At 36.0% G+C, this 495,378-nt stretch overlaps 1 protein-coding gene across 2 annotated transcripts; it reads left to right on the top strand.

Moving 5' to 3' along the window:
• Positions 1-27,540: 27,540 nt before the first annotated feature.
• ssp3 (SCAPER domain-containing protein short spindle 3) lies at positions 27,541-487,677 on the top strand. 2 transcript variants are annotated; one of them, XM_090403385.1, is made up of 29 exons: positions 27,541-27,668; positions 56,998-57,077; positions 85,670-85,766; positions 104,020-104,321; positions 117,693-117,793; positions 140,261-140,392; positions 153,490-154,898; positions 164,169-165,301; positions 173,979-174,048; positions 190,879-191,008; positions 208,450-208,561; positions 233,513-233,653; positions 248,366-248,467; positions 264,821-264,874; positions 277,580-277,722; positions 287,846-287,927; positions 297,582-297,737; positions 308,691-308,792; positions 325,404-325,534; positions 330,884-330,949; positions 348,024-348,263; positions 377,922-378,045; positions 406,586-406,818; positions 431,235-431,381; positions 435,290-435,527; positions 455,514-455,663; positions 480,506-480,697; positions 483,687-483,738; positions 487,394-487,677. In XM_090403385.1, the coding sequence occupies exons 2-29, from the start codon at positions 57,057-57,059 to the stop codon at positions 487,489-487,491; spliced, it is 5,958 nt and encodes a 1,985-aa protein (XP_090259511.1). In that variant the 5' UTR covers positions 27,541-27,668; positions 56,998-57,056; the 3' UTR covers positions 487,492-487,677. The 2 variants fall into 2 exon arrangements, with proteins under 2 accessions (XP_090259511.1, XP_090259512.1); XM_090403386.1 differs by lacking the exon at positions 56,998-57,077 and having other exon boundaries at positions 27,555-27,668.
• The last annotated feature ends 7,701 nt before the right edge of the window (positions 487,678-495,378 follow it).

Here is a 495,378-nt window from a genome sequence, read left to right as displayed (position 1 = left end):
ACGCTTGGACTCGCCGAACTTTATATAGTTTCTATATTCGGCATGAAACTCTTAGATTAGATTTCTATCTTTGAGTTTCTTATTCGGCTTTGAAATAATGTGGGATTTAATATCCCATTAATTTAAATAATTTTTATGTCACCGAATTGAAGCCTCTTGGCTCTTTATTTTGAATAATATAAAAATGAAGTTTAACCAGCTTTTGAACATCATGATTTTCCAGCCATAAAATCAGTGATATTTAATTATAAGTACATTTCAGCATTATTTTGCAAGGATATTGTCATTGAATTAAATATCTTCTGGAATTGGATGTAAGGTGTTCATGAAGCTCCAAGCTTTTTCTCATTTAAATTGAGTAGAAAGTTAAAATCTGAAAATATTTCACATCCCATTGTCAGGTAATATATTTTAGCAAGGTTTATAATCAAGAATGAACGCAGTCTTAACAGGAACTGTCCTTCCAAAATATAAATTTAGTAACCACGTAACTGTTCCTGATTACATGGTTTATATCAGTGATGACAATTGTTCTCTATCTAGCATATCAAAATTACTAGAATTTTTTTTTTTTTTTTTTTTTAATGTTGGGCCCATATATGAGAGGTTGGCTGGTCAACCTATAGTGTGCTAGACCGTATATGGGTAGTGGGTTGGGATAAGGAAAAACTTGTTTACATTTGATTTAAAAGCCTGTATGTTGTATTCCTTGGGAAATATGTCAGGGGGGAGACTGTTCCACAGTACAACAGTTGCAGGGATGGAGGAGGAGGAAAAGAAACTTGTTCTGTGGGTTTCAAGGCAAACTGTGAAAGGATGTTGGGCAGCAGCTGTTATGTATTCCAATGGGCTTAGTACAGAGTGGGGAAATTATTGGTGCTGTTTCTGTTATTGATTGCTGTGGAAATATTTATAGAATATACAGATTGCAGAGACCAAATGTCTATGTGAGAGTGAGGGGGAGCGAGTTGGTAAGAGATGGGTTATTTATCAGTCTAATTGCTCTCCTCTGTATTGAGTCAAGACATTTTGAGGGAGCTTTTAGGAGTGCCACTCCATATGTGAGAGCAGTATTCGATAGCTGGGCGGATTTGCAATTTGTATGAGGCTAACAGTTGTTTAGAGGTGAAGTAACGTCTTGAGCAAAAGAGAAATCCTACTTTTTTGGAAGCTGAGGATGCTCTTAGATCTTGAATGATGGTTCTATCAAGAATAGAACTGCACCATTCAAGATTTAACAAGAACAACAATATCAAGCAAAAAGCACACTTGTACTCTTGGCAAAACAGACATAATATGTGAAAATGCAGATGTTAACTTTGCTTAAGAAGGGAATAAAAATATAAAGGAAGAAATTGAATCCTAAATTAAAATGAAATCAAAGAATTAAATAAGTATTAGATTGTACTATGTTTAAAGTATTGTCTAAAATAGATGGAAATCTTAAACTTTCAAAAACATCAATATTAAACTATGCCATGTATAAAATCGCATATTGTCATGCGAACAAAAGTTTAGAGGTTGCAGTTTGACCACCAAAGATGACATAACGAAAAATGAGTAGGCATTTGTGGAAGACGTTCGAAATTTGCATTCCCCTGAAGAGAGCGATAATCATTCAGCGAGGAGGTGAAGGCAAATAGGAAAGCATCATAGACAAGCTTGGAGTATGGAAGAGGGTGCTATAGAAGAGTTAAAAAACGAACTCGCATGGCTCGAGACTCTCTTTTGGCTCCTTTAACGTTTCTGGTTTTGGTTCCTGTGGTGTCCCCCGGTCACGTGTGCCCTCCACGTGGGTTTCAGGCTTGTAGTTCTGAAGCGGGTCAGCATGGCTGATATCCGATAAGACGGCATAGCGGCAACATGTTTCCAGTTGCTGAGTGGCACGAATCGAAGAAGTTTAGCACAAGATGGCAGCAGTGTTTCGAGTTTTGGACATCGGTCTGGTTCTAACCGATGAGAAAGCAGCAAAGGATTCCCTTTGAAGGTAAATTGTGTTAAAAGCAGTGGCGCAAAAAAAGTTCGTAAGCCCAGAAGAAACAAGGGGTAATTCAGGATGAGCATGTGACTCAATGTGGCAGCAGATCACTGTATAGAGGGACAATCCATAACAAAGAACAGACAGAAGGATCGAGAAATCATCTAACAAGGTGGTAACGTACAAATCTTCATTTTATGTATTATCTATTAGTGATGAATGTGTAAAATGGACAGATTAGAAAAGAAGATAGTAAGATTTTAGAGACAGTTTCCTGTGTTATGTTGATTGAATTGGACTGGTAGTCTACATTCATAAATTGTCTAAACCCAGCTTAATGTGTATGGGCCGTTAGTAGCAGTAATCTAGTTTGATATCGAAAACCATGTTTGTGATTTAGATGAATCATGAGTGTGTGTATAAATATCTTGCCTGTTTGATTACCGTTGCCTTGCTTTGCTTGTAATTTAGTATTGATCTTTATTAGCTTGGAATACATGTGTTGTTCAAATTGTAAAGTTCTTAGATAATTATTATTATTATTATTATTGTTCCGGGCAACTCCAAGGAGTCGAGAGACTCGTTGAGGGAGGCCCTAACGTCATGTCAAGAACAACTATTCGACATTCACACAGTATCTATCATACCTTGCCTTGAACTCATTCACGGTTGTAGCACCCACAACAGACTCTGGAAGCTTATTCCACTCATTCACTACTCTCCAAGTCAAAAACTTAGCTCTAACACCCTTGTCAACCACGCTCTTGCCCAGCTTCCATTCATGGCCCCTAGTCCTCCCACCACCAGTCATATTTTCAAAAATATCTTCTGGATTAATCTTATAGAAACCCTTCAGTAATTTCAATGTCTCAATCATATCACCCCTCCTTTGCCTATCGACCAATTTCTGCAACCCACAAATCTTCAACCTATTCTCATAAGGTTCATTCCACAGACCTGCTATCATCTTGGTCACTCGTCTCTGGATCCTCTCCACTTCCTCCCCATCACGAAGAAACCCTGGTGCCCATAACTGGGCACAGTAGTCCAGAAGGGGTCTCATTAAGGCTCGATACAGAGGAACAACAACTTGTTTGTCTCTGCATGTTAAAGTATTTTTCAGAAGCCAAGTGATTTGGTGAGCTGTTTTAGTTACTTTTGCAATGTGCCCCCTAAACTTCAATTCCCTATCCACTAACACTCCCAAATCCCTGGCCTCATCAATCTCCTGGAGTACGGTTCCACCAATGCGATATACTGCTGCTATTCTTTTCACCCCAAAGTGCATAACCTTACACTTTGCCACATTAAATTGACGTCCATTTTTCCTAGCCCAGTCCTCCAAACTATCCAAATCATCCTGTAAAATTTTGACATCCTGTGCACTCATAATTGCTCTACCCAACTTTGCATCATCAGCAAACAAGTGAACACTTCGTCTCAAATTCTTTCCTATATCATTGATGAACAAATTGAAAAGCAGTGGTCCAAGAACAGAGCCCTGTGGCACTCCACTCCTGAATACAACACTCTCTGGTATCTCTCCTTCACCTTCCTATCCATCTCACCAACCCTATATCTATACCCATCTGCTCCAGTTTACTGATTAGGGTTCAATGTGGTTTCCTATCAAAAGCCTTGGCAAGGTCCAGTAGTATTACTGTAAACCCATTATCCCTATCCAGTTCAGCCGTCACTGTGTTATAAAACGTGAGCAAGTTACTGAGGCATGATCTACCCTTCACAAAGCCATGTTATCCCCATACAATATCCCATTTTCATCTATCCATTCCTGTATTCTTTTCTTGACTAATTTCTCTAAGACCTTGACAATGATTCCTGATATGCTAATCGGTCGGTAATTTACAACAGCAGTCTTGGAACCACCTTTATGCAGTGGAACTATTTTCCCCTCTTTCCACCCCCTCGGGACTAACCCAGACCCGAGACTCAAATTAAACAAAATGGTCAAGGGTACTGACAATTCTTTAGCTGCTGCTTGTACAACATGAGCTGGTAATCCAATCCAACAGATGTATTGACATTGAGGTTATGCAATAGACTACTCACCTCCACTTCATTCACCACAATTCCCGTATAATCTACTGGTACATTCGTTTCTGCAATGTCACCACCTGGATGATGTATTCTTGCAAAGTGCTCACTCAGTAACTCAACTATATCAACTGATTCAGTTACCTCCCTACCATCAGCATTCTTTAAAATCATTCTGCCATGTACATTTTTCCTTTTACTTGCTACATATCTAAAAAACTGTTTAGGATTCTCTTTAGCCTGCATGGCCAATGTTCTTTCGTAATCCTTTTTTGCTTTTCTTACCACACTCGTTACTCCTTCTGGCCTGCGCTTTATACCGTTTGTGTGCCTGCCAATCACCTTTCTCCTTAAATTCCCTCCATAGTTGTTTCTTTTTTTGCAGCTCAAGCTTAATGGTGTTATTCATCGATTTAACCCCTAGTTGATTTATTATTCGGTCTCTAGGTATACAGTCAGCCATTGCTTCATGCAAACACTTCTTAACCACCTCCCATGCACTAACTATTTCTAGCCCTTGCAGTTGTACATGCCATGGCACTGAACCAATCAAACTCCTAAGCTTGTCATACTTACCAGCCCGATAATTCCACATACAACCTGTCTTAATTGTAAATTCCACACCTTTAGCCACCTCCAAGTCAAGACCCTATGATCACTCTCACCCATTGGTGGTAACGTGGTCATATTCATTACAGTCAAATTCTCAGATGCAATTACCAGGTCACGCACTCTCTGACCCCTAGTATTTTCCATTACATGCTGTCGCAGATAGTTATCCCTTAATAACCGCATAAAATCCAATTCCTTCCTCCCGTGTGGCCTCTCCTCACTCCAATCAATGCGACCATAGTTGAAATCTCCCATAATAATCACCCTCCTTCCACTCATTTCTTCTATTTGCTTGTGCATACTGTCACCACCATCTTTTCCATCACCTGGTCTATAGCAGCACCCAATTGTATATTTTGTTCTGCTAGCTACAATCTCACACCTAATGGCCTCAAATGTGCTCTTTTCTCTATCCTGCAATTCAACTTCTATTCTCCTTGGCTGCAGCTCATCAGCTATCATCAACAATACTCCTCCCTCCATTTTATTCTCCCTGTCATTCCTGAACACACTATACCCATCACATTCAATCACACTAGCTATATCATCTACAGTCAGCCATGTTTCACTAATACCAATAACCTGTGCTCTGGAAGTGCCAACCATGGCCAAAAACACTTCTTTCTTGTTCCTAATACTCCTAGCATTAGTGTACATGAATTTAAGACCCCTATTAGCCCCAACCCTACCTTGATTAACTTGTATTAACTATCCCACTCTGATTTGTTGTCCTTATTTGCTCGGGCATATTATATTCATTCTTACATTCAACTGCCTCCCTAAGGACTGTATATCTACTCCTCCCCCTTAATAAATCTAGTTTCCCTGAATTTGCACATCCACTACATTCAGCAACACTTTCTCAAGTCTTCTTACACCGTAACCATTCAAATGCAAGCCATCCATCTTATATAGATCCTTTCGCTCATCGAACTCACTCCACACGTCCACAAATTCTACACCATTCGTCATACATAACCCACGCATAAAGTCATTCACAATTATGGCCCTCCTTTTAAACATTTCACTGTCATACTGTGGCAAATGACTAATCATTCTAACTCTCTCACTCTTTTCTTTTGCTACCTCAAACAATTCATTTAGGTCTTCTATCATTTCCATTTTGTCTCCTTTCAAATCATTCGTACCTGTCACAACAATCATTTCTTTCACCCTTTCCTTTTGCTCTCTAATAGACTCAGTTACATCCTTTATGGTCGCACCAGGTTGGTAGGATTTTGTCAAATCCTCTACTATCACACCTCGTACTAACGAGTCTCCATACAGCACTCTATCCTTCATTTGGTTCATGTTCACACTCATATGTCTATTTTTCCTGTCATACTTTTTATTATTGGCTGGTTCATTCAGTCGACTTTTGCTCATACGCTCTAGCTGCTGTTTTGCCCTTTGTATCGCTCCATTTAACAACGCGATCTCACTCATTGCGTCTATCTCATCTTTTTTATTCTCAGTAAAACCATTAATACTATTATTCAAACTCTCACAATTCTCTGGTACAACCTCGCCGTTTCTTGTCATATCCCTATTTTCTTCATTCTGAAGTTTGACAAAAATATCACACTCACGATCCGAAATACTCTTCAATTTCTCATTCTCCCTACATTTTCTACACACGTTCACTCCTTTATTATCATCTAACCACACTCCAACCGCACTCCGCAATGCGTTCATTTCGCAGCTAGTACGCTGAATCCTCTTTTATACTACCGTTCTTTGATAAAGATGGCGAGCCATCATTACTGGCAGCCATTTTCCTTCGGACTGGAGCCATACTTACTTGCAACTTATTTTATCAAATTATAAATTATAACACCAAAAGATGCACTAAGATGCAAGGCAAACAAAACTACGCAATATTAAATAAATTTATCAACGATAACTGAAAATAATACTTATCTTATCCAGAGTTTTCACGAACACTACGAATCCCTCTAGCGGCGACAGCCCCAATAAAATACGTTATAAAGACACAAAATACTCTAATATACTATGAAACCAATTTTCTAAGGAAAAACACACACAAAAAAAACACCAAAAATTACCAATTTTACACAAGCGCTAAATTACACCCCACTCACCATATAACCTCGAACCCAATTCCTAATTAATAAACATGCTTTCCAATGTATACCTGAGTTTGTCTGAGTAAGAGATTGAATTTTACCACTCACGAAAATATCGAACCTATACTTAGAGGGAAAAGGGGAAATTTAAGATCGTCAAGGCCATGACTGCATACTGAGAACTCTGAAATTTACTTACCTACTTAAACTAGATAAAGTATTACATGATTTCCCAGAAGGTTTCTCTGGATAAGAATTTCTATCCTAGAGCTCTGACTGGCACAGCATAAAGAAATAAATTTTGTCAGAGCTCAAAATGGGAAACGGCCCCAGAAGGTCAGTTTAGAAGTTATATCTCAGTAGGCTTGAAGGAGAACAATAGAGATGAATTATAGGCGAAAATGACAACATAACAATGCAATAGTTGTGATGTGTTTATGCCGGGAGACACTTGATGTCAGGGTAATTCTGAGAAGAGAAATCTCATCTTGTCTCAGAATTTGTGTGTTATCAAAAATAATTCTGGGAAAAAATGGTTCTTTTTTGTGAGAAATGAGACAGAACTGGGTTTTGCTAGCGTAGAAGTTGACGAAGTTATCTGAGCCTCATTGGAGGATGGCTTGGAGGTCAGAATTAATGGCAGTGGTGGTTGATGCTCTGTGAGTTGTGTAGAGTAGGATTTGTCAAATGAAAGGAAGGAGTGCAATGTGCTGTCATCTGCAAAACTGTGTATTGGGTTGGAGGTTAACTGAAGTAGGTCATTGATATACAGAAGAAAGAGGATCGGTGAGAGAACTGAACCTTGTGGGACCCCAGCATTATTATTATTATTATTATTATTCCTGATACCTCCAAGGAGTCCGAAGACTCATCGCGGGAGGACATCTTCAACTGTCTCTACACCTTACCTCTACTACGAATCAACGCCATCTATCGCCCACCTCCAACACCACCACAACTAGTAATTTTTGTCTGTAAATTGCGTGTGTTCTGAAGGGCCGATTTGTATGTATGCGGGATGAAAAACCCGAGTTTCCGGGAGAAAAAACCCTGCTACCTCCGTATGAGATCGGCTAACTCACCATCGATTGAAATCGACCAGATAAAGATTCCTCCCGTCGCGACGAGAATCGAACTTAGTTGGATGATTGAGAGGATATGAAGCCATCTACCATGACGCATAGTATGTGTCCAGACAGGAAGCTGGCAATCCATTTACAGAAGTCCTGAGACAGTAAATAATGGTAATTTGCTTAGTAAACCTTTGTGCCAGACCTGGTCAAAGGCTTTAGAGATATCAAGTGCATCAACTTGAGATTCACCAAATTTCTCATTGGCATTTGTCCAGCAATGGGTGATGTATGATGCCAGATCTTCTGTTGATCAGCATCGATGAAATCCGGACTGATGGTCGCTTAATAATAGCTGGATACCTTCAAGGTAGAATAGGAGCTGAGAGTTGATGGTTTTTCTCCATCACTTTAGATAGTACTGAAGTGAGTGAGATAGGGCAGTAGTTAGATGACAGTGATTTGTCATCCTTTTTAGGAATGGGTTGAATATGGCCAGTTTCTAGGCTTTGGGATATATACCAGTGGAGTAAGAGTATGTACAGGTGGCATAGAATAGGAGTCGGTTCTGATGCACAGACCTTCAGGACAATTGGAGGAATACCATCAGGGCCAGGCGACTTTTTTGTGTCTTATTTAGACAACAGGCTTATGATCTCTTTTTGGCAAAAAGGATACAGGGATCATTGTATGTTGGGCAGTTGGAATGACTGGAGAGCATTTGCCATTGTCAGTTATGTGCATTAGAGGCAAAGAGTGAAGCCAGGAGGTTAGCTTTTTTTGTGGGTGATGTTGCAATTGAGCCATCTGGGTATGATAGGGGTGGGAATAGTGTAGGGCAAAAGTTACGACCAATTGCTTTGGAAAGAGACCCAAAGGCATGACTGCCATTTGGACAGACTGCAAGCTTCCTGCTTTTTGCCAGTTCAAATTGTTTTAGAAGCATTGATAATTTTCTTGCATCTGTTTCGGGCTTCAGTATAGCCATTGAAGGAGAATGGGGGTTCTTGATTTGAGCCAGTTGTGGTATGCCTGATTTTTCATTTGTACAGCCTTGGCAAATCTTTTGGAGAACCAGGGTTTGGATTGGGGACGGTAGTTCAGAGTAGTGTGAGGAATGTATGTGTTTTGTGCTAGAGAATGTGCAAAATACTAGAATATTTTTTTTATCTCGCATACTATTTATTGTACTTAATGTTTTATATGGCACTTAAAATTTATCAAAATTGAATGACTGAATTGAAATAAAATGTGAAGATTTTTGCCTCCTTAAATTTCTGCCTTGTCTCTGATTATAACCAACGCAATGAAATAGCTGTCAGGCCAGTGAAACATTTTACCAAAAAGGTAAAAATTGGAGGCAACTCTTCAAAGCATGGAATTATTGTAATGTTCTTTAGTTCATCAATGGCGTGAGGATTATTTTTAAGCACCTTATCTTTCAAGTCACCCCATAAGAAATCTGGTGACCTTGGGGAAAAAAGTCCAGAAATCAGTGTCACCAAAAATCTCTTCCAAAAATTTCATTGTTTCATTTGATGTATGGCAAGTGGCACCATCCTGGTGAAAACAGCAATCTTGTCCTTCAGTCTCAAGAAGAGCCACAAACTAGGTGACAAAGTCTTGGTATAGTGCACTGTTTAATTCCATCTCAAATAAAATGGATCTGACCAAGCAACTGCATGATACTGTAGACCACAGTCCGATTTACAGAGACTGAAAGGACATTTCCTTGAAAACATGAGGATTTTCCGATGATCTAATTCTGTTATTTTGGCTATTGACATATCCACTTAGGTGGAACCATGCTTCATCACTGAAAAAAAACATTGTTCTACATGTGAATTCCATTTTCTTCAACCAAAGATCAAAACCACCTATAGTACACAACACGTTTTTCTTATCTAGTGGCTTCAGTTTTTCAACTGAATGAATACAGTATGGACGAAGCTTTAATTGTTTGCTGTCTACCCATGCACTGCCATATGACATACTGTTTGTGAAGAGAGTTTTCTAAGACTCTTTGAAGGGAAGATGTTGCAACACGTATGATGCTCTATCCTCAGTTAAAATGTGATGTCTTTCATGCTGCTGTTTGTCTGCAACTGATCTACTCTCCTGAAAACATTTAATTAATCTTGTAATTGCTGAATTTTGAGGAAAAACAGATTATTATTATTATTATTATTGATATTGATATAGACCCCCACCATGTCATGGACTCATTAAGGGAGGCCTCATACTACTCTTGGCCTTTCCCCATCCTCCATCAAATGAAAAATTCCCTGAAATGAAATCCTGAATGACCCTTTCAGAAGTTTGTATGGCTCAATCACATCATCCCTCTTTCTCCTGTTTGCTAGTGTCTGAAGTCTACAAATTCTCAGTCTGTCTTCATAATCAGTATTCCACAATCCCGATATCATTTTAACATTCTTTTGCACTCTCTCCAGTGTATCAGAATCACAGAGGAGACCAGACCTATGCATAATGGTCCAAGTGATTCGGGATACTTCTGACAAAACTCCAAATATTTGCATAAGAACGACAGGGAAAAGAATTTAAAATATCAACTCATTGCTCCTTGGAAAGTACCATTTCACTTTCTTCCTAAACAATACACACCAATACCTGACATTTGGTGGATAAATTACATGATAGCGGTCAGTAGTCCTAGTGTGCCATCTAAAATAATTATGATTGAAAAACTTTGATGCCACTCAGCTTCAACTTTCGTGTGCACGACTTTTGGATCACCCTGTATTTCTGAATGCATTAATATTTTGCAGGACCAAAACTTTCTAAAGAATTGAAAGTTCAAGCTGGAACCATAATTGCTTAAGCTATGCAGATAATTATCATATAAAATCAGCTAATGTTTATGATAAATGCATGATTTTCCTGCAGAGTTATCAACCTTTGTGGTTCCAAATTTACACCCCTATACCTTTAATCATTATGATTATTCTACTTGAGAAAGGTATAATTTAGAAATGAAAATTGTGTTTTGCGACATGTAAACCACTGACTTAGTCCTTCCCCAATGAGTAATGCTTATTCTGAATTTCTTCCATCCTGTGATAATTAATAGTATTCGTTATTGCTATGAGGTCAGTGAAATATTTTCATATTACATAATCGAGGGTCAACTTTCAGGCATGGTGTGATTCTGTGACAACACTGCGTAAAGGTTAAGTTTTTATGGATGTAGCTTTCAGAGACTGAGTTGGCAGCTCAATCTCCACCAGTAACTGATTAGAGATAGCTGGGCATGTCTATCACTAATTATACGTGGCACCGATGAAGAGACAGGCAAACAAGCGCTGCCATCTCTTGGTACCTAATCATAACAGGATGTTACTATTTATGGTTTATTTTTTTGACGATAAACCCCGAGTTTCCGGATGAAAAAACTCGTTTACCTGTGCCAGAGATCGACTTACCTGGGAACCAGTCAAAGATAGGATTAGAGAAAGTTCCTATAGTTGGTCACTAGCCTTGAACTTAAGTCTATCTTTGGGCAGCCTAGCACAGAGGATGCAAGCACCATTTCCACTAAGTTACACAGGCTCATGAGTTAAGTTTTTATCAGTATTGTAATTAATATTTTTGCTTACTTTACAATATCTTTTTTTTTTTAAGCTTCCATGACAACTTTCACTGAGTGTCTTTGTTCACGAGTTATCAGACTACATCAGCGAGAGGTTTTGCTGTAAAAGTTGATTGCATCACCTAAATACAGATTACGTTTTTGCTGTTATAACCAAAAATCTGTTTTCATAGGTGGTATGAAGAGGGCAATCTCTTAGCCATGTCTGGAACATATTCCATTGGTTTGAAATGCAGCCCAGAGCCTGGATATGACACTGTGAAATTTCAAACTCTAGTATTATCAGCAAGTATTATTTGGCAGTTTTCAAGCTTTCCAATACTTCCCTACATGAAGTCATCTAAAAGCACACCAGGGGGAGGGCCTCATCCCAAAAAGAAAAGGAAAAAAAAACTAGAAACTTTTTCCGAAAATCTTTTCCTAATTAAAATTAATTTTTTATTTATGTTGTGTCGTGTCTTCTATGTCTATTCTACTTATGAAATAGTGGTCACATAAGGTAGAAATATCTTATACCTCTGGAACCACAGCTGCTGTGAACATGAGGCGAGCGAGGTAGTGCTCAGGCAGACCGAGCGCTACTTCATTTGCCCGAGGAGATCACGGGGTTTTGTGTACTGGCGATCACTGCAGATGCTGTCATAGGTTGTATGCAATGTGTAGTGTCTATTCTCAAATCGTCTGCTCAACTCTCTCCCTACCCCCAAGATTAAATCCTGAGTGCACCACTGCTTTGAGAGAATTACAAGACATTGAAGTTTGCAACTTTCTTTTTTTATGTGTGGACGTTTTTGTACTTGAAATCGTCAATTATACAAATTGCCGCAAGCTGATTCATAAGAATTTGTGGTAATAATTCTTAGAAATAGTGCTCGGCCTTTGATTTTGTATGCGAGTGTATCTTATCTCTTCATGCATGATGAAATTATTTTTCAGTGAAAACCTGCTCTTTCAGCCTGATTACTAACGCGATCTGAAGCTTGCTTAGAAAATATTCTACCATTTGAACAACAACCCCAGCAACATCATTGTTTAGACATTTCACTATTTAAAAAAACACGAGTATTACCTAGGGATCATATCTGCCTTATATACCCTGATGTCCAAAACCAAAGTAAGAACACTATTTCTGAAGATCACAAGTGCAAGTTCTGACAAATCAGCTTATGGCAATTTGTATAACTGACGATTTCGAGAAGCAAGCAAGTACATATTCAAATTTTCGAATCATCCACAAAAGGATCTCAACCGGATAAAAGGCCAAACACTGCATTAAGCGATATTTGTTAGAACGAAGCTCTCTTCGTGAAGGCATAAGATTACAAACTTGAATGTCTTGTCTCAAAGACATCATCTAGATTATGGGTTCTCAAAGTGGTGTACGCATACCCCTTGGAGCTAGGTGGTAAACTTTTGGAGTATGCCGTGAGAGCTCAAAAGTCGCTAGATCTAGTAACGAAGTATCTAAGTTGGCAACACTGATACTGATTAATTTCTGGGAACTGACTAACAAACCGCGGTGCTACAGTTCAATCCTCCCTCCCTTCCATACCAGAGAGACAAACAGCTGATCGCCCAGTCAGAACATCCATTCTAAGTGAGAATGTTCCTTCTTACTGCTCTGTGCATTTGTTGTGATTTATTTCACTTACTGTGCTTGAAATTATTTTAAGTCTTCAGTTTGCTGTGAATTTAAATAAACGTGTTTCTAAAGTGCCTTGAAAAATGAATAATTAAGAAGAAAACTAACGTGGTGCCGGAGCCGATTGCTTCTGCATTACGATTGCGTGTGAGTAAAGAGGTGGATTCAGCAGTAACTAAAGGAACGTTAAAAGTTAAACAGTCAAGTGATAAAAAATTAAAACACGTAAATATTGAATCATTTACAATTTTACTTTGACAGGAAATTTCGTACAACCAAATCCACGGTGCGTTGTTTGCTCCTAATTCCTGTCATAAAATTCTATGAAACGGTCTCTTTTATGGTGACACTTTGAAACAAAACATGAACATTTAAAAAAAAAAAGTCCTTAAGCTATTTTGAACATCTTTTGGAAGACGAGCAATGGTTAGAAAAATCGTAATTAAGCTTTATTCTGGTGTAGAAGAAAATGAAAGTACACTTAGACCGTCTTACAAAGTAACCCTTCAAATTGGCAAAGTCGGAAAGGCTCACACAATAAGCGAGTCATTCTTCCAACAGCAGCAGAAATAGCTTCTTGTATGTTTGGTCAAAAAGAAGCAAACGCTGTCAGAACCATTCCTTAGTCAAACGACACAGTTTCCTTGAGAATTAAAATTATGTCCAACTAAATAAATATATTAAGGACCAACTCATTCAAACCATACAAGTGGATGAGTCAACAGACGTAGCTGGGCTAGCTCAATTACTTGTTTTTGTGCTTGGAAAATTCCAGTATACAATATACAAATTTGAAGATATTTTATTTTGTGAGCATCTCAAAACTTACTACAGGTGAGGATATTTTTAATATGATTGATTCATATTTTGCTGAAAACAGCATTGAATGAAAAAATTGTATTTCTGTATGTACTGATGGAGCAAAAGCAATAAGTGGCTATATCACAGGACTAGCAGGTGGTGTAAAACAAAATTGCACCATCATAGTCTTCACTGAGAAGCACCGATAACTAAATTTCTCCCTGATGATTTTAAAAGAGTTCTGGAGGAAAGTGTCCAAATGGTTAATTTTATCAAAGCCGACCATTGAAGTTACGACTTTTTTCAATTATCTGTAAAGAAATGGGTAGCTGCATAAGAGATTGCTGCTTCACACAGAAGTACGTTGGTTGTCACGAGGAAATATTCTTTGCCGTTCATATTTGAAATCCACAATGAAGTATGTCTTTTTTTCATGGAGCACCAGTTTCGACTTTCTTTGAGACTACAAGACTTAGAATGGCTTCTATGGTTAGCATATTTAACTGCTATTTTTTTTAAAAAAAAGAATATTTGCAAGGAGATAACGTTGATGTCTTCTATATTGAGACGAAAACAGAGGTGGTAAAAAACAATTATCTCTGGGAAAATGGAATTAAAAAGAACAGCTGTGACCAATTTCAGCAACTAGATTCGTTTCTTAAAAGAATGAGCAAATAATTGCAAACTTTGAAGACATCATACAACAAATAATCGTTCACTTAAGCACCCTTAAAATTAAAAAAAAAAAAATCAGCTAACGCATTTTATTCCCGTATAGGGTGTATGCAAGGCTGTTTTAGCCCTATCTAACTTCTTGGAGACTGAGTGGAGAAAAAGTTCCTCCAGTCGGCGACTAGATTTGCACTTAAGTATAAGTTCGAGCGACCAAGGGAGGACGCAAGCGCCATTTCCGCTGAGCTACACAGGCTTGCTGGGCTAAGACTATCACTAATTAATCGGTAAGCAGTTAAAAAGGCGGCTAGCATGGGCCGCCATCTCGTGCTTCCTAACGCAATATATTTTAATGTTCGAAAATAGTGTGGGTTCGACGACAAATTTTGTTAAGTTTACGGGACAAAAAAATCCGAGTTTCTAGGAGAAAACACCCACTTACCCATAACAGAGATCGATCAACTCGGGAAACGGTCGAAGAAAGCTTAGAAAAATTTCTTTTAGTCGCTGACTATATTTGATACAAAGTCTTCCTTTGTGCAGTCAAGCGCCGTGGTCTACAAACGCCACATCCACTGAGCTACTAAGGCAGTATTTTCCAACCCCTGATGAAACGCAAGAATGGATTTGAGATCCCCTTCACAATTGATTTGGAAAAATGTAAGTTTCCATTGCCCAATACAGAAGAGTTGATTGAGATATCTTCTGACAATAGTTTAAAATGCATTCATTCCAAAAAGCCATTGATTAGCTTTTAGAATGGAATGGAGAAGGAATATTCGACTTTGTGAAAAATTACAGTCAAATATTTGTTACCTTTCACAATAACTTATTCATGTGAAACTGATTTGTTAAATTGTTTATGTCACTCTTTGTATTTATGAATGCAAAATTTAATGTGTGTGTGTGTGTGTGTGTGTGTGTACACACACACACACACACATACACACATTTTTTCAGGAAATAATTTTTTTCCCATGGCCTCTGTTTTCGTCTCAATACCTGGAACATCTCAATAGTCGACATCCAAGTATAAACTTCACAGCTGCGCTTGAAATTTATGGTTCCCTGCCTTTCCTGGATGTGAAACTGACCCAGTCTTCTGGTAAACTTAAAATTTTGATGTATAGAAAGCCTACATATACCAACAGATATTTTTATTGCCAGTCCCATCACTTCCCCGCCCCAAAAACTTGGAATAATTTCTACCTTGGAACATAGAGCTCACTCTCTTCTTGATGAGCCAAATGAACTTCAAAAAGAAATCAACTATCTCAAAACTACTTTCGTACTTAATGGATATTCTAAAAGAATTATTGAAAAATTCCTTCTTAATCCTCCTAGTCATCACACAGAAGAAATAAATACATTTAAAGGCAATATATATCTATTCTTTACATAATTTCAGTTTCATAAAAATTAGCCAAGATTCTAAAAATATACAATATCAGAACTTTGTTCACTCTACTTCCAAAAAATCCGCTCCTTAATAAGCCACCCAAAACCATGTCATCATTATCTTAAATTTCCTGGTGTGTACAAAATTGGTGTGAATATGATATTCCTTATTTTGGCCAGACAGACAAATCTATTGAATTACGCATGGAGGAACACATGAGGGACATTGCTTACAGGAGACAGCGAGCCAGTGCCTTATCAAGCCATATCCTTTTCTCGGCTAATCCTAATGACGAAACCCCAAGTCAAACAGTCCGCTGTGACAGATCTACTAACATCTTTCATTGCCGTAGAATCTAGGGAAATCATCCTCGACCCTGAACATCTAAATAATAACTTGAGCTACAACCTCCCAGATAGTCATTCAGCTGTAATCATGTATTGGCGTTAACGTGATGCTGCAAACACGCACTCTCCTAACAATGCAACAAACGAAAGAACAGCTTTAAATACAACTACAAAGTTTTCATACTAATTATGTATAGAGACTCTATGTTGTTCATAGCTTTTTTAGCCTTCAGTGTTTAGTGTTTTTTCTTTTATAATATCACCTGATGAAGACTGTTATAAGCCGAAACTAGTTGTGTTTTATTTTACTATTATTCTCCCTTTTATCTAACTCTCGGTTTAAGTCATTCAACTCTTTTCACAATATGTATTTCAACCGAGTCAATAATTTATCATATATATATATATATGATATAGAGTATATATATATGATATATATATGATATACACGAGCCGCCACTGGCGGCTCGTGGCTTGAAATTGTGGGGGTGCTGCAACTTTCGAAATATACATACACACTGTCAGTACAGTGTATACATGTTTGAATAAAATATCAAAATTGTGGTAAAAATTTATAAAAAATTAAACATGTAAAAAATTTTTGTTTACCCCAGATAAAATTATATACAGTGATTCGAAACCAAGAGGTCTTCCTTCGTGCGGTCAAGCACAGTGGTGTGCAAACGCCCCATCCACTGAGCTGCACAGGCTTGCTGAGTTTAGTGTAATTCAAAATTACTTAAAAATAAAATCCATTATTATAACCCCAATAATGTTCTAAAATCAAAATTATAACAAATGTTATATCTTTAATTATAATGTCCAAATATTTAAAGAGACGGAGTAAACACGATAAACACTACAAACACTCTACTATTGGCGAAATCTGCATATAAAGAACAGTGGAACAACGTGACGGACAGTGCCGCATTACGCTAATAGTTCGCTTCTCACTATGACGTGCATATGCTTGAGCGCGTAGCAATATGACACTGTGGTAAACACAGTGCTGCTAGCGTCCTTCGCCCTCCTAAGTGCTACAAGATGGATTTTTATTTTTTTTTATACAGAATAATAGAATTGTATAGGATTGTTGATGATAAAATTAAATATTACAAGCAAATATAAATAAATGTGCCTATACACGAGCCTCATCTGATTGTTATACTACAATTATAGGTCTATCTATCTATACAAGGGATACGCCTGTTATTACATACACATTTTCAGGAGGTACGTGAAGCATGAAAGGTTGGGAACCACTGATCTAGATGATTTCACGCGGTGAAGAATTGTTGGAAAGCTTGAAGGAGGTCGCAGAATTACTATTCCCAAATTATGTAATCTCATATTGCGTGGTATCCAGGATCTGGGCATCGTTTCAAACCAATTAAATATGTTCCGGATGTTTGATAAGAGGTCGCCGTCACGCTACTCTGGAACATGAAAAGAGATGCTTGGTTATAACCAGGGGCGGCTCGTGCATAGGCACTACGGAACTGCAGCATCCCCAATTTTTCTAGATATATAAATATATTTATTAATTTATTTATATTTGCTTGTAATATTTAATTTTATCACCAACAATCCTGTAAAATTCATCTTGTAGCCCTTAGGAGGAGAAGGACGCTAGCAGCCCTTTGTTTACCACAGTGCCATATTGCTACGCGCGCAAGCATATGCACGTCATAGTGTGTAGCGAGCTATTAGCGTAATGCGGCATTGTCCGTTGCGCAGTTCCACTTTATCGTGTTTACTCTGTCTCTTTTAATATTTGGACATTACAATTCAAGACATAACATTTGTTATAGTTTTTATTTTAGAACAGTATTGGAGTTATGATAATGGATTTTATTTTTAAGTAATTTTAAATTATACTATACTATATAATTTTTTCGGTAATAATAAACAATATTTTTTTCATGAAACAAAACAAGAAGAATATATTTTATTTTTAAGTAATTTTGAATTATACCAAACTGTATAATTTTATCGATTCTTCTTTCACTACGCGTTATTCCAGCTTCCTATGCCGGGTCCGCGTGTTACTTAGATGCGACTTCTTGTTAGTACTACTGCTAACCGGCTTGTCGCCTAGCCTGCCGCTGGGTGGATATATTTTTGACTGTAGAAGCGTATGTTCAGGGGGCCGGTTTGACTGCTTTGCGGGATGAAAAACGCCAGATAAACTGACGGAAAAAACACTACTACCCGCGCCCAAAACCGGCTAACTTGGCTATGGCTGAGGAAGATCCTTAAGTTCCTCACGTCTTCGACGGGAATCGAACCTGGGACACTCCTTCTCCCGGCATATGGTTGCGAAACGCAAAGCCACTAGAATAACCGCGCGGACTCTATAATTTTATCGATAATAAACAATATTTTTTCATACTTAATTTTTTTTAATTTTTATCATAATTTTGATATTTTATCCAAACACGTATACACTGTACTTACAGTGTGTATGTATATTTCGAAAGTTGCAGCATCCCCACGATTTCAAGTCACAAGTCGCCACTGGTTATAACAACAAAACCTAATCGACGCACCACGGCAGGTTAGCTTACAAGTCGGCTCCGTTCAAACAAAGGTATAGTTCGCCCACCATTTCTAGATCCCTTGTTGGATTTGTGCCAAGAACAGTCGATTCATGCTGAAGGGGAGAAAGAAATGAAGGATGTACGAATTGGTCGCCAACATGCGAAATCACGTGCTTTCTTGTCTGTCGCTGTACTAGCTTGATTTTAGTTGTTCTCTTTTTGCATTATTTTTTTATTATTAATTTGTATGATGGATCCAGTACAGTCAACAAGTTCTATTGTTACACGTTTCAGTAGCTCTTGCAAAAGAATATTGAATAATGTGCTGACATTCTGCGAAAAAGAATCGTCAGAGGGCCGTCTTCTTGTTCCCCTTTCTCAAGTCATAAAACGTGCAAGTGCAATTGCTGCCGTATCGGGGTCGACTGTTAAAAGAATTCGTAGGGAATCAAAAGGTGAAGGTAAGCCAAAATTTAAATCTCCTAAAAAAAAAAAAAAAAGCCCCAGAGTAAAACCATCGAAACCGTAGCTTTGAATGATTTTGATGTAGACGTTATAAGAAGAGCTATTCACGAATTTTACGTATTCGAGAAAAGAGTGCCAACTGTTCCGAAATTGATTCCTGTGCTTAAAGAAAAAATTAATTTTCCTTGGAAAAGAGAAACTTTAAGGAAAATACTTCATGAAATCGGATTTTGTTTTAAAAAGTCCTAGAATAAAAGGAAACTTATCATGGAGCGAAGTGACATTGTTTTATGTAGAACGTAGTATTTGCACGTATTAACACTCTACGTACATTTTTCCAACTGTTATACAAGCAAAATAGTTACAATTTAAAAACAACAATGTTCGTAAAAGAAAAGCTAAATTTTCCGACCTGTAATAATAAACAAACTCAGTTTGTTTATTATTACCTCCCAGAAGACAGACTGATTACCCTATTATCGGAATGGATTCTCCTTTTTCTGACATGCGCAGTAGTTTCGAGGGACCTCAAATCGGTGGGCGAACTATACATACACGAATATCTTGATAAACTCTGGCAAATCACCTGTGACAAGTTGACGTGAAGGCCTGTAGTCTGCGTCCCTTTATCCATATTTCGTTTTCAGTGCTGTTGTATCTATAAAAAATGGACTAGAGATTAATGGGCTAATTGTATTCTTTACACATTGGAGACATTTTAGCCTTTTCTCTAATTCTAGTCGACACTTCATCTGGCGCAAAAGTTATACTGCTTACGATGGTAATGCTGGGTCATGGTGTGGGGAGGCATTATGCTTAATGGACTGACCGAGCTGTAAGTGCTGGAAAAAGGGACTATGAATGGTGAACGATATTGCAACGAAATTCTTCAACGTCATATTCGATTGTTCCGTGGTACTGTAGGAGAATTCATTTTTATGGATGACAATGCCATACCATGTCATACACGAGCAGTGGAGATACTTCTGGAGACCGAGGTTATTAATCGAATCGAGTGGCCAGCACACTCCTCAGATCTCAACTCCATAGAACTCGTTTCAGGCGCATTACTGATCGAAATTCCTCTCCAGAAAACAAACAAGGCCTTATCCTTGCTCTGAAAGAGGAGTGGGCCAGTTTGCCTCAAGAACGCCTGTTAAGGAGTTCTTGAGGCAAACATGTTAAGCATGGTACAACGTTATGGGAGTAGAATCCCATTTCGAGGTGTACATAATCTATACTGAAATCTCTTCGCATATTTTGTATAAGCACTGTACGTTTATTCCTTAGGAAATTTGTAATATTTGGATAAAATGTATTACAATTTAATTTGTACGAAATTTATAACGCATATTTTTGGGAAAAAATCGGCTCAAGCCTTTTATTCCCTTATAATATATAGGCGAGACCTTTAAACCATATCTTTTGGAGACTGAGTGGACAGTTCAATCTCCACAGGTAGCCCATCACGGATAGCTGACCCATGACTATCATTAATTACCCGCCGCCAGCGATGAATAGACGGGCAAACAACTGTCGCCCGGGTTGGGCGACTTAGGGTTGGGTACCATATCTTGGTACCCAAGCCTAAAAGAATGTGTTACTGTCTTTTACACAGGCTAGCCGGTGCCAGAGATAGACTAAATGTGGAATCGGTCGAAAATAAGCTTAGAAGATGTTCCTCCAGTTAGCGACTAGACTTGAACTTAAGTCTACCTTCCGGCGGTCTAGCGCAAGGAATCTAAGCGTCACTTCCACTGAGCTACACAGACCATAACACATATTTTGTGTAATATAATCTATTAGTATGCTACCAAGAAATTTGTTGACATTTGGCTGTAGTCATGAAAATTCTTTCATATTCAGCTAAAAATGTATTGTATCCTTAGTTTCTAGACACCAGTGTATTAGTGATTTGGATTACGGCATTGCTGGTCACAGAGCTGTTGGTTCTTTTCAGAGACCAGATAGAACCTTTAATAGTTGAGTTTAATTGTTAAGCTTAAAAGTTAATAGTTTAATAGTTAAGATTTTGCTTTAATTTTTGTAACGGCGGTAGATAGATGGTTGGAGTCTAACTAGCCACTCTCCAACCCAAAGGCGGGTTTGAATCTTACCGTGGGCATGTGGATGTTTGTGATTATCTGTGAAAATACTAGTGGTGGTGGTGGTGGGCAATAGTGCACTCAGGATTTAATCTTGGGGGGACCGAGTTCAGTAGACGATTTGAGAATACACACTACGCGTCGCATACGACCTATGACTATGATCGCTAATTCATAAGTACAGAAATATAGAAGGCACGACACAACTTAAATAAAAAATGAATTTTAATTAGGAAAAGACTTTTGGAAAATTTTCTAGTGTTTTTTCCTTTTTATTTGGGGTATCAGGCCCCTTCCCTCCTCTATGGGTGCATCACTGGTGGTGGCGGTAGGTGGTAGATTGTGTTAGAGTAGATGATGGTTGTAGTTGCTATAGTTCGTTGTAGTTGGTGACTTGAGTGGTGGAGACAGTTGTAGAGTAGGGACTCTCTCTCGATGAGTGTTTGGACTCCCTGGAGGTGTCATGTAATAATAATAATAAGAATAAGAATAATATATTACTTAAGTAACTAAGGTGTCTACCCGGATTATCGTTATTGAAGAATGCTAGTAAGCAAAGATTAAAAGTTATCGTTCCTCTAAAGAGGAAATTTATGCGTCCACACTTGGACCACTTTGCTCAGGTCTGGTCACTTGGAGTATTTACGATCAAGGAAGTGCCGGAGAGGATCCAAAGTCGAGTGACTAAGGTTGTGAGTGGTGGATTTTTGGAATGCTGCCCGAAATTACAGATTGAGGGTTTTTTGGTTGCAAAATTTGATTGACAGGCTGAAACGAGGAAATATGATAATAGCACTTAGTTTACTAACAGGTTCTTATAAGTGATGGAGATGAAATATTTCATCACTTGGCAGAGGAAGGAAAGAAAAGAGGTAATCCCTGAAAATTGAATAAGACTGTGATCAGCAAGTGTGTAGGGACTAGATTTTTTTAGAGTGTCGAAGGAGTTTCAAGCATCAGTTGCGACTGCTTTGTCGATGTGTTCAAGTAGAGGTATGATAGATATTGTGTAGATAGTTTGGGTCTCCTGCGATGAGACTTCAGACTCCTTGTATGTACTTGTATGAAGCAAGATGCTTTTCATATTCCCCGCTATCTGTTGTGGTTACAGTGAGGGTAAAATTTATGAGCAGATTGGTTTGCCCTGAATGGGCAAGGAGATTATGCATCGGTAAAGGAGGCTAATATAGCTTTTGGTCTTCTATATTTGAGTATGTCCGTTGCCTCGTATGCTGTAGCTTGCTGAATCAAATCGTTGGGGGGGGGTGTGGACGTCTTTAGGAAAAACTTGGATGCTAAGGATTGTAGAAAAGAGAAAATATAAGGAATATTTGTATCTCTATGAAGCTGATTGTTTCTAACATACCACGGGGCGTTCAGAATCATTCTCAAGCACTTGTTCTGCACTCGTTGTATCTTGATAACGTTAGTATTAGAGGTGGCTCCAGGCTGCAGAGGCATATGATTATAGGACGAATCGTCATCTTGTATAGCTGCAATTTGATTCCGTTACTGAGTTTGCTATTTCTGTTAATTAGCGGGTAGATCTGAGTTATGACTTTAGATGCCTTTGCGCACGTAGACTTGATGTGTTGGTTGAAAGATAGCTTTTTGTCGAGAATTACACCCAGGTAATTTGTTTCTGTCTGCCAGGGAATTTTAGTATTGAATAGTAACACATCTCCTGCAGGAAACATTGGCCTTTTTGAGAAAAGAACGGCTGAGCTTTTGTGGGCTTAACTTCCACTCTCCATTTGGAGAACCAACCATCCTTGTAAAGTTGGAGGGTTGGTTTTCCTGAAGAACTTTACAACAAGTTCTTCAAGGTTTTCTTGAAGCTTTCTGGTAAAGAAATGGGGTCGGAGAGATCTGGTTAGTATTGCTGTATCATCCGCATACAAGGCCAAAATGGAAGACATCGGATTGTGCAGGATGTCCGCCATGTATACAGAAAACAGCAATGGAGCCAGTAGGGATCCCTGCGGCACTCCAGCAAAGATATGGCGCAGGGACAAAGTAGAACCGTTGATTTTTACTTGCATTCATCTATTCTTAAGATATGAATGGATTAGATGAACCATTTGTAGTGAGGTACCGGCTGAGATAAGTTTGTGTAGGAGTCCAAAATGCCAGATTTTGTCAAACACTTTGGAGAGGTCTAGGAAAGCAGCTCCTGTGTACTGGCGCCAGTTATAGCTGGTGTGATGTATTCGACAATTCTGTGGATTTGCTGGGTAGTACTATGGTGTTACCGAAAACCAAACTGTTCTTTAGGGAGGATGTTGAGGTCATTTACTGAGGTTTGGAGTCGTGAGAGAATGACCTTCTCCGCAACCTTACCCAGATTAGAGATAAGTTGGACGATAATTTTGCGGTAGGTGTGGGTCTTTGCCTAGTTTATGTATAGGAATTACATCAGCCAGTTTCCAGGTAGAAGGAAAATAGTGAAACCTTAAGATTGCATTTATTATACTGGTGCACTACAGCTTTCCGAGGTAGCAGCTTGATCACTGTGTTTGAGATGCCATCTTATCCAGGAGCTTTATTGTTCTTAAGTTTTTTAATAATATCATATAATTCAACAGGTGATGTGGGTGCAATATGGTCATCACTGGTATCTGAGAGATTTAAAGCGTGTGTGACCTGTCTGTGGATTTTGTACAAGTGATTGAAATCTAAGTTGTTATAAGAGGTTTGCACTGCTCCCCTAGATTCTTCACTATGGCCTCTGCCTTATCTACATCTGTGTGAACTAAGCCCTGGTTTGAGATTATGGGGGAGGGAACTGTTTTTATTTCTGATGTTTCTCAGTAACCCTCAGATAGAGTGATCAATAGGTGAGATAGAGAACAACTTTTTATACGAAATTTGGTTTCTATGAGGTCTTAAGTGCATCTCTTACTGCCCCATTTATCCTGTTCTGAGCTGTTTTTTTATCTTGTGGTGCACGCATGTTACAGAATCTTTTCCTAGCTCTGTTTTTGTCTCTGATCAAGTTAATGATGTCTTCAGGCAAACGATCTGGGTTGAGGGCAGATTTGTAGGAGGTCGCTACCTTTATAGCAGAACTAATTTGTTGTGTGAGATTTGTAACTGCAGTCTCTACTTCTTCTTTTGGGCTTATGTGAGGAACAGGTCCAATATAATCTTTGAGTGCTGTTGACAGTCTTTTCCATGCAACGTGGGAGTGAGAAGGAGGACACAGGTATTCTTGATTTCCCAGATATAGTAGAATTGGATTGTGATCGGATGATAGTTCATCCATAGATATGATTCTGTATTGAAGTTTGATATCCTGCAGGATAGCTATAACCAGGATGTCAGCAGTGCCAAACATACTGAGATGAGTTGGTTCGGTGGGGCATGCTACAACAGTGTTTCTTGATCCTAAGTAATTAGAAAGGATACAATCATTCTTGCTGGTGGTTGTGCAATTCCATGCAGGGTGCTTGGAATTCAGATCCCCGGCTATAATGGTAGGCTCTCTGACGTATAAGATGGCATTTAGGTCAGAGTGAAGCAGAGATTTTTGGGGAGGGTTGTAAGCTGAGTAGATTTGCAGTTTGCCAGTGGAGCTGGTGACAACTTCCACACCTGTGATCTCAAGGTTAGTGGTTGAAGGATTGCTCACAGAGTGGTGCTTAATGTAGTTTTTAATGAAGATGACAGTGCCGCTGCCTCTGTAGAGTAGTCTGTCATTTCTGTATAGGTGATAACCCCTTATTGTAGGATTGTCTGATGGTCTTAAATGAGTTTCACTGATTAATATAACATCTGGTTGATATCTATATGTGAAATTTTGGAGTTCCAGAATTTTGTTTTTGAGGCCATTTGCATTCCAAGCAACTATCTGAAGTGATGCTGGATTGAGTTTGTTACTGTTCATTTATGAGAGCTGTGTGGATGACATGAGTTTCACGAAGAAATCTTTTAGTGGAGGTTTCAGTAGGGTTTGATAGGCTGAAATTTTGTAACATGTTTGTTAGTGAGGCCATAATAACAGCTGTTAGATTTTTAGGTGCTGTTGGTTGATTTTGTTCTGGTATTGGTCTATTTGTGCGGATCACATCGGCATAACTTCTTGTTTGCTCTTGGGTGTCTCTATTTTTGGAGGTCTCCAATTTTGCCCGCTGAGTCTCCGGTTTTGATGCCTGGGCCTCTCGTGTAGGAGGAAGGCTGATTGACTGCCTCCATCCGTCTGTTCTTTGGGTGCTGAGTACATCCTTTGTAGTTCGCAGGATGAGGGGCACTGCAGTTTGCACATTTGGCGGAGGTGGTCCTCGGCTTTTTGCAGATATTGGTTGGGTGGCTGTCCCCACATTTTAAACATCTATATTCTGCTCTACGTAGATTCTGGGCATGGCTAAACTTCTGGCACCTGTGGCACTGCCCAGAAGATGATCTTTTCCGGAGTAGTTCTGGTGTGACGATGAGACTACAGACTGTTTTTAAGTTGTAGATATTCTTGTATATATTATGAATCTCAACTAGAGACTAATGGCATGGGAGTCTTGTCTGCTTTGTACATTCTGCTGACCTTGACTGGAGGCAGATCTTGAGAATTCAGGTCAGCAGCTATTTCTGCTGTGTCGATGTCTTCACAGACACTACGAAGGACCACTTTTAAATTTTTTTCGGAGCTGAGCGCAGAGGTATGATACTGGATGCCTCTGTCGTCCAGTTCTTTAGACAACCTTCTATAGTCTGTCACTGTTGCTGGCTGGATCTTTATGCCTTCATCCATGTTTTTTGCCTTAATGAAGCCAATGTGCAGATTGGACATTGTGGATCTTAAAGCTGCCCACTTATGCTTTTCTCTAAGGATGATCGGAGGCACCTTTTCTTTGGGAGAAATAGCGGCGTCCGAACCCTGAGAATCCTGTTCCATTTTATTATTGTCATTGTGCGGTTCTTCTGTTGCCCTTCGCTTTTTGAGTGCGCGGACTTCTACAAAGTCTGAAGGAGTAGAAGGCACCGATTCTAATCGATCTTCTAGGACAACGTCTGTGACACTTTCCAGGGGAAACGTGTCGTACAATTTCACTTTTCCCTGCCAATTGTTGTTAAGTAGTTCACCTAGTCTTATAAATTCTTTATATACCTCTTCGAATATTGTCTCATTTAGCTGCTTTTCCATGATTGTCAATGTGAAGTAAAAAAAAACCGCTTAGCGTGCAGTTGTAGTCTTACCGGCACTGCTACAAGACTTTGCACTGTTTTGGCAAGAGCACTGAATCAAAAATTGCATGATCTACAAGACATATAATGTACTAAAACGCACCACAATTCCAAAACTGACCAAGGACGCGCCAAACAAAAACTAATCTCCCCAATAAGTATTAATAATAAGCTAACGACTTTTTATTCCCTTATAGGGAATTTGCGAGGCCTTTGAACCCTATCTGGAGACTGAGTGGACAGTTCATTCTCCACTGGTAGCCAATAGATAGCTGGCCCATAACTATCACTAATTATAAGCAGCCACCGATGAAGAGACTGGCAAGTAAGTGCTGCCATCTCTTGGTACTTAACCTTAACAGGATATGTTACTGTCTGAATTAATGTGAGTTCTGCGGTTGATTTTCTTGAGTTTCTAGGAGAAAAAACCCGCTTGAGATTGACTAACTCGGGGAAAGGTCGAAGATAGGCTTAGAAAAAGTTCCTCTAGTCGGTGACTAGACTTGAACTGAATCGATTTTGTGCGGCCTAGCGCGGAAGATGCAAGCGTCACTTTTACTGAGCTACATATGCCTTATGATTGCATCGCTATTGAAAAAGTTTTCTTGCCTTCGTAAGGCTGCTGCAAATTTCTGATGAAAACCAATTGTCAGAAATAGTTGACAATCCAGTGAAAAGTTGAACAGCAAAAGGCCAACACGCCAGGTTCTCAATGACAGAGTTCTTGTTGTTTAAGTAAATGCAATACAAGTTGACTTTGATGCCTAAGGGTGTATTGTCCTAAGTTCTCTGGACAGTTTCGAAACTTATTTTAAGTTTCAAATATTTTGTTTGATAGAATGATTTTTAATATTCTGTCATTTACTAAAATAGGTATGACATCATTCTAATAATTAAAATTTTTTTGTAGCTCTTAGAGGGCGTAGTAGTGTTCATTCACCTTGGGCTGCTGGCTTCGTAACTAAGTATCCGAGCCCATGTGTGTGTGGGTTTGTGAATGTTTGCTAACATTGTAATGGATTGTGGGAATATATATATACAATCAAAATGAGTTTGTTTTTGAATGAGAAAAGTAATGAAATTATTTGTATATCATACTGATGGTTGGTAAGTATAATATGGCAATGAAATCACGCGAATTCTGAACTGCTTGATATGCGTAAAAATGATTTATTTTTAAAAATTTCTTCAAAAGTTATGAGAAGTAATGGAAAACTGCTTTGTAAATACTGTTTGATTTGAAACTTTTTTTTTTGAAATAAAATGTTGTTACTGAGAATATTTAATTAACGGCATACATTAACGGTCCTTGCACCGCAAAAATTAAGAGAAGAAAAGGCACGAATTTCTTGCTGTTAATGAAATATATTGGAGCTGTTTGTGCTTCTGTGATTTTCCACACCCTTTATTTCTACGTCCTTATCCTTATAAGGACTGGCTTAAAGGGGCGAAGCAAGAATGCTTTTCATCTTCCCCGTTATCTGTAGAGGACAGTGTAGGGATCAGGTGTTATTGAGCTATTAAAGCTCTGATCATGGCAAGAGGGAAAAGCAATAGCCGAGCCTCAGTTAGAACTTCATTGGCTACAGCATTGCCATCCATTACCCTCCAAGGGTATTAATCACCGCATCTGACGGTCGATTCTTCGAGTCTATTTCTGCGTCGTGTGTGAACTGTGCATTTTATAGTGTGCTCGTATGTTTTTCGGTTATTTTTGCCACCGATCAAGGAATCCTCCTGAGTTATGTGATTATACACCTTGAGCATGTGCCCTGTTAACAACGTGATGTGATTATACACACACGCACGCATATGTCACTTGTTGGAACTTTACACTTACAGCCTGAACGAAACAGCTTATGAGTCGAAATTTCCTGGTGATTGAAACACTTCATATTATTAGTAACATGATTTTCGTATATCATATGAGTGTAAATGCATTTTCGGGGAATGTTTGCAGAGAAAGTATTTAGGCATTGTGACCTCAAAAAAAAAAAAAAAAGCCCTCCCACGATGAGCTTTTCCGGAGAAGTCAGAATAATAATAATTATTCATCATCATCATCAAAACACTAAATACGGGTATACACCATATTGGTCTGTACCGGTCTCATTATCCATCTAATATCCTTTTTTGAGGCTGCCTTCTCTTTCCAATTGGCATATATTTTGTTTTTGTATTTGTTTTTGTGTTTGTTTAAATAGTATTTGTTTAAATGGCATAATTATTATGTCATTTAATCCTTTGTGGCAACACCAGTAAGTATTTATTAATTGCATTCTCCCACAACATTAAGGAATACCTCAAAATTATTTTTGGATGTAGTAATATTTCTCTTTCAGTGATACTTCTTAATAATGCAAGTGAAATAAATGAATTACAATCAGGGAATGAGACCACTTTGTTTAGGATAGTTTTATATTTTTATCTTCATAAGTAGATATAGTTAGGAAAATTTTTTGAAAAATTAAATTTAGGTCTCTGGTCATTGATGGAGATAGTTATGAACGTATTAAATATTGTTCATGTTCTGCTGATGATATAGTTTAGAGCTTTTTTTTAAAAGCTTTATTTAAAAAGCAGGCAAAATAGCCATAAAAATAATAAAAGAGCTTTTTTTTTGTCACAGTAGATGTGCAGTTGATCAGAAATCCTGGATCATTTATAGTTTTTCATGCCTACTGTATCATCTTCATATCCTGAAGCCACTAGTGAGATTTAAATCTATTAAGAAATGTGTGACCCCCCCCTGCCCCCAAAATCTGCCTGAAGTTATTATCAACTCCTTGACCAGAGTAATGGCCTTATTATTATTATTATTATTATTATTATTATTATTATTATAATTTTATATTTGTTTGTTTGTACTGTAAGCTTAAATGTTTTATGTGAAGATATTATTTACTGGGGCAATAGCAGTTCCTGTAATAATCTAACATCTTTCCTGGCCATCCATCATGTAAAATATGTATGTCATTTCAATAAAAGAAAAAAAAAAGAAAAAAAAATGGTGCTTTTGAAATCAACAGTGAAGAAATGATGATCAAATTAAGAAATAGGGAAGGAAGTATAAGAGCTAACAGGTTTGCTTGCTTTGAAAGAAACATTAATGCAGTTTTGATTATCAAAGTATGTGTTGGACTGAAATATGAGAGAGAGGATGCTTTTTCTTTATATTCCTTATTTGATACCAGAAGTTAAATAAGCATTTTGCTATATCATATGATTGTAAAAATGAGTTACCTACTTTCCTTTTACTTTCTCTGCCAAAAATATTTTGAAACCTATATTTTGTTATCACTCATGGGGCATTCATCATATCCAGCTACTTTGGCATGTTTTGTTGGTAGCTAAGGTGATACTTTATTTTTAGGAAGAAGTGTGAGTTGCAAAGAGTTGATGAATACAGAAAGTATTGCCATATATTTCTGCAGTAAATTTCCATTCTGTTTCTTGCTCTCTTGTTAAGATTTTTGTTATAATATAGTATTTTCCATATAAAACATTGAATAGTGATTAAATTCCTAGATGCTGTTCATGAGCATGCAATGATTTCCCAAGCTCTTTTATATGTACTTTATTTTGGAATATAGAAGGCTCTTTGATCACGGTAACATTGTCACAACTTTATGGTCTTATTTAAAGTGCTTAAGTGACTTGAGATTTAAAAGTCACTTAAGTATTTTAAATAAGACCATAAAGTTATATCTCAGTTGGAGTGTCATCTTTTTCATAACTTTGTAATATTCCAGTGATTTCTCAAGTTTTATATTTTCATGCAGGGCGGCATTGTTTTTATTATAATAATAGAAGATATTGCACATTGAAAGATTCTGATCGAAGGCTTATTAGGCATCTTCACCATTCCATAATCAGTTGTAGGCTTATTAAACACACAATAGCTTAAATTATAAATACTCTAATAATCTTTCTTAGTCTGTTGTGAGCTTTAGTAGATTTTTCACTCAAACATTCATGATTTCAAACAAGTTGATAAATGATGCTCCATGATATCTGTTGCTTGAAGCTTTAATGTATCTTCCACTTGGATATACTTATTAAAATTATTATCATTGGAAGCTTTCAGTGAGTTGAGAATTCATCAACGGAGACTACACATCATCCACTACAGCTGTCATAGCTGCTCTTAAACTTATTTACATTAGATGTACTTACTATTTTAGTAGTAGGCAAGCTGTTCCACTTACTGTTCTGCAAGAGAACAGTAAGTGGAACAGCTTGCAAAGTGTCTGCAGTCCACATACTTTCAGTCTGGCCTCATCATCTACATTCCATAATCCTGATGTCATCTTTGTAACTCTTCTTTGCACACTTTTCATAGCTTTATCTCCTCAGAACCTAGGAGACTAAATCTGTGCATAGTAGTCTGGGTGCAGTCATATCAGGCCTTGTATAGAGACCAAATAATCTATTTATCTGTATATGTCAATGCTTGCTTCAACATTGCAGTTATCTTGTGAGTTGTATTTTCAGTCTTTGCTATGTAACCGTTGAACTTGATCTTCTTATCTTCCATAACTTCAAGATTTTTAGTCTCCTTGGTTTCTCCAAGTATGATCCCACCATTATAGTATGCTATTGGAAATCTCATTACATGAAAGTGTATAACTTTCCACTTACTTACCATTATCGTTTGCTTTTATTATGAAGCTGTTTAAGCCATTCTGTAATTGTATATTTTTATCCTATCAGGGAACACTGAACATCTCCAGTCAGGTTCTTCCCAATATCATTAATGTATAGATTGAACAACTATGGTCCAAGGACTGATTCCTGAGGAACACCACTGCTCACCCCCCCCCCTCCATATATCACTTTCTGATATAGACAAGCTATTCCACCAACCACTCTTTTATCTAAGTCAATATTTCAATATTTGTTTATATTTCAATCATATGTCTTCTAATTTATGAACAGCCTTTCTTGTTGTATCCTGTCAAATGCCATAATAAAAACATATGTGGCATATGTTGTACTGTTGATGTATTTTTTTACAGCTTGTATTTTGAAGGTTATTTTTAAATACTTTGTAGTTTTGTATTATGAATGTATTCATTGGTAACTGATTAAAAGTGTACAAGATTGCTGGTGAGTAATTTCAATTATTTGCAGGAAATTTTCCATGAATTTTTAGGGGTTTCAAACTTTTTCCATTTTGCTAATCTTAATTAAAGGCTGTCATACAGTCTGGGCTGTTTATGCCAGGAATGATTATCTTTCAGTGAGTATGTGAAGGTTTGACAGAATTAAATTACACAAAGATGCCTGAAGAGTCTTCTTCTTCTTCCTAACATGGAATATAGGCCATGTGGCCTGTTCCGGTCTCATGCCATCTCTTTCTTGGTCTTCCGATTCTTCTTTTTCCACTTATTTTGTATCTGTATAATATTTTTGGTAGTCTGCTGTTGTCCATTCGATTTAAATGTTCTAGCCATTTTTGTTTATACTGTCTTATGTAGTAATTAATTGGTTTTATTTTTAGGGATTGTAAGATTTCTTCATTTGTTTTGTGGTCCCACTTGGTATATCCAGCTGTTTTTCTGAGGAACTTCATTTCTGCTGTTTGAATTCATTTTTCATCTTTCCTTTTCATGGTCCATGTTTCGCTTCTGTATAGTAGAGTTGGCTTTGACAAGACATTATATAGTCTGATTCTAGTGTGTTTTTGTACCCAGGATGGCTTAAATATATTATTTATTATGCCATTTACTTTGACAAAGTTTGATATTTTAGTGCCTATGTCTTTTTCTTCTTCGTGTGATAGATCACATCCCAAGTATCTGAAAGTGTTTACTTGTTCTAGTATTTTATTATCTATCACTATTTTACTTCTTATTGGGTTTTCTCCTTTGAATGCCATTATTTTTGTTTTTTCTTTGGATATTGTCATATTATATTGCTTAGATATCATTTAATGATTTTAATGATCTTTGTAAGTCATCTTCTGATGTAGCTAATACTATTTGATCATCTGCAAATAGTAGTGTATCTATCTTCATTTGCGGGGTCATTTGTATACCAAACGGGTTATGCCTGAAGAGTAAATCAAAATGGAAATGATTTCTATAAGTGATGCAAAAATTGCTGACAATCTGAATCTTAGCAGGTTTAGTGTGAGGAAGAAGACCACAGGATATTATTAAAGATTAAAGCTATAAAAGAAGAAAGTCAGGAAATGAACTGTAAAAAATGAAACACTTAGACATCATTGACACCAAAATCATGCCTACCAACCTAAAAAACACAATATAAGGCCAGTAATATTGAAATTCTAGGCATTCTGAAAGAGCCAGTAAAGCATATTCAAGTATATATAGGTATTATTTCTAGAAAAACATGTTACTCCTCTTAAAAACTATTATTTTTATGGCTATTTTGCATGCTTTCGTTTCACCACCAATGTCCACCGACCCTACATAATCTCAGAGTGTTGGGAGCTCCATAACATAAAAATGAGGTCACAACTCCTACCAATAGGCGATAACACATGCACTTCAAAGGCAGAAACACCAAGCCGACATGACATAGCATCCACCTCCTCCATGAGTTCAGACTACAACACACACTGTCGAAATGACTCACACCCGGTAACCCTCTCCCTGGTCCCTTTTTCCCATAAACCCTTCCCCTTCCTCAAAAAAACATTTTCCATTTTCAGCCCCTCTTTCATCTCTTTCCCACCCTACAAAAAAGTGCTCTGCCCACCCTTAAAAATAATATATGTATATATTATATAAAAAAACCTGTTTTTTTTCATATAATATATGTATATATTATATAAAAAAAACTGGGTTTTTTCAAATTAATTCTCCCACATTGCCTACCTTCCACTTCCCTTTTAACATCATAACAGCAGAAGTATGCACATTGCAGAAAGAAGACAGGCAGTAACATCCAAGAAAAGGTATGTGCGAATTTTCTTCTATTATGCACATATATTTGTCTCTAAAATATATCTGCAATGCCCTAAGAATTCTTGAGTAAAAAATCCAGTGACATTAAAAAAGGGGCACTCCTAAATGAAAGCAGGCAAAATAGCTGTAAAAATAATATTCAAGTATCCTCAATAAAATCTCTGTGTTTCAAATTGAAGATAAGGACAAGATTTTGGCAGGTCATGGAGTTCCTGTGATAAATAAAAACAAACAAGCTGATTATTGTTAAGTTCTGTGACAGCAAGATAATGATAAAATGATGGCTAAGGAATATCAAAAACCCAGAATTTCAGATATTAATAGAAAATTAACCTTACCTATCCTCTTTGCTCCCTGTGGAGCATAGGGTCTCAACCATTGACTTCCATCTGACTCTATTCTATTCAGTGTTTCTTTTTTGATCTCTTTCCAGGAACGTCCAAGCCATTTTGCCCCTGCCTCTATTTCTCTTCTCCATGTTATCCTGGGTCTACTTCTTTTCCTCTTGCCTTGGGAATTCCATTCTAGTGCAATTTTTGCTGTTTCTTTATCTGGGGTTCCTGATTGCGTGACCTATCCAATTCCATTTTCTTTTAGTGATTTCATTTCTGATGCTGGCTTGATCTGCTCTTAACCAAAGTTCTGTTTGCTATTTTATTTGGCCAGTATATTCCTAGTATCTTCCCCAAGCATTTGTTTATGTAGATCTGTATTTTATTTATGCTTTCTTTTGTTATTGATGCCCATGTCTCTGCTCTGTGTAGTAAAACTGGTTTAACGTTAGTGTTGAAGAGCCTAATTTTGGTTTTTAATTTTATATCTTCATCATCATCAAATTCCTGCCATGTACCCTCAAGAGGTGTACAGGATATGATACTACTACATGAAAAATTTACATCATTATTAACTTCCTATCTACAATTTTTCTCCAAATCAGTCTGTTACCTGTCAAGACTCCAACATTATCAGATCTTATATTTCTATCGTCTAAGGCACTTTGTACAATATCTTGGTCTTCCTCTGGGTCATTTTCCTGCCAACTTGGCAGAGAACACTTGTTTTGCTAATCTTTCCTTGCCCATTCTGTTTAAGTGAACATACCACCTCTGCTAACGCATTCCTGGATGCTGATGGTGGCAAGTTCTTTCCTAATATCCTCATTTTTAATATGATATTGCCATTGATGCCATCTATTTATGCCTCTAATCATTCTCAGGACTTTCATATCTGCAGTCTCTAGTCTTTGGTCAAGTGTTTTACTTCTGATCCAGCTCTCAGATCTAAGTTAAAACTGGTTTGAACACTTTCTTGTATACAGCTAATTTAGTGTTCTGACTAATTTGTCTCTTATTCCATATGAATTTATTCAGTTGACTTCCTACCATACCAGCTTTGTTGATTCTCTTGTCTATTTTCATATTTAATTTACCATCTTCACTAAAAATCGTGCCTAAGTAGGTGAAATGTTTTACTTGTTCCATAGGTTCTCCGTTCACAATGCAGTTGATATTTTCAATGTTTCTGCCTATTTTCATTGTCTTTGTCTTTTTAATGCTGACCTTTATACCATATCTGTTACAACAGTTATTCAATTTAGTTAGGGAATCTTGCAGACTTGTACCGGATTTATTTAGAAGTATAACATCGTCCGCATTAACATCTCCAATTTTGATATCATTAATTATATTTAATTCTTTGGGTCTCGCCTTTAGATATTTTTCTTAGTTTCATTTTTATTTTTGCAATCAATAATAAGTGGTCTGCACCTCTCCAAACTCTTACATCCATCAAAGAGGTTCTCCAAGATCTGTTTATTAAAATATGGCGTATTTGTTTTTGGATTTCTTGTCAGGTGATATCCAAGTTTGTTTATGGATGTCTTTATGTTTAAATAAGGTTCCTCCTATGATCATATTATTGAAAGTGCATTACAATTGGGATGAAGGAGTGTAACAGAGATTCATTTGGTTTTGTATCATGCATGATTCATTGATTTAAGAGACAGGCAGTTTGACAGTTCAACCAGGAAGAGAGTGTAAATGTGAAACTCCATAAATGACTGAAGATGTTGCAACTGCAGTTGTTAAGCATTCAAATGAGAATGCTGTAAATTCTTGCATTACATATGATATAGCAAGACAATTAGATTTGCAGTTAAATAACATTGGTATGGAAAACTTTGCATCAAGCATTGCTGTGCCTCATATAAACTTAGCTACAGCCAAAAGTTGTTATTATTATTCTTCATGACACCTCCAAGGAGTCCGAAGACTCACTGCAGGAGGACACCTATTGTACAACTCTCCATCTCCACCACTACACCAATCCTCTACTACCAATCATCAACATCAGCGTCATCTACTGCCCACCACCACAGCTAGTAATTTTTTGTCTGTAAATTGTGAGTGTTCTGAACGGCCGATTTGTCTGCATGCGGGATGAAAAACCGAGTTTCCGGGAGAAAAAACCCTGCTACTTCCGTATGAGATCGGCTAACTCACCATCAATTGATAAAGTCCATATAATATTCCTCCTGTCATGAGGAGAATTGAACTTAGGCCTTTTTCAATCAAATTGTGCAACATACCGTGGTTCTTTCAATTGCGCTATGGAACCTCCAACACAAGTTGCAACAGAAGATGCCAGCATCTGAGAAACATTGACATTGATATTTCTGGCATGCATGGAAATGGACAAGGATTGGCCTTGGAACCCTATGGAATGATTAAACACATTTTAATGTTTGTGGAACAGTAGACACTCATAACTGCTCCATCTGGACTACAGAGAAACCCCATGCATTTCAACAAGTTCTCTTACTTTTGATAAAGCTCTTAATATGGATAGGATTTATAGCCAAGTTTGTTATCAAGACTGCTTTTCTTCAAAGAAATCCATCAAACTGGACCTGCACAGTTATGGCTGTGCGTTATTGGGACATGTTTGGCAGTTTTATCATCCTGCAACTACAGCAAAGAGAGTGCCTGAACACGACTGTGTTAATGCAAGATGGAGCACCTCTCCACATTAGATGTGAAGTTCCACAACTGCATCAACATTTCACAGAGAATAGAGTAATCCGTTTGCTCTTTTTCTATGAAATGGCCACCACGTTTGCCGACCTTACCCTCTCTGAGTTTTGGCTTTGGGCTTACCTAAAAAGTATGGGGCATATCAGGGCAAAGTTCTTCAGCTGGCAGATTTGAAAGACAGAATTGTCCATCATGTTTAAAAACCTTTCAGCAGATCAGTTGCATTCCACTGCAGACATTGCTATATGGCAGTATCAGCTATTAGTGCTGCACAAAAGTCAGCACATTGACCGTCACCTCCACTGATCATGCAGATCTTTTTGACATCTTGTAGCATGTCAGTTGTGTGCGATTTTTGTGTCACATTATCTTATGAAATGAGCAAAATAAACATCATCAAATAACTCCATTTGTCATTGGCTCTGAATCATTTCATAATCACATACCATCCATCTGGTTCACTTTAATGTAATTTTTTCACAGTGCTATATTTCCCTTGTTGGTAATTTTTAACTTTTTTTTATTTTTTTTATTTTCCAAATCTCTTCTCATGATCTGGTTAAGGTACCCACGAGTTTGATGGTATTTTATTCTACTGGTTCTTTCTCTACAGATTGCTCTGAATAGGGGTACTTTAATTTGAAACACCCTGTACTTCAATGTTTATATATAGAGATTTCACAAAATTTCTCATCAAACCCAGTTTAATGTCGACTACTAGCAAGAAAACTTTTTTTCAAATCTACTACTATGACTCAATTAAACATTTTATATTTCCTTTATATTATGGAATATAAAATTATTCCTAGCAGGGCATTCTTTATTAACATTAATATAGTTTTCTGGTGAACGACAGATAAAAAATTTTTTAATGTGAATTCCCTCTATGAAATGTAAATATACCTTATTATAGTAGAGCGGGTGGAATAATAGTTTTTGGTAACTCATCTTTAGACACGAAACATGAATTCATGGTAGACATCTCCTAATGGAACCTTTCACAGCATTTATCTTTGGATGTATGTGCAGGTATAAAAGGATAAAGGAAATTGGATAAAGGGAATGGCTATACAATGATACTATTGGATTTTGCAAAGGCATTTGACATGATACCACATGGAACTCTGTTATTCATACTACAAAATGGGGATGGATATGAAACTGGTGATATGGATAAATGGGTGCTCAATGATAGATACTAAAAAGTGGTATATGGAGGAGCAGAATCCAGGAGAAGGCAGGTGACTAGTAGTATTCTGGCAGGACTCTCTGCTTGAACCACTGCTGTTATTTGTACATAAATGATATATAAAATAATTTGACGGGAGATATTCGCTTGTTTACTGATGATGCAAAGTTGTAGGGTAATAGCTAATCAGGGTGATGATTAAAAAAGCTTGCAGGATGATTAAAATAGCCTGGCAGTATGGGCAAAACAGTGAGTCAGTTTATTTAGAGAAGTGTAAAGTTATGCATTTTGGGATACAAAGATTACAAGCTGTGAGAACTGTACTCCAGGAAATTGAAGCCATGGATTTGGGGATAGTGGTAGATAGAGAACTGAAGTTTAGAGAGCATATTGCTAAAGTAGCCAGAGTAGCTCACAGGATTACTTGGTTATTGAAGAATACTAACAAGCAGAGATAAGAGCGTTATTATTCTTCTTTATTCATACATATTTATGAATTTAGGGACACAAAACACACGTGTTAAAATTATTATTTTACTTATTAATGAGGTTGGGTGTAGTGGTAGAGACAGAGAGTTGTACAATAGGTGTCCTCCCGCGATGAGTCTTCAGACTCCTTGGAGGTGTCACGAATAATAATAATAATAAAATAACAATTGACGTTTCGACCCCTGTATTGAGGTTACATGCGTATATGAAAACAAGCTACACGCTCAACAAAGGTAAATTGAATCTATGCTGTTAATTGATCTTTTATTTAGTCTGACCTCTAGTGGTAAAAAAAACAACAACAATAAACCCTGCTAAAGTCCTCTCTTACTAAGATTTTCTTCTGGACTGAGTGGTAATTCGGGCTGTCGATTTCTTCAACAATTGGACGTAGTGGTGGTGTGTTTGTTTTGTGTATTTTTGGCAAGCCGTAAATTCTGGGCGTGCGGGCATAATGAGATATTAGTTTTTTGGTGGTTTCTTCTGGCCATGTGTTAATGGATTTAATTAATTCAGTTGTTTTCTTTTTGATGCATTTCATGGGGTTGTAGTTTACCATTTGGTAGGTGTTGTGATCTGATACCAAATGGCTCATTTTTTCTATGTAGGTTGTCCGATCTAAAACAACAGTATCTTTCTCTTTATATGCTTTTGTGATTATAATGTCCTTGTTATTTTTTAGGGATTTGATGGCCAGTTTTTCCGTTTTGTTTAGGTCGCTGCTTAGTTTTTTATTTGAGTTTAGTATGCAAGATGTTTCCATACATATTTTATCAGCTAGATTGGCGGGGAGGGATCTTAGACCTAAAAGATCTTAGTCCGATCTAAAACAACAGTATCTTTCTCTTTATATGCTTTTGTGATTATAATGTCCTTGTTATTTTTTAGGGATTTGATGGCCAGTTTTTCCGTTTTGTTTAGGTCGCTGCTTAGTTTTTTATTTGAGTTTAGTATGCAAGATGTTTCCATACATATTTTATCAGCTAGATTGGCGGGGAGGGATCTTAGACCTCTATCGATATGATAAATGATATCCAATTTGTTTACTGACCTCGGCACAATGGCATAGTTTAGGCCTTTTTCCAGCAGCAAGAGCATGTAGCTTGTTTTCATATACACATGTATTTTTCTGATGATGACCTCAATACAGTCGATTGTTATTTTATTAATAATAAGTAAAATAATCATTTCAACATGTGTGTTTTGTGTCCCTAAATTCGTAAATATGAATGCTGATCACCGTGTATCCTTAAAAGAAAGATTCCTTTTTATAAATCCTTGATACAATCACATCTGGATTACTGTGCTCAGATCTAGTCACCTGAGTTTCTTGAGGATGATGAATTGGTGGAGAGGATCCAGAGACTAGTGACCTGGATGATGAAGTCTGTGGAATGCTCCCTATGATGTTAGATTGAGGGTTTGTGGATTGCAAAAGTTGGTTGATTGGCAAAAAAAGAAAGGTGGGAGGGGGTATGATAGAGACATTTAAGTTTCTTAACAGCTTTTATGTATTTGATGTATGGAAAATGTTTCAGCACTTGTCATCCCTGGAATTTGGGTAAGAGTGCGTTAGCAAGAGTGTGAGGACTAGATTTTTTGCTTGGAGAGTGGTGAATGAATGGAATGGGTTCCTGAGCCAGTTGTGAGTGCTTTTTGTGTGTTAGTGGTTTCAAGGAGAGGTAATAATAATAATATAGTTAATTTGCTACTACCGTATTTGATGAGTTCAGCTATTATTCTGTCACTACCTGGTGCTTTGTTGTCTTTGAGTTGCCTATACTGCTTCTATTTTGATGTGAAGGTTTAAATATTTCTGAGACAAGTATGGTGAGTTTTCTGTTCAAGTCTCAGCAGGTTCATCACAGTTTAGGAGTCTATTAATAGTACTATCTTCACTTGTTTGATATTTCATCTCTAGTAGCTAGCATTTGTCCATTACTATTGTTGATTATTGTTGTTTGCATGTGTAGACCTTTTTTTTTTTGGTTTCTAATTTCATAGAAACACTTTCTTTTCTGTTGTCTCATTATTTATTATTATTTTCCTGGCCTCCATTAAGTCATAAGACTGATGTTGGAAGGTTGGCACCAAGCCTATCACTTCTGAAACTCATCCATTGTGTGTACTTTTATTACCCTTTCATGCAATTCATTCCATTCTCCTCCACTTTCCATGCAAAAACATTACTTACTGTCTTACTCACTACATCCTTTTTGCAACTTCCAGGGATGGTCCCTTGTCTTTGTTCCTTCCCTCATTCTACCATATGAAAAATCTCCCCAGGATTTAATCAATGATCTTTAAACAGATTAAATGTCTCAATCATATACCCTGTTCATCGTCTATCCACCAGGCTCTGAAGTTTACATGCCTTTAGTCTGCCATCATAACTAACATTATAACTCTTATCTATTTCTACAACATCTCCAAGGTTACTTAATCCCATTCAAATCCTAGTGACCAAATCTGAGCACAAAGATCCAGGTGTGGTCTTATCAAAGCTTTATACACTGATGGCTTTATGCCATCCTTTTATCATTTATGATAAATGTCTTCAATATCAGCAATTCTCTGAGTTGTTTTCACAACTCACAATTTCAGGGGATGACCTCTTGTTTTGATATACTACCACGTATGTCTTCTAAACTTTAAACATCTTATCTACAATCACCCCAAGGCTCCTTGCTTCCTGTACTTCTTCTAGTATAATAACTCCACCAAGTGAGTAGGTGAGTAGAAAGCATTCCATCTGTGGATCCCAAATTTTAAAACCTTGCATTCAGTTGCATTAAACTGATATCTCCATTCATTTGCCCACCTTTCTATCTTGTTCAAATTATTTTGAACAAGATAGAAAGGATGTAGTAAAAGGCAACTGCATTACTAAAACGAGAGCACCTCCTTCACCAATCCATGCTTGCCTGCATAAATAACATTGTCCTCATTTGCCCAATTCTCTATATGACTTAATACCAATTTCTCCAAAATGCTAACAACCACAGACGGTCATCCCTAGGAATTTTGTCGTCCTTTCCCCCTAAAAAAAAAAAAAACTCTTTAATGATGTCTTAAAAGCCATGATGTTAAGCTAAGCTTCAACATGTCTGATCATAAATTCTAAATAGTAGCATTAGCTAATGAAAATTCATAAGGCAATGAAAAATGATCATAGACTATATTTTTTCAGAAAGAGAGATACAATTAACCCTTTATTGGTGGAATTTTTTTCTGAAAATGTGTATCTGCATGGGTAATTAAAATCAAGCAAAGACTAGTATACTCATCAAATGCAGAGTAAATGCACCTGCTGTAAATTTTAATTAAATTATAACAAAGTGGAATTTAAAGTTAGTAATTTGAAAAATCAATAATTTTATTTCTCCAAAATTCATTAATATCACAAATATTATCAACACAACCTAAAAAATATTGTTTTTCAAAACCATGAAAAATCTACAAACATAGAAAAAAAGCATAGCAATTTGCAGCATGATTATAGTTTATAAAAAATTGGATTCGACTTGCTAAAAAACACTACAAATTAGGAATGCGTTGTGTGATCTATTTTAAAAGTTTTTCGTAGAGTTTTCATTCTTTTCTGAGGAAAATTAGGCACTATTTGCACAGTTTTCACAAGAAATTATTGAATTATGTGCAATGGTATTTTATTTGCTTCGCATACAACATTATTTTCAGAAAAAATGCGAAAAATCATTGATTATTAGATTCTTTTATGATAATAATAAGAGAAATATATTGTTTTGATTTTTGTCACAAAGGGTAATTTATTTTTTCATATGACGAGTATGCTTGTCGAACAGCATTCAAAGGTTGAAAGAAAGAAAGAAAGAAAGAAAGAAAGAAAATAATCTATTACTGTTTATCTATAATCTATTTAGCTTACATGTAAGTAATGCTCATAACGCCATGTAGAATGATGAACTGCTAAATCACAAACACGTAACTATGGTGAATATAATTTTTATATTTAGAACACGTGTCATGTCTTAACATAAGTTAATTTATATTTTCACTGTTAAAATGTAAACCTGCTATTTAAAACGAAACTTTTCTTGATTTCATATTCTCAAAATCACAAATAAGGCCAGTGTAGTCTAATTTCTGACCAATTTCATGTTCGATTGAAATTATGGCAAGACTTTGCAATCAAGTTTTGGCCATTGTAGAACGTAAATAAGTTTTAATAAGCTTTAGTTTTGAAAGACTATGCTTGCCTCTTGGGAAAAGACAGCGTCTGCATTTAAAGTACCATTGAAGATTACTTCAGGACCGGCTACATTCCCTGCGCTCACTCCAATGTAAAATGCAAAAAGACACAGTCATCACATCAATATTAACACTGCACTGCATACTGGTTGGATTCTTGCTTACAAATTAGAAACAACAAAAATCGCATATGGAAGACAGAATAACAACACCATTGTCACATTAAACAAAATTTCAAATTAATTCAATCATTCTTAAATATATAATCTAATCTTGTAATTCTATATTCAACAAGAATATGTTACTGTACTTTCATTAAGCAATTTTGACAAATATGCATGTATTTTAACCTCAGGTCAAGGTCAACTCACAGCCAACAATGGAATCAGAAATAAATGCAAGATAGAAAGTGTTCTGCTATTGTCACATTGTCTGATATTAACACTGAGAATGCAATATTAAACGCAACATAATACATTATTTTAAATGATGATGATTTTTAAAAAAATATACAGTACAATGAAGTTTTATTATGTAAAAATTTAACTAATGCCATCCTGAAGTCTGGTTTCAACAGAGAAGGAGTAAATCACTTTTTCATGGTTTATTTTTTATATAGTTTAGGCCAATTTTGCTGCCCCCAAAAACTTGCTGCCCCATGCAAATGTATGTGTTGCACCATTAGTAGAGCCGACCCTGACCACAGAAGAAATAAAAACTGCTTACAGTTCAATACGTATTCTGTCACCACCCCTATGCAATGGCACTATCTTATCCTCCTTCCACTCTCCAGGTACTTGCCTTGTAAGACCATGTAAATGGCAAGGTTAGTTTCATAGCATGTTCCTTTAAAGCATGTGGCAAAATTCCATCTAGTCCCCAGCTTTACTGGCGTCTAGGATACTTAGTATTTGGAATACATCCTCTTCATTCACTGCTAATATTTCACCCCTCCTTATCCCTCTAGTAATAAAACTTGTTTTACAAGGATTGATCCCTCTAAAAAAGTTATCATTAAATATCTCAACTGTTACCCAAGTTCTGCCTCCATCCAGTAGGGGTAATCTGTCCACAATCATTTTTCCTTCTACTGGCTACCGAGAAAATTCTGTAGAATTTTTCCTTGGTTTGCATCACTAGTCTTCTCTCATATTCTAATTTTTTGCTCCTTACAATGCTACTCATCTTCCTAGCCAGAGCCTTATATTCCTCATGCAACTGTTCACCTTTCTCTTCATATACTGTCCATAATTTCTTTTTCATATGTCATTCCTGTTTATTTTTTCTTGTCATCCATATGACTCCAGATCACTTTATCTTCTTTAGTAGAGGTGTATATATACAATCTGCCATTTTTTCTCCCATCAAATTCTTTCACCTTTTGTACTGCTTCAAGCTGATTTCTAAGTCTATGATATTTGCTTATAATTCCACCTAAATTTCTTCTGCCCTGATATGTCTGCATGCCTATTAAACCTCCAAGTCAAGATTACATGGTGACTCACTGACTGGGGACAGTTATGACATCTGTATCAGAGCTGATGCTATGACCAAATCCAAAATCTTGATCCTTGTGCTCCTTCCCCTATATGTTGTCTAAGACATTTGTCACTCAAGAAGTTCCAGGAATTCAGTTCCCTTAGCTATATGCTGCTTCCTCTGCCTAGTTTATCTTGCTATTGTTGAAGTCTTCCCATAATCATTATGCAGGGACTTCATCGTTGCTTTTCACATGCTAAACTAATTTGCCTGTATATTTCCTACTCATACTAATTTTTTGGTCTATAGCAACATTTCCACTAATTGTTTTATCCTATAAGCTTCTATTCAAAGCCAGTAATTTCTGCTCAGATTCTCAGTGCTGACACACAATTCATCTCCTATCATGAGTATCACTTCACCACTTTACCTTCCCTATCCTGCCAAAATATGCTATATCTTTTGATTTCTATCCCTGTCAGAACATTCTCCTTAGTTAAGCAAGTGTATGACACAACAATCTTAGGAGAGGCTGAGTCAGTCAATTCATCTGATCTCTGCCCACTTTGACCTGTTTGGCTTGGGAGGCTCAGCTGGTATCAATGCTGCTACTGGTATGGCACAAGTCCTTCCCCATTCCCTCTCCCATGCACAACAAGATAGAAACATCATTTGGGATGGTGGAAGAGATTAATAAATTAAATTTAAAAAATTAAGAGACAAACTTTTAACATTTCAATAAGAGACATTCTGTGTATCTTTCAATTTATACTCAGGCTCATTATTCAATCTAAAACTTGACAAGTCTGAATTCAAATATTTTATATGTTAATAATCACACACAAAAAAAAATTGAATTTCTTTGATTTTTCTACTTGTAAAAAATTCTTGTTTACCTTAACTGGCATGGTTGGCCAAGTGGTTAGTGTATCCGCTCTCCAGCCAAAAGGCTGTGGGTTCGTATCCCACCGTGGGCATGGATGTTTGTGAAAATACTAGTGGTGTGTGTACGTGTGTAGAGGCTTAAGTGCTGTGAGGACATCATGTTGGAGGCTTAATGGATTTTTTTACAACACTCAAAAAGAATTAAAATAGAATTTAATACTTCCTATATTTCGTCCTAGTCACTAGGACATCTACCGGGATTACAAAAACAATTAATGTAACATATGCACAAATAACAAACAATACTAAGCCCAACCACGTGGGTGACACTAAAGTCCTATCTAGGTAGAGCGCCCTCTAAGGGCAGTAGTAGGTGGCCTGGAATGTAAGGTGGGAACTCTGGTGATGAGTGTTTCCCAAATCTTAGGAAGCTTAATGCAACCATATTTATTGAGATTTGGTTGGTTTTTGAGAGCTGCTACTGCTTCTAAGAAAAGTCTCTCTTTCTTGAATTTGCTGTGGTGGAGCATGGTGGTTTTCTTCCATGATACTCTATGGGTGGTGTCCAAAACATGGTCAGCCAAGCCTGAATGGCCATAGTTGTGTTTGAAGATGTTAAGACTTGTGTTCCTCTAGACGGATGGATGCTGATCTGCTTGTCTGTCCAAAGTACGCCAGCTTACAGGAACAGGGTACTTTGTAAACTCCAGGAAGAGGGAGAGGATCTTTCGTAGAACGGATAAGGGTAGCCAGTTTGCGGTGGGGCTTATATGCTGTGTGTAGATTGTACTGTTTTAGTATCTTGGCTATTTTTTCAGATGTGCCACGGATGTAGGGTATGGTGATGGCATTTTTAAAATCTTGTTGATGAGAAGGAAGGGGAATGGGGGAGGAGTTGATTATTTTTTTGATACTGTGATCGCTGTAGCCATTGGAGAGGAAAGTGCTGTGTATGTGGTTAAGCTCATTAGTGAGGGCGGTTCCACTGGAACAAAGATTGTGGGCGCTCTTGGTAAGAGTTTTAATAATGCCATATTGTTGAGAGGGGTGGTGGTGGGAGAGTTTGTGAATGTATCTGCCTGTGTGTGTGGGTTTTCTGTATAAGGTGAAGGTAAGTGTATCGTTAGGCAGGCGTGTGACTAAGGTGTCTAGGAAGGGTAAACAATTGTTCTTTTCCTTTTCCATAGTGAACTGGATTCTTGGATGTAGACTATTGAGATGACTAAGGAAGGAGTCTAAAGTGTCTGGGCCATGAGGCCAAATAGAGAACACATCATCTACATATCTTAGCCAGATAGAAGGTTTGAGTGGGGCTGAGTCTATGGCTCGTTTTTCGAAATCTTCCATATAGAAATTGGCAAGGGGGGGGGGTGAGAGGGGGGGAACCCATGGCAGTTCCCTCTATCTTCTTGTAGATTTTGTTGTTCCAAGAGAAATACCCAGAGTTAATGGCAAAGGAAAAGAGATCTAAGATGTCAGAGGGAAAAACGTTTTCTAAGAGAGATAAGGTGTCAATTAAGGGAATATTGGTAAACAAAAAGGAGATATCAAAGCTTACCAATATGTCTGTCTTCTTCAAGGTTAAATTTTCTGTGAGGGCTTTAAAGTGGGTCGAGTTTTTTATGTAGGAAGGGGACCTTCCGGTGAGGGGGATCAGAGAGTTGGCCAGCTGTTTAGCCAGTCTGTAACAAGGTGCATTGGTAGCATCTACTATAGGCCTGAGTGGGGAATTGGGTTTGTGGATTTTTGGTAAACCGTATATTCGGGGGGAGACGGGAGCGGAAAGGTTTAAGTTTTTTCGTGACATCAGGGGGCTAGGAAGATACTTTTTTGAGTAAAATTTTAAGTTTCTTAACTTGTGTTTTTGTGGGATCGTGTTCTAGCGGGATGTAGGTAGCTAGACTTTAGTGTCACCCACGTGGTTGGGCTTAGTATTGTTTGTTATTTGTGCATATGTTATATTAATTGTTTTTGTAATCCCCGTAGATGTCCTAGTGACTAGGACGAAATATAGGAAGTATTAAATTCTATTTTAATTCTTTTTGAGTGTTGTAAAAAAATCCATTAAGTCTCCAACATGATGAACTAGTGGTGTGGTCAGTGGTAGATGGCGTTAGCGTAAATTATGAAGGTAGTTGTGGCTGGTGGAGTGGTGGAGACGGAGAGTTGTAGAGCAGGCACCCTTCCTCGATGAGTCTTTGGACTCCCTGGAGGTGTTATGTAATAAATAAATAAATAATAAATTAACTAATGATGCTTTATTTATTGTCCTATCTTCTCTAGCATTGTACATAATATGAATTTGGATTTAGAAAATATCTAACCTTATTTTTCTTTTTTTATATTTGATTCACTATGCATGATTTAAAAAAAAATTCATTGCCTAGGACTAACACTCATTTAATAAGAATTATTTATTTTCTTGATATTCATTCATCATAATCCTTATCAAATTCCTGATGTGTACAGGATATTATGGTAGTGCTACATAAAAAAGTTACATCATTACCAACTTCCTATCAACAATTTTCCTCCAAATTAATCTGTTATCAGGTACTCAAATATTATTATTACAAGAGACCTCTAACTAGTCAGGGACTCATTGAGGGAGGCCACATATGCTTGACTTACACCACCTATCATATCTTCTCTTGAATTCACTCACCCTATTTGCACTCACCACCTCCGAAAGCAAACCCAATCATGCACTGCTCTATGAGAGAAAAATCTAGCTGCCACTCCTTCCTTCCTTCCTTCCTTCTTATTATTAGACACCTCCAGGGAGTCCAAAGACTCATCGAAGGAGAGTGTGCCAACAGCATTGAACGATTGGACCCTTCCAACTACCAACTGCGCTCAAACTTACTTAACCGAGCCATTAGTAGCAGAGGTTCTTGACTGCATTCATTCTCAACTTCTATGAATGCTTTCTCATTCTCTTCCCAATTTCAATACAATGAAAATTTTCATCTACTAGTATTCTGTATGATCCTTTCAGAAGTTTTACAGTTAAATACTCTAGCTGTGCCTTTCTTACTTATTTATCCTCTTCATGCCTCATGACATAAGGTCGAGATCTCTTTCTTCCAGATACCTCTGTCCTGAGCCACCAGTTCAACTTCTCTCCAGCTTTCCTTTTTCTTTTTTTTTCTTCTTTCCTTTTTTTTTTTTTTCCTGCCAAGTTAACTTAAGCTTTTCCATTTTCCTTCTGGGATCCATGTGAAAGCAACTTTAGGAATATCTCTACTGTCCATTCTCAATATCTGTCTGATCCATTTCCATCTCCATTTTTTTATTTCATCTGTTCCATACTTTGTTATTATTATTATTATGGATGTCTCCATGGAGTGGGAAAACTTATTGCAAGAGGCCCACACCAAACATTATTCGCACAATACCTATCATCATGCCTCTACTTTAACTCATTCACTGTAAGAGCACTCACTTCTGGCAACCTGTTCTGGTCATTTGCCGCTCTCTTCAGGTAAAAAAATCTATTTTTTGCAGTGACCAATCGACCAATCTTGCCAGCAAAGATTGGTCGATTGGTAGAGCCTCTGCTATTAATGGCTCATGCAAAAAGTTTTCTCTTTTCCTCCTTTTGTCTAAACTATGTACAGCCCACATACTTTCAATATGTTCTCATAGGGTATTCCACCAACCTATCACCATCTTGGCCACTTGTATAGGTATCTTCTCCACCACCACCTCACACAAGAAACCAAGATGTTGAGATCTCTGCACAAATGTCAAGAATACAGCCATATCATAGCATTATAAAGTGGGGGGTAGTAATTTCCCTATCTCTACTTGTCAGTGTGTTTTTCAACATCCAAGTAATCCTTTGAATTATTTTGCCATCTCTTCCAATATGCCCTCTGAATTTCAATTCTCCATCCACCATACTCCCAGATCCCTAGTCTCACCAATTTCTAGCAGTCCTATACCATCAATGTAATACACAATATGCAGTCTTTTTATCTCAAAGTGCAAAACCTTACACCTTACTTTTAGGTGAGAGATGCATGTCATTCATGTGGTGTGTTGTGAGACCACTTCCCTGCTTATTGAAGGCCTGAAGTGGCATGAAAAAGTTCCATGTTTGGTCTCTAGATCAGGGTTTCCAGTCTATGTAAAAATTTTAAAAAAATTGCAAAAAATATATAAAATTTATTAAAAAAAAGAAAAAAAAACCCTAGCTTGTCCACCTTACAAAAAATGTATTATAGGTTTTCAGATAACCTTTTATGGGTGGGAGCAACATAAAAAAAAAAACTTAGCTGCATTAAACTCATAACCGTTATTCTTTGCCCACACTGCCAGTTTATTTGAATCATCTTGCAAGATTTTTACATCACCTTTGTTAACTATTATCTTCCACAGTTTTGCATTATCAGCAAACAACTGAATACCCCCTCCCCTCAAATCATTCCCTGTATTATTAATATACAGTTTGTACATTAAGGTTTAATTTGGTTGGAGGAAGTGCCAACCAGACCTCTAGGCAGCAGATGTCTTTCATTGCCTGGTGAAGTGCCCTGCTTATTGGAGGTATAAAGTTGCTACTGCTTTGTTTTATGTCCAGAGTAGATCTGTGGTTTTTGATCTCCCTTCTGCTGCGACTTTTCTTATAATATTTATCTCTCTACTTATTTGTTATAATACGTTTGTACTCTAATCGTTTAGATTAACTTCTATTGTTTTATATCTTTCCTTTATCCTACCAACTACACCATTTATGTTGAGACCTTTTCTTATCTTGTGTGCCTTTTCTTTACTTAATTAGTTATTTACCCTTTCTTAACTAATCCAACATCCTATCTTTCTTAAATTTAAAACTCGTCTAACACTGTACCTTACTTATACACATCTATCCCTTATAATTTAAACTCTACAATCAAATATTTTCTTCTTCAGTGCTTTGCAGTCCTATTGGTCTCTCTATGTCCTAAACAAACAATCTGAAGAAGTTCACCCTATAAGTATTAACATATTTATATTTATGCTGCACCAGCTAATACATAGGTAGAAAGGATTCTTGTTCAGGGTGACTCCTTTAGAGAGTTAATGATTATTTGATCAAGCATAAATTTATCTCCCCGTTGCTTGTCCTTTTCTTTCTTACAGTCGCGGCTTACTTATTGCATTAGTATTCATGGGTTTATCCTGCTTGGTTCGTTGTTATTTTTATGAGCAGTAGTTTTGAATTCATATAATATAGGCAGATCAGGCAAGTACATAAATGAAACAATTTAATTAGCTTTAAGGTGATACGCTATAATACATATCAAAACAGGATAATATGGTTGCACTCAACTGAGATCAAAAGCGCTCACACATACTAAATCTTAATAACCTTAAATACAATCATAAAATACAATTCATAGATTATCATTAAGCCATTCGGATACACGTGGCCATCAGTGAACACATCAGCACAATTACACTTTTAGTTTAACATGATCTTGTATCTATTCGGCCTCTTGGGAAAACAATTCTTAACACTGTCTCAGACACGTAGTTGTAGGCTACTCTTACAGTTCTTTAAGTTCAGTCCAATTTAAACGTTCACACAGGAAATTCACTCTCTTCTTACAACTGGAATTAGTATTTCCAAAATCTACATTACCATTTCTGTCCTTGAATTCTTAAAACTTGTTGCTGCCTTGTCTAATCATCAAGGCCTTCAAATGTAATCACTTTGGAGGATATCTTCCGTAGATCTGTGCGAGTAGAATCTCTGAGGAAAACATGGGACGTGGCACGGTAACGTCGCCTTGAATGGACGGCTCAATTTAGTCCCTTCGTCGTATGACAACATCACAGCTATCCTAGAACATGGACATAGCTTGGCCCAATATGAACGGTATGACAGACGAACTAAGTGCCTTCCGTGACTGGCCAGGGACTTCCCTCCTACAACGAGCAGGACCACTCCGAGAGATCAGGAATCCAGGAAAAAAATTATCCCGAATCTTCATGCAAGGCCTTTTTGTTTCATTTTTCACTCTCGTTAAATCTCGATATTTGCGACACGCGCCAACTCGGTCACGTGTGTCCACGTCAATCTCATTAGCTCCCTCTATTAATTTTTCGCACGTGTGTCTGCCTCCTATTCCTGGAAGATGCTTAGGTTTCCCTTTCTAATACTTTCATAATGCAGGATGGTAAAAGTGACCTTTGAACCCTGGCTCACAGGCTTTACTATTTCAGTGCAAGAGGCTGGTTTTCCAAACGGATTTTGCCAGCTTACATGGATTTCTATTATCAGGCCCACACTTAATACAGATTATATTTAACACTTTATACAATTCCTTAAACTTTATCTTAATCTGTGTTCACAAACAATTTATTTTTTCTATTGCCAACATTCCATGTTCTCTGCCTGAGCAGAATTAATGTTGTGACCTGAATATTTTAATATAAACCTTTTTAATGCTTATTCAGGACACAACACTTCCCCTTTTCCTGTCTCCTGCAGTTCAGGTGGTAGCCTAATTGGGTATGCTCAACACACTGTTATTACAGAACTGCAGAGCCAGTATCACTTCCTTTTGAGTGTACAGCAGTAAAGCAGTTTTCTGCAGGCTGGCAGCCAGTTAATAAATGGGACCGAATCCTATGGTAATGTATCTGTTGGAGGCTTCTAAATCTGCTGGCAAATAATCCTGCTGCTTACTCTGCCAGGTCATAGCAGGAAGGAGTCCGAGTATAGCAGTTTGCAAGGACACTTTCTGAGGCGACACTTGGACTGAAGTCTGGGCTCTCCCTGTGTGAGCTGCATGCCTGCTCTTTAAGTTTCCTCCATCAACTTTTCCATGAAAGTTAGTCATACAAATCTTAGTATCAGTTAAGGGGATGCCAAGAAATTATATTATTGGTTAATCCTTTATCCAAGTGTAAGCAAATGAAGTTTACACATGAAGTATCTTTATGACTGACTGGGCTACTTGTATATAGATCCTAATGATTTCAAATCAATTACCTTAGTATCACATAATGTAAAGCACACCTCCTTTCAGATGTGTATAATGCAGTGCATTATGAGGAGGACCATTACCCGGACTATTTTCAACCTTTATTGAGTCCCATCAGTAGAAGCCAGATCGAAGAGATACCTGGGTTGAAATAATGCAGAAGTCATATCACCTTTTCACTACTTGTATGTGGGAAACATATGACTCTGCATTATTTCAACCTTGGTATCTCTTCAGGGTCTGGCTCCCACTGATGAGAACTCAATAAAGGTTGAAAATAGTGTAAGTAGTGTCCCTTCTCATAATACATTGCATTAAACACATCTGAAAGGAGGTGTGCTTTCCATTATGGGATACTAAGGCAATTAATGTGATGTCATTAGCATCTATATACAAGTCGCCCAGTCATGAAGATACTCCACATACAAACTTTGTTTGCTTACACTTGGATAAAGGATTAAACCAATGATATAATTTCTTGGCATCTTTAATTTATGGTATGACCAAGTCAAAAAATTTTCAACTTCAAAATCTTTGTATCACTGGGGATATAAAAAAATCTCCCATAAAAAATAACAATCTTTTAAATATGAAAAATATAACAAAAATTAGAGAAAGTAATAAAATCATACCAGAAAATCCCCAAAATAGCACCAAATCTTTTTCAGTAAAAACACTTCCACATGAATTTCACCATCATCCAAAGCATCAGTACAAATACCAGTGATATACATCACCACTTAGAGAAGTAAAAACCTGATCTGCTGTTCCTGTGACAACTCTAATTGGTATCCTCCCTGACTACAGCCCATTTCAACTTTTCCAACTACATTTTGCACGGTGCATTCTGCAAAAAAAAAAAAAGGGGGGGGGAAGGAATGTTTTATCAAATCAGATATCCTTTTCTAAAGGCTATTCAAGCTGGAATCCCCCTTTTTTTTTATCTGCTCTGGCACAAAATTTTCTTATCTCACTTTATAACTTTCATTCACTGACTTTACCATTCTCCTAAGTTTGACAGCCATGCTGCCCTTTTTGGCTACTAATTGCTAAAAGTTTATTTCATATAATCTAATTGTCCAAATTGTGAAATTGTCTTCCTTGGAGGCTTTAACATCCATAACACAAATTATCTCCCCTTCTCTAATTTCATAGATCAAGTTGGAAGGGAAGCCAAATCATTTGCCATCAGTCATGATCTGTGACAAATAGTTAATCTACTAACAAGAATATAAGACAATCCTCATCATTCTTCCACCACTCTGGACCTTTTCTTAACCAGCTCTCCTTTCCAATACAACTCTGACTATAATCTTATCCAAGTCTCCTTTTTCACAGAATATTCTCCTCTAAGTCCGTCTCAGCCTTGTACCGTGTGGTAGTTTATTGGTGTCATCTGGGATGGCTTCCAAAATTTCTATGCCTCTTCTCATGGTAAGTCTACTGTTTTTTCTCCCCTGTTCCAAACATCTTCACTGAAGTAATAACCAATGTATTTGTCACTGGAATGAGAGCCTTCATTCACCACTCTACCTGCAAACCCCCCAACTCTTATTGAAGCTCTGTCTCTCTAAAAATGCAGCATATGTTTAGCAGCTTAAACTAAAAATCCAGCTTCTCATTCAGCTTATACTGCAGCCTAAAACAGGTGTAAAAAAATTAAAAAGTAGACGTCATAATAATAAAATGCAATAAGCTTGCATTGTGCTCAATTGGCAATTGAGCCGTCTCACCCAAGGATAATTCAGACCTGTTGCCATCGGTCTCTCCTCCATCTCTTGCTTAGACAACCAAGACATATCTCTTGCACTACCATGAGATTGAAGCTTCATCTGATCTTTTGCCAGAAGAACTTCAGAAAAATCCTGATTAATCTTGATACTAACAAGTCTCCTGGTCCAGATGGTATTCCTCCAGTTGTGCTCACAGCTTGTGCTCCAGAATTAACACCCCTCCTGTTTCCAATTATATGTACTGTCATATTCATCTGGCATCTGCCTAACAGCACGGAAGCAAGCCTTTATCCAGCCAACATAAAAAAAAAAGGAGATAAAAACTTTTTGCCCTCATCAATACTTCCTGAAAGTAATGGAGTCTTCAACACCCAGATATTTCGCTACCTGGATACCCATCAATTCATTAGCAACTGCCAATGAGAATGGATTCCTCCATTCTTGTTTTACAGCAGACCTTTTTACTAATGTTACCCACCTTTGGACACAGGCCATGGAAACATTTGGAGAAACTCATGTGGTTTGCTCTTGATATTTCTTGATTGTTATCATTAGGGCCTTTTGAACAAGTTGCCAGCTTTCTGTCTGGTTGTTTGTTTCTGTCAAGATAGATGGTTTTCTCTCATCAGATTTCTTTATCATTACCTGAGTACCTCAGGGTTACATCAATGACTTTTTTTTCTCTTTCTGATTTCAAATTCTATTTTTAGTTATGTTATTCTGATGACAGTACTCTCTGCTCCTCTTCATTGCTGAAACCCTGTAGTAATATGCAAATAATTTAAACCTCAAGATCTTCCATAACCAATGACTTAAATACTAATTCTCCATTCTCAAGTGATGCAAAGACAACTTGGTGTGTATTTTTCAAACTGTTTGGACTGTGACCCATTACACACACATACTAAACTGAAACAAAACTTTCACTGAACTTTTCATTATGCTTTTTCTAATCAAACTTCTAATAATAAAATTATCTATTTTGATACCAGTTTCACAACCAACGTTCATGTTATAGCTAAATGGAACCCCCCCCCCCCCAAACTTATGAAGTTTGATGCCATGAGAAGTCTCTTGTGAAGGCAAATATCCCCCCCCCCCAACACGCCCACCTATTTTGGCACCTTGGCAACATTTAATGCATAAACAACATCTGTATTAACATTTATATCAGTTATTTATTTGAACTATTACATATATCAAGACATTCACAGTATGACTGCTGTAAATAAGGCAAGCATTGCCATCAAAGCACTTTGACTAGTCAGATATGAATTAAGATTAGTGTGATGATGGATCCTGCAACGAAGCATCTGTATACATTTTTAATGACTGAAGGTGAGCAGCAACTAAGAGGCACACTTGCTGGCACCTTCCGAATGGCTGAAATCTGTGCAGGAATTAAGGGTGTGTCTCAGGTAGCTTAGTTCTATTCATTAGATTATCTGTAGCTGAGAAGGGAAGTTCTCTTATTTCTTGTGGTTTCCTGTTAGATAACTGTGTATTTTTTTTAAAACTGACATTTATTTGTTATCCTTCTCAACAACTTAAAACAGTGTTGAAGATATTTTGTGTATATCTTTTTTAAATGAGAATACAAGGTCAAGTTAAAAATTATTCAAGACAGTGAAAAAAGCATTTGCCTCTTCCAAATTTACATAAGATTTAAATCGTCTAGGAAATTCAACATAGCCTTAGAAAAAGTAATTTGTGACACGAAAAGTACTGTGTCACACTCTGCATCATTCCTGGGGGTATGCAGACGATATTGATATTATAGCAGAAAGTGCAGATGATATAACTGAAACTTTTATAAACCTTAAAACCTCTTCCGAAAAAATAGGTCTTAATATTAACCAAAATAAAACAGAATATTTAAAAGTATCTAGACATAATGATCTCAATAAGCCATCAACTATTCAATTTGCTGACATGATGTTAAAAAACTTGATACAATTTCAATATCTAGGCTCTATAATAACTAAAGATAATAAGATCCAAACAGAAATAAAGATGAAAATCCAAGCAGGTAATAAATCATATTTCTCACTTCAGCACCTCCTCTCATCTAAAAATCTGTCATATGAATCTAAAATAAATACCTACAGAATGCTAATTAGACCAGTTGTATTATATGGTGCAGGTGAAAGATCCTGTGACAGATGAATGGAGAAGGCGAACAAATAAAGAACTCTATGAACTTTATAAGAAGCCACTAATAATAAATGAAATCAGAGCTAGTCGCATGAGATGGTTAGGTCACCTGAACAGAATGGAGGATAACTGGCTAGTGAGGAGAACCTTTCTACATCACCTAAATGGAAGACCCCGCAGAAGATGGATGGATAACATTAAAATGGACATGAAAGAGCTGAAGCTGCAAAACTGGAAGGAGATGGCTAAAGATAGGAAAAATTGAGAAATGCGGTGCGTGCAGCTAAGAACCTTAAGGGGTTTGTGAAGCTCAAGAAGGAAATAAAGGATTAAAGTGATGTATAAATAGAACAGCTTCAATCTTTTTTTTTAATCATATGTATGCACATTTCAATTGATCCTAATAGCAATGGTTTTTTACCTGGCTGTCTCACGACTGCATTTAAGAAGAAATTCCATTCTCCATATACCTTCATTATTGTTTTATTTTTTTGATTTTCAACTGTTTCACACCGATAATGATCCACAATATGTGAATTGAAATATCTGTAATTAATCTATCTTAATTAAATATTTTTCAATTGTGTTTACGTATACAGAATGAATAACATGCAGTTATCTTTCAGTAAATGTATTTCTCAATATCAATGTTCATTATTGGTAGCATTTTCCATGTCTTGTGACTGAATATTTGTTTTGCAAGTTTTGTTATGCATATCTTATATATATATATAACAGTGTTTTATGTCACTGGTGTGAATAAGAACAATTATGGCCATGGAATTCTTATTGAAAGAATTTAACAGGAGGAATTTCATGTGATGTAGCATGTACTCATTACCAAGAGTAAATGGCTCATCTTCACTATGAAAGTAAGAGGAGGAGGGTGATGAGGAAATATTTCATGTGTGAGAGATTGGCCAAGTGGATAGCTTACCAATGTATAACTCGTGAATTCAAATCCCATCTTGGGCATGGTGTTTGCAAAGGTCTGCTCTTGACAAGCTTGTATAGCTCCTTGAGTTTGTAAGGCTTAACTTTATAGTAATAATAATAAAGCCTGCTCAAAAATTATTTTTTCATGAATTTTTCAAGTGTGCTGTTCACACCTGAAATATACGCCCTTGTGTATGTTGTAAGATCAACATGTCACGAAAGTGTTATTCTCGGTGTACTTCTATACCTTCTTAAGGATATGTTATCTTTTCTTTTTTTTTAATCTTTGACAATAATTGGATAAAAGAAAACTAATTGAATTATGAATGCAAATAATAAACCAATTTGTAATTTTTAAGGGTATTAATTACTAAATAACCTTTGTTTCCCTTTCCAGGAATGTTTTCTTCAGATTTTTATTTAAGAAAAATTTAATTGGAAGAAACTGGTAAAGAAATGTCATCTGACTTACTAGTAGTAAGTTTTTGTGATTTTTCACTTAATCATTTTTTATCAGAAAATATGTTCTTCACAAAATGCTTAAGAGAATTTTCAGAAAATTCTTTGAAAGACTTCTCAAGTTAGACTTCAGTATTTAAATTAGACTTTTTAAAATGTGTAATTATCTATTACACATTACTACATGTGCCTTTGTAATGCTGTTAATGGCAAATAGTATTACTATACTATTTAGCATTAATATTACTTCCAAGCATCCATGGAGTCCAAAAACTCATTGCAGGAGGTTGAACACTCACAGACCACAATACTATCATGCCTTACCTTGAATAGGAATATATGCACCTGAAGAAGGAAAAAAATCTGAAACAGAAGAATTCTATAAAAACTCCAAAACGTAATTCAGAACACAAATAAATAAGATTACTTAATCATTGTGGGTGATTTCAGCGCTAGAATTGGATCAAAATACATTTAAAGATTTAATAGGCAAGGAGAAAATGCCATAAATAACAATGGAAGAGAACTCAGGGAATTTGTGGCCTGTCAACAGCTTTTTTAAACATAAACATATACATAAATATACATGGGAAGCCAGAGGATATAAAAGTATCATTGACTATATATATATAATGGGTGAAAAACTAAAGAAGTTGGTAAGAAATTACAGAGTATGCAATATTGACTCAAACCATTATTTATTAATCAGTACTATTAAGATCCCAAACCAGAGAAACAGAAACAATACAACAAGAATACAACACAAAATAGGAGCAGTTTGAGATAGAACTGTTACAGCAAGATAATATCAGAGAACTATATCAAAGAAGACTTACAAATCATACAAAGAAAATCAATGAAGATACAGATATAGAAAATGAATGCCAAAACATTAAACATATTATAAAACAAGCAGCATATGAAGCCGTAGGAACAAAACTGTGAAGAAAAAGGAAAGGACTCAGAATCTGGAACCCAGAAATAGAATCTTTAATAAGAAAGAAAAAAGAATTGTACCTTAAATGGTTAAACAACAGAACCATAGGAAATGAAATTGAATATAAAAGAATCAGAGCAATAACAAGAAGAGAAACCTGGAAAATCAGAAGACAAGACGGAAAAATTTGTATCAAGATTAGAGAATGACATAAATGGGCCTCAGTTAAAGAGCTATAAAATCATTAAAAAAATGACTCAAGAAACAAAGGATAATCTACAATTAGAAGGCCCCTCCACAAAAGAATGAATCAATCACTACACCTGGCTTCTAAACAAAATATTGGAAAAACTAAAAAACTAGAAAAACTACAGGAGAAGATGGAATAAATTCAGACCTATACAAATACATCTCTAAACCATTTCAATTATGATTAATTAAATTCCTAAATAGAATATGAGAAGAAGGAAACAGCCCACAAGAATGGAAGACAGCAATAGTCATAAACATATTCAAAAAAGGAAACAGAAAGGATTGCGGAAACTACAGAGGAATAACCTTATTAAATACATGCTATAAAACATACCTAGATATAATTAAAAGTAAATTAACACCATGGGTTGAGGAAATTATTGGAGAAGAACAATGTGGCTTTAGGAAAGAAGATCCTGCACAGATCCCACATTTACACTCAAATAAATTATAGAAAAAAGAATAGAATTTAACCCTGCCAACATGTATGGCCTTCATGGATTATGAGAAAGCATATGATCAAATCAACAGAACAAAATTAATCAATATACTGTATGAATTGAAAGCTCCACCTCAAACCAAAAAAGCAGTAGCAAATGTAATGGAAGAAAGCTGTATTAAAATTAATAATGAAACTGAAAAAATTAAAACCAAAGAGCTCTCATTCAAGGAAGTGGATTATCACCAATACTCTTCAATATATATTGGAAAAATATTTCAAGAGCGTGGAGGAAAAACAAAATCATAGGATTAAAATAGGAAATAAAGAATTAACCAGCCTTTTGTATGCTGATGATCAAGTTATTTTTGCTGAAAATGAAGACCAATTACAGAAAAATCTACACATATTGAACAAAGCAATAGAACAGTATGACATGAAAATCTCAATAAATAAAATGAAATCAATAGCATTTCAAGGAAAAGAAATTAAAAGATGCACACTAGTCATCCACAACAAAGTAATAGAACAAGTGAACAAATTTAAATATCTAGGAAATTACATAAGCCCCAATGGAGAAATTAACATTGCATATAAAAAGCAAAAATTCCTAGCAGTCATTGGAACTTTGAACAGACACTTCAATAAACAGATGTCTAGAACAACCCAAATAAAACTATATAAAATAATATGCAAACCAATTCTTAAATATGGCAGTGAAACATGGACTTAGGGAGAACAAGATAAAAGACAAGTGGAAGCTGCAGAAATGAAGTTCCATCCCCTCCTATTTGCCAAAATCTGAAGACTGCATTCCCTCAGTCTGCCCTCTTACTCAAAATTCCAGATTCCTGAGACAGTCTTAGTTTCTTAGACAGCCTCTGCACTTTCTCCAGTGTTTCTTTATCACCAGTATAGGCAGGTGTCCAGCTCTGTGCACAGAAATCCAAATGAGGACTAATTAGTGCCTTATACAGTGGAACTATCACCTCCTTATCTATACATGTCAGCATTCTTTGTATTATAGTAGTAGCACTTTTCTGGGTAAGCCTTACAACTTTTGCAATGTGTTTTCTGAACTTCAGTACCCTACCCACCACGATACCCAGATCCCTTGCTTTCTCCACCTCCTGAAGAAAAGTTCCTCCAATATTGGTAAACTTCATTCCGTCTTCTCTGGCCAAACTGCTGCACAACTTTCCACTTAGAAACTTTAAAATGACATCCCCCATCCCCATCTTCCTAATTTAGCATCATCAGCAAATTACTGAATATTATTATTATTATTATTATTATTATTACGGGCAACTCCAGGGAGTCATTAGACTCATCGAGGGAGGCCCCAAATCATTTTCATCACAACTATTCGACATTCATACAGTATCTATCATACCTCGCCTTAAACTCATTCACTGTCACAGCATCCACCACAGACTCAGGGAGCGCATTCCACTCATTCACTACTCTAAAAGTAAAGAACCCAGCTCTAACACCTTTACTAACCACACTTTTGCCCAGTTTCCATGGATGTCCCCTAGTCCTCCCACAACCAGCCCTGTTCTCAAAAATATCTTCTGAATTAATTTTATAGAAACCCTTCAGTAATTTGAATGTCTCAATCATATCTCCCCTCCTCCGCCTATCAACCAATTTTTGCAACCCACAAATCCTCAACCTGTTCTCATACGGTTCATTCCACAGACCTGCTATCATCTTGGTCACTCGCCTCTGGATCCTCTCCACCTCCTCCCCATCAAGAAGAAACCTAGGTGACCAAATCTGAGCACAGTAGTCGAGATGAGGTCTTATCAAGGCTCGATACAGAGGAACAATAACCTGCTTGTCTCTGCTTGTCAACGTATTCTTCAGCAACCAAGTGATTTGATGAGCTGATTTGGCCACTTTTGCAATGTGTCCCCTAAATTTCAATTCCTTATCCACCAACACTCCTAAATCTCGTGCCTCATCAATTTCCTGGAGCACGGTTCCACCAATGCAGTAAACTGCCTCCCATCTTTTCACCCCAAAATGCATAACCTTACATTTTGCCACATTAAATTGACATCCATTCTCCCTAGCCCAGACCTCCAATCTATCCAAATCATCCTGCAAAATTTTGACGTCATCTGCATTCACTATTGCCCTACCCAACTTCGCATCATCCGCAAACAAATGAACTGTTCCTCTCAGATCCTTTCCTATATCATTTATGAACAAATTAAACAGCAGTGGTCCAAGAACAGATCCTTGTGGTACACCACTAGTCACAGGCCGTCTAGTGGACTCTACTCCTGAGTAAACCACTCTCTGATATCTCTCCGTCAACCACCCTCCTATCCATCTCACCAACCCTATGTCCATTCCCATATGCTGCAATTTACTGATTAGAATTCCATGTGGTATCCTGTCAAAGGCCTTAGCAAGGTCCAGCAGAATCACTGTAAACCCATTACCCTTATCCAGTTCAGCCGTCACTGTGTTATAATACGTGAGCAAGTTACTGAGGCATGACCTACCCTTCACAAAACCATGCTGTCCCCGATACAGTATCCCATTTTCTTCTATCCAATCTTGTATATATATATATATATATATATATATATATATATCTCCTATATATATATATATATATATATATAAATATATATATATATAAATATAAAAATAAACAACAGCAGTCCCAAAACAGAACCCTGCAGTACCTCACTCGTCACCTTCCTTTTTTGTGACAATGCATTTCCATACACAACTCACTGGCTCCTATTAGTCAACCATCCCTGTAACTAAACTACCAAATGACTATCCATCACCATCTTGCTCAGTTTCAGCAGTTGTTTATCTTGTGGTACTCAGTCAAATGCCTTAGCAAAATCCAGATAAATCACAGTATAAGCATCTTCTCTGTCCGGTACACACAGAGCTCAATAAATTATGCAAAACCTTACTCACCACACAAAAAATTTATTTGCACATGACCAATTCCCTATTGCTTATGCATCATGTTTCCATGAAGATACCACTTATCAGTTGCATGTTATGGTTCAAACAATCACTTGTTGGTCAATTGCAGGATATTGTTATAAGATTTTCTAAGCTGGAACTTAGAAATGCTTGCATCATGCCTTAACCTTGTACCATTCATATATAATGGCTTCTGTAACATGTGGAAGTGAATCTTCAGGAGATAGTGCAGGCAGAGGCCTCACTGTTATGTTTGTACAAGAATCTGTTATTTAATGTTTTTAATTTGCTTTAATCAACTTAATTGATATTCCAATTTTACCTGTGAGATTCTAGATAAATGAAATTTTTGAAAATTTCCAGACATTGTCATATTATCAAGAAATGATTTCTCTACCTTTTTCTAAAGAATATAATTCACCTTCTGCATATAGTTTGACATGGAAATATATAAGATTTTTTCTCTGTAAAATGCAAACTGTCTTGTTGAAAACTGGAAGGAAATCCCGTAAGAAATGTACTGTTAATAAGAACCTGAAATTTTGAAGCATTTTTAGAGATATCCTCTGCTGATTAGATTCACCTGTTTTTTTTTTTTTTTTTTTCTGATTGTTTTTCCTGACAGATTCTATATGGATGACCCATCACTTCCAGTCAATAACTCTTGATTTAAGAGCACAAATTTTACTGGCAACACATCAAATTTGACGAATAAATAGGATTTTTCAAAGTTTTTGTGGATAAAGATTATGGATCTTGTTGACTTTTTTTTTTTTTTTTTTTTTTTGGAGGACTATAAAATTTAAAAAGACCAATAAGAATATCATCTACTTTTGACATGTAAGGAACATTTTTCATAGATTTCAGTGCACATAGTGGTAATTTAACGAGCTATACAATGTACATTAACGAAATTCTTCACCTGATTTTTCATTTTTGCTGCAAGCCCTACCACTAACACTACCTCTCCCATGTTTGCAACTCCATCTGCTCAGTGTCACTCCAGTAGAGTTCAGATTTAATTAGCTCTTCTTGAACTTCATCAAAATATCCTTGCCTGGTAACATTATTAAATTTAACTATGCTAACAAACAATTCCTTTACATTGCCTCTCTTACAATATTTCACACATAATATCAATTGCTTGGTTGTATATTTCTCAGTAGAGTCATCAATCAATATACTGAAGGTATACTCCATATTTTACTTAAATGATATCCTTAGATTCATCAAGGGAGGCCCTAAACATCATTCCAAGAACTATCCAACATTTGTGCAGTGTCTGTCATACTTTTGCTTTGAACTCATTCACACTCATGGCACCCATAACAGATCCTGGCAGCCTATTCCACTCATTCACCACTCTCAAAGCAAAAAAAAAAGCTAGTTCTAACACCCTTGCTAAATACACTCTTGTTCAGTTCTCAGTTTCCAAGGATCCACCACAAGACCTGTTTGGAAGGATCTTGTAAAAATCCTTCAGTAATTTGTATGTCCCTTTTCCACCTGTCAAAACCACAGATCTTCACCTTGTTCTCATAAGGTTCATTCCACAGAGACCTTCTACTATCTTGGTCACTAATTTCTGGATCCTCTCCACCTTTTCCTCATCGCCAAGAAACCCAGGTGACCAGATCTGTGCCCAGTAGTCAAGATGGGATCTTATCAAGGCTCGATAAAGAGGAATAATAATCTGCTTGTCTCTGTTCATCAAGGTTTCTTCAGTAGCCAAGTAACCTGATGAGCTGCTTTAGCCACCACTTTTGCTATGTGCCCACTAAACTTTAACTCCTTATACACTAACATTTCCAAATCTCTGGATTCGTCAGTTTCTGGAGTATAGTTCCATCAATGTGGTATACTTTGCCACATTAAACTGGCATTCATTCTCCTTTTCCCAGACTGCCAATCTATCCAAATCATCCTGCAAAATTTTAACATAATCTGTATTAACTCTTGCTGTATCCAATTTTACATCATCAGCAAATAACTGAACAGTTCCTCTCAGATTCTTTCCTATATCATTAATTTACAAACTGAATAGTGGTGGCCCAAGAACAGAGCCCTGTGGCATGGCACTAGTCACAGGCCTTCTTCTGGACTGTACTCCTGAATAAACTATTTTGTAATCTCTCCATCAACCACCCTCTTATCCACTTCACCAACTTTATATCCATCTTCATGTGCTGCAGTTTATTGATTAGAATTCCATGCGGTATCCTGTCAAAGGCTTTTGCAAAATCCATCAGTGTCACTGTATTATAAAATGTGAGCAAGTTACTGAGGCATGACCTGCCCTTCTTATTTTTATTTTTTTTATCAACATATTATCATGTGACACCTCCAGGGAGTCTAAGGTCTGATCATGGGAAGGCACTATTCTGCTTTGCTAAAGACATCTCACCCTCTCCACTGCTACCATCAATGTCATCCACCACCCATCATCAGCAACAACAGCATTTTTTGTCTTTAAATTATGTGTGTTCTGAAGGCTGATTTGTCTGTATGCATGGGATGAAAAACTCGAGTTTCTAGGAGAAAAAACCCTGCTATCTCCATATGAGATTGGCTAACCCACCTTCAATTGAAAAAGCCCATATAAGGATTCCCTTAGTTACAATGAGAATTGAACCCAGATCATTTCCAATTGAAGGGTATAATATTCCACTGTTCTTTCATTTGCACTATGGAGGCACCGTATATGCTGTATTAAAAACAATAGTAATTTGCTGAAATGTTTTGCTTTATATTTTTTTAAAAATTTGCTCCAGCAGACTTTTTTCTGGATTCAACTGACCACTTAAGTTTTCAACACTTGATGTGTTGAGCAGACTTTGCGTGAAATTGAAAATTAAACATTTTCCTTATAAATGGTGTAATAAAACTTTGTCATATTTCTGTCATATTTTAACTTTGTAAATTCTTTGATCCAGTAGGCTTGGAAATTTCTTCTTTTATGAATTAAATTCATTTCTGTTTTGACTTCCATTGGATAAGAGTCATCAAGAAGATTATTTAAATTCTCTTGTGCTGAACATTGTCTTTTTTTTTTTTTATTCTCCAAAAAACATAAACTGAGGCTTGTTTAACCTCTTTCTTGTTACTCATCTTTAACAGTTAAAATACAAAATATAAAATTTTCTGTGCAGTCAATGCAGACTGAAGTATTCGAGGAAAAAATATCAGTCAAATACGAAATGCACACAATCAACTATTAGATGAAAATAAATAAATATAGCACATAACACTTTTGAATGTGTGACTAATAACTGATGATGATATACTACAGACTAATGTCTTGGCAATCATTGATCACATGGTCCTGTTCATGCATGTGTGCATGCTACAATGCCTATCACCCAACAGCAGGACAGCGTACTATCTTTAAACTTCTTACCGGCCAAAGTGGATCAAATACGTGAACCACCTTATGAATTTCCAAGGATGAAAACATGAAGGGGATTTTCTTCTGTCTTTCATCTTGTAATTACTCTACCTCTGTCATTAATTGCTTAACGTCAGAGCTATTAATGGATTAACAGGAACAAAGTTTTGACTCTTGAGACCACTTGACTTAGGGCAGGACCAGATTTTAAGTTGTTGTGGCCCTAAGCTATGACTTAAAATACCCTCCTCTGCTGAGCAAATTTTAACTGAGTAAAGTTATCTATACTGAGGTGGAGGCCTCCTTGTAACGTGAGCCTCCAAGAGCTATAACTGCTCTAGCTTATGCATAAATCTAGCTCTGACTTAGGTGAACTGTTCTACTTGGAATTTCCTATTTAAATTATCTCTCAATATTTTGACCTTTTGCTTTACATTTGAAAATGATTTACATGGCCATCAAAACATTGCTTATAAGCTAATGAAACATTTGAATAAATCAAAAAGAGATCTAGCAGAAATTTTGGGAATCTCAAAGGAAGAATACGAGGGTGGGTCTGAAAAGTTCTTGGCCTAACAATGAAAAAATGAATTTATAATTTCAAAATTATTTTTATTTTTTCAACATAATCTCCCTTAAGACTAATACATTTATTCCAGCGATGTTCCAGCTGTATTATCCTGTCCCTGTAGTGGTTCGCTGTAAGATCTGCAAAATATCCCTCCACAGCTGCAGTAACCGCTTGATTCAAAGAAAAACGCTGACTAGCAAGGAAGAGTTTTAGTTTTGGAAAGAGATAGAAGTCAGAGGGAGCCAAATCTGGGGAATATGGTGGATGTTCCAACAATTCATAGTGCAGATCCCTTATTTTTCCCATTGCCAAAACATTTTTGTGGACAGGTGCATTGTCCTGATGAAAGATGATTTTTTTCTTCTGCAAACCGGGTCTTTTCTCACGACTTTTTTCATGTAGTCTGGTTAAAAGATCAGAATAATATTCCCCGGTTATTGTTTTACCCTTTTCAAGATAATTAATAAACAAAATGCCTTCAGCATCTCAAAACACCGATGCCATGACCTTTCCTGCTGATGGAATCGACTTTATCTTTTTTGGCACTGAAAAACCAGCTTCTGTCCACTGTTTGGATTCTGTGTGTTATGGTGAATCTCCAAGTCTCATCCATAGTAATAAATCGACGCGCAAAATAAGTTTTATTCTTGTTAAAACGCTCCAAGCACTGTTCAGAGATTTTTGTGTGAGTGCGTTTTTGATCTACTGTGAGCCAGCGTGGCACCAATCTTGCATAAAACTTTTTCATATGCAATTCTTCATGCAAAATATATCCTACATGTTCTTTTGAAATGCCTATAGTCTCAGCAATTTCACGCACTTTGACTTGCTAGTCATCCAATACCATATTGTGTATGTGATGATTTTCTGGTGTTGTTTACACTTTTTGGACGTCCTTCACGTGGATCATCTTCGAGGCTGGTATGGCCACGTTTAAACTCGGTAGCCCATTTCTTAATTGTCTAAAACGAAGGAGAAGAGTGCCCATAAACTTTTATGAACTTCGAATGAATTTCTTTTGACTTTAAACCTTCTTTTACAAAGAATTTTATAACCGTATGATACTAAATTTTATCCATTTCAAGGGATACAGACAACACTTTTGCTTCAGACAGCCGTATAAAACAAACTATTTGTTAGAATGACGCAATTTCACATGGATGCTTATAACAGATGTGCCAACTTAGAAAAAAAATCTTGCCGATTGTGTTGTCATCTATGATCGAGGCCAAGAACTTTTCAGACCACCCTCGTAGATACAACATTACAAACAACTATGGTACAATTAGTCCCTTAGTAAAGTTGAAGTAGAAAAAAAAAATGTAAATAATACAGGAATGGATTTATTGGAGATGGCAGAATTGGAAGAAGCTTTATCAGCAACAAAAAATAGAAAAGTAGCATGAAAAGATGGAATTGCCCCAGTGTTAATTAAATGCATTGACACTCCTTTTAAAGTAAGATTACTGAATTTATTAAATAGTTGTTGGTTTAGCTGCAATACACCCCAAGAAAAGAAAATGGCTACAATAATATAATTTTTTAAGAAGATAGATAGAAGTTTCTGTGAAAATAACAGAGGTATTAACTTATTAAATATAGTATATAATTATATAGTCTTTGGATGGTGGTGTCACATAATAATAATAAATAAATGACTTGCCAGTATTGTGATAGTTTGTTATTAGAGAAACAGGCTGGATTCAGTAAGGGTTGAAGTTGCATTGATGATGTATTCACACTAAAACTAATCACAGAAAAAATATGAGAATTTAATTTAGAGAGACTCAGTTGGCATTTATAGATTGTGAAAAAGTCTCTGACTGAGTTAATAGAAAAAATATTATAGAATATAATAGAAGTTCAAAGCTGTCCAACACAGTTATTAATTACAGTTAAGATCCTATGTAACAATACAGCTGCAGCTATAAATATTAATGAATACATAGCAGAAGAATTGGAGATTGATAGGAGAGTCTGAAAGGGATCTAGCCTTTTTCTTATCTTATTTAATATATACAAAGATGACTTAATTAGAAAGTGGAAATCAGTAGTAAATCCAGGAATAAACATCAACCAATATACATATAGTAAACAATGCTTTTTTGCACATGATCAAGTAATCATATCAAAATCAGAAGAGTACCTTCAGAGATCTGTTCACTATTTACAGCAACCAATTAATGAATACAATTTACAAAACTCATTAAAGAAAACTATGGCATTCCATATAAATTAAAACAGTAATTGAAAACCACATTCTATAACAAGTAACACATTTTCAGTATTTAGGATGTGACATAACATTTGATATAGATAGTGATGTACATAATAAATTGCATCACTTTCAAGCAATCTCTCATAATACAAGATGAACAACAAAAGGCAAAAACAAGGAAGGAAGGAAGGAAATACAATTAAAATTTTAGAAAGGCATTGCAATACCAACAATATTATATGGTTCAGAAAGTTTGATTGAGATAAAAAAAAAAAAAAGACGAAAATAGAATACAAGCAGCTGAAATGAATCCTTTCTTTTAGTGTTGCACGGTGATTAGCATTCATTTTAGAAATCATGTTATAAATAACTTTTAATTTCCCGACGTTTCGACCTTCATATTAAGGTCATCTTCTGGAGTATATACAAGGACAAGCTGAATTACATTTCACACAGTAAGCTAAAGAAACAATGATTTGATCACCGGTTATTCTACTGGCATGACCTCTAGTGAAAAAAAAAAGGAAAAAACATACTGATAAAATTACAAATTAGTTATTTAGAAACTACATCAAAGCTAAATTCTATTTAAGATAACATGAGAGAAACATTCTTTCTTATAGATAGTTTTCTTACAGTAACAATGATGTCCTATTTTTAACATTACAATTGTTATATTAGATTTAGGATTCTGGGTTATCTACAGTCCTGTTTATAGTTAACTCTTTGGGAGAAAGGTTCCGTGGGTAGAATATGTGCCATCCATATGCTTGGGATTTTTAGACCATCATTATTGTTCAGATTGGAAGAATCTCACAGGCTTCCTTAAATTTGCTTTCACACCGTGTTTTGGTGTGAGGTAAACAACTAGTGCTTTTCCAGTAATTTCTATGTAAAGTGTTGGGCATAATCAGAAAGGCCAGCTTCACCATAGTTATTATATTTAATGTGTCATTTATGTTCCTTTTGTCTGATAGGAATTGTGCATCCTGTAATCTACCCCTATATGTGGTAGATTACAGGTGCAGTAAATATGGTATACTCCAGGGTGGGCCAGCAGAGGGAGTAGGTCTTTGGATGAGTTGAGTAAGCTTTTTAATTTTGCAGGAGGTTTGAACAAGCACTGAAAGACAAATTTTAAGTTATCAGCAATACTTTTCTAAAAAATGGTTACATCCAAAACACTATTAACAAAATTCTCTACAAGACCTCAATAAAAAAACAAAGATAAACCAGACTACAATAAAACTATAACCATTCCTTACATTAAAGGGACATCAGATAAACAGAATACTACAGAAATATAACCTCAAAGTCACCTTTAAACCTCCTGCAAAATTAAAAAAAGGGAAAAAACCAGTTGTTTACATCACACCAAAACATGGTATGAACACAAATTTAAGGAAGAATGTGAGATTCTTATCAACCACCCCAATCTGAACAATAATGATGGTCTAAAAATCCCAAGCATATGGAAGACACATATTCTACCCACGGAACCTTTCTCCCTAAGAGTTAACTATAAACAGACTGTAGATAATCCAGAATCCTAAATCTAATACAGGTATCCCTTGATTAATGCGATTAATTAATCCCTTGATGTCACTGCGTATATCAAAATCAAGTTAATCAAATATAATAATCAATGGTAAAAATTACAATTCATCCAGGATCGATTACTGTATTAATAATTCATTTCATATGGTACCCTTTTAGGAAAGGTAAAAAAATGAATGCAAAGTAAATGTTTAATAAATGCCTTGTACTATATTAGTTACTGCAATTTTTTATAAAAAAAAGTTATCAATAGTTTGAACAGTTTTAGTTTTTTCTTATCAGCATTAATTCTACGATGACAAGCAAAATGACTCTCTAGACCTTGGCAAACAAGCATTCTTCGATTAACATCTGGATCCATATCTATTACTTTCTGCTTAAACGATTCTAAACTGCAAAATATTCCGTCCAGTTCATTGATTGTTATCTCCTTTGGAACTTCATTTTCGCATTCCATTTGTTTGTTGTCTTCATATGCGCATTGTTGTTCAATTTTAAGAAGATCGCTCTCACTGAAATCTTTTGAATTTGAATCCAATAATTCTTTAACATCTTCTGCATCAACACCATCAAAATCAAGGTCTTCACAATTGCAACAATTTCTTCCACAACATTGTTCACAGGATTTTGAAAACCACATACGTCATCAGTGCATTCTGGCAAAAGGTTTTTACAAACAGCTTTCATGCAGCTAGAAGACACTTGTCTTCTAGCTCCCACGAGTCATGAATGTTTTCAATTGCGTGTTTAATGTTAAAATTTTTCCAAAATTCTTGGAGTGTAATCGCATTTTCTCCCATTGTTGTTTCTACTGACTGAGAGAATATCTTTTTAAGAAAATAGGCTTTGAAAGTTGCAATGACACCAATGTCCATGGGTTTTAGCAATGATGTCATATTTGGTAGAAAAAATAAAACTTTCACGTTCTCACACAGATCATTAAGAGAATTTGGATGACTAGGTGCGTTAGCTAAAAGCAAAAGAGCTTTGAAAGCTAAGTAACTGGCTGGCTCTGGGAGCTTGGCTGTGTGGGAGGAATGACATCATCATGTTCATGACTTTCTTTCATGACTTTCTTTCATGACTTTCTGCCAGTCTAAAAGCTCAGCCAGGAAACACTCCTCGAGGCTTGCATGTATTTGCTTGGTAAATTTAATGGCGCGTTAATTAAAACTCTTGCCACATATATGAAGAGATTGTCGCAAATTGATTAACCGTGTTAATCAACTCCCGCGTTAAGCAAGGGATACCTGTATAACAATTGTAATGTTAAAAATAGGACATCATTGTTACTATAAGAAAGCTATCTATAAGAAAGAATGTTTATCTGTTATCTTAAATAGAATTTAGCTTTGATGTAGTTTCTAAATAATTAATTAATTTGTAATTTTTATCTGTATTTTCTTCATTTTTTTTTTTCACTAGAGGTCATGCCAGTAGAATAACCAGTGATCAAATCATTGTTTCTTTAGCTTACTGTGTGAAATGTAATTCAACTTGTCCTTGTATATTTGTATATACTCCAGAATATGACCTTAATATGATTAATTTCCTGAAGATTGAAACATTGGGAAATTAAAATAGTTATTTATAACACGGTTGTAAAGTCTATAATTTCTAAAATGCAGCTGAAATGAAATTTCTTATAGCAATTAAAGAATGTACAAGAATGGATAAAATAGAAAATCATGAAATAAGGAAGGCATTACAAATACAGGTAATAAATGATAAAATTACACCATAAGAATTGGAGAGAATATGGACAGCTTATGGAAGAAGGAAGGCTACCAAAGGAAGCCTTTGGTAGCCTTCAAAATATAAACCCAAAGGGAAAAGAGATATAAGAAGAGAATAAAAGTGTAATCTGTTAGATGCTGAAATAGATTTTTAGTCTATATCTTGAAAGAAGAAGCTTTGCATTGTTATTTTGTCTGTTTGCAACAGGTATAAGCATGGATTTTACATATGCAAAAACAAAATTAAATAAATAAATTACACCTATTTTGAAATTTGAATAATTACTGGAAATATTTGCAATAATTTATTCTTCATATCAGTGCAATGGAATGTTATTTATTTTATTCAGGTTTCTTCATTTCAATGAAAATATTGCAGAAGTTTTTTTCAGTCTGTTTTCTTCATATTTTTTTTACAATAATTAGCAAAACAATTTTGTTAAATATTGTAAGAAAACTGTTTTTAAATAAGAATTATTGAAATAAATGTGATTTCAGCAATTTTTTTTCTTTCCAGTATTCTAATTATGATACCATTGTTATTATATTTACAGCTTTACATTGTTACACTTTTATGAACATTAAATTATGTTAAGTGGTATTATTTGCTTTCTTAAAAATGCAAGAGATGCATTTTTTTTTCTTTTGTTAGAATATCTCTTTCAATGATAGTAGCTGCTTCAGATTAATTCAAAATTTGTTTATTTTGAGATATTCCACTCAAATTTCTGCCCCTCCCTTGCTACATAACTACATTTTAACTAATTTCCTACTTATTTGACAATTTTTTCAGATAGAGTACCATATTTTTCGATAGATAATGTGTGCGTTATCTATACAAAAAAGTCTGAATTCGTTAAAAAATGAACATGCACGGTATACATTCGAAAGTTATGAGAGGTAAATCAGATGTAATAACAAAACTAAGGTAGAAGTATTACTTAATATTTATTGAACATTACTATTCAAATCCAAAAAATTCTTCATCAGACTCAATATTGAAAGAATCAATTGCATTAAAAATTTCATTTGGTATTTCTTCAGCTTCCATTTCGGAAGATACATCGTCATGTGCATAATCATTGTCACTGGACACCACTGCATTCCCTTGTGCTTTAATGAAACCATTTCTTAAATTGTTAAAAGACTTAAATTGTTTCTCTTCATAAATCCAAAAACCCAAGATGGGTAGGCCTTGAAATCCTTTATATTATCGTTTTGTGCGATTCTTTTCGATTCCTGCAATGCACGGACAGTAGATATTCTGACACCTTTAGCTCTTTCACTCACAACCCAATCAAACAGTTTTTTCCTATGGTTTGCCACAAGCACCTTCTAAACCTCATAGCACGTTTCCTTGACTGTTTCAGTCTTTCACCATTCATGAACACTACTTTCTCCAACACTCAACAATCTACCAGCTTCACAGTTCCCTTTTTCCTTTGTTACTTTTACCACTTCAATCTTGAACTGCACTGTGTAGGATTTTTTGGTGCATGCGCGTTATCTATACATCAAAAGGTGCGATGAAAATGTTGGGGGTGCATGTTATACATTAGGTGTGCGTTATCTATCGAAAAATATGGTATTTCGCATTTCAGCACCTGAAATCTGTTACTTCATTTCACTCTTTTGAGAAAAGAAATGGAATAAAAATACTGTCATGTCTGCTGAAGCAGGTGCTTATTTCTTTGCAATTTGATTATTCCAGTCATTTCCTTCTTCAGCATAGCAAAGTTGGTTTAAGATATAACAGTTTAAAGTATTCTGATTTTTGCAGATATTTCTCTGTATTAAAAAAATCATTCCATAAAATGGTATTTTTTTAAGCTTAGTTTTTTTTCCTTAAAAAAAAATCCTGAATGTTACTGAAACTGCTAATGGTTGCTGTTCCTAAAGTCAGCTATATTTGAAATTAATACTAGCTAATAAACCTTGCTGCCTTAGCAACTGCCAGTCTAAAAGCTGAGATTACTCACCACTATTGAGAAAAAAAAGAAGACTACCCTGGAAAGGACTAATGGGGGGAAACAATATTTTTGTATACATCAAAAGGTTCTTGTTTCATTTTCATCTTTTTGATTGATTATAAAACAAAAATGCTATTTTTTTTTTTTTTTCTTCTGTTTGCTGATATAGTATTTTTGTCTGGCTTAATTCCTGTTTGATGACATAAATGCTGCATAATTTCAAGATTAGAGATAAGTTGATAGAAGTTTTTTTTTCACTTGGCTATGCTACTGATTATATATTTGGTTTAATTCTTTATCCAAGCATAAGCAAACAAAGTTTATGCCTGAAGTATTTTCAGGACTGGGGCAACTCGTGGCAAGGGTGGTATAACTTCTCATCACTTGCCTTAGCATCCCATAATGCAAAGCACATCTCCTTGTGGACATGTATAATCTTATGCATTAAGGAAAGGGTCACTATCCAGACCAGTTTCGACCTTTATTGAGGTCTCATCAGTGGGAGCCAGACCAGAGATGGTGATAGTAAGTTGGAAATAACGGAGAAGTCATATTTCCATATACCAGTTGCCAGAAAGTGTCATGCCTTATTATTAAAATTCTCTGAATTAGAGATAAGTTGATGGAAGTTTTTTTCACTTGACTATGCTACCAATTATAAATTTGGTTTAATCCTTTATCCAAGTGTAAGCAAACAAAGTTTGCACCCAGTCCATTGAAAATACTTCAGGTACAAACTTTGTTTGCTTACACTTGGATAAAGGATTAAACCAAATATATAATTTGTGCATAATTTCAAATGTATAATAATCATAGCTACCATTGTATCTTTTGATCTGATACGACCACATCTTTGAGACAAAAATAAGGAATGATTTAAAAGGAAATACTTTTTTTTTTAATATTAGTTTGTAGTTTGAATAGTTGGCTATTTAGCTGATTATGCAAACTACAGATATTTCAGATTAATTTGCAAAATGTTCACAAGAAAATTAAAAATGTTCTTCACTTTGGGAGCATGTACCTATTCATTCCTTTTCCATGTAAAACAATAACAAAAGAAAATTTACTTAAAAAATGCTACTTATATAAGAACGAACAGAAAATGTATTTCTTTTTCATGTTCCTATTTCCATAGGAATAAAGTGCAGAAGGTTTTTTTTTATTTTTCATTTATTGTATGTATTTATTTCATCATCATCAAATTCCTGCCACATACCCTAAAGAGGTGTACAGGATATGATAGTACTACATGAACAATTTACATCATTACTAACTTCCTATCTACAATTTTCTTCCAAATCAGTCTGTTACTTGTCAATATCATTTTTAATACCACTTTCCTTCATAATGTGATCCATATAGATAATGAATAACAGAGGGGATAATGTACATCCTTGTCTCACACCAGATTTAACATTAAACCATCTTCCTCTACTTCAATTCTAACTGCTGACTTACAACTCAAATAAAGACTAAGTATTGCTTGATATAATGCCCCATTGACACCATGTAACTGTAGCATACTGAATAGCTTCTCACTTGGCACCTTGTCATATGCCTTTTCCAAATCGACAAAACTTAAATACAGATCTTTATTATATTCCCATGATTTCTCCACTATTTGTCGTAAAGTGAAGATCTGATCCTGACAGCCTCTATTTGACCTGAATCCAGCTTGTTCTTCACCAAGCTTTTCTTCCACAATTTTTCTCAACCGTTTCTCAAGTATATTTGCATATATCTTACCAGGAACACTCAGTAGGGATATACCTCTGTAATTCTCACATTCAGTTTTATTTCCCTTTTTATATATGGGTACTATGAGAGCTCTACTCCAATCATCTGGAATTCGTCCCTCTGTCCAGGCATTCTGAACTATGCAGTGCAGCCACTGTAAGACTTTTATACCACCATACTTTAGCATTTCTGGTTGAATATCATCTACTCCTGCTGCCTTTCCACATTTCAAGCTTTTGATGGCTTTTTCTACTTCAAGTAGGGATATGTATTCCTGACTGCATGCCTGGTCAGTGTTTTTTAACTGTCCTATCATCACTGCTTGTTTCATTTAGCAAATTTTCAAAGTAATTACTCCATACTTCAAGGATATCTTTTTCTCCCGTTTTCATGTCACCTTTATCATATCTAACTCCTTTTACAGCACCCTTTCCTCCATTCTTAAGCTTCTTCAGCAACCTCAAGAATATTTTGCCACCTTCTTGATATTTATTTTCCATGTTATTGCCAAAGTCCTTCCATGACTTGTTTGGCTAGTTTTACACACTGTTTAGCTTTCTTACATTTGTCTCTGTGTTCTCTAAGAACACAAGCTGACTTATTTGCCAGGAACTTTTGATATGCTTTCTTCTTTTCCTTCACTGCCTCTTTAACTTTCTGTGTCCACCATGGAGTTCTGATTTTTCTATCTTTGCAGACAACCTCACCACATGCCTCTCTGGCTGAATCAATTAGTGTTTTCTTCAAGGCTTGCCACTGAATCTCCATGGTTTGGTTGCTGTTCTCAAACTCTTTCATGTTTTCTTCAATAATCTTTGTGTATTTTAGTCTACAGCTCACATCTGAGAGCTGCTCGACTTTTATTCGCTTTAAACTTTCTTACATGTCATTCTTTTCAATATGAAATTCAACTTTATCCTGCTCAAGACTAAATAGTGATCACTTCCAATTTCAAATCCTCTGTACACTCTGGTGTCCTGCGCCCGCGAGAAAACATCACTATCAACAATAACATAGTCAATGAGACTTTTCTTATTCCTTGCCTCTTCTCTCCATGTGAATTTGTGCACAATTTTATGTTGGAACATGGTGTTAGTAATAACCTTTCCATGTCCTGAGCAGAAATCCAACAGGTATTTGCCATTATTATTAGCTTTGCTCTTTTCTCCAAATTTTCCCAAAACATTTTTTTATGTCTGACAATCATATCCTACTCTGCTATTTAGATCCCCAACAAGGACCAACTTTTCCTTTTTCATTGTGTCAGTAGTTTTCTCTAGAGCCTCAAAAAATTCTTCCACTTCTACCTTACTAGAACCTTCTGTGGGACCATAGGCACAAATAAGTCTCATTGTCCAGTTCCCCATTCTGACAGTTGCCCAAATCACTCTACTTGACACTGCCTGCCATTCAAGAAGATGAGCCTTGTATTTTGTGTTGATTACTATGGCTACTCCTTCTTTTCCTTGATTGTCATTGCCTGAATATAACATTTTGTATTTATTGCTCAGAAAGATCTCACCAGTTTTTGTCTTTTTTGTTTCAGTCACCCCTATTATGTTGATCTGGTACTTATCTAATTCCTCCGCTAGCTCCATTTCTTTGCAATTCAGGCTTCTTATGTTGATAGTACCAATCTTTAACTCTGGCGATGTTGAGTTGCGGTGTGCTTTCAGATTTGTTCCAGTAGCTGACTTTTCGCTGTTCGCCCTGGTTCCCTGGCAAAAACAATGGGTTGGCCTTGTTTAACCGGGTGACGCCCAAGCGGGCATGAAATTTTCTCATGTGGTACCATCATTTTGTATTTTGGTTTAACCAATAGGAATACAATTTGGTCAGCTAAATCCCAAATTGCCAGCCCATCCTCGTTCATTCAGTATCCAGGTAGATACCCAACAGGGTGCACCATGAGAAGGTGAGGATTGGACATTAGGTCAGAAGCCCTGGTCGGTTCTCTGCATTCCTTTAAAGGCTATGTGGAGGTCTCCTCTCAGTTTTACAGCTTTGACCCTTAAGCACCCCATGTATTTATTTTATTTATTTTATTTTTTTTTTTTGTTCCACTGTACATTGAAAATAATTACTAATACTGGCTTTATTGCATGTTATGCAAAGGGTTTATAAGATACATAACAATTTATTTCATAACTGTTATTTATATTTGTAATGAGAGATTCTGGGAGGAGGCACTGCAGCTTACGAGTGCTGCAAATAATATAAATTCTTTTAAATGTTGTGAAAGATTTTGAAATGAGCATTCATTCTGTGAGGTAATTTTTATTTCTAACTAAGGTTATGAATAAACAATAAAGAAAAGTTAGAACCAACAGGAAATTTTGTAAAACTGAAACATATGCAATTCTTCGAAAATGAAAAAAAAATGCACTATCAGCTAATCTTGAAATAATTAGATCCAGTTAACAAAAAGAAATTGATTCTGTGATTGCTTTTTCCAACAGATTATTTATTTATTTGCAGTGAGTGTTTACAGAGATATCCCATACCCATCAAATGACCATTTGTTTCCAGATTATAAAAAAAAAGCATGTATTATAGTATGGAAGTTTATCTTAATTTTTCATGCCTTTAACATCAGACCATATTTATATCATAAAAGACTACAAATATAAAAATATATTGTGCACTTTAGATTATCTAACATCTCTTCTTAAAATTAAAACTACAATACTAGGTGCTTTCAGAAGTACTGCTCTGAGACACTGCTATGAGTGTTAACTGGTTAAGTGTTTTCTTGAGTGTGAAGGATTATGAAACCTAACAATGGAAACAGTTAATGGCTATCACTTCTTATTCATGTTTTTCCAACTTTATTATATACTTCACACTCAACTTTTGGTGGATATGAAAGCACATTGTGGCAGGTAGGGAGGTTAATCATTGTGAAAAAGAATACTGTGCACTGGTAATAATGGTGATACGCTATATACATCAAAGAAGTTATCATGGAGGCACTATTTGTCATATTTTCCAAAGTAAAAAAAAAAAATCTGTTTTCTTAAAAAGGTTTTTGTTTAGAAAAGTTTTTTTATTAAATAAAAAAGATTCCATTTTGTCAAGTCTACAGCTGCTCACCAGCTAGCCGAATCCACTTGCCATTGGTGAGTGCATTTGTTGAGCTATGAATACACTAGTTAACCTATTATAAAACGTCACCACATTACTAAAGCATGATCTCCCCTTAACATACCCATGTTGTTTTCTTGATTTCAATTCTCATCAATCCAGGGTTGTATTCTGTCTCTAATCAGCCTACCTAATACTTCCACTACTCTTGATATACACACTAGCCTGTCAAACTAGCTAATCAAACTACTGACTTGGATTCTCCCTTCCTTATGCAATGGCATTATTTTTTCCTCTTTTCACCTGTCTGGGACTGCTCTAGTTGCCAGACTTCTATTGAACCACCAAGCCAAGGGCACTGCCAAATTTTTTTGTACATTCCCTTAATATATGTGGGATATCCTATCCATTCCCACAGCCATATTAATATCAGGGTTACTTAATATTCTAAATTCAGTCTTCATATTCAACTGTTTTTTTACTAGCAACATTATTTTAGAATTCTCTATCTACTGCTTTAGCCAATATCTTTTCATATGTCACTTTCTCTTTCCTTACTATACTCGTCACTTTCCTAGCCCGTACCTTATACTCTTCCATGCTGGTGGTGGTTACTGTGTTTTTGATATCTTTTTTATATATCCTCCATAATGTCTTTTCTCATTCTCGATACCTCTTGTCAAACAGGCAGAATGTCAAAGCTATAGACCTATCGTATTAACTAGCATAATCTGTAAAATTACTGAAAGAATCATACACTCTAGGCTCATGCACTGGCTGACAAAAAAAAAGAAAATTAACTACTACCAAACTGCCTATAGAGCCCATCATTCGACAACAGATATCAATTATTCCATTTCTATCAAACAATAATAGACTCATTTCAGGAAAAAACAACAAAAAAGACAACTGCCATATTCCTTGATATGACTACTGCTTTCGATCATGTTTGGATCAAAAAATTAATGCAAACAGTACATGATATTGGAATTAGAGAAAACGCTTTAATCTGGATTTCTGATTTCATTAGAGGAAGAAAGATCAAGGTTAGAATCAATGCAGCAATATCAAGAGAGCAGAGACCCTGGGCTGGTGTGCCCCAGGGCTCAGTACTCAATCCCTTACTATTCCTTTTATATGTCAATGACATTTATCCATACCTTACAGAAGACACAAAAGTAGCTTGCTATGCAGATGATATAGACATCCGGCACACTAGTGCTAAAATCAAAGAATCAGAGGAGATTCTAAACAAATCCATGAGAGGATTAGAAAAATGGTCAGATGAACTTAAACTCAAAATCAACCCAGACAAAACAAAACTAAACGCCTTTAGCATAGACAGGAAAAATAGATATTCCTACAATCCCAAAGTCATGATCAACCACAAGCTAATTGAAAAAAAAAAAGTCACACATCCAAAATACCTTGGTATTATTCTTGATCAGAATTGCGTTTTGCACAACACATCTCTAACACTTCCAACAGAGCTCTAAAAAAGTTAAATATACTGAAAAGGCTTTGTGGAACAAATTGGGGCGCAAAGCCAAAAATCCTCAAAACTACTTACACTACACTAATAAGGCCAATGGAACATGCAGCACCTATCTGGTCACCTTCAACCTCATCAGTAAAGGAAAAATTAGACAAAATACAAGCAAAAGCATCCAAGATTATTATTGGTGCAGTCTCATCTACTAACAACATCAGAGCCCAACAGGAATGTGGGCTCGACCTGCTGGAGGACAGACGAAAATCTGCCACCATAAAATTCATAATTAATATCAGAAGCTACCAAAGCAATCATATCTCCCTAAAAACTTATGAATATTGGAATCAAAAAGCAGACTTCACAGATCGTCAACTTTACAATATAATGACACTATTAGGAAGGAAATAGGTCTTGATCAGCTAAATACCTACATAAACAAAGAACCTCTATTTTCCAGTCCTTTACCTCCAAATACCGCCATAAATCTAAACCTTACCAAACTCTGTATAAAAAAAAAATCAAAAGAAATGCTCAAAGAAAAAGGCCTAAATACTATCAACCTCCTTTCATCCTCGAAACAGGTTATTTGTTATACCAATGGATCGCCAGACATCAATATGATTAATGGAGGTGCTGGTGTTCTCCTTCTACTCCTGAAAGGTGAAAAACTTTCAATAAAAGTTGGATCTGGGAGAATTGCTTCCAATTTTACCAGTGAACTTTATGCAATAAATAAAGCACTCGAAGCCTACTTAAAATTATCATCATCACAACAATCTGAGGGAATTATAATTTATAGTGACTCAAGATCAGCTATGGAGGCAATCAAAAATGGCAATACCAAGCTCACACAAGACACCTATAAACTCTTAAATCAACTAAAGTGTTTAGGAAAAAGTTGCATTTTACAATGGATTCCTGCTCATGTAGGCATTGATTACAATGAAGTAGCTGATAAATTAGCAAAAGAGGCCAGAGAACTCAACCAAAAAACTCACATGATAACTCTTGCTGATGCTAATGCACTAGCAAAAGCTAAACTGATTCTTCTGAAATCAGTGATACAACATCAAATTCCCGAAATCAATGCTGACAGGAAAACCTCCACCATGATAGCAAGACTACGAATAGGACATTATAGAGGAATGAAGATCAATACAGATGATATGAGAACATACAGCAACTGCAACAACTGCACCAATACTGAACTGACACCCACTCATATCTTTACCTGTCCAACAATTACAGCAGCCTTGCAAGATATAGATCCTATCCTGAACAACAGCTCTATACAAACAAAATCATCGACATAGCCAAAGCAATTCATGGAGCACATGAAAACAACATCTAAGACTCTTCAAAGGACAACAACAACAATAATGTCTTCTTTCTCAGAAGATTCTGCATAATTTCATGATTCATTCATTTTACCTCTACTTTATTTATCATATGAACCTTAGAAATACAGTCTGACATAAGTAACCGATTCCAGACCAAGTCCCAGACACTGCTGATTTCTCTCCTCTTCAACTGATTAAGTGACTATATGGCACTAATCTATTTCCTTAATTTATCATAGTCTCCCGCTCTGTAATTTCACACCTCTCTTGCTTTGTGAAGTTTGTACCTTCCTAGCCACTTCCCATGTCAAAACCACGTGATTACTCTCTCCATTTGGCAGCATCATAGTGACTTCCTCTGTTATCACTGTATGAGACAATATTATTGACTCTAACCTCTTCACGTGTGTTGCTTCAACTACGTCTTATATAAGATAGTTGTCCCTAAGTAGCACGAGGAATTTGATCTCCTTACTTACACAAGATATTTCATGCTTTGTTAATGCTGCCATTAACAAATAGTTAAAGTCACCCATTATTATTTCCCCTCGTGCGGCTCGCCAGTCTCATGTGTGCTGAACATTTCTGAATCATCTCTCTGGTCTGTAGCAACATCCCACTAAATATCTAAAATTTATGCTTACCTCAACCTCACACCAAATGGCCTCAAAGCCATTATCATTACTGCCTTCTTCAAGTCATCAATCATATCCCACTTCCTCTTTTATCTCTTCTGTCTTTTTGAAATATGCTATAATCATCGCATTCTATTCAGTGAGTACGTCATCCTCCATTAACTACATCTCGCTAACCGATAATTTGTGGCCTGACTAACTGTATCAAGGCAATAAGCTCTGCACCCTTATTCCTAATAAGAGTGCAGAGTTTATACTACTTGCATTGGTAGTATAAGCACAGAAATTTTCTCCGTACCATTTCTTTCACACAACTCCTTAACCCATGATTCAAGTAATTTGATTCTGTTGGTCCCATTGAGGCTTCTCTTTATCCCTATCTTGTCTTCCTTTTTCCCTTATCTCACACCAATTCTGGTTTTTACACTCAGTCCCACCATCTAGTTTTTGTTTCCTTGACTTACTGGTGGGACTGTGGATATCTTACACTCATGGTCCCACTGTGTACTTCAGGATTTCCCAAATTGTGTTCCGTGATGTCAGTGACCGAGCCATGTATTTTTAAACATGGAAGTAATTCGGAAAAGGGAATACCACTGTTTATGACCTGTCATAAAAATTGCCTGCAAGCCCATTACAACAATGGGCAGCATATCCTCTGTTCTCAAAACTGACCAAAATAACATCTGTGTTGCAAATGTTAGTGACCAATCAGCAAGGAAGTATAAAGAAAATTTTTCCACTAAAATTGAAGATCAAGGTAGTCTGTATCAGGTTCTTAAATCTAGTAACTGAATACTTTCTTTGGAAGTTCGTATTGTAGGGTGAAAGTGCTTGTTTTGAAACCATAGTTCCGTGATTTTTTTAAAGTAATAGGCTTACAGATTTAAATTTTAATATGAATAAGAGACAAGGGACTTTGTTTAATTTTGGTGTTAAGAAATCTCTTATTGAAGGTGTTTGTGACGCAACAGATAGTGATTCATTCACCTCCAGCCTACAAAGCGATCTCCAGGATGTACAAAAGGAGGGGAAAACTACCAGCACACAGGAGAAAAAGTCTGCATTCACTCTTAAGTATGGTCCGACCACATAAGCGAGTGCTGTCGTTGACAGACTGCTAAGAAGAGTCAATTTATGTTGAAGGGGAGAAAGAAATAAGGAGATGTACGAATTGGTCACCAACACACGAATTCTCATGCTTTATACGTAAAATTTTCCAACTGTTATACAAGCAAAATAGTTACCACTTTAAAAATTACAATCATAAAATTGAAGTTAATTTTCTGACATATAATAATAAACACTCATCCCGCGAAATGCATTGATTACCCTATTATCGGAATGGATTTTTGACATGCACAGAAGTGTCAAAGGGTCTCGTATCTGTGGGCGTACTATACTTATAATATTATAAATTTTTGGTGATTAGAATGGGATGTGTCAGTGAAAATCAGCACAAATTAATTTAATGATGTTGGCCTGAGGAAACTACAATATGCTACAAAATTTCATTATGACAAGTCCAGTGATTGATACCTGATTTAAATGTAATTTTATATTTGTCAACATGTCATACCATATACATAAGTGTACTAATACTTTTTTATGATTATGCCATAATTAATTATTAATATTATAATGTATTAATTAATTATTAATACATTACAAAATAACCAAGGTGTTCCGTCATAGGAAAAATCTGGGAAATGCTGGTGTAGTTTTTGTTTCCCTGGCTGGTTATACACTATGCTCCTGTCATTAACAATCTTCCTACCTTCACACTACCATTCTCACTCACATTCAGATCATCTGCAGCAAACAGCTCTCCTACCTTTAACTCTATCCCATACATCCACATACTCAAGTTCTCTCTTCCTGCACATTCTATCATGCCATTCTTGATCATTCCTCTTCTCCTCAGCTCTCTACTATCACACCTTGGCGTTACACTCACAGTTCTCTTTCTCACACCCTTCTGCTTCAGTGTCACAAGCAATACTTGCAAATCCCATGCTGTCTCATTCACCCTTCCTCGCAAATCATTTGTTCCAACCAGCACAGTGACTCCTCTACATTTCTTCTTCTCTCCACAACCGCAGTCTTCTTGTCATTGCTCCTCTCAGACATACTTTTCACACATTTTCACTTCTTTCACCTTAAAGTCCCCATACAGCACTACACTATGTTCCACCATTCCACTGCAATCCATCTTTGATGCATCTTCCATCAGCACTTTCCTTCTTGCATCTCCAACTACCAGTTCCCTCTCTAAATATCCTATTTCACTCTGCACACACTTCATTTCAATACTTCATTTTATTCTTCAAGCTTATTGATTCTTTTCTAATATCCTCACTTGTATTCATATCTTTCACAGTAGCTTCCTTACTTCATTTATTCTTCTTTTCCACTGTCTTTTGCATCTTCATCTGTCTTACTACACTCTGCCATGCCATATTTTCTAGTACATTCTCTATTCTTTTATAAGGCCTTGATCAGGCCTCATGTGGATTATTATGCACAGATTTGGTCTCCTGGTTTTCATTGTGTTGAGGATATATTGGGAAAGGTCCAGAGAAAACTATGGTGGTAACTGGTCTTTGGGATGTGGGATATAAGGACAGATTGAGAGAATGCAGTCTGCAAAGCTTTATCCCTGGAATCTGTATAAGGAGGGTATAAACAGGAGCATAATGAGCAGGTTCTTTGCATGGAGAGTAGTTGGTGAGTGGAATGCATTGCCTGACATTGTAGTGAATGCAGATCCATTGAATGTGTGTAAAGTATGGCTTTGATGGGCTTTGTGTGTAACAGTGTGTACTTCCTATGAGTTTTTGACTACATGGAGGTCTGGTGTTAATAATAATGATAAAAAGTAGTTCTGTGTGATTCTGCAATAGGGAAATTGATAGCAATATATGTCTTTTATAAAAGTTTAATCTTTTCTCTGCTTTTTTAATCAGTGCGCTTTTTTTTTATGCTAGTTCACTATTCTAATTAATGATTAGGCTATATTACAATCTTCTTGTTCTTCTGCTTTTCTAGTCTTTTAGGGTCCATAACTATCACCTATCACGTATCTTTGGCTTCTGAAACCTTAATATACTCATATAAGCTCATTCATCTCCCATTAGAATATCTTCTGTGCATAAATTGTTCACTGAAGATATTCTATGCTGTTTGCTTATTTCTGAGATGAAAAATTTGAGTTTCCAGAAGGAAAAAGGAAAAATCCTGCCGCATCAACTCTGTATGAGATGGGATTCTAACCAAGATCTTTTCAATCAAATGGCATTGTTATTACTGATCGAACTACAGATGCTCTGCTACAAGGTATAGATGTTTTCAATTAGCAGCCAGTTTAGTTTAAGCAGATATAAGCCATGATCTGTAAAAACTCTTTCGGTGGTCTGGATACAGATCGTAATATGCCATTTGAAAACTCCTGGTCATGACTTTGCTCTATGAGACTCACATACTTTGAACTACTTAAAAAAGTATATTAAATAAAATATTGTAAAATTATTTGAGTGGAACTCCTGGAAATAGATTGGTTCCTAATTAAAAATAGCAATGACCTTGTATTACTTTCTTTCATTTCGTTAATTAGTTTACCAAAATACAATAAAAACCCATACACACATCATATTAAACAAAAGAAGCAAAAAAAATGAGTAAGAGCTGAAAAGCCAGTGAAATTTGGATAACAGCCTTGTCTGTGAATTGTCATGAGCATATTACTTGACCTGGTGTATTCAAAATTAGGAAGGGACTCTGCTGAGAAATTATACATTCAAGACTAGTATCATACATGGCAATCCATGTACAATACTAATCTGAATAAACACATTTTACATACTTTTTTTTTTTACTTTTCCTTCTTAAATCATGAGAAGGGAAAAGCAAATCATGAATTGTTTGATTTAAGAAAATTTATAACTTCAGATGCCTTTATTTTTGATTAAATCTCATCCAACTTGCTGAGTCATTTGACATGGGAAGTGTCCGTAGCATTACTGCTATACCACATACACAGGTTTGACAAAAAAAGTCATTACATTCTTCATATTGAAAGATTCTGAGTTCAGATCCTCTCAGTGATTAGAGCAACTTTCTAGGTAGCTATAAATTATAAATAAAGCTCTAAATTATCTGCATTACTGAATTATTTCTGTTATTTCTAAAATGATGTATGGTTTTGTTAATAACCAGATTTAAAGTAAGCATAAATATTAAAAACAACTAATTCACATAGTTTTCAACTATTTTCCTTGTTGTTTTTGTTAATAGGTTATAACATCAGATATGCCACAGCAAGTTAAGGAGGAAAAAGATAGTTGTAGCCTCACATGGAATTTATCTCTAGATGATAAAAATGTTTCTGATGGTAACAACTTATAAATTTTTCTGGATTTTTTTTTTTTTAATATCAGTAATGTATATTGTGAGTAATTATTGGAATTAGTGTCATCATTGTTCTGTACCACTTAAAGCTACAGCAGTCAGGTAAAGAAAGTGTAGTAAATGTTTGGGTGTATTTAGCTAAATGAGACATTAGCTGTCTTAATTGGTTTTTAAAACAGTTGTATTTGCACATATTACTTTTATGTATGCCATGTTATGTCAACTTGAGAATATTAATGTATCACATGGTACACTTTTGTGTACTACACCCTTCGACCTTCTGCAGTAAAAATAAAAACAGGTGTTTGACAAGGTTGTATCCTTTCACCAAATTTATTTAATATCTATAGTGAGACAGTGATGAAAAAGATTGAAAAACAAAAAATAGGAATTAGTATCAATTATTTAAAATACAATAATCTTAGATATACTGATGACACCATTCTAATAGCAGAAAACAAAAACAAATCAAACAAATTACAGCAGCTACTAATTGAAGAAGATAAAGAGTTTGGATTAGATATAAATGCAAAAAAGACAAAATTTATGAAAATCTCAAAAGAAAATCAATCTGAGCAGAAATATTCATAAACAATATTAAAATTGAACATACAACAGAATACAAATATTTAGGCACCTACTTTACTGCAGATGGAAAGCAAGATAAAGAAATAAAAATAAGAACAGTGATAGCTAAAGATGCCTTCTGGAAAAATAAAGATCTGCTCAGAAGTTCTGTGAGTATCAAGACAAAGAAAAGAATGACAAGAAGATTAGTGTGGCCAGTTTTCACGTATGGAAGTGAGATCTCTGCATTCAAGAAGAGAGTAAGACAACAGATAATGCTATAGGAGAGCTCTGAAAATCTCATGGACAGAACACATGACAAATACAGATGTCCTACAGAGAATGAGAACACAAAAATCTTTATTACAGAAAATGATCCAGAGAAAGATGAGATTGGCAAGACATGTACTGAGAGGTTCAGCAGGACAGAGGATACTAACGGTTTTAGAAGGAAAAATTATGGGAAAAGGATCAAGAGGTAAAACACAAAGGACATAGTTTGAAGATGATAAGATCATGAACAGGGGTAAAACATAAAGGACATGGTTTAAAGATGATAAGATCATGAACAGGATCACATAACTATGCAGAAACAAAAAGGAAAGCCACCAACAGAGAGAACTGGAACAACATGGTGCTGCACCCTCTCGCTGAGGAAGCTACATGAAGAGAGAGGGAGAATGAAAATATTTAATTTTTATGTAAATTTTAAGGCACAGATTATGGATTTGCAACCTGTTGTCCTTTATTAGTTTAGATCACTTCTAGAACAATGAGTATTTGTCTTCACAGATCCCATGTGCCATTGTAGGATTAAAAGCCAAATGCATTTTTTTAAAATTCATCCCAGAAATACACTTCATCTGCTGTTGGAGAGGGGGGAAGGTGGGGGGGAGAAATTATGACAATTGTTGTAGCAAAGAAAATTACCTAATATTACTGAGATGAACTTGTACCTTTGAAGCATGAGGTAAACCTATTGTGTTTTTTCAGTATATTATGTTTACTGGATATGATATTTTTATGTCATCCTCATCAACAAAAGGTTGTGAAATAGTATTTTTTTTTTTTTTTTTAGAACTCTTAACTATTCAGAGTTATTACAAAATTCACAAACTCTACAGACCAAATGTGGTGGAATGCATTCAAGCCCTCAAGAACCATAAACAGGAATGGTAATTTCATACCAGGTGATGAAAATCATCTACCACCTAAAGACATTCACAAAAATCCTTGCCACAATAGGATTTGAACCCAGAGTTGCTATGTTGGAGAGCAAGGAAATTGCGATCTGCTTGTCCAATCAATGGCATTTTCATTATATATTGCATTTAATAGATAATAATGTAGACATTCTCTGTACATGTCAGTAAAGTATAATAAATCAAAGATAATAATGAATTACTCTTTAACTAGAGAAGAATTTTATGATTTGCTTATTTTTCATAGTTCTCATCTTCCTTTTCATGCTAGGTTCAGTGGCCTGTCATGGTTGAATAATTAGTTTCTAATAAACATGATTACTGCTTATGATAGGGCAGTTCATCATATTTGCTATATCTGAAATATGTGTATTCTTCTGTCCAGTTTGCTTGTTTTGCCAGATGAAAAATGAAAAAAGTTTGAGTTTATGGGAGGAAAAAAATTTGTCACCTCAATCCATATGACACATGCTAACTCACCTTCAGTTGAAAAGCTCTGATAAAGATTCTTAACATCCTGGACTGGATTCAGATGTCAGTCTTTTAAGATTAATGGCATTATCAACACCGACTTAGCTATGATGGCTCATTTATCAAATTTAAGTTATTAAATGAAGTAAATTTTTGATCTTACTAGTACATGTTATATTATGAGTATGATTCTTATTATTTAATACTGGTATTATAATAATGAATTTATTATTAAATAAAGATTATGCCTACTTTCCTAAGCTTGTGCTTTAGAGAAAGGAGTTGCATTGACTTTTTTTTTCACGCCACTCCAGAAAAACAGGAGAAAACTCATTGCTATCTGTATGGCAACTCATTGCTATTCAAATACCTAGCAAACTTGCTAAACTCTTGCATCAGCAAAACAACCTCTTATCTAAAGAACATGGTACATTTCATAGAATGCACCCAAAGACATGAAAATAGAAACTGCTGATCCATTTGCAAGCCTTGATATTGTTAATCTGTCCACCAACATACCAAGAACAACTACAAGACCTATTTCCACTGGATATACAGTGGATCTCTTTAAGCATTGCATTAATAGCACTGTCTTCAAATTTCAAAAAGAATATTTTGAACAGAAGGGAGGATTAGCAATATGCCCTTCCCTTTCTCCCTTGTTAGCAAATTTGTTCATGGAGTGCCAGTACCAGGAAACACAACCTAACGTTTGGCTCAGATATGTCAACGACATATTCATTGTTTGACCTGACTATCATTCAATTAGAAGAATTTCTATCATGCTTGAATAACATTCAGTCTCCTGTTAAATTCAGATAAATTCAGTGGCAGATAAAATACCCTTGCTATTTTATCTGCCACTGCTGAAACCTGCAAAATCTCTCCATCCACTTCCCTAAAAACCTGGTGTCTACAAGATCACCAGTCTGAACATTAAGGATGTAGAGAATGAAAGAAAAGACTGAAAACACTGACAGCATATACATCTGAAACAAAACATCAAGTATTATGGCAACAAGCCAAAATGCACCACATAGATTACGGATTTTTCTCAAGAGTGTTCAAAGAATCGGCTGAAATGATCAAACATCCTTAGCAGTGCAGCATAAAACCAGAGATAATTTTACATCAAGACACACTGGGCTTCTCTAATTAATCATGACATTCACATGGTTACCAGTAGTCAGCAAGAGATCACAAAGTGGCAAACAATGTTATAGTAAATGTGCTTTCTATTGTTTATTTGTGTATTCAGATATTTCACTATGTACCTGTTCTAATCTGTTTTTTTAGTTTATTCACTTATTTCTCTTGATGATGTGAAACATGATAATTTTCACAAAACTAGTTGAGTAGTCAGTAAATTATTTTATATGGCAATTCTATATATGTAGCAAAATACTGGCAAAACATTTCTAATATGTTCTCTCTCCATAAAAACCTATGCAATGATGTCTGATCTCACAGTGAGTCTTTGCTCTCATAAATTTGAAAAATTAAAGAGTTTTACCTTAATTTTTCAAATAAAGAATTTTTTTATAGCACATTAACATTTCTTTTAAGATGCAGAGATGATGACGTTATTTCTCAGTTTTTAAGGTTACACCAAAAATTGACCACTATGCTTTAAGAATTTTCTATGAGATGGAAGTTGCCTTACTAAAAGAATACATAAATCACATAAGGTTGTAACATTCTAAAATTGCTAGCCAGTTCTTATACTCTTCACTCAAAATTATCTTCCTCCATTCCTATGAATATTTGGAACAGTTCAGATAGACTTATCTATGAAAAATCGGAGTACATATCCACAGTCAGCAAAAAAAACTATGAAACCTGATCATTAAAAAAAAAAAAAAACCCTCAAAAGACCAGTAATGAAATAGTCATTAACAATTCTTCATGTACATTATCTGATTCCTGCAATATACACTTTAACACACATGCAGATAGCATTAACCACCCTCTTGTGGCAGCATTGAGTTTTATGGGAGGCCAGGTTTCTTAGTTGTGACAAGCTATTGAGATTACACTTTAAGATGATGGTTTAGAATATATAAGAGGAGAGTAAGAAGGGATGACAATCTAAAATCTATATTATTAAATAATTTATATATGAACCCTTAAAAGTCATACATATTTTGCTAAAATTAACCACAGGACATGAACTAATTCATCATCATTATCACAAACCAAAAGTGCACTGCCTGTTGGTGTCTGATGCCTCCTTCACTATTTTCTTCCACCTTTCCTTGTACAGTGCACATTGTCGCAGTTTCTGTAACCCCATTCTACACCAGTCCTTCATGTCATCTATCCAAACTTGTTATGGTCTACCTTTTCTGTTTACACCATCCATAATACCAAACATGAATGTCTTTATCTTCCAATCCTCGCTTATTCTGCAGATGTGCCTAAGTAATTGCAGCTTCTGTTGTATAATCTTCTGCATTAAATTCTCCTTTGGTTGTAGCTTCTGATAGAGCTCTTCATTTGCGATTTTCTTTACCCATCCTATTCTTAGAATCTTCCTGTAACAAGTTCTTTCAAATGCCAAAATTCTTTTTCTTGATTCCTTATTTATTACCCATGTTCCAGATCCATACAGCGCACTGCTAAAGATGCATATTTCTAATACTCTTAATTTTGTTTGCAGGCTGATCACTTTACTTTTCCAGATGTTATCCATAGCTTTTAGATTTGTTCTTCCCTTTACAATCCTGATCTTTATTTCTTTTTTTACAGTCCAAGTCATATGTCATTTTACTTTCTAAATATGTGAATTGCTCTACATTTTCTATATCAGTTCCATCCACTTGTATCTTTGGGTTTATGTTCTTCTCACCAAATACCATTGCCTTTGTTTTTTTGAAGTTCACAAAAGTCCAAATCTCTTCCCCTCCTCATTTAACTTCAATCATTTTTGTAGTTCTCTTTCGTTTTCTTTAATAATAATAACGTCATCTGTGAATCTCAGATTGTTAATTCTCATCCCATGTACTGATATTCCTTTTGCATCCTCCTTCATTTTATCCATTGGTCTTTTTAAATGTGCAATGAAAATGCTTGGTACTACATGTGGTTCTCCCCATGTAGTACCTCTGCTTGTTCTAAACCATTTTCCCAAATCCTCACCTAACTTCTGTAGCTGCTGCCATTGCATTCTTATAAATATCTTTTAATATGGCTATTAGTTTTCTGTCAATTCCATATGAATCTAGCACTGCTAATGTCATTTTCTGGGTGATGCAGTCAAATGCCTTCTGAAAATCAACAAAGCAGGTATATATGTTTTTGTTTTTTCTCCTTGCTTTCTCTACTATTAACTACATTGTCAAAATCTGTTGAATTGTACTTCTATCTTTCCTAAATCTGCTTGCCCGTCTGCAAGATGTATGCTTCCAATTGTGTTCTCAATCTTTCTGTCAATATCACCATCATCACTTTACCAAGGTGACTTGTCAAAGCAATCATTCTATAATTTTTACATTCTAGCTTATTTCCTTTCTTGTATAATATCACTAATATCGATTTCACCCACTCCTCTGGTATTTTTCCTTCCTTCCATACAATATCGCATAGTTGGCGCATTTCTGTAAACATAGTTTTGCCACCATATTTAATAATTTCTCCAGTGATGTTATTATTACCTGGACTCTTGTGTTTTAGCTGCTTTTTCTACTTCTCCTCTTAAAATGTCCATGTCATACTCATTTTCTTCTTCTCCTCTTAAAATGTCCGTGTCATATACATGGTGATATCTGCTTCAATTTTTCAATCAGTTTCCCAACTCCATCTAAATCTAGTTTTTCTTCAAATAGCTCACTACAGTATCTTGTTTACTGCTATACAATATTATCTTTATTCATCAGTACTTTGCCTTTTTCATCTTTAATTGTGATCTCATTATGATATTTCATTGTGATCTGTTTTGGTTGCCACCTTCTATTAATGGTGCTAATCATTTTGTGCACCTCCCTAGTTTTGTGTTCTCCATTATACAAAAGAATGTGCAGGTAGATTATTATGTTTGTACCCAAATGCTAGGAGTATCAGAAACAAAGTGGTAGAGTTTTGTTACCTTAGTCAATATGTTGAGACCTCAGATTGTAGGCATTAGTAAGACCTGACTATCTGAATCAGACATACTAACTAGTATTGAGTGTAAAGGATACACTATTTTTAGGAAGGATAGAGAGGATAGGAGAGGTGGGGTGGATGATATCGGATGACTTGAATCCAGTTAGAGTTGAGACCTACGATTGTAGTACTACTACTACTACTAATGGTATTTCATGCGCAGTGAGCTTGAAGCCATCTGGTGTGAGGGAATCTAACAAGATGAATTACATATTGGGGGGTTGTTACAGACCTGGTGGATCTGTTGCTAGTGAAGAAGAAATGTATCAGCAAATAGACAAGATGAGCACAAAAAGAGTAAACCTAATGGGAGACTTTAATTATCCAAATATTGATTGTGTAGCAGTAGAATCTCATGAGAAGAATGAAAATGCATTTATTGAGTTGTTGTGGAACAACTTCCTCAAGCAGCATATGACAGAAGGAACTTGAGGTCAAAGATAGTTAGATTTGATTATACTGTCAGAGAGTGTTTCAGTTAATATGTAACTATTCTGACTCTGGTTGGTGACAAGTGATCATGCGGTACTCACTTGGGAAGTGACTAAGTTTATGAATGTTCCATTCAGAAAAGGTTACATGTTGAACTACAAAGCAGGAAATTACGACCAACTGAGGTCATAATTTCCTGATTTTTCTGGATTGGAAGAATATCGACAGTGCATGGGAAGCATTTATTATTATTACCCAAAACCCCATGGAGTCAAAGACTCATCAAGGAGGTCCTTTTATCATACACACAGCTCATCATACCGTGCTTTAAACACACTTAAATTCTCTGCAGACACCACACTCTCAGGCAAGGCATTCCAATCGTTCACAACTCTGCATGAAAAAAAACCTGCTTCTCACTCCACTACTCACACCCTCTTTATACAGTTTCCAGGGATGACCTCTGGTTCTCCCCTGATCTCCCACTATTTTCTGTAGAACCTCTCCAGCATTGATCCTATAACAACCCCTTAATAACTTGTAGGTCTGCTCTATCATATCTCCCCTCTTCCTCCTGTCCACCAGACTCTGCAAGTTGCATCTTCTCAATCTTTCCTCATACTTGACATTCCAGAGGTTAGAAACTACCTTACTCAGTTGCCTCTGGACCCTTTCCAACATCTCTTCTCCTTCTGAAAACTAGGTGACCAAATCTGGGCAAAATAGTCCATGTGTGGCCTAATCAAAGCCTTATACAATGGAACAAGAATCTCCCTACTTCAATGTCCTCTGCATCATTCCCAGAAGCCTTTGTGTTGTCTTCACAATTTTGGCTATGTGTCCCCTAAATTTCATATCCTTATCCACTATCACTCCCAGATCTCTTATTTCCTCCACCTCTGACAATATAGCCTCACCAAGCATAAATTGTGTATCCCATTTTTGTTTTCCAAATTTTGAAACCTTACATTTTGCAACATTCAACTCACATCCCCATTCCTGTGCCCAATCACTCAATTTATTCAAGTCTTCTTGTAAAGCCACAACATCTTCTCTACTCTTCGTGGTTCATCTCAACTTTGCATCATCTGCAAACAACTGAATATCTCCATCCAAATCTTCACCAATATCATTAATATACAAGTTAAACAGCAATGGCCCTAAAACAGACCGCTGAGGCAGACCACTAGTAACTTTCCTTTTCCTGGATATCGCTCCCCCATACACAACTTGTTGATACCTATGAGATAGCCAGTCTCCAATCCAATGTAATCTAATATCCAATTCCATCCACTCTAGCTTGACTATCAACTTATCATGCCAGTAATCTATCAAAAGCCTTTGCAAAATCTAAGTATCCTTCTCCTCTGTCCTTGGAAGCAGTCACTTTATTGTAATAAATAAGTAGGTTACTAAAACATGACCTCCCTTTAATAAATCCATGCTGTCCATGAAAGATAATACCATTGTTGTCAACCCAATTCTGGATCCTAGTTCTCACAAGCTTCTCCAACAACTTAACTACAACACCTGACACACAGATAGGCCTATAGTTTGATGCTTGAGTTTGATCACCTCCTTTATGAAGTGGCACAATCTTGTCCTCCTTCCACTCTTTAGGAACTTGACCCGGTGCAAGACTTATATTTAAAAAATATGTCAAGGCCAGCATCAACTCCTTCAGAATACATGGTGATATATTATCAGGTCCCACAGCCTTATTTACATCTGGTTTGCTCAACTCCCCATACACCTCTTGCTCACTTACAGTCAGTCTCTTCCCCATCATCAACTGCTCTCAATCTCTCCATGAAGTCACATTCACAAGATTGAAAGACCTTTATGAACTGCTCTTTAAGTATCTCCACCACACTTTCTGCAACAGCTGTCTTTATACTATTTTCTCCAATCAGTGTCATCCTTCCATAATCATTCTTTCTTTTGCTGGCTACATATCGAAAGAACTTCTTAGGATTCTTTTTGGCTTCATTAGCTAACTGCTGTTCATACCTCTCTTCAGCTACCCTCACCAACCAAGTCACCTGTCTTGCCTGGTCTTTGTAGTCCTCATGGAATTGGTTATTTCCACTTCTCTTATGCTGCCTCCATAATGCCCTTTTTCTCTGTATGGCATGCTTAATCTCTTTATTCATCCATTTCACACCTACCTTATTTAACCTCACCTTTGGAATACATTTTGACATTGCATCTACTAGATAGTTTTTGAAAATCCCCCAAGCTGCATTGCATTGATCTCTTTTCCAGCTAACTCCTTATTCCATGCTACACCTGCAAGCTGTCTCCTGAGCTCTTCATAATCACCCCTCCCCCATTATAGTTCCACATATACCCTTTTCTTACAGAAGTCCTCACACTGCTGGCAACCACATGGTCACTCTCACCAATTGGTGGGTGATTTGACACTTCATTTATAATTACATCCTCTGATGGGATGAAAAAATCCAAGACCCTCAATCCTTGTGTGCCCTCTGTTACATACTGTCTGAGGTAGTTATTATTATTATTTGTTACCTCCAGGGAGTCCAAAGACTCATCGAGGGAGGGCATCTACTCTACAACTCTGCTTCCACCACTCACAATCCACCAACTGACCGCAACTACACCAACGCCATTTACCTCCGACCGTCACTAGTATTTCCACAGACAATCACAAATATCCATGCCCACGGCAGGATTCCGAACCCCACAGCCTCTTGACTTAGAGCGGACACGCTAACCACTTCGGGCCAGCCAGGCTGGCTCCTGGCTCGCTCCCTTATATCTAGTGCCTCAATCACTCTGCTCATTACTGCCTGGAAAACATACCTTGTGCATCCTCTCATCCAGCACATCTTTAATAATGGAGTCGCCATACAATGCCCTTCACTTATCTTTCATTAACTCTTTCATACCTACTAAACAATACTTAAATGATGCGATATCAGAGTGTGTCCATCCCAAGAGTTTAAAGAATAAATATGGTAGGAGTCAAATGGATGTGTAATCTTATTAAGCAAGAGATTCATAAGAAAAGAATGATGTGGAAGGAATACCATGTGCATAAAGATGATGTGCATTATGAAAATTATAAGCAGCAGGCTAGAATAGTCGCAACTGTTGTATCGAAAGCAAAGTCTGAGTATGAAAAGAAACTGGTGTTGCATGCTAAAACAACCCACAAGAATTCTATTAATATGCTGCAAGTAAAAGAAAGAATGAATATGAAAGGATAACTCTTCTAAATGCAGATGGTGTGAGGGTTAAAGATGCAGAAGAGATTGTTCACTTAACAAATGCCCATTTTGTTTAAAGCTTTCAACCTGGTTTACGTGACATTGAGCTCACTGCTACTTCTTCACTGGATGAAGAAACTTGGGTGTATGAGGATGAGGTTACAGCTGTTGCACAAACTGAATAAGAATTTAGCAATAGGGACTGATGGAATATCAGCATGTGTGTGCTAAAAGTGTTCAGCTGACTGGCTATTCCTTTGACCTGGCTGTATACATCAGTCTTTGTACCATCCACAAGGATGGTACAAAGACTGATGTATCCAACTATCAACCAATTAGTATCTCGGGAGTGGTGGTGGTGGTGAAGATTTTGGAAAAATTGGTTAGGGCTTGCATTCAGAAATGGGTTGACAGTGAATTTCTACTTTGCAATGAGCAACACGGGAACACTAAGGGAAGGTCATGTTTTAGCAACTTGCTCACATTCTATAACAATGTTACCATTGAACTAGACAAGAGGAATGGATACATCATGATGGTTTTGGATTTTGCTAAAGCTTTTGACAGAATACAGCATAGTAGACTGGTGCATAAATTGAAGAATATGGGTTTGGATTATGGAATAGTAATGTGGATAAGAGAATCTCTTACTGACAGATATCAAAAAGTGGTATATGGGGGGGGATGTGATTCTGCAAGATTTATGGTAACCAGTGGTGTACCACAAGAATCAGTGCTTGGTCCACTGTTATTCAATCTATGCATAAATGATATTGTGAAGGATTTGATAAGTGACATACAGCTATTTGCTGATGTTGCAAAGATAGGTAGGGTAATCAGGAATGTTGCAGAATGGTTTGAATAGGCCAAAATTGTGGGCATGGGAAAATGAATGTCAGTTCAATGTCGGTAAATGTGAAGTAATGCACTTTGGTGTGATTAGATATCCAATGTCATATTATATATGTGAGATTATGCTAGAAGAAACTGATGAGACTAGGGATCTTTGAGTGTTAGTAGATAGGAAGTTGAAGTTTAGGAGCCATGTAGCAAAGATTGCAAATACAACTCAAAAGATAATTGCAATGCTGAAACGAATGTTCACATGTAAAGATAAGGATGTCATTTTGCCACTTTACAAGGCCTTTATAAGACTTCACTTGGACTATTGTGTGCAGGTCTGGTCTCCTAGTTTCTGTTGTGATTCTGTCATATTGGAGAGAGTGGAAAGGAAAGTGTTAAAAATGATATCAGGATTATGGGATATTGATTATGAAGACAGATTGAGAATTTGTAGACTGCTGACACTAGCAAACAGGAGAAAGAGGGATGATATGATATGATTGAGACTTATAAACTTCTGAAAGGGTTAAACAATTTCAATTAATGAAAATTTTCAATTTACGGAGAGTGGGGAAAGGACAAGAGGGCATCCTTGGAAACTGAGAATGAATGCTGCGAAGAAGGGGAGTTCCTGACTCCCTGAAGGTATCTCTTAATAATAATAATAATAATAATAATAGTCCTGTTCTATATTATTGCATTGAACTTCTAACCATTTCATCTTATCTATTCTGACTGCTTTTTTTCACCTCATTCCACTTTCTTCTATATTGCTCCTCTGTTTGTTTTGATGTATCTTTTCTTCTCCTCAACATTCTCTTCTCCTTTATTAACGTCAGTGTTTCCTGTCTAATCCACTTCTTCTTGATCTTCTCTTCTTCTGGTACTGTTTCTTCAACTGCGTCTTCTATTGCCTTCATTACGCCTTTCACTTAGATTAGAATTTTTTTCTTTTTCCACACTTTTTAGTTTCTCCTTTAACATTGATCTGTACCTTCTTCCTATTTCAGCTTCACTTATTCTTATCTCTTCGTTTCTGATGATGGGATTTATATTTTCTTTTTAATTTCAACTTGATGTTTGTAGTCACTAAGCTATGATCATAATCTATATCTACTCCTTGAAAAGTTTGACACTGCTGTACTGATGTTATCCATCTTCTTTTAATCATAATCATATCGACCATGTTCTTGGTTCTCCCATCATTTGATTTCCACGTCCATTTTCTACACTCCTTTTGCTGGAATTTTGTGTTACAGGTCATCATCTCGTGGTCCATAGCAAATTAACATTTTTTCACCTCGTTTGTTTCTTTCTCCAGAACTATATTTTCCCATGACACTTTCCCAACCATCATTTTCTATTCCAACTTTGGCATTCCACTCTCCTTCAATAATTAGTATATCTTTTTTTGGTATTGTTTCTGTTGTCTCTGTCAGATCTTTTTAAAATAAATCAATATCCTCATCTGTACTGTCAGATGTGGGTGCACATATCTGGACTATTAATATGTTTAAATGGTTTTGCTTGAAATCTTGCTACCATGATTCGTTCATTGACTGGTTTGTAGCCTAACGGTGCCTCTCTAGCTTTTTTGTTAAGAAGGAAGGCGACTCCTGCTTCGTGCTTGGTTTCATGTCCTGACCATTATCTCATCGGATACTTCGCATCCATTATCTCTCCTAATGATGTCCATCACATCTCTGCTACTCCTAGACTATCCCATCGATATCTCTTCATTTCCTCTTGAAATAATTCTAGTTTTCCTGACATCTAAAGTGTCTGTACATTCCATTTCCCTACTGATAATAGTTCTATTAGTTTCAGTTTCTGTTTCCTTTCGGTATCCTACTTTTTGATCCAATCCCGATTGCTCGTTTGGTATCACAGACCTTGTTCATCTGGGCGAAGTCCGAGCTGGCATGTTTTAACTGTTGATCATATAGGCATAAGCATCAGATAACAATTGTGTTTTCTCTTTATGGTCAGAGCATCAGTACTCATCTGACTGACCCTTTTCCTTTATCGGCTTGGGACTTGCATGAGAGCTTTAAGGATCTCATTGCAGAGTTACTTAAACTAATTACATATTACTAAAGAAGGAGTAAAGTAATGATATTGTTATTTGTGAGTAATGGGAAAAACAAAGAACTTGATGAATTTCTAGTATATTGTATTCTCTGGATTATTTTAAACATTCTTTGTAGTTCATGAGGTGTGATAAATTAAATACTCGTATATTAAAATAAAGAAATTTTATACTATTTTTCCATATTTTAACAGCTCATTCTGTATTTTATCGTTTCTGACTATTTTTCTGTTTCTGATTTTTCTTAAAATGTTTTCTGTTGTGACATTATTTCTAAATATTTATTATATTTTAGATTTTCAGACAGTTATTTTTTCTTTGTCCTCATAGAAATTAGTAAAATATTCTCAGCAGTTTTGTCAGTTAAGAGTATGTTTATATATCACATTATTCGGCTCTTTAGTTTCCAATCATTAATCTCCAGATTTCCTTCTTGTATCCATAAAAGTTGTGTTCAAGCTGTTTGAAATTCTTGTTTTATTTCATCGATTTTATTGCTAGTTTCAGAATTTTATGTTATACTTTTCTTTATTAGATTTATCTTGCAGATCTGCTAAAAAGTGTTTTTGCACTTCTTTATAATTCATTTCCAAAAAGTACAAAAATGTCCACTCTTCCATTTATTTCAGACTGTTCTGACCTGCCGCTTCTCTCCACATGGGACACCTATTTTTGATGGAGGGGATCCCTCAGTACACTGGCCTTTTATTTTTATTCTTCATCCTTTTCTATACTTTTTTATTCTTTGCCTACATTTCCTAAATCTTTTTTACTCTCCTATCTTTCAGACCACCCCCACCACCTGCTGTCATGTTTACCATGCATCATAATCCATGAACATCCAGAAAGAGGACTCTCTTAATAGTCTTGTGCTACTATTGGCCTCTGCTTTGGAAAGTTGGGTGGGCTTGAATGGCTGTTGGACTTGTTTGTAAGGATCAGTGTCACTGTAATAAGTCTCCTTCCCCAATTAGTTTTGGGGAGAGTGGCTTGCTACGGTGCTTGTATTGCATCCCAGGTAATCATGGCCTGCCACTTCCAAGCATGTTTATCACTTTGCCACATGTTAGGTGTTCACACATAGCTTTGTGGCAGGGATCTGTGGTGCCAATCAAATCCTTTTATGCGTGAATCCTGCATCCTCTAATTTTTCAGAGGCTCTCATAAGGCTTGACTAAGTACCGATATTGTAGCTACATCGTGTGATAAGAGAAATAATACATCCAACACACACACACATATATACTAAAATATAAGCCAATTAGAAAGAGATGGCAGGGTAGACCTCAAAAAAGGATATTGGATGGATAATGAGACCAAAACAGACCAATATGGTCTATACCCATAATTAGTGTTATGATGATGATGATATATATTCTTGTTGGAATGTTATGTCAATGACACTCAAGAAAGCTATTGCAAGCAGCATCATTGGGGGAATGCCATTACAGTAACATCTCATGAAACACTCAACTGGTCTAGAGTTGTATTATAAGAACAAGATCTCCTTGATTTTCCAGTTTAGATGATATGTTTATAGCTCAAAGGTCAAGGAGTGAAAGACATGATGTTTATCCTGATACTTAGGGATGATATTCTCAGTATCATCTTTGAATGTCTTGACACACCTTGTTTCCAACATTTGTAAAATCAGAATACCTCTGCTATCTTGTTAGGTGTTCAACATCCCTAATCCACTAAGATGCTTTAAACAGCAGAAAAATGGGAATGCCAACTGGCAGTCATGGCTCTACCATCTGTGCCAGATGTGGTAGTAAAGGGATGATAATAAACCTTGCTTTGAAAAAGACTTAAATGCATCATCTGTAAGGGAGACATTCCAACCTATGCCCCAGCATACCAAAGGTGAAAGGATGAAAAAGAGATACAAAAGAACAGAATGGAACAAAAGATCTCATATCAGAATGCAGATGCAAAGAAGAAGCTAGCCACCATAAAAACTGCCCTGAAATTCTCTTATGCCGAGATGGTGGCAGTTAAGAAAATATATAAAGCAACACTAACTTGTATGTCTGTCCCACCATCATATAACAGCACACCTCTGAACTTGATGATTGTGAGTGCTTTTCTTTGAGTACATTAATTGTCTGAATTGAGAAACCTAAATGAGAATCCCTTGTCAAAAAATCATAGTAAGAGCAACACACAAAGAAAAACATCTAGACATTTCTGCAAGAAAAAAATGCTACTTTAATTGCTGAATCTCAAGTTAACCTCATAACTGAACCTGACATATCAGATGATATATTAAACACTTTTCCAGGGGAAGAGATGAACACTAGTCATATTTCCTAAAATCAATTCACAAACACAATCCAATCCAGACACAGGTAAACTATTGACCTCTTGGAAATTGTATGTCTTCAAAACCTAGAGAATAAGGAAATTGTTGCATCACAACTATTATTGATTTTTCCACTAAAATATCAGTGATAATCATAGTTCAGTAGAAATATGAATTTGCATGTTTCTGTTTGCAGGAGACATATTTAAAACTCATTGAGAACCCCACCTTAAGGTGCCATTTCACTGTTTTTTTCGGAGGACAGAACTGGAGATGGACATTTTCAATGAGGAAGTACTATCCTTATGGGCGACGATACCCCATTTCAGTACATCCAGCTTAACACTGTTTTTGAAGCAGTAGATATCCACCTCTCAGTGAAATTTCTTAATATGTTCCATTTATTTATTACTCAGATTTATTTATCTGAGTTCTGAATTAATTCAGATTGGTCTTGATAATCTCATATTATCCTGAGGCTATACTTGCAATTATTATTACAGTAACCTCAATGGATTCAGCAGACTGATTGTGTGAGGCTTACTCAACCAACGACATTTCAATCATATTGAATCTTGAAATTATTTAGACTTCGTGCATCATAATGTACTCTAGCAATGCATTCCACTCTGTAAAAAATCTATTCTTCACATCCTCTTTCACCACATCTTTATACAACTTCCAGGAATGGTCTCTCATTTATCCCATCTTACTGTCCCCTCTTTTTATAATCCCTTCTGTATTAACCAGGTGATTAATCTATATTAATCAACTTGAAGGTCTCTATCATTCCTCTTTTTAGGGTCTTGATATGGCCACTTATGGATTACTGTGTTCAAGTCACTTGAGTTTCTTGGAGATGAGGAAGTGGTGGAAAAGATCCAGAGGCAAGCAGTTAAGCTATGCAATGCAGATAAGTTTTAGTAAAACCAAAACAATGGCAATTGATAGAAATGGAGTAGAACTTAACTTATAAGTGGGAGAACTAGAACAAGTTAAAAAATTCAGTTACTTAGACATATTGATCACAGACAGGTTTAATTATGAAGAACTATCGAACACAGAATAAATCTAGGATGATCTACTATGACCAAACTTACTAGTATATGTAAAAATAAACATCTCTAAAGAACTTAATCAAAGTACATAGCTCAGTGTTTCCACAATTCTTTTCCCCAGTGCAAAGACTTAGGTTATTGATAGACTTTGAAAACAATAAAGTGTTTGAGGAAAATAAATAAAACAACATAGTGTGTGTGTGGGGGGGGGATATATATATAATATATCAGGAGATCAGATAAGAATTACACTGCCTTATTTCACTAATAACAAGAAACAAAGAAAAACAGTTACATTGGTATAGAACACGTGTACATAATACCTGCTAAAAGATTCTCTCAGATTTGATTCCCCAGAATGGAAGAGTAGAAGGAAAGATGCTGCCAGAAAGACTTAGTAGGAAACATACAGAAAACATCAAGTATAAGTGATCTGAACTCTTACAGAAATTTAAATAACTCGACTGCAGACAAATTAGACCGGAAATATATCATTCGTGGTTGTCTCAACCTGTCTTAGGCAGATGGTGAGGATGACGATAATAGAGAGAGATTATTTAGTAATAGTTTTTGTGGGTGTTTCCCAAGTTTTCAGCAGAAAAAAGTGTATACATACACCTGTTGAAAACACTCTTTTCATCCAGATCCTGAGTTAAAAGAATTGGATAAAGTATTATTCCAGTAGCAACAGAAGCCAAGTTCCTAGGACTCATCTTTGATAGAAGGCTTACATTGCTTGCATACATTTGCCAACTGAGGAAAAAGTGCAAGAGAGCATCGAATCTCTTTTGTACTCTGTTCTTGAATGGGGTCTTGATTGATCTTCATTGATTCATCTTTATCATGCACTTATCCATTCAAAGTTGGATTATGGGTCCCATGTCAATGGATCTGCATAGCAGAGTGGACTATGATGGTTGGATCCTACCCATCATCAGGGTAGCTGCTGGTACTTTTCACACATATCCCATTCAGAGTCATTATGTTGAAGCAGATGAACTGGTTTATCACTTAAAATAAAGTCTCTTCAAGAGCATTCTACAGGGGCTAAGCTCAATACCACTCATGTCAGACTGTTATACATCCCTTTGGTATGCAAGAGATTATGCAAGCTATTAGCATGAATATTGACAACATTATCTGCACTAAACATAATAACAGCATTCCTCCATGTCAGGTTTATATTCCATCCTGAAACCTATCACTGTGTCAACTAAGGAAGTCTCACACATAATCATCTAACTACATGCAGTTATTTAATGAATACAGATTGCAGAAATAAAAGAAAAATGCTGCCAAAAGTGTATAATTTATACAGATTCTTTGCGTTCTTTATAAGCCACTCTTCTCCAGTGTATAATATGCATCCATTGCTTTGTGAGGTTCAGAACTGTTGTTTAAAATGAAAACCCTTAATTTAGATCTTCAGCTGTGCTGTGGATACCCAGCTATAGTGGAATTAGAGAAAATGAAACTTCAGCTACTAGATCAGCATACGGTTTGTCAATCCTATATACAAACTACAGACAGTTTATAAGATCAGTACTAATTATTCAATTGCAGTCATCATGATAGGAAGCACTGACAAATAAAGTTGCATAAGATTAAGCCTGAAATTAAATTCTTGCTAGGCTCTGCATAGGTCACTGTGATCTTATGCATTCTTACATACTGCAGGCTGATTTACCTTTTATTAATGTTTATTATTACCTTGAGTACTGCTATAATCTTTGATTTTGCACAGTATGACCTATACGGTCCTTGCACCAGTATACCTTTAATCAACTAACCAATCTAGTAGTAGTTTTCCATTAATGTGCTATATGTATATGTTTACAGTCAAGAGTGTGAAATATAAAATATATATATATATATATTTTTTTTTTTTTTTAGCTAAAATTGCCAAAAAACCTCCAGCTTCTCCTCGCCCAAAATCTGCTTCTCCAAGGCCACTTCCTCAGTCTGTATCTACTGATAAAACTGATGAAGAAAGTGGAAGCCACTCTCATGCTAGTAAACGGTGTTCTCCTACATTTTATCATTCACCAAATAGAGTTAGATCAGCATCAGCTGGTAGAAATCCCCAGAAAGATTTGAGAGCAAGGTACTGGGCATTTCTGTTTGAGAACTTGCATCGGGCAGTTGATGAAATTTACCAAACTTGTGAAACAGATGAAAGCATAGTTGAGTGTAAGGTAGGAAAAGATTTAATGGTATGTCATGAAGCTACTTTTGGATATTTCAGTTACTAAACAGGTTCTAGTTTAACCTTTTTTTATCCCCCTTTAGTTCTTAATTTTAAAGTGTGTATATATATATATATATGTATGTATACATACATATACTTTGTTATACTTTAAAATTTAATAATATATAAAATTTTAAAGTACATAATCCCTTACTCTCATATGCTCACTTCTCTCTCTCTCTCTCTCACACACACACACACACAATGGCATAAACCACAACCCCCCCTCCTCCCCCCTCCACAAAAAAGATTACTCTAAATCCATCACCATCCCCTACATCCGAGGCACCTCAGAAAAAATTACCAAAATTCTAAAAAAACATGACCTCACCTCCTGTTACAGGCCTTACAAAAAATTGGCATCCCTTATCTGCTCTACCAAAGACCAACCACTTCCCCTAGACCTACCTTGTGTATACCAGGTCCCTTGCAGTTGTAAACTGTCGTACTTTGACCAAACAGGCAGGACAGCAAATATCAGAATTTCTGAACACAAGGACTACATCCGGTTTTACAAGTATAGCCATTCTGGTCTTGCAGACCATGCTCTGGATACTCGCCACAGAATACGGTGGAAGGAAGCAACAATAATACACCGGAGCAAATATAAATTCGAAAGATTATTTATGGAATCAGCCTCTGCCCTAAGAAACTCTCCAAACCTCAACAAATTTGGTTGTATGCGACTGCCCCAAATTTGGGAGGCATACATCAGCAGACCTTCAGCCCAACGGCCAAGAACGCCTACTTAGCCCTCCAGAGGGCACCATCAGGACTTCTAGGAGAACGATAGCTTCAAATCTTCATTCTCAGTTACTGTATTGTTATTGCCTTGTGTGCACCTGCCTTTTCGTAAGTTCCTTTAGAAAATGGCAATGTGACATTGCCGAAATATCGGAAATATCTATTAAAATATAATTCAATTTATATTCGTATCTACGTTGTTTCAATTCCCTAAGTTATTTAGAAATTATTAGAAACAGTATCACATTATAAAATTATAAAGCTGCCAGATATTGAGGGATTGTGTGCATATGTGTGTTCACACACGCATGTGATTTAGTGTGATAGGGCAGCACAATCAAGTGACCTTGGATGTGGCAATAGTCCGTGATAAGCATGCCTGAGCAGGTATAGACTGTCATTCTGATGGAGTGCATAATGACTGAAGAGTACCAAGAATGTTTGAACAGCTAGAAAACATCCATCCATCCAATGGCAGTCCTGTGAATGGAGATATCTTGTTACTGTGTGAGATGGACACTGAGTTGCAGCAAATTGGTTAAATGGCAGTGCAATACAAATCCAGTTTTCTGAGTCACACAGGAACATGCATTGAGTTGCACTGTATCGCAGATGGGTTGGAACAGCAGTCAAGCAACTGTTGGGGTACAGTGGTCGTTAAGAACACAGATACTCAAAGAGAGGAAAATATTTTTTTGAGCTGAAAAATCTCAATTCCAGTTCCATGCAGATGGTGTGGATAAGATATGACAGTAGTTGTCACCTTACGCTGTTGGTCACTCTGAATGTTGTAGTTTACTTGAATGTTGTTAATGACCAGATGAATATCAGTCCAGCCATTCATTTCTGCAGAATTTTATCCATCTGAGGATGGTTACTTCCCCACACGATAATGTGCCATGTCACAAGACACACTATTCGGGTGACTTGGCCATTCTTCATTGTCTCTACCCCACATAGTCATTACATCTCATTCAATTTGAATTCGTGGAATGAAGTAGAACAAGCTGCTGCAATAGCAACTTGTTATACTTCATTTCTGCAACGATACAATCTGAGAGAAGTGAAAGATGCAAATGAATCTAGATTAGCCGCTTCATTTATTGAGGACATTGAATCCTTGCTCTCATATTGAGGCTGCTTTGAGGACTGTTCTAATAAACTGACAGTTTAGTTTATCATCATCATCAGCATTGAATCGTTTAAGAGGACGTCCTGGTTTTCTTTTTCCTAATGGCTTGTACTTTAAGGCTTGTTTTGGTAATCTTTCTGTTTTCATTCTTTGAATGTGTTCCATCCATTTATGTTTATATTTTTTAATTTTTTCTATTGCTGGTTCTTGGTTTAATTCTTTCATAATATCTTTGTTTCTTTTGTGATCAAATAGGGTATACTTTGCAGTTTTTCTCATAAACTTCATTTCTGCTGTTGTTAATCTTTGTTTGTCTTTTTGTTTTATTGTCCAGATTTCGCTTCCATACATATATAGAGTTAATTATCGTAGACAGGCTTATACGTTGGTTATGCATTATTAAAACACTTAAGGAATAGAACAATATCGGAAAATATTTATTAAAGTTTAATTTAATTTATATCCTTAACTACGTTGTTCTATTCCTTAAGTGTTTTAATAATAGAGTTAATTACACCTGTTATTTTTAAATATTTTGCCAGTTTTACTTTTATATCTTTTTCATTTTCATATGTGATCATACATCCTAGGTAGTTAAATAAATTCATCTGTTCTAAGATCTTGTTATCTATTACTATTTTAGTTCTTGCTGGATCTTGTCCTTTAAAGGCCATAGTTTTTGATTTTTCTGTTGATATCATCATACCATAATCTTTGGATATTTCATTTAGATCTAAAATAGCTTTCTGTAGTTTATCTTCAGAATTTGTAATTATTATTTGGTTGTCGGCAAAGAGGAGAGTGTTTAAGTTAGCTGTAGGAGAAAGTTTAATTCCTTGATGTAAATTTTTACTCCATTTTATTATTATTTCATTTAAGTAGATATTAAAAAGAGTTGCTGAGAGGGGACATCCCTGTCGGACCCCTTGGTTTATCTCTTTTGTATATAATAGCTCATGATTTAATCTTATTTGTATTTGATTATTTTCATATATACAGTTATGCACATGTATATAGTTTATACATGTGCATAATAGGGATCCTAGCAAGAACATCACATTGCTGGGAATTACTTTTTTTTTTTTTTTGACTTTCTTTGATCTTTCGAAACACCATCTGGTGCAGAGTAATATGCTTATGCTTTTCAGGATCAACAATGAACATTGCATGCATATGAAATGAACAACACTATTGTATTCTTTGCCTACAGGATATCCATTATAGCATTAGTGCAAGGCAACCTCATATTCCAGGAATCAGACTTATAAAATAATGACAACAAAAAATATGGAATCTATATTAAAATTCAGATATCCCACAAATAAAAATTTTGAAAAAAATGAATTTCAAGTTAAGTTTATTATAAAATGCTTATAAATTAAAGATACCAAGAAATTATATACTTGGTTTAATCCTTTATCCAAGTGTAAGCAAACAAGTTTGAGCCTGTAGTATTTTCAGGACTGGGGCAACTCATATAAAGAAGCTAAGACTTCATCACTCACCATAGTATTCCATAATGCAAAGCACATCTCCTTGTGGACATGCATGTATAATGCTATGCATTATGGGAAGGGTCACTACCCAGACCAGTTTTGACCTTTATTGAGGTCTCTTCAGTGGGAGCCAGGCCCAAGTGGAGATACCAGGCAGAAGCATTAGCAAGGTCATCTCTACCTATAGGAGTTGCCAAACGGTGTGCCTCCTTTTTATTAAATTACTCTGGATTTAGAGAAAGATGTTGAAAGTTTATTTTTCACTGGTTAGACTATAATAAATTTAGTTTAATTTTTTTATCAAAGTGTGAGCAAACAAAGTTTTGCGCCTGAAAGTATCTTCAGGACTGCGGTAAGGTAGTACAACACCAGGCAACTCATTGCAAAGGTGGAGCAATCTAACAAAGCTTGTTGAAGTAAAGTTCTTATAGTTCATAAGTTAAGGTTGAAGTAATGCAAAAGTCATATTTTCATATACGAGTAGCCAAAAGGTGTCACACCTTATTATTAAAATACTCGGGATTAGAGAAAGTTGTTGGAATTTTTTCCACTTGGTTATATTATAAATTGGAGATGCCAAGAAATTATATACTTAGTTTAATCCTTTATCCAAGCATAAGCAAAAATGTTTGCACCTGAACTATTTTCAGGACTGGCTGATGGCTGATTTCAGGATGATGTGAAGTCTTAGCTTCTTTATACAAGTTTCCCCAATCCTGAAAATAGTTCAGCTGTAAACTTGTTTGCTTACACATGGATAAAAGATTAAACCAAGTATATAATTTCTTGGTATATTTAATTTATAATGTAACCAAGTGGAAAAACTTCCAACAACTTTCTATAAAATGCTTAATTATTCCCTTCCCTTAGTTATTATCTCTTACATTGCACTGTTTTGAAAAATAAAAGATGGAAAATTTACCAATGCTTAAGGTTAATTTCTGTTCACATTTCAGAATAGATTATTTATTTTATTTTTAAACATGAATTTGTTTTTATTTTTTGGGAACAGACACAATAAATAAATTGTACAGAAATAGAAATATAGAAAAATATTGAAGAACAATGAAGGAAATTCCAATTAACACGTTCGCTGCCAACTATGAGTATACTCGTAGTTGGTATATCAGCACCACAAGCCAGCTACGAGTATACTTGTATGACGCTTACCGCCAGCAACGAGATTACCCGTACTGACCTTGAAGAAGTGAAAATGCTTGGCCTGTGGAGCTAGCAGCAAAACTGTATATATACTCGTAGATGGTATATGCTCCACACAAGCATATACCATCTACGAGCATACTCGTATGTCGATTACTGCTGGCAACGAGATTACCTGTACTGACCTTGAAGAAGTGAAATTGCTTGCGTACGGGAACAAACTATGCTGAAGTAGTGTGGCAGCGAACATGTTAAAACAGCATACTTTCAGTCAAGTGAACTTAAGGTTGCTCCATTAATAATTACAATCACCATTAAAGGAATTAAATAGCATAGGAGAGTAATTACGTGATAAAAGGCAGAAAGTTGCTCAGCTTTTGATCCTTGAAAAATGCTAAGGTGGTTTGTTTATTTCTTCTACTTTGGCTGGATGGGAGGTTAAATGGCAGGATCTGGTCAAGAGTAACACCCAGCTAAGCCTAATTTCACTTCAACAATCATGAAGCTGACAGAGAACTAAACGTTACATGGAAGACTACAGTCCTAGCACTAAAAGTAACCATTATATATTTGGATGTCACTCTTGACCATACTTTGACTGTTAATTACGTATAGAGAGCAAAATTCTATAAAGAAGTATAAGTTTGTATAGGGAACATCATGCTACAAAAACTAAAAACTTATAAAAAATCATAAAAGGGCACATATGTTACTTTCAGAAATGCAGCTCTTTCCTTATGTTTTGCACCCACAGAATGTGCATGCCCAATATGGATAAATTCATGTCACACCTCAAAACTTGATGCAGTGTTAAACGAGGGTTGTAGACAAATCACAGGCTTCTTAAAACCTACAAAAGTGATTGATCTCGACCAGCTTTCTGGTATAGCTTCCACCAGTTATTAGAAGAACTGGTCTTACAACAAAAGAGTGTGCTCGCAACAGCTGAATGATTACAGACATCCAATATTTGTGCAAAGTCAGCCAGAGTTATCTCATCTCACACCATAGTTTCTGTCTTCTGCAGAATCTGTGGTGTAAAGTAGGAGCAACCATCAAGAATTCTGGCAAAAATCTCTTGATGATGCTAACACCCTGAATGAGCTACCACTTACAGCTGCCTACATACACTTTTCTGCAGAAACAAGGGATCTTGTATTCAAGATTTTCTGTAAAATGGAATGTCATTTTTAGGGGAATGTAGAAAGCTTTGTAAAGTATTAATTGCACTGAAGGCTGTTTTGATGGTGATCAGTTTTAACAATCAGTCTAGAGTAGGGTGGGATAAGGTACTTGAACAAGATGGTTTTTCAGAATATAATACAGTAGAACTCAGTTATAACGATCACGGTTACAGCGAATTCACATTTATAACGAATAATTTTTAAGGTATATTTGAATTACATTTGATTTAATGCATGTATTTCATGTTTATTACGAATTCGTTTCACGGGAATAATGAACGAATAATACATGTTAGTCGTTCCTTTACTGACATTTCGTATATACGCATTTTCTGGTTCTGGAAAAATGTCGGGAGTCAAACGGAAAATTTTATCGGTTTCCGAAAAAGTAGAAATTATACAGGAGAGTGGAAAGTGGCCAATCAAATCTGACAGTAGCAAAGAAGTATGGTTTGTCCCCATCTACAATATAAACAATTTGGAAGAATCGTGAGTTGACTCTGAAAGCTTTTGAAAAAAATTTATCGAAGTAAAAAACTTAAAAAGTGTAATAAAAGTGACGTTGACTAGGCACTTCTTTCGTGGTTTAAAGTGCAAAGAACTGCTGGCTTACCTATTAGCAGACCAATTTTGAAAGTTCAAACTGAAAAATTTGCTGTTCAACTTGGTTATAGCGATTTTAAATGCAACAATGGGTGGATTGATCGCTTTAAGAACAGAAACGATATTGTCTATGCAAAAGTAAGTGGCGAGGCATTGTCCGTTCACAAAAACTTTGTTTCTGACTGGATCAAAATGTATGGCCAGACATCAAATGAAGGTATGGATACAACAACATTTATAATGCAGATGAAGCAGGGTTTTTTATAATTTAGTGCCAATAAAACTTTTCAATTTAAAAATGAAAAGTGCATTGGTGGAAAACTTATCAAAAATAGACTCACAGTTTTAGTTTGTGCGAACATGACCAGTAGCGATAAAAGAAAGCTTCTTGTAATTGGAAAATCGCCAACGCCTAGATGCTTTAAAAACATAAAGAAACTTCCCGTTGATTATACAGCGAATAAGAAGGCCTGGATGACATCTTCAATTTTCGAAAATGAAATTCGCAAGTGGGATAAAAATCTTCGCAGTGAAAACCGGAAAATTTTGTTATTGATTGATAACTTTCCTGCCCATCCTGTAGTGGCTAATTTAACAAACATAAAACTTGTTTTTTTGCCACCGAATGTGACATTTGTCTTGTAATCACTTGCTCAAGGCGTAATTAGAAGTTTTAAATCCCATTTTCGTCGTCTGATAGTCTTGGAACAGATAGAATGCAGAGAAAAATCCGTGGAAAATGCTTATGCTTACGACTCGAAGATCAGTGTACTTCACGCAATACGTTTAATAAGTGATGTTTGGAATTTGGTGTCATCGTCTACGATACAAAACTGTTTTAAGAAAGCCAGTCTTGCGGAATACGAGTGCGAAACTGAAGGAGATGAAGAGGATAACTTACTGTTATCAGCATGGTTAAAAGTGTGAAACTTGAACAATTTTGAAATGTGCGCAGACATTGATAATGGCATCACAACTTTGGGTATACTGACAGATGCTGACATCTTAAAATAAATCTCTCATACACCAGAAGAAGATAATAGTAGTAGTGACTCCGAGGTAGAAAATAACAATGATGAGAAAATCGTTGCCTGAAGCAGAAAGTGCTTTACATATTTTAACAAGATTTATGGAATCGTGATCTGTAAGTTCAGACGATACATTCAAGCATCTTAGTGGTATAAGGAACAATTTCAAATGTATGAAATATGCGTCTTGTGCAAAGCCACTTGATGATTTTTTATGTAAAAATGTGAAGTTTTAAAAATAAATTTTTGTTCTCTATATGTATGTATACAGATATGTATTTATGTTACCCAACATACCTATGCTGAGAAAAATCTGAAAATATTTTTAATTCGCTCAAATTATGACCTTCTTGGATATAACGAATAGTGGTTATTACGAACAAATATTTGCGGTCCAGTGGAATTCGTTATAATAGAGTTCTACTGTAATTTTTTTATTAACTTCCTTGAGTAGTCATTTTGGAAATAGAAAAAGATGGTAAATTATCATTCCTTTTGTGTCCGTGCGGTTAGCCTAGTGGCTATGTGCTTTGCAACCATATCCCTGTGGAAGGAGTGCCCTGGGTTTGATTCCCATCATTGATGTGAGGAGCTTAAGGATCTTCCTCAGCCACTGCCAAGTTAGCCGGTCTTGTGCGTGGACATCAGGGTTTTTCCTCCCAGTTTATCTGGGATTTTTCATTCTGCAAGCAGGGAAACTGGTCCTGTGAACACACGGATTTACAGCCATAAATACTTAACCCCCCCCCCCCCATGAGGGGCTCAACTTGCCCCAATAAGGACGGGGGAGAAAAGGGAGGAAACTCCATATGAATAAATAAATAAATAAATAAATAAATAAATTCCTTGTGCCAGTCAAAATAAATCACACAGGAGGATTAAAGAATAATATTCATACAAAACAGTAGTTAACTCTGGAACACAAACCTTTAGAATATTTGGAGAAATCCTGCTTTGGAGACTTTTTTTTTTTTTTTTTTTATGAGGTACATATTGAAAGTTTGTCTGCCACATGGAGACGGTTTGTTGAATAGTTTAAGTTTTAATCTTTACTAGTTTCTAGTTTTGTATACCTTATAGCACACTTCTTCAGGAGAATGAAATAAAAACTAAACTGATCTTGAAACAAGTTAGCTGATGGTATCAGTAATACAAAACATTTGAAATTGATTTAAAATGTTGTGTACATGCAGTTTTTATTGTATTATGATGGCTAGTGATGTGATGTGTTGGATGTTCAAGATTAGCATGGTCTAGGTTTTTAACGAAAGATTGCCAAAGCTGATGTAAGATCATACCTTGTTCCTTGTTGCATTGATTAGTGTGTTTTATCATTTCTGATAAGTCTGTGAATGCTCTGATGAAGAAATTGTAATCGATATAGATCATTTCTGTATGCTGCTCAAGTGCTTGATAATTTGTCTCTGTTGCATGTGTTACTAGATGATGCTCCCCCCCCCCCCCCACAACATCCTTTATTTGTTCTAATGTGTATCTATCCCAAAAGGTACTCAATGCAGAGGAAGACCCTTAAAAAGATGGAATTGAGTCCGGAACAGGCTACTTGGCCTATAAGCCTGGAAAGGAAGAAGAAGATGTGTGTATCTCTCTTGATCAGCCTATTTCTCTCACATAGCAAATTTCACCAGTTAATCTTGTATACTCTTGGTGTTTTGAGTGTTAATTGAGGGAGGATAAAGAAAACTTGGGATCTTATTTACCAGGGAGAAAGACACTTTGTATTGCTTGCTGACACAATATCTCTGAGATCTTATCCATGACAGACAATATGTAAGAAAGCAACACACTCTGTATTCTTGTTTTTTCTGTCCATTTTTTTGATTTAGGGGACTCTTTATGGATATTCTCCACGATTTTTTTTATTATAACCATTTTTCGGAAGGATAAACCCGAGGTGCTTTGAGTTCTTAGCATCTTTTCTTTGTATTGCTTGACATTTTTTGTTATATTCTCTATCTTGTTGGGGTTTTATAATATTAATTATTTGTGATGGATGGTGGAACTATACATGGGGGGGGGGGGGGGTATTTTCCTGTTGTGTTGGTTTCTATAGACTAAATTACAAAGTTTATTCTGCTATTTTAAGGAAACTTGTGAATAATATTTGCATGCATTTTTTTTTTTAAACTGTTCTTGTAATACCACTGAGGATGGTCTGCTATTTCCAGACTGAAATATTTGGTTAATTAAATATCTTTCTTGTGTTTACGTGCATATATCATTCAAAGTTTATTCTGTTCAGAGACCTCCAAGAATGCATCAGAAAAAAAAAGGCAGAGATCTCTTGTTTTCTAATTCAACAGTGAACTTGTAATTGTTTTGCCTAGCCAGGCCATATGATGAATACTCATCCACAGCATAACCACGTTTAGATCATAATTTTGGGAAGAAATATATCAGGACAATGGGAATTTTTTGGTATTCAGCTCGAAGTTTCTCCTAGTCTCTTTTTTTGCAAAAAATCAAACAATGTATTAAATGTTTTGAATTTGGAATGGTAGGATGATATTTACTGAATGGAGTACAAGAACTGAAGAAAATTAAGAAGCCAGATGATTGTGATTTTCTGTGAGTAATCATGAGATATAATCAAGTGCAGATGAGGTGGACACAAGATTAGGCAAAAGTTTCAACTAGTTAGGATGACTGCCGTTTGGAAATATGGAACTTTCCTGCATTTACACTTTCAAAGTGAGTTTTGAATGTCTTGATAATTTTCTTTAAACTATTTTTGAGGTTTATTATAGGCAGAAAAGGAAGATAGAAAATTTCTGTGAAAGCCAGTTGTTATTTTCTTGATTGATATCTTGAATAGCCTTGGCACATTTCTTGGTACACAAGGCATATATGAGGAATTAGAAATTAAAGTCTGAACATGGAATGAATGTTTCTGCATATGAATTGCTTTAGCAATGCATTCAAATGACCAGCTGTAATAATCCATTTAAGGAATGGATTATTATTGTCTATATTATTATTGATTATATTGTCTATAGCTTCATTTAATGAAGCTATAGACAATATGTGGATGAATGTGTCTGTGCGAATGTTTCTCCATAAGCAACTTTTAGGTTGTAATTTGAATTACCAAGAGAACAAACAGCATCCACAATGTACTTAGAAGGTTCATTTGTGATGAAAATGCCAGACTCACTCAAACCTTGGAAATATCAATAACGTGCACGAGTCTCTTTGATCCTTTTTTTTTTTTTTTTTTTTTTTTTTTTTTTTTTTTTTTTTTTTTGCCTGTTTTCAACGGTAGATGATAATTAGGAGATCAGTGAATTAAGAGTGGTAGACATTGCTGGTCACTAATTATTTGCTGTGCCTTCTGGTGATGAAAATTTGGCTGAAAACGACATTCCATTATTCTTCAAAAAACAGAACTGAGGACAATGGGATAATAGTTTCATGATTGACTTTTGTTTCCCTTTTTTTTTTTTTTTTGGAAACATGAGTATAACAGAAAAAAAAGCCAACCGTTGTAAATCTAATATAGGAAGAGTGTTAGTATAGTTACCATTTGGGAGGGAGGAATAGTATCAGGACCATGAGACTTCTTGATATCCAAGTTATTTAAGATTCTACTGATTTCTTTCTGGTGAAAGATCAGGAAAGGCATATAATAAGATGTTTTCAGTTCAATGAGAGGTAATCTTTCATAATCATCTGTTCAGGAGCTGGAGGGAACGAATAATATTAGATCAGCCTAATGGATGCTGTTATTACTTAAAATGAGGCTGGTACCATCTGTGAGCGAGAGAAAGAGAGAAAAGAAGATGGCCAGAAGTATTGAACATTAGACGTTGACCCAAAGGACTGTGCTCAAATACAAGGAATCGATGCATCATACACAGAAACTGTAGCAAGGGGGAGAGTTTGATTTAGTTGAGATTATGGCTAAAGCAACTGAGTCTAGGCCAGTATTGTGTATTATTTGTGTGAATTCTCCACTTAGTTCACTTGTTTTGGTGGATGAAAAACTGGAATTTCCTGGATAATCCTGTTACCTCTATTTTCAGATCAGCTAACTCACCCTCAGTTAAAGGTCCTTTGCATCCTTAATGAGATTCAAATCCAGGTCTTTTCACAAGAGAGATCATTGTTGATACTATCTGAGCTATTGTTTCTGGTTTCATCAGAGACAAATGACTAAGGTAGTATTGGGACTCAGTGGGAAACATTAGTTATGGAGAATGAGTTGAGGAAATGTAAATTGCAGAGTATATCTAAAAAGAGATGATATGATAAATATGATTTTTAAGTAGCTGAAGGAATGCTGCATGGAATGGATGTATGGTGATGAAGGGAGTAAGGAGTTGTATTTTTTACGTGGAGAGTGGTGGGTGAATGAATGTGCAGTTTCTTATTATTGTTGCAGTCCTTTCAATTTCACCACTATAAATTTTTGGTTCATTCTTAATGGACTTTGCCAATTATAGATTTTTTAGTTCTATTTGTATTTGCACCAATAACACATTTTCTTCTGTCATTATTTCTCTGTAATCTTCATCACCAGTGTAACAATATAAACATTGTTGACATAAACATTCAGATAGCATAGGAAGATGAATTTTTACTCTTTCTGAATAAAGAAAACTATAATTGTATATTTACAATGTAAATAAACATTTATAGTTAATGAAATTATTATATGTACAGCCTTTCTGATGATCCCGGCATAAGTTGAAAAGGTCGTAAATCCAGAATCACTATATGAACCATAAGGATATGTTAACAGTTTTTCTTCTTCTTCCTCTTTATAGCGCTTTTATCCCACTTGATGCAGGGTCCGCTATGATTATGCAATTATGAGAACAACTGGCTTGTCACAGAGCCTTTTTTAAATGGCTGTAGATGTGTTGTGTTCATGGGGCTGGTTCTGGGGGGACTAAAAACCCAAGTTTCTAGGTGAAGAAACCCCCTACCTCTGTATGAGACCAGCTAACTCACCTTTAGTCGGAGACCAGATAAAGTTTCTTCACATCTTGGACAAGAATTGAACCCAGGTCTTTCCCTAACCAGAGGACTTCATCTATACTGACTGAGCTATGGAGGCTCTTGCTTAACAGTTAATATGCCTAGGTTCTAAAATGTGTTGGTCTACTTTTGCCTGATTTTACTCTTTATTTATAGTGAAATAATACAATTTTATATTACTGTGTACAGTACTGTAATAAAATACCATATGTGATAAAATAATGTACTGTAGTAAAATAATCAGGTGGAAACACACAGAGCAAGGGTAATTCTTCAAAACTGCTGCTTTTTTTTTAATTAGAAGATTCATCACAAAATGCAGGTAAGGCTAGGTCATCAACAACAACAACTTCAAATTCAGAAATTGCAACGAAGCATTGTTATGATGGTTTGCTACATGCACTTTTGTGGAAGGTTTAGGCTTCAACTTCAAAGTATGATGTGACGTTAGGATTGAACCACTTCAAAAATATGCACATGCTGTCCAACTTAGTCTGCACAGTTTTTTTGCATTTTCTTTTCTGCATAAATTTCTCTCTAGGAAGCAATTATAGCTTGCATCATTGACTATTTTGGTAAAGCTCTGTGTTGAGTTTTAAGTGGAGTTTTTTTTAATTTTTTTTTTTCACTGATAAAAACATTGTATATTGCTATACAGTTAATATACTTCTTGGGTGAGTACTTTCCTATTTATAATATAATCATAAGAAAAAGTTGTTCGATTGATTATATTTCATTAATAATAATGTTATTAAAGAATTTATAACATTTATTAATTATTGTGCATTTGTTGTCCCATTAAAATGGGCTATTCTATCTTTGCTCTTGACTAGCTTTAGTTTTTCCTCTCATACCATTTGATTATTCTATTCTTGTGACCAATCCCCAATTTCTCAAGTGTTGGAAGTCATGTAACTCCTTATATTATATGCAAGTCTGGTTTATTTAATTTTGTTGCTCTTATTTTAGGAGGCAATTATGATGCTAGAGAACTACACAAAGGAATTTCAATCTCTTATTGAGTGGTTGAATATTAGTAAAACATTTGAAAAGACACCACCACCTAACAGGTATTGTTATTTATATAATAATAATAAGGTTATTTAGAAGTTCATTGTGTATATATCTTCTGCATTTCCAGTTTGTAACTTTTAATATCTCAGTATTTTCTTTTAAAGATGTTTTCCTCAAAACTCATTTAGATAATCAACCAAGTGGAATTTCAGAATTTAACACAAGAATATTATTGAGAGTATTCCCAGTAACATTCTCATTAAGGAGAAGGAAAAATTTTATTATTATTACACTATATTTCAAGGTTGTTAGATATATCAGAAATAGTATTCATAAATTAAACTCTGTTATGAGCCTGAATTTACCAGTCAAAATAATGAATGAATACCTGAATGGATTTAGAGAAACAATCGCTCACTACAGCTTTCCATAGTTCAATACATTTTCTTGTAGAGCATTTCAAAGCCAGCACAAATGGTTTTTTCCATTTTTTTTTCTTCAAAATTTTTTTTCTTTTTTTTTTTTCTATAACAGTGAATGGATACCTATCAGTACCAAACATAAACAGATAGAAATTTATTCTTCTAAAACAAAAGTGTCAGGTTTTCGATTTTCATATTATTTAAACTTTTCATCATGAGTTAATATTGTACTGTTGTATGGATAGCATCTCTTTCCTGAGTAAGGTATATTTACTTTTATTATGCCAGTACTATATTTTAAAGATATATGTTATCATAACATTATTTTAATTATGTAAAATGGATAAAAAATACAGTTCACTAAATAATTCAAAGTTTGTTAAAATTTTACAGATCAGATTTCTGAATGAACACAAAGCAAGAAAATAAACAGTTAACAGACATTAAAATCTAATCATGTAGATAATTAAGTGACCTTGCAAAGTAACCCTCCCCCTCTCTCTCTCCCTTTTAATGTGTTTTCCCATCATATAAAACATGATAGAATACACAATTTAAAAATTTAGATATTTAGTTGTTGGAATATATTCTTTTTATATTATCGCTGATGATACAGCCACATCTAATGACCATGGTATTAGATAGAAGGAAGGGGCATTTCTTCATCACAGTTCCTAAATTTTCAACATTATTCAAGGATTGTGAAAGCAGCAACCAAATTTGAACAAAGCTTATTCTACCAATTTTTTGCTTTGAGATAGTTATTCATATAATGGCATGCAAAAAAATTATTTTTAAAATCATCGTCATCAAATTCCTGACATGTATCCTCAAGGGGTGTACAGGATATGATAGTACTACATGAAAAACTTATATCATCACTAACTTCCTATCTACAATTTTTCTCCAAATCAATCTGTTACCTGTCAAGACTCCAACATTATCAGATCTTATATTTCTGTCTTCTAAGGCACTTTTTACTGTATCAATCCACCTATATCTTGGTTTTCCTCTGGGTCACTTTCCTGCCAAAATGGCAGAGAACACTTGTTTTGCTTACCTTCCCTCTCCCATTCTGTTTAAGTGACCATGCCACCTGAGATTAGCTCTGCTTACACATTCCTGGGATTCTAACAATGTCAAGTTCTTTTTTAATATCCTCGTTTTTAATATGATATTGCCATTGATGCCCCTAATCTTTCTCAGGACTCTCATATATGCGGTCTTTGGTCAATTGTTGTACGAGGGTGGTCTGAAAAGTTCTTGGCTTCGACTATAGATAACACTATTGGTAAGATTTTTTTTTTCTAAGATAGTACATCTATCATAAGCATCCATGTGAAATTGTAAGTCATTCTATCCAGTAGTTTGTTTTATATAGCTGTCTGAAGCAAAAGTATTGTCCATATCCCCTGAAATGGATAAAATTGAGTATCGTGTGGTTATAAAATTCTTTCTACAAGAAGGTTTAATGCCAAAAGAAATTCATTCAAAGTTCATAAAGGTTCATGGGCACTCTTCTCCTTCATTTTCGACAATTAAGAAATGGGCTGCCGAGTTTACACGTGGCTATACCAGCCTTGAAGATGATCCACATGAAGAACGTCCAAAGAGTGTAACAATACCAGAAATCATTGATCGAGTGCACGATATGGTATTAGATGATTGGTGAGTCAAAGTGCGTGACTATAGGCATTTCAAAAGAATGTGTAGGATATATTTTGCATGAAGAACTGCATATGAAAAAGCTTTGTGCAAGATGAGTACTGTGCTTGCTCACAGCAGATCAAAAACGCACTCGCACGAAAATTTCTGAACAGTGCTTGGAGCATTTTAACAAGAATAAAACTGATTTTGTGCATCAATTTATTACTATGAATGAGACTTGGATTCACCAGTGTTATCCAAACAGTAGTCAAAAGAGTGGACAGAAGCCAGTTGTGGGCAGAAGACAAAGTCGGTTCCATCAGCAGGAAAGGTCGTGACATCAGTGTTTTGGGATGCTAAAGTCATTTTGTTAATTTTATTAATTATCTTGAAAAGGGTAAAACAGAAACCAGGGAATATTATTCTGATCCTTTAACCAGACTAGACAAAAAAATTCGTGAGAAAAGACCCAGTTTGCAGGGGGATAAAAAATTCATCAGGACAATGCACAAAAGTATTTTGGCAATGCGGAAATTAAGGGATCTGCACTATGCATTGTTGGAATACCCACCCTATTCCCCAGATTTGACTCCCTCTGACTTCTATTTCTTCCCAAAACGAAAACTCATCCTCGCTGATCAGCGTTTTTCTTCGAATCAAGAGGCGATTGCAGCCGAGAACCACTACAGGGATAGGATAACGGCTGGAGCATCGCTGGAATAAATGTATTAGTCTTGAGGGAGGTTATGTTGAAAAATAAAAATAATTTTGAAATTATAAATTTGTTTTTCCATTGTTAGGCTGAGAACTTTTCAGACCACCCTTGTATTTCTAACCCTGCTCTCAGATCCATAAGTAAAAATCGGTTTGAACACTCTCTTGTATACAGCTAATGTAGCGTTTTGACTAATTTCTCTCTTATTCCAAAATTTATTCTGTTGACTTCCTATCATACTGGCTTTATTGATTCTGCTGTCCGTTTCCATATTTAATTTACGATCTTCACTAAAAATTGTGCCTAAGTACCTGAAATGTTTTACTTGTTCTATAAGTTCTCCATTCACAGTGCAGTTGATATTTTCAATGCTTCTGCCTATTTTCTTTGTCTTTGTTTTGTTATTGCTGATTTTCATACCAAACTTATTACAACAGTTATTCAATTTAGTCTAGGAATCTTGCAGACTTGTATATGATTTATTTAAAAGTATAACATCATTTGCATGAAGCAAAGAGCTGAGATTAACATCTCCAATTTTGATATCAGGCTTAATACCACTTTTCTTCGTAATGTGATCCATATAGATAATGAATAACAGAGGGGATAATGTACATCCTTGTCTGACACCAGATTTAACATCAAATCATCTTCCTGTGCTTTCTTCTATTCTTACTGCTGACTTACAACTCAAATAAAGACTAAGTATTGCTTGATGTTTTTTTTTTTATGTCGAGCCCATAAACAAGAGGTTGGTAGATCAACTTATAGTATATTAGTACTATGTATGGGTTGGGAAAGAAGGTACTTGTTCACATTGGATTTGAATGATTGTATATTGTATTCCTTAGTGAACACGTCAAGGGGATGACTGATCTTCTCCTCCATCCCAATTGCAGTGATGAAGGAGGAGAAGAAACTTGTTCTGTGGCTTTCAAGGTGCAGTGTGTAGGGATGCTGAGCAGCAGCTGCACATGTTCCAATGAGCTTAGAACTAAGTGGGGGAATTATTATTGCTATTTTGGATGAACATTTTCCATGGAAATATTTGTAGAAAACACATAGTGCAGAGACTGATCATTTGTGCGAAAGTGAGGGGGAGTGAGTTGGCAAGAGATGGGTCATTAATAAGTCTGATTGCTCTCCTCGGTATTGAGTCAAGCATTTTGAGGGACCCCATCAGTGGGAGCAGTATTCAATGGTTGGGCAGATTTGGGATTTGTATAAGGGTAACAGCTATTTAGAGGTGAAGTAACATATTGAGCAAAAGAGAAATCCTAGTTTTTTTAGAAGCTGAGGATTCAGTCGTTATTATGTGTTTATGCCTAAGATTTAATGGATTTTTTACAACACTCAAAAAGAATTAAAATAGAATTTAATACTTCCTATATTTCGTCCTAGTCACTAGGACATCTACAGGGATTACAAAACAATTAATGTAACATGCACACAAAAACTTACAATACTAAGCCCAACCACGTGGGTGACACTAAAGTCCTATCTAGGTGGAACGCCCTCTAAGGGCGGTAGTAGGTGGCCTGGAATGTAAGGTGGGACGACCTCTGGTGATGAGTGTTTCCCAAATCTTCGGAAGCTTAATGCAACCTTATTTATTAAGATTTGGTTGGTTTCTGAGAGCTGCTGCTGCTTCTAAGAAAAGTCTCTCTTTCTCGAATTTGCTGTGATGGAGCATGGTGGTTTTCTTCCATGATACTCTGTGGGTGGTGTCCAAAACATGGTCAGCCAAGCCTGAATGGCCATAGTTGTGTTTAACGATGCACGACTTGTGTTCCTCCAGGCAGATGGATGCCGATCTGCCTGTCTGTCCAAAGTATGCCAGCTTACAGGAACAGGGTACTTTGTAAACTCCAGGCAGAGAGAGAGGAGGGAGCTGATCTTTTGTAGAATGGATATGGGTAGCAAGTTTGTGGTAGGGCTTATATGCTGTGTGTAGGTTATACGTTTTTAGTATCTTGGCTATTTTTTCCGAAGTGCCACGGATGTAGGGTATGGTGATGGCATTTTTAAAATCTTGTTGACGAGAGGGACGGGGAATGGGGGAGGAATTGATTATTTTTTTGATACTGTGTTCGCTGTAACCGTTGGAGAGGAAAGGTCTGTGTATGTGGTTAAGCTCAGTAGGGCAGTTCCAGAGGGCGGTTCCACTGGAACAAAGATTGTGGACTCTCTTGGTAAGAGTTTTAATGATGCCATATTGTTGCGAGGGGTGGTGGTGGGAGAGTTTGTGAATGTATCTGCCTGTGTGTGTGTGGGTTTTCTGTATACAGTGAAGGCAAGTGTATCATTAGGCAGCAGTGTGACTAAGGTGTCTAGGAAGGGTAAACAATTGTTCTTTTCCTTTTCCATAGTAAACTGGATTCTTGGATGTAGGCTATTGAGATGACTGAGGAAGGAGTCTAACGTGTCTGGCCATGAGGCTAAATAGAGAACACGTCATCTACATATCTTAGCCAGATAGAAGGTTTGAGTGGGGCTGAGTCTATGGCTCGTTTTTCGAAATCTTCCATATAGAAATTGGCAAGGGGGTAAGAGGGGGGGGAACCCATGGTGGTTCCCTCTATCTGCTTGTAGATTTTTTTCTTCCAAGAGAAATACCCAGAGTTGATGGCAAAGGAAAAGAGATCTAAGATGTCAGAGGGAAAAACGTTTTCTAAGAGAGATAAAGTGTCAATTAAGGGAATATTTCTAAACAAAGAGGTGATATGAAAGCTTACTAATATGTCTGTATTATTCAAGGTTAAATTTTCTGTGAGGACTTTAAAGTGGGTCGAGTTTTTTATATAGGAAGCGGAATTTCCGGTGAGAGGGGACAGAGAGTTGGCCAGCTGTTTAGACAGTCTGTAACAATGTGCATTGGTGGCCCACTCAGGGCTATAGTAGATGCCACCATTGCACATTGTTATTTTTGTGTACATGTTACATTAATTGTTTTGTAATCCCTGTAGATGTCCTAGTGACTAGGACGAAATATAGGAAGTATTAAATTCTATTTTAATTCTTTTTGAGTGTTGTAAAAAATCCATTAAACCTCCAACATAATGTCCTCACAGCACTTAAGCCTCTACTCAAGTGTGTATGCCTAGAGATGATGGCTTGATGTCGGTAATTCCAAGAAGAGAAATCTCAGATTGTCTGGAAATTTGAGTATCAAAAATAATACTGGGAGAAAATGGTTCTTTTTTATGAGAAATGAGACATTACTGGATTTTATTTGCATATAATTATATAATGACCCATTCAAAACTATAGTGTTTTGAATAGCTTTTCTCTTGGCACCTTGTTATATGACTTTTCCAGATCTACAAAACTTAAATACACATCTTTGTTATATTCCCATGATTTCTCAACTATTTGTCGTAAAGTGAAAATCCTGACAGCCTCTGTTTGGCCTGAATCCAGCTTGTTCTTCACCAACCTTCCTTTCCACAATCCTTCTCAACCTTTTCTCAAGTATGAATAAATCTTACCAGGAACACTCAGTAGAGAAATACCTCTGTAATTCTCACACTTAGTTTTATTTCCCTTTTTATGTATGGGTACTATGAGAGCTCTACTCCAATCATCGGGAATTCGTCCCTCTGTTCAGGCTTTCTGAACTATGCAGTGCAGCCACCGTAAAACTTTTATACCTCTATACTTGAGCATTTTTGGATGAATATCATCTACCCCTGCTGCTTTTTCACATTTCAGGCTTTTGATGGCTTTTTCCACTTCAAGTATGGATATCTATTCCTGATTACATGTCTGTGAATGTTTTTTACCATTGTGCTGTCATCACTGCTTGTTTCATTTAGGAATTTTTCAAAGTAATTACTCTATACATCAAGAATATCTTTTTTCTCCTGTTTTCATGTCACCTTTATCATCTCTAACTCCTTTTACAGCACTCTAACTCCATTTCTGAGCTTTTTCAACAACCTCCAAAATATTTTGTCACCTTCTTGATATTTATTTTCTATGTTCTAACTAATGTCTTACCATGACCTTTGTTTAGTTTTACACCGTGTTTAGCTTTCTTACGTTTGTCTCTGTGTTCTCAATGAGCACAAGCTGACTTATTTGCCAGGAACTTTCAATATACTTTCTTATTTTCCTTTACTGCCTCTTTAACTTCCAGTTCCAGTGTCCCCTATGGAGTTCTGACTTTTCTATCTTTGCAGACAACCTCACCTCATGCCTCTCTGGCTGAATCAATCCATGTTTTCTTTGGGATTTGGCACTGAATCTCCAAGGTTTGGTTTCTGTTCTCAAACTCGTTGGATGTTTTTCCTCTTGGTTATACTATAATATAAAGAAACCAAGTATAAATGATATACTTGGTTTAATCCTTTATCCAATTGTAAGCAAACAAGTTTGCACCTGAACTATTTTCAGGGCTGGGACAACTCGTATATAGAAGCTTGTGACCTCACATCACTTGCTAAGGCAAGTGATGTGAGGTCACAAGTATCCTATAATGCAAAGCTCATATCCTTATGAGCTTTGCAATATGTAAATAATGTAAATAGCATTATGTAAACTTTGCATTATGTAAATAGCATAATACATACTCATATCCTTATGAGTATGTATAATGTAAGTAAGGCATATATGAAAATAAGTCATATTTTCATATATGAGTTGCCAAAAGGTGTCACCCCTTATTATTAAATTACTCTGGATAGATTAGTTGTTAGAAATTTGGAAGATTTTCCACTTGGTTATACTATAAATTAAAGATACCAAGAAATTATATACGTGTGTTTAATCCTTTATCCAAGTGTATGTAAACTATTTTCAGGACTGGGGCAACTTGTATATAGAAGGTTGTGACTTCACATCACTTAGGTTAGTATTCCATAAAATCCTGAAAATAGTTTAGGTGCAAACTTGTTTGCTTACTCTTCGATAAAGGATTAAACCAAGCATATTATTTCTTGGTATCTTTAATTTATAGTATAACTAAGTGGAAAAACTTCCAACAACTATCTCTAATCCAGAGTAATTTAATAATATTGTGTAACACCTTTTGGGAACTTGTATATGAAAATATGATTCTGCCTTACTTCAACCTTCATATCACCTCTGGGTCTGGATCCCACTGATGAGACCTCAATAAAGGTCAAAACCGGTGAAACCCTTCCCACAATGCATAGCATTATACATGTCTGCAAGGAGGTGGGCTTTGCATTATGGGATACTAAGGCAAATGATGTGAAGTCACCAGAGTTGCTCCAGTCCTGAAAATAGTTCAGGTCTGCATCTGAACTAATATGCAGTGCAAACATTTGCTTACACTTGGATAAAGGATTCAACCAAGTATATAATTTCTTGGTATCTTTAATTTATTTTATGTTCTCAAACTGTTTCATTTTTTTCTTGAATAATATATGTATATTTTAGTCTACAGTTCACATGAGATGAGAAGACTAAATGGTGATCACTTCCAATTTCAAATGCTCTGTACACTCTGGTGTCCTGCACCAGTGAAAAGCATCACTATCAACAATAAAATGGTCAGTGACACTTTTCTTTGCCTCTTCTCTCCATGTGACTAGGTGCACATTTTTATGTTGGGACATTATGTTAGTAATAACCAGTCCACGTCTTTCCTCTTCCAGTTGCACAGATTCTGCAGGCAGAGATGCTGAAACATTTGCTGTCACTAATGACCTTGCACAAATTGTTCACAAGCCGACCAGAATACCAGATAACCCGAATCACTCCCCAAATACCTAGATCTCTTCCTTACCAATGATCCTTCCAAATATATAGTGAGCCTCCTGGGTAATTCTGACCACAACCTAGTGCTCATCTCCTCCCCCATGCAACAACGCTTACACAGTCACACCCACACACACAAGGAATTTAGCATTATAACAGTGCCAAATGGGACAGCCTCCAAGACTACTATGCTTCATCCCATGGTTGGACTATTGTTTCTGGTCTTCCAATCCAAACATATACACCAAAGTAATCCTCACTGGCATGAAAACATGCATTCCCCTCACTTCTCTGAACTGCCACCCCTATCTAAACCCTGGTTCTTTAAAAGATGTGCTTAGGCTGTACAGTTGAAAAATCAGGCATACCACAACTGGATCAAATCAAGAACTACATTCTCCTTCAGTGCCTATACTGAAGCTCAAAACAGATACAAGAAAATTATTAATGCTTCCAAAACAGAATTTGAATGGGCAAAAAGCAGGAAGCTTGCAACCTGTCCAAATGGCAGCCATGCTTTTTGGTCTCTTGCCAAAGCAATGTCATAACTTCTGTCCTACACCATTCCCACCCCTATCATACCCAGATGGCTCAATTGCAACATCACCCACAGAAAAAGCTAATCTCCTGGCTTTACACTTTGCTTCCAATGCGTGCATAACTGACAGTGGCAAATGCTCCCAGTCATTCCAACTGCTCAATATACAATTCCCCATGTATAGTTTTGCCAGAAAGAGATCCTAAACCTTTGTCTAAATTAGACACAAAAAAAAACCCTCCTGGCCCTGATGGCAGAACTGACTCCTATTATATGCTGTCTGTGCATACTCTCTTACTCCACTGCTATATATATCCCAAAGCCTGGAAAGTGGCCTATATTCAACCTATTCCTCAAAAGGGTGACAAATCGCTGCCATCTAACTACTGCCCTATCTCACTCACCTCAATCCTATCTAAAGTGATGGAGAAAACCATCAATTCTTAACTCCCACTCTACTTTGAAGGTATCCAGCTATTAAGCGACCACTAGTATGGATTCTGTCAATGCTGATCAACAGATGATCTGCTCTCATATCACCCATCTCCGGACAAATGGAGAAATTTGGCGAATCCCAAGTAGTTTCACCTAATATCTCTAAAGCCTTTGACTGGGTCTGGCACAAAGGCTTACTAAGCAAAACTCCCATCATTTGGACTGTCTCAGGACTTGCAGATGGATTGCCAGCTTTCTATCTGGACTCACATTATGTTTGATGGTAGATGGCTCCCTATTCTCTTATCATCCAACTAATGCTGGGGGGTCCCACAAGGTTCAGTTCTCTCACTGACCCTCTTCCTTCTGTATATCAATGACCTACTTCAGTTGACCTCCAACCCATTACACTCCTCCCTTTCATTTGATAAATCTTACCCTACACAACTCACATCGACCCACAGAACATCTACCTCAACCTTCCTTAATTCTGACCTCCAAGCCATCCTCCAATGGGGCTCAGATAACTTCATCATCAACTTCGATGCTAGTAAAACCCAGTTCTGTCTTATTTCCCACAAAAAAGAACCATTTTCCCCTGGTATTGTTTTTGATAACACTCAAATTCCCAGACAAGATGAGACTTTTCTTCTTGAAATTACCTCAGGACATGATGCCTCTCCTGTCATAAACACATCACATCACATCACAACATTGCATCCTCAGCTTCCATAAAACTAGGTTTTCTCTTTCGCTCAAGACGTTACTTCACCTATAAACAGCTGTTAACCTTATACAGATCACAAATCTGCCCAGCTATTGAATACTGCTCTCACATATGGAGTGGGGCTCCTAAAAGCTCCATGAAAATGCCTTGACTGAATACAGAGGAGAGCAATTAGACTGATAAATAACTCATCTCTTATCAACTCATTCCCCCCTCACTGGTGCACCCTGTTAGATAACTAACAGGGCGCACCACGAGAAGGTGAGGAAATAACATTAGGGAACCTCAGGTCAGTTCTCTGCTTTCCTTTTAAATGCTATGTGGAGGTCTCATCTCAGTTGTACAGCTTTGACCCTTAAGCATCCCTGTTTTTAAATTATTTTAATATAGTTTATTAATTAGAACAATTCATTTATTATCTATTAAGGCAGAGAGAGGGATTGCTTTGCAATTTCATTTGATTATCTAAATGACTTGATTTAAAATTCATTAACTGTTCGTTTTGTCATGCTCTGATGATGCTATTGTTACATTAGAGAAATATTAACTGTAAAGTTTTAATAAACCATGCTTTTTATGTTTTACATCATCGAAGTAATATTTTATTAGTAAGGGTCATTATTTAACTTCTTCCTAGAATATATTGTAGTAACACACTTAGAGAACTGTGATATTGGAGTGATAGTTTATTCTTCTTCCTAGAAGGAAGAAGAATAAACCTCTTAAGTTTGATGATGATGTTGATCTCCTAGCAGAAAACAAATTAGATTTTTAGGAAATCACCACAAAATTTGCTTGTACTCTTAAAAAACATGGCTTAACCATAAATGCCCCAAAATCAAAAACAGTGACAAATATCTAGATTCTAATTTAATCTGATAGAACAAAAATTGCAAAAGCAACAACAGCACTCCAAAAACTAAATCTACTATTTACAGATAATCTTACAATTACGAACTGATTATGTCTTATTAACATACTAATTAATTCAGTACTTCTATACGGAAGTAAAACTTGGATCCTGCTAAAAGAAGATGAAATGAGGTGTTACAGATGATACCTAAATATACCATACACTGATCACATCATGCATTTTGAAGTAAGAAAAAGAATTAGTTCTTTTGCCAGTTCCAGAGATAACTAAGATTTCAAGGAAACAACTTATGTACTTTGTTCATATCAGCAGATCCAATGGTCTACCAGTGCAAATTCTTGATGGACTTATTCCAGGAATTCAAAAAAAAGTAGCACATCTAGAATAAACCAGACACATAAAAAATGGTATTGGTGCTTTACTAACAGAGCTGTGTGCCAAGCATCAATCAAAGATTGAATGGAAGATTTCTGTGAAGAATATTTCCTAATATGTACTTTCCTTTGTGGATTGTACAACATGAGAAATATTCTGTCAAGAAGGGGTATATATGTGGAACTACAAAACAGATGATTATTATAAGCTTAGGAATAAGCTTATAATAATCAACAATAGGATGTTAGTAAGGATGTTAGTAGTGTACGGGAAATAGTTAAGGGTCATTGAGAGGAAGCTATATTAAATTGAAGCTATATATAAATTGTAGGAGTTAGATGGATGAGTAATATCATTAAGCATGAGCTGCAGGAGAAGAAAATTCTGTGGAGGTATATAAAAGAGAAAGGGACCAGCAAACCCATGAACAGTACAAGGCTCAAGCAAGAGAGGTGACCAGCATGGCAAGGAAGGCAAAATCAAATTATGAGAAGAATCTAGCTGAGCAGGCCAAAGGAAATCTCAAAGAGTTCTTTCATTATATGGCAAGTAGGAGAAAGAATGACTATGGAAGATTAACCTTAATGAGTGATAACAGTCACAAGGTGACAGAAGCAGTGGTGAGCTATAAGGGCTCACGCGAGCCCTTTGTTAAATTTGTCTCAAATTTGCGAGCCCCTTGTTCTTCTTGTTTAATAATCTTGTAGAACTAGAAAATACCAGTGGAATGTACATGCTACTATAATTGCTACTTGAAATTCATATGGATTTTCTGATAACTATATAAAAAATCATTTCATTGCATTTTGTTCTGATGGAGCTGGTGTAATGTTAAGAAACAAATCAGGTGTTGCAATCAGACTTCTACAAAAATTTCCTAACGTTGTGATTTGGCACTGCGCTCATCGTTTACACTTAGCATTAGAAGATTCGATAAAAAACATTAAAGAAATAAATCATTTTGAAATATTTATGGATAAATTATATGCTTTTTATCATCAATCACCAAAAAATCAACGAGAATTAAATACGATTGCAAAAGACCTTGGTATCGAAATTTTAAAGATCAGCCATGTGTTTGGACCACAATGGGCAGCTTGCAGTTTACGAACTGTCTTGCTTTATGGAGAAATTACCCAGCTTTATGCAAGCATTTTGAATCGAATGATAAATATGAGGGCTTTTTAAACCGACTTCTCAATTTGGAATTTTTAAAAGATCTAGCATTAATGATTGATTGGCTAAGTTAGGGTCCTTTTTTTTTTTTTTTCTCGACAATGCGAGCCTTTTGTTAAAATTTCCATAGCTCACCACTGGACAGAAGCAGATAAAATAGTTGAGTTACTGATACACTAATGGGAACAGAGGTGGATAAATTCGAGGTTCTTAGGATATTGCAGAATCTCAATCTAAATACAGCTGTGGGATTAGATGGAATATCAGCTCGGGCTTTGTGAGAATGTGCAAGGGAACTGGCAATGCCTCTCACTAGGCTCTTTAATTTAAGTCTCAGCTCTGGTAGAGTTCCAAGGGAGTGGAAAGAGGGCCAAATAATTCAATTCCCTTGCATAAGAGAGGTTCTAAAACTCCAGTAGTAAATTATAAACCAATCAGTATCTTAGGGCATGGTGATAAAAATTAGTCAAGAAGAGAATTCAAGAATGGGTGGATAAGAATATGATACTGTATGAGGAGCAACGTGGCTTTGTGAAGGGTGGTCATGCCTTGTCAATTTACTAATCTTTTATAATAGAGTAACAGCAGAGTGGATAAAGGAAATGGCTATACGATGATTCTCAATGGATTTGGCAAAGGCATTTGATAGAATACCGTGGAACCTGTTATGCAAATTAAGTAGAAAAGAGTGTGGCTGCTAGATGGGTATCAAAAAGTGGTTTATGGAGGAACAGAACCGAGGTGAAAACAGGTGACTAGTGGTATGCCACAGGGTTCAGTGCCGGGACCATTGCTGTTTAATTTGTACATAAATGATATAGGAAATAACCCAAAAGGAAATATTCAGTTGTTTGCTGATGATGTGAAATTAGTTAGAGTAATAGTTAATCAAGTTGATGTGGAAAACTTACAGGATGATTTAAATAGGCTGGGCAAAAGATAATGAGTATCAGTTTAATGTGGAAAAATGTAAAGTTATACATTTTGGGATAAACAGATTACAAGTTGTGTATCACATTGACGACACTGTATTCCAGGAAATAGATGAAGTCAGAGATTTAGAGGTGGTGGTAGAATGTTAAAGTTTAGAGGTCATATTGCTAGGTAGCCAATAAGATTACTTGGCTATTGTAGAACACATTAACAAGTAGAAATAAAGCAATTATTATTCTTTATAAGCCCTGGATACATCCACATCTGGATTACTGTGCACAAGTCTGGTCTCCTGGGTTTCTTGGGATGAGAAAGTGGTGGAGAGATTTAGATGCAAGTGACCAAGATGGTGAGTGGTCTGTGGAATGTTTCCTGTGACGATGTGTGGAGTGCAGAAGTTGGTTGATAGGAGAAAAACAGTGGGTATGATAGAAACATTTAAGTTGCTTAAAGTGTTTTTATAGGATTGGTGCATGGGAAATGTTTCTGCACTTGGTAGAAGGAGTCATTTCTGGAAGTTGAATAAAGGTGTGGTTAACAGGGGTGTAAAGACTAGATTATTTGCTTGGAGAGTTGTGAAAGAGTGGAAAGGGTTGCCAGAGTCAATTGTAAGTGCTTTGTCTGTTAATGGGTTCAGAGGTATAATAGATTGTGTGGATAGTTTGGGTCTTCCGAGATGCATCTTGGACTCCATAGAGGTGCCCATACAGTAATAATAAATGAATGAATAAAAAAATAAAAAAAATCAGCTAACGCCTTTTTTGTTCCTGTACAGGAAGTAGGTGAGGCCGTTTTAGCCCTATCTAACTTTTGGAGACTGAGTGGGCAGTTCAATCTCCTCTGGTAGCCAATCAAAGATAGCTGGTTCAAGGCTATCACTAATTAAGCAGCATGCAGTGAAGAGGCAGCTCCACAAGTGCCACCATCTCATGGTCCCTAATCCTAACACAATATTTTCAATGTCTGAAATAGTGTGGGTTCTACAGTTGATTTTCTTGACTTTATGGGGTGCAAAACCTGAGTTTCCAGGAAAAAAAAACCCGCTTGCCCATGCCAGAGATCGACTAACAACCAGTCTAAAAAGGCTTAGAAATATTTCCTCTAGTCACCGACTAGATTCGAAAGCGAGTTTTCCTTCATGCAGTCAAGCGCTGTGGTGTGCAAACATGACATCCACTGAGCTACATAGGCTTCTTAATAAATAAATAAATAAGAGTGTCAAAAATGATATCAGGGTTATGGATTACAGATTATGAAGACAGATTGAGAATTTGTAGGCTGCGGACACTAGCAAATAGGAGGAGGGGGGGGGAAGGGTGATATGATTGAGACTTACAAATTTCTGAAAGGATTATACAGAATTTCAGTATATGGAATTTTTCATTTTATGGAGGGTGGTGGAAAGGATGTGAGGGCATCCATGCAAGTTTCAAAGGAATGCCATCATGAAGGGAGATAAGGACTAGTATAGAGTAGTGTGTGATTGGAATGGTTTGCCATCAAGTAGCCTGAATGAATATAAGAACAGGTATGACAGCTGGTGAGAACAGTATGGTGAGTTCCTGACTCCCTGGAGGTCCTTCTTAATAATAATAACAATAAATGAAATTAATAATGAAACAATAGATTATCAGAAGAGGTGTGAGACAAGGGTGTATTATATTCCCTATACTTTTCAATATATATAATGAAATAATATGAAGAAATGGTAATAAAAATAAATGGCCATAGAATTATCTATAGTTTATTACTCTGTTTTTTTTTTTAATTTCACTATGAACACCAAAGCATCAGTAAATCTAATATTCTTAATTTTGTTGCCATTTATTTTTATTGCTATTTCAATTTCTTCATATCCTTTCATTATCATTTCACTGTATATTATTATTATTATTATTATTATTATTATTATTTGACACCTCCAGGGAGTCCAAAGACTCATCGAGGGAGAGTGTGCCAACAGCATCGAACGATTGGTCCCCTTCCAACTACTAACCGCGCTCAAACTTACTTAACTGAGCCATTAGTAGCAGAGGCTCTACCAATCGACCAACCTTTGCTATTGAAAAGTGTGGGAGATATTATACACCCTTGTCTCACTCCTCCATTTTGATTAGTATTTCATAAAGAGTCAGAATTATGGCTTAATATTAAATACAGCTAAAATCAAGTATACTGTAATAAAAAAAAAAACAGCAGCAAAACACAAATTTAAACACAACAATAAGATTAATTCAAAATAAAGCTTATAATTAGCATGAGTAATGATTACAGAAGACGGAACAACAGTTATGGAATCAAGAATAGCTAAGGCAAAAGAAGCATTTTGGAATGATAAATTAGTAATGCCCTCTGGAATGAAACACATTGAATTATGGATGTGAGATGTGGATATATAAACATACAAAATCTATAATCAGGAAATCACATTCCTTTGAGATGTGGTGCTATTGGTGCTAATAATTCTTGGAGGGAGGAAAAAAAAAAAAAAACTAATGAAGAGATATTGAAGTTAATTGGAACCAAAAGAACACTCATAGAAGACCTTATAAAGAGAAAGTGCAACAACCAAGAACTTCTTGGATAAAGAAATGGATAAAAGAGCTATTAAAAGATCAAAAGGATGGCAGAGGAACAGACATTGTGGTGTACCATGATTGCTAACTTCCAAATTGAAGAAGATTTAAGAAGAAGAAATATGGATATGAGCTGTTGTAGAGAATCTTGGTTTTGAAGCCTGCTTGTTTGTATGGCTGGACATCTAGAAATCTTGTGATTCTATTTAATATAATAGATATAAAAATTTTCTGCAATTGCTATAACAAACTGCCTGGTATTTGGTTATTGATATCATCTATGCTGCCATTTTTATGTAATAAGAGAATCATTAATTTATGTAATTCCAGTGGAATTTTTTCTTTGTTTCAATAAATTATGTAATTGAATCCATTGATTTTATGTGTTCTGCTAATATCATCTTCTCCTTGACTTTTTTGTAGATTTCAGGACTTTCCATAATTCTGTTATTACAAGTGGTGGTTTTGTATCTCATTTAGCTGAGATTGATACAGAACCTCAGAATACATAAGCGTACAGATCTGTTTCAAGTGACCATTCAGTTAAAGCAGTTGTTTCTTAGATTTGAAAAATATAAAATAAATACATTTTTTATCTAAAAGAATTATCAGCTTCATTTCAGTTGTTTTTCAACACTAGTCTTCTGGTATCTGGTTATTTCTTAAATTTACATAGGGGAGGAAAAAATCCAAAGAAATGAAGCATTTTTTCCCTTGCTTTTCAAAATTTTGTTTTCATTTTCTTAAACTGAAGAAAACAGTAAACTTGTCCTACCTCAGCAGATGTTATTGTGAAAGTCTTAAGCAAAGAGTTCTATGACAAGTTTTTTCTCTTTTAGAACAAACTAGGCATAGTACACTTTGTCGATTGGATAGTTTTGTCTGGACATTCCTTCCAGTTGATGAACCATTGCTATTTTGTCCCAAAATACTCTTCCTTTTCTTGTCTCCAGGATTATTTCGTAGTAGATATAATGCACTTTCATCTTAAAATTGTGAACAATAAATTGAGAAATACTGTTAAAAGTAAATTAAATTTTTTTTTCTGAACAACTATAGAGCAAAACTCTGTCTCCACTACTAAATGAATTACTTTCACCACAGTTTTTGCACTTGTAAATAATCAGAGACCTTTTTAGATTTTTATCTTCTACTGATTGTTACCATTAAAAGAAACTTTAAAGATGACTCTGTTGCTCTCTGTTTTCTCATTTCTTAACTTTCTTCTCTCTCCTCTAAAAACAATATTCCATTTGAATCTGAACATTCTTCTTGATATTTTCATGGTTGTTGATAATGAGTTACTGATTTCTGAAAGCATGCACACACTGAATACAAACTGCCAGGCAAATTTAATGGACTCCTCCTTCTACAGATTGGACACACAATGCATAAAATAATCTTTTACGGTAAGAAAAACAGTTTTCAATTTATTATACAGTTTTGCCTTTCTTAAAGCAGAAAGAGATGACATGTTCTTGATACCTCTGAATTTAATAGGTATAGTTCTTTGATCTTGAAAACTGTTAACTTTCTGTGTTAGAGCTCCATTGCTAATACGAAAACCTGATGATTTTAAGTCATACTTTGTAACCAAAACTTAAGTAACAAAGATTGTGTAAACAACAATAAAAAATTTGCACTAAATAATTCGTATATATGTGTGTGTGTCTTATTTTTTATAAATAAAAAAGAGGAGTAAATTCATTCTGACTCCATATAAATTTAGTTAGTTGATTTTCTATCATACTATAATATTTCTTGGTGGCGGCTCTTTCTTTTGAATGTAATATTTGTAATAATTTGTAAATCTATTATCACTATGCTTATATCAATCTCTAATTCTATCTTTGTTCTACTTTAAGTATTCTTCCCCATGTCTGGGATCTCTAGATATTTATTTGAATTATTTTGACTGCACCTCAGAAGTTCCCCTTATGACACAAGAAATCATTAATACCCTCGCTGAACAAAGAATTTACTCATATCATAACTTAGCCACAGTTTGCAATCATGACCAAAAATTTTATATTTTTAGCCTCTTAAATCATTAATAACCTCTGGGTTCCCACCTTACAGGTCCGATTTTATTTAGGATCAGTGCATTGCAAAAGATTAAACTGAGCCAGAAACATTGTATATTAAAAAACAATCAACATTTAATAACAGGTCAAAGAATTATATACAGTGCTAGTAATTAAAGCTTCATTCACAAAAGAAATCCTTATTCTTCAACAAGTATTCAAGCATGATATTCAAGGGACTTTCATATATATATTCTCAGTTAAACTCAATTTAGTACATTCCATTTCACAATTACTAAAAATTCTTCACACATAACAAAGAATTATTTAGGTGCACATAGCAACTGTAATTAATCTTCTAGCATGCACCACACACACATCATATAACTCCTAAGCTCTCACTCTTAGCTTTAAAAACTTAGTTATATGATTGGCAATTATACTGACATACTTTCATCCCTTCTAAGTTAAACATTTCAACAAGAAATTAATTCAGCACATACAAAGATTAAAAGAATTTCAAATTAACCCAATTTCATCTTAAGGGAATTTACTACGCTCACGTTTGGCTTGTTTACGGTTTAGCAGAGATCTATGGATGACTCATGCACATAAGAAAAATTGCTACTTTTTTTTATACTAATCAGTTCAGCAGTTCTTTAGAGGAATTATCTAAAATCACATGCATAAAGAAAATGAACATTACAGACTCACGTGGGTCTCTGACTCTCTTGCATATGGCTTCCCTCCTTGTTTGTTATTTTCTTCTGGTGCTTCAGGGGTCTGTTCTCTGTTCCGGGTTTTTACTTCTTTCACTTCCTTTACAAGAGTCTCAGGGCACCGATGAGGAGTCGCTTCTGCTAGCAAGATACTGATAGGTTCTTCTGGCGTCTGGAGTTTGACTGGCGAGGAAACTGCGTATGATGGTGGGCATGCATGTACTCGAATGGAGTGGCAAGGCTTGGATTCACACGGCAAGATTTCTCCTTACATTGACCTCCAGATTATCCTTGGTTTCGCACTGGAAAACTGCCTCAGGTGGACGGACTCCGTCTTTTCCCCTCCGGACTTACCGCACCTCGACTTCTCGTGGGTAGATCAGGCAAGATGAAAATAGAAAGCCCTTCTTAACAAAACTCCAAGCCTTATATCTCTCATTGCCCCTGCACTTTTTTTCAAGGTTATTGGATCCCAAACGTCCCCATACGTGTCTTGCGCGTAGTTACGAGAGCCCCGGACAACATCACGAGATTGGCAGTTCTCGAACATTCACCAACAAATCTATTCTTCTCCTTAGACGTCCTTAATCTGGCTTTGGCCTACGGGACTTTCCGATTGATGCACGCCGCACCCTTTCAATACTGACCTTGAAGGTCACCTGCTACAGGAATAGTAAATACTTTTCAAAAGTGCCAACTCGTGGATATTACTTTTGGTTTCATCATCGTATTTTTGCCTTTAAACAATGAGCGAGTCAATTCCCTTTGGGCTTATTTTGGTGTTTATACAAAATTTGAACATAAGAAACATAGATACACTTTATACAAGGTTTTTAAGGTGTGTTCCTACTGTAAAAATCGATGCAGTAGAGTTTTTATTATTTTTCGTGACATTGAGTTTTTACAATACCAACTTTACTAATTCTGCTATTTCTGTATTCAATTTGCATTCTTCATTAAAAATTGTGCTTAAATAGCTGAAACGTTTTACTTGTTCTGTAGGTTCTCCATTCAGAATGCAGTTGATGTTTTCAGTGTTTCTATCTGTTTTCATTGTCTTTATTTTTTATTGCTGAGTTTCATTCCAAATTTATCACAGCAGTTATTCAGTTTAGTCAGCGAATCCTGCAGATTGTACTGGATTTATTTAAAAGTATAACAGTATCTGTATAAAGTAGAGTTGAGATTAACATTTCCAATTTTGATAGACAGAAACACTGAAAACATCAACTGCATTCTGAATGGAGAACCTACAGAACAAGTAAAACATTAAAGTAATTAATTTTTCGAGTTCGATTTTACAGAGGTTTCCAAACGTGTATAAAATATACGTTTGGAAATAGAAAAGAGGGGATTAATCCAGATTAGAGCGATGACTAAGCAAAAATGAAAGTTCACAACATCTTGTGAACATAAAAATATGTGCCCACTAATGGAGGTAGCCGATGTAACATCATCATGGTGGCGGGCAATCCTGGAAACTACATCGTAGTAACAAAGGATTACAGACGATATAAAAGGGACTGAGACAAACCAGCAAGCGTTCTTGATTTTTAGATTCCAAGTTTTGCCCTTTCCCAGAAAACAGAGTGTGGAGGCGAGGCTGTTGTTTGATGGAACTCCTGCTAGGATGCATGGAAGGTTAGGAGAATGTGACTACCTGTGGACACAACGGAAATTTCGGCAGTTGCTTTCCAGTTATCAATGGAAGAATCACAGCGACCTTGTCCGGCAATTCCCAGAGCGAGAACCGATGCATTGTCTAAACAATGATCATAATCTATGGTGAAAACGGACTGAGGTATTGTGCAATTGACCAAAATATGTATATAAAGGGCTATTGCAAGTAGGCATAAATTTTCTTAATGCTTTGTAAAGGTGAAATTGGAATTATTGTATGTAATGAGAGTGCTTACAGGAAATTGTTAGAAAAATGTTAAATAATGAGTCATGGTTACAAAAGGGTAGATTGATTGTAAATTCGTACTTATAATGGAAGAAAATAAGCTAATGTGTTTAATTTAGATTAGTTAACATTGTGATGGGTTAAGTAAGTTGCATTTAATACAGTAAGTTGTATGTTACCCTTATTGTATTTAGATAGGCTGAGAGAGAGAGAGAGATATCATTTCCTCTTTGATGTGTATATATACATTATTTTTAGGTTTAAATAAAATGTTTTGTTTAACTACCTTGCCTGATCAATTGCCAATGCACTATCTCTAAAAAACTAGTGAACCTGCTATAGAAAAATATGTGTATTAACTAAGATCTTGCCTGTATTCCTTACCTTAATTCTGAAACTACATTAGTTCAATTAGAATGGCACAGTTGTTAAAAAAATAACTTTTTTTTTGATTGATTAGTGTGAGAATTGGTAACCTGCAAATTGTAGATAGGCTGATAACTTAAAAGTCTGCTTGCTAGCAGTGGGAACAGGAAATAAGATTAAGTAGGATTAACAGTAAAATATATGTTAAGCAGATTAAGGTAAAGCTAAGAGTAAAGTAGTGTAGAGATAACTAAGACATAAGGTGCTGGGAGCATAGTGTGTATAAAACAATGGCGCAGTTGATATTAAGACAATAAGAATAAGGAAGTAGAATTTAACAATGGTGCAAAAGATGATGACCACCATAAAATATAACAGTGTGATTCATATAGATGATGAATAACAGTGAAGATAATTTACATCCTTGTCTCATAACTGATTTAACATCAAGCTATTTTCCTGCAACTGTCAATTCAAACTGTTGATTTGCAACTCAAATATAGACTAAGTATTACTTGATATAATGTCCCATTTACTCCATCCAGCTGTAGCATTTTGAACAACTTTTCTCTTGGCACCTTATCACATGCCTTTTTTCGATCTGCACAACTTATGAGTAAATGCATAGCTTTGTTACGTTCCCATGATTTCTCCAATATTTGTTGTAAAGTAAAAGTCACATCCTGACAACCTCTATTTGTCCTGAATCCAGCATATTCTTCTCCAACCCTCCCATCCACAATTTTTCTAACTTTCTCAAGTGTACTTACATAAATCTTACCAAGTATACTCAACAGGGAGATTCTTCTACAAATCTCACATGCAGGTTTATTTCCCTTTTTACTGACAGGTGCTATGAAAGCTCTACTCTAATCATCCTTAATTCGACCCTCTAACCAGGCCTTCTGAATTATGCATGCCAATGTAAAATTTTTATACTTTTATACATAGTTAGGTTTTTAGTTATAAATAGTTATTTTATCCACAGTTTGCTCAACAATAATGCAAGTACCTAGCATTTACAGAAGAATTTCTTTAGTTAAACCCTTATATGATGTTTAAAATACCAAGTGTTTTTGACTATCTTTATTATGGGAAGTATTTCAAAGGGGAAAGTGACTTTTTTCTCTCCTTCCAAATTCTGTAGCTGTAGAAGGTAGAAGTTATCTGCTAATGATAAAGGTGATGGGTGACATTTTCTTAATGTATATAGATATATATAGAAGTAAATAAAAAAATATTTGGCATTTTTTCACATTTAACAATATTAGAGTATACTGTTATATCTGGGTTATCAAAAATACTGAAAAGCAGTTTCATCTCATGGGTATAAATTGCTCATCCATTTTAATTTCTGAATTTATAGGCCAGCATCACTTGCATGGGAAGTACGCAAGTCTTCACCGGGTAAGAATGTTTTAAAAAATGTGTTTTTGGATAGGCTTCTATCAAAAAACAGCTCAGCAAAAAGAGTTCTTGATTTTAGAGACGTCTCAAGGTAAGACCACCAAATTGTCTTATAATTCTATGAATAAGGTTCATAATATTGTATCAACATTAGGTTAGGAGATATTTATAGAATTAATATTACTGTTTAACACTGAATCATTTAACACTGACACTCAGTCTCCAAAAGTTAGATAGGGCTAAAATGGCCTCGCCTACTCTCTATATGGGAACATAAAGGCATTAGCCGATTTTTTTATATTATTTTATTTAATACTGAATTATTATGAGACCACACGGAATACATCTCTTATAATAATCTTCTCCACTAACACACACCATTTAAACATGGTGTGTTAGTGGTATGGTGTTAAAATTAATTATTAGATGATTTTTGTATACCTACATGCTAGTGGAATTGAAGCAGATTAAGTCACTAACATAATAATTTAAAAGAATTAGGATTCATAGTAATAAAGTGATTTACTTGCTACTATCAAGTTGCACCTTTCAGTGAGACAGTTTATTAATAACTTTTGCAAATTTGCATTCTTATTGATGGTCATGTTACTTCTTTAGTAAAGTGGTATTGAACTGAAATACGGGATGAAATAATAATGTTGAAAAAACGATGGAAAAAGTGTGTAGAGGATTTGCACAAGAAAAATATTAATATTCGAGGAGAATTTGAAAGGTGAGAATTTGTTAAGGAGCTTGCGATAATGAAAAGTGAAATAATATGGGCAATGGAACAGCTGCCAAAAGAAAAAGCTCTTGGAGCTGATGGAGCATCAGTGGAATTATTGAGATGAGGATGATGTGATGATTGAGATGAGCATCTGTAGAATTATTGAGTGAGGATGATGTAATGAATATATTAATTGAAATTTGTCAGTAGATTTGTAAGGAAATATACTGGCGTAGAGGTTGGAAAACATTGCTTTTCATCCTAATTAAAAAAAATAATTAAATCTGAAAGGCTGTGAGAATTACAGAATCATCGCTTTAATTTCACATGCAAGTAAAGTTATGCTGAAAGTGATCCAAAAAAGACGGGAATCAAATGTGAATAGATAAATGCCAGAACAGCAGGATTTAGAAGCAGTCAGGGAACTAGAGACCAGATAATGAACGTGAGGTGGATTATGGAAAGAAAAGAGAATTTCAGAAGGAAGTATTCATCTGTTTTATTGATTATAAGAAAACTTTTGAATGTGTGAATCACAACAGTATTGTGGAATATGATGAGAGCAATAAGAAAGCTTTTGGTTGTGTGAATTACAGACTGTGGAATATGATGAGATGGAATATCTGAGCATCTAATTCTGTTGATTAGAGAGCTGTATATGACAACCAGGAAGATTCAGTAAAAACAATCTTCAAAGAAACAGGTGGTGTTTGAATGGGAAAAAAATGGGTGCCTCAGGGTTGTATGCTGTTGTCCTATCTTTTAGTATTTGTAGTGAATATATTATGAGAATGACTGACTTAGATGAAGACCCAGCAGGAATTAACCAATGTTAATTCTTGCTGGGAAGATAAATGATACAACCCTTATAGCAAAAACTAAGGAAGATCTGGAGCAGTTCATTCTGTTGGTTAAGAGGGAAAGCAAAAAAAAAAAAAAAAAAAAGCCAGGCTTAACTTAGACATCAGCAAAATAAAAGTCAGGGCTTTTGGCAGTTTAGATGAATTTGAAAGTCATGATTTACTGGGGTCCAGAATAAGAAATGATGGAAATGTTGAAAAGAAATTCCAACCTCTACGCCAGTATATTTCCTTACAAATATACTGATAAATTTCAATTAATATATTCATTACATCATCCTCACTCAATAATTCCACAGATGCTCATCTCAATCATCACATCATCCTCATCTCAATAATTCCACTGATGCTCCATCAGTGGAATTAAAAGGAGATAGCCATGGAAAAAAAAAGCTATGTTAAACCTGACAAAAATTATGAAATATAAAGATGTTAGTAAGACCTTGAAAGTTAGAATTGTAAAAGCAATAGTATTTCCAGTAGTGATCTAAAAGCTGGATCATTAAAGACAGAAAGCGAATTGATTTATTTCAATTATCGATGTGGAGGAGACTGTTAAGAATCCCATGGACTGTAAGAATGAATGATAAGAAAGTTTTAGGGAATATCAAGACAAGCTGCTCCTTGAAGGCAGCTATGTGTGTGTGTGGGGGGGGGGGGGGGGGGGGGGCTTACAACTGCTGAAAGAAAAGACGAGACTCAGTGAGGTGGAGAGTGCTTATTCACAAGATCACCAAGAGCTAGAAATGACTGATGGCACATAACAACACAAGTTATTTTTCATTGTAATAGTTATTAATATGATTAGTAGCAGAATTTACCTAGTCTGGCATTAAATACTGTTACAACTTGAACAGTACATAAACTTTTCATTTATCAGTAAATCATTTATAGCTTTCAGCACATAAAAAAAAAAAAAACCACATGCATGTAGCAGCACTCAGTGTTCAAAATGTCCTCCTTTTGCCTTCATGCATACCTGAAGTTTTTGAGGCTAGATGTCGATAGCAGCATGCAAAACATTCAACGCAAATTCTGCTGCTGCTCACTCCAAATCAACCTTCAGGCTGGCAATGCTGAGGTGTTGTTTCTTGCAGGCCACTCTCTCAAGTTCCAACCACACATTTGCCTCCAACCACGGTCATATGGTCTTCACCTTGTGTGCAAGGGATGAGTCCTTTTGGAAGGTCCACTGCCCTACCTTAAAATAAGATATTGTTCAGGGGCTGTACCACAGGTTCCAGCACTGTGTGTTGATACACTTTGGCAGTGGTTTTGACCCATATCTCGCATAATTGCAACTTGGATACCCCCCCCCCCCCCCAAAAAAAAAATACCTCATCCCCCACCAAACACCGATGTGGGATGATGACCTCTCTTAATCCTGGGTGCTATGGTATGTGCTGTGTGATCATCTGGGACATATACCTGATTGTTTTGTGATTAAACAACTCTTCAGCGATGAAAATCTTCTCACCTGTGAAGAGGATATCTCTGTTCTCTGTGTCTGTTGTTTGCATGCTGCCAGAGAAGTGCCTTTGATTTTTATATCTCTGCCACATAAGTTGTGGTGTTAGGAAATGTTCAGTTCAACGGCGATAGGTTCTCACCCCCAGAAATGTTCATTACGAAATGTTCAGTTCAATGGCGATAGGTTCTCACCCCCAGATCATCAGTTAGTACGTGTCATGTTATTCTCTGCGAAACATTCATCTCTTGTAACATCATTTTCTATGTTCTCACATTATTACGGCAGAGGCATGCCTTCGCAGCCATCACATGCTGCTGCATCCTAACAGCATGGTTGACCTATTCTTTGGCAGTCAGATACATACATACATCTTCGGTATCATTATAACAGTTAATAGTCTGATACACAAACATCCTACTGATCTTGAGTGTTTTTTGCATGTTGAAAATAACAGATGGCTGTATTCCACTCTTGTGAAGTGCTATTACAGCTACATGTTTCTCATAATCTCCCCACTGCATGTTAAACACAGCTAGACATCTCTCTCTCTCTGCTGATAAACACTTGAATATTGGCTGTGTACAACACAACTAACGGAATCGGGCTCTCTGGGATGTGTGGAAGTTGTAACAGTATTTATGACAAGATTATCTAATAAATAAATAAAATATAAGTGGCTTTGTGTGTGTGTATTTTCCCTTCAGCCTTATGGTTAGTGGGGGTAGCAATATGCTACTATACTAGGGAGATGATTATGAAGCAAGATGGGTTCCTGTAGTCTTCCTTGCCGTACTGTAAGTATTTATGACTGTAGCTGTGTGTGTGTTCATGGGATCCATTTGCCTGTTTTGAAGGATGAAAAACTCTCCATTTCCTTATGAGACTGGTAACTCACCTTTAGTCAAAAATACTTGATAAAGGTTCCTCACATCATAGATGGGAACTGAAACCATGCCTTTCTGACCAAAGGGCTTCATCTATACCAACTGACCTATACAGAGGCTCCAATTGGCTTTGTAGCTTTTAAAATAATAAATAAATAAATAATAAAATTAAATGAAAAACTTCAAAATAACTTATATGTTGATAAAATGATGCTGCATTAGAGGTTTTTTGTTGTTTCCCTTCCATAGCGATTGATTTCAAACATGATAAGTTTGTTATATAGCACATTAGTACTGTGGATGGGCAGAACATTGTGGGGAGAGAGAGAAAGAAGGAGCATGTTAGTTAACATTGGATTTGAAGATCTGCAGATAATCATTAGGAAACATAAAAAAAAAAAGGTTTTTGCAAATGACAACAACAGTAGAGGAATAAACAAAAGGAAGAAAAATTGTTCTGTGAAGAGGCAATGACTCGTTTCTGTACATGTTTAATGGTTTAGAGATGAGTGGGGGAATTGCTCATGCCAATTCTGATGAATGCTGACCATGCAGATATCCATAGATCCATCTTGAATTTCTTACAGTTTCTCTTTTGCACAACATTTGAATATCCATGTGAAAGAGATTGGAGTGAATCAGTGAGAGATGGGTTATTGGCCTTATCACATATTTTTTGTTATGATTAGTATTATTATTATTTTGTTTATGTCAAGCGTAGCCACAAAAAGTTGGAAACTATACTACATCTTAGTATCATAGATTATGCTAGCCATCCTTGGAATTGTTCTCTCCTCTACTCAGTCAAGAATTTTTTCCAACCTCTTAAGGACACTATTCCAAATATGAAAATAGTATTTATTGGTTAGATAGATGTGTTGAAAAGGTAAAGAAATGCCAGTTGCTTTACTTCCTATATGTAAATGATGATTGGCAGTTTGAGTTATCCTGAGTGGATAAATCTTTTCTGTCTTCATAGAGTAAGTTTTGTTAGCATTCAAGTTAACAAGATATACTGTATATCTTGTATATATACTGTATATAGTATATACTGTATATCAATATTTAAAGTTGCAGAAGTAAATATTATTGAAGTTTTGTTCATCTTATCTTAATGTACTGTTATCGCCAAGCATTTCAACTAGATAAGATAAGATGTCTAGAAAGAAAGTATTATTTAAAAGATTGGAGTTTAATGGTGTCTGGCATGGTTACATAGTCTGAGGATAAAGATATTCCACCATAAGTAATGTCCAGTCAAAGAGAAAGAAGTTGACAGCCCAGTTCGAAATGACAGAAGCCAAAACTTAAACTGGGAGCTTCCTTTCGTTTAGTGTTACACGGTGATTAGCATTCATTTCGGACAAATTATTGAAACTACAACCTTATTAGAAATAATTACTTTAATTTTCCGATGTTTTGACCTTCATATGAAGGTCATCATCTGGAGTACACACACATATATATACAAGGATTGTTTGAAATGTTTGGTAAATTTCCAATAGAGGCCGACACAATTCGTTCATTCATACCAGTGTTGGCTTGTGTCATCTTTTTCATGACCTCTGGCAAAGTTTTAGCCACGTGCGATGTGTAGTTCTCTTTTGGCAAACATTTAAAATTACTGTGTTCACATTTTTCATAAAAATGGAGAAAAACAAGTTTTATGCAGTGATACAACACTTTTATTTGAAGAAGTGGATGGCCGAACAGATCAAAGCTGAGTTAGATGTAATTCATGTGGACTCTGCACCAGCATTAAAGACTATTTTGGATAAATGAGTTTAAACATGGTCGTAAGTCTGTTGAATATGAAGTGTGCTCTGGACGCCTGACTGAGGTCACTACGAAGGAAATGATTGACAAAATCCATGGCATCATTATGGAAGACTGCTGAGTGAAAATGCATGAGACTGCTGAGATTGTAAGCACTCAACTGAACGGGGGTGTATAATATCCTGCATGAAAAATTGCACATGAAAAACCGTTTGCGTGATGGGTGCCGATGGTTGACTGTCGATCAAAAATGCATGCGAAAAGACATTTTGACACAGTGTTTGGTGATGTTTAATTGCAATTTGCAGGAGTTTTTGCATTGATTCGGGACTGTAGACGAAACTTGGATACACTACTACACACCTGAGTCCAAGCAGCAGTCAAAACTGGACAATGCCCGATAAAAGAGCACCAAAAAAAGTGAAGACTGTTTTGCCAGCTGGGAAGGTGATGACCACTGTTTTTTGGGATTCCAGGAATTATCGTGATAGACTATTTGGAAAAGGGTAAGACAAGAGTCTATTATGCGTCATTGTTGGACCATTTAAAAGAAGAACTAAAGAAAAAACAGAGGCATTGTCTTGATGAAAGTGCTCTTTCATCAAGACAATGCACCATCCCACACATCGGCCATCACAATGGCAAAATTGCACGAATTGAGGTTTGAATCGGTTCCTCATCCACCGTATTCTCCGGACTTGGCTCCATGTGACTTCTTGTTCCCAAACTTAAAAATTTGGCTCGGTGGGAAAAAATTTCTTCGAATGAGGATGTCATCAAGTCTGTCAATGACTATTTTGCACAATTAGACCAATCCTACTTTTTAGATGGGATGGGAAAAATTGGAAACTCACTGGACCAAATGTGTAGACCTGGATGGAGACCCTGTTGAGAAATAAAGGTGGTTGTTTCCAAAAAAAAATGTGTTTAACTTATTTTTTTTACCAAATTATCCAAACAACCCTAGTGTGTATATATATATATAGAGAGAGAGAGAGAGAGAGAAAGTCAAGCTATATTACATTTCGAACAGCATGCCAAAGAGACAATGATTTGATCAACCATTATTCTACTGGCCCCTGACCTCTAGTGGTGGGGAAAAAACACACCAAAGCTGTATTCTATTTATAATATCATCAAAGAACAAATTCGTATAGATAGTTTTATTACAGCAAAAGTAGTGTCCTAATTTAACATGAGAGTTGTTATACTAGAGTTAAGATCCTGGATTACAGTCCTATTTATAATTAGCTCTTAGACTAAAAGGTTACGTGGGTAAAATTTGTACCATTCATATTCTTGTGATTTTTAGACCATCATTATTGTTAAGATTAGGGTGGTTGATAAGAATTTCATAGGCCTCCTTAAATTTACGTTCGTACCAATTTTGCTAACAAAATTGGTATGAACAATCTACACAAAATTCACCTTATGTAAACAACAGGTGAATTTTGTGTAGATTGTTCAGGACATGATCAGAAAGACCAGATTTATCATTGTTATTAAATTTAATGTGGCGTTTATGTTCCTTTTTTTTTGGATAGGAATTGTGCATCCTGTTTCACCTATATAGGGCAAATTACAGGTGTACTGAATACGGTATAGTCCAGGGTGGGTCAATGGAGGAAGTGGATCCTTGGATGAGTTAAATAAGTTCTTTAATTTTTGTAGGTTTAAAGATGGCAGGTATCCCTTTAATATATGGAATGTTATTGTAATTAGTTTATTTTTGTTTTTAAGTGGGGTCTTGTGAATTTATTTATTCTTATGGCAAAAGCAGCTACAGGTCAATGTCCAGAGCAGAAAGCCAATCCAGGGCCTCATCTGTCACCGCATTGATGTCCTGGAGTCCACCACCATGAAATTGGTGCCTTGGGCAGTCATTTACATTATCAGTGATTGTCTGGCCACAGGGGAACAGTCACAAATAAGGGTGGTCTGATGGTCTATTTATGCAGTAGGTAGCCACATCTGTCCTGCTTCCAAATCTTCCTAGGAAGGGCAAAAGTAGATTGCAGAGCACAGAGATCTTCAACCAGGAAACCATTTGTTTCCTGATTGTTGGAAGATTGTTGGACCATTGTTCTCTTCACATGTCAGGTGTTAATGGTAAGGCAGCTGAAAAGAGTTTGTCCATGGACCAGAAAGGGTTTTGTGATTTTAGGCGAATACTAGGTAGATTTATGAGAGTCTGCTGCAGGGGAAGGAGTGGGCTGCTCATTACTTTATTAAATATTTTGAGCCTTGTCTTCTCCATATATTTGATGGAGCAATGTTAGATAGGACAGGTGGCCAGGGGAGAGGGGTGCTTCTCAGTGTCCCACTAATTGTGCACATGGTAGAGTTTAGCTGGGTGTCTATAATGTTAGTGTGCACACTTCTTTCCTAGGCAGGGGCACAGTATTCTTCTGCAGAGAATGCAAGGGCTAGTGCAGACAACCTTAAGACATCAGCACCACCCCAGGTTGTTCCAGGCTTGCTGGAACAACCTGGGGTTGTGGTAATAGATGATATTATTTCTTGTTTTAACTTAGTTGGACAGATTGGTGGTGTGCCTTTTATAGGTTAGGTTTCTGTCCAGGTTTACTCCAAGGTATTTTAGGTGAGGCTCATGTTCTACCATTTTGTCAAAGAAAGAGAGGTGGAAGTGTCAATTCGGCTCTGCATTGTTCAGGTGGAATGCTGTGAACACAGTTTTTGTTGGGTTGGGCTTCAGGTACCACTGCTTGAAGTACACCTCCAGGATGTTCAGGTCTGTGTTCAAGGTTGTTTCCAGGTTGGCAAAGGGATAGACTGGTGTATATATATTTGCTTGAGCTTGTATGTGGTAAGTCAGACATGTAGATGTTCACTAGTAAAAGGGATAACACAGAGCCCTGTGGAAGACTATTGTGGAGGAATCTGGGCCTGCTCTTTTTTCCACCAATATGGACCTGGATGGATTGAAAAAGTTGAATAGTTATTTTGCACCTTATGATATTGCTTAGCTTTAGGAGGAGGCCCCTGATTTAGACTGTGTCATAAGCTGATGTTAGGCTGATGAAAGTGACTCCTGATTTAAGTTTCTTCTGGAAGCCTGCTTCAGTCTGTGTTACCAGGACCTGGTCACAGCAACTTTTTCCCGACCTGAAGCCAGCTTGTTCAATCAGGAGTGCTCTTTTGATGAGTGGTGAGATTCTTTTAAGGAGAATTTATTCAAAGAGCTTAAAGGTGGAGCAAAGCAAGGAGATAGGTCATAGATTTTTGACATTATTTGGATCTTTCCATGGTTTGGGCACAGCAATTATTTTGGCTTCCTGTTACAGTTTTTGTAATTTTTCAGTTGTTATAATATTTGAGAAAAGGGCGGTCAACCATGTTTGACCTCGTTGGCCAGGATGTTTTAGAAACTTGGGGAGGATACATCCAGTCCTGTAGACTTGCCATTCTTGGTGAATTTTAAGACTTCCTGCACCTCTGACAAGAGAAACTGGCTGTACAAGTTCAGGAAGCTCAGAGGCCATCTTCAAATTTTTGAACAATTTGAAGGGTCTTGGGAAGAATTTTGTTGATAGTATTTTGGCTGTAGCCATTTTTCAGGAAGGTATTGCTGATAACTTTTAATTCATCTTTAAGGTATTCTTTCTCTAAGCTAAGCTTGTTCACTGGAGCAAATCTTCAAAGCCTTGTTTTTAGTGTATTAACGACACCTAGTTTTTGTTTTGGGTGGTGGGAAGAGTTTATGTATGTATATATTAATGGCCATAGGACCAGATAGCGAAAACATCATCAGCATATCTAAGCCAGACTTTGGGTTTTAAAGTAAAGGAATCTAGAGTATGTTGCTCACAAGCTTCCATATAAATGTTAGCAATTGTTGAGTGGGGGGGGGGGATAATGGTGAGCCTATGGCTGTGCCTTCTTTTTGTAGGTAGAAAGTGTTTTGCACACAAACTAGCCAGAACATAGTACATGTGCAAAGAGTGCTGTGATATTGGGCAGAATTTTCCTGTAAAAGAATTGTGTCATCAATTTGGACATGTGTGAAAAGTGCAGAGGCATTAAAACTGACTAATAAATCACTTTTTTCTAGTGTAATGTCTTTAATTTTGTTTACAAAGTTTTGTGTGTTTTTAGCATAGGAGGAGGAATGACCTACGAACTCCTTGAGTGTTGACTGTAGTTTCTTGGCTAGATGATAACTGAGGCTGTCGATACCTTCAACTATCGACTGGATTGGTATATTCTGCTTGTGAATCTTGGGTAAACCATAAATTCTTGGGAAATGAGTGTAGTGCCGAAGTAGTTTTTTAAGTGTATCCTTGGGCCAAGATGTGACTGATTTAATTAATTTTTCTGTTTTCTTTTTTATCCGATTAGTTGGGTTATAGTTAACAAGTTGATAGGTGCTGTTCTCTAAGACTAATTGATTCATTTTTTCCAAATAAGTGATTCGGTTTAATATATCAGTGGCACTGCCATTGATATATTAAATGTTGTTACATTTAATATATCAATTTAACTTATTGTTAAATTGAGCAATTAAATATTATTGTACTTGCTCTCTTTTATTTTTGTATATTATTATTTGTTCTTTTGTTATCTGGATTTCTTCAACATTTGTCATTAATTTTGGGTTTTCCATTAATATATGATCTTGTGTTATTTGATACTTTATGCAGTTCATCATTTCTTCTAGCTCTATTTTCTTGTTTATTACCACAATGCCATAAACATGTTATTGAATGATTAAATTTTTTACCGTTGATATTAATTCCTTTATCACTCCATTCTAGTTCACTTAGGGCATATTAAAATTTTTTTCTTTTACATTTATCCTGCACATGAGAGGTACAGGAACCTATAGCACATCAATGTGTGAGCTGCAGATAAGGCTTGAGAAAGAAGAAATCTTTTGACATTTTTTTTAAAGAGCTGGAGGTTGGAGTTCTTGGGAAACACATTTTGAGGTAGGCAGTTCCAGAGGATAGGGATAAATGAAGAAGAGGAGAAGCAAGTTAAATGTGTTTGCAGTTGTACTGAAAATGGATGTAGGGCAGCTGCTGCTCTTGTTTAACAGGCCCAACAGTAAGTGGAGGAATGATGTTTGCCAATTTACTGGAACAGTGACCATGGAAGTACCTGTAGAAGAGATACAAAACTGAAACATTGCATCTATGAGATAGAGGTCAAAGTGAGCATGTGATGGAATGGTCATCTATGAGCCAAATTACTTTCATCTGCACCCAGCATAAAAATTTTTTAGGGAGGTTTTAGGTGCACTATCCCAAATGTGTGAACAGTATTTTAAGGATGAGCAGATTTGGGATTTATATAGGGTCAGTAGCTGGGTGGGTGTCAAATAGTTTCTTGAGCAGAAAAGAACCTATGATTTGCTACCTGTCAGCTGTGGTGACAGGTAGCAAATTACAGACCAGGTAATATCTCAGGAGTTAAGATATTGAAAAAGTTGATTAAAGGTAAAATCCAGCAATAGGTGGATAGGAAAATAATGCTCTATTGTGGGCATAGCTGAACTTGGCAAAGGCATATGACAGAATACTTCATGAAAAACTGTTACTAAGTTGGAGCAAATTAGAAAAGATATGAAACTTGTGGCATCAATAGGGGATGCCTGACAGACAGACACACACCAGAGAGTAGTATATGCTGGAGTGGAATCTCGGAGAGTGACCAATGGAGTGCCACTGGTCACTCTCATTAAAAGCTCTGCACTATGACCACTACGCTTTAATTTGTATATTAATGGTATAGGGAATGATTTGAAGGGGATGGCTTGGCAGTAGTTCATAAAGATGATTTAAATATCCTGCAAGATGATTTAAATCAATTAGCATTGTAAGCAAATGATAATTGTCAGTTTAATGTTGAAAAATGTAAAGTTAAATGATGGATGCCCTTCAGATTGAAAAGATCTGATAAATCGTGTATCAGATTAATGGTACTCAACTGCAGAAAGAAAATTGATGAGGCTAAGGATTAGGGGGGTAATTGTGGACAGAGAGTTGAAGTTCAAAGAATATATTGGTCAAGTCAGTAAAATAGCTCAGAGAATTACTTAGATGTGGAAAAACATACAAGTAAAGATGCATGCAGAGGTTATTATCCCTCTCTATAAGGCTATGATTTGGAACCATTTTGACTACTTGCATAGATTTGGTCACCTGGGTTTGGTCACCTTGGGGATCAGAAGGTGGTAGAGAGGATCCAGAGATGAGTGACTGAGCTGGTGACAGATTTGCAGGATGCTCCCTGTGAGGTTAGGTTGAATGGCTGTGGATTCCATAGTTTAGTTGATAGACTGACAAGAAGATGGCATGATAGGAACTTATAAGTTACTATAGAGGTTCTATAAGATTGACATACAAGAAATTTTTCAATATATGACAAATACAAAGAGAACTGGGGGTCATCCCTGGAAATTGTGTAAGAATGTGTTTTGTAAGGGTGGACTAGAGTTTTTTTCTCAGAGAGTGGTGAACGAGTAGCATGGATGTGAATGAAAGTGGTGACACTTCGCACAAGGGAACCCTTAGAAGTGGTGTCCTTGCGCTATGTACAACATGAACACTACTTGGTGTCTCTGGTAATGGTGGCTAACTTCAAATAGGATTTGTGAGCAAGACAGAGATTATATTTCTTTAAAATTGTAGCTCTTTTTTTCTTAGGCACCCAAGACATAAAAAACAGTAACAGCATTACTGTAATTTGTATGTTGAAAGGAATTTAAGATGCAGGAAGTGTGTGTATTGCTGTTTTCATTCCCTTAACAAGTCTTAATACACCATATGTAATTTTATATTAATAATCAAGATATAGACATAGCATAGTTCTTTAATTAACTGGTTACTTAATTAAAGTAACCAGTAACTTCTGCCAAAGGCCATCATCAATTTCATTGGCATCCTGGGAGGGGAGTACTGCAAACAGCTGCTTCTATCTCTTATTTTCTATATAATTGTGTGAAATAATTTGAGTTCTGCAATCAATTTTAAATTTCCGGTTAAAAATTCTATTTTATGAGGGAACCTAATTTGGATGAAAAAAAAGTTCATAGAGTTGGGCAACTTGATCAGTCCTTATAATAGTCTTTCTTCTTACAATCTAGCATCATGGAAGTGAATATAATTCCACAGGGCTATATAGGCACCCAATTAAGAAAATTTTGTTATTCTGAATAGCCATAATCTTAATTTTTTTTAGTCTGTCATTGGAAGAATGCTGTCTCTCTTTAAAGAATATCTTTCTTATTCCTACCTTTCTCTATCCCTTGCTGCCACTCAGTGATACTCAAATTATTTCAGTTTGTGGAAGCAAAATAGGATGTATTCTGCTTCATTCCATCTTGCTTCAAGAAGTATTTATAAATATTACATTTATTTTCATATTAAATTTTTGTTAATTGATTACCAAATGAAAAATTTTTATGGTTACATCGTAAACTTATCATAATATGCTATCATATTTCAGTGGTCCTGGAGTTACAGCATCTGTGCAAACAGAAGAGCTGAATTTGGTTTCTGAAAGCACATCTGCAATAAAGAGTAAAAATATGGAAAACCTTCCTGACACATCTAATCACTCAAATTTTGCAAATATCCCAGATATAACTTTGTCTCAAAATTTATCCAGGTGTAATGGTGAACTTTCTTCAAATGTAATTACAGATTTGAAAGTAGACCAAAATGTCTGTTCCTCTTCACTTGTTTTGTGTGAAAGTGGCCCATCCCTAGGAGATGTAATAGATGATCATGTTGCACCTTCAAATCATCTGTCTGTTCCAAATACTAGTGACTTAACACCTATAATAAATACTGGAAGCAACTCCTGTGAGTCTCAGACAGGCAATTTACCATTAACAAATTTACTAACTTCATTTACTCCTGTTGAATGCAGTATATCAGATGCTTCTGTAAAGATAACTGCTGAAGATGTTCCTGCACCTTCAAATGATCCTGTTCAGATGAGAGCATCTGAAAATACAATAAGTACTGGTAATGATATCCTGCATATAAATGCAAATGTAACAGTTGCTGGAACATTACAAGTAAATGGTTCTTCTGTTTGCCCAATATCTTCAGATGAAAATTTTGCATCATTGCATAGTTCTGATTTGGTTAATCTGACACCTGATTCCTCCCTATTAAGCACTGAAGCAGCACCAGGAAATAGTTCAGATTCCAGTAATTCCTTTGGTTCATCACCATTGCCATTTAATAATATTTTGCCAGCATCAAACAATACTAGTGTTAGTGATCCCTCATCAAGTTTAGCAACTTCATTTAACCAGATGTCATTAGATGCATCTGCAAATGATAATAATTCATCTGCCCACTTGATCAACAAAAATGATGACCCATCTGTTACTGTTATAAAGAGTTCTTCTCCATCAGTTGATTATTCTGTAGTTGCTATAAATAATTCTTCTGAAAAGCAAACTCCATCAGCTTCTTTGGCTTCCATAATGCAGAAAGAAAAAAATACTGGACATTCAGTAATTACACGTAGTTCCTCTGTTTCTGAGTTCAAAAAGCCAAATTATTTATCAAGTACTGTGGCATCAAGAAAATCTATAAAATCTGTACCTCAGGATTCACAGATAAGACGAGCAAATTTACCAGGGACGAATTCATGTCCTTCTGCTGGTGCTAGAACAACTACAACTAAGCTTTCACCTTCGGTTATAAAACACAACATATCTGCATGCCATCCTTCTGTATCAGCAAGTAATCATGCTAAGGATCAACTAAAAAACAGTTCAACCACATCCTTGAATAGTATGTCAGGTGGAAAAAGTTGGGCTGATAAAGTAAAAGGATCATCTGTTCCGAATTTAAATTTGGTTCTGAGTAATGAAGAAAAATCGGCAAAAGATGATGGTTAGTACCATTATTTATTTTATTAAACAGTAAAAGTAAATTCATTAGTAATTTCATTTAAATTTTGTTTTAATGTGTCTTAAATATGTTTCTGTGTATAGCTTCTGTATTTTTGAATGGTTTATAGTTTTGTAAGTGTTACAAATTGATAGGTGGATATAATGTTAGTTTATAAATTCTTAAATCATCATCATCAATTTCCTGTTATGTACCTTCAAGGGGTGTTCAGTAAACTTAATCATGTAGTGCTGATATGTAGCAAAACATGATTAAATTTATATTATAATTAATCTCCTATCCACAATTTTCTTCCAAATTAGTCTGTTACATGTCAGCACTTCTACATTGTCATAATTAACATACCATGCTTCTAAGGCAATTCTGACTGAATCAATTCACCTAGACCTTGGTCTTCCTCTGGGTTTTTTTCCTTCCATCTTGGCATCAACACCTGTTTTGCTAACCTTTCTTCACCCATTCTATTCAAGTGGCGATACCACCTTAGATTAGCTCTACTGATACATTCTTGAATGCTAATAATGTCAAGTTCCTCACTAATATCTTCATTTTTAATATGATTTCTTCCATTGGTTCACTCCCCTAATTTTTCTCAGAACCCTCATATCTGTGGTCTCTAGTTGGATGAAGTGCTTTATTTCTAACCCAACTTTCATATCCATAACTTAAAACTGATTTAAACATTGTTATGTATACTGCTTGTTTGGTGTTTTGGCTAATTTCTCTGTTATTCAATATAAATTTATTCAGCTGGCCACCCACCATACTAGTTTTGCTTATTCTGTTGTCTATTTCCAAATTTAACCTGGCATCTTCACTAAAAACTATGCCTAAATAGTTGAAATATTTTCCTTGTTCTATAGGCTCTTCAGAATGCAGGTGATGTGTTCAATGTTTCTGCCTATTTTCTTAATTTTGGTCTTTTTATTGTCGATTTTCATGCTAAATTTGTTGCATCTGTTATTCAGTTTAGTTACAGAATCCTGAAGGCTTGCACCAGATGTGTTTAGTAGTACAACATCATCTGCATAAAGCTGAGTGACATTTCTAATTCTAACATCAGGCCTAATGCCACTTTCTTTCATAATGTGATCCATAAAGATCACTGCTACCCAAACTATGGGCCACAGCCCCCTTGGGGGCCGTAGGTTTTGTTGAGAGGGGCCGTGAAATAATGAAAACAAATTTACAATGTTTTAAAAATAAGTAGATATTTTTTTATCTTAAAAAAAAAATGTATTTAATTTTTATTATTTATTATTTCTTTTTTGTTATTTTTATATGCAGTAGAACTCGGTTATAACGATCACGGTTACAGCGAATTCACATTTATAACAAATAATTTTGAAGGTATATTTGAATTACATTTGATTTAATGCATGTATTTCATGTTTATTACGAATTCGTTTCACGGGAATAACGAACGAATAATACACGTTAGTCGTTCCTTTACTGACATTTCGTACGTACGCATTTTCTGGTTGTGGAAAAATGTCGGGAGTCAAACAGAAAATTTTATCGGTTTCCGAAAAAGTAGAAATTATACGGGAGGTGGAAAGTGGCCAATCAAATCTGACAGTAACAAAGAAGTATGGTTTGTCCCCATCTACAATATCAACAATTTGGAACAATCGCAAGTTGATTCTGAAAGCTTTTGAAAACAATTTATCGAAGTGTAAAAAACTTAAAAAGTGTAATAAAAGTTACAAGGCACTTCTTTCGTGGTTTAAAGTGCAAAGAACCGCTGGCTTACCTATTAGCGGACCAATTTTGAAAGTTCAAGCCGAAAAATTTGCTGTTCAACTTGGTTATAGCGATTTTAAATGCAACAATGGGTGGATTGATCATTTTAAGAACAGAAACAATATTGTCTATGTTCAAAAGTAAGTGGCGAGGCATTGTCCATTGACAAAAATGTTGTTTCTGACTGGATCAAGATTGTATGGCCAGACATCAAATGAAGGTATGGATACAACAACATTTATAATGCAGATGAAGCAGGAGTTTTTTATAATTTAGCACCCGATAAAACTTTTCAATTTAAAAACAAAAAGTGCATTGACGGAAAACTTATCAAAAATAGACTCACAGTTTTAGTTGATGTGAACATGACCGGTAACGATAAAAGAAAGCTTCTTGTAATTGGAAAATCTGCAAAGCCTAGATGCTTTAAAAACATAAAGAAACTTCCCTTTGATTATACAGCGTAAGAAGGCCTGGATGGCATCTTCAATTTTCAAAAATGAAATTCGCAAGTGGGATAAAAATCTTCACAGTGAAAACTGGAAAATTTTGTTATTGATAGACAACTGTCCTGCCCGTCCTGTAGTGGCTAATTTAACAAACATAAAACTTGTTTTTTTGCCACCGAATGTGACATCTGTCTTGCAACCACTTGATCAAGGCATAATTAGATGTTTTAAATCCCATTTTCGTCGTCTGTTAGTCTTGGAACAGATAGAACGCAGAGAAAAATCCGCAGAAAATGCTTATGCTTACGACTCGAAGATCAGTGTACTTCACGCGATATGTTTAATGAGTGATGCTTGGAATTTGGTGTCATCGTCTACGATACAAAACTGTTTTAAGAAAGTCCAATCTTGTGGAATACAAGAGCAAATCTGAAGAAGATGAAGAGGATAACTTACCGTTATAAGCATGGTTAAAAGTGCGAAACTTGAACAATTTTGAAATGTGCACAGAGATTGATAATTTTATAGACATTGATAATGGCGTCGCAACTTCGGGTATACCGACAGACGCTAACATCTTAAAACAAATCTCTCATACACCAGAAGAGGATAATATTAGTAATTAATAGTGACTCCGAGGAAGAAAATAGCAATGATGAGAAAATCATTACCTGGCGTGAAGCAGAAAGTGCTTTATATATTTTAACAAGATTTATGGAATCGTGATCTGTAAGTTCAGACGACACATTCAATCATCTTAGTGGTATAAGGAACACTTTCAAACGTATGAAATATATGTCTTGTGCAAAGCAAAGCATGCTTGATGATTTTTTATGTAAAAATGTGAAGTTTTAAAAATAAATTTTTGTTCTTTATATGTATGTATGCGGATATGTATTTATGTTACCCAATATACCTATGCTGAGAAAAATCGGAAAACATTTTTAATTCACTCAAATTATGACCTTCTTGGATATAATGAATAACGGTTATTACGAACAAATATATGCGGTCCTGTGGAATTCGTTATAACCGAATTCTACTGTATTAATGGAAAAAAAATCACACGTTGGTTCGGGTTCACAAATTTTGCTTCCTGCGTATTTCAGTGTTTAATGAATATTACTAAATATATGTTTATTCATTACTTAAATTAAGGGGATATTAAATCCCGCATAGTTTTAAAACCGAATAAGAAACTCAAAGATCGGAATCAGAGAGTTTCTTGCCGAATATAGTAAACTATAAAGTATCGGCGACACTAGTGTTAGCAAATGCAAGTGATCCTAGTACGTAGTACAATACCGGGCAACTCGTTGCAAAGGTGGAGGAAGTTCAGATCGCTATTCTTAGGTATTTTCCATAATGTAAAAACACATTTCCTAGGAAATGTATGCTGTTATTACATTATGGAGGGAGGTCACTACCCAGACCGGTTTCAGCCTTTTTTGAGGCTTCATCAGTGAGTAGCTAGACCTAATACCAAAGTGTATAGCAAAAAGAACTTATGTACTCTGCGAACGAGTTTTCCAAACAGGTGCAACCATTAAGTTACTTAAGTATAAAGAGCTAATAAGCTTCATTTCGGCAATGAAAACATTACTTAAATTAAGGGGATATTAAATCCCGCATAGTTTTAAAACCGAATAAGAAACTCAAAGATCGGAATCAGAGAGTTTCTTGCCGAATATAGTAAACTATAAAGTATCGGCGACACTAGCGTTAGCAAATGCAAGTGATCCTAGTACGTAGTAAGTTCTTTTCGCTATACACTTTGGTATTATATCTAGCTACTCGCTGATGAAGCCTCAAAAAAGGCTGAAACCGGTCTGGGTAGTGACCTCCCTCCATAATGTAATAACAGCATACATTTCCTAGGAAATGTGTTTTTACAATATGGAAAATACCTAAGAATAGCGATCTGAACTTCCTCCACCTTTGCAACAAGTTGCCCGGTATTGTACTACGTACTAGGATCAGTTGCATTTGCTAACGCTAGTGTCGCCGATACTTTATAGTTTACTATATTCGGCAAGAAACTCTCTGATTCCGATCTTTGAGTTTCTTATTCGGTTTTAAAACTATGCGGGATTTAATATCCCCTTAATTTAAGTAATGTTTTCATTGCCGAAATGAAGCTTATTAGCTCTTTATACTTAATGTTTATTCATATAAGTTTCATTTCAAAGCAGAAATCTAAGAAATTGCAGTTTCAAATATTTCACCTGATATTGACTTTTTGTGTAGCAGTATTGAAACACATCCATCACATTAAATTGTTATTAAACTTCTTTTATGTTTTTAATTATTTCTTTATTACTATTCGTTTTACGTTTCATGTGCTTGTACTGCAAATGTACAATAACAATATATCTATCTATATAAAAATATGAGATAATGTGTCATGTCAAATGTGTATGTAAAATGTAAAAATATAATATTTGCATTTGATTTTTGCAATTTGTATTGAATATAAATACAATAAATATTATAATAATATATGTCTACATTACGATTTTTTTTCGAGGGGGGACCTTGAAATATTTTAATTTTTCCAAAGGGGGCCCTGAAATCCTGAAGTTTGGGAAGCACTGATATAGATGATGAATAAAAGTGGAGATAATGTATATCTTTGTCTTACCCCTGATTTTACATCAAACCATTTTTCTGTTTTTCTTTCAATTGTAACTGCTGACTTACAACTTAATCTATATAATGTTCCATTTACCCAATATAATTGTAGCTTCTTAAAAAGCTTTTCTCTAGGCACCTTGTCATGTGCCTTTTTTCAGATTTTCTTCTTCTTTCTCAGCCTTGGTCAGTCTATTGCTAGACAAAGGCTTCCCTGTTTTGACCACTTCTTTCTATCTTTGGCAGTCTTTTTCCACTTGTCAAAGTGTCTAAGGTCATCATCCCATCTAGTCCTTGGCTTTCCCCCGTTTCTTCTTCTGATTGGTATCCAGTTTGTAAGCTCCTTGGTCCAGCGTCCATCCTCTCTTCTCATTACATGACCTACTCAGTACCATTTTCAGATCTACAAAACTTAATTACAAATCCTTGTCATATATGGGAATATGACAAGGATTTCTCATCTATTTGTTGTAAAGTGAAAATCTGATCTTGACAACCTCTATTTGGGCCTGAATCCAGCTTGTTCTTATCTAAGTTCTTTTCAAGTATGATTGCATGAATCTTACCTGGAACATTTAGTATAGAAATTTCTCTGTAATTCTCATTTTCAGCTTTATTCCTTTTTTTTTTACAGATAGGAACTATTAAGAGTTCTACTCCAATCATCTGGAATTTGACCTTCTACCCTATACAGTGTATCCACAATGCATAATTCAGAGGACCTATACTACATAACTCCATACTTAAGCATTTCTGATTAAATCTACTAAGCTGCATTTCAAGTTTTTGATGGCTTTTTCTACCTCAAGTATTGATATGTACTCTTTTTTTTTTGCATTCCTCTTGAAAATGTGTTCTAGTATGGTTCTATCACTGCTTGTTTCGATTAACAGTCTTTAAGTCATTACTCCAAACATATAGGATATCCTTATCTCAGTTTTCATGTTGCCTTTATCATCTTTGATTGTTTTTACATACTCTTTCTTCCATTTCTAAGTTTTTTCAATAGCTTCCAGATCATTTTGTCACATTCCTGATATTTATTTTCTATATTCTTACAAGAGGCTTCCTATGACTTTTATTTAGCTACTTTCACACATAACTTAGCTCTCTTATATTTTTTCCTATATTATTTTAGGACATCTGCCAACTTATTTGCTAGGAACTTTTGGTATGCTTTCTTCTTCTTTTCCAGGACTGCTTCTTTAACTTCTTGTATCCATCATGGGGGGGGGGGGGGGGGGTCTTTTAATTTCTAATCTTACAGACAACTTTGCCACATACCTTCCTAGCTGAATCAATCAATGTCTTCTTCAGAGTTTGCACTGTTACTCCAAGGTTTGGTGCTTGTGTTCAAACATGTTGTTTATTATTTTAACGGGATAATAGAACACAGAAACTAAGTAAATAATTAATTTATTAACTTGATGCTGATATTTCGCTGGTGTTATAACCAGCATCTTCAGAGCACAAAAACACTGTTTGTCACAATACGTGAGACTAAAACAACATGGTGTACTTCAACAGAATTGTAGCAGCTATCATATATTACTAGAGTCCTAGAAAAGAGCTAGTTTTTTCTTAATATGACTGTCTCCCAGATCTTCGGCAAGTTGATACAGCCATATTTGTTGAGATTTGGAGTGTGTTTTAGGGCTTCTGTCGCCTCTAAGAACAATCTCTCTGATTTATATGGGTTTCTGTGTAGTACTTTTGTGTTTTTCCAGTTGATCCTGTGTGCAGGGGTATCCAGAGCATGGTCTGCCAGGCCCGACTTCCCATAATGATAATTTCGGACTTATCTTTTATGTTCGCTGATGCGTATGTTCACAGTTCTTCCTGTTTGACCGTAGTAGGCTTGATTGCATGAGCAGGGTACTTGGTAGACTCCTGGATGTGATAAAGGAGGAATGTTGTCCTTGGGTGAGCAGATGAGGGTGGCTAATTTGCTACATGGTCTGAATGTAGTGCGTAGTTTATGTTTATTGAGAATTCTTGAGATCTTTTCGGATGTGCCTTTAATGTAAGGGATGGTGACTGTTTTGTTGTAGTTCTCTGTGGTGGATGGTGGGAGGGATTTCTTAGGAGTGTTTAGTGTTTTGTTTATTTTATGTGGATTGTAGCCGTTGGCCAAGAAGGTGTGGTGTAAGTGAGTCAGTTCAGCAGTAAGAGCCTTGTCATTGGAACAGATTGCTCTCGCTCTATGGGTTAGCGTTTTTAATATGCCATATTGTTGAGAAGGATGATGGTGTGATTGTTTGTTTAAGTATCTGCCTGTATGTGTGGGTTTTCTAAAAACTGAAAATGATAAGGAACCATCTGGGAGACGTGTGATGAGTGTATCCAGGAAGGGCAGACAGTTGTTGGTTTCCAGTTCCATAGTAAAGTGGATTTTTGGATGTTGGCTATTTAAATGTGCTAAGAATGTTTTCAATGTCTCAGGGCCATGGGGCCAAATAGCAAGCACATCATCAACATAGCCAAAGTGTTGGTTTGAGAGTGGCTGTATTGATTGCTTGTTTTTCCAGGTGTTCTATGTAAAAGTTGGCTGGGAGAGCCCATGGCTGTCCCATCAATTTGTTTGTGTATTTTCCCTTTCCATGTGAAATATCCTGCATGTATTGTGAATTTGAATAGTTCAAATATATCAGGGGGGAAGTGTGACTTCAGTAGATTGAGGGTTTCTATTAGTGGTACATTTGTGAATAGTGAAGTGATGTAGTGATGTCAAAGCTTACTATTAAGTCTGTGCTTTTTAGGGTAAGGTGTTGTAAGATGCTTTTTAGGTGTGCTGAATTTTTGACGAAGGAGGGAGAATTGTTTGTGAGAGTGGCTAGTAGCTTAGCTAAAGGTCTAGCCAGTTTGTATGTGGGACTATTTATACTGTCCACAAAAAAAAATTGTGTTCAAACAGTTTAAAGTTTCTTCAATAATGTTTGTATAGTTGAGTCTACAGTTTACCTGTAAAAGCTGCTCAACTTTAATTCTTTTTAAAACTTTTCTTCATACTGTTCTTTTTAATGTAATATTGATTTTTATCCTTCTTAGCACTAAGTAATTGTCACTTCCAATTTCAGATTCTCTGTACACTCTTGTATCTTGAACCAGCATGATGATATCACTAACAACAATGACAGAGTCGGCGAGACTTTCCTTATTTCTTGTATCTTCTTTCCATGTGAACTTGTGCACATCTTTATGCAAGCCTGGTTGGCCAAGCGGTTAGTGTATCCACTCTCCAGCCAAAAGGCTGTAAGTTCGAATCCCGCCATTGGCATGGATGTTTGTGATTGTCTGTGAAAACACTAGTGGTGATGGGCAGTAGATGGCATTAGTGTAGATGATGATAGTTGTAGTTTGCTGTAGTTGGTGGCTGGAGATGGAGAGTTGTAGAGTGGGTGCTCTCCCTCGATGAGTCTTTGGACTCCTTGGAGGTGTCATGTAATAATAATAATTTATGTTGGAACGTGGTGTTAGTAATGACGAGTCCATCTCCTGAGCAGAAATCTAGCAAATATCTATCATTATTATTAGGTTTGCCTTTTTGTCCAAATTTTCCCTGCATATTCCCATTCTTAGTGGGATTCATTTCCTACTCTGCTGTTTAGATCTCCAACAAGGACCACTTTTTCCATTTTCTTTATGTCAGCTGTCTGTTCTAATCAAAAAATTCTTCCACTTCTTTGTTAGAAGAATCTTTTGTGGGACCATAGGCACAAATAAGTTTCTTTGTCCACTTCCCCATTTTGAAGTGTGCCCACATTACTTGTACTTGAAACTGCCTTCCAATCAAGAAGTTTATCTTCATGTTTAGTGTTGAATACTATTGCTACCCCTTGCTTTCATTGCTCATTATTACCTGAATATAACATCTTATTATTATTGAGTATGATCTCACCTGTTTGTCCATGTGGTAATTTTCTGATTCTTTTGCAGAAATTGGAAATTCGATTTCCTTTCATTTGATATTCCTTATATTATCATATTTCTATCATTAGTGTTGAATGCTATTGCTACCCCTTCCTTTCATTGATCATTATTGCCTGAATATAACATCCTATTATTATTGAGTAAGATCTCACCTGTTTTTGTCTTCTTTGTCTCAGTGATGCCAATTATGTCCATGTGGTAATTTTCTGATTCTTGCAGAAATTGGAATGATTTCCTTTCATTTGATATTCCTTATATTGATAGTTTCTGTCTTCTGATGTTGGGAATAAACCCAACATCAGTTCTTCTGATGTTGGGTTTATTCTTCTTCTAGATGTTTAGTTGGATGTTCCAGTAGCTAACTTTTCACTGTTTGCCCTGATTTCCCGACAAAATTTTACTTCTTCCCTCATTTATCTTTTTTATATATTTAGTGCTTAAAGCAGTAAATTGATTACTAAAATTTTATTTAGTAATTGTATAATTTAAACATTTATAGATGATTCTGATGGTTGGGAAACTGTTCGAGGCAGAACAAGGTCAAGAAATTCACCAGCAAAGAAGTTTCCTTTAGGAGGAATTTCGTCTACCTGCTCGTTGCCACTTAAATTAAATAGGTTGGGTAGTTTTACCTATTCTCATACATCAGCTTACTCAGCTACAAAAGGTGGAATCAATTCAAATTCAACTTCAGCTACTCCAAAAAAAATTGAACAGAATGTGATCTCTCCCAAAACTCAAGCAAAAATTAAAGAATCTGTCACTTCACAGAAAAATAAAAAAGATGCAGTCCTAATTAATAAAGCAACTGTGATAAAACCATCATTTCAATCAAAAGGCAGCAATGATAAGAATAATTCATCCAAGCAGTCTAATAAAGAAAATAAAGAAAATAGAAAATCTTATGGATCACAGTATTGCAAAAAAAATAAAGACTGTTCAGCCTCTGCAAGAGGATTGTTACATGGTGCTAAAGAGAATGGAACAAATAACAAAACAAAAACAAGAAAGGAAAGTAAAAACTATAGCCATGATAAAAATAATTCTCTATCAATTGGTAAAATAGAAATGTCTCCTCGTGACTCAAAAATATCATCAGAAGAACAATATGAAGAGGACAATCATAATTTAAATGATAAAATAAACAAAACGAATAGTCAGACTACATCAAATGAAAATGTAAATAATTATATGAATGATGTTGAAGTAAACCATATAATTTGTGAATCTTCTATATTAAAAGATAATGTTTCTAAATATACCTCTAATAAAGTTATCAAATCCCAAGAAAATGTTAATTCAAATACTGGCAAAAGTAAAAGTTTACCATCACAAGATGATAAAGAAATTTTATTGGATTCAAATAAGGAAATACAGAACAAAACATCCCAAGAGAAAAAGGAGAAACTTGCAGAACATACTAAAAATGTGACAGACAGTAACAACCTAACAAGTACTCCTTCTGTATTAGAATCAAAAGTAATTATAGAGAAAGATACAGGAGAAGAAATTACAGAGAAACATGAATCAGGAGAAGAAATTACAGAGAAGCATGAATCAGAAATGACAATTGAAAGTTTTTTATACCAAGATGAAAGTGATGAAACACTTACTGATGATCAAGAAACTATGGTAAGTTTTACTTTGTATTTCTAGTATTTCATTAATGTGCTTTCCTTTAAACAGATTATTAACAATCTAAGGTAACTCAGTATTAACTTAATAGTCAGTATCGTGTTAACCACACATGACACTGATGTGCTATAGGTCATGCAACTTCTTGTCTATCTGTGTGTGTGAATTTTTATTAATATTGCTCTTAGTGAACACATGAATGCTATGTAATAGCATTAAAGTGTTCACTTAGCTATACCTGTTAAGGTTAGGAGAATGCTTCATAGCTATTGCTGACTCCAAAAATAGTCTCTCTCTGACCTGTAAAAGCTTCTATGTGGCATATTGGTTTTCCTCCATGTAATTCAGTGTGAAGGGATGTCCAAAGCATGGTTTTCCAGTCTTGACTTGTCATAATGAATGTAGTGAATGTATTTCACATGTTCTCTGAGGCAAATGTTAACACAGTTTCCTGTCTGGCCATAGTAGTTACAATCACAGGACACTCCAGGATGCACTATAGGATGAAGTTTGTTTTTAAGAGAGCAGATCAGAGTTTTTGATTTGATTTGACATTTGATGCATTTTGTGCGAATCTTACATTTCATTTACTTTGGCTGTCTTTCTTTTCAGATGTATCCCTGATATATGGAATAGTGGTGCTTATTTATTTGGGGGGGGGGGGCAGTAATATTTTTCTGTTTTCTAGATGTATCTATTGCCAAAAAAAAGTATGGTGAAGTTAAGTTCTATGTTGAGGACTGCCTCACTAGAAAAAATAGCCCTGGCCCTGTTAGTATTTTGAGGATTCCATACTGTTGTGCTGGATGATGATGTGATTGTTTATGCAGATACCTTTCAACATGTGTTGGCTTTCTATAAATAGAAAAATATAGTGAACCATCTGAAAGGCTAGTGACTAATATGCCAAGAAAAGGCAGAAGTTATTTGATTCTTTTTTCTAACATGAAGTGAATTTTATGGTATCAGTTGTTAAAGTGGGTTATGAAGGAATCCAAAGTGACTTGCCCATTGGTCCAAATAACAAAAATGTCATCTACATAGTAGTCATACTAGAGATCTGAAAGTAGTAGTGCTAAGTGCTTTGGTCTCAAACTTCTCTGTAAAGATTGGCCATGAGGGGTTGCTAAGAATCTGTTATTTCACCATTAATTTGTTTGTAGATTTTTTCTGCCAAGTAACGTAACCCACATACATAACAAAGTTGAATAATTCGAAAATAGTGGGGTAGGGTGGTCAGAAGTGTCTGTTAGTCATACATTAGTAAATAAGAAGGTGACACCAGAACTAACCATTATATCTAAATTTTTAAGGATGCGATTTTTTTTAGCGATTTAGAATGAACATAAATTTTTCTAAAAGCAGAGGAATTATAAAAGGAACAACTGACTTAGCTAACTGTTGAACAAGTTTATAAGTGGGACTGTCATACTCTCAACTATATAGGGCAAAGAGTATTGGATTTATGGATTATGGATTTTAGATGTCCCATAAATGTGGAGCAGTTGAACATGAACAGATTGTTTGTGGTTTTATTGGGCCAAGAAGTAACTTTTTTCAATAATTTATGAACTTTTTTCTTTTGAGACAGAGTGGGATCTTTAATTGTGATTTGATAAGCAGAATTGTCATCTTATACACTTTGCATTCTTTTGTTGTATTCCTCTTGATTCATAATAACAGTTCTTATCAACCTTTCAACCTGTATTATCACATTTTTATTCTTGATAACTAAGTTTTAAAAGAGGTAAACCGTGAGTAGACATAACTATACATAATAAATAACGGAAAAACTCACGTAGAAATATTATTTAATAGTATAATTTTCGCCTGTGTGTCACAGGCATCTTCAGTACAATTGAGCACAAAATTAAACACTAACTGACAATTCCAAAAAGCGCCACCTGAGTAGCTGGTGTAAGATAACTAAAAAGGTCAATAACTTTCCTAAAAAAAAAAAAAAAAAAAAAAAAAAAATTAATACAATAAAAAGTTAGGAAAGATTAGCTGATTTGTAAAGTACTATCTCCCATAAAGGGGATAGACGTAAGCCGTCGGATCTGTTTAAGTTAGGAGAATGAAGTAGAGTTTCACATGCTTCTTTATAAAGGCGTTCCATGAGAAACTGACTTTTGTGAAGAACTCTTGTCTTTCTCCAATGAACTCTGTGTCTAGTGAAGATGGCATGTTCTGCAAGTCCAGACTTTTCAGGTTTAAAGTATTCAATATAAGATTGGTGTTCTTCTAGCCGAATGGAGGCAGATCTTCCCGTTTGTCCGAAATAACATAATCCACAAGAGCATGGAATCTGGTAGACACCTGGATGATTAAGATGTGGAAGCTTGTCCTTTGGAGAAGCGAGAAAGGTGGAGATTTTTCTAAACAGTCGAAAGGCAACAAAAATATTCAGTGGTTTTAAAATTTTTGACCTTTCGACCAAACATCCTTCTGATTATTCCGTTAATTGATAAAACTTTTCTAAGCTAATATCTCACATGTCAAATCCTCTGGTATCACAACAATAACAAGATATTAATAGCAAATACCCTGATTCATTAAAATACATGTCAATCCTTTCCAGTCACTCAATTATCTTATGTTACTTAATTTATTACATGAATTTTAGTACCTTAGTTTAAACTGCATCTATATTATCAGAACTTATACATTAATTTATCAATTATATCAAAACACGGACTTAACTATTTACAAGTTACAGATCACTCTTAAAACCCATGTAACTCTTCAGGAATTAGCTATACTCTGCTCTACACATAACTATTAATTTCTATGACAACGAACACATTAATTATTCTCTGGCTATCCTATCCTATAAATCTCAACATTCAGTTATTATATCTTTCTTACAGCACACGTAACTTATAACGAATGATATCACACTCACATGAAATGTTCTTCTATTGATGCATTGGCTATTTCTATCAGTCACGGCATCTTATGTTTCTATATTTTCGCTCCGGGCTTTAGGATCCTTAACCTCGAAGTTCACAGAGTACCAGCGACTTTGTCGGGTCAGCAAGCGGGGTGCGAGGGACAACTTTCCGGTGTGGAAACTCGGGCGAGATTACAATCATCGGCTTTTCACAGACTCTGTAGGAGCAGAATAGCATCTGGACATTTCATTCTCCCTCCTTGTTTGTCTCAGGACATTTGTGCTTTTAGACTTGAACGGCTTGATGGCAGATTGACCTCTGGATTCCTTCCATCAGATTCTCTCCGCATCTGGGTAGCAACTCCTCCTGGTTCACTTACTAGGTGACTATCTCTCTGGGTGTCATGTCCTATCACTCCCCAATTCCTCATTTATATCTCCCTCATATTTCATGCCTTGGGTTCAGTTTTGGATCCCCCTCACAATATCACGTGATATCTGGTTTCTCGAACTTTCGCCGCTATCTCCTTTCATGTTACTAATCCGATAGTGGATTCTGGAACTTTCGCCGCTATCCTCTCTTATGTTCTTAATCCCATTCTGTCGGCCTGCGGAACTCTTATTTGATTTCACTTGTTCCTTTCTGCTCTGACCTTGAAGGCTACCTGCGACTGACTATGCAGACAGGAATCAAACGGCTTCCCGACTGCTCGTATTGCCGTTGGCATTTTCAATTTTACATGCTTTGTTTTTGAAAGGAGTAAACTAATTCTTGTTGGGTTGTACATATTCTATAAACAACATTTTAGAGATAATACAATAAGCATATTTACACATTCTCTAGGTTTGACCTTCAGTAAAAGGTCGATGTGCTAGCCGGACGAAAATTTCTTCTGCATCGAACTTTTACACCACCTCCACTGATTCTTTCCTTATCTTGGCTTCTATAATATAGTATGTCTCCATTTTTTAATTGAAGAATTTCTTCACCATTACATCTAACTTCATACAGTCTGAGAATGTCCCATTTTAGTTGCTTTAGCTCTTCAGTTAGCCATTCTTCACTACTCAGAGTCCTACAGTTTAAAAGTTCCAAGGTCTAGTTTCCGATGGAAGCATGATCTGGATACCTGGGGAGTCTTAGCACCCTCTGGGAAATGAGGGCCATTTTATTTCTGTTTGATTCATCTTGGAAGGTTAGACCATAAATTCACCACGCTGGCCGAGCGTGGGTTGGTGAATGGCAATATTTTCACATGGGATTGCCAGTCCCAAAACCACTGTTCTACTGCTCTTTATTCAATATATTCGGAGCTGCCCTGATAACCAACAGATGGTAGTCAGGGTCCCCCATCTGCCACCTAGAGGACACGCTTCGTAGCCCGTGGGAGCCCTGAGACTACATAATTAAGTTTACATTATTATTAAACTCCTGTCAGCAAGTTTCCTCCAAATTAGTCTATTACTTATGAGAACGCCAATATTGTCATAGCTAACATTTCGGTCCGCGCGGTTAGCCTAGTGGCTATGCGCTTCGCAACCATATGCCTGGGGAAGGAGTGTCCTAGGTTCGATTCCCGTCGGTGACGTGAGGAGCTGAAGGATCTTCCTCAGCCATAGCCAAGTTAGCCAGTCTTGGGCATGGACAGCAGGGTTTTTTCCCCAGTTTATTTTGGGGTTTTTCATCCCGCAAAGCAGGCAAACTGGCCTTGAGAACTCAACACTACAGGCCGTAGGATACACCGGGGCATAAGGCTGACCACCTTATCCTGTAAACGGAGTGAGGTCCGATGATCAATGGACCCTCGACACCACAAGGTAAAAGAGGGTATAAGGAAGATGATGATGATGAACATTTCGTGCTTCTGTGGCACTTCTGACTAAATCAATCCTCCTTCCCTTGTGTCTGTTTCCTTCCATCTTGGCATCGAACATCTATTTTGCAAACCTTTCCTCACCCATTCTGTTTTAGTGGCCATACTATCTTAGATTAGCTCTGCTGACACATTCTTGAATGCTAACGATGTCAGTTCCTTTCTAATATCTTCATTTTTAATATGATTCTGCATTTCATGCCATGTGTTCACGCCCCTAATTTTTCTCAGAACCCCTATATTTGTGGTCTCTGACCTTTGAGTCTTTGATTTCTAACCCAACTCTCAGATCAATAACTTAAAACTTGTTTGAACACGCTCTTGTATATTGCTAGTTTGGTGTTTTGGCTGCCCACCATACCAGCTTTGCTTATTCTGTTGTCTATTTCAGATTTAACCTGCCATCTTCACTAAAAACTATGCCTAAATAGCTGAAATATTTTACTTGTTCTATAGGCTGTCCATTCAGAATGCAGTTGATGTGTTCAACGTTTCTGTCTATTTTCTTAGTTTTTGTCTTTTTATGGCTGATTTTCATGCCAAATTTATTAAGCTGTTATTCAATTTGGTTAGAGAATCTTGGAGACTTTCACTAGATGTGTTTATTAGTACAACATTATTTGCATAAAGCTAAGAGTGACTTTTCCAATTCCAATATCAGGCCTAATGCCACTTTCTTTCATAATGTGCATCCTTGTCTTGTTCCTTATTTTATATTAAGCTATCCTCCTGTATTTACTTAAATTCTAACTGCTGATTTACACTTTAAATATAGACTCTGTATAATGTTCCATTTATCTCATAAAATTGTAGTGTTTTGAAAAGCTTTTCTCTAGGCACCTTGTCATATGCCTTTTCCAGATCTACAGAACTTAAATACAGATCTTTGTGATATTCCTCTGATTTCTCAACTATTTGTCGTAAAGTGAAAATCTGATTTAGCCATCCTCTATGTCAGCGCTTCCCAAACTGTGGGCTGTGGCCCCTTGGGGGTATAAGTTTTGTCGAGGGGGACCATGAAATAATGAAAACAAATTTAAAATGTTTTAAGACTAGGTAGATTTTTTTTTATCTTAAAAGAAACGTATTTAATTTTTATTATTTCTTTTTTGTTCTTTTTTATATTTTAATGGAAAAAATCGCACATTGGTGTTGATTCACAAAAAACTTCCTGCGTATTTCGGTGCTTAATGAATATTAGTAAATATATGCTTAGTCATATAAGTTTAATTTCAAAGGTATTGATAAGAAGCACAAATAAGATTACAAATGAACAATCTTGAATATAAATTGTATTGAATGTAAATACAATAAATATTATAATAATATATATCTGTATTACGATTTTTTTTTTATGGGGGCCGTGAAATATTTTAATATTTCCAAAGGGGACCTTGGCATCCATAAGTTTGGGAAGCACTGCTCTATGTGATCTGATATTAAAAAATTATAGACTGTATGTCATTGGGCAATTTTTGTAGCTCCTTGTTGCTAAGTGCTCAAATGATTTGTGAAAGTTCTTGTGTAGAGGCTTAAGTGCTGTGAGGACATTATGTTGGAGGTTTAATGGATTTTTTACAACACTCAAAAAGAATTAAATTAGAATTTAATACTTCCTATATTTCGTCCTAGTCACTAGGACATCTACGGGGATTACAAAAACAATTAATGTAACATGTACACAAAAACTTACAATACTAAACCCAACCACGTGGGTGACACTAAAGTCCTATCTAGGTGGAGCGCCCTCTAAGGGCGGTAGTAGGTGGCCTGGAATGTAAGGTGGGACCTCTGGTGATGACCACCTAGATAGGACTTTAGTGTCACCCACGTGATTGGACTTAGTATTGTAAGTTTTTGTGTGCATGTTACATTAATTGTTTTTGTAATCCCCGTAGATGTCCTAGTGACTAGGACGAAATATAGGAAGTATTAAATTCTAATTTAATTCTTTTTGAGTGTTGTAAAAATCCATTTAACCTCCAACATAATGATTTGTGAAAGATTTCTTTGTTTGCCTTGGGAACTACCTGAAAGTTCCGGCCACAACGTAAATCATAGTCTACATTCTATTAGTGTACATTACATTGTGGGCAAAGAATAATGATTGTCAATTTAATATTGCAAAATGTAAGATTATTCACTTGTAGTTGAAAAAGTTGCATATTGTGTCACATTGATAGTATTAGATTGTGCAAAATTGATGAGGCTAAGGATATTTGACTGAAGTTGGATAGAGCATATTGCAAAAATAGCTATAGCACAAAGAATTACTTGGATGTCAAAAAATATGATAAGTAAAGATAGAGAAGTTATTATTCTTTATCTACTCTATATATATAAAATGATAAGCCTTTTTATGTCACGTCTGTATGTCGTGTTTTGAAACTCGGGCCACCCTGAGTGTCAAGTCGTCAGAATTCAAGGAGAACTGGCCTAGCAGTCCGGAACTCGGGGGTTGGGCGCCAGGGGGTGAGCCGCCCCTTTTGAAGACTCGACACTCAGGGGTTACCCTAGGTTCCAGGAGGGCGGAATACCCCTTTCGAGTCTTCAGAATTCAAGAAGAACTGGCCTACCAGTCCGGAACACGGTTGGGCGCCAGGAGATCATAGCCCCCCCCCCTCTAGTAAGAATATAATTCGGCCACCTTTTGACTGTTGTGACCACTGATCTGGTCACCTGGGTTTCTTGCAGATCAGGAGGTGGTAGAGAGGATTTGGAGATGAGTGACCAAGCTGGTGACAGGTCTGTGAAATGCTCCCTGTGAGAATTGGTTGAAGGTTGCATAGTTCGGTTGATAGTCAGACAAGATGGGGAGATTATAGGAAAGGGATTCTGTACGATTGACACGAAAGAAATGTTTCAATATGTGACAAATAGAGAACGAGGGTTAACCCTAGAAGTTGTGTTAGAGTGTGGAATAGTAAAGGTGTGCAGACTAGATATTTTGTGTGGTGAGTGGTAAACGAGTGAAATGAATTGCTGTAATTAGTTGTGAGTGCTCTGACAGTAAATGAATTTAAGGAGAGATATCATAGGTTTGTATGTATAAACGTTAGTGTGGGCCTCCCATGATGATTCTCCAGACTACATGGAAATACCGCATAATAATGTGTGTGATCCTATCTCTGGTGCAGTAAAAGGAGTTTATTTGGTGTAATTAAGCTATGTGAATGGTACAAAAAAAAAAAAAAAAAATCCACAAGGTTAATCATCACAAGAAATTACTACTGTATGTATGAAATGCGAGGGAGAGAGCATCTGCTGTAGATCAGTACTGTATATATATATACCCTTACTTCATATGCATATGATATAAAATTAGCATTGGAAGGGCACTAGAACAGAATTTCTAGAGAGGTTAAATAAAATAAATAAAATCCACAGCTTAATATTAAATCAACTCTGGGTGGCATACATAAGATATATGTATTAATGAATTAGGCTATGAGATTGAGTATGCAATATCCTGTGACAATGATCCATGCTCATTATATCTCGTTCCTACACTCACATCTGTTGCATGTATTAAAAGAAAAATGATGGTTGGTTATTTAGAAATCACCTTGTTAATACCTCTTTATATTTGTGTTTCTTGTATCTATCTGAAGAATTACATGGTAATGATGTATGAACCTAGTCATTAATTTATTAAATTGTTTTTACTTTTATACATTTCTTTCATTTTTTTTCTCCCAATATTAATTTAAAAATATAAAATAAATGTTTCTGAATTTTTAATTTTGATAAGTTCTTTCCATTTACTTTGTTTTTGTTATTCAGTGCACTAAATTATTATTGCATAATAATAAATTACAGTTTTAGAATTTGATTTTGTATGTTGCAGCTTATTTGAGATAATTTATTTATTAATTATAGAAACTTATTTTTTTATTTCCTGTGTTAGATATCACAAGAAGAATTTTCTATAGAATGTCAAGCAATGGATTGGTATGAGCGATCTATACAGGAGGAAGGTGATTATGTATTTTTAATTTAAATTAGTTTAAAAACTAGATAAATAATGTTTAAAATTCCTGAAAATGTTGCTTAGTTTAAAAACTAGATATTAAATTAATTGTTTATTGTTACTATCTGTCTATTAAGCAAGATATCAATATATCAGCAATATAACAATATGTCAGCAAGATACATTGTTATTATCTTGCTATTAATACCTTTAACCAGAATAACTGTAAATATGGGATATATGTAGATGACAATATCTTAAAATTTGAGACCTTGACCTCTGATAACTCTTTCGTATACTGGGTTTTGTCCTCACTTTCTTTTCTGTTGGAAAATTTTAAATTTTTTATAGGCAAATTTCTTTAACAATTATGTTTTTATTTCTTCTGTGTAGTAAATCCTGAGCTATGTGTTAACTACTCGGCAATGAAATATTGTTTTAAGGCTTGGTTATTGGTGAATTCCCATTATTTTACTGGTTTGCCCTAGTACTATCATACTCATTAATCTAGTACGGTTGCTTAGATGTTGATTATCACTCTTGTTGATGTGCAGCAGAGAAAACACACATCTGGAGATAATAATTAGCTAACAAAAATTATCTTCGTCAATTTCCTGATATATATACACACATACATACCCCCTCAATTCATAAACTCAATCACCTTCCTCATCCCATGGTAATGCTACTAACTCCCCATCCTTTAAATTAGCCAAACAATTGACTAAATCTTTAATTCCACTTACTGGCCACATTTCTTATATAAAAATTTGATACATTTCAAATCCTTAATCCAAATGATATCACAATCAACTTTGATGTTACCTCCTTATTCACAAATATTCTCCTTGCTGACACTAAATTTACTGAAAAATGCTTTCTCTACTTAACATGACATTATTGATCTCTTTAATTTTGCTATCCATACTGGTTACTTCTTTTGGAAGGGCACCTCATATAAAACAGATAGAAGGGACTTCCATGGACTCTCTTCTTCTCCGAGCAGTTTCTACATGGAGCATTTTGAAAAACATACTCTTGATACTGCCACTCTCAAACTTTCTGTTTGGTTAAGATATATTGATGATGTGTCCTCTATTTGGTCACATGGCTCAGGGCATCGGACTCTTTCCTCCTCCACCTCAACAGTCAATACCCTAGAATCCAGTTCACTATTGAAAAAGAAGATAAATAACAAACAGCTTGCTTTTTTTTTAATACTCGCACATCTGCCTAATGGTACCCTTTCTGTCGCAATTTACAAATACCCATCCACACTGGTAGATACATACATAAACTTTTCCATCATCATCCTTCTCAACAGTATGGTGGCAACAGAACCTCATACTTGTGTTCCACCCCAAACTTCCCTTTACAGCAGAACTTGCTTCTATTTGCTAAACCTTCCTGTCTAATAGTTACAATGCCAAAAAAAATCTTCTAAAAAAATAATGGGGCTGGTTTGCCTGCTTGCAGGAGGAAAAACCCTGCAGTCCATGCCCAAGACTGGCTAACTTGTCTATGTCTGAGAAAGATCCTTAAGCTCTTCACATCGCTGACGGGAATCAAGCCCAGGACACTCCTTTTTCCAGGCATATGATTGCGAAGCGCATAGCCACTCGGCTAACCACTCGGACAAAAAATCTTATTAAAGTATTATTATATATCTGGGACACTCCAGAAAGAATAGTCAGAACTTTAAAGAAAAGTTCAAATCTCAGTCCAAAAACTACAGGAAACATTTTCTCCTCACACAAGGAAATATTCTTCACTAGGACCTCGAGCATCCTAGTCAGTGTAGTTTCCCACAGTAACAAAAGAAGAACTGTCACTTGCAATTCAATAAATTAATCCTAAGAAAGAACCAGGAATAGATGGAATGAGACCAAAAGACATCAAAAAAACACTCAACCAATCTATGTCCAGTTATACTAAAATTGTTAAATAAAATCCTTGAAACTGGGCACATACCTGAAACACTAAAGACTGCATATTAATCATTTCCATACATAAACATGGAAAAAGAAACATAAATAATTACAGATCCATCACCACATTGTCTGTAATCAACCAAATCATGGAGCACATTGTGTATTGCAAACTCTCTACATACATTGAAAAATTCCAAATCATTCACAAAACACAATATGGCTTTAAAAAAAAATAAAGGAATAGCAACACTCCTGGAAGATTTCACAGACCTAATAAATGCTGCATTAGATAAAAACAGAATAGCATTAGTCATTTTTATTGACCTAACAGAAGTGTTTGACACGCTAACACATTAGTCGTTTTTATTGACCTAACAAAAGTGTTTGACACACTAACACAAAACCTTGTTGAACAAACTAACACATATTGGAATCGGAGAGCGTCTACTCCTGTGATTCAAAGCATATATGAAAAACAGAAAGCACATCACATTATCGGATCAGTGCGCAGCGAAGAGGTACCAGTAACCTGTGGAGTACCAAAAGGAGCTGTTCTATCTCCCATTCTGTTTAACATATATATGTTAAACAGAATGGGAGATAGAACCAACTTCCCCTAAAAAGTAAAATCTTCCAATGCTCATAATATCTATTCCCAGCAATGCAAATATCGCCTACACAAATATGCAACGTGACGTCAATCAAATCACTAACTGGCTAACTGAAAACGGAATATATATATAAACCCTGAAAAAAACAAAGCTAATGATATTCAAAAACCCCCAGACCCTACCAATAGAAACTAATTATCTCACTATCTGACATCCATCCTCCTATACACAAAGTGCTGATCCTACAACCACAAACATCACACAGGTGAAAACAACACATTTTCACCTGCGGTGAAAACGCACACACGGACTTCACTTCAGTGCTGATCAAAGTTGGAATAGCCATACAAATTATCTTCACAACAGACTCAGGATAATAGCAAGCAAACTATATCAGTTAAAAGACATTGCTCTGATACACAAAAATACTAATCCAAAAAGCATTATGTGAAAACGTTTTATTATATGCAATTACATCACATACATTCTGTGCAGTCTACAAACTTAACAGATTACAATCACAAAATAAAATGTTAAAACTAATATTCTGAGAATAAAAAGAACAGCCCACACTTATATGGATAGCAAAGACAGACCACAAAATATTTAAGATGAAACACTTATACCACTACACAGCCATGCTAAAACATTATTTCATTCGAACCTACAGAGTAACCAGAACAACATATCAAATAACAAGCCCACATTCAACAAACTACATAACATATAAGTATAATAATCACTATGGAAAAGCCACCCAAAATTTCCACATACCTGACATGATAAACAAACTGCCATTCGATGACAGAAACCTAGGGATCTACAGAGAGCTGAAACAGGTGCTATATAAATATTATAGCGAGACTGAAAATTAGACAGAAATTTCTCTCTCTCTCTCTCACACACACACACACACACATGGACACATAAACAAACCTATAACAAACCCTTCTCAAACATCATAACAAGGACACAAACAGCATATCCAACTCCTCCTTGCAAAAAAGTTAAACCGTGTGCAAGTAGTGGTTGTCAATGGGTGCATGTATTCGCCTCTACATGTTAACCAGAAAAAAATATGTATATATGTATGTATACATATATCTTCATATATAAGTTTCCAAGCACATACATATAAACAGTTAAATCTACTAGCTTGTGGCGGATATGGAAACAAAACCACGAAACCACTGCCATCTATTATCTTCCTCAGATAAGCTCTGCTGAAGTTTCGAGGAAGAAAGCAGAAATGCCACCCCAACAAACAAGCATTATTATTGATTTAAAAATGGCATTATGAAAAAGTGAAATGAATGCATTTCTGTTGCATGTTAACAGAAAAGAAACTGACAATGTAAATTGTAAATCAAAATAAACTGAAATTGAAAAAAAAATATATTATTAATACTACTGATTCAAAAAAACAGCAATATTAAAAGTAAAATGAATCCATTCAGCATTCCCTACTTATAACAAAAAAGAAACTGTAAATATAATTTGTGAATTAAATGAAATGCAGATTGAAATATAAATGTAAATAATAAAATGCAGAAAAAAATTATCTATATGTATATAAAATTATTCCACAACCAATATCGTTAATAGAAAAATTCTCTCTCTCTCTCTCTCTCAACACATTAAATGAATCATTGTAAATATGTATATGAAATGATTGTAAAATACATTGTCAGTATTATTATTTATGTATTTAAATAAGATCATCGTCATCATCATACGTATCAAGGATTTAGGCCTAGTATGGCCTGTTCCGGCCTTAGAAGTCATTGTTGAATCATTTAAGAGGACGTCCTGGTTTTCTTTTTCCTAATGGCTTGTACTTTAAGGCTTGTTTTGGTAATCTTTCTGTTTTTCATTCTTTGAACGTGTTCCATCCATCTATGTTTATATTTTTTAATTTTTTCAATTACTGGTTCTTGGTTTAATTCTTTCATAATATCTTCGTTTCTTTTGTGATCAAATAGGGTATACTTTGCAGTTTTTCTCATAAACTTCATTTCTGCTGTTGTTAATCTTTGTTTGTCTTTTTGTTTTATTGTCCAGATTTCGCTTCCATACATTAAGACCGGTAGGGCTAATGTATTGTATACTTTTAGCCTGGTTTGTTTTTGAACTAGGTTTGGTTTAAATATAGAGTTAATTACTCCTGTTATTTTTAAATATTTTGCAATTTTTATGTTTATATCTTTTTCATTTTCATAAGTGATCATACATCCTAGGTAGTTAAATGAATTCACCTGTTCTAAGATCTTGTTATCTAATACTATTTTAGTTCTTGCTGGATCTTGTTCTTTAAAGGCCATAGTTTTTGATTTTTCCGTTGATATTATCATACCATAATCTTTGGATATTTCATTTAGATCTAAAATAGCTTTCTGTAGTTTATCTTCAGAATTTGTAATTATTATTTGGTCGTCTGCAAAGAGGAGAGTGTTTAAGTTAACTGTAGGTGAAAGTTTAATTCCTTGATGTAAATTTTTACTTCATTTTATTATTATTTCATTTAAGTAGATATTAAAAAGAGTTGCTGAGAGGGGACATCCCTGTCGGACCCCTTGGTTTATCTCTCTTGTATATGATAGCTCATGATTTAATCTTATTTGTATTTGATTATTTTCATATATACTTGTGACAGCTTTTAGGATATTATTTGGTATTTGTCTTTCTTTTAATATGTTAAATAATATGTTTCTTTTAACTTTGTCAAATGCTTTTTCAGAGTCAATAAATGCAATATGTGTTTCTAAATTATATTCTCTTCTTTTCTCTATTATTAATTTTAGGCAGAAGGCTGGGTCTATACATGATCGTCCTTTTCTAAATCCATTTTGTACCTCTAGAATAAAGGTTTCGGAATATTTCATTAGTTTGTTATTTAAGATTCTGCTGTATATTTTGTAACATGAATTTAGTATACTGATACCTCTATAGTTTTTAGGGTCATCTCTATTACTTTTCTTAAAGATAGTAATCACAATTGCTTTTTTCCATTCTATTGGGGGGGGGGGATACCAGTTGAGTAAATTTTATTTAAAAATAATAAGAGTCTTCCTTTGAATCTTGTTCCTGCGTATTTATATAGTTCTGAATCTAGCTTATCTTCTCGAGGTGATTTTCCGTTTCTTGTTTCTTTCAGGCCGATTTCTAATTCTTCTTCAGTTATTTCCTTTTCATTTTCGTTAATTGTTTGCCAGTTGTCTTTTTTAAAATATTTGTCTGTCCACAGTTCTGTGTAGTAATTTAGAAATTCTTCTAATTTCAATTCAGTGTTTAATTTTATGTTTTCTTTGGTATCTGCATTTAGGTGTTTCAAAATCTTATATACATTGGGTCTTATTTTATATAAATCATGTTCTAAATTAGAAACAAATTTATTCCATGATTCTCTATGTCTTTTTCTGACTTCTTTTTTAGCTATGGCTCTTATTCTTTTATATTCTATTTCATCTTCTAATCTTTTACTGCTTAACCATTTGTGATAGGCTTCTTTTTTCTTTTTGATTATTTCTTTGATTGTATCATCTCAGATCTTCAGTTTTTTCTTTTATTGAATTTTTTGGTCTTTCCTAAGCTTTCATTTGCTGCTGCATTTAGTATCGTTTTTATATTAAGCCATTCTATTTCTATTTCTTCATTTTGTTTTATTTTATCTAGATACTGGTTAATTCTTTGTTCATATAGCCATTGTACATTTGTGTCATTCAATAGTCTAGTTTTATAAACAAATGTTTCAATTTTTCTTTCTGTTCTTGTTACTTGTAGCCATTTAGGTGGTAATCTTAATTTTATTTTAACAAGGAAGTAGTCACTGCTTATTTCATATCCTCTGTGAACTCTATCATCTATTGAAAATTTTGATGTCTTTTCATTTAATATGAAGTAATCTAATATTGATTTCTATCCTCTTGCTGCCCAAGTATATTTATGTATGTCTTTATGTTTATTGAAGGAATTCATTATTTTTAGGTTATTATAAACTACAAAGTCGATCAATTTTTTACCATTTCTGTTTAGAGTGTGTTCTCCATGTATTCCTATATTATTATTAATTTTCGTGTTTCCAATTCTTGCATTTAACTCTCCTGCTAAAATTATGTAATCATTTTTATTTATTTTATTATATATGTTTTGTAGCTGATTATAAAAATCAATATTATCCTGCTCTCTTCCTTCTTCTGGGGCATATAAACCAATTATTGTTAAATAGCCTCTATCTATTTTTATTCTAGCTTCTGTTATTCTTTCATTCCATAATTTATAATGTTTTAACTGTTTGGAAAGGGAGTTATGAATCCAAATCATGACTCCTGCTTGTGCTCTTTGGTCTCTGTCAACTCCACTGTATATCACATTAAAATTTTCACTTCTCATAGTTCCTTTTAATTTCTTTTTTGTTTCAGTGATTACTGCTATTTTAAAATTTCTTTCATTTAATAACTGGTCTAATTCTATTTCTTTATATGCTATTCCTCTTACATTCCAGTTTGCTATGTATATTGTATTTTGTTGTTTCCATTTTCGTTTTCCCTTTTCCATTCCAGGGTCGTTTCCCATAGATTCAATCCGATTATCTTTTTCTGTCAGCTTACAAGTATGGTTATGTTCTCCATGTCAGGGGACTAGCCTGCCGATGGAATAGTTCAGTGGTAGGGCTGCTACCTTAAGGCTTCTGAACTCGCCTTCTTCCGAATTTAAACCCATAGGAGGAATAGGGTATATTGAAGGGGAAAGGGTAGATTATAGAAGAAATATAGTAAGGTTTATAGAGAGGACATAGTTGTAAGGCCAAAAATGAAAAGACCCCATGGCCCTCGAGTACTCTAATAGCACAAGGGTCATAAAGTAAGAAGAGTTGGCTGATAAGGCCTTATAGGAAAGATTAAAGTAAGTAGGTCTTCCTCAAAGTAGAAGAAGGAGAGGATAGATCCAGCTAGGGGTCCATGGGAGTTCCGCTTCCCTTACAATCAAGATGATTGCCCCTTATTTAAATAAGATATTTACTTAAAAATAATTTTTAATTATTGAATATTTGTAGTGAACAAAAATATAATAGTAATACTTCAATTGTATATTTGCAAATGTTTGTATATGCGATTAGGATAATAAACTTTGTTAAAAAAAAAATATATTATTATATATCTGGGGGCATTTCAGAAAAAATAGCCAGAACTTTAAAGAAATAGAATATCTGCACTGCTTTCAAACCCTGTTTGAAGCTTGTTTCTCTTCTCTGCTCTCCTAACGATCCACTTCCTCTCCTTTCTGTTCCAGATGTTTACAAGGTGTCTGGTACTTGCAACTTGTCAGACTAGGAGATCTGCTTAGATGAACACAAAAAATACATCTACTACCACAACTATGGTCAGTCAGGTCTAGCAGAATGTGTCTTGGATACCTTGCACAGAATCAGATGAAAGTAAACTACCGTGCTCCATTGCAGTAAATACAAACTTGTAAGACTCCTTTTAGAATCGCTAGCAGATTTACAAAACCAGCCTAATCTTAATAAATATGGTTGGGTTAAACTTCCCAATATTTGGGAAACTTTAATTCTTAGACCTCCTGCTTAACAACTAAGGCTAGCCAACAGCACCCATAGAGGTCACGCCTCATAAGACTAGTCTTTATATTAGTTTTCTCTGTCTTCTTCGTTATATTAGTCTTCTCTATGTTTTGGTTGGTAATTGTTGAATTTATTTGTTTAAGGCCATCCAAGCAGCTCTTTTTCTCCTTGCTATTTCATTTGATATGTCATTATTCATTTTTATGGACTGTCCAAGGTAGATGTAATCTTCAACTTTTTCCCTGGTGTGGGATTCTAAAGTGATTGTATAATCTTTGCAGTATTCATTTCTTCATCCATCTTGTTTTGTCCGGATGTATTTCCAATCCAATTTTTTGGCAGTTTTGGCTTATGTCATTCAGCATTGATTCTAAGAGTTCATGGGAGTGAGATATTAATACCACATCACTGGCCAATAATAGAATATTGTAGCTATTTTTATTGATGGAGGTTTGTATTTGTAGTTGTTTAGGATGACTCTGGTGAATATTTTATATGCATGTGATAATAAACATATGGGTCTGTAGTTAATGATGTCTTCTTTATTAACTTTTTTATACAGAATTATGATCTTTGATGTTTTCCATTCAGAGGTGCTTTCCTTAATTGTATATATCGAGTAAATCTTTCTGCTAGAGCATTAACCACCCAACCAGCCACGACATGTACACATGTCAAGGTTGCCATGGATGTGAAGTGCATATTAAAATTGTAATACCATTGATATTGCATTGAAATATATGATGGATACGAAGTGGAGAGGAGTGATGTATTTTATCCATATTGACGGTGACATGGTTAAAGAGTAGTTGTCCACCCGTGTTTAATTCATCAGATTTTATACTGTCATTTCCTGGTGGATGGCCATTTTTACTTCTTCAGGTAGGACAGATGGTATTTCCAAATTTTCATCTAGTACTGGAGCTGTGACTACTTGTTTAGATGAGTAAAGTTCTCATAAAATGATTTTATTATTTCACCTCTGTTTGTATGCTTGTTTTCTTGATTGTCTATGAAGGCTTATGGTAGTTGTTGCTTAAGACATTTCTTTTTCTACTTTTTTTAGGCTACTGTGGAGCTCAGCTGCTTCCACCAATTTTGTCATTCTGTATAAATTGTAGTCATCTTTGATATTCTGCTTTGGTTGTTTACAGATAATTTTATATTCTAAACGGTCTTTTCTTGTATCTTTTAGTTTTCTTCATTAGTTCTATCGTTCTTGCTGATAGGCGTTCCATGGTCTTCAGGAGGAAGTTCATAGGAGGCTCTTTCTTTGCAGTTCAATAAATAATTATTACATTTTGTTAAATCTTTATTGATGTTGTTTTTTTAATTTCCAGTCAGTTTTTTCCCACATTTTTTCTAAATTCTGAATTTATCTGTTTTGAGCATTTTTTACGGTTGGACTGTGCTCGTATGCATTCTTCATTTTTTCTATGTATTTTGATGGGATGCTGGTCTGAATGAATATCATAGTAGGTTTTTCCAATGACTTCAACATTTTTTACTATTCTTTTGAATTTGTTAGAATGAAATCAATTTCAATTTTTGTCTCTCCATTGTCTCTGCATTGCCAAGTCCATCTTTTTTCCAGTTCTCTTTATTAAAAACTATTCATAATGTTTTGACAAATTATGTCTGGAGTTCACCTCGTTCATTCCTTTCCCCAGTGGTCCAATGTATTTTTTTTTTCAATAGATCCTGTAATGAACTTTGTATTGAAATCCCCACACACTATAGTATATGTTCTTTTCTTCAGTAATGTTTCTCATAGGTGTTCATACAAGTTTTCTATTTCTTCTTTGTCAGCTGTTGAAGTAGTGGATAGACTACTTTTATTTTTATTATTACTGATTCTCCTATTTTTAATTTTAGTCTTCCTAGTCGTTCGAAATGGATTTTGCAAGAAATAATTTTTAGTTAGCTTTTCGTCTTTGATGAAGACAACGCCTCCAACCCTTGTAGCATTATCTGAAGCTCCCAGGAAGATTTGGTTGCCATTGTTCCATTTTACTGTTAATTCAAAGCTTCTTCAGGTTTCACAAATAGCAAGGACATCAAACTTTACATTTTGCAGTTCTTGAAACAGGAAATCAATATGGGAGTCTGAAAACATAGTTTGAGTGTTGAAAGAACAATAAATATTATTGTTCTTTCAAAAATAGGTTGAATTTCCAGATGGTGGTCTGCCTTCCTCTGTGATATTCTTAGTACCCCCTGCTTGCAGATTCTTCACCACCACCTTGGTGGGATTGTAAAAAGTTGCACAGGACTGGGGGACATTTTTTCTTCTTCTACTTTCTGGCATCTTTACAGTGGTCTACAACACTTCTCCTGACCATGGTTCTGAAGTCTGCATCATTCCTTAATCATCATCAGATGCTATATGATAACTGTGTTGCTTGGCGATATGTCACACCAGTCCTCAACATGTGTTCTTTTTTGTAAGCTTTTCTAAAGGCTTCAACTCTCTGAAGATGAGTCACTCCAGATGTGCCATTCATCCAGCTTGTTAAGGGTCTATCCCTTCCAGGAATTTTACCTTCTGTTACTGTTTTGAGAAGTCCATCTTTTCAATGTGTTCAAAGTATTTCAACTGTCTTCTATCAGTATCTTTAAGGAGGCTTAAAGTTCTACCAATCCTTTTCTACACTAATCACAATATGATATCTTCAACAGCCTTCTGTAACACCACATCTCAAAAGCAGCTATCCTTTTCCTATCAGATTTCTTTAGGTTTTCCAATATGAGAGCAACTTATATTCGTAACTCTCATATCTGTAACAGCTGCATCTGGAATTCCTAACTTTGTTCCTGTAGAGATCCATCCTTCGAGATTTTAGTCAAGTTTCTGTTGTTTTAGCCATTCCTTATCGTCTTCTGACATTTTCTGAACAGCAGTTCTTCATATTAATAATGGATCCCTAATACTCAAACTTGCTGACTTCCTCTATTCTTTCTCCATTAAGATATATGTATCTCAGGAGCTTCCCTGTTTATATTTTATTTGAGAATTATAATCTTTGTGTTGCTAGGATTGAGCTAAAGCCTCTGTTCTTACTGATCTCATTAACTTTTTCAAGAATTTTCCTAGTTCTTCCTTATCATGACAAAGGAGTACACTATTATCAGCATACCTCAGATTACCGATCATTCTACCACTTATCCTATATCTGTGTTTAGTTCATCAAATGCTACATGCATGATTTCCTCAGCATACATACTAAACAGGTGAGAAAGTAGGCATTCCTGCCTAAATTCATTTCCAGCATGAAGCTAATCAGTTAATCCGACACCTATTCTTACCTTGGCTTGCTCACTGTACAAGTTAGCTGTAAACCTAATAACATGTTGATGAAGACCCATTATTTTCATTACTTCCCACAGTTTCATATGCTGAACACAGTCAAGCTTTGACAGTCTATGAAACACATTACCATAGGGAGTCTAAATTCTTTATACTTTTCTGTGATCTATCTAAGGCAAAGGATTTGATCTCTTTGTACCCTTACCTTTCCTAAAACCTACTGTTCCTCAGATATCTCTGACTCAACCTTGGTCTCAATCCTGTTTAGAATGATCTTTACTAAAATCTTGATTGTATTAGATATTAAACTAATAGTTCTATAGTTTTTGCAATCCTTCTTATGTAGTAGTATGAAAACTGATTCTTCCATTCTCTATGCCATGATCCTATCTCCCATATCCTTGTTATCAATCTATGAAACACTCTTAACCCTCCATTCCCTTGGGCCTTATTATTGTTAAGCTGTTTAACTGCTCTTACAACTGTATTCCTAAGTTGAAGTTTGAAATCAAAATTTTCCTAGTGAGAGGGTTGCTGTACAGTTCTTCACAGTACTCTTTCCATATGTTTATGATTTCCAGTTCTTCTGTTAGTACTGTTCCAGTCCAGTCTTTGATAACATTCAGTTTGGGCCTAAACTTGTGCTTCAGATCATGAACTATACAAAACATCCTTTTATAATTGTGCTTCCTCATCTGGAACTCTATCTCTTCACATTTATTAGCATAAAATTTTTCCTTGTCCTGACTGATGGCTCTTTTGACTTCTCTGTGTAATCTCTTATATTCTTCAGTACCTTTTGTCTCTTTGTTTTTCCAAATGCCTTCTTTTGATACCATTCATTTCTTATATCCATGGGTGTCTTTATCTTCTAATTGGGACTAGATACTTCTTGCCTGTATTCTGTATTATAATATTAATTCCTTCCCAATGCATTTTGTGGTTCTCCTCACTAATCTCCAAAAAATCATCCACCTGAGTTGGTGTTTCTTCTCTGAACCCACCGGAGATTGATCTGACATCCAGTCTAGTGTGATGGACTGACTTGGAAGGTTTTGGAATCTCAGTCAGCGGCGCCGCCGGCCATATGTGCAATGTGTGCAACGCACACAGGTGCCAAAGATTTGGTATGATATTTTAAATAAAGTGAATTTTGTCAGCAAAATACTGCAGTCTTCATCTATGAATCTCCAACTTGCTTTAGATGCATTGAATGATCTAAATCAATTTTTAAATGATTATAGGTCTGATGAAACTTTCAAAGAAACTGTAGAAAGCTCAAAATTAATTGCAGCAAAATTTGACTCAGAATCTGTATTTTGTAGTAGTAGACCACCAAGGTGACGTAAAAAGACAACACAATTTGATTACGAACATGAAAATTAAATTATAGTAGATCCTGAAATTTCATTTAAAGTAATGTTTTTCTCTGCATAATAGATCAAACATTACAATTTTGGCAGGAAAGATTTACTTTATTAAAAGAACATATAAATTCATTTCAGTTTTTGTATTTATTAAGTACTTCAAAAAATAAAGAATATTTATTATCTTGTTGTAAAAAGTTACAACAAAAATTAACATGAGAATCATTCAGACGTTGATGCATATTATTTATGCAAAGAAATTTTACACTGTCAACCATTTATTTCAAATTTTAAAAATGATATATATCAGATAATTCAGTATATACATGATATTATTCGAGAATTTTCATTAAAAAACTAGAAAAGTTCAGTTTACTAAGTGATTTTTCTTTCTGTTTAAATATTTATTTAACTATTTCTTTACCCAATAATGCTTAATATGTCCTATTTTATATACTTGTAAGTTACTATTATTTATTTATTTTATTATTTATTTATTTATTATTTATTTATTGTATTTTTTTCCAAATTATTTTTGTTGTTTTTGTATCCTTCTTGTATGTTTGTTTTTTATACAGTTTTTTTTTTTTTGTAATTTCTGATTTTTGTTCAATAAACTTATAATTAATATATTTCGTATTTCATTTTTACTCACTGATACGTTTTTATAAAGTGATTTTTTATTGGATGAAGGGGCATAGGGGTGCCAACTAAAGTTTTGCACACAGGCGCCGGACACTACTGGCATGCTCCTGATCTCAGTCTTACTTCGGCTCTTACTAACTGAGGGTAGTCTGCTCCAGGACAAGTATGCACATCAGAGATGCTTGTCTTCCACTGTTGGAGAGTCAGGATGTAATTAATCCTTGACATATCAGTATTAGATGTTCAAGTATAGGTCCATCATGGTTATTTCTGGAATCAGGTATTGGTAATAACTAATCTGTTAGCATTGACAAATTCTAACAGTCTGTTACCATGGGTGTTACATTCACCCAGACTAAATGTGCCATACTCATGCCTAACTCACATACTCTTTCCAACTTTTGCATTAAACCCCTTAAGATGAAAAGTACATTCCTCCATAGTAGGCAGTCCAAAACAGTCTGTAGGTTTTCATAGACTTTCCCCGCTCTCTTTATCAGTCCTATCTGTGTGGGATGCGTGAACTACTGTAAAATTCGATGTAACTTAAAAATACCAAAGCACTTTACATTGATTTTTACAGAGGTCAAGTCCCATGAGAATGTCCTAAAAATACCATGTTTGTCTTTGTATATTTTGTGCAGATATTATTGTAAATAACCCTTTGAAAATTAACTGTATTTACTCCTTTAACAAGAATATTTTAGAATATCAAAAACAAAGGCAATGTTTTGCCACCGGAATATTATGTAATAGCTCTCTATGAGGACATAAGAAAGGTTGTTTATGAATTTTTGTGTGTAAGAAACAGTGCTTACAAGCTCTGCGCATAAACACCTCCAAAGTCAGGCTGAAAGGTTCAAGCAACTTATGATCAAAAGAGTGCACGGAAGAGAACAAAGAGCGGGTTGAACTTAAAAGAAGATGAAAGGGTCATGCTGAATTCTTAGGGGTTACAGCTTTTCATGCGAGTTCTCAGAGAAGGCATAATAAAAAGGGACAGAGCCGAGCAATAGGGGCTTCCAGTCACTGCCAGAGAGGGCTTCCAGGTCGCTGAGAAGAGAGAGGGAACCCATTTTGTCAGTCAAAAGAGAGAGTTGGCGGCAGTTTCAGTTATTGAAGGCAGCAGTTTGAGCTATTGGAGACAGTAAGATAGAGGAGGCAGTCATCCAGGCATTACGGTGAGCACAGGCCAAAGGAGAAAAACATGTAAATACCCGAAGCAGCTTCGCTAGGAAGTTTTTCTTTTTGTCATGGGAGAACAACCCTTTGCCGGAGCTGTACGAATACTGCAGTCCACAGCCCGCTATTTTTCCCGATGAGATACTAATGATGCCAGACATTCCTGAGTAAGCTCGAGATCTGAGATGAAAGAATTGCCATAGAACTTTTTGTGCAAGACTTTTGACTGAATGTGCGATACAGAGCCTTTGTAAGTTCCATACTTTTGTACAATTCCTGTTATAATATGTTATAGATAGACTATTAAGAATTAGTTTAATAGTAATAAAAAGTATCCATAAGAGTCAATTGGCATGTTAGATTTTTGTAAAAAAATAACTTAACAGAGAGTTAGCTAACCTCTTTGCGACTGAACTAGAAGTCTAGTAAGTTGAATTTATAAGCAGTGAGTTTTTGAAAGTGTTGAAGTAAAAGGGTTCTAATTTTATGCTAAAAATTTTTTAGATGGGTAGAGAAAGCAATCTCCCTGTCGTTTGATTCATGTATGTTTCATATTAATGTAAATGTTTTAATTATTTGTTAAAAGAGTGTTGCCTGATCCTTTATCTTACAATGCACTGTTTCTAAAAATAATCGGACTTGTGAGCAGGAAACAACTATGGCATTAAAAGCGCAGTTTAATTACTTAAGAACCACGACTGTTTATGTAAACTTGGTTGAAGGATTTACTCTTTCACTGAATTGCATGTGTTGGTTTTAGTCTTGTTGTAGCTCTTGTTAATTTATAATACATATAAAATTCAGTTGATGCCTGTTCAACATCTCTATATTTCTGCAGTAACAAAATATAAAATTTAAATACAGGGTTATTCAAAATGAAGGAACAGATTGTACTTGTTTGTAAATTTTTTATTTTCAACATTACAAGCATGTCATGCATCACCTGGTAGGAAAACTATGAAAATTATTTACTTTTCCACACATTCTAGTAGCAAGATCTTGTTACTAGAGTGTGCTGTAAGCACTTGAAACAAAAAAGCTCCTTCAGTTGCTGGCTCAAAGAGTTAACAAAATTGGCATCATTTCAGTAGAAAATGTTTTATGTCATTGAATTTGAAAAGTGCGATATTGTAATTATGGTTCAACATAAATTCATCATTTGCAAATTTACTCATAGTACATAAAATATCAAGATGTGAGGGATGCATCTATTTAAAGGAAAAAGTCTGGGTCATCCATATGTTTCTGAAGTTAATGTTGAAAGAATTTGACAAACATTTGTATGCAGACCAAGAAAATCCACAAGCTGTGTAAGCAAGGAATTAGGAATTCCTCAAACAACAGCATATATTCTCAGAAAATAATTGCAAAAAAAAGCTACAGGTTGCAGTTAAAGGACAAAGAAAAAGGGTTAGACTTTTGCATAAAAATGTTGGATGACATGGAAGACAAAGCCTTTCCAGCAAGACTCATATCAGAGTCTTGCTGATATCAGAGCCATTCCAGCAAGACTCGTTTTTTCTGATGAATTAACCTTTTGCTTAAGTGGTAAAGTGAATTGTCATAATATGAGAATATTGGGAACAGAACATCCATGTACAAACATTGAACATGAAAGAAACTCGCCAAAAGTGAAAGCGTTTTGTGCCATTTCTTGCAGGAAAATTTATGGACCTTGTTTTCTTTGCTGAGGCAACAGTGACTGGGATGTCATACCTCAATATGTTACAAATCTGGTTGTTCCAACTCAAAGACAACTCTGCTTAGTTCATTTTCATGCAAGATGGTGAGTTGCCTCACTTTCACTGTCATGTATGCCAGAAATTGTCTGAATGCAACTCTTCCTAACTGCTGAATGGTCAAAGTGGGACAGATGATTTTGTGCTGTGCAGGTGGCCACCCAGATCCTCAGACTTTGATCCCTTGCAATTTTTATCTTTGGGAATTTGTTAAAGATACGTTTATGTGCCACATTGCAAGAACTTTGGTGTTGAAGTTCTTGCAGTAGTGAATTCATTAACCAGTTACCAAGTAACCAGTTTACATTGCTGAAAATAATGAATTCATAAACAAGTACAGTCTGCTCCTTGATTTTGAATAACCCTGTATATTCATTTCCTTCTGTTATATTTTCTTCAGGTAATACTCATTATGCTAATATAACATTTGCTATTTTAGTTATTAAATTATCATGTTCTTCTTCAATATTTCAGCACAAGAACAAGTTCATTTTTCTTTGTCTTGGAAAGAACAGTTGGACAGTCTGGATATGGAATTGCGCACCCCTGGAAGGGCATTACAAATGCATGAAAAATTATCATCTCCATTCAGAAAAAGGTTTATGTATGTGATATTATTTTTTACTAAAGAAAGTTTTCAATTTTTTTTTTTCAGAGTGCGTTGTATTTTTCTTGCATATCAGAGTATATCAGTGGCATATATAATAAGTTCATAATCAGTTTCTTGATATGTATCCTCAAAGGATGTGTAGGCTAGTATGATGGTAATATGTGATTAAGTTTACATTATTACTAATTTCCTATCAAAAAATTTTCCTCCAAATTATTCTGTTACTTATCAGCATTCTAATATTGTCATATCTAATATTTAATCTTCTATGGCACTTCTGACTGAATCAATCCAGCCAAGTTTCTCTTCTACAATTTTTCTCAACCTCTTTTCAAGTATGCTCGCATAAATCTTACATGAACACTTCATATAGAAATTGCTCTGTCATTCTCACATTCAGATTTATTTCCTTTTTTTTTTTTTTTTTTTTTCATAAATGGGAAATGTGAGAGATCTGCTCTAATCATTTGGAATTTGACCTTCTGACCAGGCCCTGTGTATTGCACAGACTTTCATACCTCCAATATGAGCAGTTCTGATCAAATATCATCTATTCCAGCAGCATTTCCACATTTCAGCTTTTAATGGCTTTGTCTATTGAAATGTAGTGCTACTTAAATTCTTCTTGAATATTTTTTGTAACTATTCTGTAACTCCTTGTTTCGTTTAACAATCTTTCAAATTAATTACTCCAGATATTGAAAATATTTTTATCTTCAGTTTTCATATCACCTTTCTCATCTTGGATTTCTTTTACAGGCCTGTGTAGCTCAGTGAAAGTGGCGCTTGCATGCTCTGCACTTGATCGCTCGAAATTAGACCTAGGTTCAAGTCCAGTCGTCGACTAGCCGACTGGAGGAACTTTTCTAAGCCTATTTTCGACCGATTCCCGAGTTAGTCGATCTCTGGCATGAGCAAGCAGGTTTTCCTCCCGGAAACTCAAGAAAATCGACCGTAGTACCCACTTTATTTCAGACAGTAACATATCCAACATATCCTGTTAGGGTTAGGTACCAAGAGATGGCAGCTTTTGTTTGCCAGCCTCTTCATTGGTGACTGCCTATCATTAGTGATAGATATGGGTCAGCTATCTCTGATTGGCTACCGATGGAGATGGAACTGCCCACTCAGTCTCTAAAGGCTAGCTAGGGTATAAAGGCCTTGCCTACTCCCTATCAGAGAATAAAAGGCATTGGCTGATTTCTTTTACAGTACTCTTTCCTCAATTTTTAAGATTTTTCACTAGCCTCCAGAACATTATGCCACCATTCCTGATAGTTATCTTCTGTATTCTTACTGAAGTTGTTTTCCAATGACTTTTGGTTAAATGCTTCTTTTTCTTTAACTTCTTGTGTCCACCATTGTGTTCTTCTTATAGACAGAAAAATAAGAACTTGCCTCCCTAGAAGTAAAAAAATAATTAATAATCTTCAATAAAAATAAACAACCTACTTTCACAATTGATAGATAGATAGATAGCATAACAGGAGTCCATCAAGAATGAGTATTATCACCATAGTTGTTTGGTCCATGCAAGAAATGAAACACAAAGAGCCATCTCACCTGGTGATAGAAACATAAATATGCTACAATATGGAGATGACAGTACTAATCACTAAGACAAAAGTGGATCTGCAAAATCTAGTTAATAAACTAACAGAGAACTGTGTAAATTCATTCTGAAAGTAAATATTCAGAAAACAAAAAATTAATCACAGATAGAAGTATGGATAAAAACCTAGCTTCGAAAGGCCACTCTATTGAATAGGAAGACAGATTTACACATCTCTAAGTGATGGAAAATGTGAACAAGAAATAAAAAAAAAATAATAGCAATAGCCAAATTAGCTTTTTTTAAGACAACACAGATACTTATTGACTGAAAAGCCAATATAAATACAATAATGTGTATGATGACTGCTTTGTCTATTCCACATTAATATATCATGATTACTGTTATGTGGATATCTCTCTCCATGTAGTCAAAAGACTCTGAGAAAGCGAGATCTACACTACCCATTATTCACACAATACCTATCATACCTCTCCTTAAACTTATTCACCATTTTTGCACTCCCTTCTACTTCTGGTAATTTGTTCCACTCATTCACCACTCTCCAAGTAAATAATCTGCCCATCCTTACTAACCACACTCTTATACAACTTCCAGGGATGCCCCTAGTTCTCTATTTGTCATGTATTGAAAAATTTCTTTTGTGTCAATCTAACAGTGCCCTTTACTAAATTATAAGGTCCTATCATGTCACCCTCTTTTCATCCTATCAACCAAACGATATAATCTAAACTATACCTTCAATCTGTCCTCATAGGAAGCATTTCACAGGCCTGTCACCAGCTTGGCACTCTTATCTGAATCCTCTTCACCATTTCCTGATCTCCAAGAAACCCAAGTGACGAAATTTGTGCACAGTAGTCAACATTGGCTGAATGAAGTTGGTCTGAAAACGTCTCGACCATAGATGACAACACTATCGGCAAGATTTTTTTTTCTAAGTTGGTACATCTGTTAAAAGCATCCATGTGAAATTGCAAGTCATTCTATCAAGTAGTTTGTTTCATATAGCTGTGTGGAGCAAAAATGTTGCCTGTATCCCTTGAAATGGATAACATTGAGTATTGAGTGGTTATAAAATTCTTTGTAAAAGAAGGTTTAATACCAAAAGAAATTGATTCGAAGTTCATAAAAGTTCATAATTATGGGCACTCTTCTCCTTCCGTTTTTAACAATTAAGAAATGAGCTGCCAAGGTTTAAAGTGGCCATACCAGCTTTGAAGACGATCCATGTGAAGGACGTCCAAAAAGTGTAACAACACAAGAAATCATTGATCAAGTGCACGATATGGTATTGGAAGACTGGTGACAAAGAGTGTGAAATTGCTGAGACTATAGGCATTTCAAAAGAACGTGTAGGATACATTTTGCATAAGAATTGCAAATGAAAAACTTATTTTGTGTAAGATGAGTGGCATGCTTGCTCACAGCAGATCAAAAACGCACTTGCATGAAAATCTCTGAACAGTGATTGGAGCATTTTTAACAAGAATAAAGCTGATTTTGTGCATCGATTTATTACTATGGATGAGACTTGGATTCACCATTACACACCAGAATCTAAACAGCAGACAAAACAATGGACAGAAGCCGGTTGTTTAGCGCCAAAGAAGAGAAAGTCGGTTCCATCAGCAGGAAAGGTCATGGCATCGATGTTTGGGGATGCTAAAGGCATTTTGTTTATTATCTTGAAAAGGGTAAAACAATAACCGATCGGAAATCTGTTTATTGTTTAAAAGATCGGAATATTATTCCGATCTTTTAACCAGACTAGACGAAAAAAAATTCGTGAGAAAAGACCATGACTTGGTCTTCGGGATGCTAAAGGCATTTTGTTTATTAATTATGTTGAAAAGGGTAAAACAATAACCAGGGAATGTTATTCCGATCTTTTAACCAGACTAGACGAAAAAATTCATGAGAAAAGACCCGGTTTGCAGAAGAAAAAAAAATCATCTTTCATCAGGACAATGTACCCGTCCACAAAGATGTTTTGGCAATGGGAAAATTAAGGGATCTGCACTATGAATTGTTGGAACATCCACCCTATTCCCCAGATTTGGTTCACTCTGACTTCTATCTCTTCCCAAAACTAAAACTCTTCCTCACTGGTCAGCGTATTTCTTAGAATCAAGAGGTGACTGCAGCTGTGGAGGGATATTTTGCAGATCTTACTGAGAACCACTACAGGGATGGGATAATGCCGCTGGAACATCGCTGGAATAAATGTATTAGTCTTAACAGAGATTATGTTGAAAAATAAAAATAATTTTGAAATTATAAATTCGTTTTTTCATTGTTAGTCCAAGAACTTTTCAGACCACCCTCGTACAAAGAGGGATAATAACTTCCCTATCTTCACTTGTCATTGTTCTTCAACATCCAAGTAATCCTTTGAACTATTTTGCCAGCTTTTGCAATATGTCCTCTAAACTTCAAACATCTATCCACCATCACTCTAAGATCCCTGGCTACCTCAGCTTCCTGTAATCTAATTCCATCAATATGATACAAAGTATTTAATCTTTCATCCTGAAGTGCATTACCTTACATTTTGCAACATTAAATTGATAACCATTGTCCTTTGCCCACCCTATCAATTTATTTAAACCATCCTGCAAGATATCTACTTTATCAACTATTACTCTTCCAGTTTTTTGTTGTCAGAATATACAACTGAATATTCCCCCTTAAATCTTTCTCTGTATCATTAATGTACAAATTAAAGAACATTGGCCATAGTACAGAGCCCTGAGGCACTCCAGTAGTCACCCTTATTTGCCTTGATTCCACTGTACCATATGCTGTCCCTTTATCCATACCACCAGCCTCTTTATTCTCATTTGCTCCAACTTAGTCCTATCCACTCATTCCTGAATTTTACATTTTTGACTTTTCCAATAGTTTAACCACCACTCCAGAGGTATTATTTGGTGTTTGACTTGGAACCACTTGGTGGCTTCTGGCTTGGAACCACCTTTATGTATTGCAACCATTTTACCCTCTTTCTATTGATATTTTTCATTATGTTGAGTACCTCCAGTTCATCTACCTCAATTCTCATATCAACCTCTTGTCTCATTAGTAAGTATGAAGTCACCACTCAGGTGATATATCCTTGCAAAGTGATCACTTAGTAACTCTATTTCTTCTGCTTCTGTCACTGTCCTACCATCAGCACTAAGTAAAATTATCATTCTTTCTCATACTTACTTGCTTTGTAGCAAAAAAACTGTTTTTGATTTACTTTGGCCTGCTTAGCTAGTTTTCTCTGAAAATCGATTTTAGCTTTCCTTGCCATACTAGCCACCCTTCTTGCCTGTGCTTTGTATTGCTCAATGAGCATGCTGATCACTTTCATTTATATTCCTTCCATGTTGCTTCCTTTTTTTTTTTTTTTTCCTCTCCTGCTTTATTGCTATTCATCCCCTTAATTCTTTCTCAGTTTATCCTCCTGATACTGCCTTTTTCAAACAGTTGCCGACCATTTCCCATGCACTCTCGACATTCATTCCATGTAGCTTCTCATGCTACGGTGCTGCCATCCGAGTTTGTCATAATGGCCAACTTTGTAGTTCCACATAAACTTTTTCTTGACTGAAAATTTCACATGTTGAGCGACCTCCCAGAACAAGTCTGCATGATCGCTTTCCCCGATCAGAGGGAGAGCTACTACTGTAGTTATAGATAGATCTTCAGGAGATGTTACTAAAAAGAATAATGCAAATTAGCCAGATAGAAAATATTTCAAGCAAGCCAATATTTGAAAGAGCAAACCAAAAAAAGAAGTTTACTGAATGAGATTGAGAAAAAGAAAATAGAATTCTTAGGACAGTATACACTAAGAAAAGAAGGATAAGGATAACCATCCTTCTTCCTTCATTGTAATTTTCTGGTGATGACCACTGTGATCATCACAGAAACACTACGAGGAAGAATAGGAAGAGGCCAACCAAGACATTGTTATGTGAATCGCATAGAATATCCGAAATAGTTGAAGTACTCTCCAAGTCTTTAGAGATGTAAAAGTTATAAAGAGGTGGAGAGTCATGGCTGTCTACCATAGGATTGCAGATGGTACTTTAAAAAAAAAATTATGATGATAACATCATCTGCTTAAAGTAAAAAGCTTATTTCACCAGTTTCTTAGATTTAATGCTACTCATCTATATGGATTACTATGAATAACAGTGGAGATTGTGAGCACCGTTTCCTTTCTTGATTTTACATCAAATCATCATCTTGAACTTCAACATGTAACATAGATTATATATTGCATATATACAGGGTGTTCGGGATAAATTTGACATATTTATAATTAATTATATTTTTCCGTAAGTTACATGTATTAACACACACTTCTCTTCATTTAAAAGTTTGGACCCTTCTTCATTCATATACAAGATGTCAGAAAGGATGGATAGCTGGAACCCACCTGAATCATGGAAGAGAATAACTTGTATCATGATGATTCGTGCCCGCCATCAAAATAAGGATATTACGACTGCTGCCCAATGCTCCCTGAATACAGTAAAAACAATCAGGCATGAACTAGAGACTTGCAATGGTGACTACGAGGATGTAGCAAGAAGAAAGATCCCTAGCAGATGATCTGATTGCGTTCGTACAGCAGAATTCCTCGCAAATCTGCAGGAACAGGTGTTGAAGAACCCTGGCATTGGAATTCGGGCTTTGTTCGTGGAGTTGCTAACTGTAGTCAAGCCCTGGATAACAAGGGTAGCCAATGGTAGGCCGTATGTATGGCAGCAGGATTCGGCCCCTTGCCACACCTCTGGGAAAAGTCAAAAATGGTTGTCTGAAAATTTCTACGACTTCACCAGTCCAAATGTTTGGCCTCCAAACTCCCCAGACCTTAACTCCATGGATTATTTTGTATGGGGCGCAGTTGAAAAAGACACCAATCGCACTTCCAGTAATACAAAAGCCCAGTTAATGGATAAAATTAAAACAGTTTTTGCGGCCCTTCCCAGGGAGACTGTAGCATCAGCTTGTTCGAGGTTCCGAAGCAGAATTGAAGCTGTGATCGATGCTAATGGTGGTTATTTTGAGTAAATCTTGTTGATAGTATTGTAATTAACTCTGCCTGTAATGTTTTTTTGTCAATTCATTAAATTTAATAGATACAAAGAAGATTTTCTTTTTCCTTACGAAACTGTCAAATTTATCCCGAACACCCTGTATATACAGTCATCCCTCGACTTACGTCCGGGTTCCGTTCCATCCGGCAGGACGTAAGTTAATACATTAAATCAATAGAGTTATAGGGGTTAGGGACTTAACCGTAATAAGTATACTGCCATTTTAATTTTTAAACCTTATTATAAAACTGTACTGTGTGTTACTGCCACTATAACACAGGAGAATAATCATCCAAATCTTCCTCCACAATCGCATCTTTATGTGAAGGACCAGGCTGTCACTCTTCTGGTGTGTAGCCTTTGTTTTTATGATGAAAATGTCCAGTGTGCTTTGCTTATTAATCTTCTTCTTTTCATCATAAATTTGTTCATAGCAAGCAAACACATCATGTACTTTCGTTTCTATTATTAAGTAGCGTTCAACATTGGGGTCCATGTCTCAAAATGGACCCCAGTGTCAACATTGGGGTCCATTTTGAGAACATCGCTAACTACAAAGAACATTTCTGCAAGACCCTTCACTGTACATTGTTTAACTACCTTTTCCTGTTTAAAAAAAATTATGATGATAATGTCATAATTTTTATGACGTTATCATCATAATTTTTCTATTTTCCCTCTTCTGCAACAGTTGTTCCTCCAGTTCGACCAATTCTTCGTTGGTAAACTCTTTGGAAGAGGGGGGGGGGGCTTTCTACAAGTTGAATTATGTCGTCATTATTCACTTCGAGATTCAGATTGTTTGCTAGGCTCACTACTACAAACTTCCAAAATCATGCACAAACCTTTTAAATGTCTTTTTCCATATGCCACTCATACATTGAGAGGTCACTTTGTCCCAAGCCACAGCAATATTTTTAATAGCATGATAAATATTGAATGCATTCCAGAATTACATGAGAGTTTGGTCATTTCCTTCAGTAGCAGAAATCGCTGGTGAAAAAGTTCTCTGTAGATAATAAGCCTTAAACACTGAAAGAATTCCCTGATCTATCGGGTGGATCAGTGAAGTAGTGTTTGGAGGAAAAAAACATGACCATGAAGCTGGTGAAGATCACCGCTTTAAGACGTATATAAGACTGATGACCTGGAGCATTATCTAGAATTAATAAAATTTTAAATTCTACATTTTCTTTCACAATAACTTTCCATTTCACTCGCATAACAGTTGATTAAGGCATCCTCAAACAATTTTTGAGTCATTCACGACTTGTTATTGCTCCAATAATGAACTGGAAGTATGCTTCCTAATGTTTTTGAAGATTATTGGATTCTCACTGTGCCATATCACAAATGGTTTCAGTTTATATCCAGCAACATTACCAGTAACAGAATCGTAATACGGGCATTAAGAGCTTTGAAACTAGGTATAGATTTTAGCTTTTTGTGGAATGTCCACTCGATCATTTTTTTCCGAAACAAGGACGTCTCATCCATATTAAATATTTGCTGGGGCAAATAATTTTCTTCCGTAATAATTTTATCCAATTTTTCCACAAACTCCTTGGCAGCCTTCCTCACACTCCAGATTCCATGCATTTTCACGTTACGAGCGCAAAATGCTGCTTGAATCTCATGAACCAACCGAAAGAAACATTGAATTCATAGTCATAATTGGGCTCTGCTTTCTCCTTTGACATGTTGAAGAGACTTAGTTCCTTAGCGGTTATGTCACAGTGCTAAGAGACAATCGCATTTGGTTCAGGTCGTCCTCTATGAATGATGCAAGTGACTTCTCCATATCACCGATAGAACCTTGTCTTTGCTTCATCGCTCTTGTCGATTTAATGGAAGCAGATCCTTTCACAGCCTCCATGATTTTATCCATATTTTTTAAAATGGTCATCACTGTAGAAAGAGACCATCCAAAGTCATGTGCGATCACATTGACAGACTTACATGCTTCATGTTGCTTTATAACTTGAAACTTCGTTTCAAGATCAATTGCTTGGAACTTTTTCCGTGATTCTCTAAGCTTTTTAATTGGGTGTGCAGGGGCGATGTTGCACAAAATATCGCAAAATATTTAACGATAAATACAAAAATAACCCATTTATCAAACACAAAATCAACTGAGGAACGGTTGAAGACACCTGCCAACTACCGAGGGAAGTTGTCGCTGAAAATGCTGTTGCCACTGTGCATGCTTTACCTTACGCTCGCTTGCGTCTTGTTTGAAAGTATAGTCGAAAATGTTATTTATTCCCTTATGAGATCACGGACATATCTTTGAAAGGACGTAACTCGCACGGATGTAAGTTGAGGGATGACTGTAATTGTATATTGGTTATATATTTTACCTATTTGCATTATATAGATATGGCATTTTGAAGAACTTTATTCTTGTCAACTTTATCATAGGTTTTTTTCCAGATGCTGAATTTTTTTTTCTCCTATAATGTGACTGTCACTCATAAATGGTTGTAAATCTATAATACATGGTACCATGGGTGTGATAAGTGTTAGATAACCATAAATCCTCCTTTTGAGTCCAAACATGAAATTCACCTGTTGCAGACACCTGTTTTGATGCCAAGATGGCAGAAAAGAGACTGTAAAGTTTGATTCTCATTTTCAATCTGTTTCATTTTTCTTCAGTAATGTTTGTAGAGTCGAGTTTACAGTTTACCTGTAAAAGCTGCTCAACTTCAATTCTTTTTAGCATTTTCTTACATACTGTTCTTTCAATGTGATATCCAATTTTATCCTACTTAGTAACTAATGGTCACTTCCAGTTTCAAATCCTCTGTACACTTGTATCCTGAACCAGCATGTTGATATCACTATCAACAGTGACGTAGTCAATGAGGCCTTTCTTGTGTCTTCTTTCCATGTGAACTTGTGCACATCTTTAGTTGAAACATGGTGTTTGGTGTTTTATTATTATTATTATTATTATTATTACGGGCAGCTCCAAGGAGTCGACAGACTCATCGAGGGAGGGCCTAATATCATGTCCAGAACAACTATTCAACATTCACACAGTATCTATCATACCTTGCTTTGAATTCATGCACGGTTGAACTCATAGCACCCACAACAGACTCTGGCAGCTAATTCCAGTCATTCACCACTCTGCAAGTAAAAAACCTAGCTCTAACACCCCTGCTAACCACATTCTTGCCCAGCTTCCATGTATGGCCCCACCGCTAGTCCTGTTCTCAAAAATATCTTCTGGATTAATCTTATAGAAACCTTTCAGTAATTTGAATGTCTCAATCATATCACTCCTTTTCTGCCTGTCGACCAATTTTTGCAACCCACAAATCTTCAACATGTTCTCATAAGGTTCATTCCACAGACCTGCTATCATCTTGGTCACTCGTCTCTGGATCCTCTCCACCTCCTCCCCATCAAGAAGAAACCCTGGCGCCCATATCTGGGGACAGTAGTCTAGATGGGGTCTTATTAAGGCTCGATACAGAGGAACAATAACTTGTTTGTCTCTGCTTGTTAAAGTATTTTTCAGAAGCCAAGTGATTTGATGAGCTGATTTAGCCACTTTTGCAATGTGCCCCCTAAACTTCAATTTCCTATCCACCAACACCCCCAAATCCGTGTCCTCATCAATCTCCTGGAGTATGGCTCCACCAATGTGATGTACTATTGCTAATCTTTTTACCCCAAAATGCATAACCTTACACTTACAACTCCAAACTGTCCAAATCATCCTGCAAAATTTTGTCATCCTGTGCACTTACAATTGCTCTACCCAACTTTGCATCATCAGCAAACAAGTGAACACTTCCTCTCAGATCCTTTCCTATATCATTGATGAACAAATTGAAAAGTAGTGGTCCAAGAACAGAACCCTGTGGCACACCACTAGTCACAAGCCGTCTTTTGGACTCCACTCCTGAATGAACCACTCTCTGGTATCTCTCCATCAACCACCCTCCTATCCATCTCACCAACCCTATATCCATCCCCATCTGCTCCAGTTTACGGATTAGAGTTCCACGTGGTATCCTGTCAAAGGCCTTGGCAAGGTCCAGTAGAATCACTGTAAATCCATTACCCTTATCCAGTTCAGCCGTTACTGTGTTATAAAACGTGAGCAAGTTACTGAGGCATATGATCTATCCTTCACAAAACCATGTTGTCCCCCATACAATATCTCATTTTCTTCTATCCAATTTTATATTCTTTTCTTGACTAATTTCTCCAAGACCTTCACAACGATTCCTGATATGTTAATCGGTCGATAATTTACAACAGCAGTCTTTGGAACCTCCTTTATGCAGTGGAACAATTTTCCCCTCCTTCCACCTCCTCGGGACTAACCCAGACCCGAGACCCAAATTAAACAAAATGGTCAATACTGACAATTCTTTAGCCGCTTCACGTATACGACACGAACTGGTAAACCATCCAATCCCACAGATGTATTGATATTGAGGTTTTGCAATAGATTACTCACCTCCATTTCATTCACCACAATTCCCGGATAATCTATTGGTTCATTCATTTCTGCAATGTTACCACCTGGATGATATATTCTTGCAAAGTGCTCGCTCAGTAACTCAACTATATCAACTGATTCGGTTACCTCCCTACCATCAGCATTCTTTAAAATCATTCTGCCATATACATTTTTTCTCTTGCAACATATCAAAAAAACTGTTTAGGATTCTCTTTAGCCTGCATGGCCAATGTTCTTTCGTAATCTTTTTTTGCTTTTCTTACCGCACTTGTTACCCTTCTGGCCTGCGCTTTATATCGTTCATGTGCCTTCCGGTCACCTTTCTCCTTAAATTCCCTCCATAGTTGTTTCTTTTTTTTTTTTTTTTTTTTTTTTTTTTGCAACTCAAGCTTAATGGTGTTATTCATACATTTAACCCCTACTTGATTTATTATTCGGACTCCAGGTATACAGTCGGCCATTGCTTCATGCAAACACTTCTTAACTGCCTCCCATGCACTATCAACTTCTAGCACTTGTAGTGTTAGTAATGATTAGACTGTGCCCTGAGCAGAAGTCCAGTAAATACTTGTCATTATTATTAACTTTGTCCTATATCTCTAAATTTGTCCAAAACTTTCCCATATGCCTGGTGAGATTCATTTCCTTCTCTGCTGTTCAAAGCCCCAATAAGGACCACTTTTTCCATTTTCTTTATGTCAGCTGCTTGTTCTAATGACTGAAAAAATCCTTCCACTTCTGTCGGACCATAGGCACAAATGAGCACAAATTATCGGTTATAAGATTGGAATATAAACTTCACATGGATAAATGGCTGACAGAAGTGTCAGAATGTATTGTGGGTGTGTAAACAAGATAAAACAAGTATTAATTAGATGTGAAAATGACTGTCTCCCAGATTTTTAGTAAATTTATATAGCCATATTTATTGAGGTTTTGAGTATGTTTTAAAGCTGCTGTTGATTCCAAAACAATCTCTCTGACTTATAATTACTTCTGTGTAGCACTTTTGTTTTCTTCCATTTGATCCTGTGTGTGAAGTGGCATCCAAGGCATGGTCTGTTAGACCCGACTTGCCACAATGGTAGTGCCAGAGGTATTTTTTATGCTCACCAAGGTGGATATCAACAGTTCTTCCTATCTATTCGGAACAATTGTCTCTCTCTCTCCCACCCAAAAGTTTGGGAGATTCTTATCTTATGTAACCATCAAAAATAGTTTTTAATAATATTTTAATATTATTTATTAATATTAATTTCTAGCACGTGGAAACAATTTTAATTGGTAAAACTCCGACTGCTGTATGTACCTTGTATTCCCATTCCTTTGATTTGCTTGTTTATACACACTGATGATGTACTGTTATTTTCAGTATGAAATATCTGTACTTTCATTTCATTAAAGTTAATTACTTTGGTTATCGTGTAATTTATTGTTTATAGTTCTTCCTGTCTGTCCATAGTAAGCCAGGTCACAAGAACAGGGCACTCCTGGATGTGATTAAAAAGAGAGTTTGTCCTTAGGTGAATGGATGAGAGTTGCCAATTTAATATATGGTTTAAATATAGTGCATAGCTGATATTTATTAAGCACTCTAGATATCTTTTTAAATGTGCCTTGAATGTATGGGGTAGCAACAGTTTTTCTATAGTCTTGTATGATAGGTAATGGAGAGGATTTCTAGGGAGCATTTAGTATTTTTTTCTGTCTTATGGGCATTATAGCCATCGGCTAAGAAAGTGTGACACAAGTGAGTGAGTTCAGCAGTAAAAGCATTGTCATTGGAACAGATAGCTCTAGCTCTGTGAATTAGTGTTTTTAATATACCATACTGTTGAGCTGGATGATGATGCAAATATCTCCTTGTATGTGTGAGTTTTCTATAAAAAGAAAAAGATAAGAAATAACAAGTTAATAAATATTAATTATTTTCTTATCATTCTGTGTTTTAATCAATACCATGAAAAAAATTAACATTACTTATTTTTTATATTTTCTCTCCATATAAATTTCTGCATATCTTTATGAAATGTAGGGCATAAGCTCTGGATTGTCATCTTCTGGAGAGCATCAAATGCTTTTCCAAATGTAAGCACATTATTCTAAAGCAGGGAGAGGATTTGGCGTTTGAAATTGTACTGGTGAGATGTAATATCATCATTAAATTCCTGACATATATCCCCATGATATATCCCCTTATGATAGTACTATATGAAAAGTTACATCATTACAAACTTCCTATCAACAATTTTCCTCCAGATTAGCTTGTTATCTGTCAACATTCCAATTTATATTTTATATTTCTGTCTTCTAAGACACTTTTTACTGTATCAATCCACCTACATCTTAGTCTTCTTCTGGGTCTTTTTCTGTGCCATCATGGTGAAGAACACTTGTTTATCTAATCTTTCTTCTCTCATTCTGTTTAAGTGGCCATACCACCTGAAATTAGTTCTGCTAACACATTCCTGAATAATGTCAATGTCAAGTTCTTTCCTAATATCCTCGTTTTTAATATGATACTAATTGATGACATCTATTCACTCCCGTAATCTTTCTCAGAACTCTCATATCTGTGGTCTCCCAGTCTTTGATTAAGTATTTTATTTCTAACCCAACTCTCAGATCCAGTTAAAATTGGTTTGAACACTGTCTTATATACTGCTAGTTTAGCGTTTTGACTAATTTCTCTCTGACTCCATATAAAATTATTCGGTTGATTTTCTATCATACCAGCTTTACTAATTCTGCTGTCTATTTCTGTATTTAATTGGTCATCTTCATTCAAAATTGTGCTTAAATAGCTGAAACATTTTACTTGTTCTATAGGTTCTCCATTCAGAATGCAGCTGATGGAACTCATACCAAATTTATCACAGCAGTTATTCAGTTTAGTCATTGAATCCTGCAGACTTGTACTGGATTTATTTAGAAGTATAACAGCATTGATATCAGAATTGAGATTAACATCTCCAATTCTGACATCAGGTTTAATATCACTTTCCTTTCTAGTGATCTATGTAGATGACGAATAACAGTGTAACTAATTTACACCCTTGTCTCGCATCTGATTTAACATCAAGCTATTTTCCTGTACCTACCTCCTCCATTTCTAACTGCTGATTTACAGCTCAAATAGAGACTATGTCATTATATCAAATAGATTACTTGATATAATGTCTCATTTACACCATATAACTGGAGCATTTTGAACTGTTTTCCTCTTGGCATCTTGTCATAAGCTTTCCATATCTACAAAATTTAAATACAGATCCTTGTTATATTCCCATGATTTCTCAATTATTTGTCTTAAACTGAAAATCTGATACTGATATCTGTTTGGTCTAAACCCAGCTTGTTCTTCCTCAAGCTTCTCTTGCACAATTTTACTGGAAACTCTCAGTAGAGAAATTCATCTGTAATTCTCACATTCAGGTTTATTTCTTTTTTTATAAATGGGTACTATGAGCGCTCTACTCCAATCATCTGAAACTCGACCCTCTGACCAGGCTTTCTAAATTATGCAGTGTAGCTACTGTAAAACTTTTATACCTCCATATTTTAACATTTCTGGTTGAAATGTGAAAAGCTGCCTTTGCACATTCCAGGTTTTAGATGGCTTTTATACTTCAAGTATTGATATTATTCCTGAATACATTCCTGTTAAGTGTTTTATACTACCACACACTGTCATTCAAAGTTTTATTTATTTGACAGTCATTCAAAGTTTGTTTTATTTGACAGTCATTCAAAGTTTGTTTTATTTGACAGTCATTCAACGCAGTTGCTCCAGATATCTAGAATATCCTTATCTTCAGTTTTAATGTCACATTTATCATCTGATTCCTTTCATAGTACTCTTTCCTCCATTTCTGAGCTCTTTCAATAGCCTCCAGAATATTTTGCTACCTTCCTGATGTTTATTTTCTATGTTCTTACTAAACTCTTTCCTTGACTTCTGTTTTACACAGTACTTCACCTTCTTTCATTTTTCTCTGTATTCTCTAAGAGCACAGGCTTGCCAGAAACTTTCAATACACTTTCTCCTTTTCCTTGACTGCTTCTAATTTTCTAACTCCACCATGGAGTTCTGATTTTTCTATCCTTGCAGAGAAGCTCACCTCATGCCTCTCGGGCTGAATCAATCAGTGTTTTCTTAAGGATTTGGCAGTGAATCTCCAAGATTTGGTCCTTGTTTTTAGACTTTTTTTTTTTTTAAATATTTTTTGTGTATTTTAGTCTATAGCTCACATCTGAAAGCTGTTCAACTTTGATTCATTTCAAAACTTTCTTACACATTCTTTTTTTTCTATATGAAATTCAGTTTTATCCTGCTGAAAACTAAACCTTGATCACTTCCTGTTTCCTTTGTATACTCTTATGTCCTGAACCAGTGGGAAAACATCACTGTTGACAATAAATAGTCAATGAAACTTTTCTTATTCCTACTTCTTCTCTCCATGTGAATTTGTGTACATTTTTATGTTGGAACATTGTGTTAATAGCAACTACTCCATGTCCTGGGCAGAAATCTAGCAGGTACTTACCAATTTTTTAGCTTTACTCTTTGCTCCATATTTTTTCAAAACAAACTTTGTCTGGTAATCATTTCCTACTCTGCTGTTTAGATCTCCAACAAGGGCCAACTTTTCCTTTTTTGTTGTGTCAGCTGCCTTGTCTAATACCTGAAAAAATTCCTCCACTTCTTAGCAGAACTTTCAGTGGAATCATAAGCACAAATAAGTCTCATTGTCTACTTCCCCATTCTGATTAGCACACATCATTCAACTTGCCTACTATTCAAGAAGATTATCCTCATATTTAGTGTTTAATATTATAACTATTCCGTCTTTTCCCTGATTGTTATTTCCTGAATATAACATCTTGTGTTTGTTGCTTAGAAAAATCTGACCTGTTTTTGTCTTCTTTGTTTTGGTAACACCTATTATGTTGATCTGGTGCTTATCCAATTCTTCTGTTGGTTCAATTTCTTGTCCATTGATAAGTTCAAATATCCCAAACTTTAAAGAACATTAACAATGCTCTTTAAAGTTTGGGATGTTTGGGACTGATCTTATATTGATGGTGCCAATCTTAATCTCTGCTGATATGTTGGAGTTTGTTCCAGTAGTTGACTTCGCTTTTTCATACCGGGACACTGTAGCCGATATGAAAGTCCATCATGTAATACCATCATTTTGTGTTATGGTTTAAGCCAATAAGAATACAGTTTGGTCAGCTAAATATCCCAAATTCTAAGCCCATCCTCATTTGTGTAGTATCCAGGGAGATACTCATCACAGTGCAACATGAGAAGGCGAAGATTGGACATTAGGCCAAAAGCCCTGGTCGGTTCTCCGCATTTCTTCTTCTTGGTTCTTCAAAAGGCCATTTGGAGGTCTACCAATTATCCAGCCTTGACCCTTGAGTACCCCAGATGTCTTGAGTTAGAAAAGGAAAGTTAATGTCTTTTGTAATGGTCAAGGTGTGTCAACCCAAGAACAAAGATCTGAGTCTTATCAAAGGTGAAGTGAAGTGTAATTGTTCTTGTATGAAATAAGGTATGAATGTGTTTTGGTAGTATTCAAATTGACAAGGTGAACTCCTCTCACTGAAATATGACAGAAAGATCAGTCCCAAACATCCCAAACTTTAAAGAGCATTGTTAATGTTCTTTAAAGTTTGGAATATTTGAACACTGTAAGATATGTTGTATGAAAAGTAAAATGTAATGTACCATCGTCATCAAAACTATGGATAGTATGAGGTTGGTGAGAGGAGATCATTTATGAATGAGTGAAAGAGTGATGAAGATAAAGTACTCATGACAAGTAGTGAAAAACAGGAAGATAATTGGCAATCCAGTTGCAAAGAGTAGACAGTAGAGCATAAGATGATAATTTGACAAGGCACAAGGGAAAGTTCAAAGCTTCTTTGAACTTTACCTAGCTCATGTCTGTGAATTGATGATGTTGGCAAGTAGATCCACTGGGGATCGAGGGTGACAGAATATGTCTTCCATCCTTTCACACCATAGTAAATCGCTCTAACTAAATCACTCACTATAACAAATTTCTAAAACATCCTAACTGAAGTTCCATAGTATGATATATTTAAAAAAATTAACTATAACAGACTGTCTATCTGCTATGTTTGTTAGAGAGTTGGTATTATGAAGTATATTAATTTTTTATTGATAGTAAAATTTATGCTGTTTTTTTTAAAAAGTAATTATTATAGAAATGCATCATTCATATGTTAATTTAATCTCCGAAAACAGCTCCATGTCTGAAACACTTCGAAGACATGAAGAAAAGCAGCTAAAAGCCCAAGAACAGAGGGAGAAATTTCTTGAAGAAAAAGCCCAAAGATTCAGAGATATTGCAAAGAAAGTATGAAATTTGTATGACATTTCTATTTAATATCTAACAAAAGAACTATCGATAATATAATATTTTTTGAACAAGCAAAAAAATGGCATAAGTTGACATTGAAAATAAAATAAACAGCATAATTTTTATTTTTACTTTTATTTTTCCTAACAGGAAATTATAGTTAAGATGCTTATTTTGTGAAGTATGGAAATAATATTCTGATTTGGTTGATTGCTGTTAATCAGAAAATGTTTTCCTTCATTTTTTGATATGAGCAGTTAGTGCTATTTCCAGTTAAAGACTTACCAGTGAAGGCCAAACTGTCTACTGACTGTAATGCATATTATCACTTACCTTGAACACATTTAGAACTAATGCATTTTTTCACTCATTGACAACTATTTCCCATGCATTAAAATCTTAATTAAGGTCACAGGGGTTGGAGAAATAATGTTTCATAGAGTGATTACAAAGATATGGGAAAGAGGATCATGGCCTAGTGAATGAAGATTTCAGTTTTCATGCTACTACATAAGAAGGGAAATATGAAGGATTGCAAGAACTATGAGTTTAATATCTCATTCAAGCAAGATTTTATTAAAACTCATTCTAAATAGGATTGAGGCAGAGATACCAGAGGAATAGCTAGGAATCAGGTCGCCGCTAGAGGGCTACACGGTGTGTAGTGTTTTCAGACAGCTCCCGAAAGCTAAGTATAATTTTGAGTGAAAATTAGAAAATAAGTTTAAATCATAACGTAATATTGTCTAATTTTGGTAGCTTTTTGTGTCTGTGTGATTTTGGTGTGAATTCCGTTTTATTTAATTTAGTATTTTAATGATGCGTTTCATAGAATAGCACATGGCACCAATGCGACATAAGATAATGGCATCCAAAAACACGACTCCTTTGTTCAAAAACTGTAATGTGAGGGAGTTTGTCCAATGCGATGTGTGTGGGATGTATGCATTCCTGAATGAGGCTGGAGTTTGGATTGAAAGTGATAGTCGTGGGAGAATGTGCAGAAAGTGTAAGCAAATTGAGGAGTTGAAGTATGTGTCAGGTTGTGAGATAGATATGGTTGAAGAAAGCCAGAATGTGAGTGAAAATAGTGGCTTGATAGGGAATTGCTATGTTATACAAGATGGCAATGAGATCGGTGATCAAAGAAAGAGTGAAAGCAGCTATACAGAGAGAGAAAACGGTTTAAATGATGAAAAAAACGAGGAATTATTTGTAGGGGGTGAGATCGCTAGGTTGCAGCAGTGATACAAAATGCACAGCGGCAATTAGAGCACCTGCAAAACTCTTTCCAGAGTGATTCGGCTAACGAAATAAACAAGTGTTTGAAAGGAGAAATAAGCGTAAGATTGGGAGAGTTTCTGAAATGAAGGAAAGAATGTTGTATTATGACTTATTATTAAGAGTGATAGATGGGAGTTTTAACTAAATCGTACTTACCGGATGCGAAATTTAAGGATATAAGTGAGAATATTAGAGCGCAAAAACAGAGGGTGAAAGAATTGATAGTTGTGGTGGTTATGAATGAATTGAAAGGAGATAAATTTTTTATGAGAGAGGACTAGAAAGTATTGTTAAAGGTAGCGAAAGAAAAGAGTGACAGAGTTAGAATGGTGAGTCTATTGCCGCGATATGACAGAGAGGAGTTTAGAAGGAGGGCCATAATCGCGAATGACATTATGCACAGGTTATGCAGATGGTGTGGTGTGGAATTTGTGGACATGTGGAATGAGTTTGATGGGCGAAAGGATTTATATAAGATGGATAGCCTGCATTTGAATGGATTTGGTGTGCGGAGACTGAAAAAAGTGTTGCTGAATGAAGTGAAAATGGATGTGCAGAACCAGGGAAACTAGAACTACCAAGGAGGGGGTGGGGGTGGGAATGGATATGTGGACATCAGTGAGACAGTTGAGTGTAAGAATGTATATAATGTACCCAAGCCAGTACGAAGGGCAACAAATGGGAATGGGATATTTAGAATAACGCATCAAGATAGGGGTGGGACAAAGGAATCACTGCATTTCATGTATACTAATGCCAGGAGTATTAGGAACAAGAAGGAAGAATTTTTGGCCTTGATTGGCTCTTCCTGGCCACAGGTTATTGGCATTAGTGAAACATGGCTGATGGAGGATGATATAGTTAGTGGGATAGAATGTGTAGGTTATAGTGTGTTTAGGAGCGACAGAGAGAATAAAATGGGGGGAGGGGTGTTATTGATGATAGCTGATGAACTGCAGCCATGGAGAATTGAAGAATTGAATATCATAGGATAGTGAAAAGAGCTCATTTGAGGCTATTTGGTGTGAGATGGAGACTGACAGAATAAAATATACAGTTGAGTGCTGCTATAGACCAGGATGGAATAGATGGTGGAGATAGTATGCATAAACAAATTGATGAAATGAGTGGAAGGAGGGTAATTATTATGGGGGATTTCAACTATGGTAACATTGATTGGAAGGAGGAGAGGACACACATGTGAGGAAGGAAATGGATTTTATTCAATTATTAAGGGATAACTATCTGAGACAGTATGTAATTGAAAATACTACGGGTGTTAGAGTGCTTGACCTGGTAATAGCATCTGAGAATTTGACTGTAATGAATAAGACCATGTTGCCACCTATTGGTGAGAGTGATCATAAGGCCTGGGACCTGGGAGGTGGCTAAAGGTGTGGAATTTTCGATTAAGACAGGGTATATGTGGAATTACTGTGCTGGCAAGTATGAACAAGCTTAGGAGATTGTTTGGATCAGTGCCATGGCATGTACAACTGCAAGAGCTGGATGTCGACAGAGCATGGGAAGTGGTCAAGGAGCATTTACAGGAGGTTATGGCTGATTGTATACCTAGGGTCCAAATAGTAAAACAAGTAAGGGTTAAATGGATGAATAACACCATTAAGCTTGAGCTGTAAAAAAATAAACAACTGTGGAGGGAATTTAAAGAAAGAAGTGACCTGCAGGCACACAAACAGTATAAAGTGCAGGCCAGAAGGGTAAAGAGTGTGGTAAAAAAAAGCAAAAGCGGATTATGAAAGGAAACTAGCTATGCAAGCTAAAGAGAATCCCAAACAGTTCTTTCAATATGCTGCTAGCAAGAAAAAACTGTACACAGCAAAATTATTTTAAGGAATGACGGTGGTAAGGAGGTCACTGAATCAGTCGATATAGTGGAGTTACTGAGCGAGCACTTTGCAAAAGTATATCATCCAGGTGGTGACATGGAAAAAATGAAGAAACCATTAGTTTATACAGGAATTGTGATGAATGAAGTGGAGGTGAATAGTCTATTACAGAACCTTAATGTGAATACATCTCTGGGATTGGATGGTATACCAGCATGGGTCTTGCGTGAAGGAGAATGTTGGGATCATTTGTAAAGAATTATCAGTGCCGTTGACCATGTTGTTTAATCTGAGTCTCGGGTCTGGTTTAGTCTTGAAAGTGGGGAAAATAGTTCCACTGCATAAAGGAGGATCCAAGACTACGGTTGCAAATTACCGACCGATCAGCATATCAGGAGTCATTGTCAAGGTCTTGGAGAAAGTAGTCAAGGGAAAAATACAGGAATTGATTGACAAAAATGAGATACTGTACGGGGGACAGCATGGCTTTGTGAAGGGTAGATCATGCCTCAGTAACTTGCTCAAGTTTTATAACACAGTGATGGCTGAACTGGATAAGGGTAATGGGTTTACAGTGATACTGCTGGATCTGGCTAAGGCATTTGACAGGACACCACATGGAATTCTAATCCGTAAACTACAACATATGGGAATGGATATAGGGTTGGTGAGATGGATAGGTGGGTGGTTGATGGAGAGATATCAAAGAGTAGTTTATTCAGGAGTAGAGTCCAAAAGACGGCCTGTGTCTAGTGGTGTGCCGCAGGGTTCTGTTCTTGGACCACTGCTGTTTAATTTGTTCATTAACGATATGGGGAAGGATCTAAGAGGAACAGTTCATTTGTTCGCTGATGATGCAAAGTTGGATAGGGCAATAGTGAATGCAGATGTCAGAATCTTGCATGACGACTTGGACAGATGTCAATGATTGATGTCAATTTAATGTGACAAAATGTAAAGTTATGTATTTTGGGGTGGAAAGATTAGCACCAGTATACCACATTAGTGGAACTGTACTCCAGGAGATTGATGAGGCCAGGGACTTGGGAGTGTTGGTGGATAGGGAGATGAAGTTTAGGGGGAACATTGCAAAAGTATCTAAATCAGCTCATTAATTCACTTGGTTGTTGAAAAAATACCTTGACGAGCAGAGACAAGCAGGTTATTGTACCTCTGTACTGAGCTTTGATAAGACCTCATCTCGACTACTGTGCCCAGATTTGGTCACCTAGGTTCCTTCTTGATGGGGAGGAGGTGGAGAGGATCCAGAGGTGAGTGACTAAGATGAAAGCGGGTCTATGGAATGAACCATATGAGAACAGGTTGAAGATTTGTGGGTTACAGAAATTAGTTGATAGGTGGAAAAGGGGAGATATGATTGAGACATTCAAATTGCTAAAGGGTTTCTATAGGATTAATTCAGAGGATATTTTTGAGATCAGATCTGGTGGTGGGAGAACTAGGGGACACCTATGGAAGCTGTGCAAGAGTGTGGTTAGCAGGGATGTTAGAGCTGGGTTCTTTACTTTTAGGGTGGTAAATGAGTGGAATAAGCTGCCAGAGTCTGTTGTGGGTGCTATAATGGTGAGTGAGTTCAAGCAAGGTATGATAGATACTATGAGAATGTCATATAGTTGTGTGGACATGATGTTTAGGGCCTCCCTCGATGAGTCTAAAGACTCCCTGGAGTTGCCCGTAATAATAATAATAATAACAGGGAGGTTTTAGGAAAGGAAAGGATACCAGAGATCAGATCCTTTCCTTAGACAGATCATTGAAAAGTATAAAAAATTTAGACTCCCTAATAATGTTTCATAGACTGTGCCAAAGCTTTTGCTGTGTTCAGCATGTGAAATGTGTAAGTAATGAAAATAATGGGTTTTCTTTGATACATTATTATTTTATCGATAGCTAATTTGTACAGTGAGCAGCCATGCTAAGAATAGGTGTTGGGTTAACTAATTGGCTTCAGGCTGGAAAGGGAATTAGGCAAGGATGTCTGTTTTCTCCTCACTTGTTTTAGACTGATCACTAATCTGAGATATACTGATGATACAGAACTCCTTTGTCATGACAAGGAACAACTAGGAAAATCCTTGATACCGTTGGTGAGATTAGTAAGAACAGAGGCTCAATCCTAGCAAGACAAAGTTTATGGTTCTCAAAGGAAATACAAACAGGAAAACTCCTTAGAATCATGTGCCTTAATGAAAAAAGAAATGAGTAAGTCAGCAAGTTTGAGTACCTGGAATCCATTATTAATGTGAAGAATTGCTGTTCAGAAAAAGATAAGGAATGGCTAAAACAACAATCAGAGACTTGTCTAAAATGGATGGATTTATCTCTACAGGAACAAAGTTGATTTTGGATGGAGCTGTTTTTCCAGCAGCAACTTATGGACGTGACACCTGGGACCTAAGGAAGTACGATAGGAAAATGATAACTGCTTTTGTGATGTGATGTGTAACATCACATCACAAAAGCAATTATGTTAGTTATTCAGTATATGATATCCCCATCAGTGAAGGCTGTTGGGGATATCATATACTGAAAGGCAGTCAAATGGATGATTGCTAGAAAAGATCAGCATAATTTTAAGACTCATTAAAGATACTGTAAAGAAGAAAGCTGATATACTTTGGACACATCAAAAGGATGGCAGGACTTCTCAAAACAGTAATAGAAGGTAAAGTTTCTAGAAAAATTAAGGAGTATATCTTCAATGAGATGGATTGATTGATGTGTCTGCAGTAACCAATCTTCAGAGAGAGCCTCCAGAAAAGCATGTTTTTTCTTTACAATTTGATTCTGTATTATAAATTTTATTATTTTACTGTAAAATTATCGTAGAATCCGCTTATTGTGATCACTTTGGGACAGTTGCTTTTCGCTAACAATAACCAGCTGATAACAGAACAGAGGATATAAAAAATTGCATCATTTATTGTTATAGACATTATTTAATTTTAATTTATTGTTATAAACTTTTTAATAAGCAACAACATAAAATTTATTTTAAAAACTTATCTCGTGTTGTCTGTCGTGTGTTTGAATATAGTAGTTCATGAATAAATTGCTCATACTCATAATGCCCTTCTAAATTTGTTGCTCTATGTTATACACCATGAAAAGTATTTGCAGAGTTTCTTGCATCTGGGCATTGGTTGAGGAGCTTCTAAAATTTGTTCTTCTACTACTGTCTATTAGGTTCACTTTCTTCTACTAGTTTAAAGTTCTCATCAGATGCAGCTCGATATATTTCTGACACTGTCATTGTAGCCACCACTTCATCTTTATTATCAATATCTAACCAATTTTCAAAGTCTTCTTTTGACATACCATCTGGGGTTTTTATCAAAAATTTCATTTGTAAGATATTCAAATTCTTCGGAAGAAGGAGTTTCAGAGTTTGTTTTAAAAAATCCACCTTTTTGGAAGAAGTTTTCATAGTCTTCTCTGAGACTTGCTTCAATGACATTGCTACCAAATGCAATGCATCAAGAAGGGAGATCATTTTTGCAATTGCGCTTACATCAGATTGGTCTTTTATATAATGAAGTTCAGCTATAATTCTTGCACGAACTTCCCTGCAATAATAGCTTTAAAAGTCTTGTTAACGACAATTCGTCAATTGTCGTTAACAAGACAATTTTTCACTTTAATTTAAGATCCCACTTAACTAACCAATTGTTGAAAATGGCATTAGTCATCCAATCATCTGCACTAGAACAGTAGTTAACAGGCAAACTTTTGATGCCTTTAAAACACTGAGGATTTTTACTTTTTCCAATCACTAGGAGCTCTCATTTCTCACCTTTCATGTTAGCACAACAAAAAACTGTCACTTGCTCTTTTGAAGATTTAAATCCTTTAGTACTTTCATTTTTAAACAAATAAGTATGCTCAGGCATTGCACGAAAATAGAGTCCCATTTTGTCTGCATTGTAAATATCCTCAGGAGAATATTCAGCAATAATTTTTGGCCACTCGGTCTTAATCCATGCATCAGCTGATAAAAAATCAGCACTTTTTTTTTTTTTCTTCACCATGAATGCGCAATATTCTCTCACTTTTTCCATTTATTAAACCATCCTTCAGTTGCGGTGAAATTTTCTTTGCCCGTTATTTTTGCAAGTTCTGGTTTTTGACGAATTAAAGACCCATTAATTGAAGCATTTTTTTCACTTCTTCTTCTTCTTCTTTCTCTCTGCCTTATCCCATGTTAAACGGGGTCGGCGCACCTTTAACCTTCCTCTTCCAAGTTCTCTGGTCCAGAGCATCCTTCGGACTCCATCCTTTCTCCCTAAGATCCTCTGTCACCTTATCCCTCCACCTGAGCTTGGGCCTGCCTCTTTTCATCCTTCCCTCCAACTCCATATACTCCACTCGTTTACCAACATACTCCTCACCCTTCCTCTCTACATGTCCAAACCACCTTAGCCTACTTTCTTGTATCTTTTTGCCAATTGGTCCCACCTTAACCGTCCCTCTGACGTAGTCATTCCTTATCCTGTCCTTCTTTGTCACACCATCCATCCATCTCAACATCCGCATCTCTGCTACCTCCATCTTCCTCTCCTGTGCCTTGGTTATAGGCCACGTCTCTGCACCATGGAACATCGCCAGCCTCACCACCATCTTATACAGCTTTCCTCCTCTTACAACTCACTCTCTTGCCACATAGGACCCCGCTCATCTTCCTCCAATTCATCCAACCGCATGTTATTTGGTGCTGTATTTCCTCAACCAAGTTACCATTCCTCTCGACAACCGACCCAAGGTACTTTGTTTTCTTCTTCCCTGTTTCTTCCATGGTGCATGCTCCATGGTGCCTCCTTCTTGACATCCTCCACTAGGACATCCATGACCAGGTCAAAGAGGTAGGGGCTCAGAGCTGACCCTTGGTGTAGCCCTACGAAAATGGGGATCCCTTCTGTCATGCCGACACTAGACCTGACCTGAGTTTCTGTTCCCTCATACATCTCCTTCACCAACCTCATGTACTTCTCCGACACCCCCTTCTTCCTCATACACCTCCATACCTCCTGCCTGGCCACTCTGTCGTATGCCTTTTCCAGGTCTATAAACACCATGTGCAGATCCACTTGCATCTCTCTATATTTCTCCATCATCACCCTAGCGCAAATATTGCATCCGTTGTCCCTCTTCCTGGCATAAATCCAAACTGCTCCTCACCAATTTTCGTTTCCTGCCGTAACCTTGCTTCAATTACGCTTTCCCATATTTTTAATGTGTGTGACATCAGCTTGATTCCTCTATAGTTGCCACAGTATTGAACATCTCCTCTTCCTTTGTAGATTGGTACGAGAATACTTTTCCTCCATTCCTCTGGTATCTTTTCCTGTTGGGCTATTTTACACATCAGATCCCATAACATATCCATGCCCTCACTGCCCAAACTTTTCCACACTTCCCCAGGTATCTGGTCTGCTCCCACAGCCTTTCCATTCTTCATTATTCTCAGTACCCAAACCACTTCCTCTCTACTTATGTCTTGCACCGGTCTCTCATTTACCTCTCCATCCTTGCACCTCTCTCTTGGATTCTCCTCATTTAGTAGTTTTCGGAAATATTCTTTCCATCTTCCTCTGATTTTGTCCTCATCTTGTAATACTACTCCTGAGGCATTTTTTTTCACTTTGTGAATAAAAATAGTATGATAAGTTTTGGGCAACTTATCATACTACTCCAAAATTAACTGCTTTTCTTGAAAAGATAAATCTTTACATTTTTTACTCACTTCTGTCACAATGCTAAGGGTTGTTTTAACAAGCACAAAAATAAACTTGAAAAATCACAATTTGACTGTATTTATTTGTGTTAATAAAGATTAACACAAAAGTCAGATTTTGAAAAATGTTCCTTGTCAATTTTTGCCTCATTAACCTTTAAAATTCTTAATTCTGAGATGCAAAAAGCTAAACATTTGATGATTTTGATAACAATAACCAGAACTTTGATTATAATAGATGGATTATTTTTAATTCATTTTAAATGGTAGATTTTGGGTTCGACTGATTTTCATAACAATAGCCAATTAATAATATTATCAGCAATCACAATAAGCAGATTCTACTGTATATCCTTTGTGAGAAATAAAGTGCACTTTGAAATATGTAAGCATTCTTTAAATCATCTCTTACTTTCTTTTACTTTCTTTACAGTAATTTGCTTTTTCCTTGACATAATCTCTATTACTGTCTAGTGGTGAAAACAGTATTTTCAAACTGTAATGAAATAGAAATTAAGGGTCAAAGCTGTATAACTGAGAGGAGACCTCCACAGAGTCTTTAAAGGCATGCAGAGAACCGACAAGGTCTTCTGCCCTAATGTCCAATCCTCACAATCCCAACAGGGTGCACCACCTTCTTGTGGTGCACCCTGTTGGGTATCTACCTGGACACTGAACGAGCGATGATGGGCTGGCAATTTGGGATTTAGCCGACCAAATTCTATTCTTATTGGTTAAACCAAAATAAAAAATGATGGAACAACATGATAAAATTTCATGCCGGCTGGGGCATAGCCTAGTTAAACAAGGCCCCCGTTGTTTTCGCCAGAGAACCAGGGCGAACAGCGAAAAGTCAGCCACTGGAACAAATCTGAATACACACCCCAACTCAATATCACTAGAGTTGAAGATTGGTACTATCAACATAAGAAGCCTGAATGGTAAAGAAATGGAGCTAGCTGAAGAATTAGATAATTACCAGATCAACATAATTGGTATGACTGAAACAAAAAAATACAAAAACTGGTGAGATCTTTCTGAGCAATAAATACAACATGTTATATTCAGGCAATGACAATCAAGGAAAAGAAGGAGTAGCCATAGTATTCAACACAAAATACAATGGTAATCTTCTTGAATGGCAGTCAGTCTCAAGTAGAGTAATGTGGGCAAATATGAGAATGGGGAACTGGACAATGAGACTTATTTGTGCCTATGGTCCCACAGAAGGTTCTACTAAGGTAGAATTGGAGGAATTTTTTGAGGCTCTAGAGAAAGCTACTGACACAATGAAAAAGGAAAAGTTGGTCTTTGTTGCGGATCTAAATAGCAGAGTAGGAAATGATTGTGAGATATACAAAAATGTTTTGGGAAAATTTGGAGAAAAGAGCAAAGCTAATAATAATGGCAAATATCAGTTGGATTTCTGCTCAGCATATGGACTGGTTATTACTAACACCATGTTCCAACATAAAAATGTGCACAAATTCACATGGAGAGAAGAGGCAAGGAATAAGAAAAGTCTCATTGACTATGTTATTGTTGATAGTGATGTTTTCTCCTTGGTGCAGGACACCAGAGTGTACAGAGGATTTGCAATTGGAAGTGATCACTATTTAGTCTTGAGCAGGATAAAATTGAATTTCATATTGAAAAGAATAACATGTAAGAAAGTTTTAAAGCAAATAAAAGTTGAGCAGCTCTCAGATGTGAACTGTAGACTAAAATGCACAAAGATTATTGAAGAAAAAATAAAAGAGTTTGAGAACAGGAATCAAACCTTCGAGATTCAGTGGCAAGCCTTGAAGAAATCCCTGATTGATTCAGCTAGAGAGGCATGTGGTGAAGTTGTCTGCAAGGATAGAAAAATTAGAACTCCATGGTGGACACAGGAAGTTAAAGAGGCAGTGAAGGAAAAGAAGAAAGCATATCAAAAGTTCCTGGCAAATAAGTCAGCTTGTGCTCTTAGAGAATACAGACATAAATGCAACAATGCTAAACACTGTGTAAAAGTGTAAAACTAGCTAAACAAAAGTCATGGGAGGACTTTGGGAAGAATATAGAAAATAAATATCAAGAAGGTGGCAAAATATTCTGGAGGTTGTTGAAGAAGCTTAGGAATGCAGGAAAAAGTGCTGTAAAAGGAGTTAGAGATGATAAAGGTGACATGAAAACGGGATAAAAACAGAAAAAGATATCCTTGAAGTATGGAGTAATTACTTTGAAAAACTGCTAAATGAAACAAGCAGTGATGACAACACAGTGGTAAAAAACACTGACCAGGCATGCAGTCAGGAATACATATCCATACTTGAAGAAGAAAATGCCATCAAAGGCTTAAAATATGGAAAGGCAGCAGGAGTAGATGATATTCGACCAGAAATGCTGAAGTAGGGTGGTATAAAAGTCTTGCAGTGACTGCACTGAAGTTCAGAAAGCCTAGACAGCGGGACGAATTCCCGATGATTGGAGTAGAGCTCTCATAGTACCCATATATACAAAGGGAAATAAAACTGAATGTGAAAATTACAGAGTTATTTCCCGACTAAGTGTTCCTGGCCAGATCTATGCAAGTATACTTGAGAAATGATTGAGAAGAATTCTGGAAGAAAAGCTTGGTGAAGAACAAGCTGGATTCAGGCCAAATAGGCTGTCAGGATCATATCTTCACTTTACGACAAACAGTTGAGAAAGCATGGGAATATAACAAAGATCTGTATTTAAGTTTTGTCGATTTGGAAAAGGCATATGACAAGGTGCGAAGAGAGAAGCTATTAAATACGCTGCAGTTATATGGTGTCAATGGGGCATTATATCAAGCAATACTTAGTGTTTATTTGAGTTGTAAGTCAGTAGTTAGAATTGAAGGAAGTACAGGAAGATGGTTTAATGTTAAATCTGGTGTGAGACAAGGATGTACATTATCCCTTCTGTTATTCATTATCTATATGGATCACATTATGAAGGAAAGTGGTATTAAACCTGATATCAAAATTGGAGATGTTAATGTCAGCTCTTTGCTTTATGCGGATGATGTTATACTTCTAAATAAATCCACTACAAGTCTGCAGGATTCTCTAACTAAATTGAAAAACTGTTGTAATAGATATGGTATGAAGGTCAGCAATAAAAAGACAAAGACAATGAAATTAGGCAGAGTCATTGAAAATGTCAACTGTGTTGTGAATGGAGAACCTGTGGAACAAGTAAAACATTTCAGCTACTTAGGCACGATTTTTAGTGAAGATTGTAAATTCAATATAGAAATAGACAACAGAATCAGCAAAGCTGGTATGGTGGGAAGTCAATTGAATAAATTCATATGGAATAAGAGAGAAATTAGTCGGAACACTAAATTAGCTGTATACAAGACAGTGTTCAAACCAGTTTTAACTTATGGATCTGAGAGCTGGGTCAGAAGTAAAACACTTGACCACAGACTAGAGACCATAGATATGAGAGTCCTGAGAAAGATTATAGGCATGAACAGATGGCATCAATGGCAATATCATATTAGAAACGAGGATATTAGGAAAGAACTTGACATTGTCAGCATCCAGGAATGCGTTAGGAGAGGTAGTCTCAAGTGATATGGTCACTTAAACAGAATGGGCGAAGAATGATTAGCAAAACAAGTGTTCTCTGCCAAGTTGGCAGAAAATGACTGAGAGGAAGACTAAGATTTAGGTGGATTGATATGGTACAAAGTGCCTTAGACGATAGAAATATAAGATCTGATAATGTTGGAGTCTTCTTGAGGGTACGTGGCAGGAATTTGATGATGATGATGATTCTTTTAATACCACTCCCAGATTGTAAAACCTACAGTAGGTTGAAGCAATGTGTAGGCTGCAATTAGAGAGATCTGTTGATCATTGGTGGACATTGTCTTTGTTATATACTTAATTGGAAGGCTGTTCCAGTTAATAGAGAGATGGAATGAAAGGTGAATGTAAGTATTTGAACTGTAAATAGATGTTTTACATTTGTTACTCATGTTATTGTGTGTAAGATAGGGAAAAAATAAGGTGTAAATAAGGGAAAACATTCATGCTAGGTCTACTGAGCAGTATTCCTGGAAATATTTATTGAAAATACAGAAAAAACAAGTTGACTCTGAGAGAGAGATTTTCAACTACCTTCTTTTGGACAGTATCAAGAATTTTCAGATTTGGATATGGGATTGACAGAGTTAGCATCTGGATAGGTAAATAAAGTGACATCTAGTGAAAAGGATGCTAGATTTTTTTGAAGACTGGGAATTCTGTAGAAATGAAGAGTAAAGTGTCAATTCCAGAAAAGAGATGTGATCTTGATTGATGTGCCAATAGCTATTAGAGGAAAGGAAAGAAGCAGTAAGGGCACTTTTTTTTGTAATGGGGGGAAAAAAATCAAATTTTAGAAGTGCTGAAGGTGACTAGATTCTCATCACCTCATTGAAGTATGGTATAGAAATCAGTGTTTAGGACAACCACTGCCCTAAACAGTTTGGGATATTCAACCATTGCAAAGTTTGTCATGTGATTAGTAGGAATAGAGAGAGTGCTGTCATCAGCAGAGAATGTTGGTTATGGATTTTGATTCAGAAAGAGAGAGAGAGAGAGAGAGAGAGACTATGACACACATATCCCAATGTTATTTTAGAACCCATAACATTAGAGTTGAGACACGATTCAATATGTGCTATCATAAAGAACTGACTAGAACGGAAAGTATAGTTAGACAGAAACGAGCTAAATATCAGGACTGAAGTAGTGGTAAGAAAGCCTGATCTTTTGGTATCAAGAGATAGTAGTGTTGTTTTCCTGGATATTCAAGTCTATGGATTGAACTGAGACCTTCATTGAGCAAATGAAGATAAGATAGATTATTATGCTTCAAATCCGGGTATTAAAAAACATTGTTTAGAAGAATATGGCTCACTACCAACTTTTTTATGCTATAATCATCTTAAATAGAGGTATGTGGTGTATGTAAAGTCCTCTAAATGCACAGGTGATAGGTCTTAGTGCTCAAGACATCCAAACACTTTAATCCCTAGCCCTTCAAGGAACATTGGTCGCATGGAGGATGTATCCATGAATGATGAACAGGATACTTAGGGAAGGTGTTGATTAGGCTTTGACATATATTTATAAAACATGCGTCAACAGTATGCACACTATATACGTGTGTGCATGCAGTTGATGTGTGCTATTTATTGCCCTAATGTTAAGGTACAGTAACATGAAGAATTGAAAATAAAAAGAGGTGGGTGATATATTAATTGAACTGTGGTGATTTGAATGAAAGTCGTGAATGGGAAGTGAAGAATACCAGATGAAGGTGTTGAAAAGAAATGATGGATGCAAGACTGAGAATGATAACAAGAAGAGTGAGCATGAGAATATGAGTGCAGAGAATGTGATTGTGAATACGAAAATGATCAAAAAAGGAAAAGAAAGCAGAAATGTGGAAGTAGAAGTGAGTCTGACCGACAGTGCAAGAGCTGGTGTGACTATGAAATGCAGAAAAAATTCTGCCTGCCTGCCTGCCTGTCCACCCGAGAGAGCAATACTGGGAATGATTGCTGGAATGAAAGAATTCAAGAGTGAAATGATTAAGATGAGAAATGAGATGAGGCTACAAAATGAAATTAGACATATGGTAGATGTAAACAGAAGGAATAGTTGAAGGAATTGACAGCCCTAATTATCACATAGCTAAGAAGCTAGCTGCCACGCTCAAGGAATTGGTAGGTCATACCCACTCTTGCATAAAAAAATGCACAGCACTTCATAAACAAAATTAGAAGCATCACACTCAACGAAGATTTATTAGTTAGCTTTAACTGTCCTTTTCACTACTGTCCTGATTAATGACACTATTCTTCTCCATCAGAACATATTTCCGTCCAATATCGTGTCCCTCTTTGCCCACGTACTTCGCTCTGATTATTTCACATCCAAAATAATTTTTACCTACAAAAAGAAGGTATGGCCATGGGTCCCCCCTCCCCCCAATATCTACTAACTTTTACATGGATGACTGGGCAACAAGCTCTAGATTCTGCCAGCCCAAAGTCTGGCTCAGATATGTTGATGATATTTTTGCCATTTGGCCCCACGGCCACAAAACATTAAATACATTCCCATTCCTAAACCACCTGAACAACAACACGAACATATCAAAATCACCATCAAGATCGAAAACAACAACTCTCTTCCTTTTCTGGACACACTTGTTACACGTCTTCCCTCAGACTGTCTCTCCTTCACATTCTACCACAAACCTACACACACAGGCCAATACATACATAAAAATTCATACCACCATCCAATACAGAAACTAGCAGTCATCAGCACCCTCACACACAGCCCTAAAAATTTGCTCTAGTGAACAGGCTCCGGAGCAAGAATTTGAAATTATTAGCCAAACGTTTGTAAAAAATGGCTATAATAAAAAAAAAGTTCACAAAATTCTCCATAAAAATGCAATTAAAAGCAAAAAAAGATTACAAGAATGTCATAGATATATCATACATTAGGGGCATTTTGGAAAAAATAGATAGAACACTACTTAAATATAGTATTAAGAAAACCTTCAAGCCCCCTGCAAAATTAAGAAATTTACTTAGCTCTTCCAAAGATTCTCTTCCATACCTTGCCCAACCAGGGGTTACAAAATTCAGTGTACCTGTAACCAGGATGCACCATCCCAATTAGAAAAGATAAACACAAATGGCACATTAAATACCTCCACTATGGTAAAATAGGCCTGTCAGCATGCACTCCAAACATGTCACAGAATTGGGAAAGGCACCAAGTTCCTACACTTCACCAAAACCTGGTTTGAAAGAAAATTCAAAGAAGCCTGTGAAATGCTGCAACTTCATCCAAATCTGAAATGAATGATGGATTAGTTATTCCAAGAATTTGGAGGACCCATCTTCGACCCGCATAGTATCCAGAACAACCCCAAACAGAAGAAAATCTTAATATGAGAGGACTTTAGAAATTGTTTAATGTAGTTCTGTTTTTTTTTGTTTGTTTTTTTCACCAGAGGTGAAAAAAAACATTTACTAAGGTAAATGATTAACAAACATTTTGATTCATCTTACTTTTATGTTGTGTATTGTCATGTAGTTTGTATCCTGTACATATGTATGTTTTCCTGATGATGACCTCAATACAGAGGTCGAAACTTCAAATACTGCTTTCTCAATAATAAGTAAAGTAATTAATCTAACTTGTGTCTCCATAAATTACTATGAAAACTTTCATTTTTTCTTGAATAATGTTTGTATATTTTAGTCTGCATTTCACATTTGAGAGCTGCTCAACTTTGATTTGTTTTTAAACTTTCTTTGATTTTATCTTGCTGAAGACAAAATGGTGATTACTTCCAATTTCAAATCCTCTGTATATTCTTATGTCCTGAACCATTGAGAAAATATTGCTATCAACAATAACAGTCATTGAGACAGTTCTTCTTTCTTGCATCTTTTCTCCATGTGAATTTGTATACATTTTTATGGTAAAATAGTGTTAGCAAGAACTAGTCCATGTCCTGAATAGAAATCTAGCTGGTACTTACAATTATTATTAATTTGGGTCTTTTCTCCAAATTATGATAATTGTAAGTTCATCATGAAATACCTGATATATATCCTCAAGGGGGTTTACATGTATGATACTACTACATTAAAAATTTACATTATTACTAACTTCCTATCTACAATTTTTCTCCAAATCAGTCTGTTACTTGTCAAGACTCCAACATTATCAGCTCTTATTCAAATTAAGTGGATATTGAATTCAACGTTATTTCAAAGCCTAATAGAGAAACTACAAGAGTTTTATGCCAAATATAGAAACTATTAAAGTTTCAGTGGATCCAAGTGTAAGCAAAACTTTCATGACAGGGACAACTCGTAGTAAAGGTGGAGTAAGCTCTGATCACTATCCTTAGTATTTACCATAATGTAAAACACATCTCCTAGCGGACATGTATGATGTTATACATTATGGGGGGGGGGTCGCTACCCAGACCGGTTTCTAGCTGGTACTTACAATTATACTCTGGTATAATCCTACCTCTGGTAGGCTAATTTGGTAGTCTTGGCAGTTGGGCTGAAGTTCTCATAATGTAAGTCTCCCAAATTTGGGGTAGTTTCGTGCACCCAAATTTGGGAGACTTACATTATGAGAACTTCAGCCCAACTGCCAAGACTACCAAATTAGCCCGCCAGAGGGCACCATTAGGACTTTAGGAACAATATGAGTTTCTTGCTTTCTTCCTCATTTGCTTTGTGTTAGTGCCTGCATGCACATACCATATCTTTATGTTCCTGAAGATGGCAATGTGACGTTGCCGAAATATAGAAGTTATTCATTAAAGTTACCTTTAATTAAAATACTTTATATGCATTGTTAATTCCGTAAACTAATCACCAATTGTTCTCCTCAGTAACAGGCTCACCCCACCATCGAGCAGAGCCACTCATTTGCTCATATCTCATCCGAGGGGTAACAGCAACAGTCGTGCATCAGTTAACTATATGGGTTACAGCAGGGGTCGCCAAACTTCTTTGACCGTCGACCCCTTCAAGAATTTCTTGACTTTTTATTGACCCCCTCTATTTTACTCTTACGTAATTATGACAGGACAAGCAAAAATGACGCTTATGTGAGGTTTTAGATTGTTTATTTTATAGTTAGTGTTTCTTGTATGTATAATATAGTATATATATTATTATATTGGCTTAACATCAAAGGGATACGTTTTTGTTTTTGACGTTCTTATTAACATTACATATTTGATAGGAGGGATAAATAATATATAAAATACAAAATTTAATTTAGACAACAAAATAATAATAATACAATCTTCCTATAGGTATATATAGGATGTACCACGGGCGGGAACCACGGACATCTGTTTATTGGTTCCATTTACTCGTTTATTCAGACTATTTTCATGACCTTGCTCTATCTTACAAGTCCTATTCATGTCACTGTTCCCACGATTCACTCTTAATTACGTTGACATTCAGGATGGAGGTGATCCAAGTTAACCGAATTAAATATTACCCATACAATAATGTCTTATATTTTTCTATCGACCCCCAATCAACCCCTGAGCCTGAATCGACCCCTAAATGTTATATCAACCCCTGGGGATCGATATCAACCACTTTGGCGACCACTGGGTTACAGCATTGCCATTCATCACCCAAGTTTCCAACTGGTTTCAACCTTTGTTGAGGTCTCTCCAGCGGAGGCCAGACCCAGAAGTAAATAAATACTCAGGTTGAAGTGATGCAGAACTTATACTTTACCATGCGAGTCGCTAAAAAAGTGTTGCATCACAAAAGGCACCAAGAATTACTGAATAAGAGCTAAAAGGCTTCGCTGAGGATAGTGATCAGAGCTTACCCCACCTTTACTATGAGTTGCTCCTGTCATGAAAGGTTTGCTTACGCTTGGATCCGCCGAAACTTTTATTGTTTCTATATTTGGCATGAAACTCTTGTAGTTTTTCTATTTGTTGAAATAATGTTGGATTCAATATCCACTTAATTTGAATAATTTTGCATCGCCGAAGTGAATCCTTTTGGCTCTCTTTTTCAGTAATCAGATCTTATATTTCTATCTTCTAAGGCACTTTTTACTGATCAATCCACGTATATCCTGGTCTTCCTCTGGGTCTTTTTCCTGCCAACCTGGCAGAAAACACTTGTTTTGCTAATCTTTCCTCTCCCATTCTGTTTAAGTGACCATACCACTTAAGATTAGCTCTGCTAACACATTCCTGGATGCTGACAGTGGCAAGTTCTTTCCTAATATCCTCGTTTTTAATATGATATTGCCGTTGATGCTATCTGTTCGTGCCTCTAATCTTTCTCATGACTCTCATATCTGCAGTCTCTAGTCTTTGGTCAAGTGTTTTACTTCTAACCCAGCTCTCAGATCCAAAAGTTAAAACTGGCTTGAATACTGTCTTGTATACAAAATGTCCAATCCTTACCTTCTCGTGGTGCACCCTGTTAGGTATCTACTTGGATGCTGAATGAAGTAGGATTGGCTGGCAATTTGGGATTTAGCCAACCAAATTGTATTCTTATTGGCTTAAACCAAAATAAAAAATGATAGTACAACATGACAGAATAATTGTAAGTTTGCAGTTAAATTTGAAAGAGATAGGGGATGGTTTGATATAAAACTCAGGTGTAAGACATAGATGTACACTTTCTTCACTCTTTTTTCATCAGTGTGACAGCAGCACATGACAAGCAAATTCTTCTTCTTCTTACATCTTAAAATCACAGAACACTTAAGAAACATATTTTGTTTTCATTCAAGACACTTCTATAACTTTTCTTTCTGTATGAAAGTAACAGCAAACTCCACTGAATATACTGCTAAAATCTGATCAACCATATCATCACTTTAGAATAAATTAATCTTTTATATGAAAGTCTCAACATTTCTCTTAAGACTTTATCAATAGTTTTGTCACTTCAGAACTCTGCCTTCTATATGTAAGTGTCTGAATAAATAACTAAAACTGTGTGAACTGTTAAAAATCACTTATAGAATGAGAATCCTAAATAAAACAAACATTGTTGGGCCCATTTCTATGTGAACATGGAAATCAATAAAGTTCTTTTCATCCTTAACTGAAACAAATCCTATATGGATTAATGACTGCTAAAAAGCTTCACACTTATCTCTTTATACTTCTCAATCTAACTTCTAATTTCTGTCTAATTTTCATATATTTAAGACACAGCTTAATGCCTGGAAAATTTTTGTTTACATTCTTTTCACTTCCACACATGCTCAGAAATGCAGCTGGGAAACTTCTGCTGAAGTCCACCATCATGCTGCCATTACTGCTTTCCAACATTGGTCTTGAACTGATGAAGTTCTTTCTTCACAGTGCAGAAAATTTTATTGTATTATAATTTCAAAATGAAACAAGTAGAGCTAATAACATTTCTTCCTTTTACAATCTTTTATGCACTAAGATAAGTTCCCTTAATTAACTTTATTACTTTCATGCAACGTGAATCACAGTGGTAACCTTTACTCATAATTGACAACAATGTTTGTCTGCATACAAATATTTCAGCACTTGACAGCTCATACAAAATTATAACTAACTGCTAATATCTAATTTAAACAAATTTATTTCACATCCAAGAGACTTCCGTAGTCAACGACAAAAATAATATCTGCCAATGGCTTGCTCATGATATACAAAAAGATGCTTAATAAATAGCTTTACAAATACTGTATTATTAACTTCTTAAGTTTAAGTGAATACAGTTTTAATTTTTAACTTTTGGAATATCCAAATTTTAATATAGATATTCTACAAATTATTAGCAAATATGGGAAATTAAATATATGGAAATGGATGCAAAATAAGCAAGCATATACTGTGCAGCCAGTTGAATAAAGATATATGGAATAAGAAGGAAATTAGTCTAGCAGTATGGAGGACAGTGTTCAATCCAATTTTAACTTATTGATCTGAAAGGTTCAGAAAGTCTGGATGAATTCCTGATCATTGGAGTAGAGCCCTCATACTACCCATATATAAAAAGGGAAATAAAACTAAATGTGAGAATTGCAGAGGTATTTCTCTTCTGAATGTTCCTGGTAAGATTTCTGCAAGTATACTTGAGAAATGGTTGAGAAGAATTGTGAAAGAAAAGCTTGATGAAGAAGAAAAGGGGAGTGCTTAAGGGTCAAAGCTGTATAACTGAGAAGAGACCTTCACATAGCCTTTAAAGGAATGCGGAGGACCGACCAGGGCTTTTAACCTAATGTCCAATCTTCACCTTCTCGTGGTGCACCCTGTTAGGTATCTACCTGGATACTGAACGAACGAGGATGCACTGGCAATTTGTGATTTAGCCAAGCAAATTGTATTCTTATTGGCTTAAACCAAAATACAAAATGATAGTACAACATCACAGAATTTCACGCTGGCTGGAGTGTTGTCCGGTTACACAAGGCTCCCATTGTTTTCACCAGGGAACCAAGGCAAACAACGAAAAATCAGCTACTGGAACAAATCTGAAAACACACCCCAACTCAACATCACCAGAGTTGAAGATCAGTACTATCAATATAAGAATTAAAGATAACTTTAATGAATCACTTCTATATTTCAGCAAAGTCACATTGCCGAAATATAGAAGTGATTCATTAAAGTTATCTTTAATTAATATACTTTATATGCGTTGTTAATTCCATAAATTAATTACCAGTTATGTCTAACCAACGCATAAGTCTTACTACTAGAATATCAACATAAGAAGCCTGAATGACAAAGAAATGGAGCTAGCTGAGGAATTAGATAAGTACCAGATTGACATAATAGGGGCGACTGAAACAAAAAAAGACAAAAACTGGTGAGATCTTTCTGAGCAATAAACACAAAATGTTATATTCAGCAATGACAAGGAAAAGAAGGAGTAGCCATAGTATTCAACACTAAATACAAGGCTAATCTTCTTGAATGGCAGGCAATATCAAGCAGAGTGATGTAGGCAAATATGAGAATGGGGAACTGGACAATGAGACTAATTTGTGACTATGGTCCCTCAGAAGGTTCTACTAAGGTAGAAGTATGAGCCATCAGAGTAGGAAATTGATTGTCAGACATACAAAAATATATTGGGAAAATTTGGAGAAAAGAGCAAAGCTAATAATAATGGCAAATCTCTTGAATTTCTGCTCAGGACATGGACTGGTTATTACTAACACCATTTTCCAACATAAAAATGTGCACAAATTCACATGGAGAGAAGAGGCAAGGAATAAGAAAAGTCTCATTGACTATGTTATTGTTGAAAGTGACGTTTTCTCCCTGGTGCAGGACACCAGAGTGTACAGAGGATTTGAAATTGGAAGTGATCTCTATTTAGTCTTGAGCAGTATGAAACTGAATTTCATATTGAAAAGAATAACATGTAAGAAAGTTTTAAAGTGAATAAAAGTTGAGCAGCTCTCAGATGTGAACTGTAGACTAAAATACACAAAGATTCTTTATAGAGAAGAAAAAATGAAAGAGTTTGAGAACAGTAACCAAACCTTGAAAATTCAATCGCAAGCCTTGCAGAAAACCCCGATTGATTCAGCCAGAGAGGCATGTGATTGCCAGAGAGGTTGTCTGCAAGGATAGAAAAATCAGATATCCATGTTGGACACAGGAAGTTAAAGAAGCAGTGAAGGAAAAGAAGAAAGCATATCAAAAGTTCCTGTCAAATAAGTCAGCTTGTGCTCTTAGAGAATACAGACACAAATGTAAGAAAGCTAAATACTGTGTAAAACTAGCTAAACAAAAGTCATGGGAAGAATTTGGTAAGAACATAGAAAATAAATATCTAGAAAGTGGCAAGATATTCTGGAGGTTGTTGAAAAAGCTCAGAAATGAAAGAAAGAGTGTTGTAAAAGGAATTAGGGATGATAAAGGTGACATGAAAACTGGAGAAAAAGATATCCTTTTTCTCCAGTTTTTGGAGAAAATTGAAGTTTGCGGTAATTACTTCGAAAATTTGCTAAATGAAAAAAGCAGTAATATCACAGTGGTAAAATAACACTCAACAGGCATACAGTCAGGAATACCTATCCATACTTGAAGTAGAAAAAGCCATCCAAAGGCTTGAAATGTGGAAAGGCAGCAGGAGTAGATGATATTCGACCAGAAATGCTGAAGTATGGAGGTATAAAAGTCTTACAGTGACTGCACTGCATAATTCAGAAGGCCTGGACAGAGGGACAAATTCCAAATGATTGGAGTAGAGTAATAGTACCCATATATAAAAAGGGAAATAACACTGAATGTGAGAATTACAGAGGTATTTCCCTACTGAGTGTTCCTGGTAAGATTTATGCAAGTATACTTGAGAAACGGTTGAGAAGAATTGTGGAAGAAAATCTTGGGGAAGAGAACAAGCTGGATTCAGGCCAAATAGAGGCTGTCAGGATCAGATTTTCACTTTATGACAGTTGTTGAGAAATCATCATGGGAATATAACAAAGATCTGTATTTAAGTTATCACAAGGTGCCAAGAGAGAAGCTATTCAATGCGCTACAGTTATATGGTGTCAGTGGGGCATTATATCAAGCAATACTTAGTCTTTATTTGAGTTATGGGGCAGCAGTTAGAATTGAAGTACAGGAAGATAGATGGTTTAATGTTAAAATGGTGTCAGACAAGGATGTACATTATCCTCTCAGTTATTCATTATCTATATGGATCACATCGTGAAGGAAAGTGGTATTAAACTTGATATCAAAATTGGAGATGTTAATGTCAGCTCTTTGCTTTATGCGGATGTTGTTATACTTCTAAATAAATCCACTACAAGTCTGCAGGATTCTCTGACTAAATTGAATAACTGATGATGTAATAGATGTGGTATGAAGGTCAGCATTAAAAAGACAAATACAGTGAAAATAGGCAGAATTGAAAGTATCAACTGCATTGTGAATGGAGAACCTATAGAACAAGTAAAAGATTTCAGCTACTTAGGCATAATTTTTACTGATGATGGTAAATTAAATATGGAAATAGACAGTAGAATAAACAAAGTTGGTATGGTAGGCAGTTAATTGAATAAATTCATATGGAATAAGAGAGAAATTAGTCGGAACACTAAATTAGCTGTATACAAGACAGTGTTCAAACCAGTTTTAACTAATGGATCTGAGATCTGGGTCAGAAGTAAAACACTTGACCAAAGACTAGAGACTGCAGATATGAGAGTCCTGAGAAAGATTAGGGGGTACGAACAGATGGCATCAATGGTAATATCATATTAAAAACGGGGATATTAGGAAGGAACTTGACATGGTCAGCATCCAGGAATGCGTTAGCAGAGCTAATCTCAGGTGGTATGGTCACTTAAACAGAATGGGCAAGGAAAGATTAGCAAACTAAGTGCTCTCTGTCAGGTTGGCAAGAAAACGACCCAGAGGAAGACCAAGATATAGGTAGATCGATATGGTAAAAAGTGCCTTAGACAATAGAAATATAAGATCTGATAATATTGGAGTTTTGACAAGTAACAGACTGATTCGGAGGAAAATTGTAGATAGGAAGTTAGTAAGGATGTAAGTTTTTCATGTAGTACTATCATTTCCTGTACAGTGTACACCCTTGAGGGTACATGGCAGGAATTTGATGATGGATCCAAAAAGTGGATTATGTGGGGGATGGGAACAGTTGATGAAAGACTACATGGAAAGTTAGAAAAATTATACAATTGAAAAAATGGCAGAATTATATTAAAAATTAAGATATTAATAACAAACTTTACATTGTTAATATTCATAAATGTGCAGATAGAGCTAATCTAAGCTGGTATGGATTACACCATGGTAATGGAAAAACAGGTGTTCACTGTGAGGATAGCAGAAAATAGATCCAGAGAAAGACCAGCATCTAAAGGATGTAAATAATGCTGTAGTTACTACTAACTGTATCAGTCCTTAGTCCTTAAAAAACTGCTTACGACATAGATTTGTCATTATTCGCACTATTTTCCAACTTAAAAATATGTAAAAATTCACCTACAGAGAACACACACAAAATAAAAGTTTTGTCAGTTATGTTATTATTGATTGCTAGATTCAGATTGGTAGAACCATATTGAAGGTACCAATGTATCCTGGTAATTTCAAATGGGAAGTGACCACCACTTTGTGTTGGTCAGATTAAAAATGAATAGCCCATTAAAAAGAAAAATATGTACAGAAAACACACACACACACATACATAGACCTCTCACGTGTGAACTCAAATATACAATTATTATTGGGGGGAAAAATAAAGGAGTTTTGAAAACAAGAACCTTACCTTAAAGACTAAATTGACAAAATCTGAAGAAAATGTTGATTGACTCACCAGGTAATCATGAAATACAACTATGTATTGAGTTAGAAACATAAGAACTGTATGGTGTACACAAGCTCTCCATAAAAAGAATTTAATGAATAGTATTAGTTGATTATTCATAAATAAAAAATATTCGCTTTATATTTCTGATTTTTTTTAAATAGGTGGAAGAAATGAAAGCATGGAAGGAGGAAAAGCAACAAAGGCAACGAATAATTATGGAACAGAAGCTTCAACGAGCAGAAGAGAAACGTAAGATTCAACTTCAGAGAATTGTTCGGAAAGCTCATGATGAAGAAGAAAAGGTAAATTATGATAGAAAAACATTGTTAAATGTATGAGTTGAAACTTTCAAGAGATGTCTGTAGGTCTAATCCATCCATGTTATGTGAACAGTTCATACAGATACACACACACACCATTATTTTGCAGTCTGCAGGTTCATACAGTGAAAGTTAGAGATACAGGATCTGTCAGTTCTGATTATCCCAACTGTCTTTCTTTGTCATGAAGTCGGAACTGTGGATTTATCTGAGGCAAGATAAATTCAGCCATTATTCAAGTTTCATTACATTCTGCTGACTTTCCTGGGTCTTAATTTCTTCTAATTTTCCATTGCAGCAAATGCTTATTCAGCTTTTTATGTTGAATCTCAACTTTCACATTTTTCTATGCTTAGTTCCTGCTAATGTGATTTAATCTTTATCTAATCTGTGTGTTAAGACTTAGTTGCTGGGAGGAGGTTTAATGGAATATAATATAACACACACAAATGCAACAGGATACTACTAAATAAAACACTTAGATGTAACACTTGAGTCCTATCTAGGTAGGACACCTTTTATGAGCTTCTGTAGGGGCCTCTGTTGTAAATGGGATCTTTGAGGATTAATGTTTCCCAAATTTTGGGAAGTTTCTTGCATCCATATTTATTTAAATTCGGTTGATTTCTGAGGGCAGCTCCAGATTCTGAAAATAGTTGTTCTTTTCTAAATTGCCATGATGGGGCATGTGGTGTTTTCCCAGTTGATTCTATAATAGTATTCAATGCATGGTATGCAAGACCAGACTGACCATAGTACTGATTGCATATATATGTTTTGTGTTCATCTAAGTGAATCATGACTGATCTATCTACTTGTCCGTCCAAAGTATGCCTTCTTACAGGAGTGGGGAACTTTATATACTCCAGGAATTGAGAGAGGAGAAAACTGATCTTTAGTGGAACAGGTAAGGGCAGCAAGTTTCAGATAGGGCTTGAAAGCTATGTAGAGATTGTATTTCTTTATAGCAGTGTTTCTCAAAGTGTGGTGCTTGTACCCCCAGAGGTATGTGAAAAGTCTTCAGGGGATACGTGGCAATTTTTGACTATGCATCATTAATATATGGAATCATTAAGAAAAAAAGGATTATTTTAAACATATATATTTCTCAATAAATTATATATTATATATAAATTTTCCTACTCAAATTATGATAACTGCTTCATTTCAATAGTTTGCAAATTATCTGGCGATCACTTGTGAATCTTCGTTTAGCTTCGTATATGAACATACATTGCAAGCCTGCAACAATGCAAAGAGCATACATAATGACTGATAAAAAAAAAGTAATTATACGAATCATTGGTAAATGTAATTAAGACAGTTAAGCAGATATTAATCAATGTGCTTCATTATTTGATCATAGTACAAATTTGTTATTAGTTAAAATATTGATTAATAGGTTTGCACTACTTTTATAGTGATATAATTGCTTTAATAATGTACGAAAGTTATAATACCTATAATAAATATTATAATTTTTTAGCTTTCAAATTCTTAAGTATGGATCATTAGTTAAAGACTGGATTTATAAAATGCACAAAAGAGAGCTATATAACACATAAAAGTAGCTATAAGCAACAAGACAATGTTTGATATTGTATCTGGATCAAATGAAATTGATAAGAATGTGTTGTCTGACATCTCTAAAGAACCAACTAGGAAGAAGATGAAAAAACTTCGTAAGTACAATATGAATTACTTGAAATGTGGATTTTCAACGATGGGAAATGAAAGGAACCTATTCCGTTATGTCTCATTTGTAGTGAAACTTCAAAAAATGAAACCATGAAGCCATCTAATTTAAATCACCATTTTGAATCAAAATATAATGAATACAAGGACAAACCTGTAGAATTTTTTTCAAAATAAACTAAAAAATTTTAAAGAATCTCAAAAAATGACGTTGATCATGTCAGTAGGTGAAAATATGAAGGCTTTAGAAGCTTCATATCGTGTGTTGCTATTAATAGCAAAAAGTGGTGCAGCGGAGATAATGCAAAAAAGGTCTTTTGATCAGATTTGCCTTTCAAATAGTACTGTTCATCGAAGAATCACTGAAATGGCTGAAAACATAAAACAAACATTGCTATCCGATATACATAAGAGTTGTTATTATGCATTGCAAGTCAATGAATCCATCAACATCTAGTGTTTGTTAGGTACGAAAAAAATCAAGAACTTCATGATGGCCTTTATTTTGCCAACCCTTGCCAGAACATACAAAAGGAAAAGAAATATTCAACAATATAAATAAATTTATGCATCAAAACAAGCTTGATTGGAAAAGTTGTGTTGGAATAACCACGGACAGAGCGAAATCCATGGTCTGATCTAAAAAACTACTTGTTTCAAGGATTCAAACTGTTGTACCAGATACAAAGTCAACACACTTCTGCATACATAGGAAAGCTTTGGCTACACATATGACATCTACAGACCTAAGAAAAGTTCTGAATGAAGCTGTAAAAATCATAAATTATATTAAAGGTCATCCTCCAAATGCCAGACTTTTCTCTCAACTTTGCGAAGAAATTGGAAGTAATCATACACAACTTCTTTTCCATAGCGATGTTCATTGGCTTTCTTGTGGAAAAGTCCTTACTCATTTAAAATTGTAGTTCATTCCAAATAATCTTTGGAATGAATTACAAGATTTTCTTGATAAAAATTTTGAATTGAAAAAACATTTACATAATTGGAAATGGCTCAGTCAGTTAGCATACCTGGCAGATATATTTACTGTATTAAATAATCTTAATTTGTCTTTACAAGGCAAGGAAATTTCTATATTTCATGTCCAAGATAAAGTGAACACCACATTGGCAAAGATGAAGTTATGGCAAAAGCAGGTTGGTAATTGAGAATTTGATGCATTTTTATATCTTCATGAATTGTTTACAAGTTCAAATGAACAAATTGATGATGATGTGAAAATTACTATAATGCAGCATTTACAAAGCTTACAAATGAATCTAGAAAAATATTTTCCTGATTTGGACATTAATATTGAATGGGTATCTTATCAGGTTTGTCACCAATAGAAGAACAATTTTTAGAACTAGCTTCTGATAGTTTCCTAAAAAATAAATACAATGAGAATATGTTATCATCATTTTGGCTACAAATACAGAATGAATTTCCTGAATTAACAGATAAAGCTCTAAGGTTCATTTCTCCATTTTCTGTGCAATAGAAACATATCTGTGCAAAGTTGGATTTTCAGCCCTTGTAGATATTAAGATGAAGAAGAGGAACCGCATTATAGATGTCAAACTGCATCTGAGATTGAAATTAACAACTATAGAGCCAAATTTTGCTGAGATTTTATCCCACCATAAGCAGTTTCACTCCTCTCATTGATGATAAATTATTTAAATTAAGTAAAAATTTATAGTATCTTTATAAACTTTGTTCTGTTAAAAATAAAATAGACATTTACAATGAAATATACTTATTTATTTATTTATTTATTTATTATTATTTATTTATTTATTTTTTTGGTAAGGGGATACTTGGTAATAATGAAAATTTAAGAAGGGGTACATAGATATTTGAAGTTTGAGAAACACTGCTTTATAGCATCATTAAAGCTCTAACCAATAGAGCCTGAAACCACTCTTTCAATAAAACTCAACCATATACACAATACTTTCCTATCTAATAGCTATAGTTCATATAGAATTAAAAAAATAGTCAAAATCCTAGTCCACAACCATCTCTTGAAAAGTATTTCAAGAATGCTGTCACCATCCCCTACATCCATGTTGTATCTGAAATAATAGCCAAATCCTTAAGGAAATACAACCACTACACAGCTTTCAACCCCTACCTGAAACTTAGTACTCTTATCTGTTCCACTAAAGATCAGCTCTCTGCTCCTGCAAGTTGGCATTCTTTGGTCAGATGGGTAGATTGTCCACTATCTGCTTAGATCTCAATCTAAATTAAAAGCTTCAGTAAATCACTGGACAGTAGAATGATGTCATGACAAGGTATTAAATAATAAGATGAATGAGCAGCAAGCAAAAAAAAAAAAAAAAAGAAGAAAGTAGAATGGAAACTGTAATACTGTAATTGTTTCATTCCATTATTTTCATCCCTGCTCATCAAGATGGCTCCCCTATAGAGCAAGCTGACTTTAGGCCTGGGAAGAAACTGTTATGATCAAGTTTTGGCTTTAACAACTCAAACTGATGCTAGCTTCCAAAAGAAACTAAAATCTGGCTGCCTTCATTGACTTGTCATCAGCCTATTGTACAGTCTGGATCAGAGTCATGCTCTAAAAGCTCAGTTTCATCATAAAAATATAAAACAACCTTACACTTTCTATAATCCATGCTCAGAAAAAGACAAATTTGGGTACATATTGGAGAAAGGAAAAGCAGATCCAGATTCCTTCAGAATGGCTTGAATGTTTGATTACAGTTTGCTTTCCCATATAAGGTTTGAAATCCCAAAGATATCCACTTTCCGATTCGCAAAGCATAAAAAATTTTACTCCATACTTCGCTTTCTTTTTGGGAATATACTGCTTACATTTCAGTCTACCTTTGAATGGCATAAGGCTTTCATCGATAGTTGCACAATCAAGAGTGCTATAAATGTAAGGAGCATGTTGATATCTATTGGGCTCCAAGAATGTGGACTGTACTCAAATTGTTGATGTTGTTGGCAAGCATAAAGGTTAGTCTGTTCCACTATGAAGGAAAGAATATCATCATCTAAAAATAGAACGGAAAGAGCTTAAAATGTTGCTGGAGTCAAAGTCTTCAGTAATTCCTGGCTTACCTATGAAGGGAAACTGTGGACAAGCTGGTGTACGTTCAGTGGCGATCACCCATTTTCTGCATGAAGACATATCTAAAGTACAGGCAGAATCGCTATCTTCAGAGCTAGAAAGATTTCTCTCCTCATCAGTAGAACAAGAGCTGCTCGAAAGGTGAAGGCTCCAACTTTTCTGCATCTCACGAAGTTTTCTTACCCTGAATGTCACTGCTGTTGCTGCTTGCCATCTCATAAATGAATTGTCTTGGGAATACCTACTAATTATTCCTTTCTGCCCAGCTCTAAGCTAACGGAGATTTCTAAACCCCACTGAGAAACAGAACAATAGAATATGCTGCACACTAAAGAGCCTCAAGCAATATCTGAATATTTTACAGGCAGAAATTTCTTGTTTGGTTTTCCACTTTCTTTATTCTGATATTGCATTTGAAGAATGACAGTGATTTTAAATATTAATTTTGCCTATTACCAAATATCACATAATTTCCTGATTTATAATAATCAGGAAATAATATGTATATTTTCTGATTTATAATTTGCTAATTTATAATAATCACCACATAGTTTCAGTATCGAAAAATTAAAGTTATGTGGAACAATTACTAGAGAAAAATAATGAATTAAATAAAAACTGTACCTATGTTTCATAACAGTTTTCAGGTGTGTGATAGTGATGCATTGGGGGGGGGGGGTAACTGTCAGAGGCAAAATAAAGTTCAATTCTATTGTGAAAGGAAATGAAATTTCACATTTGATGTATTTGATATACATATTTTGAATGATAAAAATAAGCAAATGTATCGCTTACTTTAAAAATTAGAGAATAAAATATCTGAATTATGCAGAAAATATCTACATATAAATTTAAATCATAACTGTTAATTTCATTTTGTAATGACCAATTATACAAGGAAACCAAGAAAGTGAAAGTACAAAGAACAGTAGATTACTATATAATATAAAGAAAAAATGTAGTGATATGATTAAAGAATTTCATGTTATTCTCTATAAAGCCAAGTTGCTCCACCGTGTCCTAAAGGAAATCTGTGAAGTATTATTCGATTTCGATGGTTTTGTACAAAAATAAAAATAATATAATCTGGAACTTCGGCAGTCGGTTTTCTTTTTTTAAAAGAATATTTCAAATAATTATCGTGAATTAATTTCTTTAAGAACAAAGAAAAATATTTTGTCTTGTAAGCGATTAGAAAAAAATTATCGCAAAAAAATTAAAAATGAAATTGGTTCTCTAAGGTAAGGCAATATTTAAGTGAAGAAATTATGCAAGATCTTTATTTTGTCCAGACATCAAAAATGTATTGTACAATAAAAAGAAAATATAAATAATTTCCCTATTTTTAGTCTATCCTATATAACTAAAATCCAGTTACCCAGCATAGAACAAGGAAGTGCGTTTTGTGTTATAGGCAACTGAGAGACAGCTACGAAAGTGAGATAATCCAATTAACCGTTCTCTTCAGCGTGAGGGTTTATCACACCTTTTAATGGACACGACAGTCAAATTGCACTTCTTATCCCATTTCTTTCAACAGGTGGACTGAATCATATCCAGATTTAGCTGGACGTCTATAGACATCATGGCCGTTTGGGAGGTTAACAGTAACAAGAAGTGTCATTAAGAGAATCTATTGGCATATTTGAAGTTGATATACAGTTTGTAAAAGTAACTTAATAGAGAGTTAGCTAACCTCTTTGCAAGTATACTAGAAGTTTAATAAGTGGATATTGTAAACAGAGTAAATAAGTTTTTGTGTTAAAGAAAGTTTTTGCGATCATTTTGAAACACGTTCCAGAGACAACAGAGGTTTTTTTTGTGTACTGCTGCTATTTGTATTAATTAGTTGGGTAAGAGCATTTTCTATATCACTTAAATAGAGCATTTAAATTTCAAGTTTATTATTATTTATGAATTAAATTGATTTTTCAGTTCATTTTTTTGTGCATCAAGATTCTAGTCATTTTAGGGTAAAATGTCGAATAAAAAAGTGGATGTTAGCGAGCATTGCAAGTTATCATTGCTATTTATTGCTTCTACATTTTAACTAAAGCTGGAATTATGCTTATTACTGCAATTTAAAAAAATCAAAGCTGGAGTTGAATAAATCTTGTAATAAATAAATTTTGTTATTCCATAAATATGATGATTTTTTGCTATAATTTTTATTACCGTAAATTCAAAATTTTTATTTTTAGTGAGAATATCTGAACTTTACAGTTCATGAAGTTCCTATTTTTACCTTGATTAGAAAACTTAATTTGATCGCATTTAAATTCTTTTTTTTTAAAAAAAAACTTTTTTCCTTATACTAAATTATTACTTTTAATATTTTTTCGGTATTCAGAATTTTTGTAGCAACTATGATGCCTGTCAATGAAGCTTGTCAAACAAAATCAACGTTCTCAAAATCAATAATCAACACTGCAATTGAAATCTTTCACAGAAAGATTTTAATTACATCTTTCTTTAAATTAATTATGATTCAATTACATGGAATATTTAAAAGTGTAAATAATATATATATGTTTAGAATTACATTAACAGATTTTAAACTATTTAGAAAATTTAATATTAAATATAAAGTATCATAGAAGTTGCATAATTATTTATAATCCATCGATATAAGTTAGTCATTTATTTATATAAAATGACTTACAAGGTTGCTAGTTTAATATTACAAGATTCTCTTTGAATATTAATATTTATTGTATACATGTGAAATTCGTTTATATTCTTGGGAAGAGACACAATAAATAAATTGTGCACCAAAAAGAGTCAAATATCATAGAACAGTGAAGGAAATTCCAAAAAAAACGGTAATTAAACTGATAGTTTAGTTATCGTTATTTGGCTAGTACTTGTAAAGCAGTATACTGTATACAAGTGTATATACCTAATTATATGGTTAAAGTAGTTGTCGCAGTCGGTAAGAATATATTATTCAATTAATTATTATTCTTATTTTACTGTTACTCTTTTATTTTAACAAAACCAAGATACTACTGTTTCTATTTTTGTCTTTTTTAAGCTTTTAACGTAATTGTTTATTTTATTTATATGTTTATTTTATTTATATGTTTATTTTAGATTTAATAAATATTTATTTCGCTTTTGATAGATTAATTCACATAATGATGCCAAGAAAATTTGAATCCGGAGCTAGTAAAAGAAAACGACTTAGAGAAAATGAAAAACAGCTAAATAGTCAAAAGGAGGCAATTTTGTCTTTCTTTCATTCCAAAAATGAAGAATTTCGTAGAACTGAAGTTGTACTTCACAGTTCTCGTAATGAAAACGAAACATTGGTATCATTATCAGGAGGAGATGAAAGTGAAAATGAAGAACATCAAAATGATGTAGAAAACATAGAAGGAGAGAGAGAAGTAAATGAAACAAATCAAGAGGATTCTGAAGAAAATTTTCAATCGGAGTCTGTACTTACCAGCAAGCAAGCTATCTCTTATCCAATATAGTAGTGTTGCCACTTACTATTAATGAACAGTTTATCGAGCATATTTTAATAAATATGCCCCAGAATGTTTGTAAAATCGAAAATTTAAAAAAAGAATACACAACGCAATAGAATATATGTCAGAAATGTAAATATATCACATTTTTACTATAAAAAGGCGAATGGAACAAAGGAGAAACAAGAGTGGCTAATTTTTTAATAAACCAGCAAAGCAATTTACTGTTTTGTTTGTAAATTGTTTTCTAAGTCAAATAATAGCTTAATGAAGAGTTTTAATGACTGGGGAAATATAACACAAACCTTATGTGATCACGAGCATTCTACTGAGCATATACGAGTGATCTGCACATATCGCAAAAGAAAATCAAGTTCTGTAAATAGTCGAATTGATTCTGAATTGATCAAACAAATATAATCTGAAGAAAATTATTGGAGAGAGGTTTTAAAAAGAATAATAGCTACCATTAAGTTACTGAGTAAACTAGGGCTAGCATTTAGAAGAAATACAAATGATATTTTTTCTGATTCTTTTGGAAATTATTTATCGTGTTTACATTATTTGAGTGAATTTGATGATTTTTTAAAACATCACATGAAAATATATGCCAACTGTGGTTCTGGCAAATCAAATTATCTTTCTTACCATACTTGTGACGAATTCATAGCATTAATAGCTAAAAAAAAACAAGAGAAATATTAATATCAGAAATTAAGGAAGCTGCTTATTTTGCAATAATACTCGATTCAAAGCCAGACATTGCCCATAATGACCAGCTAGCTATGATATTTAGGTATGTTGCCGCAAATTCTGACATTAGAGAAACATTTATCAGGTTCATCAGAATTACACAACATAATTCCTTATATTTAGAAGAGATAGTATTAAAAAAATTAGAAGAATTATCTTTGGATATAAAAATTTCCAGAGGGCAAAGCTATGATAACGCTGCCAATACGAAAGGTATCTATACAGGTTTACAAGCTAGGCTGAAAAAACGTAGTCCATGCAGAGCTTAGGGAGGTAGTTGAGTGTATGAATGAGTATAATATGCCCGAGTGAATAAGGACAACAAATCAGAATGGGATAGTTAGTATAAGGCATCAAGGTAGGGATGAGGCTAACGGAGGTCTGCAATTCATGTACACTAATGCTAGGAGTATTAGGAACAAGAAGGAAGAATTTTTGGCCTTCGTTGGCACTTCCAGACCACAGGTTATTGGCATTAGTGAAACATGGCTGACAGAAGATGATACAGCTAGTGGAATTGAATGTGAGAAGTATGGTGTGTTCAGGAGTGACAGGGAGAATAAAATGGGGGGTGGAGTGTTATTGATGATAGCTGATGAGCTACAGCCAAGAAGAATAGAAGTGGAACTGCAGGTTAGAGAAAAGAGCACATTTGAAGCTATTTGGTGTGAGATTGAAATTAGCAGAACTAAATATACAGTTGGGTGCTGCTATAGACCAGGTGATGGAATAGATGGTGGAGATAGTATGCATAAGCAAATAGAAGAAATGAGTGGAAGGAGGGTAATTATTATGGGAGATTTTAATTATGGTAGCATTGATTGGAGTGAGGAGAGAACACACGGGAGGAAGGAATTGGATTTTATGCGGTTATTAAGGGATAACTATCTGCGACAACAGCATGTAATGGAAAATACTAGGGGTCAGAGAGTGCTTGACCTGGTAATTGCATCTGAGAATTTGACACTGTAACGAATATGACCACGTTGCCACCAATTGATGAGAGTGATCATAGGGTCTTGACTTTGGAGGTGGCTAAAGGTGTGAAATTTACAATTAAGACAGGGTACATGTGGAATTATCGGTCTGGTAAGTATGACAAGCTTAGGAGATTGATTGGTTCAGTGCCAATGCATGTACAACTGCAAGGACTAGAAGTTGATAGTGCATGGGAGGTGGTTAAGAAGTGTTTGCATGAAGCAATGGCTGACTGTATACCTAGAGTCCGAATAATAAATCTAGTAAGGGTTAAATGGATGAATAACACCATTAAGCTTGAGTTGCAAAAAAAAAAAAAAAAAAAAAAAAGAAATACCTATGGAGGGAATTTAAGGAGAAAGGTGACTGGCAGGCACATGAACGATATAAAGCGCAGGCCAGAAGGGTAACGAGTGTAGTAAGAAAAGCAAAAAAGGATTATGAAAGAACATTAGCCATGCAGGCTAAAGAGAATCCTAAACAGTTTTTTTGATATGTTGCAAGTAAAAGAAAAAATGTATATGGCAGAATGATTTTAAAGAATGCTGATGGTAGGGAGGTAACCGAATCAGTTGATATAGTTGAGTTACTGAGCGAGCACTTTGCAAGAATATATCATCCAGGTGGTGACATTGCAGAAATGAATGAACCAATGGATTATCTGGGAATTGTGGTGAATGAAATGGAGGCGAGTAGTCTATTGCAAAACCTCAATGTCAATACATCTGTGGGATTGGATGGTATACCAATTTGTGTCGTACGTGAAGCGGCTAAAGAATTGTCAGTACCCTTGACCATTTTGTTTAATTTGAGTCTTAGGTTTGGGTTAGTCCTGAGGGTGTGGAAAGAGGGAAAATAGTTCCACTGCATAAAGGAGGTTCCAACCGATTAGCATATCAGGAATTGTTGTCAAGTTCTTGGAGAAATTAGTCAAGAAAAGAATACAGGATTGGATAGATGAAAATGGGATATTATATGGGGGACAACATGGTTTCGTGAAGGGTAGATCATGTCTCAGTAACTTGCTAACGTTTTATAACACAGTGACGGCTGAACTGGATAAGGGTAATGGGTTTACAGTGATTCTACTGGACCTTGCCAAGGCCTTTGACAGGATACCACATGGAAATCTAATCAGTAAACTGGAGCAGATGGGGATGGATATAGGGTTGGTGAGATGGATAGGAGGTGGTTGATGGAGAGATACCAGAGAGTGGTTTATTCAGGAATTGAGTCGAAAAGACAGCTGTTGGTGGATAGGGAATTGAAGTTTAGAGGGCACATTGCAAAAGTGGCTAAATCATCTCATCAAATCACTTGGCTTCTACAAAATACTTTAACAAGCAGAGACAAACAAGTTATTGTTCCTCTGTATCGAGCCTTGATAAGATCCCTTCTAGGCTACTGTGCCCAGATATGGGCGCCAGGGTTTCTTCTTGAGGTGGCGAGGATCCAGAGACAAGTGACCAAGATGATAGCAGGTCTCTGGAATGAACCTTATGAACAGGTTGAAGATTTGTGGGTTGCAAAAATTGGTCGATAGGTGGAAAAAGGGTGATATGATTGAGACATTCAAATTACTGAAGGGTTTCTATAAGATTAATCCAGAAGATATTTTTGAGTATAGGACTGGTGGTGGGAGGGCTAGGGGCCATACATGGAAGCTGGGCAAGAATGTGGTTAGCAGGGGTGTTAGAGCTAGGTTTTTTACTTGGAGAGTGGTGAATGTGTGGAATAAGCTGCCAGAGTCTGTTGTGGGTGCTATGACCTTGAATGAATTCAAGGCGAGGTACGATAGATACTGTGTGAATGTCAAATAGTTGTTGTTGACATGATGTTAGGGCCTCCCTCGATGAGTCTGTCGACTCCTTGGAGTTGCCCTGAATAATAATAACGATAATATATACCGTGCTCTATTCATTCCTTAAATTTAATTGGCAACTATGCTGCGGAATCTTGTCCGGAAGCAGTGCAATATTTTCGTTTTATTCAAAATGTATATAATTACTTTTCATCTTCAACAAGAAGATGGGGTATACTCCTTAAACATTTAGAAAAAAAACTTTAACAGTTAAAAGACTAAGTGAAACGAGGTGGTCCGCAAGAGCTGACGCTATATTGGCTTTGAAACATGGATATAAACAAATTAAAGACTCATTACTTGAACTGTCCATTTCTCCTCATGAAAAACCTATTTCTAAATTAGAGAGCTCATCATTGGCTGAACATTTTGACAAACCAGAAACAGCAATTTTAACAGTTATGTGGGACAAAATTTTACAACAAATAAATGCTACTAGTAAATCTCTGCAAGATCCCGATATGGATTTGTTTTTAGCTAATAATTTGTTATAATCTTTAGTTGGTTTTATTTTATATATAAGAAATAGTTTTGCTGCTGTAAATGAAGAAGCAAATTTATTAACAGATGAGACAAAATTTAAAGATGAAAAGGAAAGAGTTAAAAAACAAAAAAAAACGAGTGATTAAGTTTCACAATCTAACAATGAGATTATATTACATGGGAAAGAAAATTTCGCTGTGAAGACATTTGCGATAAGCTAATTTTGGAAATTAATGAAAGAACAAAAAGATATTTCGACATATTAGATATGTTTGACATTTTTTTGAAGGAAGATATAGATCAAGACAAGTACAAGACTAGTATTGACTGATATTGATCCAGAAAAATTTACTGATAGAGTTAAGCAATTTTTAATAATTATAGAGGAAGAAAATTCTTCAATTAAAAATATGTACAAATTTATAAACGATGGGTTAAGGTCTACTTTTCCGAATGTAGAAACAATTTTAAAAATATTTTTGACGATGCCTATTTAAAATGCAAGTGCTGAACGCTCATTTTCAGTGTTGAAACGAATAAAAAATTATTTTAGAAGCATCTTGCACCAAAATAAAACAAGTGACCTGTCGTTATTATGCATTGAATCAGATGTAATGGACTCTATCAGTTATGATGACATTATAGATATATTTGCTAAAACCAAGGCCAGAAAAAAAAATTTTAGTTATTAATTTTTTTATTTAAATTTGAACTGATTTATTTTTATACTTTTTTTAAAATGCAAATATATGTATACCAATATTGTATTGTGTTATTATAATGAGTTATTATGGAAATGTTGACTTTTATTTTCAATAAACAAAAAAATGCTTATTTTTGAGGGCCTCATAATGATGTTGCTCCTTGGGCCTCCAAAAGTATAAATGCGGCCCTGTCTGCACATTGTGCATTTCCAAGATGCAACCCTTTTTGTACTTGAAGTATAAAGGACAACATGCAAAGCAGTATGTGGGGTCAGTTCAATGAATCACAGGATTGTAAACAACTAGCACATGCAAGACATGCCTGGAGTTGTGTTTGGTCTAATAGATTTACCCTGAGCCAAGGGATAGTTGCTATTTGTTTCAGTGTTTCTCAGTCATAAGTCAATGTTTTGCAAAGGAGGATGAGTTCACGTTTACTAATCTGGCTGATCTACAATTTTATTATAGATGTGCCAATGGAAATGTATGGGAAATACATTTGCTTTATAAAGAAGCTTTTCCTGGTTTGATTTCCATGCTCTCAAACATTCACACATCTTCATCACCTTTGTGAACTTGACACAGTTTCTGTGCCATGATGTGACGGAGGGGGGGGGGTGAAAAACAGAGAGATAGTACCGGAAACTGAGAAAAATGCCTCATCTACTTGTGCTGGTGAGTGGAATTCGCTTGCTAGCACACATAGTGCATTGGAAGAGGGTATCTACTAAGCAGTTGTATGGAGGATCTAGGGCCTGAATGAAAATCAGCTTTACAGTACTATTTCTGATGGGATCAAGCACATTTACCAAATGGCTATCATTGTTAAATAATATTTTTTTCAGTGGTGTTTCTACAACATTGTATTCAGGGCTGATGATTTCTCTCTCTTGTAGATTTTTCACAGACATAATGATGTCTATGAAAAGCATAGAACTATCATTCTATGCTTTTCATAGACATCATAGGTGTGGAATATGCCTTTTGAAATTTGTGACTACAACACATGTGTGTGTTGTCATCAACTTTCACTACAGTAAACCACAAAAAGTTCCCCAATGAAAGTCCTCATAGTATAAATAACACTATAAACAAAATTCACTATAGCGCAGCTTTCATTATAACAAACTTCCTTTGGTCCCTAAAAGTTTGTTATAGTGAGAGAATAGATTATATTTGTTTGAGTTGATTCTTTTCCACGTAACTTTTTTTTGTTTTATTTATATAAAAAATGCCCTATTTTTTTTGTGGGGGGGGGGGCAGTTATCACAAAGAATTATATTTCTATGATCTTTTTCTGTAGTGTCTTACAATCCTAATTATACCTTTGTGATGCTTGCCTTTATCAGTTTGATAATTGGCATAGATATTCTTTGGAACATTTGGATAAAAATGGGTAGGTTTTTAGTCTTGGTATCCAGGCAGGGAATAATCTACACATACAGAGGATGAAGTATATATATATATATATATAAGTATACTTGTGTATATTGTGACATCCTTTTTCTTTTAGCTGGAGCTGTAACTCTTGTTTGAAATGTCCCAATACTGCTAGAAGATCAGTTAATTATTATAGGTTTTATAGCTTACACATGATGGATTTCTGGCTTGTACATCTAATTTCATTCTATTTCATAATAGGTAAATGAAATAGCATTTATTAACACTCTGGAGGCCCAAAATAAGAGACACGATCTTATATCTAAACAGAAAGATCACAGAGCAAGATTACAAGATATACAGGTATTTATGTTCAAAAATATGTGGATAGTTAGTTTCTGCTTTCTTTTATACTTTTAAAAGTATAAGTTGAAGTGATAATCTTAAATGATGAGTGCTATATACATCATTTATGGCCTTCTGAATTTTTGTTCTTCTTTGCTGAGCCAAATAGACTGCTTTCCAACCAACAAATTGCGTAGATTCAAATACCATTGTAGTATGAATGTTCATAAAAATCTGTGCTGGTAAATTTTCATTGAAGAAAAGTGAAAAATTATTTTTTAAATTATATAGATAATGATAACATTTTTGCATGCAATAAACAATGTAGGAAGTTTTTTGTTTCCCCATTTGGTTAGACTATAATAAATTTAGTTTAATCCTCTATCCAAGTGTAAGCAAACAAAGTTTGCACCTGAAATATCTTCAGGACTGAGGCAACTCGTGGTAAAGGTGGACCAGGCTCTCATCACTCCTTGTCTTAGTATCTCCCATAATGCTATGCATTAAGGAAAAGGGCCACTACCCAGACCGGTTTCGACCTTTATTCAGGTCTCATAAGTGGGAGCCAGACCCAGAAATGATGATACCAAGGTGGAAGCAATGGAGAAGTCATATTTACCTATATAAGTAGCCAAAAGGTGTCTCACCTTATTATTAAATTACTCTGGATTTAGAGAAAGATGTTGGAAGTTGTTTTTTTTTTTATAGGTAAATATGACTTCTCCATTGGAACCTTGGTATCACTACCTCTGGATCCGGCTCCCACTGACGAGACCTCAATAAAGGTCGAAACCGGTCTGGGTAGTGGCTCTTCCCTTAATGCATAGTATTATACATGTCTGCAAGGAGATGTGCTTTGCATTATGGGAGATACTAAGACAAGGAGTCATGAGAACTTGGTCCACCTTTACCACGAGTTTGCCTCAGTCCTGAAGATACTTCAGGCACAAACTTTGTTTACTTACACTTGGATAAGGGATTAAACTAAATTTATTATAATAAACAATGTAGTATATATACTTTGAAGAGGGGGGGGGGGGAGTCAAAAATGGTGCCATTTTAATTCTGAAACTACGTAGAAGAAATATCAAAGTAATATTTTGATCTTTCTTCTCCAAGTAAATTGACACTATAATTAAATTTTACAATAATAGCATTGTGAAGGGGAATGAGTTTATTTAACTTATTTTATTGCTATGGGTGAATTGAGAGTTACATAATTTAGTGACTCTGTTCTGAAGACCAAACATGAAATTTTTTCAATCACTGCAGGTCTCTGATTAGGAGTGTGATGATCTTACATTGGACAAATAAAATTATCTGTTCTGTAAAGATTTTTACAAATGTCCAAGTTACAGTAGAATTTGAACTCACTGTGGGATATTAGTTTACTTTTTTTTTCTTTGTCACAATTATTAATATTGATATCCTTTTCTCATTTTGTTTCATCATGAAATGAAGCTGAAATCATTTAAGGCTCTCTTTAGAATACAGATTTGATTTTGTTTTGATACTTATTGAATTAACTCGTTTACTGACGTAAATGAGTTTATTGACATCACCTCTGGCAATCCATTCTGCAAATTTTCCACTCTCAAAGAGGGGGAGGGTCTAGAACTTGTGTGCTTGCTTGATCATACTCTTTTAAACTTTCAGGGATCATGCCATATTCTCATCTGTTCCCATCATGTATTGAAAGATTTCTTCATATCTACTCTATAAAACCCATTTAGTACTTATATGTTACTGTCATATTCCTTTCTTTTAGTGTTTCAAGGTGATCAGCATTCATTTTAGAAATTATGGATTCTACAACCGTGTTAGAATAACTCTTTTTATTATTCCAACGTTTCGATCTTCATATCAAGATCATCATCTGGAGCATACATAAATATACAAGACAAGCTGTGTTACATTTCAAACCGTAAGCTAGAGAAACAATAATTTGATCACATGCTACTCACTGGCATGACCTCTAGTGAGAGAAAAAAAATTACATCAAGTTAATTTATTGCTGTCCCTACATCCTTTTAAAAAAGCCAGTCGATTGATCAAATTAGAAACCTGATTCTTCAGCTTACCGTATTGATTGCATCGCTTGTGGGTTGAATCTCCATGAATTATCATAATCCTTTCTTTTAATGTTACACGGTGATCAGCATTCATTTTTGAAATTCTGGATTCTACAACCATGTTAGAATAACTCTTTTTATTATCCCGACGTTTCAATCTTCATATGAAGATCATCATCTCATCTGGAGCATACATAAATATACAGGACAAGGCTGCGTTACATTTCAAACCGTAAGCTAGAGAAACAATTATTTGATCACATGCTACTCACTGGCATGACCTCTACTGAGAAAAAATAAATAAAAAAATTACATCAAGCTAATTTATTGCTGTTATTAACTATTGTTCTTTTGAATATAGCATCATTAGCAGACAGCTGGATGTTTCCTCAAGTCATTTACTAATATCATTAATATACAAATATATTGAACAGTAGCTTCACAAGTACATAGCCCTGTGGTCTGATATCTCTGCATCTGCCACACTTTTATCCATCACCAGCTTCTTGCCTATCTCCACTTTTATCCAACTTATGTGAGAAGTTATATATAACATTACATATAAGTTCAGCAGTAGCCATTTCATAGTACATGGGACTGAACCTGATGTTAACGAATCTGGAGGCTTCCTGATCAGCTAGTAATAAATCATGCTGTCACTTACTCTACCAGTTTATGCATGGAGAGTGTCCGGGCATAATGGTATACAGGGTAAGTCAAGACTATGCAGGGACAGTAGACAAGTTTATCTTTTCTTTCTCACATATATAATAAACAACTTTATTAAACAGCACAAAATTTTCCACAAAAAAAAGCACACCCTATATAGTTTCCTCCACCATAAGGGTGGTACTCTGCTTGTGCATCCATTAAAACTGTCAAAGGGAATCAAAACCTCAGATTCCTCACCCCATTTGATTCACCTTGGCTCAAAATCACCTTACCAAACTGTTGAATTCATTTTCTATCTCTATCAATGTATAAATTCTGATAGCCACAGGCGCCCCTTTGTTACCTATCTCAAATTAGATTCTTTTCTCCATTTCCACTGATAAAGCTGGCAGGGATGCTTGGGTATTTGTCATTAGCAATGACTCAAAACAAATAGTCTGTCTACCTACCTGAATATTTAGCAGCCCTTCCAAATTAGTAACTCAGACTACAACTTCATCCATGTTTCCTTTACCATGAAATAACTTTTACCCAACAAATCTTAGTTTTGTTATCCTTTGGCATTGTAAGGGTGCCTAATGGGATGACCTTCATGACTTCTATTCATTATTATTTCCATGGTCCAACTGCTTCTGTTCTCATAATCCAAACACCTGCTCAGATTGAAGAACAGAAATAAACCTCATTGGAACAAAGGCCTTCATTCCTCATTGCACCCAAAATTCCTGACCACTATCCAAGCTTTGATTCTCTAACAATGGTGCCAATGCAGTGCAAGAAAATAAAAATTCAGCATGTCACAAGTGGCTCAGAAGAAAAGCTCTAGCATCACACTCATCCTACATTGCAGCTCGCAGTAACTGGAAAAAAAAAAAAAAAAAACATCAAGAAAACTAAACTAAATCAGATTTTGAAAGGGCCAAATGCTACAAACTTCCCTCTATCCAGTTGGCATTCTGGTCACTCTTCTGTCCCAGTTTTGTCCTGTGTAGAAGACCAGACAAAGTCTCTTCCCCCCCCCCCCCCTTGTTACCAAGACCTGCTCACTCTGTGACACCACTAGTCTTCTGGCAGAAAGACATCAGAAGAATCTTTGAACAACTTGGATATAAAAAGGCATCTAGTTCTGATGGTTTCCCTGATATTGTGCTAAAAATTTGTGCTCCAGAGCTAACATGTATCTTATTTTGCCATTCCAGTCTTTCTTACTCATCTGGCATCTACCCTACTGCATGTATCCAACCTTGTCAGCAGCAAACGTTTTTGCAACCTGGAGGAAGACCAGCTAATTAGTAACTAGCAGTATAGATTTTACAACTCTTGATCTATAGCTGATTTTTGATTTTGTTTTGACTGCCCTTGGTGTACTTGGAAAACCATGGCTTGGATGGTGATCAGGAATTTTGGATAGTATGTGAGATGAAGGTCTTCATTCAGGTAAGAATTATGTTGGTTATTCAGACATAGCAAGTGATTGAATTAGAAGAGTAGAATTGGACCATGAAAGGGATGAGTAGAAATGATGAAGGTCATTCTGGCATCTTTTTATTGCCGAAGGACATGAGACTTGTTATTTTTTCTTTCCATAAAAAATAATTAGAATAAATGGTGAATCAGAATAATTCAAATATGTGAGAGAGGAAATGTGGTTTAATAAGGTCAAGAGTCTGACAATGATGTCAGCATTAGATTTTTATTAATGTTTTAAAATGAAGTGAATTTTTAATAAATGAGAGAGAGAGAGAGTTGCCTATGAGGGGAAAAATGATTTGGGTTATTGTTTGACCATTTTGTAAGTGGGGTTGTCTGTTGTCAACTATTTGATGAGTCGGGAGGGTATTATGTTTGTAAAGTTTAGTGATCCCATATGCCTGGAATGGATTAGCATGATAAGGTTTTAGCTTTTGGGTAATTTTTTTAGCTAAGATGTAACTATTTTTTTTAAATAATTTATACACTTTTTTTTTTCTTTTGAGATATGATAGGATCCAAAAGTCCAAGAAGAGAAAACTGATCTTGGTTGATGAGTGGTGTTATTGAAAGTGTGGCAGGTTCTTTCTTCAGTAAAATAAGAATTGCATTTTGTATAACATTAAAATTTGCTAAATTATCTTCATCCCACTTGAGTATAGCTAGAAGATTGGTGTTTAAGCCATTACTCATATAAAATCTTAAAGCTTGAGTCATCTCTGTACGATAGGATTTTTGAATGACAAAATGGGATGGAGTGCACTGTCATCAGCAAAGTTATGAATAGCATTGCATGTTATTCAGATGTGATTGTTGTTGCATGGGGAGAGAGAGAGTGTAGGTGACAGCACCATCATTGACGGAGAAATTAGATGAGAGTGAACCATCCACCGTTACACGCAGTGAATATTCAAAGAAGCTGGCTTATAAGGGGGTAAGATGAAGACTGTAAGATGGTAGCTTGGAAAGAACGCTGCAATGTCAGACTTGATCAAATGCCTTTAAAATATCAAGAGTGACCACATGAGATATTCCAGATCCTTTCTTTCATGCTTACGCGGTGATCAGAATACATTATGGAAATTATGGAGACAACTACTGTGTTAGAGCAAAACTTTAGTTTAATATAAACCAGAATAAACACTCGACGTTTAGACTTCCATATCAAGGTCGTCATCTGGAGCATGCACATATATACAGAGAAACAAGCTGCAATACAATCTACATGGTTTGCTAAAGTTACTGACCAACCATTACAACAATTATTGGCCTGACCTCTGTGGGGAAAAAAAAAAAAAAAAAAAAACCTTGACTATATCAAAGCAAGAGTCCAATTATTATTATTATTATCATTATTATTATCTATTAGGTTACAAAATTTAATTGGGCTGGAAAGCAACATGTTTATCTATCTATCTATATATATATATATATATATAATATATATATATATATATATATATATATATATATATATATATATATATAAATAAAAACAATAAAAATAAAAAAATTTAAAAACTGATTATACATATAAATTTCAACCAATTCGTATGGAATAGTTTCCAATAAAAGCTGAAAATTGGTTCAAGTCCTAAAGTGTGCTAGATACCAAGTAGGCTGAATATGTGCCATCCAAATTCTTGGAATTTTTATGCCACCATTATTGTTGAGATTAGGGTGGTTAATCAGAATTTCACAGGTTTCTTTAAATTTTCTTTCATAGCAGGCCTTTGTATGTATGAACTGACTGTGATCTGAGATGCCTGCTTCACCAAAATTGTTATATTTAATGTGTCGTGTTCTTTTTTACGTATAGGGATTGAACGTCCAGTTTCACCAATATAAGGTAAGTTACAGGTGCAGTAGATGCAATAAACTAGGATGTGCCAATGAGAGGAGAGAATCCTTAGAGGAGTTGAATACGTTATTTAATTTTATCATCATCATCAAATTCCTGACATGTACCCTCAAGGGGTGTACAGGATATGATAGTACAACATGAAAAATTTCCATCATTACTAACTTCCTAGCTACAATTTTCCTCCAAATCAGTCTGTTACTTGTCAAAACTCCAACATTATCAGATCTTATATTTCTATCGTCTAAGGCACTTTGTACTGTATCAATCCACCTATATCTTGGTCTTCCTCTGGGTCGTTTTCCTGCCAACCTGGCAGAGAACACTTGATTTGCTAATCTTTCCTCGCCCATTCTGTTTAAGTGACCATACCAGCTGAAATTAGCTCTGCTATCGCATTCCTGGATGCTGACAATGTCAAATTCTTTCCTAATATCCTTGTTTTTAATATGATATTGCCATTGATTCCATATGTTCATGCCTCTAATCTTTCTCAGGACTCTCATATCTGCGGTTTCTAGTCTTTGGTCAAGTGTTTTACTTCTGACCCAGCTCTCAGATCCATAAGTTAAAACTGGTTTGAACACTGTCTTGTATACAGCTAATTTAGTGTTCCGACTAATTTCTCTCTTATTCCATATGAATTTATTCAATTAACTGCCTACCATACCTACCAACTTTGTTTATTCTACTGTCTATTTCCATATTTAATTTACCATCATCAGTAAAAATTGTGCCTAAGTAGCTGAAATGTTTTACTTGTTCCACAGGTTCCCCATTCACAACAGTTGACATTTTCAACAATTCTACCTATTTTCATTGTCTTTGTCTTTTTAATGCTGACCTTCATACCATATCTATTACAACAGTTGTTCAAATTAGTCAGGGAATCTTGCAAACTTGTAGCGGATTTATTTAGAAGTATAACATCGTCCGCATAAAGCAAAGAGCTGACATTAACATCTCCAATTCTGATATCATGTTTAATACCACTTTCCTTCATAATGTGATCCATATAGATAATGAATAACAGAGGGGATAATGTACATCCTTGTAAATTATACTCTTATATTTAGATTTAACATTAAACCATCTTCCTGTACTTCCTTCAATTCTAACTGCTGACTTACAACTCAAATAAAGACTAAGTATTGCTTGATATAATGCCCCATTGACACCATATAATTGTAGCGTATTGAATTGCTTCTCTCTTGGCACTTTGTCATATGCCTTTTCCAGATCGACAAAACTTAAATACAGATCTTTGTTATATTCCCATGCTTTCTCAACTATTTGTCATAAAGTGAAGATCTGATTCTGACAGTCTCTATTTGGCCTGAATCCAGCTTGTTCTTCACCAAGCTTTTCTTCCACAATTCTTCTCAATCATTTCTCAAGTATACTTGCATAGATCTGGCCAGGAACACTTAGTTGGAAAATACCTCTGTAATTCTCACATTCAGTTTTATTGCCCTTTGTATATATGGGTACTATTAGAGCTCTACTACAATCATCGGGAATTCGTCCCTCTGTCCAGGCTTTCTGAACAGTGCAGCCACTGTTAGACTTTTATACCACCATACTTCAGCATTTCTGGTCGAATATCATCTACTTCTGCTGCCTTTCCACATTTCAAGACTTTGATGGCTTTTTCTACTTCAAGTATGGATATATATTCCTGACTGTATGTCTTTTGAGTGTTTTTTACCACTGTGCTCTCGTTGCTTGTTTCATTTAGCAATTTTTCGAAGTAATTACTCCATATTTCAAGAATATCTTTTTCTCCTGTTTTCATGTTACCTTTATCATCTCTAACTCCTTTTACAGCACTCTTTCCTCCATTTCTAAGCTTCTTTAACAACCTCCAGAATATCTTGCCATTTTCTTGATATTTATTTTTTATGTTCTTGCCAAAGTCTTACCGTGACTTTTGTTTAGCTAGTTTTATACAGTGTTTCGCTTGCTTACATTTGTCTCTGTATTCTTTACGAGCACAAGCTGACTTATTTGCCAGGAACTTTGATATGCTTTCTTCTCTTCTTTCACTGCCTCTTTAACTTCCTGAGTCCACCAGGGAGTTCTGATTTTTTTATCCTTGCAGACAACCTCACCACATGCCTCTCTGGCAGAATCAATGTTTTCTTCAGAGTTTGCCACTGAATCTCCAAGGTTTGATTTCTGTTTTCAAACTCTTTCGTTTTTTTTTTTTTTTCAATACTCTTTGTGTATTTTAATCTACAGTTCACATCTGAGTGCTGCTCAACTTTTATTTGCTTTAAAACTTTCTTATATGTTATTCTTTTCAATATGAAATTCAATTTTATCCTGCTCAAGACTAAATAGTGATCACTTCCAATTTCAAATCCTCTATACACCCTGTACCAGGGAGAAAACATCACTATATAGTCAATGAGACGTTTCTTATTCCTTGCCTCTTCTCTCCATGTGAATTTGTGTACATTTTGATGTTGGAACATGGTGTTAGTAATAACCAGTCCATGTCCTGAGCAGAAATCCAACAGATATTTGCCATTATTATTAGCTTTGCTCTTTTCTCCAAATTTTCCCAAAATATTTTTGTATGTCTCACAATCATTTCCTACTCTGCTATTTAGATCCCCAACAAGGACCAACTTTTCCTCTTTCATTGTGTCAGTTGCTTTTTCTGAAGTATCAAAAAATTCCTCCACTTCTACCTTAGTAGAACCTTCTGTGGGACCATAGTCACAAATAAGTCTCATTGTCCAATTCCCCATTCTGATATTTGACCACATCACTCTACTTGAGACTGCCTGCCATTCAAGAAGATTAGCTTCGTATTTTGTGTTGAATACTATGGCTACTCCTTCTTTTCCTTGATTGTCATTTCCTGAATATAACATTTTGTATTTATTACTCAGAAAGATCTCACCAGTTTTTGTCTTTTTTGTTTCAGTCACCCCTATTATGTCGATCTGGTACTTATCTAATTCCTCCGCTAGCTTGATTTCTTTGCAATTCAGGCTTCTTATGTTGATAGTACCGATCTTCAACTCTGGTGATATTGAGTTGAGGTGTTTTTCTGATTTGTTCCAGTAGGTGACTTTTTGCTGTTCGCTCTGGTTCCCTGGCAAAAACAACGGGGCCTTGTTTAACTGGCCGATGCACCCAGCCGACATGAAATTTTGTCATGTTGTACCATCATTTTCTATATTGGTTTAAGCCAATAAGAATATAATTTGGTCTGCTAAAATCCCAAATTGCCAGCCCATCATCGTTTGTTAAGTATCCAGGTAGATACCCAACAGGGTGCACCACGAGAAGGTGAGGATTGGACATTAGGTCAGAAGCCCTTGTCGGTTCTCTGCATTCCTTTAAAGACTCTGTGGAGGTCTCCTCTCAGTTATACAGCTTTGACCCTTAAATTTATCATCATCATCATCAAATTCCTGCCATGTACCCTCAAAGGGTGTACAGAAGATGATAGTACCACATGAAAAATTTACATCATTGCTGACTTCCTATCTACATTTTTTCTCCAAATCTGTCTGTTACTTGTCAAGACTCCAACATTATCAGATCTTATATTTCCATCTTCGAAGGCAGAGAACCTGGCAGAGAACACTTGTTTTGTTAATCTTTCCTCATCCATTCTGTTTAAGTGACCATACCATCTGAGATTAGCTCTACTAATGCATTCATGGATGCTGACAAGGTCAAGTTCTTTCCTAATATCCTCGTTTTTAATATGATATTGCCAGCATCTGTTCATGCCCCTAATCTTTCTCAGGACTCTCACATCTGTTGTCTCTAGTCTTTGGTCAAGTGTTTTACTTTTGACCCAGCTCTCAGATCCGAAAGTTAAAACTGGTTTGAACACTGTCTTGTATACAACTAATTTAGTGTTCCAACTAATTTCTCTGTTATTCTATATGAATTCATTCATTTGACTTCCTACCATGCCAGCTTCTGATTCTGTTGTCTATTTCCATATTTAATTTACCATCTTCACTAAAAATCGTGCCTAAGTAGCTGAAATGTTATACTTGTTCCACAGGTTCGACATTCACAATGCAGTTGACATTTTCAGTGCTTCAGCCTATTTTCATTGACTTCTCATTGCTGAGCTTCATGCCATATCCATTACAACAGTTATTCAATTTAGTAAGGGAATCTTTCGGACTTGTAGCAGATTTATTTAGAAGTATAACCCCATAAAGCAAAGAGCTGACATTAACATTTCCAATTTTGATATCAGGTTTAATACCACTTTCCTTCATAATGCAATCCATATAGATAACAGATTGGATAATGTACATCCTTGTCTGACACCAGGTTTAACATCAAACCATCTTCTGACACTTCCTTCAATTCTAACTGCTGACTCACAACTCAAATAAAGATTAAGCATTGCTTGATATAATGCCCCATTTTCACCATATAACTGGCATTTTGAATAGCTTCTCTCTTGGCACCATATACCATTTCCACATCCACAAAACTTAAATACAGATCTTTGTTATATTCCCATGATTTCTGAACTATTTGTCATCAAGTGAAGATCTGATCCTGACAGCGTCTATTTGGTCTGAATCCAGCTTGTTTTTCTCCATGCTTTTCTTCCACAATTCTTCTCAACCATTTCTCAAGTACAGGGTGTTCGGGATAAATTTGACAGTTTCGTAAGGAAAAAGAAAATCTTCTTTGTATCTATTAAATTTAATGAATTGACAAAAAAACATTACAGGCAGAGTTAATTACAATACTATCAACAAGATTTACTCAAAATAACCACCATTAGCATCGATCACAGCTTCAATTCTGCTTCGGAACCTCGAACAAGCTGATGCTACAGTCTCCCTGGGAAGGGCCGCAAAAACTGTTTTAATTTTATCCATTAACTGGGCTTTTGTATTACTGGAAGTGCGATTGGTGTCTTTTTCAACTGCGCCCCATACAAAATAATCCATGGGGTTAAGGTCTGGGGAGTTTGGAGGCCAAACATTTGGACTGGTGAAGTCGTAGAAATTTTCAGACAACCATTTTTGACTTTTCCCAGAGGTGTGGCAAGGGGCCGAATCCTGCTGCCATACATACGGCCTACCATTGGCTACCCTTGTTATCCAGGGCTTGACTACAGTTAGCAACTCCACGAACAAAGCCCGAATTCCAATGCCAGGGTTCTTCAACACCTGTTCCTGCAGATTTGCGAGGAATTCTGCTGTACGAACGCAATCAGATCGTCTGCTAGGGATCTTTCTTCTTGCTACATCCTCGTAGTCACCATTGCAAGTCTCTAGTTCATGCCTGATTGTTTTTACTGTATTCAGGGAGCATTGGGCAGCAGTCGTAATATCCTTATTTTGATGGCGGGCACGAAACATCATGATACAAGTTATTCTCTTCCATGATTCAGGTGGGTTCCAGCTATCCATCCTTTCTGACATCTTGTATATGAATGAAGAAGGGTCCAAACTTTTAAATGAAGAGAAGTGTGTGTTAATACATGTAACTTACGGAAAAATATAATTAATTATAAATATGTCAAATTTATCCCGAACACCCTGTATATTTGCATAAACGTTACCAGGAACACTCAATAGGGAATTTTCAGTGTAATTTTCACATTCAGTTTTATATCCCTTTTTATATATGGGTACTATGAGAGCTCTACTCCAATCATCGGGAATTTGTCCCTCTGTCCAGGTCTTTTGATCTATGCACTGCAGTCACTGTAAGACTTTTATACTTCCATACTTGAGCATTTCTGGTCGAATATCATCTACTTCTGCTGCCTTTCCACATTTCAAGCCTTTGATGGCTTTTTCTGCTTCAAGTATGGATATATATTCCTGACTGTATGTCTTTTGAGTGTTTTTTACCACTGTGCTCTCACTGCTTGTTTCATTTAGCAAATTTTCGAAGTAATTACTCCATATTTCAAGAATATCTTTTTCTCCTGTTTTCATGTCACCTTTATTATCTCTAATTCCTTTTACAGCACTCTTTCTTCCATTTCTGAGCTTCTTCAACTATCTCCAGAATAGCTTGCCACTTTCTTGATATTTATTTTCTATGTTCTCACCAAAGTCTTCCCATGACTTTTGTTTGGCTAGTTTTACACAGTGTTTAGCTTTCTTACGTTTGTCTCTGTATTCTCTAAGAGCACAAGCTGATTTACTTGACAGTAACTTTCGATATGCTTTGTTCTTTTCCTCCACTGCATCTTTAACTTCCATGGAGTTCTGATTTTCCTATCCTTGCTGACAACCTCACCTAAGTTTCTGAAACAATCAGGGTTTTCTTAAAGGCTTGCCACTGAATCTCCAAGGTTTATTTCCTGTTATCCTGCTCAAGAGTAAATAGTGATCACTTCCAATTTCAAATCCTCTGTACACTCTGGTGTCCTGCACCAGGGAGAAAACATCACATCACTATCGACTATTGATATATTTTAATTTTATAGGTGGTTTAAAAGTGGCATTGAGATTATAATGTGTAGGATTCGGTTGATTTTTTTCTGATAACCCTTTAATGTATGGGATGGCGTTGTTTTACTATAATGTATATTCTTTTTGATGTTCATAAGTTTTATGAAGAACTTTATTAATAGTATTTTTGTTATAGCATTATTTATAAATGTGTTGCTAATAATCTTTTATTCTTGTTTAAGAGCTTTGTTGATTAGAACAAATTGTTATAGCTCTGTTTTTAAGGGTGTTAATGACACCAAATTTTTATGATGGGTGGTGATATGAGTTAGCATATATATATTGGCCAGTATGTGTTGGTTTGCGGTAAACCGTGAAGGATAGACTGCTCAGGGAAGATGGTGGCCAGTGTATCCAGGAACTGGAGCAAGTTCTGATTTTCAATTTCGATAGTAAATTATATGCATTCATGTTGTTTATTCAGGTGACTGAGGAATGTGTTTAAAGTTTGTCGATCATGTGGGCAGATAACAAAAACATCGTCAATGTAGCTAAGCCAAACTGTAGGTTTTAGAGTAAAGGAATCAAGAGCACTTTGCTTAAAAGCTTCCATATAAAAGTTAGCAATTGTGTGGGGGATAGTGGTTAGCCCATGGCCATACCTTCTTTTGGCAAAATTTATTTTGCCACACGAAGTAACCTGAACGTATTAGGTGGACAAAGAGGGCTGTAATGTTGGGCGGAAATTTTTTCTGTAGGAGAAGAATTGTGTTACTGATTGTGACATTTGTGAAAAGGGCGGAAACGTAAAACTGACTAAAAAATCATCTTTGCTGAGTGTTATGTTTTTAATTTTGTTTATAAAGTGTTGTGTGTTCTTTATATAGGAGGGAGAATGACCTACCAACTCCTTGAGTGTTGATGCTAATTTCTTGGCTAGATGATAAATCGGGCTGTCTATTCCTTCAACTATTGGCCAAAGTGGAATATTTTGTTTTTGTACTTTAGGAACACCATATATTCTGGGAGAACGGGCGTAATGGGGTATAAGTTTTTTAACACTGTCGGACAACCAAGAAGTGATGGACTGAAGTAATTTCTCATGTTTTTCTTTATTCTGTTAGTTGGATTATAGTTTACAACCTGAGTCTCCGATAACAGCACCTATCAGCTTGTAAACTATAATCCAACTAGTTTTCTAATTTGTGAGTTGGTGGGATTGTACTTGATAGGGAGGTAAGTAGCCCGATCTAACAATAGAGCATTCAGCTTACCTGTCTAAAGCTCTCACGCACTATATTGGCAACACACCTTCACGCATAAAAAACTCAGCCCACTTCAAAGCCAGCATAGAAAACCTTACACTCAAACACACTGACGTAATGGTCTGTTTTGATGTCTCCTCCTTATTCACAAATGTCCCACTCAAAGAGTCCTTAGAGCTAATCCAAGCTAAGTTTCCTCCCGATATCACAGCCCTGTTTCAGTTCACAATGAACTCAGGCTATTTTGTTTGGCAAGGAAAATTCTACAAACAAATAGAGGGGACAGCTATGGGTTCTCCACTCTCCCCACCCTTGGCCAACTTTTATATGGAGGCTTTTGAAGAGAAAGCCTTAAACTCTGCCCCACAAAAACCAACCATATGGCTTTGCTATGTTGATGGTGCGTTTGCTATTTGGCCACATGGCTCCGATGCACTCCACTCCTTCCTAACACACTTAAACATCCAACACCCCAGAATCAAGTTCACCTGTAAGAGGAAAAAACAATTGCCTTCCTTTCTTAGACACACTAGTCACCCGCCAGCCTGATGAAACCTTGGTTTTCTCAGTTTATAGAAAACCCACCCATACAGGCAGATACATTCACCAACAATCCCCCCCCCCCTCACAACAATATGGAGTCATTAAGATACTACACAACAGGGCTAAACTTATTTGTTCAAATGACAATGCCCTAACCACAGAACTAAACTACATTCTCAACACTTTCTCAGCCAATGGCTACCCCCCAAAAAAATCCAAAAAATATTGAAACCAACAAACCACAACCCTCCCCCCATCCCCTTCACAACAAGGATTACTCTAAATCCATCACCATTCCCTATATCCGAGGCACCTCGGAAAAAATTACTAAATCCTAAAAAAACATGACAACTTCTTGTCACACATCATATAAAAAATTTGCATCCCTTATCCACTCCACTAAAGAACAACTCCCCCCCCCCCCCCTTCCCTAGACCTACCTGGTGTATACCAGGTCCCTTCCAGCTGTAAGCTGTCCTACTTTGACCAAACAGGCAGGATAGCTAATATCAGAATTTCAGAACACAAGGACTACATCCAGTTTCACCAATACAGCCACTCTGGTCTTGCAGACCATGCGCTGGATACCTGCCGTAGAATACGGTGGAAGAAAGCCACAATAATACATTGTAGTAAATTCAAATACGAAAGGCTATTCATGAAATCAGCCTCAGCCTTAAGAAACAATCCAAACCTCAACAAATTTGGTTGCATGAGACTGCCCCAAATTTGGGAAACCTACATCAGAAGACCTTCAGCCCAATTGGCCAAAAATACCAACATTGCCCGTTAGGGGGCACCATCAGGACTTTTAGGAGAAAGAATAGCTTCCTGCTTCGTCCTCATAACTTTAAAAACAAGACGCATACACGTAAGTGTACGCGTCTTGATTTTAAGTTCCTGTGAAAATGGCAACATGACATTGCCAAAATATTGGAAGTTATTAAAATTTATTTTAATGTATATTCTATTGTTCGTTGTAATTTCCTTAAGCTATTTAGTAAGAATGTAGTGCAGCTTGTTTCTCTCTATATATGTGTACGCGCCAGATGATCACCTTGATGTGAAGGTCGAAACATCGAGTGTTCATTTTGGTTTATATTAAACTAAAGTTTTGCTCTAACACGGTAGTTTTCTCCATAATTTCTATAATGTAGATATTCCAGATCTTTCCGTGGTCTGTGTCCAAAGATGGGTAAGCTTGGCAAGTTCATTTGTGGAACAAGAATGGGTGAATTCATATTGATGATCACTGATTAACTAATTGGTCTTTGTGTAGTGAAAAAACTGGTTGTTGATGACCTTCTTCACCACTTCTGAGAGTGCTTAGGTGAGGACAGTAGTTTGGTGGGTAACTTTTATCTTCCTTTTTTGGGAATACATTGGATAAAATCTTTCTTCAATGCTGTTGGATAGATACAGATGAGTAGGACAGGTTCTAAAGGCAATACAAGGATAGGTGTGAGATGGTTTATGAAATAGTAGCAGGAGATTTATCTTGGTCATCTCAACAAGAGCTGGAGGAGAAGACTGATGCCAAGAGATATGCTTTGTCTTTTTTTTTGCAACATCAGAAGACTTGACTGCTATTTGAGCAAGAGACAAGCTTAGTGCATTTAGCCCTAACAGATTCAGCTTTAGATTTCCCCCTTTTTTTTTTTTTTTTTTTTGTTGTCATTACAGGCTATAATGTAAGTGAGTTAGAAATTGGAGCCATTGAGTGTATGCTCATTTTTAATTTGGACTGTTTTTCACATTTTTTGAAAAACCAAGGGCTGGGTTTTGAGTGGAATGGGAATAAAGACACTTATTCCAACAAGAATAATTTACAGTTATTAGATCAGAGCAAGTGCTTGGATAAGAAGAATGGACGCTGTAATCAGACCATGGAATATAGAAATCCTGAAGGTCAACATTTGGCTCCTTACATCTATTTATATCTTATGTATTTATATTATTTCCTGAAATGATTCAGTATTTTACAGTGTAAAAAAAAAAAAGAAAGAAATTTGAAATATTAAGATATAGCGGAATATATAGATGAAACAATTTTAAGTGATTTTTTTTTATTGTTTTAGGAAGAAAGACAAAGAAAACAAGAAGAAAAAGCTGCAAAGGAAGCTGCTGCTGAGGTATATTTATCATCATCATTATTATTATCATCAATTCCAAATATGTATCTCTCATGTTGTATCTATATCAATAATTATATAATATGTATCTATATCTGGAATTGATGATGAATGTTATCATTGTACAGTATAATGTAGTGCAATCATAGTACAAGATGCTATTATAGTATAGTACTGTACTATATAATCAAGTTTCTGACTTCCTAACAACATTTTTTTTCATTTTACTCTGTTATTTGTCATATCTTATATTTCAGTCTTCTAAAGTGCTACTAGTCACATCAATCCATCCAGATTTTCAGAGCCTTTATTCTGCATCGTAACATCAGACACCTGTTTGGCTAACTTTTCTGCTCCAATTCTCTGTAAGTTACCATATCAGTTTAGATTAGCTCTGTTCAGACATTCTTGAAATGCCAGTGATATTGGATTCCTTTTTAAATAGCTTCATTTTTAATATGATTGATTTCATCTGTTCACTCCCTAATTTTCCTCAAAACTTTTAGTCTGTACTCCCTTCTATTTCTGACCACAGATTAAAAGTGCTTTGAAGATGGTCTTTTATACTGTTAATTTTGGGAGGTAATATCTCTTCATTCTGTAGAAATTTATTCTGCTTGCTCCTCACCATATAACAGCTTGGCTTATTCTGTTACCCATTACTTTCATTTGTTATCTTCTCTAAAAATTGTTCCTAAATAGTTGAAATGTTTTACTTGTTCTCTAAGTTCTCCATTGAAATGAGTTAATGTTTTCCATATTCCTGACTATTTTCATAATTCTTGTCTTTTTATTGCTGATTTGCATACTAAATTTGTTACAGCATAGTCTGGAAGATATGCAGTGGATTTCATCTACAAAAGTAAAAACTCATTTATTTGCATGTCACTTTTAATGCTGCTTTCCTTAGTAATGTAATCCATTTAGATCAGTGTTTCTCACCTGTTTTTTTTAGTATCGTTCCCTGGAGGGTTTTTGTAGTCACTTTTTTTCTGATTGTCTTCTGTAATTTCCTGTACCAGTATATTTTTTCCATAAGGGTTTGCTGTGCTTTTTTCACCATGTTTCTAATATGAAATCAAACAGAAATGAGGAAATTGCTATTTTCAAGAACTATGTGTGGCTGATAATTTCTTTATTCCAATTTGATGACATTCAGTATATTCTATATACTGTATGTCCTAGGGATACTCTATTATTTATTCACTATTTTAAAAATTAAGTATAGATTTCATCATTTGTTATATATACTGCTTGGAGAGAAGTCATTGGACATGATAGTGTGTGGAGCAAACAGCCATGGCACCCACTTTAATAAGATGTAGGACCTCCTTTTGCTGAGATGATTGCAGCAATCCTGTGGGGCATACTTTCCATAACTCTACGATAGAATCTGTGGGGATTTTGGACCATATTTCCTATAGGCATGTAATGAGGTCCTGGAGACTGTTGTGGGACGGACATCCCTTGACCTTACCCGATGCTCCAGTTCATCCCACAGATGTTCAGCGGGGCTGAGATTAGGGCTCTGTGGAGGCCAGTCAAGTGTGTTGATGTTTATATCCACAAACCATGCAGTTATAGCAGCAGCCTTATGACACAGTGTATTATCTTGCCGAAAGAGAAAATGGCGAGTTATGTAGAAACACCATAAAGTAGGAAGCATTGCATTTTCCAGAATGCTCAGATACCTCTTGGAGTTCAATGTTCATGGCACCACAAACAGAAGTCCAAGCCAAACTAGGAAAAACAGGACCATACCATCACACCCACCTCTGAATTTCATAGTCGGGGATGCACTCTGATAAGAGACATTCACCAGGCATCCATTACACCCACACCCATCCATCTGCTTGGTAGATTTATTTATTGCTCCATAACTCAGCTTTCTTTCCAAGTTTTCCACTGTGCACGCTCTTTGCATCAACACTGCATGTTGATTCAGGTGACGTGGGGCTTGCATGTTGCAGCCCTACCATGGAAACCCATGTTGTGAGCCCGAGTTCTGAATGTTTTTGCATTGTGTTCGTCATTATGTTAAGACTTGTGTTCTAGGCAATGCCTGGATCTCCACATTCAATGTGCCGGCCAAGGAATGGTGGTTTTTACATATTATCCTTCAGTGCACCATACAGTCATGTTCAGTAAGTGTGGTGGGTAGGAGTAGCACTTGCAGTTGACTTGCGCTTCCATCTCAGTATGGTATCACTGATTGTTGATCTGGGATGACCACTTTGTCAACAATATGCCAGACAGATAGGCCTGTAACACGGCATCTATCACAATGCCTCTTTCAAACTCTGTCAATTCCCTTCTCACAGCTATTTCACCCAGACACAGTTGCACTGACTTGGGAGCATTATGTTCCTCCAGTTTATACTGGTTATAAACACATGACCCATTACATTGCACAATGCACTTTACTTATAGAGGTGTCTGTTGACTTCTTTCCAAGCAGTGTAAATCTGTTATTTGGTAGCATTGCATTGCTTGGCCGACATGATTCTTAATATTTTTTTTTTACACCAAAAACTAATCACCACCCTCACAAGTGATATTATTCCTGTTGAGAAACACTGACTGAGATGATGAATAAAAGTGGCAGTATCATGCATTTCGTCTTACACTTGATTTTTATGCCAAACCATTGTGTTGTGCAGCTTGCAATTTTAACATCAGAAACATTCTTTTATCAAGTCCTTTTGGGATCTGCAAAATTTAAATATAGATTCTTGTTATGATTTTCTGATTTCTCTTCTATTGGACTGAACCCAGTTTGATCTTAATCGTCCTTTTTTTATCTGGAATACTCATTATGGAAATTTCTCTGTAATTCTCAGATTACTTCCTTTTTCCCACGTTAGAGAAGGATACTATTAGACCTCCACTCTACTTCGATCATTTCTAAATCAACCTTCTCACCAGGTTCTGTAGCCATTAAATCTCTGTATTTGAAAATTTTTGGTCAAATATCATGTACTTCAGTTGCATTTCTGCATTTTAGGTTTCTAATAGCTTTTTTTTTTTTTTTTGTATCACAAGTATCAACATATACTCTTAGATCCTCCGTAGCTCAATCGGTATAGACAAAGCCCTTTGATCAGAAAGACCTGAATTCTATTCCCATCTATGACGTGAGGAATCTTTATCTGATCTCTTTCAACTAAAGGTGAATTAGCCCGTCTCATATGGAGATAAAGGGTTTTTTCTCTCCCGGAAATTCGGTTTTTCGTCCCTCAGAACAGAGAAACTGACCCCGTGAACACACATGGATCTACAGTCAAAATGCATACTTAGAAGTCCTTCGTTGGAGGGCACAATCGCAACTGATCCTAAGTAACGGATTACAAAAAAAATGGGGGGAACCCCACACGACAACAACATATACTCTTGAATACTTTCTATCGCTCTCTGTCACTGCTTATTTGTTTAAGAATTTTAAAGTAATCCCTCCAGTAATCTCTCTAGGACATTAAGAATATCCTTATTTGCAAAATTTTTAATCACTATTATCAGCTCTTATTTCTTTTATAAATAATCTCCACTCTGTTTCTAAGCTATTTCAAAAGTCTCTAGAACATTTTGCTGCCTTCTTGAACTGTTGCCATGACTTTTATGATTAATCTTCTATTCCAGTTCTGCTTCTTTCACTTCTTGAGAGTAAAATAGAATTCTTGATAGAAAAATTTGAGATGTACAAAAATTGAGAAATTCAGTTTCAAACATCTTCAGATAAAACAAAACATTAACTTCAGTTAATGTTTTGTTTTGGATTTTGCCATTGAGTTTGTAAGGTTTGGTTCTTGTGAAACTACAGATCCGAAATATTTAGATATTTTGGATCTATAGTTTATTAATTTTTTTGTTTTTCTTCAAAACATTTAGATATTTTATTATTATTATTATTATACAGGCACCTCCATGGAGTCCAAAGACTCATCGCGGGAGACCCAATCTATCATACCTCTCCTTGAACCCATTAGCAGAAAGCACTCGCAACTGACTCTGACAACCCATTCCACTCATTCACCACTCTACAAGCAAAAAATCTAGTCCTCACACCCCTACACCTTTATTCAAATATGGATGACCCATTAGTAATTTACTAACTTTTTATAATAGAGTAACAGCTGAATTGGATAAAAGAAATGGCTACATGATGATTTTGCAAAGGCATTTGACAGAATACCACATGAAACATGGGGATGACCCCTTGTTCTAGTCCCTCTAGCCAAATGCTGAAACATTTCCCCTGCAACTATCCTATAAAATCCTTTAAGCAACTTAAATGTTTCTATCATATCCCCTCTTTTTCTCCTATCAACCAACTTCTACAATAAACACACCTTCAATCTATCCTCATAGGGCACATTCCACAGGCCACTCACCATCTTGGTCACTCGTTCTGAATCTTCTCCACTGCTTCCACATCCCCAAAAAACCCAGGGGACCAGACTTGAGCACAGTAATCCAGATTTGGGCATATCAAGGCTTTACTAAGACCTTAGCAATATGTCCTCTAAACTTTAATTCTCTGTCTACCACCACCTCTAAATCTCTAGCTTCATCTATTTCCTGGAGTACAGTGCCATCAATGTGATACATGGCTTGTAATCTATTTATCTCAAAATGCATAACTTTACATTTTTTGACATTAAGCTGACACCCATTAACTTTTGCCCATACTGACAGCCTATTTAAATCTTCCTGATCACGTTGATTAACTATTATTCTACCTAATTTAGCATCATCAGCAAAAAACTGAATATTTCTTTTCAGGTTAAATCGTATATTATTTATGTACAAATTAAACAGCAATGGTCCAAGCACTGAACCTTGTGGCAAACCACTAGTCACCTATTTTCACCTCGATTCTGTCCCATCATATACCACCTTTTTTGATATCTGTCCAACAGCCAACCTCTTATCCACTTAACCAGTGTCATATCCATTCCCATTTGTTCTAATTTGCATAACAATGTTTCATGTGGTATTCTGTCAAATGCCTTTGCAAAATTCAGCAGAATCGTCATGGAACCATTTCCTTTATCCAACTCAGCTGTTACTCTATTATAAAAAGTTAGTAAATTACTAAGGCATGACCGACCCTTCACAAAGCCATGTTGACCCTCATGCAGTATTATATTTTTATCTATCCATTCTTGAATTCTCCTTTTTACCAATATTTCTAATACTTTAGAAACCACGCCTGAGATACCGATTGGTCTATAATTTGCTACTGTAATCTTAGAGCCTCCCTTATGCAAAGAGTCTATAGTTTGTTAAATTTTTTGCTTTTCTTCAAAACATTTAAATATTTTGGGTCTATAGTTTGCATTTTAAAGCTACTAAACTTTTATTCTTTTTAAATTTTTTTTGATATTTCCTTAATATGCTGCTCCTTTTTATCTTGCTCAAAACTAAATAGTGCTCATTTTGTATTTATCTTTCCTGTATAGGAAAGTGAACTAGTTTGAACATATCACTATCAACAATATTGGAGTAAATAAGACTTTTCTTAGTTCTTTTGGATTGTCTTCATATGAATTTAGGCACAACTTTATTTGGAACCTGAAGATAATAATGACTTGGCCATTTACTGGATAGAAATCCAGCTGTTACTTACCATTATTATTATTAGTTGCACTATTTTCTTCAAATTTTTCCTAAACATTTCTATATGTCTTGTATTCATTACTTAGTTTGCTGTTTAGGTCTCTGATTCCCATCTCCTTTTCATTATATCATCTGCACTCTAAGGACTCAAAAATTCGTCTGTTTCTTTGTTACTTGCACCCTTCTGTGGGACCTGGGCAGAAATAAGTTGCTTGCTACTTAAGAAGTAGGCTATTGTGTTTATTTACCTTTCTCCGATCATTTTGCTGCATCACAAATCTTATTGTTTAGAAGTATCATCATCATATTCCTGACTTGTACTTCAAGGGGGTATACAGAATATGATAGTACTAAATCAAAAACTTACATCATTACTAACCTATCTGCAATTTTCCTCCAAATCAATCTTATATTTCTAGATCTTATACTTCTATAGATCTTTATATTTCTATATATTTTATAATATATCTTATATTTCTGACTTCTAAGACACTTTTTACTGTATCAGTCCACCTACATCTTGGTCTTCCTCTGGGTCTTTTTGCTGCAAACCTGGCAGAGAACACTTGTTTTGCTGATCTTTCCTCTCCCATTCTATTTAAGTGACCATACCACCTCAGATTAACTCTGATAACACAATCCTGGATGCTGAGAGTGACATGTTCTTTCCTAATATCCTCGTTTTTAATATGATATTGCCATTGATGCCATCTTTCTCAGGACTCTCATATCTGTGGTCTCTAGTCTTTGGTCAAGTGTTTTATTTCTAACCCACTCTCAGATCCATAAGTTAAAATTGGTTTGAACACTGTCTTGTATACAGCTAATTTAGTGTTTTGACTAATTTCTCTCTTATTCTATATAAATTTATTCATTTGACTTCCTACCATACCAGCTTTGTTGATTCTGTTGTCTATTTCCATATTTAATTTACCATCTTCACTAAAAATTGTGCCTAGGTAGCTGAAATGTTTTACTTGTTTCTATAGATACTCCATTAAATACACTTGATATTTTCAATGCTCCTGCTTGTTTTCATTCTTTTTGTCTTGTAATTGCAGAAATTCATACAACAGTTATTCAATTTAGTCAGGGAATCTTGCAGACTTGTACTGGATTTATTTAAAAGTATAACATGAAAAAGTATAACACAAAAACAGGTGACCAGTGGTGTGCCACAAAGTTCAGTGCTGGGACCATTGCTGTTTAATTTGTACATAAATAATATAGGATTTAACCTGAAAAGAAATATTCAGTTTCTTGCTGATGATGCTAAATTAGGTAGAGTAATAGTTAATCAAGGCGAAGTAGAGAGCTTGCAGGAAGATTTAAATAGGCTGTCAGTATTAACTTTTGTCCATGGGTGTCAGTTTAATGTCGAAAAATGTAAAGTTATGCATTTTGGGATAAATAGATTACAAGCTGTGTATCACATTGATGGCATTGTACTCCAGGAAATAGATGAAGCTAGAGATCTAGGGGTACTGGCAGGCAGAGAGCTAAAGTTTAAAGGATATATTGCTAAGATTGCTAGGGTAGCCCATAAGATTACTTGGCTATTGAAGAACACATTAACAAGTAGAAATCAGGAAGTTATTTCTCTTTATAAGGCCTTGATATTCCCACATCTAGATTACTGTGCTCAAGTCTCGTTCACTGGGTTTCTTGGGGGATGAGGAAGTGGTGGAGAGGGTTCAGAGGCAAGTGACCAAGATGGGGAGTGGCCTGTGGAAGATCCCTGTGAGGATAGAGTGAAGGTGTGTGGATTGCATAAGTTGGTTGATAGGAGAAAAAGAGGGGATGTGATAGAAACATTTAAGCTGCTTAAAGGATTTGATAGGATAGATGCAGGGGAAATGTTTCAGCACTTTGCTAGAGGGACCAGAACAAGGGATCATTCCTCAAAGTTGCATAAAGGTGTGGTCAGCAGGGGAAATGTTTCAGCCCTTTGCTAGATGGACCAGAACAAGGGATCATCCCTCAAAGTTGCATAAAGGTGTGGTCAGTAAGGATACAAGGACTATATTTTTGCCTAGAGAGTGATGAATGAGTGAAGTTGGTTGCCAGAGTCAGTTGTGAGTGCTTTTTCTGTTAATGGGTTCAAGGAGAGGTATGACAGAATGTGTGGATAGATTGGATCTCCCATGATGAGTCTTCACACTCCATTAATATTAAAAGACGTGGAAAAATCTGTTAAATTCATTAAGTTTAACGGAACTAAATTACGCAAAAAATTATAAAACACGACTTAATAACAATAACTAAGTCTTCGTGTCTAATGCATGTGATTTCACGCATGAACTCCAATTTGTCTAACTGTTTTTAAACTGTTACTTCATTCTTTTGTTTTTTTGCATTTAATACTAGCATCACCTTCCTAGTCTTGACAAAGCTAGACAGTTACAGCTAGCAAAACTAGTAGACGATTTGTATAAATGTTTATTAAATCCATGGTCTTAAAAATCAAATAGTTTGTTTCAATTTCTATGTTCTTACCAAATAACTAAGCAAAAGTCTTCCCATAACTTTTGTTTATCTATTTTTTCCACAGTTTTTAGCTTTCTTACATTTGTCTCTGTATTCTCTAAGAGCACAAGCTGACTTATTCACCAGGAACCTTCGATATAGACTTTCTTCTTTCCTTTACTGCCTCTTTAACTTCCTGTGCTTGCCATGGATTTCTGATTTTTCTATCCTTACAATCTCACCACATGTCTCTGACTGAATCATTCAATGTTTTCTTCATGGTTTGCCACTTAATCTCCAAGGTTTGGTTCTTGTTTTCAAACTCTTTCATTTTTTCTTGAATAATGTTTGTGTATTTTAGTCTACAGTTCACATCTGAGAGCTGCTCAACTTTTATTTGCTTTAAAACTTTCTTACATGTTGTTCTTTTCAATATGAAATTTAATTTTATCCTGTTCAAGACTAAATAGTGATCACTTCCAATTTCAAATCCTCTGTACAGTGTAATGTTCAATGTAATGTCGATAGTGAGTAAACATAACTATCGACAATAACATAGTCATTGAAACTTTTCTTATTCCTTGCATCTCTCCATGTGAATTTGTTTACATTTTTAAGTTGGAACATTGTGTTAGTGATAACCAGTCCATGTCCTGAGCAGAAATCCAACAAGTATTTGCCATTATTATTAACTTTGCTATTTTTTTCAAATTTTCCCAAATATTTTGTATGTTTGACAATGATTTCCTGCTCTGCTATTTAGATCCCCAACAAGGACTAACTTTTCCTTTTTCATTGTGTCAGTTACTTTCTCTACGGCTTCAAAAAATTCCTCCACTTCTACCTTAGTAGAACCTTTTGTGGGACCATAGGCACAAATTTGTCCAATTCCCCATTCAGATATTTGCCCACATCACTCTACTTGATATTGCCTGCCATTCAAGAAGATTAGTATATTTATTTAGTATATTTCTTTGCCATTCAGTCTTCTTATGTTGATAGTACTGATCTTGAATTCTGGTGACACAGAGTTGGGATGTGTTTCAGGATTTTATCCAGTAGCTGACTTTTTGCTGTTCACTCTGGATCCCTGGTGAAAACAACCGAGGCCTTGTTTAACCAGCTGATGTCCCAGTCTGTCATGTTGTACCATCGTTTTACGTTGTCAGTCCATCTTCGTTTGTTCAGTATCCAGGCAGATACGTAACATGGTACACCATGAGAAGGTGAGGATTGGACATTACGTCACCTTTTTTGTAATCTTCTGCATCTTGGTAACACCATTTAAATTGATGGTATTTTTGTAATTCTTTTGCTAGCTCTCCAGTGAAGCTTGTTACATTGATGATACCATCTTCAAATCCATTAAGTTGAGGGTGTTCAGTAATGACATTGAATTGTCATTCTTTGTTCTTAGCTCCCTAGTGAAGATAGCTGGAGTGAGGGGTACTTGTTTAACATCCCAACCTGCCAGACACATGATTATTTTGTATTGTTATATTCTTGTATTTGGTTTAAGCCAGTACACAATAGAATTTGGTTATCTAGTAAATAAAGGGTACATTTTGTGAGTATGAGGATAGAATTCTCGATTAGAAGGCCTGGTTGGGTCTCTACCTTTCTGTAAAAAGGCGAAGAAATAACTCTTTGGAGGTCTCCTCCCAATTATCTAGCTTTGACTTTAAGTGACTCAGATATATTTATTTATTTATTGAAATAATATGTTTTGGATATGCGTGACCCATGTTTTGCATGTGACTTATGTTCAAAATATAAAAATAGAAAACTTCTCAGAGCAAGTAATATAAATTAACATAAATTTGTAAAGTCAAACATGTATAAAAGAATGATAACTGTTTATTCCAAAGTTTTATTAATAAGAAATTTATAATGAAATAAAGAATAATGTTGGGATTCTTCCATCATTTAAAAAATAAAAATAAAATAAAATTTTAAAAATAAATAAATGTATTTGAAACAAAATTTCCAGCAGTATTAATGATGCTGGGAAAAAAAAAAAGAAAAAACGATGTATGAAGAGTCTATGTTGAAGGATACTGGCCTTCCCTCCAACCTCACCTCTTCACAGCTTCATGACTTCTAATTGAGTGTTTCGTACATTTCAAGATTTTTGCTTTCCACACACATATCAGAAGAAAGTCACAGGTCATTTCAGTGGAGATGATCCTTTACTGTTTAAATTATAAAACCACTATCAGATATACTGATGATATGGGGTGATAGCAGCGGAAGGAATAATTGAATTACTGAGTGATCACTTTGCAAGGGTGTATCATCCAGGTGAAGATATTGCAGCAACAGTGGTTGGACATCAGCTTGTGTGTTACAAGAAGGTGCAAAATTGAGAGTACCTCTGACCACACATTTAAATTTAAGTTACAGCCTAGCCATGGTTTCAAGGGAATAGAGAAAAGGTAAAAGTAGTTAAAAGGCTAATGATGGACTGGGTAAAGACATGTTAGATAGCATATAGCATTCATCATAAAAGACTTGCATATTAAACTCCTATTAGACGAGTGTTTCTCAGGGGCAATATCAACTGGGGGGGGGTAGTTTTAGTGTGAAAAAATGTTAGAAATCACACCAGCATGCAATTTAACACTGCCGGACGAAAGCTAGTGGACATATATAGCAAATGAGGAAATATACACTTATTTTTAAAATAGTCAATAAATAATAGAATATCCCTTTGAAGCATGTTATATAAGGTATGATTCATAGACAATATCAATTTCTTAAAGATATACTGTTTTCTTTTTATCACCATGTTTCATGTATGACATCCAGTAGGAATGAGAAAATTGCCAGCTTTGCGTAGTTTCCTTTAATATAGGCAGTTTCCTTGTTTCTATTTGATTTCATGATTGAAATATCATGAAAAAAAAGCACAATAAACCACTTACCAATGATGTATTATTATTGAAAAGTATAAAATGTATGGTGGCGATACATGCTATACAGACACACAAGCTTATAACAGTCATTCGTTGCACTCATGTTCATTCTTGCTGTTCATTGTAAAATACTTGTAGATTAAACTAGCATCTAGATGATAAAATTTTATTAAAAATAATAAATTATTGCACTCAACTTTTCAACTTTCATGTTGAGGCCATCTTTTAGTCTACATATTATACACTCAAGCTTATAACATTTTCACCACTAGTAAATTGTAAGAATTCTGTTTGCTAACTACAAGATTGGCTTCCCTTCTATTGGAAGGGTGGGGGGAAAAAAAAAAAAATATATATATATATATATATATATATATATATATAAATGAAATAATCCATAGTCCTGGTGTGATGAAGACCTGTACTTTCGGTAGTGGGGTTCTGAACACATCTATTGACTGATGATAGAACCTTTAGCCCTAGTTTGGAAGATGTGGCTAGAGTTTGTTTCATTTTACTGTTAGGCAATTCCTGTGATTGAACTTTTAAGTATTTCAAAACAGTGGACAAGAGCATTTTATTAATGTCTGTGTACCATATTAGTGGAAATGTGTTTCAGAAGGTTCAAGATCTGAAAGTAATAGTAGTGGGCACAATTGTGACATACTGTCACAATTGTGCCCACTACTATTCTCAATATGTCCTTCTTATGTCCTTCTCAATACAACAGCAACCCCATCACCAGATGTGGTTGCTGTTGTATTGAGAAGGACACAAGAATGTAATTGTATTATTGTATAAGCATTAATTAAGCTGCACTTGGGCTATTATGCACAGATGTGGTCTCCTGAACATACGAAAAATGTGGAGATGATCCTGTGATAAGTAATGAGAAGATCCTGTAATGAGTACGATTACTTCAGGATTGTGGAATATTAAGTATAGATTGAGGAACATGGTTTACTGAGTGCCTGAAGAGAGAATATAATAGAGACATAAGTTTGTGAGTAGAGCTTATGAAATAAATGTATGGGAATTACTGTGTGGAGTATTGAGTAAAGGGAGAACAAGAAGTGATCTTTGGAGATGGTATAAGGATGTTGTGAGCAAGAGTAAGAAGTCGTTGCATGGAGGGTTGTGGTACATTGAATGCATTGTTAGTGTGATATGAGTGCACCAACATGAGAGAATTCAAATGAGATGTGCTAGATATTATGTGCCTAATGGAAGGTAATGAGTTTTGTGACTTTATTTTTTATTTATTCATATGGGGTTCCCACTATTTCTCTACTGTCCCTTAGGATGAACCCTCCTAGAGAGGGATTAAGTATAAATTTTGACTGTAGATCCATGTGCATTCACAGGCTGGTTTGCCTGTTCTGAGGGACGAAAAATTCATGTTTTTTTTGGGGGGGGGGGCCTCTACCTTCGTCTGAGACCAGCTAATTTACCATTAGTCGAAAGAGACCAGATAAAAGTTCCTCATGTCATGGATGGAAATTAAACTCGGGTCTTTCTGATCAAAGGGCTTTGTCTATACACCTGGCTGAGCTAAGGCAGCTCTTTGTGACTTCATGAAAGCTTTGAAATACTAATAATAACATTGAAATTTATCCAAGTTGAAATCGTTATAAGCATTAAATCAGTTTCTTTATTATGAAAAATTATGTGGAAATGCCTGTTTAACTTATATGTGCTATTACTTTAGGAACGCCGACGAGTTCTGGAAGCTGAACGCCAAGCTAGACTTTTAGAGATGCAAGAAAGGCGAAAATTAAAAGACCAAAAGATAGAACAGCAATTTCTTGAGAAAGAAAAAGAAAGGCAGGAGTTAGCTAATCAGAAATCGAGGTAAGTTATAAGTATCAGTAATGCAACAAATAATGATGAATTCCTTTCTAGGAAAAAAGGAAGACACAGAGTATAGCTGAAGGAAACTGCAATAAAATGCATACAAGTGTAAAGTAAGAAAATGATGCAGATATTAAAAAAGGCACAATTTCTAAATTGCATTCTTGGATGAAAAACCATACATTATCCTAATAACTAAATCGAGAGCCATTTTTGGTATGTTGATGTTCATGTCTACATAATCAACCTTTCATAATCATTTATATACAATACAGTTTTACAATGATCTGAGTAAATTTTTAATGACTATTTCCATTGATTTTGAAAAAATAAAATTAAAAAAAAAGCTAAATAATCTATTTAAAAACTCTATTGAGCAGTGATACACTTGTAAAAATTCACTGTCAAAAGTTATTTTGTTTTGCCATCACAAATTTTAATGGAGATTCTAAATACCAAGTTTTATCATTAAATTGAAGCCAGTACAGAATTATTATTTAGCAGTTTGAATTATTCTGTCAATTAATATATGGACTTCATTGGGAATAAATTACTTTATATGAGAAGAATTTTTGATCTCATTTCAAGACCCTTTTCGTTGCATACAGTTAAAGAGACAAATAAAACAGAATAATAATTGAAAATTATAGCATGTTATAATACATGATATTAAATTCAGGAGCAACTTGGTCTGTACCTATTAGAATTTAAGGAAAAAACACTGAAATTATTGTCAAGTAATAAGTTATAGTCATGAGAGGTATTGAGCAGGATACCTTCCCAAAATTGGGAAAGTTTCAGATTGTCATTTCTGTTGAGGTCTAGTCCATGTAGACCTCAACAGAAATTTCTTTTTCCTCACATTGAGGAAAAGGAAACCTCCCAGTGATAACACTAGCCCTTTTCCGTTCTTGTTTTTCTATAATTTTTCCCTGTATATTTCCTTCACTTTGTTACTCCTAAGTCTTTTTTTTACTATCTTATCATTTAGGCCATAGCATGACTGAGATCATGCTGTGGCCTGGATGATCCTAGTCATACTATGGCTGGGATCCAGTGCGCTGCTGCCATGTTTGCTGTGTGGTGCAGCCTGTGAACATCTCAAAAGGGGAATCCTAGGAGACCTGGTCAGGATCATTCGACTAGTAGGCTTGCCTGCAAGGGCCCATGGCTTGCTGTAGTTCTGGTCTGTGGTAACCCTGGCATTCTACTTTCAAGTGCATTTATTGTTGCTAAAGTAGTGGTTGTATGGTGGGTGGAGATCTCTGGTAGGGAACCAAAAAAATCCATCCCTTGAGAATGAATCCTTTCCTCATTTTCTAGGGCCCCTCAATGCCCCAACCAAGTACAGATTCCATAGATACATTTTTGGATAACAGAAATAAGAAATAAGGTATCTGAGATACAAATGTTCCAGTGATTTTCAGCATCCATGTAACAACTGGATGCTGTTACATGCATTATGGGAAAGGTCACTATCCAAACTGGGTCACTGGGTAGTGACCCTTCCCATATTCTGAAGGATATGTGCTTTGCATTATGGGATACTAAGGTAAGTGATGTGAAGTCATTGGCCTCTATATAGGAGTTGCCCAGTCTGAAAATAGTTCAAGTGCAAACGTTGTTTTTGCTTACACTTAGATAAAGGATTAAACCAAGAATATAATTTTTGGTGTCTTTAATTTATAGTATAACCAAGTAGAAAAACTTCCAACATTTATTGATAGTAATTTTGCTATAGCCATTATTTATAAATGTATTGCTAATAATTTGTAATTCTTGTTTAAGAGCTTGCTTATTAGAGCAAATTGTTACGACTATTTTTGAAGGTGTTAATTACTCCAAGTAAAGCTGGTGACATGAGTTAGCATGCATATATTGGCCGGTATGATAATGTTCCTCTTCAGCCGATAGTTGAGGGTATAGAGACAGCCCAAATTTTTACCTAGGCAAGAAATTAGCATAAACACTCAAGGAGTTGGTAGGTCATTCCTCCTCCTATATAAAGAACACACACTTCATAAACAATTAAAAACATAACACTCAGCAAAGATAATTTATTAGTCAGTTTTGATGTTTCTACCCTTTTCACAAATGTCCCAATCTCTCATAGACCAAATTTTGCCCAACAATACAGTTCTGTTTGCCCACATACTACATTCCGGTTACTTCATGTGGCAAAATAATTTTGACCTACAAGAAGGTATGGCCATAGGCTTCACTATCCTCCCAATTGCTAACTTTTATATGGAAGCTTTTGAGCAATGTGTTCTAGATTCTTTTACTTTAAAACCTACAATTTGGCTTAGATACGTTGACGATGTTTTCATTATCTGGCTACATGGCTGTCAAATGTTAAACACCCTCCTCAGCCACCTGAACAAACAATATGAGCAGAAAATTTACTGTTGAAATTGAAAATTAGAACTCGCTTCCTTTCCTGGATACATTAGTCACATGTCTTCCCTCAGGCAGTCTATCCTCCACTATCTACCGTAAGCCTACACATACCAGCCAATATATACATGCTAACTCATATCACCGCCCTTCGCAAAAACTTGGAGTCATTAACACCCTCAAAAACAGAGATATAACAATTTGCTCTAATGAACAAGCACTTAAACAAGAATTACAAATTATTAGCAAAAATTTGTAACTGTGAAGGAAAGGACTAAATCCCAGTGATATTCTTGTTGAAACATCGTGTCACTAGTATACACAGAAAAACTACTAAGAGCAATATCAATGGGAGAATGCCAATTATAATAACACCTCATTAAAACACTCAACTATTCCAGTGGTGCTATCATAATGGGATTTCTCTGACAATCCAGATGAGGAGATATGTTAAGATCAATGATTGACAGGTATTGGTACATCTTGATATGTAAGGATGGTCACTTGGTTCTGACCAGGAACGTCATCCTTACTTTTGATACACCCAAACCTCTAAAATCAGTAAAAGCAGGATGTCTCAACTGCTTTTTTTAGGCTCTATATCCCTAATCTACTAAGATGTTTGAAATGTCAGAAATATGGGCAAGCTTTATCAGCCTGTTGTGACTCTTCCACATCTGCCCTTTCGAGTAAAGACACTTGATAATAAATCTTGTTCTGCAAAGAAACCTAAATCTATCAACTGTGAGAGAGACCATCCAACCTACTCACATACATGCCAGAGTGAAGGATGCAAAAGAAACACAAAAGATAAACATATTATTATTATGGGCGACTCCAGGGAGTCCTTAGACTCATCGAAGGAGGCCCTAAACATCATGTCCACACAACTATACGACATTCTCACAGTATCCATCATACCTTGCCTTGAACTCGCTCACTGTCATAGCACCCACAACAGACTCTGGCAGCTTATTCCACTCATTTACCACTCTAAAAGTAAAGAACCCAGTTCTAACATCCCTGCTAACTACACTCTTGCCCAGCTTCCATAGGTGTCCCCTAGCTCTCCCACCACCAGTCCTGATCTCAAAAATATCCTCTGAATTAATCCTATAGAAACCCTTTAGAAATTTGAATGTCTCAATCATATCTCTCCTCTTCTGCCTATCAACTGATTTCTTCAACCTGTTCTCACATGGTTCATTCCATAGAGCTGCTGTCATCTTAGTCACTTGAATCTGGATCCTCTCCACCTCCTCCCCATCAAGAAGGAACCGAGGTGACCAAATCTGGGCACAGTAGTCGAGATGAGGTCTTATCAAGGCTCAGTACAGAGGTACAATAACTTGCTTGTCTCTGCTCGTCAAGGTATTTTTCAACAACCAAGTGAGTTAATGAGCTGATTTAGCTACTTTTGCAATGTGCCCCCTAAACTTCATCTCCCTATCCACCAACACTCCCAAGTCCCTGGCCTCATCAATCTCCTGGAGTACAGTTCCACCAGTGTGGTATACTGCTGCTAATCTTTTCACCCCAAAATGCATAACCGTAAATTTTGTCACATTAAATTGACATCCATTCTCCTTAGCCCAGAACTCCAATCTATCCAAGTCGTCCTGCAAGATTTTGACATCTTCTGCATTCACTATTGCCCTACCCAACTTTGCATCATCAGCGAACAAATGAACTGTTTCTCTTAGATCCTTCCCTATATCGTTAATGAACAAATTAAACAGCAGTGGTCCAAGAACAGAACCCTCTGGCACACCACAAGACACAGGCTGTCTTTTGGACTCTACTCCTGAATAAACTACTCTTTGATATCTCTCCATCAACCACCCACCTATCCATCTCACCAACCCTATATCCATTCCCATATGTTGTAGTTTACGGATTAGAATTCCATGTGGTGTCCTGTCAAATGCCTTAGCCAGATCCAGCAGTATCACTGTAAACCCATTACCCTTATCCAGTTCAGCCATCACTGTGTTATAAAACTTGAGCAAGTTACTGAGGCATGATCTACCCTTCACAATGCCATGCTGTCCTCCGTACAGTATCTCATTTTCGTCAATCCATTCCTGTATTTTTTCCTTAACTACTTGCTCCAAGACCTTGACAATGACTCCTGATATGCTGATTGGTTGGTAATTTGCAACCGTAGTCTTGGATTCTCCTTTATGCAGTGAAACTATTTTCTCCTCTTTCCATACCTTCGGGACTAAACCAGACCCGAGACTCAGATTAAACAACATGGTCAAGGGCATTGATAATTCCTTTGCTGCTTCACGCAAGACCCATGCCGGTATACCATCCAATCCCACAGATGTATTCACATTAAGGTTCTGTAATAGACTATTCACCTCCACTTCATTCATCACAAATCCCATATAAACTAATGGTTCCTTCATTTTTTCAATGTCACCACCTGGATGATATACTTTTGCAAAGTGCTCGCTCAGTAACTCCACTATATCGACTGATTCAGTGACCTCCTTACCATTGTCATTCCTTAAAATCATTTTGCCGTGTACAGTTTTTTCTTGCTTGCAGCATATTGAAAGAACTGTTTGGGATTCTCTTTAGCTTGCATAGCTAGTTTCCTTTCATTATCCGCTTTTGCTTTTTTTACCACACTCTTTACCCTTCTGACCTGCACTTTATACTGTTCGTGGGCCTGCAGGTCACCTCTTTCTTTAAATTCCCTCCACAGTTGTTTCTTTTTTTGCAGCTCAAGCTTAATGGTGTTATTCATCCATTTAACCCCTACTTGTTTTACTATCCGCACCCTAGGTATACAATCAGTCATAACCTCCTGTAAATGGTCCTTGACCACTTCCCATGCTCTATCAACATCCAGCCCTTGCAGCTGTACATACCATGGCACTGATCCAAGCAATCTCCTAAGTTTGTCATACTTGCCAGCACAGTAATTCCATATATACCCTGTCTTAATCGAAAATTAAACACCTTTAGCCACCTCCCAGGTCAAGACCTTATGATCACTCTCACCAATAGGTGGCAACATGGTCATATTCATTAAAGTCAAATTCTGAGATGCTATTACCAGGTCAAGCACTCTCACACCACCTAGTATTTTCAATTACATGCTGTCTCAGATAGTTATCCCTTAATAATTGAATAAAATCCATTTCCTTCCTCACATGTGTCCTCTCCTCCTTCCAATCGATGTTACCATAGTTGAAACCCCCCATAATAATTACCCTCCTTCCACTCATTTCATCAATTTGTTTATGCATACTATCTCCGCTATCTATTCCATCACCTGGTCTATAGCAGCACTCAACTGTATATTTTATTCTGTCAGTCTCAATCTCACACCAAATAGCCTCAAATGAGCTGTTTTCACTATCCTGCGATACAACTTCAATTCTCCTTGGCTGCAGTTCATCAGCTATCATCAATAACACCCCTCCCCCATTTTATTTTCTCTGACCCTCCTAAACACACTATAACCTACACATTCTATCCCACTAACTATATCATCTTCCGTCAGCCATGTTTCACTAATGCCAATAACCTGTGGCCAGGAAGAGCCAGTCAAGGCCAAAAATTCTTCCTTCTTGTTCCTAATACTCCTGGCATTAGTATACATGAAATGCAGTGATCCCTTTGTCCCACCCCTATCTTGATGCGTTATTCTAAATATCCCATTCCCATTTGTTGTCCTTCGTACTGGCTTGGGTACATTATATACATTCTTACACTCAACTGTCTCACTGATGTCCACATATCCACCCCCACCCCTCCTTGGTAGTTCTAGTTTCCCTGGTTCTGCACATCCATTTTTCACTTCATTCAGCAACACTTTTTCCAGTCTCCACACACCAAATCCATTCAAATAGGCCATCCATCTTGTATAAATCTTTTCGCCCATCAAACTCATTCCACATGTCCACAAATTCCACACCACACCGTCTGCATAACCTGTGCATAATGTCATTTGTGATTATAGCCTTCCTTCTAAACTCCTCTCTGTCATACCGCAGCAACAGACTCACCATACTTTCAAGTCCTCTCTCATAAAAAATTTATCTCCTTTCAATTCATTCATAACCGCCACAACTATCAATTCTTTCCCCCTCTGTTTTTGCGGTCTAATACTCTCACTTACATCCTTGAATTTCACACCCAGTAAGTACGATTTAGTTAAACTCCCATCTATCACTCCTCTTAATAATGAGTCACCATACAACACTCTTTCCTTCATTTCAGAAACTCTCCCACTCTTATGCTTATTTTCCCTTTCAAACACTTGTTTATTTACGTTAGCGAATCACTCTGGAAAGAGTTTTGCAGGTACCCTAATTGCTGCTGCGCATTTTGTATCTCTGCGCGCAACCTAACGATCTCACTCCCTACAAATAATTCCTCATTTTTTCATCATTTAAACCATTTTCTCTCTCTGTGTAGCTGCTTTCACTCTTTCTTTGATCACCGCTCTCATTGCCTTCTTGTACAACATCGCAATTCCCTATCAAGCCAGTATTTTCACTCACATTCTGGCTTTCTTCAACCATATCTATCTCACAACCTGACACATATCACTTTCAATCCAAAATCCAGCCTCATTCCGGAATGCATACATCCCACACACATCACATTGGACAAACTCCCTCACATTACAAGTTTTTGAACAAAGGAGTTGTATTTTTGGACGCCATTATTTTACGTCGCATGCGCCATGTGCTATTCTATGAAACGCATCGTTAAAATACTAAATTAAATAAAACAGAATTCACACAGACACAACAAGCTACCAAAATTAGACAATATTACATTATGATTTAAACCTGTATTCTAATTTTCACTCAAAATTATACTTAGCTTTTGGGAGCTCTCTGAAAACACTACCGACCGTGTAGCCCTCTAGTGCAGTGCTTCCCAAACTCCTGGATGTCAGGGAGTTTGCAAAAATTAAAATATTTCGCCCCCCCCTCGAAAAAAAATCGTAATAGAGAGAGATATTATTATAATATTTATTGTATTTATTCAATACAAAACATACACAGCGAATATTGCAAAAATCAAATGCATATATTACAGTTTTTGCCTCTTACCGTTTGGTTCTGAAGACGATGCGGACTGTTCTGGTAAAATATGAAATACTGTCATTTTTTTTTTTTGAGTCTGTTTCTGCTTCTTCTGATTGTTTGCAGGAATTTTTTTTTATTTTTTATCAGCCACTTATCCATCTCAGGGTTAAATTTTTTAACGTAGAATAGATCAAATAATATCACCACTTACCGATACTGGCACACCACAGACTGATAACATGAAATTAGTGGATATGAATTAAGGGAATTCCAGGACCAGGAACATTTTTCTCTTGTGTGACTTTTCTCCCTTTATGGTAATTAAGCCTAACGCGAAACAGACAGCAAAGGCAGGTTATTAAAACGTGAATATGATTGGTGCGGTATTAACAAAAGATCGTGCAACCGAAAGATAAAAGCATCTGACAATTGAGTTGAAATGCTAACTCTCTTCATCCGAATTCCATATATGAAACTGCCATAACATTCATTATATATATATATTACTTAGTTTTAACACTTTTACGAATTTTAACACGTTCGGTTGAATTTTATTGCTGCCTTGGGAAATCGAACTCACACACATCTATTTAATAACAATAGTTTTTAGTTTGATACTGTGTTTGCCCATGCAACATATGGTTTTGTTTCAGTCTATACAGCATAGTTTCTGTATGAGGGGATGTGATTCATTAATTAATGTGTTTTTATCCCAGTTGTGTCTAATTGCACTATTCGTTGAGAAATATATTACATAGACTCCTCATACCTTATTCACTGGCATAATAAAAGTGCTTGTTTTTATTGCCTCTGCAGTATAGTGGCTGTTAGGGAGGGCATGTTGTTTACCACTGCAAGGGAGTTACTATCTCCCCACATGAACTTGTTCAAGATTTTTTTCATGTGTGAAGTATATGCGAAACTTTTATTGGTAACAGAAAACTAGCTCGGATGACAGTGATAATATAAAATGAGTTTTGATATGTATATAAAGTCAATATCAACAGTCCCTGATTACGAACACGTGATGAAAGGGACAGGAAGATTTGGAGCTTCCCTGGAGAGCATTCGAAGTAAATACAATTAACCACTACTTTGAAATGAAACATATGAATATGCAATATTTACTAATATTCATTAAGCGCCGAAATACGCAGGAAGCAAAGTTTGTGAACCAACACCAATGTGTGAATTTTTCCATTAAAATATAAAAAATGACAAAAAAGAAATAATAAAAGTTAAATATGTTTCTTTTAAAATAAAAAAAAATCTACTTATTCTTAAAACATTTTAAATTTGTTTTCATTATTTCACGGCCCCCAAGGGGGCCGCGGCCCACAGTTTGGGAAGCACTGCTCTAGCGGGTTATGACTGTATATATCAAATTACAAAGAGGAAGCTAGCCATCGAACACCTGTCTTGAACTCCTCTTATGCTACTGAGAACAGCTAAGAAAATATCAAAAACAACTTGCATGTATATCTACTCCATCATCCAATAATTTCAGCATACCTGAATTTTATTATCATGAAGGCTTCTCTGTGGAGCACATTAGTCATCTGCATTAATGATTCTATTTAATGAGAACTCATTTGTCAAGAAAATTATGGTAAGGATATCGTTGAAATAAAAAAAGGAAAAAAACTATCGGACACCTTACAAAAAAAAAGTGGATACTTCTGTATCCACTGAAAGTATATTGAACTCAACAACCTGATACATCAGATGATGTATTCAACATTTTTCCAGAGAAAGGGATGGACACTGCCATCCACACTTCCCAAAATCAGTTTTACAAACATATGCCAATTAAAGGTAAGCCCTCACATTCCCGGAAATCAAACAAGTGTACAAAGCTAAAAGAATAAGAAAATTCTTATAGTGGAGCTGTTGCAGATGCTGCCAAAATATTGATGATGTTAAGCTTCTTATGCAGAAACACAAACCAGAACCAGTCTATTTGTGTATTCTGGAGACATATTTAAAATCCAGTTAGAACCCTACCTTAAGACATTTTTACTGTTATTCATGGACCATGAATAACATGGTCCTTAGAAATAACAGTCCTTATAAATAAACTGGAGATTATCTTGCTCATGGTGGAGTCATTTTCCTGATGGATAACTATACTCCTTTTCAGCATGCCCCATTTAATACTGCTCTGGAAGTTGTAGCAATTTGCCTGTCATCTAATGGACACAATACTCTGTGTGGCAGTTCCAACATGAATTTACAAAGCTGTATTGTTGAGCATATACTTTATAGTAACAACCTCTCTCTCTCTTAACAGTGAATTCTTTTGTATGCCTACCTGTTCATATTCTGCAATAGATCTTTCTGTTCTTCTGCTTTTCATGTGGGACATCAAAGAGAACATATATGAAAGTAATAATTTCCCTGATATTTGCACTATATTCTTATTGGGACCCTGTTCTCATATGCAGATGCACATGTGGAAAATTAATCAAGCTGATTGGAATACTTTTCTCATCTCACAAAATTTAATATTGAGGCAGTCAGCCAAACTCCTGTTAATGAAGCAGTGATGTATATAACAGACAGTATTGTTTAATGTCTCATTTGTGTAATGCAAATTAAATAATAGTATTTATTCAGAATTATTGTGTAAAATGTATTTTTGATTATGCTGGTGTCTCTGTATTCAGAGATCGTGAGCTTCGTCTTTCTGCATTGAATGCTGCACAACAAGCAAGTCTAGAAGAGTTACAAAAGAAAATTCAACAAAAGGTTAGTGAATAATTTTCAAAAACTTTCTTTTATTTCAGTTTTCTACCCTATTGTTTTTATGTGAATTATGTTATACTTGACAAGAAATTCTATTTTTTGTCTGTGTTTTATCCTAGTATAAGTGAACAATAAAAGTAAAATATCTTCAAAAATAGTTTTTTGTATGCTGAGAGCATATAACTGCAATGAATCCTTTATCTTGTTTAATTATTGCAGCAGCTTTATGACATTGCTTTTAATATCTTGTAATGTAATAAATCACTGTTCCTCAGAAATGTGTATTGCCATTTAATGGGTTGACAGAAAAGGTCAAACAAAGCAGTCTGAGAAACTAGTACCATGGAGATACTGTGTGCCAACTCAACAGCAGTTTTGCTTTTCTCATATACAAAAAAAGTGTATGAATGTATTTTCCTTATATTCTGGATATAAATACAAGTTTCATTTTGTTAGTTTTAGTAGTATGTTATATTCAACACATCCACAATTATTATTTTGTTTTTTCATCATCATCAGCTTCCTGATATGTGCCCCCAAAGGGTGTTCAGGCTAGTATGAAAGCACTGCTTAAACTTGATGATTAAGTTTAAATTATTATTTATCTCTAAATTAGTCTATTACTTGTCAATGCTCCATTATTCTTGTATCTAACATTTTGTTCTTCTGAGGCACTTCTGACTGAATCAATCCACCTATATCTTAGTCTTCCTCTTGGTATTTTCCTTGCCATCTTGGCACCAAACACCTGCTTTGCTAATGTTTCATCTCCCATTCTGTTTAAGCATCCAGACTACCTAGATTAGCCTACTCACACATTCTTGAATGTAAATAATGTCAAGTTCCTCCATAATGTCCTCATTTTTAATATGATTCCACCATTGATGCCATCTGCTCATTTTCCAAATCTTTCTCAGAACTTTAACTCTGTGGTCTCTAATCTTTGATCAAGTGCTTTATTTCTAATCCAACTCTCAGATCCATAACTTAAAACTGATATGAACACTGCACTGTTTTGTATACTGCTAGTTTAGTGTTTTGGCTAATTTCTCTCTTATTCCATATAAATTTATTCTGTTGTCTATTTCCAAATTTAATTTGCCATTTTTACTAAAAACTGAATGTGTCAGATTTTCATAGTTTTTTTTTTGTCTTTTTATTGTTAATTTTCATGCCAAATTGGTTACAAGTTGTTATTCATTATACTTTAGAAACTCCTGGAGCCTTGCGCTAGATACGTTTAGTAGTACATCTTCAGCTGCAGAAAGCTGTTTGAATTGTCTGATTCTAATATCAGTTTAATGCTACTTTCATTCGTAATGCAATCTATATAGATGATGAATAAGAGTGGAGATTATGTGCATCCTTGTCTTACACCTGATTTTACTTTTAACCATCTTCTTGTGTTTCCTTGAATTCTAACTGCTGACTTACAACTTATATATAGACTGTATTGCTCTGTATAATGTTTCATATACTCCCATATAATTGTATCTTGAAAAGCTTTTCTCTGGGCACCTTGTATGATTTCTTTCATCTCTACAAAACTAAGTATGTTGTCATATTCTCATAATTCCTCATCTGTTTGTCATAAAGTGAAAGTCTGATATTTGGAACCTCCATTTGGTCTGAACTTGTTCTTCCCCAAGTTCTCAGCTTCTTTTTAAGTATGCCTGCATAAATCTTATCTGGAACACTTGCTACGAGTTGCCCTGGAGTTGCACTTAGGAACAATTACAGAGAAATTCCTCTGTAATTCTTAAATTCATTTTTTTTTCTCTTTTTATAGATGAAACTACGAGAACTCTACTCCAATCATTTGGAATTTAACCTTCTGACTAGGCCTTCTGAGTTATGCAGTGTAAGCACAGCAAAACTTTCATACCTCCATATTTGATCATTGCTAGTCAAATATCAACTACTCTAGCTGCCTTTACACATTTTAAGTTTTTGATGACTTTTTGTGCCTCAGGTACATTATTGTGTACCTGAGGTACAAATTTTCAAGAGGAGTTTGCACTCCTCTTGAAAATTTTCCACACTGTATTTGTTTCCTTTAAGTGTTTCAAAGTAATTACTCCAGACAGATGGCCTTATCTTCAGTTTTCACATCACCTTTATCATTTTTGTTTTCTTTTACCTCTTTCCTCCATTTCTAAGTTTACTCAATAGTCTTCAAAACATTTTGACACCTTCCTATTATTTTTGAAATTCTTACCAAAGCATTCCCATGACTTTTGTATAGCTACTTTTATACATATCTTAGGCCTCTTACATTTTTCTCTATGTTCTTTTAGGGCATCTGTTGATGTATTTATTAGGAACTTTTGCATGCTTCCTTCTTTTCCAGGACTGCTTTAACATGTTTGTCCACCATGGTGTTCTTATTTTGCTATTTTTGCAAGCTTCACCACAGAATGTCTCCCTATCTGAATCAATCAATATTTCCTTCAGAGTTAGCCACTGAGACTCCAAAACTCTGCAATTTGGCAAACTCTGCAATTTGGTTCATGTTTTCAAACTGTTTAATTTTTTCTTCAATAATGTTTGTAAATGTTGTAATATAGACTATAATAAATTTAGTTTAATCCTTTATCCCAGTGAGAGCAAACAAAGTTTGCGCCTGAAAATATGTTCAGAACTGAATATAGTGTTGTACTATCTTACCTGGGTAAGTAGTGCAACATCAGGGCAGCTCATAGCAAAGGTGGAGCAAGCTACCAACACTCCTATCCCAGTATCTCCCATAATGCAAAACACATCTCCTTGTGGATATCTATGCTGTTATGCATTAAGGGATTGGCCACTACCGTTGGTAGCTTGCTCCACCTTTGCTACGAGTTGCCCTGGAGTTGCACTACTTACCAAGGTAAGATAGTACAACACTATATTCAGTCCTGAAGATATTTTCAGGTGCTAACTTTGTTTGCTCTCACTGGGATAAAGGATTAAACTAAATTTATTAATGTTTGTAAATGCTGCCCAACTTTAATCCTTTTTAAAACTTTCTTACATACTCGTCTTTACAATGTGATATTAATTTTTCTCCTACTTAAAACTAAGTGAGAGTCACTTCTAGTTTCAAATCCTCTGTACACTCTTGTATCCTGAACCAGCATGAAGATATCTCTATGTTTCTGTGTGCCTGTTGCTCTGCTGTTTAAATCTCCAACAAGACCATTTTTTTTTCATTTTCTTATGTCACCTGCTTACTCTAATGACTTGAAAAATTCATCAATTTGTTTTTCTCCATATTTTATTAGTTAATGAAGTAACTCAGGCTATAATGTGAAGCAGTATAATTAAACTGACTGCTCCCAGATAGAAAATTCTAGGAGATTTGTTACACATAAAATGTTGTTGCATCCTTACGACAAGATGAAATATGGATAATTTGCTTGAAAAAAAAAAAGAAATTTCTTTGTTTTTTGGAAGAGACTTGGTGCTATGAATTGAGCATACAGTATCAGGATTAATAACAATATATAAACAAACCAGGATCAGTTTAAAGATTATTTTTAAACATGGCTAGAGTGCTGTTCAAGAATTTCTTTGACAATGTCAGAAAACTAAAAACAAGTTCAAGGTGTAAAGATAGACTTAAACAATCAGACTGCCATCGTACTGTGAACAGTGTGTCTAGGTTGCATAATGACTCACCATGTATGATTCATGTTGTCCATCTGCTGTCCATTTTAAGTATGGTTTCTCTGATCTTCACTAGGGTGAAGATTGATGATTATAATGTTCTTTTTGAGACTTCATATGAATAGTTTAAAAAATATTCTCTTCTGTTTAAAGTTGCTTCTATACAAGATTTTTAACTGAATGCAGCAGTCTGTGCTTTTCCTTTCTGACTGTCCTTATGTAGTCTTTTTTTTTCTTTTTGAAATAGAAGTAGATCTTTTTGTTTGGTTGAAACATGATCGTTTATGGGAGCATGATGTTTGAAGGAGCTATCTCAGTGATTGTTTAATATAGTGGTTTTAGCAGGGGGTAACATACAGTTAAAACTAGATAATTACAACTGCCACATAGCCTATAAGGAATGCAGGAAAATGACTAGGGCTTCTGGTCCATCGTGCAATCCTCATCTTCCTATGATGTGTCCTATTACTTAATGATCAAGGCTGACTAATTTCCATTCTTAGTAGCTTAAACAAAAACATAATGGCTTAACATGAGCAAATGTTTGCCACCATTTAAATAAGCCCTGTTGTGTTCATCAGGAAACCTGGCTGAATAGGGAGGAAGTTATCTGCTCGAACAATAACAAGAGAAGCAACAGATGATAGCACTGATGCATAAAAGGCATTAATGGAAAAGAGGTTAAATCAGTAGAGGAATTAAAGGATGATCTTGTTTTGATATAACTAGAGATACTGAGTAAAAAAAGATTTAAAAGGTTAAATAATTCTCAGTAAGTCATTATATTTAGGCAATAGTGATCAAATATGGTATTCAACACTAAAAATAAAGTTAGATTTTGAATGACAGTTTAAGTAAAGTGATACAGGAAAATTTCAGATGAAAAATTAGATACTGCTACTTATTTGAGTGTAGTCGTACATGAACATTTTCAATTTTTCATGCGAGAATTAGTAGAGGAATTTTTTGAATCATTAGAGACTGCAGCTGACATAAAGAAAAGCTGGTTCTTCCTTGGTGGTGACTCCCAGGCATATAGAAATGTTTTGAGAAAATATGTAGCAAACAGCAAAACTAATAATAAGTACCTGCTGGATTTCTATTTGGAACGTGGATCAAAAACAAAAATCATTTTATTTTTGAGCAGAAAGTATCACATTGAAAAGAAAATATCTACAAAAGTTTTAATAGAAGTTGGATTTCAGAGGCAAACCCAAATATTGGTGCATCTTCCTTGGTTGAGGTGAGTTGGGTGTTTTTCCTTTGTTAACTCTGAATGTTGGCCTCAAGATCATAACCCAAGATTTGCATACTGTTATGATGTTTTGGGAAAAAGTTTGGATCTGAAGTAAAACAATCAAGCAACTCCAACAAAATTGCTGAATGCTGCTCAATTTGATCATCATAAAAAATTCACAGAACAAACTTTGTGCTCACTTGTTTCAAGTTCTAAACTTTTTTCAAAATGTATTGGACTGAGCCAAATGAGATATGGTGATCATTAACAATTTCTCAAATGGTCAGTCTTATGTTTCATTGAACTATTTCATCCACTTTGCAGTATATTATCTGTGTATGAAGTCAAAAGGTATTCCTGTCTTTCTTCATCATCATTCGATTCAGAACATTACAAAATCATTCATACCATTTGTAAACAGTCTTGTGCATGACTTCACCATCTCCTGTAAGCTGCTATTAACATTTCATGAGTTTCTGATGCATACTTACCAAGTTGGAAACAAATTTTTCTATTCACTCATTCACAATTGCTGCTTTTCATTTTTGCAACAATGGTGCAAAACACAGGTACACAATAACTGCATTTACAACTAAGCAAAGTGAACTGATCAACTTGAAACTTATCACATGACTAACAGATGGATATGAGATCACATGATTCTTCTCAGCTTCACTCTCCCTTGGTTACATTCACCATACTTTTTGATCCCACCTCACAGTATCACTGGACTGTAGGAAATATTCAGTTTGGATTTTGTGAAGCCTGAGGAGGATTACTAGATCTAATACTCATGTACTGGCTTTTCAAGGTGATCCAAATGAATTAAAAAGGCGGGCAAATGATGCAACATTAGTGTCACTAAATATTAAATGCATTGATGGTAGTAGTGTTGTAGTAGGAGAATTAAGTAAGTAGTAGTAGTAGTAGTAGAGAGCATGAGATCTTTTTAGAGGTTACTGCTTTAACCTATGTGACAGGCACTAATGTGGGAACAGGTAGATGAATTGGAGGTTCTTAAGATATTGCATAATCTCAATGTAAATATAGCTGTGAGATTAGATGGGATATCGGCTAGGGTTTTGTGAGAATGTGCAAGGGAACTGGCAATGCTTTGACTAAGCTGTTTAATTTAAGTCTCAGCTCTGGTGGAGTGCCAAGGGAGAGTGCAAAATTATTCCTTTATGTATAAAGGAGGTTCTAATACTGCAGCAGTAGTAAATTATAGACCAATCAGTATCTCAGGCATGGTGGTAAAAGTACTAGAAAAATTGGTAAAAAAGAGAATTCAAGAATCGGTGAATAAAAATATGATACTGTATGAGGGTCAACATGGCTTTTAAGGGTTGATCATGCTTTAGTAATTTACTAACTTTTTATAATAGAGTAACAGCTGAGTTGGATAAATGAGTGATTTTGCAAAGGCATTTGACAAAATACCTTACACAAATTAGAACAAATGGGGATGGGTATGACACTGGTTAAGTGGATAAGAAAGTGGCTGCTGGACAGATATAGAAAAAGTGGTATATGATGGGGCAGAATCGAGGTGAAAACAGGTGACTAGTGGAGTGCCACAAGGTTCAGTGCTGGGACCATTGCTGTTTAATTTGTACATAAATAATATAGGATTTAACCTGAAAGGAAAATCTTTTTTTTTTGCTGATGATGCAAAATTAGGTAGAGTAATAGTTAATTAAGGTGATGTGCAGAGTTTGCAAGATTTAAATAGACTGTCAGTATGGGCAAAAGTTAATGGGTGTCAGTTTAATGTTGAAAAATGTAAAGTTATGCATTTTGAGATAAATAGATTACAAGCTGGGTATCACATTGATTGCACCACATTAATTGCACTGTAGTAGTCCAGGAAATAGATGAAACTAGAGATTTAGGAGTGATGGTAGACAGACACCGCAAGGTAAAAGAGGGAAAAGGAAGATGAGATGAGGTAGTCAGAGAGTTAAAGTTTAGAGGACATATTGCTAAGGTTGCTAATGTATATTACTTTAATATTGAAGAGCACATTAACAAGTAGAGATAGGGAAGTTGTTATTCCTCTTTATAAGGCCTTGAGTGCAGTAACCCACATCTGGATTACTGCGCTCAAGTCTGGTTCCCTGGGTTTCTTGGGGATGAGAAAGCAGTGGAGTGGCCTATGGAACGTGCCCTATGAGGATAGATTGAAGGTGTGTATGGATTGCTATAGAAGTTGGTTGATAGGAGAAAAAGAGAGGATATGATAGAAACATTTAATTGCTTAAAGGATTTTATAAGATAGATGCAGGAGAAATGTTTTAGCACTTGCTAGAGAGACCGGATTGGGTCTCCCGCAGTGAGTCTTTGGACTCCATGGAGGTACCCAATAATAATATAATTATGTATTAAGAAAATAAATATGATTTGCACTTTCTTTTCCCCTTTCTATGCAAAATTGCAAGTCATATATAATTTTGCATGAAAGTTGGATATGTTGTTATTTCCGTTTTTATAACAAACGGTGTTAAATTGAATGATTTTCTTAGCAGTTTAAAATATCACAAATTTATATTTCAGAAGAACCTCAGGTCTTCACAATTAGCTTTAAAATGCAACAGATGATTGTTTTTTTTTGTCTAATTTTCTGTTGGTTTGATTTCAAAGGGAATATCTCATTTGCATTAGAAATTTGTTACTTCATTTTACATTTTGAGAAAAGAAATAATACTATTCTGTCTGACACTGGTGTTTCTAAAATTGGACTGTTTCTTTGATTATTCCAGCCAGTATCTTTGACTTATGGACCTGGACCTAACAGCTGAAATTATTATTGCTGTTTATTATGATTTGCTACTGTTACTGGCTGCCATTTCTGAAATAAGCTGTAAGCTGTCTTGGAAATACTACCTAATAATGCTCTCTGTCCTAGAAATGCAGGCTGAAAGCTGAGATTATGCACCATTATTAAAGTACACATTCCACAAAGAATACACACACAAATATCAGTCCCAGAAAGGCTGAAGCGCTTACCATTATTTATATCCAAACAAAATGATTTTAAAACAGAAAGTTAATTTCTGTTCATGTGTGTATGTATTTTTGGCAGGAAATGATAAGTGAACCATTTTCCAGAATAAATGTCCATCTGCAAGCATTTTTTTCTGATACTATAGATGATAGGGAGGGACTTTATTTTTACAAAGGCTGTTTTTGTTATAAGAATTTCTTTATTTTTAAGACCCAGCAGCATTGGCCAAGTACAAAATAGTAATCCTTATCTATTGAGTAACTTGTTCAGCAGATTAAATACTATAAGTTATCTGGAACAAATTTTTTAAGATTTCTATGAAGTCTCTTGCACTGCAATTCAACATCAGAAGATTTCTTGCTTCTCCTTCCTTATCATGATACCATGATTCACCTGCACATGCAAACTGTCTGATTTCCGAATATTTCACAATGTGGGAGGGTAATACAAGGTAACTATGCATATTATAAGGGAAAAATAGCAAGCTCATAATATGCATTTTGTACATATAAGCATCATAATAGAAAAATGAAGGTAGAAAAAAAACTTTTTTTCTACCTACCTTTTGTTTGGAATATGTGAAATTCAGAATATGAATATGGTATGGAAGAAAAGAAGGCATTAAAACATAATTGTAGGTATGGATAGGAAAGAAATCGAAGTGCATGAAAAATAGCATTGAGAGAAAGGATCACTGTTAGTTAAGCAATTGCTGGGTTTCATCTAGTGTGAGCCTACCACCTTGCTTATTCAGAAGCTTGAATGGGATATTCCAAAAATGGGATAATGGATAGCAGTTTACACCTTTTTGTAGGTGGGATTGTCATAAATAAATAAAAATAAGAAATAAAACATTGCACCTTATAACTTTTAAGGTCAATGAAAAAACCTAAATAGAAATCTTTGTTATGATCCCATGATTTCTCCACTGTGTTTTAAAACAAAAATGTGAACTTGGCAATTCATGTTTGGCCTAAACACAGCTTGGTATCCACTTGTGTGGGTTTCATTTTTTAAAGCCTCTGTTCTTTGTGTTTTAAAGCCTAGGGAAAATGCTATGACTGTCTCAGAAGTGGCAGCACCCAACAATGAAAACCAAAAAACAAATTCCCATTGGGCAAACATTTCAGATCTCTAAACACATTTTCTCAACACTTAGAAGACATAATGTGTTAATACCCAATGTATAGCATTCATGCCTCTACTGACAATCCCATCTAGGATGTGAAGAACCTCTATCAGAGATTTTAAATTGAAAGTGAGTTAGCCGGTCTCATATGAGATTGGTGCAGTTTTCCTCCCAGAAATGTGCATTTTTCATCCTGCAAACCAGCCAGAACATATGCAACTGATAACCATGATACACTGTATGGGTTGGACCACCATATCAGAGCATTAATCAGGTTTCAAAGAAGCGAATTTACTTTGCTCTGACAGGCATTGCTTAACCTGCTATAGGAGAATGAGAATGTATAGGTTCTTTGGTTTAGAAAATGGTGTCATTTGGATCGATGATGATCATGTAATGCAGAAGAAATAGTGGTTGTAAGTGATAGTTTATCTTTATTGTAACAGTTGTATCTCTTGTTAAATCACTATGATTCAAAGAAACTTTTCAACCTGTATAATGTTTTCTCCTTGTTATATAATAAAATTCCATAAATTGATTTATTGACTCAGTAAACCATAATAATTTATTTTGTTATGATAAATTCATAAATTGAATTTAGAATAGCTATATGTAAACCTTAAAAATCTCTTAATCTAGCTAGAAGAGAGTGCACGTAGACATGAAAAAAATATGGATCAAATTCGACAAAAAGCATTTGAACTTAGTGTACGTCGGTACTCATCAAATTATGATGATCCACCTCAATTAGTACCATATGAAACTAAAAAAATGTGTTCTCTCTGCAGTGTACTGGTGAGTTTAATGTTGATTTCAAAATCTTTTTGATTAAATTTATTTAACTGTTAATTTCTTCACAATATTTAGTATAAGGAAAATTTTCCATTTTACAAAAGTTGATTCTCAGTTTGATGTGTGGGAATTGTGTTGCTGATTGTGACAATGCAGGACATATGTTGTTTGGAAATATATATATATTGTTCATTTGGTGGTGTATATTAAACCTTATGTTACTATATATATATTAGTTAGGAATTACCATGTTCTGTCATTTTGCAATCGACTGTGATTCTATTTTTTGTTTTCAAATTCAGGATTAATTTCCTATCATAATAATTAATTTGGTTTATATAAAACCAAGTTACTTGGCCATGGCAAGCCATTGAGTTTAACATATTCATGGAAGTTGTAGGAAAAATAATATGGTATTGTTCAGATCAAACAAAGAACTGATGATTATAATATACTGATACATAGTATAATAAAAACCAATGGATTGTACTTAATTTTATATATTGTGAATCAGTAGTTTAATTGTAAAAGGATGTTGGGCATCTGTTGCTCATGTTATTATAGGTTTTGTAGAAACTGGGGATATGATAGATGTCAGTTCTGCTGAACAGCACCCATGGAGATATCTATAGGAGAGAAGTTTTACTAATTAATCAAACTGCTCTTTCTGAACAGTGCCAAGAATTTTTAGAGAAGTTTACGTGCATCACCCCAAATGTGGGAGCAGTATTCCAAGTATTCCAGTTAAAGAGGATATCAAGTTTTCTCAGTGCTAGGAATACTATAGAAGTGATGTGATTATGCCAAGAAAGGATAGGAGTAACGGTCAGTCTGAAAAGAGAGATCTCGTCATCATCATCATCATCAAATTCCTGCCATGTACCCTCAAGGAGTGTACAGGATATGACAGTACTACATGAAAAAATTACATCATTACTAACTTCCTATCTACAATTTTCCTCCAAATCAGTCTGTTACTTGTCAAGACTCCAACATTATCAGATCTTATTTTTCTATCATCTAAGGCACTTTGTACCGTATCAATCCACCTATATCTTGGTCTTCCTCTGGGTCGTTTTCCTGCCAACCTGGCAGAGAACACTTGTTTTGCTAATCTTTCCTCTCCCATTCTATTTAAGTGACCATACCACCTGAGATTAGCCCTGCTAATGCATTCCTGGATGCTGACAATGTCAAATTCTTTCCTAATATCCTCATTTTTAATATGATATTGCCATTGATGCCATCTGTTCATGCCTCTAATCTTTCTGAGGACTCTCATATCTGCGGTCTCTAGTCTTTGGTCAAGTGTTTTACTTCTGACCCACCTCTCAGATCCATAAGTTAAAACTGGTTTGAACACTGTCTTGTATACAGCTAATTTAGTGTTTTAGCTAATTTCTCTCTTATTCCATATAAATTTATTCAGTTGACTTCCTACCATACCAGCTTTGTTGATTCTGTTGTCTATTTCCATATTATATTTACCATCTTCACTAAAAATCATGCCTAACTAGCTGAAATGTTTCACATGTTCTGTAGGTTCTCCATTCACAATGCAGTTGATATTTTCAATGTTTCTGCCTATTTTTATTGTCTTTGTCTTTTTAGTGCTGAACTTCATACCATATCTATTACAACAGTTATTCACTTTAGTCAGGGAATCTTGCAGACTTGTAGCGGATTTATTTAGAAGTATAACATCATCCGCATAAAGCAAAGAGCTGACATTAACATCTCCAATTTTGATATCAGGTTTAATACCACTTTCCTTCGTAATGTGATCCATATAGATAATGAATAACAGAGGGGATAATGTACATCCTTGTCTCACACCAGATTTAACATTAAACCATCTTCCTGTACTTCCTTCAATTCTAACTGCTGACTTACAACTCAAATAAAGACTAAGTATTGCTTGATATAATGCCCCATTGACACCATATAACTGCAGCGTATTTAATAGCTTCTCTCTTCGCACCTTGTCATATGCCTTTTCCAAATCGACAAAACTTAAATACAGATCTTTGTTATATTCCCATGCTTTCTCGACTATTTGTCGTAAAGTGAAGATCTGATCCTGACAGCCTCTATTTGGCCTGAATCCAGCTTGTTCTTCACCAAGCTTTTCTTCCACAATTCTTCTCAACCGTTGCTCAAGTATACTTGCATAGATCTTGCCAGAAACACTCAGTAGGGAAATACCTCTGTAATTCTCACATTCAGTTTTATTTCCCTTTTTATATATGGGTACTATGAGAGCTCTACTCCAATCATCGGGAATTCGTCCCTCTGTCCAGGCTTTCTGAACTATGCAGTGCAGCCACTGTAAGACTTTTATACCACCATACTTCAGCATTTCTGGTCGAATATCATCTACTCCTGCTGCCTTTCCACATTTCAAGCCTTTGATGGCTTTTTCTACTTCAAGTATGGATATGTATTCCTGACTGCATGCCTGGTCAGTGTTTTTTATCACTGTACTGTCATCACTGCTTGTTTCATTTAGCAGTTTTTCAAAGTAATTACTCCATACTTCAAGGATATCTTTTTCTCCTGTTTTCATGTCACCTTTATCATCTCTAACTCCTTTTACAGCACTCTTTCCTCCATTCCTAAGCTTCTTCAACAACCTCCAGAATATTTTGCCACCTTCTTGATATTTATTTTCTATATTCTTGCCAAAGTCCTCCCATGACTTTTGTTTAGCTAGTTTTACACACTGTTTAGCTTAATTACATTTGTCTCTGTATTCTGTAAGAGTAAAAGCTGAGTTATTTGCCAGGAACTTTTGATATGCTTTCTTCTTTAACTTCCTGTGTCCACCAGGGAGTTCTGATTTTTTTATCCTTGCACACAACCTCGCCACATGCCTCTCTGGCAGAATCAATCAATGTTTTCTTTAGAGTTTGCCACTGAATCTCCAAGGTTTGATTCCTGTTCTCAAACGCTTTCATTTTCTTTTCAATAATCTTTCTGTATTTTAGTCTACAGTTAACATCTGAGAGCTGCTCAACTTTTATTCGCTTTAAAACTTTCTTACATGTTATTCTTTTCAATATGAAATTTAACTTTATCCTGCTCAAGACTAAATAGTGATCACTTCCAATTTCAAATCCTCTGTACACTCTGGTGTCCTGCACCAGGGAGAAAACATCACTATCAACAATAACATAGTTAATGAGACTTTTCTTATTCCTAGCCTCTTCTCTCCATGTGAATTTGTGCACATTTTTATGTTGGAACATGGTGTTAGTAATAACCAGTCCATGTCCTGAGCAGAAATCCAACAGATATTTGCCATTATTATTAGCTTTGCTCTTTTCTCCAAATTTTCCCAAAATATTTTTGTATGTCTCACAATAATTTCCTACTCTACTATTTAGATCCCCAACAAGGACCAACTTTTCCTTTTTCATCGTGTCAGTTGCTTTTTCTAGAGCGTCAAAAAATTCCTCCACTTCTACCTTAGTAGAATCTTCTGTGGGACCATAGGCACAAATAAGTCTCATTGTCCAGTTCCCCATTCTCATATTTGCCCACATTACTCTACTTGAGACTGACTGCCATTCAAGAAGATTAGCCTCGTATTTTGTGTTGTATACTATGACTACTCCTTCTTTTCCTTGATTGGCATTGCCTGAATATAACATTTTGTATTTATTGCTCAGAAAGATCTCACCGAGTTTTGGTCTTTGTTGTTTCAGTCACCCCTATTATGTCGATCTGGTACTTATCTAATTCCTCAGCTAGCTCCATTTCTTTGCCATTCAGGCTTCTTACGTTGATAGTACCGATCTTTAACTCTGGTGATGTTGAGTTGGGGTTTGTTTTCAGGTTTGTTCCAGTAGCTGACTTTTCGCTGTTCGCCCTGGTTCCCTGGCAAAAACAACAGGGGCCTTGTTTAACCGGGCGACGCCTCAGCCAGCATGAAATTTTGTCATGTTGTACCATCATTTTTTATTTTGGTTTAACCAATAAGAATACAATTTGGTCGGCTAAATCCCAATTGCCAGCCCATCCTCGTTCATTCAGTATCCAGGTAGATACCCACCAGGGTGCACCACGAGAAGGTGAGGATTGGACATTAGGTTAGAAGCCGTGGTCGGTTCTCTGCATTCCTTTAAAGGCTATGTGGAGGTCTCCTCTCAGTTAAAAAGCTTTGACCCTTAAGCACCCTTAAGCAAAGAGAGATCTTATCTTACTAATTATATGAAGAGCCGTAGGCTTCAATTCGGCGACGTGAACTTATTTAAGTTAAGGGATATTATATCCCATATTGTTTCATAGCCGAATAAGAAACTCAAAGGGTTTCATGCTGAATATAGAAACTATATAAAGTTCGGCTAGTCCAAGCGTAAGCTAATATCTGGATAGTACACCAGATAACCCATTTGGTAGTGCAACACTGAGGCAATTCATTGTTAGGGTGGAGCAAGCTCCGTTCACTATTCTTGGCGACGTGAACTTAAATAAGTTCACGTCGCCGAATTGAAGCCTTTGGCTCTTCATATAATTAGTAATTTATTAGGACACCTTCTTGGCAATTCTTATAGTAGGGTATGTAAGTTCTGTTCTCTACCTACTCACTGATGAGACTTCAATAAAGGTTGAAACCAGTCTGGGTAATGACCTTCTCTCGTAATGTAGAACAGTAATACAGCTCCTAGGAGCTGGATTTCACATTATGGATAAATACCAAGAATAGTGAACGGAGCTTGCCCCACCCTTACTATGTGTTGCACTATCCAGGTATTTGCTTATGCTTGGACTCGACGAACTTTATATAGTTTCTATATTCGGCTATGCAACAATATGGGATGTAATATCCCTTAACTTAAATAAGTTCACGTCGCTGAATTGAAGTCTTTGGCTCTTCATATAATTAGTAATTTATTAGGACACCTTCTTGGCAATTCTTATAGTAGGGTATGTAAGTTCTGTTCTCTACAAACTTGGTATTATCTAGGTCTACCTACTCACTGATGAGACCTCAATAAAAGTTGAAACCAGTCTGGGTAGTGACCTTCTCTCATAATGTAGAACAGTAATATAGCTCCTAGGAGCTGGGTTTCACATTATGGGTAAATACCAAGAATAGTGAATGGAGCTTGCTCCACCCTTACTATGAGTTGCCTAAGTGTTACACTATCCAGGTATTTGCGCTTGGGCTTGCCGAACTTTATATAGTTTCCATATTCGGCATGAAACTTTTTGAGTCTCTTATTCGGCTATGAAACAATATGGGACGTAATATCCCTTAACTTAAATGAGATCTTATCATATTTTTGGCCATTAAGATGAGCATTTTCAGAGCTAAGGAGAGAAGAACCAAGGTCTTTTTGTGTGTGAAAAAAAGCTGTTGACTAGGTGGTGGTTATCTTATTGCAGGATGGCATGGAGATCAATGTTAAGACACTTGAAGCTTGAGATGTTTGAGCACTACAAGGTGTGTCATATGAGTAGGATGGGTGGAGAGTGCATCAGCAAAACTGTGAACAGAGTGTGAGGTCACTGAAAGTAGGTAGTTTGTTATATGAGGAAGAGAGTGGGTGAAATAACAGAGACCTCAGTTATTTGCATAATAGGAATATTTGCAAAGGGAATAAGGTGGCAGTTTGCTGAGAAGCCTTTGGTACAACCCCTATCAAAGCCTTGGAAATGTCAAGTGCAACAGCATTTGTTTCTCCATACCTTTCCATTGCATGTGTCCAGCGGTAGGGTGTATGTATGTGAAGAAATTTATTATGGATGTTGATTGGCAAATTCCTCATTTGATGGTCATTGATTTGGTAACAGTTCTCTAAGTGTCAAAGCATTGAGATGAGAAAAGTAGGTCAGTAGTTTGAAAAATAGAAATGTATCCCTTTTGGAATTGGCTGTATATGGGCTTGCTTTTATGCTGTAGGGCAGCTTCCAGCTGAGTATAAAAATAGTGTACAGAAGATAATGAACAGGTGTTTGTTTGGGAGCACATCTCTTGAACACAATTGGTGGGATGTCAACAGGACCAGAAGCATTTTATTTGGTATCAAGTGTTTCAAGAATCTTATGGTGTCTTTCTGGGGTGGAAGATTACAGGAGACATGCAATGTACAATGTTCCAGCTAAGAAGGAGATGATTTATCTTGATCATCTGTTTTGGAGATGGATGAGATGGACAAAAGTTGTGTGCCCAACAGTTTTAGTGAGGGACAAAAGGGCATGATTGTCATTGGCACAGGTGATGAATATTCTACCTATAGCCCTTTCAAAGTCAGAATTAACCATATTGATGATGGATTGCAAATGTTCTGGAATTCAGTGTTGACTGTGAGTGAAGCTAGAGATTTTGTCTCAAACCTTATGGTAAGTTTTAGATTGCCCTGGCACACCTTTGGGAAGAAAAGCCATGAAACCATGTCATGCAGAGAGTGGAGAATAAAGTCTCTCCCATGCCAAGTCATTATGCTCTTCTCGACTCTTTTCCTGGCAAAACTGCTTTTTGAAAATGTTTGAAACAACTTATTGAAATGGTTCTCAAAATTTTACATACAAATCACTAGTCTCCAGTATTATTACAGAAATGCCAGTACTTTAGTAATTGCAGAAATCTGTCCCCTGGACATTGAATACTTTATTCACCAGTTTGTATACATGACATTCTTCAACTAGTGTAAATATTCAGAAACCTGTATTTGAATATCCATTCCTTGAATTTCATTTATATGTCTGAAGTTTCACATTCCATTATGGTAGACAAGCATTGATCTGCATATCTGGTTTCTTGTATCATGAATTTCAGATAAAGTCATTGATAAGGAATGTAAAGTACACCACATGTATTTTCCCATATCATTTGATAAAAGAAACTCATCTTCTCTACCTCCCAAATATGATCAGGTAAAGGAATGAGTAGGCATACCATTCATCACTAAACATGAAAATTACCGTATTTTTCCGTGTACAAGACGATACTTTTTTTAAAAATTTTTAGACCAAAAATCGAGGATCATCTTATACATGGGGTAACCAATTGAGAGGCCCGCAGTTGCCGTGGCGAAACTGCCTGTACATTGTCTCTGCTAACAGGCTTCTGCCAATCACTAGCCTTTGTTAACTCTGTCGATTGACGTCATTAATGGCTGATTCTGAATAAAACAATCAGAATTCTGAAAGCTGAAGGCAGAATAAGTTAATGCATTAAGAATATTTTGAGCACTAACATAAAAATGTCCGAAAATAAAAAACGATGAAGAAAATGATGCCCAGAACTGAGAGTGATGCATAATTTCTTAGTATGTATATTAAAAATATTACCTAATTACTAAATATACTTTGAATATTTAAGAAAATATCGAATGTGTTCTACTTTATGAACACATAAAGAATATCCATTTCTTGAATTTCATTTGTCTGTTCAAAGTTTCACATTCCATTATGGTAGACAAGTATTGATCTACCATAATATCATGAATTTCAGATAAAGTCTGAACAGATGATCATCTGTTTTGGAGATGGACAAAAGTTGTGTGCCCAACAGCTTTAGTGAGGGACAAAAGGGCATGATTGTCATTGGCACAGGTGATGAATTTTCTACCTATAGCCATGTGGCATAAAAAAAAAAAATGTCTTCATAACTTATTTTGAGCAGGGTAAAAAATAAATGTCTTAGAAAAGAAAAATTTATGCAAAAGTTATGAAAGTCAGACAAACTTCAGAGGTGAGTATTTTAGACTCAAATATACACATATTACTGTAGACTCCTATATTTAAAAAACAAAAAGAGAGAATCCTTGTTGATAACTGGTTTTTGTAGATGAAATGATCCAAGTTTTCTTTAGATTTTGTCATGGGTCTTTCTTAAATCTCAAGAAAATATTGACCAATTCAACCAGGGAGGCATGTGGCATAGTTGTCAGCAAGTATAGATGAATCAGAAATTTGTGATTTACTCAGAAAGTTAAAGAATATTAAGTTGTTTTAAAGGCTACAAATTTGATGTATTTATGCCAGGATATGCTAGATGTGAAAGTCAGCCCAAAACTAGTGAGTAGAATGTTATCAAAAGGGAGAATGAGGTATGGTATTTCTTCTAGGAAATAAGGCAGTGATAGGTTTTGATAGTATTAAAATTTACTAAATTATCTTAACCCTATTTGAGAATGGCTAGAAGATGAAGATTGGTGTTTAAGGCATTGGCCATAAAAGATCTTGATGTTTGAGTCATCTCAGTACTGTAAGGTCTTGCAAATGATGAAGAGGAGTGTACTGTCATCAGCAAACCTATGAATAAGATTGGATATTTTTGAGAGAAAATCCTTGATATGTAGGAGAAAAAGTGTAGGTGATAGTATAGAGCTTTGGGTTACTCTGTCACTGATGGAAAAATGAGATGAAAGAAAACATCTACCACAACATGCATTAAACATCCAAAGAGAAAGCTGGTAAACCAATTGCAAAAGGTGGATAGAGAGCATAAGATGGCAGCTTTTAAAGAATGTTGCAGTACTAGGTTTGGTCATATGCCTTGGAATGTTAAAAGTGACTATGCGAGATTTCTAGATCTATCTGCAGTCTGTTCCAGCAGTGGATAAGGTTAGTGTGGAGGTCAGGTTTGAATGCGAATTGTGGAATCCATATTGATGACCATTAATGGATCTCTAAGTGAAGAAGCTGGTTTTTGAACATTCTCCACACTTTTGTGAGTATTGAGGTGAGAGAGCAATGGGGCAATACTGATGATTGATTTTTACCTCCCTTTTTAAGAACAGGCTGGATAAATGTTTGCTTCCATGCTTTGAATAGATGTCAAATGGACAACTTGTAAAGGTAATACACCATGAGTGTCAGTCCTAGAACACAAGCTGAAGTACAATTTGTAGCATAATAGGATACAGGGCTGAGAAGGCATACTGAGGGTGGTTTGTGGAATAATAAGGGAATATTTGTCATGTTCATCTAAACAAGAGTTGAACGAGAAGACTGATGCCGCAAAGTCTATCATATCTAAAGATAAGGTAGACTTTATGGCATCAGTCATCTCCTAAAAAAATGTTACCATTGTTCTTTCAGAATGGCAGAGAGAGAGAGAGGTGGAAACATAATAGAGCAGAAGTTTTGCCCAGTCTTGCCATGGGACCAGAAGGCTGAACTGCCATTTGAGTAGGTGGCAAGCTTAGTATATTTGGCTCTTACAAAGATTTGAAGGTTTTACTGTGACATACTGTAAGCTGAGGGAGAGGCTGTAGGTTTTGACTCGAACCACTGAGTGCATGCTGCATTTTTATCTCGACTGCTTGCCACATTTGTTGGAAAACCAAGGCTTGGATGAGGATCAGGGATTTTGAATGGAATGGAGGTGAAGTTACTCAGCATGGCAAGAATAATTTTTAGTGATTAGATCAGTGCAAGTGCTTGTATCAGGAAAGCAGAAGCAATAACAGACCATGGAAAAGAGAATAGAAATCTCAGTCATCCCAGTTGACACCACTGTAGTGTCATAGGATACAAGATTGAGATTAATCGGGATATGGATGATTGGTGTTAGAAAGAAATGTAGACAAGGTACATATGTCAGAGTTGCCAAAAAAAACAGTGTAACTAGGGAGAGAGAGTGAGAACTTGTTAAGGAAAGGTCCAGGGGGTTGTAAGAATGATGAGGATTATCTGGAAATCCGACAGGTAAATAACAATTTATGTTAGATCATTACCAATAGCAAACAATTTAGCTTCTTGTCCTGCTTGATATCTGATGTTAGAAAAGGGAACCATTCAGAACTGTGGATGCTGAAATCTCAGATTCTATAGTTATCAGGATTAGGAGAGAGATAAAGGCAGCAAATGAAGGTAAGCAAAATAAGGCAAGGAAGTCTAGCCAAAGCAGATTATATAAAGGTGATTCCAGGTTTGATAACCTTTGCAGGGGAGGGGGGGATATCAGACCTGACAGACCTTCATTTTCTTTCTTGTAGAAAGCATTGTACATGATGTATTGTAGAAAGTTTTGGTGAGCTGTAGTTATAGAGGATGCCAGCTGAGGTTCAATCATAAATAACAGATTTGGGTGTGGATGTCTGTAAGTGGTAGTGTATATTATTGATATTAGTATTAAATCCGTGATGTTGGTAAAGTCTCTGTACATATTTTTACATGAGATTTTATTGTTTTGTGGAGTTTTGTTGCCGCATTTTTGTTTTTCTTTTCTTTTCTCTTTTTTGGAATTTTTTTGTAAAGAATTTTTTTTTTTTAACCATAAATCTGATTGAGTTACCTTTAAGTGTTATGAACAGATTCAATCCTGCATATTATCTGATGGCTGGCCTGCAGAAACTGCTTTGCTACTATACCTCAAATGGAGGAGGTGCTGGCTCCCTAATTCAATAATCATGGCATAGAGAGTGTGCTAGCAAGGCTACCACCTACATGGCATGTAAGAACAGAGGAAGAGGGACAGAAACTGGAGACATCACTCTAGAGATGAAACATGGCAATAGCTGCTTCATGCCTTCAGTTTAGGAGTATGACATCATCTGTTCTTACAGATTGTTTAGAAAGAAGTTTCTCTTTCTAAATTCCTTGTGCCAGCTGTATTTATTTGAGTAAAGCAAACCTGCTTAATAAAATGAAAATTAAAGGATACTTTCCTTAAAGGTGCCTCTAATTGATGAATTGAATAATATCATTTCAGAGAGTTTTTTATTTTATTTTTTATTTTTTTAGAAGGCTCGCAAAACAACTCTCCTATTTGCCATACCAAAGATCATTTACACCTGTTTTAACACACATACCATACATAAGTTAGTGTGTAAAGTGTCTTATTGTCACTAAACTTGTAAATCAGCAGTTTTAGCTGTATTCCATATTGCATTATATGAATTTCTTAAGGTTAAAAGTTTCTTTTCCATTTACTTTTAAATAATCATGCCTGTTTTAAAACAACAATTTTTTTTTAAATTTTTATTTTTAACTGTACAGATTGGTTCAGAAGTCTATCTTTTAAGCCATTTGAGAGGCAAAAAACATCAAGAAGCTGTCCAAGATCAGCATCAAGGTCAAGACCCTTCAACTGAAGAACTTGTGCGTATACACATATGCACACATACTTTTGTGTGTGTGTATAAATATATATATATATATATATATATATATATATATATATATATATATAATTTTTCTATTATTTTCTATTGTATTTTATTACAGATATTTACAGATTATCAGTTAAATTGAGTTTGCTATGTTTGAGTATTCTTATAAATAATTATACAATCACACCAATAAAATTTGATGCATTGAAATTTGAATGCAGTTTTAGACATCACTGTATACAAGCCTAAATGCCAGTTAACCACTGAGGAAACTTTGGATTTTTATAGGTATTATTTCTGGGAAAATTCCCATGTTACAATGAATCAAAATCCCTTTGGATTTTCGATTCATATATTCCTCCTAGATCTAAAATCATGTCTTTTTTTTTTTCTTTTTTGACAAATACTTGAATATGAGCATATTTTTGACCTTTGCTGTGGGTTAATCTGTAATTGTTCCTCTTTGGGTAATTTATTCATGGAATGGTTTGTAGAATAATACTGGAGCCTGCTAAATGGATCTAGCATGTTGGTGACATCCTGTTTATCTGGCATCACTTCATATCTGAATTAGATTTCTTTGTGTATCATCTGAAGAATTGTAGGATCTAGATATCAGCAATAATCCAAAAAAATTTCCCCAACAGTTAATTGAGAATTGATATCCAGGCTTGTATATAATGATGCCTAAAACTGCATAATCTTTTAATTTTCCAACCAGATTTTTTTTTTTTTTTTTTTTTTTTTTTTTTTTTTTTTTTTTTTTGAAATGCACTGCTTTACTCACAAATAAGATTTAAGACAATAGCCATGTATTCATGTTTCCCATCATTCACTTGGAAAGTTCAGAAAAATTGTACACTACCCTTTGTAGATGTACTCATAACAAAATCCAGAAACCGGTTTTTCATATCAGTAGAAAACCTTCAAATACCAAAATATGCTTATATGCAAGGTCTTGTTACATTTAGAGCCAAAAGCTAGGTATTCTTGAAATTCTTGTAAAATAAAGAGCTGAATCTGTTACACAAGTCTCCTATATTTGGATACTGAATTGAATGATTTATTAAAGAATCTTTCCTGTGAAATGGGTATAGCCAAGTTCAAAGGAGATGGGCAAGATTCCTTTCTGTACCCATTGCAAAAGTGCCTTCACAAAGATATAGTAGTGTAGGAAATGTCTTTCAACATACTGCAGCATTACTTCAGAGATATATCAAGATAACATATAAATCCATCCACCTCATAAGATGGTGACTGTATTGCCTGAGGATTTTTCACCCTAATACAAATGGTTTTGTTTTGAGGCAATTTTAATACTCAAAATGAATGAGCTCATTCTGAATACAGTGAACTCTTCCTATAGTAAATATCATCCAAAGCCTCATTAACTATCCACTATTGCAAGCTATTCCTGTAATCCCTCATGAGTTTGCTGTAGAGAGCATTGACTACATTTCATGAGTCCATATTATTGCTTTTGTGTTAAGAGGTTAAGTGATGTGACAGTACTGCTCTGAATTTGTTGGTCCACTTCAAAGACCAAGAAACTCTGAAATTACAGTTATAGAAATGGTTTGTTATAGTGGATAATCTTCTATAGTAAATTTTCTTTAAAGCATATTCCTGTAAGTCCCTATGAGCAAACTCATAGGGGACCACAGGAATAACTTGTAATAGTGGATAGTTTGCTACAGTGAATTTCTTTTAGCATAGTATCGTGCCTATGTCATTTTAGTTGAGACTTTCCAATGATTTATTACAGTAAATAATTTTATTATAGTAAAGTGACCATACCACCTGAGATTATCTCTGCTAATTCATTTCTGGATGCTGTAAATGTCAAGTTCTTTTGTAATATCCTCATTTTTAATATGATATTGCCATTGATGCATCTGCTCATGCCCCTAATCTTTCTCATGACTCTCATATCTGTGGTCTCTAGTCTTTGGTCAAGCGTTTTACTTCTGACCCAGCTCTCAGTTCCACAAGTTAATACTGGTTTGAACACTGTCTTGTATACAGCTAATTTAGTGTTTTAGCTAATTTCTCTCTTATTCCATATAAATTTATTCAGTTGACTTCCTACCATACCAGCTTTGTTGATTCTGTTGTCTATTTCCATATTATATTTACCATCTTCACTAAAAATCATGCCTAACTAGCTGAAATGTTTCACATGTTCTGTAGGTTCTCCATTCACAATGCAGTTGATATTTTCAATGTTTCTGCCTATTTTTATTGTCTTTGTCTTTTTAGTGCTGAACTTCATACCATATCTATTACAACAGTTATTCACTTTAGTCAGGGAATCTTGCAGACTTGTAGTGGATTTATTTAGAAGTATAACATCATCTGCATAAAGCAAAGAGATGAGATTAACATCTCCAATTTTGATATCAGGTTTAATATCACTTTTCTTCATAATGGATTCATATAGATAATGAATTACATTATCTCCTGTGTTATTCATTATCTATATGAATCTTTGTCTGACACTAGATTTAACATGAAACCATCTTCCTGTACTTCCTTCAGTTCTAACTGCTGACTTACAACTCAAATAAAGACTAAATATTTCTTGATATAATTCCCCATTGACACCATATAATTGTAGCATTTCAAATAGCTTCTCTCTTGGCACCTTGTCATATACCTTTTCCAGATCTTCAAAAGTTAAATACAGAACTTTGTTATATTCCCATGATTTCTCAACTATTTTTCTTAAAGTGAAGATCTGATCCTGACAGTCTGTTTCTCCTGAATCCAGCTTGTTCTTCACCAAGCTTTTCTTCCACAATCCTTCTCAACCGTTTCTCAAGTATACTTGCATATATCTTGCCAGGAACACTCAGTAGAGAAATACCTGTGTAATTCTCACATTCAGTTTTATTTCTCTTTTTATATATGGGTACTATGAGAGCTCTACTTCAATCATCTGGAATTCGTTCCTCTGTTCAGGCCTTCTGAACTATGCAGTGCAGCCACTGTAAGACTTTTATACCTTCATACTTGAGCATTTCTGGTTGAATATCATCTACTCCTGCTGCCTTTCCACATTTCAGGCTTTTGATGGCTTTTTCTACTTCAAGTATGGATATGTATTCCTGACTGCATGCCTGATCAGTGTTTTTTTCCATGTGCTGTCATCACTGCTTGTTTCATTTAGCAATTTTTTGAAGTAATTACTCCATACTTCAAGGATATCTTTTTCTCCTGTTTTTTTGTCACCTTTATCATCTCTAATTACTTTTACAGCAGTTTTTCCTCCATTTCTGAGCTTCATCAACAACCTCCAAAATATCTTGCCACCTTCTCGATATTTATTTTCTATGTTCTTACCAAAGTCTTCCTATGACTTTTGTTTATCTAGTTTTATACAGTGTTTAGCTTTCTTAGATTTGTCTCTGTATTCTCTACAAGCACAAGCTGACTTATTTGCCAGGAACTTTGATATGCTTTCTTCTTTTCTTTCACTGCCTCTTTAACTTCCTGTGTCCACCATGGAGTTCTGATTTTTTTATCCTTACAGAAAGCCTCACCACATGCCTTGCCTTTCTGGCTCAATCAATCAGTGTTTTCTTAAGGGCTTGCCACTGAATCTCCAAGGTTTGGTTCCTGTTCTCAAACATTAGTTTGTGCTTTGCCAAAATTGATGTGTGTGTATTGTATGTATGTATGTATTATTATTAGTTGTTTTTTTTATATATAGTGTAACTAAAATGCTATAGAATTGGTTGTCGCTATGGTGAACTCTTAAAAACTAAGGAGTATTAAATGCATTTCTATAAAGAGAGTTTGGTTAACTGTATTTGTCAGTTTTAATAAAAGTCATATTTATTTTTTTATTATTTTATTTTGTGACTTCTGTCTATGACAGGTTGGTATCCTATAGTATATTAGTTCCATGGAGCCTGTGTAACTCAGTTGATTTTGACAATACCCTTTGGTTGGAAAGATCTGAGTTTGAATCCTATATGGAACATGAAGGACATACTACTATTTTGTAAATATTAGTTTCACACATGTAAGGGAAACCAGAATTTATTAATTACTCCTCTTTAATTCACTCAATGTAACATGAGCATCATTCAGGGAGAAAGTAGAATTAGCTACATTTAAAATATGAACACAAGAATTAGTCATGTAGCATGTGCAAACTTTCACATTTCTTGATTGCAGTTGTTCAATTAGGAGGAAACACTATTTAATGTTTTCTGAATGTTGCTCATGTTACATTGAGCAAAATATATATAGAAGTATTTAATTAATAAATTCTAGTTTCTCTTGCATGTGCAAAACCATATTATGTCTACTATGCATGTTTCCATTAAACGACTGGTGGCATGAAGAACCCTTATCAGAGCTTTTCAATTTAAGGTGAGTTAGCTCTTTCATATGGGGATGGCTCGGTTTTTCATCCTGCAAAAAGGCAAACTAGCTAGAGAACACATGCAATTTATAGACAAAAATACATTCCACTCAATAATATTATATTAGTTTTGCAAGATGGTGCCATACCTGCCCATATATGGACCTCACAGCCATTGTATTATCATATGCTAACCAACCAATTATTTCCATGTCTATGGCTGAGGATTTTTAATATAATTATCTCATATAACGTGGATGTTAGGTGCCATAGAAATGGTGCGTTATATAAATCGCGTTATTAGAGACTTAGATCACATAGAAAAAGTAGGGTTAGGTTCCGAAATCTTTTTTTTTTTTTTTAATTATATATACAATGACATATCCAACAAAAAACAATATTTTTATTTAATTCAGGTAATTCATGTAAATTAAGAAAACAAACTATGAGACAAATACGTAGTATAAAATTATAAAAATTACAAATTGCACATGATGCATAAATGTTTTAAACACAATAAAATAAAGCACATATTTTAATCGTCATCACTGTCTTCAGAAATAACATTTCGATTTTGTAGATGTTCTTTAAGTGACCGGAGGTCGTCACCACTTGAAATCTCTTGGAGATCATTTGTATAATTCTCATTGCATACTTTGGCTGGTTTAGTCATCAAGAAGTCAGTAATAAGACTTTGCTTTCCACTATGCTGCAATTTTTTAAGTTCATAATATGGCGCTAAACAAATATCCAATTGTCTCGTGACTTTTCCCGACAGCTCCATTGAGGGATCATTATCCGTAAAATAACTTCCTAACTTTCTTGCCAAGTCCAGTCCTTCTGCTAATTTCTTTAAACTGAATTCCTTAACAGATTCATCACAATCAGAATCTTCGGCAGAACTTTTCCTGCCATTTGATTTGACGCCATCTATTAATTGTACCAGTTCCTCATTTAAATCTGTTTCTCCATCAATTAATTCACTAATTTCGTTTTCAACCATATTACAAAAGCCCTCTCCACCAAAAATGTGTGTGACGTTTATTATACGACGTAGCTCGGCATCCACTGGAGGTACGAAATTTTGTTCCAGAACGGCTTCAGGCCATATTTTTTTCCAGCAAGCATTCAGCATATAGGGTTGTAATTCCTTAATGGACAGAGAAATCATTTTTACACAATTCAATATTGAAAACTCTTTCCACGCTTGAGGCAATGTCATGTTTGGATTAGTCTATTTTTTCCAAAATTAATTGAAATGTTCACCGAATATAATATGATTTAAATGTTGATATTATTCCTTGGTCAAGTGGTTGAATAAGTGGAGTAGTATTAAGTGGCAAAAAAGTTATTTTAATATTTGGATGGCTTAAATTTGTTGGGTGGCCTGGTGCGTTATCTAAAATTAGTAGAATTTTGAAGCCCATATTCTTTTTCTTTATGTAATTTCTACATCAGGTACAAAACACTTGAAAAACCAATTTTCAAACATGCTAGATGTAACCGACAAGTCTACCCTACCCGCCAATAAACAGGTAGGGTGGACTTGTCGAGCCCTTTCATTGCATGAGGATTTGTGGATCAGTTAATAAATATTGGTTTTTTTATGTAATCACCTGATGCATTACTACAAAACAGTAGAGTAATTCTATCTTTGGAAACTTTGAATCCAGGAGCTGATCTTTCATTTTTCAAAATATAGGTGCATTTTGTCATGTTTTTTCCAATATAACCCAGATTCATCCACATTGAACACCTGGTCTGCACTGTAACCACCTTCTTTAATGATTTTTAAAAGTTCTGCTGGGTATTTCAGGGCAGCTTCAACATCTGCTGATGCTGATTCTCCCTGGATTTTAAGATTATATAAAGAAAACCACTTTTTAAAGTTTTCAATCAACCCTTACTGGCACAAAATTCATGCTGAGAGATTTCTTCTGAAGAATCTTGATCGAGTTCTTTTAAATGTTTATAAACTTTGAGAGCTTTTTGCTTAATAAGGTGTCCGTCCAAAGAAATTTTCTTTTGAGTGCAATCTTCTATCTAAATCATTAGAGATTTCTCCAGTTTTTCTATTAGAATATTGCGAACACGAGCAACGTGCTTTGCACTTACCATTGACCCATCAATAACACTTTCTCGGATTTTATGTTCATTTTGTTTGATTGTTCGAATTGTTGATTCATTTAAATTCAGAGTCCTTGCAACGACTCCTGGTTTTTCTTCAATTTTCAACCGATCCAAGATTTTAATTTTTTCTTCAAGAGAAATGAAATTCCTATTCAATGTTGGTTTTTTCCCTTTCGTTGCAGTTTTAGTGGCCATTACAATAAAAATAAACTTTTACATAAAAAAAAAAGCATTACATATGTATGCAGCTCACAAGAAAATAAACTGCTCAGCTGGAGAATAACACACTTATGATTTTAAATGCTCTTTCCTGGCAGAAAACAAAGACAATTATCAACAATAAACACTTTATACAGTAACCGATGGCGAACCTATGGCATGTCTGAGAATTTTGCTGGCATGTCAACGATTTACAGGTGATATCCTTTTATACGCTTATAAATTATTCAAGTTTTTTTTTAATTGTTACAATACGTACAAGCTGAATTTTGTTTTACACAAGACAGCAGCTATAAAGTTACGTGCATATGATTGGTGCGGTATTAACAAAAGATCACGTTACCCAAAGACAAAAGCAGCAGACAAGTGTTGAGTTGAAATGCTAATTCTCTTCAATCGAATTCCATAACATCTGAAACTGTCATAACAACATTCACTATTAGTTTTAACACATTCACAACAGGGTGTCATTTATCGTTCCGATGGAGTTTCTCATTACTGACTGGCTCAACTCACACAAATGTTTCAACCCTTGGTTGAATTTTATGACTTCTTGGCAGGAGAACTCACACATTCATTATATGGCATGTTTCAATTCTTGGTAGCCTTTTATTTTAAGTTGACCTTTGTGATCTGTCATAATGACATCGAGAATTTCAATTGCAATAAAACAAACACTTATTTCATAATTGAAAACTTGGATAATAGTTTTTAGTTAGATACTGTGTCTCGGTGCAACATATGGTTTTGCTTAAGCCTATACAGCATAGTTTCTGTGAGAGGGGACATGTGATTTATTAGTTAGCACCGTTTTAATTCCATCTGTCTCTAATTGCACTATTTGTTGAGAATGACACAGACTGCAAAAGCCTCTGTACAGCCTTATTCAGTGATACAATAAAACTAAATTCGATACTTATAACTACTTGCACGATACGGACAGATACAAATTTAACGAAGATAAAATTTTATTTTTAAGTCCCGCGCTGAAAAATATGAAAAAATAAATAAATAAAGGGTTACTAGAAATTGTAGACCACATTATATCGAAACCGCATTGAACAAGGGATACTACAATTTGTAGGCCGCTTTATATCGAAACTGCATTGTATAAGTGCCGCGTTATACTAGGATTACCTGTATGTATATATATATATATCAGACATATATTCAGGGTGTGCTAGCTGTGTGGTGCACACACCCATAGAATAACAATATCGTCTATATTTTTTTACATTTATTCCTGTTAAAAACTCCCCTAATTGTTTCCTGGCTTTGCATGATTCTTAAAATTAAACATGATTTACTAATACTTCACAAAGAGGACACTTTTTGACACATAAACATTGCATCACATTAATGTTAATAGCCTGGGTGTGTGTGGTCTCAAATACGGACATCTTTGAGCCATTTCAACAGATGATAACAGTCTTTCAGATGTTCAGTCAGGTGGCGCAGTGGACTAAATTCTTAGCGTTCCAATGGTTTTAAACCACCCAGAAGGCAAGGCAGGATGTGTGTGCTGAGACAATAGCATCCAGATATCAGTGACTGTGATTGGTTATTGTGTCAACCAATCTAATTGAACATTGTCATTTGTCATGAGTTGCTGTTTTTGTTTTCTGAGTTTCATTCTGCATGCATGAAGTGTGAACTGATGTGTTTAGGAGACCGATATAGACAAGTTTTTTTAATATATAATTTTCTATAAATAATTTAACTTTCTTGCCCATATTTAAAATGGGAAACAGTGTTGACGATCTACTGAATGTTCTGTTTTCTGCCATGGCTTTTGCGGATTGTATGATTGCACTTAGAGGTAAGCCTCATCCTCCTCTTTCAAATTTACTGAGCAATCACAAAGATCCAAAAACTGAGTACACGAGACACTTCTCTGCTTCACAATATGTTAACACATTGTTCCCCACTTAAGTGCCTCTGTAGCGCAATTGGAAGAACAGTGGAATATTACACCCTTCAACTCGAAAGGTCGATTCTCATCGTGATGAGGGAGAATCATTATATGTGCTTTTTCAACTGAAGGTCAGTTAGCCAATGTCATATGTCGATTGCAGGCTTTTTACTCCTGGAAACTCGGGTTTTTCATCCTGCATAAAGACAAATCGACCTTCAAAATGCACGCAATATACAGACAAAAGTACTGTTGTCAGTAATGATAGGCGGTAGATGACTTTGATGGTAGTAGTGTTGTAGTAGGAGAATTTAGTAGTAGTAGTGGAGAGCATGAGATCTTTTTAGAGGTTAGTGCTTTGACCTATGTGACAGACACTGATGTGGGAACAGAGATGGATGAATTGGAGGTTCTTAGGATATTGCAGAATTTCAATGTAAATACAGCTGTGGGATTAGATGGGATATCAGCAAGGGTTTTGCAAGAATGTGCAAGGGAACTGGCAATGCTTTTGACTAAGCTGTTTAATTTAAGTCTCAGCTCTGGTAGAGTTCCAAGGAAAGGAGAGAAGGCAAATTATTTCTTTGCATGAGTTCTAAGACTACAGTAGAAAATTATAGACTAATCAGTATCTTAATCATGGTGGTAAAAGTACTAGAAAAATTGGTAAAAAAGAGAATTCAAGAATGGGTAGATAAAAATATGATACTGTATTAGGGTCAGCATTGCTTTGTGAAGGGTCGGTCATGCCTTAGTAATTTACTAACTTTTTATAATAGAGTAACAGCTGAGTTGGATAAAGGAAATGACTACATGACGATTTTGCAAATACAACAGAATACCACATGGAACACTTTTACACAAATTAGAACTAATGGGGATGGATATGACCTGTTAAGTGGATAAGAGGATGGCTGCTGGACAGATACAAAAAGTGGTATATGGAAGGACAGAATCTAAGAGAAAACAGATGACTAGTGGTGTGCCACAAGGTTCAGTGCTTGGACCATTGCTGTTTAATTTGTACATAAATGATATAGGAAATTAATTGAAAGGAAATATTCAGTTGTTTGCTGATGATATGAAATTAGGTAGAGTAATAGTTAATCAAGGGGTAATGTGGAGAGCTTGCAGGAAGATTTAAATAGGCTTTCATATTGAAAGCCTATTGACACCATTAACTGCAAGAATGTGCAAGGGAACTGGCAATGCTTTTGACTAAGCTGTAATTCAATTGACATTAAATTGACACCATTAACTTTTGCCCAGTATGGGCAAAAGTTAATGGTGTCAATTTAATGTCGAAAAATGTAAAGTTATGCATTTTAGGATAAATAGATTACAAGCTGTGTATCACATTGATGGCACTGTACTCCAGGAAATGGATGAAGCTAGAGATCTAGGGGTGTGGTAGACACAAAGATCCAAATGTTAAAGGACATATTGCTAAGGTTGCTAGGGTAGCCCATAAGATTACTTGGATATTGAAGAACACATTAACAAGTAGAAATCAGGAAGTTGTTATTCCTCTTTATAAAGGCTTTGATATGCCCACATCTGGATTACTATGCTCAAGTCTTGTTCCCTGGGGGATGAGGAAGTGGTGGAGAGGGTTCAGGGGCGAGTGACCAAGATGGTGAGTGTCCTGTGGAAGATCCCTGTGAGGATAGATTGAAGGTGTGTGGCTTGCAGAAGTTGGTTGATAGGAGGAAAAGAGGAGGATATGATAGAAACATTTAAGTTGCTTAAAGGATTTTATAGGATAGCTGCAGGGGAAATGTTTCAGCACTTGGCTAGAGGAACCAGAACAAGGGGTCATCCCTGGAAGTTGAATAAAGGTGTGGTCAGTAGGAGTGTGAGGACTAGATTTTTTGCTTGGTGAGTGATGAATGAGGGGAATGGGTTGTCAGAATCACTTCTGAGTGCTTTTTCTGTTAATTGGTTCAAGGAGAGGTATGATAGATTGTGTGGCTAGATTGGGTTCCTGCAATGAGTCTTCGGATTCCATGGCAGACCTGTATAATAATTAAGTATTCAGTCATCCTATGATTAATTGCATTGGATCAATTAAGATGATCGCTGATGCTCTATGCACTCTTAAAACTTGCATACATCGATAAAAAATGAAATCATACTGTCAAATTGATGTGAATTTTGTAGCATGGTTTGCACAAGCCACACAACAGCACATCCAACCGAAATGGACACAGCATGTGATGCCACTGATATATATATATATCCTCCATGAACTGGAAACATCTATGCCCATGGCAAGATTTTAATTTTATCCGTTGATATTTTCATTCAAAATTTTTTGGTCCGTGTTGAAGGAAAATATATTTATTTTTGGAGTTCATTTCTTGCTATGATTATCTTGTTGTCTACAAACAGTAGGGTATGAAGTATGACTCTACAATCCAGTCTAAATACCAGTTTTATATTTTCTTTTATTTCCTTACTATTATTTATATATATAGTAAATAAGAGTGGTAATGTTGGGTGGTTTTTGTAGCTGTCTTCCTTATGAAAGGTTTCAATCTGTTATAGAGAAGACTACTATAAAAACATTTAGAAAAGTAATGCTAAACTCTACTCTTACAGTTTGTTTCATAGTGAGGTAAATTTTTACATTACTCCCACACACAGAAGGCAGAAGGGCCTATAGCAAATAAATTCTGTGTCTGGGCAGGGGTCTGGAACAAAGTAATCTGTTAATATTCTTCTTGAACTGTTGGAAGTTGCAGTGCTTTGAAAATGCTTCATGGGGAGGCTGTTCTACAGAATTGAAGTGGATGGAATGAAAGATAACTGGGTGTGCTAGGTTTAATGAGTATGCAGTTCAACTATAAAAGGATATTTAGCAGCTATTGCTCAAGTTCCAGTAGCTACTGGAACTTGAGCAACAGCCCAATCTATTATACATCTCCTTGTACCAATTAACAGAAAAAGCACTCACAACTGACTCTGACAACCCATTCCACTCATTCACTACTCTTCAAGTAAAAAATCTAGTCCTAACACCCCTACTGACCACACCTTTATTCAACTTCCAGGGATGGCCCCTTGTTCTGGTCGCTCTAGCCAAGTGCTGAAACATTTTCCCTGCATCTATCCTATAAAACCTTTATGCAATTTAAATGTTTCTATCATATCCCCTCTTTTTCTCCTATCAGCCAACTTCTGCAATCCACACTCCTTCAATCTATCCTCATAGGAAACATTCCACAGGCCACTCACCATCTTGGTCACTCGCCTCTGAATCCTCTCCACCGCTTCCTCTTCCCCAAGCCTTATCCATAGAAGAGATATAATTCAAAACTGATCTTCTATGGGAAAGTGGCTGAAGAAAGTTTGTAAGAAGTATGTCATTAATCAATCATACTGCCCTTTTCTGAACAGCATCAAGAATTTTTAGAGAGGTCTTAAGTGCACCACGCCAAATATGACAGCAGTATTCCAAAGTTGGCCAGATTTGGGATTTATACACCACAACAATAGCAGGGATGAAGGAGGAGGAAAAAGTAACTGTTCAGAAAAAGAAGTACCATCTTGAGCAGAAAAGGATGCCAAGTTTTTTTGAAACAGTAGGAAATATATGACTTCTGCATTACTTCAACCTTGGTATCTCTTCTGGGTTTAGCTCCCACTAATGACATTTATTAATGCTTGTCCTTGGGTTTGCTTACTTTCTGGGGAGTACAGAAACTGAATTTCCTATCATAGAGTGATTCAGGTCAGGAGTAATGAGTTTGGTAGTGATCCTTTAGGGTCACTCATTGAAATTTAGAGTGATCTTGTCGATCACTTGGAGTTTTTGGAGAGGTATCCATGCACTTAAACATACCTCAGTAAAATTTAAACCAATATGGGTAGCAGCCTTTCCCATTACACATAGTATTGTACACATCTGAAAGGGTGTATGCTTTGCATTATGGGATACTAAGGCAATTGATGTGGAGTCACATCAATTGCCTCTATATACAAGTAGCCAGGTTGCGAAGATACTTCATGCACAAACATTGTTTGCTTACATTTGGATAAAGGAATAACCAAGAATATAATTTCTTGACATCTTTAATTTATACCCAGCATCTTCAGAACGCAAACAATGCTTTAAAGATGCTGGCTACTGAAGAGACAGTACACAAACATTAACAAAACTAAACACAACACAAAAAAAAAAAAAAACTAAAGTCATAATCAGCACCATCTATTTTTGAATAGAGAGGTGTTAACACGTTCATTGCCAAGCTGAAAATTGGAATTTCGTGTGGTGGCCAAATTTTTTTTACTTGATAGCGGCGTCCACGCGATATTGCGTGATTGGCAATGAACGTGCTAACAAGTATTAATTCAATCTTATGTCTCTTATTAATCTTCATATTTGCTTCTGTGTATCATAAAAGTCGTGTTTGAGGTTTAAATAGTTAGTCCAGAATTCTGTTTTATTTTCCACATTTTGCAGTGATTCAGGTCAGGAGTAATGAGTGATCCTTACTATTTAATTGTTTAGTACTTTTCTTCATTGGATTTATTTTGTAGATGTGCTAAAAGTGCTTGGTTTCTCTTGGGTATCAATAGTTTCACTTCCTTTGAGTAGAATAGTATCCTCTCTTCAACTTTCTCACATTGATATAGTTTTAATATTCTTGTAAATTAGTTCAACCTATTTTTTTTAATCTGTATGTACTTTTTTTTGGTCCAGAATCACAATTTTCCAGTAAATAATGCATAATTAGTTCCTATATTAGCTGATGCTATTTTCAGCCATAATGTTTCTGTTTTATTATATAGATTATTGTGGATGTTTCCTAAGCTATTTCTCTGTGCTATTTTTTGCTTGTAGAATGGAGTGTTTATTCTCAATTCATTGTCTGACCGAATTATTATTTAATTCCATTTTTATTTTGTACTGGTTTGAAAGATTTAAATCTTTAACATATTTCTAGTAATATTATTTGTTTTCCAATTTGTACATTTAAATTTCTAGCTGTGGTGATCATTTCTTCAGTTTTATTTTATCTAGAGTTTTTTGTAAATTTTTTATAAAATGTATCTATGAGGAGGTACCCAAAATTAACAGGAATTATTTTTCAAAAATTTTTTGATTTGGTTTTCAGACATGAAGGATCAGGAGATACCCTCCCTGGAGGAATTAAAGTATCTTCTTCATATGCTATTTTCACAGTATCTGTCTTACGTTCCCCAGTTTCTTTTTCTTCTTCCCTGTAATGTTTCCAAGAGACCGAAATTGGAGAGGGTCCTGTTAAAATTTGCTGGCACAAACTCCATAACAAGTCTCCTTCTAGTCTCCTTGATTTGGTTGAACAGTTTATGACCTCCAGTGACTTTTCTTTCACTTTGTCCACATCAGTGAATCGCTGCTCTTTCATGGTTTCTTTATCTGTGGGAATAGAAAAAAGGCACATGGAGAGAGATCGAGCAAGTAGGGAGGGTGGTGAACAACCGCCATGTTTTTTTTTTTATCAAGAACTGTTGGACAGACAAAGCCTTGTGGGCTGGGGCATTATCTTGGTGCAGCAACCAATCTCCGTTATTGCACATCTCTGGCTGTTTTCATCGCACGCTATCACAGTCTTCTCAAAATGTTCAGATAAAACTATTGGTTCACTGTCTGTTCAGGAGGAACAAATCTGTTGCAAATCTTCATTTACAAATCTGTTAAAATTTGCTGGCACAAACTCCATGACAAATTCGTCTCTTCAGAAACTTGCTCAATGGTCTTTTGACGATCTTCATTAATTGCCTGGCAAACCTTTAATATGTTTTCATAATTTCTGCTTGTTGAAGGTTGGCCATATCATGGTTGGTCTTCAACTGACATATCCCAATTTTTAAAATAGGAAAACCATTCATAGACATGCATTTTACCTAAAGCATCATCCTTAAAGGCTTGCCAAAGCATAACAATAGTTTCAGCTGCAGTTTTATTCAAAATAAAACAAAATTTTGCACACGCATGCACGCATACTCTGTTCCTTGTGACCAGCCATCACAAAACTGCCAAACTTGCTTGTAAGTGCTAACGAAAAAAAAGCTGCCAGAACAACAAACCAGTTCACACAGGATGACGCCACTTGCCAGACTAGTGTGAAAAACTGCACACTCATGTTGCCTAGTGACATCATCCGTAACTAGAAAATGGCTGTGCGGCAAGTTCAAATTCAGGTTATTTTTAGGTACTCCCTTGTATTTCTGTTTCTTGATGCTTTCTGATTTGTAGTTACATTCTTTTATATTGAACTCATTTCACTGATATAGTATTATTGCCACTCCACTTTTTACCCTTTTTTTTCGTACTTACTCCAACTCTGTACTATTATTGATATATTTTTGTGTTTTATACATCCTCTTTCTCTTCCTCTTAGTTTCAGATAATGCTACTCTTTCATTCTTTCTTTTATTAGTTCTTATTCTTTTGGATTTAACAATCTAATGGTCCAAATTGATATCTTCAAATCATATTTGTTCAGTATTTTCAGTTTTCTTGTCCAGTCATTTAGTTTTGTATTGTTGGTCCATCTGCAGCCATTCTTTCTGATTTCCTTGAGCAAGACAATTTTACATCTTGAGATGGACTTATAGTGAGTCAGCTTTCATTCTTGGGGAACTCTTCTGGTAACATATACTACTGACATTTCATCCCATTGCCTGTTTACTCTCTTACCACAGTGAGGTGCAGAATGGGTTTAAAAGAGATGGTTTGTTAATACTAGGCGGAAAAGATGTTTTTAACCACTAAACGAGATTTATAAATGCCAAAAACAGTGTTTCGAAATTTTCCTAAGATCAGCCAGCTCCAGTTAGTAAGTATCCTCTCCTTGTTAGCTGTTAGATTTTACAAGCACCTATAGTGCTTGTAAAATCTTCAGGTAGCAGATAATTTTAATCACTTGTGATAATCACCACCTTATTTAGAAGTCTGAAGTGAATTGAAAGAGTTTCACATTTTGTCTCCAGAGTAAGATTTCCAGATTTATTTAACTTAGCCTATCCTACTAATAAGATTTCAGCATTTTGTAGGTAAGATTATCACACACACACACACACACACAATAAAACCCCTTTTTTACACTTTTCAGGGGACTGATGGAAAAAAGTGTAAATAGCAGGAAATGTAAAAAAAAGATTAAAAAAGGCTAAAAGATGACTTACTGCTAGTATGTGAGTCTACATACTGAATTACAAAATTTAATAACTGAAAATAAATGAATTTACAATTACTTACATTTATCTATTTAAAAAAAATCTTTAATTGTTGATTGTTTTTGCTTTTCGTTTTTTTGACATAGTGCCAGATTGCTTTGCATTGAGTTCAGTGCTTGACCTGTTTTTTACTATCATGTTCAAAGTGGAATGGAGAGTCTAAGATCTTTTGCTAAATGCACACATGTTCCAGCATACCAATCTACACATCACAGAATTGCCATCTTTTCTTCTACCAAAATATATTTTCTGTCTTTTTTCTCCATGTTACTAACATGGATAATCCACCACCGCAACTTGAAAGCAACTTTCACACACTAAATTACGTGACAGAAATTCTGCAATATCAATTCATACTGTGATTGAAAAATCATGGTATCACTACATTACTGCTGCAAGCATGCAAGTCACCGTGATGGCGGAAACGAAACTACTGCTGAAAGCAACGCCATTTGGGAACAGAAATGCGCAGATTTCCGCAGAAATCGCCTCAAAAATCAGTGTTGCCACCTGAGAAAAAAATGCAAATCACGGGAAATAACGTACACATCAAGTTGTTAATGGTGGGAAACTATATATCGTAAGAATAGGCCTTAAGATGGGACCAACAGAAAATGACGTAAATTGCAGGAACATAAAAACGGGGTTTTACTGTATATATAAATAAAGAGAAACTAATAATAGTGCATCAAATTAGAATTTTGCTGTTAAAATTGGATTTTTTTTTTTTTTAATTTCAGGAATTATATAATCTAAAGCATATTGTAGATGCACCTGCAGATAAACTTGATCCTGATATTGCACTTGATAAGGAAAGGCAGAAAGCTCTGAAGAAGAGATGTAAGAAGTTAAGACAAAGAATGACAAACAGGTATTTAAAATAAGATTAATAATATTGTTATCAACTTCAACATCAGAGTGTGACTTGTTAATGTCACTTATAGATTAATTCATTTAGGTTTTTAATTTAATCCCCGTGAACATTCTTACGACTGCTCATAAACATTTTTCTTAATGCATTAACTTATGCGGAATTCATTTCAGTGAATAGCACAGTATTATTTAAATTTTTGCAGTACCTGGATCTTTCTCTGTTTGAGTAAAATTTAACAAAACCGAGAAAAAATATCTTTGCTTTACAAACTTCTTAATCAAAATCTTTACAAGACAGAAATTTTCATTGTTATTAGGTGTGTTTTGCAAAATCATAAACACTTGTTAGGTTTGTTGTTCTGTCTTACAATCCATACACAAGTTGTTCCAGGACTCTATGGGTTTTATTTCAATCATTGCAAGAGTACAAAGGAGCAAACATATCAACATTATATACTGCCATTAGAGTGGCAAATATAGAGGGTGACAAAAACAGTTTTTATCTCCCTTCCCCCTTAATTGTACATATTTTCTTCAATTTAGGAATGGCAAAATAGTGCTTGCCTAGTCCTAACAATATGCCTGACTGCAGTGCTCTTTCTGGGCAGGAAATTGTTAAAAATTAAGGATTCGATGTTGCTTAATGATGAAAGCTAGATAACTTGGAGTAGCCATCCACATACTTTATAAGGAATGCTAAAACTACAGGACCAATTTCACTCACTGTCCAATTCTCTCCTTCGCACACAACCCTTGTTCTGGGTATCCACATATGTACTGAAGAAATGGGGACTACTGGAAATTTAGGACATAGCAATTCAGACTGTATTCTGTGTTAGCTAAAACTAACACAGAATATCTCTGCATTATGATGGCAAAACATCATTACATATCATGCTTGCTGGAACCTTGCCTGGTTATAGTGATATAACTACAACTAGGTGAAGTTATACTATATATATATATATACAGGGTGTTCGGGATAAATTTGACAGTTTCGTAAGGAAAAAGAAAATCTTCTTTGTATCTATTAAATTTAATGAATTGACAAAAAAACATTACAGGCAGAGTTAATTACAATACTATCAACAAGATTTACTCAAAATAACCACCATTAGCATCGATCACAGCTTCAATTCTGCTTCGGAACCTCGAACAAGCTGATGCTACAGTCTCCCTGGGAAGGGCCGCAAAAACTGTTTTAATTTTATCCATTAACTGGGCTTTTGTATTACTGGAAGTGCGATTGGTGTCTTTTTCAACTGCGCCCCATACAAAATAATCCATGGGGTTAAGGTCTGGGGAGTTTGGAGGCCAAACATTTGGACTGGTGAAGTCGTAGAAATTTTCAGACAACCATTTTTGACTTTTCCCAGAGGTGTGGCAAGGGGCCGAATCCTGCTGCCATACATACGGCCTACCATTGGCTACCCTTGTTATCCAGGGCTTGACTACAGTTAGCAACTCCACGAACAAAGCCCGAATTCCAATGCCAGGGTTCTTCAACACCTGTTCCTGCAGATTTGCGAGGAATTCTGCTGTACGAACGCAATCAGATCGTCTGCTAGGGATCTTTCTTCTTGCTACATCCTCGTAGTCACCATTGCAAGTCTCTAGTTCATGCCTGATTGTTTTTACTGTATTCAGGGAGCATTGGGCAGCAGTCGTAATATTCTTATTTTGATGGCGGGCAGGAATCATCATGATACAAGTTATTCTCTTCCATGATTCAGGTGGGTTCCAGCTATCCATCCTTTCTGACATCTTGTATATGAATGAAGAAGGGTCCAAACTTTTAAATGAAGAGAAGTGTGTGTTAATACATGTAACTTACGGAAAAATATAATTAATTATAAATATGTCAAATTTATCCCGAACACCCTGTATATATATATAGTGTCCCTCTCTCTCTCACACATCTTGCAGTTTTTATCAGTGTACCAGGTGAACATTATAAATCCAGCTACCCAAACACCCTCAACAGAAGCAAAGATAGACATCAGTAGTAGAAACTAGCAGAAGAATTAGTGTGCCAGCATAATTGGTTCTGCTGAGGCTAAGAACAAAATCATTCCAAATAATAAGTACAATGGGATTTACTCAGGCACTAGTGGGAGGAGTATATATAGTTTTCATATACTTGATTTAAAATTAATAATAGCATCTCTTAAGAATGAACATGATTTGCAATTGAGCAATTAAAGTAATAAATTTTCATCTCACTCCACTGAATAATGGTGAGATTGGTGTTTAAGGAATTGGTTATAAAAGATGTGAAGTGCAAGTCATTTGAATACTTCAGTGCGTTTCGGTGAAGAATGGAGTGCACTTTCATAAGAAACTATGGGCAGAATTTGAGATTGGTGAGAGAAAGTCATTAATGTATCATTTTTATTTTCTTAGGCATTTCTATGGAGTCAATGAAGCATTGTAGGAGGCCATTATTAACCATTTTTCGCACAGTACCTATCATGCTTCTCTTTCGACTCATTCAACCCATTCACCCTCTAAGCAAAAAATCATCTAGTTCTCATATCTTTGCTAACTACATGCTTACATAATTCGTAGGTATGAATCCGTGTTCTCCCAGTTCTACCATATACTGAAAAAACTCTTCTGCATCAATCCTTTAAAATCCCTTTAAATAACTTATATACCTCTATCATATCCCCCTCTTTTCCATATATCAACTAGCCTGTGTAACCCACAGACCTTTAAGCTGTCCTCTTCCATAGATGTTTTCACAATCTTAATTACTTGATTCTGGATTCTCTCCACCATTTCCTCAGGAGAGGAGATGGTGCAGATTATTTATGCACAATAATCCAATTGTGGTCTTATTAAAATCTTATAAAGAGAAAGAAAAATTCTTCCCCCCCCATTGCTGCTTATCAGTGTGTTCTTCAGTTCAGTATCAGTGGCCTAAATTGCTGACTAGTAATCTGGTCAGCTGGTTTGGCCACCTTTGCAGTATGCCCTCAAAACTTCAATTTCCTGGCCTCATCAGTTTACTGTAATCGAGTTCCATCGTAGTAAGCAGCTTGTGGTATATTCTTCCCAGAGTTTACTTGACTTTGTTACATTAAATGGGTTGCTGTTATCCTTTGCCCTATACTGCCAGCTTATGTAAGTCATCCTGTGGTATCTCTATATCATCTTCATTGACTATCACTCTTCCCAGTTTTCTGTCTTCAGCAAACACCCAGATATTAAATCATTTCCTATATCACTGATTTGCAAATTAAGTAGTAGCAGTCAAAGTACAGAGACCTGTCGTACACCACTAGTCACCCATCTTTTCTTGAATTCATTTCTCCCATATACTATTCTGATGTCCATCAGTCAGTACTCTCTTAGCTATATCAACAGCTTCATATCCAGTTCAATTTGCTTTAATTTATGAAACAATTCTGTGGTATCATGTCAAATCCAGCAGTATCACTGTGTAGCTGTTTCCTTTATTCAACTCATTTCACTTTATCATTAAATAAGTGAACACATTACTGAGGCAAGATACACTTTTCACAAAACCATACAGTTCTCTACAGTGTATTACGTTCCTGTCACACATTCATGAATTTTCACCAGGAGACCTAGCTTGCCAGTCTATATATGTGATAGTCTTTTCTTGAAGAAATTAGTCCATGAGCTTTGATTTGAGGATGAGCATTATAATCTTGTAGGATAGATGTCTCCCCTATCACACCCATATACAGACAAATGTAGGTTTCCGGGACCTCGTCTCTATAAGTTGCAGTATTTGTGGTTCTGCTAGGATGTGCTGACCCAATGAGATGCCCCCTCAAACCATCACACTACTTCCACTGTAAATGTTCCTTTCACAGATAGATATTAGAAGAATGATAACATGTCCCTGTCTTCAGATTAAAGCATGCCTAATATCTCTTTGTAGGGCAAATCAGGAATCATCTGTAAATTGTACTGATCCTCATTGGTCTTGGGTCCAGTTGATGTGGAGCTTGGCCTATTTCAAATGTTTTCTCCTGTGGTATGGGGATAGGGGCATGCAGACTACTGGTCACCTAACATAAAGACCATCTTCGTGAAGCCTTCTGTGCAGGGTGGAAGCAAATACCAATGTTCATGTAGCCAGTGTGAAGTCAGATTATAGCTGATTCAAGATTAGTACTCCTGTTTTGGTGAGCAGATAATCAGAGATATCAGTCACCCACTGCAGTTGTAGGACATGACCTTACTCACTGTATCTTCATTGTTGCTGTTTGTAACTGTTGAAATTGATTCCTCAATCTGTGAACCATGGAATGACTCACATGCAACCATCTGGCTACTTTTGCTTAACTTTGGCTGGCCTCTAGTCTTATGATGTCTTGCCACCCAAATTCATCAGTTAAATGATATCTTACAACATATCCAAGAATTTTCCTATCATGAAATATCTTGTTCTCACTTCAAACATGAAATGGAAAACCACTCCAAAACACCAGCTTTTATACTGTGGCACTCATTTGTATACAATAAACAGACTGAGCATAACTTTTTACATAATATATCTGAGTTTCATGTGCCCACCCTGAGTTGAGTGTTTTTCTCCTTCTTTCTTATTTTATGAAAACTAGTGTATTATCCCCCATTAACCAAGTGTCACTAATGCCTATAACCTTTGTCCAAGTTGAACTAACTAATACCAGAAATTCTTCCTTATTCTGGATTCTTCTGACATTAGTATACATAAATTGCAGTTTCCCTTTTCAGCCCTCTTCCTCAATGATGGAGTATCCCAGGATATACCCTGGCTTTAGTTGAGTGCCTTCTGCTTGTCACAGTTATTATTTGTGCTCTGAAGATGCTGGTTAGAAAACCAGTAATATGTTAGGTTTCATTAAATTAATTTAATTTTTTCCATCTCTAAGTGTTGTTAATACCATGAGGTACTAATATGAAGCAGACCATAGTTGTTTAGTGGGTCTCTCTGTTAGGTCCAGTTAAATACCTGGAAATGTCAGGTGTAACTACATGAGTTCCTTCATATCTTTCCATCACTTGTATCCTGAGGTGGATAACATTAGCTAGATGACGCCTGTGGAATGTGAGAGTGGTGAAATCTATATTGGTGATCATTGTTTTATTGGCATTCTTCCTTGTAGTCAATAAGTTGACAGATAACCTTCATGTTTTTGAGAGTATCGATTTAAGGGCAATGGAACCATAGACTGATGGATGACTTTTATCTCCCTTTTTTTTGGAATATACTGACTGTAAGCTTTCTCTCATGCTTTTGGGTAAATGCAGGCAAGTATGATAGCTTGTATATTCAGAGTGATAAATGATGCACATCAGTTTTTATTTCTTCCTTTTTTTTTTTCAGAGGTACTGAATATGTTACTTTGTTAGAAAAGAAAACAGAAATACCAGGATCTACACATAAAAATAAGTAAGTTAACTAATTTCTTGAATTAAAATTCTTTATAATTGTTAACTGATAATGACATAATTATGAATTCTGTTAACTTTATTGCTCAGTTTTTTCCTTTAACTAGTATTATTGACAAGCCTGTATTACTTCGGTACTCTCATCAATTGAGGTCCTAACATAACTCATTTCTAATGCCTTTTTGTTCTCCAAAGAAGGTAGGCCTAACTCTTTTGGTCTAACTACAGTAATTGCTTAGTTATCTAACCACAGCAGGAATGTAGTTTGTTGTTTGGATAACTGAAGGGTCAGATAACTGACGATGCAGTTATGTGGTACTATACTGAAGTCAGTTGATATACTAATACCCATTCAAGGGTCATTTAATTGATGGATTGCTATTGTGAAGGTCAGATAAATGGTGGATTACTAGTTACGAGGGTGGTTCCATAACTTTCTGGCATGTCTACCTTTTCGAGGTGATAAAAAGAAAACAACTGTATCACTTTTCAACATAATCTCCCTTACATAAACAAAGTGGATATTAGATCCAGCATTATTTTAAAGCCGAATGTAGAAACTATGAGTTTCATAACTTGACTAGAGACCTTTCAGGAATACATTCTTTGGCAAACCCGAGTTGCCTTAGTGTGGACTACTTAAAAGACATAGTCGCTGCCCAAGTGTCTATATATTTGCCTTTTATTAGTCCATTTTGATAAGGTTTCACTGGCCTGACAGGTGTTTCAAACTGGTTAGTTCTCTTCGGAGACCAGGCAGAAACCTTATGAGAGCAAAAACTCTTGTTCAGTACTGAAGAATTTGAAATGTCAGAGAAATGTATTTTTCTAAAGCGAACTCTCCATCAGTGCATAATTGATGGATGGCTATTGGAAGCCTTTTGGCTCTTTATTTTAGCAATAATCTCCCTTTACTTCAACACACTTTTTACATCTTTGAATTAACATTTCTAGGCCCTTAAAAAAATAGTCGGTACTTTTGTCTGCAAAATGGCCTAAAACTGCATCTTTCACCTCATTGTCATTGCAAATTTTCTTCCTTGAAGGTCTTCAGTTTCGAGATGAGGTAGTAGTCACCGTGTGCTAAATCTGGTAGGGCGGGTGTTCAATCTCCTGGGAGCCACAGTCCTTCACTGCAGCCTTAGTAACAATAGCTGTATGGATTGGAGCATTGTCATGAAGCAGGTGAACACCATGACTCTGCATTCCTCATCTCTTCTCCTGTATGACATTGAACAGTTTGTGCAGGAGCGAAGCATAATATTCTGCATTCACAGTGGTATTCCTTTCTTTGAAGTCAATCAAGAGAATTTGCCGGCAATCCCAAAAGATTGTTGCCATGATCTTCTTGGTGGTGCTTTGCCTGGTTTGCACCACTCCGTGGATTCCCTTTTGGAAAGAGAATCGTAATAAAGGACCATGGTTTCATCTTCGGTGACAATGGATTCCGGCACTTCTCTCTGATTCCCTAGGCAAGGCTTTAAAAACTTCCAGGAACAGGTCACACAATACTCCTTCTGAATTGAAGAGAGAAGTCGGGGCACCCACCTTGCACTGACCATCGTCATGTGAAGCTTCTCATGAATAATGTGAAAGATGATCGTTATAAAAAGCCCCAACCTTGCTGAGATTTCTATGAGCTTCAGCCATCTGTCATTGAGCAGTTCCTCCTCAACAAGAGAGACATTTTCCTCAGTCATCACTTCCACAGGCAGATATAACGAGGATCATCTTCGATGCTCTCTTCTTAGGTGAAACTGTTTAGCCCATTCCTTCACAGTGGAATATGAAGTAGAAACTTTCCCATAAACACCATCCAATTGCTGTTTGGCACTTGGAGAAAGCCCTTCTTTGGTGAATAACTATCACAGCATGGTACTCAATTTTTAACATCACAGCGTACACTTAGTGTGCCATGTGTTAGTCAGACGAGTGCCTCTGACTGAATGATGCAGGCAGAGTTGAAACTGGTACACATATATGGTGCTATCTGTCACTCATGCCATTTTAAAATTGGCGAGAATTTTGTATGTAACATTGGAAACTTTTGGAATCTACCTCATATCAAGAAGCACTTTTTGGAAAGTGACTGTAGCCTGTCATCACCCTTGTCAACAACAGATTGTCAGGAAATTGTTGAAAAAAAGCCTAGAAAAAAGTTCTAGTTGGTGATTCGAATCAAACCTGTTATGATGGTGGGATATCATTATGCAACAAGTAATGTTTCCACAAAGCTATGTAGGCCTCAGATTTACAAATTTAGAATTAAAAATTAAAAACAGTTCATAATATATTGGAAATCTATACATTTTGTAGCATAATCTTTGGCTTTCTTTCAAATTTAGTATTATGAAATCATTTAGATACAAACAGTTTTGAGTGTAACGTATTAATGCACCAAGCCAATTTTAACAAAAGATGTTTTATTAATTGCTTATATTTCACTGAATTTAAAATCAGCATCATCAAAGCACAACACAGCTTGTATACACGACAATGAGTAAGTGAAACGATATAATTGTAATGGACAAAAGATCTAAAGTCCTATTTTGGAGCTCTCTAATGTTGTGAAAAAATAAAATAAATAAAAATTACAGCTATGTCGAAGTTGCTCTTAAGATCACAGTCTCGCAAATTTTTTCAAATTAATGCAACCATATTTTTTCAGGTTAGGAGAATTCTTCAGAGCCATGGCTGACACAAAAAAATAATCTTTCAGATCTGTAACGACTTCTAAATAGCACATTTGTTTTCTTCCATTTACTCCTGTGTGAAGGGGTGTCCAAAGTGTGGTCTTTCAGTCCTGATTTGCCATAATAATAGTAGCAAATGTATTTTTTATGTTCTTCCAGGTGGATGTGAACTGGCCTTCCTGTTTTCCCATAGTAGGCCAAATCACAATCACAGGGAACTTCATACACTACAGGGTGTGTGCTAGAGGGTGAAGTTTATCCTTAGGCAAGCAGATCAGAGTTGCTAGTTTAACATAGGGCTTGAATGTGGTGCAAAGGCCATTGAGTACTTTGGCTATCTTTTTTGATGTACCTCTGACATAGGGAACAGAAATCGTAATGTTGTGTTCCTGTGTATTAGGAGAGGGGGGGGAATGGGGCTATGTAATATTTTATCTATTTTGTAGGAATTGTAGCCATTGGCCTAGAATGTATGGCACAGATATTTGAGTTCTGTGAACAGAGCTGTATTGTTAGAACAGATATCTCTGGCTCTGTGTGTAAGTGTTTTTAAAATGTCATACTGTTGGACTGAATGATGATGTAATTGTTTATGTAGACACCTCCCTGTGTGTGTGTGTGTGTGTGTGTGTGTTGGCTTTCTGTAAATGGAAAAAGATAGTGATCCATCTGAATGGCAGGTAACTAATGTGTCAAGAAATGGTAGACAGTTATTATATTCTTTTTCTACTGTGAAGTGAATTTTTGGGTGTTGACTGTTTAGGTAGGGGACAAATGCATCCAAAAGTGTCTTGTCCATGGGGCCAAATGGTAAACATATCATCAACATAGCGTAACCACACTAGGGGCTTGTATGTAGCTGTGGTAAGTATTTTGTTTTCAAAGTGTTCCATGTAAAAGTTTACTGGGGGGGTGGGGGGCATGGCAGTACTATTAATCTGTTTGTAGATTTTTTTCTCCCCATGTAAATTATTCTGCATACATAGTAAATTTGAATAATTCAAAGATATCAGGGGGAAATTTAGATTTGATCAAGAAATTTAGACTTGATCAAATCAAGAGTGTCTATAAGTGGTACACTTATAGACACTCTTGATTTGATCAAGTCTAAATTTCCCCCTGATATCTTTGAATTATTCAAATTTACTATGTATGCAGATCACACACAGAGCCAGAGATATTTGTTCTAACAATACAGCTCTATTCACAGAACTCAAATATCTGTGCCATACATTCTAGGCCAATGGCTACAATTCCTACAAAATAGATAAAATATTACATAGCATTGGTAAATAGAGAGGTGACATCAAAACTAACCGTTATGTCTGAATTTTTAAGGATATGATTTTTAACTAGTGATTTGAAATGGACTGAATTTTTTACAAAAGTAGATGAGTTGCCAGTGGGGGGGGGGGGGGGGCGACTTGGCTAATTGTCAGGCAAGTTTATATGTGCGACTATATGCTATCGACTATGAGGTGTAAGGGGATATTAGATTTGTGGATTTTTGGTAACCCAAAAATACAGATAGTTCATGGTTTAATATGAACTGGATTTATTTTTTTGATGATTTCTTGGCATTTGAACCACATTCAAACCCCATGTTAAACTAGCAACTCTGATCCGCTTGCCTACAGATGAACTTAACCCTCTAGCACACCTTGTATGAAGTTCCCTGTGATTGTGATTTGGCCTACTATGGACAAACAGGAAGATCGGTTAACATCCACCTGGAAGAAATAAAAAATACATTCGCTGCTATTATCATGGCAAATCAGGACTAGCAGATCACGCTTTGGACACCCCCCCCCACACACACACACACAAGATTAAATAGAAGAAAACAAATGTACTATTTAGAGGTTGTTACAGATCCGAAAGATTATTTTTTGTGTCAGCCATGGCTCTGAAGAATTCTCCTAACCTGAAAAAATATGGTTGCATTAATTTGCCAAAAATGTGGGAGACTGTGATCTTAAGGGCAACTCCAACATAGCTGTAATTTTTATTTATTTTATTTTTTCACAAAATTATAGGGCCCCAAAATAGGACTTTAAATCTTTTGTCCATTACAATTATATCGTTTCACTTACTCATTGTTTGTGTATACAAGCTGTGTTGTGCTCTGATGATGCTGATTTGAAATTCAGTGAAATATAAGTAGTTAATAAAACATCTTTTGTTAAAATTGTTTTGGTGTTGTTAATACCATTAAATAAGTCATGAATAACCATCAACACCTAAGCTTATCTGTTAGAACATATTAATGCAGATGACCCAATCTTAATATAATGATTCCATGAGGAAAAAATAAAATAAAACAAAATAAATAAATAAGGGCTCTTTAAAACTCAAACTTAAAAGTTCAAAAATATAAAATAAATTAAAAATAAAAGTAATGCTAAACAGATATACTATGCTCATCCCAGAAATCTTTACTACCACAGCTCAGGATTTACATATGAAGCTGTTAACCTAAGCTTTCCTCTATATCCAACTTTTTTGTTAATAGTCAGTTGTGGGGAGTAAGTTAACTATATTTATATATGATTTTAATTTATTTTAATTTATTTTTTTTTCCCCACACGTGAAAGGCAGAAAAGCCTATAGCAGACAGATGCTGTATGAAGATGGGGTCAGGAATAAAGTAATCTGTTAATATTCTTGAAAACTGTTGAAAATTATCGTCCTTTAGAATGCTTCATTAGGGAGATTTCACAGAATTGAGGTGGAAGAAATGAAAGATGATTGGGAGTAGCAGGTTTGGTGAGCATGCAGTTCAATTTTAAAAGGATGCTAAGCAGCTGTAGTATGAGTTCCTTAGATCTTGCAGAAATATGAGCACAATGGATGCTAGTTCTGCTGAACAATAACCATGGAAATATCTGTAGAAGAGACACAATGCAGAAATTTATCTTCTATGGAATAGTGAGCTGAAGAGAGTCTGTAATTTATCAACCAGAGTGCCCTTTTCTGAACAACATCAAGAATTTTTAGGAAGGTCTTAGATGCACTACCCCCCATACATGAGAACAGTATTCCAATGTTGGTCAGATTTGGTATTTGTACACAGTATGCAACTGTTTGGCAGAGAAGTACCATCTTGACTGCAAAAGGATGCCAAGTTTTTTTGGAAGCTATTGATGCTATAGAATTGATATGATTGTGGCAGAAAAGGTTTGGAGTAAGAGTTCATCCAAGAAGAGAGATTTGGTCTTGACTGCTAAGTTGAGTGTTATCAAAGGTAAGCAGAGAAGATTTATGGTATTTTTATGGAAAAACAAACAAAACTGCATTTTAGAAGCATTGAAGTTGACGATGTTTCTTTCTGCTGTTGACTAGGTTGGAAGAAAATGGAGAAGAAAGGCTCAAGACAGGAATAGCTGGACTCTTTACGACCTACAGTCATGGAGAAATCCTGACTGAAATTACAGGTCCATCAAGGTAAAGTTGCTTTCATCCCAATCAAGGATACTGTGAAGATCAGTATTCAGGGCACGTATTATAGTTGATCTTGAAGCATGAGATGTTTGAGCACTGCAAGGCCTATCATATGAGTAGGACTAGTGGAGTGTGCTGTGATCAACAAAACTATGAATAGGGTTTGCAGTGAATGAGAGCTTGTCATTTATATAAATCAGGAAGAGAGTGGATGAAATGTTGAGTCCTGAGGGACACCAGCATTGACACGAAAGTCCGAGGAGAGAACATCATCTACCATTACATGTAGGGATCAATCTGAGCAAAAACTGGCAATTCATTTACACAAGGATGAAGGCAGTCCAAAAGATGGTAACTTATTAAGAAGCCCTCGATGCCAGATCCTATCAAAAGCCTTGGAGATGGCATGAGCAACAGCACAGGTTTTTCCAAACCTTTCCATGAATGGGTCCAAATGTGAGTGATGTAGGCCAGGAGTCAGTTGATCTGGAGAGGTGATCACTAATTAGATAGCAGTTCTCAAAATGTTGAAGAAGCTGACTGTTGATAACCGTCTCCATTACTTGGAACAAAACTGATGTAAGAGACAAATCTAAAACATTCTACCAACCTGTTCTCAACTCAGTTGGCATTCAGCATGGAAGAAAGCTCATATACAACCAGTTTCCAAAAAAAGGAGATAAATGTTTACCATCAAGCTTGTAGGGTGGATGCCAACTTAGTTGAGAACAGGTTGGTAGAATGTTTTAGACTTGTATTTGTGATGGTGCTTCTTCTTCAAGTGTCATCCCCTAGAAGGAGGTTGGCAACTATGTCACAGAACTTTTTTCTTTTTTTTTTCTGCTCTGGAACATTGTTGGTAATTGTGATGATGCATTGACTTCAAAATCAGAATGTTATGTATTCCAAAAAATGAAGCGCAAGTATTAAAAAAAATTAAATTATGTATTGTAAACAATTCTTTATATACAATAGATAAAATTCTCTCTCTCTCTGTTTATTTTATAATTATCCCATACGTGAGATTTAGAAGAACCTTTAGCACATTGTTGCTGTGTATATGGGATATAGGTAAGGATTGAGAAAGAAGAAATCCTCTTCAGATTTTTCTTGGAAGTCATGGATCTTGGAAAACATCTCATGAGGAAGGCTGTTCCAGAGGACAGAAGTAGATAGAATAAACAAGGAAGTGGAGAAGCATGTTTTATGGGTTTGCAGTTGTAATGAAAAGGGATTTTCATCAGCTGCTGTTCTTGTTTTAACAGGCCCAACAGAAAGAGGAGGAAGGAATAATGGCTACCAGTGCCCTGCAGCAATGACCATGGAAGTACTAAAAGAGATGCAGAGCTCTCTCATAGTACATCTGTGAGATAGGAATGAAGTGAGTCTATGAGAGATCATCTGGATTCTGAAGGAATGTGAAAAAGTTGAAAAAGAACTACAAAGAAACAACCCTAGGAGTATTTTTCAAATGATAAGCAGATTAACAAAATCCTTACTAACATTAATTGGTCAGTTGAGAATGGAAATGCATAAAAATTACATTGGATGAAATTTCAAGAGAAGTAGAAGCAGCATGAAATTCTTTGAAGGTGGGAAAATTGCCAGGCATAAATTGGAATAACTTCAGAACTACTGAAAGCAGGATGAGAACCTATCATAGATGCTCTGTTCAAAATTTGTCAAGATGTATGGAACACTGAATCACGCCCTAAGGATTGATGCACCTATATTCTGATTCTTATTTCTGAAAAAAGGAAATAGTACAAAATGTAGCAATTATAGAACTATCAGTTTAATCAATCAACCAAGCAAAATTTTCCTAAAACTCTTACTCTTAGGATTGAGAAGAAATTAGAAAGTATACGTTCAGAGTAACAAGCAGGATTCCATAAGAATACAAATAGATCAGTGGTTCCCAAACTTTTTCGGTTCACGGCACGCTTAGTGTATCAGGATTTTTCCATGGTGCCCAAAGTCAGAGCATAGGCCTACCTAGCAGTTGGTGTGGTTAGGTTGGTTAAGTTAAAAAAATAAATGAAATGCTTATTTCAAATTCACAAACAATTGATGTAAAAAGTATTAAAAAAGTACATATTTTGAACAATCATAACATTGAATAAATAAATTGTAATTAGTGGGATGGGTAAGACTGTTGTTTACTGCACATCTTCTCAAATCTCGGAATCAAACTGGACACATCCCCTCATTTCCTGTTTCACGTTGATTTTCACACGATACTTGCTTTTTATCACGGTGATCGCTGAAAACCCAGCTATGCACAAATATGAGGTCACAAATGGAATTAAGATTTGCTGAACTTTACCACTTAGCAGCAGATATTCATCTTTTACTAATATCCAAAAGTCAGTCAGTTCCATGCTGCCAAATTTTGTTTTCAGTGTATTGTCACAAGACAGCTCAATAAGATTTTCTTCTTCTACAGAAGTAAATTCAGATGAAGCTTTTGCCCTGAATGGGTTTTGAATCCATGCGAACTTGACCAACAAATCGATGGTCCAATTCTAAAACCCACGTGGGCTAAGTGTCATTTCAGTGAAAATACTGGAGTATTTTGTGGTGCTGCAGCACACAGTTTGGGAACCATTGTAATAGATCATTTATTTAAAGTACATTTTATTACAGAAAAATATAGTGAACATAATGAAATACTGTCACAATTTTATAGATAGACAAAAGGTTTCGATTCAGTATAGCATGAGGCATTGTGGAGAATACTGAACCTATATGGAATAGATAATAAAATAGTACACCTAATTACAACTCTGTACTGTTCCTCAGAAATGTTAATAGAAAGAAATCAATGGAACTATAGCAAACTTTTCAAAATGGAAAGAGGTGTATGGCAAGGCTGCATGCTTTCACCGATGCCTTTTAACTTACACTTGGACTTGGAAAACAGTGGTATTGGAATTACAGTTAGTGTGTGTTTGGGGGGGGGGGGGTCAGTCCTGCATAATCTTAGATTTGCTAATAGCATGAGTTTAATAGCAGAGAACAAACATCAGTTACAAGAATTAACAGACAGGGTTTCTAAGCACATGGTGATTATGGATGGGTTGGTCTAAACATGATATTAAAACATGCATTGCTAAAGCAACAGTTTAAGTGGAATTCAATCAGTTTTAGATGGATGTGGCAAGGTCTTGGAAACTGGTTTTTCCAAGAGACCCTGCCATCTTCATTAAAGTTGCCTGTTTTTCTTCCTGCAAAACAAATAAATTTATTTACACATTTTATTTTTTATAGTTTCTTTGTTATAATGTTAAATATTCTAAAATAGAATATAGAATAAAAAAGAAAATAGAAACCACTCGGCCAGCCTCGTTAGCCAAGTGGTTAGTGTATCTACTCTCCAGCCAAAAGACTGCAGGGTCGAATCCTGCCATGGGCATGGATGGTTGTAATTGTCTGTGAAAATACTAGTGGTGGTGGTGGTGATGGGCAGTAGATGGTGTAGATGACGATGGTAGTTGCGGTTCATTGTAGTTGATGGATTGAGTGGTGGAGACAGAGTTTTAGACTAGGTGTACCCTCCCTTGATAAGTCCTTGGCCTCCTTGGAGGTGTCATGTAATAATAATAATGAACTTTATGTTTTGACATATAACATCTATTTATATGTTATATTTCAGAATATAGTAATCTACTCTTTACCTGATCTTCAAAACAACTCTTCAGTTAACTGACCCTTGCATGTCATCATGGCATGCATGGGCCTGACTTCTAGTACAGCACCATATAACTGTACTCCAATTATATGATCCTTCAATGTCAGAATGGCAAATTGCCTATCTGATGTGGTCAGATAAACTGTGGATTACTGTATATAAGTGTATGTCAGAAATGTCCATATAAATGTATTTATATTAGATCAGACCTATGCATATGCGCAGATATTGGAAAACTTGGTTAAGGCTCAAATTCAGTAATGAATGGATAGACATGTGAGAGTGTATGAGAAACACCATAGTTTTAGGAAGGGGAAAGTTTTACTTAGTAATTTACACACTTTCTGTAACAGTGATAGTTGAGTTAGATACCATGATACTCTTGGACTTTGCAGAGGCATTTCAGATATGAAGTTATATGAATAAGAGAGAGTGGCTTACAGATAAACATCAGAAAGAAGTAAGATGGTAGAGCAGAATTTAGGAGAATTAGCTGATGAGAGGTGCACCAGAGAGCTCTGCACTTGGACTAGTGCATGTTTGTTTTATTTAGTAATCAATGTCTGATATTGAGGATGATTTGAAAAGGAATATCCAGTTGTTTACTGATGACATGCTAAACTGAGAAGGGCAATGGTGAATCCTCAAGGATTTTAATAGACTGACATTGTAAGCAAAGGTAAAGGTTGTTAGTTCATTATTACAAAGTGTAACACTTTAACACAGGAAGTTGAAGTACAAGGAACATAGTGCAAAAGGGGGTAGAACAGCACAAAGTATCTCTGAGGGTTTGTGCAAAAACATGCAAAGCGCTTACTTAATCAGAGCTACAGCATTATCTTGACTATCACAGTGTAACATTCTTGACAGAAACAATTGTTTACTATCACACCTCCAACAAAACAGCACTGTTTCAAATGTGAAGAATGGTAACAGAATAATTCCATACTGTTAGTATGGAATTAGCTCTGTAGTCAGGAAGTGTAGGAAGTAGTCAGCTCTGCCCCACCCGGGGCAGAGCTGACTACTTCCGGGTGCGTCCCCAGGTGGCAGATCGGGTGCGTCCTCCGTTCCCCGATCTGCCAGGTGGCGGATCGGGGAACGGAGGCTAGCTGCGATATAAGCAGAGCAATCTGGCGAATAAGCAGCCGTGGACCAACAGCGACTGAGCTATCAAGGCGTGGGGGAGCAGAAGTGGCAGCTCTGTCTCACTTAAAACCTCACAAAGCCCAATGACAACTCGGTGACATGGCGAGTAGTACCGCCATTAAATAAGCACCTGCTGGGGTCACTGCCCTTGACATTGGGAAGCAGCATTGTCAGTACTGACACAAGGTTGAAGCCAAATGATGACGGAAAAGCTTGTGATCAGAGATTTGCAGATGGCAATATGATTATATTGTGTACGTCTGTAATACTGCGGAGCAGAAAGCAAACGGAGAAACTACTGCTCTACCTTATCTCCAGAACAACCACCATGGCAAGCAAACCCTTACAATTGGCCCCAAGTTCCCGGCGTCCCTTAAATGGGACAGGGGTGCGAAGAATCTCCGGGCTCAAAATGGTGTCCACTTTTAAAATTGCAACTTGGAATGTCAGAACTCTGTATGAAGCTGGCAAATTAAGAAATGCCACAAGGGAAATGAAGAGGCTGGGCATCTGGATTTTGGGAATTTGCGAGACAAGATGGCCAGGATCTGGAAAGTGTCAACAAGATAATACAACAATGTATTACTCTGGGAATGATGAGAACAAACATCGACATGGTGTAGCTGTAATAGTAGATGAAGAAATCAATAAATCAGTACTAAATTGGATTCCATTTTCTGAAAGGATAATGCTGTTACAACTTAAGGGAAACCCCGTTAACATAAATATCATCCAAGCTTATGCACCCACAGCTGACAAAAGTGAAGAAGATGTTGAAGAGTTTTATGAACACCTAAAAGAGATTAAAAACCTAACAAAGAAACATGATATAAACATAGTGATGGGTGACTTCAATGCAAAAGTAGGAAGAGGGGGTGATGGAGAAATTGTTGGCGAACATGGCTTAGGCACCAGAAATGACAGAGGAGATTGCCTAGTCCAGTTCTGTCAGGAAGAAGATCTAACAATAGCAAATACCTGGTTTAAACTCCCACCCAGAAGACTGTACACTTGGAAATTGCCTCAAAATAACCAATATAACATTGTCCGAAATCAAATTGATTATATACTGATAAATAAGATTCCACAGTAGTATAAAGAGTGCAAAGACTTATCCTGGAGCAGATATCTCATCAGACCACAATCCCATAGTTGCAGAAGTACGTCTTAGATTAAAATCAGCTAAAAAATCACAAAAGAAGAAAAAGAAAATTAATGTAGAAAAACTGAAAGACCCGAACATGAATAAAAGTGCCAAGACACAGCTTAACCTGCGATTACAACAGATTAACATAGAAGAAAATAAAAGTGTGGAATCTCTTTGGAATAGCTTAAAGAATGCCATTGTAACAACAAGTATTGAAGAAGTAGGTTATGTGAATAATATAAAACAACAGGAATGGATGACAGATGAGATTCTTTCTCTTATTGATACAAGAAGAATGTACAAAAACAAAGACCTAGCCAGGTATACAGAAACACATAACATCATCAAGAAAAAAATAAAAGAAGCAAAGGAAAATCGGATGAAAAATTTATGTACTGAAATTGAACTGCTTCAGAAGAAACATGATAATTTCAATCTGTATAAGAAAATCAACGAGATTTCCGGAAAACTGAGGAAAAAGCAAATAGTGTCTCTAAGAGACGAAAATGGAAAAATAGTTCTAGAAGAAGAGAATAAAGCACAGATTTTGATAAAATATGTAACAGAACTTTTCAATGATACTAGACAGAAGCCTATAAATATAAAAGATAACATTCAAGGACCAGCAATCATGAAATGCGAAATAGAGAATGCTATACGAACAAGTAAAACAGGAAAAGCCAGTGGACCAGATGGTGTGCAAACAGAATTTTTAAAATTAATAGAACCAGATAACATCAAACTTCTTGAAAAACTATTTAATGAAATATATGAAAGTGATGAATTTCCATCAGATTGACTCAAATCTACATTTATCACTATCCCAAAGAAACCCAAAGCGAATTCCTGTGGTGACTTCCGACTTATTAGTCTAATGAGCCAAACATTAAAAATATTTTTGAAAGTAATTCAGAATCGCATTTATAGAAAAAGTGAAGAAACTCTAAGTGAAACACAATTCGGCTTTCGGAATGGTTTTGGTACTAGAGAGGCCCTTTTCTATACCCAAATATTGATACAAAAATGCATAGAAAAACAGAAATCTGTCTTTATGTGTTTCATAGATTTTGAAAAAGCATTCGACAAAGTCAGACACACTAACTTAATAGAAGTCCTTCAACAAATATGGCTAGACAAACAAGACATAAGACTAATAACAAATCTGTATTGGAATCAGTCAGCTACCGTTCAATTAGACAACATTACCACCAGTGATATTAACATCAAAAGAGGAGTGAGACAAGGATGTGTGCTCTCACCGCTCCTGTTCAACATATACGCAGAGGTAATCTTTAAAAAAGCATTAGAAGAATGTCCAGAGGGAATCACAATAAATGGAAAGATTGTTAACAACCTACGATATGCAGATGACACCGTGCTAATTGCAGATAACATTATGGATCTCCAAAAACTCATTGACAGAGTATACATAGAAAGCCAAAGAATGGGAATAAATATAAACATCAACAAGACAAAATACATGATCATCAGCAAACATCCAGCCTCATCAATGAAACTGACACTCAATGGGAAAAATATTGATCAAGTGTCAAGATATAAATATCTTGGTTGTTGGCTTAATGAACGGTGGGATCCAGAAATAGATATAAAGACAAGGATTGAAGTTGCAAGGCAGTCCTTCATGAAAATGAGAACACTATTCTGCAATAAAGACCTAAACATGGAAGTCAGATGCCGAATGCTGAAATGTTACGTGTGGTCTATTCTGCTCTATGGAGTTGAAACATGGACATTGAAGGCGACAACCATCAAGAAAATCGAAGCCTTTGAGATGTCGCTATACAGAAGAATGCTAAAGATATCAGGGACAGAAAAAATTACCAATGAAGAGGTCTTAAAATCCATTGGCAAAGCTAAACAGCTTGTACAAATAACGAACAAGAAACGAAAAACATCATATCTTGGCCACATCATGAGAAACAGCAAATACCAACTTCTACAAACTATTTTGGTAGGAAGAATTGATGGCAAAGGAACTAGAGGAAGAAAAAGAATATCATGGTTTGACAACATCAAGACGTGGACAGGAAAGAGCAGTGCACAACTGCTCAGATTAGCACAAGACCGCAGTTTGTTCGCCAAGATGGTCGCTGACCTTCGATAGAAGATAGCACAATAAGAAGTAGTATGGAATTATTAACATTGGCTCTTTCATTGAATGAAAATAATGAAGAGCAAGGTTTATCATAGCTGCTGAAAATAATGAATATTAACATATAAAATCATTGGTTTAGAGTCCACAGCTCATAATAAAATTCCTATTCGCACAAACGCATATAGTACTTATACTGGCCTTCCTCTCCAGTAATCCATTTCCAAAAACTGATGGAGTGTTTGATTGTGTGTGTGTGTGTAAGAGAGAGGAGAGATTACTCTTAGATCTCAATCAATGACTTCTCATTTTGACGTAGGCATGGACTTATAATTTCCATCCTCTGTATTATGTTCCATGCATTGGTCTTGAGATAGTTGAAAGCTCTTAACTCAAGAGTGACTTTTATTTGTATGTCATGCACATTCCCATAGTTTTGGAAGTGTGTGTGTGTGTGTGTGTGTGTGTGTGTGTGTGTGTGTGTGTGTGTGTGTGTGTGTTAGGGTACAATGTTGCATTCTGAAAAAATCAGAATTGCTGAGAGAAATGTTTTGAGATGTGTTTTATAGGAGATCTCTATCTATCTATTAAAATTGCTCCATACAGCTTTTGATTCTGAATCTTTTATAAAATTTAATATATTCCAGTTGTGATTTAAATCGGACAATTTAAACCAGAGTTAGAAATACACCTTTGCATAATGTAAGTATTATTTCTGCAAGGATACAAAAATCAGAACTCCATGGTGGACACAGGAAGTTAAAGAGGCAGTGAAGGAAAAGAAGAAAGCATATCAAAAGTTCCTGGCAAATAAGTCAGCTTTTGCTCTTAGAGAATACAGAGACAAATGTAAGAAAGCGAAACACTGTGTAAAACTAGCTAAACAAACGTCACGGGATGACTTGGGCAAGAACATAGAAAATAAATATTAAGAAGGTGGCAAAATATTCTGGAGGTTGTTGAAGAAGCTCAGAAATAGAGGAAAGAGTGCTTAAAAAGGAGTTAGAGATGATAAATGTGACATGAAAACAGGAGAGACAGATATCCTTGAAGTATGGAGTAATTACTTCAAAAAATTGCTAAATGAAACAAGCAGTGATAGCACGGTGGTAAAAAACACTCAACAGGCATACAGTCAGGAATACATATCCATACTTGAAGTAGAAAAAGCCATCAAAGGCTTGAAATGTGGAAAGGGACAGCAGGAGTAGATGATATTCGACCAGAAATGCTGAAGTATGGTGGTATAAAAGTCTTACAGTGGCTGTACTGCATAGTTCAGAAAGCCTGGAGAGAGGGACGAATTCCCGATGATTGGAGTAGAGCTCTAATAGACCTTTATATAAAAAGGGAAATAAAACTGAATGTGAGAATTACAGAGATATTTCTCGAATGAGTGTTCCTGGCAAGATCTATGCAAGTATACTTGAGAAACAGTTGAGAAGAATTGTGGAAGAAAAGCTTGGTGAAGAACAAGCTGGATTCGGGCCAAATAGAGGCTGTCAGGATCAGATCTTCACTTTACGACAAATAGTCGAGAAAGCATGGGAATATAACAAAGATCTGTATTTAAGTTTTCTTGATCTGGAAAAGGCATATGACAAGGTGCCAAGAGAGAAGCTATTCAATATGCTACAGTTATATGGTATCAATGGAGCATTATATCAAGCAATATTTAGTCTTTATTTGAGTTGTAAGTCAGCAGTTAGAATTGAAGGAAGTATAGGAAGATGGTTTAATGTTAAATCTGGTGTGAGACAAGGATGTACATTATCCCCTCTGTTATTCATTATCTATATGGATCACATTATGAAGGAAAGTGGTATTAAACATGATATCAGAATTGGAGATGTTAATGTCAGTTAATGTTAATCTCTTTGCTTTATGTGGACGATGTTATATTTCTAAATAAATACGCTACAAGTTTACAAGATTCCCTGACTAAATTGAATAACTGTTGTAGTAGATATGGTATGAAGGTCAGCATTAAAAAGACAGACAATGAAAATAGGTAGAATTGTTGAAAATGTCAACTGTATTGTGAACGGGAAACCTGTGGAACAAGTAAAGCATTTCAGCTACTTAGGCACAATTTTTAGTGAAGATGGTAAATTAAATATGGAAATAGACAACGGAATCAACAAAGCTGGTATGGTAGGCAGTCAATTGAATAATTCATATGGAATAAGACAGAAATTAGTTAGAACACTAAATTAGCTGTATACAAGACAGTGTTCAAACCAGTTTTAACTTATGGATCTGAGAGCTGGGTCAGAAGTAAAACGCTTGATCAAAGACTAGAGACCGCAGATATGAGAGTCCTGAGAAAGATTAGGGGCACAAACAGATGGCATCAATGGCAATATCATATTAAAAATGTGGATATTAGGAAAGAACTTGACATTGCCAGCATACAGGAATGCGTTAGCAGAGCTAATCTCAGCTGGTATGGTCATTTAAACAGAATGGGCGAGGAAAGATTAGCAAAACAAGTGTTCTCTGGCAGGTTGGCAGGAAAATGACTCAGAGGAAGACCAAGATATGAGTGAATTGATACGGTACAAAGTGCCTTAGACGATAGAAATATAAGATCTGATAATGTTGGGTCTTGACAAGTTACAGACTGATTTGGAGGAAAATTGTAGATAGGAAGTTAGTAATGATGTAAATTTTTCATGTAGTACATGAAAAATTTATCATATCCTGTACACCCCTTGTGGGTACATGTCAGGAATTTGATGATGATGATAAAATATTATTTCCTTAATAGTTTTTTTACATCGTTTGAAATGTGAACAGCAAACTTGATTTACAGGATTTTTTTATTTTTATTTGTTTTAGGTTTCAAAAAATTATTAAAGATATAAATAAATGCTTTGCTACTCAGTGCACTGGACCTTGGGACAGCACTATGGTCAGTAGCTTGGAAAGAGCACTTGGAGAGTTAGAAAGGCTGTTAGAGAAATGTAAACCTGAAGATAAGGTGACACTTCGCATTCTTGGAGGAGTGACAAGTTTTATGCAGCTGCTTGGTGTGATTTGTAATTCTTCAAGAGAAAATGATACTGTTATACCTAGGAAGTAAGTATAATCTCCTGGCATCTAAGCATTTTAAAATATTTTAGTTTATAAATGGATTACGTAGAAATATAATCTGTTGAACACATCAACCTTGTACACAAATGCACACAATTGCTTAGGCACTGAATTCAGAACTTGGATTGTGCATAACATTTAAGTCCCCATAAATTAAAAAGTATGGGGATTTAAAATTATGGTTACTTGAAATATACTGCCTGCCAAATGTTCTCCTTAAAAATTCAGCATGCAAATTACATAAGAATAGAAATTATCTTCAATGTTTTATTCAGACTCAGCCACTGAGTCTCCACTGTTTGATTCTTGCTTTCAGAACTCTTTCATTTCATTTTTCATTTGTATAATCTGAAATGTTCATTGCACCAATTATATGTCAAATAAAAAAATAAAAACTTTAGTAAAATTCTTGTTGATTTGCTCTCTCTCTAATATTCTGAATTAGCTTGTTCTTTCCTAAATTACCCTTCAACATTTCATGTTATTGTAATAATATTACAATACTCTTATTATATTTATTATATATTATGTGTATGTACTTGGATATTATTATATATTTTATTACTTATTATCAAACCGTCCAACTGCGCCTATATGTGCTTTTTCCTATCAGTCATATTTACCTAGTTTGTAGACTTTGCTTGAGCTAGTTAAATCTCTCTTAATCCTCTCTGGCTAAAATTTAACCCCCCCCCTCAAGGTCATAAGTATGCTATCTTTCACGTGTACGTAGTCAAAACTCAGGAAGTGCTTCGGGCTGGAACTAATTCCTTTGTCTATCTTGCTTACTCTTTCTTGCACTGATCTTTAAAAAGTTATTTGTTTTTTGACTGCGCCATTAAAGATTGCATAGAGGAATTGTACATCTTTCCCATACATGCAAGAGAAATATCCAGCTCAACACGGAAGTAGCTCTAAAGTTTAATCCTAATTCAAGCTATGTTTAAACTTAATATCAGTCAGTCGTGGCTATTCTATCTTCAGAACACACAGGTTCTATTTTTATGAGACAGTGCATTGGTAAGGCAGAATCAGGCAAGCTATTAACAAACAAAACAGTTTATTCATTCTAAGTCAAGGCAATTACAAAGATTAAATCTACACACACATCAAAATGTCTATCTCTGATTAACTCAGCTAAATAACATTGGAGACAAAGAAAAGCACGTGTCTGGTTCTCCACTCAATTAGATTAGCATTTCTCTCTTAAACTTAATGACAAAGACAATCTATATACATTCATAACAATCAGACACATGGATAGACCTTTTTACACATTCTAACTTGATTTAACTCGGGCAACAAAAAAACGAACTAGGCATAAATAAAACTTTACAATCAATTTCCCTTTTATCACATAACGTTTGCAAATTTCTCTGAACTCTGTAAACAATTAGTTCACAATTAATTATAAGTGCAGCTTTCCGACTTCGCAAATGTTCTTTATGGCAACGAACTATGGGATCAGCATTCCTAGCCTTAATTTTCACAATCTAGGAAAGTTCTCCAAAATTCTTACTCGTAACCTTGTTAGCTAGTTCAGTACACTCGATCCTAGAGATCAACAAACATGTTCCTCTTCCTTCAGGTGAAAATCACACTTGGACACTAGTTCATGGCAACGATGATACAGCATACCTGGAGATCTTAAAGAAACTTCGCAGTGGGACCTGGAATAGACCGTCACTGCTTTTATGAACCTCCTATCATTGTCAGGCTTCTGCCTGGCAGGATGTAACTCCCCCGTCCTTAGAGCTGCTGGACACAGGAACCTCTTCGAAGCAAGAGCCGGGAACAGTCTTTGATCCCCTCAATTTCTCCCTTTTATCCTACTCTCCTGACTTTGGAACAGCCTCAGAGTAAACCACCCAGATTTTCTTGGAGGGGCTTTCTCTGCCACCCCGTGTCGCTGTGTTCTGTCAGAAAAACCAACTTCGTTGACCTTCGCAATTCTCGCTAGTTTCGGGTTTACATGTTTAATCCTGTCTGAGCTATTTCTTTGTGTACATTTCACTCTTAAATATTTTAACAATTTACTCTAATATTTTACTAGCTTTAATACAGCAAAAAAATTGAATTAAATGTTAATTCAATTACAAGTACTTTGCATAATTAGTTATTTCCAAGTAAAATCGGTATAGAAAAATTCATCATCTCAAATTCCTGTCATGTACCCTCAAGGGGTGTACAGGATATGATAGTACTACATGAAAAAAATTACATTATTACTAACTTCCTATATACAATTTTCTTCCAAATCAGTCTGTTACTTGTCAAGACTCCAACATTACCAGATCTTATATTTCTATCATCTAAGGCACTTTGTACCGTATCAATCCACCTATATCTTGGTCTTCCTCTGGGTTGTTTTCCTGCCAACTTGGCAGAGAACACTTGTTTTGCTAATCTTTCCTCGCTCATTCTGTTTAAGTGACTATACCACCTGCGATTAGCTCTGCTAATGCATTCCTGGATGCTGACAATGTCAAGTTCTTTCCTAATATTCTCGTTTTTAATATGATATTGCCATTGATGCCATCTGTTCACGCCTCTAATCTTTCTCAGAACTCATATCTGCAGTCTCTAGTCTTTGGTCAAGTGTTTTACTTCTGACCCAGCTCTCAGATCCATAAGTTAAAACTGGTTTGAACACTGTCTTGTATACAACTAATTTCTCTCTTATTCCACATGAATTTATTCAATTGACTTCCTACCATACCAGCTTTGTTGATTCTATTGTCTATTTCCGTATTTAATTTACCATCTTCACTAAAAATTGTGCCTAAGTAGCTGAAATGTTTAACTTGTTCCACAGGTTCTCCATTCACAACACAGTTGACATTTTCAGTGATTCTGCCTATTTTCATTGTCTTTGTCTTTTTATTGCTGACCTTCATACCATATCTATTACAACAATCATTCAATTTAGTCAGGGAATCTTGCAGATTTGTAGCGGATTTATTTAGAAGTATAACATCATCTGCATAAAGCAGAGCTGACATTAACATCTCCAATTTTGATATCCTGTTTAATACCACTTTCCTTCATAATGTGATCCATATAGATAATGAATAACAGAGGGGATAATGTACATCCTTGTCTCACACCAGATTTAACATTAAACCATCTTCCTGTACTTCCTTCAATTCTAACTGCTGACTTACAACTCAAATAAAGACTAAGTATTGCTTGATATAATGCCCCATTGACACCATATAACTGTAGCGTATTGAATAGCTTCTCTCTTCGCACCTTGTCATATGCCTTTTCCAAATCGACAAAACTTAAATACAGATCTTTGTTATATTCCCATGATTTCTCCACTATTTGTCGTAAAGTGAAGATCTGATCCTGACAGCTTCTATTTGACCTGAATCCAGCTTGTTTTTCACGAAGCTTTTCTTCCACAATTCTTCTCAACCGTTTCTCAAGTATACTTGCATATATCTTATCAGGAACACTCAATAGGAATATACCTCTGTAATTCTCACATTCAGTTTTATTTCCGTTTTTATATATGGGTACTATGAGAGCTCTACTCCAATCATCTGGAATCCGTCCCTCTGTCCGGGCATTCTGAACTATGCAGTGCAGCCATTGTAAGACTTTTATGCCACCATACTTCAGCATTTCTGGTCGAATATCATCTACTCCTGCTGCCTTTCCACATTTCAAGCCTTTGATGGCTTTTTCTACTTAAAGTATCGATATGTATTCCTGACTGTCTGCCTGGTCAATGTTTTTTACCATTGTGCTCTCATCAATGCTTGTTTCATTTAGCAAATTTTCAAAGTAATTACTCCATACTTCAAGGATATCTTTTTCTCTCCTTTTCATTTCACCTTTATCATCTCTAACTCCTTTTATAGCACTCTTTCCTCCATTCCTAAGCTTCTTCAACAACCTCCAGAATATTTTGTCACCTCCTTGATATTTATTTTCTATGTTCTTGCCAAAGTCCTCCCATGACTTTTGTTTAGCTAGTTTTATACAGTGTTTAGCTCTCTTACATTTGTCTCTGTATTCTCTAAGAACACAAGCAGACTTATTTGCCAGGAACTTTTGATATGCTTTCTTCTTTTCCTTCACTGCCTCTTTAACTTCCTGTGTCCACCATGGAGTTCTAATTTTTCTATCCTTGCAGACAACTTCACCACATGCGTCTCTGGCTGAATCAATCAGGGTTTTCTTCAAGGCTTGCAACTGAATCTCCAAGGTTTGATTCCTGTTCTCAAACTCTTTCATTTTTCCTTCAATAATCTTTATGTATTTTAGTCTACAGTTAACATCTGAGAGCTGGTCAACTTTTATTCGCTGTAAAACTTTCTTACATGTCATTCTTTTCAATATGAAATTCAATTTTATCCTGCTCAAGACTAAATAGTGATCACTTCCAATTTCAAATCCTCTGTACACTCTGGTGTCCTGCACCAGGGAGAAAACATCACTATCAACAATAACATAGTCAATGAGACTTTTCTTATTCCTTGCCTCTTCTCTCCATGTGAATTTGTGCACATTTTTATGTTATAACATGGTGTTTAATAACCAGTCCATGTCCTGAGCAAAAATCCAACAGGTATTTGCCATTATTATTAGCTTTGCTCTTTTCTCCAAATTTTCCCAAAACATTTTTGTATATCTGACAATCACTTCCTACCCTGTTATTTAGATCCCCAACAAGGACCAACTTTTCCTTTTTCATTGTGTCAGTTGCTTTTTCTGAAGTATCAAAAAATTCCTCCACTTCTACCTTAGTAGAACCTTCTGTGGGACCATAGGCACAAATAAGTCTCATTGACCAGTTCCCCATTCTCATATTTGCCCACATTACTCTACTTGAGACTGCCATTCAAGAAGATTAGCCTCGTATTTTGTGTTGAATACTATGGCTACCCCTTCTTTTCCTTGATTGTCATTGCCTGAATATAACATTTTGTATTTATTGCTCAGAAAGATCTCACCAGTTTTTGTCTTTTTTGTTTCACTCACCCCTATTATGTCAATCTGGTACTTATCTAATTCCTCAGCTAGCTCCATTTCTTTGCTATTCAGGCTTCTTATGTTGATAGTACCAATCTTTAACTCTGGTGATGTTGAGTTGGGGTTTGTTTTCAGATTTGTTCCAGTAGCTGACTTTTCGCTGTTCTCCCTGGTTCCCTGGCGAAAACAACAGGGACCTTGTTTAACTGGGGGACGCCCCAGACGGCATGAAATTTTATCAGGTTGTACCATCATTTTTTATTTTGGTTTAACCCATAAGAATACAATTTGGTGTCGGCTAAATCCCAAATTGCCAGCCCATCCTTGGTCGTTTAGTATCCAATAGATGCCCAACAGGGTGCACCTCGAGAAGGTGAGGATTGGACAATAGGTCAGAAGCCCTGGTCGGTTTTCCGCATTCCTTTAAAGGCTATGTGGAGGTCTCCTCTCAGTTATACAGCTTTGACCCTTAAGCACCCCTATAGAAAAATTTTGTTCTAATTTTTCTTCATACCAGATTTTATATTATCCTCTTTTTAAGCATACAAACCTGCTTTCATAAATCTTTCTATCATTATGCCATTCAGTATGGCATAATTCTCTATAATTCACAAATTTACTGTGTGAATTATACAGAAATTGAGTAAATACTCGATATCTACATATTTGAATATTTGCTGTCAAATACCATCTAAACAGCTATTTTATGCATTTCAGGTTTCCTATAGATTTTTATGCATCCAATATTGAAAAACAGTCATATCTCATAGCAAAAACACAGTTTTAACAAACTCATAACCAAAATCGCATAAGGAACATTGTTATTCTAAAGTAAATTCAATATAGAAAACCACTCCTGTGGTCCCTACAAGTTTGCCATAGTTAGTCAACTGTATTCTTAGGATTATGTCTTTCTTGAATATTTTCTGCTATAGTTCTATTTCTAGTTAACTCATTTAACAATTGTTTCAAAATAATTATTTCAGTCTGCTTTTATGTTATCTTTATAATGACATATTCTAGTGTAATACTATTTTCTTCACTCTAAGGTTTCTTACATTTTCTCCATATTACCTGAGATTACATATTAATTAACTTGCAAGGAATTTTATCAGCTTTCATCATTATAAATTGTAGAGGTCAAAAGAATAGCCTTTTCTTTTGAATTATGAAAGTTATATGTCATTTACCTTTACTTATCTATGATGATGCTAGTTGAAATTAATAGTGATATACAAGCAGAGTAAGATTTTTTATGTAAATCCACACATATACAAAAAAAAAAAAAAAAAAAAAACTATCACAGGTGGGGTAAGATAAGGGTTAGATAATCTGGAAACTCTGTTTAGACTAGTCTTTAAAGGTACCTGTGGCATAACTGTATACAACAAATTACCCGATAACCACAGTAATTAACTTTAATGAAATGAAAGTACAGATATTTCATACTGAAAATAAGAGTACATCATCAGTACATATCTATCTATCCCAATGGTTTTAACAGGCCTTTAAGGCCCACAACCTTCCAAGCATGCTTGGATTTCATAACCGAAATACAAGGATAGAATGGTTACTCCTATGCCTCAAGGTATTCTTGGCTGTATCCCTGTGTGTTCAAGGGGCCGGTTTGCCTACTTGCGGGATGAAAAACACCAGATAAACTGGCGGAAAAAACCCTACTGCCCGCGCCCAAGACCGGCTAACTTGGCTATGGCTGAGGAAGATCCTTCAGCTCCTCACGTCTCCGACGGGAATCGAACCTAGGACACTCCTTCCCCAGGCATATGGTTGCGAAGCGCAAAGCCACTAGGCTAACCGCGCGGACATCATCAGTACATAGCAACAAGCAAATCAGAGAAATGGGAATACAAGATACATACAACAATTGGTTTACCAATTAAAAACAGTTGCCCCATGCTAGAAATTAATATGGTAATAAAAAATGTTATAGTTTGATGTTTACATAAAATGAGAATCTCCCAAACTTTTGAGAGAGAGACAATTGTTCCAATAAGGTTTGGCCGATGTAAAAGGGCTTCACAACTTTCTTTGAAAAGTCGTTCATATTTAGAACTGCTTCTATGGAGAAGATGACCTTCATCACACCATATACTGTGTTTAGTGTCATTACTATGTTGTGCCAGACCAAACTTTTGATGTTTCACGTATTCAATGTAATATTCATGTTCATTAATTCTTTTTTTCCACAGAATGGTTTGTCTGACCAAAGCATGTCAAATTACATTCACAAGGTATCTGGAAAACACCAACTAATGATAGAGGTGACAGTTTGTCTTTTGTAGATAACAAATGAAATTTTGTTGATAGGAAAATATGTGAGAATAAAGTGATACTTCAAAATTTTACCAATAGGTTCAGAGATACCAGAAATATAAGGGATTGAAACCCTGTAGTCTGTTTAGAGAGTGAACGTAGAATTTTTCTTATCACTTCTAATCTTAAGTAAGCAAAGCAGTGATTGACACCAAGTAATTTTATATATATATATATTGCTCCCACCCACAAAAAGTTATTTGTAAACTTATAAAACACTGCTCTAGAGACCAAACATGGAACTTTTTCAAGCCACTTCAGGCCTCCAATAAGTGGAGTGGTAGTCTCACACCGGGCGATGACATTCATCTCCCATCTAAAGATGATCACAAGCATCCATGCCCATGACAGGATTCAAACCTGCAGCCTGTTGGTTGGGAAGTGGGTACACTAACCACTTGGCCAACAAGGCTGGCATTTACAAACATCTCTGCCACAATGGGAGCTACTCCACACACATTGCAAAATGAAAGTTGAAAGCTTTTTCACTTGGTTATACTATAAATTAAAGTGAAAAAAACTTTCAACATCTGTCTCTAATCCAAAGTATTTTAGTGATAAGGTGTGACACCTTTTGTCTACTTGAATGTGGAAATATGACTTTTGCATTACTTCAACCTTGTTATGACTTCTGGGTCTAGCTCCCACTGATGAGATCTCAATAAAGATCAAAACCAGTTTGGGCAGCAGCCCTTTCCATAATGCATTGCATTATATGATATTAAAGCAATCGATGTGAAGTCATTAGCCTCTATATACAAGTAACCCAGTCGTGAAGTGACTTCACATGCAAATGTTGCTTACACTTGGTTACAGGATGAAACCGAGAATATAATTTCTTGACATCTTTAATTTACTGCAAAATGAAACTTGATATCATCATCAAATTCTGTGCCATCTACCCTCAAGGGAGGGAGGGGGGTTTACATGATATGGTACTACCACATTAAAAATTTACATCATTACTAACTTCCTATCTACAATTTTCCTCCAAATCAATCTGTTACCTGTCAAGACTCCAACATTATCAGATCTTATATTTCTATCGTATAAGGCACTTTTTACCATATCAATCTACCTATATCTTGGTCTTCCTCTGGGTATTTTTCCTGTTAACCTGGCAGAGAGCATATGTTTTGCTAATTTTTCCTCTCCCATTCTGTTTAAGTGACCATACAATCTGAGATTAGCTCTGCTAACACATTCCTGGATGCTGAGAACGTCAAGTTCTTTCCTAATATCCTTGTTTTTAATATGATATTGCCATTGATGCCATCTGTTCATGCCCCTAATCTTTCTCAGGACTCTCTTATTCTGCAGTATCTAGTCTTTGGTCAAGTGTTTTACTTCTGACCCAGCTCTCAAATCCATAAGTTAAAATTAGTTTGAACACTGTTTTGTATGCAGCCAATTTAGTGTTTTGACTAATTTCTCTCTTATTCCATATAAATTTATTCAGTTGACTTCCTACCATACCAGCTTTGTTGATTCTGTTGTCTATTTCAATATTTAATATACCATCTTCACTAAAAATTGTGCCTAAGTATCTGAAATGTTTTACTTTTTCCACAGGTTCTCTGTTCACAAACCAGTTAACATTTTAAACGATTCTGCCTATATTCATTGTCTTTGTCTTTTTATTTCTGACCTTCATATCATATCTATTACAACAGTTATTCAATTTATTCAGGGAATCTTGCAGACTTGTAGCAGATATATTTAAAAGTATAACATCTGCATAAAGCAAAGAGCTGACATTAACATCTGCAATTTTGATATCATGTTTAATACCACTTTCCTTCATAATGTGATCCATATAGATTATGAATAACAGAGGGGATAATGTACATCCTTCTCTCACACCAGATTTAACATTAAACCATCTTCCTGTACTTCCTTCAATTCTCACTGCTGATTTACAACTCAAATAAAGACTAAGTGTTGCTTGATATAATGCCCCATTGACACCATATAATTGTAGTGTATTGAATAGCTTCTCTCTCGGCACCTTGTCATATGCCTTTTCCAGATCGACAAAACTTAAATACAGATCTTTGTTATATTCCCATGATTTCTCAACTATTTGTTGTAAAGTGAAGATCTGACCTGACAGCCTCTATTTGGCCTGAATCCAGCTTGTTCTTTACCAAGCTTTTCTTCCACAGTCCTTTTAAGTATACTTGAGTAAATCTTACCGGGAACACTCATTCGAGAAATATCTCTGTAATTCTCACATTCAGTTTTACTTCCCTTTTTATATATATGGGTACTATGAGAGCTCTACTCCAGTCATCTGGAATTTGTCCTTCTGCCCAGGCCTTCCGAACTATGCAGTGCAGCCATTGTAAGACTTTTATACCTCCATACTTGAACATTTCTGAACGAATATCATCTACTCCTGCTGCTTTTTTTTACCAGTGTGCTATCACTGCTTGTTTCATTTGGCAATTTTTCAAAGTAATTAATACATACTTCAAGGATATCTTTTTCTCCAGTTTTCACTTTATCATCTCTAACTCCTTTACAGCACTCTTTTCTCCATTTTAAGTTTCTTCAACAACCTCCAGAATATCTTGCCACCTTTTTGATATTTATTTTCTATGTTCTTACCAAAGTATTCCCATGACTTTTGTTTAGCTAGTTTTACACAGTGTTTAGCATTCTTGCATTTGTCTCTATATTCTCTAAGAGCACAAGCTGACTTATTTGCCAGGAACTTTTGATATGCTTTCTTCTTTTCCTTCTCTGCCTCTTTAACTTCCTTTGTCCACCATGGAGTTCTGATTTTTCCTTTTGTTGAATCAATTGGTGTTTTCTTCAGAGCTTTCCACTGAATCTCCAAGGTTTGGTTCCTGTTCTTAAACTCTTTCATTTTTTCTTGAATAATGTTTGTGTATTTTAGTCTACAGTTCACTTCTGAGAGCTGCTCAACTTTTATTCGCTTTAAAACTTTCTTACATGTTGTTCTTTTCAATATGAAATTCAATTTTATTCTGCTCAAGACTAAATGGTGATCACTTCCAATTTCAAATCCTCTGTACACTCTGGTGTCCTGCATCTGGAGAAAATATCACTATTGACAGTAACATAGTCAATGAGACTATTCTTATTCCTTGCATCTTCTCTCCATTTGAATTTGTGCACATTTTTATGTTGGAATATGGTGTTAGTAATAACCAGTCCATGTCCTGAGCAGAAATCCAACAGATGTTGTTGTTATTGTCTTGTTCTTTGAAGAGTTTAAATGTTTCCATTTGCTTCTTGAACTGCTTGGGCTATGTCGATGATTTCGTTTGTATAGAGCTGTTGTTCATGATTAGGATCTATTGCTTGCAAAGCTGCTGTAATTGCTGGACAGGTAAAAATGTGAGTGGATGTCAGTTCAGTATTAGGGCAGATATTGTAGTTTCTATATGTTCTCGTATCATCTGTATTGATCATTCCTTTATAATGTCCTGTTCGTAGTCTTGCTATCGTAGTGGAGGTCTTTCTGTCAGCATTGATTTCAGGAATTTGATGTTGTATCACTGATTTCAATGGAATTAGTTTAGCTTTTGCTAGTGCGTTACCATCAGCAAGAGTTCTCATGTCAGTTTCTTGGTTGAGTTCTCTGGCCTCTTGCTAATTTCTCAGCTGCTTTGTGATCAGTGCCTACACGAGCAGGAATCAATTGTAAAATGCAACTTTTTCCTAAAAACGTTAGTTGATTTAATTGTTTATGCGTGTCTTGTGTGAGCTTGGTATTACCATTGTTGATTGCCTCCTGTAAATTATAATTCCCTCAGATTGTTGAGATGGTGATAATTTTAAGTAGGCTTCGAGTGCTTTATTTATTGCATAAAGTTCGCTGGTAAAATTGGAAGCAATTCTCCTAGATCCAACTTTTATTGAAGGTTTTTCACATTTCGGTAGTAGAAGGAGAACACCTGCACCTCTATTAATCATATTGGTGTCTGACGATCCATCGGTATAACAAATAATCTGTTTGGAGGAGGAAAGAAGGTTGATAGTATTTAGGCTTTTTTCTTTGAGCATTTCTTTTGATTCTTTTTTTTTTTTTGTGGAGTTTGCTAATAGATTTATGGAGGTATTTGGAAGTAAAGGACTGTAAAATAGTGCTGCTTTGTTTATGTGAGCATTTAGTTGATCTAAACCTATTTCCTTTATGATAGCATCATCATATTGTAAAGTTGATGATCTGTGAAGTCTGCATTTTTGATTCCAATGTTCATAAGTTTTTAGGGAGATATGATCATTTTGGTAGCTTCTGATATTATTAATGAATTTTATGGTGGCAAATTTTCGTCTGTCCTTCAGCAGGTCAAGCCCACATTGCTGTTGGGCTCTGATGTTGTTAGTGGATGAGACTGCACACCAATGATAATCTTGGATGCTTTTGCTTGTACTAATCCAACAGATATTTGCCATTATTATTAGCTATGCTCTTTTCTTCAAATTTTCCTAAAATATTTTTTTGTATGTCTGACAATCATTTTCTACTCTGCTATTTAGATCCCAAACAAGGACCAATTTTTCATTGTATCAGTTGGTTTCTCTAAAGCTTTAAAAAAATCCTCCACTTCTTCCTTAGTAGAACCTTCTGTGGGACCGTAGGCACAAATAAGTCTCATTGTGTAGTTCCCCATTCTGATATTTGCCCACATCACTCTACTTGAGACTACCTGCCATTCAAGAAGATTAGCCTCGTATTTAGTGTTGAATACTACAGTTACTCCTTCTTTTCCTTCATTATCATTGCCTGAACATAACATTTTGTATTTATTGCTCAGAAAGATATCACCAGTTTTTGTTTCAGTCACCCCTATTATGTCAATCTGGTACTCATCCAATTCCTCATCTAGCTTCATTTTGTTGCCATTCAGGCTTCTTATGTTGATGTTACCGATCTTGAACTTTGATGATGTTGAGTTGTGGTGTGTTTTAGGATTTGTTCCAGTAGCTGACTTTTCGCTGTTCGCCCTAGTTCCCTAGCAAAAACAACAGGACCTTTTTTTAACCGGGCGATGCCCCATCCTTCCTGAAATTCTGTCATGTTTTACCATTATTTTATATTTTGGTTTAAGCCAATAAGAATATAATTTGGTCAGCTAAATCCCAAATTGCCGGCCCATCCTCAATTCATTCAGTATCCAGGTAAATACCTAACAGGGTGCACCATGAGAGGGTGAGGATTGAACATTAGGTCAGAAGCCCTGGTCAATTCTCCGCATTCCTTTAAAGGCTATGTAGAGGTCTCCTCTCAGTTATAGGGCTTTGACCCTTAAGCACCCCTCTTGACATGTATTTCCTCATTTATTATCCAGCATCGTAAAATTGCTAAAATGTACTCATCCCATTATGCTTTTAAAATATAAAGTTTGAAAATATTGTGCATAAGTAAATACATATGAGATAACAATAAAATCCTTGTCAGGAGAAAAAAATAAATTTTTTTTTCATAAATACAGTAATGCAATTTACTTAAATATAAAGAGCTAATAAGCTTCATTTCGGCAACAAAAACATTATTTAAATTAAGGGGATATTTATTAAATCCCACATTGTTTTAAAACCGAATAAGAAACTCAAAGATTGGAATCAGAGAGTTTCTTGGCGAATATAGTATAGTAAACTATAAAGTATCGGCGATCACTAAGCGTCCGCTAAATGCAAGTGGCCCAGCACGTAGTGCAATACCGGAAATCTCGCAGCAAAGTCGGTAAAGTTCTGATCACTATTCTTAGGTATTTACCATAATGTAAAAACACATTTCCTAGGAAATGTATGCTGTTATTACATTATGGTGGTGAGGTCACCACCCAGACCGGTTTCAGCCTTTTTTGAGGCTTCATCAGTGAGTAGCTAGACCGAGTTAATACCAAAGTGTATAGCGAAAAGAACTTTATACTCTGCTATACAAGTTTCCGAACGGGTGCAACCATTAAGTTACTTAAATATAAAGAGCTAATAAGCTTCATTTCGGCAACAAAAACATTATTTAAATTAAGGGGATATTTATTAAATCCCACATTGTTTTAAAACCGAATAAGAAACTCAAAGATTGGAATCAGAGAGTTTCTTGCCGAATATAGTATAGTAAACTATAAAGTATCGGCGATCACTAAGCGTCCGCTAAATGCAAGTGGCCCAGCACGTAGTGCAATACCGGAAATCTCGCAGCAAAGTCGGTAAAGTTCTGATCACTATTCTTAGGTATTTACCATAATGTAAAAACACATTTCCTAGGAAATGTATGCTGTTATTACATTATGGTGGTGAGGTCACTATCCAGACCGGTTTCAGCCTTTTTTGAGGCTTCATCAGTGAGTAGCTAGACCGAGTTAATACCAAAGTGTATAGCGAAAAGAACTTTATACTCTGCTATACGAGTTTCCGAACAGGTGCAACCATTAAGTTACTTAAATATAAAGAGCTAATAAGCTTCATTTCGGCAACAAAAACATTATTTAAATTAAGGGGATATTTATTAAATCCCACATTGTTTTAAAACCGAATAAGAAACTCAAAGATTGGAATCAGAGAGTTTCTTGCCGAATATAGTATAGTAAACTATAAAGTATCGGCGATCACTAAGCGTCCGCTAAATGCAAGTGGCCCAGCACGTAGTGCAATACCGGAAATCTCGCAGCAAACTCGGTAAAGTTCTGATCACTATTCTTAGGTATTTACCATAATGTAAAAACACATTTCCTTTGGTATTAACTCGGTCTAGCTACTCACTGATGAAGCCTCAAAAAAGGCTGAAACCGGTCTGGGTAGTGACCTCACCACCATAATGTAATAACAGCATACATTTCCTAGGAAATGTGTTTTTACATTATGGTAAATACCTAAGAATAGTGATCAGAACTTTACCGACTTTGCTGCGAGATTTCCGGTATTGCACTACGTGCTGGGCCACTTGCATTTAGCGGACGCTTAGTGATCGCCGATACTTTATAGTTTACTATACTATATTCGGCAAGAAACTCTCTGATTCCAATCTTTGAGTTTCTTATTCGGTTTTAAAACAATGTGGGATTTAATAAATATCCCCTTAATTTAAATAATGTTTTTGTTGCCGAAATGAAGCTTATTAGCTCTTTATATTTAAGTAACTTAATGGTTGCACCTGTTCGGAAACTCGTATAGCAGAGTATAAAGTTCTTTTCGCTATACACTTTGGTATTAACTCGGTCTAGCTACTCATTGATGAAGCCTCAAAAAAGGCTGAAACCGGTCTGGGTAGTGACCTCACCACCATAATGTAATAACAGCATACATTTCCTAGGAAATGTGTTTTTACATTATGGTAAATACCTAAGAATAGTGATCAGAACTTTACCGACTTTGCTGCGAGATTTCCGGTATTGCACTACGTGCTGGGCCACTTGCATTTAGCGGACGCTTAGTGATCGCCGATACTTTATAGTTTACTATACTATATTCGGCAAGAAACTCTCTGATTGCAATCTTTGAGTTTCTTATTCGGTTTTAAAACAATGTGGGATTTAATAAATATCCCCTTAATTTAAATAATGTTTTTGTTGCCGAAATGAAGCTTATTAGCTCTTTATATTTAAGTAACTTAATGGTTGCACCTGTTCGGAAACTCGTATAGCAGAGTATAAAGTTCTTTTCGCTATACACTTTGGTATTAACTCGGTCTAGCTACTCACTGATGAAGCCTCAAAAAAGGCTGAAACCGGTCTGGGTAGTGACCTCACCACCATAATGTAATAACAGCATACATTTCCTAGGAAATGTGTTTTTACATTATGGTAAATACCTAAGAATAGTGATCAGAACTTTACTGACTTTGCTGCGAGATTTCCGGTATTGCACTACGTGCTGGGCCACTTGCATTTAGCGGACGCTTAGTGATCGCCGATACTTTATAGTTTACTATACTATATTCGGCAAGAAACTCTCTGATTCCAATCTTTGAGTTTCTTATTCGGTTTTAAAACAATGTGGGATTTAATAAATATCCCCTTAATTTAAACAGTAATGCAATAATAATATAATATAGTAATACATATCATGCATATTCATTTCTTAATGTAGTTAAAATGAAATTAGGATTAAATTATTTATGTTGATACAATTAAAGTATTAGTACTACTGCTGCTACTCCATGCTGTATTATAGTTTAATGTAATGTGAAAAAAAAATTTGTTATAATAACTGAAAATGATAATAGATAAGTACCACATATATTATTAATGTAATGTTTCTACGCAATTTTCATGTTCCATGCACTTTTTATAAATGTTAAAATGTAAAATATTACATCATCCTAAATATTACTACACCTTTCTAAATATAGTTCTTTAATTCAGGTTATTATCCATCCATCCATTTACTCGTCCATCCAAGAATGAATTGAGTTCCCTCCTAATGAGGGATTTACTGGCGTATTAATGCAGCCTACTTGGCACTCCTCTGCCACATCCTTAAGGGCAGTATTCTTCACTGTAATCCATGTGTGTGTGTGTTCACTGGGCCGGTTTGCCTGTTTGTCGGATGAAACACCACAGATAAACTGGGGGGGGGACCCTGCTGCCCACGCCCAAGACCAGCTAACTTGGCTATGACTGAGGAAGATCCTTAAGCTCCTTACGTCGTCGATGGGAATCAAACCTAGGACACTCCTTCCCCAGGCAGATGGTTGCGAAGCACAAAGCCATTAGGCTAACCGTGCGGACCAGGTTCTTATGCTTTTTTTTTTCTTTTCCCTCCAAGACTCTCAGGGCATGTTGTAAATATTCTATAACATCCACAAAGATTATTCTCATCTTGCAGGGAAAAAATCAAGAAAGGTTAAAACCTACGCCGTAATCTCATGGTAAGAGAGGGATTTACCAGGAACCCTACTCTTGCATCCAAAAATGACTACCTGCATGGAAAAGAAATTTAGATACAATTTTTTTTTTTTTTTTTCCTATGATAGATGGAAGAATTTATTTGACCTTTCCTGGACGGACTAAGTCAGCCTGATTTGGGTAGAAACAGCAGAGCCCTTTATTATAGAGGCTCAGGCTTTCCCTTCCAGAAAAACAAGGTAAAGCCACTCTCAAAACATATACATTTAATGTATAACATAAAAATTATACAAATAACAATCTCAGCCAGCAAGTGGCTAAAAACATCTGTAAGATCACTTCATAAAGATGCGTTGACCTAACAATTAAGTTGAAATAGCTAAGTGGGTGATTAATTTAATTCTTCACTGTAATATATTAATTGTAACAGTCCATTTAGACAATTCTCATACCATGTTACCCTGTCCTAGGTATAATCAGAAAAAAAAGGTAAAGAAGAACTATCCTAGAGTCCAAGCGTAAGTCAACATCTGGGTGGTGCAACTCAGAGCAAAGGTGGAGCAAGCCCCATCACTATCCTTAATATTTTCTCATAATGTAAAATGCAGCTCTTAGGAGATGTATTACTGTCTTACATTATGAGGAGAGGTCACTACCCAGACCGGCTTCGACCTTTATTGAGGTCTCATCAGTGAGTAGGTAGACCTGGAAATACCAAGGATTAAGTGAACCAAACTTACATATACCCCGACTAACAAATTGCCAGACCGGTGTACCCATAATATTATTATTACTATGATAAAGAGCCAAGAGGCTATTTTTCCGGTGGCGTAAATTAAGTTAAGGGGATAATAACTTAACTTAATTTACGCCGCCGGAAAAATGGCCTCTTGGCTCTTTATTGTATCCATTTTATTTCAATAATTTTTAGTTACTTATTCAATATTAAGTTATTTTGTTTGGATAATTAAAAAAACATATATTTATTTGGAATGATTTCTAATGAGACTATATTGATCAAGTACATATAATAAACAACTATGTTATACCAACTAGTTTCGCCAACTAAGGCTGTTGGCATCTTCAGGGTACATAACTGATGTAAGGCACTAAAAAGTAAAAAACTGTTACAAATTATAATCAACTGACTCCAATTATATTAGACAGAGAACAGATCGTGTACAATACATGCATAGAGCATGCATGATCTCACTTGTTGTTGTTTAGGAACGTTCTATAGTTGGCACTATAATTCAGTTCTGGTGAGTTAAGAGATCTAATAAGTTTCTTCCAGATCACGGGCAAGATTAGTCCTTTGTTCCTGTTAAGGTTTTGTATACAGCGGGCAACTGCTGTGGATTCTTTAAAAATTTGGGAGCGGAAGTCCTCCTCTATGTAAGGAATTGTGCTTCTATCCCACCCTATGATATGGTTCGTTCTTGAGAAATGAAAAGCTAACCTCGATTTTTCATCTCTATTATTATTGACGTCACCAATGTGTTCTTTTTGCCTAATTTCAAGGCTCCTTGAAGTCTGTTCGATGTAATTCAAACTGCACGAGCAGGGTATATTGTAAACGCAAAAAAGGACCTGTTAGACTTTCTAAACAAGGTCAACTCTTTACACCACACAATCAAATTCACTCTAGAACTTGAAAGAGATAACCAATTACCATTTCTGGACACTTTAATTAAGAAGCTAACAAATGATGGTATCAACCTTTCATTTTACAGCAAACCTACCAATACTGGACGTTATTTATATTTCACTTCCTCCCCTACATTTCTCAGAAACTTAGCATTGTACACATGCTGATGAACCGTGCTTTTCTCCTTACAACAGATCAACAAGACCTCTAGGAAGAACTATCCCTGATATCTAACAACCTTACCATGAATGGATTTCCTCGAAGACTCGTCCACAAGATACTTTTCTCTGACCCCCCCACAAAGACAACGAGATGACATATGTTATATTTCTACCATTGTCATTCCATACTTAGGGACAGTTTAGAATAAGATCGCAAGACTCCTTAGACCACATAAAATAAGAGTGGCCTTTAAATCTACAGAAACGATTAGGCTATTCTTAAGATCTCCAACAAAAGATAGCCATCCTTTCTTCAAATATGCTGGAGTTTATCGTCATCACTTCTTGGCCAAAAGGTGATGACGATACTTTTTTCTTTTCGTAATTTCATGAGAGCAGTGCATTGGGAGGACGATAAATTACTTTTTGGAGGTGAAGACTGGGCGAGGATGTTGGTGATGTCAAGTCTAATGTTGTTTGCTATCTATTTGGCATGATTACCAAGAGAGCCCACAATCTTTTTTTCCAGTGGAACTGTCCTTACAACTGAGCTTGACCACATACACAACACTTTCGTCTCCAATGGCTACGGCGATCACAGCATTAAAAAAATAATCAGGTCCCCCCCCATTCCCCAGTCTTCTCTTCAAAAAGTGTTTAGAAATGCCGTCACCATACCCTACATCCGTGGCACATCTGAAAAAATAGCCAAGATTTTAAAAAAGTACAACCTACACATAGCATTTAAGACCCACCACAAACTTGCAACCCTTATCCGCTCTACAAAAGATCAGCTCCCTCCTCTCTCAGTTCCTGGAATCTCTAAAGTACCTTGTTCCTGTAAACTGGCATACTTTGGACAGACAGGCAGATCAGCTACTATCTGCCTGGAGGAACATAAGTCATCTGCAACCACGATTATGGTCAGTCAGGATTGGCTAACTGACCATAATCATGGTCAGTCAGCCAGGATGCAACATGGATGTAACCCACAGGATCTCATGGAAAAAAAAAAAAAACACCATGCTCCACCACAGCAAATGCAAAAGAGAAAGTCTATTCTTAGAATCAGCAGTAGCTCTTAACAAATATGGTTGCATTAAGCTTCCTAACTCTAGTAGCAATGCTTATACGTTGGTCATACATAATTGGTAATTAGCTTACGAATTAACAATGCATATAAAGTATATTAATTAAAGGCAACTTTAATGAATAACTTCTATATTTCGGCAACATCACGTTGCCATATTCAGGAACATAAAGATATGATATGTGCACGCAGGCACTAACAAAAGCAAATGAGGAAGAAAGCAAGAAACTAATATTGTTCCTAAAGTCCTAATGGTGCCCTCTGGCAGGCCAATTTGGTTGTCTTGGCCATTGGGCTGATGTTCTCATAATGTAAGTCTCCCAAATTTCGGTTAGTTTGATGCACCCAAATTTGTTGAGGTTTGGAACGTTTTTTAGAGCTGCTGATGATTCCTTGAATAATCTTTCGTACTTAAACTTGCTGCGGTGTATTATTTTAGTTTTCTTCCAATGAATTCTGTGGTGGGTATCTAAGGCATGGTTTGCCAACCCAGAGCGGCTGTACTGGTGAAATTGGATGTAGTCTTTGTGTTCTGAAATCCTGATATTTGCTGTCCTGCCTGTTTGGCCAAAGTAGGACAATTTGATGCCGTAAGGGACCTGGTATATACCAGTTAGGTCTTGGGGAAGTGGTTGGTCTTTGGTAGAGCAAATAAGGGATGACAAATTGTTATATGGTCTGTAGCAAGAAGTAAGGTCATATTTTTTGAGGATATTGGTTATTTTCTCAGCGGTGCCCTGGATGTAGGGGATGGTGATAGATCTGGTGTAATCTTTATTGTGGAGGGGGGGGGGGGGTTTGTGGTTTAGTTCAATAGTTAGGGCCTTGTCATCTGAGCAGATTAATTTTGCCCTGTTATATAGTGTTTTTATAACCCCATATTGTTGTGGGGGGGAGATTGCTGGTGAATGTATCTGCCAGTATTGTTGGGTTTTCTCAAGCTGGCGGGTGATTAAAGTTTCTAGGAAGGGGAGGGTGATGTTTTCCTCTTTTTCTAAGGTCAACTGGACTCTAGGGTGTTGGTTGTTTAGGTGTGTTAGGAAGGAGTGGAGTGTGGCTGAGCCACGGGGCCAAATAGCGAACACATCATCCATGTAACGAAGCCAAATAGTGGGTTTTTGTGGGGCGGAGTTTAAGGCTTTCTCTTCAAAGGTCTCTATAAAGAAATTGGCCAAGGGTGAGGAAAGTGGTGAACCCATGGATGTTCCCTCTATCTGTTTGTAGAATTTTCCTTGCCAAACTAAATAGCCTGAGTTCATTGCGAACTGAAATAGGGCTGAGATATTGGGAGGAAACTTGGCTTGGATGAGAGGGTTTCTTTGAGTGGGACATTAGTGAATAGGGAGGAGACGTCAAAACTGACCATTATGTCAGTGTGTTGGAGTGAGAGGTTTTCTATACTGGCTTTAAAGTGGGCTGAGTTTTTTATGTGTGATGGTGTGTTGCCAGTATAGTGTGAGCATTTTGGCTATATGTTTGGCTAATTTATATGTGGGGGAATCGATGCCATCCACTATGGGATGTAATGGCACATTTTGTTTATGTATTTTTGGGAGTCCATATAATCGTGGGGGGATCTAGAGTTATAAGGTTTTAGTTTGTTAGTGACTTCCACAGGCCAAGATTTCTTAAGGAGTCTGTGGAGAGTTCTAATCTGAAAGCTGGTAGGATTATATTCAATAGGGAGGTAAGTAGTACGTTCTAATACTAAAGCATTAAGCTTACCTTTGTAGTCCCATTGATTGAGTACCACAGTGGCGTTTCCCTTATCTGCTTTGGTGATTACTATTTTTTTGTTTTTCTTCATTTCTATTCTTGTTGGGAGGCTTATATGCTGGTTAGACATGATAACTAATATTTAAGGAATTGACAGCATATACTAGAAATATAGATTAAATAAACTTTAATATATACTTTCCGATATTTCGGTGAATGTCACGTTGCCATCTTCTTGGGAACTTACAAAAAGACACGTGCACACAAGTATTAATAACAGCAAATGAGACTGAAGCCAGGAAGCTAGCGTTTCCTAAAGTCCTGATGGTGCCCCCTGGCGGGCTATATTGGTAGTTCTTGGCCTTTGGGCTGAAGTTCTTCTGATAAAAGTTTCCCAAATTTGGGGCAGTTTCATGCATCCAAATTTGTTGAGGTTTGGCATGTTCCTAAGGGCCGAGGCTGATTCCATGAATAGTCTTTCATACTTGAACTTGCTGCGGTGTATTACTGTGGCTTTCTTCCATCTTATTCTGTGGCGAGTATCCAGAACGTGGTCTGCAAGCCCAGAGTGGCTGTACTGGTAAAATCGGATGTAATCCTTGTGTTCTGAGATTCTGATATTTGCTGTCCTGCCTGTTTGGCCAAAGTAGGACAGTTTACAGCTGCAAGGGACCTGGTATACACCAGGTAGGTCTAGGGGAAGTGGTTGGTCTTTGGTGGAGCAGATAAGGGATGCCAGTTTTCTATGTGGTCTGTAACAAGTGGTCAAGTCATGTTTTTTTAGGATTTTATTGATTTTTTCCGAGGTGCCTCTGATGTAGGGAATCGTGATAGATTTAGAGTAATCTTTTTTGTGAAGGGGAGGGGGTTGTGGATAACTGGGTTAAGTATTTTTTGGAGGGGGTAGCCATTGGCTGAGAAAGTGTCACGGATGTGATTTAGTTCAGTGGTTAGGGCTTGATCATTAGAACAGAACATTTTTGCCCTGTTGAATAATGTTTTAATAACTCCATATTGTTGTGAGGGGGGGGGGGTGGGATTGTTGGTGAATGTATCTGCCTGTATGGGTGGGTTTTCTATAAACTGAGAAAACCAAGGTTTCATCAGGTTGGCGGGTGACTAGTGTGTCTAGGAAGGGGAGGTTATTGTTTTCCTCTTTTTCCAGGGTGAATTTGATTCTAGGGTGTTAGTTGTTCAAGTGTGTTAGGAAGGAGAGGAGTGAATCCGGGCCATGTGGCCAAATAGCGAAAACATCATCAACGTAGCGAAGCCATATGGTAGGTTTTTGTGGGGCTGAGTTTAAGGCTTTCTCTTCAAACATCTCCATGAAGAAGTTGGCCAAGGGTGGGGAAAGTGGTGAACCCATGGCTGTCCCCTCTATCTGTTTGTAGAATTTTTCCTGCCAAACGAAATAGCCTGAGTTCATTGTAAACTGAAATAGGGCTGAGATATTGGGAGGAAATTTAGCTTGGATTAGCTCTAAGGTTTCTTTGAGGGGGACATTCGTGAATAGGGAGGAGACATCAAAACTGACCATTATGTCATTATGTTGGAGTGTAAGGTTTTCTATACTGGCTTTGAAGTGGGCTGAGTTTTTTATGTGTGGTGGTGTATTGCCAGTATAGTGTGAGAGCGCTTTAGCTAAATGCTTGGCTAGTTTGTAAGTGGGGGAATCAATGCCATCCACTATGGGACGTAATGGTACATTTTCTTTGTGTATTTTTGGGAGCCCATATATGCGGGGGAGTCTAGAGTTATAGGGTTTTAGTCTGTTGGTAATCTCCACAGGCCAAGAAGTGACCTTCTTAAGGAGCGTATGGAGTTTTCTAATTTGTGAGTTGGTGGGATTGTAATCAATGGGGAGGTAAGTGGAACGATCTAATAATAAAGCCTTGAGCTTACCTGTGTAATCATTAAGATTAAGTACCACAGTGGCGTTTCCCTTATCCGCTTTGGTGATCACTATTTTTTTGTTTCTTTTCAATTCTTGTAGTGCCTTGTATTCACTACTGGATATGTTGGATTTTGGAGGTTTTGCTTTGTTGAGAACACAGGCTACATCCTATCTGATATCGTTGACGATGTGGTTAGGCAGTTGACACAGGAAATTTAACTTTCTTTAATTTAAAAATTTAAAATTAAAATAAAAATTAAATTTAACACAGGAAAGTATATATTAAAGTTTATTTAATCTATATTTCTAGTATACGCTGTCAATTCCTTAAATATTAGTTATCATGTCTAACCAGCGTATAAGCCTCTCAACAAGAATAATGATCATCCACGGAGATCTCTTCGCATGCAAGGCCCGCCATTACGGCAAACTGAGCTGAAATTATCCAGACAACTTAACCGTCTGGCATTCCTAAAACGCTGCCGGGATAATCATGTCATCCCGAACTGTGTCAAATTTAAACACAGCTTCATCTCACAGAAAGCTCTCCGTATTTACAACCGCGCTAGCCAGGCATTACTTCGGGAGCAAATTACCGCCACACGCGGTTCCCTAGCCGACATAAACAGCGCTATATCAACGCTAGAAAATGAGCTTTCACTTACGCTGAATCACGAGCTTTGGTCGGTACTACATGACGTCTCGTGTACGGCAGCTAAAAAAGAATTTGAACGAGTACGAAGCCGACATATCAACAAGTTTGATAAATTAACAAAGAACTCGGCGCCCAAACTACAAACCAACACTGTTGTTAACCTGTCGTCAGCTACCTTAAAGCCAGAAGCACTCCACGCTCTGTCACGTGGTCACAACTTCGCCATTGCTCCTAGGAAATTACCGGCCGAGGAATTAATGATTCAAATTGAACGCGGGATTCGCCAACTGCCTAACCACATCGCCAACGATATCAGATTGGATGTAGCCTGTGTTCTCAACAAAGCAAAACCTCCAAAATCCAACATATCCAGTAGTGAATACAAGGCACTACAAGAATTGAAAAGAAACAAAAAAATAGTGATCACCAAAGCAGATAAGGGAAACGCCACTGTGGTACTTAATCTTAAAGATTACACAGGTAAGCTCAAGGCTTTATTATTAGATCGTTCCACTTACCTCCCCATTGATTACAATCCCACCAACTCACAAATTAGAAAACTCCATAGGTTCCTTAAGAAGGTCACTTCTTGGCCTGTGGAGATTACCAACAGACTAAAACCCTATAACTCTAGACTCCCCCGCATATATGGGCTCCCAAAAATACACAAAGAAAATGTACCATTACGTCCCATAGTGGATGGCATTGATTCCCCCACTTACAAACTAGCCAAGCATTTAGCTAAAGCGCTCTCACACTATACTGGCAATACACCACCACACATAAAAAACTCAGCCCACTTCAAAGCCAGTATAGAAAACCTTACACTCCAACATAATGACATAATGGTCAGTTTTGATGTCTCCTCCCTATTCACGAATGTCCCCCTCAAAGAAACCTTAGAGCTAATCCAAGCTAAATTTCCTCCCGATATCTCAGCCCTATTTCAGTTTACAATGAACTCAGGCTATTTCGTTTGGCAGGAAAAATTCTACAAACAGATAGAGGGGACAGCCATGGGTTCACCACTTTCCCCACCCTTGGCCAACTTCTTCATGGAGATGTTTGAAGAGAAAGCCTTAAACTTAGCCCCACAAAAACCTACCATATGGCTTCGCTACGTTGATGATGTTTTCGCTATTTGGCCACATGGCCCGGATTCACTCCTCTCCTTCCTAACACACTTGAACAACCAACACCCTAGAATCAAATTCACCCTGGAAAAAGAGGAAAACAATAACCTCCCCTTCCTAGACACACTAGTCACCCGCCAACCTGATGAAACCTTGGTTTTCTCAGTTTATAGAAAACCCACCCATACAGGCAGATACATTCACCAACAATCCCTCCACCACCCCCCTCACAACAATATGGAGTTATTAAAACATTATTCAACAGGGCAAAAATAATCTGTTCTAATGATCAAGCCCTAACCACTGAACTAAATCACATCCGTGACACTTTCTCAGCCAACGGCTACCCCCTCCAAAAAATACTTAACCCAGTTATCCACAACCCCCTCCCCTTCACAAAAAAGATTACTCTAAATCTATCACGATTCCCTACATCAGAGGCACCTCGGAAAAAATCAATAAAATCCTAAAAAAACATGACTTGACCACTTGTTACAGACCACATAGAAAACTGGCATCCCTTATCTGCTCCACCAAAGACCAACCACTTCCCGTAGACCTACCTGGTGTATACCAGGTCCCTTGCAGCTGTAAACTGTCCTACTTTGGCCAAACAGGCAGGACAGCAAATATCAGAATCTCAGAACACAAGGATTACATCCGATTTTACCAGTACAGCCACTCTGGGCTTGCAGACCACGTTCTGGATACTCGCCACAGAATAAGATGGAAGAAAGCCACAGTAATACACCGCAGCAAGTTCAAGTATGAAAGACTATTCATGGAATCAGCCTCGGCCCTTAGGAACATGCCAAACCTCAACAAATTTGGATGCATGAAACTGCCCCAAATTTGGGAAACTTTTATCAGAAGAACTTCAGCCCAAAGGCCAAGAACTACCAATATAGCCCGCCAGGGGGCACCATCAGGAGTTTAGGAAACGCTAGCTTCCTAGCGTCAGTCTCATTTGCTGTTATTAGTACTTGTGTGCACGTGTCTTTTAGTAAGTTCCCAAGAAGATGGCAACGTGACGTTCGCCGAAATATCGGAAAGTATATATTAAAGTTTATTTAATCTATATTTCTAGTATACGCTGTCAATTCCTTAAATATTAGTTATCATATTCTTCATTTCTTGTAGGGCTGCATATTTGTCTTTGGATAAGTTGGTTTTTGGAGGTTTGGCTTTTGTAAGAACACCGGCTACATCCAGTCTGACGTTGTTGGCGATATGGTTAGGAAGGTTGCGAATCCCACATTCTATTTGGATCATGATTTCCTCGGCAGGTATTCTTTTGGGAGCTAGGGCAAAATTGTGGCCACGTGCAAGTGCGGCGAGTGCTTCGGGCTTTAAAACTACCCATGAGAGGTTGACTACAGTGTTGAGTGGTGGCTGTGGTAAGGAGGTAGAATTCTTTTCTTGCCGAAGCGCATGAGACATCATAAAGAATCGTCCAAAGATCACGGCTGAGCATATTTGAAAGCTCTTCCTCTAGCGCCTGTAAGGTTTTGTTTTCATCGGCAAGGAGAACACGCGTCGCAGTAATTTGTTCTCTTAATAGGGCGAAGCTAGTGCAATTATAAATACGCAGAGCTTTCTGTGAAGTAAAACGGTGCTTCAATTTAACACAATTAGGGATTACCTTGTTATCCTGGCAGCGTTTTAGGAATGTCAGATGATTTAGTTGTCACGATATCTTCAACCTCATTTTGCTGTATTCATGGGCTTTTGTGCGATGGAATCTCCGTGGGTGATTGTAATTCTAGTAGCAAGGCTTATACATTGGTCATACATAACTGGTAATTAGCTTACGAAATTAACAACGCATATAAAGTATATTAATTAAAGGCAACATTAATGAATAACTTCTATATTTCGTGTTGCCATCTTCAGGAACATAAAGATATGTTATGTGCACGCAGGCACTAACAAAAGCAAATGAGGAAGAAAGCAAGAAACTAATATTGTTCCTAAAGTCCTAATGGTGCCTTCTGGCAGGCTAATTTGGTTGTCTTGGCCATTGGGCTGATGTTCTCATAATGTAAGTCTCCCAAATTTGGGGTAGTTTGATGCACTCAAATTTGTTGAGGTTTGGAACGTTTTTTAGAGCTGCTGATGATTCCTTGAATAATCTTTCATACTTAAACTTGCTGCGGTGTATTATTTTAGTTTTCTTCCAACGAATTCTGTGGTGGGTATCTAAGGCATGGTCTGCCAACCCAGAGCGGCTGTACTGGTGAAATTGGATGTAGTCTTTGTGTTCTGAAATCCTGATATTTGCTGTCCTGCCTGTTTGGCCAAAGTAGGACAATTTGCAGCCGTAAGGGACCTGGTATATACCAGTTAGGTCTAGGGGAAGTGGTTGGTCTTTGGTAGAGCGGATAAGGGATGCCAACTTTTTATATGGTCTGTAACAAGAAGTAAGGTCATAATTTTTGAGTATATTGATTATTTTCTCAGAGGTGCCCTGGATGTACCCAATAACGTCAGACTGGATGTAGCCGGTGTTCTCACAAAAGCCAAACCTCCAAAAACCAACTTATCCAAAGACGAATATGCAGCCCTACTAGAAATGAAGAAAAACAAAAAAATAGTAATCACCAAAGCGGATAAGGGAAACGCCACTGTGGTGCTTAATCAAAAGGACTACAAAGGTAAGCTTAATGCTTTAGTACGAGACCGTACTACTTACCTCCCTATTGAATATAATCTTACCAGCTCGCAGATTAGAACTCTCCACAGACTCCTTAAGAAAGTCACTTCTTGGCCTGTGGAAGTCACTAACAAACTAAAACCTTATAACTCTAGATCCCCCCCCCGATTATATGGACTCCCAAAAATACATAAACAAAATGTGCCATTACGTCCCATAGTGGGGATGGCATCGATTCCCCCACATATAAATTAGTCAAACATTTAGCCGAAACACTCACACTATATACTGGCAACACACCATCACACATAAAAAAAACTCAGTCCACTTTAAAGCCAGTATAGAAAACCTCTCACTCCAACACACTGACATAATGGTCAGTTTTGACGTCTCCTCCCTATTCACTAATGTCCCACTCAAAGAAACCCTCTCATCCAAGCCAAGTTTCCTCCCAATATCTCAGCCCTATTTCAGTTCGCAATGAACTCAGGCTATTTAGTTTGGCAAGGAAAATTCTACAAACAGATAGAGGGGACATCCATGGGTTCACCACTTTCCCCACCCTTGGCCAATTTCTTTATGGAGACCTGTGAAGAGAAAGCCTTAAACTTTGCCCCACAAAAACCCTCTATTTGGCTTCGTTACATGGATGATGTGTTCGCTATTTGGTCACATGGCTCAGCCACACTCTACTCCTTCCTAACACACGTAAACAACCAACACCCCAGAGTCCAGTTGACCTTAGAAAAAGAGGAAAACAACACTCTCCCCTTCCTAGACACTTTAATCACCCGCCAGCTTGAGAAAACCCAACAATACTGGCAGATACATTCACCAGCAATCTCCCCCCCCCCCCACAACAATATGGAGTTATAAAAACACTATATAACAGGGCAAAATTAATCTGGCAGATGACAAGGCCCTAACTATTGAACTAAACCACATCCTCAACATTTTCTTAGCCAATGGCTATAATCCCCAAAAAATACTAAAACCAGTAAACCACAACCCCCCTCCACAATGAAGATTACACCAAATCTATCACCATCCCCTACATCCAGAGCACCTCTGAGAAAATAACCAATATCCTCAAAAATTATGACCTTACTTCTTGTTACAGATCATATAAAAAGTTGGTATCCCTTATCTGCTCTACCAAAGACCAACCACTTCCCCTAGACCTACCTGGTATATACCAGGTCCCTTACAGCTGCAAATTGTCCTACTTTGGCCAAACAGGCAGGACAGCAAATATCAGGATTTCAGAACACAAAGACTACATCCGGTTTCACCAGTACAGCCGCTCTGGGATGGCAGACCATGCCTTAGATACCCACCACGGAATTCATTGGAAGAAAATTAAAATAATACACTGCAGCAAGTTTAAGTACGAAAGATTATTCAAGGAATCATCAGCAGCTCTAAAAAACGTTCCAAACCCCAACAAATTTGGGTACATCAAACTACCCCAAATTTTGGAGACTTACATTATGAGAACATCAGCCCAATGGCCAAGACAACCAAATTAGCTCACCAGAGGGCACCATTAGGACTTTAGGAACAATATTAGTTTCTTGCTTTCTTCCTCATTTGCTTTTGTTAGTGCCTGCGTGCACATACCATATCTTTATGTTCCTGAATATGGCAACGTGACGTTGCCGAAATATAGAAGTTATTCATTAAAATTGCCTTTAATTAATATACTTTATATGCGTTGTTAATTCTGTAAGCTAATTACCAGTTAAGCTTCCTAAGATTTAGGAAACGCTTATCACCAGAGGTTACACTTTGCATTCCAGGCCACCTACAACTGCCCTTAGAGGGCACTCCACCTAGATAGGACTTTAGTGTCATCCACGTGGTTGGGCTTAGTATTGTTTGTTATTTGTTTTTATGTTACATTAGTTGTTTTGTAATCCCTGAAGATGTCTCATTGACTGAGACGAAATATAGGAAGAATTAAATTCTGTTTTTAATCCTTTCTGAGTGCTGTATACAATCCATTAAGTCTCCAACATGATGTCCTCACAGCACTTAAGCCTCTACACACGGATATACATTTAATGTATAACATAAAAATTACACAAATGACAATCTCAGCTAGCAAGTGGCTAAAAACATTAAGATCACTTCATAAAGATGCTTTGACCTAACAATTAAATTGAAATAGCTGAGTGGGTGATGAATTTAATTCTTCGCTGTAATATATTAATTGTAACAGTCTATTTAAACAATTCTCATACCGTGTTACCCTGTCCTAGGTATAACCATCAAGAACAATGTAAAATAATTCAACTATATTAATAATTCCTAGATTAAATACTCCATTACTAAGAATTATATTAATATTTCTAATGAATGAATGAAGTATAACTACACTTGATGAAACTTCAGAATTTTATTTAAATTTCAATTGAATTGTATTGGTTGTTTTGACAAATAGTATCTAAAATTATTATTGCATAAATTATTAGAATCAGCAGAATTGAGATAAAATTAATCCGAATACTTTTTCTTCATATTATATGTTCAATATTTTCATATTTTTCAGGTCATTGATCCATTCTTGTCTTGCTTATAGCCTGTCATGCTGTGGTTGCTATGAAAATTGTCATTACATTCTTTTCAGCAATAAAATTGGCACCTTACTCGAACTCCTTATTCACCAGTTAAGTGTAAGTGTATTCGACATATTTGCAAAGTTATATTAACAATTTGTTGTTGACTTTCATAAAGTACAGTTAAACATCAAGTCTGGATTTTGCTAATGAATGACCTTTTGTTTTAACCACTCACTGACTGAGACTTGATGTCATTGGAATATTATATTTTCTCTGTAAATGGAGGAGGGAAAATTTCTAAAACTGGCTAAATTTAACCTCTGCAATGGTAAAGGCCTATGCATAAAATATCTCATCATTAAATTCTTGTATGAACCCTTAGTGATGCATGGGTACTAGTCATGAATAATTTTGGTTATATCTGATTAAGCATCTGGATAATCAAACAGTAAATAAAGTAATTAATTTCAGTTGATATGATAATTTATTATTGCAGTAGTTTTAATCAAAATAAAATCAGATTACAAAATATATATATATATATAATTGGGAAAAAATAAAATCCTTAGCACACACACCCATGGTACAAATGTACTTATAAGTTTACTAATAACCTTTTATGGGTGGGAACCACACATAAACTGAGAAATCTATTGAACACTGCATTAAAGAACATATCAAAGATATTGAAGAAGCAACCAAAGAAGCAAAGCTTCAACTATGTGTATACATCTGTACTCTCTTCAGCTGACCCACAAGATAGATGCCTTACCAGAGAGACATTGAGTTTATGGAATAAGTTCGAACTGTTACACTGTCATTATAACAGAACTGAGAGAAGAATTTGTGAATCTTTGGTAATGGCATTGTGTATGTCTTGTCCCTGGTTATATATATATACCAGAGTACTGTGCCTAAGTGGTTCATTAACTTTTTAGATAATATCACAGATCTGGGATATTATTATTATAATAAGTTAAGAGATTGAGTATATAATAAGAGATAGACAGAGAAAATTCAAGAGTAATATTTTTATTTACACGCAGTGAATATTAGTGTAAATTTATGATATTGCTTTAACAGTATGTGTATAAAATGTTTGTTTCACAGTGCTATATATAAATTTGCATTATAAATAAAGACTTAACAACAGAGTTGAAGAACATAAACACCACACAGAATTTCTTGTCTTCTCTTCATGATCATAGGATTTGATGAGAATATACAAACTTCAAAGTTATAAGGCACAGTTTCTTCTGCTGTAAACAGTAGCCAGAAATCTGATCAGCTCATACCAGTTTTTCTTTGAAAGCAGAAAGATAATTTGTTGTCAACTTTAAGAAAGAACATATTTCTTCTTTCATATCTTCTCTACAATATCAGTTCCTTTTCTATTTCCTTGAAATACAAAGATAATTTTAAAGTTCCCCCTTTCCTTTTGGAAACTTCTTCCTTATCCTTGAACACAAAAAAGTTTATTACTTTTGGGTTTACATTTTACAACAAACGTATTCTAGTTAAACGTATTTAACTAGAATATGTTTGCTGCATAATGTATTCCTTTGATAGAAATTCATCCATTAATTTTGGGATAACTGTTCATTCCCCTCATAATGCTCTTTTCCACATTTTTGATTTAAGAATTCTCTTTAAACTACATTTCTCTCCTAAACTTCCAACTTTTCAGAATGTCTTCTCTGTTCTAATGAATGCAACAGCTGTTGCATTCATTAGAACAGAGAAGACTTCGGCAAGAACGCAGTCTTGCCGAAGCAAGACTTCAGAGAGAGGGAGGGAGAGATCTAGCTGTATAGGTTAACATGCAGTGGGGAGATTATGAGAACTATGTAGCTGTATAGCACTTCACAAGATTGCAATGCAGTCACCTGTTATTTTTAACAATAACAGGATAGTGATGGATCTTGCTCCACCTTTGCTCCGAGTTGCCCTTGTGTTGTACCACCCAGATGTTGACTTACGCTTGGACTTGAGGATAGTTCTTCGGCATGAAACTCTTAGATTTTGATCTCATAGTTTCATATCCAGCTTTAAAATAAACTAATGAGGGATTTATTATCTCCTTAACTTAATAAAATGGATACTTTAAAAAAATATTAAAAAACCTTCCTATAGAATGCAACAGCTTGTAAGGGCTGTTAAAGTGCACCTCCTCCATCATCCTGTGAGAATGCAGAAAGTGTTGTCACTAGAAATGAACATCATTAGCACCACAACTTGTGCAGCAGAGGATGATAAAATCAAAGGCACTTTTCTAGTATGTGAACAAGAGATACAGAGATATCCTCTTCACAGATAAGATTTTCACCACTGAAGAGTTGTTTTAACCGAAAAACAATCGGGCACTCAAGATCAAGAGCACTCGTGATTGAGAGAGGTCAGCAGCCTACTTTAGTGATAGTTTGGTGGTGGGGGGGGGGTCAGGTGTATCCAAGTTGCATTTCTGCAAGAAAGGGGTCAAAAATTGTGCATGAAGACACCGTGCTGAAACCTATGGCCCCTGAAACACCTTGTTTCATGGTATGCAGTGGACCTTCCAACAGGACTCAGCCCCTGCACATAAGACTGGGACCACACTACAGTGGTTGGAGGCAAATGTGCCTGATCACATATCACCATCTCATTGGCCATCGGGAAACCCAGATCTGAACCATTGGACTTCAAATTGTGGTTGGAACTTGAGAGAGTAGCCTGCAAGAAACGACACCCCAGCATTGCCAGCCTAAAAGTTGATTTGGAGCGAGCAGTGGCAGTTTCTTTTGGATGTTGTGTGTTCTGCCATTGATATGTGGCCTTGCAGACTTTGGGCATGCATGAAGGCAAAAGGGGAACATTGACAAATTACAGCTAGACTAGGTATTATTCTCTCTCTCTCTCTCTCTCATTAATTCAACTTCCTCTATGGAAGTACAAACCTCAAGCAAGTGCACTACTAGCTGAAGCAGCAAGTAATATGGTAGTGAGACAAAAGCAAAACAGTCACTTGTTGTAAAGGAGACTATAGTTCTTTAATGGCCTGACAACATTGTCAGAGAGTTCAATGTTTTCTTTTCTCAAGTTTGAGGCTATAGAAATAATAATAATTTTAAAAAAAAACTAAATTGGAGATGAGTCCTTTTTACAAATAAATATCACAATTAAACAGTTTGCAACATGCTATAACTATAACTCAATTATATCACCCCTCTTTCTCCTGTTTGCTAGTGTCTGCAGTCTACAAATTCTCAATCTGTCTTCATAATCAGTATTCCACAATCCTGATATCATTTTTAACATTCTCCTTTGCACTCTCTCCACTGTATCATAATGACACACTAATATATATATATATATCATATGCCCATTTAAGTTGGGTGTGCTTTCTTGTGGCTTATACAACTTGCGCTACAAAATTCACATCAATTTGATCCTATGATTGCATTTTTATTGATGTATGAAAATTTTAAGAGTGCATAGCACATCAGTGCTCATCTTAATTGGTCCACTGCATATAGGATAACTTTGAATACTTTAATTTAGCATCTTTATGCAGACAGTATTCCTTCCACATCATCCATTTCTTACGAATCTTTTGCTTAATATGGAAAGCATAAAGATCAAATGAACAGTAACTATGCTTCACATGCCATTTATGTGAGAAGCACATTATTATTTTTCCAGTTTGAACCAAAGAAAGGCTAAAATAACTAATTTTACTTACTTATTATACATAAGTTCTGGCAGAAAACGGGACATTCAGTACATTTTCAATACAGGCAAAAAAATTTTAAATGATTTATAGAAATTATAAATATATATTAAAAACCTGTCTATATCAGTACATAAACTTATCACTTCACACTTCATTATTATTATTATTATTATTATTATTATTACGGGCAACTCCAGGGAGTCATTAGACTCATCGAGGGAGGCCCCAAATCATATTCATCACAACTATCTGACATTCATATAGTATCTATCATACCTCGCCTTAAACTCATTCACTGTCACAGCATCCACTACAGACTCAGGGAGCGCATTCCACTCATTCACTACTCTAAAAGTAAAGAACCCAGCTCTAACACCTTTACTAACCACACTTTTGCCCAGTTTCCATGGATGTCCCCTAGTCCTCCCACAACCAGCCCTGTTCTCAAAAATATCTTCTGAATTAATTTTATAGAAACCTTTCAGTAATTTGAATGTCTCAATCATATCTCCCCTCCTTCGCCTATCAACCAATTTTTGCAACCCACAAATCCTCAACCTGTTCTCATACGGTTCATTCCACAGACCTGCTATCATCTTGGTCACTCGCCTCTGGATCCTCTCCACCTCCTCCCCATCAAGAAGAAACCTAGGTGACCAAATCTGAGCACAGTAGTCTAGATGGGGTCTTATCAAGGCTCAATAGAGAGGAACAATAACCTGCTTGTCTCTGCTTGTCAACGTATTCTTCAGCAACCAAGTGATTTGATGAGCTGTTTTGGTCACTTTTGCAATGTGTCCCCTAAATTTCAATTCCTTATCCACCAACACTCCTAAATCTCGTGCCTCATCAATTTCCTGGAGCTAGGTTCCACCAATGCAGTAAACTGCCGCCAATCTTTTCAGCCCGAAATGCATAACCTTACATTTTGCCACATTAAACTGACATCCATTCTCCTTAGCCCAGACCTCCAATCTATCCAAATCATCCTGCAAAATTTTGACATCATCTGCATTCACTATTGCCCTACCCAACTTCGCATCATCCGCAAACAAATGAACTGTTCCTCTCAGATCATTTCCTATATCATTTATGAACAAATTAAACAGCAGTGGTCCAAGAACAGATCCTTGTGGCACACCACTAGTCACAGGCCGTCTTGTGGACTCTACTCCCGAATAAACAACTCTCTGATATCTCTCCATCAACCACCATCCTATCCATCTCACCAACCCTATGTCCATTCCCATATGCTGCAATTTACTGATTAGAATTCCATGTGGAATCCTGTCAAAGGCCTTGGCAAGGTCCAGTAGAATCACCGTAAACCCATTACCCTTATCCAGTTCAGCCGTCACTGTGTTATAATACGTGAGCAAGTTACTGAGGCATGACCTACCCTTCACAAAACCATGCTGTCCCCGATACAGCATCCCATTTTCTTCTATCCAATCTTGTATTTTCCTCTTGACTATTTTCTCTAAGACCTTGACAATGATTCCTGATATGCTAATCGGTCGGTAATTTACAACAGCAGTCTTGGAACCACCTTTATGCAATGGAACTATTTTCCCCTCTTTCCACCCGCTAGGGACTAACCCAGACCCGAGACTCAAATTAAACAAAATGGTCAAGGGTACTGACAATTCTTTAGCTGCTTCTCGTACAACACGAGCTGGTATACCATCCAATCCCACAGATGTATTGACATTGAGGTTATGCAATAGACTACTCACCTCCACTTCATTAACCACAATTCCCGTATAATCTACTGGTTTATTCGTTTCTGCAATGTCACCACCTGGATGATATACTTTTGCAAAGTGCTCACTCAGTAACTCAACTATCTCAACTGATTCAGTTACCTCCCTACCATCGGCATTCTTTAAAATCAATCTGCCATGTACATTTTTCCTTTTACTTGCTACATATCTAAAAAACTGTTTAGGATTCTCTTTAGCCTGCATGGCCAATGTTCTTTCGTAATCCTTTTTTGCTTTTCTTACCACACTCGTCACCCTTCTGGCCTGCGCTTTATACCGTTCATGTGCCTGCCGGTCAGCCTTCTCCTTAAATTCCCTCCATAGTTGTTTCTTTTTTTGCAACTCAATCTTAATGGTGTTATTCATCCATTTAACCCCTACTTGATTTATTATTCGGACTCTAGGTATACAGTCAGCCATTGCTTCATGCAAGCACTTCTTAACTACCTCCCATGCACTATCAACTTCTAGTCCTTGCAGTTGTACATGCCATGGCACTGAACCAATCAAACTCCTAAGCTTGTCGTACTTTCCCGCCCTATAATTCCACATGTACCCTGTCTTAATTGAAAATTCTACACCTTTAGCCACTTCCCAAGTTAAGACCCTATGATCACTCTCACCGATTGGTGGCAATGTGGTCATATTTGTTACAGCCAAATCCTCAGATGTAATTACTAGGTCAAGCACTCTTTGACCCCTAGTATTTTCCATTACATGCTGTCGCAGATAGTTATCCCTTAATAACCGCATAAAATCCAGTTCCTTCCTCCCGTGTGTCCTCTCCTCACTCCAATCAATGCGACCATAGTTGAAATCTCCCATAATAATCACCCTCCTTCCACCCATTTCTTCTATTTGCTTGTGCATACTGTCACCACCATCTTTTCCATCACCTGGTCTATAGCAGCACCCAATTGTATATTTAGTTCTGCTAGCCACAATCTCACACCAAATGGCCTCAAATGTGCTCTTTTCTCTATCCTGCAATTCAACTTCTATTCTCCTTGGCTGTAGCTCATCAGCTATCATCAACAATACTCCTCCCCCCATTTTATTCTCTCTGTCATTCCTGAACACACTATACCCATCACATTCAATCCCACTAGTTATATCATCAACAGTCAGCCATGTTTCACTAATACCTATAACCTGTGGTCTGGAAGTGCCAACCATGGCCAAAAACTCTTCCTTCTTGTTCCTAATACTCCTAGTATTAGTGTACATGAATTTAAGACCCCCATTAGCCCCAACCCTACCTTGATGCCTTATATTAACTATCCCACTCTGATTTGTTGTCCTTATTTGCTCTGGCATATTATATTCATTCTTACATTCAACTGCCTCCATAAGGACTGTATCTCTACCCCCCCCCCCCTAACAAATCTAGTTTCCCTGAATTTGCACATCCACTACATTCAGCAACACTTTCTCAAGTCTTCTTACACCGTAACCATTCAAATGCAAGCCATCCATCTTATATAGATCCTTTCGCCCATCAAACTCACTCCACACATCCACAAATTCCACACCACTCGTCATACGTAACCCACGCATAAAGTCATTTGCAATTATAGCCCTCCTTTTAAACATTTCACTGTCATACCGTGGCAAAAGACTAATCATTCTAACTCTCTCACTCTTTTCTTTTGCTACCTCAAACAATTCATTCAGGTCTTCTATCATTTCCATTTTATCTCCTTTCAAATCATTCATACCTGCCACAACAATCATTTCTTTCACCCTTTCCTTTTGCTCTCTAATAGACGCAGTTACGTCCTTTATGGTCGCACCAGGTTGGTACGATTTTGTCAAGTCCTCTACTAACACACCTCGTACTAATGAGTCTCCATACAGCACTCTATCCTTCATTTTGTTCATGTTCACATTCATACGTCTATTTTTCCTGTCATACCTTTTATTATTGGTTGGTTCATTCAGTCTACTTTTGTTCATGCACTCTAGCTGCTGTTTTGCTCTTTCTATCACACTATTCAACAACGCGATCTCACTCAATTCATCTATCTCATCTTTTTTGTTCTCTGAGAAACCATTTATACTATCATTCACACTCTCACAATTTTCATGTACAACCTTGCCGTTTCTTGTCATATCCCTATTTCCTTCATTTTGAAGGTTGACAAAAATATCACACTCACGATCCGAAATACACTTCAATTCCGCATTCTCCCTACATTTTCTACACACATTCAATCCTTTATCATCATCTAACCACACTCCGACCGCACTCCACAAAGCGTACATTTCACAGCTAGTACACTGACTCATTTCTTTTATGCTACCGTTCTTAGATAACGATGGCGAACCTTCATTACTGGCCACCATTTTCCTACGCACAGGTGCCATATTTATCTGTAACGTGTTTTGTCAAATTAAACGTTATAACACACCAAAAAATAGATGCACTAAAATACACAAGGCAAACAAAACAAAACTACACAATATTAAGTAATTTGTATCGATAACTGAAAATGATACTTATCTTATCTGGAGCTTGCACGAACACTACTCATTACGAATTCATCTAGCGGCGACTTCCGACATAGATTATGTTATAAAACACTTAGTACACTAACCACGTTAATAAAGCTCTAATAATATACCAAAATTATTGAATCCAAAACACCAAAACAAAAAAAATTGAATCCAAAACACCAATAAATCAACAAAAAACACATGCACATGAAACAGATGAAACTCAGAAAACAAAAACAGCAACTCATAACAAATGACACATTCAATTGGATTGCTTCAGAAAATAACCAATAACAGCCTTTAACAACTTCTGGGTGCTATTGTCTCAGCGGACACCCTAACTCACCTTCTGGACCATTTAAAACCACCGGAACGCTAAGAATTTGGCACGATGTACCATCTGCACATCTTTTTCAAGTGCTCAAAGGTGTCAGTATTTGTGACCTATGGGGCTATTAACACAAAAGTGATGCAGTGTTTATGCATGGAAAAGTGACCCCCTTCATGAAATATTAATATACTGTTAATTACAAAGATAATCAGCCGAAAGGCTATTTTACCGGCGAATTTGGAGTTGCCCTGGTGTTGTACTACCCAAGTGATCATTTACACTTGGTTCCACCAATAGTTTTTTTTTCGGCATTGAAACTGTATAGATTCGATGGATTTTGACCCACGTTTCGTCCTCGGCTATAAAATAAAACGGGATTTACCATCTCCCGCTCAATCATTAATATACCGTATTTGATTTTAGAAATCATGTGAAGCCAGGAAACAATCAGAGGAGTCTGTATAAAGAATAGGTGCAAAAATATAATAATAATCATCATCATCATCAAATTCCTGATATATACCCTGAACGAGTGTACAGGATATGATAGTACAACATGAAAAATTACATCGTTACTAACTTCTTAATAAAGCAAATAATAATGACAAATACCTGTTGGATTTCTGCTAAGGACATGGACTGGTTATTACTAACACCATGTTCCAACAGAAAAATGTGCACAAATTCACATGGAGAGAAGAGGCAAGGAAAAAGAAAAGTTTCATTCACTATGTTATTCTTGATAGTGGAGGACACCAGAGTGTACAGAGGATTTGAAATTGGAAGGGATCACTATTTAGTCTTTAGCAGGATAAAATTGAATTTCATATTGAAAAGAATAACATGTAAGAAAGTTTTAAAGCAAATAAAAGTTGAACAGTTCCCAGATGTGAACTGTAGACTAAAATACACAAAGATTATTGAAGAAAAATGAAAGAATTTGAGAACAGGAACCAAACCTTGAAGATTCAGTGGCAAGCCTTGAAGAAAACACTGATTAATTCAGCCAGAGAGGCATGTGGTGAGATTGTCTGCATGGATAGAAAAATCAGAACTCCATGGTGGACACAAGAAGCGCTGTGTAAAACTAGCTAAACAAAAGTCATGGGAGGACTTTGGAAGAACATAGAAAATAAATATTAAGAAGGTGGCAAAATATTCTGGAAGTTGTTGAAGAAGCTTAGAAACAGAGAAAAGAGTGCTGTAAAAGGAGTTAGAGATGATAAAGTGACATGAAAACGGGAGAAAAAGATATCCTTGAAGTATGGAGTAATTAATTACTTTGAAAATTGCTAAATGAAATGCACACTGATAAAAACACTCAACAGGGATGTAGTCAATGCATATCCATACTCGAAGTAGAAAAAGCCATCTAAGGCCTGAAATGTGGAAAGGCAGCAGAAAGTAGATGATATTCGACCAGAAATGCTGAAGTATGGTGGTATAAAACTCTTACAGTGGCTGTACTGCATAGTTATGAAGGCCTGGACAAAGGGACTAATTCCTGATGATTGGAATAGAGCTCTTATAGTACCCATATATAAAAGGGAAATCAAACTGAATGTGAGAATTACAGAGTTATTTCTCGACTGAGTGTTCCTGGTAAGATCTATGCAAGTATACTTGAGAAACGGTTGAGAAGAATTGTGGAAGAAAAACTTGGTGAAGAACAAGCTAGATTCAGGCTAAATAGAGGCTGTCAGGATCAGATTTTTACTTTACGACAGATAGTTGAGAAATCATAGGAATAAAACAAAGATCTCTATTTAAGTTCTGGAGATCTGGAAAAGGCATATGACAAAGTGCCAGCAGAGAAGCTCTTTGAAACGCTACAGTTATATGGTCAATGGGGCATTATATCAAGCAATACATAGTCTTTATTTGAGTTGTAAGTCAGCAGTAGAATTGGAGGAAGTACAGGAAGATAGTTTAGTGTTAAATCTGGTGTGAGACAAGGATGTACATTATCCCCCTCTGTTATTCATTATCTATATAGATCACATTATGAAGGGAAGTTGTATTAAATCTGATATCAAAATTGGAGATGTTAATGTCAGCTCTTTGCTTTATGCGGATGATGTTATACTACTAAATAAATCCACTACAAGTCTGCAAGATTCCCTGACTAAATTGAATAACTGTTGTAATAGATATGGTATGAAGGTAAGCATTAAAAAGACATAGACAATGAAAATAGGCAGAATCGTTGAAAATGTCAACTGTGTTGCGAACGGCGAACCTGTGGAATAAGTAAAACATTTCAGCTACTTAGGCTCAATTTTTAGTGAAGATGGTAAATTAAATATGGAAATAGACAACAGAATCAACAAAGCTGGTTTGGTAGGAAGTCAACTCAATAAATTTATATGGAATAAGAGAGAAATTAGTTGTATACAAGACAGTGTTCAAACCAGTTTTAACTTATGGATCTAGGAGCTTGGTCAGAAGTAAAACAATTGACCAAAGACTAGAGACTGCAGATATGAGAATCCTGAGAAAGATTAGAGACATGAACAGATGGCATCAATGGCAATATCATATTAAAAATGAGGATATTATGAAAGATTGGCTTTGGTAACTCATTCATGGATGCTAACAATGTCAAGTTCTTTCCTAATATCCTAGTTTTTAATATGTTATTGCCATTGATGCCTTCTGTTCATGCCTCTAATCTTTCTCAGGACTCTCATATCTGCGGTCTCTAGTCTTTGGTCAAGTGTTTTACTTCCATCTCTGAGATCCATAAGTTAAAACTGGCTTGAAGACTGTCTTGTATATAGCTCATTTAGTGTTTTGGCTAATTTCTCTCTTATTCCATATAAATTTATTCAATTGACTTCCTACTATACCAGCTTTGTTGATTCCGTTGTCTATTTCCATATTTAATTTACCATCTTCACTAAAAATAGTGTCTATGTAGCTGAAATGTTTTACTTGTTCTCCAATACAGTTGATATTTTCAATACCTCTGCCTATTTTTATTGTCTTTGTCTTTTTAATGATGACCTTCATATCCTCTCTAGTACAACAGTTATTTACTTTAGTCTGAGAATCTTGCAGACTTGTAAGGAATTTATTTAGAAGTATAATATCATCTGCATAAGACAAAGAGCCGAGATTAACATCTCCAATTTTGATATCAGGTTTAACACCACTTTCCTTCATAATGTAATCCAGTGTTTCTCAATGTGGGGCAATTTGAATATTTTGTTGAGCAATTAGAAAATGTACATGTACATATTTATATTATACTTTTTCAGAACTTGACTGACTATTATGCTAGAGGGGGGGCATCAAGATCTTTGAGATGTTGATGTGGGACATGATCCAAAAAAGGTTGAGAAACACTGATGTGATCCATATAGATTATGAATAAGAGAGAGGATAAAGTACATCCTTGTCTGACACCAGACTTTAAAATTAAACCACCTTCCTGTACTTCCTTCAATTCTAACTGCTGACTTACAAATCAAATAAAGACTAAGTATTGCTTGATATAATACCCCATTGACACCATATAACTGTAGGTTTCGAATAACTTCTCTCATATGCCTTTTACAGATCTACAAAACTTAAATACAGATCTTTGTTATATTCCCATGATTTCTTAACTATTTGTCGTAAAGTAAAAATCTGATCCTGACAGCGTCTATAATCCAGCTTGTTCTTTACCGAGCTTCTCTTCCACAATTCTTCTCAATCGTTTCTCAAGTATACTTGAATATATCTTACCAGGAACATTCAGTCGAGAAATACCTCTAGAATTTTCACATTCAGTTTTATTTCCCCTTTTATATATGTGTACTATGAGAACTACTCCAATCATCTGGAATTCGCCACTGTGTCCAGGCCTTCTGAACTATGCAGTGCAGCCACTGTAAGACTTTTATACCTCCATACTTCAGCATTTCTGGTCAAATATCATCTACTTCAAGTATGGATATGCATTGACTGCATCCCTGTTGAGTGTTTTTTACCAATGTGTTATTACTGCTTGTTTCATTTAGCAATGTTTCAAAGTAATTACTCCATACTTGAAGATATCTTTTTCTCCAGTTTTCATGTCAACTTTATTATCTCTAATTCCTTTTACAGCAGTATTTCCTCCATTTCTTAGCTTCTTCAACAACCTCCATAAATCTTGCCATCTTCTTGATATTTATTTTGTATGTTCTTATCAAAGTCCTCCCGTGACTTTTGTTTAGCTAGTTTTACACAGTGTTTAGTTTTCTTATATTTGTCTCTGTATTCTCTAACAGCACAAGCTGACTTATTTGCCATTAACTTCTGATATGCTTTCTTATTTTCTTTCACTGCTTCTTGACTTCCTGTGTCCACAATGGAGTTCTGATTTTTCTATCCTTACAGACAACCTCACCAAATTCATCTCTGGTTGAATCACTCAGTGTTTTCTTCAGGGCTTGCCACTGAATCTCCAAGGTTTCATTCTTGTTCTCAAGCTTTTTTATTTCAATCATGTTTGTGTATTTTAGTCTACAGTTCAAATCTGAGAGTTGGTCAACCTTTATTCGCTTCAAAACTTTCTTACATGTTGTTCTTTTCAATATGAAATTCAATTTTATCCTGCTCAAGACTAAATAGTGATCACTTCCTGTTTCAAATCCTCTGTACGCTCTGGTGTCCTGCACCATTGAGAAAACATCACTATCAACAATAACATAGTCAATGAGACTTTTCTTATTCCTAGCCTCTTCTCTCCATGTGAATTTGTGCACATTTTTCTGTTGGAACATGGTGTTAGTAATAACCAGTCCATGTCCTGAGCAAAAATGCATCAGGTATTTGCCATTATTATTAGCTTTGCTTTTTTCTCCAAATTCTACCAGTATATTTGTGTATGTCTGACAATCATTTCCTACTCTGGCAAAAATATAATATCAACGATATTGCTAATCCATGAGTGTGTACTGTACACCTAGCACACCCGGCATATTCGCATCTGATATATATATATATATATATATATATATATATATATATATAAAATGTATCTTAGAGAAGATAGCACACATATTTAGAGCAATACAATTAAAATAGCCTTTGTAGTCTCTAACAAAGTGTCATTAATACTTTGATTCCAGGCCCTTCTACATGAATCATCAATTTAAATTCTTTATTTAACAAGTATATCTAATGTACCATATTATGACTTAGATCCTCTGAAAAAAAGCTGATTTTAAAATAAGAGATACTGGTATATCAAATGGGAAACTAGGTGACTAGACCTGTGCTAAATAGTCCAAGTGAGGTCTTATCAAGACCTTGTAAAGAGGCAAAATGACATCCTTATCTTTACATGTTAAAGATCATTTCAGCATTTCAGTATCTTTTGAATTTTATTTGCTATCTACTAATACTCTGAGATCCCTGTTCTGATCAATTTCCCACAATTAGAATATGACATTGGATATCTAATCGTGCCAGAGTGCATGACTTTACATTTACTGATATCGAAATGACATCCATTTTCCCATGCCCACAATTCTAATGTACTCAATTCATTCTGCAAGTACTGCATATCAGCAGCATTCCTGATTACCCTACCTATCTTTGCATCAAAAGAGCTGTGTGTTGCCTGTCAAATCTTTCTCAGTATAATTAATATACAGATTGCATAATGGTGGATCGAGGGCTGATCCTTGTCGTACACCACTAGTAAATCTTGCAGACTCACATTCCCCGCATACCACTTTTTGATGTCTGTTAGTCGGGCATCCTCTTAACCATGCTAATATTTTATAATTCAAACCCATATTCTCCAATTTATGCAACAGTCTTTCATGCTGTATTCTGTCAAAAGCCTTAGCAAAATCTAAAAGTATTATGGTGTATTTATTCCTCTTGTCTAGTTCAATGGTAAAATTATTATAGAATGTGAAAAAGTTGCTAAAACATGACCTTTCCTTAGTAAACCTATGCTGTTCATTGCAAAGTAGAGATTCACTGTCAACCCATTTCTGAATGTGAGCCCTAACCAATTTTTCCAAAATCTTCACTGCTGAGATACTGATTGGTCAATAGCTGGATACAGACAGTTTTTTATACCTTAGGTATACTATACATTAAAGATACCAAGCAATAAAGATACAAAAGTTATTTTTGACCACAAGAACTATAGGAGAGATTGACTTCTATTTGGGTTTTATAGGTCAAATTTATTTGAAACCAAATAAGAAAATACTGACAAGTTTTGCCAACTTTAGCTGTTTGGCTTCGTCAGGGTAAAAAATAGATGTAAGACAACTTAAACGCTAAAACTGTTATACTAAAACTATAAATGAAGGAAGAACCGAATACAATTGTATTTTTTACAAAAAACAGAACGCATACATCACACACATGGCGCGTGTATGATCTCATGTATTGTTATGTTATGTAATTGGCAGCAAGATTTAATTCTGGCATGTTTAAAGATCTTATGAGGGTCTTCCAAATCTCAGGCAGAATTAATCCTTGGTTTCTATTTAGGTTTTGTTTCGAACGGATCACTGTTATGGCTCTTTTATGATTCAGGAGCGGAAATCCTCCCTCTAAGTATGGCACGGAGCTTTTGTCCATTTCTATGGTATGGTTTGTCCTGGAGAAATGAAAAGCTAACCTTGATTTGTCTTCTCTGTTATTGTTTACGTTTCCCACGTGTTCCTTTTTTTTCTGATTTCAAAACGTCTAGAGGTCTGACCAACATAGTTTAAACTGCACGAACAGGGGATGTTGTAGACTCCGGCATATTTGAAAAAAGGATGACTGTCTTTTGGAGATCTTAAGAATTGACAGATGGTCTTTGAAGGTTTGAAAGCCACTCATATTCCATGTGGCTTGAGGAGTGTAGCAATCTTATTGGGAAACCGTCCCTGTAAGCGGAATAACGATAGTGGAAATATAATGTATATCTTCAGGCTGTCTTTGTGGGGGTCACAGAAAAGTATCTTGTGGATCATCTAGGATAACCATTGTTTATACGGTTATTTGAAATCAGGGATAGTTCATCTTTGAGGTCTTTATCATCTGCAGTGATGAGAGAGGCTATATTTTATAGCATGTGTACGATTTAGCATCGTACACATGCTAAAAATGCTATCTCGATCTCCAATACAGACCTTCTGGCAAGCCTGGATGTTACATCTTTATTCACCAATATTCCAGTAGATGAAGTAATCAACATTTTAAGAAACATGTTCTCTCAAGACATTACTTCTCTGTTCCATCATTGCTTAAAATCTAATTTCTTCCAATGGAATAAAACGATTTATCAACAATTAACAGGCCTTGCAATGGGCAGCCCTCTTTCACCCCCTTGTGTGGATCTCTTTATGGAGAAACTTGAAAGTAAAATTTTATCTCAACTAGACCCTAAACCCACAGTGTGGTGGAGATATGTGGACGACATTTTTATTGTTTGGAAAAACACAGAAAAGGATCTGTTCGAATTTCTCAGCAAGATCAACTCATTGCATCACAAAATTAAATTCTCCTTAGAACTTGAGAATGAAAAAAAACAATTACCATTTCTGGATACTTTAATTAAGAAATAAATAGATGGACACATCAGCCTCACAATCTATCACAAACCAATCAACATAGGTCGATACTTGCACTTCACTTCTTCACACCACGTTGCTCAGAAACTTAGCATCGTACACATGCTAAAAAATAGAGCCTCTCTCATCACTACAGATGATAAAGACCTCAAAGATGAACTATCTCTGATTTCAAATAACCGTATAAACAATGGTTATCCTAGAAAATTGATCCACAAGATACTGTTCTGTAACCCCCACAAAGACAGCCTGAAGATATACATTATAATTCCACTATTGTTATTCCGCTTACGGGGACGGTTTCAAATAAGATTGCTACACTCCTTAAGCCACATGGAATACAGTGGCTTTCAAACCTTCAAAGACCATCTGCCAATTCTTAAGATCTCCAAAAGACAGTCATCCTTTTTTCAAATATGCCGGAGTCTACAACATCCCCTGTTCGTGCAGTTTAAACTATGTTGGTCAGACCTCTAGAAGTTTTGAAATCAGAAAAAAGGAACACATGGGAGATGTAAACAATTATAGAGAAGACAAATCGGGGTTAACTTTTCATTTCTCCAGGACAAAAGCTCCATGCCATACTTAGAGGAAGATTTCCGCTCCTGAATCATAAAAGAAGCGATCTGTTCAAAACAAAACCTAAATAGAAACCAAGGATTAATTCTGCCTGAGATTTGGAAGACCCTCATAAGATCTTTAAACATTCCAGAACGTTCCTACATAACAAATGAGATCATAAACGCTCCATATGTGTGATGTACGCGTTCTGTTTTTTGTAAAAAATAAAATTGTATTCGGTTCTTCCATCATTTATAGTTGTAGTGTAACCGTTTTAGTGTTTAAGTTGTCTTACATCTATTATTTTACCCTGATGAAGCCAAACAGCTAAAGTTGGCAAAACTTGTCGGTATTTTCTTACTTAGTTTCAAATAAATTTGACCTATATAAACCCAAATAGAAGTCAATCTCTCCAATACCAAGCAATTTTATAAACTTGGTTTTAATCCTTTTTCCCAAGTAGCATACAAGCAGGTAAGTCAAGTTTGCACTTGAAGTATTTTCAGGTCTGAGGCAACTCGTGATAAAGGTGGAGTAAGCTCTGATCACTTTCCTTAGTATCTACCATAATGCAAAGCACATCTCCTTGTGGATGATGTATGATGCTATGCATTAAAGGAAGGGACAATACAAGACCACTTTTGACCTTTATCGAAGTCTCGTCAGTGGGAGCCAGACCCTGAGATGCCAAGGTTGAAGTAATGCACAACTTATAAATTTTACCTATACAAGTTGGATACATCGGTCTTTACACCACCCTTATGCAATTGATTACCATACATTCTTTCCATTCCTGCAGAATTTTCCCTGTTTTGAGATTCAAATTATATAACCTGGTCAGAGGAATAGCCAGTTCAGCTGAACAGTCTTTTAGCACTCATCAGTCCCTATTCCTCAATTCTTATTCAGTTTCAGAAACAGCTCTAATACCACCTCTTCATACACCTGAGTTTCTTCAGAAGAGGAAGCAGTGAACTCAATGTTGCATATACTGGGTTGATAGCTTTAGCAAAATGGGTACTTGTTAGGTGAACAACCTTTTTTGCATCTGTTACCCTCACATCATCTGCATTCAGAACAGTTAATCTTTCATATTATTTTTTTCTTTTACTTGCAGCATATCGATAGAATTCTTGTGCATTGTCTTCAGCTTGCAGAGCCAATTTCTTGTCAAACTCAGACTTAGCTTACCATACAAGAGTTGTGACTATTCTGGTCTGTTGCTTTTAATTTTCATAATGGACATCATCTTTATGCAGACAGAATTCTTTCCACATCATCCATTTCGAATCTCTTGCTTAATAAGATTACATGTCCATTTGACTCCTATCCTATTTATTCTTCGAACTCTTAGGACACATTCTGATCTGATGTTATATCATTTAAGTATTTTTTAAATGCTTCCCATGCACTGTCGATATTCTTCCCATCCAGCAACTGATATCATTTCACTGAACTCAGTGTATTCCTCAGTTGATCATTATTCCCTGCTTTGTAGTTCAGCATGTAACCTTTCCTGAATTGAACATTCATAGTCACTTCCCAAGTGAGTACTGCATGATCACTGTCACCAACCGGAGGCAGAATAGTTACATCTTTGACTGAAACACCTTCTGACACTATAATTAAATCTAACACTCTTTGACCTCGAATTCCTTCTGTCACATGCTGCTTGAGTGAGTTGTTCTGCAACAGCTCAATAAATTGAGTTTCATTATTCTCTTGAAATCTTACTGCTATCCAATCAATATTTGGATAATTAAAGTCTCCCATTATGATTACTCTTTTTGCTCCCATTGTCTCTGTTTGGTGATGCTATACATTGATGATATATATATATCATCATCATCATCAATTTCCTGATATGTATACTCTCAAGGGGTGTTTAGTTTACTATGACAGTGTTACATGATTAAGTTTACATTATTATTAATCTCCTATCAGCAATTTTCCTCCAAATTAGTCTATTAATTTTGAGCACTCCAGTATTGTCATATCAAACATTTTGTGCTTCTAAGTCACTTTGACTGAATCAATCCACCTAGGCTTTATTCTTCCTCTGGGTCTCTTTCTTGTCATCTTTTCATCAGACACCTGTTTTAGTGGCCATACTACCTTAGATTAGCTCTGCTCATACACATTCTTTAGTGCTAACAATGTCAAGTTCCTTTCTAATATCTGTGTTTTAAAGGTTCTACCATTCATGCCATCTGTTCACTCTCTAATATTTCTTGTGTGGTCTCTAGTCTTTGGTCAAGTGAAATTGTAACCCAACTTTCAGATCCATAACTTAAAACTGGTTTGAACACTGTCTTGTACACTGCTAATTTGGTGTTTCAGCTAATTTCTCTGTTATTCCATATAAATTTGTTCAGCTGGCTACCCACCATACTTGCTTTGTTTATTCTGTTGTCTATTCCAAATTTAACCTGCCATCTTCACTAAAAACTATGTCTAAATAGCTGAAATATTTTACTTGTTCTATAGGCTCTCCATTCAGAATGCAGCTGAAATTTTCTATGCTCCTGCCTATTTTCATAGTTTTCGTCTTTTTATTGTTGATTTTCATGCCAAATTTGTTACAGCTGTTATTTAATTTAGTTAGAGAATCCTGGAGACTTGCACTAGATGTGTTTTGGAGTACATCATTTGCATAAAGCAACGAGCTTTATTTGAAATATTTGAAAGTTTGACATCTCCAATTCTAATATCAGGTCTAATGCCACTTTCTTTCATAATGTGATTCATATAGATGATGAATGAGAGTAGAGATGATGTGCATTCTTGTCTTACTCCTGATTTTACATCAAAACATCATCCTGTATTTCCTTCAGTTCTGACTGCTGATTTACAATTAAATATAGACTATGTATTGCTCTGTATAATGTTCGATTTATTTCATACAATTGTAGTGTTTTGAAAAGCTTTTTTTTGGGCACCTTGTATGCTTTTTCCAGATCTACAAAAGCTAAGTACAAATCCTTATTGTATTCCCATTATTTGTCAATTATTGGTAGTAAAGTGAAAATCTGATCTTGACACCCTGTATTTGGCCTATACCCAGCTTGTTCTTATCCAAGTTTCTCTTCTACAATCTTTCTCAACTTGTTTTTAAGTATGCTTGCATAAATCTTACCTGGAACATTTAGTAGAGAAATTCCTCTGTAATTCTGACATTCAGCTTTAAAACTTTTTTTTACCTCCATACTTAAGAATTTCAACCAGAAATTCTTCTGGTTGAATAATATTCAACCAGAAGAATTTGCTCTTGGTTGAAACAATTTCCTCTTGAAAATTTTCTAGTATGGTTCTGTCACTGCTTGGTTTGGTTAACAGTCTTTCAGGGTAGTAACTCCAGACATCTAGAATATTATCATCAGTTTTCATGTCGCCTGTTATCTTTTATTCCTTTTACAGTACTCTTTCCTCCATTGCAGAGCATTTTTAATAGCCTCCAGAACATTTTGCCACCTTTCTAATATTTATTTTCTATATTCTTACCAAAGTCCTTCCATGACTTTTGTTTAGCTACTTTTCTACATAACTTAGCTCTCTTATATTTTTTTCCTATATTCTTTTAAGGCATCTGCCAACTTATTTGCTATGAATTTTTTGTGTGCTTTCAGGACTTGTTCTTTAACTTCTTATGTCCACCATGGAATTCTTAATTTTCAATCCTTGCAGACAACTTTACCACATACCTCCCTAGCTGAATCAATGTCTTCAGATTTTGCCACTGAGAGTGTATGGTTTGATTCTTGTTTTCAATCTGTTTCAATTTTTTTTCAATAATGTTTGTAGAGTGAAGTCTATAGTTTTTTTGTAAAAGCTGCTGAACTTTAATTCTTTTTGAAACTTCCTTACACACTTTTCTTTTCAATGTGATGTTCATTTTTCATATTCATATTATCCTGCTTAGCACTAAATAACGGTTACTTCCAGTTTCAAATCCTGTGTATGTTCTTGTGTCACTATGAGCAATAATGTAGTCAATGAGGTTCGGTTGACTTTGTAATACTTATCATTGTGATTAGCTTTGCTCCTTTCTACTCCCAAAATGTTCCTGAATGTGTGCCGGGATTCATTTCTTACTCTGCTGTTCAGATCTCTATCCAGGACCACTTTTTCCATTCTCATTGTTCTAATGACTCAAAAAAATTTCTCTGCTTCTTCCTTAGTTTGGTACCATAGATACAAATAGGTTTTATGATCCATTTCCCCATTTTGAAGTTAGCTCACATAACTCTACTTGAAACTGCCTTTGAAACAAGAAGTTTATCTTCATGTTTGGTGTTGAATGCTATTGCTACAATATAATATCCAATACTTATTTATTTAGCAAGATCTCACCTGTTTATGCATTATTTCTTAAACAAAATATTGCTTTCAGTGCATTTTCTAAAGCTGTCATTAGTAAAGCCCTTCAGTGTTTTTTGAAACCATTTTCTAATCTCTACTTTTATTGGTTTATCATTTGCAAAATGGCATGAGATGAGATGCATCTTCAATTTTTAGGAGGCAAATGTGATTATCTTTGGTGCCTGGTTAAATGAAAGAAAGGATTTGTGGAATATCTTTCCTATGCCTTAAACTTGGCTCTCTTATGCTTCTGATTATTTCTTAAATTGAAGACACCTCTGGAGAATATCAATTTTGAAAATGACGAATACGTGAAAGCAGAGGTGAGAAAATGATTCCATAAACATTCTGGAGGGTGTCGCTGTGATGGTTTGTACATTTTCTCCACAGCCCTTGTTGGGCTGTGGAGAAAATGTACTGAAAGGGAGAGAGATTATATTGAGAAACAGTGGATAAAAGTGAAGCAGAGATATCCAACCATCTTTTGTGTTTTATTGTGCTGACAGCTTTTTCTGTGAGGAGCTATCATAAGGGAGGGCATTACTTTTGGAATGTGTCTGTGTGTTTTACTGACAGAACTGATTTGCAAAAGAAAGATATTTACACAAGATTAATAATGACAGGAATTCATACTTTGGAAGTAATCAGAAATGAAAAATAACACAATTATTATTATTATTATCAAGGCCTCCGTGGAGTCAAAAGACTCATTGTGGGAGGTCGTTTTTAGGAAATAATACAAAGTCTATCATATGACTCCTTGAACCCATTAACCGTCCCCACTCCAACCACTCTCTCAGGCAATTCATTCCAAGGTTCAACCACCCTCCACGCAAAGAAACCACTCCTCACCCTCTTGCGCACAGCCTCGTTTTGTAACTTCCGGGGATGGCCTCTTGTCATCGCTCCTTCCTGCCGTTCCACCAAGTGAAAGAACTCTCCAATGTCTACCCTGTAACTTCCTCTCAACAGTTTTAAAGTCTCGATCATGTTAAATGATCGATCCTCATAACTCATATTGTACAGTTCTGAAACCATCTTTGTTATCCACCTCTGTACCCTTTCCACAGTCAGTTTATTCCCTTCAAATCCTGGGAACCAAATCTGAGAACAATAGTCTAAGTGTGGTCTGATCAGGGCCTTATACAACGGAATGATAATGCTTTTATCTCTGCAGGTCAGCGTCCTTCTCAGTATTGCAGCAATCCTCTGAGTTACCTGCACCACCTTTGCAATATACTCCCTGAATTTCAGTTTTCTATCAATCACCCCCAGATCTCTTGTCTCCCCTACCTCCTCCAGTACAGCTCCTTCCATTGATGGATCCCAAACCTCAAGACTTGACATTTTGCTGCATTGAACCGATAATCCCATTTATTTGCCCATCTGTCTAGTTTATTCAAATCATCGTGTAGGGTTGCCACATCTGCAACCACAAACAATCCACAAACCACTGAATGTACCCTTGCAATCCATTGACAATATCATTGATATAAAGATTGAACAATACAGGTCCCAGTACTTAGCCCTGTGGCTAAGTACTGGGACCTGAAGCCCACTTGTAACCTTCTGCTTCCTTGATATTGCCCCATCATACACAACTCTCTGATACCTATCAGTCAGCCAATCCTGAATCCATTTGACTAACCCAACACTTAAACCCATGTGCTGCAACTTAAATATCAGCTTATCGTGTGGCACCCTGTCAAATGCCTTTGCAAAATCAAAAAAAAATGGCAGTATATGCCTTTCCTTCATCAACTGCTCTTGTCACTTTATTATAAAAGACAATCATATTACTAAAGCAAGAGCGCCCCTTATCAAATCCATGTTGATTCTCACAGATAACTTTACCCTCATCTACCAAATGCTGTTTATAGTCCCTCACTGATTTCTCCAAGACCTTAACAACTACTGATGACACACAAACAGGCCTATAATTAGACACTTCCAATCTGATACTGTTAAAAGTTAGGAGTCTGTAGTACATGCCTCCAAATGACAAAGATATTGTCTGTATACCTTGAGTATACTTTGGACTTGAATTTAGTGCCAATGTCTTTAAATGATTCCACATATAAGTTAGCAGTGGACTGCAATAAGTTTATTCAGTTTATTTAAAAAGCTGATTATTCCACCTAAAATACCTTGATTTTAGGTACAGGTTAAAGAAATTGCAAATATTGAGGGGGGGGAGTTCTAGTATATATCATTCACTGCAACATTAGTGAAAAGAGACAATGCATAAAAGCTCACTAAGTGATCGTTCTCCTCTTCTCCTCCAAGTGAGAGTTCTGCATACCAGTTTTTAAGTGTGTAGAGTTATAGATAAGACAATTTATAGTATCCATAATGAAATACAATAGGATTCCAGGTTTGCAGACTTAGTAGCCCATATAGGCTTGATAGAAAATTGATAGGTAGAAAATTAGAAATTTTTAATATGGATGAAGTTTCCATTAGCCAGCTTGTGATATTAACCAACAGACTTAAGGTTTTATTTTTCATTGAAATAGTGGGATCTTGTATATTCACTATTTGAATATATCTTGACATATTGAGTAATAATTCTTTTAATTTATTATAGTCATCTGTATTAAGGCTCACCTTGGCATTTCCTTTGTTTACCTTAACTATACTCTGTTTTTGTTTAATTTTAGATTGCTTTTCTCCCTTAGACATACTACTTTTTTGAAGAGCAGTATTCAAATTCAAAGTTTGCCACATTGTGAGTGCACTGGATTTTCTCCTGGAGCAATTGCAAAATTAAAGCCTTAGCTTAAAATTTCGGTTTCATTGTCCAAAAGTATATAATCTCATGAGTTGTGGATTACCTTATCTGCCAGAAGTTACTTAAGATTCTCAAGGACATTTCTTTCTCCATCTTTGCTGAGTTTATCTTTAATGTGCCTTTAATAATGCTAGCATAAATGAAATGTCAGCATGTGAATAAATTATTTATTTTCTCTCCGGTTCCACATAGTTTTTATTCCAGAAACATCAACATGAATCAATGCTTACAATAACATACATCAGATTACACTTGAGAAATAAATAAATTGCATATTTTAAGCTAGACAGGATTAAGACATAAGTCTGTTAGGTAATAAGAATAAATTTTCAGTCCTACAAGAACATGTGCAACTTGTATGACATACATTTTTCATTATTGTTCAGCATGTTTCATTATTATTCAGCATGATATATTCTTTTTCAATAGTTTTTCATCTGTGCCACTCAGAAATGGTCATGATCTTAGTTAAAAGGAATCTTAGAATAAATAGTACTGGCAACCACTAATAGATTGAAGCATAAAGTTATTAGGGTGCAGCCACTTATCTATTTATCTATCTATCTCTATATATACTGCATCAAAAAGAAGATAGCACACATATTTAGAACAGTACAATCAAAATAGTGTTATTAATACTTATATTCCAGATCCTCCACCTCAGCTATCCTTGTAACTGAATCATAAATGTAAATTCTTTATTTAACAAGTATAATCTAATGTACAATATTATGACCTAGATTCTCTGAAGAAACTGGTTGTAAAATAAGAGAAACTGGTTTATCAAACGGGTGTTTTTTTTATGTAGAAGATACTGTACTTGGAGTAATGAGTGGTATTAATGGTTACAAGAAGATAAGAGTTAAATTATTATGTCACTAGGTAATTTCTGTTTAGTGTACTCTACACAGTTGAGCAGTTATTTTTGAAATTAAAAATTATAATTCGTTTTCAAGGAAATTATCTTTGCAACCCTCTCTCTCTCTCTCTCTCTTCCTCACTCAGTATATGATATTTGCAATTCAATCATAAAATACAATTTTATTTTAAAATTCAATTATTTTTAATTATCAGGTAAAAGAAAGCCATGTTATTCATTTTTTATAGCTTAAGCTTCAGATACAACCCACAAACAGGAGTGTTAAAAAGTTGTTTTATAGTTATATCGATGTTTCTATATGATTTATGCTTAATTAGTTGTTTACTTAAATCTATCCTTTCTTACCTAAAACCTTATACAATCAAAATCCTACCGGCTGCTCTATTGTTAATTTACCTTTCGTTATTTATTCTTTCTTCTCTTACTTTAATCTTATTCTTATATCTAGGATTATTTCCTCTTCGGATAGTGGTGAATTTATATTTTGCTGCGCCAGCCAGTATCCTATAGTAGAAAACATCCTTACTCAGGGAGACAATACTAGATTCTTAGCTTTCTTACACAATATCTTATTTAAACTGCCGTATAGATTCAGATTATTGCAGTCGTGACCTAAATCTATTATTATATTCACTCTCTAAATCCTTCCTGCCAAAATAGGTTCTATTTTTATAAGTGGTAAGTTGGAATCGTAATCAGGCATGACTCAGGTTCAGGTAAATATGACGTTTATTAGAATATCTAAAACGCAGTACAAAATTCATACACTCAATTATGCTTAATACTAAATAAAACTCGAATTAAGAGGTTAACACTTTCTAAATTAATTAAATCTTATAAAGCATGCTAAACACAGTAACTGCATATTGGGATAGATAGCAAATGATATGAAGTTAAGCTAAATACCTTTCAGTAGTATTACTCGCAAGAGAAAACTAACAAACTTTCTAATGTTACTGCGATATTAAATTCTACTGTTCTTATCGCATCAAGTTAATCCTATCACATACAAAATTACAAAAGATCTCTTCCAAACAATTCTTCTTACTCTCAAAGGAGGTTAACTTTCTAAATAGAGACTGTCCACAGAGTTCTTTAGAATACAGTTCTTAATTTCATATTCGTAAACAATCTTCTCTCTTCTAATGAACTTTCACACAAAATTAGAGTAATTGCACCTTACCAAGCTTTTTCCGTGTCATTCTGCACCACATGTATGTCTGGATGCTTCTCATCTATTGGCTGTCCATACGCCAACGTAGGGGTTACCCTATCTTCATTCCTTCTGCTGAAAATGGACTCAAATCTTTGCTTTTCAGGAATGACTCAATGGGACTTTTCAGCGACGGCTTGATTCTGCTAGGACTGGAATTTTTTCCTTCAGCTTTGCATAGAATCCTACTTCATTTTAAGAACGCTCGCAGTCAAACATCTTATCACAGACTTCATCCCCCCTTACGTGAAACTGCCTGCTAACTTCCGAACCACTAAGACAGGAAAACGTTACGACCAGAGAGTGGCAGTCTTCCGATACGGGCTCAACCCCTTATGTTCTTCTCTAGAGCGCCCTCTTTTTCTCAGTCCCCTTTTTGCACACGGCCCTTCTCTTTTCACCCCTTTAGGTTCATCCTTCACTTTTACGATGCTGTTATGCTTGGATTCACAGAATACATGGCAATGTAACTTTCAAGTAAGCTATAGCCGCTAGCGTTAAGCTGTACATGTGTAGCTTTATGCCTTCCAGGAATTATTACTTAGCAACTTTTTAGATGACTCACAGTAAATTTTACATAGCTTAAAAATGAAATCTTAATATAATCACATCAACTTAAATATAAAGTACTCGAAATAAAGAATACAAATTTTACATAAAGTGAAGAAGTTTCACTTTTAATTACAACTGATGTGCAGGTATTTCTCTCTGCCAGCAAGTTTTATATGTTAGGTTCTAAATGAATGATTTTAAATTAGGTTCTAAATGAATGAATTTCTTTCCAAGATTCCTTCATTTAGGATCTAACAGGAGGATCTTGTTGCATTTTTTTTTGTCTCTCTCTCTCACACAGATCTCCTCATTGTCTGAGGACTTGTGACCTTCCTGATGATGCTTCGCCATTTCTTTCTCCCCTGTGCTTCTCTTATTGCTTGTTCTAGTTTAAGTCCGGTGATTCTTGATATTTGGTCAAATCCACCTGTAAGGGGGGGGATCCTCTTTTTCTTTTCCCACACGGTTTACTTAGATGATTATTTTTTCCAGGCAGTTGCCTTCCCTTCTACATATGTGTCCAAAATATTGCACTATTCTCTTATCAATTATGTTTATCAGTCTTGTGCAGATATTCAGTTCTTTTAGAATACTTTTGTTTGTTCGTTTTTCTCTCCAAGACACTCTTAGCAATCTTCTCCAGCACCAGAGCTCGAACACCTCAATTCTTCTTCTGTCATCTTTTGTCACTGTCCAAGACGGATAGAGAAAGATTTCTTAATTTAGGTCTTTTTGGAGATGTGCCTGTCTTTCCAGATCTTAGTTAAATCAATCATCGCTTTCTTAGCTAGTGCTATTCTTCTTCTTATCTCTTTTTTTACATCCATTTTTTTTGCTATTATCACTCCAAGGTAATTGAAGTTGCCAACGATTTCAATTCCTTCTATATCTATCTCTTTTGCAGTGTTTAAAATCATTATTTTGGTTTTGTCTTGATTTATTCGTAAACCATAGCTTAAGCTTTCCCATTCTAATTGATTTAGGATGGATTTTAATTCCTGTTCATTTGTTGCTATTATCACTGTGTCATCTGCATATCGTAGGTTAGTGATTGTTCGGCCACCTAATTTAATCCCTCCATTCCACTTTTCTAGAGATCTTTTCATTATAGTTTCGCTGTAAAGGTTGAACAGTAATGGTGAGCATATGCATACTTGTTTTGATCCTTTTTCAAATTTTTTTCAAATGCTTGATTTCGTTGATATTAGTTCTTTATGACGGTTACTAGATGGTTTGGTACTCCTGATTCTTGCATGATATCCCATAAAATATCCCACCTCATACATTCAAAAGCCTTGGAGTAATCTATAAAGCATAGATTAGTGATACCAAATTGGATGAAATAGTGATACCAAATTGCACTTCTTATCCATTGACATGGATAAGAAGTGCAATTTGGTATCACTATTTCATCCACCATGATAGATAGATTAATAATGTGTAGTAAAATCTTGCTGGTATGTTGAGATAAGGGCAATGGTGCGGTAATTTTCACATTTTTTTGTAGAGAGATTATTTTCCTGAAAACTTCATTCCTGTTATAAAATATATGAATGATTAAAATTTAGATATATAGATATAGTGAAATATGAGGTATAGACTCATATCCAAAAAATATGTTATTTGAGATTTATGATACTTAAAATATATCCAATTTCTCCAAGAAAAATGGATGCACAAACACATATGGCTTGGTTTTGCTCCCTCTCTGCAATTTCTTCCAGTCAGTTGGTTAGCAATATGTAAATAATAAATCCTGCCTCATTCATTTTGGATTCCATCATTCTTTTCCAAGTTAATAAGCGACTCTTTCAACATCAAGGGTTCCGAAAGGCTTTCCCCTTAGTGTGTCATATATACATTATCCACATCAGACCAGCCTAGATAACCATCTTCTTGGGGTCTTGCAAATAACATATGTTGCCAGGAGCATTTGTTCATACAGATTTGCACTTTCCATAATCAAATAGTTTTTTTTTATGGGGAGGGGTGATTAGTCCTTCACCCAACCCCCTGAAGGGGACCCAGCTATACCCCCCAGGGACTTGGTCTCCATTTATCACTTCTTATGACTTGCAGGAATGCAGCTGGGGTATTTTTCTACCCATCCCAACACTTGGTAAGTGACTTTACATGCCATCAATTTTAGTTCACAAGATACTGCACAAACTGAAATAAATTTAATAAAAATAATTCAATAAAATTATAGAAATTCTGTTGTATTATTAATTATAATAATAGGATTGAACCTCATGGATTATCTGATTCTTGCAGTATACTGAAACAGATCTAGCTACAAAAAAGTGCTTGAAAATGGATTTTTATGTGATAATGTCGATTCAACTTTATATTTAAAAAAACAAGTGAAATTTTATTTATATTTATGATTGCACAACCATCCTGACCACATATATATGTGTGTGTGGATTTATTTCCTTAGATGTTGATCCCTGATAACTATACCCAGCTTATAACAAGTTCTCCTGGTAATACTTCCATTGCTTTGCCTGTGGATGATGTAGCAGGAAGTCTGATGCAACTTTTAGGAACCATTTTGACATGCTTGCTAGCTCAGCAACCAGGATTCACTGGAGTTAAGCACATGGTAATTGAGCAGTCAAGTCCTGCTGGCCAGAAAGAGGAATTTCAGCAGAGAATTCATGATGTTATTAGGTACAAAATTAGTATACATATAGCTAAAAGTAATAATAGTAATAATATAATACTTTTATATTACTAAATATAATTTTACTATTACTACTATTATTACTTTTACTAAAAGTAATAATAGTAGTAATAATAATAATACTTTTATTATTACTTTGGTAATAATAATAAAGTAATAATACCAAAATTTCATATACTTTTTCTATATAAGGCATGTGGTTACTATGTTCATAGTGTTTTTAATCAAGTTGGTCAAATTTTAGTAGTGCACAGAGCAAGTGATATTCCACCAATGGCACTACAGATATGTGTTGTCATCAAGCATCAAAATAGCATATACACAGGGTGGCCGAAAATGCAGTGTTATTTTGGGCTTTCTGAATTCAAGTGTTTGGATTACTATACAAAAGGAAATTTGGGACAAGAATGCAGACACAATCTACATCTGTGCAATATAGCATAATGCTATGGATTAAACAGTTGCTTCAAACGAGGAAGGAAGATAGCAGGAACTAGGTAGCAGATGTATATTGACTGGGAGTAATACAGGATACTTTTTAATTTGTCAGATCATGCACAAGAGACTGAACTTGATAAACAAGATTCAGCTGAGGCAGGGAGGGGAGAAATTACAAGAAAATTGCAAAATTATCAGAATATGTTCACAATGGAATTGTTATCAGATAACAATTCCATTATCTTTCTTTCTCTGATAAACATATAGCTAAAAGTAAAAAATTAAAAGTAACGATAGTAATAATACCAAAATTTCATATACTTTTTCTATATAAGGCATGTGGTTACCGGCCTGGTTGGCCAAGTTGTTAGTGTATCCGCTCTCCAGCCAAAGGCTGCAGGTTCGAATCCCACCGTGGGCATGGATGTTTGTTATTGTATGTGAAAATACTAGTGGTGGTGGTCGGCGGTAGATGGTGTTGGTGTAGATGATGAAGGTTGTTGCAGTTGGTAGAGTGGTCGAGACAGAGAATTGTAGAGTAGGTGCCCTTCTGTGATGAGTCTTTGGTCTCCCTGGAGGTATTATGTAATAATAATAATAATAAACAGACTGACAGCTGTAAAATATAGAGAAGTGAAAACATACACATTATAATGGAACAAAGATATGATGGCACATCCTAAGTAAACATGTTGTATCCTGAATTTGGATTCAATGGTTGGTTCATCTTTCCTTACAGAAGCCACAGTAATGGGATATGGCCTGAACATGCTGCAAAATTATGCAGTCATTTTGATGCCACAAGGATAACCCTTCCAGTGAACATACACTTGAGTAGTTTCAAGATTAGAGAAATAGAGAATCACATAGCCTTCTAGGATGCCAAAATTTGAGCTCTATAGATTTCTTTTTGTTGAATATATAAAAATAAAAACTACCACATGTACCAAATAGTAGATACGAGAGTAGTCATATATACCAAGTGGCTTTAGTATATCGGCCTAGCAGACTAATATCAAAACAGAGAATTTCTTGACAGATGTTGTGTAACATGCTCAATGTAATATGATCACCTGCAGCAATTATTTGCTGATGCAGCCCAGGTTGCACAGATATATTACAAAAACCTGTCAAGAAATTTATTGCTGTTTTCATATATTACTCTGGCCACCAGGAATTCTTCTTCTTTTCAGCCATTTTCTGTCCACTGGACAAAGGCCTCTTCCAGTATATATATGTATATATTGTTATTCTGTTTTTGTTAACTTATGGAATATAGTTCTTTTTGTTAGTAGTAATTCTTCTAGATGTAATGTAATAGAACATTATGTTGCCAAAAATATTGGAACACCCTTTGCAGCACATATGATGCAAATATCATGCTAACAGAGGTTGTGCAAATGATATAGATGGTATTTAGGAAAAAATAAATAAATAAATATATATATATAAAAAAAAGGGAAATATCAGCTTCTTGTTGTTTGAACTAAAATGGTACACAGAGAGCAGGGCTTAACATATTTGATAACAAGAGCTCATGAGTTCACTAACAGTAGAATTTCATTATATTCATTGGATGGGGAAACCTGAATCTGTTGACAGCCTGCTGGTGGCTACAGTAGTGCTGCATCATTATGAAGACTACAACCATATTGAGTAATAAGTTTAATTTAATAAAAAATAAATAAAAATCAGATAATACCTTTTATTCCCGTATATAAATAAAAATCAGATAATACCTTTTATTCCTGTATAGGGATTACACGAGACTGTTTTAGCCCTATTTAGCTTTTGGAGACTGAGTTTGCACAGGCTTCTTTAAACTTGCCTTTGGTAATATGAGGTTTTCAAACAATATAAGAACTGGTACCCTTCTAATCAATTTTGTGTTAAGCAATCCAGGGCATGGTTAGATAAACCTGATTTGCCATAATTACTAAATTTGATATGTCACTTGTGTTGCTTTTTCCAAATTGGAAGTGTGCATCATTTGATTTATTATACCTAGTGGTAGGATTAAGAACCCTGAAGAGATTAAGCATGTTATTAAATATTTGTTGTATTTGTGTATTATTCTGTTTACTCTTTCTGATATTCTTTAATATACGGAATAGCTATCATTTTATTGTAATCTGTATTTTTTTGATATAATCTTGTGAATAATTTTATTGATAGTACTTAGTTATAGGCATTGTTTATAGCAGTATTGCTGATTTGTAATTCATGCTTTAAGAGAATTCCCATATACAAGTAAATTGTTATTGCTCTGGTATGCAGATTTGATGACTCCTAGTTTTTTTGTTGGTTGATTGGTAAGAGTCTATATGTATTTCTTGGATGGTATGTGTAGAATTAAGTAGACTGTAAAGAACAGGCTGCCTAAGGAATACGTGATGAGTGTATCCAGAAATGAAATGCGTGTTCTGGTTTTCAATTTCAGTGGTAATTGTATGCATTTGTGTGGTATTTGATTATGGATTTAAGGGAAAATTATTTTGCCACACAAAATAACCATAATATAGCATGTGGGCAGAGAGAGAGAGAGAGATTGCAATATTTGGTCTGTAAAAGAAGAATTACCGTATTTGCCGGCGTATAAGATGCACTTTTTTCTTTGAAAATAGGTCTGAAAAACAGGGTGCATCCTATACGCCAATACTCAGTTTTTTATTACTTTCATTTCTTGAAATTTTTTCTGTTCCGAGTTGATCGATATTTTTCTTGCTTCCTTGCAGTGTGTGTGAGAGCATTCCAGTTCCAGACTGGATGGATGGAGGAGGAATGAAGTTATTAAAAAAAAAACAAAACAACAGCTAATGCCTTTTTGTTCCTGTATAGGGAGTAGGCAAGGCCGTTTAGCCCTATCTAACTTTTCGAGACTGAGTAGGCAGCCAATCAGAGATAGCTGGCCCAAGGCTATCGCAAATTAAGTGGCATGCAGTGAAGAGAGACAGCTCAACAAGTGCCGCCATCTCGTGGTCCCTAACACAATATATTTAATGTCTGAAATAGTGTGTGTTCTATGGTCGATTTTCTTGAGATTCCGGGAGAAAAAACCCACTTGCCCATGCCAGAGATCGACTAACTCGGGAACCAGTCGAAAAAAGGCTTCGAAAAATTTCCTCTAGTCGCCGACTAGGTTCAAAACAAAGTCTTCCATCGTGTGGTTAAGCGCCATGGTGTGCAAACGCACCATCCACTGAGCTACACAGGCTCTTGGAATGAAGTTATGCATAGATAAAATTTGGTCTATTCGTCCTGATGGACTGTTGAAGAAGTCTGCCCTGCTATTATGGGATCAATTTCTTTCTCACAGAACTGCAGTTATTAAAAATAAACTCAAGGAATTGAAAACTTAGCTGTAATTCCAGGAAGTCTAACTAGTCAGCTTCAACCTTTAGATGTCTGCATTAATAAACCATTTAAGGGATTTATGAAGGAGAAGTGGAACAGTTGGATGCAATCTTCGGATTTTGAGGTTATGCCATCAGGAAGAAGGAAGAGGCCTAGCATTTCGCAAGTTTGTGAGTTGGTCAAAGCTTCATGGGATGCTGTGAAAACTGAGACAGTGGTTAAATCATTTAAGAAGTGTGGCCTTAGTAATGCACAATTTGTTGTATGAGTACTCAGATTCTAATTTCAAAGAGGTTTCAAGTGTCTCTTCATTTAGCTCTGGGGATGAATTTCTGGATTTTGATGTAGAAGATTAAAAGGTGGGTACTTTTCCTAGTTAGATTAGGTATTTGTTGAAAGTAGACCTACTTATTATTTTATATTTGAAGTACTGTAAATTCAATATAATATTCAGTGATAAATTTATTTTCATAAAAATTGTGTACAAAAAAGGGTGTGCATCTTATACGCCGGCAAATATGGTATATCATTTATTGAGACATTTTTTAAAAGGGCAAATAAAGCACAACTGACAAATACATCATTTTTGTTAAAACAAAACTAGGAACACCATCATCATCAAATTCCTGATATGTACCCTCAAGGGATGTACAGGATATGGTAGTGCTACATGAAAAACTTATATCATTACTAACTTCCTATCAACAATTTTCCTCCAAATCCATCAAAACCCCTCCAAAACCTGTCAAGACTCCGACATTACCAAATCTTATATTTGTATCTTCTAAGCCACTTTGAATGGGAAAGGAAAGGTTAGCAGAAAACACTTGTTTTGCTAACCTTTCCTTTCCCATTCTATTTAAGTGACCATACCACCTGAGATTATCTCTGCTAACAATGTCAAGTTCTTTCCTAATATCCTCGCTTTTAATGATATTGCCATTGATGGCATCTGTTCAGCTAATTTAGTGTTTTGACTAATTTCTCTCTTATTCCATATAAATTTATTCAGTTGACTTTCTACCATACCAGTTTTATTGATTCTGTTGTCTATTTCCATATTCAATTTACCATCTTCACTAAAAATCGTGCCTAAGTAGTTGAAATATTTTACTTGTTCAATAGATTCTCCATTCACAATGCAGTTGATATTTTCAATGTTTCTGCCTATTTTCATTGTCTTTGTCTTGTTATTGCTGACTTTTGTACCATATCTATTACATCATTATTCACTTTAGTCTGAGAATCTTGCAGACTTGTAGCAGATTTATTTAGAGTTATAACATCATCTGCATAAAGCAAAGAGCTAACTTTAACATCTGCAATTTTGATATTAGATTTAATACCACTGTCCTTTTGATGGTGTTTTCTATTTCAAGTATGGATATGTATTCCTGTTTGCATGCCTGTAGAATGTTTTTTACCACTATGCTGTCACTGATTGTTTCATTTAGTAATTTTTCAAAGTAATTACTCCATACATCAAGGATATCTTTTTCACCAGTTTTCATATCACCTTTATTATCTCTAATTCCTTTTACAGTACTCTTTTCTCCATTACGGAGCTTTTTCAACAACCTCCAGAATATCTGGCCACCTGCTTGATATTTGTTTCCAATGTTCTTACCAAAGTCTTCCCATAGCTTTTGTTTAGCTAGTTTTACACAGTGTTTAGCTTTCTTACATTTGTCTCTGTGTTCTCTAAGAGCACAAGCTGACTTATTTGTCAGGAATTTTCGATCTGTTTTCTTCTCTTCGTTCATTGCCTCATTAACTTCCTGTGTCCATGGAATTCAAATTTTTCTATCCTTGCAGACAACCTCACCACATGCCTCTCTGGTTAAATCAAACAATGTTTTCTTCAGGATTTCCTACTGAATCTCCAAGGTCTGGTTCCTGTTCTCAAACTCTTTAATTTTTTCTTGAATAATGTTTGTGTATTTTAGTCTACAGTTTGCATCTGAAAGCTGCTCAACTTTTATTCACTTTAAAACTTTCTTACATGTTATTCTTTTCAATATAAAATTCAATTTTATCCTGCTGAAGACTAAATGGTGATGTGATCACTTCCAATTTCAAATCCTCCGTACACTCTAGTGTCCTGTACCAGTGAGAAAACATCACTATTCACAATGAGACTTTTCTTATTCCTTACTTCTTCTCTCGATGTGAATTTGTGCACATTTTTTTGTTGGAACATTGTGTTAGTAATAATCAGTCCGTGTCCTGAGCAGAAATCCAACAGGTATGTTCCATTTTTATTAACGTTGCTTTTTTCTCCAAATTTTTCCAAAATCTTTTTGTATGTCTGACAATCATTTCCTACTCTGCTATTTAGATCTCCAACAAGGACCAACTTTTCCTTTTTCATCATGTCAGTTGCTTTCTCTATAGCCTCAAAAAATTCCTCCACTTCTACCTTAGTAGAACCTTCTGTATGACCTGACCATAAGCACAAATAAGTCTCATTGTCCAGTTCCCCATTCTGCTTGAGACTGCCTGCCATGCAAGAAGATTAGCCTCATATTTAGTGTTGAATACTATAGCTACTTCTTTTTTGCTTGATTGTCATTGCCTGAATATAACATTTTATATTTATTGCTGAGAAAGATCTCACCAGTTTTTGTCTTTTTTGTTTCAGTCACCCCTATTATGTCGATCTGGTATTGTCCAATTTCTTAGCTAGCTCCATTTCTTTGCCATTCAGGCTTCTTATGTTGAGTTGGGATGTGTTTAAGATTTTTTCCAGTAGCTGACTTTTTGCTGTTAGGCCTGGTTCCCCTGGTGAAAATAACGGGGACCTTGTTTAACCAGGCATTGCTTCAGCTGGTATGAAATTCTGTCATTTTGTACCATCATTTTATATTGTGGTTTAAGCCAATGAGAAAAAAATTTGGTATGCTAAATCCCAAATTGCCAGCCCAAATTCTAAGACTAATCAGTATCTTAGGAATGGTGGTAAAACTACTGAAAAAATTGGTCAAAAATAGAATTTAAGAATGAGTGGATAAAAATATACTATTGTGAAAAGCCAAACGGCTATTTTTTCTGGCGAGGTTGATAAGTAAAGGGAATAAAAATCCCTAATTGTTTATCAGCCAGTATGCGAAACTTTAAGATCGAAAACTACGATCTAAATGTTTCATACCGACGAACTGTCAGCGGATCCAAGCGTTAGTGACCACTTGGTAGTGCCACACCAAGGCAACTCGATGCAAAGGTGGAACAAGCTCCCTCACTATTCTTGATATTTTCTCATAATGTAAAAACACACAGCTCCTAGGAGATGTAGTACTGCTTTACATTATGAGGAGAGGTCACTACCCAGACCGGTTTCAACCCTTTTTGAGGTCTCATCAGTGAGTAGCTAGACCTAGATGATATCAAAGTTTAATTAAAAAGAACTTACATAACGAATGCCAGAAAGGTGTGCCACTATATTATATTATAACATATTATAACTAAGATGAAAAGCCAAACGGCTATTTTTTCTGGCAAGGTTGATAAGTAAAGGGGATAAAAATCCCTTATTGTTTTTTCATCAGCCAGTATGCGAAACAATCCCTTATCAGCCAGTATGCGAAACTTTAAGATCGAAAACTACGATCTAAATGTTTCATGCCGATGAACTGTCAGCGGATCCATTCGATCTTAAAGTTTCGCATACTGGCTGATAAACAGTAAGTGATTTTTATCCCCTTTACTTAAAAATATACTATATCGGGGAGGTGGGGGGGGGGACTTGTGAAGGGTTGGTCTTGCCTTAGTAATTTACTAAATTTTTATAATAGCTGAGTTGGATAAAGGAAATGCAATATGATGATTCTGCTGGAATTTGCAAAGGAATTTCAACAGAATACCATGTGGAAATTTGATATGCAAATTAAAACAAATGGGGATGGATGGAAACTGGTTATGTGGATAAGAGAGTGGTTGCTGGAGAGATATTTAAAAGTAGTATATGGAGTTGCAGAGTCAAGACAAAAACAGATGACTAGTGGTGTGTGCCACAAGATTCAGTACTGGAACCACTACTGCTTAATCTGTACATAAATTATATAGGAAATAACCTGAAACGGAACATTCAGTTGTTTGCTAATGATCCAAAATTCGATAGAATGATAGTTAAGGCAATGGAGAGCTTGCTGAATGACTTAAATAGGCTGTGAGTATGAGCAAAAGAAAATGGGTGTCAGTTTAATATGGAGAAATGTAAAGTTGTGCATTTTGGGATAAATAGATTACAAACTGTGTACCACATTGACGGAACTGTACTCCAGGAAATACATGAAGCTAGAGATTTGGAGGGGAGATAGACAGAAAGTTTAGAGGACATATTGCTAAGGTAGCCCATAATATTACTTGGATGTTGAAGAGCACATTAACAAGTACAGATAAGGAAGTTGTTATTCCTCTTTATGAGGCCTTGATACATTCACATCTGGATTAATGTGCTTGGGTCTGGTCTCCTGGGAATGAGAAAGCATTGAAGAAGATGAGCGACCAAGATAATGAGTGGTCTGTGGAATGTTTCCTATAAGAATTGATTGAGCGTGTGTGGATTGAAGAAGTTGGTTGATAGGAGGAAAAGAGGGAATATGATAGAAACAGTTAAGTTGCTTAAAGGGTTTTATAGGATTGATGCAGGGGATGTGTTTCAGCACTTGACTAGAGGGACCTATGAACAAGAAGTCATCCTGAAAGTTGAATAAAGGTGAAGTTAATAGGAGTGTGAGGACAGGTTTTTTGCTTGGAGAGTTGTGAATAGGCGGAATAGGGTGCCAGAGTCAGTTGTGAGTGCTTTGGCTAATGGGTTCAAGGAGAGATATGATAGATTATGTGGATAGTTTGGGTCTACTGTGATGAGTCTTTTGATTCCATGGATGTGGCCATACAATAATAATAATAACTGGAGAGAATGGATTTTAAATTCACAATTTTTGGGAAAGTTTTGAGTTTTTATGAACTGCTTGCATTTGCTCCCTGAGGATTACTTTCTTTTTATGGATTGCTCCATGGATTACTTTCTTCTTCTTTGTCTATGATCTCTTATGCTTTTAAGCGTCGAGATTTTGCCAAGGAGATTTCCTTGCCGTCCTGTCCAAGGTTTGTTGTTTTGCTTCTTTCCAGTTAATTCCCTTCTTTTCCAATTTTTCTTTAATTTCCTTTTGCCAACCTTTCCTGGGTCTGCCTATGTTTCTTTTTCCTATTTTCTGGCTTTCGTATTTATGAATTGATTCAGAGGTGCAACTTGAAGGCTGTCTCTTATGGTTTGATTTCTTATTCGGTCTAGTCTTGTTTTTTGTGCCACTTTCCTGAGATATTTAATTTCAATTGTTTGTAGTTTATTTGTGTTTCCTGTTGTTAAATACCAAGACTCACAACTGTATGTTAATGTTGGTAGAAACACTGAACGGTACACTGCCATTTTGGTATTTTGGGTGACTTCTTTCTTATCTAGGAGTGGGCCTTTCATTTCATAGAATAGCTTTGTTCCCCCTCTTATCCTGTTGTTAATTTCTGTGTCTAGTCTACCATATTCTTGTATATATATGATCCCAAGTATTTAAAGGAGTGGACTTGTTCCAGTTGGTGATTCTCTATTTTTATTATGTGTTTTTGTTGGTTTCTAGATGTGATCATTGATTTAGTTTTATTTATATTTATAGTCATATTCGTTTTCTTTGTTTCTTCATACCAAATATTGATATTGTACTGCAGATCTTCAGCTGTATTTGCTAGAATCACTACATCATCATCTGGAAAAGCCATGTGTGAAATCCTGGTTTCTTTCAGTTTCCTGTATCCTAAGTGGAACTTTTGTTTTTGTTTGGCATGCCTTTAAATTTCATCCATTACTACGTTGAAGAGAAGACGGCTGAGGATACAGCCTTGCCTCACTCCTACATTTGTTTCAACTTCTTTTGATCTATTATTACAGGTTCTTACATAATTTCGATTACTTTTGTAGAGGCTTTGTATGGCTGCTATTAAGTTATCTTGTATCTTGTTTTTCTTTAATGTTTGCCATATTAAGTGTCTGGGAACTCGGTCAAAGGCCTTTTCAAAATCTATAAAACATGAATGTAGTTCTTTTCCATATTCCAATGTTTTCTCTGATATTTGTCTAAGACTGAAGATAAGATCCTGCGTGCTTCTGTTATTTCGTAAGCCATATTGCATTTCATCCAGTGTATCCTCTATTTGATTCCTAAGCCTCGCTTCTAAAATACAGGCATATAAGTTTCCTGGAATGCTTAAAAGCAAAATTCCTCTATGGTTTTCACTTTTGCGATTGTCTCCTTTCTTAAATATAGGAATTATTATAGCTGCTTCCCAGTCTTTGGGAATAATTTTTCTTTTTCCATACAATATTGAATAGGTGTAAAAGAAATTTTATGGCTTTTATTCCTAAATTCTTTACCATTTCTGGTGTTATTTGGTCATGGCCTGCTGATTTGCCCAGTTTTATTTTATTTATTGCTGCTAACAGTTCATTTGCATGAATTTCATCACTCTGATCTTCTATTTTGCTTGTGTGTCTTGCTCTTAGGGTTCTATTTTTTCCATGTCCTGCATCTTCCAATAATTCTTGAAGGTACTGTTTCCATCTTTCCATAATGTCTTCGGAATTTGTGAGTAACTTTCCATCCTTATTTTTGATAAACTTTATGGGGCATTCTTTCTCTGACTTCATTCTTCTTAAAACATTATAGAAGAGTTTTTGGTTTCCTTTAAAATTTTGTTCTAAAGTATGTCCGAAGTTTTCCCAGCATTTCCTTTTCTCTTCTTTCACTAAGATTTTAACTTTATTTCTTTGGTTGTTGTATAGTTCTCTATCAACCTGCAGCTTTGATGTTATATATCTCTTCCATAATTGCTTTTTCTTTTTAATTTCTTCTTTTAGTTCTTCAGTCCACCAGGGTGTTTTTTATGTTTCTTCTGTTTATCATTAGTCAACTCTCCCCATTTATCAACCAAATTAGTCAACCCTCCCCATTTATCCGGTCTTAAGTCCAGATAAATGGGGAGGGTTGGCATCAGGAAGGGCATCCGGCCATAAAAAAAATCAAGGATGAAATGTTGGATAACAGAGAAAGGACCACAGCTAGGGCATCTCCCATAAGCGATGTGCAGTTCTGTCGCCCGAGGACTGTGAGAAGTAGGATAGGGCTACTGAACCAAGGACAGGTTCAGCTAAAGAAGCGAGTCCAACAGAAAGAGAGTGTGTGTAAAGTAAGAATCGTGTCACTGAATGTGGATACAATGAATGAGAAGAGTAGGGAGATAGTGGACATGATGAGAAGAAGGAAGCTGAAGATCTTGTGCATGCAGGAGACAAGGTGGAAGGGCAATAAAGCAAAGGAGCTGGTGGAGGGATATAAACTGTTTTATAGCGGTGTGAATGAGAAGGGAAGAAATGGAGTTGGAATCATCATCGATAAGGAGCTGAAGGGTGGAGTCTGCGAGGTGTGCCAGAAGAATGATCGGATTATGAGCATTAAGCGAAGGTTTTTTTTATGAGATGGGAGGAAGTGTGGCTACGCTCCACAAGTAGGTTGTGATGAGGAGGAGAAAGAGACATTCTGGAGAGAACTTGACCAAGTAGTAATGGGAATCCCTGATGGTGAGAGAGTGTTCATCGGAGCAGATCTGAATGGGCATGTAGGAAGGCGACGAAGCAGTGAAGAAAGGGTACATGGGGGTTGGAGTAGTGATGAAAGAAATGAAGAAGGTAAAAGAATCATAGAATATGCTGTGGCCTTCGATCTAGCTATAGCTAACACGTGGTTCAAGAAGAGAGTTGGGCATCTGATAACCTATAAAAGCGGGGATAGAATGAGTCAGATTGACTATATTATGTGCCGTAGGAAACATCTGAAGGAGGTGAAAAACTGTAAAGTGATTAATGGAGAAAGTGTAGCGGCACAGCACAGGTTGGTTGTGGTAGACTGTGATATAAAAGGGGAAAAGAAGAATGGATGGAAGTGGCAGATACAGAGGAGAATAAAGTGGTGGAAATTGGAAGAGGAAGGCCCAAAGAATAAGTTTAAAGAAAATGTATTGAAAGAGATGAAGTTACCAGAGGATATGGAAGAATGGTGGGATGTTAATAGTTGGAATATTAGAAAATTCGGAGAAGAGGTGCATGGTATAACATCAGGAAAGGGACCGCTTGAGGATAAGGAGGCATGGTGGTGGAATGAGGAGGTGCAGTTGGAGTTCAAGGAAAGAGGCAAAGAAAAAATGGGACATGACTGGAACTAGAGCAGACAAGGAGGCATATAGATTAGCGAAGAAAAATGCAAAGAGAGCTGTGGCAAGGAAAGCGAGGGCAGTTGATGAGGTTTATGAAGAACTGGAGAGAAAAATGGTGGTGAAGCTCAGTTGTTGAGAATAGCGAAAGCCAGAGATAAGGCCTCGAAAGACATAAATCAGTCAAGCAGATAAAGGATGCCTCAGGAGTAGTATTACAAGACGAGGACAAAATCAGAGGAAGATGGAAAGAATATTTCCGTAAACTACTAGATGAGGAGAATCCGAGAGAGAGGTGTGAGGATGGAGAGGCAAATGAGAGACCGGTGCAAGACATAAGTAGAGAGGAAGTGGATTGGGTACTAAGAAAAATGAAGAATGGAAAGGCTGTGGGGGCAGACCAGATACCTGGGGAAGTGTGGAAAAGTTTGGGCAGTGAGGGCGTGGATATGTTATGGATCTGATGAGGAAAATAGCCCAACAGGAAAAGATACCAGAGGAATGGAGGAAAAGTATTCTCGTCCCAATCTACAAAGGAAGAGGAGATGTTCAAGACTGTGGCAACTATAGAGGGATCAAACTGATGTCACACACATTGAAGATATGGGAAAGAGTAATTGAAGGAAGGATACGGCAGGAAACGAAAATTGGTGAGGAGCAGTTTGGATTTATGCCAGGAAGAGGGACAATGGATGCGATATTTGCACAAAGGCGATTGATGGAGAAATATAGAGCGATACAAGTGGATCTGCACATGATGTTTATAGACCTGGAAAAGGCATACGACAGAGTGGCCAGGCAGGAGGTATGGAGGTGTATGAGAAAGAAGGGGGTGTCGGAGAAGTACGTGAGGTTGGTGAAGGAGATGTATGAGGAAACAGAAGGTCCGGTCTAGTGTCGGCATGACAGAAGGGTTCCCTATTGTCGTAGGGCTACACCAAGGGTCAGCTCTGAGCCCCTACCTCTTTGACCTGATCATGGATGTACTAGTGGAGGATGTCAAGATGGAGGCACCATGGAGCATGCTGTTTGCCAATGACATTGTTCTATGCAAATCTTCCCGAGAGAAGCTTGAAAATACCCTGGAAGAGTGGAGAGAGGCATGAGAATTAACCAGGTGAAGACTGAATATATGTCAATGGGGAGTGACGAGGAAATGGTCATACGACTCCAGGGTGAAAGGCTAATTTCAGGGAAGAAATTCCAAGTATATTGGGTCAGTTGTCAAGAGGAATGGTGATTTGCATGAGGAAATACAGCACCGAATAACATGCGGTTGGATGAATTGGAGGAAGATGAGCGGGGTCCTGTACGACAAGAGAGTGAGTTGTAAGAGGAAAGGAAAGCTGTATAAGATAGTGGTGAGACTGGCGATGCTCCATGGTGCGGAGATGTGGCCTATAATCAAGGCACAGGAGAGGAAGATGGAGGTAGCAGAGATGCAGATGTTGAGATGGATGAGTGGTGTGACAAAGAAGGACAGGATAAGGAATGACTACGTCAGAGGGACGGTTAAGGTGGGACCAATTGGCAAAAAGATACAAGAAAGTAGGCTAAGGTGGTTTGGACATGTAGAGAGGAAGGGTGAGGAGTATGTTGGTAAACGAGTGGAGTATATGGAGTTGGAGGGAAGGAGGAAAAGAGGCAGGCCCAAGCTCAGGTGGAGGGATAAGGTGACAGAGGATCTTAGGGAGAAAGGATGGAGTCTGAAGGATGCCCTGGACCGGAGAACTTTGAAGAGGAAGGTTAAAGGTCGGTGCGTGACCCCATTTAACATGCGATAAGGCATAGTGAAAGAAGAAGATTATTTGATGATACACCACAAATTTCTTTGTTTGTTTCTAGAAGACGTGTTTTGAACCTGCACCATAGGTTTTCTACATCTTGGTCTTCATATATCTCTTTTCTACTTCTTTCATCTTCTCTTCTATTTTACTTTTATACTCAATGGCTGGTTCTTCTTTCTTTAGTTTGTAGTTCTTTATCTTAACATTTATTTCCTTGCTACTTTTTCTACATTCTTCAACTTTTATTTTATGGATTGTTTCCAATACTAATAAGTAGTGGTCACTGCCTATTTCAGGACCTCTGTAGACTCTTGCATTTTTTGTATACTTCCAGTACGATATGCTTATGATGGCATAGTCGATTATAGATTTTTAGTTTCTGTTGGGCTCTTCCCTGGTAAACTTATGGATTTCTTTATGCTTGAACATAGTATTTGCTATTACTAAATTATTTGTAAGGCAAAGATTTATTATTCTTTCTCCATTATTATTCCGGGTTATTTCTCCTTGTGATCCCAACACTTGTTTCGTTTCTTCATCTACTTGATTCTCTACCTGGCCATTAAGGTCTCCTAGTAGTATGATATGCCCTTGAGCTTCTTGAATTGTTTTTTTTGTAAGAGTTCGAAGAATTCATCTTTAATTTCTTTATTAGCATTATCGTTTGGGCCATATGCAACAATTACAGTGAATACTTGGTTGTCTGATTTAAAATCTATAGTCATTGTCAACAACCTTTCGTTTATTAGTTGCCATTTAGTAATATATTCTTTGAGATCTGGTTTAATTATGCAAGCTACCCCTTGTTTTCCCCATTCTCTTGGGTTTACCCCTGAATAGAAAAGTATATACCCATCTTTCATTTTCTGGCAACCTTGACCTTCCTTTTTTGTTTCTGTGACTGCTAGCAGATCCAATCTTGATTTTTTAAATTCATCTATTATTTCGTTTTCTTTTCCATGTAGACTTTTAACATTCCATGTTCCGTATCTCATGTACATTTTTCCTCGCTTTGTCATTAACCATTTAGGCAGTTCGGCTATATTTGTTATTTCTTTTAATGGGTGAAATTTTAAGGCGTGCATGGGATTAGCCTTCAGCACCCAAGTCTGGTGGTGGGGCTGCCGCCTTCGAGGCCCCCAGACCAGCCTATGAGGGAAGTGCTATCCTGTTGGTCCACCAACAGGATAGCACTTCCTTTCCTTCATTTCCTTCCTACCCTTCATAGTAAACTATGATGAGCATTCCCCGATCTGCCACCAGGGGACGTGCCCGATGGGGGTAACAGGTGTCCCCTCACGGGATGGATTACTTTCTTTCACTGTTAAGTGAACAGCATATATTATGGAGCCTACTACCGTGTTGAGGTAATAACTTTACGTTAGATCATCATCTGGACTACACACACACACACACACAGAAACAATCTCTGAGGAAAAGTTAGTAAGTTACCAACAAAAGGAACAAATGAATTGGAAGTGAATGGCATTCAGTATACATTCCTAGGGAGCAGCACCGTCTAGAATGATGATAGTACATGTAGTAGATGTGTTTTATAGCTGTTTTCAGCAATCTAAAATAGTTACAGTGCTCGAGGCATGTATAACTGTTAAACAGCATGCTGTGCATTTCTTGTGGGCAAAAGGACATTCATAAAGTGATGTATCCTGTTTGTGCTTCAATGAAATTGAAACATCCCACTTTGCCAGCAACCAAGAAGTTCGGTGTTTTGCAGGAAAGCTTATGCTTATCGTCTTTTGAGATTCACAGAGTATACTGCCGGCCCATTTTCAGAAGCATGGTTAAAATGTGAATGCTTCATCATGTGAAATTTTATTGAAGCTTTGGGGTATAATTTGTTGAAAACATATTATAGCCCAAAATGAGTATTGCCCCTGCATAACAATGCAAGACTTCATGCAGCTACAGGAATATTGAGGTGAATTCAAGAACTTCAGTAGGAACTCCATCAACATCCACTCTACAGCCTTGACCTTACCCCAAGCGACTTTCATCTATTTATGCTGCTGATCAGGAGTTGAAAATGAGGTCCACAGTTGGCTGAGACAATAGACAAAATAATTTTTATGATGCTAGTTTCGAAGAACTGATAAAGCAATAGGACAAGTGCATAATTGTTGAATGTGTAGAGAATAAATGTTTTTCCAAGGTTTGTATTTCACTTGTATTTTTTTATAACCATTTGAAACTTGCTGTACTTTCCCTCATACATTACAGTTCGCACAGTATGCCAAATATCACTAATTTGGTCAAACGTTAACCCTACTAGGCTGATGTCTGGTGGAGGAAAAAAATTATTTTGTTAGGTCCACTAATGCTGTAGTCTTATCAGCATTTCTAATTAGAGGGTAATATGACTGAAACAGGATCTAGCTTTGGTATGCGTGTGCTCCACACACACACATCAAATCTCAGGCTAGTAGGGTAAGATTGTAATGCAGCTTGTTTCCTTCTATTCCATGTGTACTCCAGATGATGACCTTAATATGAAGGTTAAACCATTGGATAATTGTTTTGGTCTGTTTTTGAATTAATTAATTTAACACAGTAGTGGTTTGCATAAGTTTACCATAAATGAATTCTGATAATCATGTAACAACAATGAAAGAAAAAAAAAGCATAACTGCATTGTCCCATCTGTGAAACATAGTGACAAAAATGTGATAGTGTGGAGGTGTTTTTTGTGGCATGGAATTGGTCTTCAGCTGTATTTCCTGCATCTAGAATTCAACAGTAAGGACTGTGACAAGAATCCGACAGTTTCTTCTGTCACTGCAAAATTACTCTGGCTTGGTTTGAGTATAACAACATGCTTCTAATGGAAATGGCACTTAAACTTATCTAAATCCCATTTGAACATTTCTCAAATGAAATGTAAAGAAGTGAGGAACCATCTCTAGGAGCCGGTATCGGTGGCAGAATTCAAGATAGGGCTGTTAATTTCTTATGAAACTTGCATAAAGACTAAATGTTGTGATAGAGGCCAAAGATACACTTATTAGAAAGCTATATTGATCTTTACCTGAGACATACTTGATATTTGTCTCAGGTGTTGCATTACTATGGCACCATGTACATACAATATTTTGAAATTTATATTGAAATTAATTTCATTTTATTCACTTTTGCTGTAGTCATTTATGCATAATAGTGGATAATTTTTGTGCAACCTTTTCTCAAACGATCAGATATACTGTTTTCCTAAAAGGGATTAGTAATATTGGTTTTATTAACAATCTTTTGCATAAAAAAAAGGACATTGTTAGCATCTGGGAATGTGTTGGCAGAGCTAATCTCAGGTGGTATGGTCACAACAGAATGGGAGAGGAAATATTAGCAAAACAAGTGTTCTCTGCCAGGTTGGCAGGAAAAAGATCCAGAGGAAGACCAAGATATAGGTGGATTGATATGGTAAAAAGTGACTTAGAAGACAGAAATATAAGATGAGATCTGGTAATGTTGGAGTCTTGACAGTAACAGATTGATTTGGAGGAAAATTGTACATAGGAAGTTAGTAATGATGTAAATTTTTCATGTAGTACTATCATATCCTATACATCCCTTGAGGGTACATGTCAGGAATTTGATGATGTTAAAATCATAAAGATTATACAAGAAATACAAATTTATAGAAGTACAAGATTATACAAATAGAAGAAAGAAATACAAGATTATACAAATCTGAAAACAAACCCCAACTCAACATCACCTGAGTTAAAGATCGGTACTATCAACGTAAGAAGCCTGAATGGCAAAGAAATGGAGCTAGCAGGTGACTGAAACAAAAAAGACCAAAACTGGCGAGATCTTTCTGAGCAATAAATACAAAATGTTATATTCAGGCAATGACAATCAAGGAAAAGAAGGAGTAGCCATAGTATTCAACACAAAATACGAGGCTAATCTTCTTGAATGGCAGTCAGTCTCAAGTAGAGTAATGTGGGCAAATATGAGAATGGGGAACTGGACAATGAGACTTATTTGTGCCTATGGTCCCACAGAAGGTTCTACTAAGGTAGAAGTGGAGGAATTTTTTGAGGCTTTAGAAAAAGCAACTGACACAATGAAAAAGGAAAAGTTGGTCCTTGTTGGGGATCTAAATAGCAGAGTAGGAAATGATTGTGAGACATACAAAAATATTTTGGGGAAATTTGGAGAAAAGAGCAAAGCTAATAATAATGGCAAATATCTGTTGGATTTCTGCTCAGGACATGGACTGGTTATTACTAACACCATGTTCCAACATAAAAATGTGCACAAATTCACATGGAGAGAAGAGGCTAGGAATAAGAAAAGTCTCATTGACTATGTTATTGTTGATAGTGATGTTTTCTCCCTGGTGCAGGACACCAGAGTGTACAGAGGATTTGAAATTGGAAGTGATCACTATTTAGTCTTGAGCAGGATAAAATTGAATTTCATATTGAAAAGAATAACATGTAAGAAAGTTTTAAAGCGAATAAAAGTTGAGCAGCTCTCAGATGTGAGCTGTAGACTAAAATACACAAAGATTATTGAAGAAAAAATGAAAGAGTTTGAGAACATGAATCAAACCTTGGAGATTCAGTGGCAAACTCTGAAGAAAACATTGATTGATTCTGCCAGAGAGGCATGTGGTGAGGTTGTGTGCAAGGATAAAAAAATCAGAACTCCCTGGTGGACACAGGAAGTTAAAGAGGCAGTGAAGGAAAAGAAGAAAGCATACCAAAAGTTCCTGTCAAATAAGTCAGCTTGTGCTCTTAGAGAATATAGAGACAAATGCAAGAATGCTAAGCACTGTGTAAAACTAGCTAAACAAAAGTCATGGGAGGACTTTGGCAAGAATATAGAAAATAAATATCAAGAAGGTGGCAAAATATTCTGGAGGTTGTTGAAGAAGCTTAGGAATGGAGGAAAGAGTGCTGTAAAAGGAATTAGAGATGATAAAGGTGAAATGAAAACAGTAGAAAAAGATATCCTTGAAGTATGGAGTAATTACTTTGAAAAACTGCTAAATGAAACAAGCAGTGATGACAGCACAGTGATAAAAAACACTGACCAGGCATGCAGTCAGGAATACATATCCATACTTGAAGTAGAAAAAGCCATCAAAGGCTTGAAATGTGGAAAGGCAGCAGGAGTAGATGATATTCGACCAGAAATGCTGAAGTATGGTGGTATAAGAGTCTTACAGTGGCTGCACTGCATAGTTCAGAAAGCCTGGACAGAGGGACGAATTCCTGATGATTGGAGTAGAGCTCTCATAGTACCCATATATAAAAAGGGAAATAAAACTGAATGTGAGAATTACAGAGGTATTTCCCTACTGAGTGTTCCTGGCAAGATCTATGCAAGTATACTTGAGAAACGGTTGAGAAGAATTGTGGAAGAAAAGCTTGGTGAAGAACAAGCTGGATTCAGGCCAAATAGAGGCTGTCAGGATCAGATCTTCACTTTACGACAAATAGTCGAGAAAGCATGGGAATATAACAAAGATCTGTATTTAAGTTTTGTCGATTTGGAAAAGGCATATGACAAAGTGCCAAGAGAGAAGCTATTCAATACGCTGCAGTTATATGGTGTCAATGGAGCATTATATCAAGCAATACTTAGTCTTTATTTGAGTTGTGAGTCAGCAGTTAGAATTGAAGGAAGTACAGGAAGATGGTTTAATGTTAAATCTGGTGTGAGACAAGGATGTACATTATCCCCTCTGTTATTCATTATCTATATGGATCACATTATGAAGGAATGTGGTATTAAACCTGGTATCAAAATTGGAGATGTTAATGTCATCTCTTTGCTTTATGCGGATGATGTTATACTTCTAAATAAATCCGCTACAAGTCTGCAAGATTCTCTGACTAAATTGAATAGCTGTTGTAATAGATATGGTATGAAGGTCAGCAATAAAAAGACAAAGACAATGAAAATAGGCAGAATCATTGAAAATGTCAACTGTATTGTGAATGGAGAACCTGTGGAACAAGTAAAACATTTCAGCTACTTAGGCACAATTTTTACTGAAGATGGTAAACTAAATATAGAAATAGACAACAGAATCAGCAAAGCTGGTATGGTGGGAAGTCAATTGAATAAATTCATATGGAATAAGAAAGAAATTAGTCAGAACACTAAATTAGCTGTATACAAGACTGTGTTCAAACCAATTTTAACTTATGGATCTGAGAGCTGGGTCAGAAGTAAAACACTTGACCAAAGACTAGAGACCGCAGATATGAGAGTCCTGAGAAAGATTAGAGGCGTGAACAGATGGCATCAATGGCAATATCATATTAAAAATGAGGATATTAGGAAAGAACTTGACATTGTCAGCATCCAGGAATGCGTTAGCAGAGCTAATCTCAGATGGTATGGTCACTTAAATAGAATGGGAGAGGAAAGATTAGCAAAACAAGTGTTCTCTGCCAGGTTGGCAGGAAAACGACCCAGAGGAAGACCAAGATACAGGTGGATTGATATGGTACAAAGTGCCTTAGACGATAGAAATATAAGATCTGATAATGTTTGAGTCTTGACAAGTAACAGACTGATTTGGAGGAAAATTGTAGATAGGAAGTTAGTAATGATGTAATTTTTTCATGTAGTACTGTCATATCCTGTACACCCCTTGAGGGTACATGGCAGGAATTTGATGATGATGATGATGATTATACACGAAATAATAAGTCATGAAAAAAAAAAAAGAAGAAAACACTTCCACTTGACTATCATTCATAGTCTTAACACAAATATATATAATGTTCAACATATGCACAACTTACATGCATATAAATAAGATGTTATTTCTCACATTACTTCACCTACCGATCTCAAAAACTACTGCATACCTCAGCTATCCAGAATGTACTCTATGTGATTCCTTCCCATCACAAGGGTAGGAGCATGTGCATTGATCAGATCTGGTATCCTGTCGAGAATTCTACTCTGCCTCACATTGTTGCACTCACTCACTTGATGTCCCTAGTGTTTGCTTTCCAAATTCTATTCAGACTTCTTGATTTATTTATTGCTGAAACTCTGTTTTCTGAAATTCAGATAATCAGATAATGAAGTCTTCTTTAGGAACTTCAATGTTCACAATTCAAACTAGTTTTCACTCTCTAATTCTACTGATCAAACTGGAAGAAATGCAGCACTGCTTAAGTACTTGCCATCTAGCACAAATTGTCTGGCTATCCATATATGATAATCCTCCTAATCAGGTGATGTTTAGAGGACAACTTACTATATATAAGTTGCTTTATATAAGACTTATTCTGTACTTCATTGATATCTTTTATTTATTTATTTATTCATATGGCATGAATATCAAAACATGCAGTACAATACACTTTAATAACATATAAAATTAAAAGTCAAAAGTCATTTTAAAAACCAATAAAATTAAAAGGTTACATCCGTATTGGTCAGATAGTTCTTGGCTTCGGGTGTAGCACTTAAAAAGTCCAATTTGTCTCCTGAATATGCTCTGAGATAACACCGAGTCACAATATGATTCGCAGTTTGTCTCTGAGCTCCACAATCACAATGCGGGAATGGTTGTTTACCCCATTTAAAAAGCATGTCCGCACATACACCATGACCAGTTCGTATTCTATTAAGCTGAGTCCAGGATTTTCGTGGGAGGTGTGAGCAAGCATCAAAACTTTCTTGTAATTCATTGAGAGAAAATTTTGTGATGTCATCTGTATGGCTCTCTCACTGTTCTTGCTACTTTTGCTTCAAGTCAAAGTTAGAATGTAGTAGTAGTTGGGCTAATTGTAGTGGTGGATGTCTTGATCTCAATCGTCGTCGAAGATTTTCTTATACTCAAGTAAGAGAGCCTTAATCCTGTGCAGATTCTGTGGAACAATGTTACTAAGAGCTGGAAGCCAGTGTGTGTGGCGTTGATTTAATTGTGCCAGAAATCAGTCTCATTGTATTATTTAGTTGGCTATCAACAAGTTTAACATGTGTGCTATTTAGCCAAGCTGGTGAGCAATATTCGGCAACAGAGAAAACTAGACCAAGAGCAGTAATCTGCAGATTATCGGCTGTTGCTCCCCATGTCATGCCTATTAGTTTTTGTATTATGTTGTTATGGGTTCTTAACTTAGCAGAAACGTTTGTTAGGTGTTGCTTGTAAGAGAGCGTGTGGTCCAGGGTAACGCCCAAGTACTTTGGAAACTTATTGTGTCATAGTAAACATCCTTCAAAGAAGATATGTAAAGTGACATCTGTCATGTGATTATTAAGGTGAAAGCTTGATACCTCTGTTTTGTCTGGATTGAGCTGGAGCCTCCATTTTTTTATAATATTCACCTATAGTTTTCAGATCTTTTGTAAGTATGTCTTCGGCCTGACTCATGTTTTTGTGTCGAATGGCAATTACAGTGTCATCAGCATAACAGAACTTGCGTGAGACGGTAGCAGGCAAGTCATATGTGTATAGGTTATAAAGTAAGGGTGCCAATACTGACCCTTGTGGACGACCATTATTAAGTTTTTGTTGTCGGGACATTTTATTTCCTAATATAACTTGAAAGAAACGTTCAGTGAGCATGGAGGAAATTAAGTGTGCAGTCCATTTACATGGGACAATGCTAAGCAATTTGTATATAAGACCTTCACGCCATACTGTATCATAGGCTGCTGTTAGGTCCAAGAAGACAGCTGATGTTTTTTCTTGCTTCTGAAATCCAGCTTCTATGTATGATGTTAAAGTGAGCACTTGATCACAGCAACCACGTTTTTCTCTAAAACCAGCTTGTTCAATCGGGACATGCTGTATAATTGGTGTGGACAATCTGTTGTACAGAAGGTGCTCTAACATTTTATAGGTGCAACTCAATAAAGCAATAGGTCTTTAACTTTTTGCCTCCTGGGGTAGTTTTCCAGGTTTAAGAATAGCTACTATTTTTGACTTCTTAAACTGGCTAGGTAGTCGGCCAGTCAATAATATATCAGAAAAGAATTCACAGAGCCATTTTATAGTATTTGGCCCGCTATTAATCAGAAATTCAGGATGGACACCGTCGAAGCCTGGGGCCTTGCCTGCTTTGATATCTTTTATGATGGCTTTTACTTCATCTATAGTGAAGATTGAGGCATATTGTGAGAAAGCAGGGTCATTTATTTTTAAAGCTCTAAGTTCTTTCTTAACTTTCTTGGTATGTTCACGGTCCCTAGGTGCTCTTGACATATTAACGATTTGATTAGCTATTTTCTCAGGGGAGATAATTATGCATTTTCTTTTAGGTAGATTAGTTGTGGATAGCTGTTGGAGAAGATTCCAAGCTTTTCTACTTGATCGTTTGAAGTCAAGGTTTTCAACCTTATCAATCCATTTTGTTTTTTGAGATGAGTTCAGGCTATGTAGTAATTCATCTGCTATTTCAGGATCTTCACTTTTCAGGAACTCTCTGTAGAGATGTTCACTCTCTTTATTCCATCCAGGGACATAATCTTTTCTGTAACCTCTAGGGATATATTTTTTCGCAGTTGATATGATTGCTCCTACAAATCTCTTGTACTCTGCAACTCTAGCAGGTATCCACCGAACACATTTATCCAATGCAGTCATGGAAAGGATCTTGCTATAGGTAGTGTCATATTAATTTTCAGTAACACCGGTTGATGTTGACTGTGTGGGAAGTTAGAAAGTACATATCGTTTTGCTGGTAATGTTTGCCCTTCTGTGTTTATTGAAACAAAACATAAGTCTGGATTAGACTCTGTTTGCCATGCTGATGATCTAAAGGTGTTTCTATCTTTAGCATCAAATACAAGGTGTATATTATTTATTTCTGCCCATTGAACGAGGGTAGTTCCGCAGTCGTTGTTATCACGGTACTTCCATTCTTCATGATGGCTATTAAAATCACCAATCCATACTGTTGGATGTTGATAAGTAGGTATCACATCTATAGACCATGATGTTAAAGGAGGTTTATAGACATTGACTATTGTTATGTTGTGAATTTTCAGACTCACAAGATGGGTATTGTTATCACCTCTCGTTGTCAGGACAGAAGCATTTTCTATATCATCCTTGATATATGTTGCAATGCCATAATTCCGGTGGTATGTAGCACCAATCAGAGTGTAACCAGTTATTTTTCCTCTTCTATTAAGGTCGTCTTTGTTTTCAGCATGTTTCTTGAAAAAGCACAACGTCAATGTTATTTTCTTGTAGTATTTTGCAGAGATAGTCACGTTTTGCTCTGTTAATTCCCTCGATATTCAGTTGACACATCTTAAGGCTAAATCCCAGTTTTTTGTCAGCATCATCAATAAAATTAGAAAAATCAGTATTGTTTGACTGCCAGGAGAACTAATTGTTAGACTGGCTGCCAAATCGCTCAAGCTCAATTAGTGTTACCCAGGGTGCACCACGAGGAGGCGAGCTAGATTACACCCCATTGATATCTTATAATAAGGTAACATAAGTATAAGATAAATAAAATAAAGCTAATGCTCAAATATATGTATGTATGTATGTATGTGTGTGTGTATATATATATATATATATATATATATATATATATATTTTTTTTATTTTCCAGCTATACTGTAAGCATTGGGATAGTTGACAAATTATCTCAGTATCTAAATAATGTTAGAGGCCCTATAGATTCAATGCCCGAAGTTGCAGATTTCCTCCTACATTGTATGACCTTCCTGACTGCATTAGCAAAACTGTTTTCAAATAGGTAAGGTTATGAATATTTGGTATTGAATTAATTTGTATACTATATTTTGAATATTTAAACATTTGTTTTCTTTCATTCAAATGAACTGCAGCTATTTTGCATGTCATGTATCAGTATAAATAAAATCACACAAACAGACTGACCTTACTCCTAATATTGGTGAGGATAAGTGACATCTGAGGTGGGCAATCTTATTTGTGATGTATCTCTACCTTGTGTTGTACTAGGTAGACTGACTGGAGACGGTATGTAAGGTTTATGCCACAATGCTTGTTGCTGTTTTCATTTCACTGAAGCATTCTCCAAAAATTGGAGCTCCAAGACATTTATGTCAACATTATCTAATGCATAAGAGTATCCTCAACACTTGTCAGTGCTCTGGGAAGGTTAAGGATTAAATGTCAGGTCCTACTCTTTGGAGAACAAACATAGTTTTGTGTTATTTCAAATGTCAGTAGGCATTCTGGCAGTAAATGTGTTGGATGATGAATATTATTCATTATCTGATTTATGTATTTATTTTTGCAACCCTAATAAAAAAATGTTCACGCAAGAGATTGGGGGGGGAGGCTATGACTACACTTGTTTGCTTCTTATCAAGGCAGTATTTAGGTAATTAATAAATGTTATAGATCCATTCTTGTTATACCATCATTATATGTATATAGGAGCATACACCGAAAAAAAAAAAAAATCCTGATTATCAATCCGTTAATTCGTATTACTATTAGCCACCTAACTGGCCTTGAAGTGTTTACACTTCATTAATTACATGGATGCAAAGTACTCATCGAAACCAAAACAACATTCTGCTTAATATTAAAATAACACAGATATTTCAGAGCATGAATTAATTGATATATTTGATCCATATATATGTTTATGTGGATAATAAAATATATAGCTATAGAAACTTCTAGCTATGATTACATTTTAAAAAGAAAAGTAAAATAAAAAGTATAAGATATAGTACCAGTTTTGAGTATCATAATAGTGTTATATAAGTTTTGTTATTTTATTACTACTATGGTTATGTCCTCATGACTTTAAATTTTTCAGGAAATGACAACATATACTAAAATATTAATTAAAAAACTTTAATCAATACATTCCAATATTTCGGCAATGTTACATTGCTATCTTCTGGGAACATAAAACTATGATATGTGCAAGCAGGCACTAACAATGAGCAAATGAGGCTGAAGGACAACTGGCGTTGGTCCTAAAGGTGTCCCCTAGTAGGCTAAATTGGATTTTCTTGGCTGTTGGGCTGATGTGCTTAGGATGCACATTTCCCAAATTTTGGGCAGTGAGGTTTGGGAAGTTTTTTAGAGTTGAAGCTGATTCCAAGAATAATCTTTCATATTTATATTTGCTGCAGTGTAGTAAAGTGGCTTTCTTACAGCATATTCTGTAGTGGGTATCTAGCACATGGTCCGCAAATCCTGAGTGGCTGTATTGGTGAAACCAAATATAGTCTTTGTATTCAGATATCCTGATGTTAGCTATCCTGTCTGTTTGGCCATAGTAGGATGGAAAAAAAATTTTAAGTCGTGTAACCAACGTATAAGTTTATCTACAAGAATAAAATACTCAGTTATTTGTTAATTCTATTGAGCACTTGCTACTAATTTATTTGCAGCAAGCAGTAATCATTACTTATTTTGAAAGAAAGTATTTAGCTATAAATACTTGAAAAAATAAAAGAGACAAAATAGAATTTTATTACAAGCCTTTTGAGGAATTAATTGTTTTTATAGTTTTTCATTTTGCTAATTATATTGATTAGGTGTGTTGCCTTTAAATAATGCTGTACTTCATGAAACTTCTGAAAGCTTTCTGACAATTATCCTCCAATTGAGTTTGTTATCTGTCAGGATTTCAATATTACCACATCTCCATTTCAGTCTTCAAAGGCACTTCTAAGTGGATTAATCCACCTGGGTCATGGGCTTATTATGGATCTTTTCTCTTGCCCTCCTGGCATAAAATACCTGTTTTGTTAACTTTTCTTCTTCTGTTCTGTTTAAGTAACTATTCCATTTTAGATTAGATCTATACATGCTTGATTGCTAACACACATCAGGTTCCTTTCTGAAATGTTCATTTTTAATATTCTGCCATTTTGATGCCATCTGTTCTGTAAAGATATTTAAATATCTTTATGGTACACTGGGATCCATAAGATAAAATTGGTTTGTGAACACTATGTTGTATACAGCTGGTTGAGTGTTTTGACTAATTTATTTGGTTGACTCCCTACCATATAATTTTTGCTTCTTCTATTCTCTATTTCCATATTTAAATTGTCATCTTCAGTAAAAATTGTGCCTAAATATTTTAAATGTTTAATTTGTTTTATAGGCCCTATTCAGGATGCAGTTATTATAAATTAAAGCTGCCAAGAAATTGTATTCTTGGTTTAATCCTTTGTGCAAGTGTAAGCAAACAAAGTTTGCATGTGAAGTATCTTCACTACTGGGCTACTTGTATATGCAAAGCACACATCCATTAGGGTGTATATAATGCTATGCATTATGCGACGGGCATAATGCAAAAGCACACATTTTATTTATAATTGTTGGCATTACAGTACCCTAATGCTAGTGCAATAACTGGTGCATATCAACTGCATGCTTAACCAGTACCTTTTCTAGGTATCCTGTTATTTGCTGATGCATCTTTCATGCAGCAAGTGTTCCTTGAAGGGAAAGTATTGTGATCTCTTAGGCACTATGACCTAATGCCTGTGCATCCTTATAGAACTTCACACGTACTCTATTTGAAATGTTTATAGCAAAAAAAGCTGGTAGCAAGCCATATTCTTCTAACAATGTCTTTTAATACCCAGATTAGAAGCATAATAATCTATCTTATCTTCATTTGCCAGATCAAGATCTCAGTTTAATCCACAGATTTTGAATATCCTAGATGATAACCCTACCATCTCTTGATGCCAAAAGATCAGGCTTTCTCATGCCTATCTCAGTCCTGATATCTGAATGGCACATATTGTATCATGTCTTTTAATTCTAATGTTGTTGGTTCTAAAACAACGTTGAGATATATGTGTCATAGTTTCTCTGAACCTACACCCAACCATATATGTAGAATCTATGTTATGCCTACTGCAGGCTATATGAGCCTGCAGTAGGAAGGACATTTATCCTAGTCCTGACCAGATCTATATACTCCCATCCAGGCAACATTCTTGTTCTTTCACAGACCCAAAGATGTTGAGACAGAACCTTCTCTGAGCCACTGAAGGACTTCCCATCCACTCAGAGATATAGAAGTCTTTTCCATATCTTCCTTTCAAGAGGGAGTAAGAAACAATATGCATTCCATTATCAAAGGTTCAATGTAGTGTTTCGGTTAATTCTCATTGATTCAAAGGAGTTCTGAAGGCAGCTGTGGTAAAAAGTGAAGATGAATATTGGAGTTTATTTAACCTCAGATATTTTAAGTGAGAAACCATCCATCTCATTGTAGGAATTCCTGATCCACTAGATTTAGCGGCTGCAGGAAAATAATCAATTGTAATAGTCTCACCCAAGATCTAACTACGTAATGTACTTGTTTATTTAGTCTATTCAGGATAGTGAAAGTTGGTTTTTCTAATACTAGAGAATGGAATAATTTAGATAACACAAATTGATTTCATAATGTAGTGCATTGCTGATGCTTCATTGGAACATTACAAAGCTTATCTGGAAATGTTGAAAGTCGACTTTACAAGTTGCCCTGTGTTGTACTACCTTACTCCATTCCTGAAGATATTTTCAGGTGCAAACTTTGTTTGCTCACACTTGGATAAAGGATTAAACTAAATTTATTATAGTCTAACCAAGTGAAAAATAAACTTTCAATAAGTTATTAAAGTTTATCTTTATGAATTCTTCTTATAGCTATGATTCTGTGTTTGAACGTAAGAAAACAGATGATACAACGCAGTTAGTAGCCACTTTCAAGGTGACAGAACTTGTGAGTGCAGTGTCTTTGCTCTATGGTATGTTGCTTCACAGTGGTGCTCCTTCTAGAGGAGATATTCCACCACCTCAGTTGCCTGACCAAACACTTTGCGTTACACTTGCAGCCCTGCGTATGTTAAATCACTTGGCAATCATGGATTTGCATATGTTTCAGGTAAGAAAATAGCAAAGTCATTATATATTGTATATGTATTTGTTTATGTATATATTATATATTGTATATATATGTATGTTTAGATCAGGTACAAAAGTTTATGCAGAATTGTAGGAATTCAGAGAAGCTAGCTTCGCTTGCAAACAACCACCAGCAGAAGTTTATAGTTGTTTGTGGGCTGTTATTCCTGTAGGCAAGAGACAGTTTTAATGTAGCTATGAGAAATAATAGAGGTGAGGTACAAATATAGTAGAAAGGGGTTACAATAATCTGTTGAAGAAGTAGAACTGAAGTGTCTCTTGGTTATGGGTATATTTTTAAATCTTTATTATTATTATTATTAAACTGCTTGAAATCAGAAAGCAAAAAAATTAACAAAGAAACAGATCATAAGTTAACACATTCAGTATTAAAGATTACTAAGGTATGTCTGAAACTTTGCTGATAGTCACACATTTCAGAAATATATAAATGATTACTCTTAAAAAGGAATCACTGTAGGGGCAGAAATATTAATAACCTAAGATATGCAGATAACACTGTTCTTCTAGCTGAAAACAAATATGACCTCAAAACTCATATACATGAAATCCTCAAGTACAGCAAACAGTATGGCCTCAGTTTCAACCTTAAAAAGACAAAAATCATGATAATTTCAAGAGAAAAGGAAATACCAAAAATATGAATCAATATAAAAGGAAATGAATTATAACAGGTGCAAACATACATATACCTTGGACATTTGATCATAGAGAATGGCAGGACAGAAGATGAAATTAGAAAAAGGATTGAAATTGCAAGGTCAACTTTCAACAGTATGAAAAATCTATTAACATCTAGAGAATTAAATCTGAAAACAAGACTAAGAATCTCCAAATGCTACATATGGTTTACATTATTATATGGAGTAGAGACATGGACACTCTCCAATCTGAGTGTGAAAAAACTGGAGGCCTTTGAAATGTGGATGCTGCAAAGAATTATGAGGATATCATGGAAAGACAAATGAAGAGGTACTAGCGGTGGTAGGCATAAACAGGAGCCTGATGAAAGAAATTAAAAAGAGAAAAGTCAGCTATTTTGGACATATTTTGAGACATAACTACCTACAAAGGACACTTCTCAAAGGAACTGTTGAGGGAAAGAGGAAGACAAAGACTGGAGTGGATGAAAAATATAGAAGACTGGATCTATCTCTCATATGAGGAATGCAGCAGAGAGGTGCAGAATAGGATATGGTGGAGACACATGGTAATCAATCTCCTGGAGGGAGAAGACACCTGACAGGACAGGACTCTTAAAAACAATTCGCATTTTTCCCCCCATAGGTAAGCTTTCTTATGACGGATCATCCGTCATTCTCCTTTCCTGTCATGCTTTCTCAGTAAAGTCTATAGGATACTCAAGATAGCCCATTCCAATTAAGATTTTATCAGTTTTCTGTTAACAGTCTTTTGCCCAGTTAGTCTCTTATTTGTTCCATCCAAAATGGCATAGCTCTTACATTTAGAATTAATACTTAATTCCTTTAATATCTAGTTTGTTTATGAATCTTTCCTCTCTCCTCTATCATTTTGATTTTAAATAACTCTTTTGTTAATCTTTTATTTTCCACTGTTTTTAATGGGAAATAAAAATAAACAAAAGATTAAATGACTATACTATACTACTTTAGATGTACAGTATTTATGTATTCTTGAGTAACTGATAACTTCAAGTTCCTTTATAATCTTCTTCTTCTTCTTTCACTATGCCTTATCCCATGCTAAACGGGGTTGGCGCACCGATCTTTAACCTTTTTCTTCCAAGTTCTCCAGTCCAGGGCATCCTTCGGACTCCATACTTTCTCCATAAGATCCTCTGTCACCTTATTCTTCCACCTGAGCTTGGGCCTGCCTCTTTTCCTCCTTCCCTCCAACTCCATATACTCCACTCATTTACCAACATACTCCTCACCCTTCCTCTCTACATGTCCGAACCACATCAGCCTACTTTCTTGTATCTTCTTGCCAATTGGTCCCACCTTAACCGTCCCTCCGATGTAGCCATTCCTTATCCTGTCCTTCTTTGTCACACCACTCATCCATCTCAATATTCGCATCTCCGCTACCTCCATCTTCCTCTCCTGTGCCTTGGTTATAGGCCACGTCTCTGCACCATGGAACATCGCCAGCCTCACCACCATCTTATACAGCTTTCCTCCTCTTACAACTCACTCTCTTGCCACATAGGACCCCGCTCATCTTCCTCCAATTCATCCAACCGCATGTTATTTGGTGCTGTATTTCCTCAACCAAGTTACCATTCCTCTCGACAACCGACCCAAGGTACTTTGTTTTCTTCTTCCCTGTTTCTTCCATGGTGCATGCTCCATGGTGCCTCCTTCTTGACATCCTCCACTAGGACATCCATGACCAGGTCAAAGAGGTAGGGGCTCAGAGCTGACCCTTGGTGTAGCCCTACGAAAATGGGGATCCCTTCAGTCATGCCGACACTAGACCTGACCTGAGTTTCTGTTCAAGTTCCTTTATTATATAATATGTTTTTTCCAGTGAAATCCTCTGTTTACTACTATATTATACGAGGGGGGGGGGGGAATCTGGAAAGTTCTGATAAACACCTAAAACAAAAATTGATTTTATGTCTTCAAAGATAAAAAAAAACAAATTTGCTTTAATATCATTTTTGTTCTAGGTGTTTATCAGAACTTTTCAGACCCCCCCCCATAGACATGGGCTCTAGTCTACTTTCAGACACTCTTAGATTAATATATTAAAGTCATCTTTAACGGCTTTGAATACTGCTAGTTTAGTGTTTGCACTGATTTTTCTCCTATCCTTATAAGCAGGGCTCCAGAAATCCACTTGCCATCGGTGAGTTATCAGAGACCAGTGAAAAGTAAATTTTCAGCCTCATTCTAAATGCATTCAAAATCTATTACCTTATTTTCTTCACATATTTTACACTTTTTTTTTCATCTTGAAACATATTCTCATTCACTGTCAAGCTATTTGATCGCATGCAGCCTACAATAAATGTAATAAACAAGTTTTATTTTCAACTAGGATATAGTATTTTATGTAATTTATTTAAAAAGTTAATTCCTTCATAGACTGTCCCTGCCAAAAGTTAGTTCGCATAAAGATACTCGCCTTGCTGACGCTTCTTAAATGTGAATTAATTCCAGTCTTTGACATGTGGCACTATTTCTGTCACCTTCTCTTATAAAGTAAAGCCTATCCCGCGTCCTCAGATTAATTTTGAAATAGATAATCACGTATTTTGCATAACTTGCAAATCACCAGTATTCTTATAAAAATCAAAGACACCCTTAAAAAATTAATTTAACAAAAATGATTTTCATTTGTTTCTCTACCAACCCTAATTCTCCCAAAACCTTCCATAAAAATTTCTACATATCTAAGTAAGGGTTAACCCTTACTTAGATATGTAGAAATTTTTATTTCTACATATATTTTTGTTTCTCTACCAACCCTAATTCTCCCAAAACCTTCCATAAAAATTTCTACATATCTAAGTAAGGGTTAACCCTTACTTAGATATGTAGAAATTTTTATTAACTGATTACTGCTGGGAAAATTCTGTGGAATATTGGACTAGTGCATGTATATAATAGTATAAATTGCTTAGAACTTGTAGAAAAAAAAAAATAGGTAAATACATAAATCTCTCTCTCTCTCTCGCTTTCTCTTTCTAAAGACGTAATTTGTGTAATATTTGAACTAATTCATGCTATACACTTTACAGTAACAGAGTACTTTATGAGTCAACAGTAAAATGAATTTTCCTGTTCAGATTCTACAAAACTGTAGAATCTGAACAGGAAAATGAAGATGATGATGGCAGTTATGGAATTATCAACATTATCCTCATGATTTGAATCACAGTTGTTTATCTTTTCTCGTAACAAAAATAAGAAAGATAGAATTTTTAGCTCACCAACCAAAATGTTAAATATTTACAAAAGTATATGGGAGCAGAATTTAGCAATTAGATTGGAGATGCAGTGTGAGGGAGTGTTGGCTAATTAATGCACATTTGAACTGATTTGACAGAGAGTGGGGGTGTTATTGATATAATTCTAATGAACAGTGGCCATAGGTAGAAGATACAAGCAGTGGAAACTGAGCACCTGTCTGAAGTGAGTAAGGAATCATGGAACATTCTGGCTGCCCTTTTCTGTACTGAGTTCAGTATCTTTAGGGAGCTCTTTGGGGCACTGCCCCAGATATGGGAGCAATATTCAATGGTCAGATGGATTTGTAATTTGTATAAAATGAGTTGCTAGGATTTAATTCTCGTAGACAGGCTTATACGTTGGTTATGCATTATTAAAACACTTAAGGAATAGAACAACGTAGTTAAGGATATAAATTAAATTAAACTTTAATAAATATTTTCCAATATTTTGGCAACGTCACGTTGCCATCTTCTAAAGGAACTTACAAAAAAGTTACTTGCACGTAGGCACTACAACACAGAAACTGGGAATGAAGAGATGAAGCTCTTATTCTCCTAACAGTCCTGATGGTGCCCTCTAGCGGGCTAAGTAGGTGTTCTTGGCTGTTGGGCTGAAGGTCTGCTGATGTAGGCCTCCCAAATTTGGGGCAGTCGCATACAACCAAATTTGTTGAGGTTTGGAGAATTTCTTAGGGCTGAGGCTGATTCCATAAAGAGTCTTTCAAATTTGTATATGCTATAGTGTATCACTGTAGCTTTCTTCCACCGTATTCTGTGGCGTGTATCCAGAGCATGGTCCACAAGCCCAGAATGACTGTATTTGTGAAAACGGATGTAGTCCTTGTGTTCCGAAATTCTGATATTCGCTGTCCTGCCTGTTTGGCCAAAGTAAGACACTTTACAACTGCAAGGGACCTGGTAAACACCAGGTAGGTCTAGGGGAAGTGGTTGGTCTTTAGTAGAGCGGATAAGAGATGCCAATTTTCTGTAAGCTTTGTAACAGGAGGTCAGGTCATGTTTTTTTAAGATTTTGGTAATCTTTTCCGAGGTGCCTCGGATGTAGGGAATGGTAATGGATTTAGAGTAATCCTTGTTGTGGGTGGGGGAGGGGATCTGTGGTTTGTAGGTTCTAATATTTTTTGGATTTTTTTGGAGGGGTAGCCATTGGCTGAGAAAGTGTTGAGGATGTGATTTAGTTCAGTGTTTAGGGCCAAGTCATTTGAACAGATTAGTTTAGCCCTGTTGCATAGTGTTTTCACTACTCCATATTGTTGTGGGGGGGGGGGGGATTGTTGGTGAATGTATCTGCCTGTATGGGTGGGTTTTCTGTAAACTGAGAAAACCAAGGATCCATTAGGCTGGCAGGTGACTAGTGTGTCTAGGAAAGGGAGGCTGTTGTTTTCCTCTTTTTCCAGAGTGAATTTGATTCTGGGGTGTTGGTTGTTTAAGTGTGTTAAGAAGGAGAGAAGTGTTTCAGAGCCATGTGGCCAAATAGCGAACACACCATCAACGTAGTGAAGCCATATGGTTGGTTTTTGTGGGGCAGAGGCTAAGGCTTATTCTTCAAAGGTCTCCATAAAGAAATTGGCCAAGGGTGGGGAGAGTGGTGAACCTATGGCTGTCCCCTCTATTTGTTTGTAGAATTTTCCCTGCCAAACGAAATAGCCTGAGTTCATTGTGAACTGAAATAAGGCTGAGATATCGGGAGAAAATTTAGCTTGGATTAGCTCTAAAGTTTCCTTGAGTGGGACATTTGTAAATAAAGAGGACACATCAAAGCTGACCATTATGTCAGTATGTTGGAGTGTAAGGTTTTCTATGCTGGCTTTGAAATGGGCTGAGTTTTTTATGTGTGATGGTGTGTTGCCAGTATAGTGTGTGAGCTCAATGCCATCCACTATGGGACGTAATGGCACATTTTCTTTGTGTATTTTTGGGAGTCCGTAAATACGAGGGGGTATAGAGTTAAACAGCTTTAATCTGTTGGTAAGGGTGACTCTCTAAGTTGCATTTCCCTTATCCGCTTTGGTGATAACTAATTCTTTATTATTCTTCATTTCCTGTAGAGCTTTATATTCCTTGTATATGTTGGTTTTTGGTGGTCTTGCTTCTCCTTCTTAACACACTTAAACAACCAACACTCCAGAATCAAATTCACTCTGGAAAAAGAGGAAAACAACAGCCTCCCTTTCCTAGACACACTAGTCACCTGCCAGCCTAATGGATCCTTGGTTTTCTCAGTTTACAGAAAACCCACCCATACAGGCAGATACATTCACCAACAATCCCCCCCCCCTCACAACAATATGGAGTAGTGAAAACACTATGCAACAGGGCTAAACTAATCTGTTCAAATGACTTGGCCCTAAACACTGAACTAAATCACATCCTCAACACTTTCTCAGCCAATGGCTACCCCCCCCCCCAAAAAAAAAAATCCAAAAAATATTAGAACCTACAAACCACAGATCCCCTCCCTCCCCCACAACAAGGATTACTCTAAATCCATCACCATTCCCTACATCCGAGGCACCTCGGAAAAGATTACCAAAATCTTAAAAAAACATGACCTGACCTCCTGTTACAAACCTTACAGAAAATTGGCATCCCTTATCCACTCCACTAAAGACCAACCACTTCCTCTAGACCTACCTGGTGTTTACCAGGTCCCTTGCAGTTGTAAAGTGTCTTACTTTGGCCAAACAGGCAGGACAGCGAATATCAGAATTTCGGAACACAAGGACTACATCCATTTTCACAAATACAGTCATTCTGGGCTTGCAGACCATGCTCTGGATAAACGCCACAGAATACGGTGGTAGAAAGCTACAGTGATACACCGTAGCAAATACAAATTTGAAAGACTCTTTATGGAATCAGCCTCAGCCCTAAGAAATTCTCTAAACCTCAACAAATTTGGTTGTATGCGACTGCCCCAAATTTGGGAGGCCTACATCAGCAGACCTTCAGCCCAACGGCCAAGAACACCTACTTAGCCTGCTAGAGGGCACCATCAGGACTGTTAGGAGAACAATAGCTTCATCTCTTCATTCCCAGTTTCTCTGTTGTAGTGCCTACGTGCACGTAACTTTTTTGTAAGTTCCTTTAGAAGATGGCAACGTGACGTTGCCGAAATATCGGAAAATATTTATTAAAGTTTAATTTAATTTATATCCTTAACTACGTTGTTCTATTCCTTAAGTGTTTTAATAATGCTAGGATTTAATGCAATGCTTCAAGCAAAAAAAAATAGAAAACCTAACTTTTTGTAGGCAGAGAAGGCAATATTTGTAATGTGTTAATAATATATGTAATATTTGTAATAGCTGCCATAGCACAATTGGAAGAATAGCAGAACATTGCACCCTTAGATTGGAATAGACCTGGGTTTGATTCTCATCTTCACAAGGGGGAATCCTTATATGGGCTTTTTCAGTTGAAGCTGAGTTAGCTGATCTCATATGGTGCACAGTTTTTATCCTGGAAACTCAGGTTTTTCATCCCTCATACAGACAACTCGGCCTTCAGAACACGTAATTTACAGACAAAAAATACTGTTGTTGGCGATGACGGGCAATAGATAGCATTCATGGGAGTATTGTCATAGTTAGAGAAATAAGTATTAGTGGAGAGGATGATATGTATTTAGCAAAGTAGAGTAGTGTGTGCCCTCCCACGATGAGTGCTTGCTTGCACTCCCGGGAGGTGTCACATAATAATAAGATAAAGGGGATTTGGATGTTGTCAAAAGTAAGGCCAGAAGAAGGGGTTTTTTTTGTGTGATATGACAGAGTTGCATTGAAATTGACAAGATTATCCAAACCCCAGTGATGAATGTTTTGGAGATCTGAATTTAAGGTAATAGCGGTTTCAGCTGTGGAGATTTTGGTGATTTGTGCATTGCCGAGTTTGTCAAATGAAAGAGAGGAATGATCTGCTATCATCAGCAAAACTATGTGTTGTTTTGGTAGTCTGCTGGAGTAAATCATTTATATATAGAAGTAATAGAATGGGTGAGAGGACAGAACCCTGCATTGGTTGTATACTTAGATGATAAGTAACCGTCTGCCATCACCCAAAGTGAACATCCAGTCAGAAAGCTGGCAGTCCTAGTGCAGAAGTCAACCAAATGATGGCAGTTTACTTAACAGGCCTTGGTGCCAGACTGGTCAAAGACATTTGGAGAATATAAAGGGCGACCACTCGGGACTCACCAAACTTTCCATGGTATTTGTTCAGAATGTGGATGACATAAGTGAGTAGATCACTTGTTGACCAACAGTAACAGAACCCATGTTGGGGATCATTTATTAGCTGAAAATCTTCAAGATAGCATACCAGTTGAGTGTTGATAGCTTGGGAAAGAACTGGAGTAAGAGAAATTGTTTGGTAGTTCAGTTGGGGGGGGGGGATGTCTCCCTTTTTAGTAATAGGTTGAATTCTGTACAAGCTAATTTCCATACTGCAGTAGACATGGTGCAAGATGACACAGAATGGGAGTCAGCTCTGGAGCACAGACCTTTTAGGACAATTGGGAGAATGACATCAAAGCCAGGAGACTTTTTGGTATCCAATTTGAGCAAAATTCTCCCTGATTCTTTTTAGTGAAAGGGCACAACTGGATATTGAGTGTAGAGTGTGCAAATATTTGGGAAAAAACATCCCACATTTACCAAAATCAGCAGTACGAGAAATTGGAGGAGAAGTAAGAAGGTATTGAGAGCAGTGTTGGTCAAAAGTTGTGACCAATGGCTTTGGCTAGAGACCAGAATGTTGGTCAGGATACTTGCATCCTGTTGGCCAGGATGCAAGTATCCTGCTTTTAGCACTTTTGAAGTCATTTTCTGATGTGTATGAGTGAATGGGATGGTTGGGGGTCATTTACCAAAATCAGCAGTACAAGAATTGGAGGAGAAGTAGGAAGCCAGGAGATGGGCTTTTTCTGTGGGTGATGTTGCAACAGTGGTGGGAACACTGTTGGGCAGAAGCTGTGACCAATGGCTTTAGTTAGACCAGAATGCATGGCTGTCACAAGGGTAGAATACAAGTATTATCCTGCTTTTAGCTCTTTCAAAGTTGTTTTTTTTGACATGTTGATAGGTTTGTTGCAACTATTCCAGACTTTTGGATGCAAGCCGGTTACGGTATGCTCGATTCTTCTCTTGTGGGAGAACTAAGGCTTAGATAGAGGATGGAATGAAGGTATTTCAGTGATACATTCAAACAGATAGGATTGAGTCAGGTAGCTGTAAGCAATAATCAATCAAAGGAAATGTGGCATAGTAATTGTGTAGATCATCCCACTTGGCTTTCTCGTAATGCCATACAATGCGTGGATGCAAGTGATCTTGTTCGTGCTGTTTCATAGGAGAAGAGATCAGCACAAGATTGTGGTCTGAGCTACCTAGGGGGACAGACTACATTAATAGTGTACTTGGATGGGTGAGTAGTGCAGAAGCGGTCCAAGATATTTGGAGAGTGGTTGGGATTGTCTGGTATTCAGATAAACATGTACTATTTGTGTAAGGTTGTTGGTGATGGCAAAATGACTCGGCCTCTCTATCTGTTCTGTGCAATTGGAGGTGTTGTAAACATTCAAGTCTCCAAGGAAAATGACCTCACTGTTAAGGAAGTTAGATTGAAGAATATCAACTTTTAAGAAAAGAAAATCAAAATGTTCAGAAGGGTTTATGGCGATGAGGGGAGTGGTAAAGACAGCAAATGAATTTGATAGAATGAGGTACAAAGATTTTCAGTCAGAGAAACCTCAAATTCAGGAGATTCTGGGTTAGGCACTCTTTTTCATGGTTGTCAAAATGAATATATGCACAAATTCCACCTTTTTTGGTGAAAGAAGTCAAAGAGTGTGACTATGAAAGTTGAGGTGAGTAGTGCTTAGGGGAATAGGAAAGGGTTTCTGTCAGAAAAAGTAAGTGGGGATTTGTAGAACTGGAGATGGAAATGGACATTATGGAGGTTTGAACAGAGGCCATATATATTAGGAAGGTTCTGCAAGGTTTGCTCTTGACTACATCAGTCATGCACGTTCCCTATAAAATGATAGAGTTTGAGTTTCTGAGCTGGTAGTAGGACTGGATTTTTACATTAGTAACATCTTTTTATAGTTGATCGTCCATGCATCTTCCAGTTGTTGCCGTAATTTACTATTTCATTCCTGCAGTGCATAATTGAGATCTAGCCAGACTCATTTACGTGACCGTGACCGTGGTGCCCTTCTGACCTGTTCACAGTGGTTTGAGTGCTGGTCTGCTTGATGGCATATTGCAAATCACTTTGACTAGGCACAGGAGATTGGGTCTGAAGTGATGACAATTTTCCCAAGGTCAACGCATTGTTCAGCGAGCTTGCAGATGTCACTGTTTAGCATCGCATCTGTTTTGGAATGAAAGTTCACTACAAGGTATTGTATTTTTTATTATCTGCTCCATAGTGTCTTGGACTAACATGGTGATGAAATTGTGAAGTTCACTGGCATTTTTGTAGCAGGCACATTAACATCGAGTTGCTGATTGTGAATCTCTTCTAGTTTTTATCTAGTGCATTGATTTTGCACAAGAAAATATTATCAAGCATAATGAGCTGTTGCTCTAGCTGTTCATATGCTTTCTAAGATGTACTCTATTTAACGGAATGGAAAGAATGCTGGATGAGGTTAATCAGAGTTTTCTAAGATGTACTCTATTTAACGAATGGCTGAGGTTATTCCAGAGTTTTACTTCCAATTCGTTAGTCTTTGCACAATCAGTGCAGCAGTGCTTCTTTTTTGTTCTCAATCTCCAGCTTGCAGCTATGGGATTTCTGAACTTCAGTTGTCTTGTCAGAATTAGTGAGATTCATAGTGCTATCTCGCTACTTGGCTTGGTTGCAGGCATACCTATATGTAGTGCATGGTATGTACTTGGCTAATGTTAAAGTAGACAATATATTTTTGTTGAAAAGTTCGCAGGGCTTACAGCTGTCATTATCGAATTCCTGATATGATAGTACTGCATGAAAAATTTACATCATTACTAACTTCCTATCTATAATTTTCCTCCAAATCAGTCTGTTACCTGTCAAGACTCCAACATTATAAGGTCTTATTTTTCTGCCTTCTAAGGCACTTTACTGTATCAATCCACCTATATCTTGGTCTTCCTCTGGGTCATTTTCCTGCCAACCTGGCAGAAAACACTTGTTTTGCTAATCTTTCCTCGCCCATTCTGTTTAAGTGACCATACCACCTGAGATTATTTCTGCTAATTCATTCCTGGATGCTGACAACGTCCAGTTCTTTTCTAATATCCTCGTTTTTAATATGATATTGCCATTGATGCCATCTGTTCATGCCTTTAATCTTTCTCAGGACTCTCATATCTGCAGTCTCTAGTCTTTTGGTCAAGTGTTCCTACTAATTTCTCTCTTATTTTCATATGAATTTATTCAATTGACTGCCTACCATACCAGCTTTGTTGATTCTGTTGTCTATTTCCATATTTAATTTACCCATCTTCAGTAAAAATCGTGCCTAAGTAGCTGAAATGTTTTGCTTGTTCTCTTTTACATGAGTACATGAGGACTTTAGCAGAGTTTATTGTAGTCCTTTTTTTTTTCCCACTAGAGGGCAGGCTAAGAAAAAAAGATTAGTTAACAAAGTAGATGTAATTTACTTGTGTAGTGTGCTACAGCATGTAGTTTGTTCTTATACTTCTTGAATGTATCCTTCTGAAGATGACCTCAATACAGAGGTCAAAATGTAAAGTTATTATTTTATTTTGTAATCAGTAAAATAATCTTTTTAACACGTGTGTTTTGTTTCCCTAATTTAATTAATATGAATGCTGATCACCATGTAACCTTAAAAGAAAGAGTCATCATAATCCATGGAGATGTGACACACAAGCAGTGCAGGGTCTACGGTAAACTAAAGCTACGTATTTCCATGTTAATTAATAGACTGGCCTTTTTGAAACGTTGTAGAGACAGCAACTTAATACTGAACTGCATTAAACTGAAGAAGAAATTTACATCAGCTAAAGCGCTCCGTATCTATGCCAGACTAGAAAAAGCTTTGTTAAGAGAACAAATTCACAGAACACGAAAGAACCTAGCATCGACCCAAGCCAAAGTGTTACAACTGAAATCGGAACTATCCAGTTACGTTAATCAGGAAATTTGGAATATTCTAGACAGGATCACAGATGACTCGGCCAAGCACCTACTACTCAAAAACAAAGAGCACTTAATAACAAAGTTTCAAGCATTAAAACTACAGGAAAGCACAAGACAATTCCGACACCATAACAGAAGGAGCAGCCAATCACCCAACAACACAGTTAGGAGCAGCGAACCACCATTGGACCGCTGTCTGGTTATCAACCAATCGGATTACAACCTCACACAAGGTGAACTCTCGCTACTGGAGAAAGGTTTAAATTACGCCATTGCTCCGAGGTCAGTAAATAAACTAGATACAATATATCATATCGAGAGAGGTTTAAGATCCCTTCCCGCCAATGTAGCTGACAAAATACGGATGGAAACTGCCTGTTTACTAAATTCAACCAAAAAATTAAGCAGCAACCTAAACAAAGCGGATAAACTGGCCCTCAAATCCCTTAAAAATAACCGTGACATTATTATCACTAAAGCCGATAAAGGGAACGCCACTGTTGTTTTAAATCGGACAACAACTTGAAAAAATGAACCATTTGGTATCGGACCACAACACCTACCAAATGGTAAATTACAACCCCACGCAACGTAACAAAAAGAAAACTACTGAACTACTTAAATCAGTCAACACGTGGCCGGAAGAAACAATCAAAAAATTAATACCGCAGTATGCCCGCGCACCCAGAATTTATGGCCTACCAAAAGTACACAAAACAAACACACCATTACGTCCTATTGTGGAAGGAATTCACAGTCCGAATTACTACTTAGCCAAAAAATTAGCTGCCACACTCAAGGAATTGGTTAGTCATTCCCCTTCCTACATAAAAAATACGCAACAATTCATAAACAAAATTAAATATATTACACTCAACGACCAAGATCTATTAGTCAGCTTTGACATAACTTCCCTTTTCACCAATGTCCCAATTAATAATACTATCCTACTCTTACAGAACATATTTCCACACGACATCACGGCCCTCTTTGCCCACGTACTCCGCTCCGGATATTTTGTGTGGCAAAACAATTTTTACCTTCAAAAAGAAGGTACCCGCCATGGGCTCTCCACTCCCCCCCCCCCCCCCCAATAGCAAACTTTTATACGGAAGATTTTGAGCAACGAGCTCTAGAATCGGCGTGCCTAAAGCCCAAAATTTGGCTCAGATACGTCGACGATATTTTCGCCATTTGGCCCCACAGCCGCCAAGCACTAGATACATTCCTTAGCCACCTGAACAAACAGCGCAAACGCATCCAATTCACCATTGAAACCATTGAAATAGAAAAAAACAACTCTCTGCTGTTCCTAGACACACTTGTCACACGTCTTCCTTCAGGCTGTCTCTCCTTCTCAGTTTACCGCAAACCTACACACACAGGCCAATACATACATAAAACTTCCTATCACCACCCAACACAAAAACTAGGGGTTATAAGCACCCTTAAACACAGAGCTCAAACCATTTGTTCAACTGAACAAGCTCTTAACCATGAATATGAGACCATCAAACATACCTTTATAAAAAATGGATACAGTATAAAAACCATTCACAAGATCCTCCACAAAGATACCACTAATAACAAAAAAGATTTCAAGAATGCTATTGCTATACCATATCTTAGAGGCATTTCAGAAAAAATAGACAGAACACTACACAAATACAACATCAAAACCACCTTCAAACCCCCGACAAAATTAAGGCACCTACTCAATTCTTCCAAGGATCCCCTGCCACACTTAGCCCACCCGGGGGTTTACAAAATAGATTGCACTTGTAACATACCGTACATAGGGGAAACAGGACGAACCATCCCAATCAGAAAGGATGAACACAAACGTCACATAAAATACCTCCATTTTGGAAAAACCGGCCTTTCTGACCATGCACTCCAAACATACCACAGAATTGACTGGAAAGGTACCAAGTCCCTACACCGCATCAAAACCTGGTTTGAGCGTAAATTCAAGGAAGCATGTGAAATGCTCAAACATGATCCGAATCTGAATAAAAATGATGGTCTAACAATTCCAAGAATGTGGAGGACCCATCTACAACCTTCATAGCAACCACAAAGAAAAATCTCAATACAAGACCCAGTGAAGTTTTTTTTTTTTTTTTCTCTCTTGAACATTCAATAGCAACCTGTACAAATCCAGAAGATAATCGTAATATAACTGTATAATTCCAGAAGAATCCTAGTACATAAGGACTTTAGCAGAGTTTATTGTAGTTTTTTTTCCCCCACTAGAGGGCAGGCTAAGGGAAAAAAGATTAGTTAACAACGTAGATGTAATTTACTTGTGTAGTGTGCTACAGCATGTAGCTTGTTCTTATACTTCTGAATGTATCCTTCTGAAGATGACCTCAATACAGAGGTCGAAACGTAAAGTTATTATTTTATTTGTAATCAGTAAAATAATCTTTTTAACACGTGTGTTTTGTTTCCCTAATTTAATTAATATGAAGGACCACAGGTTCTCTGTTCACAACACAGTTAACATTTTAAATGATTCTACATATTTTCATTGTCTTTTTAATGCTGACCTTCATACCTTATCAATTACAACAGTTATTCAATTTAGTCAGGGAATCTTGCAAACTTGTAGCTTATTTATTTAGAAGTATAACATTGTCTGCATAAAGCAAAGAGCTGACATTAACATCTCCAATTCTGATATCATGTTTAATACCACTTTCCTTCATAATGTGATCCATATAGATAATGAATAACAGAGGGGATAATGTACATCATTGTCTCACACGAGATTTAACATTAAACCATCTTCCTATACTTCCTTCAATTCTAACTGCTGACTTACAACTCAAATAAAGACTAAGTATTGCTTGATATAATGCCCAATTGACACCATATAACTGTAGCGTATTGAATAGCTTCTCTCTTGGCACCTTGTCATATGCCTTTTCTAGATTGACAAAACTTAAATACAGATCTTTGTTATATTCCCATGCTTTCTCAACTATTTGTCGTAAAGTCAAGATTTGATCCTGACAGTGTCTATTTTGCCTGACTTCAGCTTGTTCTTCACCAAGCTTTTCTTCCACAATTCTTGTCAACCATTTCTCAAGTATACTTGCATAGATCTTGCCAGAACACTCAGTAGGGAAATATCTCTGTAATTCTCACATTCAGTTTTATTTCCCTTTTTATATAAAGGTCTATTAGAGCTCTACTCCAATCATTGGGAATTCATCCCTCTGTCCAGGCTTTCTGAACTATGCAGTGCAGCCATTGTAAGACTGGACAGAGGGATGAATTCCTCTGTCCAGAAATGCTGAAGTATCACCATACTTCAGCATTTCTGGTCAAATATCATCTACTCCTGCTGCCTTTCCACATTTCAAGCCTTTGATGGCTTTTTTTACTTCAAGTATAGATATGTATTCCTGACTGCATGCATGATCAGTGTTTTTTACCACTGTGCTATTATCACTGCTTGTTTCTTTTAGCTATTTTTCAAAGTAATTACTCCATACTTCAAGGATATCTTTTTCTTCTGTTTTCATGTCACCTTTATCATCTCTAACTCATTTTACAGCACTCTTTCCTCCATTTCTAAGCTTCTTCAACAACCTCCAGAATATCTTACCACCTTCTTGATATTTATTTTCTATGTTCTTGTCAAAGTCCTCCCATGACTTTTGTTTAGCTAGTTTTACACAGTGTTTCGCTTTCTTACATTTGTCTCTGTATTCTCTAAGAGCACAAGCTGACTTATTTGCCAGGAACTTTTGATATGTTTTCTTTTTTCTTTCACTGCCTCTTTAACTTATTGTGTACTCCATGGAGTTCTGATTTTTCTATCCTTGCAGACAACCTCACCACATGCCTCTCTGGTTGAATCAATCATGGTTTTTCTTCAAGGCTTGCCACTGAATCTCCAAGGTTTGGTTCCTGTTCTTAAACTCTTTCATTTTTTCTTCAATAATCTTTGACTACTGTTCACATCTGATAGCTGCTCAACTTTTATTTGCTTTAAAACTTTCTTACATATTATTCTTTTCAATATGAAATTCAATTTTAACCTGCTCAAGACTAAATAGTGATTGCTTCCAATTTCAAATCCTCTGTACACTCTGGTGTCCTGCACCACAGAGAAAACATCACTATCAACAATAACATAGTCAATGAGACTTTTCTTATTCCTTGCCTCTTCTCTCCATGTGAATTTGTGCACATTTTTATGTTGGAACATGGTGTTCGTAATAACCAGTCCATGTTCTGAGCAGAAATCCAACAGATATTTGCTATTATTATTAGCTTTGCTCTTTTCTTCAAATTTTCCCAAAATATTTTTGCATGTCTGACAATCATTTCCTACTCTGCTATTTAGATCCCCAACAAGGACCAACTTTTCCTTTTTCTAAAGCATAAAAAAATTCCTCCATTTCTACCTTAGTAGAACCTTCTGTGGGACCATAGGCACAAATAAGTCTCATTGTCCAATTCCCCATTCTGATATTTGCCCACATCACTCTACTTGAGACTGCCTGCAATTCAAGAAGATTAGCCTCGTATTTTGTGTTGTATAGTATGGCTACTCCATCTTTTCCTTGATTGTCATTTCCTGAATATAACATTTTGTATTTATTGCTCAGAAAGATCTCACCAGTTTTTGTCTTTTTTGTTTCAGTCACCCCTATTATGACGATCTGGTACTTATCTAATTCTTAGCTAGCTCCATTTCTTTGCTATTCAGGCTTCTTAGTACCGATCTTTAACTCTGGTGATGTTGAGTTGGGGTGTGCTTTCAGATTTGTTCTAGTAGCTGACTTTTCGCTGTTCGCCCTAGTTCCCTGGCAAAAACAATGGGGGCTTTGTTTAACCCAGCGATGCCTCAGCTGGCATGAAATTTTGTCATGTTGTACATATAGCTTCAACCCTTAAGCACCCCGCTCTTGAGCACAAAATCTAACCAACATACTCCAGAGTGCCACACAGCTGTCCCTGTGTTGATGATGTGTTCTCCATTGACATGTTCTCAAAATATTTTTAACACGCCTAAACAATCAACATCCTGGTATCCAGTTCACATTAGAAAAAGAAAATAACACCCCTTCTCCCTTTCCTAGTCACTTTAATTTCATGCTAGCCTAATGGATCCCTAACACTCTGTTTACAGAACACACACACATATCAGTAAATATATTCACTCAATCTCCCACCCCTTAACAGTATGGAATTATTAAAACTTAATTAAATAGGGCTAAATTAATTAGTTCAGAAAACAGTGTCCCCTCCACTGAACTTAACTACCTTCACAAAACCTTCTTACCCAATGGCTACAGTTCCTACCTTATCCAAAAAATATTAAAATGCCAAATCCACACCCCCTTCTCCAAAACAGAGACTATACCAAAGCTATCACTATTCTATATATCCAAGGCACATCCAAAAAACTAACAAAATTCTTTAAAAATTACAACCTTTCAACCACTAACAGACTATATAAAAAATTAGCATCCCTTATCTGCTCTGCCAAAGACCAGCTACAGTCCCTAGACCTGTCAGGTGACAGGCCCCTTGTAGTTGTTAGCTATCCTATTATCGCCAGATAGGCAGGACATCCAACATCAGAATTTCTGAACATAAGGACTATATCTGTTTCCATCACTATAGCCACTCAAAACTTGCTGACTATGCTTTAGACATCCGCCATAGAATACATTGGAAGAAAGTCACCCTACTCCATTGCATCAAATATAAATCTTAAAGACTTTTCCTTGAATCTGCTTCTGCCTTAAGAAAGTAGCCTAATCTCAACAAATTTGGTTGTATAAAATTGCCCCAAATTTGAGCAGCTCTCATCCTATCAGTTGTTCCTTGTGGCATGTGTTCTGCTAAAATCAGCGTGTGTTTTTGAGAGAAAGTGCAAGAGAGCTGGCAATGCTTCTGACCAGGCTCTTTAATTTAAGTCTCAGCTCTGGCAGAGTTCCAAGGGAGTGGAAAGAGGGCAAAATAATTCCCTTTCATAAGAGAGGTTCTAAGACTGCAGTAGCAAAATATAGACCAATCAGTATCTCAGGTGTGGTAGTAACGAACTGAAAAATTGGTCAAAAAGAGAATTCAAGAATGGGTGGATAAAAATATGATACTGTATGACTGGCAACATAGTTTTGTGAAGGGTTGTCTAAGTAATTTTCTATCTTTCAAAAATAGAGTAACAGCTGAGTTGGATAAAAAAGAAATGGTTCCATGATGATTCTGCTGGATTTTTCAAAGGCATCTGACAGAATACCACATGGAACTCTGTTATGCAAATTAGATCAAATGGGGGTGGATGTGATACTGGTTAAATGGATAAGAGGGAGCAGAATCAAGGCATAAACAGGTGACCAGTGGTGTGCTGCAAGATTTGGTGCTGGGACTATCGCTGTTTAATTTGTACATAAATAATATAGGAAATAACCAGAAAGGAAATATTCAGTTGTTTGCTGATTATGCGAAATTAGTTAGAGTAATAGTTAATCATCGCAATTCTGCAATGTACAGAACTTGCAGAACAATTTAAATAGGCTGTCGGTATGAGAAAAAGATAATGGGTACCGAAAAATGTAAAGTTATGCATTTTGGGATAAATAGATTACTAGCTGTGTATCACATTGATGGTACTGTACTTCAGGAAATAGAATGAAGCTGGAGAATTTAGGGGTGGTGGAAGACAGAGTTTAGAGGATGTATTGCTAAAGTAACCCATGGGCTATTGAAGAACACTTTAACAAGTAGAGATAAAAAAAGTTGTTATTCCTCTTTATAAGGCCTTGATACTACGTCCACATCTGTATTACTGTGCTCAAGTCTGGTTTCCTGGGTTTCTTAGAGATGAGGAAGTGGTGGAGAAGATTCAGAAGTGATTGACCAAGATTGTGAGTGGTCTGTGGAATGTTCTCTATTAAGATATATTGAGGGTGTGTGTGTGTGTATGAATTGCAGGAGTTGGTTGATAGGAGAAAAAAGCAGGGATATGATAGAAACATTTAAGTTGCTTAAAGTGTTTTATAGGACCGATGCATGGGAAATGTTTCAGCACTTGGCTGGAGGGGCTATAACAAGGGTTCATCCATAGAATAATCCATAGAAAAGGTGTGGTCAGTAGGGGTGTGAGGACTAGATTTTTTTCTCGGAGAGTTGTGAATGAGTGGAATGGATTTCCAGAGTCAGTTGTGAGTGCTTTATCTATTAATGGGTTCAAGGAGAGGTATGATAGATTGTGTGGATAGTTTAGGTCTCCCATGATGAGTCTCTGAACTCCATGGAGGTGTCCATACAATAATAATAGATAAGAATGTGCATTCACGAGTAAAAGAAACAAAACTTGTTATGCCAGTAGTCTGTGCTGACCAGATGATTGAGATGTTACGAGAATGGCTACATAATAGCAAGAACTGGCCACAGGTAAGCTCCCAGTAGAGAATAGAAAACCCCAAAACGAGACAGTCAGAATATATCAATTTTCTGCACAGAACTGTTAAAAACAAACCGACCATTAAATATTCCTGGCAACATCTCGCAAAACTTTGATGTTACTATTTGTTAATACTCTGTGTTATAAATCGTGCAAAAATTTGTTTCCTGAAGGCAGCATAATAACTATGCCAAAATATTGGAATATTTCTGTTAATATCTGTTCAGCTTGATTGCAAAATTTTTTCCCTTCTGCTGCATGCAGAAGGGTGAAAATTACAGTGCAATTAATTTAAGTAAAATTTTTGCATATAAAGAAAATATAGATAGAAAAAATTCAAAAATAAATAATATAATATCTGGATTGCACAATGCATTATATAACTGTAATTTATCTTCTAGAATGTTTTAGGAGATGAAGGCTTATCACTTCAGCTGCGACACATTACGAGTTATCTCTTATGGTACTGTAGCCACTGGACTACTGATGATCTGTTACATGAAGTGGTCCTTCTTGTGGGTTATTTTACAATTCTGAGTCCTGATAATCAGGTAACTATAATTCTAATTTGAGGTCTTAAAGCACGATTAATTATCTGACACTGCCCTAACTAAAAATATATATATTATTTATTAATAATTGAGAATATAAAAATTTTCTGTCATATAGCAGGATCCAACATACTTTCATAGTTATTTAAAAATAAGTTATTACTCTTAACTCCAATGTAGTAGTGGGGAAAAAAAGTATTAATTGTTTTTTGAAAAAAGAAGAAAAGCATTTATTAAAACAATGAATTAAAGGTACCAAGGAATTATATTCTTGGTTTCATCCTTTATCCAAGTGTAAGCAAAAAAGTTTGCCTGTGAAGTTGCTTCACTACTGGGCTACTTGTATATCCTTCTGGGTCTGGGTAGTGGCCCTTCCCATAATGCATAGCATTATACATATCCATAAGGATGTGTGCATTGCATTATGGGATACTAAGGTAATTGATGTCAAGTCATTTGCCTCTATATACAAATAGCCCAGTCATGAATTGATTTCACATGCAAACTTTGTTTGCTTACATTTGGATAAAAGATGAAATCAAGAATATCATTTCTTCTTTGTCTATGATCTCATATGCTTTTAAGCATCGAGATTTTGCCAAAGAGATTTCCATGCTGTCCTATCTAAAGCTTTTTTTTGCTTCTTTCCAGTTAATTCCTTTTTGCCAACATTTCCTGGGCCTGCCTATGTTTTTTGTTCCTATTTTCTGGCTTTCACATGTATTTTTTTTTTTTTAAATAACAAAACCTGTGGTGAGATCATAATTAAAAGAAACACACGTATTAACCACAGTGAAATTTAGTTAATTGTAAATATTTCATCCTAAGTATCTTAGGACATCATCAGTACAGTAGTTTAAACAATAATAGGAATAACATATAGTTAGGGCGCATGATTACAATAGACTCTTATTAAACGTGCGTAACGTGTTACAAAAGTAAAAAAAAAAAACGTAATAATTATTTTTACACAATTTTATATGACAATTTCCCATACTTTAGGAATAGTAAAAATGTCGTTGTGTTTAAATTTGGTCTGTGTAGTAGGGCTTCAGAACTTTCTTTATATAAAGATCTATGTAAAAGTTTAGACTTTTCCCAATGGATCCTATGGCTTGGATTTTCAATTCCGTGTTGAGAGACGCCAGATTTTTGTGGTTTAAAAAGACGAATGTGGTCTTGATTTTCCGAGATGCATTTCTGAACAGACCTACCTGTCAGTCCACAGTAAGACAAATTGCATGAGCATGGAATCTCATAAACGCCAGGCAACATCAAAGGTGAGAATTTGTCCTTAGGAGAAGGTAACAAGTTGTAAATTTGGTTGATAGGTTTGTAAATAGTGGCAAAATTGTATTTCTTCATAATTTTAGAAAGACGTTCAGAGATGCCTTTGACGTAAGGTATAGGAATCCTATGGACTTCTTGTCTGGTTTGATGTGTGGGAAAGTGACTGATTTTTTGAGTTGTTTTAGGATTACATCCATTTAGGATGGCTGTATTTTTGATTACTTCTAATTCTTGGTTTAGGGATTCTTCAGAGGAGCAGAATTTGTGTGCTCTGGAAACTAGTGATTTAATAATGCCAGATTTTTGAGATGGATGATGAGTGGAAGAATTGTGAATGTAGCGACCTGAGAATATAGGCTTGCGAAAGACAGACGTGGCGATGGAACCATCTTCTTTTCTTTGAATGTGTAAATCCAAAAAGGAGATACCCTGTGGAGATTCTGTTTCTAACATAGAGTTGATGCGATGATGAAGAAGGTTAATTTTATCTAGAAACAGTTGTAATTCATGTTCATGATGATCCCAGACTGCAAATATGTCATTGTTAGATCCTGAATGGACGATTTTTTGAGAAATTATTCATTCAGAATCTAACATGAGAATTTGGCTAACTCAGATAATACCTGGTTGACAGCACACAGTTCTGAATTTTGTGCTGTCAACCAGGTATTATCTGAGTTAGCCAAATTCTCATGTTAGATTTTTATTTTACATGTTTTACATGTTATCACATAAGGAATTTATGTGATAACATGTAAAACACGCTAGAAAAATCTTGTAGTTGAAAGTTAAACTGAAGGATTATAGGATTAATGAATTTTAATAAGGAAATTGTAGTATAATCTTGTCCCATTAAGCTGTCTTAAACTTTTTAAGTCGCCAAAGAAGTTAAGAGAACGAGTGCAAATGTAAATACGAGTTACATACACACGTATCGGCTGTAATGCCGCCAGCTACAACGTACGAGGAATATGATGCCAACGGGATTCCTTGAATACAGCACCTAACGGCAGCTAGGACTTGAAGGATCGATCACCTTAGGGGCATGAAGACGAAGGGTCATATGGGAAAGAAGGGACGAAATATAAGCGAATGTGCGTGATAATGCGAGGCTTTTTTCTGGCGGTTCCCGACTTCACTTCGAGGATTCCTGACTAGCGGGCGGAGTAGGGACGAGCAAGAGGGATGTCCCGCTCAAGTAGGAGCAGAGAATGTGCTGTATCGAGGCAGTGAGAAGATCGAGTCTGGGAAGAATGTAAAAGGGACGGCGTAGTTGTAAGCCTATTGTGGAAGCAACCGATCGAAGGAGGACCCAAAACAACATGTGGCCGTTAACAGACCTTTGGAAGAAAAAGAGTGGGTAACGTAAAGACCTTTACTGTATGTTTGAATGAGACAGAATTTAGTGTTAGATCATATTAAGTGGACAATTCATAGTGGATTATAATAAGGATTTGTAATTTGAGATAGAGTAATTCTGATAAACAAAGGAATGTCAAGAGTGAAACTTTAGCTGCATGTGACTGAGAATATATTTGAATTTAGAATTTTTAGAGATGATTTTTACCAGAATAGTAACGGGTTGTGAACTGTATTTAATTTGTTCCAATGAAATAAGAGTTTGGTTTTTGAGTAACATAATTAGCTAGATTTAATGTTTTATAGTTTGTGTGAGATTACCCAGTTAATCTATGAGTGTTCTGTTAAATTAGTATTGAGTAACTAACTTAGCAAGAGATTTTGAAAAGCATAGTATCATATTCCAATTATAGCTGTAAAGTGTAATTTGTTCCAATAAACATGTTTTGTTGTATATGCCTGATTCATGCTTGATTCGAGAATTCAAATTACCACTTGCAAAAATTTAGAACCATAGCGGGAGGGAATTTAATGAGAGTGTCGAGTAAAATAGATTATTGGCCACGACTGAAATTAGAACCAGTATCTATTTAGCGTATATTAGAATAAGTTATTATATATTAGAACATATATAATATATATTAGAACACGTTCAAAGAATGAAAACAGAAAGATTACCAAAACAAGCCTTAAAGTACAAGCCATTAGGAAAAAGAAAACCAGGACGTCCTCTTAAACGATTCAACGATGACTTCTAAGGCCGGAACAGGCCATACTAGGCCTAAATCCTTGATACGTATGATGATGATGATGATTAGAATAAGTGCCAATTAACCTAGGAATATTCCCTGAATTTTGAATAAGCTCATATTATAGGACTCTGGCTGGCGCAGCAATAAAAAATTAATTTGCCAGTGTCCGAAAAGGAAGCATTCTTAGGTGGAGTTAAGTAAGGCATTCTTAGGGGAGTATATTAGTATATTATATATAACGAAAGTATAAAGAAAGTAAAAGAAGATATAACAATAGCGCAGCGAGCAGGATTTTAGATGAGTAAGGTTTGAGTAAGTAAGAAGATAAATAAGTACAAGTGAATAAGTTAATAATAAAACAAATGAATATAATGAGTAAAGAAATAAAATGAATAAAGATTGAAATAAAAACATAGATAGAGAAAACTACATTCTGGAAACTAGTGATTTAATAATGCCAGATTTTTGAGATGGATGATGAGTGGAAGAATTGTGAATGTAGCGACCTGAGAATATAGGCTTGCGAAAGACAGATGTGGCAATGGAACTGTCTTCTTTTCATTGAATGTGTAAATCCAAAAAGGAGAGATACCCTGTGGAGATTCTTTTTCTAACATAAAGTTGATGCAATGATGAAGAGGGTTAATTTTATCTAGAAACAGTTGTAATTCATGTTTGTGATGATCCCAGACTGCAAATACGTCGTCGACATATCTTAACCAAATTTTTGGTTTGGGTTCAAAAGTGAATATTTTTTCCTCAAGGTGTTCTAGAAACAAGTTTGCTAGGTTTGGTGATAAAGGAGATCCCATTGCTGTTCCTCCTTCTTGCTTGTAAATTTGACCTTTCCAGTTGAATTAACCTGATGCAATAACAAACTTGAACAATTTAACTATATCAGATGGAAATTTTTGAGTTAGTAATTCTATTGTTTCTTTATGGGGAATGTTCGTGAAGAGCGAGACAATGCCAAAGCTGATTAACAAGTCAGTTTTTGACAGTTGAATGCTACCCCTTGTTTGTTTTCCCTATTCTTTTGGATTTACTCCTGAATAGATATACTCGTATATCCATCTTTCAATTTCTGGCAACCTTGGCCTTTCTTTTTTGTTTCTGTAACTGCTAGGAGATCCAATCTCAATTTTTTAAATTCATCTATTAATTCGTTTTCTTTACCATGTAAACTTTTAACATTCCATGCTTCGTATCTCATGCACCTTTTTTCTCGCTTTGTCGTTAACCATTTAGGCAGTTCAGCTATCTTTTTGTTGTTTCTTTTAATGTGTGATGTTTTAAGGTGTGTAGGGGATTAGCCTTCAGCACCTGAGTCTGGTGGTGAGGCTGCCACCTTCAAGGCCAGTTGTCAAGGAGAGTTATCTTTTCTTTGTAAAGGTTTGGCTCCATGGAATCGGTTCATCTGCAGAATGGGATGCTATCTCCGTAAAGCACCGAGCCGTCTGCGGTGTCTGGAGCGCTCCTGTTGGCCCTTGAAAATCCAAGGGGGAGAGTGTGATTTTCATGCCAGACTGTACCCATATCCACAGCATGTGGATATGGGTATGAGGACTGGGCCGGTCGGGCTGGGGTCCGAAGCAGTTATGGCACTGCACCGGGACTGGGCAAAACTGTCCAGTCATGGAATGGTTGAACCTGGACTAGCATTGGGGCCTTCTTGTGGAATGCCTCAGCTTCGCGGCATGCCAGATAGCCCATCTGCATGACCATTTTGGCCAGCAACTAACAACTAATTCAGAACTGGCACTGACCAGAGGAATCTGACTGTCTAATTAAAGCAAAGTAAAATTGGGATGGCTTTTGAGAAGTGTTGCCGCCAATGTGATTTCTGCCCAGTGATCTGAATGTTTAAGTGAAAGAATATCAATCAAGATGGTGGGTAATTGGCAGGAGTAAACATGAGTCTCCTTGAGGTAGACGTGTTGGGTGGAGCTCTGGTCTAGTCAGTGAGATTACTTACAATTTCTGTTGGTATAATTCATTAGGGGAAGCCTGATGTGTGTGCTGAAAGCACAATTCTTGAAACTCTCTTGTGAGCAAGTTTTTCAGTAGCATATGTCATCAGAGGGAACCTATTGATAGCTACTGAAAGTAATTCCTGGTGACTACTTTCATTATACTGGATCCGGTGGGCCTTAAGAGGAACCCGAAGAGATGTGCCTGGCCTAGTTGCGGGTCCAAGAAGGATCAGGCCTACGTGCTGTCTTTAACATGGATTTCGTCACCCACCCTGGCTTACCTGTGTGCCCATCACGGGGAATTAAGACTAAAATTCAATGTTGGAAGGAAGTAGGAGTGTCCTTAAAGGCTCCTGCTGTGCCCCTATGCACACACACCATAGGGAGGTTTATTTCTTCTCACCAGCATTAGTGTTCTCAGTGGTTTGTAGATTGTGGGACTCGCTGAGTCGACAGGACCAATAAATAATGAATTACTCTGTGTGATGAATATATTATTTTTGAAGTTCCCTGATAGGAGTAGGTGGGAATCTAGCTTAATTCTAGTTTAAGTTAGAATTAAGCTAGTATGCAAGTTAGATTAAGGTGAGAACGAGAAATCATGTGCTTGGTCAAATATTTGAGAATGAATTTGAGGTGCTAATTCAAGTGGCGATGAGGCTACTAGAATGGAAGCATCAAGGCAGCCGTTGAGACTATGCATCAGCTGCTTCCTATGGCACACCATTCAGGTGTGATGTGCACACACCAAATCATCCACAGACAACCTAGGTACTGGTCTGGGTGTTGTGCTAAGAAGAGCAGCCACCATATCTATTGAGACTCATCCTCTGACTAGGGGATTTATCTCCACACCCTGAGACCATAAAATATAAGATAGATTAAGTTCGATGTAAGCTAGCTTAAGCTCGGGGAAAGAAGAAAGAAATACAGAGTATAGGTGCAAGTTTGACTGGCCAAATCCACGGCAGGTGCTTGTCCTGGTGTTAGTGACAGTATGATCATTATGTATGTATTATATTATAATTAGATATTGTCTTGTGCTGGTGAGTATGGCTAATAGTCATTCTGTGGTAAATGCATGAACTGAAAGACTATAGGTTCATGTACCATGGGTCATTAAGGACTGAACACCTTTAGGTCCTTAATGTGAGACAGGAGTACATTGCCAAGGGAGTCTATATTGCTATTAAGAATGGCAGGTTAGCTTTACCCTACTGATGACTAGTCGTTGCGATAGTAATCCTGCTCAGTACAAGAGGAACTACAGGTTTGGACACTTAGTAAATGTGCTTGGCGAAGTGACCAGTGGTGCGAGGCATTCAGTCATAATCTGTGGGATTATGACTGAATGCCTCTAAGTCAGAATTCCATCTGGTCACTGCAATGATGCCATTCGTGCCTCATGCATGTGCCTCTGGCAGTGCCAGCCAAATTTGCTTTCGTACTGTTACAGTGCGATTGCTCTGGCAATGAGGCCACTAGAATGGAAGCATCAAGGCAGTCATTGAGACTATGTGGCAGCTGTTTCCTACGGCACACCATTCAGGTGTGACATGCAGGCACCAAATTGTCTGCAGATGACTTAGGTACTGGTCTGGGTGTCATGCTTAGAAGAGTAGCCACCATACTGCGATCTATTGAGACTCATCAGAGGATGAGTCTCAATAGATTTTTTATTTGATTTTTGATTCTGTTTTGAGACTCATCCTCTGATGAGTCTCAAAACAGACCAGCCTATGAGAAAAGTGCTATCCTGTTGGTCCACAGGAGGTATTTTATTTCCCTCATCCCCTTCATAGTAAACAAGCATTCCTCAATCTGCCACCTGGGGACGTGCCTGATGGGGGTTACAGGTGTCCCAACATGGGATATAATTTCTTAGCACCTTTAATTTACAGTATAACCAAGTGAAAAAAACTTTCAACATTTTATTAAAACATATCAAATTAGCATATATACATGAGGTCTATTCAAAATGTTCTGAGATTTAATTTATTCAATACACACACACACACATACATATACAAGGGTGGTCTCAAAAGTTCTCGGCCTAATAATGAAAAAACAAATTTATAATTTCAAAATTTATTTTTCAACATAATCTCCCTTAAGACTAATACATTTATTCCAGTGATGCTTCAGCACCATTATCCCATCCCTGTAGTGGTTCACAGTAAGATCTGCAAAATATCCCTCTACAGCTGCAATCACCTCTTGATTCGAAGAAAAATTCTGACCAGCGAGGAACAGTTTTAGTTTTGGGAAGAGATAGAAGTCAGAGGGAGCCAAATCTGGTAAATAGGGTGGATGTTCCAACAATTCATAGTGCAGATCCCTTAATTTTCCCATTGCCAAAACACCTTTGTGGGCAGGTGCATTGTCCTGATGAAAGATAATTTTTTTTTCTTCTGCAAACCAGGTCTTTTCTCACGACTTTTTTCATCTAGTCTGGTTAAAAGATCAGAATAATATACCCTAGTTATTATTTTACCCTTTTCAAGATAATTAATAAACAAAATGCCTTTAGCATTCCAAAACACCAGACCTTTCCTGCTGATGGAACCGACTTTGTCTTCTTTGGCGCTGAACAACCAGCTTCTGTCCGCTGTTTGGATTCTGGTGTGTAATGATGAATCCAAGTCTTATCTATAGTAATAAATCGATGCACAAAATCAGTTTTATTCTTGTTAAAACACTCTAAGCACTGTCCAGAGATTTTCATGCAAATGCATTTTTGATTTGCTGTGAGCAAGCATGGCACCTATCTTGCACAAAACTTTTTCATATGCAATTCTTATGCAAAATATATCCTACACGTTCTTTTGAAATGCCTATAGTCTCAGCAAGAGAGAGTCCTGGGGCACTCCAGCCAGGATTTTGCATCTAGTTGATGCGATTTCATTTATTTTGACTTGCATAAATCTGTCTTTGAGGTATGCATCTATTATTTTTATTAGCTTAATTGGTAGGTTGAATTCTGTGAGTTTATAAAGCAGGCCCTGATGCCACACCTTGTCAAAAGTCTTTGCAACATCTATGAAGACTGCAACTGTATGGAGGTTCCAATTGTAGCCTTTTGTGATTTGCTCAACTAGTCTGTGTATCTGTTGTACAGTATTATGGTCTTTACGGAATGCAAATTGCTCATTTGAAATGATTCCTAACTTGTCTGTTTCAGATTGAAGCCTTGTGAGTATAACTTTTTCAACGATCTTACCAAGACAGGGTAGAAGGCTGATAGGTGTGTAGCTTTCTGGGGGTTGGGGGTTCTTTCCAATCTTTTCGATAGGGATGATGTTGGCAGTCTTCCAGGTTGTGGGAAAGTATTGAAATCTGAGAGTAGCGTTGATTATGTTGACTAAATTAATTATAGCTTTTCTGGATAATAATTTGATTATTCTGTTGGTGATGCCATTTGGACCTGGAGCCTCTTATTTTGAACAGGAGGGCAACCTGCTTGGTTGCTGATGGTGTTATTACATGGGGGAGCAGGGTTCACTCTTGCTGACCTGCGATATTTTGGGTGGAAAAGTAATTTGCGGGGTGAGGTCCTCTACAATTAGCATAACAGGCAGATGTAGTTCTTGGCTTGGTGCAGGAGCTGGCCTGGTGTCCTTCACCACATTTTAGACATCTGTAAGCTTCTCTGCACAAATTTTGCGCATGCCCAAACTTTTGGCATTGGCCTGCCGATGCCTTTTCCTTAGAGGCTCAGTTATAATTTTGAGCCTCCAGATATCTGTCACTTCATATATCCTTTTCTGGGTGTTGCTGATTTCTACTAGTACTAAAGCCATTGGCCCTTTTGTCTCGGATCTCAGCATTCTGCTAACTTTGATTGAGGTAAGTCCTTGACTGATGAGATCGGCAGTGACCTCATCTGTTGTGATGCCCTTGGCAACCCCTCCGAGGACCGCTTTAAGATTTTTCTCGCTTGCTAGTGTGAAGGTGTGGAATGGCAATTTGGAATTGTCCAGCATTTTTGTCATTTTGCGATAATCTGAGACAGTAGCAGGGTGAATCTTAACTCCCTCATCTGTATCACTGGTCCTGGAGAAGTTGATGTTTTGTTCACCGAGGGTCTTTGAAACTGATGTCCACTTTTCTTTGTCATGGAGGATCACTGGTGGGACCTTTTCCTTTTTATCTTCTGAAATTTGTGGTGTTAAATCTTCTTCCATAAGATCTTCAGATGTCCTCCATCTTTTGGTTGCCTGTGCACCCTAGGAGTCGATCTGTCGAGAGTTCTTGGGCGATGGGACCGTTTGTCAATTCGCCCTCTGTATCCTCATCCTCTCCTTCTTGATCATTGACCTGGGCATATATGTGTATAAATCCCAGAAATTCTGTATCAAACTTTTTAATATCCTCCTGAACAGGTCAAGCAACTTCTCTTTGCTAAAGGCTTGAACAATATCATCCATGATGTCCATACTGGGATAAAGAGCATCTTGGTAGATATACCTCTTGTTCAGTTATGCAATCATGTAGGCTTATAACCTACTATCAGATCCTGTAGACTCATGCAGAAGTCTACTAGCTAAGTAAGTTTTGGGTGGAAAAGGCAGCATGATGTAATGCCTACTAAAAGGGGAAAGACGTGTCAAGAACTCACTTGGCCACAGGGTGAAAACCTATCTCCCTAAAATACCATAAATCCACCACTGGTCCTCGTTTAGCATGGGACCTACTCAGCCATCAGACCTCATGCATTTTTCATGCAGAGGGGGAGACAGTAGGAATCAAACTGTGTCAGCGGCAGTGCAATGTGAGATTCCCAAAAAACCTTGTATGATGAAATCTAATTAGGCTCAATTTAAAATAACACATCTGTTCTCATCAAAAGTCCAAGCACAATCTCAGATATACTAAGGTTGAAGTAATGCAGAAGTCATATTTTCATATATAAGTTGCCAAAAGTGTCACACCTTATTATTAAATTACTCTGGATTAGAGAAAGTTGTTGGAAGTTTTTCACTTGGATAAAGAATTAAAGATACCAAGAAATTATATGCTTGGTTTAATTCTTTATCCAAGTGTAAGCAAACAAAGTTTGCGCCTGAAGTATTTTCAGGACTGGGGCAACTTGGATAAGGAAGCTAAGACTTCACATCACTTGCCTTAGTATCCCATAATGGCAAAGCGCATCTGAAGAGACCTCCATAAAGGTCGAAACTAGTCTGGGTAGTGATCCTTCCCATAATGCATAGCATTATGGGAAGGATCTACTATATGTCTGCAATTGTGTGATCCTTTCCATAATACAAAGCACATTATACATATGTACTTTGCATTATGGGATGCTAAGGCAAGTGATGTGAAGTCTTAGCTTCCTTATACGAGTTGCCGCAGTCCTGCAAATACTTCAAGTGCAAACTTTGTTGCTTACACTTGGATAAAGGATTATACCAAGTATATAATTTCTTGGTATCTTTAATTTATAGTGAATGTGAGACTGCCACTACCACATGCTCATGTGCAATACAATTAGATTTGGAATTACTTCAAATAATGGCAATCTGTTTTTAATATAGTGACAATTATATATTGTAATGTTTAGCATTTCTTTGTCCTTTTCTTTTCTGTGTTATGCACCTTATGAAGTCCTCAAGGAGGACAAAACCAGTGGTGCTATTAAAATAATAAATAGAATATCATAGTGTTCTTTTTTTTTTTTTTTTTCACCTTTGGTTTTCATTTAAACAGGACAAAATTTGCTATGGTGATGTACAATAGAATGAGGAGAAGTGAGAAACAGTGTATCAATATAAGGGATGTTACATATAGGTGTATAAAAATTACCAAAAAAGATCACATTACAGATGTTGACACAAAATTCTTGAAAGTATGGTTACATATCATCAGTACAGCATATGGCTAAACAGGCCTGGCAGTGTAGATTTTGCTTGATATAAGGGTGTCCATAAGGTTCTGTGGCAGGAAATCCCATTCTTCTACTATAGCAGATTTTAGCTCACCAAATGGCTGTTGGGATGTAATGTAGCCCTCAGGCAATCTTAGCCAACTCTTCTTTGAATGATTCCTGCCTCCTGAAACTGCATCCATAGTACTGAGGTAACACTTAATGACCCATTAAGCCAGCATGCTAGCTACTTCCATGTCATCTACTTGTCTGCCATCTAAAAGGTAATTTGGCTAATCCACTGAACAAGCTAATCCACTGTCTCCCAAATCTTAGGCAAAGTTATACAGACGTATTTGTTGAGGGTCAGAGTATGTTTCACGGGGCTTCTGTTGATTCTAAGAACAATCTCTCTGACTTGTAGCTTTTACAAGTCAGAGAGATTGTTGTGTCAGTTTTGTTGAGCAGTGTATGTTCATAAATTATTGAAATTCAAATATTATGAGTGCTTATGAAAATAAAATTTTCTTTATTGTTGATGTGATGAGTAGTCATTTGTTCATTAAAGAACAGTCTTAACAGATTAGGAGTGGTATTTAAAATTTAATGTCAACAGATCTAAACAGTAATCTCTAGGTTGTCTGACCTTCAACTAACCAAATCCTTGTGCAATGAACCAGTCCTTGAACAACAGGTTAACATGTTGTCTGACTCCTAAAATTCTATGTGAAACAAATCTACAAAAGATTGTAAACCTAGTGTACATTTAGTAATATGGGTGGGCTAAGGTTAGATAATCTGGTTCCTCTGTTCTAGAGTCCAAACTTCATATTTTTATAAACCACTTCAGATCCCCACTAAGCAGTTTATTGATGTTACATTGATCAACAAAAATTGTTGGTTAGAGAACAGTAACACTTCTCAGTTAACCAACCAATTGCAGTTCATTATTATTAAAAGAGACCTCCAGGAAATCAGGAACTCATTGAGGGAGTCCACATACTTATTCTTGAATTCATTCATGCTGTGCTTGCACACACAACATCCAATTGCAATCCATTCCAGTCTATGAGAGAAAAATCTAGCCATTCCCTCCCCTTCTTGGCGCCATTCATTCTCAGCTTCCAAGGAAGTCCTTTCCCCACCCTCCATAAAATGAAAAATTCCATCAACTGAAATCCTGTATGACCCTTTCAGAAGTTTGTAAGTCTCATCATATCATCCCCTCTTTCTCCTGTTTGCTAGTGTCTGCAGCCTACAACTTCTAAATTTGTCTTCATAATTAGTATTCCAAAATTCTAATATAATTTTCACACTTTCCTTTGCACTCTCTTCACTGTATCAGAAACCAGGAAACCAGACCTGCATGCAGTAGTCCAAGTGAGGTTTTTATCAAGGCCTTGTAAAGAGGCAAAATGACTTCCTTATCTTTACATGTCATGGTTTGTTTCAGCATTGCAATTATTCTCTGAGTTGTATTTGCTTCCTTTCTACTAATACCTCAAGATCCTGAACCCTAACCTGAACAGTTTCTTCTAGCATAATCCCACCAATATATAATACAACATTGGATATCTAATCACACCAAAATGCATGACTTTACATTTATTGACATTGAAGTGACATTATTTTCCCATGCCCATAATTCCAGCCTATTCAAATCATTTTTCAAGTACTGCATATCAGCAGCACTCAGGATTACCCTACCTATCTTTGCATCATCAGCAAATAGCTGTATGTTGCATATCAAACCCTTCCCAATGTCATTGATGTACATAATGGATAGCAGTGGACCAAGGACTAATCCTTGTGGCACATCACAGGTTACCTTAAATCTTACAGACTCACATAACCATTTTTTGATATCTGACAGTCAGACATCTTATTCATACCAATAAAATAATTTATAATCCAATTCCATATTCTTCAATTTATTCAAGTCTACCATGATGTCAAAAGCCTTAACAAAATCCAAAAGTATCTTAGTGTGTCCAGTCCTCTTGTCTAACTAAATGGTAACATTATAGAATGTGAGCAAGTTGCTCAATCTAGTAAACTTCTCTTAGTAAACCCACTGTGTTCATTGCAAAGTGTAGTTTCTCTGTCAGCCCACTTCTGCATGCAAGCACTAACCAACTTTTCTGAAATTTCACCACCACCACCACTCCAGAGATACTGGTAGGTTGATAGTTGGATACATCAGTCATTGCACCATCCTTGTCCAATGGAATCACCATATATTCTTTCCACTCCTGTGGAATTTTCTGTGTTCTGAGACTCAAATTGTACAGCCTGATGAAAAGAATAGCCATTTCAGTGAGTGCTACACTCTTTTAGCATCTATGCTGATATCCCATCAGTCCTTATTGCAGAATTCTTATTAGTTTGTGCAACAGCTCTAGTACTTCCTCCTCATATAATGAAGAGGTGAGCTCAGTGTTACACATGCCAAGTTGATAGCTTTTAGCAAAATGGCCACTCATTAGCTAAAACACTCTCTGACATCAATCACCTGCATTGAGTAGAGTTATTCTTTGATGTTCATTCTTTCTTTTACTTGCAGCTTAACAATAGAATTCTTTGGCTTGCAGAGCCATTTTCTTTTTATACTCAAACTTAGCTTTCTGTACAATATATAATACGACATTGGATATCTAATCACACCAAAGTACATGACTTTATGTTTATTGACATTGAAGTGCTATTCATTTTCCCATGCCCACAATTCCAACCTATTCAAATCATTCTGCAATTCATTCAAATCATTCAGGATTACCCTAACCTATCTTTGCATCATCAGCAAATAGTTGTTGCATATCAAACCCTTTCCAATATCACTGATGTACATAATGGATAACAATGGACTAAGCCTTGTGGCATGCCGCAGGTTACCTTAAATCTTACAGACTTCACATTCCCCATAGATATCTGATTTTGATATCTGACAGTCAGACATCTTATCCATGCCAATAAAATAATTTATAATCCAATTCCATATTCTTCAATTTATGGCCTGCTCCTTATAATTTTTATAACTGACATCATTCTTGTGTATATGGTTTTTCTTATGAATCTTTTGCTTAATTAGATTACACATGCATCTCACTCCTACCCTATTTATTCTTTGAACTATAGAACATTCTGATATTGCATCATTTAAGTATTTTTTTAAATACTTCCCATGTACTGTCAATATTGATACCATGGAGCAAAACTCAGCATACTCCTCAGTTGGTCATAATTTCTTGTTTGGAATGTTCAGCATGTAACCTTTTTTGAATGGAACATTCATAAACTTAACCACTTTCCAAGTGAGTACTACATGATTACTGTCACTAACCAGAGGCAAAATGGTTACATCTTTAATTAAAATCCCCCTCTGACACTATAACAGATCTAATACTCTTTGACTTCAAGTTCCTTCTATCACATGACATTTTAATAAATTTTCTTGCAACAGCTCAGTAAATTCTGCTTCATTCTTCTCATGAGATTTCACAGCCCCAGTCAATGTTTGGATAATTCAAGTCCACAATTATGATTACTCATTTCTCACCTATCATCTTTATTTGGTAATGCATTTCTTCATCACTAGCAATTGATCCACTAGGTCTATAACAACACTCCACTGTATATTTCATGCTCAGTGATATTCTTGAATTTTGCAAAGACATTTGATAGATTACAACATGAAAGATTGATGCAGAAGATGGGATTGGATAACAGATCGACGAGATGGATTGAAGATTGGCTTTTTGAATGATACCAGCAAGATATGTATGATGGAGCAGTGTCTCAAAAAATGATGGTGACCACTGGAATGCCTCAGGGTTCTGTTCTTGGGCTCTACTGTTTTTTTTTTTTTATTTATTTATTTATTTGTTAATGATATTTTACTTGGATTGACTGGAGGATCTTCAAATGCTTCCTGATGATGCAAAGTTAGGCAGAATTATTAGGAGTATTGCTGATGTTAATTCTCTACAGAAAAATTTGAATAGACTTTTAGCTTAGATAAGTGGGGATTGTAGTTTTAATATTAATAAATGCTAAGTGCTACATTTTGGGATGCAAAGATATAAGATTACGTACTGTGTTGGTGGAGCTGTGCTTCAGGAAGTGGATGAGATTTGGGATCTCATTGGAGTAAAAAAATAAAAAATCTTATTGTAGTGATGGAAAAAACAGTCGAATAAAGTTCTGAGGGCACATTTTAAGTGTTAGAAGACTGCACATCATATTGCTACTATGATAAGAAGTACATTGACATGTAGGGATAAGGAGGAGGTGGTGGTGGTGTGGTCTCTGTATAAGGCATCAGTCAGACCACATGGTCAAATTTGGTCACCCAGTTTTCATTGCGATGGGGAAACACTAGAGAGGATCCAATGCCAAATGACCAAAGTGATATTGGAACTCTTGGGTATGTAGAGTAGATTACAGAGTTTGGTAATAGGAGGGAAAGAGTAATGATAGAGATCTTCAAGTTGATTAAAGGATTTTACTAGATTATTGCAGAAGGAATAATGAAAAGAGCAAACAGTAAGATGGGAAGAACGATGCTCATCCCTGGAAGTTGTATGAAGAGGTGGAATGCATTGCCAGAGTGTATTATATGAATGCAAGGAGTGTAAATGATTTTGATTTAAAGATTCAATATGATACAGATGTTGCTGATTGAGTGAGTCCCTGCAATGAGATCACTACAATAATAATAATAATAACACAGTAGTTACATCTCTAGAAAATCTCATGTAGTGTGAAATCATGTTATGTGGGACCAGGGCCGTTCTGTGGGTTTGCGCCGCCTGGATGCAAAATTTTTGTAACCCCCTTCCATTAAAATTTAAAAGATTCTGAAGTATAATAACATGTTACGAATCATTTTATTATACTGCACATTAAGAGGAATATATATTAAAATAAAGAAAAAACACAAATAGTAAAAAAAAAAAAATTATTTTTATTCTTTTCCTACTGAGATGTTCTTCTGGTTTTGATTACAGAAAAATCTTTTATGATATCTTCTAAGTCTAAATTGCTACAAATTTCATTTTCTATACTTAATATGAATAAATTACTGTACTGTAAAAAGAAAAACAATTTTTAAGGGAGTTTAAGATTGTATATCTGCTTTTACTGCACAGTGGATAAAGAAAGAAATTAGCAAATTAATATTAAAACTTACCTTCTTTAATACTAACGTAGATATTTACTAAAAATCATCAACTCTGTACTATGAGCACACAATTGATTATGTATATTATTAATTATTTTCGAGAAACACAACTCCACACTCTAGGACGAAAAAATGCGGAAGAAGCTTACTAAAGTAATTTGGAATAAATATGTCCGCATGTTTATTTTTTATTTATTTATATTACCATTCTTATGATTTATTGTATGCAGCCATTATTACATACACCCACTGCGCATTCTCTGTTTTACTCCTAGAATGTTTGTTCAGTGTGCTGAGAGCAGTGATTAAAGCTCATACCATTTATTTAACTACCCAGCGACTCAGCCCCTCACTGAAATCTCTCACATTCGAAGGTGACAAATATGCATAAACAATTCAGTGTATTATTTATTCCCTATTTTTTATGAAACATGGAAAAGTTAAAAAATAACCAAATAAGATTAGACTACATTAGGAAAATTGAAGAAATAAATAGGACTCAAAACAGATGAAACCAAAAACCTTTGGAAAACAGGAAAAGAAATCTTAATTAACTCGGCAAGGGAAACTTTAGGGATTTATAAGAGACCCAATAATAAATATATAACATCTGAAATATTAGAAAAATGTGAAGAAAAAATAAAAATAAACAGACATACCTCAGAAGAAAAGCAAACAACTCAAAAATGAAATCAATAAACTCTGCAGACAGGCTAAAAAAAAACTGGCTAAACAAAAAAGCAGAAAAATGCAATGAGGCATATATAATACCATAACACAATTAAAGAAATTACAAAAAAACTTTTCACTGCTACTGCTAACAATGATTAACCATCAGGGCAAGGAAACAGGAAATCCAAATGCAATAAAGGCAATATGGATGGAACACTACCAAGAAACCTTTAAGAATGAAAGCAATAACTACCTAATAACAAAGACCCACGCTAACTCAAGACATGACACGTGAATGATCCTTCCATCGGAAGTGGAGAATGCTCTAAAGCAAATGAACTCTGAATCCCATCAGAATTCTGGAAAGAAGGAAAGCAAACAACTTTAAAATTCCTTACCACACTTTTCAACAAAATCATTAAAACAGGAGAAATACCAGAAGATTGGAGAACAGGAATTATCATACCAATTTACAAGAAAGGTGATAAGAAAAATTGTAAAAAACTACAGACCAATCACATTACTCAGCCATGCTTACAAAATATTCGCAAGAATCTTGCAGAACAGAATAAAGAGCACATATGAGATCATTCTTAGTGAAGAATAGGCAGGAGTCAGAAAGAATCGCTCCACATTGGATCAGATCTTCATAATACTAGCAGAATTATACTGGGAACATAAGAAAAATATCTATTACTGTTTTATAGATTTTAAACAGGCATTCGACTCAATAAACAGAGTAACCTTATTAAGAATATTAAAACAGAAATAAATCGATGATTTGTTTCTGTTTTAATATACCCTAAACTTCTTAGAAAAATATTATAGTTTCACTGAAGCAATAATTAAATTCAATAGTATAACAACAGATAAAATAAACGTCAGTAAAGGAATAGCCCAAGGATGTCCCATCTCCCCATACCTTTTTAACATCTACCTAGCCTTGGAAGGAGAAAAAGGGGTCAACCTAAATGGTTATAACTTTAATAACATAAAATACACAGATGACATTGTAATTGTAAATAGCAGACACAAAAGAAAAAATGGTGAACCAATATGAATATATGAATAACCAAACTAAACAATATGACTAAAGAATACAGTATGACCATAAATACGGACAAAACAAAAATCTTGATAATTGGAAAAAACAAAGAAAAACTAAACTTCTCCAACAATTGTTTTACCTGTTCAACAAGTGAACAGGTAAAACAATTCACCTATTTAGGAACAGTAATAACAGAGCACTAGATACCATGACCACTATTAAACATAGAATATCAACTGCATGGTCATCATTTAATAAGCTAGGTGAAATATGGAAAAATAATAAAATCTCCAAACCTCTAAAAATAAAATTATATAATGCAATTATAATACCCACTGTGCTATATGCTTCAGAAACTTGGACACTCAAAAAGACAGAGATACGAAAACTGAAGGCTTTCGAGATGAAATGTTGCAGAAAAATGAACAGAAAAGAAAACAAATGAAACTGTAAGACGAGCAAAAATATACAGAGCCATTAATTGAAAAGATCAAAAGAAGACAACTTCAATGGTACGGACATGTCGAGAGAATACCATCAAAAAGGCTACCCAACCGTGCTCTGCATCAAGAATAAAAGAAAAAAGAAAAAAAGGAAGACCAAGAACTAAATGGATAACAACAATAAAGATCAACTCTGGATTACAAACATATAGACAGCTCACCAGCCACGCAAGAAATCGAGACTCCTGGAAGTTTTTGTGGAAACATGGAAGACTCGACCCATCCCTGACAGAAGAGGACAGTAAGTAATTTTTCATGAACATGTTTGATTATACTGCTCCTAAATTGTGTCGCCCGGGTTCATTGCACCCTGGTACAGAACGGTCTGTGTAGGACTAAGAACCATACAAGAAATGGGGGGTGGGGGTTACATTCCAAAAGCTAACAAGAAATATACCATTTTATTATTTATACGGCTATTTTAGCCTGTTTTTGTTTAGGAGTGTCCCTTATTTTAAATACATTGGCTTTTTACTCAAGGATTTTTAGGGCATTATAAGTGTATTTTAAAGCTATATGCAGACTAATGGAGGAAGAAATTTTGCACATACCTTGTTTGGATGTTAGTATGTCTTCATTCTCCATGCTTCTGCTGTTAGGCTGTTAGGAAATGTGTGTGTGTGTAAGGGGGGGTTGACACAAGGTGGGCAGGTTAAATTAGAAAACCCGGGTTTTTTTTAAAAAGAATATATATATATATATATATATAGAGAGGAATACCTCGATTATCGCAGTTTATAATTTGATACCAAAATTCTAATTATTGCACTCCAAATACGAATTATCACGGCCGCGAGATGTAGCCCACTACATATGCAACCAGTTCGAGTCACCACTCTCCAGGTATCGCTCCCTTGTAGCGCTTCATTTTTATCCAACGGCACCTGCTCACCACTCGCCAGTAACTGTCTGCCTTTGCCTGAAGTACATGTGGATATTTATTTCTCTTCTTATTTACCCCTACAATGAATGCTAAAAGAAACGAGGATGATATCAAGTCTACAGCTATCAAGAGGCAAGATGGACAGATTAAATTAGAAAACCTGGATTTTTTTAACAGAATATATATATATATTATTATATTTAAGGATGCTTCTTTGGGGAAGGGTTTTATGGGAAACGGGTGGGGGAGGGCGTTAACGAGGTGCAAGTTGTTTCGTGCTATCGTCTGCAAAGGATTTAACTTCGCTGTATCCCCAAAATACATATCGAGCAAAGACATCATTATCAAAGTCCAAGCAAAACTTGAAAATTACTCAAACAGATGCAATATTCCAGAAAATAAACAACATCATAAATAGCAAAATAATAGTGAATCCCAACATTACTCCCAACTTACAAAAAGCCCTATTATCCTTAAAAACGAACCCAAATATAATAATCACAAAAGCAGACAAAGGGGATACAGTAGTCATCATCAACCAAACCGATTACCACAACAAATTAACAGCCATCTTAACCTACGAAAAAATCCAAAATGATCCCACCCCCACACACCTTAAAAAATCAAAACAAGATAGACAAAACCACAATGAAAAACACAACACCCTTGCACCACACGCACCCACTGTATGTTCAGGAACATAAAAACCCACAAAGACTGTTACTCGATACAGCCTATAGTCTCCTACAAGAACAGCACCATTATCAAAGTTCTAGCTAAACTCATCAAACCATTACTTACAATGTCAAACTGTATGATAAAAAAACACAGATGACCTATTGCAGAAAATAAATAACGTTACTTTATTCTAGGAAGACATCCTCACCTCATTGGATGCAACTTCATTATACACTAACGTGGACGTCCCCAGAACATTAGACATCGTATACACACACTACTCGCAGAAGACCATACCCTGCATCGTATGCACAAAATTAACACCCAATGACATCATGAACTTGATCAAACTAATAATATCAACTAACTTCTTTAAGTTCAACAACAACATATATGTTCAAATTTTCGATCTCCCTATGGGCCAAAAATATCAGTGAACAACTAACGGAATTATTCCTGGCACACACAGAATCACTCCTACTCCCCCCCCACCGGCATCATCTTTTATGGCAGATACGTGGACGACATTCTATGCATTGGAGAACCTACACACATCACCACCTTACAAACATCCCTTAAAAATTATAGCAACAGACTGAAATTCACCATGGAAACTGAACGAAACAAATCCATCAATTTTTTAAACTTGACATTAATCAGAACTAACAACAAAATAGCTACTAAAATATACCACAAAGCCACACATATCGGAGACTATCTCCATTCCAATTTATACCATCCATATTCAGTTAAAACATCAGTCATCCTATCACAATTTATAAATGCTTACAAATTCTCCACTAACCGTAATTATCTCAACATGGAATTAAAGAATTTAATACAGGTTTTTAAAAATCACAAATATCCCACACAACTAATAAATTATGCAAACAGAACAACCAAAACAGACTTCCCAACACGTAAGATTATCAAACTGCCATACATACAAAACACATACAGAGCCTACAAATACATTTTCAAACACACTGACTATAAGCTAATATTCACCACGGACCAAAAATTAGCAACTTTCCTAAAACCCACTAAATCTCTCTCACACACACACAAAGAAATATTAGAACACCACAATGTAGTCTACAAATTTCCTTGCCAAAAAGACTGTGATATCACCTACACAGGTTCTACCATCAGGTCTTTATGGTCTAGACCAGTGCTTCCCAAACTGTGGGCTGCGGCCCCCATGGGAGCCGTAGGTTTTGTTGAGGGGGGGCCTTGAAATAATGAAAACAAATTTAAAAGCTTTTAAGACTAAGTAGATTTTTTTTTATCTTAAAAGAAACGTATTTAATTTTTGTTATTTTTTATATTTTAACGGAAAAAAATCGCACATCGGTGTGGGTTCACAAATTTTGCTTCCTGCATATTTCACCGCTTAATGAATATTAGTAAATATATGCTTATTCATATAAGTTTCATTTCAAAGCAGAAATCTAAGAATGTCAGTTTTCATTGTATTTATTACTAATCGTTTTACGGTTCATGTGCTTGTACTGCAAATGTACAATAACAATATATTTATCTATATAAAAATATGAGATAATATACTATGTCAAATGTGTATGTAAGATTCGCTGTGTATGTTTTGTATTGAATATAAATACAATAAATATTATAATGATATATGTCTATATTATGATTTTTTTTTTTGAAGGGGGCCGTGAAATATTTTATTTTTTCCAAAGGGGGCCCCTGACATCCAGAAGCTTGGAAAGCAATGGTCTAGACTACAAAAACACTTACGTGAATGCAACATCCCTCTTCCAGAACATTTAAACACAAAAAAAACGCAACATCAAAAAGAAAAATAGAATACAGAGTACATGGAAGACAGAAATAGCAGTTCATGCCCTTGAACAGAAACATACACCACAAATCGACAAGGCCATAATAGCAGACAAACAAGACAACAAAACAATGCTTAGAATATCAGAAACAATAGCCATAAAATGTGACGAAAACTCAATAAACATCCACCGACCCTACCTAATTTCCGAGTGTTGGAAGCTCCACAACTTAAAAATTAGGTTACGACCCTGACCAATAAGCGATAACAAAAGTCCGTCTAAGGCAGATACACCAAGCCGACGTGACATTGCCCTACACTTATCCCGAAATGTTCCGATGACGATAGCACGGTCGAAACAGCTCGCACCCCACCCGTTTCCCATAAAACCCTTCCCCAAAGGAGTGCCCTTAAATATAATAATATATATTATTTTTAAAAACCTGGGTTTTCTAATTTAACCTGCCCATCCTGCCTCAACCCCCCCCCCCACACACACATTTCCTAACAGCAGACGCATGGAACCTTTAAAATACACTTATAATGCCCTAAAAAATCTTTGAGTAAAAAAGCTAATGTATTTAAAATAAGGGACACTCCTAAACGAAAACAGACTAAAATAGCCATATAAATAATAGTTTTTTAAGAGGAGTAACACGGAAATTTTCTCAGAAATAATACCTATACCATTTTATATTTTGCCAGCCTGGTTGGCCAAGTGGTTTGCGTATCTGCTTTCTAGCCCATAGGCTGTGGGTTCGAATCCCACCATAGGCATGGATGTGTGTGATTGTCTGAAAATACTAGGGATGGTGGTCGGCAGTAGATGGCAAAAGTAGTTGCAGTTGGTGGAGTGGCAAAGACGGAGAGTTGTAGAGTAGGTGCCCTCCCTCAATGAGTCTTTGGACTCCCTGGAGGTGTTACGTAATAATATTAATATTTATAATTATCAAAACGCAATTTTATTAAGTTTCTTCTTTAATTATACTGCTGTCATATTTGCAGAAGTGAAAGATTCTGAAGCAACAGCTGTTCTAATTTTCTGTTCATTTTTTCTTTATAGTCCAGATTGTTGCTTCATTTAAATTTAAATTTTTTGCAATACATGACACCTTTTCACTTTTTTTAAGACAATCCAAAATGTGTATTTTATTATAGAGAAATAAAGTTTCTTTTAAGTAGTGTTTTTTCATACTGTTATTAGCATAATTTAGAGCTGGATTTTAATTCATCACAAATAAATCGGTCCAATACGATTCTTAAGAACAAAGTTTAGTAATACAGCCATACCCTGGTCATATGACATGTTAGGTTGCAGACTGCTGTTATATAACAGAGCCCCCCCCCACCAGATTCCATGCATCTACAAGTGTGTGTCCACACACACTTGTAGATGCATGGAATGGTTTAGCAGTGTTTATAAGCAGTCGTGTGTGCAGAAAGGATATAAAGCATTTTATTTATATTAGATACACAAACAAAAAATTTAGAAGCTTGGCTTAAAGAAACATGCTAACCAGTTTGGTTGTAAATCTACACTATAAAAGCTTTCCATTTCGGCAATAAGATCATCACATTTACAGATAACTGTACTATTAAATATTGTAGCACTTTTCACTTTTTGGCCCCTCATATTTCTCAGAAAAATTAGGGGCAGAATCATATTTAAAATGAATCAACATTGTATTCAAAAATGTGTGAGCAAGTCTAACTAAAATTGATATGGTCACTTAAACAGAATGGGAGAAAAAAAGGTTAGCAAAACAGGTACCTGATGGCACCTTGAGGAAGATCAGGGTCTAGGCAAATCATCTAAGAGAATACATGCAGTTAACTGATAAGGTAGACTAGGTACATAGGATTATCTGCCCTGTCATAGCATTAATTAGGTTTATATGAAACCCAGTTACTTGGTCATGATAGACTGCTGAGCCTGACATCTAAGAGAAGATGAAGACAGGTGTGCACACACAAACACACATATATGTATATATAGTATGAGCTTCATCACTTTTTGTTTGTGCCATCAACTTAACTTTGCATCACAGTATCACCATTTAAGTTTACTTTTGGATTGCATAATGTATGAAAGAGAGAGGAGAGTGTATCATTATAGCCTTTTTTTTTAATAAAAAAAAAAAAGAACAAATTATAAGATATTAGGATGTGATGATAACCAATACAATAATTTGGAGGAAAATTGTTGACAGGGCATTAGAGCTACACGAAAACTTTGTGTAGTACTTACTGTACAACCCTTGAGGGCACATATCAGGAAATTGATGGTGATAATGATGCATGAATTATAATGTGTATGTAGATCTTATATCTGTCATCTCAATGGGTTTGATTTTCCTTCAGAAATTTTTAACAGATTATATTGTTGATATGTTTTGACATAAAAGTTACATACTTGACATTTTGTTTTATTTTTATTGAGAAATTGTTGCACTGTTTATAGCATTCATTAAAGGATTAAACCGTAGTGAAACTACATTTTTATGATTAGGCTATTAATATATTTGTTTTCATGTACATTGCTATTTATTAACAAGTATTATTTTAAAAAGTAATACTCTGTATGTCAGACTTGATCTAGTGAAAAATTCAAAGAAGTCCAAATATTGGATCAATTCATTCTTTTATTTATTTAAGGTATATGCACGTACACAAGCACATTTTTGCATTTGTATTCTTATGGTAATTAAAATCTACACTCCTTTCTTAAAGTTGAAAAATCTACATTTCTATAATTCAACATTAAAAATTACTTTTTATTATAGATCGTTGCTTGAAGTAGGATTATGGTTTTATTTTTGCTCTATCTTATTCCAGGCATTTATTCAAGCAGGACAGAGACCAACTGTGTTGCAGCAGTTGTGTTCCTTGCCATTTCAGTACTTTAGTGACCCACACCTTACTAACATCTTGTTTCCCACTCTGATTGCTTGCTGTCATAACGATCCACATAATAAAGCTATATTGGAACAAGAGATGAGCCCAGAATTGCTGGCCAACTATATAGAGGTAAGTCATATAATACTATACATTAATTTGAAATGTTCAAATATGGGTATGATATGGCATTTCAATTTTTTTTAAAGTTAAGAATGAACAATTATTGTTGTTGTTTTATCCATTCATCAGTGGTGTTTGCATTAATTAAAGAATATTCTTTCATTTCAATTCCATTATAAGGCACAAACGCATTTCATAAAGAATTATGGCATTCTGGTTCTGTTATTACTGAAGGTTGCAGAGTGGAGTTGTAAACTTCATTCAAATTCAATATGTCGATGCTTCCAGAACTTTTAAATATTGCCTTACCTCTTAAATTTTCATCATTTCTCATCGCCAATGAAATATGTTTATTTATTTAACCAAGTGATATCTTTATTTTATCTCCATCTACATTCGCTGTATATATCCTAATTTAAAGCAACAAATCAAGAAACAGTAAAAAACTATTCATTTCTTGATCAAATATTTCAGCATAATCTCAAAACCTAGCACTTGATGAGAATTAAAATAAAACACAAATATTCCAGTCAGAGTCAGTTATGGTGTATATAGATTTAACCTAGAGACTTGCCCTTTGTATTTAATAGCATAGAATATCCAGTGCATTAAGTACCACCCAGGTTCTGAGTTTTTTAAATGAAGATGAGTTAGCTAGTCTCATATGGAGGCAACAGGGTTTCCTCTCTCAGAAACTCGTTTTTTTATCCTGCTCAACAGACAAACCAGCTAGAGGAAAACATACAATTAACAGATATAATATACTAGGCGCATAACTTTAACTGCTTCAGCTGTAATTCCAAACAGTAACTACCACCTGCAGTTCATCAGAAATACTGTATGATGCTGTACCTGTTCAGGGGTTAGCAGTTACAAGTTGCTGAAGCACACCATTTCCATTAGTTGAGATGAGAAATTTCGGTGTGCTGCAGTACTTGGAAGCAATTTAACATGTGATGCATAAATGCACTTAGTGTGTTTGGAGAAGGCTGATGGTTTCAGTGAATTTTACATACATCCTGAATACAATGATTTTGGCTCATACTTGTAAATATTATAAAAAAAAACAAGTGGATATTAGATCCAGCATTATTTCCAAATCGAATGTAGAAACTATAAAAGTTTTGTAAAAATAAGTTAACTAGAAAGCTTATGGGCATTTACGTCTTGCCCTAGCATGGACCACTTTCGAAAACATGAATGCTGTCCAGGTGTCCATATATTCGCTTTCTAATTTAGTCCATTTTTTGATAAGGTTTCACTGGCCTGACAGTTGTTTTGAACTGGTTGGCTCTCTGAAGAGAACCAACCACTTTGAAATAGCTGTCAGGAACTTGAAACTTGTTCCTTAGTATTAAAAGAGAGTTTTTACTCTCTTAGTTTCTACTCTCTTAATTTTCACAGTTTCTACATTTGGCATTCAAATAATTCTGGATATAATATTTGCATCACCGAACGGAAGCCTTTTGGCTCTTTATTTTAGTTATACTAAATATTTAACACACGTCATCTTGATTTACCTAATGTCACAATTGCACAAGAAGACTATAAAAGAAGACTATCTAAGACGATAGAAGACAGAAAAATAAAAGACCAGTCAAGTCATTTAAGAGGAAGACTGTTGATAGGAAGCTTGTGTACAGGAAATCACTTACACTGATGGATGGATGGCATCTGCTTAGCAAACATTTGCTTGAAAAGAAGTCGTTGGACAGTCATGGCACCCACCTTAATAAGATGCAGGATCTCCTTTCACTATGATGACTGCAGCAATCAATGGGAATTTTGGACCATTCTTCCTGTAGGCATATAATGAGGTCATGGACTGTTGTGAAACAGATATCCTTTGACCTCACCTGATGCTCCGCTACATTGCACAGATGTTCAAGAGTTGAGATCGAAGCTCTGGGGAAACCAATCAAGTGTGTGATGTTTATGTTCACAAACCCAGTTACAACAGCAGCCTTATGACACAGTTCATTGTCTTGCTGGAAGAGACGATGGTCAGTTCCGTAGGAAGTATTGCATTGTCTAGAATGTACAAATACCTCTCGGAGTTCAAAGTTCATGGGATCACAAACCGAGGTCCGAGGCCAAAACAGGATCATACCATAATACCACCACCTCTGAATTTCATAGTTGGAGTTATGCACTCTGGTAAGAAACATTCACAAGGCATCTGCCACACCATCCATCTGCTCAATAGAGGATATAGTGTGATTTGTCATGGATCACACTATATATCACGTCAGGATACAATAACATAGCATTCCAAGCATCCATATTCCACTGTACACGATGCTGCATGTTAGTTCGGGTAATGTGGGGCTTACGTTATTGTGTCTTGCATGGAAACCTATTTTGTGAGCCTCAGTTCTGCAGTTCTGAATGTTTTTGTGCAGATTCATACAGGTGATACCTGTAACTCCACATTCAACATGGTGGTTTTTACATATCCTTCATAGCACCTTATGATCACACTCAGTGGGTGTGGTGGGTCATCCACTGTGGGTAGCACTTGCAGTTGACTCCCTGAACTTCCATCTCAGTATAGTATCACCAATTGTTGACCTTGAATGGCCCAAATTTCAGAACAGATAGGCTTGCAGCATAGCATCCTATCACATATGCCTCTTTCAAACTCTGTGAGTTCTCTCTTCTTTCAGCCATTTCATCCTGACACAGTTGCACTGACTCGAGAGCATTGTATTCCTCAATTTATACTAGCTACAAATGCTTGACTCATTACATGGCATGATGAACCTTACTCATGGGGAGGGGGGGGGGTCTGTTGTCTTAGAAGTGTATATTAAACAATTTCATTAAATTTGACTTCATCTGATTCACATTGGTGATTTATTGAGTTTTTTTCATATACACAAAGAGCACAGTTTGATGACTGTAAAAAGAACTAGGAATGAGACAAGTATTTAATTATTATATGACCAAAAGTTGATCTTATGAATGTACAGTATATTATTATTTTCCTTTCTCTCAGGCTCATCTTTTAGATCTTCATCAAGCAGCTCTTTCAAGCCGAGGGAAAAAAGGTAAATATACATAGAATATGTTTTTGTGTGCTTTCTTTGCATCATATATTATGAATACAAATATGTGATACTAGCTTGACAAAAATAGGCACATACAGACTTTCTTTTAAAAAGGTGATATAATGCCAATAAGATTGACTGATAGTCAATCACTCTTTTTGGCAGCTCTCTCCTAATTTGATAAGTCATTGTCTTTTATCATTATGCACAAGCACAGACACACTCAAATAAAAAGAATAGATTCAATTTTTAATATCCTTTCATTCAGAGTAGCTTACAGAGCATTTCAAAAACAATAATGATTTAGAACCAGCCCTTTTCATGTTATCAAAGATTAAAATGTTAAATCTTCCTATCAAAAGCTTGCTAATTAAAATGCAGAAAGTCTGATGGGACTTATCTTTGTTGTTCACTGATGGAGAAGATGCATGTGTTATTTCTAAGAAGAAGAACAGATATAAGAATTAATCTTGATCTAAAATGATATAGAATAATTTAGGAATTATTTATAAAATGCTCTGCAAATTACTCTGAAAGGATATTAAAAATGACATTCTCTCAAGATTTGAAATTGACACAGACTTATGAGAATACAATCTTTGGCACTGGAATTGCAAGATATATTGTACAGTAAGTATTGGACCAATGTGCACCTCCATCAAATAGCTTAACTGTAATTAGCTTTCTGCTGTTAACTGTCCAAGATGTGAATTATAGGTTTACACAATCCATTGTAGGTATTTTAATCTGATGGATGAGTTACCAAAGCAGTTTTACTATTTTTCCTTGAACTTACAGCAATCAGTTCTTTTGTTGAATTTCATGCATATTCAAATGTGTGTAACATAACTATCACTGTCTCTTGTTTTGTTTATTCTTCTTTCTTTTAAGGTTACACGGTGGTCAGCATTCATAGTGAAGAATTTATGGAGACAATACATGTTAGAATAATTACTTTACTTATCATTAAGAAAGTAACATTCAACATTTTGACTTCTGTATTGAGATCATCATCAGGAAAACATACATATGTACAAGCTACATGACACTAAACTATACAAAAGTAAGATGAATCTAAATGTTGGTTAATCATTTATTAGCCTGACTTCTGGGTGAAAAAGAACAGGACTACATTAAACAATTTCTAAAATCCTCTGATATTAAGATTGTCTTCTGTTTGGGGTTGAAGATAGGTCCTCCATGTACTTGGAATAATTCATCCATCATTATTCAGATTTGGAGATGTTTCAGCATTTCACAGGTTTTAGTGCAGTGTAGGGACTTGGAGTCATTTAAGGACCAATTCTTTGGCCCTTAAATCCTTAAAAAATAACTGAGACATCGTTATTTCAAAAGCAGATAAAGGCAATGCTACAATTGTCCTTGATCAGACAGCTTATCTAGAAAAAATGAATCAGTTGGTATCCAACCACAACACATACCAAATGGTGAACTACAAACCGCATTAAAAAGAAGACAAGAGAATTAATCAAATCAGTGATCACTTGACCAGAGGAGACAACCAAAAAACTAATACCACACTATGCGTGTGTAGAATCCACTATGCCTCTGCTCCCAGAATTTATGGCCTGCCAAAAATACACACCAATTCACCATCGAGATCAAAAACAACAACTCTCTTCCTTTTGTAGACACATGCCACACATCTTCCTTCAGGCTGCCTGTCCTTCACAGTCTAATCCAAACCTACACACATAGGCCAGTACATACAAAAAAAAAAAATCATACCACCATCCAGCACAAAAACTAGGAGTCATCAGCACCCTAACAATTTGCTTCGATGAACAAGTTCTGAACCAAGAATTTGAAATTATTAACCAAACGTTTGTAAAAAATGGCTACAATAAAAAAACAGTTCGCAGGATCCTCCATAAAAATGCCATAACCATAGCCAAATCCCCAGCAAAATTAAAAAATTTACTCATCTCTTCTGTACCTTGCCCACCCAGGGGTCTACAAAATTCGGTATACCTGTAACCTACCTTATATAGGGGAAACAGGACACCCACATCCCAATTAGAAAAGATGAACACAAATACCACACTAAATACCTCCACCAGACCACGCACTTCCATACATATGTTTTCCTGATCGAAACGTTGAATGTTACTTTCTTAATGATAATTAAAGCAATTATCCTAACAGGTGTTGTGTCCCCATAAACTCTTCGCTTGTTTTATTTTTATATAAAAAACTGTTTAGATAGTTTTGTATTAGTATAATAAGGGAGGTAGGTGTGATGAAAGGTTGATTGGGCTTCTTAGTTATGTATAAGGATATCTGCAGATTATCTAACTGAACCACCCAGGCTACAGGAGTGATGCAATATACAAAGAAGACGAGAGGTAACTGAATTATGTGACATGGGGCACATAGTATGACGAATGACATGACTCAGGTGTATATGGAGGAGATACTAGAGCTTTTGCATAAACTAAATAAAAATGTAACTTCGTTACATATGCTGAGTAGATGTTCAGCAGAATTGGCTGTATAATTGAGTCTCAGCACAGGGAATAACGTACATTCTTTCCATAACAGAGGAAAGAATGTACGATAATCCCATTGTACAAGAAAGATATTGGGAAAGTTAGCGCTTGCATACAGAAATGGGTTGACAGAGAATCTTTACTTTGCTATGAGAAAGTTATGGTTAAGTTAGACAAGGAAAATGACTACTTCATGATATTACTGGACTTGCTAAAGGCTTTTAACAGGATGGTTTGGGGAGGGGAAGTCTGAAAGAACTAAGGTGACCAGTGATGTACTGATATCAGTTCCTGGTCTATTGGGAGGGATTTGATTGCAGCTGCTTGCATATGTAGTGGAATGATTTGAATAGATGTCATGTTTTGCACTGTGATGTGGTAGGATCTCTTTTTGGTAATGGTCATTCTAGAAGAAACTGATCAGGTTGGGAATCTTAAAGTGTGGAGAGATAGGAAACTGAAGATCAAGAGTCATATAACAAAATACAACTAGAGAATAATACTGCTGCTGAAATGAACATTGTGACTTGTAAGGATAAGGAAATTGTTGTGCAGCCGTCTTCTGGTGGAGAAGGGGATTGTGGAATATAAATTACAAGGATCGATTGAGAATGTGTGGGCTGAACACACTAGCAAACAGGAGAAATAGTGATGATCTGATATAATCATACCAATAGGCGGAATATTTGATGTGATAGAGAACATCCTTGGAAGTCAAAATAAACGTAGCCAAGAACGGGAGCGAGAACTAGATTTTCTCTCATAGAGCAGTGTGTGATTGGAATGCTTACTTCGAGGTGGTGAGTACTAGTGCGAATGAATTCAAGAAAAGGTATGACAACTGGTGTGGGTAATGTGGTGCTTCCCTAGAAGTCTCTTCACTTAATATTTGTCTCTGACATTTCTCCACATACTAAATGTGGAGAAATGGGTAAAGTTGCTTTGCTATCTTACTTTTCCTGAATAGCAGGGTATACCTATATTTTAAATTTAAGGAGGGCTACATCATGTCCTTCTTCTCTTCATGCCCCCCCCCACTCAAAAAAAAAAACATTACTATCAATTTTGATATAAATAAAACTAATTTTAGATTTTCATATTAGTCTCTATATAATTCATATAAATATTTTGTATTCCTACATCAGGAGTTAAAGATAATACCCAGGATGTACGTTGGATTCTGACTACAAGATTTCCTAAGGATCGATGGACAGCTGCAAAGCAGTTCTTTTCCACAACTTGAACATACCTTATAATGCTTGCAGAATTAAGGAGACTGTTAGTAATTAGGTTATGTAAATGAAGTAATTTTACCGTCGTAACTCTAATCCGTTGTCCCCTGTATATAAAAGCAGCATCACTTCGATATTTGATAATGCTAAACAGTGTTATAAAAAGAAACAATTTGTAAATTTGTTCATATGTAATGTTTGCTAGTAATGGTTATTAAAATATTTTCTTTTCTTTTTTTAATTCTTGATAGTATGTTTCTCTCTGTGTGTGTGCATTTATTTTGATGTATGACAATCCTACTTTTTATTAGATTGTAACTGATATCTTTTCATCATAAGTAGAAATGAATCTTCATTGCAAATAATCTAAAAAGAGTAGTGGTGACAGGCAGTAGTATTCCAAGTTTTTTTTGACAAAGTAGGAAAACCCAGTACAGGAGCTCCCATTGTACAAGTCTTCATTAACTAAGCCCACCCATTTCCATGACCTAGAAATTAAAGAAATATACGTAAAGAGCAGTGGCAGCTGCATATACAAAAAAAAAAAAACTTTTTTTTCTTAATGAATTTATTAAAATATTTAAATTTCTAAAATTTCATCCTCACTACGAACAAACACCAATAATAAAAGTTTCGTATCAATAGCAATGACAAGCACAAGTGAAGATTCGTGTTAGATCGCAGTGCATTTGTTTTGTGTAACGATAATTGAAAAAATATAATCCTTTTCATATTTTCAACAGTGACACTCGTCATAATTCAGCCTTATATCTATAATAAATAAATAATTATGTTCTTTTAACAAAATAAAATAAGATTTACAAAAAAATTCACCACGAACACGCACCAATAATAAACATTTCATATCTCACAGAAATAACACACGCAAGCTTATGATACACTGCCCAAGCCACAGTCTATCTAATGACATATGAATATTGGTGTTAGATCGCAGTGCATTTGTTTCGTGTAATGATAATTGAAAAAATATAATTATTTTCAACAGTGACACTCGTCATAATTCAGCCTTGTATCTATAATAAATAAATAATTATGTTATTTTAACAAAATATAGTACCACCAGCACGCACCAATAATAAACGTTTATATCTCACAGAAATAATGCGGTAAAGCTTATGATACACTGCCCAACAGGCAGTGTGTCTAATGACGTAACGTTTAATGACAAGCGCAAACGAATATCGGCGCTAGATTGCAGTGTATTTGTTTTGTAATCTAAAGCGTTAATCGAATAATTCCAATTATGAACTATTCAATCAATGTCAAAACATAAGCTGTAACCTCTAACATGTTGTATTGCATTTATTTAATGTTGTAAGCATTGTTATTATTTATAAACACAAAATTTAATTTTTTCATTTTTTCCTTGGGGTGCTGCAGTGTCACAGTGCTTATGTGCAGGCTGCCACTGGTAAAGAGTCCTTTCATGTATTATGATTTCCATGGCAGCACATACCAAACAATCACAAACATTTGTGCCCACTGGGATTCGAACCTGCAGTCTGTTGGTTATAGAGTGGATATGCTAACCACTCAGCCACTTATTATAGTGAATTATATTAAACGGCCTTATGCATTTTCCATCAATAAAGGTTCATTTCCTGTGTTACAGTTGCACTTATATCTTAACCACACAACTGGCCATATGGATAAAATACACACTCCACATACACTTCGTATCCATCATATATTTCAATGTAATACAATTTTAATATGCATTTTGCATCCATGATAACCTTGATGTCTTTAGATCATGGCTGGTTAGATGGTTAATCACATTAACTCATATAAAAATTTGGTCCACATTATCAACTTACAAGGAGGGATCCTCCAATCCTATTTTTTGCTCATTGAAACTTGAAAATTTTTAAATGTGTGTGAGAGTTTACACAATCTTTTAGTGTCAATTATTTTAACACTAAAGTAGTTCATACTTAAATGACAAACCATGAAAGACTGTGTTTTTTGATTAATGATTTCACTTGACTGACAGCTGTTTTAAACTTTGATTCTCTGAGATTTTATTGCATTCTATTTATGTAAGGTTAAGGCAACAAAGATTGCCACATGATATCACAACTATTCAAATTTTAAATAAACTATAACAGATAAGAAATTATGATTTAAAATTTTTTTGAAAATATGGTGATACACCTTTTTGCTACTTACGTGTGGAAAATATGACTTTTGCATAGATTTAAACTCGGTTGTCCTGGGCCTAGCTCTCATGGAGAAGACTTCAGTTAAGATTAGAACCAGTCTGGGTAGTGACCCTTCCCATAATGCATAGCAATATATATGCATCAGAAAGGAATTGTGCTTTGTATTATGAGGTACTAAGGCAGTTGATCCATGCACAAACCTTGTTTGCTTATTCTTGAGTATAGAATTAAAACAAGAATATATAATTTTACTCGATAATCAAGTGTGTTGGGGGAGGAAACCTACTACTAACATACTATTCAAATTTTATTTGGACTTAACATCCCTTCAGTATATGCACCCTACACATTTCAACTAATACTTCATCTTTTGCGATATATGTTCTGCCATCTCAGTCAAGTCATGTTCTGGTTAGCAGCTTAATCCAGCAGTGTGGTAAACAGTTCCAAACTCTTCATTTACAGTTGTTGATAAATGTGGCAGAGACTCCTCTTGCTGCAGAATAAATTCATCCTTATACAGTTGTGACTGTGATAGTGGCCATTCAATCTACACAACTGAAGTAAGTTACATCCATTTTGTTTTCACCGAAAAAAGAATGGATCATTCACCTTTTCCTCTTTTTTTTTCAGATATTGCACAGAAAATGTTATGTTCTGGACTGTGCTAGTCATATTTTATGGATTTGAATTATGTGTGTATGTGTATATTCTTTGGTAGGAAAAAGCATGGTTTGATTCTGACTGATGGGAGGAACATTTCTCAGAAATAAAACGATTAAGTGATTAAACTTGCCAAGAAATTATATTCTTGTTTCATCCTTAATCCAAGTATAGGCAAACAAAGTATCTTTCATGACTAGGCTACTTGTATACAGAGACTGATGACTTCACATCAATTGCCTTAGTATTCGATAATGCAAAACACACACATCCTTTTGGTTGTGTATAATGATATGCATTATGGGGAAGGGACACTACCCAGACTGGTTTCGACCTTTATTGAGGTCTCATCAGTGAGATAAAGGATTAAAAAAAATATAATTTCTTTGAAAGTTTAATTTCATTTGCAAGTGAAAAAAAAAACTACATTTAAATGATCTCATTTGGAAGTGGCATGGTTTTCCCTGTTGGATAATTCAAGTTTATTATTGTACGAGCAGCTGAACTGACCTTGAAAGTACAGCAGAATTCAGCAATTAACACTGGAATGCACACGGTTATAAAATGTGTAAATGATTATGAGAAAAATATTCAAACGTCAGGAACCTGGATAATTTCTTCATGTTTCAGTAGGAGTCATAAAAATTATATGTCAGAATCCTAAACAGGAACATGTCTGGAATACAAGGACCACAAATTCACTAAGAAGAAAAGAAAAATTTATTGATAATATGAGTGGAGGATCTGAACCAGCACTGCATTCCTCTTATTCTTAGCCTTATTTCAATTTCCAGTAAGGTTATAACTTTATGCAGTTTAATCCAAAGCTTATTTGAATAAGTGAACTGATGAAGCAGTGGCCAGATTTGGGGATGGGGGGGGGGGGGGCATTCCTGAAGGAGCTTCAATGCAGTTTAATTTTTAAAGCTGCCAAAGGATACTCTAGTAGTAGGAGTTTCGTTTATACATTGAAAAAATTTAAAGCATCTTTACCTATAATTCAGATGGAAACATCTTGAATTAGAAATTCTGTACAATGCAGATATCAACTATTTCAAGCAACTTTAGGCCTCTAGAAGACAGAACAGTGACCTTCCACTGGGCAATGAAAAACATAAATATACCATAAATAGATATTCACAAACATCCATACGACAGTGGGAATTGAACTCACAGATTAGAGAGTGAAGGCCAAACATTGTATAGAGAAGGAGACTTTCAAAATATTACTAATTCAGACAGTACTACAGGAAATCCACTTCATTTTTATCCTGAAGTTTTTTTTTTCTCCCAGTATATTACATCTGATAGACTAATATATATACTCATCTAAAGGTCCTATAAGACCTTTAATTTCTGCTTAAAAGGAAGTCCCATAGACTTTCTTTTAGGCAGAAAATAACCACTTGAAGGAATTCTGGATGGATTTTAATATTTATGCTTTAGTCATTGGCATTGCATACCACCTGCCTGAAGTGGGCTCATTTCTCAGGCAAGTTATGTGACCAAAATCATTTAGCCATGGACACTTATGATGATATAATATATTTAAACAGGGACCTGCTTATAGGTCAGGCAAAGTGACAAATGTCTCAGAGCACAATTGTGAATAGCATCAATCTTCCTAAAGACAGACATGCTTTATTAACATAGCTGCTTATTGGGAATATTGCTTTAAGTAATAATGCCTTTGGTTCAAATCCCATCCAAGATGTAAAGAACCTTTATAAGGCTTTTCAACTGAAGGTAGATTACCAGTCTTATATATATAAAGGTAACAGGGATTTTCATCCCAAAAATCATACAGACAGACTAGACAAACATGCTAAATTAACAGACAGAATATGCTGATCTCATAGACTTAGTTACTTAGGACAAAACAATCCAGCTTCAAATCAACTATTTACAGTTTATGAAATATCTGAGTTAAACTCGGAGATATTTCACTCGTACCGTTTTTCTAAAGGAACTAGAATGAAATGACAGTTTTGCTACATGAACTACATTTTATAATCAGAGTTTCTGATTATAAAAATATTATAGGTATTAGTGAATCATGGCTGACTGTAGACGATATAGCTAGTGGGATTGAATGTGATGGGTATAGTGTGTTCAGGAATGACAGGGAGAATAAAATGGGAGGAGAAGTATTGTTGATGATAGCTGATGAGCTACAGCCAAGGAGAATAGAAATTGAATTGCAGGATAGAGAAAAGAGCACATTTGAGGCCATTTGATGTGAGATTGTGGCTAGCAGAACTAAATATACAATTGGGTGCTGCTATAGACCAGGTGATGGAAAAGATGGTGGTGACAGTATGCACAAACAAATAGAAGAAATGAGTGGAAGGAGGGTAATTATTATGGGAGATTTCAACTATGGTGGCATTGATTGGAGTGAGGAGAGGACACACGGGAGGAAGGAATTGGATTTTATGCGGTTATTAAGGGATAACTATCTGCAACAGCATGTAATGGAAAATACTAGGGGTCAGAGAGTGCTTGACCTAGTAATTACATCTGAGGATTTGGCTGTAACAAATATGACCACATTGCCACTAATTGGTGAGAGTGATCATAGGGTCTTGACTTGGGAGGTGGCTAAAGGTGTGGAATTTTCAATTAAGACAGGGTACACGTGAAATTATCAGGCTGGAAAGTATGACAAGCTTAGGAGATTGATTGGTTCAGTGCCATGGCATGTACTAGAAGTTGATAGTGCATGGGAGGCAGTTAAGAATTGTTTGCATGAAGCAATGGCTGACTGTATACCTAGAGTCCGAATAATAAATCAAGTGGGGGTTAAATGGATGAATAACACCATTAAGCTTGAGCTGCAAAAAAAAAAAACAACTATGGAAGGAATTTAAGGAGAAAGGTGACCGGCAGGCACATGAAAGGTATAAAGCACAGGCCAGAAGGGTAACGAGTGTGGTAAGAAAAGCAAAAAAGGATTATGAAAGAACATTGGCCATGCAGGCTTAAGAGAATCCTAAACAGTTTTTTAGATATGTAGCAAGTAAAAGGAAAAATGTACATGGCAGAATGATTTTAAAGAATGCCGATGGTAGGGAGGTAACTGAATCAGTTGATATAGTTGAGTTACTGAGTGAGCACTTTGCAAGTATATATCATCCAGGTGGTGACATTGCAGAAACGAATAAACAAGTAGATTATACGGGAATTGTGGTGAATGAAGTGGAGGTGAGTAGTCTATTGCATAACCTCAATGTCAATACATCCGTGGGATTGGATGGTATACCAGCTCGTGTCGTATGAGAAGCAGCTAAAGAATTGTCAGTACCCTTGACCATTTTGTTTAATTTGAGTCTCGGATCTGGGTTAGTCCCGAGGGGGTGGAAAGAGGGGAAAATAGTTCCACTGCATAAAGGTGGTTCCAAGACTGCTGTTGTAAATTACCGACCGATTAGCATATCAGGAATCATTGTCAAGGTCTTAGAGAAATTAGTTAAGAAAAAAATACAGGATTGGAGAGATGAAAATGGGATATTGTATGGGGGACAACATGGTTTTGTGAAGGGTAGATCATGCCTCAGTAACTTGCTCACGTTTTATAACACAGTGATGGCTGAACTGGATAGGGGTAATGGGTTTACAGTGATACTACTGGACCTTGCCAAGGCCTTTGACAGGATACCACATGGAACCCTAATCAGTAAAGTGGAGCAGATGGGGATAGATATAGGGTTGGTGAGATGGATAGGAGGGTGGTTGAAGGAGAGATACCAGAGAGTGGTTTATGCAGGAGTGGAATCTAAAAGACGGCTTGTGACTAGTGGTGTGCCGCAGGGCTCTGTTCTTGGACCACTGCTTTTCAATTTGTTCATCAATGATATAGGAAAGGATTTGAGAGGAAGTGTTCACTTGTTTGCTGATGATGCAAAGTTGGGTAGAGCAATTGTGAGTGCACAGGATGATTTGGATAGTTTGAACGACTGGGCTAGGAAAAATGGATGTCAATTTAATGTGGCAAAGTGTAAGGTTATGCACTTTGGGATGAAAAGAATAGCAGCAGTATATCGCATTGGTGGAACCGCACTCCAGGAGATTGATGAGGCCAGGGATTTGGGAGTGTTGGCGGATAGGGAATCGAAGTTTAGGGGGCACATTGTAAAAGTGACTAAATCAGCTCATCAAATCACTTGGCTTCTGAAAAATACTTTAACATGCAGAGACAAACAAGTTGTTGTTCCTCTGTATCGACCCTTGATAAGACCCCATCTGGACTACTGTGCCCAGTTATGGGCACCAGGGTTTCTTCGTGATGGGGAGGAAGTGGAGAGGATCCAGAGACGAGTGACCAAGATGATAGAAGGTCTGTGGAATGAACCTTATGAGAATAGGTTGAAGATTTGTGGGTTGCAGAGATTGGACGATAGGTGAAGGAGGGGTGATATGATTGAGACATCCAAATTACTGAAGGGTTTCTATAAGATTGATCCAGAAGATATTTTTGAAAATATGACTGGTGGTGGGAGGACTTGGGGCCATACATGGAAGCTGGGTAAGAGCGTGGTTGACAAGGGAGTTAGAGCTAGGTTTTTTACTTGGAGAGTGGTGAATGAGTGGAATAAGCTTCCAGAGTCTGTTGTGGGTGCTACGACTGTGAATGAGTTCAAGGCAAGGTATGATAGATACTGTGTCGATGTCGAATAGTTGTTCTTGACAAGATGTTAGGGCCTCCCTCGATGAGTCTGTCGACTCCTTGGAGTTGCCCGGAACAATAATAACAATAATAATAATAATAATAGTCAGCCAATATCAAACCTAAACTTATTGACAAGCTTCCCTTCCAAATACAATGTCAGCTCTTCTCTTGATAACTCAGATCATAATGCTGATAGTAATTTGTTTTATGACAAAAAAAAAAAAAAAAAAGAAATCATCCAACAAACTACTATCCAGTTGCTCTTTAATTCTCAAAAACCTTGCAGAAGGTCATTGACATTATGGATTCTGCAATTCTCAATCCAAAGGTTTGGAGAAACTCATATAGTTGCTCTTGACATTTCTAGGACACTTAATTGGGTC

This window comes from Typopeltis vanoorti, chromosome 14 (assembly GCF_054136105.1).
Source record: "Typopeltis vanoorti isolate ZY-2024b chromosome 14, IOZ_Tvanoo_1.0, whole genome shotgun sequence".
In the NCBI taxonomy this organism is placed as follows: domain Eukaryota; kingdom Metazoa; phylum Arthropoda; class Arachnida; order Uropygi; family Thelyphonidae; genus Typopeltis; species Typopeltis vanoorti.
Note: the sequence above shows the minus strand (reverse complement) of the source record. Positions and strands in the feature narration are given on the sequence as shown.

Excerpts from the sequence above, each read along its gene's own strand:
- ssp3 (XM_090403385.1), top strand. The coding sequence starts at position 57,057 with ATGTCATCTGACTTACTAGTA. Across the intron at positions 297,738-308,690 it reads GTTCTCTCTGCAGTGTACTG|ATTGGTTCAGAAGTCTATCT; the intron begins GTGAGTTTAATG and ends TTAACTGTACAG. Across the intron at positions 325,535-330,883 it reads AGACAAAGAATGACAAACAG|AGGTACTGAATATGTTACTT; the intron begins GTATTTAAAATA and ends TTTTTTTTTCAG.